Here is a 559,691-nt window from a genome sequence, read left to right as displayed (position 1 = left end):
AGTACATGAGAAGATAGGAGTTGCCTTACCAAGTGTGTGTGGGGGGGTCAGTTCTAATGAGACAATTAAATTAAAGTGGAAGCGGGCTATTATCAACAGGAGGAAAAATCACTTTTGTAGTGTTTCAGAGTAGCAGCTGTGTTAGTCTGTATTCGCAAAAAGAAAAGGAGTACTTGTGGCACCTTAGAGACGAACAAATTTATTAGAGCATAAGCTTTCATGAGCTACAGCTCACTTCATCGGACCACTTTTGTAGTGGTAATCGGTGACCCATTTCAAACAGTTGATACAGACTAGCTCGGCTACCACTCTGAAATCTGGCTTAATGGACAGCGAGTAGATCAGTAACAATGCCAGTGTTAAAAACAATTAAATTCCAACACGCATGAATGTAATCCCCAAAGACAGTGGTTTCCATAACTTGTGCAGGGAAAGCCCCTGGCGGGCCAGGCCAGCTTGTCAACCTGCTGCGTCTGCAGGTTCGGCTGATCACGGCTCCCATTGGCTGCGGTTCGCTGCTCCAGGCCAATGGGAGCTGCTGGAAGCGGCAGCCAGTACATCTCTCGGCCAGCACTCATCAGCATGATGAAGGGAAATCAGAAACCGACAATGGGGAACCCAATAGGGCAAACATTTAGGCAGGCGAGTAGTCTCGTCTCCATGTGCAGAAGCTTAGGAATGCACAGTAGTGCATGAGAGTCAATGTCAGTGAAGCTTGTATGGTTGGTGCAATGAAATGAAAAAACACCAAAACAATCTGCATTTCTTGAGATTTTAAACCAGCATGATTACAGTAAGAAAACCAATTATTTAATAGAAAATCTAACCCAGTGACAAGTGGATGTGAAGACCTTGAGCTCTAAGTGGCCCTATTTCTTCTTAATTATTGTTTGCTCCTGACCTCTCTAACTCCAGTAGCTGGAAGTCAGGTTACACAACTTTCTCCACTATGTCACAGTGAAACATGCACTATCCACAGGAATCACATCTACCATAGAAATACAGCCGTTTCAAGGATGAAACTGCATCTGTTAACAGAAAGTGACAAATACTTATAGAACTGCAGGGAAGATTTAGAGAGATCAGATGTAATTACACAATTTGTTAATACCCTTTATCCTACTTTTGCACACACACAAAATACTGTGGAATCTTTAATAAGCAGAAGTGATCGGGACTGAGGTTTTACATTTCATCTGAAGGGTGGCATATACAATGCTAGAATATTGGTTCAATAGTGTTTCAGAGAGAATGCCACCACTAAATGCCACTAAATTACTAATGCTACCTTCTGATGCATCTTGGAGTTCCTTGTAGGTTTTCCATAAGTGCTGAAGTAGTCCAGCGCTGCCTAACTTGTGAGTTCATTATTTACAAGAGCACAGCACAAAGTAACATGGCTGCAGGCCATGGAATACATTTTATTTGTAAAAAAAACTTCCTTAATACGTTAACACAAAACATGTTGAGAGGAGTCGTCCTCAGCTAAAAGAAGAGTAAGGCTTTAATAAGAGATTTAAAGAGAAGTGGCTCCCTGGCTCTGAGCCAGGGTATTGGGAGAGTTCCAGTTACATGAAGCAGCAGAAGTGAAAGTGCACTCCAAGCATCCCCTCCAGTATCCTCTTCGCTAGCTTTATGACACTAAACTCTCTAGAAGAGAGAGCCAGAGGAATAAAATAAAAAGAAGACTCTAGTTAAGACTATCAGCTTGGAGGCTACTGAAACGTACTAGATACTCACAAAGCATGCAGACCTATGGAGGAAGTAAGGCAAGATAAACAATGTTTAAATAGTAAAATATAAGAGATTATTTGAGTAGATCAGATTCTCTACAGAAAATGTACATCAAGCCCAAAGAAATTATATTTTTTTAAACGGGGTTAAAAGAAAGTAAAGCTTCCAAAATCAAGCATTCAAAAGTTTGGAAATGTCAGAATTAAGGTTGCCCATGGAATTTTAATTTGGCCCCTTTGTGTGTATACATAAAGGCATAATCTTTAATTACTTGATCACAGGCTATTTTTCTAGACCCCTGCTTCATTCGATTCATTACTTACTGGCATTTCCTATCTTTTGAGTGCTTGACTTCACAACATTAACATTCTTTTCACAATTTTTTTATGTAACATAATTATAGGAGGAACTAACAGTGATGCCTAAATTTAGGCAAGCAAACATTTTTTCTTGGTGATACATGCCTTTTTCTCAAAAAGAAAAGGAGTACCCGTGGCACCTTAGAGACTAACAAATTTATTAGAGCATAAGCTTTCGTGAGCTACAGCTCACTTCATCGGATGCATGGATGCACTCTAAGGTGCCACGGGTACTCCTTTTCTTTTTGCGAATACAGACTAACACGGCTGCTACTCTGAAACATGCCTTTTTCTGAGAAGCTTTACTACCTCCATTGTTTGCAACATGGTTTTGATCTTTGACAACGGAAAAGCCTAGGTGCTTTTTGTTCATCTCATGAAATTCTATTCAGATTTGGCAGTTATAAGCTGTTGAAAATCACTATTTCCTTACCGTGTCTTATGTTTTTAGAATTTCATTTTGTCAGTATGACAAAAACCCTGAACATTGTAAGGCCAGACCATAGCTATAATAGCTGCACTATACACTATACTGGGAACCCCAGGGAGCAGAAATTCAACCCAGTTGCTGTGAGCAACTTTGTAGCAGTGGGAGAGAGAGACCCAAGTCTGGTTCCCCTCAGTCAGCCTGTGGACCAGTGTAGGCTTATGCCACACTGAGCATTCACAGAAGCTGGGAATAGAATATAGATGTCTAATATAGCAGATTGTTGGTATGACTCTCATCCACATGCTGCCTTTCAGAAAGAACCTACTGTATGTTTGTCCTTAGATATGCTATCTGTAAAAGGGGGCTACTCATTCATTGTTAACCTACTGTTTCAGTGTGCTCAGGGGATGAATCAGGATTGTTGCATATTGTTGTTGTTTGTGGGAATTCTGCCACATTTGCTCTAGAAGTTGAAAGTGTGTGAAGAATGAATCAGGGTACTATAAGAAGAGAAAGGATGGGTTTATGGTTAAGTCTGGTTTAATGACATAAAGAAGAACTCAGTTCTTTTCCTACTTCTGCCACAAATTTCCTTTATGATGCTAGACAAGTTACTTAAACCAAATTTTGACAGGTGGCCACTAAATGTGTTCTTCATTTTTCTAGGTGATTGAGATACGTAGGACCTAACTTTCAGAAATGCTATTGAGCACTCACAACTATAATTGAAGTCAGTGGGAGCTCTGTCTACTTAGTACCACAGGTAATAAGGCAATGAGATCTGGAGGAATGAGAACAAGGTTGGGAATCAGGAGATCTGGAATTCTCATTTTGATACTGACTTTCTGTCTGATCTGAGACATAACTCTTAGTCTCAGTTTCTCCATCTGTAAAACAAGGATAACAATAATCTCTTGCCTCCCACGGATACTATAAATATAAATTATGTAATGTTTGTGAGGCATTCAGATACTGTATTACAGTAATGAGCACCATGAGGAAATTAATTCATTGTAGGATTTGGATGGTGTTCAGTAAATAAGGTGTGAGGCTATATATTGACCAACGAAGATAAAAGGGAATATTGAACACATAACTCAATCATTGAACATTGCCTCCAACTGAATGAGACACAGGTTCTGTGGAAAAATAATATATGGTCATGGAAAGACTATCATAATGTATATGCACTAGTGGGCAGAATTAAGATTGCATGCATTCTTAATTCTGGCATTTCTTTCAAAGGCTTGACTTTGCAATCTAAATAACTTTATTTTAGGATTTTTGTATGTGGCTTATTTAGACTTTTCAAACGCCTTTAACAAAGTCATTCACAAGAGGTTATTAAGCAAAGTAAGAAGCCAGAGAGTGAAATACTGTCATGAATTAAAAGGTGATTAAAATCCATAAAACTTGGTAGGAATAGACAGTCTTCAACAAACTGCAAAAAGTTAACAAAGAGGTGCCCCCAAACATCAGTACTAGAAATGATATTTAATATAATCATCAATGATCTGAAAAAGGAGGAATAATGAGATAGCAAATTTTTCAAATGACACAAAATTATGTAGATTAACCAAATATTCAAAAAGGAATTAACACAGCTAGGTGAATGGTCAGTCTGATGGCAGATGAAATTCAAATAACATACATTGGAGGGTAATAGTCAAACAACTCAGAAATGTTACTGAGTACAAAATAATCTGTATTCAGTCAGGAGAAATAACTGGGCATATTAATGAAAACATTTATTCCATGTATCCCCCTGATTTGTTCTTCCTCCCTCTGAAATAAGAAGTTGTCCCCAACACATTCCAATAATTTACTGGAAATTTTGTATTTTGCAGTATGACTTTTCCAGCAGATGTCTGGATAGCTCAACTCCCCTGTTACTACCAGGTCTTGTATTTGGGATAGTTCTGTTATTTATTCTAGAATTCCTCTTCTACCTCCTCCTCCTGATTTGGTGATCTAGTAGAGATCCCTACCATGACATTGCCCCTATTTTTTCCCCCATGTTATCTTCACCCAAATACCTTCAAATGATCCTCAATTTTTTCCCTGCCCAGACTTCCTGAACAAGCTATGCCCTTCTATACCAGTATTCCAGTCATGAAATTTATCCCACCAAATCTCTTTGAGGCCAGTTAGGTCATAAGTTAGCTTGTGTACTAAGACTTCCAATTCTTCTTGTTTATTCCCCATACTCCTTGCATTTGTGTATAGACATCTAAGCAGTTGAGCGGATTCCCCCACTAATTTCTCACTTGTTGCTCCTATACCTTATTGTAATTAACCATTTCCCCCACCTCCAAACATTTAGTCATCTGTCAGACTCTTTTATACATACCTGTGGGCTTTTGTCACCTATCCTCTTGAACCTGGTTTAAAGCCCTCCTCACTTGGTCACTGAGTCAGTGTATGAAGTTGCTCTTCCCATTCTTTGTTAGGTGGACTCTGTCTCCTCCTAGCAGTCCTCCTTAACAGAACAACATCCCATGGTTGAGGAAGCCAAAGACCTCCTGTTGACATCATCTGCACAGTTATGCATTTATTTCCAGGATGTATATGTCCCTGAATGGGTCTTACCCGCAAGTAGAAGGATGGACAAAAACACCATCTAGGCCCCTGAGTCCTTCACTGTCTGAGAGATCTGTAGTCACTACTGATATGCTTAGGGTCACAGCTGGCAGTATCATTAGTGCCTACGTGGATGAGCAACATGGAGTAGTGGTCAGAGGGCTGGATTAGCCTCAGCAACCTTTCTGTAACATCTTGGATGCAGGCTTCAGGCTCACAGAAAACCTCCGAGGATATCTGGTCAGGTCAGCAAATGGATGTGACAGAGGATGAGTGCCTATTTGTGAATCTTCCCACCCATGTCTTTTTTTTTTTTTAAGCCTCTCTTTGTCAGTTGTTCAAATTCCTGTGTCTGGTGCTGCTGACCACCCCGTTTACTCCCTTTCTAGGTGAACTTGTCTGTGCTGTATTACAGTGCAGTATTACAATGAATTACTGAAATACTCTAAATTCCACAGCATGCCAGTGTGCACAAAACAGGAATTTGGACTCCATTGTGCATCAGAGTGCACAACAACAATTCAATGGTGAGATGCTGCAAGCTGCAATTGGGCGTAACAGACACAGCTTGGCTACAAGTTCATCTTGGTGCTAGGGTGGCAGACTGCAGAGCACAGAAGGTCAGCCAGCTGGCTGATTATACTAAAATTGGGACAAAACACCAGCTTCAGTATAATCAGCCAAGCCACAAAGCCATTCCCCACCCTCACAAACACACACATGCAAAACCAGGACATCTGGTTACCCAGGCCTCTTTATTTGTACTCCCTCATCAATGATAATGATTAGCATCCTAGGCAGTGGGAGTTTAAAGGACACCCCTGTTTTTGATTATTGCTGGAAGACATTTTGGTTCTAAAATCAGAGTTCAGATGACATTTCTTTGCCTTTTATACTCTTATTAAAGTTATCTATTTTTCTGTAGAATGTAAATCTTATTAGAAAATGTGCTACAGCTTAAGAGCTGATTTTAAATATGTGAAATATTAATAAACTAGTGAGGTCTTCGTAGACTTAATGTGCAGTGGATCTAGATTCTGCTGATCAAAGATTCAGATTCAATTATGCTATATCATTCCAGTGTAAAAGCATTTTTAAGCAGTGAGCACTCATGTATAGATAATGAACAACATCATTTCCAAATCTGCAATATAATATGCCAGCATATTTCTTATAGGCAGCTGTCTTATTCTGGCAAAAAATCAACATTAATTTCTGGAACAGGTGGTCATTATTTCATAACACATCCCCTGAGGAAATTCTGAAAATGGAAAACAGTGTAGATCATTTTGTCATCTTATAAACTATGATTTTAACCTGCTCTATCAGCAGTAACTTCGTTTTATCTCAGTACAATCTAAAGGCCAAATCTTTTAGTGTTACTCAAAAAAGTAATCCAATTAAAAAGACTGGGTCCAATTCATCAGTGCAATACAGCCCTATATGCCTACTTTAGTGATGCAAAGTGGTCATAAACCTGGCAGATTCAGCCCTTAGAAATTCTCTAATTATAGGTTTCAGAGTAGCAGCCGTGTTAGTCTGTATTCGCAAAAAGAAAAGGAGTACTTGTGGCACCTTAGAGACTAACAAATTTATTAGAGCATAAGCTTTCGTGAGCTACAGCTCACTTCATCGGATGAAGTGAGCTGTAGCTCACGAAAGCTTATGCTCTAATAAATTCGTTAGTCTCTAAGGTGCCACAAGTACTCCTTTTCTAATTATAGGGGAAGTCCTTATGTATTATAGAGCTGGAGCAGGAGTTCTGCACAATGCTGCTTGCAGTCTCCTGCACAGGTGGTATGTAGGGGTCATGGGCAGAGATAAGAGAGCCTAGCCACTGCAATGTTCCTTTGGTGTCACAGCCAACCAGTTAAGGCATACCCACGGCTACTAACCTGTCCCACAGGCTCAGCTGCCTCTGGACAGTCCCAGCTTAGCCCATGGTTAAGGTTAAAGCTATATTATGTGACAGTGTTCCTTTTATGGAACCAGACATTAAAGACGAAGGAACAATATTTGTCTAGTGGCCATATCCAGATCACACAATATTCTCAACTGCTTTTGATAGTTTAATTTTAAATTTCTCAAGCCATAGAGCTTCCAGCACTTCTAGTAGATTATCCCAGTCTCATAGATATCACTGTCTTCAAGTTTTTCCTGTTATTTAACCTATTTTTCCTTTTTCAAATTTAACCACATTAGCCCCTTGATAAAAAAAAATCCTTTTCCAATTTGGTGTCTGTTATCAATCCCCCACCTCACATAACCCAAACAGAACTTGCATCAGGTCAAACTGTCAGCAGGGGCTCATTCAGTGTTCCCCAAAAGAGAACAAATAACATATTAAAGGGACATCATCCCATAATATAGCCCTAAGTTTTAGGTTTTGTGAAAAAGAAGATTTTACAAAACTGAGTATTTTTTGTTATTTAAAGAAAAAAGCTACCAGAAACTTTGTTTGTTTGGATTTAAACATTTTCCTGCATTGTCTGCATCTCAGATATACAAGCATTGTATTATGATATGTGTAAGGGACCGGGGCATAGGCAGTCTGGCCTAGTGCTCAAGGGTGGTAGTTAGCAGGAGTCGGAAGAATCGCTAGAGCCAGGTTCAGTAAGGAGGAGCCAGGGTCAGGCTGGAAATCAGAGGTAGTACCAGGCTAGAAATCATCAGGAATTTTTTGATGAAACTTTTTTTTTATCAGAAAATGCTAGTTAATACAACTGAAACATTTTGCAAGAAAGGGTCAGTTTCAATTAATTTCTCCTTTCAAAATATTTATTGCAACAAAAATTAGAAATTAAAAATTGTCATAACTTTCCAATTTGGCATTTTTAAATCAAAAAGTCTGGTTTTGTTTGAAACAATTTTATTTAAAAAATTAAGTTAATTTATAATATTTTTAAAATAAAAGTTGAAACAATGTTTTGAAATTATTTAAACATAATGTTTCAATTGATCAGAATCTTTCTTTTTTAATTTTGGTTCATGAAAATTTTGGCAATTTTTGACATTTATCCTAATTCATAACTGGAAAATGTTTTGAAATCTTGAAAATTTTCACTGTTTTCCACTCAGCTCTAGCCCCAACCTATTTAATCAAGATTATGTATGCACATTGTGTTGCCCACTATATTTAATAAGTTGACAAAGAGATCTTCAACCTCAGGCTGTGATATTGTCAGATCTTGTAAGCTAAATAGGGTCACTCCAGATCTGTAACTGGATAGCAGACCTCTGAAGAACACAGCCTGTTTAATAGATGGCACCCACCCCTCTAGTGATTAATGAAATATGCCTTATTTTTAGGAGACATAGTGTGGCAGAGCTAGTTCAGAAAATATTGCCAAATTCCTAGCTGCAGAGGACCACCCCAAGTCATGGAGTCTCTACTAATATTTGTGTTGTGTTACTACTCATGTCCCAGTTCCACGCTGTGTAAAGGATGAACTGCTTCTTGCTGATTTCAAGATCAGTGGTAGAAATAACCCAGGCTTCCTTGTTAACTATTTCATTACTGGTCATTTTAGCAGATACATGCCTACAACACTATCTCAAACTGCCTTCTGTGCCTTCATAGGGGCCAACAGATCCAATTGTCTCTGTGCATCTGCCCCCAGCCAACTTCTAGAGTGTGGTAATGCATTTTCAATACAAAACTGTGCAGCATATTGAAAACTATACATTGGGGGCAGTGTACCATTACATCAACTGAAACATCACAAGAATACAGTACTGATTGGGGATCTTCAGTCTGATCATGGCTCAGGAATGCGGAAACCGTATCAGCAGTTTTTTCCAAGTTCAATTATTGCCTATCAGACTGATGAAGAATATTAGATCAGTTCCTGGCAAAAAAGAAATTAAGGGTATAGGAAAGACTGTACACTGGCTTTCTGTCTTTTTTAACATCAGATCATTAACCCACCCATCATCTTCATCTTACAAGCCAGGTCTTGCTTTTTCCTGCTACACCCTGTTCTACTCCATTGGTGTGCAAGTTATATTACTGTTGTACACACACTGAATGCCAAATCATTGCAAGTTACAGTACTTGCACCAGATGTAATACCTCCATTTCATCACCACTTAATTTGTCTCAGACTTCCATGTGATTTTCATATAATTACAGTAGAACTTTTGTTGTCTACAGTACAAAGGCTTTGTGGTATAGCTTTACGAGTGTAGCTATACTGGCATACATTCTTAGCATAGTCATAGCTTATGTTGAGTGCCAACAGAAGGAGTTTTTCTGTCAGCATAGTTATATCACCTCCCTAACTGATAGTAGCTCTGCTGACTGAAGCACTCTTCTGTCAGCATAGCTATGTCTACACTGAGGGTCTTGCTGGCGTAGCTAGGTGATGTATTTTTTTTTCCATATCTCTGACTGACATAGCTATGCCCACAAAACTTTGTAGGTTAGTCCTAGACTAGGTCTGAGTTTGGTCAGAGGTGTTCAGCTATATTACAGGAGATCTTTCCATACTTTGTAATCTAAGCTTAATGTCCAGCTATGAATTTTGTAGTGTTAAGCTTAATGTTCAGCTATGAATTTTGTAGTGTTCAGGCTATCTGTGTTTATATTTTCCTTAATTTAGTTATTTTGCATTTAATAAGAGGTTTTCCTAATGTCTACTAAGTCCGATCATTAGATATTATACAGAAAAATTCTTCACTGTGTTTTTCTTCAGCACATCTTTGGGAGACTGTTTCATTATCATGCTTGGGAATATATTCCCTCAGGCAAATTCATCACTGATGAAAGCCCACTGAATTCAGTGCTGTCACACCAGAAATGGACTTGACAGGCAAAGGGTGATATAACTTCTAGAATCATAGCATTACATTTAATATTAAATACAGTGCCACAAGTACTCCTTTTCTTTTTGCGTATACAGACTAACACGGCTGCTACTCTGAATACAATAGTTAATAATAGACAGGCAAGACACCACCTTCATAGGCTTCTGTGAGAACCCACAAGCAACAGACTGAGAAATATCCATTTGAAATAAATGCTTTCAAAGACACTCAGTACAGTGAGAAGTATTTACCTTACAAACTCTCACAAAGGTGTAACTTGCAGGAGTGCTGGTAAGATACAGAACATTCCCTAGTTTTGTGATCTGCTTTAATTTAGCTGGAATATAATTTAGTACACATAAAGCTAGAATAGCTTTCATATTCACTTAGGCACTCAGTACAGTGATAGGTATAAGAATAGACATGGAACAGAATCTGTTTTCAAGATTTACTACACGTTTATTCTGAATCTGAAATTTTTGTTTGGGGAAAATATTGTGAAATATCTTAAAATAAATCTGGCTTTTATTTGTATTGTGTGAGCTACCTAATCCAGTCTAATAGCTTTTAAATTTGCAGTTTGAAAGAAGCTGCTTTTTGAATTGTAGGAACACCCATTACACTCCCCTAATTTTTGAAGATAATTGAAGAGCGGGGTGTATGTATGTGTTTTATTTTATTTTATTATTTTGCTTCTGGTTTGAACTGTTTATATTGCAGCACGTTTTAGCCACAAGTAAATTTTATAGCCAAATTGTAAACTATGTTAAGTATTATACAAATATAACTAACTTAACTATGCTCATTTTGGTCAGTGCTGATTTGTGCCCTCCACCTAAAAGGCTCATTAGGCAAATCAAGCAAATGTTGTATCCAGCTGATAGAGCTAACAATACCAGCATAAACACTATGGGCCTGATTCTCCTTTCATTGATGCCAATTTTATACTGTTGCATCCGATGAAGTGAGCTGTAGCTCACGAAAGCTTATGCTCTAATAAATTTGTTAGTCTCTAAGGTGCCACAAGTACTCCTTTTCTTTTTGCGAATTTTATACTGATGTCACTCCACTGAGCTCAATGGATTTGCTCCTGATTTATAGTAATGTGAGAGAAGATGCAGACCCTTTACGTCTGATAGTATATCTCTTGTTATGAAGGAAGAGGAAAGAGCCAGGATATATACAATTCATACATACAAAATTAAGGCTGTTGATACATCCTTTCCCCCAGATTGAATATTTTAAACTGAAAATGCAAGTTATCAAATAACACACCCCAAAAACCAAACCAAACCAAAAAAAAGGTAAAAATACAGAGCTCCAAATCACATATAATTGAACCAATGTGTAAGCACTAACTAAGAATAGCTCACATTACTCTTTGTAAATGCATCATTGCTCCATTTATTTTCTCAACAAACCATACCTACATTTTACAAGATATTAAACAGAGCTGTGAGTGTGTATATAATATACAAGACAGTTGAATCTAACGCAAAGTAATACATGGATTCAGGCAATGTTGTTATCATCAGTGTTGTGTTGCATTTTAGATGCCACATCTTGGACTGGAGAATGATACAAGACTTCTTTTTCGATACCTAGGGTTCAGCACTGGCATAATTCCAAGACTCCTTGATATGATTTTTTACTTGTTCAGCAGATAGATTATATATTGAAGCCATGCCCAATCTTCTGATCTAGATGTATAATAAAATAGCTTGAGAATTCAGCACTTACATACTTTTCCTTTCAGGAAACTGCAAAATATATTTTGAACTATCCTTTAACTTTGGTCAAATATGGACTAATATGCCACATGATTAATCCAAAATAACTCATTCTGAAATGCAGCATTTTAAAGTTTAAAATTGTAATCACTTTCATTATCCAGTTCATTTGTATTATTTTCCTTTTAGGACTTTACAAGATGTACTTTATCTTCACATGTTGAAAACTATATAATAGCATAACCATATTGCTAGGAGTCATAATTTACTGTCATACAATTATTAAAGTATATATTTGCCCACATACCGTTTTCCTCCCTCCCCAACGTGAATGAGTTGTCAGTAAGATCTTTCCATTGTTATTCAAGTACCTCAGATATAACAAACAATAATTTCTTCATTAAGCCCCCTTTTACTGTATGCTTACAACAGCAAATGATTGTTCACGTGTAGACCTACTATTCTGCCCAGACTCAGCCTGCGTTAAAAGACTAACATAATCGTATTGAGAGAAAGCATTTAGAGAACTATAATCCAATAGTATTCCTGAAAGACTTTTTACACAATGAAAATCTGTGAAGAGTAAATATGTTGATCAGAAGCGTCGAAAACATTTATACATTTCTGTATATATGATCATTCCTCAGTATAATTTTTTTTAAAAGGCTATAATCAATCTGTCAGGTTACAAATAATGGGAACTTGTGTTTTATTTTTAAATCCAAACACTCCTTTGACATCATGCAATTTGTTCAGTATTGTTACTTTGAATAATTTCATTCATATTAGAAAATATTTTTACATAGTTCTATATATTAAATGCTGAGACTTTAATCTTACTTCATATTCATGATGCCATGAGGTTCACATTGTGCTGTCAGTTTAGAACATGAGCATTACCAGTTAGTCCAGTGTTCAGGTAGTTTATGAACTAAGGCCCAGATCCTGCAGACTTACCCATGCGCTTAACTTTATGCATGGGGAACGATTCCAAAATTAATTTTGTCAAGTTTAATAATTGCAACATTTCACAGAAACAGGTTAGCTTCCATTGTTATTATGAGAGCCAATGGCCCACATTTTGTGGTTCTTCAATTGAGCAAAACTTCTATTGCAGTCAATAGGACCTTTGCTTGACTCAAGACCACAGAATTTGGGTCCCAGACATTGTCAATTAGCTAATTGTCAATAGATATATTTTTAAAGGTTTTTTTTTATTTAATTACTGCTGCAAGTGAACCAGTTAGTTAACAGAACATACTTTATTTTAAATGGAAGAAATAATAGTGACAGTAGCAAGTTTTACTGCAAGCATAGAAAATGTCATTCCACCATATACAGGATGGAATGATGCAAGTTCATTCAACTCTAAGATTTTAATATTTCAGAGTCATATTAAAATGGCTATGCAATATTGATAAGACAAGTATTTTGAAATAAAATCTGATAGTCTGAAAAAAATGCACATTGCTTAATTTCTTGCTGAATACACAAAATAACATTTGTAGTCCCAGCTTAGCATCATAGTCAAAATATTTTAATTTTTGTCACACATTGAACATGTACAATATTATAAAGCTTGATTTTAATAATCGTTATTTGCAAAAATATTCTTCTCAATCCCTTCAAACTCCAATTATAAAGTTCATTCCTCGCATGAAAATCTGTAAACTGAACAGAATTTTCAGAACAAAAGGATTAATTTGTTTCACAAGAAACCAAATTTCATTGTTTAATTCAGCTTTTTTTAAAAGGTGTTCGATGGATAAATAAATTGTAATTGCTAGTTAATGTCTTTCAGGTTGCTCATTGGGATATTATAACATTCTTCCCATATTCTTATTTGTAAATTTTCTATTTATAATAAGATATTCTAACATGACACAAAAAGCTTTCTAATAGCAGTAAGAATCAAAGTGCAAAATATTTACTTGGTCGGGGAACTGCTCTTGCTCCCATTTAAATCTAAGGCAAAATTTTCGATTATTTGATAAGACTAGGATCTGCTCCTTGATGCAGACTTGCACAAAGGGTTTTTGTTTATTACCATTTGGATTTTATGCATGTAAATTTCCCTGAACTATGTCACGTTGTACATACAGTTCTACTGGAAATTTTTAGGAGATTAATGGTAGGGTATTAGCCAATTAGGTGGTGCCAATCCTGCTGTCAGACTTCTGTTTATCTTTTAATATCACATACTTTAATGTAAGCTCAATTGATAATACTGATGTTGTTGAGACATGGACAAGTTAATGATGTGTAAATCTGCAGTTTATGCTGAGATAGAAAAGTTTAATTTTTTGGAATGATAAGGGGTCCAGTCCTTCAAAGGCTTATTTATGGGAGTAATCATGCTGAAGTAAGAGGAGCTACTTACATGAATAAGGGCTACTCACATAAATAAAGATTTGAGTAGCTGAGTCCGTGTGTCTTGTATACACTACAGATTTACAACTCATTAACCTGAGGCTCATTTTTGAAAATGTCAAATTGTTTACTATTAAAACACTTATACAACTAACTGAAGACAGACAGTATACACAGTTCAGGACTTCAAGACAATTAATGTTGTGGATATTATCATTTATTATCCACCAGATACCAAAACTGCATTCCTTGGACAACCAAAACTCCTACCAAAGTTAATTGAGCACAATAGGAGTAAAAGGTGTGCAAGGAAAACAGGATAAGCTCTTATTTAGATCCTTGTAAACTGAATGATGGGAGAGTGCAAACAGCGAACATGAATATCTAATGATTGGTGGTGGCAATCCAAATGTATAGTATTAAGGTTTTCCTGCAATTTTTTGTTTGCGTGTGTATTTTTAGAAAAGTTGTTTAGCCCTTATGGTTGTGAAGAAGACCTTCACTTGTAAGACAATGCACAGCAGTTTCAGCAAGTCTCCATCTAGGCAGACTGGAACAATAGCACCAAAAATACAAACTTTCTCTCTCTTCTCAAAATAATCTGTTTGTGACCATTAAGCAGTCAGATTAATAACCACATACAAAATTACCCCAGTAAAATAAGTGAACTGTATTGGTTAAAAATCCACTGCCTTGCTGTGAATCCCTATAACACACAAAATCTTAGCCTGGGCTGGACCATACGCAAAATTCACATTTGCATCTATGAGAATTCCACATGCTGAGCAAGGTCAATATATGGCCTTAAATTCAGACTGTAGTAGCATGGATTAGTGTTTCCATTTAGTGTTAACTGACCACTTCAACATGAATGGTCTCTTGAAATATGTGTTAAACATTCTGGTCCACCTTATATTTAGCTGTGATACTCTGAGGATATTTCCCAGACTGAAGAGCTCTGTGTCAGCTTCTCTCTCTCACCAACAGAAGTTGGTACAATAAACTATAAAAAGAAAAGGAGTACTTGTGGCACCTTAGAGACTAACAAATTTATTTGAGCATAAGCTTTCGTGAGCTACAGCTCACTTCATCGGATGCTGAAGGTGCCACAAGTACTCCTTCTCTTTTTGCGAGTACAGACTAACACGGCTGCTACTCTGAAACCAATAAACTATATTAACTCACCTGCCTTGTCTCTCTGATATCCTGGGACCAACATGGCTACAACATTGTATGTCATATTTGAACCTATACAAGAGCTTTTATTTGCGCTCCAAAAATCTAACTTTACTAGGTCTTAAATTTTAAAGGGTAAACTCTGGGGGCATGAGGAGAAAACTGTGGAGTAGCCAACCAGAAACTCCAGTCAATAAGTGCAGAAGCAACCAAAGCAGGGATTTTTGGTCCATTGGAGAACTTTCTACATTTTTGATCGTGCTTTCTCTCTCCTGTGTTGCTTGGCTGTTTGCTCCAACGTTCCTGCTCCCCCCTCCTCCCTCAGTCTCTTCACCTCAGCTTCACTCCACACCTGTCCCATTACCTTCTTCTTCCCTGTCCCCTCACGCTGTTCCTATTTAGCTTATCCCCTCTGAGTACTCACCCCACCCCCCAAAAAAATGACTTTTGCCTCCATCACATAGTTCATTTTGCTTGTGCGTCAGAGCATCTTCCTCCAATCTTGTCTGTTTAGATTGTAAGCTCTTCAGGGCAGGATCCATCTACTGCTCTGTGTTTGTACAGTACCTAGATATAATGGGGGACTCACTCGTGGTTGGCTCTTAGGCATGAGTGTAATAAACATGGTTAATAATAATATTTTAAGTATGTTTGCCATCTTTTGAATCACAAAAGATGTTTTATTAAGAAAGCTAACATGACTTTGTTTAAACACGCATACACACTAGTACTGCATATGCCCAGTAACTTCTTGTCAGCAAATGTCATGGTGAAGTTTAGTAATGTGCCCTTTATGCTCAATTCAGTGGAGTCACTAATTTATCACTTTACACCTTATAAAGCAGTGCCTTGTCTTTATATTTGCCTGAACAGTACAATCTATGCCCCTGGCATTGTACAGCTCCTCAAGAATCTGTGTGCATAGGAGCAAGTCTACTCTAATCAGAACAGATGTACATAATTTGTATATTTAAAAAATGGATACATGCATTTTTATGCGAGAGATCACAGAAATTCTCTTCAAAATCAGTGTTGTGTCAGTACTCACAGTTTTATTGGGGGAGGGAAAAGAGTTTAAACTGTCTACATGCAAACAATCAAAAAGAAAAAAAATGTCAAAGTTAGTCTTTATGCTCAGTTCTTACAAAACTGCACAGGCATCCAATTAAAGAGATCAATTATAGGCCCAATTCTGCATTTCCAGTCATTTCAATTGGACTAATCAGGCAAATAAAAACAACAGGATTGAGCCTTGCAGTTCTAGTTTCCTCTCGATTCCTGCAGATATGTATATAGATCTTATTAACAGTAAGAGGTCAACATGAGATTAGATCTCTATTTGTGCTGCAGAAACTGAAGCAGACAAGCTAGAGCATCGGTTTTCACTTTACATGATTTTGTTAGTTTGCCACAACCTGTTTTAGAAATTGCTATTTCTAATTTTGGATAAATATTTAATATTGCAGCTGATGTGAAGTCCAACCACTTGCATGGAAAGAAGAATTTGGACAAGTAGCAAGAATCAGCTTTTCTACTGGGAAAATAAAAGGAGATATATAAAAGGGAGGGATGGAGCCTTTTAATATCTCTCTGTGAATGCTGTTCTAGAGAAGATACTCTCCATCTACTTTGAAGATTTTGATTGCCTTGAGTGATTATTAATGTGTGCCATGCCAAAAAGTGCAATTAGGGCCTGTACAAACAGTGCATTTGGTTTCAAACATTGATTGCACACTCTCCAAGAATTAAGATAAAATAGACGTTGTTTACATCTTCTTACTGGGATTTTCTATTTTTTCTTCTGGGCAGAATATCCTGTGTTTGAGAGGAAAACTCACTCACGCCTCCATTAGTTTTGCCACAGACATCTACCTTAGATCCCAAATCCTGTGCAATTCTCAACTACTTTGTAAACATGGACCGGCAATGAACATCAGAGCCTATTAAAGAACAATAATTTCAGGCTACTGAGAACAGTCATCTATTAATAGCAGACAAATCCCTGCTATAGCCTGTGGTGATAATACTCTGATACTTTGCATACAGTTAACCATTACAAAACCAGCAAAAAGTCATCCTATATTGTAGGCTGATCTGTACCTTTAGAGCTTTCAAACAAACTAAAACCACATACATCCAGATGCTCCACGCATGATCAGATTGTATGCCATCCAGATTTGTTTTATATGCAAGATGTTAAATTGTCAGCTCTTCCAAGTGACCCATCCTGAAGCGAACCATACCGCATGAAATACTTGAGAGAGAGATTGAGAGAGGAAGTGGCTCTGTCTTGCAGGAACACTAAGCCAGCCTATGAGAGTTTTACCACACACACCGCCAAGACAATAGCGATAATGAGCACCGCGGAGAAAATGATCCCAGCTAGAACTTTGCTGATATCGCAGAAGGATTTGTTTTCCTCCACGGAGATCACGCCAATGGAGGAGGCGCCCACGCTAATGGTGGATTTGAGTTCAGCCCCAGGGTCCTGCTTAGCCTCTACTGTCCACTGGGGGACATTCACCTTCATCTCCATCTCGTACATCATCTCTCCTACTTGGTTGATCTCGTTCTCCAGGTCTTTCAAATCCACTACGTCGATGTTGTGTTCAGCCTCGTATTTCATGTTCTGGACGCTCATAGCCCTGGCGGCCACCCCAGAGGTTCCCCCGCTCATACCCGTCTGGATCAGATGCTTTTTGGGAACGTTAAGGGGGAACTCCTGGCCCAGCTCCAGGGCTCTCTTCATGTCAATCTCCAGGATCTCCATGCAAGTGGAGAAGATCACCCAGAGCCTCTCGAATTCAGTCTTGTCCTCCTTACTCACCGTCTTGTCCTTCAGGACGGCGGTGAGCTTGTTCCTGTTAGCCACTGCTAGCTCCTGGGCTTTCTGCCGAGTCTTCTTCAACTCCTCCCGCAGGTTCTGCGAGTCCGAGGTGCCCCCGATGGTCAGCACCATGTGCCGATAGCAAGCAGTCACCTTGCTGAGCGCATCGAGCAGCACTTTGCATTCCTCCTTCACCATGGCTCAGGCAGGCTGCAGACCAGTGCCCCAGCCAGCGGACTCTAACTGCCTGGCTGCTCGCTCGGTGAACTGGTGTCCCCGCTGGTCTACCTCCCGCGGCTCAGTTCAGATTACCCTCTATCGGATCCAGGGAGCTGCCCGCGCCAGATGTCACCAACACGCATGGTAATAGCGGAGCTCGGATCCCGCATGCAAATACTTAGATCAAGTCCCTTCCGACCGCTCACACGGCTCCAAATCCTCCTACGGTCCATGCAAGCGGGAGAGGAGTTTGGGGAGTGAGTGGCATCCCTTTGCGCACAGTATTCAGCATCCGAGGGAGGACTGCCTCAGTCCCTACTCCAGACACACCGAGATGGAGAACAGCTGCGGTTTCCTGCAGGCGGCTCCAGTACAAGAAAATCAGATACACGTTGTTTTTAAATGCACCAATCCGAATCGCCAGGAAAAAAAAATCAAAAACAGAGCTAAACACAAGACAGCCTTTAATTAAAGCCCGCGTGCTGCCCCCATGTGTGCCAGGTGACCAGAGGCCAGTCTGCAGCGCTTGAGAACTCGCCTGCCCAATACCAAGCCGGCGCCTCAGCTGTGGACATTAAATACTGCACAGCTGGAGCACCTGGAGGAGTCACGTGGTGCCGGGCAGGAAGTAGCGCCGCGGTTTCTCTTTTCAGCGAAATAGAGCCGCCGTGCGGCTCGGCGTCCTTCGGCTCCGCCTTCGCAGGCTGCTGATTGAGTGGACGCTGCCTCCATCCCGGGAGAAGCCGGGGCTCATTGGCTTGGCGCAGCTGGGGTGCTGTGGTGCGCCGCCCGCTCGGATCCTGGTAGGGCTTGGTTGAAATGCACAGCAGTTGGGGGGAACTGGGCTGGACTGCTGGTGGTTCTCTGTGTCTGGGGAGGAAGTGAAACAATGTTATCTTTGTAAGTAAGTACATTTTCTGGTGCCCGTTGACTCCCGAATCTCTAAATCGGGCTGTGGGGACATTCCCCCTCCTCTCTCCCCCCCCCCCCGAGGGAGTGTATGACTTTGGGGGCTGCTGGGCAAGTGGGGCCCCTTCTCGTGGCCTTGTCAGCACTGACCGAGACGTTTCCTGAGGCAGAGGGTAGCACTTTCGAGGGCTGTAGCTGTCCTTGCGGTGCCCCCAGCTCACCCTTAATAGTGGGGGTGACTGAAAACGGGGTTTGCCGCTGTCACATGGTTTTCATTTTAAATTGTCTTCCTACCAAGGCCTGTGAACTCAAGCTTCGAAAACCACCTTCCATCCTCCTCTTCTCCCCCAGCGTAAGAGATGGGATGGAGGGGGAGTGGGAAGCATGTTTTGTTCCAGATCTCTGTGTCCTGGCAGTGCTGTTGCTTCTCTGTGGGAGTTAAGTTACAGCGTAATGCAGGCATGTGGGGCTTGTACACAGAGCTTCGGTTGGCTTCCTTTTTATACGCTTCAAGGGAGACACGGTTGCAAAGAGAGTGTGTGTGTTCAGAGAGAACGTGTTTCAGAAGGGAAACATGCAAATGCTTTTTCCACCTTCAACACAGCGCAGGACTCTGGGTGGGAATGTTGTAATTGTTTCTCCGATATAGCAACGTTTACCGTCTTAAATGTTGACACAGCAACTCTGTTGTTGATATCGGATCCAAACTATAGGTTTCTGTCCAAACATGTGACTTAATTAGCCCTCTGGAAGTCTCCATTCTGATTGTCCCGTGGGCTGGGGAAAGAGCTCCAAATATATTTTTGAATTAATTGGGGGGAAAAACATTACATTATGTTGGGATTAAACTTCATGCAATATAAACACGGGGTTAAAGGTCTTTGCGTTTAACACAGGGTTATTGGTTTTTCTTTTTCTTTTTTTTTTTTTTGTGGTCCCACTTGCGTTAATAGTTGTTGCTGATTATTTCTCAGACAGTACAAACTTTTTTTCCCATGAGTAAATATTGTTTCTATCAGGCTAGGAGAACTGATACTTTTCTGCAGCTTTAATCATAATACTATCTTAGATTTTTTTTGAGAATGCAGAAGGTGAATCAGACTCATTGGTTAGTAGTATCAACACATTTTGCTTCCTTCCAAAGCTTATGATACAGTATGTAGAGTAAAAGGTTGTGTTTCTCTCTTTGAGCTCACTTAAGTGAGTATGAACTGTTTAGGAAGCTTTGTAGCAAGTGTAGCTGTTGAGCCAAGAGAGGATTTGTGCTGGGGCTTTTTATAACTGTATATGCAAATTAACAGTAAGTTAATGTGACAAACTTGAACACTTGTTATAAATTAGTAAAATACTGTGAATTGACTGCTTTGAAAATATATCTAATAGTTTTTAGTGGTGAGTAGTGAATATTTCATACTGTGCTGACTATATTATAATTTTAAAATTTTCTTGGTAGCTATATACTTCGGTAATGGGTGTTCTAGAGTCACTTAAATGGTAATAGTGAGTACTGACCCCTACACTGTACAGTAACTTATGCTGTTTTGCAACATAGAGTACTTATTTATCAATGAGGAGTGCCAGAAAACTTAATTGCCACAGTCTCCACACCTCATTCACCCCTGGTTTAAGGAACAGCTAGATGCCTTGCTGAATTAAGTGACTTGAAATAGATAAAAAGAAAAGGAGTACTTGTGGCACCTTAGAGACTAACAAATTTATTAGAGCATAAGCTTTCACGAAAGCTTATGCTCTAATAAATTTGTTAGTCTCTAAGGTAGCTCACGAAAGCTTATGCTCTAATAAATTTGTTAGTCTCTAAGGTGCCACAAGTACTCCTTTTCTTTTTGCGAATACAGACTAACACGGCTGCTACTCTGAAACTTGAAATAGATACATTCTCATATCCCCATAAAGAATGAAAAAAGAGAAAAATGTAACGTATACCATCATAGTGGAACAAACAGATACAGTTTAGAACATATGGTATTTATCTTCAGAAACTTTCTTGAAATTTGTCATAGAAGACCCAAGATCAATTAAGTAGCTGCCTACCAGTTTCAAGGCAATGCTAACCTAGGAAGGTTGAGCCAAAGTATGTGGGATCTTGCATGGGAATGCAATGACACTAGGTGAACTTGAACTACATGTAAGCAAAGATTTGTAATTGCATAATGGTCCTAGTCAGGTGGAAAAAGGATAAGCCCTAGCTCTGGATCTAAAGTCTTATGTGACTTGATGGTGATAGGCTTATGACTATCCAAATTATGCGTCCCTTTATACTTTTGAAAGGGTTACATGTAAAAGTCTGATGCATTTCAGTAATAAGTTGTTACTTATTTCAGTGCATCGGACCTTTAGATTAGAAAAACTTGGCTGAAACTAGATGGGAGACAACTGGTTGAAGGATTGCCTTTGTCAAGAGGAAATGTAATGTTTCAGGAGCTTCTGACTATTTATTTACACCTAGAGGCAGCAATAGATAATACCTGTAGTCAGATACTTCTTGACCACAGATCTTTACATGTATTATTACATGGAAGAATAAGAATAGCATTCTTCTCCAGAATACCTCCTTAAGTTGGTGACCATGTTTTCCAATACCACATCGCAGATGGTACCTCTACTGCAGATTCAGCCACAGTTTTGTTATAGTCAAATGTATGTAATTGTCAAATGACAGGTAGAAAATTCTTAAAATCCAAAGACAAATATCGATTTATTTGTTTGTTTTTAAGGGCAGAGTACTCTTGCAAATGTGTTTGGAAAATGTAGCTCTTGAAAGACATTATAGAGAATTACTTGCTAAATCCCATACCCTTAGTTTACCAATGGGGCCCCCTGTCCTATGATGATTAAGTTATCTTATTGAATCATTGAAAACCCTTGTTAATTCTGTTTTATATGATATATAACAAACCTTGGCTCAGACGTACCAACATTTTGTGTTGAGTACCATCATCTAACATTTGGGACAATATAAGGATGGGTTTTTTCAGAGGAGGGGTTGTGTTTTTGTTTTTCATCTAGATAGCTTGAAAACTTTGAAAATTGGTACACAACTCAAAGCCTCGGCCATTATTCAGATCTGCGCTAATATTAGACCGGTTTCCTTCAAATAACAACCAAGAACATACTTTGATTCATTCTCCACCTGTCTCAGCTGTACCTACTGTGCAAGTGTCTTGAAGAGTGGCATGAAAATGTTCTTGATTTTGTTTATCACAAAGCAAAGTAGCAGCCAAATCTGAAGCTACTGCAGTGACAAGTGTACAGGTTAGTTATTCTGGTACACACTGTATTATGTAGCTTTAAAGGGCCAGTGTTGCCTGAAATGTCACTAAATGTTTTAGCGAGTAAAAATGAACTATGGTGGAACTGTTTGTCTTAGTGCAAAAAATGGTAGAAGCACTAGTATTGAAGTGCAATGCTGCTCTGATAAGTGAATCCAAAAAATTGTCATAGGACTAGATGATTACCATGTCTCAGAACTCAAATGAAAACTTTTTTTTTTTAAAAATTTCCCTTTAATGAGAAAAAATGTCTTTCCCAGTTCCTGGTTTAAAAAAACTGCACAGGCAATCCATTCCACCGTTTTCTTCCACACTACATTTTATGTACTGAATTCCATACAGACACATTCAAATCTCTTGATCTCCACATGGTGTAATAAATATTTCAATGTATTAACTCAACCTTTTTCTATTACTATTTTTTTTCTTTAAAATCAAATACCAAAATATCACTTAATAGCTGAGGACTCCTACCCACAGAAACTGGGCTAAAGAGAGGAAGGAGGTAATGAGGGGAAGGAAATTCAGAATTGTGGCTCCCAGAGCAACTGTCATTTGACCATGTTGCAAGTATTTAACCCCCTGTGCAGCAATACAACACTGTTCAAGCCCAAGGGGACTGAGTTTTATAATTGTGGAAACTGTTAATGTGCTAAGATATTCAAAGTTTAAATTCTCAACCATGATATTGTTTGGGGGTGTCATGCAGAGGATAAATTCTATTCTGAAGTCCAAGGTATGTTGTGAGTTTTGTATTCCTTTATTAAGGCACGATATACATTTGTTATCTTAACTACAGAAGTGTTTTAACTGGTTTTTATTTTTGAATATGTATTTGTTCATCTGTATCATTTCATTTTGTTGGCACTCTAGATCACAGTGAACCATGCTCAGAAGTCTGCTTGTCCGATGGCAAACGAGTCTATGCCACTGCCACTAAGCGGTTTAGAGCTAGTTATTTGTGATGTGTAATCTGATGTGCTGGGAACTGAAGTAAGATCAGCACACTGAACTCTCTTCCTGTGACCATCTGTCAAATCAAAATGATTTTAAATCACTCTAGTCTGTCTTGGATTTGTATTATGTTCTTTTTAGGTCCAGGCAGCGGATTACAAACAGCACATTTATCTAAGCTATCTATATTCATAAATTAAAATCTGTATTTTGCCCATGAGTTGGGATATGATGGTTGGAGATGGTGTGGTTTCTCAGGCACACTTCCCTCTTGTTTCTGATCAGCTTTATCACATGGTTAAAGGGACAATTAAAGCTTTTTTTTCAGTCTTCCCTTCCAGATAGAAATCTGAAACTCTGTTCCATGGATCTATGGTAGAAAGGAAATTGAACTTTTTTTTTTGTAACCTTTCTGAAAAAGTAACTAAGTAAAAACTGTGACTGGCTGAAGGACACTTTGTGTTCCCAATTTTTATTTTCTCTTTCCCAGCCTTTGTGGTATAGGAAACTTAAACCCTGCATTCTAGCTTCTTGACTTAACGTATTAATGCTCTTGGAGCTTTTCTATAGCTTGTGAAATATTGTTTAGCAGTAGCATACGACTAAACAGTTCAACTATTTATGAATAAGAATAGTTCCTGGCAAGCCAAATGTTAAAATAGCGTACATTGGGAAATACATGATATTAGAACATAGACCCAAATTAGTTTCCTGCTGAGATCCGTGTAACTTTTTTAGTTTGAATCTTTAGACAAGAAACCGGTTTTATATGAGAGCTAAAATCAGGGTAACTTTTTTTAGTTTTGCATGTATCTTAATATTGCTGCTGCTGGGATAAATTTAAATCTGACTCTCTGGATTGAGCCATACATGTGAATCTCTTCTCCTTTAATCCTGTCCATGCAAAACCCCACATGATAGTCTTGGCAAATATTATTCCCATGAGTAACTTAAATAGGATCAGACATGTGAATTATTTACACAAGTAAGACTTCTCAGGATCAGAGAAGCAGGTTCTAGCCCAGGTAAACTATAATGATCCTATCTTAATTATAAATAACACACCAAAAACTACATTAAATGAATGTTAAGGTTGCAAAGTCAAGCACTACAAATTTAGGAAATATCTGAATTAAGATTGCATATGTAACCTTATGTTATCATTTCTAATTACATGATCTCATACTAATTTTTTTTCCCCACAGGACCCCTGCCTCATTCAGTGCACAGGATGGATAGTACTCTGGGAATGCACCAGGTGGCATTTGAGTCAGGTGGCTTCCTTTTCTTTGCCTCCTGGGTGCCAGCAGGGGGAACCTTGAGAGCATAGGAGAGAATATCTTTCTGCTCTGTTCCAGGGCCCTGGCCTGTAGTAATGGGAGAAGCAATTGCAGGGAAAATCCTGGTGAGCTGTTGAAGCATGCTCAGTGCAGGCAAAATCTTCAGAGAATTTAGCTGCCCAACTCTAATAATTTTCAGCTGAATATGTATGAACTGAGACTGGCCAGGCTATTGGCCTTTGGGCAAATTTTTTCTGGGCAAAAGGCACATCCCTGATGCTAGAGCTGACTGACCTCCCATTCTACACCAGTTTCAAGTCTGTGGTCTGAACCATGGAGCTGCTAGAACTTTTCCATGGAACCGCTGTAGGATGTCTTTTTTTTTTTTTTTTTTTTTTTTTAAATCTTTTCCCCTAATCTAATTTTTGGGAACAGCTGAACTATTTTAGCTGAAGCCTTTTGAAGGAGTTCAGCCCAAGGCAGATACCCAGCATTGAAAAATTCAGCCTGAATGGTTATCCTTTGGCTAAGCTATAAGCAACTGAAAAAAGGGTCTTGCAATGCAAAGTATCGGGTAAGCTTCACTATAGGCTGCACTACTAACTCTTCCTAGAATAGGGGGAGCTCTGAGTCTGGTATAGGCTCATAAGGCTACATCTGATGCATCGTGTAGCTGCCTCTTAGCCTCCAGTTACACTATCTGTTTTGGAAACTCGCATCTTTCTGTCACATGCACTTTCTGGACCCAAGGGAGCCTCAAGGAAAGGCATTGCCCTTCTGCCAGCATGGTATACAACAAAGAAATGCAGAGGGGGAATATTTCACAGCTCACTAATATGAATAGTGTGAAAGTATGAGAGAATATCTAGCATTTTATTAAAATGCAATTTGTTAAAACTGCAACTGCATGTAATGAAGAAAACGTTTAATGGGGGAGAAAGAGGGCAGATACATTGGGATAGCATAATTCAAATCTAAAGGTTCTTGAAAGAGTACCTAGAGCAATAAGTGACCTGTTCTATGCTGTACATATAGAAAAAATTAGAATAAATATCTCTCCCTTTATCGTCCTACACTAAGTGAATAGTGCCATTTTGTTTTTGCTTCATGGTCTACACAGTACTGTACTAGAATTTTTTTCATGACTAGGTACTATGTTTTTTTATTGGAAATAGGAAAAACTGATTTATAAAGAGGAAGTCTATTTTGCCACCTGCTTTGGAGAGTGCCTCTGACCTACCCTGTTATAACCAGTAGTGCTTATAGGCTCCAGTCAGACTGTACAAACACATAAGACGTTGTCTCTGCACCAAAGAGCTTACATTCTAACTTGAGATGGGGAGAAACAAGTGTGTAATGAACAATAGGAAGGAATGAGGTGACAGGACTAATCTAAGTGTCATGTTAGATGCTGTGACAGTTTGCAAAACTCAAGCTCTGGCCATAATTTATATTTTATCATGGATCATGTTGCTATTTTTCTCTGTGGCCTTGTGAACAGTGATAGAACAGCTTCTAAAGATATCTGATATAGATTAGTTGTAGATGGGCAGAGCTCTTCAAACTGTTCTGATGTTTGTCTGATGCATGGAAATGCATTTCCACAGATGACCTCTGTCAAATTGAAAAGGGTGAGTGAATGGCCCTCTTATATTTTTAGGGAAATTAATGTGCTAAAGTTAGGAAAGCTCATCTAAACTAAAAATATCCTTTAAATGTTGTGGATAGCGCCAAGATTCCATATTAAGTCACTCTTTTGAGTGAACTATTGGTCTTAAGTCTAGCCTCTTTTGAACTTGGGAATCCCATTACAAACTTCTGTTACCTTCTGCAAAGGGGATTGTGTAGACTTGCCAAGACATCATACTATAGAATGCAAATTTTGGTTGAGAACATTGATAAAAGGGTATCTTGTAGCATAGTTTTCTCTGCAACAGTAGTAGTTCTGTGTAAGGGATAAAGGCAGGGGGGAGGAATACATTAGGAATTTGTCCCAGGCACTTGTAATCTTGACTGACCTCCTTTCCATCCTATAAGTAAAATAAAAATTCTGAAGTCATTCCAGAGGCATCCCATTATGAGTCACTGAACCTCACGTTTGTGAAACGTGTACTGTAGAATTTCTGTTGAGAATTAGAACCTAGGAAGCCATCGAGTTTTTGCAGCTTTAGAAACAAAGAATTTTATTTCATGCATTAGTTCAGTTATAATAAGGACCTTTTTATTTTTACCAAAAGCATACTGTATTTTGGACTTCTTCCATCAGACATCAGCTCATAGACAAACTGAATGTTAGAAAACCTGAATTCATTAGGATTGGTTCACAAATGTATTAACGATGGATCAGGTAAAATATGTTTTTAGACTCTCTGGGCCCAATTCTTTCACCTTGAATCAATGGGATTACTTCTGGAGGTAAGGTATTCTTCATAGTGTGTAAGTGTGGTAGAATGGGACACTTAATTAGTTGTAATTATTGTTAGTGGTGGCTGTCTCAGAGCACCATTAGTCCATATTCATAGGGAGAAGGGCAGGCTTGAAAGTAGGAATTAATTTTTGGCTAATTTCTAAAAGAGATGACGACATAGACAAGTGTTTCTCAACGACCAGTCCGTGGACCCATGCAGGTTCCTGAGATTTCCCTGACAGAGTTTAGGAAAGACAGCAAGCTGGTCATTGGTATCAAAAAGCTTGAGAAACACTCACATCGACAACTATATCCAGAACTTCTTAGTTGTGTGCCTCACTTTAAAATTTGATTAATTGGTTCATAATGCTGCACTATTTCATATAATGGAAATTTTTTTCCTTAAGTGACTTTTCCCCCTTGATAGCTGAGGATAGTGTAATGGAAATATCTGTGTATTACTGTTGTGCAATTTACATTGGTGTCTGTGTACAGAATACGCATATTGCCTGTGTGTATGTCCATGTTTCTAAAATAAACAAGAATGTCAGCACCACATAACTAGACAGATTATATTATATGTACAAAGAATAATGGTAGAAGTGGTTTTTGGTACACAAGTTGTTACAGCAGTAATGAATGTGTTAAAGGTTAATGTGGCTTTTTTGTTTTTGTTTCGGCCAGCATACTGCAGTAACTCTTTATAATTTTGCTTGAAATTGAGTAGATTGGTTTGTTTGAAATCATCTATTTATAATTATAACAGCATTCAGGCTCCAAACAGGTGGTGGTCAGATATTATTAAAAGAAATGGTCTTTGTCCCAGTAGCATAAAGTCTACCTTAACACACACATGGGTGTAAACAGTTGGAAGAACTAGAGAGGGGTAATTATGATTGATTTTTGTATGAAGTTCCATGGTTCTGTATCAGTCACTTTATATTAAAGTTAGCTCCACATATTTTGTATCTTGATGTGAGACAAGGAGGGTAGTTTATTATACTTCTAAACATGAAAGGAAGTATACAAAAAATCCTCTTCTATATTCCCAAATGTTGTTGCATCTGAATATGAAAACTAAACAATAAAATATCTGTTTTTAACTTCTGTAATAACACTTGTATCTCTTCTAGAACATATCTTTGGAATCTCTGACATCCATATGGCTATGTATGATGAAGATCTCTTGAAAAATCCTTTTTATTTGGCTATTCAGAAACGTCGTCCTGACCTTTGCAGGAAAGTTGCAGAATTGCATGGTATTGTAAGTAAAGAGCTTGTTTTAAATTGACTGACTACATACAGAAGCAATAAAATCTCTCAGATTCTCACTGAAGTTTAGGAAAGGGTGAGAGCAAGCCAACAAACTAGATCAAAACTGAGATACATAAAGTATATTACATTCTTTTTATTTTAATATATGCATGAAGTAGTAGATGGAATATATGATGGGGCTTCCACCCTCTAGGGGGGATTCTTACCGTCATGGTTCACAGAAAGACCCAAAATATAAATGCATTTTTTTTTAAAAATATGGGATTGGCACTCTTGTATTCATGAACACATTGAAGTCCCTGGTTTGTAAGGGAAGAGAATAATGGTCCTTTGACCAACAACCTACCTCCATTTTCTGTGACATGAGGCTATGAATATCATGCCACTATTGTTTGTGGTCAGTTTTATAGACTCCAGGTGGCTGTCGAATGTACTACTGAAAGGCGGTCTGTACTTGATGGATCTTTACTTATCGGAACTCTTCTTATCAAGTCTTAGCTTCTAGTTTTCCTTGCTGGTCTGAATAACTTGTACTGTTGGTCATAATTATGACCTTGAGAGACTGGGAACCGAAGCATTTTTGCAATTATGTTTTTATATTGTAAATCAGTATGGCCAAATCTGGTATGGCATTAAAACGTCAATTAAGAAAAACCCAGTTTATTCCTGCTTTTCAAGTGCTAGTAAAATTAGATGAGGGGTTGTGACCTATGACTCCTATGAAGGATGCTATATAAACTGTATCTTTTTTTTTTTTTTTTTTTTTTTTTTTTTTTTTTTTTTTTTTGAAGTGCCTAGCTGTAGGATGCAAATGTACTTGTCAATGCTAGGGTTTTTCTTTATAACTTCCAAGTGTTGCTAACAGTGATGCAGTTCCATTGATGAGAGTGTTAATGTAAATGAAACACCAGCAGCTGTAGGTGTTTTAAGTGCTTTGGTGTTTATACCCTCTTTAAAGCAGGTCTAGACAAAACAGCACTTAATTTGAGGGCAAGAGGGGAACTAACCATTAGGGCAGCCAGAGGCCCAGGAGCCAGTTTCCAGCTAGGGGAAATACCCTAGCATAAACACAGCCTGTGGGTAATCCTTGCTTGCAAGGCTAATCATTTTACTGCTCTCTACAACAATCTGGCCAATATTTCTAAATGATCTTGGTTTCTATTTTTATTAGCTACATAGAATCTTATTTAGAGGATGAGCTCTAATTCCAAAGCCTACAAAAGTGTTTTATTCGGTTAAATAATTATTTTTGGTCTTTTGGATCATCCATTAGCAATGGCACAGGAAAAATTTAGTCGGCCTATTTATCTTTAAAATCTTGAAGAAAGCCCTGATAGCTGCTTTTTTTTTTAATGCAAGTGTCAAATCATTTCTGCAGTGAGCGGTGTTCAGAGTTCAAAAACTTAACTATTTGTTGAATGTGTGTGAGTGACCTGCAGTATGTAGAATACATGGAGCAAGAAAACTGAAATATTGGGGTTGCCACTTTCAGGGGATTTGAGGGGAAATGTTGAGTGTGAAAACAATAAGTTTGTAGTTCTTACAACTGGGGGAGAGGCACAACTCTGATTTTTTTTTTTTTTTTTTTTTTTTTACACAGGCTGTGTCCTAAATCAGTATTAATAATAGTTTAAAATTTAACCCTGTCTGCATACACAAGTGGGCCTGTGCAGTATCCAGTTTTTTTATGACTAGTGTAGGAGGACATTGCACAGTATTGGAACAAGCTTTCAATGTAAAATGTTTTGACACTGTGCCTGTTAAGTTTCTATAAACTGCTCCATTTAAACCTTTAAATGTTGGCAGCACAAAACGAAAAAACTTTTTTTTTCCTTTTTAAAATTTACCATACTTTTAATTCAGTAATATCTTCTGCTTGTTAAGAAATAAATAAGAGGTAATAGGTATACTTTATTTATTTTAAATTGCGTACCAAAGGAATGTAGAGAAGTGGACATTGTTTAGAGTCCCATCAGAGTTCTTTGTGAATGTCTGCAACTGCAGTGATGCTGTTAGAAATGTAAACATTTGCAGAACTTACACTTGTCAAAATTCATGGTACCTGCTGCTGCTTTGCTCATCTTAGGTCTGACCTCCTTACGGAGGTGATTCTACTGCTGCTAATGCTTTTTGTACCTCCAGAATAAAAGCATTTGTTTCTGTGAGCAGTGTTAATATTTCCAGAGAGAGTGCTCTTTATCTGAAGAGGAGTAGAAGTGCTTCTGTAAAAAGTATCTTTCAATACTGAAAGGGTTTTAGTTCAAAAAAATTACAATTTCTCCTATTCCAGAGACAGCAGGAATAGACAATGTTGTACTTTGTGACAATATCTTTTATTTGAAAACTAGGCATGTGTATTACCAATTTAAATTAGTTTCTTGATGGAAGAATAGGGGATCAAAATACTCACCAGGTAGTTTTAATGGTAGGAAGGCAAATTTGTATGTATGAGCTAATATGCCATTTGCCCTGGTTCCTTTTAAGACTACCTTTCTTTGCTCTCTGGTGGTTTTGACCTTTGTGTGGCAAGTAGCCAAATGGCAGTGACTTGGGAATGCAAGGAAGAATGGTACTGCTACCTCATTAGTATAACTGTTCTACTGGAGAGAAATATTGGCCTGTCAAAGATTAGCATTTAGCTAGTTTGTTGAAGTGCTGCTTTTAAATGTAGAAACTGGTGTGATCCCAGTGTTTAAGTTTTAAGTTGTTTTTTGAAGTAGTTGTTGAAATACTGAATTCTTCTCTGTATGACTGAGTAAATTAGCTTCTTTCTGTGTGACTGACTCATCTGAGTTGCAGTAACTAAGCACATTTTGGAGAGGAGGATATATAACTTCCTTGCTGGTATTGAGGTGGATGGCAGCGGGGGTGGGAGGTAGGGAAGGGTAGATATCAGTCTTATGTAGGAAGACTTCTCTAAAGTTAAGTCTCCAGGCTCTGAGATCAATCCACCAGCAGTCAATTTAGCGGGTCTAGTGAAGGCCTGCCAAATCGAGAGAAGAGCGCTCTCCAGTCGACCCCTGTACTGTGATTGATTGCAAAGGGGGCAGACTTTTCTTCCTTTTTAAAACCTTTTCAGACAGCTCAAATCCTGGTGAGGATAGTAGCAACTGCAAGTCACGGCTCTTAACATTTCACCACGCTGCGGTTTAGTGGCCTCAGTCCACTCCCAGTAATTATATTTGTAGAGCCAGCGTTGGGCATAAGCAGACTAAGCAATTGCTTAGGGCCTTAAGCAGCCCAAGAGGGCCTCCCATTCACTTTTTTTAATTGTAAGAACTTGCCTGTTTTAGTATTGGGAGGGGGGAATATTCCTGTTTCGGGGCAAGCACCGGCACTGTGTGTTTGCATCATGAATCCACCACAGAGAGTACAAACTGGCAGAGATGTAGAGGATTGGATTAGCAAGGTGATGGGTAAGAGGCTAGTTTTTAAGAGATGTTTCTTCCAGGTCAGGGTTGAGGCACAATGACTGGGCAGCATGAGGGAGGGAAGCTTGGCATATCACTGTGCTGTATCCTGTGAATGAAGAGTCTGGTGCTGGATTGACTGCTCCCAGGAACATCAATCTGGCACCCTTCCATGAGCACTAAATTCTCTCACAAGCTGGAAACAGACTACTTCATTTCAAATGATTGTATAGTTCAGTACTATTAATGTTCTCCTCTTGATTCCATAATTCACTGTAGAGCAGGGTTTCTCAATCTCTTTCTCTCTGAGGTTCCACCCCCTCCCCCCCCCACATGCTACCAAAAACTCCATGGCCCAGGAGTGCCATAACTGTTTTTCTCCATATCCAGTAGATTAAAAACCAGGGCCAGGGTTCAGGATAGCAAACAGGGAAATTGCCCAGAGCCCCACACTGCAGGGGACCCCACAAAGCTAAGTTACTTGGGCTTCAGCCCCAGGTAATGGGGCCCAGGCTTTGGCTTTTTGCCCTGGGCCCCAGCTAATCTAATGCCAGACCAGCTCTTCGATTTATTTTGGCAGACTGCGAAACCTGCTTGTGGCCTCCGCGGAACCCTGTCTGAGAACCACTGCTCTAAAGGCTCCACTAATCTGTTAATGGGAAGAGGTCCCACTATGCATGTTTTGTTCCTTTTTCTGGTGGTCTTTCACTTGGTCTAGGAAAATGCCTTAATGAACACTTTAAACTGCTTAGTCTTGGTTTTTAATTTAGTGTAAAAATGTCAGCAATATAAGATCTATATGTATATGGCTGGGGGTCTTGCTAGAGGTGTTGCTTTTTGCCTTTCCTTACAACATGCTCTGATTGTCCCCAGCTTGCTATACTTAGAATCTATGCTCTGATCATCTCCTATCTCTTGCAGCTAATTAGAAAACGTGTGTGTGAGAGAGATCTAAGATGTTGAGCGGGATTCTTGGTTACGGGCTCTGTTCCTTTTAAAAAAAAAATAAGTAACTGTAGACACACACTGTCAAATGTTGTTACAGGTCTGATATGAAGAGTGCTTGATGAGGAACGTAGAACAAAGATTGTTTGATTTTGAAGCAGTTGGCACACTGAATTTCCTCCTACAAAGGCATGCGATTGACTGATTTTATTCTTTCTCCAGATATTAGTACCGTGCAAAGGGAGTCTTTCAAGCAGCAGTCTCTCTACCTGCCAATTTGATTCCTATGTTTTAAAACCAGTGGAAGAAAAATTTCAGACCTTAAATGGAAAGGTATTCCTTTGTTAATACATATCTGGTGGAGGGGTCCTGCCTGGGAACATGATAGACAAGAGGGAAAGGGGAGAGACCAACAATACTGTACACAAACTGGGGGCAGAGGGGAGACACAGGATTATCCAAGATTATGAATGTGGATTTAAAAAATAAAATAAAAAAATCACTCCCTGCAGCATTGACTTGTTGAAGCAATGAGAATATGAAAGGGTCTCTGACCAAAAAAAAACAAAAACAAAAACTTTTTTAATGTGTGTGGTTTTTTTGGTCTTACAAGGATACCCCCTTCTCTTCCTAGTATACAGAACTATGTATTACAATTGTCAGCTTTTCTGTTTTTCTGCTCAATATTATGATTTCTTTTTTTTTTAATTTCAGGAAATCTTTATCCAGGGAAATTTGATTGTTTTAGGAACTGGTTTTAATCATCATCTCTCAGTACCTGTTCTCTTTGAGGAAACATTCTACAATGAAAAAGAAGAAAGTTTTAGCTTATTGTGTATAGCTCATCCCCTGGAAGAATCTGAAATCTTAGGTGCGTACAGAAATGCCAGGAAAACACAAACAGTTGGTCTGCTTTGGTGTGCAATAAGGCAGTCCTCTATTTTTATAGGGTTCAGTATAATTTTAGGTTTGTCTTACAAAGCAGTACTTTGGATTGAAAACTCAGGATTTTTTTTAGTTGGCATGCTATTGCTGTTGATAGCATAGCTAGGAAAGAGGCAGACTTAAAAAAAATATACTGGCCAAGGTTTATGTAGTAAAGACTTAATAAAATTATATTTTTAAATGGCCTCAATTTAAATTGAAAGTCAGGTCTATGAAATGCTTGTTTTTAATGCAACATGGAATTAGAATTTCAAGTAGGTCGTTATCTGGCAGCTTATTGTCTTGACTCTGTTTAAAACTAGTACTTGTATCACTTATTAATGGTGTTGCGCCTTTCTACTGAGATTAGGGTAATCTTGAGATTAGGGTAAACTCTATGATGTGATCAGTTGCCATCTTTAAAAGTTGTCTATACCTGGTTTTTGTAGCAGTTTTTCTTTTGGTGATGTCTGACTTTAGTATTAGAATTTTCAATTCTTCTTAAACTGTCTGCATTTGACATGGATCTGAGTAAGAACACTCTCCTGCTCTGGATTGGAGATATTGTAGGTAAGATTAGGGAGATATTGCCAGAGTAACTGCTTTAAAGCAGTATATGTAGTCTTTTGCAGAATTTTGGCAAGTCGTCGCTGCTCACAAAAGGTAAAGTAAAATTTAAAAAGCAAAACTGAAACTTCTAAAAACTAATGCTGTCCCTAAAAGCAGTTTACAATAAAACTACTTTGACATTTTGTCTTGCAGAGGGTCTGGTAAACTCTATAAATGAAACTCGCATTAGGGAAAGTGAATTAATAACTGGGAGGGAAGTGTGAAAACTGGATTTGAACAATAAGTTTAAATGAGTCTGAGTCAGTCCTATATGGAATCAAACCATAAAACCTTAATCTGGCTTCTGAAAATAACTTCCCTTTGTAAAGGAGTACTGGGGTTTTTGTTGAGGTTTTTTTTGGTCCAGTTTTTACTGCACCTTCAGAAGAGCAGTAGAAAACTGCAAGGTTAAAGTCTGGTTTGGAGGGAATGAGGGCTGAGCTTGCTTATGTCCGAGCTTGCTTTGGCTGTAAGTGATGGTTAAGTTGCCTAGATAAATGGCATCTGCAATAGAGATGGAAAAAGAACCTCTGTTTTGTGGTGCACTAACTGCTAGCTTTCATTACAGAAGAATTTAAAACCCCATCAAATTCTTATTCCCTGAAAAACATTGAGGATGTGAGAGATTTTTTGGGAAGACATTCTGAAAGATTTGACAAACACATTGCATCTTTCCATAGGACTTTTAAAGAACATGAAAGAAAAAGCCTACGACATTACATAGTCAGTATTTCATTTTTAACCTTTGATAACCTAGAATTTTGACCTAAATGTGTGTATCTAGGTAATTCACTATTTGAATTTATTTTATTAAAGCTTTTCATGTAACAAAATATTTTGTAAATAGAATTGTGAAAATGTGGGGTATTTAGTCATAAAGGATTATGGTAGCTTGCTTTATTTTTTTCATAATAAAAAAAAAAATCAAATCCTGCTTGTCTCCGCACTTCAGCAAGTCCTACTAATTGAATGGGACTACTTGCCTGAATGAGATAATCAGGATTTGTCTGAGTTCTAGCATTGCATTGCTCATACTAAGTAACATAGTGACTTTTTAAAAATCTCATGTCTTGATTTTTCAGGATTCTGTTAATGCACTTTACACCAAATGCCTCCAGCATTTATTGAGGGATTCTCACTTGGTAAGCACTACTTCAGTAAATCTGCACTGTGAAAATAGCTGCCTATTGTTTAGACAATGTATTTAACTCAGTGCATAAATTCCCATATCTTTTAGAGGATGCTTGCAAAGCAGGAACATCAGATGAATCTGATGAAACAAGCAGTTGAAGTAAGTTTCTGAGGCTGGGCAAAAACATCAATGGGTGATTTTTCTCTTCTTTCCTTTTCCTTCCTAAACTGTGGTGTTTGTTCCCCAGATGTATGTGCATCATGATATTTATGATCTGATCTTTAAATATGTGGGAACTATTGAGGCAAGTGAGGTAAGGTTGTGTGTGGTTTTTGTTTTTGTTTGTTTTTTTCCTTAATATAATTAATCCACGCAAGACTGATGGACAAACTTTTGTACAGCTTCTAAAAATATTGTTTTATTCACTGCTTAGGATGCAGCCTTTAACAAAATTACAAGAAGCCTCCAAGATCTCCAGCAAAAAGATATTGGAGTTAAGCCTGAATTCAGGTGAGAGTTGCATGGTGAGAGGCTTCTAAATGACTCTTCAGCAGGAATGGATTAAAGTTAAGTAGGTCTCAGGTCAGGCAAAAAACAACTCTTCCCCCAAATCTGCTCACTGCTCCAGGGGAGGGAAGTCCATTTCTTTCTGCACAAGCCCCTGCAATGTTCTCACTTCTCCAAAAGATAAAAAAAAGTAAAGGGTTTGAGGGCGCAAGCTTGGGTTAGCTGCCTCATTGATGTTGTCTTAATTCCTTATTGCTTCCCGTTTCTTAAAGCTTCTCTCCATATTTTTTTTTTTAATTTTGCTTTGAGGCATCAGATTTCTAATGTGCTGGGGGTGCTTGATCTCTGCTGTGCCCCAGCCCTGTCGCTCCTCCTCTTCCTGCCCCCAGTGCCTCCTGAACAGCTGATCACCAGGAGGCACTGATCGGCAGGGCCACCAGTGGGTGGGAAGGCTGGAGAGAGGGGGAGGCGCTGGTGGGTGGGAGGTACTGGGGCAGGGGGAAGAGCTGATTGGGGGACTGCCAGCAGGTGCTGAGTACCCACTTTTTTTTTTCTGTGGGTGCTCCAGCCCTGGAGCAAACATGCAGATCTCCCTGATTCCATGGGTGTACAGAAGTGTGCGCACCCTTTTGGGCTTTAATTCATGTTGTTGCCTGAAATTTGAACAATTGCACAAGCATACTTAATACACTCATAAGTTTGGGTTGTATACTAAGGCCTTTATCTTTCAAAAATATTTTATAGTTTTAATATTCCACGTGCAAAGCGAGAATTGGGTCAGCTGAATAAATGTACCTCCCCACAACAGAAGCTGATCTGTCTTCGAAAAGTAGTGGAAATTATTATGCAGTCTCCTAGCCAAAGAGGTTGGTATTCAAAGCAATGAACTGGTAATTTTAATATGTGGCACTTTTCATCTTGAAAGCATTTTACACTCAAATTTATATGCATTATTTTTATATATGGAAGAATTCATGTTCAAACAGAATACTAAGGGTCTGGCTTGCAGAATATTAAGTACAACAGTCAAAACTAGGGTGACCAGATGTCCCGATTTTATAAGAACAGTCCTGATATTTGGGGCTTTGCTTTTAATATAGGTTGCTTTTAATATAGGTGCCTATTACCCGCCCCCATTCCCTGTTGCGATATTTTTTTCACACTTGCTATCTGGTCACCCTAGGCAAAACAGACCCTTGAAGTAATATACTTACCTTGGGCATAAACATCCTGTAATAGTTATTGTGGGGGGGAAATACTTGTCTTGCATTGATATCTTAGGCTTTTTCTCTGCTAAAGTTTTCTTTCTGATGCAGAGGAATATTTTTCTTCAAGGAGTTGCTACAACACTCTGACATTTGTCTTGCTGTCCACCATAATCTTGTAAATACACTGACCCGCAAAGGATGTTAAGTTGATTGAGACTTTCTTTACAAAACTTAAAAATAGAATAAAACTGTGGAACAATAATCCTAGAAGATAAATGTTTGTTCCCATTATTGCATTGTTAATTCATTGAAGATGTAAAATTAAGTTCCCTCAAATGAAACATGACCCTCCTTAAAGTCAGATATTGAATGTTGGTATAGTCACACCAAACTGTTTAATGGGACTGAAGTAAGAAACTCCCCCTCAAGTGAAAAGGGGGCAGTAGTTCTCCACAGTCCATGCCTCTCCTCTCCTTTCCTCTGTATTTATCTCTTGTTGTATTGCTATATTGAATCCTGTTAAGAAAACCCTAGAGTCCTAGAACTTCCTTTACTTATTGTGAGGGAAGAGTTTGGCAGAGGTGACTCCAGGGTATTTTTGCACCCTACCATAGGCTGACACTTCTTGAATAGGCTGGCCTTCTTGGGTCATCTAGAAGTTGCATGGTCTGTTGGGTGGGTCCTGTTGAGTATATTCAGTAGAATATAGTTAGAATATACTGTTCAGTAGAAAATACTGAATAAGTATCCTTTCTATCTGAAATGAGTTTCAAAATTTTTAATTAAATATTAAAATGTGCATTCAGTCCTGGCTCTTGTCTTTGGCCTATTGTGGCTTATGTTAAAGTTTTTCCTATTTATAAACTCTTATTTCCTTCAGTTAACATGGAGACCATGTGTGCAGATGATCTTCTCTCTGTTTTGCTGTATCTGCTTGTAAAAACGGAGATTCCTAACTGGTATGTAACTTTTTTTTTTTTACTGTACGAACATATCTAACTTGTACATAATGTTGCTGCATAAATAAATATAGATGCTTCTAGAACAGCTAGCTCTACAAGACAGGCTTGCTGTTTGTTGTAAACTACTTTAAAAAAAATTCTTAATTAGGTTTGAAGGAATCTTTAACACTCAGCAATGAAAAGGAACTTGCTTATCTCCAGTCCCTAGGGAAAGAGCTGTAAACCTTACTTCCATTCCCTCTCCTTTTTATAGCTCTTCCATCACGCATTAAATGCTGCTTGTTTTTTTTCCCCTTCTGGACTTCTTGATGTGACCTACTTCATACCAAAATTCCTGACTTCATCTGTCTCAAAGCAGCCAGGAACCAATCCTCAATTCCCAGTTTAGTTCCTGGGGAACTTGACATTCAAAGGTGTGGAACACCTGGAGATTAATCAATATCCTGAGGGATAACGTAACTAGAATGTTACTGAAATTAACTTAACTATTTACTGATAATATCTAACATACTATTAATATCTAATTCCAGTATCCATAAAGGCATGAATCATGCATTTAGATGTACTTGCAATGTAACAGTTGCATTAGCATTGCGATCTTAGATGTGGCTTTTAACAGTGTTTTTTTTTTCTTTGTAAAAAAGGCATCTAAAATTAATGAAGTGCTTATGTTTTAAAGTACCATAGAATTTAGCACCGCCTCATAATCCTGGAAAGTGTGTCCATACTGAATGCTAAATGTATCCATATTTTGCAGAACTCTTCATTCTTTCATCCAGTAGTTTAAGGTCATTTTGTATGTAAGATCTTATCTTCCCTTGCTGGACAATTGGTTCAGCCTTTTCTATTCTCCCCTTTCTTCTCAGTTTCAAACAAATACTAAAATAACCCAAAACATAATGTAGTTTTATATGAAAAGGAAGTGAAATATTAGATTCTCATTGTGGGTCACATCCCTCCATGGAGTTCTTGGCATAAGTTTCCTTTGTTTTCCTTCCTAGGGCTCAGAACAAGCTCAGGGGTCTGTAAATATGGCTGCTAGCTCCTTGTGATGAGAGAATGTGAACTGGCTTCTAGTTCCATCCACTTCTCTCCCCTCTCTGAGTAGACTGAGCAGCAATATTAAAAATTAAGCCCCTCTACCCCACACCTTCATGAATCCTTAAGGATTAGTGTGTTTTCTTTACTTTAGGATGGCAAATTTGAGTTACATGAAAAACTTCAGGTTTTGCAGTTCAGCAAAGGATGAACTGGGATACTGCCTGACCTCTGCTGAGGCTGCTATAGAATATATCCGACAAGGAAACCTCTCCGACAGACCAACAGTAAGATAATTTTATGACAATATTTAGCACTTTACAAGTATTAACTGCTCCTTCTAATATCTTTTTAGAGGTAGGTATTTTTTCTTCTCTTACCAACAGAGGTGGGGAGGGGGAAGCTGAGTGACATCAGCTTCCACATTAGAAAAAAGAAGGAAGTGTCAGCCACTTGTCAGACCTTGGGATTTTCATGTCTCCAGTCTTGCAATGAATCTGTGCATCTCTGTCTGTGCTGGTGTAATATAATTCAGCAGAAAGCATTCAGTCTTCCAGGCCAGTGGTTATGTTCAGTCTGTCAGTGAAGTTTGGCCTCAAACATTTAATGGTGATCCAACAACAGGCTACTTAGGAGAGCTAGGTTCCATCTTTTGGGGGAAAATCTCAAACCCAGGGTCTCCATCTTTACCTGCACAGCCAGGAGGGAGGCAAAAGATCCCACTGCACTTCTTCGAAAAGAGTAGTGAGCTGGTGTCCTAGCTAATAGTCTTTCTCCAGTGTGGATGAGGGAAATGTGAGTTTCACTAGTGAGCACAACATAGTGAACATATCTGCTGCTTTACCTGACAAATCACTGGACTACCTTACCATCCCCTAGTTGCTTATAAAGCAAGTTGGGACACATAGCATGTTAAAGGTGCCATCTAATTCCAAATTCTTACTCTAGCCTGTTATGTGGATCAAAGGCTTTCAGTAATCTGAGGATAAATTAACAATTGATCTTCCATTCTATCTGTTTCTGATGAAGCATTTATTATCTAGAGTTTTGAGTCCTGAAAATGAATGGCATTTTGTAACTGGCAACAGTTAGATGTAGTGAATCCACAAGATATGAAAAGGAATGTGTACTGAGTAATCAAATTTAACTATAGACAAATGGTTATCTGTCAAACTGGAATACTCTGGGTGAAAATATCACACTTGCATGTTGCACAGTACTTAGCAAGATGTCATGTAGCCTGAAGCATACAACGTAATGAACTGCTATGGCTGGTTGTACAACAACACTATGTACAAAACCTGATCTTTTAAAACTGTAGTTCTAAAATATTTCTTAAGGAAAGAAGTTAAAATGACAGGATCACATAATGGTTTTTAGTAACTTTTAAAAAATGCTAGAATTTTTTTTATCTGTATCCAGTTGTCTTATTCGATAGCATGAAAGTTTTAACCTCAATACAGCATTCTAGAGCTTAGTGCCATGCTTTCTCTTAGAATGCGGTGCAGCCTTTTTCTTTAATGTTTATTTTAAAAACCCTGGCTCAAACCTACATCGTAGCAGTAGGAGTGGAAAAAAGGTTGCACTATAGATCAAAACAGAATTATTCAGCGAGACTTGACCACATGGTGCAGCTTCTAAATGTATTCCATTTATACTTTCCAAATAGTGGGCACTGGCTTTGGATTTCCCTCTTTGTGAAGCTGATGACATTTAACAAATGATTTATGCAATGCAAATAACTAACTCTGTGGCACCAGCATGATAGCCCACTGGTAACACAAAGCTCTGTGATGCTGGATGCCAGAGTTTGAAGCCCAGGTTTGCTCTTGGATCTCTAACCTAGCAGGGGTCAGAAATGCTGCAGATGCAGGGGATTAATTTCATGGTGGGTGAGCATGCCTTCTGTCAATTAGCTGCAGTCCCTGCAGGCCAATCAAGCGATAGTGCTGATGTGACTTTAAAAGCTGCCATGGTCAAAGGAGAGCTCCTGTGGCTTATTTAGGGTATGGAGCTGGCCTCTTACATGTGGAAAACAGACTAGGTCCTGAATTTAGATCGTGCTTGTTTCTTGTGCCAAGTGAGGAGAGCCTAAAAAAGACACCTACCTAGAGGTTTTTTTTTCTTTTTAAACAAAGTCCTTTTAAACTTAAACAAAGCTTTCAAAAAGTGTTCTGTAGTCTGCTTTTGTGATCTGTTTTGGTTAAGCTCTCAAAACACTCTAGAGTTTCTGCTCTTGCAAAAATAGGTGTTCCCGGTGTGATCTGGAAACCAAAGGATGTGAACATGGGACCAGAGAATTCAACAAGTCTGTCAACTGCATAGCACTGGAATCTGGATTACCGTGGCTTGACTGATTTGGCTCAATGTACAGGGTTTGGGGTGGGACAATTCCAGGGCACAATCTTAAAGCAAAACCTCTTTAACTTCAAAATTTTATTTAAAGAAATACTTTTATGGTAATATGCGATTTTGCTTTTCTGTGGTGCTCTTTTCACAAATCTGTGGCACTCTGAACTATTGAACATTTAGAAAAGAACATGACCTTTTGTATTTATCTCTTGTTGTATTGCTATATTGAATCCTGTTAAGAAAACATAATAAAGTGTTAATGTTAAACAAAGTTTGCAATTTTTCCTTTTTAATTTCAGCCATCAAAATGCTTGTAATTCTCAGTAATGTATGAATAGCAATAGTTCCAGCTCACTCTCAGTCCAGAAATATTTACATCTTTAAATTCCCTTAGTTCACGAACTGTTTTACAAAGATGCCAGTAAAAAAAAGCGCTGTTTTGAAGATGCCAGTAAAAAACTGTGTACTTGGTGGATTGTGGTCTCTTTTTTTTTTTTTTAAAGACAAAATTTTAGTTTTATATCAAACAAGTTGCTCATTTAAAAAGAAGAATAAAAATTGCCTTCCTCTAAGTCTGGTCCCATCTGTCTTCACATAACTGAACACAGCAATTCTTTACATTACAGGAGATCTCACTATATATTAAAGGTGGTGGTTCCAGTTTTCTGACAGTGCTGCTAATCTTGGATGTCTGTTCTGAGAATGAACACTAATTGATTCTTCCAAAGTTCCAAATAAGAGAACCAGAGACCTGAGCAGTGCCTCAGAGTATCTCCCTGGTACCAACTTGTTGCATTTGAAATCTGAAGCCAGAGTATATGCAAAGTAGTGATTCCAGCCTGGAGGGTTCATAAGCCTTTCAAATGACTGAGGACAGCACAGACTCTGAATGTGCTGGTGGCTCCTAGGTTTTTCTCTTCCTCTGGGCTTCCTTCCTACATCCAATTTCCATTGTTACCTAGCTGGTGAATGGTCCTGTTGATTTTTAAGGAAAGCCTGCAACAGCAGGGAGCAACAAGATCTGCTTCAGGCATCTAGGGAATCTCGTTCTTCTGCCCCCCCACTCTCTCTCTCCCCTCCCCTCCCCTTCCATGTCTGTGTGGGAAGAGTGCAGCAGGAGCCCTCTTCCTCCCACTGTCAACAGAGGGGATTGAAAGCTGGGACTCCATGGTGGCCCCATAATTAGTGTCATTTCTAGGGATGTGCAGACCAGGGAATTCTACAGTGCTCCTTTAGCAGCTGCAGCACTGTGGCTTGGTGGCAGCAATAACGTTTATTCTAAAAAAAAAAAAAAGATGGGAAGCTGGAAAATGACAGCACCCACATGGGGTGGGGAAGTGAAATTGGGGCCACTCTGCACCAGCACTCCCTCTCCTCCTCTGTTGGGTGCCTGGCCAGTCTGAATTTTCTGGATTACCCCAATAAAAAGGGATCTGAGAACTGGCACTATGAGCCATGTGCAGCGATGAGTAGAGCCAGGAACTAGCACAAAGCACCCAGGAGCTGCTGAACAGGAAAGAGCAAAATTCCCAGTGAAGGGTAGGGTGGGAGGAGGGTGGTGTATACAGAAAAGGGTAAAAACTCAGGGTAGTAATGTAATCTCTGCTGCTCTCAGCAACTGAAGAACTTTTCTATTTAGTTCTGCCCCTGCAAAGAATAAATCAATGGGTCTTCAGTTTTCTGGCTCGGACACTAGTTACTAGGCCAAGTTTCTGGCTCTTTGCTTGCCATAGGATCCTGCTGAATTCTTCACTCTGTTCCAAGGTGTCCAATACTGGGGGGAGGGAGGGAAATGGAGGAGTTAAATGGTAAGGAAAGATGCTGAATCTCTAGTTCAGCTGTGACCACTCCTGATGCTGCTTGCAGTGGGGACAGATAGCTTCTGAAGGAGCTGCTAGCAGTCAGCCTGCTCCTTCTTAGCCCTTCCCTCCACCAGTCCCTAGAGCACCCAACTGTGGGCAAAACACATAGGGAAGAATCAGCCTATCCAAGGCAATAATAGGCAGCAGGACTGGCCTGTTGACAGCATCTCTCTCTTAGCACTTTGAAAAAGCAAATGAGAAGACCAGAGGCACAGTGGACAAAACTCAAGAGATTGAGGCACAGCTGGGAGAGGAGTTGAAAAGTGAGCCCATGTCTAAATGAACCTATTGTATGGGTGGTAAAATGGATAGGGAGTGGAGGAGCATGTGGGTTATAAGGGCCCCTCTTTGAATTTGTGCCCATGGATAGTTGGGCTGGCAGGGGGGCAGTAATGAAGGGCTTTCGTTTAATGGGCCAGAATGTACCAAGTTCTAGTTCAGAGATTCTGAACCCAACACCTGCTGTGTGTGTGTGTAGGGGGGTAGAATCTGGAAGAGAAGACTTTCACACTGATACATGGACAGTACATGACCTCAACCATCCAAGAGTTCTGCACATCCTCAGAAGGCCTAAAGTGGTGGTCATTATAATAAATATCCCCTCTAATTAGTGACCCATATCAGCACTGATGGAAATTGAGGTATTTACTGTCCTGGACTCAGTTATTGTCTGAGGATTTTGGCAAGGGTTGAAGGCAGGTTCTAATATATTTCACTGTCTCTCTTGTCCTTGATAAGGGATGATATGTGCTTAAAAGTTCTCTAATTTCTGGGAATGCAATCTATCTTGTCCTACTGCAACACAAGCAATGTTTTGGTAATTATCTGGAGTATTCTAACCAAAACAATCCATTCAGGGGACCATGCTCTACTCCCAAACAAATGAAACACTCATTCTCACTCACTGAAGTGTGGAACACAGTAGAACATGCAATTTATCCTTTCAATTATCTTGCTTGTAGGAATGGTCAATACTCAATGTTTCAGAAGGTTACCCATTCATTATTTCTCTTTATTCCCATGTAGGAATATGTGCCAGTTATGTAGCAGGGCAGACTCTTTCCTGATATTTCATATGTGACAAGCTTGTGCTCTGGAGCATGAGGACTGCCATCATTTGGGGAAGGGGGAAATAGTGCTGAACTACTTGCCTGGGATTTCTGGTGTTCATTAATTCCATAGATTGTGATTACTCACAGTATTAAAACTATCTCTGATCAATTGCACTACACACTCAGGCCAACATTTTCAAACCTGGGTGTCTCTAATTAGGCCCTAAAATCCTCATTTTGACACCTACCTGTCAACTCATCCAGTGGGAGCAGCAGCTGCTACATCACCAAAACCTCTGAAAAGCCTGCCTACCTATTTAGGTACCAGAACGCGAGGCACCCAGGTTTGAAAATGTTGGTGTCTCCTGCTGTCTTTTCTGTGTGTAACTAAAACACAAACACAAACCAATTTAGAGGATATACATGTTCTCTAGTCTCGCATCACAGTATTGAGTTTTTACATGTCTGTATTGAGTTTTCCATTGTAGATCAGTCATATGCATAGTTTAAAAACTATTCCATGGTTTAGCGTGCATAACTAAATACAGGGGCATCTAGTGATCAAAGCCAAGCAAGTTCTTAGAATAATTAGTGCTTTAAAATTTTGTGTGGAAAATGCTTGTTTTCTTCTTTGAAATGTTAAAGATTGTACACCCTTTGGGAGAGAACAGCTCAATATAAGTGCAAGCAAATTGAGTTCCTTTTATTCATCTTACAATTGTAAATTTAGTGACTAATGAAATTCCTGTAAGGAGAGCACAGCTCGTGAGGTTTATGAAAAATAATATAATAGCACATACACCCATAATCCTTTGCAAGTTTTCATCCTAAAATTTCTCTATATCAAGCATGTTTAACTATTGAAAGAAACCGTAATTATAGCTAAATTATCTAGAAGCGCAAGTCTGAACCAAACAGATTTGTGTTTCTATTCAATTCTTAAAAGAGTAGTCCTAGTGGTGATGGTGGCTTTATAAATGGTTTTGAGAGGCTTTCTCCATAAGATCACCTACTGTGTTAACATTAAAACCTCAGGGATCCAAGTTTCCAGAAAAGCTGTTGTACTCCCCATTCCAGTACCACCAGGAAACCTGAGTGGTCTTGTGTTCATTTGCTCTGTATTGATTTTTCTAATGCTTCAGTTTGACATGCTGCCTTGTAACCTTCACACACAGGGTACTGGCTGAGTACTTGTTACATGTAAATACAGGAACTGTTGTTTTGAAATTTCATGTCAAATGCTGAAGAATGGGTCTCTGTCAAATACATTTAATCTCAACTAGTATTACTGGAGCTAACTTGGCAGATTTTGTGTCCACGTTAGGTAGAGAAGCCTTCAGCTGAATCCAGCATGATGCTGAGGGGCTTTCTGATTCTGGGGCTGCTTCTTGACTCTGCTACATGGCTGGCAACAGATAGTATCTGCACTGGGCCTGTTTTTAGGCAGTAGCTTTGTGACTGTCCATCTTACTCTTTGGCACATACCCTTTAGTCTGTGTTTTATATGAGGCATATCTCTCACCAACTTGGCCACTTCAAAAGCTGCTTTTACTTTGGTTTTTCTGATAGAAAAATATTTTTATTTTGTTAATGAAACTCAGATGTCTAAGGTGTGCCCGAGAATTATTTTATGGACTAACATCCAGTTAGCTGACAGGGAATGCTCTTGTACAAACGTACAAAATCATTGATACAGAATTTTAAGTATTAAATCAAACTTTTAGGCTTTAACCTGTTACATAAGCTAAGAGCTGGTAAATATAAGTATTGCATATTTAAAAATAACTTTTTATAAAACTACTTTCTTTTTACTGATATATGGAATATTGATTGACATGGCTTGTTTCTTTTCAGGAATCTGAGAAGTTTAGTGACAAGTTCTTGAGACAAAGAATGAACTTGCTGTCCCAGATGTCCATGACTCCAATAGATTGCTTGTTCAAGGTGAAAAATCTGCATTGCAGAACATTATATATGTGCAATCTCTTACACACAGTTTTCTAGACTATAACACACACTTTGTAATGACTTTGTCATGTTGCTTGTGCTTTAGATTGCCAAAAAAGCCATATGTTAGACTATAAAAGGTGCCTGGGTAATCAGTGCCTTGCAGTTTTGTGCCAAAGCGTCTGCAAGTTGGCAATGTATTCTTACAGATTTTAGCACAGATACAAATGGAGCTGGAATAGTGCTGCTGGAATAGTCAATGGCCCGTTAAAACAAAGTTGCAATGCCAATGGCTGTTAGTCTCTAGAGACTTTGGTACCTAAAATCAAGAAGTTTTGCTGAAAAAAAAAATCTAAAGTGCAGTCACCTCCCATCTCCTACATATTTTGTTAATCAATCTCACAATGTAATTCTAAAAAGGAGAATTTTACCTGTGCAAAGACACAAAGCAGAGCTACTAATTATACATATTTACATGTATGGCTAGAGACTGCAAGTAATAATGTGTCTGTAACTGAGTCTGGAAGAAAACAATGTGAATTTTGTTTTAATTTTTTTTTATGAAAAGCAAACCAAGATCAGATCTAAGGGCTATTTATACTGAAAACTCATTGGGGATTATGTGCAGCAGCCCTATCCAGCCTTGCACCGGTTCTCCTAGTGCTTCATTTATAATCGGTTGCTTTGGTTTTGTGCTTCAGTGGATGAAGTAGATTTTATTTTAAGCTTTTTCACATCAATACCTCACTCTTCCTCCTCTTGGTCTTTTGTAGTATATTGCTTCAGGTAACCAGGAGGAAGTGGAACGATTACTAAGTCATGGTGATAGTGATAAAGACACTGTACAGAAAATGTGTCATCCACTCTGTTTCTGTGACAACTGCGAGAAGCTAGTTTCTGGGTAAGGATTCTTCATCTCCATATGAAAAGCTTTCTAAAGGTCTGCGTTCTGGGATTTCCTTTAGAGTATGAAGGCAATACTGGAATGTGCAGTGCTTTGTCCAGAAAATTCTTCTGGGTGGAAGGGATATTGGCTGCATTTTAGCATTGTATGTGTGTGTATGTATCTAGGTTGAGAGGGACAGAAGAAATTGTAGGTGTCTCAGAATTATGCATGCAGATTTGAATAGGAAAGTATTGAAAAGCTCGGAGCTCAGTTACCTAGATAGGGGAGATAGTCTGACATCCTTTGGACATGTTAAAGAGTGACTCTCTTCTCTGTATTTGGATTTCACAGTCAAAAGAATAGATGTCTGGATTTTTTTTTCTTTTGGCTAAGTAAAAAACCCATATGGAATAATCTGTTAATGAGAAATGATAGAGGGTAAATAGGTTTGAAAACTTAAATAGGTGTAAAAACTATGTAGAGTAAATGAGTGTGTGCGTGTGTAAACTTTCTCCAGTACCTGATATACAGCTAACTTACGTTCTTGAAAACTATCCTGTTTTATAGGAAGATGAATGATCCTTCCATTGTCACTCCATTTTCCAGAGATGACAGGGGATACACACCACTTCATATAGCTGCTATTTATGGTGAGTACTGCTGTATTTCCATGACTGTGTAATATTTACCTTCTGTTTACTCTTCATTAAGTCCTTGAAAGAGGGGACACATTATCTTATTTTTCAACTTATATTCTGTGATGAGTTTTGCATGAACTATATTTTACTTGTGGGATAGACAAACAGAAATCTTGACCCAGAATGAAACTCTTGTATTCTTCCCTTCAGCCCAGGTGCTCTTGTATGCATTTTCTTTTGGTTTCTTATTTGTTTTTGCCTTGGCATTTCCTTCAGCCAGATGGGTAGATTAGGAGGTATCCTCAGAAAGGAGATATCCTATTACAAACTGACAGCGTATGTAGTAAGTCTTATATACATCCTGTAGCCTAGTATATGTGGCATGATATATGCTATCCCTCCTCACTCGTTGAATGTGCATCCTGGTCCTGACCTCAGGCTTGTAAGCAGACACATTAATCTACTCTGGAGATTTTTTTTTTCATTTGTTCTTGCTTTTATTACCTTTGACTTGCACAGTACATATGCCAAGGGCAGAGCACTTTGTGTGACATCAGTTTACTTTCCATTCCCTGTTCACCCTCAAGATACAGGTGCAGTTTAGTTGCAGTTAGGGGCCCCCTTTCTTAGCTGTGCCCTTGAATAATCTGTAGTAACTTGACTGTTCATTACAAAGAGCAAGTACTAAGAAAGTGAATATGCAGTGTGCACAAGAATGAAGAGTGTCAAGGTTTGAAGTTCACATTTTAGTTTGAAAAGTAACTTTTCCTGTGAGATGTTTACTTCTCAGTTTTAATGACCACATATTTTCCATAGGGCAAGCATCATTAATTGACCTGTTAGTTTCCAAAGGAGCTGTAGTCAATGCTACAGATTACCATGGTTCAACACCTCTTCACCTTGCCTGTCAGAAAGGATATCAGAACGTTACAGTAAGCACTGAAAGGCTTAACCAATGAATTTTTTTAATACATATATAAGTTGAAGAAAAAACAAATCTCACTATTGCTGCTCTACTGATACCATTGTTCAGGGATGCAAAATCTTCATTATAACTGTGTGCTATCACACTTCAGGGCCTTTCAGCACTTTAATTAAATGCTAAACTTTATAGGTTTATAATCCAGATGTCAAAATTTTCTCAGATCTTCAAGATCTCATGTTGAGAATAAATTCTTGTTCCCTCTGTTCTCTTAGTTCAAGTTTGGTTTTTTTTAATTTTATTTAACATTTTCTAAATTAGTTTGAAAACTAGATTTTGAGAGGTTTGCCAAATGTGACATGCTTTTCTGCATTTCCAAAACTCAAGTAGCCTTATTATCTCCAGTTACCTTTTGTAAGACCATTAGTTCAGAGTGGGATTTGTATGGCTTTGCTTATTTCTGAATAACTCACTTGTTAGTCATTATGCATGCATAGTATTTTCAATATGTTTTTTAATTCATGTCTAATGTTTAGCACAGACTGATAAGATAGTGGAATCTCTGCTCTGGATTGTTGCAAAAGAGCTATTATGATCAGTCAAGTAAATACAATGCTTTAAAAATTGTTTTGAAAATAGACTAATCATACAGTTCAGTCAGTTGTTGTACACTTGAATTTTTTAACAAATGTTTTATATAATATTACAACAACTCAGATATTCAAAACTAAGAAATTCAGAGAGAGGGATGAAATGATGCACTTAATTAAACCCATTGAGCCTTGCCTTTACAAAAAGAAAAGGAGTACTTGTGGCACCTTAGAGACTAACAAATTTATTAGAGCATAAGCTTTCATGAGCTACAGCTCACTTCATCGGATGCATTCGATGTCTCTAAGGTGCCACAAGTACTCCTTTTCTTTTTGCGAATACAGACTAACACGGCTGCTACTCTGAAATTTGCCTTTACAGCGCTCTTAGAACACTGACTGAATATACATGTTATCTGTGCTGAAGTACCTAGCTACAGTGGATGATTTAGAGTTAGTCTGCAGATATACTCTGTGGTTTTTACATAGTGTGTGACAAGAACTGGAGCAAAATAGTGGCATGAAGCCAAGGACAACCATCTTTACTTACTGGTTTAAAGTAGAAGAGATCTGATTCTATTTGTACTATAGTAATTCATCATCCTAGAAACCTAAAGGGTGCTACAGCAGTAACAATTGTTTGTCCATTAATCTTCTGTTATTTAGATGTTGACTTTCTTTTTCTTTTAAGCTTCTCTTGTTGCACTATAAGGCAAGTACAGATGTTCAAGACAATAATGGCAATACTCCACTTCATTTAGCCTGCACTTATGGTCATGAGGATGTAAGTAATTGTTTTGTAACAAACTAAATAGATATCCTAATAGGATTACTGCATGCAATGAAATTGTGATGCCAATTTGGATTACATTTGTTTATTTAAAAAAGTAAATAAAACATAGTTTTGGAGGATGACTCTTTAATTCATATTTAATATTCATATTAATATTCATGAATATTAATTCATATTCATATTCACAGGCACTTTATTATATCATAGTATTTGTTTAATGTAGGTATCCATTTACATTGGTGTAGCTGCTAGAAATCCTAGTTGTTTGGGTCCCTTGTATTCATTGTTTGTTTATTATGACCTTTTAAAAAATGACATATATTTGATAAAAAACCTACCCAAGAGAGTAGATTCTAGGATCTGCAATAAAACCAGCATTATTGTTCAGATTCCATATGTTATGTGGATTGGGAACCAGTGGTATAATTCATTGGTGGTTTTTCTTTTCTTTCCAGTGTGTCAAAGCTTTAGTCTATTATGATGTACACTCTTGTAGACTAGATACTGGTAACGAAAAAGGAGATACTGCCCTCCATATAGCTGCTCGCTGGGGCTATCAAGGAATAATAGAAGTCCTGCTGCAGAATGGAGCCAACCCAGATATTCAAAACCGGATGAAAGAGACTTCCTTGCAGTGTGCATTAAATTCTAAGGTATTCTTCCCAATCTGCTAGCAGGGAGAAATGCATTTTTAAAATGCATTTCCACAGTGATTTAGCTGTATTTGAAGCTTAGTTGTGAATGGGATATGTGGGCATGTACTCTTACAATTAAAAATAATTTCCATTCACTTTTAAGAAAGGAAGCTCATATTTTACATCTTAAAATGCATGGCAGTGTTTTTATTTAGTATGAAATGTAAACATTGCAAATTGTTGCTTTAATCTGATCCGTCGTAATCGCTTTTGCTGATATTAAGTGGTTGGCTAATTTGTGTTTCCATCAGTAAATTCCTCTTGAAATTGAGTTACATTGTATCTCTTCATTAATATTTTTTCTGCAGATTTTATCATTGATGGAATTAAACTACCTAACATTTGAAAGGGGACAGAGTGCTTCTGAGGTAACAGTGTGAATTGCTAATCTTTTGCATACATTTTAGCTATTTAACATGAGCATGTAAACCCTCTTGTTTGTTTTGTTTTTGTTGACCTGATTAAAGTCTCCAGTTAGGTCTCCTCAGCATTCAGCAGACACCTTCAGCAGAGGGTCATCTGCCTCTAGCTTGTCATCAGCGTCAGCAGACACCAGACAAGAAGTTAAAAATAATTACAAAGAGGTAAGAGTAATAAAAGCTTGGTATTTAGCTGTGCAAAGGTAGCCTTGAGTGCCAATTCTACAGTGTCATTTTAAATTACTCCCCCAGGCATAGCTGTCTGGGATAGCTAATTAACAGTAAGCAATAAGCATAAGCTAGTCCTGCACTGATAGTAAACTAAGAGAGAGCTCCAGAAAAGGGTAATGGAAGTTTTTTCACTTCAGCCAAAGGGAAAAATCCTCACTTGTCTCCTTTAAACATACTATAACTTTCCTGCTCTGAGAAGGATTCCATGGCAAGAGAGCTCATGTACTGTACTTTCTCAGCACTTCACTAAGCATAAGTAAGTCAAAAGAAAAGGACTACTTGTGGCACCTTAGAGACTAACAAATTTATTAGAGCATAAGCTTTCGTGAGCTACAGCTCACTTCATCGGATGCATTTGGTGGAAAAAACAGAGGAGAGATTTATATACACACACAGAGAACATGAAACAATGGGTTTATCATACATACTGTAAGGAGCGTGATCACTTAAGATAAGCCATCACCAGCAGCAGGGGGGGGAAAAGAGGAAAACCTTTCATGGTGACAAGCAAGGTAGGCTAATTCCAGCAGTTAACAAGAATATCAGAGGAACAGTGGGGGGTGGGGTGGGGGGGGAGAAATACCATGGGGAAATAGTTTTACTTTGTGTAATGACTCATCCATTCCCAGTCTCTGTTCAAGCCTAAGTTAATTGTATCCAGTTTGCAAATTAATTCCAATTCAGCAGTCTCTCGTTGGAGTCTGTTTTTGAAGCTTTTTTGTTGAAGGATAGCCACTCTTAGGTCTGTAATCGAGTGACCAGAGAGATTGAAGTGTTCTCCAACTGGTTTTTGAATGTTATAATTCTTGACGTCTGATTTGTGTCCATTCATTCTTTTACGTAGAGACTGTCCAGTTTGGCCAATGTACATGGCAGAGGGGCATTGCTGGCACATGATGGCATATATCACATTGGTAGATGCACAGGTGAACGAGCCTCTGATAGTGTGGCTGATGTGATTAGGCCCTATGATGGTATCCCCTGAACAGATATGTGGACAGAGTTGGCAACGGGCTTTGTTGCAGGGATAGGTTCCTGGGTTAGTGGTTCTGTTGTGTGGTGTGTGGTTGCTGGTGAGTATTTGCTTCAGATTGGGGGGCTGTCTGTAAGCAAGGACTGGCCTGTCTCCCAAGATCTGTGAGAGTGATGGGTCGTCCTTCAGGATAGGTTGTAGATCCTTGATGATGCGTTGGAGAGGTTTTAGTTGGGGGCTGAAGGTGATGGCTAGTGGCGTTCTGTTATTTTCTTTGTTGGGCCTGTCCTGTAGTAGGTGACTTCTGGGTACTCTTCTGGCTCTGTCAATCTGTTTCTTCACTTCAGCAGGTGGGTATTGTAGTTGTAGGAATGCATGATAGAGATCTTGTAGGTGTTTGTCTCTGTCTGAGGGGTTGGAGCAAATGCGGTTATATCGTAGAGCTTGGCTGTAGACAATGGATCGAGTGGTATGATCTGGATGAAAGCTAGAGGCATGTAGGTAGGAATAGCGGTCAGTAGGTTTCCGATATAGGGTGGTGTTTATGTGACCATCGCTTATTAGCACCGTAGTGTCCAGGAAGTGGATCTCTTGTGTGGACTGGTCCAGGCTGAGGTTGATGGTGGGATGGAAATTGTTGAAATCATGGTGGAATTCCTCAAGAGCTTCTTTTCCATGGGTCCAGATGATGCCTCTACACCAACATTCCACACAAAGATGGACTACAAGCCGTCAGGAACAGTATCCCCGATACTGTCACGGCTAACCTGGTGGCTGAACTTTGTGACTTTGTCCTCACCCATAACTATTTCACATTTGGTGACAATGTATACCTTCAAATCAGCGGCACTGCGATGGGTACCCGCATGGCCCCACAGTATGCCAACATTTTTATGGCTGACTTAGAACAACACTTCCTCAGCTCTCGTCCCCTAATGCCCCTACTCTACTTGCGCTACATTGATGACATCTTCATCATCTGGACCCATGGAAAAGAAGCCCTTGAGGAATTCCACCAGGATTTCAACAATTTCCATCCCACCATCAACCTCAGCCTGGACCAGTCCACACAAGAGATCCACTTCCTGGACACTACGGTGCTAATAAGCGATGGTCACATAAACACCACCCTATATCGGAAACCTACTGACCGCTATTCCTACCTACATGCCTCTAGCTTTCATCCAGATCATACCAGTCGATCCATTGTCTACAGCCAAGCTCTACGATATAACCGCATTTGCTCCAACCCCTCAGACAGAGACAAACACCTACAAGATCTCTATCATGCATTCCTACAACTACAATACCCACCTGCTGAAGTGAAGAAACAGATTGACAGAGCCAGAAGAGTACCCAGAAGTCACCTACTACAGGACAGGCCCAACAAAGAAAATAACAGAACGCCACTAGCCATCACCTTCAGCCCCCAACTAAAACCTCTCCAACGCATCATCAAGGATCTACAACCTATCCTGAAGGACGACCCATCACTCTCACAGATCTTGGGAGACAGGCCAGTCCTTGCTTACAGACAGCCCCCCAATCTGAAGCAAATACTCACCAGCAACCACACACCACACAACAGAACCACTAACCCAGGAACCTATCCCTGCAACAAAGCCCGTTGCCAACTCTGTCCACATATCTGTTCAGGGGATACCATCATAGGGCCTAATCACATCAGCCACACTATCAGAGGCTCGTTCACCTGTGCATCTACCAATGTGATATATGCCATCATGTGCCAGCAATGCCCCTCTGCCATGTACATTGGCCAAACTGGACAGTCTCTACGTAAAAGAATGAATGGACACAAATCAGACATCAAGAATTATAACATTCAAAAACCAGTTGGAGAACACTTCAATCTCTCTGGTCACTCGATTACAGACCTAAGAGTGGCTATCCTTCAACAAAAAAGCTTCAAAAACAGACTCCAACGAGAGACTGCTGAATTGGAATTAATTTGCAAACTGGATACAATTAACTTAGGCTTGAATAGAGACTGGGAATGGATGAGTCATTACACAAAGTAAAACTATTTCCCCATGGTATTTCTCCCCCCCCACCCCACCCCCCACTGTTCCTCTGATATTCTTAGGTTTCAGAGTAGCAGCCGTGTTAGTCTGTATTCGCAAAAAGAAAAGGAGTACTTGTGGCACCTTAGAGACTAACAAATTTATTAGAGCATAAGCTTTCGTGAGAGCTGTAGCTCACGAAAGCTTATGCTCTAATAAATTTGTTAGTCTCTAAGGTGCCACAAGTACTCCTTTTCTTTTTTCTGATATTCTTGTTAACTGCTGGAATTAGCCTACCTTGCTTGTCACCATGAAAGGTTTTCCTCTCCCCCCCCCCCCGCTGCTGGTGATGGCTTATCTTAAGTGATCACTCTCCTTACAGTATGTATGATAAACCCATTGTTTCATGTTCTCTGTGTGTGTATATAAATCTCTCCTCTGTTTTTTCCACCAAATGCATCCGATGAAGTGAGCTGTAGCTCATGAAAGCTTATGCTCTAATAAATGTGTTAGTCTCTAAGGTGCCACAAGTACTCCTTTTCTTTTTGCGAATACAGACTAACACGGCTGCTACTCTGAAACCTGTCATAAGTAAGTAGTCAGAGATGGCTCCACAAACATTGAGGTCTTTCAGTACTGTTGCACTATGTAGGAATCTTCTCTGTACAGGAGCACCAAGTGGATTGGAATACTGTGAATAACGAGCTGCTGCTTTGTGTGTGAATCAGAAATATGCCAAGTAAAGACTCATTCCCCAAGTGTGAGGAAAACTCTTAAGACACCTGGCACTATATATATATCTGGGTGTGGAGGAGGCACACTACTGGTGTTAGAGCAAATGGTGAAGCACTGCTATTTCGAGGTATCGGCTGTCACCTTGGTATCTAAGCATACATTTTTGCTTGACTCTTAGGAAGTGTTAATGATGGAACTGTATTTTTTTTAAAAGTGCACTTTGCAGCTGTTAATATCACAGTGTGGTTAACTCTGTGTGTTCATAAGCTCCTGGGGGCATTCACTCTTCCTTTCTGTCTATTAAACTCAGCATCAGAATCAAATAACATCATATGGTATGTTTTAAAATTAATAATAGAAAAGAGAAGATTCTAGGTGGGGAGTTCACAAGAAACATGATGAAGTGCAAAGGACTAGCCTTTGTAATAAACCATAGGAAGTCAATTTTCAGATCATAGTAAGGAATATATCTCATCTGTTGCCCTGCCTGCATGTCATGTATCCAGTTCCAATATATCCAAAATGCGGCTGATAAAATCCACTCTTGCCAGGTCACTCCTCTTTGAATTTCCACACTCATTTCCTCTCACCTTCCACCTCAAACCCATACTTCTCCTCTTCCCTTCCCAAGCCCTGCTCAACTCCACCCTTACCTCTCAGGTTTCATTTCTTCTTCCTCTTCCGACTCCTCTGGTTCTTTCAAACCACCCTCTTAAATACCTATGTCTCCTTCCATACTACCTCTTGCTTAGAATTCTCTTTCCTTCCTTTTACAAAAAAAAAGGACACATCCCTCCTCTCTTCATTCAAATCTCTTCTTAATTTATTCTAGGAGGACGCTTAATTTATTCTAGGAGGCTCTTGGATAATTACTCCAAAAAGCATGAAGGAGCATGAGTTGAAAATGTTAATTCACACTGTGGTATTATCAGTCTCTTCTTGTATACTGTGTTTATTTATGTGTATACTTTTTCCAGTGTGTAATTTACACTGTAATATCCTTATAACAGGTCCATGTCTGTGTGTACAGAGCCAAGCCCAGTCATGTTGCTCCATAGATAAGGTATAATGCACACAAAATCTCACCCAATAGCAGGTTGAGGATTTGTTTTTTCTTATGTGACAAACTTATCACACTCCATAGGCTGAGTCTGTAGTTCAAACCAGGAGAAAAGATTATTAGCAGCTTATACCTTAGTCTGTTGAGGTTAGTGGCCTTTCTGTAAACAAACTTTAGTTCATTACCGTTAGCCAAGTTTCACATGGGCTCACTGCTGTTACTCCCACTAAGCAAGAAGACCAGAGTCTAATTCTGCAAATTCTTCATGTAGGGAATTGCCACTGGAATTAATAGGAGACTGGCAGGATTGGCTCTACAGACTGTAGGAGTTAGATTATGGGCTAAGGGGTCTTTATGCAGTCTTTATCCATCCACGCTGCTGGCTGCTAAATAACTATTTGTCCAAACAATTCAATGCAAGGAGAGACCTATTTGGTGTTCTACACAAATGACTTGCCATGACTTACTGGCACCATGGAAAAGAACCATTAGTAAAGAGATGGGCAAATAATTTTGGAAATTTCTCTCCTGAGGATCTTACAATACCTGTTTTGCCCTCTGGCAATGGAACAATATAGCAAGTAAGTGGGTGAAGTGAAGCAGACTTTGTCAGGTGGAATTCTGCATCTTGTGAGCTTGCATGCAAAGGAAGGTACAGTTCTTCCATTGAGGAGAGAACAACCTGGAGAAGTGCCAGACTTTTTTATAACCATTCATGAATCATGCATAAGCTACACAACAAATGGCTATGTTCCTCTGACTAGGTTGCTGATGTTAAACTCCCATGAGTTCTTGGATGCATAAGGATGTGAGTGTTTTAACAGAGAGATGACCAGAGAGCTGTGTATGCCTAGTATCCCATTCTATTACTGTAAGGTTGTAAGCTATAAAATCAAACTCTGACAATAGTCATGACCTTGTTTTGATCTCTCTGGCAGAGTTGGACACAGGTTTAATGTAACAATATGCAAAGTAATATGTACAAGTCCCCATCCAAGTCCCTCTTCATCTTTAAGTAGATGCCGCATTTCTACATGCCCAGGACATCCCTGCTGACTGTGACAATCCCAAGATTGTGGTAAACCTCCCTTGACAATTGAGATTTTACAGCATATAGTCCAGGGCATCAAGGCAGTGAAGGCAAAGCATAGCATTCTAAATGGAGAGCAGGGAGGAACAGAAAAGCCTTTTCTACACTCTAGTAAATCTCCTAGCTCAGTGGTTCTCAACCAGGGTACGTAGAGATCTTCCAGGGGGTACTCAACTCATCTAGATAAGTGTTTCTCAATCTGGGGGATGCAGCCCCCAGGGTGGTCATGGGATGTATTTTTTGCGGGGGGTCACAAGTGCAGGGCTGACATTAGGAGGTGGCATGCAGGGCAATTGCCTGGGGCTCCATGCCATGGGGGCCACATGTGAAGTTAAGTTACCTGCTTCAGCTCTGGGCAGCAGGGCTTGGGATTCAGACAAGACTCACAAGTGAAAAACAGGCTCAAGTATCACACTGAAATATAAGTACAATATTTATATTTCAAATCGATTTATTTTGTAATTATATAGTAAAAATGAGAAGGTCAGCAATTTTTCAGTAACAGTGTGTTGTGACACTTTTGTATTTTTATGTCTGATTTTCTAAGCAAGTAATTTTTAAATGAGGTGAAACTGGGGGTACTCAAGACGAATCAGACTCCTGAAAGGGGTACAGTAGTCTGAAAAGATTGAGAAACACTGCCCTGGCCTACAATGTTAGGCAATATGATGGTAAAATGGCAGAGCCCTGTCTACTTTGACTTCCACAGTTGCTACAGCTGGTGGAGCCACACTGGTATTGAATGGTGGCTGAAAAGTTTGCTAATGTAGCTCTGCCTTAAGGCATTCAAGCTATGCTGTGGGCTACTGTGTTGTGTGGGAGCTTCCGGAAGAGCCTTGTGCAGTTGCACTGCTTCAATAGGCATAATATCTCTAGAGCTTTCAAGTGTCAATTTCCTATAGTAAAGTTGCAGTCTGTTCCATTTCCCAAACAGCAGCACCTGATTGGTGGATTGGGAATAGGGTTGCCAGGTGTCCAGTTTTAGACTGGAATGCCCGGTTGAAAAGGGGCCCTGGCAGTTCCGGTCAGCACCACTGACCTGGCTGTTAATAGTCCAGTCGGCGGTGCAGCGGGGCTAAGGCAGGCTCCCTACAGCTCCTGGAAGCAGCGGCATGTCCCCCACTCTGGCTCCTATGCATAGGGACAGTCAGGGGACTTTGCACGCTGCCCCCACCCCAAGCACCACCAGGAACTGTGGCCAGTGGGAGCTGTGGGGACTGGGGGAGCCTGCGGACAGGGCAGCACACAGAGCTCCTTGGCTGTGCCTCAGCGTAGGAGCCGGAGGGGGACATGCTGCTGCTTCCGAGAGCTGCTTGAGGTAAGCGCCGTCTGGAGCCTGCACCCCGACCCCCTCCCGCGCCACAACCCCCTGCACCAGCCCTGATCCCCCTCTCATCCCCCCAAGCCCCTTGGTCCCAGCTCGGAGCACCATCCTACACCCCAAACCCCTCATCCCTAGAGCCCACACCCCCAGCCGGAGCCCTCACCCTCCCACCCCCATCCCAACCCTCTGCCCCAGCTTGGAGCCCCTCCTACACTCTGAACCCTCCTATATCCCAAATCCTTCATTCCCAGCCCCACCCCAGAGCCCGCACTCCCAGACAGAGCCCACACCCTGCCCCAGCCCTGATCTCCCTCCCGCCTCCCGAACTCCTTAGTCCCAGTTGGAACACTCTCCTTCATCCCCAGCCCCACCCCAGAGCCCGCACCGCCAGCCAGAGCCCTCACCCCCCTCCCATACCCCAACTCCCTGCCCCAGCCCTGATCCCCCTCCTGTCCTTTGAACCCCTTGGTCCCAGCCTGGAGCTCCTTCCTACACTCCAAACCCCTTGGTTCCAGCCTGGAGCACCCTCCTGCATCCCAAACCCCTCATCCCCAGCCCCAGACAGAGCCCGCACCCCAACCCCCGTCCCAGCCCTGATTCCCCTCTCATCCCCCGAATAACCTCAGTCCCAGCCTAGAGCACCCTCCTGCACCCTAAACCCCTTATCCCGAGCCCCACTGCAGAGCCCGCACCCCCAGCCAGAGCCCTCATCACTTCTCGCATCCCAACCCACTGTCTCAGCCGAGAGGCCCCTCCTGTACCTTGAACTCCTCATTTCTGGCCCCACCTTGGAAGCTGCACCCCAGCTCAGAGCCCGTACCCCCTCCCACATTCCAACCCCCTGCCTCAGCCCAGAGCCCACTCCCATACTCCGAACCCCTCGTCTCCACTCCAGAGCTCCCTCCTGCCCCCCCAAACCCCTCATCCCTGGCTCCACCTGAGCCCACATCCCCAGCCAGAGCCTTCACCCCCTCTCACACCCCAACTCCCTGAGCCAGCCTGGTGAAAATGAGTGAGTGAGGGTGGGGAGACCGAGCAACAAGGGATGGGGGTATGGAGTGGGCGGGGCCTGGGAGGAGGACCAAGGGTGTTCGGTTTTGTGAGAGTAATGGGGAAGAGATAGGGAAAGGGGAACATTATGGAACGTACAAACCTCCCTGTTTTATTTGTTTTATTGTAGATTTATACAAACATATATTGCCTATCCCTGGATTGCTTTTACCATATATTAGAAATATGGTAATCTAACAAAATTAATTTTAGCAACCTTTCCAAAACCAGGATGAAAACCAGGGGAGTGGAACCCATGAACCACTCTAGCCTCAGAGTCCCTTGCCCTCAAGGCACCTATTCCAATCTCCTCCCCAAAAGCCTGGAGAAAGAGATTATCCCAATAAACAGTACTTTCCTCTCCAACTGATTATTTCTTTCTTACTTTATTTGTAGAGAAAAGAAACCTAAGACTAAAGCTTCCAAAATAAGTCAGAGAAATAACTAAGACCTAGTCCTACATTTTGATTCTTACTGGAAGATTCTTGAGTCCCCATAGAATCCCATTGAATTCACTTGCTCCCCCATTTATTTGGTCCACTCATGCAGGTCCAATTGCAGGATCTGGGCCTATGTAGCAGTTCTGTTTATCCAAACCAGAAGTCATCTTTAATTTTGTATGGGAGAGAAAACAATAAATTATGTATTTTCATCTAGAAATTATTTAGCGATATTAAGTAGTTTATGGCTAAAATGTAGGTTTTGTAATAAATTTGTTGGAATATATCATTATATATTCATAATTTGTTTAAAAAAAGATTTTTGGTTTTTGCAACTCCAGCACTGAAATACTGAGCTAGTGCATGAGAACCAAAACATGAAAAGCAGTTCGTCTGTTTCTTTGTCCAAGCTGAATGCAATACAAATGTAAACAAAACCCATAAATCTCAGGCATTTATAATCATGATCCAAGTGGTGTAATGTTGAAAAGTAAATTCAGTTTTAATCATCTAAGTTGATATTAATAACAGGGACAGGAGACTTGTTTTTAGTGATTAATTTATTTATTTTGTGTTCATCATAGGACTGCTAATGTGCCTTCAAAAATACTTGAATGAGTACTTTTAAAGCAGACCTCTCCATTAATTGCAGAATGTTCTTTGGAACTTTGGAAATTGAAAATGTTTTGTTCATCCTCAGTTATACCCTTTCTATCTGGCAAAGGAATGTGTCTGTCTGTCTTTTGAATGTGCTCAGATATTACCAGTGATGTGGAATGTAGAAATTTCTAGATAGAAACTGAAATGTTAATCTTGCCATTACTTAGAAATGAGGTCAACTGCCCCAGTATATTATGCTGAAACATCTTTTTATACACTCATATCACTGGTGATAGCACAGCCCTATGAATATTTGTTAAAATGCTGATATTCTGGGTCATCAGAGACCTTTTAACATGCTTTTGCAGGTGCAGCAAAAATACTGCATGTCTTTATACCTTTTCAGTGATGTCATAGTAAGTTTTAATTATTTTAAAAAAAGCAAACTCCATACTTAGAATAAATTTAAATTTTGGGTCCAATTTGACAATGTTTATTTTAATACTGAAGTAGAGTAGAACTTAAAACTACTACAAACCACTAATATGCAGATGTAGAAGTGCAAAACTAGAAACCATGTTTTGACTGAAACTACTATTTAAAAAAGAAAAAAAAAAGGGACCCCTTTTGGCATCCACTACCAGCCTAGCAAGAGCCCAAAACAGCATCATCCATGGGGAGCTACATGCCTTTAATAGCTTTTATTTCTTTTGTAATGCTGGATCCTAAATAAAGGTACATGCATGCTGGTGAAGTTGAAAAATGTATTTGCTGTATTAACTAGCATGAGCTTACATATGCACCATATGTGTTCTATATTTAGATGATTATCTTCTGCTGTGCAATTCAAAAATCATTGAATGGCTATAGGCCTTATACAGCTTTTGTATTTCATTAGTTAATAACGTTTTTCTTTATAACTTTATCAACATATCTGAAATGGGCCAGCTGTAATCCTTCAGCATCAGATTAGGAGGTTAATAAAGGACATTGGATTTTCAGAGTACAGTTTAATACCAGTATTACCAAAACAACTAAAATTCCCTTTTCTGATTTTATATACAGATAGAAAAACTCTTAAGAGCAGTTGCTGATGGAGATCTGGAAATGGTAAGTTCTTAGAATGACTTGATGTAGAGTACTGAATTCCCAGCTATCCTGCTGAAGTTGAGGAAGCTGTTTATACATAACACTGAATGTGAAATGCATAGTCAGTTTCATTTAAAAAATATGAATCAAGTGCTGATTAACTTATGCTGCTGTGAATATTCATTTCACATTCCAAAAGTACTTAGCTAACAATATTTTTAAGTCAATAATTTGAAATTACTTGGTGCTCTAGAGAATAATTTAGATCTGAGCAAATATAAAATATTGTCTGTTAAAGGAGAAAACTATAGATATGATTCTTTTAAACATGCTCCTCTTTATTCATTGATTTGAAATATCTTAGTTTTATTCTTTTATTTGGTGCCCTTGTGATTTTAAAAATAAAACAAACTCCAAGCTGATGTATCCTATGCTTACTTTATTTAGAACAGAGTTCCTCAAATGTGCTTAGTAGCACTCCAGCCCAAAGAAAGAAATGTCTTCCAGCTCAGATAGACCTACTTTCAGGGCACTAAATAAATGCATATTAGAAACTGCTTTGATCCAATTATTTTTGTAGCACCAAACTATAATCTAGGTGGCATGCTTCCAGATTTCAGAGTTGCTTACCACTGATGAAATTGGGACACTCATGAATCCCAGAAAAAAACAGTGTCTGATTCTCCTTTTGCCTATGCTAGTTTTGATACTAGTGTATCAAATACTGGTGTATCTCTGTGGACTTCAGTAGAGTTTCTTCAGATTTATTCCAGTTTCAGTGAGAGGAGAATATGGCAAAGTCACTGTTCCTGTATTACTGTTTTCCTTTCTTCTGTGTTTTCTGAATCCTTGTTGTTTTTGCTGCTCCACAGGTTTGTGTCTCCATCTCTGTAAATAAGGCTTATGGGTTTTGGAGTTCCTTTGGGTGCCACATTATTAGGATATTGTGGGTTTTTTTCTATGTTATATTCCATCTTCTGTTCTTTTTAATTCTGAGTAAGTTGTACTCTGTTCTTCTTTGTGAATTAAAGCCAACACTTTAAAAATGTGCACATTACCCCACTTTGCATGTGCAAAGAGCTCAGACTTCAAGAAAGTTCACAACTCAGTTTCCCTTCATATGTTATAGCAATTATGAAAGTTTGAATTGGCAAATACTTCCTGAACTCTAAGTTGCCAGCACCTTTAGTAGAGACGGATCAAAGCTCCAAATCAATCTAAATAGAAAGTTTCAACTTGAGGATTTTAAGCACTCCCTGTTCACAGTGTATACATAGTACATATATAACATATTTGGGCATGTGCATATACTGTAGGATGGAAGTTTGGCTTTTCTTATTTAGTGTTTTTGGCAATAGCAGAGACCATAAATAAAAAGTTAAGTTGGGATTTGTATGTCATTAGCAAGTACAGAGTAAAAATGGGTTTAAATAGTACACAATTTGGGTATATTTTGACTTTTGTACTTCACTTCCAATAAAGAGCCGACATCTACAGCAATATGAACATGAACATTTATATCCTATAATTTGTATTACTTACTGTCTGTCTTGATACATTTGAGCTACTATAGCAATTTCCTTCTTCTGAAATACTTGAAAATTATGGTACTTTTGAAGATATTTTACTGAAAAATAGCAGCTGATTAAAAAAAATTGGAGCTCTAAATTTGGGGGTATACATGGGTTTTTGTTGTCGTTTTTTTAATACTCATCATAAAACAGAAGATTGTGGAAACCCTGTAACAGAGTATATGGTATACTGTGTTTATGTACAGTATGTACATAATGAATCTTTCTAAAAATTCCCATAGGGTAACACATACCAGGATTAACAGATATGTTGATATGGCATCATACAGTCATCTGTCTGAATATAATATATAGTATGTAGCTGATTCTCTAGTGTCTTCTATACCAGTCAGATGGTAGGTATAAGTTTACCTACTAGCTGATTAAGAAAAGGAAAGAACCATTGGTAATACTGTACACTCATTAGTTAAGTAAACATGTAAAACCCACATTTACACATAGAGACACCTGGCCTCATTGATTAGTTCAAGGTCACCCAGCAAGTCATTGTCAGAAGTAAGATTAGAATACAGGTTAGTTGATTGCTAGAGCTATGTCTAGTCCTTATTGCCTCCTATGGTTAGGCATTTTAACTTTGTGACACTATTTCCTAATCTGTAAAATGGGATAGTAATACCCACTTGCCTAGGGCTGGGGACATCTTATATCCTGTTTATTCTCAGGCTCACATAGAGTAAATATTGTTGCCCTGTTTTACAAATGGGCAACCTGAGAAGCAGAGAGGCTAAGTCCCATATTTCTACAAATGGCCTTTTATTTTGGATGCCCAACTTCAGACCCCTGTGAGTCTGAATTTTTTTCCCGAAGGTGTGAAATGCCTGCAGTTCCCATTGACTTCAGTTGGAGTTATGGTTGCTCAATGCTGAAAATCAGGCCCCACGTGTCTCAAGCTGGGCATTCAAAAACTCAGCCATGTGTAATAAGAGAAGGCCACTTTCAAAAATGCTGCCAAAGTGTCTTGTCATGGAGGCACTTGTGATGATTTAGGGGTCTTGTTTGTACTGCTTCTGAATCGGAGATGTTTTTATAAAATTCTATCATGAAATTACTGTGCCATGGAAAGTTTATATATATATGTGGATCCACTCTGAGTTAGCAAGGTTTTGTCATGTCTCTCTGCCAGGCCAGAGACAATGGTAAATGATCAACATTCAGTGTTTTTCTATTTAATGTCATATACCTTGGGACAGAGGGTTTGTTCTTGCTGGGAGAAGATATTTCCTCCTCTGGTCTGAAGGGAGGGTAGGGTTGTAAGTAATGGAAATTTACCAGGCAGAGACCAAAAGAAGCAGGTGACCCCAGCAGGAGTCTTATGAAAGAACTGTGGGAGAGCCATTTTGCACCAGATTAAGAGCAGGGACGCTGCTGCAGGGGAAGGGTAGGCAAGGAGGCAGAGGACCCTGCCTACCTGGTTGACAGAACACAAATGATCCCTCGTGGACTCCTAAGGGAAGGGTAAGCTAGTGAGGGACGTTGTGTTTAGAATGTTTATTGTTTTGTATGAGCGCTGCTATCCTGTGCTGTGACGGAATATAAAGATCATAAAGATGGTAGACTGTACAAAGCGTGTTTGTGTTGAATGCTTCACAACTACTGGATGTTTCTGAGGGAGTTAAACAGTAAAGCAGAAGATTCAGCGCTGTTGTCTACTGCATTAGAAATCTGAGGCCTGGGTCTTACTGTGGTTCAGACACTGATATGATGCGTGGTCTTGGGAAACTCAAGTGAGTTGCCTGACCCTCAGTGTCTCATCCATAAAGTGGGAGTATTTACCTTCTTTGTGATTAAGTCTGTATATAAGAATAAAGTAAACGTGCACAATTTCACATTAATTTTCATAAGTGTTTTTTACCAGTTTTTCCAAAGCCTAAAGCATATGAGAAAAATATTTAAGACAAATGAAACAAATTACTGAGATTTCAGCTGGAAAGAGTGAGTTCCAATACTGATGAAATAGTATTCAACAATGCAGCACACAGAGAAGTGCCATCTCTGCATTCTGATGACAAATCTCTTGAGCTTATACCTTGTGGCTTCTCTTACTACAGTTGCTGAATGGAATTGCTGAATGTCCTCTTGTAAAACTTTTCATTATGAAAGGAGCTGTCTGGCTGGCTGGCACAGGTTCCAACTGTGGGTATCTGTTAAAAAATGTGATTATTTTAAAGCCTTTATCTTGTTCTTGACAATCTGAAGCCTGTTCCATAGGAACAGAAGCAGCATTAGAATCATTAGCACCGTTGTAGATTTCTGCTGTGACTGCTAGCTGAGCTTTGCAAGAGCAAATTTTTAACAAATCCTAAGGAGCCTAAAGATTTTAAAAATTGTTATGCTATGGTTGTGCAGGAAGCCACAAATAAACAGTTCTTTGCCTCCATCATAGCATCTGCAAAATCTTAGACAGCCGATTTGTTTGGGCTATACAAATCCAGAGTGGTTAATCCAGAGTGTCTTTGCTCAGGCCTGGTTTACACTGGAGGGAGGCAGAAGGGGGGGAAGCTAAATCGGTCTAAGTTACTCAACTTCAGCTACAAAAATAGTGTCTTCACTGCAGTAGATTGACTGCTGCCGCTCTCCCATTGACTCCGCCTATGCTTCTTCCTCTGGTGGAGTACTGGAGTCAACGGGAGAGTGCTTGGCGGTCAATTTATCGCATCTTCACTAGACGCGATAAATCAACCCTCCGCTGGATCGATCACTCTGGAGGTAAGTGTAGACACACCCTCAATGTCTGGTTCTTTGGAAGGAAACTTCTTCTTATTTTGTAGATAAAAGTAATTTGATTTTTGGCAAGCTGTTTGGTGGTTAGGTTTTTTTTTTGCAGGAAGGTAGCTGGGAGAAAACCCTCACAGAAATGACTGTGTTATGTCTAATGTTGCTTTCTGAGGTACTGGAGTTGTTGGGGAGAGCTTCATGCCACGACTTATGCTTTTGATTAAACATCAGATCTTTATGTCCTTCCTGGAGGGTGAAGGCTATGTCTATTATTGGTGTAGATTGCTAAGAGTTCTATAAAAGAATGCTTGCTACCAAACACTTTGAAGGAAACTTTTGTGTGGTTTTTGCTCAAAAAACCACTGCTTGCCGTGAATGATTATTATCAGTCTTTCATTTCTGAGTAAGTCTGCTGAGAAGCTTGTGGTAAAATAATTCACTCCTTATGTGGATACTTCAGATCTCCCTCTGCTCTAGGACCTGACTTTAGTACAGCATCTGACTGACTGCGTCTTGGATGAAGATCATGTGTTCCTGCTGGTATTAGAAGACCTGTCAGTTTTCAGACCTATTAGAAGCCTTCAGTTCTATTGATCATGGAAGGGTGTTGATTTATCCACAAACCTTAGCAGGAGTAAATGGTGCTTTTCAGCAGCTTTGTTCTTTTCTCTATGAGAGGTTCCAGTGGGAGTTAGCTAACGGCTGCCCATTTCATAGAATCATAGAACTGGAAGGGACCTCGAGATGTCATCTAGTCCAGTCCCCTGCACTCATGGAAAGACTAGACCATCCTTGACAGCTGTTTGTCTAACTTACTCTTAAAAATCTCTAATGATGAAGACTCCACAACCACCCTAGGCAATTTATTCCTGTGCTTAACCACCCTGACAGGAAGTTTTTCCTCATGTCCAACCTAAACCTCCCTTGCTGCAATTTAAGCCCATTGCTTCTTGTCCTATCCTCAGAGGTTAAGAAGAACAATTTTTCTCCCTCCTCCTTGTAACAACCTTTTTTGTACTTGAAAACTGTTATCTTGTCCCTTCTCAGTCTTCTCTTTTCCAGACTAAACAAACTCAGTTTTTTCAATCTTCTGTCATAGGTCATGTTTTTTAGACCTTTAATCATTTTTGTTGCTCTTCTCTGGACTTTCTCCTATTTGTCCACATCTCTCCTGAAATGTGGCACCCAGAACTGGACACAATACTCCAGTTGAGGCCTAATCAGCGTGAAGTAGAGTGGAAGAATTACTTCTTGTTGTGATGGGCTCCCTGGGGTACAGCCTGGGACTGTGGGACCACTGTGCTCCCCGTACCTGGTCTGTCTCTCACAATGTCTTGCTAGAGACCAGCAGCAAATCCCTACAGGAGTTATCACTCAGCACAACTGCATGTAGAGCCCCACAGCAAGCTAGATTGCATGAAGGCACCAGAGCCAAATCCCCCCAGCTCCCAGCACTGTACCTCAGGAATATACACCATCTTGCAGTGCTCAAGTAGGGCAATGCAAATTTATTAATTGGTTCACCACTTCATCAATGGAAAGTGGATATACACCAGCCTTTGCAAACCTGAGAAGTTTTGCCACACACTTCATACAAACTCACTGGTAAAGATAAACAGTTAAACAAATGTATTGACTACAAAAAATAGATTTTAAGTGATAGGCAAAAAGTCAGAGTTAGTTACCAAAATAAAATAAAATATATCCATGCAGTCTATACTCCCAACCCTATTAGACTGGGCAACATCTAGATCAAGCAGTTTTTCTCACCCCCACTGGATACTGCAGTTCATAGTATACAGATTTTACCCCTTGAGACTGGCCCCTTGAAACCTGGGCCAGTCTCCTCTGCTGGAGTCTTCAGTCTTCTGTGAGTGTCTTTGTTGCTTGGAGGTGAAGCATGGGCCTGCTGTGTTCTGTTTTATATGCTCAGTCCCATGTGCTTGGGGAACACAAGTCCAGCCATGTCTGGGGGGCATTGATGAATCTCCAGGCAAGGTTGAGCAATTCCCCTGGTGTGGCCTCTTGCAGGTGAGTCATTGAATTGTAGCTTCCTTGCTGGACAATGGCTGTTGATGGGTTGTTTGACACCCTACCCGGGTGTTGGTTACTTTCCTTGCTCTTGCCTCTAGGGAGCTAATATCTGGCTGATTCCCCAACTTACATCATGTTTTAGTGACAACTATACAACACAATTCTCATAACTTCATATGCATAATGATATAGATATATGAATAGAAAAATAACTTTCAGGAGATCATAACCTTTCCCTTGATATCTTACAAGGCATGCTTTATATGTAAGATCACGATTATATAAAAATGAGGAATATGGGGATTACAGGATGTTCCTCCAAGGTATAGAATGTCACACTCGTGTCTTGCTTACAAGACTCTTTCTAAAACATCCCAGAATGATGTTCGCTTTTTTGAAACAGTGTTACATTGTTGACTCATATTTAGCTTGTGGTCCACTATGACCCCCAGATCCCTTTCCTAGGTAGTCATTTCCCATTTTGTATGTGTGCAACTGATTGTTCCTCCCTAAGTGGAATACTTTGCATTTGTCTTTATTTAATTTCATCCTATTTACTTGAAACCATTTCTCCAGTTTGTCCAGATCATTTTGAATTATAATCCTATCCTCCAAAGCAGGCTCAACCCCTCCCAGCTTTGTATCGTTCGCAAACTTTATAAGTGTACTCTGTATGTTATTATTTAAATCATTGATGAAGATACTGAACAGAACCAGACCCAGAACTGATCCCTGTGGGACCCCACTTGTTATTTCCCCAAGGAATCTCAATTGTGGGATCTGCAGGTTCTACTTCCTTATCCCTCTTTCTCAACTTATAGATGGGGCTGTTTGGGGGATAAGGGAGTGGGCACGGAGTGCACTGTTTTCAGTATGTGGATTACACTCAGTTTTAAATCTGGATGACACAGGTGAGTGCCTTAACTAATGTCTGTTTTGAGACTGAGGCATGACAGCTAAAGTTTGGTCCAGATGAGTTTGAATTGGTGATAGTAGCTTGAGGGAAGGAGTTAGAGGATATGGGACAACACTGGCCCCTTTGAGGGTATTTGACCACTATCAGTTTCCCTAAATGGCAACTTGGACAGTGTGATAGATCCTCAGTAGTCTTCAAAGAATTAGTTTAGTAGGGACCATAGTAGCTTCACACTATCAGCATCTGACCAGGGGATTACAACATTTTCTTTCTGATGCAGACCCTGTTACAGAACAATTCAATATGGAAACTGAAGCTGGTGCAAAATGCAGCAGCCTGCTTTCTTAAATGGTATATTTCATTAAGAGCCAGTGCTAGGGGACCTATATTGGTACTTACTGGTTTCCAGGGGGACTTCAAGCTGTTGGTTTTACCTCTAAAACCCTCAGTGGCTTTGGGCCTGCCTATTTGAAAGATCACCCTAAAGAACATCTCTGAAATAAATTTACATTATTTCTGATGCTTAAAATGTGGCACATATTTTACATGGGTGATTATCTAGGTTGAGGGATGTTGATATGTTTATGCATTTAGGGCTATCTCTTTACTTAGGCAAATAGGAAATTAAGTCAATGGGCGTTTTGCCTGACAAAGGCAGGCTTATTCAGGCCACACTATGGTAAAGTCAGTTGGTTCTTTGAAACACATAATGTGTAATTACTCCTGACGTTAAATTCTAGTATTGCTTGTCATTGCCTGTTCTTGTGTGTCCTAGTAGAATGTGTTTTATAGTATAATTCAGAAAGAGAATCTGCTACAGAATAAATAAATATTATGGGTCTCCAGGGAGCTAACAGACTTGCAAAATGGAGCTCTTTAGTCCAGGAGTGCAGTACTGGTTGCTTTTCTGGGTTGCATCTCACTTGGAAACGTAAAGAAGCTGTGAAGTGACATACATTAATTAGCAAGATTTGATTATAACAGCTTCATGAGATACTTAATGTGTGTGTCTATTTTAAAGTGCATTTAACATTTTGACCAAAATCCTTGGTTAATCTGTAATTGGAAACAGATGTGCTTGGGTAGCAAGTTTTAAAGTTTTGGTGACACACAAATTGAAATCTCATCATTAACATTTCGAAAGCTTTAATGGGGGGAGGGGCTTATGCAGTGGTGAGCTGGAGCCGGTTCGCAGGAACTGGTTGTTAAATTTAGAAGCCTTTTTAGAACCGGTTATCCAGCGAGGGACAACCGGTTCTAAAAGGGCTTCTAAATTTAACAACTGGCTAAAACTGGCGCCTTTGGGGCTGGAGCACCCCCGGGGAAAATTTGGTGGATGCAGAGCACCCACCGGCAGCTCCCTGCCGGGCCCCAGCTCACCTCACCTCCACTCCACCTCCTCCCCTGAACGCACTGCCCCGCTCTGCTTCTCCGCCCCCCACCTCGCCCCTGGTTTCATGCGAATCAGCTGTTCGCGTGGGAAGCCGGGGAGGGCTGAGAAGCAAGCGACAGTTTTGCGCTCAGGCCCAGGGAGGCGGAGGCGGAGGCGGAGGTGGAGGTGAGCTGGGGCGGGGAGCAGTTCCCCTGCGTGCCACCCCCCCGGGTTACCTGCTGTGGTGCGGGCGGCCCTCTTTGCGCCCTCCCACCCCAGCTTACCTCCGCTCCGCCTCCACCTCCCTGGGCCTGAGTGCAAAGCCGCCACCTGCTTCTCAGCCCTCCCAGGCTTCCCACATGAATAGCTGATTCTCGGGAAGCCGGGGGGGATGCGTTCAGGGAGGAGGCAGAGCGGAGGTGAGCTGGGGCCGGGCGCGGGGCGGGGAGCTGCCGGTGGATACTCTGCACCCACCATATTCTCCCTGTGGGTGCTCCAGACCAGGAGCACCCAGGGAGTTGGTGCCTAAGGTGCCACTTTTGATGTGATCAGTGGGTGGAGTGGCCACTCCCCCTGCTCCCCTGCCTCTAGGAGCCAGTGGGACCAGCTGGATGCTTCCTGGGAGCTGCCCCAGGTAAGCATCGCTGGGACTCCCCACCTCGCTCCCCGGCAGGTCCCTCTGGCTCTTAGGGGCAGGGTGGAGTGGGCACCCACTCCGGTGGCCCACGAGACTCTCCTGCCCAGTTCTGGGGGAAGTCAGGGGACAGGGGTCTTGGGAGGAGGGGGTGTCAAGGAACGCTGGGGGTTGGATGGGGCAGGAGTTGTGGGGACGGGAGCAGGGCAGGAGTCCCGGCGGGCAGGGGCGGGCCACGACCTCCTTGTGGGGTGAGGAGGGAACCGGTTGTTAAGATTTTGGCAGCTCATCACTGGGCTTATGTTTATGATGGTGATTATGTTACTCTGTGACAGTACAGAGTTGGAGATTCTGAAACTATTTAGGGTACTGAACATTGTTTTCCTGCAGTCAGGGTGCTGCAGTGACAAAATACTGCCCTTTTTAGCTGTTGCTGGACATGCACAGGTACTGGACAATAAAACCTCGCTAATCTGCTCTTCTACAACCGCATACTTACCCAAGAGAAGTTCACAGCTTTGCAGTTTACTGCATTTCAGAGAGGTGAGACCTTACTCGTGAAGAGGGAGGGGAATACAGGTGCAGTCATACTCTCCATGAGATGGCAGGGAGGTCAACATATCCCTTTTCTATCTCTATCCCCCAGCACTTAATACCCTGAAACAGGCTTAAGGCCCTCCTTGTTTCTCCTGGTGCTCCTTCCAGCTGCTTCTGCCTGGGGGCAAGGCCAGGCTATTTGTGCTCTTGTGGCTTGCTGAACCAACATGGGGGTGTGGAGGAGACCTTGCTGGCACCTGCAGGATTGAACTGAGTGGGTGAAAGGGAAGAAGCCTATAGAAAAGCTGCCCCTCTCCCTTTTGCTTCAGCAGCAGCTTGGAGATCCATTGCCTGTGCACTCCTGCAGCATCAAGCCCCGCTGTGGAATTCAGTAAAGATGCTCTTATTTCTGTCTTCAGTTGGTGGGAGGCATTGCCCCTGTCTTTGCCCTATGCCACTACTCGTTGGAAGGCACAGGACAGATCTGTGAGAGACTCTCCCCCTCAGCAATAAGGCAGTAACCTCCATTTTCACATGCTCCTGCAGGGGCTTTTAGTATTGGAACAGCACACAGGCATTTGTTCTCTTATAAATGCTGCTGCCTAAGAGGAGAGGAATAAGATGGCACATATTAAAGCTTTGCACTCTCCATGCTACTGTAATCCTGTAGTAGCTAATGGATGGGTTCCTCTCCATTCCTGTGGCAGCCCCAGAAGAGCTACGTGAGCCCTGGGAGCCATTACACCATGCATCAGCTGGAGGGGAAGAGCACCAGCACCAAATAAGTGCCCTTACTTGTTTCAGACAGTTCTTGAGTGCTGGGGTGAGGCCAAGGATAACATGATGCTCTGACCACTTTAACCTTGCCCTGACAACTGGAAAGGAACAATTGTCCATTTATTTGGGGCACTACCTTGGGATTTGGGAGACCTGGATTTAATTCCCTCTTTGGCCATGAACTAGCTGTATGACCTTGGGCAAGCTACTTAATCTCTCCATGCTTCAGTTCCCCATCTGTAAAATGGGGATAATAGCGCTGCTTTTCCTCCCAGGTGCTGTGAGGATAAATACATTAAAAGATTGTGAGGAAGTTGGATACTACAATAATGAGCTTGATCTAAGTACCTAAGACAGATACAATTGCGTGTTATTCCCCAAATCTCATTGGTCCACAATGGGTTAATGAGGTTCTCTGTAAACAAACAAAAACAAAAAAGAACTACTTAATGGTGTTTTTGTTATTTACAACCACATGTAACACTAATGTTCAGTGAATATTCACTATATGCAGCATTGCTGTGTAGATTGTCTTCTGTGGAAATGTGTCTTACAAATGAAGGAATCATGTTATTTAGACACAAACGTAGGTCGCCCTTCCAGGCTTAGGAAATGCATCCAGCTCATGAGAAGTTACAGCTCTGAGGAGAAAATGTATTGCACCTGCCCAGTTTGTATGCTGGTTAAACTTCGTCATCCTTGTCACTTTTATACTTTTAAAAGCAGATGATGAACAAAGAATCATGTTGACATGAACTGGCACAAACCTTGGCCTAATCTTTAGCAATCCAAGCTATAAGGATTTGAAAGGGTTTGAGCAGAGTTTAACACTGAAGTCTTGATTAGGCAGTAGGAAGTCATTTATAATTTACTTCATTGTTACTTGGTGAACTGCTGCTAGCTGCCTTGTCAACTGTAACATTAATTTTTTTTAATTTGGCCTGCAGGGGAGCCAAGGTTGCGAGTTGGCTCGTTCAGGCTCTCTAACTTATTCTGTGTTTATCAAATTAACATGTACATGTTTTTAATGATCAGGAGATAGAAATTTTTGGCAATATAAAGTGGGACTTTCTTTTTATGTCAGGTTCGCTATCTTTTGGAATGGATGGAGGAAGATGTAGAAGAAGCAGACGAAGCTGACGATACAGTGACTCCAGAGCTCTGTCACCCATTATGCCAATGCTCAAAATGTGAGCCAATACAAAAGGTTGGAATTTTTTTCTGTTCTGTAGACAGAATAACTTTTGCATTCCTGTAGTTTGGTTTTTTTAGCCCAGGGAAATAATATTCTTGTTCTTCTGCACAGCTGCATCTCTGTTCACAAGAGTCCTGTGATAAATGTGCACAATCCTAATAGAGTTTATCACTTTATGAGATGAAGTGCCGTACTTGATAATAAGGCTGTGGAAAGGATTGGAATAGAGAATCAGTGTTCAGAAGCTCATTTTGCTTTCTGATGGAGGAATGGAAAACTTGTGTGTTTGGATTTTCTTCTTCACCCCCTTTTTGTATTGTTTTGGTCCAGGATTTGTAGTCCATGTTTTCAGTAAGTTCTGAGTAACTTCATAAACGTGAGGGTAAAGAGCAGCTCTGCTCTAGGCCTCTCAGTTGTTCCTTTACCCCCTTATCTGCTCTAGGCTTCGCCAATTTCTCTGCTGATCTTGGCCCTTGATAACTTGCCCTGTTGGCCCACGGAACATTTTATTCTTTGGTAATATCTTAGCAGGAAATTTCCTGTCCTCATAAATATCAATACAATACTAATAAGACCACTTTATTGTTTATCATATCTTTCATTCAAACTGTATTCAACCTAAACCATTCAAACTAAAAAACTAAAGAGCTAAATAAAATTATGGAGAATTGTTGTCTCCCTTACCCATTATTTATCATATAGCGGAGAGAGAAATGGGCTATGATATGGGATTAATCATGTTCCTTCTTGGAAGCCACTGCCATGCCTCCTAATGAGGAGTAGTATTGAATGCATAAATACTGATAACTGTTTCCTTAGAACACATGTTTTGGGTCTCATTTGTGGAAATAAGGAATGCTCATAATTTAAAGAAAATAGAAAGCTAATTATCTGCAACTCAGAAGGAAAAATGATTATTGTGACTGAGTGATAGAATCTCTTGCTTACAGAAACAAGGGCTTTGAGACATTTTAGTTTAGTTAACTGGTAACCGTGGAATGACCATCTGGCTCTTGAATAAAAATAAGAAGGCATTTGTTAAGTAATCTTGCAACTACACACTGCAGTTGGGAATAGGGAAGAATGAGAAAGGTTCACTACCATTGTGAAACTTTGGCTTCCAGGCAGTCTGAGAGAGCAGTAGAACAGGATATTGTGTAAGTAGTCTGTAGGCCACATCCCAGTTGGATCTCAAGTGACTTTTTCCATGGACGCACTCCAAGGAATTCATGCCATATAGCCCCTCCTACTGTTCTGTCTCAGTCAGGTTACTGTTTCCTAAAGGGCTGTCATAAGAATGCAGATCAATAAGGTTTAGCAGATCTGCAGAATTCCATTTCCTCAAAGTTTGTGATATCCCAAAAAATATAGCAATTATTAGTATACACTATATTGTGCCATGGATTGTTTCCATAGGACTGGAATTAATTTTAGCTGTAGTTGTAGCCCTCAAAAACTGGACCTTCTCATAGCAGGGAAGTAGACTAAGTAATATCTGTCTCTAAGAATGTAGACTGTGTTCAGTTCTATAATAAAGTGTGTAAAACAAATGTGAGGTGGAACATTAACTCCTACCAGTCATACCATACTATATCCCACTAAAGCTAACAACTAATGCAAGTCTGGATCTCTTAAATCACCTGTCAAACTGAGCAGTTTTCAGTCCCTGCTAATAATAAAAATCTTTTTGTGAAATTTCTCTATAGTAACCTATCTTGTTTAAGGAAGGGAAAAAAATCAATTATCCATCACCAGTGCTCAGGGCCAGTTCTAGAGGTGGGGCAGCAGGGCGATAATTCCCCAGGTGCCAGTTTTCAGGGGGCACTATCCTGCTGTGCCACTTGCCTTTTTTTGCTCCCGTCTGATTGGCTGACTCTGTGGGGTTTTTTTGGTTTTTTTTTTGGCTTGGCTTGGGCTGTTGATGCCAGTGCCACCCAACTGCTTGGCTTTACCAGGTATCTCACTGAAGGTCTTAAATAAGAGTCCCTGGACAATAGTGTTTGTAATGTCTGTCTGCCTGTTTCATATGTACTATGCAGGTATTTAACTGCTCTTTACTGAGTAGAAAGTGTTGTGATCAGTTTTCTGTGGTTTTTATTCTTTCTCCCAACAGAAGCTTGCAAGAATCCCTGCTAATGGACTTGGAGTAAATGTTACAAACCAGGATGGCTTTACACCACTACATGTGGCTGCACTGCATGGGCATCCTGAGTTAGTCTACCTTTTGTTGAAACATGGTGCCAATATCAGTGCAAAGAATACTAACCATGCTGTACCTCTTCACCTGGCTTGTCAGAAAGGTCACTTTCAGGTAACTGGTTCTCTTCATAGCTATAAGCACAGCAGGTAGATTTTATTAGGGGTGTGGGTAGTAGCTGAGTAAGTGTGTGTCCTTGGAGGGAGGAGACTAGAACGGGGGGGGGGGGGGGGAGGGGGAGGGACAAATTCCTATACCCTCTCTTCATTCCAGGAAGTGGGAGGGTTGGTTCAGGCTAGCAGAGACCGGAGTATAAAGGGGACTTCATAGTATTGTTCCTTGTGCTGCTTTATGCTGAAGAAGCAGACTGGGCACGGTGAGGCTCTCTGTCTGCTTGGGTAAGGGATAAAGTCTCTTTCAGTAGCCTCAGCATGGACTGTGCAGAGCTAGCCTGAGGATTTTGTTTTGAAGGGTGAAGTGAGTAAACTAGACCAGACGGGTCTGGCCCCTTGTGTTGGAAAGGGGACACAGGATGAATATACTCTGTGTAATTCTAGTGAGGATGAATGTATTCCTCCTAAATGTTAAACTTGATATGCTGCCTCAGGAATTCCCTTCCGAATCCAAAATGGTGGTGGGATTTGCAGGAAGCCAAGCTATTGTCACTTTGCAGCAGTCAAATGCAAGTGGGTTATAGCTCTGCTTTACTGCACAACCTGACAGACCTGAGGTCACCCCACACTCCTGAAAATCAATAGTAGTTCCCAGTGTGTGTGTATCTTGTTTATATTAGTGAACACACACATGCAGATATCAGAATATATATACAATTTCAAAACACTTGGTTATAGGCAGTCTGTCATAAGGGCATGTATATGTCCTCTGCATCCATTGTATTCTCTAACATAGAAACTAAAGGTATTTCAAGGGAATCTGTGATCTAAAAAGGTGAGGCCTTGATGGTTTTCATTAACTCACTGGGACCCCAGTCCTACTTCTATTGGAGATTGTAGGAGTTTTGCCATGACTTCGGTTGGAAGCATAATCAGGTCTCCTTACAACTCACCTTGTATAGTGTATTAACAGTGAGAAATACTTTTATATTCAAGTGAGGCACATTTGGGTGTATTAAAAATTATTTGAGCTTCAGCAGTTTAAAGCTTCCATATACAGGCAGCTGGACACTTCTCATTAAAAGGTAGAATGACTTCTCCCAAATTAACCATTTAAAGAGGGCTTCTAGACTGAAAAGATTTTAGTTTTGTGATTACTTTATCCTCCCAAGCTCAGACACTTTTCAGATACCTATGCTGTGGAGTAGGTTTTTAATGTGATTTTCATGTACATTTTTGTGGTTGAAGTTGATTTAATCAGATTATTAATTCCTTGGGGCAGGGATTGTGTCTTCATATGTGTTAGTACAACACCTAGCACAGCAGGAATCCAGTCCTGTTGTTGAGGGGGGTGAGGGTGAGGGCGAGGGTTGGCCCTCCAGAAATATTACTGATAACATTCTCAGCCCAGAGTGTATATTTGTAACATCACTTACTAGAATAGATTTGTTTTGTTCTGGAATAGAAGGCCTTGACCCTGGTCTGTATCCCAAAGAATTGTCACTGTTTACATTGTTTCCCCTGTGCTTTTTATATTGTATTTGGCATGCATGTGTCAAGGACAAATTGGCTTTCAGAGTAATAGCTCTAGTCTCCACAAAAGTAATATATACTACAGGATATCACCTCTAGCAGTCTCTTCATCATACGTATGCTTAGAAAAAAAGTATACACCCAGTAACACAGTCTACAAACTATGGGTGAGTCAAACATTTTTTATGTGAAAGAATTCTTTTCACCTCAAAACAAAACACAACTTCCTTATTGGTGGTTTGAACTTTGTGGCCAAACAAGCAAAGCAGTTTGCATCAGGTATTGCTGTTTGCTAATATTTCACGTTCCAAAATAACTAAGTGGTTTTGGAAAATAGTCGAGGTAAGCCTGACATAGAGGAAAAAGGAAGTTAAAGGTTTTTATGTCTTTAAAAAAACCTCCTATCCAGAAAATTCCCCTGAGAAAGAGAGAGAAGATCCCTTCCATGCTGCAGTAACTGCTCCCTCAGTACTGAAATTGTTTATGTATGGGCTTTCTCCTTCTTAATGGCCTGAAATTACTGTATAATGTAAGTGTTGGCACAAATGGAACCATTTCATATCAAACATGTTATAATAAATGTCTTGTGAACCAGCTTTTCATGCATATTTTTATTCATTTTTAGACTGATTTCAACCCATGTTTAAAAACTTCTGCCTCATGTTTAAAGATTTAAAAAGAAACTAATTTAATAGCTATCTGCTAGCAGCAGAATTTCTGTTAACAGACCTCATGAAATTAGCCCTGCTGAGACTGGGAGTGATGCTGTTTTAAGTAGATTTTCCCAGGATTTCATCCCCTCTCCATTTCATTGCCTGGTTTAGTTTCCCTTATGGCTATGTATTCATATACTTTGAGTCATTCTTTTCTTTGTGTTGTGCTCCGTTCTTCTCTGAGGACGTGAAGTCATTACATGCACTTGCTGCTGCATTTTTAGATGGAATGTGGTCACACCTGAGTTTAGTTTTAGAGTAATGCTGATCCAGGGATTGAAACTTCCTTCTTCCCTTCAGAAAACTGTAGTCAGGTGGATCTGTTTCATCCCATGGCATGTCCATCTCCTGGGCTTTTCAAAGGGTTTGTTCACTTTCTTTTGAGAACTTCACAGAGGAAGAAATTCTCTCCCTTCAGAGTTCAAGGGTACGTGTGTGTATATGCATGCACACATCCAAGTCCTTACAGGGGAGGGCTACATTCTTCTGCTCTCTAATCATGCAGCCAGAGCAGGGAGACATGCCACTTGAAACTCCGTGAGTGGTGTTCAGTTCCCTGTTTGGTTCCAGGCGCAGCTGCGGACATGGGAAGTACTGAAGGAGAAAAATAAGCTAGTTGAGGTGGTGAGGAGGAGAGAAAGTGGGTGAAGAGATTCATGTAGGGGGGACAGTAAATGGAAGGGGAAAATATTGGGTGTGAGAAAGCAGGTGGAAAGGACAGAAATGGAGAAGGGGATGAGAAATCTGATATTTTTCTTCCGTTTCTCTCTGGAGTGTGGAAAGGAAAGAGGAAAAGCCAGTACAATGGAATTAAAATGAAGAGAACTTTAGAGAGAGAAAGGGAGAGAGAAAATACTAAAGAAAATGTAAACAAGGAAGAAAAGATGTCCATGAATGGTCAATGAATTTAGTTCTCTGGTGTTAGACTGTATAGTACTTCCCTGCCAATTATCCTACAACTCCCTAATCTACTAGGATGAGGGATGTCAGGATGGCGTTGCTGTGGAGCATTCATCCTTTATAAGGTCATTGGCTGTGTGTGTGCGTGCGCACACATACAATTTACATGTTCCAGAACCAGGTTATTTATTTTACTGACTATATGGGACTGGTGGGGAAAGTTTCAAATTAATTTTTTTAACCTCTAAGGAGCAAAAGATTAAAACAAAGTAGGTAGAAACTTTGCCAGATGGTCAGCAGTTGACCCGGAGACAAGCATCCTTCTGCTGCTTGTCAGCCATGATGAGCGCTGTGTCATCCAGACAATTACCAAACAAAGCATCCAGGCTTCAGACAGAGGAAAAATCTTTTAATTGTTTGAATTTTCTTTGAATGTTAAATTTATATTGGATCCTTTAAGGATCTCCTCCAACCTGTTTATTTTAAAGGAAAGTAAATTGCATGCAGCATCCTAGATTAGGTGCTTAAAATAACTAAACCTTCTTATTGTGACCAGTAGAAATTTATACTGAAATTACTGCTTTTTCCATCTGTCTGTGTGTGTTCTCCATGAACGTATCTTCCCAAAGTTGACAGGTAAATTTGGGTGTCTCCATTTTTGGCAGCGCCACTTTGAACAAGCCTGGTTTTCAAAAAGTGCTGGGCACCCAAAATTACAAGTCACATTTGAAAATGCAGGCCCATGTAAGTCTGATGGGCATAGGTAACAAATCAGCCTTTAGGTTGTCTGCATAAGATGCTCCTTATTGGCATTACAACAAGTTGGCACAATATAGGAACATGGAGCAAGGGGTACACAAGGTTCAAGAATCCAGATTCTGAATTTTTCCTAGTTTGAACCAGTGTTCTCTGCATCAGTGGGACTCTGAAATTAAACCACTGGTTCTGAGTATCTGAAACACTTCAGTCTTGATTTACAGTATCAGAAAATGTATTCCATTAGAAGTGTCATTAATGGTGATGCAATAATGACCGTGGTATTTTAACTCTATGATTCTGGTAAATTAAAGTATTTTAAACTGGCATTTTAATCTCTCTCTTCGCATAGGTAGTAAAATGTCTAGTGGATTGCAATGCTAAACAAAATAAAAAGGATGCACATGGAAATACTCCCTTAATTTATGCTTGCTTGAATGGCCAACATGAGATTGCTGCCTTGTTGTTAGAGGTAAGACTTCTTCACAGAAAAGGTTATGTTCAAAATATCCTTCCTCTTGTGAGATTTAAGATGGAACCTTTAATATTACAAATACTGAATACAAAACATTAGTATTAATACTAGTAATGCATTTATCCTTTAAAACTGCTGCAAGGAAAATTGAGAGCAGTTTTGTATCCCTCCCCCATTAACTCCATCCCCTATGGTGTTTTGTTTAGATAAATACTTCTGTAATGTTATTGGAAGTAACATATATTATTTAACACCTTAGTGTCTGGTGTCTAGCTTTTCTGCTAATGGTGTATGTCATCAGAATTCCAGATAACTGGTAGCAAAAGCTGATAATATACCAAAAGCATTTTCTTCTTAAAGATCTCTCTCAGGCCTCACCAACATGAGTGGGATATGTAACAGATATATGCAAAATGAGATTAGTTGATTAATGAAATTAAGGGGAGAATGATCATTGTTGTAGGGTTTATTGCTGTTGAACTCACTGTGGAAATCTACACTTTCTGTATGTAGCTGTAAGGTTTCTAATTGATTGTTTTGGTATAGTACTCTGTGCTTTTTTACAGGAGACAAAGAGAAAGGTAGTAGTGTGCTGTCTCTAGTTGATGCTATTTTTTCCTTATAACATTTAATTCAATTGTTTACTTTTCCTTCCAGCATGGGGCCTCAGTCAACCTTTCTAACAGCAAGGGAAATACAGCACTGCATGAGGCTGTGTTAGGAAAACATGAAGTCTTGGTAGAGCTGTTACTTCAGAATGGTGCTTCGAACCACATTAGGAACAAAAGACAGTGTACACCTCTTGACTGTGCTGAGCTGGTAAGTGAAGAAGGTCCACTTCTAGTATTAGTTGTCCCATTTTAGCTTGTTCTAAACCCCAGTATTAATCTCTTAAGAGGAAAATGGAATTGTACAGGCTTGTCACATAACCATTTCTAGCCAAACATAAGCGAGGATTGTCAGGAATATTGTTAATTTAAAATGATAGGTGAGGGCAGGAAATCCTGAAGCACAATGAAGCTCTAGTGCTCATTTGATAAATCTTGTTTTTGATTAACATCTTACAATATCATTTCTCTCCTTCTCCTTCAGTTTTGTTTTATTACAGGTCTGTTGAGAATTTCCAGCTAAACAAAATTTCCTTCTGTTTGAACAGCCACATTTGAGTTCTTCAGTAGCATTCTAACTGTTTCCAGAAGACTAGAAATGGCCTTATTTTGATTCTTTCAGTTCCATGTAGCTTCTGTAGAGCTGTCTGGCTAAAACAGCATGTACCACAAGGAACTGTGTTGCAAACATATTGATAAAAGCAAAATAGAATTGGGGTACCCATCTCTGTTAATTTTCAATGAAAAACTGCCATTGGTTACTTATTGAAATCTACAGCAAAATATGCCATCAGGGAGGGAAAAGACAAAACAAAACATTCTTTAGTAAAAGAGGATGGAAGCTTTATGTATATGCAGACCAAGTAATTCTGTGACTTAAATTATCACGGGATGTGCTTCATGGTTGGGTGAGTCAGGACAGTCTGAAGGATCATGTTATTGAGTACTAGAATTCTTTTGCCTCCCCTAGAATCCTTGTTTGGCAGAAGGGGAGGAAAGAAGTCCATTGAGGGAAGCTGAATGCTTTCTACCATAGATGATAGTGAGGCAGATTGTTCAAAGGAAGAAGGGCTCTTCAGATTGTTTGTTTTTCTCCTATCATATATTTCCAAAATCCATTGTCAGGGAAAGCAACGTTTTAGACTGGGGTGGGCAAACTTTTTGGCCCGAGTGTTGCATTGGGTTTCGGAAATTGTATGGAGGGCCGGTTAGGGGAGGGGGTCGTGGCCTGGCCCCCACCTCCTATCCGTACCCCCCCGGGACTCCTGCCCCATCCAATCCCCCATGTTCCCTGATGGCTCCCCCCGGGACCCCATCCACACATCCCCACTCCCTGTCCCCTGACCATCCCCGGACTCCTGCCCCTAACTGCCCCCCCACCCCACCCAACCCCTCCTCTCATTCCTGACTGCCCACCCGGAACCCCTGCCCCATCCAACCACTCCCTTCTCCCTGTCCCCTGACTGCCCACTGCCCCATCTAACCCCCCTTCCTTCCTGACTGCCCCCCTGGGACCCCTGTCCCCATTCAACCTCCTGTTCCCGCCCTGCCCCCTATCCACACCCTAACTCCTCTGCCCTCTATCCAACCCCTCCCCCGCTCTGTGCCCCCTTACTGCATGGCCTGGAGCACCGGTGGCTGGCATTGCTACAGCTGTGCCACCCAGCTGGAGCTGGGCCCCGCCCTGCCGTCACCATGCAGCACGGAGCACTGGGTCAGGCCGGGCTATGCAGCTGCGCTGCCCCAGGAGTTCACAGCCCTGCTGCCCAGAGCAAAGTGCTGGTGGCAGAGTGAGCTGAGGCTGCGGGGATGAGAGGACAGTGCGGGAGGGGCCGGGAGCTAGCCTCCTGAGGCAGGAGCTCAGGGGCTGGGCAGGAGGGTCCCGTGGACCGTAGTTTGCCCACCTCTGTTGTAGACCCATTTGCAGTCCCTCTTGAGTACATCCCTTACGTGCCTGGCTTGGCTTCGTTCTCTTCACTGTGTTCCAACCACTTGGATCTCTGGGTTGCAGTGCCCTGTGTTACAGTGCCTGTAAATACGACAGGCCTAACTGTATTAGGCACCTGCAAGAAACTTTTCTTTGGGAGCCTGTGACCAGTGGCTAGTTATAGTGACCTCAAAACAACTTCTTCAGAACAAATATATTGTTTATTCATCCAAAGGTGTATAACCTCGCAAGCAAAGAGAAAAGGGTTAAAACACCAAAAGTCTATATGAATCTGGTCTAATCTAAACTTTCCTTACAAATTTTGGTAAGCACCACTTAGCTCAACTATATCCATTTCTGTGCTGGGAGCAACATAGCCCTGCTGAAGCTTCTCTCTCTCTCTCTCTGTTTCCCCCTGAGCAGCTGCTGCCCAGCCCCGACTTCCTCTCTAGGTGAGGGTTTTAATGGTTTAGTATCCCTTTGATCCTAGGTTCTGGCCTTGGGGGAATAAATCAGGAACCAGGTAGGTAGGCATTTCCTGATTCAATAGTGTCTCTCTTTCCCCCTCTCCTCACTTTCTGTTAAGGACTCCTAGTATTCTCTGAGGAGGTTTCTATCTCTTTTTTCATTTCCTGCTTGTTTTTTTTTTTCTTAACAGCCCTTTTGATTTAACTCTGTGTAGTCAGACAGAATTAATATCAAGCAAATAAACTGGGGTATATATAAAATTCATGCAAAAATAATACAGCTCCCCCTCATTCTTCACATCCATACATCCCTCTCTTCTGATGCAAACCTTGCTCATTCTCTGACTGATTTCTCATCTTGATTACAGAAACCATTTTTTCCAGTCCTCCATTTTCTTCTCTTCTCCTCCGATTTGATATCAGTCCCACTGCTAGTTGTGTTCCTCACTCCAGCTATCTCCACATTTTCCCTTCACTCCCTTTTGCTGTTTCTTACCATGTCAAACTCAAGCCCTTCTCAGGCTCCCCTTCAGAGGTCACGCATGATCTTGCGTCCAAGTCTTCTTGCTTCAGCCTATTGCCTTTTCTTACTCCCTATTCTCTTCCTAATCCAGCCTCCTTACCACTCCCTTTATTGTCCTTTTTCAGACTCCTACCTTATGCTTGGAACAGTTCCCCACTCCTTGCCTGCCTGGTGCCCTCTCTTCCAAGAAGACATCCTACACTAGTCTCATCTTCTCTAGTAATCTCCTCATACTCTCCCTTACCTCAATTATTGTCTGTTTGCCCTCTGGGGAGTGCCTACCTCTTCTAACACACTGTGTTCAGTAAGTCAGGGAAATTTCAAGTGACTGTACTTTTTCTTTAAAAAAAATGGGAGAAAGATTATATTTTAAAATATAAAACAGCACCAGCCTTCTTTCTGAGCCACATGGGTATAGCCACATGTGTATAGTCATGCTGTGAGGGAAAAGCACTGGGAATCTCCTATGGCTGCTCCCCTAGTTATTGCTTTAGTAATGCTTTAGAAATCGAGAAGATATTGGGATATTCTAATTGGCTGTGAGTGATGGGAATTCCACCTAAATAATGTTTAGTTAAATGCACAGCTCTAACTTCCCCATTTAGTAATAGCAATAAACGCTCCACAATATTAAATTACCCAGGATTATTGCACTGTGTGGGTGATTACAGTCACTCTGCTTTCAGCTTTGTACTCTATAACAGCCCCAAAGGTATGTGATAGTGGCCCTAAAGTGCACTGCTGCTTGGATCTTATTACATCTATTATTTATTCATAAATAACCCGGTTTAAAACAGCAATTTATAGAATTGGTAACTTTCCTCTTTTCCAAATCTGGAATATTTTAATGGTAGACCATCTGTGGAGAATACAACCTTTAGCTCACCAGTTTGGAATACCAGAGCTTGTGGAACATTAGATGAATTTCAGCTTCCATTTAAACTTTAGATTAAAATATTCATGTAATTGTAGGTTTGTATTTATAAAGGTGTATATCATGCTGTTTGTTGCAATCATTTTGGCTGAAAATGATTAACCAGCACTTTCTACTGAAAACCTAATGTATACTGATTTTTTTTTGTTTTAATAATGGTGAAAACAAACTCTTGTAATTAAGAATTCAAATATCATGAAGTTGCTACAAACAGCACCAAGCTATGCACCATCATCAGCAGAGGAAGGAGAAACAGACTATGAGCAGCAAGTTACTATCAAGATCAGGAAAAAAGGTATGTGTCACATTTTTATTAGTATAAATAGAAAGAAGAGATTTGGGGATGAATTTGTGCTAGATCAGATATTTTCTAGTATTTATTTTATACATAAGGAACTTTAAGGAACAATCAGCTGCTTTACGTACTGTTTATTACAAGTAACATCTAAATTTACTGTAACTGGAGGAGGGAAAGTAATTTGGCTGTTAAATTTACCTTGTGCATTTGATGTTACTTTGCGTAACTTTCATAGTCTCTTCTGAGTAGTCATAGATTCTTAGATACTAAGGTCAGAAGGGACCATTCTGATCATCTAGTCTGACCTCCTGCACAACGCAGGCCACAGAATCTCACCCACCCACTCCTGCGAAAAACCTCTCTTATGTCTGAGCTATTGAAGTCCTCAAATCATGGTTTAAAGACTTCAAGGAGCAGAGAATCCTCCAGCAAGTGACCCATGCCCCATGCTACAGAGGAAGACAAAAAACCTCTAGGGCCTCTTCTAATCTGCCCTGGAGGAAAATTCCTTCCCAACCCCAAATATGGCAATCAGCTAAACCCTGAGCATATGGGCAAGATTCACCAGCCAGATACTACAGAAAATTCTTTCCTGGGTAATTCAGATCACACCCATCTAATATCCCATCTCAGGGGATTAGGCCTATTTACCCTGAATATTTAAAGATCAATTAATTACCAAAATCCCATTATCCCATCATACCATCTCCTCCATAAACTTATCGAGTAGAATCTTAAAGCCAGATAGATCTTTTGCCTCTACTGCTTCCCTTGGAAGGCTATTCCAAAACTTCACTCCTCTGATGGTGAGAAACCTTCATCTAATTTCAAGTCTAAACTTCCGGGTGGCCAGTTTATGCCCATTTCTTCTCGTGTCCACATTGGTACTGAGCTTAAATAATTCCTCTCCCTCTCCGATATTTATCCCTCTGATATATTTATAGCAATATAGCAATCATATCTCCCCTCAACCTTCTTTTAGTCAGGCTAAACAAGCCAAGCTCCTCGAGTCTCCTTCCATAAGGCAAGTTTTCCATTCCTCGGATCATCCTAGTAGCCCTTCTCTGTACCTGTTCCAGTTTGAATTCATCCTTTTTAAATATGGGAGACCAGAACTGCACACAGTATTCCAGGTGAGGTCTCACCAGTGCTTTGTATAACGGTACTAAAACCTCCTTATCCCTACTGGAAATGCCTCTCCTGATGCATCCCAAAACCGCATTAGCTTTTTTCACAGCCCTATCACATTGGCAGCTCATAGTCATCCTATGATCAACCAATACTCCAAGGTCCTTCTCCTCCTCCATTACTTCTAATTGGTGCGTCCCCAGCTTATAACTAAAATTCTTGTTATTAATCCCTGAATGCATAACCTTACACTTCTCACTATTAAATTTTATCCTATTACTATTACTCAAGTTTACAAGGTCATCCAGATCCTCCTGTATAATATCCTGATCTTTCTCGGAATTGGCAATACCTCCCAGCTTTGCATCATCTGCAAACTTTATTAGCACACTCCCACTTTTTGTGCTGAGGTCAGGAATAAAAAGATGAAATAAGATTGGTCCCAAAACTGATCCCTGAGGAACTCCACTAGTAACCTTCCTCCAGCCTGACAAAAAGAAGAGTACTTGTGGCACCTTAGAGACTAACAAATTTATTTGAGCGTAAGCTTTCGTGAGCTACAGCTCACTTCATCGGATGCATCCGATGTTGCATCCGATGAAGCGAGCTGTAGCTCACGAAAGCTTACGCTCAAATAAATTTGTTAGTCTCTAAGGTGCCACAAGTACTCCTTTTCTTTTTGTGAATACAGACTAAGACGGCTGCTACTCTGAAACCTGTCCAGCCTGACAGTTCACCTTTCAGTAGGACCCGTTGTAGTCTCCCCTTTAACCAATTCCTTATCCACCTTTCGATGTTCATATTGATCCCCATCTTTTCCAATTTAACTAATAATTCCCCATGAGGCACGGTATCAAATGCCTTACTGAAATCTAAGTAAATTAGATCCACTGCGTTTCCTTTGTCTAAAAAAATCTGTTACTTTCTCAAAAAAGGAGATCAGGTTGGTTTGGCACAATCTACCTTTTGTAAAGCCATGTTGTATTTTATCCCATTTACCATTAACTTCAGTGTCCTTAACTGTTTTCTCGTTCACATTTTTTTCCAGGACCTTGCATACTACAGATATCAAACTAACAGGCCTGTAGTTACCCGGATCACTTTTCTTTTCCTTTCTTAAAAATAGGAACTATATTAGCAATTCTCCAATCATACGGTACAACTCCTGAGTTTACAGATTCATTAAAAATTCTTGCTAATGGGTTTGCAATTTCAGGTGCCAATTCCTTTAATATTCTTGGATGAAGATTATCTGGGCTCCCGATTTAATCCCATTAAGCTGTTTCAGTTTCGCTTCTACCTCAGATATGGTGATATCTACCTCCATATCCTCCTTCCCATTTGTCATGCTACCATTATCCCTAAGATCCTCTTTAGCCTTATTAAAGACTGAGGCAAAGTATTTGTTTAGATATTGGGCCATGCCTAGATTATCCTTAACCTCCACTCCATCCTCAGTGTTGAGCAGTCCCACTTCTTTCTTTGTTTTCTTTTTATTTATATGGCTATAGAACCTTTTACTATTTGTTTTAATTCCCTTTGCAAGGTCCAACTCTACTTGACTTTTAGTCTGTCTCACTTTATCCCTGCATGTTCTGACCTCAATAAGGTAGCTTTCCTTGCTGATCCCTCCCATCTTCCACTCCCTGTATGCTTTCTGCTTCTTCTTAATCACCTCTCTAAGATGCTTGCTCATCCAGCTTGGTCTACAACTCCTTCCTATGAATTTTTTCCCCTTTCTTGGGATACAGGCTTCCGATAGCTTCTGCAGCTTTGATTTAAAGTAATCCCAGGCCTCCTCTACCTTTAGATCCATAAGTTCTTCAGTCCAATCCACTTCCCTAACTAATTTCCTTAATTTTTGAAAGTCAGCCCTTTTGAAATCAAAAACCCTAGTTGCAGATTTATTTTTGTTAATCCTTCCGTTCAGTTTGAACTGAATTTGCTCATGATCACTTGAACCAAGATTATCCCCTACAACCATTTCTTCTATGAGATCCTCGCTACTCACCAAAACCAAATCTAAAATGGCATCCCCTCTAGTCAGTTCAGCAACTACTTGATGAAGGAATCCATCAGCTATTGCATCTAGGAAAATCTGAGCCCTATTACTATTACTAGCACTGGTCCTCCAGTCTATATCTGGGAAGTTAAAGTCTCCCATGATCACGCAGTTTCCATTAGTATTTACTTTATTAAAAACATTAAAAAGGGCTCTATCCAGATCCAAATTAGATCCCGGTGGTCTATAGCATACCCCAAGCACTATCGTAGGGGAGGCTCTACTAGTTTTCTTCCCCAATGTAATTTTTGCCCAGACGGACTCTGTCTTATCCATTTCATTGCTTCTTATTTCTTTACATTCTACTTCATCATTGATATACAATGCTACTCCACCACCTTTACCTTTATTTCTGTCTTTCCTAAACAGCACAAACCCTTCAATACCTGTAGTCCAGTCATGACTACTAATCCACCATGTTTCTGTTATCCCTATAATATCTGGTTTCAGAGTAGCAGCCGTGTTAGTCTGTATTCGCAAAAAGAAAAGGAGTACTTGTGGCACCTTAGAGACTAACAAATTTATTAGAGGATAAGCTTTCGTGAGCTACAGCTCACTTCATCTGGTTTCACTTCCTGCACCAGTAGCTCTAGTTCCTCCATTCTGTTATCTAGGCTCCTCGCATTGGTGTACAAACATCTTAATTTTTGCTGTTTGGCCTCGCTCACGTTTTGTACCCTATTAGGCACAGTCATTCTACAGCCAGTATAACCTAGTAGATTGGTATCCACATTGCCCTTCCTCCTATATACATTCTCCTACCCACGGCTGTATCCTTTCTTACTTTGTCTTCTTCCCTCTCAATGCTAAAATCTGGCGTGGAGATTACCTGGACATCTCCCAACCATCTCCCCCAAATTCCTAGTTTAAAGCTCTCTTAATCAGTTGTGCCAGCCTCCATCCTAGAAGTCTATTTCCTTCCCTACTCAGATGAAGTCCATCCAGAGAGATCTGTCCTCTGTCAATGAATGCTTCACAGTGGCCATACATCCCAAAGCCCTCCTTATAGCACCACTGCCTAAGCCATCTGTTAATAGTCATAATCTTGTCACACCTTTGTTGCCCTTTTCTAGGAACAGGCAGAATCCCACTAAAGATCACCTGAACCTCGATTTCCTTAAGCGTCTTCCCCAGCCTAGCATAGTCTCCCTTAATACTTTCCAGCGAGAATCTAGCCGTATCATTTGTTCCCACATGAAGGATAATTAGGGGATTCTTTCCCGCTCCCTTTAGGATCCTTTTCAACCTCAGGTTTACATCCCGTATCTTAGCACCTGGAAGACAGCACACCCTTCTATTCTCTGGATCAGCTTTAGTTACAGGCCTGCCTATTCTTCTCAATAGAGTCCCCGATCACATAGACCAGCCTTTATAGACCTGCCTTTTCCTGGTGACGGTGCTATTCTGCAGTCTCTTCCCTGTTCCTCTTCAACCCATCCTGTATCCTCCTGGGGCTCATATTTGGTGTAGTCTCCATTGACTCTTCCCCTTTTTCTATAGGACTAAAAAAAGAAAAGGAGTACTTGTGGCACCTTAGAGACTAACACATTTATTTGAGCATAAGCTTTCGTGAGCTACAGCTCACTTCATTGGATGCTCACGAAAGCTTATGCTCAAATAAATTTGTTAGTCTCTAAGTTGCCACAAGTACTCCTTTTCTTTTTTGCGAATACAGACTAACACAGCTGCTACTCTGAAACCTATAGGACTAGCTGCTCTTCTCTTCTTCCTTGCCCTTCCACCTTCAGCGACTACCTGCTGAGCCCCTTCTTCATTTTCCAACTCTGCAAACCTGTTCCTAAGCTCTGTTTCTTCTTCACTAGCCCATCTTTTCCTCTGCCTGGTTCTTTTAGTCACATGCTTCCACTGACCACTTTCCTCACCCAGTCTCCCCTCAAAATTCCCCAGCCCTGCTTCCATCTGTAAGTCTGAGCTTTTCCTTTCAGATACCTCATGTCTTTGCTCCATCATCTGCTCAAACCCGTTCCTAAACTCAACCAGACTTTCCACCTGCATCTCCAGACCTCGGATCTTTTCCTCCATCAGCTCTATCAGACGGCATTTCATGCAGACAAAACTCTTACCAGGTCCCCCCCTCCAGGATCATGTACATACCGCAGCTTCCACATCCAGTCATCCTCGTGTCTTCCACTACATGAGTCACTCCCACTGCTGCCTCTGTATCTGTCACAGCCTTCCACCTAAATCCTGTTAATCTGGGAAACACAAGCCACACCAAAAAGACCACCCCCCACAGCACAAACAAACCACAATGCAAACTCCCCCGTTTACAGCTTTGTTTGCTAGCTCCTGTGCCGCTGCAGCTGTCTGTGCCGCTGCCTGACTGGCTGGCTACCTTTATAGGACCCCTAGTCAGAGAAGCCCCGCCCCCTACTCAGGGCTCAGCTTCTCTCCCAGCACAAAGCCCCTTCAAGCCTCTACACATGCAAATATAAAACCAAATACAAAAACCTTCTCCTCCAACAGAACTCCCACGCGAACTCCCGTTTACAGCTCTGTTTGCTGGCTCTTGTGCCGCTGCCTCTGTTTTCTCGTTTTGCTCAGTCTCCATCACACACACAAACAGAAGTGAGACATGTAACAGTGGGGAAAATATGGCAGTAAAACCATCACAGCTGCTGGGGAACTGAGGGATAGGGTAGTACCTGACACTGCTTTTAGATTACTTTTTAAAATTGGGACTAGATTTCAGGTTGGCTGTTCCTTTTACACAGTATGGAATCTGTAATGTACAGAGATCCATTTGTGTTTATACAGAGGGAGAAGAGAATTACTTATTAATTCAGTATTCGTGTGTGTTTGCTTTGTGGTCTTTTCTTAATATATGTAAGGATAATTTTTTTCAGAGAAGTGTGTGGAAAGAAAAGAGAGTTAGGATCTATGTTACCTTCACCGAAGACCTATTTCATCTGAAAAAAATATGTTCAAATAGTTAAGTAAATGGGCAGAATCTGAGTTTAAAGTGATTTACATGAAAAGCTGCCTTGAAAACTGAATGAAGGAAGTACTCTCTGTAGTTGTGCTAACTAGCTGCTCATGTTTGGAAACAAATACAATCAGTGCTACTAACTCTGCACTAAGCTATGGCAAAGTGTTAGTCTTGCCTTAAAATCCACCTGCAGTTTCTCAGATGAGCTGGTATGAGGGGGAGCAATACAACAGGAAAGATAAATGACATTTTGCATTCGTGCTTAGCATCAGAAAAGGGCAGCACCTGGTGTAAGGAAGACTTAAGTCTCTGCTTTTGTTTGTGTACATGCAGCCAGTTCAACTTGTTACATCCCAGTTGATCAGAGGGCAGTAACATTCTGTACCTATGCTGAAATACACATGTCCTATGAATTTGAACTCAGGGATTGCAGTGGTTTTTGTCTGCCACAGGAAGCAGTGTTTTTTTGCTTTGCTAAGTTCATAAGGTAATCTGCGGGTCTGGTTAGTGGTCCTGAAATATCCTGACACCTGGTGCAATCCAAACCAACACATTGAGGCACACACTGCTTGCCTACCTAATGCATACATACGTTATGTAATGTATTTTGTGTTAGCACTTAGCATCCAGGGGTAAGTTTACACTGCAATTAAAACCCACAGTGGGCCCATGTCAGCTGACTCAGACTTGCAGGCTCTGGCTAAGAGGCTGTTCAATTACGTTGTAGACATTCGGTCTCAGGCTGGAGCCCAAGCTTGGGGACCCTTTGACAGGAGAGCATCCCAGAGCTTGCGCTCAAGCCTGAGCCTAGACATCCATACCACAATTAAACAGCCTTAGCCCAAGCCCAAGTTAGCTGACACTGGCCACCTGGGGGTGTTTAGCTGAAGTGTGGACATACCCAGGAAGTCCTGGAGAGGCTAAGTGCCTTTCAGTCTTCAGCCTTTCAGAATCATGATTACAGCCCGAAACTTCATTTATTTTTATATGTTAACTTTTTAATGTAATGTTGTAACCTCCTCCAGGATGAATGGAACTGTATTTTTACTTTTTTTAATAGCACCCAGATGTCTGGAGTCAGACATATCCTTTTGTTTGTTTTGCCCTAAGGAACAGTGACGGACTAAGTCCAGCATTCTTTCTAATTAGCTTGTACCCATATGGATGTTTTGCCCTACTTGCCTATGCTTCAAAAGCTCATCCAGCTTAATAATGTTCACTCCGGGGGAAAAAATCTTATTTCTACCAAAATTAGTTAACTTATTTAATAGATAAACTTCAGTATTGATTTTTTGAGGACTGGTTTTTCAGTCTCTCTACAAACGTTGTAGCTTTGTTACCATAACTATGACATCAGACACTTTTGAACAGGCATTAATAAGCTTGAATCAAAATATGATGTGTATATTTTAAAATAATTGATTTATAATGATGTCTAAATGCATGAATGCAGTTTGGTTTTCAGTGTTGCTACTACTTTTAAAATTTTAATGCTTTTCCTGCTACAGGACTAATCACATCTTTTCATGAGAAATATATTTTTAAAAAATCAGAGTTTTAGTAGTAGTTTAAATTAATACTGGGAGCTAATTAGAATCCACGGTACATAATGCCCATGCCTGCCTATTTTGGGAAGTTTGTTGCTGTAACAGTGGTCACAACCTCCACAGCAGGTTTTTGAAGCTACAATGTGATACTAAGAGCAGCCTCTGGGCCCTTAACATGTGATCAGTTTAACCATAATACATCAAGGCTTTAGTTAACAGAGGGACTTCAGATTTTGGTTGTGGATCAGGCAGTAGGTCTTAGTGTTGTGAATGATGATGTTGATAATTAAATGAAGTTGAGTCACTGCTTTAAAAACTTTGGCCAACCTGCAAATTTAGGTGAGCTTTTACAAATGATTATGGCCATTTTCTGACATAATTTTTCTTAAGAAAGATGATATATGTTTTGTAGTTTAACAAGAGAGTTAGAGAAGTATCCTGATGCGAGAGGCAGAAATGCTACTTTCAGGAATGATGGTGGCAGTTTTATAGAACAGTAAGATAGCCATGCCATAATAAATCCGAATAACACTGGCATTATGTGGTGGTGATTCGTCAACTGATTCTGACTTGGAAACATTTGAACTGAAGTCCCTGAACTTGAGAACTATTTTTACACAGTTTAACAAAATGCCCTTGTGAAGCTGGGACAGTCATGCTCATCTGATCAGGGCTGTTTCTTTCTTTTTGCAACTTAAAATGGCTTAAAATGTCCAATAAGAAGAAAATGTGACTGATTCAGATGACTTCTATTATCGTTTTTAATGTGATTTTAAAAATTAAGTTCAGCAGATACCACTTTTCTATTCAAACTGTTCTAACTTGATTCTAAAATGATTGAAATTTCATTTCTCACATCCCATCTCCATCCTCCCCTCCTGTTTTTTTAACCTGTAGTAAATGTTAAGCTACCCGAGACAGCAGAGGATCCCATCAGCAGACGACTTCAGCTGGTCCAATCAATCAACAGGTTTAACAAGTAAGCATAGAAACCTCCTTGAAATACCACTGACGTCATTTCCCAACAAGTAAGAAACATAACTTTTTAAATAAAGAAGAAAATGGGCCAAGCATATATCACACTCAAGATAAGCTTTGGCTGGTGTTTTCAAAGCAGTCTATGGGATTTTACTACACATTTCTCATTAATTTTAATGTGTGGCAAAATCATCTAGACTGCTTTGAAAATATCCTCCAAGCACTGCTTTACTGAGATATTTGAAAACTATGATGATGATGACATTTTTGATAATTGCAGATACTTGTATTTAAGCTCTTATACACAGAATCATAGGACTGGAAGGGACCTCGAGAGGTCATCTAGTCCTGTCCCCTGCACTCGTGACAGGACTAAGTATTATCTAGACCATCCCTGACAGATGTTTGTCTAACCTGCTCTTAAAAATGTCCAATGATGGAGACTCCACAACCTTCCTAGGCAATTTATTCTAGTCCTTAACCACCATGACAGTTAAGAAGTTTTTCCTAATGTCCAACCTAAATCTCCCTTGCTGCAATTTAAGCCCATTGCGTCTTGTCTTATCCTCAGAGGTTAAGAAAAGCATTTTTTCTTCCTCCTTCTTGTAATCACCTTTTAAATACTTGAAAACTGTTCTTACGTCCCCTCTCAGTCTTCTCTTCTCCAGACTAAACAAACCCAGTTTTTTCAATCTTGCCTCATAGGTCATTTTTTTAGACCTTTAATCAGTTTTGTTGCTCTTCTCTGGACTTTCTCCAATTTGTCTGCATCCTGTCTGAAATGTGGTGCCCAGAACTGGTACTCCAGTTGAGGCCTAATCAGCGCGGAGTAGAGTGGAAGAATTACTTCTTGTGTCTTGCTTACAACACTCCTGCTAATACATCCCAGAATCATGTTCACTTTTTTTGCAACAGCGTTACATTGTTGACTCATATTTAGGTATGGTCCACTATGACCCCCAGATCCCTTTCTGCAGTACTCCTTCCTCGGAAGTCATTTCCCATTTTGTATGTGAGCAATTGATTGTTCCTTCCTAAATGGAGTACTTTGCATTTGTCCTTATTTAATTTCATCCTATTCACTTCAGACCATTTTGAATTATAATCCTATCCTCCAAAGCACTTGCAACCCCTCCCAGCTTGGTATCGGTCGCAAACTTTATAAGTGTACTCTGTATGTCATTATCTAAATCATTGATGAAGATATTGAACAGAATCGGATTCAGAACTGATCCCTGCGGGACTCCACCTGTTATGCCCTTCCAGCATGATTGTGATCCACTGATAACTACTCTCTGGGAACAGCTTTCCAACCAGTTTTGCACACACCTTATAGTAGCTTCATCTAGGTTGCATTTCCCTACTTTTTATATGAAAAGGTCATGTGAGACAGTAGCAAAAGTTTTACCAAAGTCAAGATATACTACATCTACTATTTCCCGCCCCCCCATCCACAAGGCTTGTTACCCTATCAAAGAAAGCTATCAGGTTGGTTTGATGTGATTTGTTTTTGACAAATTGATGCTGACTGTTACTTATCACCTTATTATCTTCTAGGTATTTGCAAACTGATTGCTTAATTATTTGCTCCATTATCTTTCTGGGTACAGAAGTTAAGCTGACTGGTCTGTAATTCCCTGGGTTGTCCTTATTTCCCTTTTTATAGATTGGCACTATATTTGCCCTTTTCCAGTCTTCTGGAATCTCTCCCGTCTCCCATGACTTTTCAAAATTAATCGCTAATGGCTCAGATATTTCCTCTGTCAGCTCCTTGAGTATTCTGGGATGTATTTCATCAGGCCCTGGTGACATGAAGACATCTAATTTGTCCAAATAATTTTTAAATTCTTCTTCCTCTATTTTAACCTCATTCACTACATTATACTTCCAATCACCACCAACCTTCTTGATGAAATCTGAAACAAAGAAGTCATTAAGCACCTCTGTCATTTCCCCCATCATTGAGTAATGGGCCTACCCTGAGTCTTCCTCTTGCTTCTAATGTATTTGTAGAATTTTTTTTATTACCCTTTGTCTCTAGCTAGTTTGATCACGTTTTGTGCCTTGGTCTTTCTAATTTTGTACTTGTGTTGTTTGTTTATATCATACTTTGTAATTTGACCTAGTTTCCACTTTTTGTAGGACGCTTTTTTGATTTTTAGATCTTTGAAGATCTCCTCGTTAAGCCATGGTGGTCTCTTGCCTCCCCCCATCTTTCCTATGCAGTGGGATAGTTTGCTCTTGTTCCCTTAATAAAGTCTCTTTGAAAAACTGCCAACTGTCTTCTATTGTTTTTCCCCTTAGACTTGCTTTCCGTGGGATCTTACCTACCAGCTCCCTGAGTTTACTCAAGTCTGCCTTCTTGAAATCCAGTCTTTATTTTGCTGTTCTCCCTCCTACCATTTCTTAGAATCATAAACTCGATCATTTCATGACCACTTTCACCTATGCTGCCTTCCACTTTCAAATTCTCAACCAATTCCTCCCTATTTGTCAAAATCAAATCTAGAACAGCCTCTCCCCTAGTAGCTATCTGCACCTTCTGAAATAAAAAATTGTTTCTAATCTGTGCCGTGCTGTGTTATTTTCGCACCAGATGTTTGGGTAATTGAAGTCCCCCATCACCACCAAGTTCTGTGCTTTGGATGATTTTGTTAGCTGTTTAAAAAAAATCCTCATCCTCGTCTTCCTGGTTAGATGGTCTATAGTAAAATCCAAACTATATTCTATGCTCAATAATGGTTTATTCACAGAAAATACTAGAAGATTTTTTTCTGTTTTTGTTTTTACACACAATTCAGGTACCAGATCTTTGTATGTTATTGAAATGTTGCCATCTTGTGGCTGACGAGTCCACAAGATTATGTAGCAGAGAGACTGCAACTAAAGGCATGTTGCTTTGTAGTTAGTTCTAATCCTTTCAAAATATATTTTTAGATCAAAATATTTACGGAGAACAATAACAAGAGATAAAAGTGTCCCTAATTTTGATGACGAATTATTGCATCAGGTAGGAGAAAATGTTTGCTTGAATTCTTTGTATACCAATTTTATTTGCTTCTACACTTACGGAGTCCTCATGTCAATCCTTACATCTCTTCTGTTTAGTCACTCATTGCAGGCTCCATCTGTGTGTTGTCTGTGTCCTGGCCAGAGCAATCTGGGATATATATATCAAGCCTTAGAGAGCCAGAGAATATGAGAAAAGAGCTGTAGTCAAGCGGAGATTAAACTGATATTACTGGGTTTTTTTAAGTAGGTTGAGCAAGAATCCTAGAAGGGACCATTGAGGTGGAGAGCTTGGTGTTAAGATTCAAGATGGCTCTTACATTATAAGCTAATGTGCCCATTGTTAGGGAGGGATTCTTTGAAAGCAATTAAGGCTGCAAACTGGGTGTTGGAACTCCTGAATTCCATTCCCAGCTCTACCAGATTTCTTTTGTGACTTTGGGCAAGTCACTTAATCAGTCTGCCTCTGATTCCCCACCTGTAAAATGGAAGAATGCTTTTCTGCTTTGTAAAGCACTTCAAGATCTTCAAATGAAGATGCTCAATATGTTATTACTTCTAACAAATACTAACCATAATACATCAAGGGTTTGGTTAACAGTGGGATTTTGGATTTTTGGTTGTGGATCAGGCAGTAGGTCATACCAAGATGGTGGTTTCCAAAAAGATGTGTAAAAACGATATACAGCTCTTCTGCCAGGTGTGGCTGTTAAGCATTGATTTTACTAAAGCTTTGAGTTCTGAATTATTACAGTAGTTTGTATTTTGGAGATGCCCATTTTGAAATTTTTGGAAGATCTTGTTTCAGGAAAAGCTTTTGGTAATAAGGACTATTTTTAGTTATTCTTATTTATAGACATCTATCATTAATATACCTGGACTTTATTTTTAGTTACTTTAGTATTTTTAGTTACTTTAACTTCTGTAAAGTATCCAGTGTTCCAGGAGGTCCACCCCTTTGCCAAGCAAAAAATAATCAAGATGGGGAGGAGTAGGTGTGAAAAGGGGGAATTAAAATAGTTAAAGATGCAGTGAATAAAACGGAGAGGCCTTGAGGACAGCTAGAGAGACACTATGGCAGAAAAGGACCCTGTTACACCCTGAAGTTTCAACTAAGACCAGTGACAATTTGGGTGATCTCAATTTTCTTGGAGAGTAGAAATGGTGGTTGCTTAGGTACTTGAGTCCTTGATTTAGAAAGGTGCTGGAAAGTGGACAGAGCACTGAAAATGAGACCACTTGAGTTTTATTCCCAGCTCTACTGGTGATTCTTTGTATAGCCTAGACAAATTACTTAACATCTCTGTACTTGTTTCCCCATATGTAAAATGGGGATGATGATTATGCTTCTTTGTAAAGCACTTTTAATCCTTGGCTATATGCCCTAAGTACTTTTTGATAATACTGTATAATAAAAGTAGACCTTGGAATGAATTTGTAGGCTTATATTTAAAATGTAGTCTTTTGACTTTTTCTAGCCAGAGAAATATACAGTGCCTTTAACATGTACCATTTCTTTCTTCCCACAGTTAGCTATTAAGAGCTTTGATAAGACCAAGTTAAAACCTATTGACCAGATGTTGGACCAGAGCGAAGTTAAGATTATTGATGCAGAAAGCAATGGTGAATCTGTGAAACAGGATGATGTAATAGATGCTCCTCTTAGAAGTAAACTAATGCACCGAAGACATACAGTTAGTGTGGCACTTTCAGCAGAGAACGTCAGTGATGACAGTGATTTATCCAACACAAGAGATCCAAGTATTTCACTGTCAAAAGACTTTCTGGTGACTTGCTATCAAAACACTAACAAGAAAGTGTAATTTTGCTGCCAAAAACTAAAGAAGCAGGTGGTGCCAGTTTCAAGATCCTCCTGCTGGGCATTAAAGAATTAAATGAAACTTAGAAACTGTGCTTTCAAAAATGGATCATAAAGATGAATCTTTAGCAGAGGCAGAATGTTCCAGTATGGCTTGCACTTTTGAAGACTATCGTGGAGAACCCTCCCCAGCCAATTTGTGACTGATTTCAGGAAACTGAGACATATTGAAATGTCCAAGTATTTAGACAGAAAGAAGTGACTGTTCCCATTCCACTATCAAAGCACTTATTAAGAAATTACATATATAGTACAGGAGAAAAAGGCTATATAGTACTTTCTAGCTACCCACTCCTGTTTTTTAAAAGGCATTTAATTTTTTCTTTTCAGTTTTTGTCACTAAATTAGTTAATTATATTTATTGCCAGAAGGAATTCAAAATTCTCTATTTTTATTATAATGCCATGAACCACTATAGTGTTTATTTAATAGCATTTTAGAAATTAATGTAATTTCTATGTTTCAACTAGCTATGCAAATAATCCATAAAATTTACAACATGATGTAAAGACCTTTAAATGAGATGAACATGAACGGCAGTATCCTGCAGTCCCTATACAGAAGAAGTGCCCACTGATTTCAGTGGGACATTTACCTGCATAGGCTCTGTAGGATCATGTATACTGGGGATGGAATAAAGTAAAATGTTCTTGACACAGAACAGCTTTGGACTGAAGAATGTTCAGATCCCAATTAGAATATTCATTTCTGTGCAGAAACAAGCATGCTTAACACACACAGTTGGCTTTTCCCCCGGAACAAATCAGACAAAACCACAAACATTCACACCTCTGCACATGGGCAGAAGTCTACAGCTTAGGGTAAGTGATCTGGTAGGAAAAGTAAGAGTTTGCAGAAACTGGCTGCATGTTATCCTATTTTTAAAGGTGATCATTTTAAAGGATGCTCATAGATAACTAGATGGAAGCTTAGATGTGGAATATGTTTCTTAACATGTTTTCAGTTTAAAATTTTTTTTAAAGTGTGAATTAATCAGAAAAAGACTTCAATAGCACAATTCAGGTCCTTGATAGGTTTGGTTTACACAGGGTCGCATCCAATTAACATTTTGTTTCTTTTATAAATTAGTAATATAGACCATTTTGATTTTGTGTAGTGGTATTGATAACATGCTGAGAGCATTGTGAAATTGGAGGACTTCCCATGTGATTGTTTTCAAATAGATTTTTAATGAGAGATAAAAGGTGCAGCCTGTGCACACCACTGAAAAAACACTCAGATGAAGGTTGCATGTATATTTTTCTAAATAATTTGGGTTCATTTAATATTCTAACTTGCCTTGGAGTTGTGCCAAATGTTGGAAAAGAAAAATAGTAAAAGTAATTATTCTTGAAACCGTTCTTAACTTTGACTACTTATTTAAAAACTAACCCCCTTTAGCACTTTTTTCTCACTTTTGTTGTTGTAACTTAATGTTTGACTATTTTACTTTAAGCTTAAGGATAGTTTAATTGATCTTTTGGAATAGTTACATTAAGTTTGGATGGCTTCCTCTTCCCCACATCTTCATATTACCACTGAACAAATGAACTTGCTTTTCCCCCCTTGAGCTTTATTCTTTAACCTAATATAAAGGCCTGCATATAAAGGGAAAAAGTTACAGAAACAGTTGGATTTAAATGGGATATTTCCTCTTTCTAGATTACTTCTATATATGTCCTTCCCTCTCTTCCCCATACGATACATTCTAGTTATAAACAACTTGAGAAAAAGAATGATCTTGTGCTTAAATTATAGCAGGAGACATGGATTGTGTTTTTCGTCCTCAAAACAGACTTTGAATGTGACCTATGGCAAATTCCTTAGTTACTCTTCGTAAAATTGGGTTAATTTTACATAGGGTTGTTTCATGGCCAAATATATTTTCTATAGAGTGCCTGGCCATGTTTAGCTGGAAGGTGCAAGATATAATTTGTAAATTTAAGATTAAAATATGGGTAAACTTATTTAAACAGAAAGCTTGAGCACATTTTACAATTGATTTGTGGGGATTAACTTCAATTTTTAATTAGGCAATCTTTTGTTTAAGAGAATGCTGTATCTGCCTATTTCAGTAAAAAATAAAGATGAACAACGAGAGATTCAGTTAATTAGATGCTCTTAATAGTTGCAATAGTATATTACTATCAAATATAAAAAGATATGGAAGTAAGAATTCAATGCAGCATATTCAAACACTCCAAGTATATTTCATTAGGTATCTATTATGCAGATTAGCCTTGGCAACAAGATTTGTCATGCTGTTTATTCAGTAACCTCTCCTTTGGAATATACACCTCTAATCCTGCTCTTTTACTCCTTTTGGGAAAAAACTAGAGATAAATGTAAGTGGATCTGAAATTAACTAGTTACAACTTTTTAAATTTTGCTAACTAGATGCAATTCCTAACAAAAATTTCAAAATGGTACAATACTTACTGCAAAATACTTCATACTTCAAATCTATTTCTATGCAACTAATAAAACAGCTCCCATAATAGTGTTTGTAATAAGCTTCAGCATTAATTTTTTTTTAATTTGGCCTGAGTCTGAGCTATTTCCCAATCACTGTCTAACTTTTCATTTCGAGGACACTGCTTTCATTTTCAGCCTTGTCTGTTGGGATGTTATTGTGATTGCCTCCCTTCTCAAAAGTTTCAGTAATCTTAACTCTCCCCTATAGAAGTGAAAGTATCTCAGATACTTCCAATAGTAAGTAGTCCTGAGCATGGGTAAGATGGATGGATGGTTCAAAACTGCTAGAGTGCTTCAGTTATCAAAACAGGGAGGTACTAAAATGACGTGGCACATTGAGCAAAGTTTTTGATGATTGACTAGAACTGCCCAACCACTGATTGGTTGGGGTGTAGATTTTTAAATACCAAGAAGACACCTATGCTAAATTCTAGGTCATCCATCCATTAATATAGTGCAATACATACAACAAATCACACCAAGCAAACCAAGACTTCCCCCACCACAGCTCTTCCCCAAATACCTCTTCAAAACAATGGAGTTGCAGTCTGGTCTGCATGTGGTCAAGTTCCTCTTGCTCTGAAACAGCATGTGTGAATGCTAAAGTCACCACCTCAGCAGTTCCTTCATATTGAAGATGGTCATTGCTGTTACTATGATCACACATGGCACAGAGAAGGGGCGGTCCTTCAAGTAAGCAGGTTCTAGGACACTTAGGACACTATTTTTTTATATATAAAACCCACCTATTTTTTCAGCTGAAATGGACAGGTCTGCACTATAACTCTCCTCTTTGATAAGTGTGAAACAGATACCTCACTCTTAATATATAACCCAGTATGAGAAATATTACTGCTTCAGTCCCAAAATGATTCAAAGCTTTGCTGCTATGAAGCAAAGTTAAGTTGTGAGCAAAAGGCAGGGCCTTCTCACAGAATCTGGCAAGCAGAAACATATTCCTAAGCAGTGCTAGGCACAAGAACACACGTGCAAACATTTCAGAAGGATGGTACCAGAACACCTCATACCAAGTATGATACAAACACCTCTCTGCAAAGATAACAAGAGCACATTGAGCCCTCCTAAAGATAAGGTCAGGATGATGGATAGAGATGTTTTGATCAAATCAACATGTACAAGGTAATGGATGGTAACAACCCATGTCAAGGGGCAGTAACGAATCACATCAGCGGAGCGACATGTAACTTGTTTGTATTGATGTATAAAATGAAGTCTGAGGGAATGTCTTTGGCTGGCTTACAGGGATAATGGAAAGTCCTGCCATTAACTGAGCTAGTCCATTGCAACAGCCATACATGTGTTAGTGTACCTGTAACCTTTGAGACAGGACATTAGGACCGTGCTTCAGTGACAATAAACCTGAGTGAGTTCCTTCACAACAAACCGGTCTGTGGTTATTGGGCAGCACGATCGAGATCTGCTGTGCCAACTGTCTGCACAGAGCTGGGACAGCACACAGAGAAAACACACATGTAGCCAAACATCTAACAACTCTCACCATTACTAAGCAGTTTCACTCTTCTGAGATGCAAGGAAATGGCTTAAACTAAATTTAAGTAAATTCAGTAGCATCTTAAACCTATCTAAAGGAAGATCCTCTTTTAATAATAATGAGATGGTTAATGTTGAGAAAGATGGGGAGCAGACTTAAAGAACACTTAACAGTTTACCAGTATACCCTACAACTGCAGACTAAAGCCCTGATATCATATGAGATTCAGATTGTACTGGGTTTTCACGTTTTTGACTTATTTACAATTAAAAAGTAGACATTGTTACTGCAAAAGCCAGTTTACTCTCTGAAAGGAGTCAATTTTTTTTTGAACAAAATAGGCTTTTCTCTTAACTTCTCACTGCACTAAAATTAAATGTTTGGGTTTTTATTAACATGAAGATTTGCACAGAGGTATCACCTTTGTAGAAGCTAAGCACTATAGCCTACAATTAAGTGCCATTTTAAATAAAGGAAGTTGGTAATGCAGACTGCAAGTTAAAAATACAAAATTGACAAACACTAGCTGTATTAATCAAAGTTTTTACAATATTCACACAGATGGAAAAAAACAGTCACTACTGCTCATACTTTTTTAAACAAAATTTTAATCAGTTCCAAACCATTACAGGTGGAATGGTGTACACTGTTGCTCTTAAATGACAGCAGAAAACAGTTCTTCTCTGGTAGTGAAATCTCTCCCCTTTTCACACAAGATGTAACAGTATTTGTACTACAAATTTTCAAACTGTATATTCAAATAAGACAACAACACAGGGTCAGTTTTTCTTTATGCATGCAAGTCGCATGGAATTTAGAGCAGTTGCCTTTCCTTTTTTCACAAAAATAAACTCCAACCATTTAATAAATGGGAGAATAAAGAACATGTGTTACGAACGACCTGAATAGAGTTTATTACATTAGTTATCCAATTAAGTTTTAACCACAACTGAATAGCCACTCTACTCAACTTTTTAACCTCACGCTGCAGAGACATCTCACCAGTGAGAGACAACTTGACAGTTTCCAGAAGGAACTGGTTCAATCAAACTACGTGCTATGTACAATTTCATCCACAATTTTGTTCACAGACTACATGGTAAGATGTCCTCTCAAAGAACCACCTCTCTTCTCACCAACTGGTTCATCAGCTGTTCTATTCTGCAGACTCCAACAAAAGGTTCCACCAGTTTGAGAACCAGTGAGGTATTGGATAACCTCCCAACTCGAGGATATCTTGTTTCTGAATCAACTGTTGTGACATTGAGAGAGCTGACATTCTTGCAGCTCCCACAGCTGTTTGCAACCTAAGACACTTACTGCTCTCCCAAGACCTCTCTTATGGTAGCAACAACTTATGGAGTGGCAGGTGCTGATAGCATAGCTTACAGGCTGAGTGGGACAAAGGAAAGTTCATGCTAAGAAGTGGTGAGAAAATCCATACCACGCAGGCCTCTAATACTACAAAAAGTTAAGCTATAAAAACCCTTCTCAAATTTTGTTTTTTACAGAACATGAGTTTATTTATTGACCTTTATCAAAAAAAGAATGCAGAAAGCAAATACATATAAATGTTTTGTCAGAACTTTCAATTTGCCTATACCATATGTTTTCTTTGCCTTTTTCCAGGCCATGAAGCAATCTTACAGTAGCATTTAATCATCATCATCCTCTTCATCTGAATCCAGTACTTTTCTTCTGTTGAACTAGAAACAAACACAGTAAATTCAGTTTACAGAAACTCCTTTCAGCTTCAAAGACTGAAGACTCAAGTTAATCACTAAGGGCAAAGTTCTCAATGCTCATCCAAGTTAGTAGTCCACATGGGTGCTGTGTGGATGGAATCTAGAATTCTTCCCCTCCCCAGCATGGAAACATGGAGAAAGGGCAGTGGGTAACTTACAGAATTGTAGTCGCTACAGCTCATTCCTTCCTGTAAAAACATTTGTGACCAGTGGACCTATGTAGTTTGCAGGCCCTACAAACCCAGCCCACAAACCTTCCCCCTGAAACTCAGCTCCAAGGTACAGGGCTACAGTCCCCAATACAGTATTTCTAAAGCCTGAATTCCCTATCCTATAGAATTATTATGGTTCTGCTGAGTTTTCGCCTCCCTATACCTTTAGAAGAGTGAATCTTTATCTAAGTGTTTAAATAGCCTGTCAACTTTCCAGAACCTCTTATTATTGCAGAAGTAATGCAGATTCACAGTGAGCATCACCAAGGGCAAAGACAATAGGAAAAATAGCTAGCACTAAAATACTGTCCACCTTCTGTGGTCAAAGCTACTTCCATAGTTGTTGGTTACTTTAGTACTATTCAGGGTGGATACAAAAAATTCTATGATATAAATCAAAATTAGACTTAATTTAATACTCTAGAAAAATTAAATTTGAAATTAACCTACATTAACGGCTAAACTTACCTATTAATCATTACAAAAATAATTCAAGCAGTACATGTTTGCTGCCAAAGATTTAAAGAAAGTCAATCATCTGAACTGGTCACTGGCTAAGCACGTGGAACCACAGTTTGAAATCCAGAATCTGCTTTTAAAAGCAGTAGCCTCTTCTGCAGATGCAGAGAGAATATTTTCTTTCAGTTTATTCCACTAATTCAATCCAATGACTAGCTAATGCAAAGTTGAGAAACCAACCAGGAGACGAAAGTGGAGGAAAGATAGTTTTCCTTTTCCAATTTATGAATAAAAATGAGAAGATCTACCAGTTCTAAAATCTTGAAGGCATGCTGGCCAGCTATAAACTACAGATACTTCCTTTGTTTAAAGTATCACTTTTAAACGCAAAACATGTTTTAATAAACTTATGTTATTCTGTGCATTTTAAGGTAGTTTTATTTAACAAAAAAAAAAAAATCTGAAAATGTTTTTTGTGCAACTGATTGAATTCCAGTTTTCATCCAAATGTAACCTGACAAATCATGAGTAAAAAATGATCTAGTAAATAAATGCATACATTTTCTAACAAAAATGTAAAATTAAGAATCTAAATGTATTTTAAGCAGTTATGTAGGTTAAACATACAAATAGTGTATCCTCCTGAAATAGCAATGAATATGTGCAGCAACTATTGTTGGCCCTAGCCTTTTATTTTTCTGCATTGTCTGATAACAGGTTTGAATCAAGTTTACACTGCCTTTGGAAAAAACCTTACCTTTACTGTTGTTTTCTTTTCTGTTTGCTGGCTCACTTTTTCAAGTATTTCTATCAACCCTTGTTCTGATACCTAGAAAGGCAGAATAAAAGCCACAAACTATTTGGAGAAGTGGTTTAGACTCAAATAATTGAATCTAGTACAGTTGTTCTCTTGCTTTCCCTTCCCTGTTTGTGTGCTTGCAAAGGTGTTCAATTGACTATTGAGACTGTAACATACTGTTTAGTGGCTCACATGCCAAAGAGACTGATTACCAATTAGGGCTGTCAATTAATCACAGTTAACACACACAATTAACTCAAAAAATTAACCACGATTAAAAAAAAACTAATCGCGATTAATCACAGTTTTAGTCATACTGTTAAACAATAGACTAAAACTGAAATATATTAAATATTTTGGGATGTTTTTCTACATTTTCAAATATATTGATTTCAATTACAACACAGAATACAAAGTGTACAGTGCTCACTTTATACTTTTATTACAAATATTTGCATTGTAAAAGTGATAAAATAGTATTTTTCAATTCACCTAAAACAAGTACTGTAGTGCAATCTCTATCATTAAAGTGGAACTTACAAATGTAGAATTATATACAAATAAACTTCATTTAAAAATAATGTAAAATTTTTAGAGCCTACAAGTCCACTCAGTCCCAGCCCTGGGCTTTGTTTTCTTCTTTGCTGGCCTTGCTGTCTTGCAGGTGAATGTCTGCAGTTGGATTTTCTTTCTCACAGCTGCCCGGTCAATTTTCAAGCCCCCATCTTTCTCAGCTCGCAGCCAAACGTCAGCTGTGAGCTGCGACCTTGGACTGGCTGGGGCCAGCATCTTATCTTTGAATTGAGCTAGCTGAAGTATTGAATTAACTCGTTCTCTGCTCTCTTCTTCTCGGCCTCTTGTACCCTGTAAAGAAAACTTCCACTCCCCACTCGCACACCTTTGACCCTCCCCAAAATGCTTTGCCATGCTTGCAACAGTGTTAGCAATATACAGTGCTGATCTGTCTTCCCAGGGGACTCCCTGAGGGGAAGGGGGCCTTGGGCTGTGACACTTTCACTGCAAATCTGACAAAATGCAAAGAAGGTACCAATGTGAAATTTCTAAAGATAGCTACAGGACTCAACCCAAGGTTTAAAAATCTGAAGAGCCTTCCAAAATCTGTGAGGGATGAGGTGTGGAGCATGCTTTCAGAAGTCTTAAAAGAGCAACACACTGATGCGGAAACTACAGAACCCAAATCACCTTCTGCTGGTGGCATCTGACGCAGATGATGGAAAAAAAACATGCATCAGTCTGCACTGGTTTGGATAGTTATCAAGCAAAACCTGTCATCAGCATAGCTGCATGTCCTCTGGAATGGTGACTGAAGCACGAAGGGACATATTTACATGCTAGATGCACTAAAGATTCATATCTTGCAATGTTGGCTATAACAATGCCTAGCGAATGCCAGTTCTCACTTTCAGATGACATTGTAAACAAGAAGTGGGCAGCATTATCTTCTGCAAATGTAAACAAACTTGTTTGTCTGAGCGATTAGCTGAACAAGAAGTGGGACTGAGTAGACTTGTAGGCTCTAAAATTTTACATTATTTTTAAATGCAGTTTATTTGTATGTAATTCTACATTGTAAGTTCAATTTTCATGATAAAGAGATTGCACTACAGCACTTGTATTAGGTGAATTGAAAAATACTATTTTTTTTGTTTTTTACAGTGCAAATATTTGTAATCAAAAATATAAAATGAGCACTGTACACTTTGTATTCTGTGTTGTAATTGAAATCAATATATTTGAAAATGTAGAAAACATCCAAAAATATTTAAATAAATGGTATTCTATTATGGTTTAACAGTGTCTTTAATCATGCAATTAATCATGATTAATTTTTTTAATTGCACGATTGGGATTAATTTTTTTAATCGCTTGACAGCCCTATTACCAATGTGATAGTACTGCCACTAGAAGATATTCCTGTAACAAGTTACAATATGGCTCACAGAAATTTGCAGCATTTCTGTACCAATGACAGATATTTTTAAGGACTACTTATCCACAGTAACTTGTTTTCAGATGTTATTGCCTCAAAAAGCCCTGCTGCAGGAGTCATGATCCTGGACAGTTATAGATTAAGTGCAATTTCCTCAAGCCCTGTGTTTCATTTACAAGGAGTGTAAAAGTCCTGTGTCCTCTAATAGTCCCTTAGTTCCCATCTATCTCCAGAAGCCTTAATTAAAGCTGCTTTCTGGGGAGAGGGGAGCTAGTGGGGAGAGGCCTCCCTCAGAAGTCAGGCTGAGAAGCACTGCCTTCCTAAAAATCAGCATTTGGTCTAGCTGCACTATTGAAAGAACAGTGATTTGTGAATTGAACTCTAAGTAACAACCCTAAATGTTTTGGATAACACACTGTAGATTCATGGGGCTACCATCCAACTAAACGAGTGAACCCTGATGATGAGACACTAGAATGTCCACTAGTTCTTAATGACTAGTTACATGATCTTAGTCACTTAAACTTACAGCCAATAGCTCTTAACATTCAGGGTATAGAAACTTCCCTTCCCCAGGATGCTTATAGTACTTTGGGAAGCCACCCAGGTAGCAAAATTGATTAAGATGAAAATACAATACAGTTTTATCACATTTGAGGTGAAGCTTAAGGTAGCCCCATCTTTGTGGAAGCTGGTATAATGTGGGTTAGCTGTCAGTACCTGCAACTCTGGAATTCCCAGCTGACTCAATAGCCTCAGTTCTGTGGAGGCAATGTCACAAAGGAGAACAAATGCTTTAAATTGCAAGACTGACTGTCTCCCTGGGCATTAAACTGCATTTCTCCACTCCAGAAAAGCACTTTCAGTTTAAGACAGCGAAATCGTGTTTTTAAATAAGTATGGACAGTGTTTGCACACAAATGCGCGCACAGACACACAGTTTAAGGATTTGAGACTCATTCAGACACATGCTGTAGCTCACGCCCTCACATGTAATACAAAATTTTATACACTTCAGTGTTAAATTTCTCAGTTTGTTTCATTGGGAACACTTGGTTTGAAAGTGACCAGGCAAACAAGAGCTAGAGTAACATAAAAAAATTTAACTTACCTTCCCACCTAGCTGTCCAAATCTTGCCATCTGTATAAGGTAATTTTCTACAGCTTTTGCCTTTTCTGGCTTCACAAGTGCTAAATTGCTTACTGCAACAAAAATAGGCACTGTTCATTTTTGTATTCTACCTCCATCTACAATACAACGGAAGTGAATGAGGTACTGTACACATTAGTCCTAAATTCATGCTAGAGTATGAAAGAACCATGAATTGAAGGGAGTAGTTTTAATTTATACAAAACTGCAAGACTCTACAACTATGCTCCTTCTAAAGATTTGTTAGGGGTTCAAATTCTCTTACTAGCTACAAAAGGCAAGCCTACATACTTACCAGTGTTTCATCCCGCTACTAAATTTAATGCTGCAGATCAATAACAAGGCCACATTCCTCTACCAAGCACCGCCTCCATTTTTAATACATACAAATTAAAATCTTGTTATGGGAAATTGGCAATGGACGAAAATGTCTTTCACTCCTAGGTACTGGTTCAAACCTAAATTAGATCAGTTGTGACCAATTTGTTATCACTTTATATAGATGGTCTTTGGCATACAAATAAGTTGATAGTCTACAGTACACAGGTCGACATAAGGCAGCTTATGTTGACCTAATTCTGTTAGTGTACACACTACAGCCTTCCTCCCACCAGTGTAAATGCCCTACTACACCAACATAACAAGTCCACCTCCACGAGAGGTATAAGGCTTATGTTGGTGTAGTTAGGGCGACAGTATTTGTGTAGACAGTGTGTCCCTTACCTCAGCCGTCTTGTCAATTTCATGGCAAGAAAGTCAGATAGCTAGAGCCCAGCTGCTCCCCAGCTCCCAGATGGAAGCCAGGGTGAGAAGCCCAAGTGGTGCCTGCTGGGATCCGGGCAGCCTTGTCCCCAGTGGAGAAGGGGGAAGAGGGCAGCCTGTCAGGAGCCTGTTGGGCAGCCAGGCTCCTGGCAGGGAGCAGCCAGCAAAGCGGAGATACCGGGCTTTCAGCTCTCTACACTCCCTCTCTTAGGTTGGTAGCAGCACTCCTGGTGAGGACAGGCACCACCAACCCATGGAGGGTAGTGTGGACATGCACCACCACAGTAATTACTGCGGTGGCTGTAAATTAAGCTAATATAGAGCTGAGCCTCTCTAAATAAGGGTTAAGATACACTGATGCATAGGGATGTTGGCACTTCTGCTTGCTATGCTTTTCACATGCTCTCCCCATAAACAGAGAAATTCAGACTAAGCAGGCTATCAATTTGGCACCTTTCACAAGCACAAATTCACTAATTCCTGCTCCAACTAGGATAAACCACCATATCTGAGAATTTGCTTTTCATCATGTGTGTATCCATGATCAGTTTTTAAAAAATATTAGTGATTTGAAAATCCACAGGATTAGTCTTATTATTTTTCCATCATCAGAGATGAAATAAAAGAATGCATTTATCTCCTACGCATTCTATTTAAGGCCTTGATTTAGGGAGACATAATACAGTACAAATGACAATTTTTATTTAATGGCAAAATACATGGATGCTTACATCTGGCACGAGCTGCTTGATCGAGCACTTGAGCTAAAATGCTATTTCTCATCTCTGCCTCCCTGTAATGAAAATTCAGTTACACAACAGAACTAAGGTTTCAAGCATCAGACATAGCATCTTGCAAGATGACCAAGTCTGCTGAATACTTTGTATTATCAAAACAAAAAACAAATTATTTTTAAGGACTAAAAGTCTTATCATTCAAGTAGGTACAGATATTACGTATGACAGATTAACACAAAAATGAAGAAAATTTAATGTTTATCTGAGGTGTAGGAAAAGAATATTTTTAGAGATTGTAAAAAAAAAAACCAAAACAAAAAACCCCAAAAAGCCACAATGCCCGACAAAATCAAACTAAAGATTTGATCCAGTTCCCACTAACAGGCACAGGTTCTAAACAATTTAGGGCCCAATTCCAAGCATCTGTGGCAAAACTCCCAAATTTTGTGTAAGTGAAGAGCCGAAGATAAAACCTCTTGACTTATTAGCAGTTGATTTACTGGCTGTTCTATAACAAAATAATCCAGTTTAGTGTTTCAAGGAACTGCAATTAATGTTTAAAAACATAAACTGATAGACATTCAAAACCATTTGACTATGAACATGCTACCTAAAATCAACAGCTTACATTCATACCTCTGTTTGGTTTCTTGTTGCGTTGGATCACCAGAAGGGTCCTGTAAGACAAGAATTACATAAAAACTTTAGCAATCCCTTTATAAAACACTCTGTGCAGGATGTCAGATCTTAGTATTTCACTGGAATTTAAAATAAGCCAGCTAAAGCGAAATTATCTGCCTGATCATGGTTAAGAGAGGCAAGGTGGCGAGGGAATATCTTTTATTGGACCAAATTCTGTTGGTGAGAGATTCAAGTATTTTGAGCTAAACAGAACTCTTTCTCAGACCTATAGTTCTCTGAGTACCTTTTCCAGACCTGAGAAAGAGCTCTGTGTAGCTCAAAAACTTGTCTCTCTCACCAACAGAAGTTGGTCCAATAAAAAAAAATATTACCTCTCTCACCTTGTCATGCTAATATCCTGGGACAAACAAGCCCGCAACAATATAATTACCATAGTTTAGACATTGAGAATGTAAAGTGCCTGCTCTAACAGATGAGTGATCCATGGTTGTTTGTCCTGGTGGAGCAAATTTGTACCCTAATCCTGCAACTGGATTCGCCCAGGTAAAGGCAGTTGCAGGTTTGGGGCATAAGGCCAGCTCTGTGATCTTTGAAGGCAGAAGGGTGAGCTTTCCAACAGCTTGCCATAGCTCATAGCCACAGACATCAAACTCCCTACATTAGGCTTACAGTTAAAATTGAAATCTTCAAAACTTCCAACCTATGAACAAACTACAAGCAGCAGCAACAGTGGTAACCAGTCTAGAAAGGGTTTTGAAAGTGTTGCTTTCTAAACAATTTGTAAAAGTCTATCTTCTCTCCTACTTAACAATTTTGTTTGCAATTTTTCAAAATAAAATTATGTACCCAATACAATAGCCCTGTTCTATTTTAACAATGTTTTATTCAAAGAAAGTGATTTCACAGGTTACATCTCTTCAAGTTCTTTCCCCACCCTATTAATTTCTTAGAAGAAAGTTATTAAACACAGATTAATGGAAGGGGAAGAAGAGTCCCACCCCTAAACACTTCATATCAGACATGTGATTAAAGTACAAAGCAGATTTCCATTAGTTACACTGTACATGAATAATTCCTTTGGCCATCCCATTACCCAATTTGGTATTTATATTCCCCTACCAAGTATTTCACAAAGACAATAATATACAAGTTATTCTATAACTCAATAGTTTCTTAAAACCCTTCTAGCAATGCAGGTTTGCTTCCGTTTACTCTTTTAATTCATTCAATACGTCAGTTCTGAAAAACAATGACTGGCCTATCAGAAAACCAAGGGAACCATGCAGCATGTCTGCTGGTGGTGAAAGAAGAGACAGATACTGGTTGGGCACTGGGTGGAGGACCAAGGGAACAGGAGTTGAAATAGGGTGGGGAAACTGCCCAGACAAGCTCCTTGGAACCTGAATAGGGGAATGGGGGTTGCTGGTGTTTGTTGGAAGTGATGAGGGGTGGGGCAGAGAGCCGCATGGGCCCTGAAGGAGAGGGGGAGGCTGGCAAAAGGCCATCTGGGTTACAAGGACTGGGCATCAGGTGTCTGGAGAAGCTGTCTGGTCTCTGGGGAGGCAGATAAGGGGTGGAGGGAGTGGTCTGGGCCCAGGGTGTATAGGTGGGCTAAGGGGACCACCTTTGTTAGATGAAAATAATGGTCGCTTTATTTTAAAGGACATTTTAGGGAACCACCATTTCCCTTAGCCTATCTAGTGTTTTTCTCCCAAGTGTACTTTTCTACTTCCCTCGTGTATACGATGCAATTATCATAACATTCAATTTAATGTTTAAGATGGTCAAGGGACCTGCTTTCAAATAGGGGACAGTAAGTCACCCTAGTCTGGGCCCTGGGAAGGCTGAGCGGTGCATGCGACCCAGTGAAGGGGGGCTGCCGGGGCTAGCGGAGGGGACTGGAGAGGGGTGTCGGGGGAGCTTTTGGGCCCGAGCAGGGAGACTGTCAGGGGAGCTGCCAGGGCCGTGGGGTGTCGGCGGGCTGAGGAGGTAGCGGTGGGAGCTGTCGGGAGCGGGGCGGGGCGGGGCGGGACTAGTCCATGGTGGGTGTCCACGAGCGGTGCCAGCCCCTTACCCCATGCTTAGCCTGCAGCTCAGTCAGCCGCTGCTTGCGGAGCGCCTCCAGCTCCTCGTCCGCCATGGCTGGGGGTGGGACTGCGCGGCGTAACCGGCGAGGCCGCTCGCTACACAGTGCGCATGCGCCCCGGTCCGAGAGCCCGCCAATCCCGTGCCGAGAGGCGGGGGGATGAGGGAATCGCGCGGGGAGTGGGCGCTGAGGGGAGGCGCTGACAGGACCTGGCGGAGCGAAACGTCAGGGGTGAGCGGGTGGGGCCAGCTTCCCACATCCCCCACCTCGGGCTGCGGGCTGGGGACTCCGCCTCCGGGGGAATCTCACCCCTCGGAGCGTCGTCACGGCCATGGGCGCCGCAGTGCCCAGGGGCGCGTTACCGGGCCTGGCCCCTCCCCCTCCTGCCCGGCATGCTGCCTCCCCTTCAAACTCTCCCCGGGCCTCGGCAGCCCAGCACGGCTCTGCCCTCGCCAGCCACTGGCATCGCGTAGGCCCCGACGAGCTGGTTGTGTCGATAGATTCCCCCCAGGGCCTGGTGCGGGGTGGCTGCGCCGTAGCGGCGGAGCTGGCCCTCTCGGTGCCACAGGGGTGCAGGTTACACTCCACTAGCTGGCTACTTGCAAACGTTGTTCTGGCCAGTATGTGACTTGCTATATCCAGCGAATTTGGTATGCCGACACTAGAGAAATCGTTGTCTGTAGTGTCCCTGAGCTGACTGAAATGCACCTTGCACCCACTTGCAGAAGGGCTTTGCTGGATTCATAGGGAGACCCCATGTGGTTGAAGTTACCCCTATAATTTTATAGATGTAAAGCAGGGGTTCTCAAGCTGGGGGTCAGGACCCCTCCGGGGATCACAAGGTTCTTGCATGGGGGGGGGGGGTCATGAGCAATGTTCCCTCTAAATTTTGACAGGCCATGTGTGCAAAAAATTTCTTCTGTATAAATTGTTGTGCTTCTGTGCACGTTTTTGTGCGTGCGGTGTTTCGCCATGTGCATGGGGTTTAGGATCTGTTTGCGTGCACACATGTGCACAGCTTAGAGGGAACTGTGGTCATGAGCTGTCAGCCTCCACCCCAAACCTTGCTTTGTCTCCAGAATATATAATGGTGTTAAATATATAAAAAGTGTTTTTAATTTCTAAGGAGGGGTCACACTCAGAGGCTTGCTATGTGAAAGGGGTCACCAATACAAAAGTTTGAGAACCATTAGGGTAAAGCCTCAAAGTCACAATCAGTCTCCATCCTTAGAACTGCTCAGCTAATAAACTTCCTTGTTTTGATGGCTGAGTCACCTCTCTGTCCCCCACCAGGCCATGGCTCCTTCAGCATCGCCCGCCTTTAGATTCCCATACCACTTCAGAAATGCTCTCCCAGAGCCTCACTTTGACATGTGGATCACTGGCTGACACTGCAATCTCTGCCATTTACACCCCTTCCCTGATATACTCTCCAGGCAGGCTTCCCACAGGGCATGATTCGCCTCACATACACACACGTGCCCCATTATGCCCACTCTGGCCAAGGAACTCCACATCCATCTTTGGACTATTGTGGATACTATATCTCAGTACCCAGCAGAGGGTAGGAAGAACTCAGCTGGTAGCTATGCTCCTAACAGCCCCTCAGTTACGAACTGCTTCTCACCCTCCAGATCTAATAAGGCATGGAAAGCTGATAAATATACCAGCCCACAACTGAGCTGGTGTAAGGTAGCACTTATACCAATTCAAAGTGGCCATTATGGACACATTCCACCTGGTGGTCGTGTAATCAATGCTACACAAAACACAAGTCATGATGCATGACTGATAGAGATCTCTAATTTGGCAAGAGCATTGTCTACACTGCTACTTGCAGTGCTGAGGGGGGTATTTTTTCAAACTCCTGAGTGAGAAAGTTGCAGCACTGTAAAGTGCTGGTGTAGATGTCCTAATTTGTGAGTTATCATGGGCCAAATGCAGACCACATTTGGCACTAGATGTTATTCCATCTGAGATACCAATTATCAAACAGGCAGCTCTTCAGGGATTGAAAGAGCTACAAGTTTTTAAAGATTAATATTTCTATAGAAATTCAGGCGGTAATAATATAACAAAAATCAGTTATACAGTTATACAGTTATACAAATTGTTTGCTTTTTGGTGCTTTGAACTGCAGTGGATGGGAAAAGCAATTAGTGGAGAATTTTTTGTTTATTCTATTTCTTTGTAATTATTACAGCAGGAGGGGCAATTCAGTAGCTCATTATGACTAGCTGTGAAGGAGGAGAGAGGGAAAGGGAGAAAAAGCTTTGATTTTTCCTTTAGCGGAGCTGGAGTCATTCACTCACATTCCTAACCCGCACAAGACCTGAAGTCCTGTGTCCATCCTCAGAGTCAGCTTAGTATGTACTGCTGATTTCCTATGGGGCCTACTCTTTCTTCTTTGAATTTAAAAGAAAAGTGTTATCAGGAGGGCACATTTCTGCTGATGATTTTGAGGAAGCTTTATTATCATCATACTAACAGTAGATTTCAGAGTAGCAGCCATGTTAGTCTGTATTCACAAAAAGAAAAGGAGTACTTGTGGCACCTTAGAGACGAACAAATTTATTTGAGTATAAGCTTTTGTGAGCTACAGCTCACTTCATCGGATGCATTCAGCAGAGGGAGCCCTAGCTCTACCAAGCTCCTTTGTTGATCATTAAAATACAAAGCAGCAAACACAATAATTGTTGTTTTTTGCTGTGCAGTATGTCCTCGCAGATGAAGCTTTAATCTATATTGTACATCTCTGTTGCTGTAAATTCATGCTCCATTATACCACCATATGCTTTGATTCACTCAGAGGAAGCTGCAGCAATCCTAACATTTTGTTTTGGCTTCATAGCTGTTTATACTGCATGTTTGATTGCATATTGTTTTTTCACACACTTAAAGGTTATGTCTTAATAAGTTTCAAACAAGTTTATTAGCAATGAGCCTGCAGTTGATGAGTTTTTATGTCATGAGAAGGTATCATTGCAATCACTGACAATTACACTATGAGTTTCAGGAGAGTTTGGCCCATTAAAATAATCTAGAGGCATGAAGCACAGTGTTTTGGTTTTTATCTCATTGTTGTCTAGTCAGCTGTCTATTAGCTTTTTTTTATGTATTTTTAGGTAATAATAATAATACAAACAATAATAGGTATTGATGCTTCTTTGATGCAAGCTGGACTGTTTCATAGCTGAAAGCTTGAAGTATAGAAGCAGGTTTTTCAGAATGATTCACAGGTTGATTGAGCTTCTCCACGATATCTGAATATTTTAATGGGGAATTTAAATTATTATTAAGTAAAATGAGTTCTTTAATCTTTTTACACACAATAATAGGTCCATAGAGTCTTAAGTAACATTTTTGTGGATGAACAAAGGTGTAGTATTCCTGCTTTTCAAACTACCCAAAGGCCTGGTTCTAAACCTTTCAGTACATTTTATGATTAACTATGTTTCTCCTAAAAATGGTCTCTAATATATACAGCCTAAATTTTCAAAAGTAACTAATGATTTTGAGTGCTTCGGTTTTTGTGTGCTCAACCTGAGAGATCTTAAAAAGCCCTGTTTTCAGAGGCTGGGTGCTCAGCTTTTTCTGGAAATCAGGCCTCTTGAAGTTGGCTCAAGTGGATCACCCCACAACTGAGTGACTTTTTTGAACATTTAGGCCTAATTTCACGTGAACAGAGGGATCAAGGGATTTTCTTAACAGAGTGAACATGGAATGTGTCATAGTTGTCAGAGAAATGAAACAACATTTTGAGGCTGTTGCATGCTAGACTAAACATAGTCAGATTTCACATTCGGGTACATGGGTGCAACTGTCAGTGAAGTCAGTGGGAGTTGCACCTGTGTAGCTCTGGATGTAATTTGGTTCACAAAGAGTATGCATGTATAACACTGACAGACCCTGGTCGTTGTAGGCCAGGATCAAACCTGTGATCTCTGGAGCTTAACGCATGAGCCTCTACTGCATGAACTAAAAGACACATCTCTGTTAGCCAAGCCTGCAGTAGACTCTTCAATCTCTAGCTGATCTAGGAGCTACTAGAATGGGACAGAGTACCACACCCAACAGGTGAGGGTTACTCATGCTATAAATGTAATGAACCATTTGTGACTATTATTTGAGTTAGTAGAAACAAATCTAATTTGGTAATTACCTACAGTATTTTTATATCCTCTTTAAGAAGATTCTTAAGGACCGTCAACATTTAAGAGATTCAGTTGGCTACAAACTTTATATGGAACATCTTAAACATTGGGCATGATTCACCAGTGCTTTAGCCTACTTTCATATCAGTATGTCCATCAATGGTTACGCTGATGTAAAACTGGAGTAACACAATGGTGAATCCAGCCTAATATCACTTACACTGTGTCTCATTTAATAACATGGGCATGATTGTGATCTCATGGTTTTAGACTGGTGTAACTGAATTCACTTAAATGGAATTATTCCTGATTTACATCACTGTGAGATCAGACTCCGTTTGTTTAATATGTCTTAGCATGTCAGGTAACTTTCACTGTATGTCAAATAGTTTTTGTGCTAGTACCCATTATTTATGCTTGGTGCAAAGGCTCCTGAGGTTTATAAGCAGGTAAATATTCTAGGAATTTGACCAACCTGCAAGGGACAGAGAGTGGAGAAGTCAAGCGCTAGAGAGAAAACAGTGAATACGATGTCTTTAATGGCGTGAGATTCTTTGGTCAGACTGGGTCTAGAACAGCTGTGATATTCTCCCCTTTCATCCCATACCCTAGTTATTATCAGTTATTTACACTTTTCTTAGAGAAATCAAGTCACTGAAGGGTTAAAGATTTTATTCTAATATACATCTCTTTTTTGTTATACCACACTGTCAAATATTTCATATTGCTGATGTTTATATATTATTTCGGCCTTATCTATTTTAAAATTTCTAGGTACTGTTGAACATGTGAGGAACTCTGATGTTCTAAGAAACTTGGTAGTTGCCCCAGAGAAGCCTGAAATTCCTATTTATAGGCTGTTTGTCGCTTTATTCTTTTTTTTTTTTTAAATCAGTGTCTATGTACTGTTCCTGAAATTCTGATCCACCCAAAAATTAATCCCTATAGTCTTCTAAGGGAATCTAATTACTTAATTAATGATGAAAGGTTGTTGCTACTGTTACTAAAATGACAGCATGTTTCACAGATATTATAAAATGTTCATTTAACAACATTTGAGAAAAATCACCAAGTTGGAATATTGTACTCTTTAAAATTGTGATTGTCTAGCTGAGGAAGATGATCAACATCAATAGATTGGCTATGCACTAAAGATATATTATCAATCGAGTATAATGACAGAAAAAGAGGACTTAACTGTGTATTTTGAAGACGTGTCTAACTCCAGGAAATAATTTTTGATCAGCAAAAGTTTCATTTCCAAGAACTGTGAGGTTTAATTTCAAACAGTAGGTGGCTCACAAAGACTTTTTCCTTATATTCATGAGCTGTTCAATATTGTGAGAAATACAGTCAGTCTATCTTACACAAGTATTCTCATGACCCTTATCAATCTTATAAAAGTACTACTGTATTCTGTAACAATAGCCAAAAAACTGCAGCAGCACTCTGGCAGGCTCCCATGTTATGGCCTATTACGGCTGCATGCTGTAGTACTTTATTGATGTAGCATATAGAAGAATTCCTTGTTTCCTAATGAGATGCTGCCAGTCATTTATGACCCAAAATAATGGTTTTCTAAAAACAGTATTTTACAGAATTTAAAATAAATAGAAATAACTCCATGGTTTTCTTCTAAATTCAAGTAGAAACATTTTTTTAACAAATAAATATGCCCTTGCAGCGTTTGCAACCTAACCATCACAGAATTTTGCCATTTCATGAAAACCTACAAATTAAGCGGTCGAGAAATTAATTACAAACAAAAGTAAAATTGACCAGTGCATTTAGCATTCATTCTGAGAGAAATTAAATTTAAAGGGTCACATAAATGAAAGTAAATTAGATTGTTAAAATTCCTTCACTTTTAATAATCTATGGGGATATTTGTAACTTTGGTTAATGATATTTTTTAAAATAAAACACATTTCCTTACCTATCAGCATTTGGTCACTGTTACTCATATCAAGCATGATCCAAAGCCCATTGAAGTCAATGGAAAAATTCTCATTTTATTACATTTACGAGAAATTTCATTCAAGTCAGTGGGGTAATTTGCAATGTAAGGTTCTACTCAACCTGAATAAGGGCAGCAGAATTGGGTCCTTAATGAGGCTTATAATCTGGAAACATTAAAAATGAAATTGTTTTTATATGTAATCAGTTTCATTTTAATGACAAATAAAAGGAAGGTATGAGAAATATTTTAAAAAAATATTTTACTTTAAAATATTAAGGAAAAAACTGTTTGAGGATGTGGGGGATGGAATGCAAGGATCAGAGGGGGGAAGCTTTTCCAGACTGGAAAAGAGAGAGGTGAGGAATGGAAAATCTTTCTAAACAAATTATTTGTGAGTAGTTCCATCTTTTAAGTGATGTGTATATATATTCTAGGCTTTTCTGACTGCATCCCTCTTTGGATTCAACACTGGCCACCCTGAAATAATAATGAAAATTCTCAGGTGCTTACCCTGTTGATACTATCAGATCAGCACAGCACATTTCAACACTTTTGTATTAGTTATACATTTAAGGCCTGACACAGAGCCTCTTGAAGTCAATGAAAAGTTCCTATTGATTTCAGTGGGCCCTGAATCAGAACCTTAGGTCTTAAGCCAGCAAAGCACTCAAGGAATGAATGTGAATAACTTTCTGCACCTTAAAATTTGCTACTGTTGTGCTATCACTTGTAAAGCTCTACCATTATGGGCAAGGTGCCAGTTGTTGCCAGTAGTATCATCTAAAATTCCCTTGAGCAGTATTTTAAATAAGAGACCGATATCACTTCATCTCCCCATTCTTTGACTGGTACCTGATTTTCTAATAAATATCTGCAATGAAACTGCTTTATCTTTCATAATGACAGGTTTCTGAGTAGCAGCCCTGTTAGTCTGTATTCGCAAAAAGAAAAGGAGGACTTGTGGCACCTTAGAGACTAACAAATTTATTTGAGCATAAGCTTTCGTGAGCTACAGCTCACTTCATCGGATGCATTCAGTGGAAAATACAGTGGGGAGATTTATATACATTGAGAACATGAAACAATGGGTGTTACCATACACACTATAACGAGAGTGATCACTTAAGGTGAGCTATTAGGTAAGCTAATAACTAGCTAGTAGCTCACGAAAGCTTATGCTCAAATAAATTTGTTAGTCGCTAAGGTGCCACAAGTACTCCTTTTCTTTTTGCTTTATCTTGTGTACAGTTAAACAAAGTTATAGTTTTAGAGCACCCACTCCTCTTTACTTTGGCCCCAAAGCTTCTCTTTATATTTTTCAAGTGGCAAAGAGTCCTGTGGCATCTTATAGACTAACAGATGTATGGGAGCATAAGCTTTCGTGGGTGAATACCCACTTCGTTGGATGCATGTGACATTCACCCACGAAAGCTTATGCTCCAATATGTCTGTTAATCTATAAGGTGCCACAGGACTCTTTGCCGCTTTTACAGATACAGACTAACATGGCTACCCCTCTGATTCTTTATATTGTTGTAGCTCATTCTCTGTATGTTTTCGTCCTGTATTTCTGCGCATCAAGAGCAGCTGTGGTTAATGAACTGGTGCACAATAGGGTCAATAAAACATACGTAGTATGCATTGTTAGCACACATACAAAAGTGATTAGCAACCTATAGATTAAAATGGAATTGGCTTTTTAAATTTTTTTGGATCTTAATACTATCTATAATAACTCAGCAGTCTTCTGTAATAATATTGAATGTATCTAAAATTTCTTCAGGCTGGATTTCAGAGTCACTTATTCATTGTGTGAATTAATGACAAATGTAGAATAAATTGTCGTGTTCCTTTCCTACGAACTTTTATTCTTACTTTATTTCAGATTCAAACCAGAATTTAATTTGAACAGAACATTGTATCTGCATTAACACAGTCAAGAATCATCATTTTTAGACCAACTGAACAGGTTAAGCGACTCTGTGACAACAGAGGTGAGGGTTACCCTAATTCATTATCTGTGTTTGCAGCTGAATATTGCATGTTCTGTTCTCATGCACTGACATTCCTAAACTCCCATGTAAATCATTGAACCACAAATAATATGGGGTAGACAAACTAGAAATTTCTTACAGAGCTAAAGCAAAGCAAATGTGTAATTTGTAATCACTAATAGTATTGTTTTAAGTAACAAAATTAGATTTTCTCATTTTCACTAAAGCTTTTCATTTAAGGGTTTCAGCTCTTCTTCTAAATGAGATATGGTAGTTTACCTTTGATTTCCAAGCAACTGAATTGCTGATTTAAAAAAAGATCTTAGATGCTACTTCTTTGGAAATTTGAAGAGGGAGATGTTGAAGTGTGGATCTACTAAAATGTGATCTGTAAAAAATGACACATTCTTGCTCAACAGATCTCCCTCTATATTACTGAATCGTATCTGCCTACTTTAGTGACAAAAAATAAGTTGTTTTTTCTTTTACTCCTCTTCAGAAGTAACACGGCTCTGGAAGAGTGAACTAGATTCTATACCTTCTTTTGCCTGTTTAACAGAATTATAACATTTACTCACTTATTAGAACTGCGTGCGACCTCATTCTCCTTTCATGTAGGACCTGTTCGCACTAGCTGGATGAATTTTAAAAATATGTTCCCTAACATGTTTTAACTAACATGTTTAAAATCCGTAGCATAGAAAGAGCAAGTTTTACGTGACCCCAGGCTTTAACTCAGCCAGTTATTACATGCTAAAATTCAACTCGTCAACATTAGAATTTTAGAATGTGTAAGCTGAAACACAATGGAGGTGAGGAATGTTAGAAAAGAGGACATGGCATGTGTAACTGGGAATGGAATTCTCAGTCCCAGTCTGTAGCAGCCAGCGCTCATCTGCTGCATATCTTTTACCATGGCATATGCACATAAATAGTGAACATAAGCTGCTATTCCCCACCGCCATATGCATGTTTGTAGGACAAGGGCTCTGTACAATTTGTGGACCTACTTGCCACATTCTGACCCACCATGCTTTTTCATGATGTATAATGGCCTGCAGAATCTTCTTTGCTCCACTGCTGCTTTTCATTCTCCCTGCCTGTGCAGCAGAACCACAGTAATTCTACTGGGCTCGGAGTTTTTGCTGTAACCCCTCCCAGGGCCTCAGGATTTCAGCCAGAGAATTAAGTTCCTAAATTACAGGATATTGTTATAGAGGCTCTAAGTCATTATATATAGTAATTTGAGTTCTTTTGGCGTTCTCATTACAATTATATTAATCCAGTTTTTATATCTTAGCTGAATAACTTGCTTCAAAGTGGAATTTGGCATTTCTGAGCTGAAGAACAAAGAGTTGCTAAATAAGTAGATGCTATATATAGGTAACTTCGTCTGTTCCTCACTCAGGCAAAACTTCCATTGAAGTCAATGGGAATTTTGACTTAGTAAGACTGTCATAGGCGTAGATATCGCTCTGTGTGTGTGTGTGTGTGTGTGTGTGTGTGTGTGTATGTATGTATGTATGTATTCAAAATGTTTGAGTATTGTTAATTTCTGAGGGCTTTAAAATGGTAGTTAGCTAAGTTAAGATATGAATATACATTTGTATTACTCAAATGCTGCTTTGATTTAAAACATGCAAATGAGCTAATTACTGTAAACCTGACATTTTCTAGCTGTGTATATGGGATTTTATTCTTTATTATTCACTAAACCTGGATATTTGCAATGATAATTGTTGTGTCATTCAGTATGACACACATGCTAATTCAGATCTACAGTACAAAGCACCTTCCCAAATAAGCACACATACCAGTGTTCAGCACTGTCACATTGTTCATAGTTATTTAAACAGCCATTAACTTCAAGAGAGAGTTGAAATAAATCTGAACTAATTACTGTTTTGTTTCCTTCTCTGGGAATTCAGGAAACTGGAAGAAACTAATGCTTTATGGCTGTTTGGCAGAAATTTTGAGCAGGTCTTTTTCTCATGGAAGCACGCAGTACAGGATGTCTCAACCTTTTGACCTGTCCAGCACAAATGTTGTCCTGCAGAATCAGTTGTGTCCAGTGCTGTACAAGGCAAAGGTGAAATAGAGACTCCATTCTAATACCTCTCTCTGTATTTTCATGCAGATCACTGAGATAAGAAGCCAAACACTAACTTTACATGTTCACACCAAACATTTTTTCCCCATTTTGGATTTCAATCTAGTATACTGCTTGAGTTGTATTAGTAATTATATTCTTTAACCATAAGCATGGAAGCTTAAAAGGAGAGCCATATTAAAATTCTTGACTTGGAATAATTCATCATACATGATGCTCATATATAACATAAATTTCTACCCATCTGTTAGAGCAGTGATTCTTAACCTATTTACCACTGTAGGCTGCATATGCAGCTCTTTATGTGCGATGTGGGCTGCAGCTGCACAATAATGTACTAGTTGTATGGCCCTGAGGATGTCACGTGGGCTGCATTTATGTCCTGATTGGGCCAAAAGCAGCCCAGGGGCTGCAGGTTGAGAACCACTACTGTCTACAGATGAGGTGATTGTCAGTTTTGAAAGGACAGAGTTTCCAAGCATAGATGGGCAGTCTATGTAAAAGCTCAATTTTCCATTTCCATTTTCCTTATTTGTTATGTAGTTTTCCATTTCCATTTCCCTTATTACTTGCTATGTCACATTATTGTCACATGCTTCCATAGGCTTAATCTCAAACGATTGTACATTAACACATCAAACAAAGACTTTCTTTTGGTTTCCCCCTTTCATTCTGTATCACTGTTTGGCTTTCTGCATATGGCAGTGGAAAGGAATATGCACCTTAGTCAGAAAGAGTTACAATAATCTATTAATAGGCTGGTTGCTAAGAGACTCCCTTGTTGTGACTGCAATTTTATGAAGTTTGATCTGTCTCACATGTGCACCTTTTTCATGCTGAAAGTAAATCATGTTTTTTTGGACAGAGAAGAAGCCATGCATTAACATGTTAAGTGTGTTTTTAATAATTTAAAATATTAGAGGAAGTCCTCTCTTAGAGCCCCTGTATTGGATATATCCTCATGACATTTGTAATATCTTGGGAGAGATTTTTAGCAGGGGAAAGTGACATTACTTGTGTGTTCCAAATGACCCTCTCAAATGCAGTTCCTCAGCAGAGGATCTTTACAGAGAGTCAAGGATGCTGTATTCCACAAGGATCAGCAAAACATGAGTCCTAGATACTAGAGTAATGGGAGCAATACAAATGACATAGATAAATTTGACAGACATTTTGGTTAAGTTACTTGTCTGTACTAATCCACTTTATATTTTCTAAACAAAGTTGCAGAGAGAGAGGAAGTCTGCAATGGGATCTCTGCCACTTCTGGTGGTCCCAGAGTGCTCGGAGCGTTAGATTAGGTGCATAATCTTCATGAGAATGAAGAAATGTATAAGAATTAAAAAGTATGACATAGCAGATGATCTGCCACCTGTTTTCCTTTCCGAGCATCCACCAGCTCCTACCAAGTTATGCTTTGAGTACTTGTAGCGACTCATCAGGCATGGATAGGGAGGAGAGAGTGAGATCTGTGAAAGGGTTATTTGTTGCTGCAAGTTTCACAACACGGTAGTCAAGAAATAACTTTCCCTTGGGAAGGAAATGAATAAGCAAACCTGGTTTGGAGCCTACATTGACCATCCTTCTCTAAGAGGTGGATTTCAGAGGAGATTTCAAAACATAGTGACTTCCAAAATAAAAGATACTACTCTGTTACAGCATCCCCCTCACCCACTCCTTTCCCCGGTATGTTTCAAAAGTACTAATGGGATAGATTGTATCTAATGCTGTGAAAATCACCAAGTTCCTAAAGTACTTCTTTTTATATAATGTGCCAGTCAATGAATATCTAAGCACGAGTGCAACTGAGGCCTGATCTACTCTACAAACTTAGATTGACAGAAGCCACCTTATGTTGACCTAATGTACACTACTACTGCTATTGCGCTGCTAGGTCCCGTCTGCCATCCTAACTCGCCTATAACATCAACTTAATTACTCCACCTTCATTGGCGCTTAATTCGATGTTGATGAGTCAACAGGCAGTGTGGACACAGTGTTGTGTAAGTTGACTGAATTGGCCTTCAGGAGGTGTCCCACAATGCTCAGTTGTGACCGCTCTGGAGATTGCATTCAACTCCGCTGCACAGCAGCCAGGTATACAGGAAACAGCCTCTCCCCTGTTAAAGCCCCAGGAACTTTTGAATTCCCATTTCCTGTATGATCAGCAAAGAGAGCTCACCACCCCAGCTGATCATGGTGACTCAGTGCCCCAAATGTGCTCCAGATTGGAGTACACAGGAGGTTGTGGACCTTATTGGTCTCTGGGGAGAAAAATCTGTGCAAGCACAGCTCCAATCCAATAGAAGAAATGCAGCCATCTATCCAAAGATTGCGTGAGGCATGGGGGACAAGGGCTACAGTAGGGACATGCAACAGTGCTGCATGAAAATCAAAGAACTTTGGAGGTGTACCAGAAGACAAGGGAGGCAAACAGTAATTCTGGTTCTGCACCACAGACATACCGCTTCTTCAAGGAGCTGCATATGATTCTTGGTGACAACCCACCACTACCCCCAAATGCAGCATGGACACCTCTCATAAGTCTGAGTCCCGGGCCATCTCAGGCAACAACAAGGTGGGCATTCTAGATGAGAAAGAAGAGTAGGAGGGGAAAGGCAAGTTGTGGATCCATTCTCCCTGAGAACCAGGAGCTGTTTTTATCCCTGGAGCCTAGCTGGTCACAGGACAGCATGATGTCCGAGCATGGTGCTGGGGAAGGCACCTCTGGTGTGTATGCAATTCCAGTCGAATTGTAGGGGTTACATGCTCTTATATTTTATGTTTAATCTGAAGAAAAAGTGAGGTGCTGTGGGTATCTGCTTTCCAGTGGCTGCTCCAGCTACACAGAGGGTACCCTGCCAGAAAAGACTAGTTATGTTCACAGGGATGCCCTGGCAATCCTCCATGGAGATCTCTAGGAAACTTTCCTGGAGGTATTCTGCATCCTTTGCAGAAGGTTTCTGGGGAGGGCTGCCTTATTTCTTCCACCACAGTAGGACACTTCCCCATGCCACTCCAGTATTAACTCTGCTGGCATCATTGTGGTACGCAGCCTAGCAGCATAAGGATCAGGTCTGTATCCAAACATTTGTAGCATCTGCTCCCTTGCCACCTTTGTTATCCTCAGGAGACTGATCTCACATGGAATAAACGGCGGAAGTTTTCATTACAAGTGTTCGTAAACAATAGAGCATGTGATCCACCACCCATAATGACTTCTGGTTCCCTCAGCCACCCTTTTCCTAGCATGTTGGTGGTTTGCTTGGCAGGAATCGATGTTGACCTCGGATTCTGCAAGTCCAGGGCTACTAATAACAGCAGCATTAAAGGAAGGAGGACTTCCTGTGTTCTCTCATGGTCTCAACCCCCCACCCACCCACACTAAGTTGGACAAAGACAGCCATTTGGGAGGCTTAATGCTGGTCCCTGGTCTCAAAGCAATGTCCATGTTTCTAGGGGGAGAACGCATTGTCCACCTGTGCTCCCAATGTGGGTTTGCCACAAGTTGCAGAACAAGACCCATCGCCCATACCGCAGTGCCATATTCACCAAGCTAGATACTGATCTCCATTATCTTCCCTGTGTTGTATTGAGTCAATCTATAGATAATTCAACTACCCTCTGCTCTCCACCTGAAAAGGTCATGCCCAGACCATTGAAAATAATCTCTTATTAATCCCCTGTCTGCCCAGCTCCTTGTTTTGCCTTATAAGTGATATTCCAGGACAAAACATAATGTGATCCTCTTCACATCCTTAGGATCCCAGGAAATACGTTATGTTCCAGATTTTGCTGTGGTTACTTGAGCAACTCTTCAGTTAAAGTCACTAGGGCTTAGATCCTCAAAGGTACTTAAGTGCCTACCTCCCATTGAAATCAGCTAAATACCTTTTAGGATCTGCTCCTGGGACTCTTGCTTGAGCAATGTGTGCAGAATTTAGCTGTTTTTTCAGAAGATTCCTAAATTATCGACTATCACTTTGGCCTTTATCTTCTTTCCTTTTAGATATGTCACACCGTGACCTTAATGCATCAATGAAAGGAAATGTATAGGCTGTCTAAGCATTAATGCTCTGGTTTCTAAATGTACAAAAATATTACATAAATGGAGTTGTCTAGATTTCATTTCCGAGAACACAGATGCATCTCAATTTAAATCCATTAGTCTCATTTCATTCCTATTTAGGACTTTTGTTTTTTTTCCTCTTTGGTCTCCATTAACCCAGTTAATCTCATCGTCCTTCCTTCTTCTCAGGAAACACTTTTCAGTAGAAGCAGAGATTGCTCGTTGAACATTTTGTCATGTAAATTCATCCTGTCTATGCTTTAGTCATGACATTTCATCAGCAGGCATCGCTACGGGAAATCAATAAGTATATCTACCAAACTTATAGTACCCTCACGGTGAGAAAATATTTTTAGCTTTGGCTATGAAGCTTAAGTAGAATTGATGATATCCTTCAGAAGCAGGAAAAGGGGATGCATGCCTGCTGGGCTAGTAGTTGCAGTGGGATAACTGTGCGCTTCTCAATATACTGCCTAGCCTGTGCTCATGAAAAACTTGAGCATATAATATTTTCTTGGATAGGAGAGATACATGACATTTCTGGTAATTTATGATTAATAGACCAGAGTTTGGAATTCACAGGGACATGAAGGCATATTTATTCTTTTGAGAGGAGTATAGGAGGCCATAAATTAATTTAAGGGAAAACAAGTTAACAGCAAACTTCTACCAGCTCACAAGTTACCTCTGCAAGATCTTTTTTTCCTTAAGGGGCGAATTCCAGCTGTAATGATTGAGAAGTGGTGACTCCTACGAAATGTGCAAGCAATATAATCTGAATAATGAAACACAGTAGTACTTATTGCATTGCCTCAAAAATATTCTTGCTTCCCTAAATATGTTGATGTGTCAAAATATAACAACATTGATGTACTGTAAAATATATAGCTAAGTTTGTAATGGAATGTTGGTCAATGCTAATACAAGAATTACCGTGAAATAGTTTTGTAATGGATTATTTGTAATGGAATGCTTGTCAATGTTAACACAGGAATTACAGTGAAATAGTTTTTTTAAAAGACAAAGAAATATTTTAAAAAGAGTAGCTCCCCATAGTTCAAAACAATACATGCAATGTGGAGTCAAACAAAATGAGGCTGACTTTGCAAGTAATTTTGGCCATTTGCTGTCCCAGAGGTAGAACATGTTGACTTAAATGGTGAGTAGGCCTTGGGCTATCCTATATTTCTGTGCAGGGCTGAATTTAACGCAGTAGTAAATTAATCCTCACAGTATTCTGATGAGTTAGGTCCATATTATTATCCCCATTTTTAAGATGCCAATCAGCAGGTGACACCTTGTAACAAATTACAAACAACAGGAATGTGGGCTGCATCAAGCAGGGAAAAGCTGAAGTGCAATTTAAAATGCCAGGAAACCAGATGGGCAGAAATAGATAACAACTTTAGCACAGGGGTTAACAGTAGCTAGACACAGGGAGTGAAATCCTGGGTATGTAGAAATGAGTTGCAAAAATCCCATTGATTTCAGTGGGGTCAGGATTTCATCCTAAAGGCAACAATCAGCTGTTGGCAGAGACACATTTTTCATGTCTGTTAAAGGTGTATTGTCAGTCAGTTCTAAGAACTCCCTCCAATCTTTGAATATCACCACTTGCTCAGTGAATTCACAGTTCTGTCAATAGCCTCATCGATAAGCAACCTCTTTCATGAAGAGTTTGTCTTCACGTTCTGCAAAAGAAGGCCAGAGTTAAGTGTAACTTGGATTAGCCAGAATTTTTGAATAAACATTCATTTATACCTCTATTGATATTTCCTAATTTTTGGCACTTTGGGTATGAGCCCAGAAGCCTGCTCTATTAAAGTTCTGGTGAGTAGTCAAACCAAGGCACTTTGTGGGTGAGATGGAGAGCTGGGCAGAGAAAGATAATTCCATTCCATGGAGGATTTTGATATTTTGAAATTCGGTTTCATTCCAATTAGGAACAAACACCAAAAATTAGCAAATCTCCACCTAAAGGAATGGAGCCACCTGGCAGCTACTCTGGAGCCTGGAAGCCTTGACATCCCATACTCCTGGGGGAATTCTGCATCACTGCGTATGTGCAGAATTCATGTCCCCCGCAGATTTCTTTGCTTCCCTGCAGAAAAATGACTTCTGACAGGGAAGCAGAGGGAAGCTGCAAGAACAGTCATATGCCCCTCCTGGCAGCACAGGCAGGTTGGTTCGGGCATCCAGAGTAGCCACTAGAGATGTAAATCACCACCCGAGGGGCGGGCTGTGCAGTCGTGTGTGTGTGTGTGTGTGTGAGTGAGTGAGTGAGAGAGAGAGAGGGAGACACTCTGTCCCTCTTGCTCACTATTGTAGCACTCTTGGCCTGGAGGGGCAGGGCTTTGGGGTGTTTCTGAGGAGGTAGGTGTGGGACAGGCACTCTCCCCTCAGGCAGCGCAGAATGTATCAGCCTGCCTGCTTAGTGAATTGTTCCCATTCTCTTTGTGAATTCCTCCAGGAGTATAAAACAGGTGTAAAAGTTTTAAGGCTCCTTTAGATTGCCAGAGTGGTGTAAAGGAGAGTATGGCCTTATAAATGCTTATGGTGCTTTAGTGATTAGAACTGTTTTGGACTAAAGTTTTAGACATAAAAAATTTCAGAATGTGCTCCGTGAACTGTTTGCTACTGACCTTTCTGGAGATAGTCAGTAGGCAGTACAAATTGTGAGTTTGATTCCCCAGCCTTCACTTGCTCTTTAGTTGCCTATGATGTAACACTGAACATATGGCTGCATATATTTGTTGACTAATAACTGGAAATAAAGGGTCAAACCTAGTTACATTGCTGTTAGGCAAGGGGGTGTAGGGATTTCCTGCAGTGCTCCCTACTCCCATTCTCCATCCATTGTATTATAGTTTAAATAAATTATCAAAATAATTGAAACCAGAGTCGTCATATTGCATTATTTTGACAAAATATGCAGAATTTTATAATACTATTTGCAGAATTTTTATTTTTTTGGTGCAGAATTCCCCTAGGAGTAGTCCCAGTAGCCCACCACATGGGCTGCTGAGGAGCTGGACAGATGAGCTGGCAGGAAACTAGGTGTACCTATTTTGCTGGAATTTTTCTGACCAGTTCCAGTGAGATGGAGAGAATTTAGGATCCTGAATCATGCTTGAGTTCCAGAGAAACTTCACAGGCAAAGCAACAGGTATCAGAACTTTTGGAATATAATGCTCATAAATAAGAAAAGTACTAAGGAGGTATTCCATCTTACCTGACTTCTGCATGTGTCTGAACAACTCAATAGCACCACATTAATGAGGTTTTCTGACAGATTTATGATTCATTATGTTTTGTGTACTGAATACAGAACAGGCAACTTAACTCTCACATAAAAAAATTGTTAAGGCAGTTACAGGAATGGAACATATTTTCCAATAAATCAGATTTGTAGAGGGTATTAGGAAGTTGTCTATTGAAGTCATTATTTTGAGAGAAGTTAAATTTAAATCCTGTGCCCTATCAGTCACAAATAAGCCAAAATTCTTATTGATATAAAACACTTGACAGTAAAAAGCCTTTTTAGTTTTAAAACCTTCCACTGAAAAATCTTCAAACTATCCAGTGAGAATAATTAATGGAAAGGTGATGCAATATTACAGTGAATCCAGTAAATAACAATGTACTAGCCCTATAGAGGAAATACAATTAAAGTATTATTCAAAAAGCATTCATTACTTAGAGGTCTCCTCTAAATACAATACACCTGATTCTGATCTCAAACCATTTTTACACCTGTTTAACTCTATCGTCCCAGTGAAGTTACTCCTCATTAACACAGATGTGAGAACAAGATCAGTGAGAAATATATTCATTTATCCAGACTAATTTGCTTCTAATCTTTGTTCTTATTGCTACCTTCTCAGACTTGCATACAATGTTTATGGAATTATGCCATGTACCCATGCTTAAAAGCAGAAGGATCCTTCCAGCCACCCATAATGAACTTGAGCAAAATTGTTATGAAGCAGTCTTAGTAGCTTTATTAATTCTGTCAATTCTTTAGGTTGAGAGAAAGTGTTCAAGTTTTATCAAAGGCTTGACAGAAAATGTTTTTTAAACTATTTTCACCACTAGATTCCAAGAAAAAAGTTGTGAAATGTACCAAGAAATCTGCATAAAGAGATGGCAAGGATTAGACAACAGCAGCTGTACTTCTGAATAAATAAAGTTCTGTTTGCAAAATTTTACAGGCAAAGATTATCACTTGTACTTGCATTTGAGCAAATGGAAGTACAAATATTATAAAAAATGACCATGTACTAAATATCTAAAATAGCACAGGGAATATATTGCCACTTTGGACTAGATCATGCCCTGTATGTTGCCAATTTGATTGTGGGGTATGGGGTGAGAAAGAGGGTATACCACTGTATGCAGCAGGGCAGAACCTCTCCCTAAAGTTTAACACAGTGCAATGAGTGACTCATAAGACCACAAATACAGTGCACTGGATTGAGCCCTCAAGAACTCCATGTACATAAATTAAGGACCAAATTTTTAAAAGTGACCTTTGAGTTTTGGTGTCCATATTTAGACACCTGAGGCATAGTTTTAAGAGGTGCATGGCTTCCAAGATGCTCTGCAACTCTGATAATTATGTCCTGCATGTCTATAGTTTGGCACCACATTTAAAGTCACTTTGAAAATTGCCTGTAGGGATGGTTGTTCAATGTGTTTCTCTTCTAGAGAATATGCTTTGATGTTATATGTGACAATTTGGGAAATCTGTCTATGTACAATTTATGAATTCTGTTTGAGATTATAAATTCTTGATATGTTTATGCCCTGTGTTGTATTCTTGCGTCATTATTCCTGTGCTGAGGAGAAGGGGAATGGTCCTGGGTGTCTGCCTCTGAAGTAGATGGCTATTAAGGATAATAAACAACTGTTGCCCTAGCAGAACTGTGATGTGGTCTAGAAAACATGCACCAGGCAAGAAGGGGTTAAAGAACTGCTATAGACTCAGGCATCCTGGCACTGCCATGTTTTTGAGGCACGTCAGTCTCGGAGGAGGTGTCTTGAAAGGGAGAAATCCGGTTCAGAAAGGCCTAGCCCTATAAGGTAGATAGACCTCTCTCCATTAGCTACTAGGTGGGAGACACCAGTCAGAGAGGACTGACTTGTCTAAATCTGGGGACTAATTAGGGGAAAGAGGCCAAATGAAGGAAAAGCTGAATGAGGCTGTACAGCCTGAATGATCCAGGCTGTAAATCCAGCTCCATGGAGAAGAGGTGCCTTGAGGGGAGAGACTGAGGCACTGCCTGAACCACAACTTCAGCTCTAGGAGGAGTATTGCGGGGTCCAGAAGGATTGTTTGAAATACACTCTAGCTACTGAGGGAGAGGCTGAGACCACCTTTGCAGAAGTTCCTCAGTAGTCAGCTGGAAAGGAACTGTGAGGAGCCACAAACCCACAGCATGGTTCACAGAGCTGGGGAACATGCCTTTTTTACCTTTTAGAGAGAGAATTTTAAATGATAAAACAGTTCTCCCTTCAAGCCATTGTTTCCCACTTTCTAACAGAGTACTGGGCCTATCTGAAATCCATTTTAATTTTCCGATTGCATTTTCTATTTTTTCGATGGGTTTTTTGTTTCTGATTTATAATCATAAATACATAACTAGGTTCTGAATAAATTCAGCATGGCTACCGAATCTTGGCAGCTCCAGCATATTTTACATATTTGAGTTATGTAAGGATTGGGTCAAAAGAACTAGAGCTTTCAAATGTCCTCTGGGTCCAGAAATCTTTTGGTAACTTTGATCATAAACATGGTTTTAGTGAATAGAGATTCATGACATTTCATAAATATGTAGACATTTTAAAGATCACTACAACTCTCAAATGTTATTCTTAAAGGATGAGAAATGTTTGGAGAAAATAACAATATAATGCTTCTGTGAATTCTCTCTGTGATAAGAACTCAAACATTACAATGCAATATTTATCTCAATTTGCTTTATCCTTCAGAATGTTCTTTATTTTTTCATGATTTGGAGAGGTGAGGAATTTAACAAACGGATCTTTGGCATGTTTTGCATTTTTAAATGAACTTCTGTCTGTACAATGTATTGGCTCATTCCTACTCCTATTGTTGTTGACCTCAAAAGGAAAAGGATAGGCATCTATGGAACAACTTATAAAATAAACCTGAGTAATTATAATTGTAATTAAATATCTTCAAGTTGTCAGACTTCATATTTTTCCTGATTTTTAAATAAAATATCTGCCAAATATCACATTTCTTTAATTAAAAGCAATTTGCAGTATTTTACAAATAAAACAGCTTAATCCCTTAAATCTCATCTTCCATTTTAAAGTTATCTCACAAAAACAGGCAAAAAACAAATTTGTAGGGCCAGTGTTTTCCTCTCTTCCACAAGTAGAGGTGAGCCAAATCTCATGGATTTGGATAGGAGAGACAATAAAGGGGAAGAGCCATGTGACAGGGCACTATTAGTAGCACCTTAGCCACTGATGTTGCTGCAGCATGAAGTAAGTTGCAGGCTCAGCTCTGAGCAAACGAGGGGTCCTTGTGGCGCCTTGGGGACTAACAGGTTTATTTGGGCATGGGCTTTCGTGGGCTGGAGCACACTTCATCAAATGCCTGGAGTGAAAAATACAGTAAGCAGAATATATATTCTATCACATGTAAAGATGGGAGTTGCCTTACCAAGTGGGGGAGTCAGTGATAATGAGCCAATTCAATTAAGGTGGAAGTGGCCTATTCTGAATAGTTGACAAGGAGCGAATACCAAGGGAGGAGAAATTACTTTTGTAATGCTAACAAGGCCAATGCAGTCAAGGTGGTCCATTTCCAAAGTTGAAAAGAAGTTGTGAGAATCAGCAGAGGGAAAATTACTTTTTGTAGTGACCCATCCATTCCCACTCTTTATTCAGGCCTAATTTGATGGTGTCCAGTTTGCAAATTAATTCCAGTTCTGCACTTTCTTGTTGGAGTCTGTTTTTGAAGGTTTTTTTGTTGAAGAATTGCCACTTTTAAGTCTGTTATTGAGTGTTCAGGGAGGTTGAAGTGTTCTCCTATTGGTTTTTGAATGTTACAATTCTTGATATCTGATTTGTGTCCATTTATTCTTTTGCATAGAGACTGTCCAGTTTGGCCAATGTACATGTCAGAGGGGCATTGCTGGCACGTGATGGCATATGATGGTATTGGTAGATGTGCAGGTGAACAAGCCCCTGTTGGTGTGGCTGATTTGGTTAGGTGTTATGATGGTGTCCCTTGAATAGAGATGCGGACAGAGTTGGCAATGGGGTTTGTTGCAGGGATTGGTTCCTGGGTTAGTGTTTTTGTTGTGTGATATGTAGTTGCTGGTGAGTATTTACTTCAGTTTGGGGGGCCGTCGGTAAGCGAGGACTGGCCTTTCTCCCAACAACTGTGAGAGTGAGGGATCATCCTTCAGGATAGGTTATAGATCCTTGATAATGTGCTGGAGAGGTTTTAGTTGGGGGCTGTAGGTGACGGCTAGTGGCATTCTTCAACCTATCCTGGAGGACGATGCATCCATGCATCTGGTGAAGTGGGTTTTGGCCCATGAGAGCTTATGCCCAGGTGGATTTGTTCGTCTCTAGGGTGCTGCAGGGATGACTCGTTGTTTTTGTTGATACAGACTAACACAGCTACCACTCAGAAACCAGTAACTTTGTAGTGTTTCTTCTAGGATTACATGTGGAAGGGGTAAACAAAGTCAAAGGATGAAACTGATTTATCATAGGCAATAGGAACCCCCTGGAAAAAGTCAGAATTAATGTGATGTTAAAGCTTGGATGATCTGCGTAACTGATCATCACAGCAATTGAAAAACAGATATACTTAAAATTGGTTATTTTAAGTAAACTGAAACATTGTGATGTTTTTGTATTAACAGTACTGCCTGCATTGCCCACTGAGATTGCTTACTGACTATTGAATATTATTAGAACTTTTAACATGTGTCAAAAACTTATTTTTTAGTCAATAAATGTATTGAGTTTTTTAAGTCATTGTTTACTAAGTTTTCTGAATTACTGTGGTGTTTTTTATATAATAGGAAATAACTTCAGAATCTCCAATGCTATAGTGTTGTAACACGCTTTTTGAATGACCATCACAGAACATATTCATGAGTCAGAGTATTATTGTTCATAAATTACTGGAAATCTCCAACACCTTAATCAGTGTGTCAAAGTGTTGGAGAGAAGAATATTATTCTCTCTCACACCCCACAAGGAAAAACAAAGCAAAAAAGAAAACTTAAAGCTAGTCTATGACTTGGAAGTTGTGCATTCAGTAGACATGTATTATGGCTCTCCTTTACTCCTGTCTTTTAGGACCTCTTTTTTTGTTAATTCTGTTTCTCCTCAGATTTTGAAAGTGAAACTTCAATATGTATTTAATTTATTTCCAGTATGTTATAATTAAGTGGCACATATACAGATGGTTACCATGTGATGAAGTGATATTTAAAGGAGATGCTTTTGTAAACACATAATGCTGTGGGAGGAGGAATAGCTCAGTGGTTTGAGCATTGGCCTGCAAAACCCAGGGTTGTGAGTTCAATCCTAGAGGGGGCCATTTAGGGATCTGGGGCAAAAATTGGGGATTGGTCCTGCTTTGAGCAGGGGGTTGGATTAGATGACCTCCTGAGGTCCCTTCCAACCCTAATATTCTATGACTCTATATGACTTTCTGTTGGGGAACTATGAGCATCTGGATGATAATCAATAGCTAATGTAGTAATTCAGAGAATATAAGTGGAAGAAACAGAAAGGAAGGGGTACCTCAGAAGGTGAGGCTGGGTAGAGGACTGAAAGCTGTGTGGAAGCCTGTTACGCTTTTTAAGGAAAAAAATACATAAATAAATACACATGGTGGAAAGGTAACAACCGTGTGTGTTTATGAGTGTGAGGCCACATGAGATGGCCAGCCAGTGAAGTACACTGGGTAGAGGCAGGTGCCCTATGGCAAGCTAGCTCTACAGTATGCTCCTATTTTCCCTTCAGACTGCCAAGAAACCCTTCCATGAGTATCTAGAGCCATTGGTGGGGAGGGTCAGGATGGAGGATCTGGTCACTGAGGGATTTATACCCATTCAAATTTTTGGGGTAAGTGCAAATTACTACAGATGAGCCTACATTAATTTGTTCCCTCTTCACAGATGGACAACCTTTGAATGAGTCTCCAGGAACAGCTGCCATTAGAAGATGTGCCACTATGAATAGATCATGGGGTGTATGATCTGGCCCTCTGAGAATAATCTCTCATGGTATCGTTAATTCAGCTTTTGATCTAAGATATAACTTGGAAGTGTGGAGGCATATGCAAATGTTTTCTAAAAAGAGTATTGAATTTTTGTTAACTTCAGCAAATATTTAAATTTGATTTAAGGAAGAGATGAAAGTTTGAGCCATTCATTATTTTATCCTAAATAAGTAGCTCATCCCTGCATTACAATCCAGAAGCATGAACAGATTGCATTAGCTTCTGAACCCATCACAATTTCAATGTATTTTTGAAAAAATGATTTTGCTCCCTCTTTGTAGTCTTCCAAAGGAAAGATGTCATGCAGGGACTAGGTAGGAGATTTTTGGTGTCTTCCATCCAAGTCCAATTCCAGCAGTAATAATAATAATTGATTTATGATCCCTTGTATTGCTGTGCTTATGCCCCTCTCTCCTCCATCACTATCCAGAGGCTTTCTCTATTGACAAAAGAATGGAGTAGAAAAACCTTAACTAGAGAATGTTAAATCTTTATCTGGCACTACTGCTATGAACTCCATTCGCATGAACTGAGTACAGAAGACTTCTAGATGGCGTTGTGAGGGGGTCTTAAGCATGGCAATACTAGGGTATGACAAATAATGCACTATTATCGATGACAGAACCTGGAAGTGTCCCTGTGATTGAGTTTATTCTTTTGGGGGCGGGGGCTAAGCTCTCTGATCAGAAGAGGCAGAATCTGGCAGGGATGTGTGCAGCAGTGCAGCTTTGTTATGAGGTCGTTACTGAGTCCCTTAGCAGCCTCCTGTAGTCACATGATTTATAGCCCCTAAGACTACCCCAGGAGTTAGTTTAGTGTATATTTGAATACTTAAAGAAATTAAAGTCTGATATAGATGTGGGAAATATCACTTTATACATCACTTAGCCAAAATGAATATTTAAATTAAATATTCAGCAACTTGTTCCTCAGAGATTCAAGCTCACAAACTCACTGCTGTTCAGCTGTTAGTCTTGAACTAAAAGACTGAAAACTGCCAGTTTAAATACATGTATATTGAGAGTCAGAGTTATATTATGTGACAGTGAGACCAATCAGAAAAGCTTTTTGAACTCGGTGCTTAATTTCTTCTTTGCTTACAGATTTCTCCACTAATGTAGTCTGTCTCCAGGCTGGCAAGCACAGAGAGCTTGAAAAACAAAAGAGGAAAGAGAGCTTGTTGGTCAGGTGGGATTTTTCTAAGGTTCCCCTCTCTGAGGCTTGCTCTACACTAGAAAAATGACCTGTCGCTAACAATCCATGCAGTTGAACATGGTGTAGCTGCAAGTGTAAACAAAGAGAAACTGTATTCAGCACCATTTCTGTATACTTTGTTTTTGGTTTACATTTGAACTAAACCATGTTGAACATCAACTGTAGTGATGTGATTTCCTAGTGCAGATCAGGCTTGAGGAACTAAAAGGCAGCAGATGTTGTAGAGCTCTGCTCTTTAGAAGTGTGCTAGCCATGGAGAGCCTGTCTAGGGGCAATCCATTCAACATCTAAATTGAAGAGCATTTATCCTAAAAGGCTAATCCTTATCCAATCCCACACACCTAAAAAGAAATGCCTGTAAAATGGGAAAGTCTTTATGATTCAAAGATGTCCCTGGTGCCTCAAATATTTGGCCCAGGGATCCTGCTCATGATGCCACTTGACAGGTGGGGGATTCCCAGGGTTGGGAGAGGAGTCCCAGGTCCTAGCCCCACAGGTGGGATGGAGATGTGACCTGTAGATCTCTGTGCAGTTCCTCCCTAGCTAGCCCCATGTCTTCGTCCCTCCCCACTTTCTAATCCCTAGTTTTCTGAGAAGGGCAACTGACAGAGTTTTGCTCCTCCAAACTTCCTTTGTTTTGCTGAAGAGTTCTCTGAACCACAGAAAGTTAATCATATCCAGTGGCTTCATTAGTATTAGAGCTGTGCTTCATGTGGGACTCTGCCGGCCAGTTTTTCCTCTTCCTGCTCCTGGTACGGGGTGAGTCGTGGGAGAGAAGGGAGATTGCTGAGCTGTAATATTGGCAGCCCCTGGGACTGATTTGACTTTCCAAGGTTGCTGGATGACGAAGTCGTCTGCAACAAATCAAAGGAAGTTTGTCACTGTCTCTAAATGGCTACTATTGTGAGACCAAGTGGTATATGGTGCATGAATGAAAAAGGACATTGAGGGAGACATTTACAGAGATAATATATTAATACATAAAGGTAATTACTGTTCAATATCTATTATACATTCTGGGCTAAGTACGGTTCTCATTTACACCATTGTAAATGCAGAATAAGTCAACAAACTTCAGACCCTGAATTTACAACTGTATAACTGGGAGCATTATCTGGCCCTCTGACTAATATACAGTATAAAGATAAATATAGTTAAAAAAATGACAGGTTTCAGAGTAGCAGCCGTGTTAGTCTGTATTCGCAAAAAGAAAAAGAGTACTTGTGGCACCTTAGAGACTAACAAATTTATTTGAGCATAAGATTAAAACTGGAAAAAATTGTTCTTAAATTAACCTTTCAGAATGAAATGAGTAAGGACTTTTTTTTTTGATTATAGCATGGGATTGGGAGTCAGGAATCATGGCTTCAATTCTTGAATCTGTCACAGACTTCCTATTTGATTTTAGGCTCCAATTTCCCATAATGGTACTTAACTCTGAAGTGTTTGAAGTTGTGGGTGGAAGGTGCTATGAAAGTGTAAAATATTTTTACAGAATTAACTCACACTGACAGACTTAAAATTGTGAATAAAGTGAGTAACAATTGTTTCTGGATGCTTTTCTTTAATCTTGAAAAATTAGGTGAGATTTAAGGTGAACTAAGTGATTTGATATAACCTTTGAATAAAATTTGTGCTGAACTTCTAAAACTTTTCTTTAAAATTCTGTCTGAATTTGTTTGTAATAGAAATGCAGTTCTGTTGCCAAAGTGACTGTAATATGACCTCTTATTTAACAGATCTGCTTTCTTTGTGTATTCTGTCATAGCTGCTAACTTAAATGACAGTTGGGTTTTTATATTTTATTGCTCTTCATGCTGCAAAGTCACCAGAGAAGAGAGGATTGGATTTTATTCCCTCTCCTGCATCAGCAGAATGATTGTTCATTAAATTGAAGTCAGTTATACCTTTACAAACTGATTGGAGGCAAAGGGGCGGGGGGAGGTTGCATAGTTATGGGAGGACAATGGTCTTGTATAACTGTAGAAGGAGGGCAAAATTTTACCATGAGAGTACACAGTACAGGGCAATGTGTGAATCTAGCACAGTGGTTCTCAAACTTTTTGTACAGGCGTTGGGCAGCCCCTTTCACAACAAACCTCTGAGTGCGACCTCCCCTTATAAATTAAAAACGCATTTTTTATATTTAACAGTATTTTAATGCTAAATGTATAACCCTATTTAAAATGAAATTGCTCAGTGCTTTTAAATTAAGACTAAAACATATTTTATCAAATTATTGTTAAGCAGAAAAGTTATTTTTTTAAATAGCTACCATTTTATACTGGGGGAGCATGAATAAATTTTGTCAGTCACTTTTCACAGCAGACTTAGGCCCTTGCCATCCTTACTTCAGCAGTTCCATGTTGCTGCTGGCCATGGGGCTGCTTTCAGAGCTGGGTGGCTGGAGAGCAGCAGCTGCTGGCCCAGCTCTGATCTTTGGGCTGGGAAGGGTGGCTATAGGGGGTAAGGCAAATTTTGGGGTGGCTATAACCCCTGCAAGCCTGCCCCCAGCACTGCCCCACCTGTGTCTGACTGTTAAATTTTAAATCTTTTTTTGCTCAGTGTTCTGACTGATCTGTGATTTAATGCAGCTCTTCAGCTGCTGAACAATCAAGCAAACCCTCTATTGTTGTCTGTCTCACCTTTTTAATCTCAAGACAACAAACCTGTGTCCACAATATTACACTCCCCAGAGTCCAATTTCTTTAAAATGGGACAATACACATATATATTTTGTTTAGGAACCCCCTACCCCCCTCTTTTGCGCTATCAGCCCTAGTTCGGTTCATACAAGAGACAGGGTAATGGAGGCTCGGTTAAAGGCTCGGGGTTCTGCTATACAGTATTTTGAAGCATTATGTTGTGTTTAATTTTCTAAAATGCTAGATTTAAATTATATATTTTATAGCATTTGCTTTCTGTTTTGTGCATGTCTAAGTGACCCTCACATACTAACCTTGTGAACCGCTGAAGTGTATGTGTGAGAAAGAAACAGTCTTTTCAATGAGAATGTGGATGCGAGAGTGTCCAGGGCTCTGTAGGAGATAGAGACTCTGTGTGTGTGTGTGTGTGTGTACTCTTTCAAACAGTGTTTGTGCCTAGGGTTTGTGTGTGTGTGTGTGTGTGTGTGTGTGTGTGTACTCTTTCAAACAGTGTTTGTGCCTAGGGTTTGTATTGTTCGTATCCGGCTGTGTTCTGGTGAGACACAGACGAGACTTTGGGCGGCGGGGCGCGTGTGCGTCCCACTACCCAGCATCTTGCCCGCTGCTCAGGAATAGGCACTAATGGCAGAAGGGCTGAGCTCCCGTTTCGGGTTCCTCTCCGAGAGAGTGCAGCGCCTGCATATCTTACACTCGAGCAAAACTTTTGCAAGTTTGTCGTGCCACTACAGTAGTTGTGAGCGGCGAGAGGCTGCACGGGTGGTCGAGGGGAGACTTCCGCTGTGACAGCATCTCCAAGGGGGAGTGTGTAGAGACACAGACTGAGCGGGAAGGGGGATGGGCCACTAAATCCCCGGGGATCTTCGGCACTAATCCCCCCTTGCTCCCCGCCCCCTGGCCCCTCCCTGACCCTTTAGCTCCTCCGCAGTCGCCCAGCGAAGCACGCCAAGGCGCTGCACAGCCTGCAGCGGAGGGAGCGGAGCCAGCTCGGTGCCCGGCAGCAGCGGCGGCCGCTCTGGGAGCCCCAAGCAGCCGGGACCCCCCGCTCCCTCGGAGGCGACATGGGCTGCCTTGGCCGGCTGCGGCTCCCTTGGTGGCTGCTTGTGTGTTGGACTCTGGCCGCTTCCGCCGCCGCCCGCAGGCGGAGACCCTCATTCCGGGGCCACGTCCCGGAGAACTGGCCGGCGGGCACGCGGGTGAGCGGGCTGAGCATCCCGCTGACCCGCCTGGGGCCGGAGCCCTGGTGCGCCAAGGTGCAGGGGCGCCGCTGGCACCTGCAGCTGCTGGGCGAGGACCACGCGCACTTCCAGGTGTCGCTGCAGGCGCGCTCGGGCCAGGTGTGGCTGCGCACCCGCCGGCCGCTGGACCGCGAGGCGCGGGCGCTCTACGCCTTCCGCCTGGGCTTGTGCTGCAAGCACTGCCCGCCGCCCGCCGAGCCGCCCGCCGAGCTGGCCGCCCTCACCGTGCTGGTGCTGGACGCCAACGACAACGCGCCGCGCTTGGCCGGTCCGGGCCCCCCGGGCGGCGTCACCCGGCTCCGCGTGGAGGAGACGCTGGCGCTCAGGTCCCAGGTGTGGCAGGTGCGCGCCGAGGACCCGGACGCGGGCGCCAACGCCGAGCTGCGCTACTTCGCCCGGCCGGGCAGCCCGCACTTCTTCGTGGTGCCGCGCAGCGGCCGCGTGCTGCTGGTGCAGTCCCTGCTCCACGTGCGGGCGCCCATCCCGCTGCGCCTCTTTGCCCGGGACCGCGGGCAGCCGCCTCTGCTCAGCGCCCCCCTGGACATCGAGGTGCTGCCTCAGGTCAAGCAGCTGCCGCCGCCACCCCAGCGCAGCCGCCGGGCCCTGCTCCAGCCCGACTCCCCGCTGGCGCTCTCCTTGCCCGAGGATGCCCGGCCCGGGACCCTGCTGACCACGCTGTCCCCGGCCGGGTTCGCCTCAGCCTGGTTCGAGCTGGTGTCTCCGCCCGCAGAGGAGTCCCCGCTGCGAGTGGACAGGGAGAGCGGGGAGGTGACTCTCGCCAGGACCCTGGACAGGGAAGTGTCAGCCAGCTTGGAGTTCATATTCCGCGTCCAGGAGAGGCAAGGTACCGCCGGGGTCCCCTGGGCGATGAGATGTGCGCGCGTAGTGAACATGAGCGCACACTGAGTGTGCACACACACGCCTACATGGATGTGCACAGGCCTGCACACACTATGTACACGCACATGCATGCCTACACGGACGCTTAACTGTGTGCATAGAAGCATGCATGAACTTACAAACATTTAGGCATGCACCAGTACATACCAAAGTGTATACATATTACCAAACACAGACACAAGTGCATATACATAAGCGCAATGGAAATGCAAACAGGCATGCTCACAAGTTTGTGTACATACCTTCATAAGTGCACGTATACATAGATACAAACACCAAAGTTTATTACAAATATACCGGTGTCTGCCTTTGTCAAGGTAACAAAGTTGGTAGCATAACACTTTTTTATACAACTTGCTACTTGGTCTTGTATGAACTTTGCTAAATTAGGGGGTGGAAATTATCTGTGTCACAGATTTAAACACCTGTGGTGACCCTGTTTTAGCAAGGAAAATTAGTGATTTGCTTGCATTTAGCTTTTAAGAAACAGCAGTTGTGTAGCACAAATAGTTTTATAATGTGTCATTTAGAACATAGTCTAAGTTGAAGTAATCAGTAATGTCAAAACTATATAGATACCTGGAAGAGTGATAGTCTTAATGAACAGGCTCTACAGTTCTGTAATTTACAGTATAATGTAAAAAAGCTGTAAGGATACCATGACGGCTGAATATTTTAAAGCAATTAGAAATGTTCAGAAACATCAGTTATATCAATATACAGCATGCTGAACATATAGGTAATCACACACAATTATATTATGGAATTAAGAGGTGTAAATTGTGTATATATTTTAAGTAAAGTAAACTAGGGTATATTGAGTTATTTTTACACTAAAGTAAAATATTTCCTGTGGCCCTGATCCTGCATGTGCTTCACTTTAAACATGTAAATAGTCCTGTAGAGGTAAATGAGACTAGGCACCTGGCATGCTTCAAGTTAAGCATATACCTGTTTGCAAGGTTGGTAACACGGTTTATATATTATATGGCTGAATTTTTATGTGAGTATTCTGATGATTCATGATCCTTATGCAGTTTATACTATCACCAGAAACCCTCAAAATAAATAATCTTATTCAAGTAAACAATATGTGTAATATTTTACACTATTTTATTAATCTTTTGACTGATTTCATCTGATTTTTTTTTTAAATTCCTATTTCAAATGTGAATTAATCAGCAACACAATTCTTTCTTTACTTGGTTTCTCATTTGGAGCTGTGAAAGTGTAACTAAGCAGATTTCTAACTCAGAATATAGTGCTTACTCCTGGACACCTAGTAAGTGGACTTTTACATTTTTCATCTTTTTCACACTGTGTTTTAGGTTTGACATAAATATTTTAAGCTTGGTTTGATATGGAAACTGGACATTTGGGAAATAACTTCCACTTGAAATGAGTTTATTTGATTTCTGTGGAAAGCTCTAGGTTGGCTTATTTTCTTGATTTCTAAGAATTTAATGCTTGTGAAAATTACCAGATGTTCCACAGTAGCTAGGCACTTCCTCTAGCCACAGAACAGGTATAGCAAAGATGGGAGCAGTTAGAAGCAATTCCCATACTGCCCCTCCCCTTATAGAAGGGACCACTTAGAGGAGTGAGAAGGTAGTTTATTGTCTAGTTCTGTTAACTCCTTGCTGAGAATGCCAATATGGGTTCTTATTAATGTTGGTAGTTTAGATTACATGGATGCTCGTCCCTGGGAACTGGACTGAGATCACAAACTCACTTCATGTAGGTCACTGATCAACTATCAGAATCAGATCTCTCTCTTTTTTCTCTCTCTCTGCTTCTGCTGAGCTTATCATTATATTATGTAGGTGCTGGCTGTATTGTTAAGACTTTTGGTCATTGTGCTGGGTTGAGTTTGGACCACTAATCTAGAGATGAAAGACTAAATTCCAAAGCAGGAGCTTTGCCTGTATTCTGTCCTCATTACCCAATCCTGAACAAGGCTCTATGCCATGTAGGCTCTCATTAATCAGAGACTGTGACAGAAGCTATTGGGTCAACCAGAGTGAACTTCTGGGATTTTCACCCACTCTGTCATGTAGCCCAACCTCATCCTTTTATTGTTGTCACAGTTCTTTCTGTCAGTATCAGAGAGATGCCATTGGAGAAGTGGTAGCTAACCTTGCCCCTGGTGAGTAAAAGCCTTTCCTCTGAGGTGGTTTTTACTCTTATCTGGTCTAAGTAGACAGCATTCTGAAATTGCTCTTGAATAAAAGTCTCTTGTATGATAGAGTGACATATTATATTCTAGGTAATTTTCATTAACCAAGTTGAAATGTCTAAACAAACAGCTTGTCCAGCTTGCTTTTTTTGGATCTATACCATACTTTCAACAGTTAGCCTGATATGTTTTCCACTTGCATCACTGAACTGACAATAGGTTTCAAGGAACTAGTTTGTGACTGTAAAAGACTTGAGCTGACAGTAATTAATGGTGTGCAGTGCAGATACTGTTGCCGTGGTGCTGCTGATTTCAAGTTTCTATGCTGTTAAGCCTAAGTTTAAAAGTAAAGCTTCCTTTAAACAGTAGTTTCTTTTGGTCAGACAAAGATTAATACTGAACTGACACTTTCAAGACTGACAAATATTTCATTTATTATTTCATGGAACCCCAAAAATGTGCTAGATGCTCCACAGAAGATATAAAAGTTGCAGTTCCTCCCTTAAAGTTCCTCCCTAACAGAACAAGGAGTAATGGTCTCAAGTTGTAGTGGGGGAGGTTTAGATTGGCTATTAGGAAACACTATTTCAGTAGGAGGGTGGTGAAGCACTGGAATGGGTTATCTAGGGAGGTGGTGGAATCTCCATCCTTAGAGATTTTTAAGGCCTGGCTTGACAAAGCCTTGGCTGGGATGATTTAGTTGGTGTTGGTCCTGCTTTGAGCAGGGGATTGGATTAGATGACCTCCTGAGGTCTCTTCCAACCCTGATATTCTTTGATTCTATGAAAAGTGTGGAACTTAAGCATTAAATTGGGTTACCTCAGGAAGTGGTGGAATCTCCTTCCTTAGATGTTTTTAAGGTCAGGCTTGACAAAGCCCTGGCTGGGATGATTTAGTTGGGGATTGCTCCTGCTTTGACCTCTTGAGGTCCCTTCCAACCCTGATATTCTATGATTAAAGAGCTTCTACTTCAAACTTCAGAGATGACAGAAGGGAGGGAGGCAGGCAGGCAAACAGGAAGGAGAGAATAGGGGAAGGAAAGAAATCATACAGGTAATCAATTAAAACCATAAAAACAACAAAGGGTCTGGTGGCACCTTAAAGGCTAACAGATTTATTTGGGCATAAGCTTTCGTGGGTTAAGAACCCACTTCTTCAGAAAGTTTATGCTCAAATAATCTGTTAGTCTTTAAGGTACCCCTGGACTCCTCGTTGTTTTTGTGGATACAGACTAACATGGCTATCCCTCTGATAATTAAAATCATGTACATATTGGGATGGGTTTGTGTTTTAATGAATTTTAAATAAGGAACATGAGAATGATTATAGATAAATAATATTGCTTCCCTTTTCATAGGTTTGGCAGAAGTGAATTTTCAGGATTAAAATGTGTACAAAGGGATATAGTTTACTGAGAATGCAAATATCAGTTTGGGTTGTTTCTCCAATTTATTTGTTTCGCTCTCAGCTTTCATATTGTCTTATCTAAATCATTGCACATGTCAATAAATATCCTAGCACTGAAGGATTTTTGGTACTAGAGTTCTGTTTGAGAAGTTGATCAATGTTCAGGTGGTATAAAGTTGCATTAATTCCTTTAGTTTACTTTTTACTTTCTGCCTCCTAATTGCTGTCACCTGGCAGGTTAAGATTTTAAAACTAACAATAATTAATTCTGGCATTAGTCTCCACAGCCAAGCAGCAATGTCAAGGATAAGATAAGACTCTTAGATGTTTTAGAATCTAAATTCTGCCCTCTTTCTCCATGTTTGTTCTGTCGTCTTCTTCTTTTTTTAACCATTCATTTATAGTCTACAATTTATTATCTAAATTAGCCAATGATGGTAAAACACAGTAAGATCAGAATGTTCCCAAGAGTATGGATAATTATATACACAGAATACATTGTAAAGGTTCTAAGTAAAACCAGACAAAATCGAGGAGAATTTGCATTGTGGCTAATGCTGTGATGTTCAGGTACTGCACTAGATATGGTATGGTAAATCCACTCACTGTTTATATATAAGGAAACTGAGTAGGGATGTCAGAATACTGCTGTGCATTATACACCTGTTGATAATTTTCAAAATCCCCTTGACATTTATTTTATTTGATTTTTACATATTATTATATGTTACTGATAAAAAGTAGTATAAGAAATAATGTTAAATATTAAGTGCAATCACTGCACATAGTTCTGTGTTTTCAATTTAAATTATTTTCCACAAGCTGTTCATCCACATTTTAAAAATGTTTTATTTTATTATTTTACAGCTGTTGATCTGGCTATAAATAAGCATTCAGTATATATGAAACAACAGGAAAAAGTGAAATAAAATATGAATGTACTCCAAATGTCACTTTTGCCACATAAATAAAAGCATAGTCTCAACCTAAAACTTTCTATTTCTTCTTTATATTATCACATACCCTCATTGTCTTTAAGACAAAGTATATTAAAAAAAAGATTGTTTTTGAGAAGTACTGTGCATCATTTCCAAGACAGTCACCAGATCTTCTAAAAGTCTGTTGTGAAGAAAGTATCCTGGATTGTTTTAGTTGTTGTCTCATGTTTTATTCAAGGCATCATTTGGCAGGATAAACATGTGCTGCCAGGCATGCATCAAAACTTCTCAAAATGGCACCATCCACGTCTTAGATTATTTACCAGTCTAATAGTAATATGGAGTGTTTTTTCATTTTTGTCCAGCTGATTACTGAATTTTATTAAATAAACTGCAGGGGGCAAATCCTAATGATCTTCCTTATTTCTTAGTTTTCATGGGAGTTCTCTCTGAGGAAGGACTTCAGTATTTAACCCCACAGGAGGATGTATCCTTTCCATTGCAGCCTCACCAGGTGCCATACCACACAGTCCTGTCCCAAATGTGCCAAACTTTTAGCCAAAAAATGCAATTTAGCTTCCTGAAGTGTATCTAGTCTATAGTTATACTTTTCCTATGGACCAGTCTATTTTATCTAAGTTCTGCTGTCAACGTGCGGCACCCAGAATAGAACTAATTGATGAAAAGATGGCACATAAAGAGAAGTAAACTGCTGGTATGAGAGACAACTGCTTCTAAATTGGATGACTTCCGATGGCAGTTTGGTAGCTCATAAACTTAGATTTCATATAGTCTGCATCTTCTTTTCCATTCCACTTTTGTTTCTCCAATGTGTCTGGAAAGAAGGAAGGAAGAACGTGTTTTAAAATACATTTATCATGTGTACATTTTTCTTTAGAATAATGGATTGATAACATATTTTCTATGTTATACTACTAGTCCAGTTTTCTAATGTGGACAACTTAATTAGGGCAGCCATTTCTTTTTGGGCATTCAGAAGTGCACTTGTGCACTTAAATCAGGTATTTAGGAACCTAAATACCAAGTTTTCTTAATTTGTTAGTTTTCACGAACTAATAAAATATCACTTATAAACATAAGAAAAAATAAGTGAAAAATACAGTGAAGAAAATAAAGATGTATCTGACTTCTAAGCAACATTTTTCTTGCAGCCCATGTAGTAAAAGATGTATATCATAAACATCTCTCTGATAAAGAATGAAAGCAATACTTTCTCCTGTAAGTTATTTCACACAAAAAGTATCTGGCCTGATTTTTAAAGTCCTACCTAACTTTTTTGTGCCTGCAGTTTATTGTGGATGCTGTTTTGTGGGCACAATTATTTGTGGATGCAAATGGGGCATGTAAATGTCCATCTACTTTATTACACTCACTGATTGCAAGGTAGATTGTCCCCATTTACTTCCACAAATAACTGCTTGCAAAATTACAGGCTTCCTTCTTCCTGGGATTCTATCAAAACCCTACATTTCAATTCCATTGATTAGGCTCTTCAGATTTAGATGGGTTGATTTGAATGAGGGGATGGAGGACCGCTTGCTTCCCATGTAATCTGCAGGCATCTTGTGGAAATCTATCGGTATTAATGCCTCTGCTGCTCCTTCTCCATAAAGAGGGATAAAGGTTCAGGCATGGCAGGCCATGGGAGTGGGCTCAAGGGAAGCCCCACTCCCTAAGTAATCTTTCTGCTGAAGAGCGCAAAAGTCAGGTAGCACACATGGCTGCACTATCTGACATTCATCTCCTTTCAGCAGCCTAAATTCCCATTCATCTGTTTTCAGGTGAAACATCAACCATTTGGTGACTCTCCCTAATAAAGGAGAACAATGAGCAACCCTTGATTACCCCAAGGCTTTAAAATATCCCACAGCACAATAATGGTAAAATCCAGACATGCCTATGTTGGTATGGAGAGTCTCACATGTGGTGTGAGTTCTGCTACACAGGCAAATGTTTGCAAATTCTGAACAGGGGATGTACAACTTTGCTCCACAAAGGCTTCCTGTGTGTAATCATGAAATAAAGGTTTGAGGATAGGTGAAAGTGGGGTCTGGTCAAATATGGTAGCAGGGTTGAGGGTAGGCAAGAGATGGTGGTAGATGTGCCACTCCCTATGTCAAACAGCCACTGTCCTTCATTTGCTTAGCCTCTCCCAAATGTATAATACCTGATTCCTTCCAGCTCAGTCAAATAATAAATGGCTTACTGTAGCCACCCTTTGCTACATACGTTTTGATCTTTAAATAAGTCTCCTGCTCTCAGTTGAATATAACCACATCATCTGGTCCAAATCTTTGTCGATTTCTTCATTTTGTGCAAGACAGAGCCCTGTTGTGCAAGAGTTCAGAGTAAGGAGGGGCCAACTGGAGTAGTTCTTGTTTCTTTTAGTCCTGTGTTAACCCTTCTCCTGCCCATCTGTATGTAAAGTTTTATATGTTCCATCACAGGCTACGTTTCTGTATAAGTAAAGGTTTGCATGACCGGACATGTAGGTGCCCACATTTTAAATTTGGGGTTTAGTTTTAACTCTCTGGTATTTTCTATTTCTTTGAGCCACACATCATATATATATGATTAGAAAAACATTAGAAAGCCATGAAATATACTGGTCAAAAGTTAATATAAATGAGAAGCAAGAAAAAAGAATATCTATCTATCTATCTATCTATCTATCTATCTATCGATCGATCGATTTAATACCCATATCTATATTGTACAGTGGTAATGTCCCTGTATTTGATTACCACTATTATAAATATTTATCCATGGGAGGAAGTTAGAAGATCGTAGACTGCTAGGCACATTAATATTTTAGTGCAGTTCTAACATTTAATAGAAGAAAGCACCAGATTCCATTAATGTTTGGGTGGAATGCTTGAAAAAGAGACTGTCTCGAAAATCCTCTGTCATCTCAAGCGTCTATGACCTTACTTCATCCCTGGGCATTAGCTGTGTAATCTCCCCTTGTTCACTTTTTTTCTTATCAGAGGATTTACTCAGGGTGATGTTTGGCAGGCTCTCCAAGTAGTTAACATCACTTTGTTACATTTTATCTGTAGTTGTATTCTTTAAACCAATACATAATGTGGACAGATCACCAGTTTTATAATATTTGCCTATTTTAAGCACCAAAGGTTTTAATTAAAGAAGTCTAAGGATCATCTATTTTAATTTTATGCAAGGCATTAGTCACTTACTAGCTGTATTGATTTTATGAGGATCATCCTGAAGAATTAAGATCAGTAGCTTCTGGTTGATGTTTTGTCTTTTAAAATGTTTATCTGTTCTAACGTCACCTTTACCAGTTGTCTTAAAAGAAAATAAAGCTAGGTTAAAATTGGAATTATTACTTAGCTGTGAAAATGTAATTATTTTTATGATCACTTTTATGCTATTATGTTTAAAGAAAAATGTACATTTACTGTGTGCATGTCTTTACTGTAGGAGTTATTTATAATTCTGGAATGTTACTTGTTTGTAAACAGCATGAAAAGGAATATAATACAAGAAACTTTTAAAACACCATCTTAATGTTTATGCAGACAGGAGATTTAGATGCTACATATTTTCTATTGCAAACAGTCTGACTGAAAATAACTTTGTGAAACTGTTGGGACTTGAGCACCAAAGCTGTTTCGATCTACTGGCTGTTCTTTATCTCAAACACATAATTTCTACAAAGAAGTCAGCTTTTTTAAAGATCTAACTGAATTTCAGCACAAATCTGTTAATTTGATGGAAGAAGTAAATTGTAGAACATATGGGTTCTTAAAGCTGGTTTATAACATTTCAAATTAGAGATCAGTTCTGACTGATATATCAACTATGTTGCACTTCAGTTGATTATTAAATAGTTTGAATTCAGTTCACCCTGATTTCATTTTCTCACAAGTTTATTTAGCCTCTCACAATCACAAGTCTATCTTCTAAAATTAAGTGGAATGCCTTCAAACACTTTAATGTAGTTGAGGCATTCTAGGTTTCATAATAAAATAAAAGGAATTGTTGAAACATTTCTCCCACAGTAAATCAACATTTTAACTTGATACCACAGTCCGTTATTTAATTCAGTTATTGTTACTTCAAGACAAGTCTTTTACGGAAGTATTTGTGAGTTTTATTTGTTTGCTAGTTACATTATCCAGTGAAACACAAGAATTTCAAGCATCAACCCAATCTAATTTTTTCTTAGTTCTTGTTTATAAAAAACCCAAAACACAAAAAACAAAAACCCAGCCATTGTAACGACATTTTATTTGAAAAAATTAGGACCAGTCTGCAAAGATTTATGCACATGCTTCATTTTAAGCACATGAAATAGTCCAGTTGACTTCAGTGGGAATTTCACAGTGCAGAACTGGGTTCAGGAAACTGCTGAGTTGTTAAGGATAGTCCTTGTTCTCTATCATCTCTCTTTGCCTTTCACTTTATGAAGAGGGTTGCTGGGGTACAATCCTTTAAAAACACAAATAGTAACATTAGTTACGAGCTCTACCTTGTCAACTTCACCCCCATATGCTACGGAACTATTTAACAATTCCAGATTGGTCCTGAAAAGCCTGTCAAGCTCATAATTAGTACCCTCTTCGCAAATCATTTGTTGTTTTTTTCCTATTTAATCTTATTGATAACATTTAAGGTCAGCTACCAAATTTCAATTTCTCTGAGACACTAGAGAATATTTCATAACGAAATACAATTTTTGAAACTGTATTATATCAATCGTATTTTTATGATATGAAGCAAACTTGAAGACAACAGTGTCTGTCCTCTTTCCTGTCCACCATCCTAGCCACTATGGATGTAGAAGCCCTCTACACCAACATTCCACACAAAGATGGACTGCATGCCGTCAGGAACAGTATCCTCGATAATGTCGTGGCAAACCTGGTGGCAGAACTTTGTGACTTTGTCCTCACCCATAACTATTTCACATTTGGGGACAATGTATACTTTCAAATCAGTGGCATTGCTGTGGGTACCCACATGGCCCCACAGTATGCCAACATTTTTATGGCTGACTTAGAACAGCGCTTCCTCAGCTCTCATAGATTCATAGATTCATAGATACTAAGGTCAGAAGGGACCATTCTGATTATCTAGTCTGACCTCCTGCACAGTGCAGGCCACAGAATCTCACCCACCCACTCCTATGAAAAACCTCACCCATGTCTGAGCTATTGAAGTCCTTAAATCATGGTTTAAAGACTTCAAGGAGCAGAGAAGCCTCCCTCAAGTCAACCATGCCCCATGCTACAGAGGAAGGCGAAAAACCTCCAGGGCCTCTCCAATCTGCCTTGGAGGAAAATTCCTTCCCGACCCCAAATATGGCAATCAGCTAAACCCTGAGCATATGGGCAAGATTCACCCGCCACATACTACAGAAAATTCTTTCCTGGGTAACTCAGATCCCATCCATCTAATATCCCATCTCAGGGGATTTGGCCTATTTACCCTGAATATTTAAAGATCAATTACTTACCAAAATCCCATTATCCCATCATACCATCTCCTCCATAAACTTATCAAGTAGAATCTTAAAATCAGATAGATCTTTTGCCCCCACTGCTTCCCTTGGAAGGCTATTCCAAAACTTCACTCCTCTGATGGTTAAAAACCTTCGTCTGATTTCAAGTCTAAACTTCCTGGTGGCCAGTTTATACCCATTTGTTCTTGTGTCCACATTGGTGCTGAGCTGAAATAATTCCTCTCCCTCTCCTGTATTTATCCCTCTGATATATTTATAGAGAGCAATCATATCTCCCCTCAACCTTCTTTTAGTTAGGCTAAACAAGCCAAGCTCCTTAAGTCTCCTTTCATAAGACAAGTTTTCCATTCCTCGGATCATCCTAGTAGCCCTTCTCTGTACCTGCTCCAGCTTGAATTCATCCTTTTTAAACATGGGAGACCAGAACTGCACACAGTATTCTAGGTGAGGTCTCACCAGTGCCTTGTATAACGGTACTAAAACCTCCTTATCCCTACTGGAAATGCCTCTCCTGATGCATCCCAAAACCGCATTAGCTTTTTTCACAGCCATATCACATTGGCAGCTCATAGTCATCCTATGATCAACCAATACTCCAAGGTCCTTCTCCTCTTCCGTTACTTCTAATTGATCCGTCCCCAACTTATAACTAAAATTCTTGTTATTAATCCCTAAATGCATAACCTTACACTTCTCACTATTAAATTTCATCCTATTACTATTACTCCAGTTTACAAGGTCATCCAGATCCTCCTGTATAATATCCCGATCCTTCTCCGAATTGGCAATACCTCCCAGCTTTGTATCGTCTGCAAACTTTATTAGCACACTCCCACTTTTTGTGCCAAGGTCAGTAATAAAAAGATTAAATAAGATTGGTCCCAAAACCGATCCCTGAGGAACTCCACTGGTAACCTCCCTCCAACCTGACAGTTCGCCTTTCAGTAGGACCCGTTGCAGTCTCCCCTTTAACCAATTCCTTATCCACCTTTTGATATTCATATTGATCCCCATCTTCTTCAATTTAACTAATAATTCCCCATGTGGCACGGTATCAAATGCCTTACTGAAATCTAGGTAAATTAGATCCACTGCATTTCCTTTATCTAAAAAATCTGTTACCTTTTCAAAAAAGGAGATTAGGTTGGTTTGGCACGATCTACCTTTTGTAAAACCATGTTGTATTTTGTCCCATTTACCATTGACTTCAATGTCCTTAACTAATTTCTTCTTCAAAATTTTTTCCAGGACCTTGCATACTACAGATGTCAAACTAACTGGCCTGTAGTTACCCGGATCACTTTTCTTTTCCTTTCTTAAAAATAGGAACTATATTAGCAATTCTCCAATCATTCGGTACTATTCCTGAGTTTACAGATTCATTAAAAATTCTTGCTAATGGGCTTGCAATTTCAGGTGCCAATTCCTTTAATATTCTTGGATGAAGATTATCTGGGCTCCTGATTTAGTCCCATTAAGCTGTTTCAGTTTCGCTTCTACCTCAGATATGGTAATATCTACCTCTATATCCTCATTCCCATTTGTCATGCTACCATTATCCCTAAGATCCTCTTTAGCCTTATTAAAGACTGAGGCAAAGTATTTGTTTAGATATTGGGCCATGCCTAGATTATCTTTAACCTCCACTCCATCCTCAGTGTTAAGCAGCCCCACTTCTTCTTTCTTAGTTTTCTTCTTATTTATATGGCTATAGAACCTTTTACTATTGGTTTTAATTCTCTTTGCAAGGTCCAACTCTACTCGACTTTTAGCCCATCTCACTTTATCCCTACATGTTCTGACCTCAATTAGGTAGCTTTCCTTGCTGATCCCTCCCATCTTCCACTCCCTGTATGCTTTCTGCTTCTTCTTAATCACCTCTCTAAGATGCTTGCTCATCCAGCTTGGTCTACAACTCCTTCCTATGAATTTTTTCCCCTTTCTTGGGATACAGGCTTCCGATAGCTTCTGCAGCTTTGATTTAAAGTAATCCCAGGCCTCCTCTACCTTTAGATCCATAAGTTCTTCAGTCCAATCCACTTCCCTAACTAATTTCCTTAATTTTTAAAAGTCAGCCCTTTTGAAATCAAAAACCTTAGTTGCAGATTTATTTTTGTTAATCCTTCCATTTAGTTTGAACTGAATTAGCTCATGATCACTTGAGCCAAGATTGTCCCCTACAACCATTTCTTCTATGAGGTCCTCGCGACTTACCAAAATTAAATCTAAAATGGCATCCCCTCTAGTCGGTTCAGCAACTACTTGATGAAGGAATCCATCAGCTATCGCATCTAGGAAAATCTGAGCCCTATTATTATTACTAGCACTGGTCCTCCAGTCTATATCTGGGAAGTTAAAGTCTCCCATGATCACGCAGTTTCCATTAGTATTTACTTTATTAAAGACATTAAAAAGGGCTCTATCGATATCCAAATTAGATCCCGGAGGTCTATAGCACACCCCAAGCACTATCGTAGGAGAGGCTTTACTAGTTTTCTTCCCCAATGTAATTTTTGCCCACACGGACTCAGTCTTATCCATTGCATCGCTTCTTATTTCTTTACATTCTACCTCATCATTGATATACAAATCTCTCGTCCCCTAATGCCCCTACTCTACTTGCACTACACTGATGAAATCTTCATCATCTGGACCCATGGAAAAGAAGCCCTTGAGGAATTCCACCAGGATTTCAACAATTTCCATCCCACCATCAACCTCAGCCTGGACCAGTCCACACAAGAGATCCACTTCCTGGACACTACGGTGCTAATAATCGATGGTCACACAAACACCACCCTATACCAGAAACCTACTGACCGCTATGCCTACCTACATGCCTCCAGCTTTCATCCAGACCACACCACACGATCCATTGTCTACAGCCAAGCTCTACGATACAACCGCATTTGCTCCAACCCCTCAGACAGAGACAAACACCTACAAGATCTCTATCAAGCATTCTTACAACTACAATACCCACCTGCTGAAGCGAAGAAACGGATTGACAGAGCCAGAAGAGTACCCAGAAGTTACCTACTACAGGACAGGCCCAACAAAGAAAATAATAGAACGCCACTAGCCATCACTTTCAGCCCCCAACTAAAACCTCTCCAACGCATCATCAAGGATCTACAACCTATCCTGAAGGACGACCCATCACTCTCACAGATCTTGGGAGACAGGCCAGTCCTTGCTTACAGACAGCCCCCCAATCTGAAGCAAATACTCACCAGCAACCACACACCACACAACAGAACCACTAACCCAGGAACCTATCCTTGCAACAAAGCCTGTTGCCAACTGTGTCCACATATCTATTCAGGGGACACCATCATAGGGCTTAATCACATCAGCCATACTATCAGAGGCTCGTTCACCTGCACATCTACCAATGTGATATATGCCATCATGTGCCAGCAATCCCCCTCTGCCATGTACATTGGCCAAACTGGACAGTCTCTACGTAAAAGAATGAATGGACATAAATCAGAACAGAGTCCAACTGGAGACTACTGGATTGGAATTAATTTGCAAACTGAATACAATTAACTTAGGCTTGAATAAAGACTCGGATTGGATGGGTCATTACACAAAGTAAAACTATTTTCCCATGTTTATTTCCCGCCCCCCCCACCGTTCCTCAGATGTTCTTGTCAACTGCTGGAAATGGCCCACCTTGATTATCACTAGAAAAGGTTTTTTCCTCCCTGCTTTCCCGCTTGTAATAGCTCACCTTACCTGATCACTCTCCTTACAATGTGTATGGTAACATCCATTGTTTCATGTTCTCTGGGTATATAAATCTCCCACCTATATTTTCCACTGAATGCATCCGATGAAGTGAGGTGTAGCTCACAAAAGCTTATGCTCAAATAAATTTGTTAGGCTCTAAGGTGCCACAAGTACTCCTTTTCTTTTTGTCCTCTTTTCTGTGATTCTTCTTTGAATGCTGATCCCTATGTGTATTTCACATGTTGGTATGTAAGCACTCTATGCGCATGAAACTGGAGAATTTGCAAGTAGTGTCCCAAGTAGTGTGGTGCGCACCCACACTTTGGCGCTCCTTATGATAGTACCTAGTGTATAAGGGGAGGTGCAGACTGATCACACCACTTCCCCAGTTCCTTCTTACTTCCACATGGCCTCAGTCAGAATCCTCTGGTTTTGAAGCTTTTTTGTCTTCCTATCTGTAAGTATGTTGTAAATGATCTTAATGTTTACAATTTTTAGTGCTTTAGCAGTTTTATACTTAATGTAGTTTTCCCCCCAGGGACCCTTCCTATCACCCCCCCCCCCACACACACACACTCCTCAGGAGACGGACTATGCCCATAGTCCCAGGGTTCAAGAAGTGTGTCTCCTGCCCTCGCTTGTCTTGGTCAGCGATGACTGCTAGCACTACCTTTACTTGGTTGGGGAGGCTAACATCTCCACCTCCACCTCCAGCATCTGCCACTCCTCCCCTCTCCAACCTCAAGAGGGATGAGAGCTTTGACTGAGGAAGTACCTCATGAGACCCCAATTGAGTCCAGGTCAGGGGACTTTTCCTGTACAGCAGCCTCAATCTGTAAGCCTCAATCGTGTCCCTCTGAGCATGAGCTTTGGAACAGAGGCCAAAGCAGCTAAGCCCAAGGAACTATTTCCTTGGGCCTCTTATGGGGATAAGGGATACTCTTATAGATACAAGAACAGGTCCTTCTCCATCTGACTGAAGGTTCCTCAGATTTCTGGACAAGACCACTACCAGTTCAGAGTACTTCTGTTTGGGCTGGCAATAGGACCCATTGTCTTCTCAGTGGTGGCAACTCAGATGAGATGAAGTGGCTACATCAATTTCCTGTACCTGGATGATTGGCTTCTGGTGGGAAGTTCAATCGGCAGTCTTATCATTGCTCTGTCTTCTGGCATCCTTGGGAAACAGGGAAAAGCCTACTTTGATTCCCATGAAAACCATAGACTTTATAGGAACAACATTAGACTCGACCTCAGCAAAGGCTTACCTCCCTATGGAGAGATAAGACAAGTCACTGGCAGACTTTGAACCACAGTCAAGGCCTGTTTTTCCCAGGAAATGCAGGACATTTGTAGGGCAGCAACATGGCATCCATACCTTCATGAAGAACACTACTTCCAAATTCTCCAGTCACAGACACATGGAGTGCATCTATATCCATGTGTGGAATACAGATAGGGACCACTTATCTCAAGAAACCTCCTGTTACAGGAAAGTAACCTCCATTTAAACAATAGCTGATGCAAGGGGTGTTACACAGGTCTGGTCTACACTACAACTGCCAGTCGATCTAAGCTATGAAATTTGAGTTATGTTAGTCGCTAACTCAAGTCGACATAGTTTAGATCTACTTACCGCGGAGTCCACACTATGCTGTGTCGACGGGAGATGCTCTCCCACCGACATTGCTTCCACCTCTCATTGAGGTGGAATACACAAATCGATGGGAGAGTGGTCTCCCATCGATTGAGCATGTTTTCACTAGACCATCTAAATCAATGCCGCTCCATCGATTGGAGCAGCACTGATTTAGCTCCATAGTGAAGACAAACCCTAAGAGTTACTAGGATGAAATTCAGAAAGATGATATTTAGGCTAAACATCAGGAAGAATGTCCTACAACAAAGCATTCTATTAGATTTTGAAATAGTCACCTAAGGGTAATTGGTGAAAACTCCATTGCTTGTTACAATTAAAACAAGACTACAGAATGCACTAGAAAACCTAGGGCAGGGAGCAGCCTGTAATGTGAAGGAGGAGTATGGGTGCCAAACTCAACCAGTTAAAAATCATGAGATTTAAAAAAAATAAGTTTGGAGTTAATTTTATTTGCCTTCCGATTTCAGAGCATTAGACTTTCAAGCTTTTCTCTCAAACCATGAGTGCTACTTACTTTAAATAAGAAATGGAAGCTGATAGATTCAGATAACCACATGATTCCAGTAGCTGTGACTTTAAGAAAAATAAAAATATCACAGACTCATTACAAAATTAGGAGAGTTGGTAACATTGAGAACTAGATGATTCATTGCTCTTTCCATCCTAACCACTATGATTAATTGGCTGCTATTATGAGTGTAATTAAGATTTTAATGGAAAGGAAAAAATGGAAACCAGACAAACATTTTAACTGTAGTTGGGTTTTTTTGGGAAATTGTTTTTTTTAAAAAAAGGTTGGCAAGCATTTTTATACTGTACATATTTAACTTCCTTAATCCTAGTATGTCTTTCCGGGGGCATAATGTTCCATAGCTAAACCAACTCTGGAGAGAAGGTGATGTGCACATTCTTCTAATTTGTTATGAGTCCATGCATGAGCTGTCAATCAAAGGAAATAAATCTATCAGGTATAGCCAACAACTGATCAAAGGAGTAAGTTCCAAGCAGGACTAAGTGTGTTTCTGGATTGATATCCATTTCAGTATTTCATTCAACATAATTTAAGATCACTGTACACAATTCCTGCCATAATAGACATCTCAATTTCATGCAATAATTTCCCCTCTTATACCAAGATAGGTTAAAGGTAGTACAGGTCAACTGAACCTGTCTTTTTGGTTTAATAGCTACAGAATGAAGCGTCCCCATATGTCCTGTAGATAGGAAGTTTTTTTAATAATATCCCAACCAAATTCCACTATTTTTAGTTATTTATTCAGGCAGATCTTTCTGTCTTTCATGAATTTTAATAGCAAACGGATGTGACTCATCAGTATGTTCTTATACAGTATCCAAGTCAGACCCTTCTTAGGCTGCAGTAGTAGCTGCAACAGCAACTGTTTTGTCTTTATAATGGCCTGAAAGTAGACTTTATATCATTCATATGATGTCTGACCTGAAAATCCTGATAATAAGGTAGTTAATAACTTTTTCTGGGGGTGATCAGTTGACATTGCTACTTGATCAATTATTAGATATGTTGAGCCTATTCCTAAAGTTATTCTTATTTAGGCAAAGACTCACTTTTACATCACATCTCTTGACTTTTAGTATTTCTTCCTTAATCATGAGTCCAGCCACTCGCCATTTATATAAATCTTAGGACCAGACTCTGTGGCTCACTCAACACCTTTTGTGCTGCTCCCATGGCACAAAGGGAGCAGAGACTAAGTGTATTTTTCTCATTTGCGTTCTCCCAGAGTGGGGGAGTCCCTAGCAAGTATAGAGCCAGCATAGTGTTATGAGCTGGGTAAAAACTTATGAGTTGAGTTAAAACCTCATTCAAACTAATATGTGAATGAGCCCTTCATTTAAGATAGTTGTAAAAGACAGTTAACGGGCCACAGCTAAAACAAAGCCTAATAGTCTGCTCAGAAACTAGTACCTTGTGGATGGAGGGTTCCATTGGGTATTGCGATCAGGGGTAGGTATGTGGGGGGGGGGGGGAAGAAAGGGGGCGGGTGTAGAGGACACAGAAAAACTGAGAAATTGAAAAAAGAACAAGAATGGGGAGGGAGAGGGAAAAAGCAAGAGAACCAAGCAAGAGACTGCAAATGCAGTGTGATGGTAGAAGAAGCTAGAGAGAGAACTTTTGAGTCTGGTGTTGGCTAGAGAGGTTTGGGGACTTTTGTTCTTTGTTTCTCCTGTGTTTGGAGAAGCAGGACTTTGTTCATTCCTTGTAAGTAAACAAAATTGCATAGAAGAAAATACCAGACTCCATCAATTTTTATTTTCAATTGGAACATCCCAAAGCCCCAAAATTTGACTGTCTGCTTGAGTCGAAAAGGGCAACAATAGCTTTCTCTTTATTCCACCCTCTTTGCAAACCTGCTAGAGAGGGTGCATGGCTGCTAGCCTGTCTTCTCATCCCCGGAAGGACTAACACCATACTCAAGTCGTTCCAAGACCCTCCTTAAAGGCACACTGTTTTCTTCAGTGAGAAAAAAAACATTCAACAGAAGTTGCACATATAACCTAGTCTGGAGCCCAAAGACCTTTTCCCTTGTGTCTCTCATTCCAGGGCCTGCTCTTCACCTCCCCGCCTGAGTAACTTGTCTTTTATAATCACTTGATTCCTTCCCAGCTAGGCCTGATAATCCAAAAGTGCTGTCTGGCTCTGGACCTTTTATTCCTTAAAGAGGAAGACCACCCTTTTATAGAGGGCATATTGGAGCATATAAGAGTGTGCCAAACTCTGGTTGTCCTCAGCTGGCATACTGTCCATTGGCATTACCAGCTGTCATAGTTAATAGCACTCCATAGGCTGTCCTAAAATCGGCTAAAGCTGGTGCAAAACTGGCCTGGGATTCAGGGAGCCATTAATGACAGTTGTATCTCTCTCTCCCCTTCCCCCCTCCCCCCTTCTGGGTGCATGCTGAAAAAAATGGTAAGGACATATTTGTGGATGCAAAATTTGGGATGGTTTTGAGGCCAGCTTGGATTCTGGTGGGGCTTGTATTGGTATCTTGTGAAAGGCCATAATTAATTGCCCAAACCATCCCGGCCTTCTTGCAACTCACTTTAAAGAAATACCAAATTCATTAAATAAAATGTACTCAAAGGTTTGACATGGGAGGAAAAGAGGTATGTTGATATAGGAAACAAATACATCAGAGCAAAGAAAGACAACTATCACAGATTATTGTAGATATCATGAAGATAATGTGCCATCACTCTTGAAGAAGAGTACAGTCTGCTTGTTAATTCATGAAGTAGCAGTAGGGGTAGCTTTGTAGGAGGATGAAAATATTATGTTCTTCCAGTGGAGTAATAGGGGCTTGTTAATAGTATTAAAAAACTGTGATGATGATACAGTCTTGAATGGATGAAATCCTACTTTGAATCTTTATAACAGTAAGAAGTAAAGTTCAAATTTGGAGACTTAGTTAACCTTTCTGTTGAAGAATTTCATCTACATCTGTCTCCCTCTTACTCTAATTGAATTGGAATAACAGTAACTACATGTTTAAAACATTCAAATTAGATTTTATTTCAAATAAGAGTGGCTTAAATAGCTGAGCTGATACTGAAAATCCCTCTAAATAACCTTTAAATCAGTTCTTCATATTTCAATGAGAGGAAGTAGATACAAGGAAGATTAATTTGCTGTTTTTTTAAATAAGACAATGAAGGATTGCAATAAATGTTGAATTGTGTTGGTTTGTTGAAAATGTGGTAGCGAATAGAACACTTGTTTTTGATGACTTAATCATGTTTACATCATTTGAATTATACTAAGAATCAGTCAAATATAACTTGAAGGTTTAAGGGTAAACTCTATTCTCTGATCTATCACTTAAAGACTAGTCTGTTTGTTACACACACAAGGCCTTCTACCGAAGTCAGTGGGTGTTGTGTGAACATTGGAAGAACTGAATAGGCTTGAAAAGGTCCAATATGTGGTTCAGAGAGGAAAATTTAGCTCTGCAAATTCAATTTTTGTATCCAGTTTTGCAAGGAGATATACTGAAAAATATCTGAATTATTTGATTAACTATAGAAATAATTAAGGAGATTCTGCAAAAAAGTGTTCCAGGATAAATTTTTCATCTAATTTTTCAACTGGTAAATTGCATATGTATATGCACATAAATGCAAAATCCACATTTGCACAGATACATTGGGTAGACTTGCAAATACCTGATTTGTGTGTTCAAATGCAGGTTTTGTATGTGCAAATGGAAATTTATGCATGAAGATTTAGAGACAAGTTTGAGACAGTTGGAAATCTGGCTCTCCATGTCCACTAAAGATTTCTGTGCTATACAAGTGGAGAAAGAACTGAAAAGAACCATTCTGGGCCAATATGTAGAAAAACAAATGCAACTGCACAAGAAGTTTAATCATTTAATTCCTGATGTTTATTCATAGATGTAGATTAAATCTATTATACATAACATTCCTATTTTATTGTTTGTCCCTGGGGGTGCATTAATACTTACCGAAACACTCACTGGAATATGATTCTCTTCCAGGCACTATAATCAGGTTTGACAGCTGCTGCAGTGATGTGTGCCAAAACAAACTGTAGTTATTTTTCGTCCTTTCTCCGTAAACAAACTTATTCCAAGAATGAACCACCTTAATGAGAAATAGTCTGAAAACCTTTTGCTAACACTTTGTAATTCTTGGTTGAAGAGTACCATCAATCTGGTGAGGATGGATATGTCAGAAAGATGGTGTGGTTGCTAGGATGTTGGCCTGAGACCTAGGTTCAATTCTCTACTACACACTTCCAATGTGACCTTGGACACTTCCCTTAGACTCTCTGTGCCTCAGCTTCCCATCTGTAATGGGGATAATAGTACTGCCCTGTCTCATAGGGCAATGGGCACCATATAAGTATCTAAAATAACTCTTTGAAATATGATCAGTTATATTTGGCCATTGTGCAAAGTGCATTATTGACAACACTAAAACTGAAGGTCTCTATTTCTTCCAATCAGAGAGAAGAAAAGAGAACTAAAGTTAGATCATACTGCCTGATGACATGATATTCCTCTGTAGCATAGCATTGTTATGGCAATGAGCATAGTATATACCTACCTACTTGGATTTCTATATATAAGAGGTTCAATGCAAGATTCCCAGTAATACCATGCTAATGCCTAAACACTGTTCTTGACTGAGCAGTTGTATTATGGGCAGGGCTGGAGCACCATCTGTTATAAGGTTGCTCAGCACTTCCCATTATTATAAGACTCTGTTTTCAATTGCTTATTTACTAGACTTTAACCATTTGGGCTGACATTTTCCAGGCTGGATGTCTGCCTCAGGCTGAATTTTAATGTTGGGGGTGTGTGTGTGTGTATATATATGAAAGAGCATACTATGTTGCTAAGACTGTCAGTTGTGGCAGTAGTGCATATTTGTCATTTGGATATTGGACAAATGTTCCCCATTCATTTCAAATTGACTGATTATACTGCTAAACTAGGCTAAATTCCATTTAACAGTCTCCTGAATCTAAGTCTCCTCACCCTGAAATACTTTATCATCTGACCATAACATGTTCTAGATACCAATTCTCCCATCCATTGAAACAGCATTTGTTACTGAAATAATTAAGTTTTGGTGACAGTATATATGTATGTAAAATTAAAAAAAAATGACAAAACAAACATCACTGAAGGAATAAAATAGGACTTGTAGCAGTATATTTGTAAAGACAATTTCAAGATAGTTCATTGTAAAAATGCAGAGCAACTGGTACTTGCTTAACCGATGTAAGTTAACTCTCAACAATGATAACATACTTTGGCAATAGTTCATAATTTACTAAGAGACATGATTTGTTATTTTAAGATGCCTTCTGTGATCATTAATATACACTTTTTCATTTCATGTCCAGACGTGCTTGATTTTGATGCCTATAGTTCACAACAGATGGATGCCACACTGGGTTGTCTCTAATAAAATGAATATCTCTCCACTCTCTTTTAATTGGTTATTATTGATATTAAGATCCATCCTGCCATGATCATTCTTCTACAATATATATTTTTTAACTTTTAGTTTCTGGTTTATTTTAAGTGCTTTAACTTTTACTTTAAAAGCTGGTTGAGAGTAAAGAACAGAGAGACATGATAGACTGACATAGTTTTATTTACAAGCAAGGTAAAGTGTATTAGAAGAGAATATGGACTGTCCACATCTCGATCCCATCAAAGTTATCTCTTTAGAAGGCTTATGTTTTATGAATGAGCAAAATACTGTGCTTAAGAATAAAGTCCATCATATATTGCTTGAGTTTCCAGAACTGACAGTGAAGAAATGTTTGTGCATGATTGTTATACTTTTCTAAAAAGTAGATGTTCAGATTGGGTGTAGATACTAATAACTTTCATCTCTGCTGAACTATTAAAATAGGAACAGAGATTTGTCTTGGTTAGTGTAGGGATTTAGTGAGAGTTTTTTCTGGAAATATATTTTACTCAGCTTGAAGTCAATAGAAGGTTTGCATGCACAAATGTAGGATTGGGCTTTTATAAAAGTTCAGTATTTTAAAAACATTTTGTAGAAAATAAGATTAAGCAGTTATATAAAAATTAACACGAAAATAGAATGAACAAGGTTTTTGTAAGTCTAAGACTGAACAATTAATGAAACTTTAAATTTTCAAAAACTTCAGCGTAACTGGGGCAAATGTATGTCTGATCAACTTCAAAAAGTAAAAAAAGTAATATCATCTTGGACACTTCATTTGCTGATAGTTTACACTTTTTTATGCAGGCTGGAATGCAATAGCAATATTGACCTGAAGGCTTGCAAGGCTTTTAATGCTCCCATAATCTTATTTTTAAGTAAATTGATATGATCTAAAAATGCCAAGAGCAACCTAACTTTTCACCCATTATTGTTTAATCATAATAATACAATACCTCTTCCCTCAGTAAAATCAAGGAATGTAGAGTATCTGTCCATAATTGTATATATTCTATATTGTCAGATTTTTTTAAAAAATCAGAATCACTGGCACTGTCAGTTTTATCAGTTATATTGATGCAGAGAAGCCTCCATTTTTAATGAATATGAGTATTTTTGTTTTCAAGCCAAATCTTACAGAAGTAGCCATTGGATTTTTGAGAGAGATGATAAAGTGAGACACTACTAATGAAATCAGAAGTCTGAAAATATGTTGAATTTCACAGATTGACAGCATCTTTTATGATTTGACATGTGAAAGGAGACAGGTTTAGAGGCAAACCCCAGCCCATAGTATCTAAAATCACAACTCAGCCTATTTCATCACAGCTGATTTCCAGGTTTGGTTTGTCCTGTGTCACACTTAGACTGTATAGTTAAGTGGGTGATTTTTAAAATATTGACCCAAAACACCCACTCTTTTTTCCTCTGTCTAAATAATACATACACAATGGGGGGGTGGATTTAGAAATGCTGCATCAAATGAAATCATGTTAGTATATATCATTATTTTGAGTTATTTCTGTTTTCCCAGTACACTTAAAAATAGCAATGTACGATCAGAGTAGTTCTTTTAAGGCTGGAAAGTCTTAGCAGGCTTTTTAATATTTAATATTTAAATATTATTTACATGTCACGTAATGCCATAGATGTTGTGCAGAGTCCATAAAATATAGTTTTAATGCATTTTTTGTAGATGGTAATTTCAGATGTACAACAAATTTATAGTATTTCAGATATTGTCTGCAAAATGTTTAACACCAGATTGGCTCTAGCCTTTGTGTGGCTGTAAAAATAGGAAGTGGGAAAGTGTGAGAAGATGGGTAGGGGAAAAAGCGCAAGGAGCTTTTTACTCAATTTCAGTGTCCCAGGCAAGGGCTAGGGACTATCACAAACCTAAAGAGAAAGTGAGAGATTTGAAAAGAGCAGAACCATTATATTATCTGGCCCCAATTGTAAAAAATGACTAGTGATTTTGGGTGCCTTAATTTTCAGGTGTCCAACTTGAGATCCCCTACAGGGTCATGACTTACAGAAAGGGCTGAGCCCTGAAAATCAGGCCCCTTTAAGATGTTTCAAGATCACTAATCTTGGCCTTTGTCCTTATCCATTTATTAGTAACTCTTCCTAGCTCCCAAGACTAAGTGCCTAACTCATTTTGGCTCAGTAAAAATAATAAATAATGATTCATATTCTTTACTCAGAACAATCAAGTTTATTTACTAATCCTGTTTGTATCACAACAAAGTACCACAAATCCTTCAGCAGGAATGAAAAGTTAAATTCTTCATTAAGTATTTCACTTTTTTAAAACCATCTCACAACAAACCTCAGGAAGTACGCTCCATGGGGTCTATTCTTCCCTTAGAACTACATAGATGAACTTGGAGATTTGGAATACATTATACGACTGAGAGGTTGATAGTAGACTTTTTGCTTGATAAGCCATTACAATACCACTCTCCAAAAAGCATTTATTTGCAGAGCTTCATGTCTTCTGTTTGTATACGAGGCATCAGAGGTGGATATAAGAGGTGGATTTTTTCCCCAAAGTGGACAGATTTAAGAACATGCATAAATCCTTCCTATGCTATCCTTGAAACTAGTGGATCTGCAGTCAAATTATTGAGCATCAGTTACTTCTGACCTTAACTGGAATAATTTGTATTCTCAAGTTTCCTCAGATAGGTAGCCTAGAGGGAGCTTTCTGGCTATATGTTTTATATGTCTAAATAAAAGATCCAAATGTAAAGTCTAGGACTCAGGAACATCATGTGGATAAATTGTGACACTGCTTGGAGCATTTTAGGTCTGTAAACCAACAGTTGGATTATATTGGTACAGATACAGTATGTATTTTTCCCTGTGTGATTGGTAATCACTGTTATTGAGAAAGATCTGGGTTATGTTCAAAGTTTGTATGTATGAATGTATATGTATATATATTCTAGGAAGTTTGCTAAGGAGCAGTTATCTCAAATGAGGCAAATGGTAGATACCAATACTTTTACATAGCGACTCAAAGTGTAGCATGGACAGTGTATACAGTATGTGTTGGGGAAAAATTGACTTTATTTATCAGAAATGCAGGGCTGGAAACCTGCATATATGCAGATCCAGGAGGGTCAAGGAGCCTATTTTGGCAAAAATTCTCCTGCTGTTAAAGGGCCAATTCCTGCAGTGCTTCCCAGAAGTCATTTTATTTTTTTGCTTAAAGAACATTTTTCTTCAAGAGATGAGAATCCAACTCTTTGCATGTAATATATTTTCAGAGACCACAAATTTGTCCAAGGCAATACATTGCATGATTAAACATAGCATGAATTCAAAGTAGATAGGAAAGGGTATAAAATTCCTTTGTGTGATGATTGACGTTTTGAGCCGCTGGCATGAAAAAAGAGTGATTGTAGATGTCTGTGATGGTGTTTCCACACTGGATCAGGTAGGTTAATGACCTATTCCAGAGTTTGGGGTTGAACTTCAGTACTGCAACTTTTGCCAGCAATATCAAGTTTAGAGGGAGGGCACTCCAGCAGGAGGGAATGAAGGGGAGAAAGCAGGCTTCAGAGTGAACATTGCCTTAACAGAGGGATTTTGAACTTGAGGGGGAGAGAACCTCAGGGGCAGACTGAACTGTCCTGAACTAGGAGCCCTACGAGTGGCCTAATCTGAGGAGAAAGCTTGGATTGGATTTAGTCATTTTATTGTTCATTTGTTCATAAAATTAATCCCCCAGAAAGGAATGAGTTTTGATCTTGCACAGGGCTTATGGACTCTGTGCGGAGGTGGGAAAGTCACCTGCTCACAGCATCTATTTTTTAATAATTTAAATAGAAAAGAAAAATATATATAATGAAGAAAAGCTTTATTTCTGGTCAAATGAAAGTATTTTAGGATAATTATGTCATTTTGGCTAGGAAGTGTTAAAATAATACTGCTTTTTAAATAAGTATATTCATTTTTTTTATTACTCAGGTTCCACTGTAATGTTGTTATCAGTACACCTCTGTGCAATGATGTTACTCCTTATTTTTTGGTTTTAGCCATACAGAATCTGTTGCAAATAAACTGTTTATTCTGCTCTGTTTTCTGGTTTTGGGTCTTCCCCTTCATGTGATTTTTTTTTTATTTTTACTTACACAGTAGAAATCAGTGAAATGAATAATCTAGATGCGTGTAACTATTTAATTTTACGTTCTTTCATTTAGACAATATTCTGGGGATGTGGGTACTACTATATTAGATGTTTGCAAATCTTTTAGTTTGGAAGTCTATATGCTACCACTCTGTAAGAAATGCTTAATATTGAGATAATTTCTGCTTTCTCAATATTTCAATAATTCAACCCGTTCAGATTGCTTGCAGAGGACCTCTGTAGTGGGATGATTTTCACTCTTTGAGAACAGTTTACGTGTGTGTGTGTGTGTGTGTGTGTAAATAACTATTATAAGGCTCCAATCCACATGTGTTTCACTTACAGTGAGGCATATATATATTTGCATGATTGGACATGACTAAACTAAGTGCCAGTTACTAACAAGTGAACAGATTGTCTTAAGTTGATGATTATTTATGTATTATTTCTTCTGCAAACCAGAAGAAATATTGCACATGTAAACTGGTTCTCTCTGTCTCTCAAAATTTCCTTTTACCATCGTTAAGTAGAGGTCAGTTTTGTAAATGATAATGTATTCTCAAGCACTGGGTAAGAAAATGAATGTTTGATTACTTCCATTTTGTTTAAAATCAGGTAAAGGCCTGTCAGTTACAGCATAAGTTGTGATCTTCATGAAAACAACAAAGATATTTGAATGTAAACATGTGTAAGTTAAAATTAAGATATTAAGGCATCTATGTTGTATTTTTAAGATATGTCCAAATTAGGACAATTACAATGAAAAAAATTGAACTAGTTGTAAATAGTCACTATATTCACTAAAATATATGTGCAGACATGCTTTTTACAGTCGGTTCATGCATATATATATGTGGAAATTTCTTTATGGGTTGTCTTGCCACACATACATGCATTACACATTATTGTCCATGTCAGTCTTTTCATCACTTTCACTATCCTCTGGCAAGTCCTTGTCTGATTATGCTTCACTGGATACTGTGAAATTGTTTCTACAATGTCAGGTCATATTTGTAGGTCTCCATGCAGAAAAGTGCAATCCTTTACAGTATCTCTGCAACAGTTCTTTCTACAATAGGTGGTGCATGATCAAGGCAAAACTTCCATGGTGGTAGTATTCTCATTATCTTGATTGTCTGACACCTGCATTCATCTCAAAGTCAAATCATGTCAGACTATGAGGGCATATTTGGTACTTTTTTCATGCTGAACCAGGGTGTCCTTGGTTGATATAGGAAGGTGAAGTTAATCAAAGGGTCTTACAGGGTCATATGCAGCTGATACATTGGTGAAGAGAGACATTTGATGTCAGTGCACGGACATGTCTCTTGATTTGTCAGCATTGTGATTTATATTGATTATCCCATCAAAGTTCCTGAGGTATTCAAATACTTCAGAGTTTGCCAAGATATTGTTGAAAGCTTTGATCTTTTGAAGATATTAAATAGCCTCTGAACTATTAAAAACACAAGAACCTGGGGGAAAATTTCTGAGGCTTCCTAGTTTCTGATTAATAGGGTTTGCTAGGGCTGATGTCAGTCCTGATCTAGATTTCCACAGCTTCTTTTGATGCTGAAATATATTTATCTGCAGAAAATATATACCAAGTACTGTACATCAATAGTCAAAGAGCTGATAATCAGTGACTGATAGCTAGGAGGAGAATTCGTACCTGTGTTTGTTTCTTCCTGTCTGGTGAAGAGAGTTGGCATTTTTCAGTGTTTTTTTTTTTTATTGAGTTGACAAGCATGTGTGGTAAGAACCAGAAATCTATCAGCAGTGAGAAGAACTTGGAATATATAGGGTTAACAAGTTACAATAGGGTATTGTTTTCCAGAGCCCAGAGAGAGATTGGGGATAAACCAGTAACCTGTACTCCTTGAACAGGGTTAACAAGGTGGCAATCTAAACTAGATCTTGCCATTCCAGATCCAGATTTTCAAAGGATCTTAACCCAGCCTCTAATTTAGTGACTGCTATTTTGAGCCTGCAGTCTGCCTGAGAAAACTAAGCTGACCATGGAGTACTTATAAACTTGTGAGAGCTTACAGGAGGTGGGAAAGACTTCTGACCCGTTTTTACAGGCAAGTGATTCCAACTGCCTGGTGGGTTATGTGGGTGAAGTCTGATGTTGGATCTTCCCAAACATGGATGGTGCTTATCTGCCTGGCAGCCTTTTGGTGAGGATTTTTGAGCTATGCTAGCACACTCTAATCCTGTTTTATCACCCTTACTCAGAACTGTTTATTCAATGAATCCCCCTGAGTATTTTGGGCCCCCCCTTAACTCTTTGTCACAGCTGAACACACAAGCTGCATCTTCCCCTTTTTCCCAAGGTCTCTCTGCCTGGCTGCCTTGGAACTTTTGGACTCTATCACTCTGTGCAACAGCTTCTCAAACATTCTCCTCTTTTCAGAGTAGCAGCCATGTTATTCTGTATCCACAAAAAGAAAAGGAGTACGTGTGGCACCTGAGAGACTAACAAATTTATTTGAACATAAGCTTTCGTGAGCTACAGCCACAAGTACTCATTCTCCCCTTTGAAACCTATCAGTTCCATTTAACCACCATGGGCATGGGAAATAATATTATCCACACTTGTTTCCCTTCTACTTCCTACTCTCTGAACACTTTCCCTTGCACTCCTTCTGGATGCTTCTTGTGGTATGTGCCTCAACACTGGCTCCAAGCCAAAAGAGGAAGGACCTGTGACTGTCTCCACAGAATTTTCTTCAGCTATGGTCAGGAATCCATCCAGGCTCTAGCTAGGGTTGTTATGGCTAGATTATAGTATTCTCACCTAAACTTGAGTTTCACATTTTTGTGTGTACCATTAACTGATTTAATTTGGGGTATATATCTTGTATAGTTGGGAGCTTTGGCTCCATAAGTAATTTAATATCAGTTTCATATATGATAACTGAGATAATTTATTTTTCAGCTAAAATGTGAATATAGATGCATAATATAGACAATAAAAGAGACAAATTAGTTTTCTGTCAGGAATCTGAACCCTTCTGTCATCTGCCTTTGTAAATACAGAGGATGACGATAAAGAACTGCACAGAATTAACAAGTTTTCTTCACCTCAATTTTCATTGCTCTTTGGAAAGAAAACTCTTTTTCCTCAGTTACACTTGTAAAACCCAGTTTGCTTTTATAGGTTTAACTGAGAGAAGAACTTGTCCCATACATTCTGTGAGACCCAGCAACAGAACACTTATTTTTACATAGAGGGAGTTCTCTTGGAAAGGGTAGAAAGTACTCAAAGGTCATGGTGGGTTAAGACTCTGGAAGCTATTACTAAGAAACTTAAATTTGACATTGTTAATCACAGCATCAAGGAATTTTCTTTCCTACAATCTTCTTACTGGTTGTTTATAGATTGCAGATTATGATAGGGTGTGCTAAATATGCCACTTGCCATCAGACAGAGCCTACTAATTATGAAAAGCTCTGAAAAGTTTGCAATAGGCTTTAATATATGATGTGTAAGATGTATTAGTGCTGCTGAGTAAACAAAGGGATAATATCAATAAAACGTGTAATTCAGACAAAAGCCATTTATTGTAGAGTCAGAAACTCTGTACTTTTTGGAGTGGGATGTAACATTTCAGCCAACAGAGAGGAGGAAAGAGAATGAATGCTGTTGTCCTAACTGAAGTCGCAGACGTTGCTGGGATAATATTCTGCCTCAGTGAGATAACACTGTTTATAAGATTAGAGAATTTGGTAACACTTTATATTTAGAGCACTAAATACTTAGTTTAGACTTGATTGATGGTTATTTTAGCTTTACTAAGTAAAATACTTTTAAAGGTGCCTCATATCATTTATGGGGATGTTGACCCATTTCTTCCAAAGCTAAATTTAAAAAAAATTGCAGAAAAATATTCTGAAATTACCAGATAAAATATTAACAGACCATTTTTAGATGTATGCTGTGGTCTTCTTTGGGTTCATGTCTTGCTCTGCATATACGAATATATAACTTTCATCTCTGAGGTATAGTCTTTCGTTACTAGGACTTATGTGAATATATTGTGGGAGAAAATAGCTCATAGACCTGATTTTCCTTTCATGTACACCAGTGGACCCCCAATAACTTTAGTAGAGTTACTCCAGATTTGAACCACTGTAAGTGAAAGGAAAATTTGGACCCTATATCTCCTTCTGCTTTTGTTGGCTGATCTACTGTCCATCCTTACTGCATCTCATGTCAGAGTTAGATATGCTTAGAGGTCAACATGAAGAGATCGCAGCAGCCACAACATTCCTAAAAAGTCATTTGCATATCTGTAAATCAACCTGGATTCCTTGCTGGATTATTTATGAAACATGTGGTAGTAGTTTGTAGCCAATCAGAGTAATTGGCATTTAATTTAATAACAGTACCCTTATAAGTGTAACTCATGTTTGTTATGCATAGTGTTCTGACAACATATACTTCCTCCTGCAGTGATTCTGTTATACAGTATGACTTTCATTTGGGCCCATACCTTCTCTGTTTACTAGCATCTCAGAATTCAGAATTCAGAAAAGAACCGAAAGATAAAGAGTCTGGAACTAGATTGAAAATTCAAAGTTAATCTCTTGCAAAACAGCTAAAGAATAGTTTTATTAGTTTAGCTAAAGGGAACACGCCTGTTAATAAATGTATATGACTGTAAAATACTTCTTTTTATTTGATACAAGCAGGGCTTGGTGACTCTATTCAACCAGGATAAGCAGGAATAATTTCTGGGCAAGTGCTATCAACTTCTACAGAAAATAAGATTTTATTAAAAATATGTATTTCTAACCATCCTGATTGTGAAGATAACTTTCCAAATGGCAACTGAGTGTGAACTGATGCAGTGAGCCTCAATATCTTAATGAGTGTGGCATAAGTAGTGTTGTAGGAGTATGTCATAGAGTTTAAGGCCAGAAGGGACCACTTCATCTTCTAATCTGACCTCCTGTATATGACAGGCCGCCAACACCACCCAGTACCTGCACACTAAACCCAGCAACTGAAAGAAGACTAAAGTAAATGAGATCAAGAGGAGGCTAGACTGTTATGTGCATAGGCAGAGAATAGGAGGCACGGAGGTACACCAGTGCTCAAGGCCTCTGCACTGGCAGGGAAATTTTTAAGTGAGATTAACCCAGATGATCCTGGCAAATCACCCGCACTCACATGCTGGAGAGGAAGGCAAAAAACCCCCAAGATCACTGCCAATCTGACCTGGGGGGAATTCCTTCTGAACCCCACATGTGGTGATCAGTTAGACACTAAGCATGGGAGCAAGAACCAGCCAGCCAAGCTGAGGAAGATAGTGCACGGGGTCACTTCAGAGTCCTGTTCCTCCATGTTCACTGTCAAATCTCCAGCTGTGGCCATCCTTGATGCATCAGAAGAAAGAGATTTAAAAACTTCCCAGAATGCATTGGGAGAAAAAAATCTCTTCCCAACAGCTGCCGGTGGCCATCTTCAGCATGAGCTCTTGGAATGTAACATATAAACTAGAGCTGTTGCATGATTAAAAAAATTAATCACAATTAATCGCGCAATTAATCGCACTGTTAAACAATAATAGAATACCATTTATTTAAATATTTTTGGATGTTTTCTACATTTTCAAATCTATTGATTTCAATTATAACATAGAATACATTTGATATATAATTCATTGATTTATTGGGGGCAGCATTTATTGGGGCACAAAGTTCAGCTGCTGCGAGACCAAAGGCTTTAGGACCAAGTAGTGGGGGTCCCCAGACAAAGGAAGACAGAGTAGGATGGGGAGGGGGCTATTGCACTTGGTGCTGGTGTATTTCAGTCTGGCAAGTAGTAATATTCCTCAGGCTGGTAGGTGCTGGCCACATTTTTTTCAAGATCTGGGTACATCTAGTCATCCGTCAGTCCAAGAAGTGGATTTATAATCTCCTGAGAAGAAAGCAGCTCTATTTAACACGGCTTAGTGTAAACTTTGAATCGCTGAAGATGGTTAAGAGTTGTAATGTATATTAGTTCAGTAAGTATATTTCTATATGAAGCTGGTTGCTGTTGGTAACAATAATCAGGAAACATTTAGGAATAGAAATATCTAGGGCAAGTATTTATAAGTTACAAGAATATATGGATTTATTCAGCAGTTTATCAATAATTAGTGAAGGAGTTCTGCTCTGCTTTCCTTCGAGCTGGGATTCTAGTGCTACCTCTTAGTATTCAAAAGAATTTTTCACAAAGAGTATTTTCCCATTTTGTCATCTCTAACCTTTATTTTGAGCCCTTACCCCTGGTTCAGGCACTGAAAAGTTAAGAAGAATTTCTTATATCAGAAAATATTTTCCCTTTTTTGTCACTCTTTTCTGACCATCTGAGTGCTGGTGTGAGTGACTATTTCAAGAGTTCTAAGAGCTTTCATTGGCTGGGTAAATGGTGACAGAGGTATAGCGCGTGCATACCCACTTGTTAATTATCTATCTTCTCTTTATGGATTAGAGAAGAATTAAAAGGGTTCCATTTTTGGTTTTGAAACAATCTATTTGATTGTCATAAAAGGTAAAAATCTGATGACTTTTTCATTGAAGTTGTCAACTGGTAACATCAATAAGGATAGTAGAGCTGATCAAAAATGCAAAGAAATTTTGTAGACATTTCAAATTTTTTAAAATTTCCAATTTCTCTATCAATGAAAAGGACAGAAAATGTTTCTTGAAAAATTTTTACAAAAAATTTTCTTAGAAAAGTCATTTTTTGACCAGTTCTAATAAGTAGTATTGACAGAATATAATGAACCTGATCCTGCAATTGACAGCATTTGGGCTGATTGTTGTGTCCTGATGGAGCCCATTGAAGTCAGTGTCTCTACTCACAGGTACAGGAGTCCATCTGCATGCTCTCAGTTGCAGATTGGGGCCTACAAAAGTAATTTTTTCTATTAAACTGGATCCCATAGGGACAATATTTAGGAATAATACTATATCCCAGCTATTTTCGTGCTTATAGTTAGTGTGCTAACTAATCCTTTGTTTGTCCGTTAACCATCAGGAAAGGAATGGTACTTGCTGCGTTTAGAACTTACTGTGTCAGATGTGAATGACAATGCACCTGAATGGGCCATGGATCCTTTCCCGTTCTTGGCCATGGTATCTCCTAGAGCTGCAGCAGGTACTAAAGTGTATAAGCTTCTTGCTGTGGATGGTGATGAAGGGGTCCATGGAGCTGTAGAATACTTTCTCTTAGAAGGTAAATTAAAAGGATATGTACATATGTATACGCGCGTACACACACACACACAGAATCACTACTGTGGCTTCTTCCTCTCCACCCCCATGTCCTGATAGAACTCATCCTGTGGATCTCCTGTAGCACAAAGTGAGCTTGAAGTACAGACTCACTGATAACCTCTCATCTACTGGAGGGACTCTCAAGAAACTCCAGCAATAGTTTAAAACTGTCCACCTTTAGCAGAGGGCTGTGGCAGAACTGCCCATCCCCAGCAATGAATTGGTTTCTCTGGGGTAGCCATGCATATTTTGCCATATGGCAGTTTCTAGTGAGAGTTTTTCTCCCAATTTTATTCCAGTAAAAATTTTCCTGACAACAGTCTCTGGGTTTATATTTCTACTTAGGTGGAGAAGACAGATTTGAGGTCGAGAAGGACAGTGGTTGGATTAAAACAACAGGTTTGCCACTAGTGAAGGACAGGGAATACCTAATGACTGTGTTAGCAGTGGATAAACTTGGTAATAAAGGGTCTCCTGCTTCTGTTTCTGTGATTGCGGGGCTTCGACCACCACAATTTACCAACATATCATATATTGCTTATGTTCCTGAAAACACGCTCCAGGGAAAATCGTAAGTACCAGTTAAAAGTCATACTAGTACCAGTTAATAGCAGGGGTTATAGCACAGACTACAGCTTAACCTTGATATCATCACCCAGAAGCCTTCACGTTATTTGCAGTTTGCAAACAGATATGATGAATGGCTATTAGTTATCCTGGAGAAAGGAGTATCTAAGATAGATATAGTTTGATTTGTTTTGTAGTCATCATTTTATGTGGAAAAGTAGTGGTGAAGAATGAGATGTTCATATTTGAAAAGGATGTTAGTAATAGTAGATAGGAGAAACTGGTTGTTCCTATTTTTAAAAATGACCTCAAAGACAAATTAGAAGCATTAACCAAGAAGGGAAAATATTCTTTATGTATTCTGCTAGTTCAGGATCTGTGTCGATGTTTGGAAAAGTGACAAGTTCCTCACATGAAAATCAGAAAAAGCAAAAGGCTGTGAATGCTGCTTTCCTTACTGGGCAAAAATGAAGATACCACAAAGCTTGGTCATTTGATTTTCCATTCTGTTGTCTTATCATGCCAGTGTACATATCACCAAAAATTCTGGCATCATAATTTGCGCAGGATAAAACAAACCTTTTACTGGACTAGCAAACTCAGTTTTATTTACTGGGACAAATTCTGCCTTCAGTTGCACCTATGCAACCTCACTGACTTGCTCTAATTTGTAGTGCAACGGTTTCCTTCTACAGCTAAACCATGAAGCCCTTTGATCTGAAAGCTCATGGTCTGTATTGTAATATGTTTGTTAATCTAGTCATATTATCTACTGTATTTTGTCGACTTTTTTCAGTACCAATATAGCTACAGACTTCCTGGATATAATAATTTAGGATGTATGAGATCAGATGATGCTGTGTGTTTGCTTTAAAAGTGTGATGGATATATATATCCTTTTGGTCCCTATGTTTTATGAATTGTGGAATCCTACCAGGTATTTAATCTCTGCCATCTTGGAGTCAGACAAGGCTAAATCTAAAAAATAATAAGATTCTTTGTAACTACTTTTTAATCAGCATTTCAAAACAATTTTCACACCTAAGGGTGGTTGTTAGCCAGCAAGTTTGTCAAGTTCCCCAGCAATATCCCAAGGAAATGAAATATTAATCTTGAGTGTAATCAGATTATAATATGACACTAGAGGCCATGACCATAAATAATGCCACCCAATGGAAGTGAATTATTATTCTACATTAACAGGAATTGCTAACAGAGATTGTTGTAGAACCCTACAGTACTAATATTAAAGTGGATCCATTAGTCAATGATTGGTTTAGCACAGGGATCGGCAACCTTTCGCACGTGGCCCGCCAGGGTAAGCCCCCTAGCGGGCTGGGTCAGTTTGTTTACTTGCTGCATCCGCAGGTTTGGCTGATCGCAGCTCCCACTGGCCGTGGTTCACTGTCCCAGGCCAATGGGGGCTGTGGGAAGTGGCGCAGGCTAAGAGATGTGCTGGCCGCCGCATCCCGCAGCCCCCATTGGCCTGGAGTGGCAAACTGCGGCCAAACTTGCGGACTCAGCAAGTAAACAGATTGGCCCGGGCCGCCAGGGGGCTTACTCTGGCAGGCGATGTGCCAAAAGTTGCTGATCCCTGGTCTAGCACAATGGGGTCCTGGTCCATGATTAGGGCTGCTAGGTGCTATAGTAATACAAATAATAAATAAAACAAACAAGATACGACCTATCACAACCTTTGGCAATATCTCAAAATTTCAACCACAATACCAGATCTTCTGAAAGAAGTCATTGCCAGCAGTATGCAAGTATTCAGGAAGAAAGTACTCATATAAACTGAGATGTACCAATCTCTGCAAATCCTCATGGGATGATTTCTGTGCTATGAATGGTACAAAAATCCAAACTGGAAAAGATTGCTTACAGAGAATGATTATGAAACTCATAAGGACCCACTTCTGAATGCCTGTATCTTAAAGGAACAGAAAACACTGTGCCTATGTTGTGTAGGCAAAAATTGGCAAATACACAAATAACTGGGCATGTAATTGCATTTGCACACCAACATTTGTTGTATATAAAAGCATTAAAGCTATTGCATGCTGAAACAGGAGCGCTGAAAACAAGTGGGTGTGCCTCGGCATTATCAAAAAGCATTTGTCCCAATCTAAGAGAGCAATTGCACTTTCTATAGGATTAGAACCAAACCACACCCACCACCTTAGTAACATATTTGCAATGGAATCATTAATAATTTATTGAAAGGTATAATGTTTTTATTCGCCATTTCATGCAAATCAAGGGCCTGATCCTGCTCTTCCTTGGAGTTTGGGGGAATCTTCTTTCACAAGGCTCTTAGCACCTTGCATGATCAGGCAACAAATGGCTGAAGGATGTATTTTCTATTTGAAATACTCAAAATGTTTCCTTTGTGATTTTTCTTCTTTTAAATTTTCATTAAATATCTACAAAGTTAAAGATACAAACCTCAACACAATCAGCACTGACAGCATGCACCAACAAAAGAGATCAAATTGGGAATAAATTTTTTTGAAAATATTGTAAGACAACATTACTTAGTTTTGCAGATCAAGAGGTTTTCAAAATACTAATAAAGTTCAGATCCACAGTTCTGGGTGTTTATTTTAAAGGAATTGAACTTCGAAGGTTCAATAAATATATTGGCCCCTATTTAAAAAAATTATATAGGCCACTAGTAGCTCACTATGAGTGAGTGAAGTAGTGTGCTATTTTGACTCTGTCCCTTTCCCAGTGAAGTCAGTACATGACCCCCATCGATTTTATTGGAAACATGAAACAGGATAGTAGATTTAAAGAATCTCACTTTTATCTTTTAAGGTCATTCATATGGCCTTATATCTTAAATATACAGTATTACTGACCTGCTTTTTCCTTTTGTAGCAGCTAGCTCTCCAAACATTAAGATCCTCTGATCAGGACAGGAAATTAACTGTTTCCTTATTAGGCTAAATCCTTTGGCTCTTGATTTAACTTTATTTCCCTGACTGAAAATCATTGCAACAGGTTGTCATGACAGACTAAGCAAATTCAGTTAAAACTAAAACAAAATCCTCTCTTTATAGCCTGGCTGGATTTTTAATCCTTAGTATACCATATTCCCAAGGTTCTAGCTTTTACCTGTTTTGCCTCAAGATAGCAGGTCTGAGGAGCATTTTATAAAAAAAGCATCCAGTCCTGTAGTCTTGAGATACAATCCTCATTTACTACAGTGAGTTTTGCTTGCATCAGGCATGCAGGACTGGGTTTGCAGTTTATTGCATTTTTGCCATATTCTGGTATTTCAGAAGTCTAATATTCAACATCACAATATTAGGAAAATAAATATAAGAGGTTATTTTTGTGGATAAGAACATCAGAGAGGAAAATGGTAATTTTGTGTTGATGTCTTTTCTCTTCGCTTTTTGCTTTTCATTTTGATCCAGATTTCTTACAGTCTCTGCTTTGTCATATCAAAACAATTCCCTGAGCTACAATTTGCTAACTAATCCTAGTGGCCTGTTCAGCATCCATCATGCAACAGGAGAGATCAGCTTGACTCGAAGTGTGGATTATGAGAGTGACCAGCACCAATACTTGCTTCAGATCGGAGCAACAGAAAGCCAAGAGCAGTTTAGCAGTGTAGCTGAGGTAACACCACATCCTTCTGCTTTGATCAGGACAGCCATGATTTTCCTGCACTTTATCCAGGTTCTTCCAGATTCTTCATAGCTTTAATTCCTATCCCCTCCTTTCTACCTCACATTCTGTCCCACTGTACTCCTAGTCTTTGTGTTGTGTCCTTGTTTCTGGTTGAGGCAAGAGCCCATTAATGCTGCTCCTGAAATGATCCATTCATGTAAGATGCTTCCTTCCTCTTCAGGAGCTGAGTTTACTGCCTCTCCACAATTCCCAGCCCTCGCCTGCTCAGAGGGGAAGAAATATCACCAGTCCAGAACTGATGCCAGTATCCTTGTTCTAAACTGGCGTACAGAGCATGGTGTATATTCTACAGCATTTTCATTTAAAAAGCAGAGAATATTAACACAGAATGATTTTTAGCTTAAAGAATGGGGGACAATCATATAAGAAATGAAGGAATGGTAATTTTTAATGCATATATTGTATCTAAAAGACATCAAGTCACAGTACACTTAAAAGCCTTTCTAAAGGTGAAAAAATCATTGAAATACAGACATAGCAGAAGTGTACATATATTATTTATTTATTAGAGACCAGGAACTTGTGCTAAGCACTGTACAGTCATGTAACAAAGACACATTCCCTGCCCCAAAGAGCTTACAATTTAAGTATAAGATGCGAGACAACGGGGACACAATAAAAAGACGGAAACACAAGGAAACGATGAGATGACATTGGCCAGCATGGTAAGCAGAGGTCTGAGCACACAGTCTGCTGATAACCTTTGCTGATTGTTTTATAGGCATCTCAGCAGAGAAGAGTTTTAAGATAGTATTTGAAAGAGGACAATGAGGTGGCTTTGTGAATACATAGGGTGTGATTCTAATTTTACTTACAATCTCTTTACACTGGTGTAGCTTCATTGGCTTCTGTGGAGTTACTCCTGATTTGCATTGGTCTAAGTTAGAGGAGACTTAAACCCATAATATTTGTCTTAGGGAAATGAAAACATTTTATAATACCATTAGGAGTCAGAATTTGACTTCTAGTCCATATTTTTATCTCCTGATTTACACCAGTGTCTTTGAGTTCAAAATCTGGTCTCAGCAAATTTATACTGGTAAAAGCGTAATATGCATGGCAGAAGAATTAATTGCTTTAGTATTTACAGTGGTAGAAATAATAAAAATGTATTCAAGATGCACTATTGAAAAAGAATGCTAAGAAAATGGAGAATCCATTGGACCTGTAATTAAATAGGAAAATAACAGTCAATGTCCATGAGGAAAAAATGGAAAAATCTTGCCATAGAAGAATTTTTGGATATGACAGTTGCCACTACTTAAGAATTTCTGTCTAACATAAAAACAGTTCTCAGCAGGAAATGAACAATCTAACAAAAATGGCTTTTCCTATGGGCTATAGCTTCTGAAATCCTCTAAGATGATTATTTTTGAAAAATCCTTGCAGCAGATATATCTATACCAGTGAAGACATTGCTCTGATCCACTTTGATACTACTTAATGCTCTCATCTCTTCCATTCAGGTTTTGGTTGTAATCACAGATGAGAATGATTGTGCCCCAGAATTCCAGCAGTCAATCTACAGCAAAGACAATGTTCCTGAAATAGTTCCCATGACAACTGTACTTCTGCAAGGTTAGCACTTTAAAATCTATTCACTACAAACAGTATGAGAATTGTTTTCTGCTGCTAATTAGAATTTTCCCTCTGAAGCACCAAGGTGTCAGTTCTAGGGGTGGGATGTGCAACAGCTTTGAGGAGGTACTTGGCACCTTGCAGAATTGGTTCACAAGCATAAACTCCTCTGCCCTGTGTACAGCTGAACGAAGCTGGGAGAGGGAGGAGAAAGGAAGGAAACAAATCTTTTCTGTAGGATTATGAAGTGGCAGTACAGATGCTGTGGCTGCTATTACATCCTCAGAGTTGCAGTATCCCAGCAGCTGCTGTGTCTCTGTTTCTGAAGGATGGAGATGGTCAGAAGTTGAGTCCATCAACCCATCTCTTCTGTGCACCTTTGAAACCATCCTGTGCACTGGGACAGAGGGAATCCTCATGGAACACAGCTCCATGGTGCACAGAGCCTCTGTGGGCTGTCCACATGCTGTATCCTCCCCATTCCATTCCACTGAACTACACCAGTTCTGCTGTATTCAGGGCCTTTTGTGTGTATGTATGTGTGTTTAGGTGAGTGAGGGGAGCAAAATTTTGCCAAATAACCAAATAACTCACTTTTAAATTATGCAGTTCTGTGTAATGCATGAAATGAAAAAAAATCATTATATGATTATATTATGTAAATTATATTAAATAAGGGCAGAGTCTGGAAGAAAAGCAGATTTACATCAAAATAAACAATTGCATACGTATTTAAGGCTATTCCTTCAGTTTTCCTATGATTTGAAAAAGTATACACAGGTTAAAATAGCAAATTATTAGACAATTGAAAACTCATCTCTTGAATGGGAAATGAAATTTATAATCTAGTAATGTGTTATTTTAGATTGTGCATTTAAGAACTATTTAATTTTATACATGAGAAGTCTAATTGAACTCTGTGCGACCACTCTTGTATATGAAGCTAATCATGTGTTTGCAGGAGGCAAGCCTGTTGGGGACAAAGTAAATTTGGGTGAGTGGTGCAAATCAGGTGAACATGAGAATATAAGTTCCCTCATAGGAAGAAGACTTTTGATAGTAGAGCGCTATTTAGCAGACAAAGGCATAACAATGGGTGGAAGTAGCTAAGCAATTGAATGCCTTACTTTGAAGGATTACTTGTAGATATAAATATTGAGCGCTGAAGTAAAAAATGTGCTTTTTTTACAACTTGTTTTCAAACCATAGTTAATCAGTATAAAATATGCTATATCCTATACTACTTAAAAAGTTATTTCAAGCATCACATTTTAAATTAAATGTTATTACTGTTATTTTATGCCATTCATTAATTTGTGTATTAAAGTTTTTATCATTTTAATCCTTAGATCTTAATCTAGGAATTGTCTTTTTCTTCTGTTTTAATAGTGACGGCCAGCGACTGTGATTCAGAAGAAAACGCTGAAATATTATATTACACTTTGAGTCCAGATTTTAGCATTTCTTCAAATGGTACTATCTTCCCAGCAACACAGTTGGACTATGAGCGGCCCAACCATCTTTATGAATTTATAATTATGGCTGTAGATAAAGGAGAAGAGCCAAAGACTGGGACAGCAACTGTTAGAATCCGTGTTTCAAACATGAATGATGAAGCACCCAAGTTTTCTCAGACCATGTAAATATATAAGACATTTTTAAAACTCTGAAAATATTGCTCTTTTCTTTTTACATTTTGACATCCATAAGTTATCACAGGAACTGAGACATGCTCAGAGGGCCAGCCCTTCACCTGGTTTAAATTGGCATAGCTTCATTGAAATTAGTGGACTTACACTAATTTACACTCCACAAGGATTTAGCTCAGAAATTTCATACTTCCAGTAAAATGAGTCCTTAAGTTTGGTTCCTAACCACAGAATTTAGAGATGATTTCAAAAGATTGTGGGAAACATTCTTCATTGATGAATCTGAACAGTCCGAGTTAGTCTTGAACCTTCTTCTGGTTCTTTCAGCATATATATCCTATCAGTTTAGAATTCCATAGGTTGATTTAAATTTAGACTTTCTCACTTAAACACACTTAGACTATACTCACCCTTACTTATCACCTCTGAATTTTGTAGTAAATCTAATCTGGTGTAATTCACACATCATTTCCAGAAGAGACAAGTGAAGCAAGAAAAGGAATGAAGAATAGCATTTAAAGCATGTATGCTAAAGTAAGCTTCCCCTTACTTATATCTTCTTCCAGCTCCTCACCATATAAATCATACCAACATAGAATCTTGTACATTCACTCACACTTTGGCAAATCAGAGGAAGTAAGACTAATGGGGTCTGAGTCCAACTTATACATCCTTAAACATTTCTACAGAATTTGGTCCTGAGTCATCATTCTTCGTAGGATAGCTACTTCAAATGGTAGCAGCAAAAGTAGATTTTTTTAAAATGGAGATCAACCTGAAATGGTGCCTCATATCTAACATCTCCCTCCCTGAGTTTTTGTTTTTAATATTTGAATTCCTGCATCCAAATGCTCTTCAGGAGTCCTGATTTTGGGTCAGATCCAAAACTAGAAGAAGTCTTTTTTCTGGATGTGTCCCAATACGTCAGAAATCTCATGAGATAAGCTGCTGACAAAATTTCCATTAATATAAATGGGAACAAGAATGAGTCATTAATGTGTAGTGCAAAAAGTTCAAGCTTGTAAATTTTATAAAAATATATTTTATTTCCTAAAAATTCTTATTGGGAAGTTTTGCAGGACTTCATCATCAGTCTCAAAGTGAACAAGTATTACGTCTGTGTAGGCTCCAATCACTGCTCTATCTGAAAGAATTCTTTACTCTACACATGCTAGATAACTTACATTTGTAACATACATTATGTTAGTGGGAGAAAACGTATCAACTAGAAGTGAGAACTCACATTATTATAGGGAAGGTGTTGGAGACTATTCCTATCCCTGCTCCCCCCTTCCTGCCCTGCACAAGTGCTGTCCAGAATCCTAATGGATACCACAATCCTTACTCCATGCTGGAGCTTGCGTGAGTACTAATTATCTGAAAGGTGGAGGGTGGGTCAGAGCTGGCCAGAGTTGGTCAGAGCTGGCTGTGTAGAGAGATAGCAGGACGGGATATCCTTTCCAAGAGCGGTGGAGCTACTGCTTCAGACTGAGTACTCCAGGAGACCACAGTAAAATCAGAAATGCTTGGAGTCTAGGCAGCAACTCTGTCCCTCCACATCCCAGCACATCCAGAGTGCACAGCAGAATCTTGCCCTTAATTACTCTGTTTAGGCTTTGGAGATAGTGCTGCAAAATGTTGACTATTTTACTGAATTGTTAAAACAAAATGTTTAGTAGATGACAGAGTCCTAACTGACTCCTGCAATATAAAGAAATCACAAGATAAATGTCAATAATAAATAAATGGAAGGCACTTAATCTCACCCAATCCCATCTCCCATCAACACAGAGAGCATTTTCCAGGCTTCAGTAAGCACAGTCCTCTTCAAACCTTGAGTCTTAAAGTGTCTGAATCTGTGTCAAAAGCACTGTGAGCTTACATGCAAATTACAGACTCTGCAGTGGAATTCCCAGTTTACCACTGTCAAATTCTGATTTTTATGCATCATCTTAAAAGTAAAAGTTGCTCAGAGCAAAGATCAGGAAGGGATTTTGTGGTGCCAAACTTGTGGTTTGTCTGAACACAACATCAAGACTTCTTGACAGCCCTTATAATACCTAAAGGTAATATGTGTCTTCACAATTTCCTACCTTCCTTCCTTCTAGTGAGCCAGCAGCTGAGGGGGAACTAAACATCCCTCAGATAGTTTTGGCATGAAAAGAGCTGACCTTTGTAACACAAAATTCTTAGTGGTGCTCTGCATGTCCAAATAGGGCTAATCCAGAATCTAAAGACTGTGGTTCTTCAGAACATGCTCCCCCCTTTTTTTTTAAATATTCCAGGCTATTAAATGGATGTTGTCAAGGCTGATAGGCACACTAATCCATTATCCTCTTATTTCTTGTATCTTTTTGCAGTGTATGAATAATTGTTTAATCTTGTGTGGTTATTTCTTTAAAAACAAATGCTTCCTTGTAGTACCCTTTTTTGTTAGAAAATGAGTGCCAGCACTCATTATGTTGTGAACAGCTCTTTGTCAAACCAGAGCATATGTGTAGCAAAAGAAAAGCAGGCTTCCTGTTTGAGTTTACCAAGAGGATATTGTAAAAAATGAGCATTATTTTTAATTATGAAAAATGCTTTTATAGGGGGTTATTATTTTACATCTGCAGTCTGTGTAGCCATTGCATACATTTGGAGATGAACATAAAGAAAATTCTGCCGTCATGTGAATGCATGCAATTTTTACTTAACTCAGTGGGACTGTATGGGTGCAACTGAGGACAGAAGTTGACCCAATGTTTCATGATCATTCCATGCTTTATAGACGCAGTCCAAAGACCTGAGTCTGAGGTGCTGAGCACTTTGCAGGTGTTGCTCAGTACTAAGAGGATAAGTCTCCAAATTCCTTAGCTTCCTTCCAAAAGCTGTTCTTTTGTTCTCTATCTACATTCCAGGTGAAAGCATTCATTTTGGTTTATCTTGCCCTTGCTGATGCCTTCCTGAATCTAAGGATGAACTTCAAGCAGGTCTTATTTGAAGTTTGCTCTGTTACATAGATTCATCGTGATCATCTATAACTTAGTGCCCCTAAAGACCCCAATCTGCAGTTAATTTTATGCTCAATCATGGACCAATGCAGAGATACAAATCAAGATGATGATGTTGTCTTTTTGTGCTTTGTTTAAATAGATTTACAGTCCAGTATAAACTCATAATTCTTAGCCTGGAGCTCTCTCTCTTTCCCCATAATTATCCTATTCCTTGATTATGAGTTGCTTGAGGCTACCACTCTGTATCATTTTGTCAGTTTTCTCCTTCTGCTTCTTAAGAGACCTTTCCTGATGATTTGAACTCTTCTGCTCCTATATTTAATGCTTAAAGTTGTCAGAGTTACAGTTCATTTGATTTTCTGATGAAGAGCTAAGACAGTGTCCCTGGGGTTTTGAATAGCTGAGCTAAACCAGAATAATTTAGTTCCCTTATTGGGTTGCATATTAAATGCTAAACCCCCCCCCCAACCTTATGTTAATGCACCAATGAATACATAGAAGTCAAAAAGAAAAGGAGTACTTGTGGCACCTTAGAGACTAACAAATTTATTTGAGCATAAGCTTTCGTGAGCTACAGCTCACTTCATCGGATGCTTTTGTGGAAAATACAGAGTGGAGATTTATATACACATACAGAGAACATAAAACAATGGGTTTTATCATACACACCGTAAGGAGAGGTTTCAGAGTAGCAGCCGTGTTAGTCTGTATTCGCAAAAAGAAAAGGAGTACTTGTGGCACCTTAGAGACTAACAAATTTATTAGAGCATAAGCTTTCGTGAGCTACAGCTCACTTCATCTGATGAAGTGAGCTGTAGCTCACGAAAGCTTATGCTCTAATAAATTTGTTAGTCTCTAAGGTGCCACAGGTACTTTAAGGAGAGTGATCACTTAAGATGAACCATCACCAGCAGCAGGGGGGGGAAAGCAGAAAAACCTTTCATGGTGACAAGCAAGGTAGGCTATTTCCAGCAGTTAACAAGAACATCTGAGGAACAGTGGGGGGTGGGGTGCGGGGGGGGGAGAAATAACATGGGGAAATAGTTTTACTTTGTGTAATGACTCATCTATTCCCAGTCTCTATTCAAGCCTAAGTTAATTGTATCCAGTTTGCAAATTAATTCCAATTCAGCAGTCTCTCGTTGGAGTCTGTTTTTGAAGTTTTTTTGTTGAAGGATAGCCACCCTCAGGTCTGTAATTGAGTGACCGGAGAGACTGAAGTGTTCTCCAATTGGTTTTTGAATGTTATAATTCTTGACGTCTGATTTGTGTCCATTTATTCTTTTACGTAGAGACTGTCCAGTTTGACCAATGTACATGGCAGAGGGTCATTGCTGGCACATGATGGCATATATCACATTGGTAGATGTGCAGGTGAACGAGGCTCTGATAGTGTGGCTGATGTGATTAGGCCCTATGATGGTGTCCCCTGAATAGATATGTGGACAGAGTTGGCAACGGGCTTTGTTGCAAGGATAGGTTCCTGGGTTAGTGGTTCTGTTGTGTGGTGTGTGGTTGCTGGTGAGTATTTGCTTCAGACTGGGAGGCTGTCTGTAAGCAAGGACTGGCCTGTCTCCCAAGATCTGTGAGAGTGATGGGTCATCCTTCAGGATAGGTTGTAGATCCTTGATGATGCGTTGGAGAGGTTTTAGTTGGGGGCTGAAGGTGATGGCTAGTGGCGTTCTGTTTTTTTCTTTGTTGGGCCTGTCCTGTAGTAGGTGACTTCTGGGTACTCTTCTGGCTCTGTCAATCTGTTTCTTCACTTCAGCAGGTGGGTATTGTATTTGTAGGAATGCATGATAGAGATCTTGTAGGTGTTTGTCTCTGTCTGAGGGGTTGGAGCAAATGCGGTTATATCGTAGAGCTTGGCTATAGACAATGGATCATGTGGTGTGATCTGGATGAAAGCTAGAGGCATGTAGGTAGGAATAGCGGTCAGTAGGTTTCTGATATAGGGTGGTGTTTTTGTGACCATCGCTTATTAGCACCGTAGTGTCCAGGAAGTGGATCTCTTGTGTGGACTGGTCCAGGCTGAGGTTGATGGTGGGATGGAAATTGTTGAAATCCTGGTGGAATTCCTCAAGGGCTTCTTTTCCATGGGTCCAGATGATGAAGATGTCATCAATGTAGCGCAAGTAGAGTAGGGGCATTAGGGGACGAGAGCTAAGGAAGCGTTGTTCTAAGTCAGCCATAAAAATGTTGGCATACTGTGGAGCCATGCGGGTACCCATCGCAGTGCCACTGATTTGAAAGTATACATTGTCCCCAAATGTGAAATAGTTATGGGTGAGGATTACAGACCTGAGCGTGGCTATCCTTCAACAAAAAAACTTCAAAAACAGACTCCAACGAGAGACTGCTGAATTGGAATTAATTTGCAAACTGGATACAATTAACTTAGGCTTGAATAGAGACTAGGAATGGATGAGTCATTATACAAAGTAAAACTATTTCCCCATGTTATTTCTCCCCCCCACCCCACCCCCCACTGTTCCTCAGATGTTCTTGTTAACTGCTGGAAATAGCCTACCTTGCTTGTCACCATGAAAGGTTTTCCTCCTTCCCCCCCTGCTGCTGGTGATGGCTCATCTTAAGTGATCACTCTCCTTACAGTGTATATGATAAAACCCATTGTTTCATGTTCTCTGTATGTGTATATAAATCTCCCCTCTGTATTTTCCACCAAATGCATCCAATGAAGTGAGCTGGAGCTCACGAAAGCTTATGCTCAAATAAATTTATTAGTCTCTAAGGTGCCACAAGTACTCCTTTTCTTTTTGCGAATACAGACTAACACAGCTGCTACTCTGAAGCCTGACATAGAAGTCAGTAAATGTAAAATGTAAGGGAAGTTTTGTCTTGAATTCAGGCTCTTTGTCTAGGAATATATATGGCCCTCATTGCCATGGTTTCTGAGTGTGGTTGATTTCATCTTGCAAGTCTGGCCATGTTGGGACTGATTCTGATCTCAGTGAACGGAGTGAAGTTAGTCTGGGTTTACACCAGTGTACTTTTCGTTTACCCATATTTTAGGGGCTGGGGGGTTGTTGGTTTTTTCTTTTCTTTTTGGTTTTTGTATTTTGAACAAAAATCCTAGTGTACTCTAAACCGAGTGAGAGCTCGGATGGGAAAAACTGGTGATAATTTCACCAAGTGGAAGTTGAGGGATGACCCCAAATGTGAATGTGAAGAGCTAGACAAACACTTGGACATAGCCTGATACAGTTCCCTCTGTCAATATCTTGCACTCCTGAGGAGCTATTTGAGATAAGTGATGACACCAGGTCTTGGTTGCGGTTTTGGAGTGATAAACTATGATGATGACCCCTGTACCCTGGTCCTATGTATAATGTGTAATACATTATATCTTGACATTCATATGTCCATTCTCCGTTTTTTTCTGTGTGGGTGTAGATAAAATGGTGAAACCCACATTTCACCCAAATCCTTGTGGAAGGTAAACTTTCTTTTCCCTAGAAGTTTGCAAGGGAAATCCACTAAAGGGAAAAGCAGAAAGAGTCTGTTGATTGATTGATTTGACGTCTAACTTTTATTGATTCACTGGTTAACAAGGTAGAATATCTCATCAGCTTAATTGCATTATTCATTAAACTATAAACTTCTACCTTACATTTAAACAGTCAACAAATGCTGCTCTTAAATATACATTCAGTTGTACATTTATTTTTTCATCATATATTGTAATTTCTCTTTACAATTCTTTTTAACAGCTACAGGAGTTTTGTTTCTGAAGATGCAGGCCCAAATACATTGATTGCTACAGTCAGTGCTATAGACCCTGATGGTGATGGTGTGACTTATGACATTGTAGCAGGGAATCAAAAGGGAAACTTTGTTATTGACTCTCAGAAAGGTAACGATAAATTTGCCATTGCTATTCTGTCTGCTGTATTGAAAGTTTTCAGTTTATTTTCAAACACCAGCATGTTGAATTCAGTCTCTAATAGCTAGCAACTGTAAAAATTATTTGGTGGGATATCCTGCTTTTGTTGAGCTGCTACAATACCAATAAGAGTATGCGGTAAAAAATAATCTAACTCTTCCTTTACAATCCATCCTTCCTTCCTTAACTCGGGTTTAATGTATATCATTTTCCTAACAACTTTATAACATGCCTGGCTGTTTGTTCACTGCATTGTCTGTTTGAATCAGTCAACAGAGAGAGAATAGTTACCCAATCAGCAAACATATGCTGTGTTTCAGTTCCATAGTTATCAAAGCATTCAGCCAAGGAACTGGAAAACATGCTATCTAGGAAATGAATTACTTATGTTCCTAAAAATTATATTCCAAAAATTGATGTGGGATTTGAATTGCCATGAAGAGCTTTGTGCCATGTGCACTGTTTCGATCTGATATGGAATATATGAATGGCTGTTTTCTTGTCAAAAAGACAAAATGATGTCAGAAAGTGTAACCTGTATACTGTGATGTACAAAGATATTGCTCTGTACTGTCTGATTTAGCATATGCTGGTACAGATGCATACTGTGCATGTTAAGACCTCATCGTACAGTCCTGAAGTAGGCAAAAATCCTGTTGACTTGTTGGAATGGGCCAAATGAAGGACTGAATAAGGACTGCAGGGTCTGTGGTTTTGCATTATTGAGGACAGCATTTTATTGAAATGAATAGTACCATATCCAGTACTTATAATGCTAACATAGCCTTAAGTCCTCCTTGTACTGACACTGTCCATTCTCTTGTTTATGCCCAGAGAAGAAAAGGTCACAAGGAGTCTCCCTGCCACTTGTGCATCCAATGAGGGACCAGGCACAGTGTGGTAGTCCTTGTGCTCCCTTAAGTGAAATTCACCTCTTGAAGAGAGCCAGGGTACATGTTTTATTAGCAAAGAAAGAAGCTGAATGAAGGTTAAATTGAACAAGTAGAACTTTATTAAACCCTGTTCACTGCTCTGTCCATGTGGCTGCATTGCTTCTAGTCCAATTCCTTGCATTCCCTGTTTTCCTGGTGTTCCCTTGATAAAAGTCACTGCAGGAAACATGGGCCCTCTGACTCCATTTCCACTGATCATGCTACATCTTCCCTGTTTTATAAACATTTTATATAAACATTAAAAACATAGCTGGTGCCCAGAGCTCCACCCATGTTCTTTCGGACAGAGGTTGCTAACACATATCTGAGTTGAAGTCTCCTCTTTACCACAGATTCAGATGGTTTCATAGTCTTCCAAATAGTTTGGTCTCCTCAACATGTCACCATATCGGGAGTGACCTATCTCTGTCTCACTGACTCCAAGTCTGGCAAACTATCTGTCTTTGCAGTCTCCTCCTTTCCGGTGGTTTTCTGTCTCTCTGTTCTGTGATGATCGCTGTATCTCTGTAGGCTCTCTCTGGGCTGCTGGCTCATAAGTGCTTCCTGTTCCTTTGAATATATAGATTCTAAGGCCAGAAGGGAACGTGATCATACAGCACAGGCCATAGAACTCCCCCAAAATAATTCCTACTTCTTTTAGAAAAACATCCAATCTTGATTTAAAAATTGTCAGTGGTGAAGAATCCACAACCACCCAAGATAAATTGTTCCACTGGGTAATTACTCTCACTGTTAAAAATGTATGCCTTATTTCCAGTCTGAATTTATCTATCTTCAACTTCTGGTCATTGGATTGTGTTTTACCTTTCTCTGCTAGATTGAAGAGCTCATTATTAAATATTTGTCCCCTGTGTAGATGTTTATAGACTGTTATCAAGTCACCCCTTAATCTTCTCTTTGTTAAGCTAAATAGCTTGAGCTCCTCTAGTCTGTCACTTGTCTCTCTTCTGAAGTCACCTCACATGATGTGAATCCCACTGCACCCCTTGCAGGTCCTTTAGCCCATTCCTTCTGGTGTCTTTAGGTGGATCCCCACAGGAGTGCCTGTCTCCAGGGCTGGTAAGTTCTTAGCTGACCTGTTGTACTCTAGTGCCTGCTTTTTCTGATTGTTGGCCATTTCCTCTCAGTGTTATCTCTATACTTCAGGCTGGAACAGATCTCCTTTCACTGGTACCAGGGCTGCGGGGGGGGGGAAGGGCAAGTGGGGCAATTTGCCCTGGGCCCCGCAGGGGTCCCCATGAGAGTTTTCAGGGGGCCCCAGGAGAGTTTTCAGGGTTCCCCAGGAGAATTTTTGGTGGCACTTCGGCGGTGGGTCCTTCAGTGCCGCTGAAGGCACCCGGAGTGAAGGACCAACCCCCAAAGACCCACCACCGCTTCTTCCGCTCTGGGTCTTCGGCAGCAATTTGGCGGCGGGAGTCCTTCCGCTCCATGTCTTTGGCGAAGTGCCCCGAAGACCCGGTGCGGAAGGACGCCAGCCGCTGAAGACCCCCTGAATCCTCTGGGCAGCCCTGACTGGTAGTAGAGTTTTGTCCTTCTCCCCATCATTGCCTGTGCTGGACTGTTTTGGCACCTCTGTGGTGGGGTATTCCTGTGTACCAGAATGCTGAGGATCTGAATCACAAGGCACAGTCTTGTGTAACAGTCTCTTAGCTGTTTTCATAGCTGATTCCACCTTGGCTGGGGTGGAGGTGTAGTGCTTCAACTCCCATTTGCTTGCAAATTCCTTGAATTTTTCTGAGGCAAATTGGGGTCTGTTGTCAGGGGATACAGTGTCCAGAATGTGATATCTCACAAAGCAGGCCTTCAGTTTGCCAATCATCACCTTACTTTTTGTATCAGGAAAGGCATTGACCTCCCAAAAATTTGAATAGCAGTCCATAGTAACCAAGTATTGCTTTTCATTGAAGGTGAATAAGTCTGCTCCCCCATTTCCCCATTATTGGGTGGACAGCTCTCATATGACAAGCAGGTGTCATGCCCTACTATCAAGAAGTATAGTTGTCTATATGTTCCTGGCCAGTAAACACACTCTTGGGCCTGCTTAAGACATCTGTCAATGCCCAGGTGTGAGGTGTGTATTTTTTGTATGACATTATTACATAATGAGGAAGGGACAACAGCTCTCTGCCCTTGAAATATAATTCCACCCTGCACACTCATCTCATCTTCAATCTGAAAATGTGGTTCTGCTCCGACTGGTACTTGGCTTTTGTCTTCTGGCCTCCCTGTTAGTATCGCAGTCTTGACTGCCTGTTGTTGGATGTCCTTTTCTGTAGCCTCTTTGATTTCTATCATCTTTGCTGTTGAAACTGGGGAGGTAGTGCAGCATGTTAATGGTTTTAGTGTCCTAATTCCCCTCTCCCAACTCACTGATGCTGTGTATATATGCCTCAATGTCCGCTAACACCAGTAGTCATTCTGAACAGTATCTGATCTGTCTGGCAGTGGTGAAGTTGAATCAACATGTGCTGCAATCTCTCTGGAGCAATAAGAAGGGGCTTTGCTATGATTGTCTTTAGGGGAGTGTGGTCTGATTGCACTATTATTGAGTTGCCATAGATGTACTAATGGAATTGCTGTACTCCAAATACAATAGCCAAAAGTTCTTTTTCTAATTGGACATGCCCCTGTTCAGTCTCTGACAGGGCTCTGTCGGCATAAGCAACTGGCTGCTCCTGCAAAAAACTATACCCAGTTCTTTCTCAGAGGTATTACACTAGAGTGTCAATGTTTCTTCTGGCTGGTGGTACTTCGGGACAGGGGCATCTGTTATCATTTGTTTCAGCACGTCAAATGTTTACTATTGGGCATCTCTGAGCGTTAGTCAACATCCTGCATTGTGAGCTGATGTATGGGTTCTTCTGCTGCAGCCAGGTATGGATAGAACTTGGACAGAAAATTTGTCATTCCAATAAAGTGCCATACTTGTTTCACATCCACTGGAGTTGGCATAGCTCTGACTGCCTTGATCTTGTTGGATTCTGCTTTTAGTCCCTCTGCTGTGAGCAGATGTCTAGTGTATGTCATCTCACACTGTCTGAGTCACGTATTTTTCTCTGGGTTGAGTCTTATGTTCTTGTCTCTATATCACTGAAGAAAAGCTTGTAGTTTTCTGTCATGGTCTCATTCAGTTTCTGTATCATTGCTCCTTTTGCCTACAATGAAGATCTGTTCTGCAATTATTTTCCTCCCAGGCAATGCGTCCAGCACTTAGGTGAAATTTCTCTGGAACATCTCTGGTGATAAGCTTATGTGCATTGGCATGCACAACCATCTGTACCAACCAAGTTGGGTTGCAAAGATTATCATCATTCTTGACTGTTTATCCAGGCTTATGTGCCAAAACTACAAAGAGCACAGATCGTAAAGGTTCTGCCTTTGGAGAGTTCTATCAAGATGTCATCAATTGTTGGCAATGGATAGTGGCATCTTTACTTGCCTGGTTCAGTGGCTTTGGGTCTATGCTGATGTACCGTTTGCCTCTTGGTTTCTTTATCACCACTATGCTGCTTACCCAAGCTATATTGGCCTCTACAGAAGCAGATATACTCCTGCTCTGCCAACTTTTGAGCTCTTTGTATACTGGATTACATAGTGCCACTGGAATTTTCCTTTGTGGTAAGCACAGATTCCACTCTGGGGCCTACTTCCAGTTGCAGCTTTCCTTTGAGGCACTTGTCACCTTTGAAAACATCCCCATATGTTTCTGAAATTGTCTCTGTTGTCCATGAGACTCCTTTTGCTTCTTGCGCTGCAGCTATACAATTCTGATGCTGCACCCTGATCAAATCCATGGCTTATATGGCTGTATTCCCTTGTATGTGCTTACGTGCCATCACCACAAACGTCAGTGGGTACCATCTGTTATATTTTGGGGTAGTTACTAAGTCACATTTTCCTACAGGCTACATTACGCTCTTATTGTACATTATTAAATTGTATTTGCTCTTTGTAAGGGGTGTATTCGAGTCCAGTTCACCCTGAGGAATCACACTGTAGGAAGCCCCGCACATGGCATTTCCCTTTTATGACTGATGCATGCACGGAAGATGCTATTATCCCTTGTTGCTTTCCTGAACCTAATATGCTCTCCGACTCAAGAAGAGAGTCATGGTGTCATCACCACTGTCTGGTATGCCATTCCCCTCTTGTACAAATCTGACTGAATCCTTCTGAGACTTCCTGTGCTCCTGCATGTCTTGCTAAAATGGTTCATTTCTCCCCATTCCTTGCAATGCTCTCCTAGTACATGGCACTTCTCCTTTACCTGCTCATGCTGTCTCCCACAACAAATGCTTCTTGCTATGGGTGTGGTACCTTGGCCACCTGCTTTCCTTTGCTATTGTCTCCCTGCATGTACTGATGGGGTTGTAGTGCCTCCTTGGGCTTTCATTCTTTATCTTGAAGCTTCTGCTGCATGTCCCATGTCTAAGCATTGTCTAATACAAGATTGCCTTCCCAGAGCAGATGCTCCACAGGTGGTGATTCCAAGTGCCACAGACTATCCTGTCCTGAATTAGTGAGTCTGTCAAGTAACCAAAATTGTATGTAGAAATCAGTGTGCATAAACCCTTCATTGGCATGGATGTATGTCCTCTGGAATGGTGGTTGAAGCATGAATGGACATATGAATCTTTAACGCATCTGGCACGTAAATAGCTTGCGACGCTGGCTACAACAGTGGCATTCGAATACCTGTTCTCACTTTCAGATGACATTGTAAGCAAGAAGCAGGCAGCATTATCTCCTGCAAATATAAACAAACTTGTTTGTCTGAGCAATTGGCTGAACAAGAAGTAGGACTGAGTGGACTTGTAGGCTCTGAAGTTTTACATTGTTTTATTTTTGAGTGCAATAAGTTTTTTGTTCATAATTCTACATTTGTAAGTTCAACTTTTGTGATAAAGAGATTGCACTACATTATTTGCATTAGGTGAATTGAAAAATACTATTTATTTTGTTTTTTACTATGCAAATATTTGTAGTAAAAATAATAATATAAAATGAGCACTGTACACTTTGTATTCTGTGTGGTAATTGAAACCAATATATTTGAAAATGTAGAAAACATCCAAAAATATTTAACTAAATAGTATTCTATTATTCTTTAACAGTGCGATTAATCACAATTAATTTTTAATCGTTTGACAGCCCTAATTAAACCTGATTTAACTGCTGTCAGAATGTGACAGTGAGTCTTTGCAAACTGTGAGCTCTGGCAGCCGAGCACAGAGAAGAAAGCTGTAATAGATCCTTCCTTCTGTTCATTTCGCTGTCATAGGGTTTCACTTAGCATGAAAGTTTCTAATTTCAATGCAAATAGTGTTTTTGCAATATTAATGTTACAGTTCTGAACATATTTCAAACTTAACAGAAATGTTCCAAAAATATATGCCATTTAACATGCTGCAGGAAACTGCTGCAAATCTGGGGATTGAACCCATCCCAAATTCAGATGGGAGTTGCAGGCTCTTAGGGACAGAATTTAAAGGTATTTAGGCGCCTAAAGATGCAGAGACATCTAGTGGGATTTTCAAAAGCGCTTAACTCCCATTGATTTCAGTCATGTGTTTCTGAAAATCCAATGACTATCTGCATCTTAATGTGCCTAAATACCTTCAATAATCTGTCCCTTAGCACCTCATGCCCAGTTGGTACATGTGTGAGACTACGTAGTGAATGCTTCCAGATTAGTTTTCTTTTGTCTCTGGAAGTTAATCTAGGTGTGACAGCTTTCTTCAGTAATATATTTTGGTTTTGGTTAGTTTGATGAAATTAAAAAGATTTATGCACTAGCCTACAGCAATTTAATATAAGAGAATGTCAAAGAAATAGTCATACCCTATTGTCACAGAAGTGCCAAGGTGAAGCTGAGCTATGTGTCAAAAATAAATGCTGAAGCAAAGACAAGACATTTGCAAGCAAAGTGAGTGACACTGATCCTGTGACAATTTCTATTATGCCAGATAAATAATAGACATGATTGATGGATGTTGGTGCAAAAGAGTGGCAGCTGCTCACTGTACTTTCTCAGATTGCTGCAGTCTGATGTGCTTATATAATGCACATCTCTTACTCTCGCAATCCCTTTGTGTCCTGCCTGACAAGGGATGCCACTGGGGGGATGTAGGGAGGAGCCGGCCATTTTGGCGGTGTTTATGTGAGAATGCAGTATATACGCAATAACTACATTCATTTAAATAAATCCATATGAAAATAAACAGTGTTCTGATATAGAAATTAGTATACATTGTATTACATGTATAGTAATAAGTTGTATTATCCCTATATGGACAAATCTTGCCCTAGCCTCCACAGTGTACAGTGCAGCCCCAGAAATCTCACTGTATAATAGGGTATCTGTGTGTCACAATATGGGGCAGCTCCTCTGGTTCTCCCTGCCTTGTTTGTGAGGGGTGTATAAGGGCCTACAGAGGCTATTCCAGATATTCTACTGAAGTAGCCTCTATGGAGTGGCTTCACAGATGCTCTGTGGCCTTTTGAGGTCAGGATTCCTCTTCCCACTGCATATCTACCCAGTGCCTGGCCTAATTACCTGGGCTGGAAATGGGTTTAGAATTTGCCCTAATGTACAGTATTGTTACCTGATCGCAAAATGAAGACAGACCTAGCCTGTGGGTATTTGCAGCCAGCCTTAGACACAGGTCTAGATTATTCTATTATTAAGTGGGGGATTTGAATTTGGAAGCTGGCTCAGACTTCTGGGTTTCACTGGCAGAAATAATTTCACTCTAGGGGAAAAAAACATCACTATCCCTGTGGCCAGAGTTAGGAGACTTGCAATTACAGTTTAAAGTTTAAAATTACAATTTAGAAACGGATTTAGGTAAATCAGTATAACCTCACCCCCACTTCCACCCCGGTGGTCCAAATCCATTTAAGTCAATGCGAGACTTTCTGTTGATATCAGTGGGTTTGGATCAAGCCACTCGCATGAATGATATTAAATTAGATTAAGAATGTGTGTACATGTAGTTATACCTGTTTAACTAAATTGATTTAAAATCACATCTTTAGTTAAATCAGTGCTACTTTGTGTGTAAATCAGTCATAAATGGTGGTTAGTGCTAGAGGTGGGGGAATAATAATTATCAATCTGTGAAAAACAAGAAAGACAAACAAAATCTATGGTTACTGATCTTCCAGGATTAATCCGACTTCACTTGAGCCCACTTCCTAAGCTTCAGGAGACAGAGTACATCCTTAATGTCACAGCTACCGATGATAATGCCTCTGGTGGGCCTCACTCTCTCACTAGTACAGCACTAGTCATCGTGGGAATTGATGATGTCAACAATAACAAACCTATATTTCAGAAGGTAAATACATTAGGTCATGTGTGTTATAACTTCAAAGGATAAGGTTTAGTGGTTTCAGTATGTCATATGTGAGGAGTTGCAGGCACAACTCCTAACTTTTTACTAAACAAAAATTGTCCTGTATGTCAAATTAATAGTTGTTTATATGCCACAAGCCGTATCTCCAGCTCAGATAGGTAATATCTTTATATATAGTAGACTTGCTATAATAATCAAATATGCTTTATAATGTATGCAGACTTCTTCCTTAATTGATTGGGAATTTGAGTCCAGATTTATGTTGAAGGACAGAGATTGAAAAGATTTTATGTTATGTATTTTTAATTGAGTATTTATGTTTTTATTTTATTTTATTACAGTATTCATGTGTTATATCTATTGTTACATCCTTTAATATCTCTATTAAATACTGAATATAAAGAATTTAATGTAGACGTTTTATTCATATGAGAGACTGCAGTATAAATTGACATTGCTTTTTCAGCAATGCTGATTAACTTTAAAGTTTTCTTTGCTAAAACATTATGAGCTTGGTACTGCACCCAGATATATGGGTGGACACCATTGCATATTTTGCATTGTGAGCTACTTTTCCTGAGGTCTTTAAGGAGCAGGTGCAGTTAGTCTTCACCTATTCTTAGCAAAGCAATCTTGTATTGAAAAGTTTTTTTTAAAAAAAATTGACACTGCATTGCATTTAAATTGCAGCAGAGTGCACATTCTATATAAGACATTAATTATCAGAGAAAAAGACACTTAAAATTAGAAGCACATGTGACAGCAGCAACGTTGTCTAAATATTTTGCTTGCTTGCAAGAAATAGGGCCACTAAGCATCTCCATATAGCTTAAAAATCACAAAGTAAAAGTGAAGTTATGGATTAATCAAGATATATTCAGGAACAATAAATGTACATATCTCAGAATGTCTGAATAGTTTATTTATGTTAATTTAAGTAAAACGGCATGTGAAATGTTTGAGTATTTTTCCTAGTGTCAATATTATCGGGAACATGCTTCTGTGTTGGAGAACCAGCCTTCGGGAACATTTGTACTGCAGGTTGAGGCAACTGATGCTGATGAAGGAGCCAATGGTAGAGTGAAATATGGCATGATGCATAGAGATGGTGCCTTACCAGCATTCAGTATTCATCCTGATACAGGTAAAGCAAATCACAGAACCTTTTGGCCTACAGTCTGATCTTATTTACACTTGTGTAAATCAAGAGTAACTCTGCTGAAATCAGTTACACCAGTGTGATACTGGTTTGAGTAACATGAGACTCAAACCACTTGTTATACTGAAATAAAATATAAATATAGTGTGAACAAATCTTTCTCTGCTTTTAATTCAATAACGCTTCTGAACTTAACTAGAATTTATGTTATCTTTGAAGTATAGAAGTACTTCTTCAGTGTGATATGTTTATTTTTAATTAGTAAATAGATTTTAATTTTTTTTAATGTGCATTATCTGAAAATCAGTTTATAAAATATGAATGATATATCCAAAGGATGGTTTCAAAAGTCTCTTTCAAAGAACTTCTAGAAACACCCCCCCCCCCAGTTTTCAGTATTTTGTAGCAGAAAACATACTTAGCAAATTCACATTTTCCAGCATGTAAATCCAGGTTGGGATTCCAGTGGTGCAAAACATACAAAACGTGACAGATTCTGCAAAGACTTAAAAATTGGATTCCTTTTGCACAACCTATTAATATAAGTTCCTCCCATTCAGAATTGTCTTGGTGCTTACATCCATTTTTCTAAATTAGGGCCCCAATCTCATGAAGACTTAAGTGTGCAAACTTAGGTAAATGAGTAGTGCTACTAACGTTCTTAAGACTTTGCAGGATTGGAGTGTGTAATTCAACATGCAATTTACACCAATTCACTGATGAATTTTTAGCCCATTACATTGTGGCTCAAAATGTTCTTTTCTTCCACTTGACAGTCAAAAACAAAAAAGAGTTCCAAATGGCTTCAAAGAAAAAAAAGTCTTTAGTGAAATACATAGTATTAAAACTCTTTAATCTGTTTTCAGGGGTCCTGACAACTCTTCAGAGATTTGATCGAGAAAACCAAAGGGAATATCCTATTACTGTGACAGCGACAGACCAGGCTGCAGAACCTCTCATTGGAATATGTCAGATGAATGTTGTCATCCTGGACCAAAATGACAATGATCCTAGATTTGAAAACACCCACTATGAATGTAATTGAGAGTCATTGGATAGAGTTTCAGTACCCTGAGTGTGAGCTTACCTGATGTCTAAGATTTTTGTTTTGGTTTCCCTCGCCCTTCCTACACCTACGCTTTTGTATTATTGGCAAAATTATTGTGCAACTACAGTCAAACGGGGGTGCATTTAACATTATACAGTGCACGTGGTGGTATCAGACACAATCTTGCCCCAGAGTCCTTCCTGAGTATTGTCATGTGGCAAAATCCTGCAAACGCAACATGTATCAGTAACTCTACTCAGCTGTGTAGTCCAAGTGTCTATAGACTACTCAGGTCTGTAAAGTTAATAATGTGCATAATTGTTTGCAAGGTCAGACCTTACTATTACTTCATGTTGTTTTCCAGTTAACATGTTTTGGTTTTGGTAGCAGCTTCATTTTTACCATTTGAGTTTCATGCATTTAAGTTTCTGTAGGGTTTTTAATTTTTGTTGTTGTTGTTCATTTCGTTCATGGTTCTTATTAATTTGTTCATGATGTTGTTAATAAAATTAACAATTTTTTTGGGAAAAAGACATTTTGCAGCTAATTAGTGATTATAGATATTGTCAGTTTGAAAACTGGCTACTGTATATGTGCAGGAGCATTTTCAATAGCTTTTTAAAAATGCATATCCATTTTAGCATAAGATACATACTACAGATTGGCATGAAAATTTACAAAATAGAGAGTCAAAAATCTATGCAGTTGTGCATGCATAACTGTCAGTGCCATAAAGAAGATTCTATGAACCTTTGGAGAAGATCTCCAAATATTGCTTATGTTTTAGTGTATTGAATCAATAGATCATAATGTTGTGGTCTATTGAATAAATAATGCATATTTTAAAAATAATCTAAACCTATAATTATAAGATAATGCTTCAATCTATCAGATTTAAGCATTGTATAATTATTAGATATTAAATACTGAATTAAATTCACAAAACAAAGACATTTGGAGGTATGTCTGAAACCATATCTCTGATCCACCACTTTGCTAAGTGTTGCAGGTTTTTCAAACAGTGTTTGATTTTACCCACAGTACTATATTATTGGGGTCTTTTCTTGCCAACTAGTATATATAACTCTCATTAAGATTAATAGGAATTATGTGGTACTTTCCTGAAAGACTGGAGTCCTGTTTATGCTGGAAAATAAAGACACAGTAGGTTTCAGACTTAACTCTGGATTTTCATGGATTTTAAGTTTGGCAGGTCCTCTTGTGCTCACAGGGTTTCACACCCTTTTGAGTTAATTATCTTTCTGCCTGACTGACAATTCAAATGTAGTTTTTTATTTGCAAATTTAGGAGGCCACTTTGAAAATTTAGTCCATACTTTTTTTTTTCTGGTTTCATACAGTCAATTACAATACCATTTAAATATATGTACAGTATCATTCATTCATACATAATATGTATTCAATCACAATAAAAAAAGTATAGGAAGATTTTAAAGAAAATCGACTGAGTATCTCAGAAGAATAGCGTTCCAGACATCTTTGGTAGCACAAGTTAAAATGTGATCCCCAGCTCTTTCTTTTGTGGGGAAGGTGGGAGGTTCTCAGTGCCATGTATTTTTAAAATTATTAAAAGAAAATAAACCAAATTATCAAAGTTGATAACTGGGAGAAACAACAGTTAAGTAGTTTACTAATTGTTCCCCTAAGTCTAATCTCATGAATAGCAATCATCAATACTTCCCTCTTTTGATTTGGTGTTTTCTTAACTAGTCACATGATAAACAATTAGTTAACAATTCCATGTACTTAATTGTTGTTTCTCCCCATTATCAATTTTGATCATTTGATTTCCCCACAATCAATAGCAGCTCTTCAGAACATCCAATTTGATTCCTATGGTATATCTACAAAGTGTATAAAGTGTAACTCTCATTTGTTTTTCCTTTAGTATTTTTTAATGTTTCTTAAAGAATTGCTCATATTGCTCCATTGAGTTAAGGGTTAGTTTCAAATCTGCTTTCCTTCTGCCAGATTTCCTGAGAGAAGACACAAAAGTTGGGACTAGTTTTCTTCGTGTTGCAGCCCATGATGATGATTATGGTTCAAATGCTGCGATAATATTCTCCATAGCAAATGAAGAACCAGCATATTTCCAAGTGAATCCTAGTACAGGATGGGTGTATGTCAACCAACCCATACCTCAGGTACAGTGCGCACTTCCCTCTGAGCCTGGCTAGCTCTGCAGACTGGAGGGAATGGACAGGGTCAAGGCCATGTCCACACCTCCATCCTGACCCTCCCAATTTAGAGAACAGTAAGGATAAAATTGTACCTGCCTTCTATACAGAGCTACAAATTTGTGGGAGAAGCACCTGCGCCTTTCCTCTTCTTTGCTCATGCATTCAAGGGGTCTGAAGTTCTTTTGTTGCTATTGTGAACTCCCTACTGTAATGTGCCTTATACACTGTGCGCTATATACTCAGTTGTCTCTCATGGCTATTCCATCTGGAAGAGGAAAGCACTGTGGACAAAATTTTCAAACCTGGATACCTAAAATTTGGTACTTTAACCCATGTTTAAGCACCTAAATAAAAAGCCCTAACTCCTGTCAAAAAAAAAAAAAAGAAAAAAAAAGAAAAAGAGGGTTTAGATGCCCAAGTTTGAAAATATTGGCTATTTCTTTTAAATTTAACTGTTGTGAGACTGACACACAGAATTTGGATGCTGGTACATTTCATTTATTTTTATTTTCTTATTGTTTCCGAGTGCCCCACAGGTCTCAATAGTAGAGCTGCATGGGCTAGGTGTGTCTCACAGGAATGTCAGAGATTTTTTTAGGACACATGCTTATGAAACATGCCAAGCAATTAGCTGGGGCAAGCAGCAGAACTTTCCTACCTCCTTGTATCTGGGTCCCATGTCTGAGTAGGAGCTGAATTTACACTACTGTGAAATGCACATTGAAGGAGAAGCTTTTCTTGATAACGTTTAAACTTCTTTTTGGGGAAAAAATTAATTGTATTTTGAATGTATCAAATTGTACCGCACAACTTGGAATTACATGGTTGATCTTTTTCTAATGGACAGTGGGGGATTATTAGATTAATTAAATCATTGCTGCCATTTGACTCTACTTTCTTGACAGGATACTATCAAGATATAATACTACCCAATGATTGTACGAACAGTCGTATCTTTATTTAGTATGCAGTCTGTGGGCCAAATTATCCCTCTTCTGAGGCAGTAATGCTCTGGGCAGTGGGGAGACGGTGCAACACCTGAGTGGCATTGCTGATCTGGTGGCATATGGGCAGTTCAGTATCTTGGTTCTAACATCACCTAACTTAGAGATGCCCCTTCTGGAGCCATTATTGCTGACAGCTGGGCAAATGGACCCCTTTGCACTCCCCAATATCTGCAGCCAAATTAGGCCTGTCCCCTAAATTGGTGAGATGGGATGGAGAAGGGCAAATCATTCCTGTGTTAGAGAAGCCATAGTTTTTCCTTAGATGTTTTGACTATCTGTTCAATTCACATAGTTCTGTGCTAATATGCATAGCAAGATGACAATTATGTCCTAATCAATAGTAACTATCAGTAGGACTTCTGCCTCAAATTGTTTGTTTTATTTTTTAAAATGTAAATTGTTATAATAGTCTGACATCTCTAGTCTTTTTTGAAAGTAACTAAAATAGTTATAAGGGCTAGAAATGAATTTTTAACTTTCCAGGTGAAGTAGTTCAGGTGTATAGTTTATAGTCACAGCAGAACTCAAAGGAGGGGGAAAGTAGTGGTTTGATGAAGACTCCAGAGGACCAGATCCTCACAGGATGTAAATCAGCATAGCTACATTGAGTTACAACAGCTGAGAACATGGCCTTTCTCTTAAATGAATGGGTTCTGATAAGCATAGAGCTATTGCTGTTGTGGTTATGTCAATAGAGGACTCTTACTGTGCATCAATGGAAGATGAAAGAAATGGGGAACCAAACTGGTGCATTATGCCTCAGCGTAATGTCTGGTGGGTTGTAGATGTGAAAAGATGTTGATAATAGCTTCGCAAATATTTACATACTCACAAATGTGTGTGTGTAAAAGTATATACTCAGTATGTACGGTTTCATGCATGTACACACATGCTACAGTGCGTTAACTATACAGGTACTGTGTGGATACCATGTACTTGTATGGTGTTTTCTGCAAAGAAACAATTTTTTAAAAAGGCACATTGTTCAATGAGTTTTATATTGTCATACTAAGATTTCTAAGGCTTACATTTTTGAAGGGGAAATAATTAACAAACTTAGGGTGAACAGATGTCCCGTTTTTATAGGGACAGTCCCATTTTTTGGGACTTTTACTTATATAGGCGCCTGTTACCCCCCACCCCATCCCGTTTTTTCATAGTTGCTATCTGGTCACCCGAAACAAACTCAAATCCTGATCAGAAAACCCAGTAATGAAATAATGTATTTTTTTTTACTCAGAGATCATTTACAACTCAAGAGATTATTGCCACAGATGGAGGAAACAGGAGCAGTAAGGTTGAGCTAGCTGTAAGAATTACCAGTGCAAAAAATCAGCCCCCACTGTGGGAAAGAGACAGTTATGAAGTTGTCATTCCAGAGAATACCACACGAGATACATCCATTGTGGTAAGTTGTTTTTATAGATTGTGCAATACCAAGAAATGCATCTTTGGTTAAAAATTGTTAATAGTTTTTATAATCCTAAAGAGTGAAATGTCTAATGATCTGCTGTCACTTACATTTCTGAGAATGTTTAAAATAATGGACCAGTTTCAGAGTAGCAGCTGGTGTTAGTCTGTATTCGCAAAAAGAAAGGGAGTACTTGTGGCACCTTAGAGACTAACACATTTATTAATTTATTAATATAAATAATTAAATTTATTAATTTGTTAGTCTGTAAGGTGCCACAAGTACTCCTTTTCTTTTATTTATATCTATGTAACCTCCACTTGACTTCCATAGATTTGGACAGATATGAGAACAGAATTTATCTTAGTATTAGTAAATAAAAACTCCTATTTAAATGTTTATTTAAATATGAGATTCTGTCTCATCATGAGCATAAGCTTTTGTGAGCTACAGCTCACTTCATCGGATGCATTTGGTGGAAATTTGGTTTTGCATTTGCATTTGGTGCATTTTCCACCAAATGCATCCGATGAAGTGAGCTGTAGCTCACGAAAGCTTATGCTCAAATAAATTTGTTAGTCTCTAAGGTGCCACAAGTACTCCTTTTCTTTTTGCGAATACAGACTAACACAGCTGCTACTCTGAAACCTGTGTCATCATAACTTTCTTAATTGCTCTTTTTTTAAAATTTTGGGATTTTATCAATAGGATTGTTGGGCCGACAATATATATTCTTACATTGACAGTCTCATTCTGTTTGGTTACACAGAACCAAAAACTAACACAACTTCGTCAAATAATTGTAAAATATGTTATATATAAAAAGTGATGAGATGTCCCCATTGTATAGGGCTTTGTTTTATACAGGCACTCATTAGTCCTCACACCTGCCCTGATTTTTTACACTTGCTATCTGGTCACCCTATATGTATAGCATAATCTGTGGTGAGTGGTAATCTTTGATTGAAACTGACCTGACTGATAATACAGAGAAATATTGAACAAGATTAGATTTTTACAGAGTTTTGAAGAATTTGGGGAGGAGGCTGCATATAAATAACTTGTATGAAAAAAATTCTGTCCCTACAAAACTGCTTATTTGAACATTTTCAACTGCACAGACAATTAAAGCAACTTCTCTACTGGGTGACCCTCGTGTGACCTATAATCTGGAAGATGGACTTGTTCCAGAGACCAACATGCCAATTCGTTTCTATCTGACTCCAAACAGAGAGGATGGTTCTGCTTCAATCCTAGTAGCTGAGCCATTAGACTATGAAACAACAAAGAGCTTTGTGCTGAAGGTTCGGGCCCAGAATGTCGCTGCAGTGCCTCTGGCAGCATTCACTACTGTCCATGTCAATGTAACAGGTATGTAACATGGTAACAATAACACTATAGTACATTAGCCAAAAGACTTATTAAAAGTTGTATGATTCTCACATACATTTAATTATAAATAATGAACTCTTCTTTTTGAATATTTTAGATGTCAATGACAATGTCCCTTTCTTTACTTCATCAATATATGAAGCCTCAGTAACAGAGGGAGCTGATATTGGGACATTTGTTCTTCAAGTCTCTGCCTCTGATCTAGACCTGGGTCAGAATGGCGAGGTAAGCAAAGAGTTGAAGAATCCTATATTATACCACTATTCTCAGAACAGCATTTGCCTTCCTATTAGGTATTAAGAAAGCTGGTGATGGCAAAGATTTTCAAAAGTCCCTAATAATTTTGGGCCCCCTCGATTTCTACATAAGAATCACCATACTGGGTCAGACCAAAGGTCCATCGAGCCCAGTATCCTGTCCTCTGACAGGGGCGAATGGTAGGTGCTCCATAGGGAATGAACAGAACAGGTAATCATCAAGTGATCCCCTATTGCCCATTCCCGGATTCTGGCAAACAAAGGCTAGGGACACCATCCCTGCCCTCCTGGCCGATAGCCATTGATGGACCTATCCTCAGTGAATTTATCTAGTTCTTTTTTGAATCCTGTTATAGTCTTGGCCTTCACAAAATCCTCTGGCAAGGAGTTCCACAGGTTGACTGTGGATTATGTTAAAAAAAACTTCCTTTTGTTTGTTTTAAACCTGCTGCCTATTAATTTCATTTGGTGACCCCTAGTTCTTGTGTTATGGAAAGGAGTAAATAACTCTTCCTTATTTACTTTCTCCACACTAGTCATGATTTTATAGACCGCTATCATACCCCCCTTAGTTGTCTCTTTTCCAAGCTGGAAAGTCCCAGTCTTATTAATCACACCTCATATGGAAGCCGTTCCATACTCCTAATAATTTTTGTTGCCCTTTTCTGAACCTTTTCCAATTCCAATATATCTTTTTTGAGATGGGGCAACCACATCTTTACGCAGCATTCAAGATGTGGGTGTACCATGGATTTATATAGAGGCAATATGATATTTTCTGTCTTTTTATCTATCTCTTTCTTAATGATTCCCAACATTCTGTTTGCTTTTTTGACCTCTGCTGCACATTGAGTGGATGTTTTCAGAGAAAAATTCCACAATGACTCCAAGATCCTTTTCTTGAGTAGTAACAGCTAATTTAGACCCCATCATTTTATATGTACATTATGGGATTATGTTTTCCAATGTGCATTACTTTGCATTTATCAACATTGAATTTCATCTGCCATTTTGTTGCCCAGTGACCCAGTTTTATGAGATCCTTTTGTAGTTCTTCTCAGTCTGCCTGGGACTTAACTATCTTGACTAGTTTTGTATCATCTGCAAATTTTGCCACCTCACTGTTTACCCCTTTTTCCAGATCATTTATGAATATGTTGAATAGGACTGGTCCCAGTACAGACCCCTCGGGGACATCACTATTTACCTCTCTCCATTCTGAAAACTGACCATTTATTCCTACCTGTTGTTTCCTATCTTTTAACCAGTTACCAATCCATTAGAGGACCTTCCCTCTTATCCCATGACAGCTTACTTTGCTTAAGAGCCTTTGGTGAGGGACCTTGTCAAAGGCTTTCTGAAAATCTAAGTACACTATATCCACTGGATCCCCCTTGTCCACATGCTTGTTGACCCCCTCAAAGAATTCTAGTAGATTGGTGAGGCATGATTTCCCTTTACAAAAACTGTGTTGACTCTTCCCCAACAAATTATGTTCATCTTTGTGACTGACAATTTTGTTCTTTACTATAGTTTCAACCAGTTTGCCTGATGCTGAAGTCAGGCTTAATGGCCTGTAATTGCCGGGATCACCTCTGGAGCCCTTTTTAAAAATTGGTGTCCACATTAGCTATCCTCCAGTCATTTGGTACAGAAGCTGATTTAAGTGATAGGTTACAAACTACAGTTAGTAGTTCTGCAGTTTCACATTTGAGTTCCTTCAGAACTCTTGGGTGAATAATATCTGGTCCTGACTTATTATGGTGACTTATTACTGTTTAGTTTATCAATTTGTTCCAAAACCTCTTCTAATGACACCTCAATCTGGGATAGTTCCTCAGATTTGTCACTTAAAAAGAATGGCTCAGATTTGGGAATTTCCCTCACATCCTCAGCTGTGAAGACTGATGCAAAGAATTAATTTAGTTTCTCCGCAATGGCCTTATCGTCCTTGAGTGCTCCTTTAGCATCTCAATTGTCCAGTGGCCCCCCTGTTTGTTTAGCAGGCTTCCTGCTTCTGATGTATTTAAAAAAAATTTGCTATTACTTTTTGAGTCTTTGGCTAACTGTTCTTCAAATTCTTTTTTGGCCTTCCTAATTATATATTTACAGTTCATTTGCCAGAGTTTATACTCCTTTCTATTTTCCTCACTAGGATTTAACTTTCACTTTTTAAAGGATGCCTTTTTGTCTCTCACTGCTTCTTTTACTTTGTTGTTTAGCCATGGTGGCACTTTTTTTGTTAGCTTACTGTTTTTTTAATTTGGGGTATACATTTAAGTTGAGCCTCTATTACGGTTTCTTTAAAAAGTTTCCATTCAGCTTGCAGGGATTTCACTTTTGGTACTGTACTTTTTAATTTCTGTTTAACTAACCACCTAATTTTTGTGTAGTTTCCCTTTCTGAAATTAAATACTACAGTGATGGGCTGTTGTGGTGTTTTCTCTGCCATAGGGTTGTTAAATTTAATTATATTATGGTCACTATTACCAAGCGGTCCAGCTATATTCATCTCTTGGACCAGATCCTGTGCTGCACTTAGGACTAAATCAAGAATTGCCCCTCCTCTGATAGGTGTCAAGAAACTTTATTCTGTACCTCATCCTGAGGTGACATGCACCCAGTCAATATGGGGATAGTTGAAATCCCCATTATTATTAAGTTTTTTACTTTTATAGCCTCTCTAATCTCCCTGAGCATTTCACTATCACCATCCTGGTCAGGCAGTTGGTAATATATCCCTACTGCTATATTTTTATTATTAGAACATGGAATTACTATCCATAGAGATTCTGTGGTACAGTTTGTTTCATTTAAGATTTTTACTTCATTTGATTCTATGCCCTCTTTCACATATAGTGCCACTCCCCCAGCTGCATGACCTATTCTGTCCTTCTGATATATTTTGTACCCTGGTATTACTGTGTCCCATTGGTTATCCTCATTCCACCAAGTTTCTGTGATGCCTATTATATCAATATCCTCATTTAATACGAGGTACTCTAGTTCACCCATCTTATTATTTAGACTTCTAGAATTTGTATATAAGCACTTTAAAAAACTTGTCACTTTTTAGCTGTCTGCCATTACATGATGTAATTGAATGGGACTCTTTTTCATTTGACAGTTTCTCATCAAATCCTACCTGTATTTTATCATCTTCCATTCTCTCCTCTTTACTAGGACATAGAGAATCTCCATTAATAGATCCTCCCCTAAGCGATGCCTCTGTCCAAACCACATGCTCAATGTGAGATGCCTGAAAGGTGCCTGATTTTCAGAAAGTGTTGAGCATTCACTCTGTGAAAATCAGGCACGTCTATAGTGTCACAAATTGAGCATTCAAGAAATAAAGCATCCAAAAATCCGTAGTCACTTTTGAAAATCTTGGCTTGTCCTTACAGACAAATGTTGCCCTTGGGTACATACCAGTCAGTTAAACCCAAATATCAGAATTTGGCCCATAATTTTGAATATGTTCTTAAAGTTCGAATTTGCTTATGCTTTTGCTTGTTTGTATTTATTTATTTATTTTTGTGTTACAGTAGCATCTAGAGGCTCCAGCTGAGGTTGGGGCTCATTGTACAAAGCACTTTACAAATCTGTAGTAAGAGACAATCCTTCGCCAAAGAACTTTCAATCTAGATAGACAAGACAGATAAAGGACAGGAGAAAATAAGTATGATTATCTCCATTTTACTTATGGGCACAAGGAAGTTAAGTATTTGCTCATGGTTACACAGGAAGTCTGTAACAGAAATGGGAATTGTACCCAGATGTCTTGAGTCCTGGCCCACTGCTTTATCTACAAGACCATTTGTTCTTTCTTGAATAATTGTTCACTTGTGAGCAATCCAACAGAATGGAAGCATGGCATAATCAGCTTCTTTTTAACCTTTCAGATCACTTACTTTCTGTTACATGACCATAGTGGGGACTATACATGTTTTCGCTTAGACTCACAGACAGGGTCCATATACAGTACCTCAGTATTTGACAGAGAGAAGAAGGGGTCATATCTCTTGGAAGTAAAGTCGATAGATGGCTTTGAATCTGCTCGACCTGGAAAACATGGGCGGCCAAACTCTGGTAAGAAATGAACCAGTGTATCAAGTGTGATTTTAGCTCTCTTCCTATAAAATAAAACCCTTTAATCAAGTTTTAAATTGTAATTTATTTTTATCCAAGCTCACTTGTAAAAGGGTTTTTTTGTTGTTTCTCTGTGTGTCAGTTTTCTCAGAACTGGAAGAAATATTTAACATGATGACCAGGCAAGTTTTTAGTTCTGAACCTAAGAAAATTATCACCTTACAGTTGATGGATTTTAGAGAGTAATTCCTAACTAGCAAAACCACACCTACTACTTTAACATGGGATGCAAGTCTAGTCTGGGTAATGGCAGGGCTTTTCAAAGCATTGCGTGCTGCACTGCACTCAGTCTGGGCCAGTAATGAAATGCTGAACAGAAAAGCTCAAGATTTAAAAGAAATCACATTGGTTGTGTTTAAACAAAGAGTTAAAACTGGGCTTTTGTGGCTTCAGGACAAAAAGTTATAACTTAAATCTGTACAATTGCCATATTAGGCATCAATTATTCACATGTTATCTGTTTAAACAAATTGGATGTGACATTCATTTGATATCCAAGTGCTTTTGAGTAATGTTGGTATATAAATTGTCCATAACCCTAAGGGTTTGTTTCAGTATTGTCTGCATATTCGTCTTCATTTAATGTGCAGCTTGACAGTTTAAGGAATTGTAGCTGACAGAAGTGGCACAGCTGAGTATTTTAATCTCTTGTTTCTTGTCTCTCTAGACACAGCCTACGTGCGCATTTTTATCAGCGACGTGAATGATAACAAACCTGTCTTCAGTCAGAGTGTCTATGAAGTTAATGTGGATGAAGACCAGGATGTGGGTTCTACTGTCATTACAGTCAGTGCTAATGATGAAGATGAAGGTAAAGTACTGGAATTCCCCATAGCTGTATCTAAAATATTAATGAGTTAATTTCAGCACACTAAGACATATTTAGTGGTGTTAGGAGGGAAAATGTCTATGTCTCTACATTTTAAAACTTCTTTATGTCTAAACTCACAGGGCATGAACATTACTTCATAATGGGGCTGTGAGGCGTAAGCTAAATAACTCTGTTATGTGAGGTAATACATTAACATGGGATGATGGTGAATAACTTCTGTGCCAGCATACACAAATTTAGTATAGACCATACCCTTTTTTAAAAGAAAGATGGTGATAAAAATATTTTCCCAGTTAACTAGAATGATTCAGATTGAATCTCAATGAAATTAATGTATTCTCTTTGTATTGACAGTATATTTGTTGTATTGTCCCTTGTTTGGCACACTGAGGAATAGTGTTGTCTTACATGAAATTGGACTTTATAAATGGTTTGGAGACAAAGAAGTGTAGGGATCGATCATCATGAACAGTCAAGAGTTTTGAAACAATTATTATAGAAACAAGCAAATTTGTCACATAATCAGACCCTTTTCATGTATATATTTTATGTATTGCCATCTGTTAGGAAACCCCCCATCCTACTGACTACTAAATTATAATAAATGTGGTATTCCTCTGACCTCCAGTGTAGATTCTGTTTGCTGTGGGCATGATTTTCTGTGTGGCAAGTGGTAAATGGGATGGCTCTTAGTGTCTGTGCTTTGTTAGCAGGAGAGGAGGAGTTTGCTGGTGCAAAGGAAAGAACAGAAGTTTAGTAGGACTCAACACAGGCTGGAATAGTATAATTTTTATCAGTTTTGCGGATTGTGTGACACATAAGTACAGCTATTAATATGGCTATCACCAGTAGGTTATTTCAGTAGGCTTAGTTGTATTACTTAGTTGTACTATGATTTTACCTGATTGACTGATGCAAAGGTATTGATATGAGGGCCAGATTTTCAGGACTGGCCATTTGGCAGTCAAAATCTGAAGAGGGCTGTAAAAGTGGTTTGCAGCTACCTTTCTGGATCGCTGATTGTAATGCTGCTGGGCACTGTTTCTGTCCTTAATCCCTATTTCAGAAAAATATCTGTATTCAGAAATGCAGTTAAGCATGCACCTAAATCCCATGGAAGAAACTTCCTGAAGTTGAGCAACTGATCTCCTGAACAAGGATGAATTTTAGCACATGCTTAAGTGCTTTCTAAAATTGGAGGCTAATCCAAGTTGCACTAGTTTTAACTTCCTCAAGGGTCTGTTCTGGCAGTAAAAGGTCTCTGAAATGCACGGGCACCCCTATAATAAGGGCTGCAAGGGATCAAGGGCAAAGCTAGCTGCGCTGTACCTATGCCACTAGATGATTTCCTGACACAAGGGAAGCTCCTTAGCTGGCCATGTATGTTGAGTTTAAGTCTTCTTTGTGGTGGTGGAGAACCTGCCTTAGGAGGACTAAGGATCTGGCCCTTTGTCTCTGGCCTCTCAGCCAACATAAGTAATTGAAATTGCAGGTGTGAAGTGGGGAGGGAGAAGAGTGACAGTAAAATTGGATGCAAGAAGGGGGGAACCAGAAATGAAATGAAAAGGTAAAAAATCTTTATTTGGACTAACCCAAGAGCCCCTATTGCGTCTGAAACTCTATAGCCTGTGTTACGTAGGAAGTCAGCCTGAATGATCACAGTCATCCCTTCTGGCCTTAAAATCTGTGGATCTATGAACTGTGAAGCTGAGTTTGGAATAAGAACTACTTCATGAGATGTTTCTGTAATTTTATAATGCTAATTTATTGTTATAAACAGGTTACCATTTACTATAGTTGCCATGAGTTGTATACTTGGTCAGTCCTATTGGCCTTCCTATACCCAACATGGGGTACTAAGTGAGGGCAAAATTTAGTCCACTGACATTAGTTCAAGAGACATTTTGTTTCATGGAAACTTCTTATAGATATTAGACTTATTGGGACCTGGAAATAGAAAAATTATTGTAAATATTTTTACTTGGCTATGCATTTTAAAAGACCACCTAATGATAGTACTATATACTGACTCTCTTGTAATAGTTAATCACTATTTTGAAACTTTTGAAATGAGATAGGACTTTGTGAGTGGATTTTAATCAGGATAAGAACTGATTGGTGTGATTAATATAGAACACAATTAATAATGATCAATAATATGATCAGGTAGAAGAGGTACAAAGTAAATGTATATTTCAATGCCCTCAAATGATACGTATCTTATTTAATATTCTTTGGGGACTGGCAGGAGCAAATGCTAAATTAAGGTACCAGATCACAGCTGGAAACACTGGTGGAGTACTTGACGTTGAACCAGAAACAGGAGCCATCTTTATTGCTCAGCCCCTGGATTATGAAGAAGCGAAAATGTATGAACTCCACTTGTTGGCTTCTGATGGTAAATGGGAAGATTATGCAATTATCATAATCAATATTGTGAATAAAAATGATGAGGCTCCAGTTTTCTCTATCAATGAATACTATGGAAGTGTGATTGAAGAACTGGATGGATTACCCATCTTTATACTTCAGGTACTATATGGAGTTCTAGATATTAGTCATATTTCAATAGAAGAATAGTCCAGTATTGTTGTAATATATCAGTGAAATCCAGTTTTGTGAAGAAAATGTATTTCATCAGTGGAGAGAGAAGCATGCAGGGTTTTTTGTGTGTGTGTGTGAAGAAAATGATTGTGGCACTAATATTGAACAAGCATGGATGATCTCTTATAACCCTAAGAACTATTGCTTATGCCAAATAATTAACTTTGTAATCTACTAGCCTTTTTATATTCTGTAGTTCAATTATTACTATAAAAATAAGAAAGAAAACATAGATAATTATACTGCTTTAGTGTGAAGTGTCTATATCTATCCATCTGTGATAGGATGTTGTAGCAGATAGGTTATAATTCAGGAATTGCATATTCGGTCACTAACATGATGTATGTGTTTGCAAAACCTTTGTAGGTTGTAGCAAATGATCCTGATAGCAGCCTGGATGAAGGCGATTTGAGATATTCTCTGCATGGACATGGTGCAACTGATGTCTTCACAATCGATGAGAACACAGGCAGCATTTACTCACAGAAGGTGCTTGATCGGGAAGAGCGAGCACTTTGGAGATTTGTTGTGTTGGCTACTGATGAGGGAGGAGATGGACTTACTGGATTTGCTGATGTAATCATTAATGTGTGGGATATAAATGACAATTCCCCCATATTTACCTGCATGCCTGATGACTGTAATGGGAGTGTCTTCGAAAATTCTCCTGCAGACACTTTGGTCATGGAAATGACAGCTGTGGATTTAGATGATCTGAATGTAGGTGTTAATGCAATTTTGACATATAGGATAATTAACAATGTAAAAACTGGGTTTGCTACAGACTTATTTAATATCAACCCCAATAGTGGCACAATACATGTAGCAGCGGGAATGCTGGATAGAGAGAAGACTGATAAATATTTCCTTACTGTTGAGGCAAGAGATGGGGGAGGGTTGACAGGAACTGGCACTGCCACTATCTGGATTGCAGATGTCAATGATCATATACCTGAATTCATTGAGGAGGTCTGGCAGGCAGTGATTCCTGAAAACAGTGCAGTCAACTCAGAAGTTCTGAAAGTGTCAGCTACAGATGTAGACACTGGGGAAAATGCTCACTTAACATTCAGCATTATTGGGGGAGATCCAGATCAGAAGTTTTACATTGAAAGTAACAAAGAAGGTCAACATGCAACTATCAGATTGAAAAAGAAACTGGATTATGAGAAACCTCATGAAAGGTGGTTTAACCTTACGATTAAAGTGGAAGATCTTGATTTTTCCAGTGTTGCAACCTGCTTGATTGAAGTTGAAGATTGTAATGACCACAGCCCAGTTTTCAATTCCCAGTTTATCCAAACTAACCCTTTATTCGAGAACATACCTGTGGGTACTACAGTCACCTCAGTGAGAGCGACCGATGAGGATTCTGGTTTGAACGGGGACATTATGTATTTTATTAAATCAGATTCAGACCCTATCAGACAGTTTGCAGTTGACCCAGATGGTCATGTGACTGTTGCCAGTGTCCTGGATCGTGAAGTCATTCAGCAATACAATTTAATCATACAGGCTTCAGATCAAGGGATTCCTGCCCAAACTGGAAGTGTTACAGTCCTGATTAACTTGCTAGATATTAATGACAATGAGCCAAGGTTCGAGGCATCATATATGCCCATTGTTTGGGAAAATGTATTGGGACCTCAGTTGGTGTATATGAACTATACATCAAAGCTGCTGCATGCTGTGGATCCAGACAGTATTGAAAATGGGCCACCGTTTACATTTTTGCTGCCACCTGATTATCAGAATTCTTTGGATTTTTCTCTTACTGACAACAGAAATAATACAGCAATCATTACAGCACTGAGGTCCTTTGATAGAGAAAAGCAGAAGGTGTTCCACCTGCCTATAATTATAACAGATGGTGGGAATCCATCTATGAGTGCTACAAACACTTTGACCATAACAATTGGTGATGAAAATGATAACAGCCATGAAGCTGGCTATAAGGAAATCTTTGTCTATACCCATAGAGGTAGGTGGTGTACAGAGAGTGAGCCAGATGCATAGAAAAGTTAAAATTTTACTTGCTATTAGTAATTTTTTCTTTAAGTTGTTATTGCGATTGAATCTTTAATATTCTGTATATTTATAGATTAGGCATCCAATTCTTCAAACAGATATACAGAGTCATGACTGTATGGGCTCAGGCTGGCACATCTGTTTGCAAGGTCTGGGTCATAATGTGAAAGCATCATCTACTGATATTTGTAATTATCTATCTTTTGTTTTTTAAAGTGTGTATGTATTTGTCTATACAAGAACAATAGTAATGAACAAAAAGTGTTTTTTTGCTCTCTCTATTTCCAAAAATGACTCTCTTTACTCATTTTGTGGGGGAATTTTTTTCCCCTTGGGCAGAGCCTGAAAAAAAGGGGGGATTTTTAATAAGTGACTGAAAATAGGGTCTTAGAATGAAAGCACTGGGAAGCTTTAATTGTAGCTATGCATTTCAGCAATTTCCTTGTTAGTATGTGGTAAATATATAATTTTAATATGTAAATATATTTTTGTTGCTTTGGTTTTAATACAATGAAGAATAAATCCTATAAAATAAAGAAGTGAAGATCATAGGGTATCCCTGTGTCCATTATTAATTGCTTGTTTTGTGCGAGATGGATCATCATCCTAAAAGCATTTGAAATGAAGGCACAATTTAACTGTATATCTAGGTTAGAGTTATAGTGCCAGCAAGCTTGATGAGTATTTGTAGCAGGAGGTCCAATATGTAAAGAAAACTATTTTGCATTGAATTAAACATGCACCTAATTTTGTTGAATTAGGTGCACTTAAACCAAAAGCCAGTGTAAGCATGTTCTACAGTAGAGCAGGGTAGGTGAAGTAGGGTAGACTCTGAAGTTCTGAATTTAAAAATAGTCTATTCAATTTCTGTTCTACTTTGTATAGGTTCTTATACCGTGCTCATCGCCATTTTATCTGAGCACCCACAATTTGCCAGATCACGGCAATAACTAAACTGCAAAGAGTATGGTGTGCAAAGGAGTCTTAAAGCTCACTCTCTACTCTCTTGATTACACGGCTGCTCTCTGCAGGCTCATCTTGCTGTGTTCGAGCCGCTGTTCTACTTTACATTAGGCCACAAGAGCCACAGGGGGCTGAAAACATAGCCAAGAATTGGAATGGCATAGAGGCATCCTGCCAGTGCTCTCTCTTTTCCTTGCTCAGGGAGAGCTGCTATTCTGATTCTCTTGTGGTGCAGAATATTGGGGTAGCTGTAATGGCTTTATATGCAGATTTTGCTAGTAATGCAGTGTAAAATGGCTTCCCCAGATTGGAGCATCTGGGTCTTCAGCTTCTGGATTAGTAACTTTGTGTCTCAAAAAATTAGTTTATATACTGTAGTTTTATATTCTTATTTCTTTTTACTGATTATTTGTGGGTTTTTTCCCTCCTTTATGCAATGTCTGTGGTCTTTACCCAGCTTTCCAGGTGCACTTGGAGGATAGCTCAGACTACAGGCTATGCATTGTTTAAGATCCTTGGATCATAACCTTCACCAAAATCAAACAGGAATATGAAAATGATAAATGAAGTAATGAATGCAGTGGAATTTAAAATCCTTTGAAAAACAAAAATTAAAGGCAGATTTATTATAATTTATCTCAACAGGGAAATGGTCAACAACAGTGCTTGGGGAAGTGTTTGCACCAGATCAGGATGACTGGGACAATAAAACATTTCTCTCTGAAGGAAAAATGCTCAAGTGAGGATTGTATTTGTGTCAAACTGAGTAATATTTAATGTTTATGCTTCTGTAATTTTTTTACCATGAGATTTCCCTGTGTACATTATATATGTAAAAGCCAGGATTATCCCATGCAACAAGGAATGTACCTCCTGAATATTCTTTTTTGTTGAGATAACTAGGTTTCAAAGAATTGGTGGTGTACACAATATTTATCTTCATCTCAAATAATGTAGGGCCATATCATGCTATTGATTTTTAAGTAGAGCTCTCTATTACTTTTCCTAGGCATTAAGGATGTACTTTGTATTAGACCCAAAATAAAAATAGGCTCCAGTTTCATTTCCTCCCTCCCTGCGCCCAGGTGTTATAGTCTATTTGTATTTGATCACATAAAGGCAACCAATATGAGAAAAGAGTAGAATAACGCAAGATATCACAAGTGAAAGTGAATTTGGATGATCTCCTCCTAGAGCTAAATTCACCACTGCATTAGCAGTCACAACTTGTTTTAACTCTTTGTAGTTGTGTCTGTTCTTGCCAGTGTTGAACTGGGCCCCTAGGCCATACTAATGTATCTTCCCACATCACAAAATGTGGGGTGCCATTAGCAGAAATGTAGTTCTGAAGTGGCTTTGTCTCTGTTCCCCAAAATAAAAACAAAACCAAGCTTTTTTTTCCCTAGAAAATGAAGGTATTAAAGCCTTAGCGAGCCCAGAGTTGCAACTGGAGCTTCTGCCTGTCAGCAGCCATTCAGGGTACTAAGCCATAAGAGAGTACTATTCCATAGTAGTGACCTGGTCATAGTAGACCTCAACAGCTGCTCAAAACTGCCGCTTGCATCATAGCTCATAGGCACGATGCAAGACATCTCCCTTGAAACTTCTCTTTGACAGGCATCAGTTTGGGACTAGAGGGTTTGCTTTGTCTCTGTTCCCCAAAATAAAAACAAAACCAAGCTTTTTTTTCCCTAGAAAATGAAGGTATTAAAGCCTTAGCGAGCCCAGAGTTGCAACTGGAGCTTCTGCCTGTCAGCAGCCATTGAGGGTACTAAGCCATAAGAGAGTACTATTCCATAGTAGTGACCTGGTCATAGTAGACCTCAACAGCTGCTCAAAACTGCCGCTTGCATCATAGCTCATAGGCACGATGCAAGACATCTCCCTTGAAACTTCTCTTTGACAGGCATCAGTTTGGGACTAGAGGGTTTGCTCCCTCCTCTTATCACTCCTCCCTACTCACCACTGGGACCTGTGCAAGGGTATTCCTGAGTTTGAGCCATAAGGCTGTACTAATTCCTGTAGACTACATGCTCTGGGTCAGGAGTGAGAAAGCTCATGGGCTTGGGAATTGCAGAAAATCTACTCATTTTTATAAATTCTCCCCAAGCTTCTCCACAACTTCCCAGTGCAAAGATTTTTCTTTTTAGTGCCTTTCTGAGATTGGGCTCAGTTAGGTCAGTTGACCATGGATCCTCCATACCAACTTTCTAGGGCTTTTGTAGCCTACAAGGCCATATACCAGTGTTGCTTGGTCAGGCCCTCATATGGTAGAACATGTATGCTGAAAGAGACCAATTCAATAATGAGTAGAGGATGTTTCTTGTTTGACTTATTAGGCTTTTCATGATTTGAAGCTTTACTTCTAGGTTTTTCAGATTAAATCAAAGGACTGGCTCTCTGGTAATGGTGGATAATGCTCCTCAGGGGACATATAACTTAAGAGTCAGAGTTTCAGATGGAGTCTGGCCTGATGTAATATCTACAGTACAGATCCATGTCAAAGAGTTGGAAAATGAAGCCATACGCAATTCAGCCACTGTACGTCTGGCAGGCAAGTTTTATTTGCTGTTTGAGCTTGGTTGCTGTTGTATTTGAAAAACTGTTAATTAGATGTGATTGTAGGATAGATGCATTTGCAGTGTGTTTCTAGTGCTATTGGGCTGGGGTGAGTTGAGAGATTAACCAAAGCTCTGCAGGCATTTCATTTTAGTATACTGTACTTATGAATCCCCATTTCAGGTGTTACAGCGGAGGAGTTTATAAGGAAAGATGAACATGGGAAAAGCAGACATGACAAATTTAAAGAGTTACTGGCAGAAATCTTCTCAGCTCATCCTAGTGATATCACTATCTTCAGTATGATGAATGTTGACGGAAGACAGACAAACTTAAGATTTGTAGTTCGTGGTGGCTCTTCTTATTATAGACCAGAAAAATTGCATGGTGAAATGGCAGCATTTAAAAACAAGGTATGTGCCCCAGTTTTAATTCAATGAACTTAACATTAGGGTGGTTTGCATAGATATAAACTAACTATACTAGCATCCTTTATGCAGACACAGCCACACTATGGAAGAGCATACCAGGCCTACTGATTTACTTTTTTCTTCACTTGAAGTTTTGTTATACAAATTTGTATCACAGCTTTTTCCTTTAATTTTCTTCCTCTCATCAATCCCTTTTATACAAAATTCCATTTCAATTTGTTTGGCCACTTTTTAGTTAGGAGAGGGCAGTCTCCTCCTTCTAATCATAGCATTTTGATCAGTTTTATGTGATATTTTTGAGTGTGCGCATATTAAAAATATTATTATTATTACTTAACATATACTATGCAGTATTGCCCAGAGGCCAACCAAAATATTAATCTTTAAAATGGGTAAATGGGATGACCCACGTAGTTATAGACCTGTCAGTTTGACTTGATTAATCAAGAATTAAAAGGAAGGTAATATAATTAATACCAATTAAGATGGGTTTATAGAAAATAGATCCAGTCTAGCTAACTTGATATTTTTATGAAATTACAAGATTGGTTGATGATTATTGTTGATGTAATATACTTAGGCTTTTGTAAGGCATTTGACTTGGTTCCTCATGACATTTTGTTTACAAAACTAGGATGATATAAAATTAAAATTAACATGGAACATATTAAAAGAATTAAAATGGGTAACTGATAGGTCTCAAAATGTAACTGTAAATGGGGAATCATCACTGAATCAGTGTGTTTCTAGTGTGGTCCCACAGGAATTGGTTTTTGGCCCTATTTAACATTTTTATCAATTACCTGATAAAGTTTATAGATAACACAAAAGTTGAGGAAGTGGTAAATAATGAAGAAAATGATCACTAATACTGAGCCACCATCTGGATTGCTTGGTAACATGGGTGTAAGCAAACTATATGCATTTTAATATGGCTAAATATATACATCTAGAAACAAAGAATGTAGGCCACACTTACAGTATGCGGGACCCTATCATGGAAAGCAATGTCTCTGGAAAAGATTTGGAGGTCATGGTGGATAATCAGCTGAACATGAGCTCCTGCTGCGATGCTGTGACCAAAAGAGCTAATGCAATAAACAGAGGGGGATCTCAAATAGGAGAAGAGAAGTTTTTACCTCTGTATTTGGCACTTGTGCGACCGCTGCTGAAATATTGTTTTTTAGTTTTGGTGTCCACAGTTTCAGAAAGATGTTGGAAAATTGGAGAGGGTCCAGAGGAGAACTGTAAGAATGACAAAAGGATTAGAAACCTGCTTTATAGTGATAGATTCAAGGAGCTCAACCTATTTATCTTAACAAAGAGAAGGTTAAGGAATGACTTGATCACAATCTATAAGTACCTACATGGGGAACAAATATTTGATTATGGGCTCTTCAATCTAGCAAAGAAAGGTATAACACAATGCAATGGCCAGAAGTCGAAGCTAGACAAATTCAGACTGGAAACAAGGCAGGGATTTTTAACAGTGAGTGTAATTAACCATTGTAACAATTTACCGGGGTTGTGGTGGATTCTCCATCACTGGCAATTTTTAAATCAAGATTGGGTGTTTTTTCTAAAAGATCTGTTCTGGGAATTATTTTGGGGAAATCAATTCTATGGCCTGTGTTCTACAGGGCTGGGGTCAGACTAGGTGATCACAGTGGTCTCTTCTGGCCTTGTTGTCTGAGAAGCCCCAGTGGGCCAGCTGCTGTACAAGCACATAGTAAATAACAGCCCCTGGTGCAAGGAGGTTATAATTGTATCTTTATCTAAGGATAGGACACAACAGGGAGATGAGAGAAAAGGGAGAGGAGGGGAGATGGAGACATGAAGTGGTATCAGTGATAATAAATAGATTGTGTGTAATTCTTAGCCAGTCAGGAGCAGTAATCACAACTCGCCACAACTTTTATCAGACTGCAAAGTACGTAATTTTGTCTATTAAACAACAATATAGAGTATTAGAATCCTCCAAATGGCCAGCGTCACAGAATCAGAGAGGCAGATACTATTCATGCAAAATAACTGTGGCTTCTCTTGTATATTTATAGAGCAATTACAATGATAATATGGAAAGTTACACTGATTTCAAATAGACTCTGCTTCATAATACATAGTGGAATGATTCATCATAGTGATAACAAGAGGATAATTTTTGCTTCACATATTTTACTGAAGAAACGGCATTTCTATTAATTATTTATCACTTTTTAGAGTTTAATGAATAGCTGTAATGAGTTATCACCAATTTTCTATACTTACAGAAACAAAGCATAAATATAGAATTCTTCCATTATCTTTTGTAGACATGTTTCAGTTAACAATAAACATAGAAAATTGGCAATTAGCGCTAGAATTATTCATTAAAATTTTAAATAAATAAATAAATGATGACGTGTATTTATTTGTTACACACCTTTGGATATGGCTTTATGATAACTGATCTTAGTGTACAACAAAAGATATCCATTCCAGTAGTTTAAAGGAATCATGATTGTCTATATGTGCCATGTTTTTCTGTAACAGTATAGCAAAACTGTCTAAATCTTTTTAATACAGAATCCCCACTAACAGCAATATATGAAGACTGCATACCCCATAACTGTATTGACAGGATACATCATGTCATTGTGTGATATATTTCTACCTTTTTTCAATATATGTCATAATATTTATGAGGATGTATTGAAGATTAGTCATAAGGGTCGAAGCTCTTAAAATAATGGTGGATTGAAATGAAGGCACTAGTAAAATGGAAAGAGAAGAAAAGAATGGAAGGTTTTAAAATTTGTTTTTGGCCATTAAAGTTTATTTTTAATTTTTTTTCATACATTGTTCCACTAAAAGTAACAGCTTGTTAAACATATAAAATTACCAGTCCCTAAGTCTGAGCTCACAGTAGTTTTACATTGGTAAATTCTGTTATCTTCATGGAGTTACTCCTGATTTACAACATTGTGAGGATAGAACAAACCCTGAATCTTTTCATGCACCCGTGGAAAGGTCAAAACCTCTAATTCAGTATCCAAACACTGCCTCTGGTCAGCCCAAGAAGTTAAATTTTCAGACACCTTTGTGCTTTTTGCCATGCTGCCCCTCATGCCTGGGACAAACTCCCTGTAAACATCCACAAAACTAACTTATTATCGTCCTTCAAAACCCTTCTTGAAACTCTCCTTTGCCAGCTATATTGTCTCTGTTTCTTTGTGCTCCCCCCTCTAGCTATATCCATCTGTTGTCTTTTATCTTACAGTATAAGCTCTTTGGGATAGGGAATGGGGTTTTTTTGTTCTGTCTGTACAGTGCCTAGCACAATGGGGTTGGGCCATCACTGGGGTTCTTTGGTGTTACAATAATACAAATAAACAATAATAATGATTGATTGATTGATTGGGAGACTCAATATCCAGTGCATAGCAAGCTGAATGAGAGGCAGGAGAGCTAGGTTATTCTCAGCTCTGCCATTACCAGCTGTGTGACCTCAGGCAAGTCTCCTTACTTCTCTTTACCTCTGTTTGCCACCAACCCTTTGCATGTCTTGTCAATTTAGAGTGTAAGTCTTTAGGTCACAGCCTGTGTTGTTTAGTGTCGATACGATAGGGCCCCAGTCTCCGTTTTGGCCTCTATGTGATGCCTCTCTAGGATACTATACTCTAGGATGCTGTTTGATACTGAATTAGAGGTTTTGACCTTTCCATGGGTGCATGAAAAGCTTCAGGATTTGGATCAAGGGTCAGAACCTTGACACTAAGAGCTTTGTTCTACCCTCGCAATGATGCAAACGAGGAAGTCATGTAATCCAAATAATAAATATATAAATGACAAATGAAATCCTATGCAGAGAGATCCCACATTACCCTGCACACTGAACATCATTGCATCTTCTTGCAGAGATGGCGGGAGGTAAATGCAGATGTGGTGGAGTTGTGTCAGCGAGTCTGAATGCAACTAGGATACACATGCCTCAAAACTTGCCAGTGTAGCAAGCCATGTCCACTACTCGGCTGGGTACTCAGCAGTCCTGAATTCAGTTCAATTGTGCATGTGCCTTGGTCAGGCCATGCTTCTGTACTGGGGGAGTGAACTTATGATTTACAGTATGTGGGCATAACAGGATGAATAGAAAACTTAACTTGGAATTTTGTTGCTGGTTGTGACCAGATTATGTCTGGCCCTTTATGAGTGTGCAAGTGTGGAGAGAAGGATGCCTTACACTGCCCTAAGATTTTAGGCACAATCCCAGTCCTGCACTCTGGCGTCTGCCAGTCTAGCACTCTCTGGTGCCTTAGAAATATTATTAACGGTCCAGAACAGCTCTAATAAGTTGGCTGTCAGTAATAGCAATTATTGAGTTCCAGGAAATATTGCTACTGTAAACTTTCACGCACACTGAATACATATAATTTCCTTTAAATCACTTTAATTACACGAAAATTGGTCATTAATAGCCTAGCCTTTGTGAGCAATCAAAGTATTCCATAAAGTTTATGATTGTATGGATTTTCAGAACTGAAGGAACAAATGAAAACATTCCATTAGGGACAGACTGGTGATTTGTTAAACTGTGTTTCCTCTTAGATCCAATCAGCTTTAAAAGTGAACATTTCACAGATTGATGTAGACGAATGTGGGAGAATAGACTGTCGTGGTGGCAGTGGTTGTACAAACTACTTCACAGTGAGTGACATCCCAACAGTGATGGATGCTGGGAATGTGTCATTTGTCTCTGTAACAATCACCATCAGTGCAGTCTGCACCTGTTCAGCTAGAGATCGAGTTCATCAGTCTTGTGCCTCCTACCCCCGAAGCCCATGTCTCAATGGTGGGACATGTATTGACACTCTTAATGGTTATAGGTGAGGAAACTTGCACTGCAACTTTTCTTACTGTCTCTTTTTTATTTCTTTTTTAAAATGTTAAATATAGTTAACAAGATACAGGACTAGAAAAGTGATAGATGCACCTTCGTGTTACATGTGCAGAAGACTGAAAACTTAATAATAAAAACAGTTCTTTATTAAGGGCCTGATCTTGGTCCTGCAGTCTTGAAGCCATTGAAAGTATAGTCTGAATAAGGACTGTCAAGATAAGGCCCTAAATGGAAACCAATGAAAAAACACAAATAAGTTAGTGGTGTTAACTCATCTCTCTATGCAGTTCTTCACAATTTAGAATAATTTTGTGAATGGTTGTTATGATGATTTCAGATTCCACAGCTCCATCACTTTTTAGTGCTCCTTTCATGATTTCAAGATTTAATTCCCAATTAATCTTTTAGAATTTTCATAGGATTCTCATGGGATTTCTTCCGTGGGTAAGGTCACTATGAAAACAGTAGGAAATGTTTATGTTGAAAAGCTTTTCAAAAAGGGTCAAGATGACTGAGGATATTGGTTACTGAACACAGACCTTTTAATTTTTAGATCACTGATTCATATCCAGCCTAGGTTGGTAGATTAACTAAAAGTTAATGTTTTGATTATAGTATTTTTAGTTTATCTATTCATTTATTTATTTTGCTTTAACCTTCCTCTGATTTGCTCTTTCAGATGTCATTGTTCTACTTCATTTCATGGACCTGACTGCCAGCAGACTAAGCACAGTTTCCATGGAAATGGATATGCATGGTTTCGACCCATCAGGCCTTGTTTTGAGAGCTTACTATCCCTAGAGTTTATTACTGAGGTTCCAGATGGGCTTTTACTATACAGTGGTCCTTTATCAGATCCAGAGCCTGGGAGTCCAGAGAACTTCATGGCAATAGGTACTTGTACTCTGTACATTACACATAACTAAATGCTTTGTAGGGACTTGAAGTAAGGATTCTCTAGGAATTGATGTTGCATGGATAATATAGTAATTATAGTGTGAATTCTTACTTCAGTCTGATGGATTCATATAAAGTTTGTCTCTTGAATGCAAGACTCTAGAAAAATTAGAAAAAAAGTCTCCTGAAATATACTTTAGCAGAACATTTTTCTTTGATATTGTGGGTATTTTTTAGTTTATGCTAATGGTTCTGAGCCTATCCTAGAGCTAAAGAAATCAAAGTGAAACAGAACAGACAGATTTACCACAAAAAAAAAAATCCCACAAGGAAACATCTAGTGCTTTAAAGGAGTTCAGGTACTTTTGAGACAGGTATTACATGATTAATGCAGTCTGTCGCATGTCATTTTCTGTGGTTTGTGAAGACAGAAATCTACTTCTTAAAATTCTTTCAGTCTCAAGGCATTTTTGAAACATATTTTCTTTAACAGACTATGACTTGATGGATGAATCCAGTCCCACAGCACCATCAAAGCCATATACGCAGTAGTTAAAGTTGTCTATACATCCAATGATTTTTTAATTGTTGCTCAATTATTTTCAGTGAGTTAGTGAAAGAAGATGTGTGCAGAACTGTGTATATTTTAGATTGTCCTAAATGTTGGGATATTAATCTATAACTTGATTTTTACTTTGCTTCTGTGAGGCTGAATTTGTATTTACTTATGAATTTGGACAGGGGTTGGGATATAGCAAACCCTGTATGCATGCATGTATGTAATTAGTCTTAATTTTTACTTTAGAACATAATATGGTATTAGTGCCTTAGTAAGGAATAGATTTCAATGTTTGGTTTAGAGCCTGATCATGAAAAAATGTTTAGTGCAGCGTATTTTCTCTGCACAGTTCAGGCAGCAGATTCCACATACAATTAATTAACAAACAGCATACTCATTAATACAATTATAAATAACAAGGCCAACAGACAATAACTTCTCCTACATAACACTAGCTATAGAATGTAACCACATAGTTCCTTCACTGAGCCCAGTAACGTGTGGTCGACAATAATCGTTAAATTAATCAAGTCAATACATACACCAACGTAGCAAAAGTGGAAAAATATATTTGCAGCTAGATTTTTAAAAATGTAACTTTTTAATTTTTCTTGTTGGCCTTTTAGAACTTTCCAATGGCATTCCTGTGTTAAAAATTAACCATGGTGCAGGCACTGAGACGTTGCATTTCCCAAGTCACTTGAACTTGACTGACAAAAGATGGCATCAGCTTGAAGTCAGAACTAATGGTCAGGTCAGATACTTGTTTTCCACTTTATGGTTTTCTTACTTCCAGTTAGCTCTTGCATACACACAGAATTAGGAAGATATAAAAGAGAAACTGGAAAATTGAGTGTTTCATTCCATATGTACCTGTAGACCTGATGCACAATGTGAATATTGGGAGGATAGCACTATGAATTTCATAATCTATTCTTCTGCAGCTCTGCGTCTCTGACAGTTCTATTACATATGGGCCAGCGGTTCTCAAACTGTGGGTCAGGACCCCAAAGTGGGTTGGGACCCCATTTTAATTGGGTCACCAGGGCCAGCATTAGACTTGCTGGGACCTGGGGCTGAAGCTGAAGCCCGAGCTCCATCCCCACCTGGGGGGTCAGGAATCAAGCTGCAGCCCCCTCTCCCCGTACTCGGGGTGGCAGGCTTGAGCTCCATGCCCCCTTTCCAGAGGTCATGTAGTAACTTTGTTGTCAGAAGGGGTTATGGTGCAATGAAGTTTGAGGACCCCGATATGGGCTATTTTCCTCCTGTCTGTAGTTTACATAGCAGTTCAAAACTGTGGCATAGCCCATGCTAGCCATGCTCATGCTCCCTTCTTCAGCTTTATGGTTCTGCCAGATCTTCTGCCTCTCTAGCAGTGGTCAAGTAACAGTTCACTTGTATTTTATACGTTTGGGGAGCTTTTTTGGGAGCGGGGCAGTAGCAAGCACCCTTTCTCTCTCTCCTGGATTGGGTATTGACCAGTGGGTTGGTTTCAGATACCTGGTACCTCCCTGCCAGCCTCCTCTGCCTTTCCTCCCCCCTACCCCCATATCCCCCCAGGGCATGGCATAGCTGTTGTGCAAACACCAAGTTAAATCAAAGTGATGCCCTATTTGTGAGTCAGCTTTTACAGGCCCTTTGGAGGGCAAATTGTGCTCTGCCTGTTCTCAGCCAGCTGACACTTGCATTGCTAGGGCACAGGGTTCTGAGTTGAACAGGCACGTTGGGTCCCCCTGGCTCAAGAAACCAAGACTCCAGTAAAGAAATGCCCAATCTGGAGATGAAGAGCAGAGTAAGGAAAGACTCCAAAGAAAAAAAGGAGGATTTTATCCAACAAGCCCAAGGGATAAGGCCTGGGACAGAACAGGAATGGAGAAAGAAAAAGCCCTGAAGAGGCCCCAGGTCCTGTCCCCAAGTCCTAAAATGAGTCATAAGTTCCCTAGAAAGGGAAGCAGGGCTCATACCCAGGTTTCTTTCTTCTCAGGTCTTTTGAATCAAGGAACTCTGACTATTGAATGCCATCCTCGGTGTAGGAGGAGTGGGGTCCCAAGGAGAATGACATTGAGGGAGACATATCCAGAGAGCTCAAGGCGCTGCATAAAGCAAACTTCTAACGCCCTAGCCACAGCTGGATGACAACACCTGCAATTAAGCCCAAAAGTCTAAAAAATCCTAAAAGAGCAAAATGAGAAAGGTATTAAAAAACCTAAGAGATATTCATCCTCTGACTCTAACACAAATTCTACTGAGAAAGGGGATATTTCAGATTCAGGTTCAGAGCTGGACATGGAAAAATGCAGCAAAGGTTTTCCCCCCCTGAAATGTTTGAAACCATGTGCAGAAAAGTTGCCTCCACAATCCAGATCCAACTTGAGCAGGCAGTAGAGGACAAGCCTAAAGGCAAATACCTGCCTTCTAAGCCCTTGCTTGAGAGAGCAATCCCGCTGCACCCATCCTTTGAGGATGTGAGCAGAGTGGAATGGGAAACCCCTGATAAGGATAAACACACAAGCAGGCACACATTTAGATATTAGAAGGTGCAAGAGCTAAAAATATGCTATGACCAAAAGTCAATGCTGCAGAAGCATCTCTAGCAAAAGATATGGTAATAAAATCTGAAGGGGATTTCTTTCCCAAAGCTCTAACTGATAGAAAGGTGGAAGCCAAGCTCAGAAGGGAATTTAAGGCTTCATCAGCCACAGTTAAAGCATCCCTGGCAACTACATGATTTGCAAGAACCACAATGTGCTGGCTTGGATGATCTTAAACCCACGAAGGACCAAGACCATCCTGACTTCCAGCCTACACTTAAGGAAATTTCCCTAGCAACAGCTTTGGTGGCAGAATCCAACAAATGGATGCAATAAGATTTTTAACCAGGGTCATAGCATCCAGCTCAGAGACACCACATCTGGCTTTGAAGGTTGATCCTCACTCTAATCAAATTCTGTGCTCATCTAAAGTCACAGGTTCTCTGTTCTTTGGGGACAAAATAGTGGCAAAAAGTGCTGCCAAACTGAAACCCTCCCTCCCCTCCCCACTCAGTGCTCCAAGGAGGATCTATAAACTCAGAAGCAGACAAAAATACTCCTTTTGTCCATGTTCCTCATGAAGGTACCAGAGGAAAGACATCAGCTATATCATGGGAAAATTCTGGAAGCAGGGATTGATGGGAAAATCCAGAGGTGTATTGAGAGCCCACTGTGACAACAAAAGTGCCTCCACCAAGATCTGAATCTAGAGGCAGAATTTCCCACTTCTTAGAAGAACAGTCTCAATCAACCACAGACAAGTGGGTAAGAGAGACGTTGAGTTGCCAATACTTCCTTAAACTAAGGTTCCCACCCCAACCCTCCTTCATCCAATTCTCCATCTCAGGTGACCCCATCAAATACAAGCTGGTGTTAAATGAAATCTCATGTCTCCTGGACATAGCAGCACTAGAAAGAGTTCCCTCAGAAGACAGATTCTTAAGACTATGCTCCATTTTCTTCATTGTCCAGAGTTATACAGGAGGTCACAGTGGTCCTGGATTTCAAGCAGCTCACCACTAGATGAAGAAAATGAGATTTCAGATAGAGACCTTAGCTTTAACAGTAGTATCCCTGCTCCAAAGGAATTTTCTTGCTTCTGTGAATCTAGGAGATTCATATCTCCACATTCCCATACAGCCATGCTACCACATACTGCTGAGATTTGCATAGAGCATGGTACACTAGCAGTATCAAATGCTTTCATCAGCCCCCAGGGTCTTCATCAAGATGCTGATGGTCATAATAGCCAGAGTAAGGTCTCAGAGTACTTACCTGTATCCCTTCCTAGATGACATCTTGATTAGAGCTCCCACCCAAGCAGTGATGTACAGTGCCACAATCCAGATGCAGGATCTGCTTCAAGCACACAGATTGGTGATAAACACCAAGAAGAGCATTTTCACTCTCTTCACATAGATAGTTCATCTGGGAGTGAATATAGACGCTAGGGCAAAAGTCTATCCATCACTGGTTAGATTCCACAAGATCCAGAACCTGATAACCATGTTGGTAAAGTGGGCAAGGCTGACCACAGCTCAATGTCTAGTTAATTGGCCTCCTGGTTTCATGTATAGGAATCATCCTATGGGCAAAGTTCTATATCAGGTCTCTCCCCTGAAAGTATGGAATCATTCACCGGAACACATGCAAGATCGGATACTGCTTCTGAACGAGGTGCTCATCTCTCTTTACAATGGTGTACAATCCCACAGAAGATCCACAAGTGTCTTCCTAGCTGCATTCCAGACCCACAGGCACTCACAACCGATGCTAGCCTGACAGGATCTGGGGCACTGGATAGTGCAAGGTGCCGGACACCCCAGGGAAAGGAACCATAACATCAACCTGTTGGAGCTCAGAGCTGTCAAGATGAGCCCAATGGAAGTTCCAGAACTACCTAGACAGCAAACTTGTTCTGGTCCAATTGGACAATATGGCCATTATGGTGTATATCAACAACCAAAGGGAATGAGGAATTTAACCCTACACGCAAAAGCACTGGAAATAATGGAATAGGCACACAGGACCTTCTCTTCCATAAGAGCAATACATATAAAAGGAAAGGTGAACCAAAAGGCAGACTGGTTCTGCAGGTGCACAGTCAGCAACTCAGAATGATGTCTGAATCAGGGAGTCTTCACTCTGATTTCTCAGCACTTTACCAGGGAAGCAGACCCTGGGGATGGATGCTGTTTTTGCACAGATGGTCACAAGGCCTGCTATACACATTCTCACCCTTTCCACTTCTAGGAAAAGTGATCCAGAAAATAAGGCAAGGAGAAACAAAAGTGAAAGTGTTAGCTCTGCACTGGCAAGAGACTATGGTTCTCCAATCTGATAGAACTGAAATTAGAACCACCATTGCAGCTACCAGTGAGACTAGACAACCTTTACCAAGACTCATCCTCCATCCAGGCCCAGTCTGTCTACAACTGACAGTCTGGCTATTGAGGGGGAAGCATTAGCTTCATTAGAACTGTTTTCCAAAGTGATTGGAACTCTGTTCTTCTCCAGGTGAGCTTCAACTACCTGCCTATAGATGCAAGCCATGTGTTTCGTGCCTGCATGACCAAGTGGCTGTGCGTTGTCCATCTGGCAGCCATTGGGCTGGATCTGCATGATTCCATCTGGCCCCCATGGAGGATGCTCTGCACTGTATGACCTGACCTGCACCATATGAGTGAGGTCATGCTGCATGGAGGGATGCCATTTTGGACTGCGTAAGACATGCAAGTGTTGTTGCATGCCTTATTAAAACTGTCATGACTTGCCACTGTTCAACGGTAAAGGCCTGCTACTCCATGTGGACAAGATTTAGCTCATGTCAAAAACAGCAAAAATCTCAAGGATTCTGGTATTGCAGTTACCCCATATATATCAGAATTATAAAACACACTGAGCTGCAGAATGTTAAATTTCTTATCTGGGAATTACCTTTCTGCTAGCAGTCTCTCACACACTTCTAAGCTCCCTGATTGGCTTCCTAGCCAAGGGACAATATTTAATTTTGATATCTATGCTTGTAGGCTATAGCCTATTGTAGTTTACTTGTTCACATTGATGTTATTGTTACTAATCACAGCTTTAGAATGAATCATCTGGCAGCAAGCTGGAGAAGGGAGAGTGGCTAACATGGGCTGTCCAACAGCTTTGAACTGCCTCTTGAAACTGCAGACAGGAGGGAATAGCCCATATGTATCAGAGGTGTGGGAGATTCTGCTAGCAGAAAGGAAATTATCTGGTAAGACATTTACTGATCTTATACATTTGCATAGTTTAGGGGCAGATATTTTTTAAAAGTAGGCACACAAATACATGCAATTTGTAGATGCGATGTTAATTTTCACAAATAAACTAATATCTTTGTAGTCTCAACTCAGTTAATTGTGTGCACAAATGTGCCAAATTATCTATTTGCAAATGCAATTATCCATTTTGTGAGTGTGACTATTGTAATCAAATGCACAAATTAAACGCACAGTTGCATGCCCATTTCTTCGTGTTTTTATATATTGCCTTTGGTTGTAATATAGAAAATGGCACAAAAATGGCAAAACCCTTTATTGATCAGGACACACAGACAAATGAACACAAGACACAGAGGCACAACTTTAGGTATTTAACACTGGGGAGGGGCATTCCTGTTCTCTCATGCCAGGAGATTATCTGAGTTCAGGATACCATACAACCAGTAATTTGGGGTAGACCTGCCTGTGCCTTCCCCTAGGACTCAATTCACTTCCAAATCCTCTTCATCTCCCCCTAATTGTGTGTGTGTGGGGGGGGGAGGGGTAGAGATTACCAGGACCTCAGTCAGCGAAGACTTCAGGTCTCCCCTTTTTTCCATAGGCAAAAGGACCACCAGTGCAGTGCTGGGTCCCACTTACTTCTGGAAGACTGGTCGTTTTTAGTCTTATCTGTGCTGGCCACTGAGGACACCTCCAATTAGTATCACATTTAGGGTCACATCCTGACCCACACTACTTGGTAGTTATTTCTAGAGTTGCCAGCTTTGGTTGGATGAATTCCTGGAGATTTCATCACATGACATAATTTTTAATTAAAGATTAATCTTTAATTCCTGGAAGACTCCAGGACAATCCTTGAGGGTTGGCAACCATAGCGATTTCCTGCCTGGATCCAGTTCTTAAGGTCATGGAGCCAAATGTCTTCCCCACATCAAGAGAGGAACTTTGTCACCCCTAAAAAGCTTGGGCCTTGAATATTGGATGTCTCTGTGTTTGATCACTGAGCCACTTACTCTGAAAATTAAACTAGCCAGTTCCCAGTTAACATTTTTTTCAGGCCCTGGGCTGGATTGACAGCTTCCCGCCAAACTCGCTTTGCAAGCAACCTTGACCAAACCAGTCTTGTGTGTAACCTCCACTCTCTAATCAATTCCACATCCCTCTGAATTCTAATTCTTAAATTCAGTCTGTTGCAAGCCCCAAGATCATTTACACTAAGGTGAAAAATTAGGACATTTGGTGGCTGCAGTCCAGCCATCGTCAAGAGAGAAGGAGTGTGAGCTGATCGGCCATATCATCACAGGCATACAGCTTCAGCCTTGAATCTCAGTTGTAATCTACCTGCTGACCTAGTCACCATCTCGCTGGCCCAATGCGCAATATAGAGCCTGGAGATCCAGACATTGACCCTCCTCACAATGTCTCCTGCAATCACAAATGACAAGGTTAGTGTGGGTCCCCTGGCATGGCCCAGCAACCTACTGATAGGGTGAATATAGGTCCTGTAACACTCCGATTTCCAGTGCCCAGTTGCCCAGAATTGCCATTTGCATAGTGCAAAGGAGAGGGAAATGGCTAAAACTTCAGTGCAATGTTTGAAGGAGTTCAGTGAAGCACAGTGTAATTCTTCATTTTTTATGGTATGATAGTAGCCTTCTGTGTTTTGGTGCAGGATGTTCGATTCACTTTGGATCGTTGCAGTGCAGCTATCGTTTCAGAGATAGAGGGACCAGGTAAATGGTTGACAACTGAAGACCGCACAAACTGTGAGGTCACGGAGACTATTCCACAAAGAGGAAGGTAACAGTGCACTTCTGGAGATTAACTGAAAAATAATTTAATATCTTTGAACATCTAATTTATAAAGTTGAAAGCAGGATTGTTAATGCATTCAGAAAATGTGGATTTCTGCAGTGTCTTCTATCCAAGGAGCTCAAAGCGCTATACAAACATTAATGAACTAACCTACCTCAGAGGTTGCGATATGCTCAAGGTCATAGATCAAGTCTGTAGTAGATCCAGAAACAGAATCCATATCTCCTGTACTATGCCTTTACCACAGTATTATTCTCCCTCACCTGACAGACACGCCTTAATTATTAAATAGTTATTGTACCTGCTACTGCAAACTTTACTAACAAATTTGTTCCATTGACTTTAAACGGAGCAGGGTTGGACCCCAACTAAATCAGATTTTATTTGCTCAATACTGTAAATCTTGTAAATTCTCAATTAAAACTAGTAACAAACATAAATGTGTAAGGGCAAATTTAGCTGTCAATTACACAAGTGTAAATCTGGAGTAATTCCAGCTCTACACTTCTGTGATTGTATGACTTCACTAAGGTTACCTTAATGGTGCCAATCTATATAATTGAGAGTAATTTGTAGTCCTGAAGTCTGATTCCTAGATTGTAACACCCACATTCCTTGCTTATTCACATGTATATTTAGAGTGGGATTTTTCAGAAATGCTCAGCATCTTAAAATTCCCACCACTTCAGTGCTAAACTTGAAAATGCCATATGTAATCCTTAGGGCCAAATTCTCTGCTGGGTGACTCCATTATTTTCAGTGGAGTTACACTAGCAGAGAATTTGGTTTTTAGTTTTTCTTAGAAACTAAAGCAAGTTTTCTTGAAGAAAGTTGCCATTCCTCAATTTATTCTTTGGAAATGCAAGAGTGGTGTTATTTATCTTCCCTATACTGCGGTGTATGTATTTTAAGGTAAAACATGCCCATTCATATTCATTTTTATTATGCATCTCACTGTTCAAAGGTCTTTGGATGTGATCCAAGTTCTTCAGCTGGGTGGTGTAAAAGAATCAATTCCGTATTCATACCCTCAGTTACAGCACAAGCATTTTACTGGTTGCCTGCGCAATTTCATCTTGGATACTCAGGTAAGAGAGGATGTGTCATGATCTTTGCATTTGTAAAGATGTATCACTTTTGGGTCTAGAGTTTTAGGAATTTTGTATGAGAAATGGGATTTGTGTTCTGAAGATGTAGGCACTCTTCTGGTTCTGATTAGTAATGGCTGACCCCATAAGGGTTTAGTAGCTCCCTGCAGGATTGGCCCTATAGTGCATCTCTTATTTTCAATGAGTTGCCTACATACTTATTTTTTACCCTTTTTTGAGCAATTGTTATATGTTCAGCAGCAGAAATGTGCAAGATATGTCATTTACATTGAATAGCAAATAGAGAATTTAATGTTAAGGTCTTAGGCTGATGAGACATTTCAAATAATGCTAAATCATGGGAAAGTAGTTGTCATTAGGACTCTTGAGTAGGCTGTAACCTCCACAAATTGCCATAAAGGTGATCATTTTGCTTAGCAATGCTATGAAGACGTAGAAGCTAGATAAATTTGTTACCTATATAAAGAAATAGAGCATACCATTTATGGGTTTAATGACAGTTGACCTCTCTGATTCACACTGAGGCCAGCCAGCTTGATGAAATGTGTTGTCATTTGTGCTTCTCTTGCAACGTGGGACTCCACTGGGAAACAGCAAAAGCCAGCTTCCAGTCTGTTATAATGCTGGTTGAACAGTTAGATGAAACTTTAGAAGCACACATCATGGCTTCAGATACACGTGTGCAGCTCCCATTAAAGTAAACCATCACTTGGTTTTCTTTCTACTAAATGTCAGATTCATCTCAGCTTATATCAGGCACAGTGGTATTGGCTTTTTTTTTGCATGGATAGTATAATTAACATAAAAACCTCTTTCTTACCTGGAAGCAGATGTTTCTGTAAGACCCAGACTGTGCTGTTGTTTATCTCCTTCTGTCCCACCTTCTATTGTTTATCCATCTGTCCTGCCAGGTAACATTCCCTAACTCCCCACAGGAATTTCTGAATGTTAATGAAATATATATAGACTCACGCCAGCTTTATTTTAAATGTTGGAGTTTTCCTTTAGTCAGTGTGTGTTGCTTGAGCATATCCGTATGCGAAATATGACCCTTGTTGTTTAATATTTAAAAGTCAAACATTTATTAAACATGTCAAAAACTAGTGCCTTTTAAAACAAAACATGGTTTCAGCTCTACAAAAGAGAGAAATTAGAGTTATACAGACAGTGTGGTGTAGTGTAACTATTTATCTCTGGGATAAAGTTTAACTGATTGTTAAAATGAAGTCACAATATTCTCTGATTTTCTCTTTAAGGTGTATGACCTTGAATCTCCTGCAGAGTCCCTGAATAGCTCCCCTGGCTGTGCACTGACAGATGGGAGCTGTGAGACCACGGGCTCCTCTTCCTGTGGCATTCATGGGAGATGTCTTGGCGAGTGGGCCTCATTCAGCTGTCACTGTTTGCCAGGTTACTATGGCTACAGATGTGGTAAAGGTGAAGACTTTTTTTCTCTATGATGTTATTGATGGCTGTGATAGTGCAATTTATGGAACAGTACGCTTAAGATGTTCACAATTAATACACTTTTGATAAGGCTTTGAACATACTGATTGCCCAGGGTCATATTCTAATTTTTTGGTTGGGCATTTTTTGTTAATCCCACCTCTCATTTTAATTCCTTTGTGAAATATCTTCATCATCACCAGATCTTCTCTTTTACACTGATGGTATCTATGCAACTGGGTGTGGTGTTCTGTCCTATCTAGTGGCACCAAGACCACTTAGAGAGAGATGAGTCTGCTCTACAGCATTAGCTAAGAGCCAGTTGGCTTTTAGCTCATGCAGTAGAGGCTCATTCACTAAGCTCCAGAGGCTCCAGGTTCGATTCTGCCCACCATCAACTGGGGTCTGTCGGTGTTACACACTCACTGAATAATTGGGATGGGACAGAATCAGAATTGCTCAGCTGTGTGTCATAAGCACTATACTGCTAACATTGAAAGGATATTATTTTCAGGGCCAAGAGGTCTGTGTTTTTGGTGCAGGAGAATCTGAGTTCCATCCCTGCTGCCTCCAGGTGGCCAATGTGTGCAGCAAAGTGACAACCATAAAGTCCTAGGTGGCCACAGATTTGTTACACTAATTTAAATGTGTCCTCATCCTCTTCCCATTGTCTTGGTCAGAGACTGAGGGCAGACAGGAGAGATTGTGTTTGATCTGCATCCTGAAACAGGAGTTCAAAAAGTCATTCAGTCGATTGCTGGTGAAAAAGAAGAGTTAATTGAGCAAAAGTAAAAGGCATTTCCATTATGTTGCTAAATGAGGCCTTAACTACCTTGTGTTAATTTTAAAGGAGCTGCTGTAAACATGCTTTAAAAACAATTAAAATATTCATTTCTAGTTAGGGTGTTACATGGACTGGTCCTTAGTCAGCAGGCTGGAAAAAGAGGAGGAGTGCTGGGGAGGCACTGGGCTCAGTCACTTGGGCAGGGATCCCTGTGCAGAAAATACACTCAGTCCCTGGGGGAAGGAGCAGTGTGAGGGAGGACCTCCTGTTACTTTCTGTTAACCCCACTGAGCATTTTAAACAGCAGCATTAACAGGATCCAGATGGAGATGCGCCTAACCCTACTCAGTGGAGGAATCTACCATGTCTTTGAAAATGAAGGCAGGGAAGAGCTACTGGGGGAGCAGTGGCAAAGTCTTGAAGGACTTCCCCAAAAAGGCATGTTATGTCAGCACTAGAGACCATTTCATTGGGCTGTTTACACTAATTTGGAGAAATTCTTTATTTTACTTACATCGCTCTTTTCCTGCTTAGCGTAATTTTTAAAAGTTTTTGAATTTCTTAGTTGCCAAAGAATACTCCTTTGGGCCAGGGAGCCACATTCGGTATCTGCTTCCTGTTGCTGTGCCTGCCCGCAGGACGCTGTTAGAGGTGACGGTCAGGACACGACAGCCCAATAGTGTCATCATGAGCATGTCTTCCCGAGCCAAGGATGAACACATCACCCTGCAGGTTAGTGAATAGTCTTGGACAATCACAGCACGGAGTGAATTCAGTTCCAGCTCATGTGTAGCCCAGTGAAACATGGATAAGAGAGTACTTTTGTGCTGTACGCTACCCTAGCAAGTAAAATAAAACTAGCCCCTGAAAATCTATACTGTACAATTCTGTTAATTCATGCTAGTAAAGTGGGCCTGATTCTCCACTAGTTAAACTGACTGTACACTTGTGTCATCCCATTGGCTGCAGTGGAGTTACATTGGGGTAAAACGGGATCAGAACAGTGATCCATCTAGTCCAGTGTCCAGTCTCACAGCTGCCTTCAAGGGCTGCACGAGTGTCAGTGAGACTATGTAATTCAATTTCTGTATACATCCGATGAAGTGAGCTGTATCTCATGAAAGCTTATGCTCAAATAAATTTGTTAGTCTCTCAGGTGCCACAAGTACTCACTCCTTTTCTTTTCACTATTCTTTGATGACACTGCCGGGAAAGATGCCACAAGCAGTTTTGTGATGTTGGTCCCTGCACTGAGAGTGCCAAATTCATGTCACGTAGGGTAACTAACAGCCAGAAATGGTAACATGTTGGTCACTGCTGAACTGGGTTGGTCTGAACTGGCACCATAGATGTGACAGAATCACATTCCTAACCTCCTGAGCCAGTCTGTTGTCTTTGTCTAAGTTTAAGTAAACATTTTTGTCAAGATTGTTCATTAGCTAAAAGAAGTTTGGCTGAAGTAACCTGACAGATCAAATACAGGACTGATTGTGATTTTCTTCCACAAGGTTGTTCAGGGATTCTTAATGGTCTCATATAACCTGGGCGATGGAGACTATGCTGTAAACCTTCCCTCCTACAACATTGATAATGGTGAGTGGCATCATATCACCCTGGAGAGAATTGAAAACGAATTTACCCTTCGCCTTTATGAAGGAGGTGGGAAGAGAGAAATCCTGAGAGCAGCAGGAGTATGCAAAGAGATTGTGATTGATCCCAGTAGGTTGGTCCTTGGAAATACTTACCCTGTCATTCAGAACCAAAGTTTTCAAGGTAAGGAACTCTTGGTTTAACTGGGGCATAAGAATGTAGAAGGCCTATTGGTATGATGTATGCACATTAAGTGAAGTTCATTTTCTCGGCACAAAGCCTGAGTTAAACGGATTTTTTGCAAGGCAACTTTGTGGGGATTTGTCAAGAAAGTCAAAATCCACCCCTTACCTAGGGGAAAGGTACAGGAAAAGCCCCATCTACAGCTTATACTTTAGCCACTGGGCTAAAACAAGGGCAGTGACTCCTGCACACAACCTATCCAGAGGTTTGTGGCAACAGGTTCTGTGTATAATTGGAAATCCACTGGTTTCAACACTCTCCAGTCATACTGCAAATTTCCCTCCTGAATTAGATATGCAAGCCTGGATCTGCCCTGTGCATCCATTTTGCAGCTGCCCATGCTAAAAAGCAGAACCGTAGCAGTTCTCTACATTTGGGGCATCTGTTGCCCCTACACTGCTGGGTGAATTACCCTCTTGTGAGAAGTAGTGTTCATTGCTAGGGCCCTACTAAATTCACAGCCATGAAAAATGCGTCACGGACCGTGAAATCTGGTTTCCCACTGTAAAATCTGGTCTTTTGTATGCTTTTACCCTGTACTAGACAGATTTTACGAGGGAGACCAGGAGACCCGCTGCTGGTGGTGGCTCTGCCTTCAGAGCTGGGCTCCTGGCCAGCAGTCGCTGCTCTCCAGCTGCTCAGGCCTAAAGGCAGCACTGCCACAAACAGCAGTGCAGAAGTAAGGGTAGCAGTACTGCAACCCCTCCCCACCAAACTCCTTTTTGTGTCAGGACTCCTACAATTACAATACCATGAATTTTTGGATTTAAATAGCTGAAATAATGAAATTTATGATTTTTAAAATCCTGTAACCATTGAATTGACCAAAATGGACCATAAATTTGGTAGGGCCCTATTCATTGCACAGCACATTGCAAAACCGATCTTCTTAACTTTAAACGCTGCTAGGAAAACAGCAATAGGCTATGTGGATTTTGGATTACTGAGACTCAGGTCTCCCAGCTGAAAGATTATAATGGAGTCAACTGGAACTTCCACTAGGACAGACTAAAATGTTCCTTAAACTAGAGTTAAGGTTTTAAATATGTATCAACAACTGATTGGAAAAGGTCTTAATATAATGTTGTAGATTAAAATGCAAACAACTCAGGAAAACAGAAAATGCAAAGTTAAGGTTACAAAAAGGGGAAGCAGAGAAAGACAGAGCCATGGGTACCAAAATAACCTTTACTGTGCCCTCATATTTCCACTCATCCTCCATGCAGGTGTGGGATTGTACTGTATCTTCAATATTGGCATACAATTCACATACCCCACTACACTGTACAATACTGCACAGACAAATGTATAGTCTGTGTATCACACATCTGCCATCTTCATGACCAGAGGTTGGCCTTCAGTTAATCCTCCTGTGACAAGACAGTAACATCTCTGGGGAGAGAAGGGATGCTCTAGTGGGTGAAACATAGGAGAGGGAGTCCCAAAACCTGGTGTGACATATATGCACCTGGGTCCGACATTCTGTTTATAAAATGCAATCAGTGTTGTAATTTTTTATTGGTAGTGCATCCCCAGCCTCCTCAGTCATTATTGGTCTTTTTTTTCTTGCATGAAAGAGAACCTTAATAAAGTATAGTTCTTTTTCACACACACCCTGAGACACATAGAATCATAGAATATCAGGGTTGGAAGGGAGTATTGGCCTGCTAAACTCAGGGTTGTGAGTTCAATCTTTGAGGGGGCCGTTTAGGGATCTGGGGCAAAAATTGGGGATTGGTCGTGCTTTGAGCAGGGGGTTGGACTAGATGATCTCACAGGTAAACACTGGAGGAGCACACTCTCTCTCCTTCTTGCGATTTGAACCCCCCCTTAGAAATCACAGTAAAATGGTGAATTGGTAACTGGCACAAGTGTCTTTCACTCAATCAGATAGGGAGCTGGATAATAATCGGGATGCAACTCCAAAATTTAGATATTGGGATCTGGCCCATATTTAATGGGATGGATCAAACTCCCCTAAAGTTTTAGAAAATAACTTTGTGGCTTCGGCTCATCTCTAAATATAACATATGCTCAGTCTGATAGTACTGACAGCTGTTTCAAATAGTTCTTCTTGCTGCATAGCTTTCAAAACCCAAGTCCCTTTTATTTTTTGCCTTAGGATGTATGAAGGATGTCAGATTTAATAACTACAGGCTGCCTCTGGATACTCACACTAAGGAGCTGGTGTCAGTATTAAGTGCCCAAGGAGTGAAAGAAGGCTGCTATTCAGAGGCTTGTAGGAACAACCCCTGTAGCCAGCCATTTATTTGTATTGACTTGTGGATGATGCATGAATGCAGGTAACTGGGGGAAGCAAAAGCATAAAAAATGCCACGGCAATGTGGGAGGGTTGGATGCTGAAAACTATGTAAGTTGAATCTTGCCACTAGAAAGTCCTCTGTATAGCATCATCCAGTTAAAACTACACTGAAATACAGGGCCAAATTTTACCCTTGTTTATGTCTCTGCAACCTCATTAGCTTCAGCAGAGTTTACTGATGTAAATCAGAGCACAGTCCCTTTCAACTAGATCCTCAACTGGTATAAAATGGTGTATCTCCATTGACTGCAATTAAGGTAAACAGATTAACATCAGCTGAGCATTTGGCTTTCTGCTCTATTAAAGCTGCTCATGGAGTATTGCAAATACAGAACAATTTGACCCACTTTCTGAAAACTGATATTGGGAAGTAATATGGAATGATTGTGCTACTAGATTTCTAAAATGAGCAGCTCTGAAGATAGCCTGGATATAAACATTGTTTTTGTGTGTCAGATGCCCTTTAAACAGTACAAAATGTTAGGCATAAATCAGAGGATATGATCTATAGTGAATGCTGTATCTTGTCATACTAAGATCAAGCAGGAGTGCTACCATGTACATTCATTATTATGGGATAATCAAAATTGTGACAATGCTTGAAGTGACTTTTTAAAAACCACAAAAACCTATTTTTCAAATCAAGATAGTCAGTCACCTTCAGAACATATTTTCCTGCAAAACCTAAAGGGGCTTAATCCATATTCAGAGTTAACTCCTGACAAATTTAATACCTTAAAACAAAGAAAAAAACAAACAAGACATCTGAACCTAGCTCAAAAGTATATTTTATAACCAGGAGAAAACTGAAAACATAAAAATACTTGTGTTTAGGCTGACAGTCTATATGACAAGGTACAGCTGGATGCAGTTTCAAAGAGCCAGAGTGTTCCTAAAAATTAAGGTTAAGATAGAAACATCAGCTCATTCTTCATTCTAAGGCTGGCTTCACTTCAAAATTAACTCCAGTTATCTCCACCGTGTTAACACCTCTTGAGTTAGCCTAGCTCAAATTTCAGAGTAGCAGCCATATTAGTCTGTATTCTCAAAAAGAAAAGGAGTACTTGTGGCACCTTAGAGACTAACAAATTTATTTGATCATAAGCTTTCATGAGCTACAGCTCATTTCATTGGATGCATTCAGTGGAAAATACAGTGGGGAGATTGATATACATAGAAAACATGAAACAATGGGTGTAACCATACACAAAATTAATGGGCGTAACCAGAATGATCACTTAAGGTGAGCTATTACCAGCAGGAGAGTGGGGGGGAGGGATCTTTTGTTGTGATAATCAAGGTGGGCCATTTCCAGCAGTTGACAAGAAGTTGACAAGTTGACATCTGAGGAACAGATGGGGAGGGATAAACATGGGGAAATAGTTTTACTTTGTGTAATGACCCATCCACTCCCAGTCTCTATTCAAGCCTAAGTTAATTGTATCCAGTTTGCAAATTAATTCCAATTCAGCAGTCTCTCGTTGGAGTCTGGTTTTGAAGTTTTTTTGTTGAAGTATTGCCACTTTTAGGTCTGTAATCGAGTGACCAGAGAGATTGAAGTGTTCTCCAACTGGTTTTTGAATGTTATAATTCTTGACGTTTGATTTGTGTCCATTTATTCTTTTACGTAGAGACTGTCCAGTTTGACCAATGTACATGGCAGAGGGGCATTGCTGGCACATGATGGCATATCACATTGGTAGATGTGCAGGTGAACGAGCCTCTGATGGTGTGGCTGATGTGATTAGACCCTATGATGGTGTCCCCTGAATAGATATGTGGACACAGTTGGCAACGGGCTTTGTTGCAAGGATGGGTTCCTGGGTTAGTGGTTCTGTTGTGTGATGTATGTTGCTGGTGAGTATTTGCTTCACATTGGGGGGCTATCTGTAAGCAAGGACTGGCCTGTCTCCCAAGATCTGTGAGAGTGATGGGTCGTCCTTCAGGATAGGTTGTAGATCCTTGATGATGCGTTGGAGAGGTTTTAGTTGAGGGCTGAAGGTGATGGCTAGTGGTGTTCTGTTTCTTTGTTGGGCTTGTCCTGTAGTAGGTGACTTCTGGGTACTCTTCTGGCTATGTCAATCTGTTTCTTCACTTCAGCAGATGGGTATTGTAGTTGTAAGAATGCTTGATTGAGATCTTGTAGGTATTTGTCTCTGTCTGAGAGGTTGGAGCAAATGTGGTTGTATCGTAGAGCTTGGCTGTAGACAATGGATCATATGGTATGGTCTGGATGAATGTAGGTAGGAATAGCGGTCAGTAGGTTTCTGGTATAGGGTGGAGTTTATGTGACCATCGCTTATTAGCTCCATAGTGCCCAGGAAATGGATCTCTTGTGTGGACTGGTCCAGGCTGAGGTTGATGGTGGGATGGAAATTGTTGAAATCATGGTGGAATTCCTCAAGGGCTTCTTTTCCATGGGTCCAGATGATGAAGATGTCATCAATATAGTGCAAGTAGAGTAGGGGCATTAGGGGACGAGAGCTGAGGAAGCATTGTTCTAAGTCAGCCATAAAAATGTTGGCATACTGTGGGGCCTTGTGGGTACTCATAGCAGTGCTGCTGATTTGAAGGTATACATTGTCCCCAAATGTAAAAGTGGCAATATTTCAACAAAAAACTTCAAAACCAGACTCCAACAAGAGATTGCTGAATTGGAATTAATTTGCAAACTGGATACAATTAACTTAGGCTTGAATAGAGACTGGGAGTGGATGGGTCATTACACAAAGTAAAACTATTTCCCCATGTTTATTTCCCCCCCTACACCCTCCACTATTCCTCAGACGTTCTTGTCAACTGCTGGAAATGGGCCCACCTTGATTATCACTACAAAAGGTTTTTTCCCCCCAGCTCTCCTGCTGGTAATAGCTCACCTTAAGTGATCACTCTGGTTACAGTGTGTATGGTAACACCCATTGTTTCATGTTCTTTATGTATATCAACCTCCCCACTGTATATTCCATTGAATGCATCCGATGAAGTGAGCTGTAGCCAATGAAAGCTTATGCTCAAATAAATTTGTTAGTCTCTAAGGTGCCACAAGTCCTCCTTTTCTCCTAGCTCAAATGAATGTAGTCATGCTGCGAAACAGCAGTGATTGTTAGCCGTTGATGAGCTGTGCTAGCTAACTAGAGCTGTAGCCTGTACCCCCTGATGTGGCAGCTGACTCAAGTTAAAAGCACCACCACTCTCAAGTAATGGGTTTTTTTCTGTAGATGGGACTTGAGTTAGGGACACTTGAGTTACAACTGGAGTTAATTCTGCAGTAAAGACAACACCTTTGTATACTACTCTACTAGCACTGTTCTAATAAGGAGAATTGTAGAGGTGTTTTTTGTCACAAATGCTTTAAATCTCTAGAGGCTTGGAGATTCACTGAGCTGAAAAACACAGGAGAGGTTAACGTCATTTTATGGCACTTGGATAGACCTGCAAATCCTGCACTTGATCAAACATTTGCTCTTGCAGGTAGTTTCACTGGAGCCAGTGGGACTACTGGCATCCCCAAGTCCATTCATGCAAGTAAGGGTCTAGAGGAGTGAGCCTCATTATTTTCGTCTTTGTTTCACTGAAGAGAAGAACTCTTTATCCCCTTCCCTGACTTCACTGAGACTATTCGTGTGAGTAAGCACTGCAAGAGTAGGAGCTACAGCAGAGCTACCTTGGCATAAAACAACTCAGAAGACTGTATTCAGATTAGGGTGACCAGATGTCTTGATTTTATAGGGACAGTCCTGATTTTTGGGTCTTTTTCTCACATAGGCACCTATTACCCCCCACCTCCTGTCCCAATTTTTGACACTTGCTATCTGGTCAGCCTAATTTAGATATACAGCATGTGTCCCAAGGCTGGTATAGGGTTTTCAGTGCTCTCTTTCATATCTGCTGACTGTTATCAAGGATTTTTGTTGGTTTACTCTGCTTTTGTCTTTCCAGTTGCCCTCCGGGACACCTGATCACAGAGAATGCCACAGGCAGGCACTGTGTCTATACTGTATGTGCTAAAAAACCCTGTAATTTTGGCACGTGTATCTCCCAGTCTCCAACCAAGTTCCGATGTCACTGCCCTGATGGCTATACTGGCCGTTACTGTGAAATCACACTGGCAATCTTTCACAAGGATGCAGGCTTGAGTTTCAGTTCCATGTTCGCCATCTGCATTTGCTTTTTGGCACTTTTAGGTAGTTATGGCAACTACATCTTATATTACCTTTGGTGATTTAATTTATCCATTCTTCGTTGGACACTGATCATGTTGTCTTTCTGTGAAGAATTTCCTTCCTTGTGGAGACTGGACTCTGCCTTCACTGTTTTGTCCTTCTCTCTATTCCATCCACCAACACTGTCACTTTTCATCCCCCTGTCCGCAAAAGTTATATTGTTAATTGGCATTGATTCAGCTGAGGAAAGCCCTTGCAATTTCCTGATTTTGTGGCATTTCATTGCCAAGAAACTGTTCAGAAGGTAGAGGTAGATGTAAATTCAGTCAAAGCTAGAAAAAAGATTGCTAAGAGAAAGTCATTATTTAAAATGCAGCTAGGCATGGAATAGTTATTTCAGCCCATGAGAATAGGGGGACCAGACAGTAAGTGTGAAAAAATCGGGACAGTGGGTGGGGGGTAATAGGAGCCTATATAAGAAAAAGACCCTAAAATTGGGACTACCCCTATCAAATCAGGACACCCTACATGAGAAATAAATTGCCACTGAGAGCAGACTTTGGTATCTGGATCCAGGCTAGGAGCATGTTTATTTTTAATATCTGGTCAATTGTAAGTTATCACAATGTAAATAAATCAGAAGTTGCTGGTTTTTTATAAGATTTTTGTTATACTTGATAACAGGTTTCAGAGTATCAGCCATATTAGTCTGTATTCGCAAAAAAGAAAAGGAGTACTTGTGGCACCATAGAGACTAACAAATTTATTTGAGCATAAGCTTTCGTGAGCTACAGCTCACTTCATCGGATGCATTAGATGAAGTGCGCTGTAGCTCACGAAAGCTTATGCTCAAATAAATTTGTTAGTCTCTAAGGTGCCACAAGTCCTCCTTTTCTTTTTTGTTATACTTGAGTATCTCAAAATAAGATTCCATTAAAAAAATTGGCAAAGGATTGTTGCATGTGGTAAGATCCATATATCACATTCTGGTAAACTGCAGAATGATAATTTAAACACAGAAATTTCAAAATAAAACTTGTGACCAATTTATAAAAATGCTCATTCTCACAGCAAGTACATTTTAAATTTTCTACAGTAAAGGCCCCATCCTGTTCTTATTGAAATTGCTGTGAAGTTTTGCCATCAACTTCAATGGGATCAGGACTGGGCATTAAGAGAGGATTTTATTGTGTGTGTTTTACAGTGGAGATGGTAACACACTGTCTACAAGTTTGTATTTACAAACATTAACAAACATCTTCAATGTAGTAGACATTTTTACAGTTTTCAGCATGTAAATTGCGACTAAACACAATTTTTCTAATTATTTAAATTTGCAGATGTTAAGGCATATAAAAATGTGCCTGAATTATTTTTTCTAATAAAGTGTGTGATACACAATCTCTTCCCTTTGTCTCATGTTGTCTTATGCTTCATTTCTGTTCTTGTTCACAGAATTGTATCTGTTCCTCAGAACTCATCTGCATCAGTTTTTGTGCAACATCTTTGTATGCATTTTCTGTTAAGCATCCAGTCTGTCCAAGTTAGTACGGTAAACAGATATTTTGGTCTCAAATAACCATTTCTGCATGTTATTCAGTTCTTCAGTTGTTACTAACTTTGAAATAAAGGAAAACCTCAAGGCCTCTCCTTCTCCCTTTGATATCACTTGTAACTACACTTACCGTTAATGGAAGTAATGCTCAAAGCAAAAGGAGAGCTGACCTCTACAGCTGCAGATGATTTTATGGACTTGGCTTTTAAAGGGCCTGAATCCTCTCTCTTTATACTGGCTTTAAATCAACGTACCTACTTTGGCCCAAATCCTTGAAGGTCCTTAGGCATCTAACTTCGATTGAAATCAGTGGGAGTTAGGCATCTAAATAAATGCCTTTGAGGATCTGGGCCACTGATTTCAATTAAGTTACTTCTGGTTTACAATGATGTGAGAGCAGACTCTGGCACTTAGTGTGAAGACTGAAGCCGTTCTACCCATTTCAGTTCTGATTTCAGTCTGGCAGTGCAATATCCAGTGATAGTTACTGTCTTTACCAGACTGCAGTATTTTTTAAAAAAATGTGTTATTCTCTGCTTCATTTCTGAATGATCACTCTTTGCTTCACTCCCATGTGCGTACACAGTTCTGTTCAGTGGTGCTTTCCTGTGGACTCGCTGGAAGAGTCACAAAGGTTTGAATGGAGGAGTTTACCATGTCTCTGCCTATCATGATGACTTGGAGGACATAAGAGAAAATATCCTCAACTATAATGAAGAAGGGGGTGGGGAGCAAGATCAAGTAAGGATCACTCCATTAAATGAATATGATACAAGAGGGCTAGTGGTTCTCCATGCTAATGAAATACAGGGGAGTCAGTTGTGCTTTACCCTTAGCCTCCGTGCTGCTGGTTACATTACCGCAAGCAACCGATGAACTTATTTGTAAGGTTGCATGTGGTTTTTTTTACAAATGGATACATAAAGGTCTATAAAAGTTTAATTTGCCTTAAAGCTGAATTATCTATGTGAGTGATTATAAATGCTTGTAGGATGAGTTTAGCAGTTAAAGAATTTATGGTTGATCCTTTTCTGGCTTCATGCTCTGGAGCCTCTCCCATTGTCAGTGGCAATTACTGCTGTAGCGATAAGATTTTTGAAATCTCCAACATGAAATCTTCCTTATGGACCAGCTCTTTTGATGACACTTCTTATCACATTTTGTGTGTTATTAGAACATGATTTATTATACCTTTAAAATCTCTCCATTTTTATTCATTAAGGGATGCTGGTACTATCCTTGTTTTAGCTAAAGCTTTTTAGCTCTTGGAATAAAATAGCAGGGCCTTTTCTGTTCCCCTCTCTCCTGGGAAGAGAAGCAAATACCGGAGTATAAAACTGTTGTTGTACTTTTAATATACAACACGCCACACCAAACAGGTTATTCTCACATTTCTATTTGTCCTGCACATGGATTACCGGAGTTTTAGCTTACACTGCTATTCAGAAGAAATGTAACAGATTATTACAGATTTGTTAATTTTTAAAAAAAAAGGTAATTTTGCTGAACAATTAATGTTTGTTATGTCAGAAACAGTAAGAGACTATTGCCTGTTTTAAAACACTTCATTTTAAACAGTATTTCTGAGCTTATGGTTGGCATGCCATGAGTGCTACAGAACAAAGAAAACATAACTTTAACATAGTTTTAAAATCTGAATATTAAACTTCCAAATAAATAAGCACGCAAAGAGTTTTTATGCATTAAAATTTATAGTGAACATTTATGGGAACCAGCTGAAAAATAATCTTTCACTTGTAAAATGTCCTCAAATTTCTGATGAATTACTGTGAATGCATTTTAAATGCCGAGGGGGATATTTTGCAAGTGGCATATGAAATTAAGTTTACAGATCCTGTTAGTTTTAATACGATTATTTCCTCTGCTACATTTGCCACACATGGTTCAGACAGTGAGGAAACAGTGTTTGTATGACAGGTCTACAGGAGTTTCCCTTCGAAGAATTAAAGCATGTTCTTTTCATAAAGCAGCAAAATCCAAACAACCAAATGACCCCCAATCGAAGATGATCTTAAAGTGTGGAAGCACACAGAAAAAATAACATTGGCCTCCCTGAGATCTTGTTTACTGTAGGCCATTTCCAAATTAATCAGCTTTTTTAAACCGTGGAAACCTTGGCCAAAATCTTCATAAATGGCCACTGATTTTGGGTGCCTAATTCTTGGTGCAGAATTTCAAACCTGAGCACCTCACAACTTCATAGGAATTAAATGGGTGCAGTCCAATGTTATCTTAACAAATGAACATAAGAGCGTATGCACAGTAGAGAGACCATATATGAATTTGTTAGCTTGAGGGCAAACCTGGAGAAACAAATGGGTATCCGTGTTGAGTTTCTATATTTGTAATGTGAGGAATGTGCCTTAGAGGAATAAGAATTTTACAGAAAAAAATACACTGCTGGGTAAAATACTTAACATTGTTCGGTGTTGAGCTGTGTTAACACTGGCTGGGAAACAAGGGGCAAGGATAATCTTTGGGACTGTACATTGCCTGATAATGATATGTATAATTAGAAGAAATTGTATCTATCATTTTATATTAAGAAACACAAAAATCAATGAAAACATGATTTTAATATGATCAAATTCATTGAAGTCCTGATCCTTAACTCTACTCAGGCATACTCCCACCTAATTTTGGAAGGGCCAAAAATGGCAGTTATCCATTTTGGGAGTTTTGCCTGAGTAAGAAATTCACCATTGGGTCACACAGTAATTATTAATAGTTTACACTTATTTAGTACCTTTCATTCTGAAGGGAAACATGAACATGCTCAACATGATATCACAGATATCAAATCAACCATCATCAAAATACAGCAACTTCTCTGGAATGGAAATAAGGCAGCTATTCTGTGTTACATTAAAGTTTTAGAGTCCAATCTTGCAGACCTGGTGGGCACAAGCACAGGATTTCTTAGGGGCAGGCGCTCTTACTTTTTACAATGGTCTCTCCCCGACTGAAACGTAGCATAGTCACACTCAGAGCTAGTCTACAGGAGATGCACTGCAGTAGCACAGCTGCACCAATACAGCTGCACCGCTGTAGCGCATCGGGCAAAGATACTCTATGCTGATGGGAAGTAAGCTCTCCCATTGGCATGATAAAACCACCTCCGCAAGAGGCAGTCGCTATGGTGAGGGGAGAAGCCTTCCCTCCGACATAGCCATGTCCACACCGGCACTTAGGTCTGTGTAACTTATGTCACTCGAGGGGGTGGCTTATTCACACCCCCGAGCGTCATCAATTATACTGACATAAGTGCTCGTGTGTACAAGCCCTAAGATTAGGATAATCTTTTTTTTAGCACAATTTCACTGATGTAAAGGTAATATTTTGGAATGTACACACTGACAGTTCTGACAGATGTTCTCTAGCTTTAGATAAAACGCATGAGACGTTCAAAGAATTATTATTTAGCCACATAAGAGGTTCTGCATAGCACAGGCACTTCAAACATATCACTCCCTTCAGGGCCTGCCAACGTGCCTAGAAAGACCACCTCTTGGGCTGGGAAACGATAACCCACATAATCTGTGCTTTGTCTATTTTCTGAAACTCACATCAAGACTGCCACCACTTAGTGTCTATTGAACTGGTTGTTTTAGTGATGAAGACAGTTGTGCCCTTGGAACTGGACTGAAACTTCAAATAACTGTCAGACCATATAGCATTTCAACCACTAAAATGATGGCCAGCTTTAGAAACAAAAGATTCTTTACCCTATTGCCAGTCACCTGACTCACACATTCCTCCCACTTCCAAGGGAGCTAACTAGCTCCACAGGCCAAATAAATTTAACAGAAATCCAAGTGGGAAGTGGCTCAGTCATGGGTTCAGCCCCATACCGTCCAACCATGAATGTAACACCTTTCCTTGAAAGCTACATATCCACTTCTCACTCCTGGCTTTGGGACTGGGTTCAGCAGTGTTTGATGAAAGGCCAAGTAACAGCCAAATCTGAATCAGAAAACTGGAGGTAGTTTAATCATCTTTCTTTAGCTACTAAGAGAAAATTAAACTTCAGTTTGAACAGGCTGCCTATGAATCAGCACTGTTGGCAGAAGTGGCAAGAAAGAAGGAAGTAAAAACAAATCTGAAGCAAAGCAACAAGGTTTGTTCACATCCATAAAGATGTTACCCTGCTCAATACTATAGAAAATAATACATTTTTTTTGAAAAAACAAATACAGTGAAGGTAAACCTAAATGTCTGTGTTACAGCTGCATTAAAGCTTCATTTGCTCATTGACACCTGTAAAGTGGTCTTTGGCATTCCTGTAGCTCTCCCCAGGCACTGCAATTAAATTAATGGGCCAATAAAGTACACCCTGGATTGTCTTCATGCTCTAGTGTGGTGTTCAGATCAAACCCTAAGACTATTTGTGAATGTTTTCTTTCTATGACAACAATATGGTTGGTTAGGCCATTAAAGCATTAAAAAGTTGGGGGCTACAGTGAATGTTCATTTAACAGGGATGATTTCTCACTCCAGGATGCTTACAACATGGCAGAACTCCAGATGTCATTTCAGACTAGCCCAGTCTATTCGCTTTCTCTCTACAAGAAGAAAGGGAAACTATCAGAGTTGAACTGTCCCTTGAGCAGCAATGTGACACCTAGCCCAAAGGAGCAGCTAAAAGCATCTGCAACTAGAAGGAGCTCCTCCTTTACCAATGAAGACTTTGGTCGTTATCTGTCAGATGTTGTTAGGGATACTGACCATCAGCCCCAGGCCTTGCCCCATGATTCCCTACAGGTATATTACACAGAGGGAGAGAGCTCAGTAGCAAGCAGTCTCAGTTCCCTGGATTCCTCTGGACTGGATGAAGAGACTGTGTATGATGACATGAAAGAGTGGGGACCAAAGTTTGAGAAATTAAGTGAACTGTATTCACACAAAGAGACAGAGGACATATAGATTCCTATGTTTACTATGCCTGAAATTCTGAAAGCAAGCACAAAGGGCTATTCAGTTTTTCATGCTCTTGCTACTTTGATATATTTTATTCCATAGAATTTTATTCCTCTTCAATTTGATGGGTGAGGAGGGATACAGTCCAAATGCCCCCAAAGAGCCTTTGTTTGTATCTAGAAGACAATGTTCCAAAATAAACTAGGAGTTAAAACTCCAGACCTCTTGGCCTTTTCCCTGTTTGACCAGCAACTAAACTGAAAAAACAAATGAGAACTTGGAACACCTTTTAAATAGTGTAATTGGTGTATGATGTTGAGAAGTAAACGTCTCCTACACTAATATTAAGAAGGAAGGACTTCCCATATGACGCAGTCTTTGTGTTCTAACATGTTAACTTCTAGAAGACAAAGAGAAGCCAGGGCTAGACATGTTGCATTCACATGATAATCTGTGGGACTTTTGTCAATTGTCTGAAAAGTGTGTCCTTTGTGAGAACTTTTCCTCTTCCTGGCCTAAAATGTAAATTGTACCGCATACACTCTTGTCCTATAAATTAAACTTAGCTTGAACAAAATGTTCACTTAAACATAGTAGCCCACATTCCAGTGGTGTTGCCTGGGTCTAGCTAATGACAGAATTGGGTCTTGCCTTTGGTTATAACTTAGTGAAATTCCTTTGTGCCATGGTACAAAGAAAAAGGCTGAACCTGAGCCCAAAGCATGAAGTCAGTTTCTTATAGCCAAACCTTTCATTTGGTGTTAGTTGATCTTTTTTTTTAAAAAAAACCAACTATTTAGGAATTTTGGTGACAAATACCAGAACCCACTTAAAGCTTATACAAAGAAAATCAGCTCTTGTTTTTTTTATACCCAAGAACCAAGATTAGGGCCAAACCTGAGCTACATAGTTTAAATCCAGATCCTTTTTCCCAAACTTGGGGCTGCAGATCCACTGTTCTGTTAAAACGCCTTCTTATAGAAATGTGGTCAAACTGCCAAGAGTGGAGCCAGATTTGCACTTAAATGTCACCAGTGTGAGGCTTTGGCTCCACTGTTCCAGTTTGAGCTCTTTGAACACATGTAGATGCACCTCTAAACATGTCAGACCATATCCTGATCTTGTTTGTGCCTATGCAACCTCCCTGACTAGAATGTGGCAGCATGGGTGTGAGCAAGAGCTGCATTTTGCTCTTGTCTGAGGGTTTAGAGATGCAAACTCTTTCTGGGAAGAAAAGAATGCTTTCAGTTAGAAGAAAAACTTTCCTTTTGTTTCCAGGTTAACAGTTTATTCCTTAATGGTGTTGGAAAAAATGCCCCTCTTTGAAAGCACAGCTGACTGAAGGCAGTTATACCTAAAATGAATCCCCCACACCCACTGGTGTCCCAAAGCTTAGAATTTTGTAATAAACAAGACCCTGCTAGAAGGCTAAATTTGAATCAAGGCTAATTTCCCAAAAACATAAACTGAGTAGCAGAATACCAGAACATAAAATGCTGGCTGACAACTTAGCACAGCAATAATGCAGCACTCAGAATCTGGCAGTGCTTCCAAGAAAATCATAATCATCTCCAGGGGAAAAACCCCACCATCATGGCAATCATAGTAGGTAGAACCCTTCAGTCAAAAGAGATGGCTTTATGATATGTTGCAAACTGATCAAGCCTTTTGAAAACACTTTCTTTGACTAGTTAGCATGCTGAATGGGATTTCTGGCTAAACAATTAATACTGGAAACTGCCACTGCTCTGTACAATACATTTCAATCTTCTTTGTTGGGTCTGCATTTGTATTTATAAACTGATACGAATGTAAAGTCAAGTTTAACTTACTTCAGCAACAGCACAGCTGGGAATGTTTTGTTTCTTTGACATTGAGAATGTGAATAAAGTTTGAGTGCTGCATATTTTTTTCTGTACATGAAACATAAAACAATAAGATATGATGCTATGAGAAAAGCAAGAAGAGATAGGAAATTAAGAAGCTGAATATGGAGAAATGACGGGGCGTGGGGGGAGAAATTAACTAAGATATGGGCATTAATGTCAGGTTCTTGAAGCACCATGAAAGCACCAAGTAAAATTTTCAGAAGCATTAAATTAATTAAGAGCCCAACTTGCATTTTCAAAAGTGATTTTGGGGCTTAGAAGTCTACACCGCCTGGGAAGTTAATGGGACTTAGGCTTCTAAGTCAGTTAAGCACTTCTGAAAACTTTACCCCATACCATTTTTAAAAGTCACTTTGACGTGTGTCTAAAGACCTTTGAAAATCTGACCCTTATGAGCTCAAGTCCCATTGACTTGCAATAAGATTTGCAATTAAGTTCCTAAGGCCCAGATTTTTAAAGGTATTTGGGCACCTGATCCTGTTGAAATCAATGGGAGTTGGGTGTCTAAATTCCTTTACCTTTAAAAAAGTGGGCCAGAGTGACTTTTAAAAATTTTATCCTAATGTTTATAAAGTGTCCTGGGACACACATGAAAAAGTTGAAAAAAATAACTCAGGCTCTCTTCTCCCACTTAGCGGTGACATTTACTGTGAAATCCTTTTCAGTTAAACTGTTGAAATGATTTTGAAAGTATCTAATATTCAGGCAAAAATTAGACCTCACATCTGGACTATCAGAGTGGTGAAATTCCAAATAGTGCAGGCTGAAGAGCTAGCAAGCTAGCAGTGGCCTTCCCCCAAATTCACTGTCATCACTCAGGAGCAAGGAACTTCACCTCCCCATTTCTTTTGTGTATATGACAGAGGGAGACAACTCTAGCTTGGGTGACAGTGGATAGAATGTCTGTGTTGTATTACAGTACAGAACATTTTTTGCTATTCACCTGAAACACGTGCATCAATTTTGGGGCACCAAACATTATTCCGGACTCTTGCTGCAACAAGACAAAAAAAACCCTTGAAACCAAAATCACCATACTCTACCTGAATATGGGTCAGTACAGATCTGTCAGGCTATATTGATTTGCACATATTTCTCACTTTAAGTCAGAAATGCACATGCAATATCTTGCCCTCACAGACACACTGTGCATTTGTGACACTTGCTGGAGAATTTTGTGCCCAGAAACCAACTAATGGATTACATTCTCCAGTGATGTAGCATCTGGAAAAGATAAACTAGAATCTGGAAAAGATAAACTAGGAATACTTTACTCTTAATGTTTTTCATTTTCAGAGAGTACTTAGTCCAAATATAATTTTACTAATAAACACCTAAAGTATTTTACTTAACTGTTTCAGAAAACTGTGTGAAAGCAATATTAGATTAAATAAATATATTGCAATTGTAAATAAGTTGAGTATGTTGGGTTCTATATATTTTATGACTGTAGTAGTCACAGACTGTACAAATGGAGGTATATATTCACTAAAACCCTACTCCCCTCCAAGAGCAAAAAATACCCTGCCAGTGTTTACCACTGACTCTGCCCCCAAATTCCTTTCCTCCACAACTATGATATGCTGTCATTTTGGTTGTGTTTTAAATCTAATTTAGCCTGTAAGCTCCTTGGGGCAAGGACTATGTCATTTTATTTGCCTGTAAAGTGCCAGGCACATATTTACTGTATATGTAAAGGCACTGTATTAATAATAAATATTCTATATCTGATATGTCCTAGTTATATATATTCTGTTGGGTTAGCTGCTTGGACCTAGATTATTATCTATCAAATGAACCTTGATCCTACACTCTTCACAAAGACAAAACTGCCACTGTTATCAGAACAGTTACTTTAGGATAGTGCTCATAATACTGAGCATATTCACCATGCTGGTCAATATTATTTACTCTTCCTAGTAGAAACTAGTTTTGGCTTGATGAGCAAAAATGAGGCACCTGGTAGCTACAAACACACTTTAGTGGTGATGCATACATAGGCCTACTGTATGAGCTTAAATATAGATGACTGGAATAAGTGTGGCTTCCGTTAGCCTGCTCCCAACTTGATCCATACACACTAAGAACAGAGTTTGGTACAAATGTTTTTTCCCTTACAAAACATTGATTTGTTTCTGAAATTTGTGATTCAAGCACGAGTGACCATGCACACTGTAAGAAGCTGACTGGCGCATATATATATATATATATATATATATAAAAACACACAGTCTCAGCACCTAGAGTGCATGCAGAATAATACAAAAGGTCAGATAGCATGACAATCATTAACAGAAAGAAATGTTCAATGAACATAACAAATATCCTTAATGGCCATAATAAGATATAATTGTTTGCAGGTGTCATTCCCTAATTTAAAATATCCACCTTTCCTACTACTAGAGTTGCTAATAATTCATTTATCTGCTTTAATTAGTATGTTGCTGTTCTAATTACCATGCAATCCCTGAAATCATGTCTCTTAGTTTGTTCCCCCTTCCTACACACAAATATTTCTCTATTTCTTAACAAAAAAAAGCTTATCATAGAGAGGCACTGACATCTCTCAAGAACAGGGACAGCTGGCTTGACTGCAAAAAGCCCTGCAACCAGAAAAGAAAAAAAATTTAAATTAAAAAAAAAAAATCAGTGGGTCCCTAGGTAGTTGGATTTTCAATAATCTGGTACTTTTACTAATCTCCTTCCAAGTTCTTTACAGTTCTCTAACATGTAGTAAGAACATTTTATTTCCTATAAAATACTTGTATAGGTCTGAAATTTAAATAATCTTGTGGATATTAGTATTTAATCTGCCTGTCAAATAAATTAATCTTCATGGTTTTTTTTTAAAATGATATTCCAAGTATAACATTTCAAGTCATTGAAAAACCGACTGCCATTAACTTTGTAACACTAGGCCAGACCAAGGAATTCAAAAGAGAGGCAAGACTGGCATCATTTGCACTCTTAGCACATGGAGTGGAGTTAGGAGAATTATGAGCACTGCACTGATTAGTAAAACAGTGGACAGTTTGGCATTCTCTCTCTTGAGGGAGTCTGCTTGAGTGTTTTGCAAAATCTACTGATAACTGTTGATAAAGAACTAAAGAGAGGATGATCCTGATTAAGAAAAGACACTGAAAAAGGACTACTTAACCTAGTCTAGAAAATTCAATATACACATATTTCGTATAATAATTAAATTCTATTAATTAAAATTCAGTCTCATTGAATCTCTGATTTGCCCCTAAGTCACTCTACTAGCAAAAAGCTTCTTGCACCATTCATGCAAGTTTGTTTTAGTCAAGCATCAAAAGCAAAACTGGAAATGGGAAATGATTCTGCTGCATTCCTGTTCATGTCTGCATATCCCATTTCTAGAACAGAACTTATTTCTGTATTTTTAAAATCATTCTGTATCTTAGAGGTCTTGTACATTCAAATAAGGCACCTACCATATACAATTATTCTCTGTTGTTCCTCCCCAAAGAATAAATGTGTCTTTCTACAATATAAAATTACCGAAATTAATAAAAAAAAACCCAGCAGCTGATCCCTCTGCATCGAAGCAAATTATATTTACCACTGTCAGTGTAACTTCCTAAGACAGCCTGCTGATCTCACTTAAGCTAAGTGCACTGGGTGATGGGAAAAATCACTACTACTAAATCATTAATTTGGAAATTCAATAAAAGTGACTCATATGAGTCAAACCATAAAGGTGATTTAAAAAAAATATTAACTCCACATGTCATATAATAAGCTTATGGGAAGGTCAAAACTTTTCTCACTGAGACCTAGCTTACATGAAAGAACATAGGAGACTTGAAGAAAGGGAAGGTTCCAAAGCTGCTGCCATTCCCTCCCCACCTCACCATAAAACCAAAAAGTGGCTCTCTGGTACGATTTTAAAAAGGACACAACTTTATTTAGTATACAATATTCATAACATCTCAGTACAACATAATATAAAACAATTGTATATGAGATCTCACCATTAGAATGTTCAAATCAGAAAGGGCAATATACTTCTGAACCCTAAAGGCTTTTCTCAGTGATGATGTTTCAGCTCTGTGATCTAAAGATTCCTCTGTTCTGACCAGGTTCTTACTATGGTCACACACAGTATGCAATATATTCAAGGAGTCACTGAGTTAGTAATCTATAGCTTTCCCTAAATGCACAACAGGTTTTATAGCAAATGGAGGTGCATCTGAGTTAGCATAAATAAAGAGAAATGCTAAGATAGCCATTTGATATTGTGAAGATGTACTGGGGTGATGAATTTCAATCAGAGGCAGAGATTGTTGTCAAAAAGGAATCCAGATTTTAATGCATGAACATGTCATAGCAAACCACTGAAAAAGGAGGACATAATTATTACAAATAAAAAAACACCAAACTTGAGCTAGGAAAGCCTCAGGGATTCTTGCACCCTAATCCTGACTTCCAGAGAATAGAAAATTTAGCCTTTCTTCCTACTATCAACCACTACTAGAGTGTTGTCTGTTAGCTGCCTGGTCATCAATGAACTGTCCTGTTTGAGATCACCCTTTCCCAGCATGCTCTCCTTTAGTAGTTAGTCCTTTAAATTTGGGAAAGACAGTAAGCTGCAGTACTAAAATGGTGACCTTAGAGCATAGTGCTGCTAGTTGCATCTCCTTTCCTTCCAGCTAGTAAGTGTTTTGCTCCTATTATTTTCTCTTGGCTTTCCCTTACTTTCTGTTTCTGCACAAGCATATGAATAGAGTATTACTTAGCCATTTAAATATGCCTTTCCATTTATAATTAATTCTTTCACAGTCTAGAAAAGTTGGAATGTTTAAACTGACACACTTTTCAAACCCTTTAGACCTTAACAACTCCTGATTTCAGGAGCTAAATATTTTGCTAATGCTTCAAATGTTTATGATGCCTTTGGGGAATTGTGTATTCTAAAAACAATACTGTCCTATACTGATAATGTCTTGCTAACAAGAAGCATGTTTCTTATAATCTGCAAAGAACAAAGCTATCTTGGATTCTACCTTATAATTTTTTTTTTTGGCACTTCATAGTTTCTACAAAAGGCTTCAGCTCTATTTTGGCAACATTAAATACAACATGTATTACAATTATAACAATTGTCAATCTATTTAAAATAATGTTAATCATGATTATACTACATCTATGAGCAAGACTCTCAAAATCAAGACTGATGTATGTTGGAATATTTAAGTGTAATTAGAGCAAACTAACTGCACCTTAAAAGAAGACCACACTGTATTCTAAAATAAGACAACAGTCTAAACATACTATACCTTACATGTGCTTGATTTCAATTATTGTAAGGCACTGACTGAGGAATTTACTGACCAATACTGTCAGCAAGTACGGGTTTAATTAAAGTTTTAATACTGATTAAAATGTTTTATTATTATATTATGTTAAACTGCAGTGGTCTCCAACCTCATTAAGGAATACAGGACAGAAATTATTCAGGAGTTTCAGTTGCTTGGTTTAACAACTTAGCTACTGTCAATGTTTGATTTAAATACAGTTTGATTAAAGCACACTTTCCTTTTGTGTTAGCATGAAAGTTCAGAAAGATATTGAATGCTGCTTAATAAGTATTTACTGAATATAAAATTGTTTGAGCATGTGACATAACCATCTCTATCCCTGCAGTAATTTAGCTTAGTACAACTGCAAATGGAAAACATTTAAATCATTTGGAATTGGAATACAACTCAGCTGTGAAAGTTAATCTCATTACACATCTTGATTAGATTAAATGTGGAGTATACTATCAGTAGCACTTTTAAGTTTCCCATCATTAGAAATTAACTGCAACAGTAATTATCATAAATGAATTATTTGAGCAGGCCACATATAGTCCTATACGTGTTTAAATGTTAATTCAGCACTGACCTAGAGGCACTTGATTATTACCTGTTCTGATTTTCACAGGAAACGAATAAGGATAGTAGGTGCCTAGTTAAAGTGGGAGAGTGCTGTTCGGCTTGCAAGCAGACCTAGACTCTATTTAGTATGAAAACAATATGTTAGCACTAAAGTACTGTAACAGTGACTTCTTTTATACACGGCATTTAAAAACTCCATAGAATTCACAAAGTTCTAGCCTGGAAAAAATATAAAGACTACAAACAAAACACAAAGTTTACAAAAGTTTTAAGATGGAACATCATCTTCAAAATTAATGACTATCTAAGGGTGAGAAGGAGAGAAACAGTGACAGTGTTTTGTTTTAAAAATATCTGTTTTATGGGTACTTCAAATACCATAAAGCGAAGAACTCCATTGTGATCATACAATTTTGCTGCCATTTTTAGGGCAAAATGCTCCCCTCATCTCCATTGCAGAGCTCAACTTTGATATTCTACTCTTGGCTCTGTGTGGCATTAACAGAGGAAAAAAAACCCTCATAAGTAGGGAATGCAGCAAAGGAGGAGTATTATAAGGATCCTAAAGGATTTTGTATTTCATTAGTTATACTTGTTCTGAGCATTTTAAATTGCTTTTAATAGAGGATACCAAAGTGTTACATATATCAAACATGCTCCGACCTAAGAAGAAATACACAAAGATCTACCATTGTGTTAAATCAGCATAAAAACAAGCTACACATTTGTATAATTAAAGTGTTTGACAACATGGAGATTACTCTAGTCTCCAATGTGTTTTCACTATCAAAGGCTTTGATCCTGCCATCAGATCCAAACTATGTGGGCTCCAGGGTCCAATAGAGTCCCACTGAAGGCAAAACAGGCTCTGCATGGGCAGAGAGGTTTGCCTGTGAGGATGAGCTTGTAGGATTAAACCAAAGTTTTTACTGTTTTAATGTCTTCGAAGACCACAGCTAACGCACATTTAGTTATAAAGTAACAAGGCCTACATGCAGCTAACTTCTCTCACGTTCATGGTACAGTAAAATATTCAAAACCCTGAGCAGAATTGTATAATTAGTCATTCTGCAGCGTTGATGCAGACTGCCTATTCTGCACGTTTTTCCAATCAGCTAAAAATGGAAAAATTCCCTGTCAACATCAAGAATGTTATAAAAAATTAAACGGTCTAAAACTAACTGAAGCATCACAGTAATTAAACAAACACTTAATGTAAAATGCCTAAAAAAGTAACACTTTTTTTGTAAACTTCTTCAGCATTTCCCACAGTGGTCCTAACACTAAAATACTGAATTAAAAGCCACTGATGGGCATATATGCTATTTATGTTTAGCAAGCTTGTAAACATGGAATGTTTTGTTCTGAAACACTCTAGTGAAGTACATGGAATAAGAAGACAAGTTCTTTTTAATTTCCTCACAAAAGCGAGGATATAGTGAAGCTTTCAGATCAGGTTCATTCTCTCCTAGACCATCCATGATCTGTAAGAAAGTGAACAGCTTTGTGAAACACCCTTAACCACTGCTCAATTATGTGCCATAACAAGGAACTCTAGGAATTGGAAAAACCAGGAATATGCTCAAAGTGTTAATGTGAACCAAATGAGAAGACAGGACCAAATTAAAATGTTAGGTGTTACAATAGCACCACTGGCTGCACTATCATTAAAAATCTAAGTTCTCGCCCTGGTTTGTCTGTGGCACAGAGTCTATGCAATTTGCTTGTATTTGTGCAGTCTGTTTAGGGCCTTCACCCTCTGGCGCCAACTCCTAGTAAGAGGTGAGAACTCCCTGGGCACAGCCATGTTACAGTTACCCAACCTCTCTCCCTGTTGGAGTCCATGCCTCCACCCTCCCAGGCTCTGGAAGATTATACACGGGGAACACTATGCATGTGCTGTGCTCACCTGAGGTCCAGCAGGTGGTGGTTGTTTTCCCCCCCACTACTATCAGTTAAAGCAGCAAGGTTCCTTTTAGGCTGAACTCCTGGGATGAAAAATGATGCCACTGGGCCTTAGTTCCCACCCTCATTGCAAAATGGAAAAGATATATTAGCAGCTTCAAACTCAAACATTAATTGCTTTTCTCCTAGAAGAAATTAAACAAAATACATTTTCCCTTCTAAAACCTTGTACTTACATGACCATTAGCTATATCGAGCAGGTCTCGTAACCGACAGCCTCTGCTATGCCGTCTTTCATAACATATGCTGTCCTCCAAGATTACATAATTTGTTCCAAAAGATTTCAGTATGCTGTACACATCTTCAGGAGATCTCTTTGCATACACCTGATAAACCTACAAAAACAGAAAAATAAAGTTGTAAAAGCAAAACAGACTTGTTATCACTGTATATTTGTTTGTTCTATTTCTTTATTTTTTCATCTTGAACCAGAGACATGAGAAGTTTGTCTTAAAAATGCAATCTTCAAGATCTGAATCAATTACCTTCCAAGTATAAGGCAAATATCATCATCTTTGGTTACTGTATAGCCATCAGACATCTCACATTTTGGAAACCATATGAATTAGAAATATATTCATTCTATCTATCTAAATGTAAATCTAAAGGATTTACCCTTTCACCCAAAATAGCACCTAAATGCTTTCCATGTAAATTCAACAGCAATAGCCAAGTCCCTAATAGACTTCATGGAGTTTCTTGCAGTTCTCCCTTTTGGGGTCAGAACTCTGCTTGGGGTAGGGTTGTTTTCTGGCTTGGTGTGTGTGTGGTGGTTGGTGTTTGGGTGTGTTGTGGCTTTTTTTTTTTTGTTTTTGGTAGGTATTTAATGATAGAAAGGAGTGTCTGTGTTCTGACTGTCATTTTTATTGCAATAGATTAAAAAGTGAAATATAAAGGTAGATTTTAAATGTTTCAATGTTTCAAGGTACATTCTGTAGTTCTCACCAATATCTATATGTTTACTACAGGCTATGCAGCATATTTATGGCATGTTATGCTTTTTCAAGAAAAATATGAGAAGAACAGCAACAAGAATTACAGAGTGGGTGAAATCCTGGCCCACTGAAGTCAATGGGAGTTTTGTCATTGACTTGAGTGGGGCCAGGATTTCACCTCTGAGTTCTGTGCAAAACACAAAAAATAGTAAAACTTCGTCTACGCTACACTATAGGTCACTTTGGTATGATTTATGACTCTCAGATTAGGTCGCTCGTGAATAATCCACATCCCTGAGTGACGTAAATTATACCAACCTAAGCACCAGTGTAGACAGCCCTGTGTCCTGTCTCTCAGGAGAGCTCTCTAGAGTGTTTCCTCTACAAGCGCTGCTGTAAGTGCTGTAGTCTAGATGTAGCTCGAATCTGAATGTTTGCTGTCACTGGAGTGATACCCACAAATACATCAAATTCAGTCCTGTAGGGACAGTTACAAAAGTGCTCTTTTCCCAACATCATGACATGTTAATGGAGGAAATGAAATTCTGCCTCAGTCTCTTATCATTAACAGCCAGAAAGTGTCCTCCCTCATTAAGCAGTATTGCTATGTTATTCATTTTAGTGGATTAAACCATATCAGCACTCTAACTGATGTACAAGTGTTTATAAGACTGTACACTTTACTTCATCTGTCTCTCTCTCTCTCTCCAAACAGAGACCCCAAGCCACTTTAGCTAAAGTTATCTGAACACCCTGTGAGAAAACAGACTTTGGGACATGCACTAAAGGTCAAGAGATCAGATCTTCTGCAATGAAGGAAAGGGAATAGGCTACAGAATCAAGACTGCTCCACTGAAAATGCCTCTTCATATTTAAACAGATGGCTTTTAGGTCCATAACTTTTGATGACTGCAACTGCCACATCATACAAAGAGAAAAGATTAGAAAAGGCCCAGATTCTGATGCTTTTACTCAAGTTTCGTAGCACCATATGCCACATGTAGTCCCAGTGATTTCAGTATACATAAATGTGTAATCTAGGGTACTATTCAACAGGTGAGATTCTCACTGCTACTTCTTATACCAGGTAAAGCGCCAAAGTGACATAAAAGGATTCTAAAAGCACCAGATCCAGCTAGGGGATAATTCTCACAATGCAGCTGGTGGCCATCACTCTGAGTAGATGGGACTGTAGGACATAGGACAGTGTAGATTCTGGGCCGTACTGCTGTCGATAAAGCAATCTAAATTATGTAGAAGGGTGCAAGCATGGCTGAAAACCATTTTAGCTCTCTTTCCCCAGGGGCTGAAAGTTTGGTGCTGAGTCTCTCAGTAAGAATATCAGAATCTGGCCCTAAATCGGCATACTCACAAACCATTAAAAATTGCAGCAATTACACCAATACTTTGAACTGCACCAGGAAACAAACTAGAAGCAGTAAACAAAAAATTTTTTGGGCGCACATGCTTGTGTGGGATAGACCCAGCTCATAGTAATGGGAATTAGATGAAAGTAAGATCAGAATGTTCTTACTTGTTTTGTTCTCTCCCTTAGACTCTTGTCTTCATAATGTGGGTGATTAGTTAAGATCCTTCCAGTGCACAGTTTGACTCCTGCTAATAGCTGCATGCTCCCAGCAATCACTGCTTTCTTAGGAGTGTTTGACCTAAACAAATGTTCAGAACATTGAGGAAACCTTTGTGGTAGCACTTTGCATCAGCACAATTAGAGATCAGGAGAGAGGTTTTTTTTTCCCCCCATCCCCCAATCTTTCTTCTCAGGTAGCAAAATGTTCTAGAAAATGTGATTGATTCTTGAAGTCACTAAATATGATGGAAAAGATTTGCAATGAGTCCCCTAAACACTAGGCCCTCATAAATAAATCTGTTTGCTAAATGGGTAAACTGCATGCATAAATGTCAGTTTCGCAAACTTTAATTGTGTCTGTAAAATTTGCAAGCGCATCCATTTCAAGAGGCTTCCTAAATTATTTTAAATTAAATAATTATGTGAATAGCTGCTTAGAGCTAGGCTTTTTGGGAAAAACCTACTAATTTCAATTTATAATGTCATTCTCTAGCTTACACAGCCTGTGAATACTTGTAGGCATCTATTTGTCATGTGTTTAAAGTAGCTTATCAGAAAAGATGTTTTTAGATGCAATTCTAATCTTTCACTCCTGACCAAATGACTGCTCTCCACTGTTACTGATCCAATCGGAATGCAAGAATTTTTTGTCATTCATCATAACTATCCTTGCTTTCATTTTGAATGAATCCTAAAGCGAAACAAATGGATCTGTACTTTCCACATATCTACCTTGAAGGAGAGAAAATTGCAACATAGGGGTCTGGAAAAATTAACCTCAGTCATAAAACCACCAACAAAGTTTCCAGACAAAATAATTTCTGAATTATTATTTATTATTGTGTATTGTGGTAGTGCCAAGAGGCCACAATCACAGTACTACTATGCCAGGCATTATATACACAATGAAAAGATGGTCCCTGAATCAGTTTTCTGCCTAAATATATGATGACACAAAGGGTGGATACAACAAGGCAGAGCACAAGGAAGCAGTGAGACTTATGATTAGTATAATAAAAAGTGGTCAAAGTATACGAGCTATGTAGCATTTGTCCAGTGTTTTGTAGGCATCATGACCAAGGCAGATTATAAAGTGAGATTAGGACAATAAAAAGGAACATAAACTAAAATGGAATTAGGAGGCAATTTGAAGCATAAATACCCACAGATGGACGCACACACAACCACAACCTAACAATCAAGTAATTGTCAGGTAACTTGATACAGAAATAGGCTTTCTTCACATGCCAGTGCACACACCTGCCAATATCTAAAGGTGTATCTTAAAGCAGTTATGAAACGGTAGCTGTAAATGATCAGTGTGTGGGGTTTTTTGTTTTTTTTTTTTTTTTTTAAATGGAGTACCATGATAAAGTTTGAGAATGTTAAGAGGCAAGCATTACATTTTGCTAGAGCCTTCCAGGAGATAAATATTTATTCATTTCTAAGTATTATTATAAACCTTTCCTAAAACTTCTTGCAGTTCCATGTTAATTTCATTCAAAAAGGGCATAGATAATTTTTAATATGCCAGTTTAACTTTACTGAAAAATCATTTTTAGTGGCTTATAAAACTAGTTTTATTTGAGATTCTGAAAGTCTTTAATCTTGCTTTAATATTTTATTTGCACTTAAAACATTCAAAGACAAGTGTCATGAATAAATGTTCCATCAAAAAGAAAACTACTTTCTCTTGGAATATAGCAGTATGCATGTATAATGGTCCGCATCACTAGCTGTAGCAGCGACTGAACCCGGAACCAGAAACAAAGCACATTTGAGATAGAGTAATTCCTTCATCTGATCGTAGTAGCAGGCTTTGAGCCTATGAATTAGCCATAAAAGGGGGACATGACACACACAGCCAGTATGTTAAAGATACAGCATGATTTTGCAATGTTTCATGTATGCATCCTTCACTAATACTTCTACCTGATTCACCCACTAACAGCTGTGGTCTCTATCTAAAGCAATTAACATGCTTCAAACCACTGAATGGCACTTCTCTATTACAGAAAAATGAAGCAATTTTTACAAATGTCTGAACAAATGATATATAAAATGAAAGGATAATTTTGCTGCCCAACTTGCAAACAATTTATTCTCTAAGAAATGTCACTAAATAATGACAAGGACTTACAGGTCAAACTGATTTACATTATATAATTTAAATGTCATTACAAGCAGACCTGATGACATTTTGAACAAATAATCTAATTTATTTTTGAACCTCTAAGCTTCAACAAGTTAATTACTGCTGAACTAATGGGTAAACTGAGCACTATAATATAATGCATGAACCCTTGCTTTATCTACACTTTTAAGAATTTATAGAATTATGTAAATACTACAGAATAAGTCATTGAAAATAAAAGGGTTTTATAGGAATTATAGGTCTGAGATTAACCTGCATAGACTTCAGAAAGTGGTAGTAATTCTTTCTGTTCTTGGTAAACTGCTATGAAAATCCAATACATTTGTTTTAAGGAGGTCCTACTGAAATAGCGAACGTTGCAATTATAGGTTGTATCAGTATAAATAGAGTTACTATTTCTATTAAGAGGTCTCTACAGCTAAAAGCTGACTGGAGTTCAAGATTATAAAAACTGGCAAATATCTGGTTATCCTTTTACTAGTCGAGTGTAAAGAAGAAAGGAATCTATTCAACACAGAGTTTTCTGAAAAGGGCTTCCCAAACCCCGCACTCTTAAACAGATTCATCCTGAAAAGAAAATGCCATTTATTCACAGAATGCCACATTAAAATATTATGGGATTAGCTGAAATTGTTAGATAAATAAATAAAACATATTCAAGAAAACTCTCTAAGACCAATTTGGCCTCTGCATTGGAAAGACTGCAACTGACAAAAGAGGGAAGAAATACGTACATAGAAAATAACACATGCATTTTTCATCCTAGACTTGATTTTGCGCATTTGAATTTTGCGTACACACAACTGAATGCACCTGTAAAGTAAGCATGCACCCATTTTAGACACTCAATTAACACATGAATTGGTCTGCCATCAGAGTCTGTGGCTCAAAGTATGGTGCCAATAGTCTAAGGAAAAAGGGCAAAACTAGTTAGCATCACTGCTTAAAACCTGGCATATTCACTAGCTTCTAGTATGAGTTCTCTTGAGCTCTGAAACTAGGCACTGCGGCATAGGTCAATAATGGCACTGTAAGGTAGAAATGCCTTCCTTAGCTTGGAGATGGAATATGACCACTGCCTCACTTTATTGATTTGTGTAAAAACAAATTTTTCTGTTCTTTTTGGCCCAAACCCTTTGCGGACAGTAATCGTGTGAAACTCAAAAACAATCACAAATTAGGCCAATTTCACTGAACACTTGGCCCAGATGCACTTGAAATCCAGCCCAACTTCGCAAAAAGGTTTGAATCTCAGTAAACTTTTCAACAAACCTGGCCTCTGTTTTAGGTTTGTGACAAACTTTTGCATGGTGGTTGGTCTGGTTAAAAATGATTCAATAACTGTAGACAGGATCTCCCTTGAAGGCAAAAGACATTACTCCTAGATCACCTACCAGCAATAAATAGAATAGAGGAGCTCACTCTGATCCTCTTCCCCATCTCACAAATGAGTATGTTGTTCATATTGTCTTGGGGAAAGAGACCAAAGCTAAGAATTTAACATACCTCCTATATGGGAACACAGAGCTCTAAGGGCTACTGGTTGCTCCCTCTTTGATTTTGTTTTTTTTACCGCTCCAGTACATACACTCCTGCTTCTTTTTCCACTTGTTTTTGTAACAGAGGATGTATAAAATCAGAACCCCAAAGATACAATATTCTTTAGTAATGGTCCAAAACATGGCAAAAGATTGTTGTAAAGATACAAAACAATACAATTGTTAAGAATATTGTAATTTTTATAACTGGTAAATCTGTGGAAATATACATTTGAACTTTTTTAAACTGGACAGACTAATGCAGGGGTTCTCAAACTGGGGGTCAGGACCCCCCAGGGGGTCACAAAGTTATTGCATGGGGGGTCCCAAGCTATCAGTTTCCACCCCAAACCCTGCTTTGCCTCCAGCATTTATAACTGTTTAAAGTTTATATAAACAAGTATTTTTAATTTATTATGGGGGGGGTCACACTCAGAGGCTTGCTATGTGAAAGGGGTCACCAGTTCAAAACTTTGAGCAACACTGGACTTCTATCACTCTTGGCTTCTATCACTCATGTGTATTTGGACACTCTTTTATACTGTATTTGGATCTGTCAGAATCAAAGGCCTTTTTGACGTGGAAAGGTTTGCAAAATGGAACAAAGGTATCCTAATTCAACAATACATGTGACCAACTGGAGTTCAGCCACACTTTTTTCGATAAATGAATAAATAATTCTTGACATCCAGAGTTTATAATGCAAATTCTGGCAGACCTTTACCTATAGCAAAACTGCCAAGTGGTAGTACAGTATAATGTTCTGATTCCACAACTTAATTTAAAATTAAGAAAATATCAATCCAATCTTGAGGTGTAGGCCATAAATTTGTTTTTGACTATAGTTAGTGCACAGCTAACTAACTTTTCTTTGTGACCAATATTATTTCTAAAAACATTAAATCCTAAAAAAAATGTACTCTATCATGATTTTAAAATGAAAATGTTAGCATTTTCAGCAGAGGGAAGATATGAGATTTACATCAAGTGAAATCCAGTTCATGGTTGGGACCAAAGTCACACTTATATTTTATGTATAAATCTATATCAAACTCTGTATGAGATACTCAAGAGATCTGAGCTATCAAATATTTACCAACTCTTAATAAACAAGTGGCATTAAATGGCACTGGCTGATAAAAATTAGTCATGAGGTGGTGTCAATGTGGCTACAAAGATACTAAATGATAGAGACAACATGAGCCTGCTTTCAGAATACCATTCTAAAATTAGTAACTTATTTACTTGTGAATAATTACATTGATTCTCATAGGTTGCAGAGGAGGAAAATAGTGTTATGTGTCATAAGTGTCATAAGATTACTGCTAGGGGTGAAAAATGTTAAAACTGAGTGACTAGTTTCATCACAATACATTGTACACACAACTTCTAGGGTTGCCAACCCTCCAGGGTTGTCCTCGAGACTCCAGAAATTAAAGATTAATCTTGAATTGAAGATGGTCATGTGATGAAACCTCCAGAAATACGTCCAACCAAAATTGGCAACCCTAATTTCAGTTATTCAAATGTGGGATATTAAACAGCAACTTGGAAGTAAAAATATAATGCAGTGCAATACTAGGGTGTCAAAATATTTAAAGGCTAAAAAGCAGCAGGTTCAGGTTTTACTTCCAAAATATCTTCTCAAGAACACAACTCTGCTTTAAAAATAAAATCTCAAATGGATATGTGAGAATTGCAAATAAATGCAATTTCCAGGGACGACAGACACCAGAGCTCTGGTAAACCCTGATACACCCCCAGTCTGAGTAGGTTCAATATTCACTACAAACATTTTTCACACCTCTGGCAAAGCAGGTGGTGGGCTAAATTCTAACTTCAGTGCAGCTGAAACCTGTGTAGGTTTAATTTGGCTGTGAGTTCCGAGTGCAGCATTCAGTCCACTCTTAACGCCAAAACCACCATGCCCTTGTGTCAGCAAGCCACTACAAATATATACATTAAGTTATTTAAAGTAAGGGCAAGAGACTGCCACATGCATACTCTGTAAAAACTGATTTTCACAAGCTGTCATAAATATAAAGGGAAGGGTAAACACCTTTAAAATCCCTCCTGGCCAGAGGAAAAACCCTTTTACCTGTAAAGGGTTAAGAAGCTAGGATAACCTCGCTGGCACCTGACCAATGAGGAGACGAGATGCTTTCTAAAGCTGGGGGGAGGGAGAAACAAAACCCCTCTCTCTGTCTGTGTGATGCTTTTGCCAGGGACAGAACAGGAATGGAGTCTTAGAACTTGGTAAACAATCTAGCTAGATATGCATTAGATTCTGTTTGTTTAAATGGCTGAGAAAATAAGCTGCGCTGAATGGAATGGATATTCCTGTCTGTCTTTTTGTAACTTTAAGGTTTTGCTTAGAGGGATTCGCTATGTTTTGAATCTAATTACCTTGCAAGGTATTTACCATCCTGATTTTACAGAGGTGATTCTTTTTACTTGTTCTTCTATTAAAATTCTTCCTTTCAGAAACTGAATGCTTTTTCATTGTTCTTAAGATCCAAGGGTTTGGGTCTGTGGTCACCTATGCAAATTGGTGAGGATTTTTATTAAGCCTTCCCCAAGAAAGGGGGGGGGGTAACATTTGGGAGGATTTTTGAGGGGGAAGACATTTCCAAATGGAATCTTTCCTAATAATATAATACTGGTTTAGACGTTTGATGGTGGCAGTGACAGTCCAAGGGCAAAAGGTAAAATAGATTGTACCTTGGGGAAGTTTCAACCTAAGCTGGTAAAAGTACGTTTAGGAGGCTTTCATGCAGGTCCCCACATCTGTACCCTAGAGTTCAGAGTGGGGAAGGAACCTTGACACAAGTGAATGCCCAACATTAAAAAGTGAGATCTTAAAAAAATAAATAAAGACCAAAGGAAGCAGAAGTGCATCTGAGGAGATTCACTGATTTCAATACTTTTTTTGGACCATCACCTTCTCCAGACTGAAGATTCTCTTCCCTTTTCAACCAAGGGAATGATCTGTGCTTATCTACCCACAGAGCCTAATGGAGACAAACAGTGGTAAACTGCTGTACCAGGGCACAGCAGGCTGGCAAGAGTTGCAACTATCTGTTTTCCACAGTCACTGATGATCTAGTCTCTAGATATCCCACTCCCCTTTAATTATCCCCACAGGTCACTATAGTTCACTGACCGGTGGCAAATGGAACAAGAGAGCACTATATATATATATATATATATATATATATATATATATATATATATATATATATATATATAAGAATACTGGATTGCTATAAATAGCATTTAACTTAAATAAATAAAATAAAAATACTCTTACTTAATCCAGTTCATCAGCTCCACTGTGTCAGGATCATAGAATTCTCTCAGCTCTGACAGCTCATCTATCATTCCTGGACAGAACTAGAATTACAAACAAAACAACCTGAAGAAAAAATGAACAAACCAAGTTCTAGATATTGGAACAGAGCTCAATTACAAGATAAGTGGAAATGGCTGGTTTGAAGTATTGATCTTTTCTACCTTATAGACAAGCTAAAAGGCTTTAGTATAGCTGCCCCTCTGATATTATGTATGAGTAGCACTGGCAATCTGGGGCCTGTTGAGGTCCCCAGCTGATGCTAGATGATCAGGTAAGAGCAGAACAACAAGGTGGCTTTTTAACTTGACCATTCCATGGTTTTATCACCTAGAAATTGGATTACACCTTAAATATATTTGGAAACTGAAGCTAGTAGTGAATGTGGCAGTCTGTTTCTGTAGCAGATATTATGTGAGTGCTTTGGAATCTGTTCTGGGTGCTTACTGGTCTAAGTTATTTGTTATGATTTACAAAGCCCTAAATGTACTGTGTTGACTGCTTCTCTCCCAGTCTGATACTACTGTAGTTGAGATTGGAGAAGATGCATTGGATAAAACTCGTTTTAAAAGAGAGAGGGACTGCTGTCAGTATATGTCCTCTGAAAGTCCCTCAAATTTGAAACTTATTCCCCACTTTGGCCTGCCAGTAAATTTAAGGAGCTTGCAGACTTCCCTTATAAAATGATTAAACCAAAATGCTCAATTTCGAGGGCTTAAAATTTAAGAGGCCAGTATAATAAAAGTGCAGAGCACCTGCCGTTCCAGTTTGGTCTTGGTTAGTGATGTCAGTATTTTTAGAGGTGCCAAACATCAGGCCACTTATTTAGGTGAATAAATTTAAGCATCTACATTTTGGCTTCATTGTGGAAAGGAGAACTGCTAAAGTTATTCATACTGTCTCTGTTCACCTAAGGATTAAAGAAACCAAGATGTTAAATATCATCCATAGGGATATTGGCTGGAATTCATAACTATAAAAATAAGATTGTCCTTTCCTCATTTCTATGGAACCTCAATCTTGCAGACTACACGGTTCAAGATGCCCATCTCTGGCAAGACGTAGGCATAATGGACTACAATAAAGAGATTTGTACCCTCACCAACCAAATTTCTCAAGATATAGATTTATCTGAAACACAACATCAGGATTTCATGGCATAATGGGAATTCTGGACTTAATGAGATTTGTGGCCTTAGCAAGTTCTAACAATTTGTTTAGAAATAACTGACTTGTACAAACACAATTTGATGATCTTCTATGTTTAAATTGTAAAGAATGCATATAAAGTCATTAAACAACCTGGACAATGACTAAAAATTTTGATTTTAAAAAAAACAAACAAACCAAACCTTTAAACTTCAACACTGAAACAATAACATGCTGAACAAATGTGGAATGGAACTAGAAGTACAATCAACATTACGCATGGAAATCCTCCAGCACTCTTATGTGAAAGTTGTTGTCTGTAGTACACTAACGTAGAAAATTCATGTGAATGGAAATGTTGTCTTGTAGGTTTCAATATGTGCTATATAACTAATCTAAAAGCTGGCTAGTGTTGCATCCACAGCTGTAGCTGAAGAAATAATCTTTCAGGCAAAGTATTTGGGATTGTAGCAACCACATGTCTTAAAAGAAGCTTTTATTATCTTAGTCAGGATTAGGTTAATAATCCCATAAAATTGCTGGTTTAGGGGAGGGGGCTAATACATATTTCCTCTAATAAGTGTAATCTCAAAGTGCTACGCTAAATGGGTTTGTTTACAACTACTTCACAAGAACCAGACTGATGGCCAGTTAAACTTTATTTTTACATATAATAAATATGGAAGATGTTTATGCAATCTGTGCATGTGTGGAAAAGAATAATTTATTAGGTGCAAAGCAAATATTGTATGTCTTGATATCCAACAGAATCAACTTACACCTTCAGCTTTGTTGCAAAGGTTGGGATGGGCGATGTACATAAACCAGTCCTTTGTCACAGAAAGTAAAGATTCTGGATCTCTCTCAGTAGAGGTAAATCACTTTCTCTGGACATACTCTGAGGATTGGTTCACTGACAGCATTTTAATCTATTTGTTGAAAAGTTTTCGGCCCTCACGAGTGAGTAGTAGTAATCAGAATTTTGGGGAATTGCCATTTTCAAAGTTTTTTAAATTGCATCCTAGCTAGCAGAGAATTCAATCCCCTTTTCAGAAAGTCCTTACTTAAGGGTCTGATCCTGAAAGATACCGAGAATTTTGAGAGGAGCTAAATCTGTTCACTCACATTGAACATTCAGTACCTTGCAGAGTTAAGGTCTTAAACTCTATGAATTAGCCTGTTTTTCCTTAATACTTGCACTATTTGGATACTGGGCTCTTCAGGTAGCTTGAACACATCTATGGGCCTGGTCCACACTCCATAAAAGTCAAAGGGGTCTCCTGTTGACTTCAGTGGACTTTGGATTGGACCCTATATGCTTCAATGAAACTTCAGAAATGGATACTGGAATCAAAGATCTCAGCTTGTGAAGAGTTGGACTGAATCTCATCATAGTTGATGTGTTACCTGAGACAGCATCCTACAGAAAAAGGACTTGCCACATCTAGCTTGGATAGAAAGGGATACTCCCATCCATTCTCTGGGATGTGGAGAGGTGCTACGTTTCCTAAACTGGCATACCAGAAAAAACGGTATCCCTAAAAATGTGCAAAAAACAAAATCACATCTGCCAAAATGGGAAAGAACCATGAGACAGTGGGACACAGTGGTCTAGATTATGTCAATAGTTTGACTTTCCATTTTGCCTCGGAACTGTATTTACTTTTTTGCTTTTAAAATTTAATAAAATTCACAAGGAGACTTAACAGAGCTTCAGAATTTTCTCTATTCCTAGGTTTATTATGAAGCTCAGTTCCTTGGTTATTAAGATTCCCTTTCTTTTTTTTTCCTTTAACTCTGATAATGAGCTTCACCTTGAGTTTCTTTGAAGCTAATAATTTCAAGGGAAACCTCTTGTCTCCCATTGGTGATAAAAGAAATAACTTCTGCATCAAAGTAGCTCCTGAATTTTTTTTCCCTATAAATATAGATTAAAAGAATGGCCTGCCCAATTGTTGGTGTTCCATTAAATTAATGATCTAAATCTCCGTGATACGACAGGCTGATCAGACTAATAGTCTACTTCAAATATGCTATTGTTTTGGAACTTATTTTATCTTGGTGTTTCATAAACACATTGTTTCATGTATTTACATATAAAAGCTTGAGCCTTGTTATCATCAGCCCTGTCTCAGGAGCAAACGATAACACAAATCTTAGATTCATTTCTAAATTCTGTAGATTTACTTCAAAGCTTGCATAAGATTAAGTACAGCAGTAGAGTAGTAGATAATCATTTCTTCTCCTAAAATGGATCATTACACCAGTTAACAATCTGTATCTTAACTGCGACTTACCTATAAGTACTTAAAATTAGAACACATAAGCTTACATTTTCAAAATATAGGAATGCAAATCATTTCTAACTGATAATTTGCACACATAACTACCACAATTGCACATGCACTTGTAGTATCTTAGGATGCAAGTGATCAGTCAGATGTGATTTCATTTGAGTAAATGCATAGGCAATTTAAACAGGCAATCAATATTTTTACACATGCAATTGCATCATTTTCTTAATTCAGCCGTAAATCTCATGCTATTAGCTAAAACCTCTCACCCAGTATTTATATTCAGATGTACAGTTTTGAGGCAGTATGGAAAACAGGGATATGTTTTTACATCCGAAACTTGGATCTCAGACTTTTCTTGTATGCAATCAGGAATTTAATTTTTTTTAACCCAGGAGGGGAAAAAATACCAAAATATTAAGATGAAAACATTTCTTACCTTATAAGAAAGGTACAGCAATGTGATTATTGGTACCAAATACCTAATGATCCATAGCTAGGACAAAAACCCAGAACAGACATTGATTAATTTTTTATAGCAAAGTTTTTAAAGTGTTTTGATATAAATGAACATTTATTTTTCCTTTGTGATTGATGCACTGACCGTGCAATGGAATCTGCACAGCCATAAGTATCTACCTGTGCAGATCACGTTTCAAGGTCAGGACCTATTTGTTCTGAGCTAAAGACCAACAGCATTTGAAATCCTTCTATATAGAACGATTTCAAACCACCACAAAATGTTACTTTATATTTATGCACTTAAATCTTGTATAGTATAATAAACAAATTGTAAGTCTCTCTTCAAACTGATTAATTCTAAAAAATTCTATGATTTTTATTTAGTCAAGGTGTTACTAGCCTTCACAGCTTCTTCTATATTGCCACCTAGTGCATTAAAATGGCATTGCTTTAATTATAAAACCCCAAGAAAATACTAGTTTAAATTTAAAATCCTTTATCTGAATACACATTTTAGAAGTATTAACTAGTGCTTTTTAAATGGTTTTAATGTACTGTAGGTGAGAGGCCTAAAACCATTTGATTCATTTCATATCTACCTTTAAAAAGCTGAAGCTTCATTTGTCTAATTATGGGGAAAATACAGAATTTCAAATACTGTCATAAGAAATATAGTTCTAACCTTCTGTGGTGTGTAGAGATGAATGGATTTCAGGACAAATCCCCAAACTTCAGTACTGCACAAACCAAAAGAAGCAAATACACACATATGGGATGTCCAAAGGTACTTCATTCTGGAAGACAAGTTTTCATTGATCATATGGAGCTATACTACTGTAAGAGGGCTTGAAATTTTTTATAAGTAAATGTTGGTGAAAGTCTATTTTACAACATACTCACAAACAAATGAAATATTTTCATCAATGATGATAAATTTACATACAAGTGAAGTAAGAATGATCCTTTAACTTTTTTAGAGTTTAAGAATGCTTACTTTGTATATTTGATATGTGATGTTGACAATTTGTGTTAATTGTTTATAAAGCTTTAACTTTTTGAATCTCAATGTCTACGGCTATTAAATAATTGTCTAACCCTCACAAAATTTCATGCAAATTTGAAAATTTAAATAGATGACTATAGGAAAAATGCTTACAAATAAACATGAATGAATATTAATTGAAATCCTACAAAAATAAAACCTGAATTTGCCAACCATGAATGTATAACCATGAAAAATACTTTGATGTCTTGTCAGTAACTTCAGAGAAACTTCAAACACAACTCTCTTATGCTCCCAGGACACTGAGGATTGGCATCATAGCAGAAGTAACTGACTAAAAGATCAAATTTGGCAGCTTGTCACAAAGGCTTGAGATGAAATACTTTGTCCCCAAAATTGTATGTTTTCTATGTGATCTGACTCTTTTGGGAAAGATCCTGCTGGGAAGGGTTAATTGCACCAGGAAGCAGGCAGTAAGAGGGTGAAAGCAGAGCGTTGCATAGGGTTATGACTAGTGTTAGATATTAAATATTCAACAGCTTGAAGAGACAATGAATTTTTTTTTTAAAATACCTCATGGTGCTTAAAGCCAGGCATCCAAACAGAATTGTGTGCATTAAGTTGTAGGCAGCTCCAGGCTTCAGTATTGTGCAAATTTCCATTTTATCCATGGATTGGACATTAGCTGAACCACTGAATGAACAAACAAAAAATCAGTGCTGTGCTAGGCTTAACAATACATTATTTTAAAATTGCACATTTGCATGCAGTTTAAAATTATTTTAACCTCCTTGATGCCATAGAGACTAAAGCTCCTGATGTTAATACTAATTAACTCTTCATTCTTAAAATGGTGTTTAAATATTTCACTTGCAGATAATGATGATTACAATAATAGCACCTCCATAATGAAATGTCAGGTTTTCTGTTTTCATCTCTAGGGTGCTGGTTATGGCTTTAAATTAACTTTTAAAATAAATAAAAATGTTAGTGTAGTTATTTACAATACACTATAATGCAAATCATGTGAATTTGTTTTAGTATTTCCATGAGAAATTCAGTGATTGCCAATACAAAATTTACCATTTAGTTGGGTTATTTTGGTGGGGGACACAACTTATGCCCCAGAATCTCAGCTGTAGCCAAGTATGACAGCACTGCAAAGGAGTTAACTGCAGCTCCCAGATTCTGGGACCAGTTCTACAGTGGCCCTGGAATAGATTGGAATAGCGGTGGGGCAGGTCACAAACTATAACTTGCTGGAATGCAGTAATGCTCCAGCCACATCCTTCCTATCCCTGTGCCAAGGACACTGTGAATTGACATAGACCAGACTCTCTGTCAACTGGGAATTTCCCCCATGATTGAGAGATCCTCAAGTGGAAGCAACTGGTAATTCTCTGGCTACTTTGCAGAGAGGGACTGGAATGAATTAGAGACACTATATTTTGTAGTAGGTAATTTTTGTTTGTTATAGTCAGTAAAATAGTTTGGGGCTCTATAAAGACTAATTACAGCTAAATCTTAGTACACACTTCATATCTGAAGTTCAAAATGTAAAGTGATTTACTTTGTCTTATTTTTACAACCTCTTTTCACTGTCTGAGTACTTGTGGTAAAATGTACTGTATACTGCTGTGTTCACTGTCAGTTATTTAGCCCACTGAAGAAAAATTCAGGAAAATCTAGTTTAGTTTTGAAACACAGTACCTGAGATTCTGAAAAGCAACAACAGCAGCTGCTACTGCCATAAGCAAGAGAACAAATAGATAGGCATAAAAAAGTAATGTATCGGAGAGTCTTGCAAAAGTATTAAATGGCAGCAGACCAAATGCTTCTTCACAGAGGTACAGGTTAGCATCGAAATCTCTAAAGAAAAAATAAAAATGGTCATACTATAGATTTCATAACTGGTGGCTACATGAAAGGTTCAGTTTCCTTATTGAATAAGGCAATCATGAAACTATGCATACAGGTGAAGATTTCTACCTCTTGTTCATATCATGCACTTGGTTGCAAATAATAAATGTTGACCTGAAGATCTAATTTTAACAATGAGCTGATATAATGAAGTAAAATTGAAAATTTCAGATTAACGGATATCCTACCTTGTAGTTCCAAATCCAAATTTTGCTTTCAGGAATTTAAATATATGTTCATCTGACTCAAGATTAAGAATTTTCTATTGGGGAAGAAAATAAAGTTACTTTTTTTTCTGCTAAAAATTAGAATACATCTTCTCTTCTCAAAGACTTTATAGACTAAAATAATTATTTAGACACTGAAATTGTGAAATAATTCACAATTGTTCAGCTGTAGCCTTAAAGTGAAGTTCTACTATGCTAAACTTTGCAAAAATGGTGCTGTGAAGTTTAATGTTTGTCTTCGATACTTTTTGTATCATGTTTTCCCAGTTAGAAAAGTAACTCTGAGTCTTGAGATCAGTCTGTGGTCTGCAAGTCAACTTAGGTTTTTTGTTTTCAAGCATCTTCACTAATAACAAAGGACAAATTATGCCTTCAAGTAGGTTTATTATCATGGACTTGCCCTACCATAAGTAAGGCCCTACTAAATTCATGGTCCATTTTGGTCAATTTCACAGTCATAGGATTTTAAAAATAGTGAATTTCATGATTTCAGCTATTTAAATCTGGAATTTCAGTGTTGTAATTGTAGGAATCCTGACCCAAAAAGGAGTTGTGGTGGGGAGGAGTTGCAAGGTTATTGTAGAGGGTTGTGGTACTGCTACCGTTACTTCTGTGCTACAGCTGGCAGTGGCACTGCCTTCAGAGCTGGGCAGCTGGAGAGTGCTGTCTGCTGGATAGGAGCCCAGCTCTGAAGGCAGAGCTGCTGACATGCTATAGTATTGCCACTCTTACTTCTGCGCATCTGCTGGCGCTGCCTTCAGAGCTGGTGCCCAGCCAACAGCTGCCATTCTCTGGCCACCCAGCTCTGAAGTAAGGGTTGCAATACCATGGCACCTCTAAAATAACCTTGAGATCTACCTGCAACTCCTTTTGGATCAGGACCCCCAATTTAAGAAATGCTCATCTCTCCCATGAAATCTGTATAGGGTAAAAGCACACACAAGACCAGATTTCACAGTGGTAGACCACATTTCACGGTCCATGACACGTTTTTCATGGCTGTGAATTTGGTAGGGCCCTAACCATAAGTGTGTCTTGTGGAACTCCACTGCCTTCAATCCCATTGTCTGCTAGGTTTTGATCTATTGTATAAGCAAATTGTTGATACATAAGGACTAGAATCCAGGTCACACTCCCTTAGCAGCACAGTGCTAGCAGGAGAATATGACCATAAAAGTAATTCCTCCCCGCCGCACTTTTAAAATGTATAGATTTCTGTGTGTACACACACAGCAGATAAAAGTAAAAAGCTGTCTTTTTATATAGTAATTTTTTGGAGAAGAACTGCACTTTAAATGGATTTGAGTCTAACAGAAATGGATGAAAAGATTTGCAAGTAACAAGAGTGTCTTGTAGTGCTATAAAGCAATATCGGCCTTATTTTTCCCTTGGAAGTACAGATAAGTTATACATTTATGTGCATGCATAAGTTGTTGCAGAAATGGGGTCAACTTGTGATGAGAGGGTTCCAGAAAAGAGGTTAAAGATTCTTGGACAAAAGATCTGAAACTCTCTTCAGCTCCTAAAATCTGTTTTAAAATTAGGCAAAATCTCATGATTTACTACACACAGTTGCTTACACCATGTATATTTATCTAATTCCTAACTTTACATATGTAGAAAACTTCATATTTACCTACCTTAATAAAGTTATTAACTAGAAGTGTCAAACATAACACCAGGAGTACATGGAAGGAAAGTTTCCCAAGTCTATTAAGCAAGCATCCCATTTTCATGTTTTTCTAGAAATTAAATGGATTGGTATCTTAGTCTTTTAAAACAAAAGATCTAGGATTTTTATATATCTGGAACAAGAGATAAAATAAGCTGCTTCAAATTACTTGTTTTTAAATATAATCAAAAACTATTATTGCATATTAACCACGATGTGTGTTCTCCAGGTTGCTGTGGAAATCAGTACATTCTCAATGTGCCAATGGGGCAAAGGATATTCTCTTAATTCAACATGAGTATCGGCTAGACTACATGGCCTTCTGGATGATCTCCCAGTTTAAAGCTCCAGATTTAACAGGGCTCCTGGTGCCACTCACAGGCAGTTTGGGATGGGAGCAGACATTGTCTAATTAGAGGAACACAGTTCTGGTCTTATGCTGCCACATAGGATGGGTCAAGAACTATGATCCTGTAATTAGACAGCTGGTTTGACTTAGGGCTCCTTCCTACAAAGGATTCTGATGGCTTGAAGTTAAGGATCTGTCTGAGTCCTACTGAAATCAATGAGACACTGTGTGTAAAGGTCTGTTCTCACATATACCTTTGCGAGATCAGGGTCTCCGCCTGCATGTTTGTAAATCTTAACAGCAAGTATAGAATTGTGACATTGCTGATACATCTAAAATGTTAGAATCTGGGAGGTATCCATTTAATTATCAGTGAGTAATCACTGAGCCTTTACTCTGCTGAAATCTTCTAACCAGCAGTAATAGCCTGTTGAAAATGACCACCCTGAACCATTAAGCAGCGGGGTATTTGGCTGGCTGGTGGAATGAAGGGAAGTGGGCTTTATGGCTTGGGGTGGGGGGAGGAAAACTGCTGTAAAAGGGTCAGCATGGTCACTGACTCATCCCCTAGGAATGCAAGATTTAAAAGGGGCAGCTCGGGCATCCTGGGGCACCAATTATTCAGGGAGGATAGGGTTCCCCTGTAAAGCTTTGGAGTCCATTTGTTTTGGCCCTATAAAAGGGGGGAAGTAAACCTGACTGGGTTTGAGGGAGAGGCAGCCACACTAATTGCTGGCGCCTCCTTGTGGCAGATGTCCAGTGCAGGTACTCCATAGGAAAGGTGTATATAATGACCAGATAAATGGCTTGGAAAAAGACTTAAGAGGTATTTGTTAAAGGAACGAACGGGGGGGGAGGGGTTGGCTTCCTGCTATACCAATCATAGGAGTTCCCATTCTTGTAGCCCACCTTAACTCTCCTACGAGGGAGGGTGGCTGGTAAGGTCCTGGCAATGGATTTGCTGGAGGGACCTGGATAGAAAGAGAGGGAGCTGATAAAAGCCCCATGGGTAATTTTGGAATAAATATGGGGTTACCTGCTATGTACACTTTTATTTGCCGGGTAGTCCCAGACATCTAATAATAAAGTTGCAGCCTGATTAAACCTATGTCTCCTGTCCTTGTATTGGTATAGCCAGACTAAGAGTGTTGAAGGGGAGAGTTTTCTAAAAACTTAACTACTTTAAATTTGTCATACTGCTTCTTTACTATTACAAAACAAAAGCGGTTTTGAGCACATACCTGAACTGTTCTTGCTAGCAAGACTGACACATTAAAACTTATAAGTAGGGATCCAAGAATCATGGAATTAAAGAACTGTAGAACACAGACCAGTAGTATGCCTGTTAATTGTATAATGTAGAGCACTGTAACCTGCAACAGAGAGATGTTATGCATGCCAGAATAATTAGAAAAATATTTACTTTTCCCTGAACAAAAGCAAGTATTTTTACTATTGGTCTTTCACTTATGTCAATCACTTCTAGTGTTAAATGTGGTATTGTGACAGTTTCAGATCATCATATTCAGTGGTACTATCTTATCTTTGTATAATCACACACAAGAATCAATAATTAGGTTAATAGTATTTCATGCTTTTGCTATGAATGTTTGATGACCCAGTGACCTAGGCATATGAATGTTACAACTAGGAAAAAGTTAATGGCATAAAATGGCTTAAGCATCTTGGGGAAGTATCTTTCTGTGCCAGCATTTGGGATCACAAATACTTATTCTCTTTACAGGATTATCACTGCCAGCAAATGACAGTTGTACAGAAAGCAACTAAATTTTCTTGAGCTTCTTATGAAACTGCAATAGATAAGGATGCTCAACTGGATATTTGTTTATCATACATCAGTGAAATCCATTTTTTTTACTGTGTGTTTCTTTTAATTAGTACTTTGCATATGGTAGATCAAGAGTTCAATACTGGATTACAGCATTGGCCTAACTTAATACCAAATAGATAAGATCCAATTTTAAGTCAATATGCAACAATATTCTGTGGCAAAGACGCTTTTTTTTTTTAAATATCTTAATTCTTTAGGATGAAATGAACTGCCAAACTTTGTGGTAACTGCTGAGGTACATCAATGGCTACCCTGATCTTATGTCTGCAGATATACTTAAGAGACCTTTTTGTGGAGTTTTGGGATGTTTATAAAGCAGATTATGAGTAGTTTTAGTCTTTTTCATCCTTGTTGATTTTAAGCATAAATTAATACAATTACTTTAAAATTCAAGTCACCATCTTTTTGACTTAAGCTGTCTGACAGTGAAGTATTCAATTTACACAGGAATACTAGCCATAAATCTATACATTACCCATTCTTAAAGTATTGTCTGTTGGATCATCTTACACTTAATGTAGCAATACTTAGAACACAGGTTGAAATCATCTCAATGGAACCGGTAGGCTTTTGATATTTAACTCAAGGAAAATGTCTTTTTCCTAGCTAAACAATCATTCAGCTGATAGTGAATTCCAGTTTTTATTCTCTATACAACAATCTTTTTTTGTCAGTTCAGCACCATAGTGATGGCTTCTGTTCTACGGTAAACTTGAATGTCTCAAGGGTATAATTTGTCTTGCTTGTTGCTGCAACAGCAATCTGGTCCATTCTGTTCCTCCTTTTCGATGTATGGTGCAGTGACTATAGCTGTCTTTCAAACTATGATGTAAGGTTGTCTTGACAACCTTCAGACAGTTTTATGACTTCGTTATCCTTTCCACACAGTTTATCTGATTAGATTCAGCATGACGGCAGGTGCTTGTAGAATCAGTATCTTCAACATTTCCCATGCAAGATTTTCTGTTAATTTTTGGGGGCTCTGGTGGTGGCTCAAAAGCTGAAGGAGAACCCTACTGTATACCTGTAATAGATAAGCACCTTTGGGGGCACTCTATAGTCTCTAGCACAACGGAGACCTGAGACTGTTTTTGTTTTGGGAGCTACAGTAAAATGAATATTAAACAACCTACAACTATATAAAAATTGAGATATTGGACCTTGTTCTGTCCCCAAGTGACTTCAGAAGGATTGCATGGATGTAACTCATAAAAGAATTGTGCCCAATTTATGGTTTCTATAGAGCTGTATATTACTGCATGATACGTAATGCAATACCATACAATTTAATATAGCCTTCAAATCACACCATTTCAAATAGATTTTGTAATTTTGGATGTAAACAGAAAATGTCTCAAAGAAAAACTTCCAATCAAGATATTTAAAAATGGATCCCTGATGTTAGGCTCCTAAGTTCTTATCCTGGCACATAATTACATGACCTGAATTTCAAAAATGCTGTGCATCCAGCAGCTCCTATTGAAGTAAGTGGCGGTCCTGGGCCAATAGGTATGCAAACAGCATTTACCTAAAAAGAAACTTCATTTTCAGTTTTGCTGACTAACTACAGGAATATAAACTTCTCTGATGGTTGATCACATCCCCAGGACTGTTGAACTGAAATTAGAATTTCCTTTAAAGCATTCATGCTCATTAGTTATGAGTATTATCGGATTCAGATAGCCTCGTGGCTTACAGGTATTACACTTGTAATTACTCTTTTTTAACTAGTTACTATAATTTAACCTAGTTTTTCCTCCGAAGTTTTTTGTTTTAAAATGTAAACATTTGTTTCTCTTCAATAAAGGGAAAAAAGTTGTATTAGTGCTAGAACCCATTAGCACTGTTCATTTCTTATTCAATATATGAAGTTACTTAGCATTACAATTAGTATACCATTACATTGGCAACTAAAAGTAACATGAGAGAAACATTTATTTCCTGAATAATTTTAATTGATCATACACATTCATGGGAGGGACAGTAAGTAAATCTTATAAATCACATAGCTGACAGGTGATTTTATTATTTTTTTGATAAATTCAGACCCATGAATTTATTAAGGATGCATATTCTCAACAAAACATACTTAAATATAAACTGGGAGTTACTTTCCATCATTGCAAATTCAAATACAGCATATGCTAGAAACATGCTAAAAAAATTTTTTTTAACTGCACAAAAATGCAGAGTTCTCTGGAATAAATCTTGCTATGTATCCTTTTTTTTCTAAATTAGTAAAAAATTGGCTCTGATTCAAATCTGTATGAATTAGATACTCTTTTTCTTTCTGGAATCTTTTAACTTTTTAAAACAAAAAATATTCACTGAGATGCTTTATGCTGTTTAACTGTTGTCTAATTTATTGCTTCAAATTAAGGTTTTAGAATACTGCACCCAGTTTAAAAGTCTTTATGCAATTACTTTTGTATTTTACCAGACCTAACTAAAGCTCTTATCCTACAAAGATTTATGCAAGTGCTTAACTTGCTACACAAGAGTAGACCCAATGGGATGGGACCATTCATGTGTAATAAAGCTGAGCACAAGCATAATTCTTTACAGTATGAAGACCGTAGTCATTATCATTCTAGCAAGAATATAAAAGTTTTACACTTTCATGTACTTAATGCTGCTGTATATTTGGTAGAATCCATGTTTGACAAGTATTTGTGATCACAACTACAGCTGACATGATTTCATTTGGTTACAATCCCCAGCGAAGGCATGGCTTCCCCCCCCCCCCCCGCCCCTTGTTTTTTACAAATGGTTTTAGCAGAGGCTGTAGTAAGACTGCTAAAACCTTACTAAGCCTGTAGTTTCTGAACATGAGTTCCCATACCTGCTTTCAGATCTGCCTGATTGCAAGCATTTATCTGTGTGGAATCAAATGTAGAATTGGGGTCCTGGTTTGTAACTATAATTGCTGTGGCGGCAAATAGTTTTATAATCAAGTTTGGCCATAATCATGTTTGAAAATCATCCTCAAAACACTAGTTGAGGACAGGGCTTCACTATTACAGAATTTAGGAGTTGCACCAAGTGAAGAGGAACAAAGCCAGACACCATTCCAGCTGAAAAATCCTAATCTCTTTCCAAAAAAAGTATATATGTTCAAATTACTCAGTTATATTATAGGAAATAACTGATTGTGGTTATTTAAGAGCACATCACAGAAGTGCACTGCATATAATGTGCTACTTTCAAAAGTAAAACACTGTGCAAAGGAACTTCTTGAAGCTACATTAGTATTAAATTCAAAGTCTGGTCATGGCCAGAAATAAGATTACCTTTGTTGTGGGAAGCATGTCAAGACAGTCCAATATGAATAATACTAATGCTTGCATCAGCATCATAAACTGATTGAATTGCCAACTCAGGCTAAAGAGAAAGGTTGATATAAACACTGCCAGAAGTGTCAGTTTCTGAAAAGAGAGAGTTCTTATGTAACTTGCATATCTCCAGCAATAAGTGTTTGGGGGGGGAAAAGGGGAGGGTTTTCTCAAGGGTTAAATTAAGAGTACATGTTTAGAGTTTGACACTGAAAAATCTTAATTTCTAACTACAGTAATTGGATTGTAATGAGACAGCTGGTATTTAGAGTTTCAAGTACCCCAACTTACACACACAATTTTTGCACCTGCAAATTTTACAGTTGTAATTTCACCTGGAAAAATGGCTAGGTCTCAGCTCAGCTTGAAAACTTACCTGATAGGCCAGGGCCGGGAAAACTTCAGGTTTTTGAAATTTTATGTAGGGCCAGTTAGGGGAGGCTGTGCTTCCCCAAACAGCCAGGCATGCCCCCTCCCCTAACCTCCCCCCCGCTTCTGACACACTGATGGGGGGGCCCCCCCAGGACTCCTCCTCCATCCAACCCCTCCTCTCCTTTATGACTGCCCTCCCCGGGACTCCTGCCCCCATTCAATCTCTGTTCCCTGCCCTCTGACTGCCCTAACCCCTATCCATACCCCTGAACTCCCCTGCCCTCTCTCTCCAATGCCCCAGCTGTTCCCTGCTCCCTTACCACGCTGCCTGGAGCACCAGTGGCTGGTGGCACAGGTGTACCAGGATAGGCAGCCGTGCAGCACAGAGCACCGGTCAGGCTGGGCTCTGCTGCCCAGAGCATTGCACCAAACAGCAGCGTGGCTGCGGGGGAGGGGGAGACAGCCTCCCAGGCCAGGAGCTCTGGGGCCGGGCCAGATGTGGCCCGTGGGTCATAGATTGCCCATTTCTGTGTAATAGGCTCACGTTGGGTATGTTGTGTTTCATTATGTTGACCAAATCTGAAGTAATGACTTAAAACTGACAGTTGAACAAACTGTATCATGTACGTGCTTTTACTGCTAAAACTAAGGGTTAACTCAATTTTTTTAATGTAAAATTAAAGTAGGGAGGAAAAAAAAAAACTAATCTTTGGGCTTTGTAAGCCTTTTTCCTAACCTCTCTTTGGGTGACTCTTGACCTCCCAAATATATAAAACTCTCCTTCTTGTGCTCTGTACATTTTTTTTTCTTTCAACAGTGAAATGTTTTATTAAAAACAGTTTCTTTTGCTATTTTTTTTCAACCCTGAGTGCATTTATCAGTGTTTGCACCCCTTCATAGTTCAGTTTGTTTAAATTAACTGCAAGCTCCTCAGAGTAACAATTCTTTCTACCATCTATTTGTACAGTGCCTTCTACATTTTCCATCACTATATTTAATAATAGTGCTTTCCTTCTGATTTATAGTCAGTTACCAGAAGCGCACACTTCTGTTTTCAGCAGCTCTCCTGACATTTCAGATACTAGTTTTGCTATATCAAATATGTTAGAAATACTTACTTCATGAAGAGGCCGTAAATGAGATCTGAATAGGAATGTGATTGCTGCTATTTGAACTGCAAAGAATGGCAGTGCCCAGTTCTCTCTTAATGGAATGGTGAATTCTACTCTTGTGGTATCTATTCTGCACAAAACAAATGCAGAGATTCATAAATTCATAAATCCATTCATAAAGATTCATAAAACCCAGGCTTCTGCAAAGATTTCAATTAAAATTGAAATTAAATTAAAATTGAAATCTTATTTGGAAAATCACACAATTAAATTAGGCTTGAATAAAGACTGGGAGTGGATGAGTCATTACACTATTAAACTATTTCCCCATGCTAATTTCCCCCCCCCCCCATTGTTACTCTCACTTTCTTGTCAACTCTTTGAAATGGGCCATCCTGATTATCACTATAAAAGTGTTTTGTTTTTTTTGTTTTTTTTCCCCTCCTGCTGATAAAAGCCCACCTTAATTGACTGACTGGTCTCGTTAAGAGTTGGTATGGCAACCCCCATTTTTTTTTCATGGGGGTGTGTGTCTGTGTGTGTATATATAGAAAATATATATACAGAGGCGCGCGCGCACACACGTGTGTCTCATTATATAGTAACAGTGTTAGTGTTTAGTCTGGTATCAGCAGAAAGAACGAGGAGTACTTGTGGCACCTTAGAGGCTAACAAATTTATTTGAGCATAAGCTTTCATGGGCTAAAGACCACTTCATCAGATGCATGTGGTGGAAAATAGAGTAGGAAGACAATGCATGCATCTGATTAAGTGCACGCTAGCCCATGAAAGCTTATGCTCAAATAAATTTGTTAGCCTCTAAGGTGCCACAAGTACTCCTCGTTCTTTCAGCTGATACAGACTAACACGGCTACCACTCTGAAACCAGACAAATGTAAATAATCCCATGTCCATTTCTCCTTTATGTAGCTGAAGTAAGTGAAAATGTAACAACCTGTTCATCTGAACCATTCTTACCTGCAAGACCCTAGTAGAGTAATTCTATGACAAACTCCCCATTATACAACTTGGTCCCATGTAATCATTTTATCTGGATAAGTAACATCCTTCTACTGCACACTATTTATTAGAAAGTTGGAGAGAAAACAAGTCCATTCCAAGTCTTCCATATGTGGAAAAAATTACCTCTTAAATAAAGATATGAAATACTATATATCGTTTTAAATTACTTTCTCCTCTAGAGCACTTAACACTAGAGAACTATAAGGAATCACTCTGTAACTGATTTACTTACCGTCAAATTCCTTTACAGTAGTCACAACTACTGATTAACATTTCAAACACCTTTTGGGACAGCTTTGATAGTACTGACATACTTTTATTTTCTTAGTTGTTTTCTGAAACTTAAAAAAACCCGAAAGTTCAAGAGCCAGCCTCACTCAAGCTGGTGGTAGGGCAATGCAGCTAATCTGATTCTTTAAGGATTCCCCGAATTGAGGATTCCTTAGGTGCCATAGCAGCACAGCAGGTCCTATGCTACCTTTTTCCTGACCCAGAATGCAAGAGGGGAACTATATCTATAGGGGAACAAAGGGAGTGGTTGTGACAGAAGTTCTGGTCACCCTAAGCTCTTGGGGCTGTGATGCATCTGGCATAAATTACTGCACCTCTTAGAATACTTTGACTTGCATTGAGGAGATATGAGGCTGGCACAGAAGTGCTGCTCAATGTGGAAACTACATAGGCTGCTAAAAGCCATTTGGGAATTCCCACTTCAGTCTGGTCCAAAAAGAGCTTGGATATGCCATATTTTTAGAGTTTCCTCAAACTTTTGACTATCTCTAATTATATCTAATGTTTTTAAATATCTGGCTGATCTAAAGAGACCCTCTCTGCTGTTTTATGCTCTCCCTTACCCCAAGTTTAATCCTAGCAATTCACTGTTTTAATATATGTCTTAACCTTTTGTGTCAGAAACTAAAACTTTAGAAGGGTCACATATTAATTCACACTCACCTGTTTGTAATATACCAGAAAGCTGCTAACAAACCTGAAAGCCATGTTCCACTAAGAAGCCAGCTGGTTACATACAGAGCAATGACATAAAGTGCCTGAAGTCCAAACAAAGTGTAGATATAAAAATAAACAGGCTCTAAATAATTCTGTAAAACAGAGGAACATCATAGTTAAACTATTTCAAGTATTTTATAAAATTAATGTGAATTTAAAGGTAATGTCTCAACACTTTTGCAAAATAACAATACAAATAATCAATGTTAAAGACCAGTGAAATGGTATTAAAAACCTAATACATTTTTTCAAAAATATATTCATCATGACCCAGTGATTCAAAAATCTGTTAAGTGCCTAAATTTAGTTGACTGATAGTTCATAATATGAAGGTCTGTTAAGCAGACCCTTTCAAAGCTTCCTGTTTAAAGTCTCATCTTAAACTCTCATGGTCTCCACCTCTCAATACCCTGCCCACTCACAGGGAGGGAACTCGCCTGCAATAGCTACAAGAATCTTCACATCCCTTTAACCACAAGGGTGAGGTGAGCTGCTAGCCAGAGAGAGAATGTAATAGGAAGGCTATATTTGCTCTTCTAATGAAATGAGGCAAGCTAGGAGAGTTTCCCTCATAGTCCTGGCATATTACAAGGCAGCACCATCACTTGGCCAGACCTATTCTGCTGCTTAAAACCCTGAGTGCACATGTACATACGCATACATAGACTCTTTAAAGCTTTAAAATGACCACAAAGGGTCTTGTTCCTTTTGCAGGTGCAAATCCATAATGGCAGCCACAAGTGGGTAATTCCAACCACCTTTAAACATTTAAAATTTGGTTTTCCTATTATGTTCATGTGTGGTTGCTTTGAAAACTAAGGGTGGTTCTTGTTTTTATAGATTTTTAAAACAATTGCAGGAATATATTTATCCTTGGAATTAACCAAAATGTGGGTTCTCGGTCACTGGGAAGTTTTCATGAAGCATCCATATATAGCTACTTATTTAAAGCCATAATTAAATACCTACCTGAATGGGAAGAATCCTATATAGTATGCTGAGAAACAGCTCTTGGTAAACATTCATTCTTTCAAGTATGTTAATTGTCCTCAGAGATTCAGTTTTATTGTCATATATTAAGCCATGTAAACCTAAATGTTAAAGAGAAATTAAAATAGAATAATATCTCCCTCCCCCCCGCCCCTCAGTTGTACAGTGAAAAGTTTGCAAGCATATTTTAAGATCTTTCATGGAAAACTTTGCAAAGCTTTACGTCAAGGATTCAAAACCATGTTTTTATATCTGGTTCACTTACTAAAATCTAAAACTTTTTTATTAAAGTTAATTTTCCCACTTTGATAGCAGTGTAGGCATTACCCTAAGACTCGTAGCATGACCATGGCTAGCCCAGATCAGATGACTTGGACTTACAGGCCTTGGGATGCAGGATTAAAAACTGCAGCGTAAACATTAAGGCTTGAGCTGGACCCCGGGGCTCTGAAAACCCATAAGATAGGAGGGTCTAAGAGCCTAGGCTCCGGCCCGAGATCAAAGGTCTACACTATTATTTTTAGACCCAGGAGCCAGACTCAAGTGACTCAGGCTCTGAGACTTGGTGCTGTGGTATGGTGTGTGTGTGTTGTGTGTGTGGTGTGTGTGTGTGTGTGTGTGTGTGTGTGGTGTGTGTGTGTGTGTGTTGTACACTTAGAATGGAGATTACTGGACTGCTATACAGTGAATGCAATTCTGTATATTTAGTAATGTATGTCAACATGCAATATTGTACCTATAAGCATGATGCTGTGGAAACTGCAATAATTGATGTTAGAGGCACTAGAGTTGGGACATTAATACTGGGATCATGAGCCATTCACATTTAGGTCACTGCTTTAAAGTCAGCTGAGATTGACACTGACTAAATTGTTAACAACCATGCTAGCTGTTAGGTAGCATAAGAAAAATTAATTGGCATCTCAGTCCCGTGTCTTGAAGACAAACTATCACAAATAACCCCAATAGACGACATGGTAGATATTCTTTATCTGTTTTGCAAGAACACCTAGATGTCTCAACTAGGTATTAGGGCTCCATTGTGCTAGGCACTGTACAAATATGTAGCTAAAAGTCCCTTCCACCAAACAATCTGCCTATGACACAACCCATGGATACAAAAAAAGGGTGGTAAGGGGGTAGAACACAGTGTAGTATTGACTGCTTATAATTATTGTAATAAGCAGTTACAGCATATGAAATGCTTATCTATTGTTGACTAAAACAATTTCTATACCTGTTTAGTGTTTTGCCTCATCACACTTAGGAGTGATCTCACTTTCTCATGGGGCGGTACACTGGAGGGACCAATGTACCATTGCAGAGCTTATATTTCCACTGTCTAAACTATTTCTGCTTTGTGGATGAATCCAACAAAGTTGTCTCTAGCATGATTATTACAGCAACCTTCACAAACATTATATTCACTTTTCACTTTATAAAAACAGTATCTCATCAAAGCAAAGTAAAATTTACTTTACAGGTTACAAATACCTTGTTGGATGGATGTAGCCTGCAGCATCTCTTTGTAGTAAGAGTAATACAATCCACATTCAGTCCTGAATGAAATTTCCCGTTCTACTTCCTGCAAATAAGTTAGAAGTCCTGCTACTTAAGATCAATCATACACCAGAGCTTATGTTTACATATCAGTACTGGGTGAACATGACTTGCTTCAGCAAACTCTGGGCCTGATCCTGTAAGTCCTATTCACATGAGCAGTTCTTTCTCACATTTTGACCCATCAAAGTCAACATGAGAGAGAATTACTCAGTTAAAATTGTAAAAATGGGCCCTTGGGTAAAGAGACATGCGCCAGGAGCTTAGGCCCAAAGTAAAGGTTTTATAAAGTTTTTTGTAATTCTGGAATAGGAATATTATGCTTCAACTGACTTGTTTTTTTTTTTTTTGTTTTTGTTTTGTTTGTTAAATCTAAACCTTCCCCTTCATGTTAGGAACAGAATTCCTGGCTGAGCTGCTAAATTATATGCACAGTGACTGGAGTCATCTAGTTCATACTTTCTATGTGACTTAATCCAAATATGGCTGATATTATGTTGGTAAACTGGAGGGGGGGGAGAGAGAAAGGACAGACAAAATGGCAGAGGTGGTATAACCGCTCTCTTGATTGAAGAAGCTTGCCTGCCTTTTATCATGCAAGTTTGAAATGTAGGGATGTTGTTGGTTCCTCATTTACTATTTTTCTGGATTGTCAGACATTGATAGTAGCTAAGAACTGCATATTTTTACTCAGATATGCTGGCTAGAAGACTGCCTCTTTTCTTCCAGATACAGACATATCTACAGATATCAGGCCTTTGCCACCGTCAGGCTAGATTAATCAAACGTACTTTACCTAGGGCTACATCTTAACCTCACTTGAGGACATCAGCTAGTGTGGAATGCAGCTGCCCACTTGTTAAATGGTGTTTCTTGCAGGGAGCCAGCTGTTCAACACTTTATAGTTTAACTTTATAGATTAAAAACTGGCCTCCTATTTGTTTTCACATTCCAAATTAAGGTATTAGTTTCAATCTATAAAGCCTTAAATTTGTTTGAGTTCTTGGTATCTCAAAAGCCTTTTTTTTTGTCTTTTTGGCTGATGCTGCAGCAGTTGAGACCTAGTGAGGCATTCAAACTTACAATGCTTTAGTTTAGACAGAAGGGGATTTTCAATAGGGGATCTCTGCTTCCTTACATTAGTTCATGAGTCTTGTGTGCTTAATGAGGTTTATACACATGCTCAGAGCCTTGGATGAGCACACTTTGACAAATTAAAATATGGAAAACAAAATGTCATGCAGTGAAATCATTTAGTTTTTCATTTTATCTTAGCAATAATAGTGACCTTTAGTGCATAAATGGAATTTTTAAAATTTTCTATAGCTAATAAAACTAGAATGCCATATGTGGAGTAAGCAATCTCAATATGAAGAAATTGCAATAAGATTCCTAAAGCTAATCCTATTAATTCATCTTCCTGTACAAAAGCACATTGCTGAAATAACTGAATAGCTTCACTTTCCCAACTTTTATGGTATCATTCTTGTTAATGCAATATTGTATAGCATCCTAAGACTTGCATCTCCTTTACACAGTCATGCTGATTCTCTCATCTCCTAATGTTGGACCAGAATCAATGTTGATTCAGTGCTAACATAAAACTAGCCAAAAATGGCTTCCTCTTCCCCAGTGTAGAATCCTGTTGCAAAAAACACATTTTGCTGAAGCTAACTGTAGACAAAAATAAACCACTAGAAGCTCTGATCTGAGGAAAAACTGACAAAAATACATTTGAATCACCATAGTCAACACTGAAACTCTCCCAGTTGCTTTCCAGTATACTAAAACATTACTATGTCAGTGGACTACATTGACTTTGTGCCTTTTTAATATTTAATATCCTACTAAGCAAAATGAATAGAGTTGAACCAGATCATAGGATGGGATGGCTGCAGTTTCCAGTTTTAAATTCACCACTAATACAAAATTTTTTTCAAACAGAAACAACATTTAAGTGTTTAAAGTAGAAGGAATTTTTAACACTTGGAATTTACCTCTTCTCCTCCCCCCTTAGTAATCACGGGGGGGGGGGGGATCTAATTAGCAAAAATGCATTCAAACATGATTAATACGTAATTCTGGCACCAGCTGTCTTCAACCAAATGCTATTTATATTTTACGACCCAAACACTAGTGAGTTTTACATCTGTTTCATGCTAAGATAACATCTGCTTTACTCATTCACAACACTTTTCCAGTTCAATGGCAATTTATACTTTTCTTAGTGTGCCATGTCAATAAAAATATACTGTTATGGGTAAACACTCTGAGTGCATGTTTTACTATTGTACGTTCAACTTTGTGCAATGTTTCACAGAATCTACAGTGTTCCTAGCAAAAGTTTTCTAAGAGCTCTAAGACATTCTTAAAAGATATATTTATGAAAGTAAATTTACATGTGAAAAGACATTTTTAAGGATATAGGCTATGGTTACACTACAGCTTAAGTCAACATAAGTTAGAGTTTCTCCTGCCATCATAGCTACCACTATGTGGTGGGGACTGGAGTAATGGGAGAGCTCTTTCATCAGTTTAGAGCAGCTAAATGGAGTTTACAACTGCACTGTTGTAAGCTCTCTAGTGTAGCCATAGCCTTAAGAACAGCAGAATTTTCCATGGCAGTTTATGATGCAACATATCAACCAAGCTCAACAATATTTGTTATAGGTGCAATTGCCCTGAAACTATATATTTCCCCCCCCCCACCCATGGTCTACCAACTTAAAGGCTTCCAGCTCCTAGCCATCATCTCTGCCTGGTGGAAACCTACACCTCGCTCCTTTCTGACCAGCATTTTTAAGGCTCCACAATTTTTTGCCTTACACTGTGATATACCTAGTATGCTAGAATACCTAAAAGACCAACACTTCTGTTTTACTTTCTGTCTAAGGGCTATGACCAGTATATTTCCCACAGTTCCTTCTAAGCAAGCACATTTATTTTTAAGGTAAGATATTACAGAGAAAAGACATTAAAACAATAAAAGAACCTATACAAATGCTAAAAAGCTTACCGGAGGTCATATCCTATTCCACACTAGGGCTCTGTTAAGTTTTAGTCCTTCAACACCCCCAGCTGGGCTTTCCCTGTGGTTGCAAATTCACCCATATTAGATCCAGAACTAGAACTCAGACTGGACAGACCAGCCATTTCTTGAAACTGCTTTGTCTTTTACTCTTAGCCTTTTGTAACAGGTAACCAGCCAACAATGACCCTTTTCTCCAGGCATAGCTTCAAAAGGCTGGGTTTTTGCATTATCTGAGTTGGGGATTTGCATTATCCTCTCCCAACAAATTTCCCTGGAAACTCACTTAACACTTACTATCTCAAAAGTCCATACTTGTCTGGCACATTTTCAGTGTAGTCTTTTGAATTCAAGTCTTTTCATCTATTGCAGTATTAAGCAATGAAAACAACATACAAAAGGACTCTAGTCACAATTAACAGTGAAATCCTTAGATTCTAGAGCAAATTTCCTCAACTGTCTTAAGCAAATCATACCAAATTTAGGAAAATGGCTAAATTGAATTGAAGCTTTTTATATAAAAAGCACAAATATGGATCTAATTACACTGACTGCCTTCATTCATCATTCTTCGATCTGATTTAACAAGGCCAAAGCATAGTTTGTGTAACTGAAAAACATATATATTTTGTTTTCAAGTCTTACATTTCAATGCAGATCAGTCAGATTAGCAAATCTCTTCAACTGTACAAGCGGAAACTCAACATAGACAGCTGCTATCAATGTTCCAGGCTGTGAATCATGCTCTTGGCAAACGTATTTAATGCATACATGGTCTTTTGGCTGGTTAATCTCTTGTCCATCTGTTAAAATGGCGTGGCTCCTACTCAAATGTTGATTAGACTTTTGGTATAGGGTATTGATGCCAAGTAACATACATAGCTGGTCAAACACTGGAAGTGACGCTTCTTCAGGAGGAAAGTACTAAAGTATTGATCCAGACTGATTTTTTTTTTGTTTTTTTTCCGAATGGATTACACCTGTTCACTTGGGTTATTAATGAATGAAATAGTAGCTTCCTGCAACTTTGTTAATCTCCATTTGAGATTTAGCATGTGAAATGAGAGGACATAGGCACATGATTTGCCAGAACAAGTGAGAACATCAGAACTCCAATACTGCTTATGCTTTGTACCTAATTAACATCTTAGTCGTATCCTCCATGGTGCAAATTCATTGATGTAAACAGAATAACACTAGATTAGATTAATTGATATGAAAGGAGAATCAAGTTTTACTTCTGTTCTAATTCTCTGACATTCATACTAGAGCTCGTTCCCTGAGAAAAATATAGACTTGTGAGTTCATTTGCTGTTGCAGAAATGACACATGGGAAGATGCACGGGGCAGTGCGTGCATGCGTGCGCACTCTAGAATTCCCTCAGAGAGCTAACACAAGAACGTTGGGCTGGATTCTGATCTCATTTTACACCAGCATAAATTGGAAGTAAGTCCACTGAAGTCAATGGAGTTAGATGGTGGAAGTGAAAGGAGACTCGAGCCCAGTGTTTTCTTCAACATCGTCTACCCAGGACAACTGACTGTAGGCTCCTATGACCACTGTTAAAATTGTATGCAAACATTATCCTTTGTGTTGGGCAAGGTCATTCTGTGACTTCTCTCTAATGGCATCTAATTTATAGCATATGTCACAGTCCTTGGATACTTGCTTTTTTCTATTTTTGTGTTTTGAGAGGTACCAGATTGGCTTTCCCTTATTCCAATTACCATGGCAAAATTAGATAAATAGAGATGTGTGTATATTTAACTCATCAACAAGGCTCTCCTTCATACTATAGAAGGAGCTATCACTAGCATCTTGAAGGAAGGCTGTCTACAAAGAAGTACTTTACTGCTGGGTTGCTATACAGTAAAGTTCTCATTGTTGCAGGATATTGAAAATTGGGTTTCAAGAAGGCCTTCCACAGTGGAACTGATACCACATTTCTATAACAAGGCCATCACTAGCAGTAGGTTCATAAATGTCAATTTTCAATTACCTTTTATTTTTGAGTTACGGTATATAATCGTATAAACTACAAGCTTCTCACTTTCAGTTCTTGAAGCTGAACAAAGTTGGTGGATTTTCTGCACTGTTCTCTAACCAAGCAATTGGAATGTCCACAAATCAATGCTCCATCTTGGAATACTAATTCAGAATAAAGTTTCCATTTTCTAAACCTAAAGGGTATATACACAAAAATAAGTGACCCAGATTCTCTGGTCCACCTAATTAAAAACCAAACTAGGGCCAAACATGTTCACTACAGCATTGTACTCTGTGGGGAGGAGATGAAGGGAGCCTCTCTGGCATAAGATAGAGTAGTGGGAATGACCGAGTCGCCACCATGTCCAGTTCGTCACTGTTAAAGCCCTGACAGGCTGACTGCTAAAGACCCTGCATCAGTAATGTACATTAAATCTGCCCCGACAGCTTTAACTGGTCCTGGTCTTGGTCTTGGGCCAAGCAGCTGAGAATCAGGAGTCCATGACTCACAGGTTTCAGAGTAGCAGCCGTGTTAGTCTGTATTCGCAAAAAGAAAAGGAGTACTTGTGGCACCTTAGAGACTAACAAATTTATTAGAGCATAAGCTTTCGTGAGCTACAGCTCACTTCATCGGATGCATGTGGTGGAAAAAAAAATCTCTCCTCTGTTTTTTCCACCAAATGCATCCGATGAAGTGAGCTGTAGCTCACGAAAGCTTATGCTCTAATAAATTTGTTAGTCTCTAAGGTGCCACAAGTACTCCTTTTCTTTTTGCGAGTCCATGACTGACTCCCTGATAGCTCCACCTTACCACTGCATCTGAGCAGCACTCAAGCATAGTGCAGTGGAGAGTCAAGCTCTATTAAATAAAAAGCTAGTCTTTATGACAGATCATCCTTTTAATATATATGAAAATGCTAACAACAATATCCCTGTTATCAGTGACAGAACAGACTGTGCACTTAAATGTTTTACAACAAATGGATCCTTCACAGTGCCCAACAAATTCGTGGTCTCACTGCTAAATTCTATTTAAAATGTTAAGTTTTTAAAAACAAAAACTGTTAATGCTGCATCCAAAAACTGCAATTTACTTTTTCCAAGAAGTTGAGCCTATTGTAATGACATTTTCAATATAAATTTAACTTTACCTAAGAGTTCACTCTGATTTAAAGGCTGATTTAATGCCCTCTGAAGTATGGGCACTGGATCGGACCTTAGAGATCATGTGCAAGGTTACAGGTTGGTAAACTTTTTCTATTAAGGAAATAGTTTTAATAGATTTTAAAAAAATGTTAAAAAAATTCCTACTACTCAGCTTGTATTCTTCCTTTGTTCAATTTAATCTTTTTTTAACTACTTACTTTACATACCTCTAAACACCCTAAATTAATTTCAAAATAGGTAGGGTTGTTTATCATATATTTCCTTATGTCATTTAGCCAAGCTCATGAAATTTAGTTGTCTCTTTAAATTGTCCCCTCCAGCGCATTTAATCATTTACAGTAGAACCTCAGAGTTACAAACTGACCAGTCAATCACACACTTCATTTGGAACTGAAAGTATACAATCAAGCAGCAGCAGAGACAAAACAAATACACTATTGTACCGTTTTGTACTATGTTCAACAAACTACTAAAAAAAAGGAAAGCAGCATTTTTCTTCTGCGTAGTACAGTTTCAAAGCTGTATTAAGTCAATGTTCAGTTATAAACTTTTAGAAGAACCATAACATTTTGTTCAGAATTACAGAATTACCTCCATTCCCAAGGTGTTCGTAACACTGAGGTTATACTGTAGCTTTGTTTTTAATTCCCTGTAACTTGGGGATGTTTCTCTAGCCTTGAAATGCTCCGACTTGTACATCAGGAGTCGGGAACCTATGGCCTGCGGTGCAGATCCCGCCCCCTGCTTAATTTCATCCTGCCTGCAGCAAGTCTTGGCACTGCGAGCTGGAAGCCCTGAGCATCCCCCGCCTCCACGCGGAGCTGGAGCCACGAGTGCCAGTTCTCCCTACCCCCAGGGGAAGCTAGGGTTGCCAGGCCATTAAAAGTCAAGCTGACCATGCAGCAGGGCTAAGGCAGGCTCCTTGCCTGCCCTGAGTCCGCGCAGTTCCCAGAAGCAGCCAGCATGTCCCTGCAGCCCCTAAACACAGGGGTGATCAGGAAAGCTCTGCGTATTGCCCTGCTCCTAGCGCTGGCTCCACAGCTTCCATTGGCCAGGATCTGTGGGCAATGAACATTGCAGGGCAGCACCTGCAGGCAGTGCGCATCATGCAAAGCCGCCAGGTAGCAGCCCCTCTTAGGGGCTAGACATGCCGGCGCTTCTGGGAGCTGCACAGAGCCAAGGCAGGCAGGGAGTCTGTCTTAGCCTTGCTGCGTCACCGACCGGGAGCCGCCTGAGTGAGAAGCCCTGCCTGGCCAGCGCCCACCCCCAAACCCTCTCCCACACCCCAGCCCTAAGCCCCCTCCCACACTCCGAACCCTCACCCCAGAGCCCGTACCTTCCCCAGCCTGGAGCTCCCTCCCACCCCCTGAACCCCTCATTTTTGGCCCTGCTCCGGAGCCTGCATCCCCAGCTGGAGCCCTCACCCCCTTCCGCACTAACCCACTGCTCCAGCCCACTGAATGTGAGTGAGGGTGGAGGCGAGCGAGCAACTGAGGGAGGAGGGCTGGAGTGAGTGGGGGCAGGGCCTCAGGGAAGGGGCAGGATTGTTCGAGCTGCCCCCCCACAGGGCTGGAGCCATGCACACCGTCTCGCCCTGCTGCCAGGGGTGAGCCCAAGCCTCGCTTGACTCGCGGGCTGTGGTGTGACCTGTGGTGTGTTTGGTTTGGTTTGTTTTTTTGTCTTTTTGTTTTTGTTTTTTTCTTTCTGAGAGTCTATGGCTGGCATAAATGCATCAACAGAATAAAGGTTCCTTACCCTGCTGTATATGGTATTCTATATGTGGTCTCACCAGTGACCGGCCAAGAGGAACTGTCTGTTGCATAGGTGCATGAAATGATGGTTTTAAGCATGCAGTCCAAAAGTCACCTTGACTTTTTGATTCTATGTTATATTGCAAGCTCATATCCAATTTGACCTACACTATGTTAGGCTTTTTTCAGCTTTTAAGGCCTCTAAACATAGCCCTCCAACTGCATATATATTTCTAGCTTGTAAATACATTTGTAACTACTTAGGATAGACTTTGTTATCTATCATAAACTCAAATTTCTAAATAAGTGAAATCTGGATTACAAAGAAATTACACTATGGTAAAACTACAGTAGTGAATTTAGCCCTTTGCCAGTATAACTTGTTGCACCTCATTTGAAACTTACCACCTCTTTATCCCATCTCATGCTGTCTGACAAATGAAATATTTCAATATCTATACTATCAATGAATACTGTTTTTTCTATTTCAAACTCATCTTTAAATGCAATATAATTTTAGTTGTTTTTATGTACAAATTTTTAACAACTCGCTAATTGTAGCTGATGTGAGATGGAAAGACTAAAATATTTAAATTCAGAGAGACAAGGGGTGAGACTCACAAGGCTGACTTCGGTGCCTAACTGATGCTTTAAGTGCATTTTTGAAATCCAACATTTAGGTAACATTTGGCATTCACAAAACCCCTGCTCACCTGCCACCTAACCCTATAGGTACCTAAACTCCCATGATACCTAACTTTCCACTGTTAAGTCCCCAACATACCTGATCGTCAGTGGCTGGGCATGCACACAGCTGCCTAAGTCCTGACATTGTCCAGCAGCTCTGAGTTTAACTCACACCTAAGACCCCATGGAATTTACAAAGTTTACATTCTCCAGTCTATCTTGCCTTCTGGGGCCTAATCCAGTAGGCATGTTCAGGGTATACCCAAACCCGCATGGAAGAGGATGGTGGGACCTGTTAACCCTCTTATGACATTTATCCCAATGGTCAGAGCTACTCACCCAGAATGTGGGATACCCAGGTTCAAATCCCCCACCTCTGCCTGATGTGGAACATGGACTTGGGTCCTCCTACATTGCACGTGAGTGCCCTAACCACTGGACTACAGGGTATTCTGGAATACAGGGGACTCTCAATATCTCCTGTTGGAGCTATTCCATTATGTATAAATAAATACTTAATATTCATTGGGAGAGAGACTATAGCTGTGTGGTTAGGACATGTCCCCAGGAAGTAGGCAGTGTGGCCAATTTTGGTTGGATGTATTCCTGGAGATTTAGTTAATCTTTAATTAAAGATTAATCTTTAATTCCTGGAGACTTCAGGCCAATCCTGGAGAGTTGGCAACCTTAGACGCAGGAGACTCAGGCTACAGTCCCCCTGATCTAATTAAACTTTAAGTATTTATACATAGTAGCACAGCATTAACGCAGGGGAAAGAGAGAGAGCTCCATAGCAAAATGGTTAGGGCACTTGCCTGCAAAACAAGAGCCAAGTTCCACCCCCTGCTTCATAGCAGGGGGTTTGAACCAGTCTCCCACATCCTGGGTATGTGTTCTAACATCTGGGCTAAAGGTTATAAGGGGAACATGACCATCTCCCTGGTTTTTCACAAGAATCACTAACCTGGTTTAGGAGGATCAGAATAATTCATGGTTGTGAATCCTGAGTGGAAAGAGTCACCTCCCTCTGGCCTGGACTTTAGCACCTAAACTACCTTTGAGGAGTAAGGCTTAGGCCACACCGCTTTTCTGAGCATTTCTTATTAGTTTAGACAGCTCCGCACTCAGTATGCTGGCTTTTGTAAATCCTGTTTTTTAGATGCCTATCTCTCCCCATGCATTGTATAGGGAGCCTGGCCATCTACCTCAGAGTTGTGAATTCCACTAGGCAGCACAGTATCTCGGTCCACTGTGTGAATCCCATTCATGGTGACTTTATGGAATTCTTGTACGTATTAAAGTATTTATCACTGTCAAATGTAAAAAAAAAATATTTTTACAACCTTTTCAATCAAAGCCATCTAAAAATAGATGTATGATAGCTCAGTAACACTTTTTAAAGAAATGTATGACTACCTCCTTAAAAAATGAACTCTTATAATAGACATTTTCCTTGTTTCTCAACAATGGCCATATGTTACAGAATTTTGTAGGTCCTTTGGTTATGAAACAGAGTGTGTGCATGTGTGTGTGTTAGTATGGCTTCCATTTCCAGTATACATCACATTTAGTAAAGCAAACAAACAAAAAACCCATAATATCCGCACTTCATTTACCAAAGGCTCACAATAATTTGTTAAAGATTACATTGCATGCAATAAAACCAGCATTTAGACTTCCAGAAAAATAAGGCATATTGCTACACAGTTTTGAGGAAATTTAGTTCAAATATGCAGGAATATATGCATCAGCCAAACCATAAAAAGATTAAGAAAAAACAAAATGTAAATGGTCTGTATTCAACATAACTTTAAAGATCTAAATTATTATACACTAATTTTCACTGCCTATATTAGTATACAGTATATACTATTTGAAAAACGTAATGGAAAAAAATTTTCTATAGATGGACACCCCTACGTCTAAATGTCTTTTATAGATGAACATAGAGTATCTTGCAAGTGTGCACATGGCTGCAGCTTTGAATTATCCCAAAGTCCTCCTTTAATTGGCAAATAAAGCACAAACAACAGAGGATAACCCCTTTTGTTCTTAAATCATGTTAAAAAATTTGAAGCCAAATTTATAGAAATATCCTGTAAGTTTGCATGATCAAATAGGCATAGGCATATCAGGTAACTGCTTGTAACAAGTTTATTTTTGCAAATGCTTGTCTGCCTATTCAAGTCAAAGTTTTACATTTTTACTTACAAAGTTAAAGGTTAATCTGAAGCCCACCAAAAATATGACCCTTAACATCTACTAAATAGAAAACTTATTTTCTTAGAAACAATGCAAAGTGAGTATGCACACAGAGTACACTCCAATAAACAGAATGTATCACTGAAAAATATCTAAAGTTTATTTTACAATGTAGATTTCTAACTCCATTAGAAAGAAAAAATTGGTGTGCATTTTGTCCATTTTTGAGCAACATAATTGTGATGATAAACATATGTCATTAGTGCCATCTTGTGTAGTAAGTTTGAACACATTCACAAACTATTAAAACATTTTATATTTGCCTCTGAAAAATTCATCTTCTCAGTCATGTACATGGATTTGTAGACACACATATTTAACCTAAAAAAGTAAAGACTGTCAAAAGTGAACATCATGTTTATCAACAGTATACATCTTTACCTGTGTAATCAAAGAAAGATTAGGCTGCCACAAAAGAATGTTGTTCATGCAGTTTGGCAGTAACTATTTCAGTAACTGGTAACTACTGCTTTTAGTACTTGTATGAAAATGTTTTTGGAAATGCAAAAAGGTGTGTATTATAAAAAGGTGTTAATGTGATAAAGAAGCTCATACACATTGTATAAGAGTGTTACAGTATAAATCAAAATATGTTTACCTAATCTATTAGTCCTCACTGATAGGTACCATATATACACCATATTTTTCTAAGTGTTTTCACAGTAAAGTAACTCGCCTGTTCATTTATTTTCTTTGATTTAGACCCCAGCATAACAATTTTCCTCTGCAAACAATACTGGGGAAAAAATCTGTCATTACTGGTTCTTGGAAAGGGAAAAGTCCTACACATAGTGGTTCCTACCAGCACAAATATTTTTGAGGCTGTGAAACTAACTTTATCTAAAGCTGAGTTTGAGGAGGCAAGTCTTTTTTCCTTTTGGGAGAGGATTTGGCTGTGGACCAAGATTTTTACCCGAGTAGAGAATCTGTTTGTGCTAAGTCATCTTTGCTAGATTACTCTTTGAACATCCCTTGGAGAGAGACAGTGTTCTTGGGAGTTGCTGAGCCAAATTTTCTTGTGTTGGCACAGGGAAGTATATTTCCCTGCAGCAACCACATCCCTTGCATACAGGGTGAGTGAGTCGGAAGCTGCATGCCCTGAAAAAAAGAGATTTTACCACTGCCAGCCTTAGTTGGGGGTGGGGTCCAGTTGTCAGGGGCAGTTTGAAATACAATTGTCGGCTCCACTGAGTTCCAGTGTGGTGTCTGCTGAAAGGACATGTGGGGAAACAGTACATTTTCTGGCTGGGTTAGCCACACCCACAGCAGGCCTATTTGGCAAGCCCCAGAAAATGTGGACACAAGCTTTCTCTGGGGGACTGTCATGAGGCATTATTTATTTGTGCTCCAGAAACTGGCAATAAACCAAAGATTAACTTGTCTTGATATTGTTTGTTCTACTTGAAAGAGAAAAGAAGTGCTTATGTGAAAGGACCCACCTCTTCACAATCTCGAAGAGTAGGGGTGGTTACATGTCTCATCCTCATTTGAGGTACTATATTAATAAACATACCAGGGTAACCAGTCTCGTGGTTTGAGCTGGGTACTTCAGTGTAGAATTCAATTCTTAATTCTGCCAAAGACTTAAGTGACCTTCCTGTCCCATGCCTCAATTTACTAGTTTGTAAAATGGGGATAATCCCATTTCTCTCACAGGTCTTTAATTAATGTTTGAAAAGTGCTTTTACTTTTTCAGATAAAGGATGTTATTATGTGAAAATAAACAGGGCTTTGGGCTGTGCTCCGGCTCCACTCCAGCTCCAGGCAAAAACCTGCAGCTCCACTGCTCAGGAGCTGCTCCATGCTCCAGCTCTGCTCCAAAGCCCTGAAAATAAATATTACCTATTGGGAGAGTTTTTTGTTTTACTGATTATCTGTGCCCCACTTTCATCAGAAGGATCAGTTTAGATATAATTCTTTATTCAGATTAAAGACCTTCTTACAGAGATAATACTGTCACATGCCAGGATTTTGGGAAGGAACCTATTTTCTTAAAATAATACTACTTAAAAATGTTGAGAAATCAGCTTTTGACTTTTTCTAGATGATCATATGTGGGCAAGATTTTGAGCTACTATTAATATAGCAGGAACATAATGAAAAAATGTTGTGTGAACATGTTTATAGCATAGTTAGGAAAAAAGTACTTATGGAAGTGATTGAAAGGTTTTCAATGTGAGGAAGTAGGGGGAAAAGTTAAAATGGGAAATGTGTGCTCTTCCTCTCGCACCCTCCTCCACACCTGTCTTCAGATGGAACATTCTATATTTTCGGTATGACTGACGACAAATAGATTTAAAAAAAAAGTATATAGCCTACCACACACATTCATGTTGCAAATAGTGTCCTAGGAAAGCATTGATGCAATTATCAAAATAATTTCATTACCTTAATATTGGAAAACCACAGGTCATTTTCATGTAGGGTAGCAACGTAAACAGAAGTAAGAAGTCCAAAAGAGATGGCAACAGTTCCACCAACTGTAAGTGAAAGTCTCTTCCATAGCTTTCCACCTGTGTAAACTTATAGAAGAAAAACACTTTCACTCTGGGATTATGAAGCTACCCATTCTACTTATGTATTTTAAATGGATTTCAGAACCACCACTAGTGGGGTATAAGACTTGTATGTAACTATAACCTTGTTCTCAAACTGCTTTATGGAAACTACTTGTGATTTTTCGGGTATGGCAATCTTTTAGTTACATATAGAATGAAAAAGCTTTTGCTTGAAGGGGAAAATGTAAAGTTGCAGTTTTAAAAACAGTCCTATGATCTCATACAGATCTAGATAAACACCATATCCTAATTTATAAATCTAAATTAAAGAGTTTTTGGAATACCTGCCAGGTATTAATTAACTACAGCATGACTGTTAGATCACAAAGCAAGATATCAAAATCTTTTTTTCTTTAAACTTCTGAACTTGGCTGCTTATTTTATGTTTTTCAAACAGCATTTCAGGTTGAATAAACTTCCACATTGAGGCTGAGCATTGATCAAAGCAGTCTCTGATGATGATATCATGCTCTGAATTGCAGATGACCACCTGCTGATATCAGAACAAAATTATAAACTATATAATGCAGAGACTGCATCTCTAAATAAAGCAACTCAGTTTACTGCTCATGTGCACTTCATTTTAAAATCTTTTCAAAGTTGATTTCAATAATCCTGCTTTTTGTGATGTGGATGTATATCCAATATAATATATAAGCCGTCAGGAACAGTATCCCCGATAATGTCACGGCTAACTTGGTGGCTGAACTTTGACTTTGTCCTCACCCATAACTACTTCACATTTGGGGACAATGTATACCTTCAAATCAGCGGCACTGCGATGGGTACTCGCATGGCCCCACAGTATGCCAACATTTTTATGGCTGACTTAGAACAACGCTTCCTCAGCTCTCGTCCCCTAATGCCCCTACTCTATTTGCGCTACATTGATGACCTCTTCATCATCTGGACCCATGGAAAAGAAGCCCTTGAGGAATTCCACCAGGATTTCAACAATTTCCATCCCACCATCAACCTCAGCCTGGACCAGTCTAAGGTGCCACAAGTACTCCTTTTCTTTTTGCAAATACAGACTAACACGGCTGCTACTCTGAAACCAATATAAGTGGCTATTTGTTGCACTGGACAAAATTCAAATGAGTTGCAAACAAATGTGATTCAATGGAGCTGAAGACAATGGATTTGTCCACTTATATCAGAGCTCTATTTTGCCTATTTACATCTGTGCACACAAATTGGATAAATTGGCCTTCCACTTATTCAAAATGTATGCACAAATGCAGGTGGCCCCAATTTTGCAGGCACAAAATCTGAGGCTGCAGATTGAAAATGTGACCCGAACAAAAATAAGAACAAATGGTGTGAACTCTCAACCATTTCCATGAAAGAATTTCCATTTGTCCTTCCTTTATTTACATAAAGAAATCAACAAAACAAAAGATGTATTGAAGGTAGCACTGTGTGAGTCTGGGTCACGGGGAAGGGGGTGCTTGCCTCAAGCAGCTCCCAGAAGCAGCGGTATGTCCCCGCTCCAACTCCTATGCAAAGGCGCAGCCAGGCAGCTCTGCTGCGCACTACCCCATCCACAGGAGCTGCAGGGGCAGCACTTGGAGCAGGGACAGCATACAGAGAGGAACCTCCTGCTGCCCCTATGCATAGGAGGCTGGAGCCAGAGGGGGAACATGTTGCTGCTTCCGGGAGCTGTGGGGAGCAGCCCCCGAACCTCCCCCCCAGCTGGAGTGCCAGAGCCAGGCAAGCTCCAGATCCCGCTCCCCAGAGGGAGCTCAAGGGCTGGAGTAAAACGGCTGGCAGCCCAAGGGCCATAGTTTGCCCATCTCTGCGTTAGACTCACTGGGGTCCAAGGCAGAAAGCCAAAGCCCCACTGCATAGGTCTGAAGCTCAGGGCCCTGAACCCCATCACTTGGGGTTGAAGCCGAAGCCTGAGCAATGTAGCTTCGTGGAGGCACCCTGTGGCGTGGGGCCTAGGCAACTGCCTTGTTTGTTATCCCCTAACTCTGCCCCTGGCTTTTATATTCAGAAAACCAGTTGCTGAGGCACAGGTGGGCCTTGGAGTTTTTATAGCATGTTGAGTGGGCCTTGGAAAGAGGCTGAGAACCACTGGTTTTAAATCAGTCCAGTCCTACACCTCTCTTGAACAAAGACTGTCAGTGGTGATGATGAGCTCCTGCTAAATGTGGCTGGGTTTTATGAAGTTCACAAAATTATCTTAACTTGTAACCTAAACTAGAACTTGAAAACAGGTAAAAGAATCTAGTGCAGTAATCTACAGTGTCCCCATGACTACAGTAGCTTTGATCATAAAGAAGGTTTGGCTATACTTGGATAACTATTTGGTACAATACCTAATTCTCATCTGTGCATATGGGTAGATAACAAAAAATTGACATTAGTGAGAGTCCACAATACGACATTTCTTATAATTACCCACCAGATCGAACTTTTCCATCAGGCTTCACATTTTTCTCTTGTGACAGATGATCTTCAGCAACTTCTGTGACTTTTACTCCCTTTCTGTGTCTGATGGTTGTCATGATGTCAGTTTTCATACATTATTCTTCAGTCTTACTCCTAAACACACACACAAAGCAATAAATATTTCTTGCCAAAAATGTATCAATACCAAAAAAAAGTGTGACAAGCCATGAAAACACACAAGTATACTGTATTGTGCACTGAGGCCTAAAAAGTTATATCCATGTACAGTAATTCAAAATATTTTACCAAAACAAGAGTGTCATTTTCTGTAGCTTAGACATCAAAAAGAGTGCAACGGAAAGACTGACATGAGTTCTGCAAGACTGACATTCATAACTTTATACATGGTAGACAAGATTTTCAAAAGTGGTTAGTTGTTTTTGGTGTTCAACTTGAAAGCTTAAATGGGATTATTTTTCAAAAAGTACTCAACATAAGCCCCCTTAAAAATCAGTCCCTTTTTAAGGTGTCTCAGTTGGGCACTCCAAATCACTACTCACTTGAAAATCTTGGCTTTTGAGTAGTCCCAATGCAATCAATAGGACTACTCAGAATATGCAAAGTTAACTATCTTTGCAGGACGTGAGATGCAAAAGTGATTACACCAAAGAAAACTTGTGATGGAAAACATTAAAAAAGCACAATTAGTTTAGATATACAGCTGAAAAAAAATCCCCAACTTTTTTTGTAATATTCGTGTACTATTTAGCTTAAACATATCACAAACCAGAGATGGGGTAAGGGGGAGAAACTATTTAAGGTCAGCTATTCAATGTTTAAAATCAGTGCACTGCAAAATTGTTCCCTAAACTATATTACATAATGCATTGTCCATAAATAATGACCTGCTTGAATTTTAAAGTCCTTTTATCTTTTAAAATCAATGACCAGCATTGAATGCAAAAATAAGTCACCATCCCCAGACTTCAAGCTTGACTACTTAAAAGTTTAGTCTCTAAGGCGGGGTGGGCAAAATACGGCCCCTGCCCATCTAACATTTCTGTCCAGCCCGTCAGGCTCTTTAGCTGCCTCCTCGCAATCTCTGGGCCGCAAAAGTCCCGCGGTGCAGCGGGGTGCTCAGGCAGGCTGCCTGCCTGCTGTGGCCCCATGCAGCTTCCTGGAAGCGGCTGGCTGCTGCTGGCATGTCTCTGCACACCTCTGGTGGGGAGGGGAGGTGGCTCTGTGCGCTGCCCCCGCCCCCAGCACCATCCTCACAGCTCCTATTGGCAGTGTTTGCGGGCACGGGCAGCGCATGGAGACCCGCTGCCCCCCACCCCCTAAGGAACACACAGAGACGTGCCAAACTCCCTCCCATACCCCCTCCATTAATATAATAGAAACGTGTGGCCTGTGACCACTTACCAAATTCACGGAGTGCCCCCGCCCTGTGAAAATTATTGCCCACCCCTGCTCTAAGGGCTGGTCTACACTACCACTTAAGTCAATATAACTTGTGTTGCTCAGCGGTGTGAAAGAGACACCCCCGAGCAAGGCAAGTTACATCATCTTAAGCGCTGTCCACACCAACACTATATCAGTGGGAGACACTCTCCTGCCAACATAACTTCCATCTCTCACAGAGATGGAGTAATTATACTGATGGGAGAGTGCTCTCCCTTTGGCACTGTGCATCTTTACCAGATATGCAGCTGGGCTGAAGTAGCACTGTAGTGTACACTTTCCCTAAGTGAGCCATAGCTAATTGCAATTTTTTTTTCTTTTTTAAAAGAAGCAAAAGCCCAAATGCACCTTGGAGAGTTTGTGGAGCTACAGACCTTAGAGTCTAGACTGATGTGGAGAAGATGCAGTTCAGTATGTCTTCTCCCCCAGAAATAAAGAAGGGGGGAATCATTTTTAGAAATACCATGAACACATCTCTTAAATGCTGCTGATTTCTCTGTAGAAAATCCCAGCAATAAAGGAACATCAGCAGCAAATCAATCAAATACAGGAAAGGAGGGAGTAGAGTTGGCATAGTAGTCTCAGCCATACTTTGTCCAATGCCTTATCAGGAAAATTGATTTTTGCCATGAATATAACATTAAAGACTAGAATAACTAGGCACAGAAAAACACAAATTTCATTATATACTTAGCCTACAGTATGTAAAACAGCAGGTGTAGTGAGGTGATGCAGGTGTTGAGAGGTGCTGGGACAGAGGTGGTTGTGATACAATGGAGAGAGGGAATGAGGGCAGAGAGATTTAGATGTAGAGGGATTGGACAGGGATCTATGATATGGACAGAGGGGGACAGGCAGGAGGAATTAAGAACACATGTGATGAGCAGGTGCATAATCATGGGTCAGGTTAGGTGTAAAAGGGTGATGGGGCAAGGGGATGGGATGTATCTAGAGAAGTGGGAGAGGTAGGAGTGGGAAGGGGCATAGGCTGGGCTGTGCAGGCGGCGATCAGGAAGGCAGGTAAGATTCAGAGGAGATGGAATGGGAGGGGTTATGCGAGGAGGAGTGATGGAGACAGGTGAATGGGCAGACACAGAGGAGCGATGGGGGAAGGTGGAGATGGGCCAGGAGTGAAGGGGACTGGGGCAGAGTGGATGGGTTGGGTGATGGGGGGGGGGAATGGGCAGGGGAGCAATGTGTGAGACAGAGTGAGGGCAGGGACAGAGGAGATGGAACAGGTAGGGGTGACAAGGCAGAGGAGAAGAGGGGCAGTGAAAGAAAGGAAAGGGGCAGGTTGGGGTAATGGTGGGGAGGGGAGGAAAGGGAAGGACTAGGGCAGGTGGGGGTGATGGAGGAGAGGGAAGTAGCTGAGGTGGGGGGGATGGTGGGAAGGGATATGTGGGCCCATGGTGGAGTGGGGAGGGGAGAGAAGGACTGGGGCAGGTGGGGGCGATGGAGGAGAGAAGAGGGCTGGGGGCAGGTGGGGGCGATGGAGGAGAGGGAAGTAGCTGAGGTGGGGGGGATGGTGGGAAGGGAAGGGATATGTGGGCCCATGGTGGGGTGGGGAGGGGAGAGAAGGACTGGGGCAGGTGGGGGCGATGGAGGAGAGAAGAGGGCTGGGGGCAGGTGGGGGCGATGGAGGAGAGGGAAGTAGCTGAGGTGGGGGGGATGGTGGGAAGGGAAGGGATATGTGGGCCCATGGTGGGGTGGGGTGGGGAGAGAAGGACTGGGGCAGGTGGGGGCGATGGAGGAGAGAAGAGGGCTGGGGGCAGGTGGGGGCGATGGAGGAGAGGGAAGTAGCTGAGGTGGGGGGGGATGGTGGGAAGGGAAGGGATATGTGGGCCCATGGTGGGGTGGGGTGGGGAGGGGAGAGAAGGACTGGGGCAGGTGGGGGCGATGGAGGAGAGAAGAGGGCTGGGGGCAGGTGGGGGCGATGGAGGAGAGGGAAGGACTGGGGCAGGTGGGGGCGATGGAGGAGAGAAGAGGGCTGGGGCAGGTGGGGGCGATGGAGGAGAGGGAAGGACTGGGGCAGGTGGGGGCGATGGAGGAGAGAAGAGGGCTGGGGGCAGGTGGGGGCGATGGAGGAGAGGGAAGGAAGGGGCAGGTGGGGGCGATGGAGGAGAGAAGAGGGCGGGGGCAGGTGGGGGCGGAAGGGGAGAGGCTGAGGTGGGGGCGATGGAGGAACCGGCCAGTCGTTCTGTGGGGTGGTTCTGGGCCGGGGCCCGCGCCCGCAGCTCCCCGGCCCGTCTACACAGAGCGGCCTGGGCGGGCTCCTCAGGCGCTGCTCTCACACAGCCGGGTTCTGCGGCCTGCACCGCCGCGGCCTGGCCTGGCGCCTCCCCGCCCCCGCGCACCCCCAGCTCCGGAGCCGATACCTGCCGACGCGGCCGAGCGGGAGCACCGGCTGTGGCTGTGGCTGTGGCTGGGCGGCGGCTCGCTGCCGTGGTCACTCCGGCGCTGCCTGAGCGGAGCCGCCTCAGACCCCCGCTGGGGAGGGGGAGGACGCGGTGCCTTTTGTTCTTCACTCAGCCTCTGCGAACGCGGAGCCGCGAGCGGGGCGGGGGGCTGCTGTAGGGGGCAGGGGTCGGCTGCCTGGGACACGAGTGGGGGGGTGCCTGGGACACGTGGGGGGTGCGGGGGGCTGCCTGTAGCTCGGCTGGCCATGGCAAAGGGTAAGGGGCTGTCTGGGGGTGGCTAGGAGCTGATTGCGGAAGCAGGGCGGTGTTTCCCCCAAGTGAGCATGGGGCACAAAGGATAGCCGCTTTGAGAGGGAGATAACGTTACTTAATTTGGGGCAGGGCGCTGGGTAAACATGGTAGCAGAACGTGAAGTTGTTTTGGGATTGCAAGTGAAGAGACACCTAGGTCTGGGGTGGGGTAGGAAGCTGGCTTATTCTGTGTGAAAACAGCAAGGAGTCCAGTGGCACCTTAAAGACTAACAGATTAATTTTGGCATAAGTTTTTGTGGGTAAAAAACCCACTTCTTCAGATGCATGGAGTGAAAATTACAGATATAGGAAAAAATATATATTGGCACATGAAAAGAAGGGCGTTACCTTGCAGGTGGAAAACCAATGTTGAAGGCCAATTTAGTCAGGGTGGATATGGTCCACCCCCAATAATTGATAAGGAGGTGTCAATACCAAGAGAGGGAAAATGGCTTTTGTAGTGAGCCAACCACTCCCAGTCCCTGTTCAAGCCCAAATTGATGGTATTAAGTTTGCAAACAAATTGTAGCTCAGCAGTTTCTCTTTAAAGTCCGTTTTTGAAGTTTTTTTGGTTGAAAAATGGCTACTTTTAAATCTGTTATTGAGTGTCCTGAGAGACTGAAGTGTTCTCCTACTGGCTTTTGTATGTTACCATTCCTGATGTCTGATTTGTGTCCATTTATCCTTTTATGTAGAGACTGTCCAGTTTGGCCAATGTACATGGCAGAGGGGCATTGCTGGCACATGATGGCAGCATTAGTAGATGTGTAGATAAATGAGCCTCTGATGATGTGGCTGGTGTGGTTGGGTCCTATGGTGGTGTCGCTAAAGTAGATATGGGGACAGAGAAGGCAACGGGGTTTGTTACAGGGAGTGGTTCCTGGGTTAGTTTTTCTGTGGTGTGAGGTGTAGTTGCTGGTGAGTATTTGCTTCAGTTGGGGGGCCTGCTGTAAGGGAGGACTGGCCTATCTCCCAAAGCCTATGAGAGTGGGGGATCGTTTTCCAGGGTAGGTTGTTGATCATTGATGATGCACTGGAGAGGTTTTAGCTGGGAGGGGGCTGTATGTGATGGCCAGTGGTGTTCTGTTATTTTCCTTGTTGGGTCTGTCCTGTAGTAGGTGATTCTGGATACTTGTCTTGTTCTGTGAATCTGTTTCCTCACTTCCCTAGGTGGGTTTTGTAGTTTTAAGAATGCCTGATAGAGATCTTGTAGGTGTTTGTCTCTGTCTGTCTGCCTTCAACATTAGTTCTCCACTTGTAAGGTAACTCCCTTCTCTTCATGTGCCAATATATATTTTTGCCTGTATCTGTAATTTTCACTCCATGCATCTGAAGAAGTGGGTTTTTACCCGTGAAAACTTATGCCCAAGTAAATCTGTTAGTCTTTAAGGTGCTACCGGACTCCTTAATGTTTTTGTGGATTCAGACTAACACGGCTTCCCCTCTGATATTCTGTGTGGGGTTTTGATGGCCAGAATTTGGTTTGGCAATGGGAGGGATAGGTAGCTTTGGGTAAATATGAGTAAAGGTTAAACTATATGGACTTTTAAAGTCCTGAAGGGCAGGAGGCTCGGATCCTCAATAGATATGGTGGCTTATCTGGCTGTGCTAACCTAGCTGAGTCCAGTGGAATAAGAGGCTAAGCTGCCATACCATAGTTTCAGTGTTTCCGATTTACAATTTTGTTTAGTGAAATCACCTGCAGGTAAAAGAACAGTCTTGGGCTTGTGATGCTTAAAGGAATAACTGCAATGAAAATGAATGTTTTACCTGTAGGTATTGAAGCTGCAAAGCAAGCTACTTCAAGCTGGCTCGTCCGTTGCATCAATCTTGACCTCATAATGTTGCCCTTTTCTAGAAGCAAATGGTAATTCGGTGTTTGTGGTCAGGCCTAAGAATATTTTTGTGAACACCAACATTCCTGATTGTTCCAAAGTGTGTATGGTAGCTTCCATAATGTTGATTAATATTTACTTGGAGCTGTGATCAGGGTGCCAAATTTATTTTAGTTAGCACCCTTAACTTGGACTCTGAGGTGAAGGAGTTGTGCCTTATCTTCAGAACTACCCAAACCATTGTTTTGAATTTGTACAATACAAAACACTGACTGTTTTGAGAAGTAATATTCAGGTAAGCAAAGAACGAGTACAGTAGAGATTCTAGTATTGCCAGCCTCAAGTGATCAAAAATCATGAGATTTTTTTTAAAGGCTTTATTATGATTTGTCTGTCCTCTGATTTTTTTTTTTTTTTTTTTTTTTTTGGACTCCCCCTGCCCATCCTCAAGCGTGTGTGACAATTAGTGTTGGCTGCTCTCCCCAATTTATTGGGGAAGGTGATTTTTTTGCCCCCGCTGAAGGAACTCACACCCTCACCTCTGCCCATCCCCTGCCCAGCAATTACTTCTGACCCTACCCCCATTAGTTCAGCATCCCATCAGTTCAGTCATTTCTCCTTCCTCCCTCAGCTTTGTCTCTGTTCCTCCTGAGATTCTTCGCCCCCCTCTCCTAGTCCGAGAGGTTGCAGTTGGGTCCCCTCTTCCCCCTCCAAGTTGGGGGGCAGCTTTATCAGTTCTTCATCCCCCTTCTACCTCTTCTCAGGCTGGAATACTGCAGGGACGGAGGAGGATCAGAGATGTCATTCTTTCCTCACCGGAGAGAAGGAGGGAGTGGATATTAACACTTAGATTTTTAAAGCCTTTAAAATTCAAATGTAAGATGTATGATTTTTGTTTACTTTTTGTATTCAGTATGTGTATTGCACTTAATATGGGGAATGGAATTAAACTGATCAGTTTAATATTTCTTGGTACAGAAGTAATTTTCTAGTTGATTTCACTTTCTGGTTCTCATGTATTGTCCCAATTTGTATTTTAGAATCTCATGATTTCTAAGCCAATCTTGGAGCCCTGACTCATGATTATTGAATACTAGAGGTTAACATTATTTCCAATTTTTTTATTGGGGAAAAAAAGCAAAACCTAGGATTTGAGCCTAAACTAAGTTGACAGTGAAAATGAGTAGCATGTGTACGTGCACTTTTTCCTGTCTATGGCCCTGGCTCAGTACAGTATTTAAGCATATATTTAAGATTATGAAATGTTCTTTATTTACATGATCACTGTTTCTTCTTCATTCAATGCACAGGATTAATGGGGCTTCCTTAATGAGCAGCTATTAAATATTGTATTTTACCCTCATTGTTAAATGTGACCTCAGGCTTTATTTAATGTACATGATTGAAACTCTGCCACAGAGCCAAAATTATTATTTTCTCCATAGGTGTTTTTATGGGCTCTCATCATAGTATCAGAGTTCTTCACAAATCATTAATGAATTTATCTTCTCATCACTGCTGTGACCTGGAGGGGTGATATTATCCCCATTTTACAAATGGGGAAATGAGGCACAGAGGTTAAAAGTTGCCTCTAATTTTGAGTGGCCAATTTGAGACAACGAGGACTTGATTTTTCAGCATGCTTAGCATTCTACAGCACTTCATATGTACAAGCAAAGCTCTTATTGACTTCATTTTCAGCTGAGAGTGCTCATCACTCCTGCAGTGCAGATGCTAGTTCTCCATTTGGGCACCTGGAAAATAAGGAACACATAGTTAGTAATCACCTTTGGAAAGTTTTGGTTTAAGTCACGTGCCTACAATCCTAGGAACTCAATGGCAATCAACTGCCTTAATCTGGAGAACATAATTTTTCTTCCTGCAGTCCCAAATCGTGCATTATGTATATTTCAAACATCTGCAACAAATGAGGCCGGAGGCCTACGGATAACATCCTCCTTTACTACACAACTCTGATTCACCAGAGCAAGTCCATTCTGTGCTCTAAACAAGGCAAGGGTCCTGTGGAAAAAAGCACATGATCATGTCATTAAAGACTGTGTCATAATGCATAGGTACAAGAGGGTGAATTAAAGTTGTAGGGGCAGCCTTAATTCTGATATTTCCTAACTTTTGTGTGCTTGACTTTTTGCAACCTTTATTATGATATTTTAAAGCTTTTGTTTGTTTCCAGGGGGTTGCTAATTTGCTAGCCTTTTTAAAAAGGCAAACTGAAAAAACAGATTCCATCATGTGACATCCTGTTTATACCCAAATGGTTCATCAGGGGATTGGAATCTTTAAATCCACCATGCAGACTTCTGGCATCTAAACTAATAGAGTAACTGTTAGCTGAGCAGAAATATGTTGTCGTCTTTGGTGTAGAACAAGCACACCAGGAAGAAGATGCACATGCTTTGCCAGTGGATTTCAGAGATATTTACTAACGAGGAAGAGTGCAACTTGAGAATCTTGAGCCCTGCCTCCAGAAGGTGAAATGGAACTCAAGTTGTGCCAGAATGTGTTCTTGGGGGAGTCAGACTGGCATCCTGGCAGTGGTGGAACTAAGAGGGAGCAGGGGATTGGAGGGGATCACCCTCCATGGCAGTCTATAGGTGTATGCGTGGTGCCTTCTCAAGCATATTATGAAATTGACAAAAGGTATACAAAACCATTTTTTCACCTGGGGCTATAGCAGGGGTTCTCAAACGGGGGGTCAGGAATGCTTTGCATCCAGCATTTATAATGGTGTTATAAATTAAAAACACCTTTTCATGTATTTAAAGGGGGCCATATTCAGAGCCTAGCTATGTGAAAGGGGTCACTTTTAGATCTCATTCGATAGATATCAACTATTGCCTCTCCTAGCATTAGGCAATGAAAGGGGTCACCAGTACAAAAGTTTGAGAACCCCTGGGCTATAGCCTAAGCCTACCCCACACCTAGAAGCGGTAGCTGAGCCCATCTCCCTCCTCTGGTCATCGCAACATGGCGCACAGGGTTGCATGGCATTGGAATAGTGTGTGCCTTGTCATAACACCACTCACTCAAATATAGCCTGGCCACCTCTCCCCTGTGATGCTGCAACTCCCATGGGACTGGAGCCATGGGTGAGTGTGAGATGGGCTTGCTCTCTAGCCCCTATGAAAAACATAAGAATGGCCATACTTGGTCAGACCAAAAGACCATCTAGCCCAGTATCCTGTCTTCCAACAGTGGCCAATGCCAGGCACCCCAGAGGGAATGAACAGAACAGGTAGTCACAAGTGAGCCATCCCCTGTCGCCCATTCCCAGCTTTTGGCAAACAGAGGCTAGGGACACCATCCCTGCCCATCCTGGCTAATACCCATTGATGGACCTATCCTCCATGAACTTATCTAGTTCTTTTTTTGAACCCTGTTATAGTCTTGGCCTTCACAACATCCTCTGGCAAGGAGTTCCATAGGTTCCACCTCTGTGCATGGTGTGGAAAAATACTTCCTTTTGTTTGTTTTAAACCCCTTGCCTATTAATTTCATTTGGTGACCCCTAGTTCTTGTGTTATGAGACAGAGTAAATAACACTTCCTTATTTACTTTCTCCACATCACTCATGATTTTATAGACCTCTATCATATCCTGCCTTAGTTGTCTCCATTCTTATTAATCACTCCTCATATGGCTGCTGTTCCATACCCCTCATCAGGTGAATTCATTTATGTTAAAGTTGTTGATACTCTGGGAATTCATGAATTCTTCTCAGGTGTCCAAATATTCTTGAACAGCATGAGCTTGTGAATTATAGATGAAGGAACTTAGAGCTTTTATACATGAAGATATTTACAAATCAATTTTATTATTCAACCAGTTCAACTAGTTATCCACATTGGAAACTGAACCTAGGTGTTAGGGTTTGTGTAAAACACCACACATGATTTAATGAGTACAAGTAATCAGGACCTCGCTTTTAGATCTCATTCAATAGATATCGACTATTGCCTCTCCTAGCATTAGGCAATGATTTTGGCTCAACATTACTATCAGAGAAGAATCACTTTGAGTTGCTAACACAGCTTTCGGGAGCATTCTGGGTTCTACTGGAATTCTTCAAACTAAATACTGACCAGGTCCCATCCCAGTTTAGCATATGCAGTTTGAGATAATCGTATTCCAAGATGGTATATTATCCATTCTCCAGAAAGAAGTTCACTTAAAGTCATCTACATTGTGCTGACAAACTTCCCTTGTCTGCTGTCTGTTAGCCTTGTTGGGTTGGCGATAGAATTTAAACTGAGGACTGTCACTTATATACTATTTAAAAACACAAAAAGGAAATACTGAGTGGAAGTTTTAACCATGGCTTGTTCTAGGACCTATTATGGTCCACTGGGGATATTTTAGATTAACTTTAATGTGATTAGGCAAGGCTATGTGGCAGTGATTTAAAATGGAAGATTGTATCACTATATAATTGGATATATTGTATTTTTATGACAAGAAACTGATTGTATTGATTTAGTCTTCTAGTTCTTTTGCAAATAAGATACCTCATGTAGCTTGTCTGAGATCTATAGCAATCTTGCATACTGTTTCATAATTTTAAAATTATAACTTGTCAAACATGTGAAAGCTATAACGTTTATACTTAAATTAATATTTAAGGTCTATAAAATTAGAATTCAGAACTTGGTCATGAAAAGACTACAGTATATTCTAATTATAGCTTGAGGATTCTAAAGAGTACATTATTAAAAATACAGCTGTCAATGTTAAATTCTTTCACATAGTTTTGATTGAACTTTTTGCCCGAGTATATTTTTCATTTACAAAGTGCACCCAGTGTATATAAGTGTGTGTGTGTGTTTCACTCACACACAGGATAAGATCCCAAAATAAATCCAAACCACCCAATCCTCCACAAGAAGCCCAAAGGGGAAATCGGCTTAACGCAGTGCCCTTAAAGAGAAACAAGACCTGGCTTTAGAAGCAGCAGTGTAGGTGGCACATTAGTGGATGAGTGAATGCCAGACTTAGGGACTGTAGAGTATGGGAACTGAGGAATTATGGGCTTGACAGAGTGTAGCATTTGTCAGCACTTTGTTTTTAGCACTAAATATCATAGGAGCTACAATATCATGATGGGGTCAGCAGGAGTTAACCTATACAGAAAAGTAACTTTATTCACATCAATGGAGGAAAAAAGTAAAGGTATATACAGAATATGGATAAATAAGGAAGGATAATTATTTTCAAGAAACAAAATGTATGTACTTTGTAAAGGGAAGATAATCATGCTATTTTTATCACCACCCTTTAGTATGCTGAGACAGAGTGTGACACTTCCATGGAACAATACATACTGAAATAACTATTTAAAAAGCTTTATATTTTTTAAGTTTCAGAAATATGTAAAATATTAACTTTTTTTAAAAAATTGGCCACTTTTTTTGAGCAATCTAACTTGTACCCTTTCCTGTATGTGTTATATTGGTATACATAGCACTAACTTTTTTTGCTACCTAAGATACTTTAAAAATAATTAGTAGCTTGTTCTTCTTTGGAAATACTCCATGGACCTATTTTTACATTTTAATATTATTGCTATCAAAATATTTAACCAATACAAGCCTTGTTGTATAATTCCAACTATAAAAATAGATTACTGAATAAAACTGTATGCATACAACATGCAGTCATTTTACAGGGTTACTGACTTAGTGGATGGGGGAAGATGTAGGTGTAATATCTTGGTGTGTGGTGGTTTTTTTTAAGTAAGGCTTTTGACACAGTTCCACATTACATTCTCCTAAGCAAACTTGAAGTGTGATCTAGATTAAATTACTATAAAATGCACAACTGGTTGAAAAACCATACTCAGAGTAGTTATCAATGGTTTGCTGTTAAACTGGGAGGGTGTATCTAGTGCGGTTCCATAGGGGTCTGCACTGTGTCCAGTACTAGTCATAATTTTCATTAGTGATTTGGATAATGGCATAGAGAGTGTGCTTCTAAAATTTGCAGATGACACCAAACTGGGAGGGGTTGAAGCCCTTTGGAAGAATTCAAATGACCTCGAGAAACTGGAGAGCTGGTTTGAAATCAAAAAGATAAAATTAAATAAAGAGAAGTACAAAATACTCCACTAGGAAGAAAAAAAATCAAACTACAGCATGGGGAATAACTGACTAGGCAGAAATACTGCATAAAAGGATTTGGGTTTTATAGTAGATCACAAATTGAGTCAACAATGTGATACGGTTGTGACAAAAGCTAATATTCTGAGGGTGTATTAACAGGAGCGTTGTACGTAAGACACAGGAGATAATTAGCCCACTCTAGTTGGCATTTGTGATGCCTCAGTTGGAGTATAGTGTTCAGTTTTGGGTACCACACTTTAAGGGCAGATCTACACTTACAACACTGCAGTGGTGCCAACGGGAGAGCTTCTCCTGTTTGATGTAGTTAATCCACCTCCCATCGACATAATCCCTGATGTAGACAGTGCTATGTTGCAATAGTATTGGATTTTTCACACCCCTGAGTGACATAGTTATTCTGATATAAGTTTAGAGTATAAACCTGGCCTAAAAAAAGATGTGGATAAACTGGAGAGGACAGCAACAAAAATGATCAAAGATTTAGAAAACTTGACCTATGAGGAAAGGTTAACAAAACTGGGCATGTTTGTTTAGTCTTGAGAAAAGAAGACGAAGGGAGGACCTGATAAGACTTCAATGTGTTGAGGGCTGTTATAAAGAGGATGGTGATCAATTGTTCTCCATGTCCACTGAAGGCAGGACAGGAATTAGCTTAGATATTAGGAAAAACTTCGTCTCCTTTGTAGCAAACTATAAGGATAGTTAAAGTACTGGAATAGAGTAGCAAGGAGGTTGGGGGGAGGAGGAGGGCAGGGGGAGAAAATGGACTGCATGATCTCTAGCATTCCCTTCCAGCTCTAGATTTTTATGATCAGTAGTTTGCTGATCTTTACCGGTAACTTAAAGGCAGCTGTTTGTAAAAACATCCAGATCTCCCATCTTGGGGAGAACATTGGATGATCTCTAGCAGCACAATTTCCACTAACACTTCTGATTCGTTAATGCAGTGCAAAACACAATAGTGCCCCAACTGTGAACAATTTAAAATTGTATAATGACAAAATAGAATACCCTTACGAAATCAATCATGCATCATCGGACATGTACTAAAGTCATATTAAAGTCTTCCAGATTAACTAAAGCAATCAGTTATAGTCATCACCTTGGAATATTAGCACATATGTTTTGGGTTTTCACATAGCAAATTCTAGATTCAAGGAGTGAGGAAAATGTAAATGCATACTGATGTGTCTCACCGTGGGGGGGGAAGCACCTTAACTTTTAACCGAAACAGAGACTGTTTAATCAACATAGCTGGGGACTGTCAAGGAGCAAATAATGGCTCCTGAATTCTGTCCCAGATCTGGCACAAAATAGAGCAACCTGGAGCTGTTCTGCCTTGCACCAGCTGACTGATTCCCAGGGACCTAATATACATATATATATATAAACAAACTAGAAGACATCATGCTAAACTACTCTCCTTTGCTGTCCCTTCCCACTAGTGGCTGCTGTGCAGGCTATGTGCCCACTGGAGAATTATACCTGAGAATTATTACTCTATGTACATTTGCTGAAATAACTTATTGTAAAGTTTTGAAAGCAGTTAGCCAACATTATCTTCGGAACGGAGATCTAATATTCTAGGACACCTAAATACATAGTAAAACTAAAGATTAATATCTTAAATTTGTTTCTGAAAGTTACAGTTTGGACAATTCAATTCTTGTTCATTTTGATTACAACAAATCAAAACCTAGGCCAGTATAAAGGAAGCAATTAAATAGGCCCTTTCTGACTGCCTTTATTTGTTGTTCATTACACCATTTTGGAAGAAATTGTGAAAACAAGTAATTTGATCTTTCAGCTCTACCATTTTAATCAACAGCTCTCACAAAGACCAGCTTAAACTGGAATTACCTGCAAGTCTCTTATGTTCTACATACTGTGAAGTTGTTTTATACTCACATACCCTTCAGTATAGAAGGTCCAACATTTGTCCATATTCTAAGGATCCAGTAGTTCATTGTGTTTGTTAGATTATCTGATATTAAGTCTCATTATTAGTAATGTCTCCATTTTATTAAAGTTTTCCTTCATCCCTATATGCAGACCTACTTTTGCTATGTTTTATTAGTGCACTGTGTATAAAAAATGGAAGTTAAACTTTAGTTCAAGTTTAATGCATGTTTTCAACATAATTTGATATTCATATAATTTCTGTGAATTTCCCCCCTGGATTGTTAAATACTGCATTTTAGAATGGAGTCATTTTTGTTTTTAATGTGTTAATGTTTAGATTATGGCTTTGTGTGCCCCTACAGAAGAAAGGCATTCTGCTTATATAAAGCATCATGATCTCTGCCTGGGTGCTCAGATTGGATTTGCACAGTGGTACTTGCTTCCCATTTCAAAAGGTGTAGTTTACTTCCACCTTACCAAGTTTGTTTCCCCCATTAAATACTTCTCATACGGTACAAATAAAAGCAGAACATGAAGAAGTGTTTAACAAAAAAGTTTATTACCAAAATACAGTATTAAAGTCAATACATGACAAACTCCTGTAAAGCAAAATAAATTATTCTAATGTACAGTATTTCAGAAGGTAGTTAAAGTAGTACTACAGACTTGCTTCATAGTTCCAAACAGAAAATGTGTTCTATCAGGAACACAATCCTACAGAGAGCTTAAGGCATGCAGCTTAATGTGCTGGATAGTTTTATAAAATGCAATTTATTCTATTTTAATAAGATACAGTGTCAAAAGTAACTGCAGTCTTTACGTCAGTCTAAATTTTTTTATACTTTGGCTATAAAAAGCAGTGCCATAGTGTTATAATACCTTTTCTTAAAAAAATACATGTACTCATGTCCATGAATATCAAACGCAAATGTAAATTTCTATTAAATATATTTTATTCCTCAATACTTTGAGCACCCACTGTACAATTTATTTTAATGATTAAATAAGTGCTTGGGACAGGAGAATACAGTAACTCTGGCTGAATCCCACTCTCTCTTTCTAGGCCAAGTACAAAATAGAAAGCTACAATGGAAGATTATAGATCCTCAGCTATCCCATTAGTAGAAAATGGGAATTTCCTCCATAACAGAATTGTAGGTATCTAGAACAAAGGCTTTAAGTTATAGTCCATATCACTGAATAAAATCTGCTTAGAGCAGAGTTGAAAGAAAAACAAATAGCATTGCAAGTATGATGATTTGCTAGTTCTGTGTGCCAGTAGCATCCTAAATATTTGTAAATTCTCAAAGGAATGGGAAGATTAAAATGTTGTAACCCTGAAAAGTGCTGTTAAAACAAACCTAAAACATGCAAACAAACTAACCACACAGAACTTTCCAAAGCAGTGGTATGATCAGAATACTTGCTTTCAGGAACTGATTCTGTAATCATTCCACACTCATAGCTTCTGTCAAAGTCAAGGGGGAATTTTAAATGTGACTCGATGGCAGCATGGGGACAATCAATAAGGAATTTTTCTCTATGAAGATTGTTTGTTTGTTTGTTTGTTTTCTGCAGCCTAGCAAGTAATTATTTCTTGGCAGTTGTAGTATTTATCCTAGTCAGTTTTTAGAAGCTTCCCCCCCACCCCCCGCTTTAGAACAGCACATGGTTAACCAAAGATTACTCGCACAAATAATGAGATGGTAAAGAACAGGCTGTAAATAGCTATACCTTGGTTAGTAGTTCCAATATATTACAATGGGCCTTTGTGCATTATATTTGAACACTACACCCAGAAAAAACATGACTAATAAAAAGTTTGACTTTATAAATCTGGGTTCAGTGCCATCTTTCTCCTAGCTCATGCCTCCAAGTTCTTCACATATTTCCATTAGCATAACAACTTTAAAATGCATGATCCATTATGGGAAAAAATTAAATTAAGGTCATGGCACACTGTAGTTTCCATGAGTTTAAAATAGGAATTTAAAATTCAAATTACTGTGGACTCTTTGAAAGCTTTATATTTATCAGATTTTCAAATGACTGCAATAAATGGGATCTGTAAATATAGGAATTGGAATGTTAGAATGTGCTCTATGATCTCATATTAAAAATATGCCCAATTTCCTGTTTTTTTTAAACACACCAGAATTCTATATTAAGGATATAATACTGGTGTCAACACTGGTCACTAAGACAACACCAGTACCCTGATTAAATATTTTCCATCTGTGATTGAAATTGTTCATTATAATCATGTTTTTAAAGTGTCAAATTAGCCTGTATGAATATGAAAATTCCCTTCTGATTGGCCTGTGTATATTCTATTTTTAGAAAAAAATACAGAAGTTACTTTACATTTTTATTTAAAATATGAGAAATGTACTATGTTTAGTTCATGGATAGGTCAAACCTATTAGTGTCATGGGCTGTATTATGATCTTTATCAATTTTTAAAATAACATTTGTACATCTAACCTAATTTATAACCAAATGAATAGGACTATTTAAAGATAGAAAAAGTTCAAAATGTTTAAAAACAAATCCACTTTAAAAGATCACCAGTACAGCTTGAAATACAACTCTGCCCTTTATCCATTCTTTATACCCTGGGTTGCTTCTTAAAATTAAAGTTGTATACAAAAAACTATCCTCTTTCCTGTTTGACCAGCTTTACTGTCCACAGGAGAACTTAGAAAATCAACACAGAAATAGCACCATGAAGACTGTACACTACTCCTACGCCAGCTTTCCAGGTTTACATAGTTGTAGCTTATTTCTGCTAAAAAAAAAAAAATGTATAAATAGGTAATAAATACAAAAAACTTTCTGCATCACTCTTTAAAACAATAGTGTACTAACCATTTTTAACAAATGAGCAACTAACCCAGGTATAACTGAACTGAGATGCCAAGAACTGGACTGGCTTCAGTGCAATTACAGTTTTGAAGCTACCTTTAAACCAGAATTGAATGTTACAAACTTCACCAAAATGTTTTAGCCTCACTGCTAAAGGGCTCCTTTTCAAATGTTACACTTTTTTTGTAGCAAGCATATACTAAAACACAATTTTAGGGGCCAACTTTACAAGTGATTTTGGCAGAGTTCCCTAGCAATTAGCCTGCATACTGAAATTCCCATTGATATATAAACTGATGTATGTTATTTAAACTACATGAAAGTTCAGCATTATAATTTTAGAAGCAAAATGGTTTTAAAAAGGGAGAAATTTCTAAGGGTTGCTTTAAAAATAGCACACAGCAATTATCAAGTTCCCTTTGAGAATCCTTATCACATGCATCAGTAATGTTTACTAACCATCATAGATCCTGTTCCTTTCTATTTTTGGTGCAATGGAGGAAAAGTGGTTTCCACAAAGCAAGTCAATTTTTACTTAGAAATTATTTTTGCTAAATACTCTTGTGAAATTTGAAGCATTTTATGAGAAGATTAGCACACTTTTTGAGTAATTATTTCAACAGTGTGAGCCTGACTTTTCTAGGTATTTAAGGACCTAAAGATGTAGGTAGGCACCTATGCAATTTTCAAAAGTGGCTATGCACAGAGCGCTTTTGAAAATCCCACTAGGCGCTTATCTACATCTTTAGGGCCTAAATACCTTGAAAAATCTGGCCCTTTGTCAATTTCATTTCTGGTGCTTGCCTGTTCCCACCCCAAGATTATGGCACTCATTATGTACTGACATGAAAAAGTCACTATTTAAAATGCCAATTTATATCATGATCCACTTGCTTTTAGAGGTTTGGCTGAATATTTTAAAGAAAGACGTTAAACAATGGGTCATGTTTACATAAGAATTTAACATGTCTAAAATAAGATCTTGTATTACTTAGGATCTAGCCAAATAATTGGCAAGACATCTACTGCATTCAGGCCACTCAGCTTCTGCTGCCTTGAATCAGCACTTCATATTAGTGACAGAAGGAGTATCATCCAGTATTGCATATTCAGAAAAGCTGAGCTGGGAAGAGTAAGGCCTTAAAAATAAATCAGGAGCACCTCCCTCCCACCCCATCCCCACTATCTACCCCTCAGAATCAAACAGTAAATTTTAGGTGAGCATTAATTCATTGCACTGAAGGAAAAAAACAATATTTTGCCTGAAATGAGTTTGACATCGTTAACTAAATACTTTCAAGGCCAAAAAAAAGAGCGCCTTTTGAATTGAGCTAATACCTTGTTTAGCTCCTGAGTTTGAATTTCTTATTGCGCTAATGCTCTTTGGATTAACACCAGGCATTGAGAAATCCAGACTCTTGGCATCACAGTGAAGGATAAAGGGTTAGATGGATCATTCCACAGTTTCCCCAAAATGGAGTATTTAATGGTTTTAGCTAATTTAAATTATGTCTGTAATTGCAACGAAGACTTAGACTGGGAAATCAGTAAATTTCACTTGCATTTCCTCTCTTGAGCAAGTATCTCAGGCAACATTTGCAAAGATAGAAAAAACCCATTTTAGGAAATCCTCTTCTTTTTAGCTGATAGTTTCATCTAGTTGGAGTTCTGAGTTGCATTGTGGTCCTTATTTAGAATGATGTTTATGATTTCACCCTCATGTTCTTTCATATGATCCAACAGATTTTCTTTGTTGGTGGACTCAAAACCACAAATACAACAGCAGAAGAGTAGAACACAGTATTCTGTGCCAAGATGAGGCTGACTGGAGTTCTTTTCTAAATTGCATGAGGTATTAATTGTTGGATTAAGTTTTTGATTTTCATTAGAACCTGAAATTTCATTAGTAGTCTGATTAATGGACTCTGAAAATGACACCAAGTTCTCTGAACTCCCTAGAACAGGTACTAAACTTTCATCAGTGCTTTCTAATAGCGTCTTTCCAGGTAGCTGCCCTTGAAACCTAAAAAATAAACAAAGAGGTTTTTTTTGTTTGTTTGTTTTTTAAAATCATAGTTTTTTTTTGTTTGTTTAAATTTGCAGATTGTAGTTTATCTTGGGTCAAGGTTGGGTGCTTTCAAAAGTCTAGATTAAAGGATTCTAGTTTGTAAGGAAGTTTCATACATACACACCTGCCGCTTTGTGAAATTGCATCATTAATAGCCTTGTTCACTTGTTCATAATTATAATTTTGGTCACTTGCATGTTTCCACATATGGGACTTCAGGGAAGGAGGGTGGCTGCATACATATCCACAAAGAGAACATCTGAAAAACAATGAGAGTAAGAGAAGGTATTTGAAGTGAAGTCAAATAACTCACTTTTTTACTACATTTTTTTTTTTAAACAGGCCAAATGAGATAATACAGCAGAGAATTAATTCCCCTTCTCTCCTAACTTTTTGGTCAAAGAGAAATTTCTCCATGTTGCAGCAATTCCAGTATATCATAATAATTTAATGCCACTATAAATAAAGCATGTCAACCCTTCCTTGTTTTAAGTTTATACCTGGCCAAGTATGTGTTTTAGAATAAAACTTTGCATGCAACATCTCAGTGTCTAAAAATTATTTAAACCAAATTTAATTTAAAAAGCAAATCAAAACAAAAAACTTAGAATGCCACTATCAGTTTGGCCATTTTTAAAAAAAAGCTATTTGAATACTACAAAAATGCACTAGTTCTGATCACTTCAACTTACCTTCCATTTTAGAAATGAAATTGTGTGTTTTTAGGTAATAAATTTAGATTATTATCTTATTTTGAGGAAAACACAAACTACGGTGCATGTACAATAACTTGTTTCTCCATTAAATTTAGTTTGTATTCCTAATTGATATTTAATTCACACAGCAGACATTTTTATACTATCCCTAATTACATTTTGTAAGTACAAAAATATATAAATATCTAAGGTTGGTAAATGAAGGAAGACCTGGGAATTTGTAACAAAGATGACACTGCAATATTTCCTTTTCTCGCTTCTTTATTATCCCATTAACTCCTCCCTTCTCAACACTAGTTACAAATTAAGATTACTGAAAACCTTCATGAAAAAGTCTAACAAAACCATAATGTAAATGTTTTTGGAATGTCCAATCATATTCAGACAATTATGTATTATGGAATTCAGCTGGATGATTCAAAAACCTTTGAGAAAGTTTCATAGAATGAGATCCTAAGTATGTTTTTAGAAAAATTTGTATAGAACCCTACTCCATGTCTATAGAAACATATTGGCTTAATCCCAATTAAATACAATGGGACTTTTCCATAAATGAAAATGAAGTCTAAAGAATTTTAGAAGTTTTATGGTTAAAGTAATTTTAAGATATAAATTCGTCAACACTCTACCTACGTAACAGACAAAAGAATATCTAATTTTGGGGCATCCATCCTAGCAAGATGTGAAGCACAGGGGCTGAGGGCTAGAAGCCTCAAGCATTTGAGAAGTTCTCAGTTATCAATAACTAGATAATATGCTAAAAGAAAAGGAGTACTTGTGGCACCTTAGAGACTAACAAATTTATTTGAGTATAAGCTTTCGTGAGCTACAGCTCATTGCATCTGATGAAGTGAGCTGTTGCTCACAAAAGCTTATGCTCAAATAAATTTGTTAGTCTCTAAGGTGCCACAAGTACTCCTTTTCTTTTTGCGAATACAGACTAACACGGCTGCTACTCTGAAACCTGTAGATAGTATGCTGAATTTGATTATGATCACAAACTGGCATTTTCACATTTTGTTTGAATTCCAACCTCAAGTAGTTGTACTCTCAGCTACAGCTAAGAATCTACTTCAGTCACAATCCCATCACCCTTCAACAGCCAAATTTTTCTGTCCAACTATCCCAATGTCATCTCAAGTTATATTATGATGGATTTGTAAAATGGCTACTACCTGTTTGAAAAACTTTAATTTTCAGAGCAAATAATATTTGCTATTAGTATAACACCTGGAAACCCTGATACTGCACCACACAAGTCAATGGCAGTTTTGCCATTGATTTTAATGGCAGCAGGATCAAGCCCCAAATGCAGCAGCCTGAATTTGCGATAGCTGTAATTTCCGCTAACCAGAAGACAAAAGAGGAAATTCTACCTACTGCTCCTCCGCAGAATACTGTGGAGAACTCCTAATTTGAAAGATTATATGAAGATATACAGTGCACTACATGCTTGGGGCAAGGGCATATAATCCACTGGGCATATAATGAGGCCACATTTTTTAGCATCACTATCTGTATTATATATCAGGAAATGTACAATTCTATGGGGGAACAGAGTTGTTTTGTTTAACTTGAATCCTTCTCAGACAAGTGGGCTTCTCAAATTAGAGTCAATGGATGTCTCAGTCTGAATGAAAACTTTACTAGCCAAATCAGATTGCTACATCACAATCCTTCCATTTTAATAAATAAAAACGAATGCACACCTTTAAAATCCCAACTTCCCTCTTAAATCAGTAAAGTATAGCTAAAAGAATGTTTAATTTTGCAAAGCTGAATCAGGAACAAAAGGTAAAGATGCCCATCCAATCACAACTCCACCCCACATGCACATGCATTACCACAGTCTTTAATTATATGTCTGCAGCGTTGTTATCCCCATGTTGATCCCAGGATATTAGAGACACAAGGTGGGTGAGATAATGCCTTTTATCAGAAGAACTTCTGTTTGGCGAAAGAGAGAAGACAGATTATTCTCCTTATTCTACACCGAGCTGCTCTTCAGGTCTGGAAAAAGTACTGAGTGTCACAGCTAAAAATACTAGGAGTAACAGATTATTTAGCATAAGTAATTAACACATATTGTAAGAGATCATTCAAGGTTAACGGGCCACTTTACCTTGAATGAGGAGCAGTCAGGTATACAATGTGTGTTAATTACTTATGCTAAATAATCTGTTCCACCTAGTAAAAAGAAAAGGAGGACTTGTAGCATTTTAGAGATTAAACACATTTATTTGAGCATAAACTTTCCTGAGCAAACTGGATACAATTAATTTAGGCTTGAATAAAGACTGGGAGTGGATGAGTCATTACACAAAGTAAAACTATTCCTCCCCTCCCTGTTCCCCAGATGTTCTTGTCAACTGCTGGAAATGGCCCACCTTGATTATCACTACAAAAGGTAGTCCGTCCAGTTCCCCCCTTCCCTGCTCTCCTGCTGGTAATAGCTCACCTTACCTGATCTCTCCCCTTATAGTGTGTATGGAAACACCCATTGTTTCATGTTCTCTGTGTATATAAATCTCCCCACTGTATTTTCCACTGAATGCATCCGATGAAGTGAGCTTTTCTTTTTGCGGATACAGACTAACACAGCTGCTACTCTGAAACCTGTTCCACCTAGTGTTTAGCTGTGAGACTGAGTACTTTTCCCAGACCTCAATAAGAGCTCTGTGTAGCTGGAAAGCTTCTCTCTTTCACCAAACAGAAGTTCATCTGATAAAAGGTATTACCTCACCCACCTTGTGTCTCTAATTACATGCTCATATACTATTTTACTGCAGAACCCTCTCCTTATTCAGCGTGCAGGTTTGATAGTACAAACTAACTGAAGGAACAGTTCAATACTTATTTTTAAAATTTAAAAATGGTTTAAAGAGCAGACTCCTAGCTCAGTCACTAAGCATCACATTTTTGCTTTCAGGATTATATAACACTATAGGGCTAACGCTACTATAGGGCTATAGGTGCTCAGTACCTTCAGCTATCATTCATTTCAAATGAAAGCTGAAGGTGCTCAGCAACTTCCAGGATCCGATGAAGTGAGCTGTAGCTCACGAAAGCTTATGCTCTAATAAATTTGTTAGTCTCTAAGGTGCCACAAGTACTCCTTTTCTTTTTGTCTGTACTAATCATCCATGGGTCAATATATGAGCATATTGCACAACATGATCCCATACGAAATCTATAAAGTATAATGTAAGCAAAGAAAAAGAAGTAAAATGAGTTTGCTGTTCTTGGACAATGTTTTACAGATTGTATTTTTACATTGTCTTTTGCTAAAAGTGTAAAGACAGAGGAAGAGCACTTAATTTTTGCAGTGTGCATTCATCTTGTGGTTCTATGTAAGACAGAGCTGATGGAACCTAAGTCATTCTGCAGTTGTGTCTAGTATGTGGAGATCAGTTACCTTATTTCTAAAAGGTATAAGGTAAAACACCATACAGATGTATTCCTCGAGACTTCATCACATGACAGTATTTAATTAAAAATTAATCTTTCGTTCTGAAGACTCCAGGCCAGGGGCAGACAAACTTTTTGGCCTGAGGGCCGCATCGGGTTTCGGAAATTGATGGAGGGTCGCTTAGGGGAGGCACAGCCAGGTGTGCGCCTCCCCACACTTCTTGTCCTCTCACGCCCCACCACCCCTCTTGGGACTCCTGCCCCATCCAACCCTCCCTGACGCCTGACAGCCCCCTCGGGACTCCTGATCCATCCACCCCTCCACTCCCTGTCACCTCCAGCTCTGACTGCCCCCCACTGCCTCATCCAACCCCCGCATCCTTCCTGACTGCCCCCCCTGGGACTCCTGCCCCCATTCAATCCCCCTGTTCCTCACCGTCTGACCGCTCCGACCCCTATCCATGCCCCTGCCCACCACCCCGAACTCCCTTGCCCTTTATCCAACTCCCGCTGCTCCCTGCCCCCTTACCACGCTTCCTGGAGCACCGGTGGCTGGCAGCGCGACCACAGCCGTGTCGCCTGGCTGGAGCCAGCCATGCTATCGCACAGCACAGAGCACTGGGTCAGTCCTGCGCTGCCCCAGGAGCTCGCTGCCTCGCCGCCCAGAGCATTGCACCGAGGCTGTGGGGGAGGGGGAACAGCAGGGGAGGAGCTGGGGGCTAGCCTCTCGGGCCAGGAGCTCAGGAGCTGGATGTGGCCCCTGGGCTGTAGTTTGTCCACCTCTGCTCCAGGCCAATCCTGGAGGGTTGGCAATCCTATACAGAATTCAGTTTAATTCACGCCCTACTGGCTTAACCTGGTTTAACGAATGATTAAATGTCACTTAAATAATGTCCTAAATTGACATACTGTGGAAATTTTCTCACTACCTTTGACAAAGTGGATCATCAGGGACACTGAGAGGCCAGAGGTGTGGAAGTTTTCAGTAATCCTAGATGACTGCAGAATGCTTTCCTACAGAGTGTAGAGCAGGGGTCTCAAACATGCAGCCTGCGGGGTTATTTTCTGCAGCCCGCCAGCTCCCCGCAGCCCCCCAAACCCTTCCTGCAGCTGAACCCCCTGCCCTGAGCCCCGCACCCCGATCCCCTGCCCTGAGCCCCTGTCACACCCCACACCCCTCCTGCATCCCCTTGAGGTGGAGGGGGGGTGAAGTTGGGGTGGGGATTTCAGGGAAGGGGCGGGGCCTCATGGAAGGGGTGGAGTGGGGGCAGGGCCAGGGCGGCAGGTGGGGGGTGTCAGTGATGCAGCCCTCGGGCCAATGTACTAGTCCTCAGGTGGCCCTCGTGGTCATTTGAGTTTGAGACCCCTGGTGTAGTGTGTGGCTGCAGCATGCATGGTATCTAGTGCTACTAGAAAGCACTTTGGAAAGGAGTATAGTGGGAAGGTTTAGTTTACATTTTGTAGTTGTGAAGAATTTAGATTTTTCTCTTGAGACAACAACTTTTGTATGCATGTGATTTATCCAAATGGCCCTGGTTGCCTGCCCAGTCTTGCAGTATGAGTTGTTTAGTTTCCTTGCATTTTTGCTTTCATCCTAGGTTTTCAACTCGTTGCAAGTTAGCACTGGGTAACCATGCTGAAGTATTAGAATTTCGTTTATAATAACTGTTTCTCAGTATGTAGCACAGGGGTGGGCAAACTTTTTGCCCCGAGGGCCACAACAGGGCTGCAAAACTGTATGGAGGGCCAGGTAGGAAAGGCTGTGCCCCCCCCAAACAGCCTGGCCCCCACCTCCTATCTGACCCCCTCCCACTTCTCACCCCAACTGCTCCCCTCAGAACTCCAGAGCCATCAATCCCCATGCCCTGCTCCTTGTCCCCTGACTGCCCTCTCCTGAGATTCCCTGATCCTAACTGCCCCCACCCAGGACCCCTCCCCCGTTCCCTGACTGCCGCAACCCCTATCCACACCCCCACCCCCTGACAGGCCCTCTGGGACTCCCACACCTATCCAACCCCCTCTGTTCCCCGTCCCCTGACACCCCCCACCCTTCCCAACCCCTTCCAACCGCTCCCTGCTCACTGACTGCCCCCCAGGACCCCCTGCCCCTTATCCAAGCCCCTGGCCCTGGCCCCCTCACCATGCCACTCAGAGCAGCATGTCTGGCAGCCGTACTGCCTGGCCGGAGCCAGCCCCGCTGCCCAGAGCACTGCCCGCATGGCGGCGTGGCTGCAGGGGAGGGGCCGGGGGCTAGCCTCCCCAGCCAGGAGCTCAGGGGCCGGGCAGGATGGTCCCACGGGCCATAGTTTGCCCACCTCTGATGTAGCATGTGGGGGCAGACTACTAATGGCACTTATTTATGAAATATACACAAACATAAGAGACTAGTGACACTCATGTTCTTTTCTATGATAACACAATGCAACTCCAGGTTCTGTCTCACATGGAGACACTAAGAATACCAAATTAGCTCCAATACTTTTTGCTTCTGTACAAGTGTTAATCAACTGGAAATATAGAATAAGACAGGGAGAAAAAATAATTCATGACTACCTACCCCCGCTATTTTTTACTTAGACTACAGAGAAAGCAATGAATCTGAACTCCACTTTGTTTCATAAGGTAACAAAATCACACTACTACAGCTTTTGCCAGCTCATAACTGTTACATACTTGTACTGTTCCATTAGCTGCACTGCCTGGTGCTCCTGTGGGTGGCGCCTCATATGACATTTCAAACTATTCATATTTGTTGTGGCGAAGTCACATACTCGACATCTGAAGAAACAACAACAAGTGAGTGATCCCAACACCTTGATAGTTGACCACCAGTATTATTTCACAAATTAAAGCTTCAAGAGGTAGCAACAGGATATTTCTGAAAAACTGTGGCTAAGACTAGTAATAGTTTACACAAGTCTAGATATTTATTATTATTTCTGTGTATCAGACCATGTAGATTTTCAGCATAAAAATGTTGGTGTAATAGCCATTTTTCACAAGGGCCAAATTCCACCCAGATTTACATCCTGTGAAACCACTGAAATCAATGAGTTTCACAAACTCTAAAAGGGGCTCATACACCATGTCTATCCCAAGGGTAAGTGCCAGGCTATGTTAGATCAAGGCAAAAGCTTGCATTTTACAGGTGTTGTATGTCATGTTCATGAGCTGATCTCATGCTTCAAGCCTACACATTCTCCTTACTTCCTGTGTTAAGGCATCCATACCTTCCCATGTCACTTACATATTATCTTTCGCTTATTAAGAAAACTTAAGTTCCAGATCATTAGATATCTCTTTAAAAAAAAAAAATAGAAACTGGAGATGAGATCAACAGGGCTGCAATTGGGTGCCCATGGAAAAAGTTGACAAACTGCCCTGCTTACATATTAGTTTTGTTATTGAACGTTTAATTTAAAAGTCAAAATATTCCTCAGTGAAAACAAAAACATCCTAGACACCTAAAACCTAGATTTATGGCCACTGCACAATGTACATAAATACCAAAATACTGCAGGTAAAAATCAACCAACCTTCCTATAGATAGCAGATTAAAACATCTCTTACTAAAGCCATTCAACTCAACTAAAATACTATCTGTATGTAATTTTCAGGAATTTAGCTATTTCTTAAAAAACAAGATATTGCAGATCAAATATTGTAGATATACAGCACTCTTTACTTATTTTATAACTTTTTTAAAAAACAACCTATAATTAGAATATTTATTACTACATAAGGCATGAAAGTCATGTCACCTGCATGATCATTTCAAAGACAACCAGTAAGCAATCCAGTATGTTTTCTATGCAATTACAAAGTACTTATCTGGCCAGAAACATAAGGTATGATTTGCCTCCTCATTTCCTATTCAAGTCAACGGGACTTACACACACACCCCCCCTCAGGATCAGGCCCTAACTGTTGCTGGTTTGACAGTTACCAAGTAAATAATTACTCCAATTACATCATTTTTGTTTTGTAACTTAAAATATTACAACAAGGACTAACACCTAGACATACCGTACAACAGAAACACAGGGAAAAAAGGGAACAGTGGTTAGCCAACTTCTAAAGACTGAGTAGCTTCTCTTGAATTGCAGGTTTCAGAGTTGCATATGATATATAGCACTTTAAAAAAAATATAATGTAATGAGCTTTGAGTGGCCACCTTTCAAAGCTCAGGAGGCAGAAGCAATTTAAATCTTGCCACGAGACTGACATTCTGTACCTTGGGAGAGCACCTTGTAACCTCCCATATTCCTCATCAGAATATAATTGTGATATTACGTATAAAGCATGCCTTGCAAGGTATGAGGGGAAAGGTTATAATCTGCTGAAAGTCATTTCTCTATGCATATATGTATATCATTAATTCATGTGAAATTATGAGAATTGTGTTGTATGGTTGTCACTCACACATGTTGTAAATTGGGAAATCAGCCAGATATTAGCTTCCCAGAAGCAACAGCAAGGAAAGTAACCAAGGCCCGGACAGGGTGTGAAACAACTCATCAACAGCCATTGTCCAGCAAGGGAGCTGCAATGACTTACCTGCATGAGGCCACACCAAGGGGATTGTTCAGTTTTGCCTGAAGACTCAACAATGCCCCCCAGACATGCCTTGACTTGTGTTCTACAAGCACATGGAATAAGGATATAAAACTGAACACGGGGGCCCCGGCTTGGCCTCTTCTCCTGCCCCCACCTATGCTGCAAGCAACTACAGGTATGTCTACACTTGCAGAGTTTTTGCATTGTAAGTTTCACTGGTCTGGTGAAAGTAAAGCGCTGGTTTGTGTGCTCACTTAATTCCTCAGGCATCAGAGTGTGTTTACATGAGCAGCACTTCCATCACAGACTAGAGCAGCACTCTTGGGCGGCTATCCCACAGTGCAGCTCTCTCCAGTTTGACAATGGGTCTTGTGGGAAGGGGGGGGGAATGATCGCGGGGCATCCTGGGTCCCTGCACAGCCTCCTCTCCCCCAAACACTGATCAGCTCCAATAGCTCAGCACTGCTCCAAGCAGGATGCATTGTCACTTAGCCAAATAAGTGAACACTTGCCAAGAAAAGAGGAAGGGGAGTTTCAAAGTTCCTGGGGCTTTACGGGGTAGGGGTGGATGTCTGTTTATCTGGCAGCACAGCTGCTGGTCAGAGTGGTCACCTAGGCACTGTGGGATATCCTCTGGAGGCTAAAAGCTGTGTAAACAGCAAGAACTTGTCTTCACTTGCACATCACCACAAAAGCATCACTGGTAAGAGCAGTATGCCTCTCGTGAAATTCTGAGTTTCACTGCAAAAAGTCATTGGCAAGTGTAGATGCTCCCATGGTTTTTGACCAAAAAAACAGACTTTTTCTGCATTAAATGGCAAGTGTAAACATGCCTTAAGGCGTTGTCTACACTGCCACTTTACAGCGCTGAAACTTTCTCGCTCAGGATGTGGAAAAAAAACCCTCTGAGCGATGCAAATTTCAGTGCTGTAAAGTGATAGTGTAGACAGTGCAGTGGCCCTGGTAGCTACTCCCCTTGTGGGGGTGGGTTTTTTTTTTTAAAAACATTGCTGGTGCCACAACTCAGCAACCACGTTAAAGTGCTGCCGCAGCAGTGCTTTAACATTGGTAGTGAAGACATACCTTAAAACACTGAGAAGAAGACAAGACTCCAACAGAGGAGACTGGCCAAGGTTTAAGGAACAAACCTGTGTATTAAGGACTGCACTATCCAGTGGGGTAAGAAAGTGCTTAATCTAGATATTGCCCAGTCTAATAGGGTTGAGAGTTTAGACTGTATGCTTATATTTTATTTTATTTTGGTAACTAACTCTGACTTTTTGCCTATCACTTAAAATCTATCTTTTTTTATAGTCAATAAATTAATTTAACTTTTTTGTCTTTACCAGTGAGTTTGTATGAAGTGTGTGACAAATCTCAGGTTTTGCAAAGGCTGGTGTATAACCACTTTCCATTGCTGAAGTGGTGAACCAATTAATAAATCTGCACTGCCCATCCTGAGCAGTGTAAGACTGTATATTCCTGAGGTACAGTGCTGGGGGAATTTGGCTCTGATGCCGTTCTCTGTGTGATTCATGAGTGGCTCTGGGAGCATTCATGCAAGCTAGCTGGGTGTGGGGCTCCACATGCGGTTATGCTGAATGATAACAGCACCTGGAGGAGTTTGCTGCTGGTCACTAGCAAGGCACTGTGAGAGACAGCCCAGTCTGGAGAAAGTTAAGGGAGCACAGTGGTCCCACAGTCCCAGGCTGCACCCCGGGGGGGATCCTGTCACAGAGACAACAGTCTCTAATTTGTCCCTTAACAGACAATCCTGCCAAAAAAAAAAAAAACGGAAATCTATATTCACCACCATTAACTTAGCTTACAGACTGATTCAGTATGCTGATAGGACAAAACAGACCCTGGATATTTTGTGTTCTCTCTGCTTGGACAACAGGCTGCTTGAAACAACACAAACACCCAAAACCACTTGGACAAAATGGTTTAAAATGAAAGTGAGAACACATTCAAAATAAACTCAATGTGTATAGAATACCACTTAGTATACAGAAACTCTAGATCAGTATATGGGAATAAGTTAGATCTTAAATCACTGCACATCTGGTATTAAAATTTCTCTAGAAATATTCACCTTCACAAAAGCAAGCAGGTCAAAGAGGCTCTCACAAGTTTGTCCTCGCTAAAGCTGATATCCTCTGAAACAATAGATTTAATCACAAGGACTGCAATATTTACCCATACATTTATCCGTTCTGCCTTTCCCCAGGAGCTTTCCTTGTCTCCTCAGAACGCTAATCACTGTTTCTCACATACCCCACCTTACAAATGTAGGTCAAGGCCAAGTTTCTGCTCAAAGGAGACTTCAGTAGGTTCTTCTTCATAAACCACAAGCAGGGTAGATAAAAATTGGTTTAAAAAAATTAAAAAAAAACCAGATTTTAATTTAAATTAAATTATAATTTTAAAAAACTGTTTATATTGAAATCTGAATTTAATACAAGATATGTTAAGACCTAAATTTATTATAATCTCTTAAAACATTTAAATAAAAAAATAAATATGCTGAATCCATAAGCCTCTATCAAAAACGTTGAGTCAAAGCCTGCTTTTCTATATATAAAAAAAAAAGAATCAGGGGAAAAACATCTGACTTTTGAGGTCAAGCTTTGTAAATTATGGCACAATAGGCCATCTACTGTACTAAAGGCTTGATCCTCTAAGGGAAGAGATGCAGAGCATGCAACCAGCAAGAAGCAACTCTGTCAAAGCAAGAACACTGTGAGAAGAAGGGACAATATTCTTCAGGGTGCAACCTCTACTGTTGATTTCAAGACCTGAGAACTGGAAAAAAAACTTCCATGGCTGCACATCATTTAAAAAAAAAAAAAAAAAAAAGATCCTATTTGGGAATATTTTCGAAGATATTCCTGTACCTCTGGGTAAAAAGCAAATATGCCAAATGTAAACAGTGCAATAAAGAGGTGAAAGGCCTGGTAGTCAGAATGAAACATTATGAAAAATACCTCTCAGAGAACATTGACTTTGAAGATGGTATGGACATGTATCAATAATCTGGGTCAGCTGGTTAGTAAACTTATTTTTGCCATTCTTATGGTCTACCTATCATGTTTTACCGTGCTAGTAAATTATATCTTAGATTGTCACAAATTTGTGTTTTGGGCAGATTACTTAAGAATTTCAAAGTGTTTATGTTCAAAATATATTTGGTATGTTAGTTTGTGGGACTATTTATTACATTTTTACTGTTACTGCTGGACTTCTGAAATTACTTTTTATTGCTCAGTATTATCCTAGGTGAAGATTTCCTGTTTTAAAAATAAAGTTTATTAGGCACAGATGAATTTTAACATTTAAAATCTCCCCCCCCCAGCTGTTTGGTAGGTTGATAGAGATAAGGGTTTAAATAGATTTAGATAATCCTTTTGATTTATTAATTATTATCCCTACATAACGAGGCTGAGAATAAATTATATCATTTTAAACAGTGGTACACACAGCTGCTGTAGGAGTAATCTTTCATTTACAATCGATTTGTTTTAAAGCAGTGCATTGAGTAGCACTCAATGAGTGACTTTTTATCATTTTGTTTCACGGTACATCTCAGAAATAATGGGTTATTAAGATTCATCATCTGTAATGTCTACAACTTCAGATTCATTTACTGTTACCACCAGCAGTGCTTCAACTAAACATACGACCGCCAGTAAATTACTTGTACAAAACCCCCAAAACAAATCAAAAGTTCGTCATCCAGTAAAACCACGGATGAGTTCATAATCAGGACCAACAAATTCCAGCAAGACTCCATAGATGAAAAGACTGCTTGGTTCATTTCTGCAACAAGTTCTCCTTTTCATCTTGTTCAGAACAAACATTTCATTGACATAGTTCAACCATTATAATGAGGCTATATTTCACCTACTGGATCAAACATTGCTGAATACAGTGTCTGAGAAGGAAACTGAACAATGTGTAAAAAAACATTGACAGGAAATTCGTTAGTATGAGTCTAGATGGGTGAAGCAACATACACAATTATCTAGGAATATGTGCTTATGTGACAACAGATGATGGTGTTTGTCTGTCTTACAGAAACAATTGCTATATCAGGAAATGGCCATACATTAGAATACTTAAAAGTAGGAGCAGTGAAAGTTATAACAATGAACTGTGAACAAAAATTCAAGTGTCGAGTGCATAGCTTTGTCACAATGCTGCAAATGTAGCACAGATGAGAAGAAATCTAGAAGAAGATAATGAAGAAAACCTGAAACTTGTAACGTATGGGCACAGTGCTTATATGATGCATTTTTTAGCCAAAGACTTAAATACAACTCCAGGAATAAAGGAAAACGTTGAAATTGCAAAACACTTCCATAACAACCCCTTTGCTTCAGGTTTACTGAAAAGAGCAGGAGGATCCAAGCTAATTCTTCGCCAATACGTACAATGGAATTCAGTGTCTGACTGTTTTGAACTATTTATTAAGATCTGGCCTTTTCTGATGACAATTTGTGAAGAAAAATCATGACAAAATAGATGGAACTATCACAGCCAACACAGCTAAAATTGGACTAAAGAGAAATATAGAAGATATGCTGAATACACTGAAACCCATTTCCGTAGCCTTGGACAAACTGCTACTGATGGAATTTGGAAAGAACTTCAAGAGACATTAAAGAAAGAAATATCCAACAACAAAGTTAAATTGCAGGCAGTAAAGAAGCAGATGGCTGAAGCTTACTCCATTTAATTTTCTCTACAATATTCTCAACTCAAAGTACCAAGGTAGATGCATAATTACTCAAGAAGATACTGCTGCTGTGACATAGGTATCTCATAATCACTCATCAGTCATGCCAAACAAAATAAATGTCAGAGACAGAGGTGAACTATTCATACAGTACATGTTTGTTGATGATGATTTAAAGACAGACACATCACTGAACTGCTGGGAGTCACTATTTTAAGCACCTGAAATCAGAGTTTGGTGAAGTACTAAACCAGCTTTTCACTGCAGTAGCTCCTTCTGCAGGCAACAAATATTTTTTTCATTTGGACTAATTCATTCAAAGCTGCAAAATGGACTGGGAGTTGAAAAAGAAGGAAAAAACTTGTCCCTCTCTTCAAGTCAATAAAAAAAACAAGGAGGGAGAGGATGAAATCTAGTAGTTTTAACAGTGTGAAAACAGTCTCAGTAACTTAGGAGGCTGTTGTCTCATCTTCAAGAGACTTAGGCGAACAGAAACTTAAGCTTAATTCACTTTCAGTGTAGACATACTTGAAAATTTTCCCAGGCTGACATGAAATAATCAGTTTAATTCACTGACTACAGTTAATCTCTCTGTTCCTTTAGCAAATCATTTAGTTGTAAATGTGAAATACATTTTGATAAGAAATTTATGTATCCAAAATATCTAATTGTTTCGTTTAATAAAAATAAATTTTGTTGTTTTGTGTTTACATTCTAATTTCCTAAAGCAACTTGACACTAATCATGAGCAAAAAGTCAATTATATAGTAAATAAGAATTTCATTCACCATTTTCTAACATACTAAAAATGTACAATAAATAAGAATCTGAAAATATTAAGCTATATAATTGCTTAAATAAATGAACATAGTTATAGCATACTTTCCTTGGTAGCAAAAAGATGTACCAAATCTACTATAAAGATGCTATTTAGTTGTAAATCTACATGTTTTAATGGTTATATCAATCAATAAACATGCACCTTTTTTAGAAAATAAATGAAATACAAATGGAAAAGCTATTAAGATCAATGATTTAAATTGAGGCTGATTTAAATCAATCCACCCTGCCCATGTCACCAGTGTCAAGTAACAAGAAATTCCCTGTTCCCTTCAATTTTATTGTTGTGAATTTTACTCCTCTATTGTTTCCTAACCAGGGTGACAGTTATCCATAAAAGTTATTTTAGAACACACACACACACACACACACACACACACTCACAGATTTCTGTTACACCCTTCATCTCGAAGTACAAGAGTACACGTACATCAAAGTGCAGCCAACTCTTGAGTTGGCAGCAGTACAAAACACATGGCAGAACAATGGATGGAAGACATTTTGGACAAGTGAAAATTGCCATGGAATCTTTAACATGAGCAGACAGGATTTCAGCTTTTAAGGTTTTCAGTTTCTGATCTTCAAGATTTCACAGAGCAAACTCCAAGACGCTCAGTTTATTAACTCATCATTTGAGGCTTAAGAGCAGAGGCTTAAACTGCTCAGGTATATGTGCATCATTCTAGAGAATCTAGATATTCCAAATTCAATGGCTAGTTTAAATAAATCTCCTTTTGGCTAACGCTCATATATAGCTTTGCCCAATCGTCTCTCACTTCTAAGAGGCGCTGAAGTATCTTGCAATGATGTGCATAGAATTGATGCCCTGGAATAACAAAATACTTATGGATAAACAGGAAGAAAATTGGAGGCTAAACAGCAATTTTTAGGGACACAACATTTGATTATCTAGTTGTAGGTGTATAATTATGTTTACCATGTAGGCCACTCCATAAATAATTATTCACTTTTTAAAACCCTCCCTCCAGCCCTCCTCACAGGATGATGCGAGATGGTCTGTTCTCAGTCTAGCACAAAGGATCTCAAACTGTGGTTCAGAGAGCATTTGGTAGGATTTGATGAGAGCTGACTGATCACATTGTGCTGGTTCTTCTTGTTTTTAGATTGCATTAAAGACAATTAAAAACCCCACTTTAATATGACATTTCCATGTAAGCAATCATGGTAGCGGTGATAGGAATATTATGGGATTGTGAATGGCTGGGCAGGTGTCCATTATCTACCATAGTGTGATCCATGCTGTGGAAAGGTTTGAGAATCCCTGGTCTATCTGACTTGAGATTAGTCCATCTCTGTGTTATTTGAAAGTTTCATATTGTGGTGTCAAAGTAAAATTCAAAGGTTATCAGACAAAATATGAATCATATTAGCCAAGTGTGGCTGATTATTAGAAGCTGGTGGAGCTAAGCTCTACTAATAGTATCCAAATGATAAAACACTAGTAGCTATAATATGGCTGCATATTACAGGTTGCCATAAAACCTGCTACAAAGTGTCCTAACTATGGGTTTCAGGCAGCAGAACGAGCAATAATACAGGCCTCTACGGGATTAATTCAGACAGATATGGGATATGGAGTTCTCTGCTCTTCCTCCTTCAGGCCAAGCAATAATGGGGGGGGGAGGGAAGGAAGATTCTGGAGCAGGAAAGGGTGGGAAGCTGAGCTGGGGAACACTGTGGGGGTGGTAAGGAAGAGTGGGGAGGAGATTCAGTGGTCTTAGGAAGTATTTTTCTGGGTCTGATGGAGGAAGGAAGTGGGTTTCTAAGTCTGGGGAGAGTGTCCTCAAATGAGCAGGATGACGACTCTTAGGTACACAGAGGTTGTTAGGAAGTGAAGAGATTGAGCTAAAGGATGGACAGGAAGTGTTCCTGATCCTGGTTGGGGTTGTTAGCAGAAAGGTGGGGAAGTTATTCTGGAGTAGTCGGACATGAGAGTTTGTGCGTATGTGTATTTTATTTATTTATAGATACTGGCTGGGGAGTGGGTGAGGGGAAGGGTTAAGATGAAGGAAGCCAAAAACCTATAAACAGAGCTCTGAGCTGAAAGGTAAGTAGGCTGGGTTGACAGAACTGAATGGGTGAGGACAGAGAGAATCTAGATGAGAGTTGATGTGAATAAAGGTGTGTGTGTGTGGATAATGGGGAAAGCAGTTGTGTAGACAGAAGGATAAGAGCTAGACTGGAGGCGAAGAGGCTAGGACTGGGAAAACACAGTGAAGTCTCAGGCTACACTACAGTACTTTACACTGGCGCAGCTGCACTGTTACAGCTGCGCTACTGTAGCACTTGTAGTGGAGATGCTCTAAACCGACGGGAGAGATCTCTCCCATTGGCTTAATTACTCCCCCTACCATGAAAGGAGGTAGCAATGTTGGCAGGTGAAGCTCTCCCGCTGACATAGCGCTGTCTATTCTGGTGCTTTGGTCGGTATAACTTGCGTCGCTCAGGGGTATGGATCATTCACCTCCCTGAGTGATGTAAAGTATACTGAAGTAAGTTGTAATCTAGACAAGGTCTTAATGGAATACACATTTTTCTCTCTTACACAATCTTTTATTGTAAAGGGTTTCACTTTTTCATTCTGTTAGATGGAGGTTGGTGAGAGCAATGAGAGTCCACTTTTCTACCCACTTCACTGGGAACTTCCCTATCTTCTCATCAAAGCCATCCAGGTCAGACGCTGTATCGCTGTCCTTGTTTTTTTCACATCGACAATCTGGCCAACTTGCATGGGGAGGGTAGGAAGCTGGAGTGCGGACAGGAAAGGAGGATTTCTGGTACCTACCACCTCACTACTTATTTCAAGAACCAGCCATCACTGATTGTAGCTGATATTTTCTGGTTTGTTCCTTTCTTTCCTGCTGGAACCCTGGCTTTCCACAGCCCTGTCAAGTCTGAAGGAAGAACTCTTGTGAATCTAAAGGAGGGACCTCCCCACCCCCCAATAAAAAGGCTCTTCTTATAAGTCTTTGATTGTAAAGCAAATCTCCAAGTTTTACCAGATCTTTGTGAAGACACTATGACATCCCACATTTGGCTTGTGACAAAACATCTTCCAGCTGCCTGTAAGTATACTTTTGGAAAAACATTCTAGAACACCAATACTGAAGCACTGTCACAAACAAATTATGGTTTATTTCTGTGTAACACTACACAGCTGGCTGAGTCATCAGCAGTGAGATTTGAACCTGAGACTTGGATATCTAAAACTCAGAGCTTCCACTGCATGAACTAAAAGACCAAGCTGTACTGGCCCAAAGCCTGGTAAGGACTCTAACCTCTGCTGTCCAGCCACTAGAGAGGGATAGAGTGCCACACTGAGTGAGTATGAATTACATTTGTTTGAATCTATACAACAATCAATGGAAAATTGCAATAGAAGAGGAACTATTATTAACCCCCCCCCCCAGAGTAATACAGACTACTAACACAAATTATTGAAGCTTCTATATAGACCTATGAGGAAATTATTAAAATGTCTTTTATCTAAGACTGGTAACAGTGAACCTATTGAAAACCTATGGGAAAACTGAGTGGTGTAGGGGCAAAGTAAAGGGCAGAATTTTGCAATATCATGCAGGGCTTAATACATCATGGTTAAGACTATGGGTTTGTCACAGAAGTCATGGATTCCGTGACTTTCCATGACTTCTGCAGAGGCCGGTGCATCGGGCTCAGGGGCAGCTCAGGCTGCCCCTGCGTCAGACACACCGGCTGCTGCTGGGGCAGTCTCGGGCCACCCTCCCTCACACAGCCAGCAGCAGCAGAGTTTGGGTGTGGGGGTTGGGGCAGGGGACAGGGTGAGACAGGCTCTGGGCGGTGCTTACCTGGGGGTCTCCCCAGAAGTGGCGACCTCCCCCTCGTTCAGCTGCTAGGTGGAGGTATGGCCAGGCAGCTCTCTGTGCTGCCTCTGCCCAGAGCACTGGCTTCACAGCTCCCATTGTCCGGGAACCACTGACAATAGGAGCTGTGGGGTGGTGCTTGCAGGCGGAGGTGGCCACGCCTCTGCCTTGCGCCTGAGCGAGGGGGGATATCGATATTTCTGGGGAGCCCCCTAGGTAAGCGCCACCCAGAGCCTGGCTCACCCCATCCTGTGCCCAAACCCCCGCCCCCTCCCACAGCCAAACTCTGCTGCTGCAGGGTGGGAAGTGCGGAACCAGGTAGGGAGCCTGCCAGCCCCGCCAACCCTCCCCCCAGCACCAGTGGGGGTCCTGGGCCGTGAATTTTTGTTTATTGCCTGTGACCTAGTTTGTAATTTTTACTAAAAATACCCATGACTAAAACGTAGCCATAATCATGGTTGCCCTTTCCCCACTCCACTGAGGTATTTGAACCTTGTTATTTGTGTCTTACCAGTTTAAAACAAAGCTTTTGAAGTTTTAAATATGACTGGGCATAACCCTCTGCAGTGGAGTCAATCCAAAATGAAATCCAGAAATCGGCCACACTTCAACTGAAGACATTAATGAACTATCTAATGTAAAATATGGTAACATTTTCATTATTTCCCCACATTTCATTGTTTCAAATTCAGAAAAAACAGCGGATATGTACAACTGAAGATACATACTGTAGCACCATCACAAGAAGCTTATTGGATCCTAACTATATAGTTTGAGTGAGCCAGCCGCTCCCTCCATTTTTGTATGGATTAGTTTAATTTGCCTCTTAGTAAAACTTTTAAACTGATTTTAAATGCTTTCTACAATGATACCCTTAAAAACAAACTGTCATTAAAATAAACACCAGAGGGGTAGCTGTGTTAGTCTGGATCTGTAAAAGCAGCAAAGAGTCCTCTGGCACCTTATAAAGAAGTGGGTATTCACCCACGAAAGCTTATGCTCCAATACATCTGTTAGTCTATAAGGTGCCACAGGACTCTTTGCCACTTTTAAAATAAACACATGAGCAATTTAAACTTTTAAGTTAAGCTGTTCAAAAGCCCAGCGATAGTGAACAACAATTAAGACACTCACCTGTATGGCTTATCAGAGTTATGAATCCGTCTGTGATTTCGTACCCCAACATATGTTGTGCTTGCATAGTCACACACATCACATCTATAGAGTTTCTGGACTGAAGGCTTATTCCCTGTACACAATACATTTAATTGTTTTAGAAATATATTTGTTCTACTATATGAAGTTCTAGGACAATAGTTTCAGGACTGAACAGAATTATGAAACATGAATTATCAACATTTTGAAGTGATATTTCAACACTGAAACAAACTAGAAATGGACATCTATACATAATAAATGTAAATTTAATTTACCAGTGCTCTTCTGCATGCTCCCTGCTATTTATTAGAGCTATTAATATTTTAAGAAGTACATTCTCCCTCACAATCCAGCCTCTCCCCTTCTCTGATTCCTGAAGTCAGGTCATAATTTCAGGTTTGTAGTATTATAAAGTGATGCTATAGAAACTGCTGGGATCAGCATTTTCACTGCACTGCAGAATCAAGTCAAAGGAAAAGGTAGGCAATAAGAAAAAAGAAACAATTAACAACAGAACAAATAAAATCAAAGGCTTCCTGAAAAAGATTTGGCTAGGAGAGCCATTTTATCTCCCACTCATACCCCATCATCATCTTAAAAGAGTTTGGGATGTTCAGATTTAAGGTATGATATAAACCATTAAGGAGATAATCTAGATTTTTGTTTGAACTAAAAAATGAGTGTAAATAGAGGAAAATATTAACTTTTTTCAGTCTGAAATACCTAAATATTTTCTTTCTGGGGTTGACATCTCAGCCAATGTAAGACATTTAAGCTGTGCGTCTCTTCTTGCAAATACTGGAAGATAGTTCAGATTTATCAACAAGGTTCTGGAGCTTGGTTACAACCCTTCCATCCTCATACCAAGTTCTTATTAATAGATTACATTTAATAATACTAACTGTGTTAGATACATACATGGGCCTTGAAATGACCAGGGTGTAGATTACTGAAAAACTTTTCAAGTGGGACAGAGTGGGGTAGAGAGGAATCCCTGAACCAAAGTAATCAGGTAACAAGTTTTCCATTCTGGATCCTGACGTTTCTCCTATCTGAGACTTGTGACATGGCAAGCAGAAAGGAAAAGTTAGTAGGAGGGAGAAATAGCTCGGACAGAAGGGAGAATGTCCCCTTTCCCTAAAAATAACAACCAATTTTGGGACCATCACTTGGAGCACCTTCCTGCTGAAGGATGCTTCCACAGAGGAACAAAGGTCAACCTTCTAGACCTTTATAAACATATGCTGATGTGGCAGATCATGTGGCAGCCATACAGATTTCCACCATAGTGGATGATGCTCTCTCTGCCTCAGACTGTTTTTTTTTTTTTAGTTGAATAAGCGTCAATCGTACCACACTCGCTGCACCCAGATGAGAAAGATTTAATGCACAGGCATTTAAGAGGAAAGGAGAGAAATCTAGACATTTTCCTGAAATGGTCATTTTTACTCAGATATATTTTAACAGTACTTCTCATATCTACTACATGCTATACTTGGGTGTTGAACTGGGCAAATCAAGAAACGATGATTTCCTATGAAGTATGAAGGAAACTTGACCTGGAAATGAATGATTCTGGGGTTCAAGGACAACTTTGTCCTTTGCTGAAGAAACAATAAGTTCCAAATTTTGTAAGAACAGAGATTTCAAAAACTCTTCTTGCTGACATGACTGTGACCAGGAAACAGATCTCTGCCTTCCTCCTCACCACCCATCCACACAAAAAGGGGAGTTAGATTCCATCAGGTTGAATGGATGGGTCATGAGGGCTTGTAGTATTGTTAGCAAAGTCCAGACAGGTAAGAAAGGTTTACCCGTTGGTTTGAATACACATTGCCATAAGGAACCTTGACACCACCAGGAGACCTACAAGACACTACATGAGCCTGTGTTTGACATTTTTGCATCTTGTGTTTCAGCTTTAAACAACAGTGGGAAGTCTTAGACTCAGGAAAGAAATCCAGAAAAACTGTAAGGTCTGGTTTCCTACATTTGATCCTTCTATTTTAACAGGAGAATTTTGTCCTCATGAATACTAAGAGCATAAAAGGCCGGTGTGAGGCTAGGAGTATTCTGTCTTGTTTAAGATTTGCCAATCAATAGCCAGGCTGTCAGGCTCAGGTATTCTGAAATGTGATATAGGGATTAGTCCTGGGATAGGAGTTCCTTCCTAGAAAGAGGGAGTGATTTTAGCAACTTCTCTACTTAGGTCCATGTACAATGGCCTTCTTGCCAATTTGGTTTGAAGAAAAAAAAAAAACCTGATCAATGCTTCCTCCTTTATCAACTCTTGAATTACTCTTAGTAGCTGAGATGGGGAAATGGGAGTGAAGAGTAGCAGAAAAAGAGTCAGGGACAGTTTCAGGCTTATCTTGATCATTTTTTGAGTGGCGAGGATAGTCCAATTTGCTGAATCTCAAGAGTTGAACAGGTTGAACCAGTTTTTGTGGAGGTGACTTCAGCAGAGTTTCCTCTGGTATGGAAGTAGGAGGGAGGATAGATTCAGGAGCACAAACGAACAGCTCAGACTGAGACCCCCTTCCCTGGCAGGGTTAAGGGATGGGAGCATTCATGGAAGCATCCCTTTCTGTGGCTCCTGACAGAGTCAGATTTATAGATTCTAAGGCCACAGGGAATCATTGTGATCATGTAGACTGAACTCCTATATGACACAGGACCATACAACTTCCCCAAAATAATTCCTAGAGCATATCTTTTCCCTGCAGAAGTAACATCATCCCATTTAATTTGCTGTCTTAAGGAGGAAAACAATCAGCTTTAAAAGCCAGGACTGCAGTGGATAAGATGGCAGTCCTAAACTGCTGTTCTAGTTGTGCTGCCAGATCACAGAATCTGACATACATAGGGGTTTAAACTTCTGCTGAGTGTTCTACGTTAACAGTGTTCCAGACCTTGTGTACAAGAGAAAGCATGTGGACAAAACTGAACTGCTTCTGTAATTTGCCAGAACTAAAGCCCAGCCCAAATGCCTTGACCTAAAGGAGAGGTCAGGAATCAGAAAGATAAAACTGGTAAAGAACAGACACACAATAACAAAAAATGTCAGAGAAGAATAAAGTAAGTCTGAATTAAACCCTAAGATTTAAAGTCTCCCAAGATCCTGGTGCCGATCAACATTTGATTATAATCATTGCCAAACCTGAAATTTGACAGACTACATAAAAAGTGCTGAGGTTACTAAAAAATTTTTTTAGACATTCTTTTAATTTTTAACTCTGATACTGTTACAACTAGCTCTATTCCAGATAGTAGCAATTGATGAAACAGGGGTTTAAACATCTGCTGAGGGTTCTACATTAATAGTATTCCAGATCTCAGGTAAAATGTGATAGATAGATATAAATGCAGCTAACAATTTAAAAAAGGGGATCCAAAATGAATGCTAACCTATAAGCAACATTTTTAAAGAGATAAAGTAGCAAAGCCATGATTTTCCAAATGTAATTAAAGAAAGTCTTACTTTAAATTTAATGTCATGATATGCAAATATACAAGCTTGTTCTTCTTGATTCTTTAGAGCAAACATTTATTGAGTGAATAGCCTATTATGATTAGACATGCAAAAACCACTTCCTCTACATTTCATTTCAGTTTGTTTCATAGTTGGATTAATAAATGATGTGAAAGTATTTTTTAAAAATACTTTAATTTGAGGTTTGCAGACAGCTGATTTATCACTCCAAAAGTGACTAATAGTAGAGCTTCAACATGCAAAATCAAGTGGCAGTGACTGGACCTCTAGGCTGATGCTACCAAGGATTTATTCTGCCAACAATACATATACTTAATGGACATAAAAATTAGATAACTGTATATATGCACACTTAACAAAAAAGTGACCCTACATGCTTAACTCTGCTCCACCCATGAACTGAAACACATGGTGGAAAATTGCTCAATGTTCTGAAATCTCTACAAGGTAAAGTGACATGGAATGATTTTTTGATTCAGCCTTGATGAAATTTAAAATTGATGAAAGCAAAGTACATCAGAACTTTCCCCACAATTTATTAATTTTATTACTGTACAAAAAAACCTTCCATGAAGTTAGCATGGCAGCCTTATTAAGTTTGTATTAACCGCTTTTGTAACACTCGTTCATACAGGTGGCTACATATCTGTGTATTCTGGAGATTAACAGTCTAGCACAAGACACCAATAAGGTCCAGACCCCCCAGCAGAGCAGAAACTGTGAATAGCTTCTGCTATTGCACTCCCGCTTCAGTGAACTTTCTACCACAAAGTGTAGAAAGGCTAGGTTCCATTAGTGGGAATTAATTTGGCTCTGAATTTATTTTCTAGTAAGGAATTAGGTATTTATTAGTTAGATGGCTTTAAAGAAACAGTAGCTAACAAGATAAAAGGATACTGCAAACGAATCCTCTTTTGCATAGTTAGATGTGACTAACCACCAGTCAGCACCCACATGGGAGCAATTACTTATACTAGTCACTAGTTTAGATTTATTCTTTAACAAAATGCAGTTAAGTTATGATCCATCATATGTTCCGGGCTGTAGTTAAATTGCCAGTTTGGAATTATTTTCCTCCCCACATGATTTTGTCGTTTTTTTTTGGAAGAGATTTGTGCACTGTGTATGTGGGAAATGACAATCCTTATTCTAGCAGAAAGAACAGGTGCTCCTATAATACATCTTATTACTATAGTCCATTATTAGGCATTTACAATCCAATCATATCCAGTGTTATAATGCTTCCTTTAAGTTTACTGTATAATATGATGAATAAAGAGACGTTTGGACTGACTATTTCATAAACAAAAAATGAAACTGTTCCAGTTCAGAATCTCTCATATAACAGATGCTATGCCATAAATTTCTTTATTTTGGGTAGCTTTATAGGGATGATATCTGTTTGACACAATGGCATCTGGACTGTGGTGGTGCCATAATTTGATTGTAAATTGTTTTTGAAATAATTTAAGCTTTCCGAAATATAGTTTAATGAAAGTTTAAAAGGAGAAACATTTTCATTCAAATCCTATTACCAACTTTAATTTCGGGTAAATATCCATCTAAAATGAATGACTGTAACATTTTACAAAAGGTAAAAATGAGTAAAAATTATTAAAATGTTTAAAGTAAATTTAAGTCAGGCCCAGCTTCCTGAATAGGAGTTCCCCTATCAGAGGAATTACAAGATCAAGTCCTTAATTTGCAAGAATTGCAAAAAAAAATTTTTTTTAAAGAGCAAGATTTTCAAAGATGACTAGCAGTTTTGGTTCTTTCAATTTTTGGGTCTTTAATAGAAACACCTTAAATGGGGCCAGATTTTCTAGAAGAGCTGCTTAACACCTTCTGAAAATCAGGCCCCTTTCATGTGTTTCAAGTTGGGTACCCAAAAACTGAGGCACCCAAAATCATTAGTCACTTCTAAAAATCTTGGGTTAAACAATTGCAAGCATTGACAATGGTGATAATCACAGCTGTGCAAACATTTATAACCAAAGCAAAAGCAGCAACACTTATTTTCCATCACCTCTATAAAAATGCTCAGGTTATTTCTTTTGAAGAATGACAGGTGTGCTTGAAGAGTGTTTTTTCTCCTACTAACGAGCTCTTCCTGCATACGCATGCCCCATCAAAAACCAGCCAACCAAAACAAATCCCCTACAAAACTCATCTAGCATTTTCTTGAACTTGGGCCTGAAGAAAGTAACAAAACACTAAAGCTTAATCTCCTGGAATTATATATATCTAAATATTAGGTGACTTCCAGAAGGACAAAAAGGAAGCTAACAGGTAAATTTATTTAGTGCTGGTGAGGTAAACAACTGATTTTTCTGACTTGTATATTTAATGTCAGAGCCATTAAATAAGAGCCAGTATGGTCTAGTAGCATAACTATGGGACTGGGAGCCAGGAACTATAGTTCTAACTCTATTCTGACACTTACCACAAGGCTCTGGGCAAATTACTAACAGCCCATACTTGCTCACATTAAGCAATACCTTCCTTACTCCATGAATGGTCCCACTGATTTCAATAGGATTACTGTTGTCCTTACAAAACATGAGTAAGGGTGACAGAACTGGGCCCTTAGCCATTTTGTTATACATATTACAACACACCTACAGGCCCGAATTGAGATCTGAGTCCTATTGTGCTAAGTGCTATATATACACATATTGCAGGAGACCAACAAAGAGTGGTAGAGGAAACAGATGCTTTGTTTATTTATTCCCCCTCATGTAAACTGGGAAATATTTTTACCTACTATACATAAGTGATATTATGATTAATGCTTCCATAATAGAGATACAATAAAATAATTTTGAAGTATGACATTCAAGAGCGTGTCCATGTGAGTATGCTTATTTGAAAGTCAGTTAAAAAAAAAAATCTTTTCCACATCCACTATACAATTTGCTAAAAATATTTCCTAAAACTCAAAGGACATTAGTCCATAAAGGACTATGTCCACGGCAATAGATATTTTAAAAAAGAAGTGATCTGAGCTATCCCAGGGCACACAGACAAAAATATCTCAACTGGTTAAAGACACTGCTTGTCAAATGCTGATAGGGTATGTCAAAACCATGCAATTTTCCCAAGTCTTCTGAAAACCCCATACACATTTGGGCTGAGAGTAAGCATGACAATTTTCTGCCTAAATGAAAATTTTGAGAAACATAAGCTCATAATACAACACACCAGTAGCAACACTATAAATTTGACTCTTTACTGGTTTATATTATATAAAAATATATACAGTACCTTCTCTTTCATCTGCCTCACTGGAAACTATTAGTTTGTTAGATGTTGCTGTTGAGAGCAGATCTGGAAGACTATGTTGCTCTCTCTCATGATTTCGCAGCTGACTCTGTTAAAAAACAAACAAACAAAAAAACAAATCACCTTTCCCTAAAATATTTAATTTTAGACTCTATAAATACACAGGTTTCAGAGTAGCAGCCGTGTTAGTCTGTATCAGCAAAAAGAAAAGGAGTACTTGTGGCACCTTAGAGACTAACAAATTTATTTGAGCACAAGCTTTCGTGAACTACATCCGATGAAGTGAGCTGTTGCTCACGAAAGCTTATGCTCAAATAAACTTGTTAGTCTCTAAGGTGCCACAAGTCCTCCTTTTCTTTTTATAAATACACAGTGGTCACTTCATGTTGCACTAACTTGCAAAGCTATTGTTTACATTAGCTCATATGTATTTGCAGAATGCCTCAGTTAATTGACTAACTGTACAACATATAAAATGGAAAAAATGGCACTAAGATGACAACTCAATGAACGAAATGTTTTTGACTGTTTTAAAGCGTAGACATTAGATATTTGACAAAGATATTAAATAGCAAGAATTTTTTTTTTAAAAAAGCAAAATCGATCATTAGAAAAAAGTGACCTGTTGAAGTAACTTCCTGCTCTAAATGTAAAATAATTTTAAGATTAAACTTTTCTTCACATTCAGATATAATATAGTAATATACTGAAACTCTCAAAGAATAATTAAATTCTAATAGGAAGAATTTCTTCTCAGTGAAGTGAGGGGGATGGGGATAGGAGGAAAATAGGAGAAAAGAGGACTGGGTAGCTCAGGTTACTGGTAATAGGATAGAGAAGCAATCAGTTCTAATTCACAGGTTCAAATGTGGACCAGATCAGTAGTGCCTATGTTTTCTGGTGATTAACCAGAGGCTTAGATGAAAGATGTCATTCCAGCTTCTACTGGCCATGACAAAAATTCTCATCAACTATGGAGGTGACTTACTTTAATCTAAATGTTGCCCTCCCAAATTAGGATTGAACAGGACAAGTGGGCAAGTTTGCACTGCCATTGCCTGTGCTGGTCCCAATTGTGTGAATGACTGAAAGACTACAGTTACCAGTGCTATTGATATCTTTTCATAAGCACTAAATTCACATATAAATGAATCATTCCGCAACACTAATGTGTTAAACAGAGAGGCTAAAACTGTGACCATGGCACACTATTCAGCTCTGGACTGTAATTTTTCAGATTTGGTCCCCTGCATAACATCTGTTCCATGAAGCAGCAATAGAATGAGAAAGAAATTTTTCTCTCTCAGCAGATTTTTCTGGGCTAAAGTTTCTAGAACAGTGATTCTCAAACTGTGGGTCAGGACCCTATTTTAATGGGGTCACCAAGGCTGACTTAGACTCACTGGGGCCAAAGCCACACCACCCAGGACCGAAGCCCAATAGCTTCAGGCCTGGGCAGCAGGGCTCAGGTTACAAGCCCCCCGCCTGGGGCAGCAGAGCTTGGGTGAGCTCAGTCTCCACTCCTGGGGTCATGTAGTAATTGTTGTTGTCAGAAGGGGGTTTTAGTGCAATGAATTTTGAGAAACCTTGTTCTAGAAGAACCATCTCTGGTTTTGCACCCACTCCCAATGAGGGGTCATGTTTGAGTCCTCTTTGAAGTTCTGACCTATTAGGTTATCTAGACTATTCCCTCCTAATGCTTCCATTCCCTCCTATTATTGCTACAGGTTAACAGGCCAGAAGTAGGGCATTAATGGGTCACTATGATGACTCTCAGTGAAAATGTAATATTTTTCACAAAGAAACAGAGGATACGTAAAAGTAAATTACTTGAGGTTGCAAGACATGTTGCAAGAATACAGTAGTACAAGAGTAGTTCTAATAGTCTCCATTTGTAATGACATTGCAGCCAAGGTGCCATACTTTGATAATTCCTGTGGTTAACTTAGTTTAGTTAAAAGAAAGTAATAAAACAGTTAAATTGCTATTCTAGAGAGATGCAAAGGAAATAACTTCACCTTATAATGAAAGGATTCTTCACATTGCTTGCATTGATACATTCTGGTTTTGCAGTGGTTGATCATGTGGCTTTCTAAATCTTTACTATTGTCAGCTATATGCTCACAAATAGGACACTGATATGGTTGCCTTTGACGATGGACTCTCAAGTGTTGTTTTATGTAGCCCTTATTGCCACTGCTATAATGGCATAGGCGACAGCGGTATGGTCGATCTACATTAGGTATGTACTCTACCAGGTTACTTCCTGGCATGTTCATGTCATTCACAGGTTGGCATTGTGCATTGTCCTGTAATTCTTTCAAAATGTCATCATCAGAAGCATTCTGATCTGTCCGCTCTCTCAATTTTTCAATTACTGTGAGCAGTGACATACTAATGCCCATTTTAATTGGTGCTTCTGATAGCTCTGGTTTGTCCTTTTGTAGCTCCATTATTGCACAGTCACTTTGGTTTAAACTAGTTAAGCCCTCTGGAGTGTTTTTAAGTGATGATACCATTTTAGAATGGGCTGCACAAGTGCCATCCGACTGTCTTTGTCCTGTATCTGCATCTAAAGAGTTTACCGCAGCGAAGGCCCTAAAGCTGGATCTTGTTAGTTCTGCAGCTCTGATAGGCATTGTGACAAGAGCTTCTGCAGCTAACGAGTGCAGTCTCAGAGATTCCGAATTTGTTCTTCTTCGCACAGGAGGGGCATTTTCATCAGCTGCTATGCCTTTATTAGAGATTAAATCATTATCTTTCTTCTCAGTATTGCTCCATCCTATTATTACTTCTTCAATTTCATCTGAGTGATAAACTTCACCAGATCCTTCACACACAACCTGGGACTCCTCTGAGATTAATTTTTTCTCAGCTTCAATGTCAGCGTTCATTAAGAAAGGTTTTTGTAAAACAGTTTCTTCAGCACTTGGCAAGCGCTCTACTATTACATTAACATGACCTTTCTTATTTGGGCTACAGTTAATGATTTTCTGTGCTGACGAAAGTAGACTATCAGTTATCAAATTATCTTGCTCTGTATCTGTATCTGATATGGTTTCCTCTAACGGTTCTCCAGTAGGGGAACAGACTGTTGATTGACTTAGGACCTCCTCTTCTTTTCCATTTTCTACCACTGGTGGAGATTTACATGACAGTTGCTCAGAGCTACAAATCTGGAGTTGAAGAGAATGGTCGCTATGGATGTCTAGTTCATTATTTTCTAGAGAGAGAACAATTGTATCCACACTATGAGGCGTATGTGTTACAGTTGCAGCTGACAAGATAGCAGGCTCATTTTCTTCTTCAAATATAGGATAGGAACAGTCAACCTCACCTGCATGTTTCCATGCATGTGTTTTTAACATTCTTTGCTGACCACAAGTGTAGCTACAAATTAAGCACCGATACATGCCATACTGCTCATAAGTATACCATTTTCTCCTGCCCATTTCAGCTATAGGAGTAGACCGAGTTATGCCTTTACAGTCCAGATTTACTGCCTGATCAGTGCCTGCTTTGACACTTCCTTCCACTGGCCCTTGCAAAGATGAAGCTGAGAGATTTACACATTGTTGCACATTTGACTGGTTTTTGCCATCATTCTCATGGTGAATTCTGACATGAACTTCAAGTTCTTCTTGGTTTTTAGAAGCAAAGTGGCATTCTGAGCACATTAATATAATTTCATTCTGTTGACCATGTTGTTTTATATGTTCTTGTAGTATAGAAAGAGATGGTGATAGAAATTTACATAGGCTACACTGGTAGCATATAACTTTTCTTTTACTTTGTGGAAGACAATTGGTTACATAATCTGCTTGTAGCTCATCAGTCTTTTTAATGCCAATAACAGGCAGTTCCATTGTTTTAGCTGGGATCTCACAAAAATCTTGTGTTTCAAAAGATGGTGTAGAAGCATTAGGATGGGAACGTTTTTTCCCTATTAAAAGACATCTCTGTGACTTCTCACTTTCTACTATCTTGCTTAATTTTTGGATAACATGGATTAGAGGATCAGTTTTACATTTTCTATGATCTTCACTGCTTTCTAGTGTTGAGCCAATGACTGTTTCAGAAATCAGTACAGCTTCCTGTTCCACAATATTTGGCACCAATACTGCAATACTGCTTCCCTCTTCCATAATATCTGAAAAAGTATTATGAAATGAAACATTAGCTTACTTAACAAGCACAAAGACAGAAATTTGTAGTCACTACTGATAAATATTTAACTTCCCAATTCTACTAAAAATGGTAGTTTAAATTAATTAATATTCTAATAATAAAGTCTTCCAGTTTTAGAGCATCGAAAATCAGAAAGTTGGCTTGTATTATTGTGGATATTGTCTATTTCCCCACCAGGATCATCACCATCTGAACACTAGAAACCCTACCTAAAGATACTGATTTTAAATGAATTCTTGAAGCCAGATATGTCTTTTGCCTCCACTGCTCCCCTTGGAATGCTATTCCAGAACGTCACTCCTCTGATGGTTAAAAACCTTTGTCTAATTTCAAATCTAAACTTCCTGACGGCCAGTTTATATCCATTTGTTCTTGAGTCCATATTGGTACTGAGCTTAAATAATTCCTCTCCCTCCCTGGTATTTAGCTCTCAGATATATTCATAGAGAGCAATCGTATCTCTCCTCAGCCTTCTTTTGGTTAGGCTAAGCCAAGCTCTTTGAGTCTCCTTTCATAAGACAGGTTTTCCATTCCTTGGATCATCCTAGTAGCCCTTCTCTGTACCTGTTCCAATTTGAATTCATCCTTCTTAAACATGGGAGACCAGAACTGCAAACAATATTCCAGATGAGATCTCACCAGTGCCTTGTATAATGGTACTAACACCTCATTATCTCTACTGGAAATACCTCGCCTGATGCATCCCAAGAATGCATTAGCTTTTTTCACGGCCATATCACATTGGTGGCTCGTAGTCATCCTGGGATCAACCAATACTCAGAGGTCCTTCTCCTCCTCTGTTACTTCCAAGTGATGTGTCCCCAGTTTATAACAAAAAATTTGTTATTAATCCCTAAATGCATGACTTTGCATTTTTCATTATTAAATTTCATCCTATTACTCCAGTTTACAAGGTTATCCAGATCTTCCTGTATGATATCCTGGTCCTCCTCTGTATTGGCAATATCTTTCAGCTTCGTGTCATCTGCAAACTTTATTAGTACATTCCCACTTTTTGTGCCAAGGTCAGTAATAAAAAGATTAAGTAAGATTGGTCCCAAAACCGATCCCTGAGGAACTCCACTAGTAACCTCCCTCCAGGCTGACAGTTCACCTTTCAGTATGACCCATTGTAGTCTCCCCTTTAACCAGTTCCTTATCCACCTTTCAATTTTCATATTGATCCCCATCTTTTCCAATTTAGCTAATAATTCCCCATGTGGAACCGTATCAAATGCCTTTCTGAAATACAGGTAAATTAGATCCACTGCGTTTCCTTTATATAAAAAATTTGTTACCTTCTCAAAGAAGGAGATCAGGTTGGTTTGGCATGATCTACCTTTTGTAAAACCATGTTGTATTTTGTCCCAATTACCACTGACCTCAAAGTCCTTAACTACTTTCTCCTTCAAAATTTTTTCCAAGACCTTGCATAATATTGATGTCAAACTAACAGGTCTGTAGTTATCCGGATCACTTTCCCCCCCCAGTTCTTAAAAATAGGAACTATATTAGCAATTCTCCAGTCAGACGGTACAACCCCTGAGTTTACAGATTCATTAAAAATTCTTGCTAATGGGCTTGCAATTTTATGTGCCAGTTCCTTTAATATTCTTGGATGAAGATTATCTGCGCCCCACGATTTAGTCCCATTAAGCTGTTCATGTTTGGCTTCTACCTCAGATGTGGTAATATCTACCTCCATATCCTCATTCCTATTTGTCATCCTACCATTATCCCTAAGCTCCTCATTGGCCTCATTAAAGACTGAGGCAAAGTATTTGTTTAGATATTAGGCCATGCCCAAATTATCCTTAACCTTCACTCCATCCTCAGTGTTGAGCGGTCCCACTTCTTCTTTCTTTGTTTTCTTCTTATTTATATGGCTATAGAACCTTTTACTATTGATTTTAATTCCCTTTGCAAGGTCCAACTCTACATGGCTTTTGGCCTTTCTCACTTTATCCCTACATGTTCTGACCTCAATAAGGTAGCTTTCCTTGCTGATCCCTCTCATCTTCCACTCCTTGTAGGCTTTCTGCTTTTTCTTAATCACCTCTCTGAGATGCTTGCTCATCCACCTTGGTCCACAACTCCTGCCTAAGAGATTTTTTTCCTCTTTCTTGGGATGCAGGCTTCTGATAGTTTCTGCAACCTTGACTAGAAGGAATTCTAGGCCTCCTCTGCCTTTAGATCCACAAGTTCTTCAGTCCAATCCACTTCCCTAACTAATTTCCTTAATTTTTAAAAGTTAGACTTTTGAAATCAAAAACCCTCATCACAGATCTATTTTTGTTTATCCTTCCATTCAGTTTGAACTGAATTAGCTCATGATCGCTCAAACCAAGGTTGTCTCCTACAACCATTTCTTCTATGAGGTCCTCACTACTCACCAAAACCAAATCTAAAATGGCATCCCCTCTTGTTGGTTCAGCAACTACTTGGTGAAAGAATCCATCAGCTATCGCATCCAGGAAAATCTGAGCCCTATTATTATTACTAGCACTTGTCCTCCAGTCTATATCTGGGAAGTTAAAGTCTCCCACGATCACACAATTCCCATTAGTATTTACTTCATTAAGAACATTAAAGAGATCTCTATTCATATCCAAATCGGATCCTGGTGGTCTATAGCACACCCCAAGTACTATCCCAGGGGAGGCTATAGTAGCTTTCTTCTCTTTCCCAATGTGATTTTTGCCCAGACAGACTGTCTTATCCATTTCATCACTTCTTATTTCTTTACAGTCTACCTTATCACTGATATACAATGCTACTCCACCACCTTTGCCTTCATTTCTGTCTTTCCTAAACAGCACGTACCCTTCAATAACTGTAACTCCAGTCATGACTACTATTCCACCGTATTCTGTTATCCCTATAATATCTGGTTTCACTTCCTGCACCAGTAGTTCTAGTTCCGCCAGTTTGTTAACTAGGCTCCTTGCATTAGTGTACAAACATCTTAATTTTTGCTCTTTGGCTTCGCTCACATTCTTTACCTAAGTAGGCACAGACATTCTATCGCCAGAATCACCTATTAGACTGGTACCTACACTACCCTTCCTTCTTATGTCCATTTTCCTACCCATGGCTGTATCCTTTCTTACTTCATTTTCTTTCTTACTTCCATTTAAAATCTGGCATGGACATCTCCTAACCATCTCCCCCAAATTCCTAGTTTAACACTCTCTTATTCAATTGTGCCAGCCTCCGTTCTAGAAGTCTATTTCCCTCCCTGCTCAGGCGAAGTCCATCCCGAGAGAACAGTCCTCTGTCCATGAATGCTTCCCAGTGGCCAGACATCCCAAAGCCCTCCTTATAGCACCACTGCCTGAACCACCTGTTGATCATCATAATCTTTTCACACCTTTGTTGCCCTTCTCTAGGAACAGGCAGAATCCTACCAGCAATTAACAATATTGCTGGGTGCTTCAGATTGGGGAGCTGTCTGTAAGCAAGGACTGGCCTGTCTCCCAAGATCTGTGAGAGTGATGGGTCGTCCTTCAGGATAGGTTGTAGATCCTTGATGATGCATTGGAGAAGTTTTAGTTGTGGGCTGAAGGTGATGGTTTGTGTGGAAGGTTGGTTCTTTATGAGAGTATCCGGTTTTGAGAGCTCATTCTTAATCTTTCCTGTTTGGTTCATAAAGAACCAACCTTCCACACAAACTTCCTCGTGGCTGGACTCTACAAAAACTAGACAAGCCATTTACAACACACACTTTGCTTCTCTACAAAAGAAAAAGGACACTAAGCTATCTAAACTACTACATGCCACAACAGTGGTTCCCGTAAGCCACCCAGCAATATTGTTAATCTATCCAACTATACTCTTAACCCAGCATCTGTCCTATCTCGGGGCCTCTCCTTTTGCCCCTCCACCCCCACGAACATGATACAGTTCTGTGGTGACCTAGAATCCTATTTTCGACGTCTCCGACTCAAGGAATATTTCCAACACACCTCTGACCAACATATTAACCCACAGAGACCTTCCTGGACACTACGGTGCTAAAAAGCGATGGTCACATAAACACCACCCTATATCGGAAACCTACTGACCGCTATTCCTACCTACATGCCTCTAGCTTTCATCCAGATCATACCACTAGATCCATTGTCTACAGCCAAGCTCTACGATATAACCGCATTTGCTCCAACCCCTCAAACAGAGACAAACACCTATAAGATCTCTATCATGCATTCCTACAACTACAATACCCACCTGCTGAAGTGAAGAAACAGATTGACAGAGCCAGAAGAGTACCCAGAAGTCACCTACTACAGGACAGGCCCAACAAAGAAAATAACAGAACGCCACTAGCCATCACCTTCAGCCCACAACTAAAACCTCACCAATGCATCATCAAGGATCTACAACCTATCCTGAAGGACGACCCATCACTCTCACAGATCTTGGGAGACAGGCCAGTCCTTGCTTACAGACAGCCTCCCAATCTGAAGCAAATACTCACCAGCAACCACACACCACACAACAGAACCACTAACCCAGGAACCTATCCTTGCAACAAAGCCCATTGCCAACTCTGTCCACATATCTATTCAGGGTACACCATCATAGGGCCTAATCACATCAGCCACACTATCAGAGGCTCGTTCACCTGCGCATCTACCAATGTGATATATGCCATCATGTGCCAGCAATGCCCCTCTGCCATGTACATTGGTCAAACTGGACAGTCTCTACATAAAAGAATAAATGGACACAAATCAGACGTCAAGAATTATAACATTCAAAAACCAGTTGGAGAACACTTCAATCTCTCTGGTCACTCGATTACAGACCTGAGAGTGGCTATTCTGCAACAAAAAAACTTCAAAAACAGACTCCAATGAGAGACTGCTGAATTGGAATTAATTTGCAATTAATTTGGATACAATTAACTTAGGCTTGAATAGAGACTGGGAATGGATGAGTCATTACACAAAGTAAAACTATTTCCCCATGTTATTTCTCCCCCCCACCCCACCCCCCCACTGTTCCTCAGATATTCTTGTTAACTGCTGGAAATAGCCTACCTTGCTTGTCACCATGAAAGGTTTCCTCCTTTCCCCCCCTGCTGCTGGTGATGGCTGATCTTAAGTGATCACTCTCCTTACAGTGTGTATGTTAAACCCATTGTTTCATGTTCTCTGTGTGTGTATATCAATCTCCCCTCTGTATTTTCCACCAAATGCATCCGATGAAGTGAGCTGTAGCTCACGAAAGCTTATGCTCTAATAAATTTGTTAGTCTCTAAGGTGCCACAAGTACTCCTTTTCTTTTTGCGAATACAGACTGACAGGTTTCAGAGTAGCAGCCGTGTTAAACTCCCCTGTTTACAGCTCTGTTTGCTGGTGTCTGTGCGGCTGGCTACCTTTATAGGACCCCTAGTCAGAGAAGCCCTGCCCGCTAATCAGGGATCAGCTTCTCTCCGAGCACACTGCCCCTAGCAGCCTCTACAAATACAAATACCTACAAATACCTTTTCCTTCAACAGAACTCCACTCAAACTCCCGTTTACAGCTCTGTTTGCTGGCTCCTGTGCCGCTGCAGCTGTCTGTAAGATTTCTGGTTTGAAACTGAACTTTTTGCTGCAGTTCACGGTGATACACTCAGCGAGAAATAAAGCCAACCTTAGCATTGGCGACAGTAATGGTAAGTAAACTAAAATTACAAAAAAAATTTGGTTTTGTGCAACACATGGGAAAACTAGCTTCCTTTCACAAGCACTTCTCTGCTGTGTTGGGGAAAAAACACATTTTGTAATTTTTTTAATACCATTATTGTAGCCAATGCTACAGTTCACTTGCACATTCCCTTCCCTTACATTGTAAGAATCTTTCTGAGAAAAAGTCATAGTTACACAATACGGTCTTTTTTGAAAAGCCAGACTACAGTTTTGTTCCAATATTTTTCCTCATATTCTGTAGTGGACATATGTATATTTCTTACCTTGCTATGTGTTTCTGAACACATATGGATTTTTATTTGATCTGTCAAAAAGGGAAATACATACGGTACTCTGCCCTGCGGTCAATGGTTGTTACACGTTACAGCCAATTTATGGTTAAAGTTTGTAGTAGTAATTCTTTATTTTAAAAGGTTTTACATATATTAATTTGAGGATTTATTTAACTCAGATGAAAAGTTTCCTCCATGCTAAATCTTGGATTCTACTATCACAACTCAATTTCCCCTTGCCCTCCCTTCAGTACAGAAGAAAAGTCAATTTGATTAAATAAATTAAAATAAGTGTCAATTTCACAGCTTGGAGGTTTTTTCCAAATGATTTCAGTAGGAGTACTTCCAGGATTAAAGTTAAGCATGGAGTAGATGTTTGCAGGACCAGAACCTTTGTAGGGTTTGGGGGTTGGGTTTTTTGTGTATTTGTTTTGTAAGAAAGTTTTACAGAGAAATAAACAAAATATAACTTTTATTTGCACACAGTTATCATAGTAGATGAGCAGTTAAAGAAAAAAAAATAAGAGAGCAGATTGTCCCAAACAAGATAGTATTATTGTATTCAGGTACTTGCTATACGAATTTATCTCCCTGATAACAGCTACAAACTTTTTCCTTGAAGTATTTCAATTGTATAGGTCATAATACCAATCCCCACAGAAATGCTGAGCAGAGATACTTTCCCTTCAGTTCACTATTCAGTTTATTTTGGCATCTAATTAGTTTATTTAAAATGCAGTTATGTTTTTTCTATTGTAAAAATACTGAAGTTGAGACTCACAAGAGGATGTGGAGAAGAGTTTCTAATTTTCTGCAGATACATGAAGACACCGACCTTTCAAAAATAAGACTATTTTTGTCTTTAAGTCATTTTATTTAAATAGTAGCATTTTCTAAACCTTTAAGTAAGTTCTTATTTACTAGAAGCATGTATGCCGAGTTCAGGCCATGTCAGATATTACAGGAGGATCACAATATCAAATATAATTAAAGTAAGGAAATTTGCAGTGTTACTTCCATTCATCTTTAAAGTAATTAAACCAGGCAACAAAGTAAATATTCAGGGTATCACATAAAATGTGAATTATTAGGACAAACCAGAACAATCTTTTCTATATTATTATCAACACTAGATTTGAAAAATGAAAAACCCAGACTCATTAGATTCCTTAGTAATTACAAAACAATTTAAGGCCTTGAGCCTTAAGCCTTCAATCAGATCTATTTAGGTAAATTCTGTGCAGAGCCCCACTGAAGTGGCAGGCGTGTGGCAGGAAATGTAGGCTGAAAGTACAGTTATGATGTCTCAGAAAACTTTTATATAGGACAAAAGAACATCATGTGGACAGGTTATGTAATTCAAATTCAGTGTCTTTTTGGTAATAGAAATAAATGTGATAATGTATCTGTAGACAGTTACTGTTAAATGAAAAAATGTCAATTATTCCATCATGAAACAGAATAAGTATACTTTGCATTTTGTACTTTCATTTTTGATTGTTCAGTTGGCATAGAATGAATTTTGTTTTATTGAATAACTACAAGCACAAATACATCCTTTTCACATAAAGCTTAGATACCACAGGAATGACTGCCATTACAAGTGGCTTCACTTCAAGTTGCAGCAATAGTGATAATATGAGAATAAAAGTTGATACAATGGCTTGCCCTCTGTTCTTTAAAAATATAGATTAGATTTTTTTTAGTAATACTTATAATCTGAATAAAGCAATTTCGACAGTGTTTTTAGTATAATATAATGTTTAGATGTTTGGCTCACATTGACCTTAACACGTGCCACAACTATTAGTGCAGAATAAGCAAATACTATCTATGCATAGTGCAAGATCTCTTTCAGAATTCAAAAATATGCTGAGTGATGATGTCAACTTGAAAAACAGTCAATTTCTAAGGGTGATTTAAAAGTAGTTTTAAGTACTATGCCTTTCCTTAAGTACTCCAGCTAATTTTTGTGGGTCTGCAGTTTGTTTTATTTTCTATTAGGAAAATATTTTTCTACTTTTGTGTGATTGAAGCATAGAAATATAAAGAAAAAGTTCCATAGAGGAGAAATGATTATTTTACACATCACGCTGTCAAACTGAAAGATGATATTTTTCTCTAATCTTTTTCAGATTATAGTGATCTTTGATATCTCAACAAAAGTAAAAAATTCAAATATCTGTGATTCTTCTACATCTTTGGACAGCTAAAGTTACTGTTGCTTACTATATTTACAAGCTGAGCCTAGAAAGAACAAGTTTTATTCTAGATTCTGTTTTGCAGTAGAGTGATATTGAAGAGACCATTTTTATTTCTAAAAATTGCAAAAAAAAAAAAAGAAAAGTTCAATCTTTAATTACTGCATCAGTAACACTTAGACAAAAGAGAAGGCCCCAATCTTGTAATCAGATCTATTAGTGTGGACCTATACTCTGCATGTAGCCCAGTTAAAGTCAAAGGTCTACCCATACTGCCTATTTGCAGGATTTAGACCTATGGGAAATTTCTCCAGATTGAAGTAGTGAAATGTAAATGAGTGAAGTGCGTATTTCAAAAGGCACGACTAACTTAAGGGCATGTGAAATGAAAGTTAGGTCTAGGAAAGGCCAACTATTGTTTTACACAATAGTGTAAAGCAAAAGCGATCACAAGAGCCTTTACAAATCCCATGAGCAGGAAAACTTTATCATCAGAATTTCACTTTTACTAACTATTGGTTTTATTACTTAATTTTCAGAAACCAAAGCTATTGACATAGCAAAATCCTTGAGACTGATATCAACACAACAGCTGAGAAAAGTTAGATCTCACAGAGTTACCATACATCCAGGTTTTCCTGGACATTGCCTCTTTTTTGAGTTTCTGTCCACTGTCTGCGTGGACTTTTCAAGTAACAGGAAATGTCCTGGATTTTTGCAGAGCAGATGCTGCAGCTTAAGCTGACAAGCCCTGATTGGTCCACTTTCCAATTGGTTCTGCCCCTACACTGACAGCTGATTGGTCCATTTCTCTGCAACAACAGCTGCCAGATCCTACCCACTCAAGCCCTGGGTAGTGCTGACTGATGGCTGTTGCTGCTTCCTGAGCTTGTACCAGCTGCACAGGGAGCGACACTATCCCTCCACCTCCAGTGAGTGCCCCTGCTACAGGTACCCTCTCCAGCTCTCCCCGCCCCTTCAGTGTCCTCTTTTTGGGAATCTGAAATATGGTAACCCTACATGACAGGCTTCTCATATCACTCCCTCTTCAAAGTGAAGTCAAGCACCAGTTTGGTTTTCTTACTCCTGCATTTCAAAATAACTGACTGGAACTAAAATGAATTAGATTTGGTACATTAAGATTATTGCCTCAACTGCACTTTGGTTTCAGCATCTGGTTGCTCTCTCCTCCCTCGCAGGGGCTGCTGGAACAACCGGAGGCTTGTTTTTCCCCCCAAAACCCCCATCACGGTGGAAGGGGATGATAACGTGGGGGTGGTTGGAGGCATATCTACCCTGCCAGGGACTCTTACAAACCTCCCCATTTAGATAATTATTTATCAACCTTCCTCTCCTACAGTCAGACCTCATGCAACCTCCTGTCCAGCTTAGTCACCCGCCCGTCATTCATGCAGCAAACCCATCTCTAGGATAGGGAGAGAAGAGGCACAAGAAGCTGCTCAGGGCAGAAAACACCGGCCAGGCTGCGTGAGGTGTGTGAACCCTAGGTTACGCTAAGGGGAAGGGGCAAGGAGAGCGCTGGGCGTTACGTAGGAAGCAAGGGCGTGAATGCACACCCCAGTACGGGGCGCGGGCGCCAAGACCCCCCAGGGGCAGCAGGCGGAGGCCGAGGCGGACGGTGAAGACCCCAGTTACACCGCAGGGGCGCTAGGGGAAGAGGTTTTCTCCGGGGATGGGAGGAGGAAGAGGTCTCGGCTGAGGCAAGCGGGGTCTGTGGGAGACGGACGGGGGCCCTGCGCCGTGCCGCAGGAGATGGTAGCGGGGGAGCCCAAAGTCTGAGCCGGGGGGAGGGTTCCAGGATATGCACATGGGCTCCTCTTCCTGGCGCTCTGCTGCTGCCGCCGCCGCCTCCTCCTTCCCTCCCGCGCCCCCTTTGCCCACACGGTACCTGCCGGGTCCTCCGCGGGACAGGCCGCTCCCCGCCACGTCGCTTGGCTTTTCTCGGACCGGCGTCGCTGAAGGCTTTTTTTTTTTTTTTTTTCTCCCCCTCCCTGGGAACACTGCTTCAAAATGGCGGTGATGGAGACGGGATCACGTGACCGTTGAGCCAGGTCAGGTGATCGAAGAGTGAAAGTTCCCTGTCTTCTCTCCCTCCTTCCTATTACCATAGAGACGAGGGCTGGCCTCAGGGTGAAGGAGAACCCGAAGGCCCTGCTTACAGAAGGACATAGGCTGCACCATACGCTGTCACCTAGGAGCCCCATAGCCAAGGGGCAAGCTCCCCGTGCACAAACATTCAGCAGCTACTCTCGCCCCTCACCCCTTCAGCATCCACACTCACCCCCTGTTCACTGACATTCAGCATCCACCCTCACCCCTTCAGCATCCACACTCACCCCGCACCCCCTGTACACTGACATTCAGCATCCACATTCACCCCTCACCCCTTCAGCATCCATGTCCATTTGCCTACCCACTGTTGTTTCTTTCTCCATTGCTGTATTCTCTTTCTTGATTTTCTTCCTGGTCAGTATTAGAATCAGGCATGGAGATTACATGTGCATCTCCCGACTATCTCCCCTGAATTCCTAGTTTAAAGCTCTTTTAATCAGTTGTGCCAACCTCCCTCCCAGAAGTCTATGTTCCTCACTACTCAGGTGGAGTCCATCGCATGAGGACAGTCCTCTGTCCAGTGATCATACATCCCAAAGCCCTCTTCATAGCACCACTGCCTGAGCCATCTGCTCATCATGATCTTGTCTTGGCTTCATTCTCCTCCTCTAGGGATAGGTAGAATCCCACTGAAGATCACCTGAGCCTCCATTTCTTTAAGCATCTTCCCCAGCCTGACATAGTCTCCCTTGATGCATACCAGCAAGAATCTGGCAGTGTCCTTTCTTCCCACATGAAGGACAATCAGTGGATTCTTTCCTGCTACAGTCAGAATCCTCTTCATCCTCAATCCACGTCCCATATCTTAGCTCCCAGCAGACAGCACTCCCTTCTGTTCTCCAGATAAGCTCTGGTGACAAGCCTCAGTCTTCTTAGTAGGGAGTCACCAATCTTGTTGACCTGCCTCTTTCTGGTGTTGGTGTGATTCTCCAGCCTTCGTCTTCGTTCTGGCTGCAAGTCCTCTTGTCTTTTGTTCTCTCTTGCAATCATCTGCAAGTGATGCTCTATCCTCCTGGGGCTCTGAACTCTGGCTGTCTCCATTGACTCTTCCTCTCTTCTTATAGAACTAGCTGCTTTTCTCTTGCTTCTTGCCCTTCCACCTTCTGTTACTGCCTGCTGTACCCCTTCTTCATTTTCCAACTTTGCAGTCCTGTTCCTGAACTCTATTTACTCCTGGGGGAATTATGCTCCAAAAAATCAAAAATTCTGCACACTATTTTAAAATTCTGCAAAATTCTACATATTTTATTTGTCAAAATTACAAAATATAATCACACCAGTTCAATTATTTTTGGTCATTTATTTCAAAATTCCTGTCAGCAAGTCTGCCTGTAACAATACAGACAAAAAAGGATTTGGGAAATGTTTTTTGACAAATAGATTCCTTACTAGGCATATTAATACAGAGCTCTGAATCATAATTCATTTAAACTACAATACAGAACCATATTTCCCACATCCCTCAAAAGCAGTGCAAAAGCTTGGGGCAGTCAGGGGTAATGGAGGAGCTGAGGGAGAGGGAAAAAAATTGCTGGGAAGGAGCCTGGGTGTGAACTCGGATGGTTGTTGGGTATGGGTGGGAAAAGTGCGGAACAGGTCTTTTTGGGGGGTGGGGAGGGATTGTTAGGGATCTTACCCCATGCAGACCCTGGCTGATCCATAGCCTCTCCCATTCAGTCAGGCACATGTGTTCTTGTCCCCATGTGTTCCTGCACCCCCATGTGTCCTTGCACCCTTGTCCACATGTGTCCCTCCACCCCCACTCAGACACTCCATCCCCATGTGGCTCTACACCCCCTCTCCATCCCTATGTGGCTTTTTACCCCCTTCCCATGTGTCTCTGTGCCCCCACTCAGCCACCCTCTGTCCCTATGTAGCTCTGCACCCCCTCCCACATCAGCATGTGGCCCTGCCCCTCCCTCCCTTCTGTGACTCTGCACCTCTGCTCCCATTCAGCCCCTGCCCTTCCCCAGCTAGCCTTTATGAGCCCCTGTCTGACCCTCCCGCACCCGATGCTGTCTGTCTCCCCATAGCCCCTATCTCCTGACCCGGCTTGACAGGTGCTGTGAACAAGGCGGGCTCTTTCTCTTCCCTAGCTGGCTGGGAGCTGCTGCTGTGTTCTATTGTCACAACACCTTCTGGTGGACAAAAGGTGGAACTGCAGGAACATTTCAACAGAAGCTTTTTTTCTGTGCAAAAAAATAAAAATGTGTATGGCTCATTGATTATACACATGTGCAGTAGCACAGAATTCCCCCAGGAGCATCTATTTCTCATTCACTAGCCAGTCTTTTCTTCTGCCTGGTTCTCATAGACACATGCTTCCACTAGCTATTTTCCTCACCCAGCAGTCTACGCTCCCAGTTCATCAGTCCATCTTGCATCTGCAAATCTTGATTTTTCCTTCAGCCTCCACTTGCCTTTCCTCCATCATCTGAATCTCTTTGAAACTCAACCCTAGTTTCTGCCTGCATCTCCAAATCTCAGATCTTGTCTTCCAACATCTCTATCAAGCAACACTTCATACAAACAAAGCTCTTTTTGGGTACCAGCTCCAGGATAATGTACATCCTACAGCTTCCACATCTGGTCATCTTCATTGTCTCTTCTTTTCCTTGTGTCATTACCACTCCTACCTCTGTACCTGTCATAGCCTTCCCACCTAAACTCCTGTCAAGGAAAATAAAAAAACTCCAAACCAGAACAACAAACACTCTCTCCCCCAAACTCCTCTATTTTCAGCTCTGTTTGTGAGCTCCTGTGCTGCTCCTGCTGTGCCAGAAGCAGACCTTTGATCACAGCAGAGTACTGATGATGGGGTGGGGCTTCCCTGATTAGGGCAGTGAAGCAGCCAGCCAGCAACATAGGAGCTAGCAAGCAGAGCTAAAAATGGGAGTTTGAATGGGAGTTCTCTTGGAGGAGGCAAGCCCCTGTTTCATAGGGGGTAGTGAGCAAGTTCTTGTGTTTTTTTTGTATCCTCCTCCTCCCCCAGTTTGCAGAGGCTAGTAGGGGGGAGTGTGCTGTGAGAGGTTTCAGAGTAGCAGCCGTATTAGTCTGTATTCACAAAAAGAAAAGGAGTACTTGTGGCACCTTAGAGATTAACAAATTTATTTGAGCATAAGCTTTCGTGAGCTACAGCTCACTTCATCGGATGCATTCGTTGAGGTGAGCTGTAGCTCACGAAAGCTTATGCTCAAATAAATTTGTTAGTTTCTAAGGTGCCACAAGTACTCCTTTTCTTTTTGTGCTGTGAGAGCAGCAGAACCACACTCAAAAACACAAGAATTCACTCATTGCCCTAAGGAACAGGGGCTTGTCTCCTCCAACAGAACTACTCAACCTCCCATGTAATTGCCCCATGTTACCCTGATGTTTCAGCAAACCATAGTTGCTCAGCAGCACCACATGCTTAGAGCTGTGAAATCACAGGGTGAGCAACACTGTGATTTTTATTGTGAGGCTCATGATATTTGGGATTTTTTGTGAAGCTGCATCTCATGGATTCAGGTGATTACATGAGAATCTTAATTTTCATTTTCTGAAAAAGTAAATTTTTAGTATTCATGGTTGCAAAGAAAATATGAACTGTAAAGGCTCAAAGACCAGGAGGGACTTAAAAAGAACCAAAGGAAGGGTTCCTTCCCCAAAAGAGCTCATAAAGTAAAAAGTTGAAAAGAATTATTGGTGAAAAGAAACTTGGGGCTTCATTTTGAAATTGTACAGAAAGTAGTCAGTGAAACCAAGTTCTTGATATTTAAAGGGACACTGTCAGGAATCATGTATCAGAGTTCAGGTTGCACTCCCCATCAGTACCTGGCCCAAGCCAGGGAAGCTAATGATCAAACCAGCGAATCAAATTTGTTGATAAATCCTGATAGCATGTCACCCGAGACACATTGTGCATACGCTAAGAAGAAGGGACATTGTCAACTTCAATTTTTTAAAACTAATCTATATAAAAACACTCTTTAAACAATGTATCCTAAAATGTTTACTTTTAAAAAATATTTAAAATATCTAAAGGATTTTCTGATCTCTTGCTTATATTTAGAGGGGATTTTTGGGGACGTCCAAAAGCAACACCACCAAACATGCTTGGGCTCTGTCCTCCTTTCCTCTCCCTTTTCTCTCTGCACACTCCGTCCTGCTGCCTCTTCAGTTTCAGTTACCATTTTGCTGCTTGTGTGACTGGCAAACACTATATCCTGGTACAGGAAATACACCATCAACAAAGGTACAACTGATTATACTCAAATTGTCAAATGCACAGAATAGCAAATTGAAAAACAAACAGAAATTTGTTCTGAATCTCTCAATAATAATAATCTTAGAGTACACATGTAAATAATAGTTGGTACAAAATTTTCTGATCAAAATGAGTTAAGGATGGCCCTTTAAGAGCTTCTGAAAATCTGTTTCACTGAATGTTTGAGAACTTTTAAACTTCTCTATGAAATTTTCACCTTCCATATAAGTTTCTTTTTTCTTACTTGTAATTATTTGTCATGGTTTAATTAACCAGTCATCTCAAGGGATTCACTCCTTCTGTAGATAGAAAACTTTCTCATTCCTTTATCTAGTCTCTGTATAGTAGTACCTGATACAGTGTGTCTGGATTAAAGATACTATGTAGATAACTGGATAACAACAGTCTCCACACACTATGTTATTCTCCTTTGAGGTAATTAAAAACTTCATTAAGTTAAATATTTCACTTGCATTGGAAGTATCATGACTCCATACATTGCTCAATAAGATTGGTGCATTTATAATTCTACATTGAATAGGATGGCTTCTATCCTATATTATGAAGTTTCTGGTTTTCACAATTACATTATAATTATTTGCAAGCTAGAGGAAATGTGAAACTAGATTAAATTTGGATAAGACAAATAACCGAACGTGCTAGAAACAAGACACTTTGGGTTGAGCATAATAATGTTTGTAATTTTATTAAAAAAGTATAAAAGTTGCCTTGTAATAACTATAGATATGTACAAAATGTAAGAGAGATGAACTTTGTGTTGAGCTTGATAAGCTCAATTAAAATAAAAGTAATGTGTATTCTGGAAACTCCAAATAAAATTGGAGATGATAGTTCAGAAAGGATGCTATCTTGATTGATGAATTAAGTACAAATGAGGTTTAAACAAAGAAGTCCTTTGTATAAACTTTTGAATAACAGAAATCCATGTAGAAAAACTTGTCTATAAGGTGTCTACTTCTTTGTGACCTCAGGTTGAAAACATTTTTCAGTCACGAAGATGGATGGTAAGATTTAATTTTATTAATGAGTAGAAAAGCCATGAGTTATATGGTTGTCAATAATTTACTTTAGTCCAGGAATTTTTTCTGCACTTTGGAAACTGACTGTTCCAGAACCCCTCAAAATACTTAATAACATCAACTTTATTATATTGTATCATATAATTAGGGTCCTAAGAATTGTAAATTAAATGTACAGCTTATTATTCATAATATTGAAATGGTCTCAACCAATGAGAACACATGGATGCTGTTCTAATTTAAGCTTGATGTCAAACCAGCTGTCCCAAGGAAAGCAGAAGCGCCATAAAGACACCTTTACCCCTCTCCAGGTCCTGCACAGTTTGTTTGGAACTGAGGATCAGGGCTCTTATCTTGAACATCTGTGTGGTGTGGTGGTTTTTTTTTTAAATTATTTTTGCTTGTGAAAATGACCAAGAAAATTAATTGCTAGGACTTCCACTAGTATCCAGGCAAGTATGATTTTCTGATATATTTCAGTCAAGTTTCAGATCTTGGCAGACTACTGAGAATGTTTTAGGTCAGTGGTTCTCAAACTTTTGTACTGGTGACCCCTTTCAAATAGCAAGCCTATGAGTGTGTTCCCCCTCCTTATGAATTTAAAACTTTTTAAAATATATTTAACACCATTATAAATGCTGGAAGCAAAGTGGGGTTTGGGGTGGAGGCTGACAGCTCACGACCCCCCATGTAATAATCTCGTTATAACCCCCTCATCAGTTTGAGAACCCCTGTTTTAGGTTGTGTGATGCATATACTCTGTGTTGGATTTGAGACAGAGCTACCTTGAATATTACAGAGAACTCTCAGTAATACTTGCCATAGAATTATAGGACTGAAAGGGACCTCAAGACGTCTTCTAATCCAATCGCCTTCACTCAAGGCAGGACTAAGTATTATCTAGACCAGGGATCGGCAACCATTGGCACACGGCCTGCCAGGGTAAGCCCCCTGGCGGGCTGGGCTGATTTGTTTATTTGCCGCATCTGCAGGTTCGGCCGATCGCAACTCCCGCTGGCTGTGGTTTGCCGTCTCAGGCCAATGGGGGCTGTGGGAAGCGGCGCGGGCGGAGGGATGTACTTGTGATCTACTATGACCCTCTGATCCCTTTCCACAGTACTCCTTCCTAGGCAGTCATTTCCCATTTTGTATGTGTGCAACAGATTGTTCTTTTCTAAGTGGAATACTTTGCATTTGTCCTTATTGAATTTCATCTTATTTAGTTCACACCATTTCTCCAGATTGTCCAGATCTTTTTGAATTTTAATCCTATCCTTCAAAGCACGTGCAACCCTTTCTAGCTTTATATTGTGTGCAAACTTTATAAGTGACTCTCTGTGCCATTATCAAAATAATTGATGAAGATATTGAAAAAAACCAGACCCACAACTGATCCCTGTGGGACCCCACTTGATATGCCCTTCCAATTTGACTGTGAACCACTGATAACTACTCTCTGGGAACGGTTTTCCAACCAGTTATGCAGCCACCTTATAGTAGCTCCATCTAGGTTGTATTTCCCTAGTTTGTTTATGAGAAGGCCTTACTATCAAAAGCCTTACTAAAGTCAAGATATAGCACATCTACTGCTTCCGACCTTCCACAAGGCTTGTTACCCTGTCAAAGAAAGCTGTTGGGTTGTTTTGACATGAATTGTTCTTGAAAAATCCATGCTGACTGTTAGTTATCACCTTCTTATCTTCTAGGTATTTGCAAATTGATTGCTTATTATTTGCTTCATTATCTTTCCCGGTACTGAAATAAAGCTGATTGGTCTGTAATTCCCCAGATTGTTCTTATTCCCCATTTTATAGATTAGCACTATATTTGCCCTTTTCCAGTTCTTTGGAATCTCTCTTGTCTTTCATGACTTTTCAAAGATAATCGCTAATGGCTCACATATCTCCTCAGTTAGCTCCTTGAGTATTCTAGGATGTATTTCCTGGTGACCTGAAGACATATAACTTGTGTAAGTAATTTGTAACTTGTTCTTTCCCTATTTTAGCCTCTTATCCTACCTCATTTTCACTGGCATTCATTAAATTAGGTGTACAATTGCTACTAAACTTTTTGGTGAAAACAAACAAAAAAGTCATTTAGCACTTCTACCATTTCCACATTTTCTGTCATTCTTTTCCCACCTCCCCATTGAGTATCGGTCTACCCTGTCCTTGGTCTTCCCCTTGCTTCTAATGTATATGTAGAATGTTTTCTTGTTACCCTTTATGTCTCTAGCTAGTTTAATCTCATTTTGTGCCTTGGCCATTCTAATTTTGTCCTTACATTCTTGTGTTATTTGTTTATATTCATCCTTTGTAATTTGACCTAGTTTCCACTTTTTGTAGGGCTCTTTTTTGAGTTTCAGATCATTGAAGATCTCCTGGTTAAGTCAGGGTTGTCTCTTGCCATACTTTCTATCTTTTCTACACAGTGAGATAGTTTGCTCTTGTGCCCTTAATAATGCCCCTCTGAAAAACTGACAATTCTTTTGAATTTTTCTTTCCCTTATACTTGCTTCCCATGGGATCTTACCTGCCAACTCCCTGAGTTTGCCAAAGTCTGCCTTCTTGAAATCCATTATCTTTATTGTGCTGTTTTCCCTCCTACCATTCTTTATGGCCATATGCTGCCACTTTGAATTCACTTGAGGGCCATGCTGCTCATTTTCATTCACTATTTGATGCTGGGGTGGTGTAAAAGAGTCAAAGTAAGGACAGAATCTGGCCCATGATATCCATATCTGTATTATTAGTTAATCAGATCATAGCAGTTGTTTTACCTAAATGCTAGCCCACTGCCAAAAGAAGATTGCAGAATAGATGAAATAAAGTTGATTAAAAGTGAACTTGGATAAGAGGTATTTTTAGGTGGTATGTAAAACAGTTGAAGAAGGTTGCCTATAGTTCGGCAGCTTGATCTATCAATAGGGTCTGGCCTAAGTAGTCTGATTGGGCTGGCATCTTGGGGTTCTGGTTATTGCGAGCTGAGCTTGGGATTGTGGGCATGTGGGCATCCTTCTAAATGCAAGCCTGGAAAATGCTATATTTTGTTGAATATAATGTCATTTATATAAAACAACTTGAATATACTTGAATTCTATATTCAATTCTTGTCACAGTTTCAAACAAAATATTGCAGAAATAGAGACGTTTGAAAACAGACAGCATAATTTTTAGATCCAGAGAAACTTCTGTGGCAGGAGGGATTGAAGACTGGAACTGTAACACTTAGAGAGGAGATATTAGGTGGAATATGATAGAGGTATACCAAATAATAAATGATATAAATATAGTAAATTGGGAGCTCAAGAACAATGAGTATAAGAACAATGAAACACTAAATGAAATTTAAATGGCACATATTTAAAACTGATAAAAGGAAGTACTTTTGTATACAGTGCATAATTAATCTTTGGAACTCATTGGTGCAAGGTATCATTGAAGCCAACAGCTTAGTAGGATTTTAAAAATTGATTAAACCTCTATGTGGATAATGCAAACATCCACAGCTACATTAGATGGGATTAAAAGATGGTTTGAAGGTACATATATTCCATGTTTCAAGCATTAAACAAAATACTAATTGACAGGGGTTAGGAATACTCTTCCCTTATGAGATGGTGACTCTATAACTTGCCACTATGAGTTTTATTTTGCGGTTTCCCTTGTGGCATTTGGTACTGGCACAACCTGGATCCTGGACTAGATAGACCACTGGTTTGATCCAGCACAGTGTTACTTATATTTCTATTTTATATTCCTAAGTATTAGTTACATTTTTGTTAAGGCACCTGGAGGTCTTTGGGTATGGATATTGAGACATTAAAATTGAATTGAATTGAATTTACATTATTTAAATGGATTATTCAGATTTACACAGACATTTCTTAATATTCAGCTTTTCTAATCCCAAAGTAGTGATATTTCAGCTGCAACAATGACATCTAGGGGCTGATTTCTATTAATTTAATATTAGATATGTATTTCCCATTTTTGGAAAACATAAGCACTAATATGTTGACTAAATCAAAATTACAGTATTCATTAAAAAACTGTAAATCTGATATGTGCTGAAAATTATAACTTAGAATAACCATGGCATTTTACCTTTTTTTTTTTCTGTTTTGTTTTCCCTTACTTCTGGCTTCTTCTGGCATTTAATGATCTTATTTTTAAAATTGCAAAACAATGAATCTCTCTGATTGCTGTATACCATTTCCCCCCCGACATTAACAAATTATTAGGCTCCCCCCCAAAAAAAAATTGTTTCCCCTTTTCTATGATTTTTCTCATGTTTGTTTGATCTGTTCTTAAAACACAATGGATCAGATTTTCATATGACTTTATTTTGGCTTCTAAAATCACATCCAAAGTACCACTTGGTAGGTATAATTGTTGCATGTAGAAACCTTGCATTTGTACTGCAGATGGGCCTGAACCAAAATCCCAGATTCAAATGCAGATCCAAATTAAACATTGTGGTTCAGGACCTCCTCTGACTTTTGTACAAATACATTTTTTGCGCATTCAAACAATTTTATTAACAAAACATGCAGTCACAATATTACAGGGGCCTTTAGAAAATGTGTCCCAGTACTTGCATTCTTGCTTTTCTTCTCTTGTATCATATGTTATCTGACCACAAGTTACATACTTTGGAATTGATATTTACATAAATATAGTCTGTTTTTTCTTTCCCTTCAGTTTCTTTACTCACATTTATAACTCCATCTCAAACTTCTGAGATTATCAGCTGTTTTGCTAGATTCCATTCATTTGCCATTCAAGAATAACGTACAGTATTGTCTTTAAAGTGCTGACTTTCCAGTGAGACCAAAAAGAAGGGTGTCTGATAAGAAACTCTTTTGAGTAAAAGTTAGGGAAGGGCTAATGCAGAAGTGAGAAAACTGTGGAGAAATCCTAGCTCTGCTGAAGTCAATAGCAAAACTCCCGCTGACTTCAGTGGGGCAAAGATTTCACCCCAGTTTCTTAGCTATGAGCTAGTGTTTTTGCCACGTAGGTGTTCCAAATATAGGGAAGGGCACATTGCTTCCCCAATCTTTGTTCTTAGTATTTTAGCATCTCACGGCTGGGCACATGAACAGAAAGTTCATGATTGAGTTTCCAGCCATGAGGAAGAGAACTTGAGGAGTGTAATTTATTGTACTTCTGAGAAGAGAGGGAAAATCCAGTAGGATTGAGAAAAGAAAAATTAAGCCTTAAACTGTTGGGGACTCAAAATTTTAAAACTAGTGGTGTGTTTTCAGTTAATCTGTCAGGCAATGGTTAGGAGGCTGAATTTGAAAGAGACGATGTGACATGAAAAAGCTTCTGCCCTGAGATTACAGGTGAAGCACTGAAAGTTGGAAACTGAATAGGAGTCAGAGAGAAGTTACTTCTTTAATTATTGTCTGACTGGAAACAAAAGGAGAGAAACCAGAGCAAGTGAACTGAGAACACTATGGGATTTGTAGAAGGAAACAGCTTTCTGCCAAACTGCCAGGACAGGGGTTCTCAGAACAAACTTTTTGGTGGCCGCAGAAGGTGGCCACCAACTCTTGCAGAAGGGCTGATCTCACAATTTTTCCTAAAATACTGAATTAACTTTAGGAAAAACAAGTAAATCTGCACATATACATACCCAAATCATTGTCATTTATTTATGTAGGATTTTTTTTGGCAGACTCAATAATAAAAATAATATATAGTTGTCTCTAGTCTTTACTGGACCTAAACAGAATAGAAACACAAATCAGGTGCTTTCCACGTTCTTGTCTTTTTTTCTTGTTTCTTTTGCTTTTTTAGTTTTTTTAAAGCCTTGCTAGAGAGTAAGTCTGTTGTGAAAAGTAATATTAATAAACATACAAATATCACTTTTCACAGCAGACTTACTCAGTCCCAGAAACCTGGGTACAAATTAAGCCCTGGATGGGAAGGTGGGTAGAGAGGCAATGGGGGAGGCAGCGAGGGCCAGAGTGATGGGGGGGCGGTGAGATTGGGGCCAGGGCCTTCCACCGTGCAGCCAGGCAACAGAGCCTGAAGCCCCAAGGCTGGAGCCTGCCGCCCACCACCCAAGGGCTGAACCCCATCCTCACCGACCCCAGGAAGGAACTCACTGGCTGCCTGCTCCTCTGGCTTTTGTGTCTCTAGAGGGGGGCAGGGCCCAACTATTATTGAAGGCTCCCTGCCCCCCAATCCTAGCCCAGGCAGCTGTGGCCACAAGAAAAGCCCCTGGTGGCCGCATTTGAGAAATGCTGGCCTAGAATGCAAGTCAAGCCACTCAGGCCTGGTATAGCTAGGAGGTAAACCCTAGCTGGCCAAAAAAAAAAAAAAAAAAAGAAATGCTTTTACTAATATAGCTCATGCTGGTACCTTGAGGAAAATAAGATATGTCAGCAAGAGAACTTTTATGATTGTATAACTACATGAGGATTTTTGCCAATATAAAATGTCACAAAAAATCACCCCACTAACTGACATTGCTATACCTGCAAAAGTTTCTAGTGTAGACCTGGCCTAAGTATCACAATTATCAAAGATCCGTCAGAAGCCTGAAGAACCTGATCCCTTATTATAAATGGGAGATCTGCATGAAGTGGCTGTAGATCAGAAGAGACTAAGTGTATCTGAGCCAGAGTACAGAACAGGAACGGGTTTGGAGGAAAGGTAGAGAAGTAAGAGGAAAGCGAGAACTAGGTGTAGTTCTCCAGGAGATAAGTAACATTTCTGCTTTTAAGTCCATATTTCTATAAGTATAAAAAACAAAATGGTAGAAGATTGCATGGTAGAAGATTATATATTTCTAGTTCTGCTGTGGGTAGAGCAAGAGAGCTTTTGAGATGCTTTTAGATGGAACTATTAATACTATTGTGACTTTGAGTGCTGCTTCTTATCTCACAGTTTGTTTCAAACCAAACCAGAATTTCCTGTATAATTCATAGTTTGAATGTGGGAAACAGAAAGTGGACTCAAAAACATTACGTGTAGACCCTATCCTGCATGTGATATCTGCTGAATGCAGGAGAAGGGGGTTACAGCTCCCTGATTCTGTGGGCTGGTCTGTGTCACTGCTGGCCCTAACCCCAGTCGCAGCCCCAGAGTGAGTTAGAGCAATGGATCTGAGGGTCATTGGACTCTGAATGACCCTGTCCACAATTCTGACACTCCCCCTTCAGGGGTGGAGGTTGGCATAAGAGCCAATTCTGCTGGCTCAACACCAAATGAAAGCTCCTCTCACTGCGGGAGTTCTCAGTTGACCAGTCACAGCTATAATTTGGAACACCTAAGTGGCAAAAAAGCTAGCTGATACCTAAGAAACTGGAGTGAAACCTTCACCACACTGGAGACAGCAGGAGTTTTGCCATTGACTTAAGTGGAGCTGGGATTTCACCCTAGCCAATAGAATCCACAGTTTCCTTACTTTTGAGTTAGTTTAATTCAATGGTGGCTAGGGGTGTGTGTGTTTGTGTGCACGCATGCAAGTCAGGGGAACAGACCTGTCTTTCAGAAGAAAGAATCAAAAGGCATGACAGGGAAATCTTTACTGCTGATTTGGTCTAGGGACATCTCCACAGAGAGCAGGACCAACATATTGTGGGACAATATATGGCATAGCATGGGCAGTGTATAGGGACTCATGTATGATAAAGCATATTGGAGTACTCATAATGCCTTTATCATTATATTAGTTTGCACAATTGCAGATATTGGGCCCAGATTTTCAGCTTTTACTTTGAATAGTCCATACTTACTTAAGAAAATAGTTCCATTGAATGGATGTGGAATGGGACCCACTACTAGTTCCTATAAAATATGGGGAGTGATATGGACAAAAAAGTATACAGCAATGATATAAAACTACCACTAAGGGTTTTTTTCTCTCTCTTTTTATTTTCATTCAGTGGAAATTCAGAAGTGTCCTCAGCATTCTCAAGAGGAATTAGCTGTGTGTAGTGCAAATGTTATATCTGGTGCAGACTGATCCCAGTTGTTATGTTTGCCATTGACGCATGCCCTAATGGCTGCCTTCAATGTGTGTTTTACACGTACATGAGAATTCATTTGGAATGATAAGCTGTGGTAAGTCTGGGATCACAGCCAAGCGTCTGAGTTATTTATCTGAATATTTCACATACAAAAAGGAATCCCCTAAAAAGAGTTAAAAGCCAAGGATTTCAATATCTGTTTAATATTCCTGTTACTAATTTCATTGCTCACTATTTGTATCGTTTCAATTAACTCTCTTCCTGTGGTAAATCAATCAACATAGACTAAAATATGTTAATTTCTGTTGCAAGGGAGAACGCTATTGCATTTTATGTCCTAAAATAATTCATGAATCCTGATGGTTTGGATTTGCAGAACATTGAAATCTGGCACACTAGGCATGATTTAACATTACTTGTTGATATTATGACAAAGTTCCTGCTCTACCTTGATGGGTCTTGCACTTATTGGTGGATTTGCTCACCTTGGAGCTTCGTGGCAGCCCTCAGCTTGGCCATTTTTCTGAACCCACAGTCCAGGTTGACTCCTCCTGTGTCTGACCAGGAGTTGGGAGGATTTGGGGGGAACCTGGGCCCGCAAGGTTCCAGCCCAGGGCCCTGTGGAATGCAGCTGTCTAGAGTGCCTCCTGGAACAGCTGTGCGACAGCTACAACTCCCTGGGATACTTCCCCATGGCCTCCTCCAAACACCTTCTTTATCCTCACCATAGGACCTTCCTCTGGTGTCTGATAATACTTATACACCTCAGTCCTCCAACAGTCCGCATTCTCACTCTCAGATCCTAGTGCCTCTTGCTCCCAGCTCCTCACACGCACACCACAAACTGAAGTGAGCTCCTTTTTAAAACCCAGGTGCCCTGATTAGCCTGCCTTAATTGATTCTAGCAGCTTCTTGATTGGCTGCAGGTGTTCTAATCAGCCTGTCTTAATGGTCTCCAGAAGGTTCCTGATTGTTCTGAAACCTTCCCTGTTACCTTACCCAGGGAAAAGGGACCTACTTAGCCTGGGGCTAATATATCTGCCTTCTATTACTCTCCTATAGCCATCTGGCCTGACCCTGTCACAATATCTATAATAAGTATAGGCCAGAACAGTTTTCAACCTATGATCTGTGAGTCTGCATACTATGTCTAAGGTTTCCAAAGGGGTCTGCACCTCCATTCAAAATGTTTTAGGGGTCCACAAATGAAAAAAGTTTGAAAACCACTGGGCCAGAATACACAAGACTGAGGTAAGTTTCCTGCTCAGAATGGCTATGATGGTAATCTAAAATAGTTCCTTGTAGTCAAATAAAAATTACACATACTTCTGGGCCTCAATACATTAGATCACCTTATATTTAGTGCACAAACTATCTGCTGCAAAAAATAAGATTCTGGTCGAGATGTGCTAATGTATCTTCCACAGCTGGGTCCATTCCAAGATAACCAATGGGTACTGTCAAATATTTAGTCTTCAGAATATCATACATTGGGGCCAAAAGGTCAACTTTAACTTGCATATGTTGATATTCTAGAAGATCTCAATTAGTACTTTGTTCTTCGTTGCAAATGGCTGAGGAGACAAACTCCTGCTGTCAAAGATTCCACTAGTCTAGGCATCCACTGTGACTCCTCTGTGTGGGGTCAAACAGTCCTAGAGTCCATTTCACAAATGAAACACTCTTCCATTGATGAATACTGTGTTTCTATGAAGGTGCAGTTGACGTACTGTATGGTCTCAACTATTCTCATTGGGCCAAATCTTGAGGTGCTTTTTCAGTTTTCCTCACGTAAATTCCCATTGACGAGTGTAATGCTTGTGCATTGACTTCAGTGACAGTTTGCCTGAATAAGGACTCAATTAAAGCTGAGTAAGTACCTCAGGATTTGGTTAATCAGCATTTTAATTATAGCTAGCTCTAAATGGACATGGGCAAGCAGTGAGATGTATGCAGTAATATGCATGAAGTGAGAATGGAAGCTGAAAATAAAGGGATAGCTAAGAGAAAACAGGATTTAAAGTTGTGAAGGCATTCTAGCATTCCAGATGAACCAAATGTCTCTTCTAGTGATTGCAGTTAATGGGTCCACTTTTCAGACATATATATCAATAAATTTCCAATTAGTTACCACTCTTGGTGATTGCCATGCCTGTGTCACTGAACTGAATGTAAGGTAGTTGACAAAACTGGATGGTTTCCTGATGGCCAGAGTCTATATTCCAGGAATGAAGACTTTTGGCCACTTTAAGACAAGTTTAGCCTTAACTATCTGCTTGAAGACTTCTTGTAAATGTTTTCAAGCACCGAGTCAAAGTTTATGAATCTTCTGTAATGCTAACAGGTGCAGTAATTAACCCTGACAAATCAGTATTATTTGTGTAGCCATTTACGTCTGTGCAAACTGAACCAGATACTCAGCTAATGTAAAAAGAAAAGGAGTACTTGTGGCACCTTAGAGACTAACAAATTTATTAGAGCATAAGCTTTCGTGAGCTACAGCTCACTTCATCGGATGCATTTGGTGGAAAAAACAGAGGGGAGATTTATATACACACACAGAGAACATGAAACAATGGGTTTATCATACACACTGTAAGAAGAGTGATCACTTAAGATAAGCCATCACCAGCAGCGGGGGGGGGAAGGAGGAAAACCTTTCATGATGACAAGCAAGGTAGGCTAATTCCAGCAGTTAACAAGAATATCTGAGGAATAGTGGGGGGCGGGGTGGGGGGGAGAAATACCATGGGGAAATAGTTTTACTTTGTGTAATGACTCATCCATTCCCAGTCTCTATTCAAGCCTAAGTTAATTGTATCCAATTTGCAAATTAATTCCAATTCATCAGTCTCTCGTTGGAGTCTGTTTTTGAAGCTTTTTTGTTGAAGGATAGCCACTCTTAGGTCTGTAATCGAGTGACCAGAGAGATTGAAATGTTCTCCAACTGGTTTTTGAATGTTATAATTCTTGACGTCTGATTTGTGTCCATTCATTCTTTTACGTAGAGACTGTCCAGTTTGGTCAATGTACATGGCAGAGGGGCATTGCTGGCACATGATGGCATATATCACATTGGTAGATGCACAGGTGAACGAGCCTCTGATAGTGTGGCTGATGTGATTAGGCCCTACGATGGTATCCCCTGAATAGATATGTGGACAGAGTTAGCAACGGGCTTTGTTGCAAGGATAGGTTCCTGGGTTAGTGGTTCTGTTGTATGGTGTGTGGTTGCTGGTGAGTATTTGCTTCAGATTGGGAGGCTGTCTGTAAGGAAGGACTGGCCTGTCTCCCAAGATCTGTGAGAGTGATGGGTGGTCCTTCAGGATAGGTTGTAGATCCTTGATGATGCGTTGGAGAGGTTTTAGGGGGGCTGAAGGTGATGGCTAGTGGCGTTCTGTTGTTTTCTTTGTTGGGCCTGTCCTGTAGTAGGTGACTTCTGGGTACTCTTCTGGCTCTGTCAATCTGTTTCTTCACTTCAGCAGGTGGGTATTGTAGTTGTAGGAATGCATGATAGAGATCTTGTAGGTGTTTGTCTCTGTCTGAGGGGTTGGAGCAAATGTGGTTATATCGTAGAGCTTGGCTGTAGACAATGGATCGAGTGGTATGATCTGGATGAAAGCTAGAGGCATGTAGGTAGGAATAGCGGTCAGTAGGTTTCCGATATAGGGTGGTGTTTATGTGACCATCGCTTATTAGCACCGTAGTGTCCAGGAAGTGGATCTCTTGTGTGGACTGGTCCAGGCTGAGGTTGATGGTGGGATGGAAATTGTTGAAATCCCGGTGGAATTCCTCAAGGGCTTCTTTTCCATGGGTCCAGATGATGAAGATGTCATCAATGTAGCACAAGTAGAGTAGGGGCATTAGGGGACGAGAGCTGAGGAAGCGTAGTTCTAAGTCAGCCATAAAAATGTTGGCACACTGTGGGGCCATGCGGGTACAGCATAGTTGACAAGATGCAGCCTTAACTATGGCTTGGCTGTTGTGCCCTTATATTTACAGTTGGAAGGTCTACATATGCATATGCAGACAGACAATAACGTATATTCCTAAAATCTTTCATAGCACCAAATAAATCAGTCATCCCAGTTCTATTTATAAAAACATTCTTTAACTTTACCACCAAATGAGAATGTCAGAACTTTTAGAACTCTACCATAAACCAATATACATTGGGGACTATGTTCCTTTCAAAATCTCTACTGCCCTTTTAATAAACAATATATACAATCAGTAGTATACATTCAACAACATATTCCATTTCTAAAGAAAATAACTGTAAAAGTATTGGACCAAATCCTTAGGTCCTTACTCAGGTTTTGCTCCATCTCTACTGAGGTAAATTCTTGTTGTTTTCCATGTGAGTTTGCTTGGATAAAATGCAAGTAAGGACCCCAAGATTTGTCTAATTGTGTGTAAATTCCAGAAGCTGATTGTGCACTTATTTTTTTGCATGGGCAGGCAGGGTGCTTCCTATTCTAAATATTAATATTTCTTTCCCCTCCCCAGAAATTCACCCTCTCTTAAGCCTTGCATGGATATGCACACGCACACCTGTGCTTGATTTCTAAAAAAGAAGTGCTGGAACACACAGTTTTGACAAGAATACCTTATAACAATAACATACTTTTTTATTGCACACCTGAAAGATGCTATATATACCATATTCTTCATTGTCTATGAAAATATATCCCACATATTATAGTTTGCTGCCTATGCTGCCCTTCAGGTAACTGTTTCCATGATTTCATGTCATCTGCTGATCAATGTCTGTTGCATGATACAAGATTTTTGAAAAAAAGGCTCTTACAAAAATCCCAACATTTTTAGCATTAGTTTACATTAAAATGATCAGAAATGCCAGAACGCCATTTGGCTCCCAAAGAAAATGCTGGAACAGTTTTCCGAAATGATTGGAGCACTGATGCATGCACATACAATAATGTCACTTTCATCAAAAAGTGCATGTGGAATCTGTACCACAAGTTGCAAATAATATCATGGAACAATCATTGTGTGTCAGCATAATGCTATGTTGCACACAATGTGCTTTCCTCCTTAGTTACTTAATCTTGCCACCATTCATAAGATATAAGTAGACAAAAATGAACCATCACACTTTTCAGTGTGACCTTCAGGTGGCAGCAGCATTACATTCAACTCTGCCTTACTCCAAGTCGATTAAAAATGAAAGTAAAATTTGCAATAAATCAAAATAATACTGATTGTTATAATTTTATTACCAGAGCATTAAGTCAATAAAACTTATCTGAAATGTCATTTGCATTGTATACAATTTTTACTAGTTATCAAGTATGTTTTAAAAGCATGTTTAAAACAACCAAATGAAGAAATCGGTGATAAATTGTTGGAAAGCTTGGACTTGTCTAATGGTGTAGTAAAACTAAAGTCTGTTTTGATCTCTCGTATTGTAAAAGACTGTTTCTGAGAGCATTTGATAGTACAATAATGTCTTGTGTCTTGACTAACTGTATTTAATGTCCTAATGTCTGATTAACTATTTTCCTGCAAGCTGTCAAGCCCTTTTTCATTCATGATTTTATGTAGGAAGGTCGTCTAATTATATGACATCCTTTCAGTGAAGGAGAATGTATTTGTTTCTTTTAATAATGAGGAATAATGAAATTTATTTATGCTGGAAGTCAGAGAAATTTATTGGAGAATTACCACACTAGAAACATGAAAATGAAAAAAACCCACTTAAATAGCATACTTATTACTAGGAAGCTTGCAGGTAATGAAACAGTTGTATGAAACCCAGTATACTGGATGATGTAATATTGCTTATGTCAGTTTTCAGTACATAACTATAAGGTTACCACATTATTATTAGGTTACTTTTAAATAGAAAAAACTACAAAAAAAAGTTTAAAAGCATTTTTTACAAAGTTTTTTACAGTTTCTTGCTGACATGTCAATTACAATGTGCTGTGACAACTAATTGTGTCAGTAGTCGCAAAAAAGAAAAGGAGTACTTGTGGCACCTTAGAAACTAATAAATTTATTTGAGCATAAGCTTTCGTGAGCTACAGCTCACTTCATCGGCTGTAGCTCACGAAAGCTTATGCTCAAATAAATTTGTTAGTCTCACAAGTACTCCTTTTCTTTTTTGCGAATACAGACTAACACGGCTGCTACTCTGAAACCTGTGTCAGTAGTGTTGCATTGTCAGTCATGTATTGCTGTTCAGCAAGACTGACACATATTTGGATCAGAGGTCAAAAGTTTTATTGATTAAAACAGTTTAATAGTATTCGAGAAACAGCATATTAAAAATAGTTTCATGTACAAATATGAAAAAAATATAATTACTAACATGACTGTGATATATTTTTCTGCAAATCCGTTTCTGTGCTTAGACTTCCAACAAGATTTTTTTTAAATAACAAGATATAGTTTAAAAACTTGTCAAAATTATAGATGATGTACATTTAATTAGAAATGAGCCTCTATTAATCAGTTTCTTCTGATGTCATGTTTTGTTTTCTCAACATGAAGGACTTTTTTTTTTTTTTTTTTTTTTTTACTGAATGGAGAGCCTTGCAGCCATATGGTCCGTTATTTTCCTTTCCATGCTTTTCCATTATAAATAGGCTTTCCTGTAACTCCTCAAGTAGAAGCCATCGCATTCCCCTGACAGCTAGCTGGGAGGGGAAGAGACTGTGGGTGTGTTTATGTAAATACAGTTTGCTCCTGCTCTGTTTACATATTCATCATTTACAGCTGTGTCAAAGGATCAACTTTGGCTGGTGTTGGGTACAAATGATCTTAGTACTGAATGCAGGGGTAGTGAAATATGGTTACCAATGTTGTAATTATTGTAAGAACACAGGAAAGTAGGTCTTTGCTTAACTGGTCCCAAATGAGGAGGGGCACCCTCAGTTGAAAGAACCTCATTAAGCAGGGGCTCGAATGTCAGAGCCCTGTGAAAGTAAGATGAGTGGGGACAGGAGTCCTGGTCAGAAGGCTGCATACCCCACCCCCTCTCCTCTCCAGACTGGCTTAACCTACCTGTTCTTCCTGACTGTTCAAAGAATAGAGATAAATAGGCTTTATTGGGAGTCTCTTTTGTTATTTTAATCGCTCAATCAGAGCTGAAACAGTTGTGGTAGGACTGTGTTTCTGCCCTTCCTGCTAAGAACTAAAAAGAAAAGGAGTACTTGTGGCACCTTAGAGACTAACAAATTTATTTGAGCATAAGCTTTCGTGAGCTACAGCTAATTTCATCGGATTCTGGGTGGACTCCTCCTGAAGGTCGAAACAACAGACTGGACATCTACATAGAGTGCTTCCGCCGCCATGCACGGGCTGAAATTGTGGAAAAGCAGCATCGCTTGCCCCATAATCTCAGGAATGCATCCGATTTTTATTTTAGTACCTCCCTTTGTCACTCATATTTGTGCTATGTCTAATCTAGGGCCTTTAAATTGTTGGTACCATGCTACCTAAGCTACCAAAGAACCAAAATGAATGACACAAAAATATTATTCATGTAGAAAATGTAAAATGATGTGGGATTCCTTCCTCCCTTCCTTCCTGTAATCTGTTTCACAATTTTTTATTTATGATGTAAATAATTTTCAACAATAAAAGTGAGAGGGACACCAAATCTGTGCAGAGCACATGTAACTTGGGGATTAAAATGAGCTATGTCCTTACAAGTTAGTACATTAGACATGTGTGGAGAGTCTCCATCACCACTCATAGTCGGGCCCCTAGATTGTCAGCAACTCAAGGCAGAGATGTCTTCCCATTTGTTTGTAGAGCAGTGTACATATATCATATAGTAGAAATAAAAAATAATAGTCATACTTGGAGCTATTAATAAATATACAAGACCAAAATAAGCTCGGTGCACTCTACTCCAACAGGAGATTAAACCCCTTGTAGGAGTCACTCAGCATTACAGCTGAGCAAATAATTGTTTGGGTTTTTTTGGTTCTGGGGCTGAACCAAGCAATTTGGAAAATAAATTAATTAGATGTCTGATAAAGTTAGCTTTATTATTTAGTGGAATAATTTTAAATGAAATATTGCAAAGCAAAGACTAAAGCTGAAATCTGTATTGGTACTACTGAATTCTTCTGGGGAGAGAGTTCAATAAAACTATTCTGCGACAGTAACAATATTATCTTGGACATTAAGAAAATTATTTTAAAAATGGACAAAACTTTAAGTACTGTAGCTCCATGATCAGATTTAGTCTGCTATTTGGACATATTATTAAAAAAAATGATCATTGCATAGTTATGCTTGGCACAGAGGTTCATACTGTCAAGAAAACACTCTTGACCTTGACAGGTGGTTGCAATTCCATTGAAATCAATTGCCAGTACAAGTCAAATGATGTTCTTATGACTGCCTAGCGTGTACTTCCTAGTCCTTCTGACGTTATTGTTTTGGTCCAAGTCATTCTTCAACCTTTTAGCAGCTGAAAGGGACCTGAGTACTGCAGCTTTTCAGAAAATAAACACTAAGGTTTACTGCTGTGTGCTTTGAAAGCCTCTACTCTTCTCCCAAGTCTTTTTTTACAAGCTTAGCAACACACTTATTTTTTGTTAACAAAACAAAATATCTGATTGTTATTAGAATAGCCAAGACTTGTACTGTTGCCATTAAGATTCAGTATGACTTCTATCACCACAATTCAACTGGTAAATAGTTCTGATGAGCCTGATGATGGAGCAGTTGCTGTAGCTCACAAAAGCTTATGCTCAAATAAATTTGTTAGTCTCTAAGGTGCCACAAGTATTCCTTTTCTTTTTTTGATAGAACTCTGCAAATCAGTTTTTATCTTGTGAGAAGAAGCTTTCACTGTATGGAACATAATTGGTACAATTATGTATTTTCAAATGGAATATGTGATATTCTAAGGTAAGGGGATAAAGCAACTAATGTAAGATTTATTCTGTATTTTCTAATCTCTGCATATATATTTTTGTTGTGGCTTGGATATCATTGGAATAGATATGGCAAAAGTGATATGAATCTATCAGCCAAATATCTTCCACAAGAGACTAAACTCACAAAAACCTGTTGACATTACAGTTTCGACCTGGGCCTCTAGGACTTCCTTAGTGTAATACGTTTCTGAGAATGTTACTAAGTAACTTGTAATTTTTTTAGTTTTCTAAACAAGTCTGTAATTGTTCATATCTGCTCCATATCAAGTGTGTGCATTAAAAATTACAAAGTCATATTGAGCTCAGCATCCTAGAAAAGGCAAATAAAAACTTCCTCTCTTAGCAGAGAATGGTATACAAGGTATAGATAAAATAATAACAAAGCCTTTCCAAGCAATAGTCCACTCCATAGAAGGTTTAAATAGCCTGTTATATCTGGCTTATTTGTGTTGGGTAAGTGCAACAGGGGAGCCTGATTGGACCTATTATCTTAAAATTAAAGAAATACATAAAAATTAAGTGGAAAGTGTAAGGAGGGATTCTAGTTGCTAGCCCTGAATATTAAGACACAGGACTAACAGGCTGCTGTGATTAATGTGGAACAAATCACTAACCTGGCACTCAGTGATGCAAAATCCAACTTGTGGGAAAGAGTGTCCTGTTCAGAGGGGTTTTATTGCAGCATGCTAATGCACTTGGCAATAGTCTTGTGATTTCTGTACTGAGGTGTTATTGTTTTCCAAGCAGTCAATTTCTATGAATCTGTTTTTAGTTTTATACTCTGACTAGTCTGTTTCAGGTCAATATAGATACAGATATTTCTACCTCCTCTCTCACCTTCCCATCTCCACACACACTAATTCTAACTACATTCTTCAATGAATTAACTGCACTGAGTTTGTATAATATAATCACTGTTTGTTTCCAAAGTTTGGTCCTGATCTTGAGGTTCTTAACTCAGTTTATTTTTCAGTCCTTCATGAGGTAAAACACGCACTGAAACTCTACTTAGTAAAGACTGATTATAAATTGAGTATGGACTTCAGAATTTGTCCCCTAGTTGCATCCTAGCACAATTTTAAAGATTCCTCTAAATTGGATATGGAGATTAGGTCCAGCTAGGGCTGTCAAGAGATTAAAAAAATTAATCACTATTAATAGTGTGATTAAAAAAATTAATTGTGCAACTGGAAAAATAGCGTGATTAGAAAAATTAATTGCATGATTAATCGCACTGTTAAACAATAATAGAATACTATTTATATAAATATTTTTGGATGTTTTCCACATTTTTAAATATACTGATTTCAGTTTCAACACAGAATACAAAGTGTACAGTGCTCACTTTATATTTTTAATTATAAATATTTGCACTGTAAAAATAAATAGTATTTTTCAATTCACTTAATACAAGTACTGTATACAATCTCTTTATCATGAAATTTGAACTTACAAATGTAGAATTATGTACCAAAAAACCTGCATTCAAAAATAAAACAATGTCAAACTTTAGAGCCTACAAGTCCACTCAGTCTTACTTCAGCCAATCGCTCAGACAACCAAGTTTGTTTACATTTTCAGGAGATAATGCTGCCCGCTTCTTGTTTACAATGTCACCTGAAAGTGAGAACAGGTATTCACATGGCACTGTTGTAGGCGGTATTGCAAGATATTTACGTACAAGATGTGCTAAAGATTCATATATCCCTTCATGCTTCAACCACCATTCCAGAGGACATGCGTCCATGCTGATGATGGGTTGTGCTCAGTAATGATCCAAAGCAGTGCAGATCAATGTATGTTCATTTTCATGATCATGTCAGATGCCACCAGCAGAAGGTTGATTTTCTTTTTTGATGGTTCAGGTTCTGTAGTTTCCGCAGCAGAGTGTTGCTCTTTTAAGACTTCTGAAAGCATGCTTCACACCCCGTCCCGATCATGGTGGCTGAAGCATGAAGGGGTATATGAATGTTTAGCATATCTGGCTTGTAAATACCTTGCAATGCTGGCTACAAAAGTGCCAGGCGAACATCTGTTCTCACTTTCAGGTGACACTGTAAATCAGAAGCAGGCAGCATTATCTCCCATAAATGCAGACAAACTTGTTTGTCTTAGCTATTGGCTGAACAAGAAGTAATACTGAATGGACGTGTAGGCTCTAAAGTTTTACATTGTTTTGTTTTTGAGTGCAGTTATGTAACAAAAAAAATCTACATTTGTAAGTGGCACCTTCACAATAAAGAGATTGCACTATGGTACTTATGAGGTGAACTGAAAAACACTAATAAGAGAGAGCTGAGTCCTGCAAGGGGAGGTCGAGGAGAGCCTATCCTGCGTTATAGGTTATATGATAAGGAGCCCTGGTGCCAGTGACAGGGCTCCTTACGTTATAACCTATAACCCTGGCACCAGTTATGGGTTATGTGGTAAGGAGCCCTGTAACGCCTGCACAGGACCTAATAAATGCCTGGTATAAGAGAGTCTGGGTCATGGGCTGGCAGTGCCCCTCCCTTGTGCTAAAAGTTTAAAAAAAGTTGCAGCCTGCTGCTTAATTCCGTGCATGAGTCTGTCCTTATTTTGCTGCTGGGTCCACATCAATGCTAGTAGGCCATATTCCTTAGTTAACAATCTTCTCAGGGTACATTATAGGTATGCATGGGTAAACATGACATCACAGTAGGACGACACCGAATGGCAGCTGCAGAATGACCTGTTCCTATGGAGAGGAACTTGACTCTAAAGGTGAGTATGGGCCTTCAAACCTCCTAACGTAATTTAAAATCAGAATCCAGTAGTTGTGGTGACAGAGAGTGATGGAAGAAGTGTTACCAACACCTTGTCGATATCATAGAAAAAGATCATTTGAACAAGGAAGACATTGAGTTCCATACAGCTGCCATTGAAGTAAATGGTAAAAATAGTAAAATTCCCATTCATTTCAGTGGGAGAAAGTTCAGGCCCAACACAGAAACCAAATGACTTGGAATAGTGTCCATTGGTTTTACAATCTCCTACGGCCTGATCTAGCTCCAGCTAAAATTAGTGGTATAACTTCCATTATCTTCAATGGTTCAGGATTAAGCACTGATAACCAGGCTAACTGGGAAAAAAAACAATTATTTTTGTTAGTAACTTTTATGAATAAAATGGCAGTTTTGTTAAAGTTGAATATGTGTGGCAAATCTAGTTTGAAAAACTCATGCATGAGTTGGTCAGCATTTGCTTCTTCACCACATCTCTTTCAGCATGATGTTGTTTTGCTCTCTAAAGTTACAGAGCCAAAACACTTGAAGTTATAAAGTCTGTTATCTTCTTCTCAGCACTAAATGTTTTGAACTTTTCTTGTAAAATGTAATATCTTTTTATATCAAAGATTTTGATCCTGATATAGAACCAAAAAAGTAAGCAACTTCCAGCAAAAAATGTCTTGGATTGTTCTGCTTTTTGCTCTGACGTGAAAGTCATTTAAGAAAAAAGCCATCTGCTACTTTATTTTCAGATATCAGAGGCAGAACAATGTCCAATTTTAATATCATACTGTTTGACTATGTACTCCACTAATTTGTCCTCTGATATCAATGAATCAAAGGAGAGTTGCTAAAAGGAGTGCATCAGAAGGGAATTAATCTCCCCTTGATAGCAATAGTAATTTCAGAATGGGCCTGTTTTGCTGAATTATCCATATCTATATGAAACTGAGTTTGTGTTGTTCATCAGATCAATACCACAGTTGCTGCACAAATACAGTGCATGAGAGAGTAAGGCCTATGTCACCCAATAGCCAATCAGAATTGGTATTAAAGGAGAACAAAAAGAAGGGCCGCTGAACCTTTCTGATATGAGAGTTGTTGTGGTGATGCAAGACAGGTGTACAATCAAAGATGAAAAAAATGGATAAATGAAGCCTTCCTGATGGTTCATCCAGTCCACCTGCTTTTTCAGGCTTGGTTTTTCATGAATTGCCTACCTTTCTGCAATGGGGAGGGGGAAAATACCAGAGGACTTGTAACTAGAGGATGGCTATGTAGTATTGGAGAAAAAGGAGTGCTGGGGGGGGGGTGTTTAATGATGTAAAAAGTCCATTTCAGTAATCTTAAAGTTCATAGCAAGATTTGTGTGATAACACAGTATACTGGAGCTGTCTCAATGCATATTCCGCATAAATATTGTGGTTTCTTTGCAGTGTTTTGACAAATCATTGGCTTGTGCTCAATTTTTGTTATATAGATCTAACACTTTTCAGATGAATGTGATGCTTAGGAAAGAGTATATTATCCCACACACTGCTGTTAGTCCTCCTGAATCCCAACCCTTAACATCCATGCAATTTCATTCACAGCCTACTCTGTCTATATACCACATTCACAAAAAGAATACTATCATTACACGCCTTAATCCACTTGCTAAGTGTGCAGTCATGTTTAGGTATTGTGCAGCAAAAAGGGGAGAAGAAACTATGTAGTACATTCTGTCAGTGTTATAATATAGAGAATGTGACTACATAAAAAGAAATTCAACAGCTGCAGGTATTGAAACTTCTGAGTGTTTGCACTTTGCACAGTTGAAATGTGTAGGAAATGGTTACTGTAGCAAAGCAAGCCTGTTCTAGTATTACACTAACGGGCATACTGTTAAGGAAATACTTTATACATTTGTGTGCTAAGAATCAAACTGAGGGAATGCTAAGTTCCAAATGAATCACTAAAATACATTTTAACAATCTTTGATGACTAATATGTTGTCATTTTACTGAAGAACAAATAAATGTGTACTGGCTGCAGGATTTTAACTAAATAAAATGCATTTCTTTGTTTTATACTAAAATGTTATTTCTTCAACAAAATAAATTTTTTAAATTGATTTATGGAAGCTATTCATTTAGCATCTGCAAACTGCTAAATAAAGAGCTTGTTTGACTTAGCCATCTGTTGGGGACGGGGGAAAGACTACAGGTGAATCAAATATTTCTCTCTGTTTTTATAAATCTTTTTCCATTTATTATGTATTTGTTATGCACTGGTGTCGATAGTGTCTGACCGTGTCTTCTACTAATTATGGGCCAACCCTTGATAGGTGCTCAGATACTAGATGAGTGCTGTATAAGAATCTATACAGAATATAATATCCATATACAGGCAACACTCTTGTTTGCATCAAAGCAGTGTTATTTTGCCTGAATAAGGATTGAAGATTGCAGGATTTTGTCCTATAAGACTAAATATACTAATAAATATCTTCCCTAGATACACTGCATGGAGGGTCTCACCATATGTGGATCTACCCCATCCTGTATGGACTGAGAGGACGTCTGCTATCTTCATGGAACTCTCTTCATCTGGCTCAGATCCTGCAGAGGTATCAAGCTAAGGATAAGGAGTGTGATCCAAAACGCATTGGGCATTTTCCATTGACTTCAGTGAGCTTTGGATCAGGTCCAGGGAGCAAAAAGGGGAGGGCCCTCACGCCCTATTGAAAATCCAGGTGAGTAAATACAACCTGCGACAGCACCCTCCACCCACAGAAACTCTATATATTCAGGGATCCCTAGGGAAGCTCTGACAGCAAGCCCTCTTCTTCAAGGGGCAGACCTGCCTATTGCATCTGACCTTTCCACACTTAAAGCATTGAGACTATCTCCCCTTCTTGTCCATCCTTCAGTATTCCTTCATTTCTGCTTCTCCATTTCTGGCTCAGCCACCCCCAGGACTCAGGCAGAGCAGAGACTTGAAGCTGGGTCTCCTACTCCTGAGTCTCCCATCTGAGTGCACTAGCCACCAAGGTATTGGCTATTCTGAGATGGATCTATCTAGCTATCTATCTATAATATCATTTTGACCAGGAATTTCATCCTGGACCTGAGAAACCTTCCCAAAGAAAGTTAAGTGAAACTGGTATGTTCCCATGAAAAGTACAGTTTCCTAGTGTGGAACAAGGCCATGGAAAGAGTAATATAGCTGATTCCTTATTATCTTTTCTGACAAATCTCAATGGGGTGGTGGCACGATGGTCATATTCTCCCCCATTCCAGGCATGCCCGTCTCCATTTTCAGTTGCGACATAAATCCTGACCCAGGAAAGACCTCTCCCCAGGATCTGAGGTGGAGGGGAGGGGACATTGCCTTGGTAGTGGCTGACCCTCTCCCACTTACCTGTGGTGCTGGAGAGACAGATCCAAACATGGGAGGGAAGGAGGCCATCAAAACACAGAGCTGGGGGTCATGATCTGGGCCTTTTTCATGAGAAAATTCCTTTGTGGTAAGACAGAACCTTACATAGCATATCAATAACTTGCAAATAACTGCTATGCCTGTGGTTCATTCCTATACCAATTTTGAGTGAAAAATCCAAACAGATCCCTGAATGAGATTCTCTGCCTCTATAGGTGTGCATGTGCCTTCTAACATCACTCAGACAAACCTTTGTACCCTCATAATTATCTAAGAATGAGAGAATATAGACATAAACAATCTGGAAAAGCTATTCAAGTAGTGAGCACTCCATGTCCCACTTTCTGTCCTCCATCCATAGTAAACACACTCGATTACCTATCCAATATAGTCCAGACTGGAGATTCTCCATCCTACCCTCCAATTTTTAAATAATTTTGAATCTGAAAAATATTCAGATCCAAATGTTTGCGTGTCCATGGCTGAAATAATATCTTGGCAATTTTTAGATGCATGGAAGTGATAGCTGTAACTAAGGCTGATAGCATATTTCCTTTTCAGGAACAAAGTAAAGGCACTTACTGTACTAGATACAATAAGCAGATTAGTCAGTGTCTTTGGAATTGGTTTACTAAAAATCTTGATAATCTTCTGAAAGATTTAGATTATTTAATGCACAATGCATAATATCTCTCTGTGTAATGGCTGTTTGTTTACCAGCTTTCTGCTTCTCTAAATTCTCCCAACATAATATTTCTTATAAAGATACAACATGCAGAGTTTCCAATGGAATCCTGCAGAGCGAGGGGCAATTAAGAAGGTTATGCAATAATGCATTAGTCTCCTTATACACACTACATGTATGGGCTTTGACAATGCAACAACAATAAAAAATGCTGAGTTTAGTAGTTCAGCTTTTAACTTCTGGGTATTATATTAACAATTTTAGCTGTATTAACACAAACAAAGGTAGCAGACAGCTCAAACAACAGTATTAACTACAAAAAATAGAGAGAGAAGCTAATAGACTAAACCTTTTATGTATACCGTAGAATGAACCGTGTGCAAAGATTTGCCAGACAGTTAATTTACTCCTATGTACAGGATATAATAATAATAGCAATGGTCTATTTTTAACTTGGGTAGAATCAGCATCCTGACTTTTGGTAACATTGTTATAAAAGATGCAGCCTTTTGAACTACAGATGTGGGTGAATGTCTTTTTTGGGAAGTAACACAATGAAGTTTGTTCTGCTAAGGATATGTCTACACTACAATTAAACACCTACAGCTGGCCCATGTCAGCTTATTCAGACTTGTGGGGTTTGGGGCTGTTTAATTGTGGTGTAGATGCTTGGGCTAGACCCCTTACTCTGGGATCCTTCCCCCCATGGGGTCCTGGAACTTGGGCTCCAGTCCAAGTGTTGACACCACCATTAAACATCCCAGAAGCCCCAGCACTGCATTCTTGAGTCAGCTGATATGGACCAGGTGCAGGTGTTTAATTGCAGTGTAGACATACCCTAAATGACTAACCTTTCATGAATCAAACTACAGAACCTTTTAGGTTATAGTGAAATCTTCCTGAACATATATCTGACAGTGGAACAAATGTATCTTTGTTATGCATTTAACAGTTTACCCATTCTATTGTACTGTAGCTAATTTCAAACATCTAGTGAAATGTAGGTGCTCTGCTTACTGGGAGAGCTAATAACTTGAGGATATCAAGATGGTTGAGTTTAATGCCTGTTTTGCTTCAGTCTTCACTAACAAAGGTAAACAGTGACCACATACTCAACACAATTAATATTAACAACAAGGAGGAAGGAATACAAGCCAAAATAGGAAAAAAACCAGTAAAAGAATATTTAGATAAGTTTAGATATACTCAAGTTGGCAGCATCAGGAAACATAGGTTTGAATTTCGTAATTGAGCCTGAAGCTTCAGGCAGGTTAAAGCTTGGCTAGGCTGCAACAGAATAAACTGATTGGCTAACCCACCCAACTACCTGAAAGGAAGCAACAGGTCTGCATTTAAGTTCACTGGCAGCAGGTGTAGCAGGTCATTGGCTGGTCAATGCTTATGCTGGCAGCTGTGATTGCTCTTATCTCAGACTTGCTCCCGTCTCTTCTTGCCCTCTGCTGCTCCTGTTCCCTTGCCTACCTTCTGGCTCTGATCATTGGCTCTGGTTCCCAGCTCCTGAGTCTGGCTCTGAGCCTTGGCTTGACCCTTAGCTCTAATGACTAGGATGGGCTTTGGCTCTAATGAGTAGAACCGGTTGCCTATGTCCTGGTCCTGACAGCCCAGGCTTGATTAAATTCATTTTAGCATATTTAAGGAACTAGCTGCAGCCATCTTGGAATCATTAGCAATTATCTTTGAGAACTCATGGAGGACAGGTGAGGTCCCAAACAACTGGAAGAGGGCAAATATAGTACCTATCTTTAAAAAGGGGGAACTAAGAGGACCCGGGACATTATAGACCCATCAGCCTAACTGTGATACCTGGAAAAATACTGAAACAAATGGCTAAACAATCAATTTCTAAGTACCTGTAGGTAATAGGGTTTAATGAATAGCCAACATGAAATTGTCTAGAACAAGTCTTGTCAAACCAACCTAATTTTCTTCTTTGATTGGGTTGTTGGCCTATTGGATGGGGGGAAGTAATAAGGCATGATATATCTTGATTTTAGTAAAGCTTTTGACACAGTCACACATGGTATTCTCATAAGCAAACTAGGGAAATGTGGTCTAGATGAAATTACTCTAAATTGATTGAAAGACTGTATTTACATAATAGGTTTCAGAGTAGCAGCCGTGTTAGTCTGTATTCGCAAAAAGAAAAGGAGTACTTGTGGCACCTTAGAGACTAACAAATTTATTAGAGCATAAGCTTTCGTGAGCTACAGCTCACTTCATCGGATGCATTTGGTGGAAAAAAAAAACAAAACATTTTTTTTTCTACCAAATGCATCCGATGAAGTGAGCTGTAGCTCACGAAAGCTTATGCTCTAATGAATTTGTTAGTCTCTAAGGTGCCACAAGTACACCTTTTCTTTTTATTTAAATAATAGTTATCAATAGTTTGCTGACAAACTGGGAGGATGTATCTAGTGGGGTCCCACAGGGCTATGTCCTGGTCAAGTATTAGTCCATATTTTCATAAATGAATTGGATAATGAAGTGGAGTATATGCTTATAAAATCTGCAGATGACACCAAGCTATGAGGGATTGCAAGCACTTTGGAAGACAGTATTAGAATTCAAAATTACCTTGACAAACTAGAGAATTGGTCTGATATCAACAAGTACAAAGTACTTCACTTAGGAAAGAAAAAATCAAATGCACAATTGAAAAATGGGGAATAATTGGCTAGGTGGTAGCACAGCTGAAAAGGATCTGGGGGTTATAATGGATAACAAATTGAATGATTCAACAATATGATGCAATTGTGGAAAAGGATTATGTCATTCTGGGATGTATTAACAGGAGTGTTGTATGGAAGACATGGGAGATAATTGTCCCACTCTATTAAGCACCAGTGGGGCCTCAATTGGAGTATTGTGTACAGGTCTTGGTGCCACACTTTAGGAAAGATATGGACAAATTTGAGAGATTCCAGAGGAAAGCAACAAAAATGTTGAAAGGTTTAGATAACCTGACCTATGAGGAAAGGTTAAAAAAACTGGGCATGTTTAGTCTTGAGAAAAGAAGACAGACGGAACCTGATAACAGACTTCAAATATGTTAAGAGCTGTTACAAAGAGGACGGTGATCAACTATTCTCCAGGACCACTGAAGGTAGGGCAAGAAGTAATGACTTAATCTGCAGCAAGGGATCATAAATATAAGGATAGTTAAATACTAGAATAGGCTTCCAAAGGTGGTTGTGGAATCCCTATCATTGGAGCATTTTAAAAACAGTAGACAAAAACCTGTCAGTGATGATCTAGGTTTATCTGGCCCTGCTGGTGTGCAGGGGACTGGACTTGATGACTTCTGAAGGTTCCTTCCAACCCTACGTTTCTACAAGTCTATGAATATCTCAGTTGTAAACAGTGTTTGTTTTGCTATGCTTAAATATGCTTCAGATATGTGTAAATTTAAACCTAGAAGAAATGAAAAATTTTACTGAGACCTCACTAACATATTGGTGTGAATTTTGGGTGGTGGTTTGCTTGCTTGTACTTTAAAGTACAGCAATGTAAAGCAAACTGGACCCCATCCATTACATCTTAACAGCTTTCAAATACAGAGGGAGGTAAGGCAAGAAAATGTACCCTGCAGTTATTACTGAGAAAATGCTGATTTTTTTCATTGGGATTTCTCTTCTGATTGCTCATTTTGTTGCTGCCAGAAAGTGCATGAATTCAGGAATAGATTGTCATAGACTGGCAGGAAATATTGTCAGGGACAAGTTTGTCAGGGAGTGCATGATTACTGAAAATACCTTGTTTGGTTTTTAAGGAGTAAACCACTGATTAATTTTAGAATGGTTATGTACCACTCAAATAACTGTGGAAATATAATATAACGGCATGGTTCATAAAATACTATTCACAAAGATTGCTTTTGTTCAGCCATGTTTAGACTTGGTGTTAACTGGCCCAACTCTATTGATGTCAATTACTCATTGTCTCTGTTAAAGAACAACATAATTAAATATGAGAAATGACAATGATGGTGACATTTGACATCAGTACTCTCACACTTTTCTTTTATTTACATAACCCATATGGTATTAGGTTGTTTAACTGCTACAGGCCCATATATTTCTGGATGAAAGCACAATAGGAATGTCTCAATTTAAGGAAACTCTGTGGGTGGTGCAATTCATACAATCCATGCTTCTCAACAGCCAAAAGGAGTGAGGAACTATATAATGGTTTCTGAAGGAAATTATTTCATTTTAATGAATTTCATAAAGAGAACTTATATAGCATGTCTTAAAAATGACATCTACTCAATAAATAATAATAAATTTGCTCCAGTGAATAAAATCCATTTTAGAAACAATGATTCATAAAGTGGGACTGTACAGTTTTCAAGTCCTCTCATATAAAAACTTCAAAGGAACTCCCCCATTAGAAAAAAATACTGGTGCTGTGGTTTTCTCTTGAAAAGGTGCTTTCGTACCTCGGAGATCCTGCTGACCCATTGGTAGAGTGGGTGTATCATACATTATAGATAAAACAAGTATGCAAAAATCTTTAGAAGATTATACAGGAAGAAAAAACAGCTACAAAGAATTAGATGACCTCATTTGCCCTTGAAAAATGTGAATCTCTGTTAACTTGTCCCTCTTTCCCAAATACACTAAAATATTTACTTCAGTATAGACTTTTTAATTCATCACTGATATATTTACTCCCCAAGTGCATCAGCAGATTTAAAAGGGTCTATAAAAATTCCCTTCATAGGACTACAGTAACCTTTTGTTTAGTTGTCCTTCTGTGCTATTAGTAGCTCATGAACCAGCTTTTTTTTTTAAGATGATCACTCATTTCATGAAGTGCTAATAGTTAGTATGTTGGTAAATGGTGGCTTATTTACTATTGGAGCTGATGATGTTACCTGGTATATCAACCTTCCAATATGCTATTTTTCAAGTACTCCCAAATGAAGTTTGAAACTCCCTGTTCTTCCTTGTCACACCTGTATCCAAAGCACATGAAAAGCACAAATTCTCCATGACTTGTTTTCTGCTCTTTTCAAAACTCTGTTTTTGTTTGCTGCGCTGTTGGATGTAACACTGCTAGTTTCCAAGAGATATAACTTAAGTATTTCTATACTACAAAAATCTCTAATGCACAATGCTGTAATAAGAGTGTGCTACCCCTTTTTGAGCTGGAAGGGTGGAGTAATTAGTAAACCACACATAGGGACTGATGCTGCTCCTAGTGAAGTCAAAGGGAGAGTTGCTGTTGACTTCTGTGGGAGCAGGATTGGATCCAAAGAGTGACATTCAGATGAAAATAATGAATGGAATGTATTGACTCTACTTCTAGGCAGCAGGAAAAAGAGTATGGGACTCCTTTAAGGATATGTACTGCATTTGGGTTACAAGGGAGGAAAAAGGGGGATGGATTTATTTGAGTGACCCCAAGGGGGGGAACAGGAAATGTCCAGAGCAGGTGGACTCCCCATGTGCACTAAGGGGAATGGAGGGCACTTGTATCCCATGCATTCCAAAGGGAACTCTCTCTCTCAGCAATCATGGACTGGTAGTAACCACCCTCCAACCTTTGAGTTTTATTTACTGTGGGATTGTGCCAGGCATGCCTTTTCTTTGGGGCTGGGAAAGAATTCTTCCCTCCATCACTGCCAGATTGGTCAAGAAGGGGTGGGTGTTTTTTTGTTTTTTTTTTTGTCTTCCCTACAGCAGATCAGGGACCTAGTGAGATAGATAAGGAGATAGGGTCAAGATGTCACAATTTAGCTGATAACAAACGTGGGAGATGTTCAGTGCAGGTGCTCATTACAGAGATGAGCTGGTTCCCTGATAGACAAGAGTTGAAAGTGAATTTATAGGAGGCATCTCCTAAGGAAAATGGACAAAGGAGGGTTGGGGCTCCTAACAGTGGGGAGACACCACCTACCCTCTTTTCCAGTTTTCCTTAAAAGGTAATAGCGACCATAATGTAGTTAAATTTAACATCATTACAGGTAGAAAATGCCAAAGAAACCTACCACAATAGCATTTTATTTCAAAAAGGGGAGCTACACAAAAGATGAGAAAGCTAGTTAAATGGAAATTAAAAGAAACCGTCATAAGGGTGAAATGCCTGCAAACTGCATGGAGGCTATTTAAAAACTCCTTAATAGAGGCTCAAACTAAATGTATGCCCCATGTAAAAAAGACTAAAAAATACCACCAGGGCTAAACAGCAGAGTAAAAGGGGTGGCTAGAGACAAGAAGGCATCCTTTAAAAATTGGAAGTCAAATCCTAGCAAGGAAAATAGAAAGGAGCAAAAACTCTGGCAAGTCAAGTGTAAAAGTATAATAAGGCAGGCCAAGAAAGATTTTGTGTCTTTTTATCTAGTTTTTCTTCAAATTAAAAGCATTTTTTTAAGTACATCAGAAGGAAAAAGCATGCCAAATAGTCAGGGGTCCACTGGGCAATCAAGGTACTAAAGGAGCACTCAAGGAAAACAAAGTCATTGCAAAGAAGCTAAATGAATTCTTTGGATCAGTTTTCACTGCAGAGGATATGGGGAAGATTCCCACATGTGAGCCATTCTTTTTAGGTGCTGAATCTGAGGTGTCAATAGAGAGGTTTTGGAAAAATTCATAAATTGAACAGTAACAAGTCACCAGGACCAAATGGTATACACCCAAGAGTTCTGAAGGAACTCAGATATCATATTACAAAGCTACTAACTGTGGTATGTAACCTATTGCTTAAATCAGCCTCTGTATCAGATGACTGTATGGTGGCTAATGTAAAGTCAATTTTTAAAAAGGTTTCAGAGGTGATCCTACCAATTACAGTCTGGTTAGCTTAACTTCAGTACCGGGTGAATTGGTTCAAACTATAATAAAGAACAGAATTATCAGACACCTAGGTAAACATGATTTGTTAGGGAAGGGTCAACATGGTTTTTGTAAAGGGAAATCATATCTCACCAATCTATTAGAATTCTTTGAGGGTGTCAACAAGCACATGGACAAGAGTGATCCAGTTGAAATAGCGTACTTGGACTTTCAAAAAGCCTTTGACAAGATCTGTGACCAAAGGCTCTTAAGCAAAGCAAGGAAACTTGGGATAAGAGGAAAGGTCCTCTCAGAGATCAGTAATTGGTTAAAAGATAGAAAACTAAGTGTAGGAATAAACAGTTTTCACAATGGAAAAAGGTAAATCTGTACTGGGATCTGCACTGTTCAACATATTCATAAATGATCTGGAAAAGGGGGTGAACAGTGATATGGCAAAATTTGCAGACAATAGAATGTTATGTCTCTTTTCTAATGGTTCCTAATAAAACAGAAAAATACCATAATGCCACTATATAAATCCATGGTACACCCACACTTTGAATTATCTGGTCTCAGACAAGATATATTAGACTTGGAAAAGGTACAGAGAAGGGCAACAAAAATGTTTAGGGGTATGAAACAGCTTCCATATGAGGAGAGATTGAATAGACTGGGACTGATCATCTTAGAAAAGAGATGACTAAGGGGAGATATAATAGAGGTCTAGAAAATCGTAAATGGTATACAGAAAGTGAATAGGGAAGTGTTGTTTGCCCCTTCACAAGAATTAGCAGTCACCCAATGATAGGCAGCAGGTTTAAAAAAAAAAAGAAAGTACTTCTAACAGCACATAGTCAACTTGTGGAACTTGTTGTCATGGAATGTTGTGAAGGCCAAATGTATAACTGGATTAAAAAAAAGAATTGGATAAATTCATGGAGGATAGGTCCATCAGTGACTATTAGCCAAAATGGTTAGGGATGCGACCCCATCGTCTGGGTGTCCCTGAACCTCCAACTGCCAGAAGTTGGGACTTGATGATGCACTGTTTTGTTCATTTGCACTGAATCATCTGGCAGCAGTACTATATGCAATGATTCTGCTTGACAAGTGGTTAGATGTAGGAGCTACATAAAAGATCATGGTTAAAAAGTACATTTAACTGTCAACTAACTTCTTAGCATCAAATCATCTCTTGAAAAGTGAAATATGTAAATTATAAGCTGCATGTATATAAACTAGAAAGACAAAACAAGAAATTTAATAGAGCATATTTCAACAGATAAATCAGCACTGTGCTGTACATTGACATTTCCTCGTAATCCTGAAGCAATTTTAACTTTTGATCAGATTATTGATGATGTTGGTGTGGAGAGAAACTAGCTATAACTATAGACATTGGACAGGATAATAGTATATGTGATGAAGACAATGATAGGAATACAGTGACTCCATCTTCTGGCTGAAAAGAGAAACTTTAGGAATTCTGGTTCTTACCTTCAAATATATGTGGGGATAAATGTAGAAAATCTGAAAAAATTATTCTGAAAATTTAAATATGTGAGACCTAAGTGACTTTCTAATATACAATAAATATATACATCACCAATTAAGAAATTAAAATGATTTCCTGACTACAACAAAAAAGCCCTTGTTGGCACAAAGTGGATTATAGATATATAGATATCGGGAAAACAAAATATGTCTTGGATTTATGCTACACAGTGAAGGTTAATTCACTTCATTTTTTTAAAAACAATGATATTGTCTTGAAAGTAATTTAGACATTTGCATCAATACATCCTAGAATATCTCATGTCCACTCATAGGGACAAATAGATATTCTAAAAAATGGTTAACAAATCTGAAGGTATTAAAATTATTGCTTACATTAGAAGTAGAGCTAATGATTCCTATTCTGATCACAGCTACTGCTGCATACATCTGGAAGTAACTCCACTGACCACCTTGGAGGTATTCTGGATTTAGACAGGTGTACAGGAAGTGTGAAGATATTGAGATCGGCTCTGAACTTTTATTAAACTAATTTTTGAGGTATAATGTACTATTTCCTATTAGTATTCAGAAATCAAAGGTGATCTCTATGAGGGAGAATTGAGGCATATTGGGGTTCATTGTGAGGAAAGCTTCTCCTGCTCATGCTGTACGTGTTCTATGGATAATGAAATGACTTCAGGCACTTGGGCTGCCAATCCAGCACTTTTTACAAGCCCTAAAAAGTCACTTAAAAGATCATTCTGTTGGTGCCTGGCTCAAGAAGGATCTCATTACAGTTAAAAATGATTGGCATAGCTGATTTAATGGCTAAGATGGTAATGAACGTATGATAATGTTTGAGACCTAGGGGTAAAAATTTTCAAAAGTGCCGAAGTGACTTAAGAGACTTATCCCATTCTCACTTTTGAAAATTTTTACCCCTAGGTTAGGCAGTGAATTTGTACTAGGAGGATTTGGATGTTGCTTAGGTGACACAGTATAGATTTAATCCTGCAAGTTGGTGAACAGTTCCTGACTGTGTGCCATCTCCCTGCACAAGAACCTAGTGCAAGGGCTGTTCCTGGGGCATTCTTAGAAGCTGGAGTACAGTTTGGGGCCATAGGCAGCTGTGTACAAGTTAGGGTAGCTCTCGGGCTGCTCTAAACTGCACCAGGGGCTGAAATAGACTCTCCTTCGACTAGGACAGGGAAGGCACAGAGGTAGTGCAAAGTGATTCCTCCACCTTCCCTTTAAGGCCTCTGCGCTGAGCTCTGTGGCAGTGCACAAATGAATTGGGCCTGGTATCTTTCCTTTGAAGGATTATTATAAAGTCAGTATAGTAGCTTGGTTGGCAACTCCAGTGTGACCATGTGGGAGTCCCAAGATAAAGTTGGGAGTAAAGACTCTGAAATGTTTGCTCTTTGGGTTAACAGTGAAATAATGGAGCTAACAATCTGTGGGAGACATCACTTTTAAGAACCCCTGGCATAACTTTTCAATGAAGTATATTAACCTTGGGATCATGAAATAGGAGGAGGAAAATGTTGGAACATAAAATGTCAGGGAAAACTTAAACTTGCTGGTTTTTGGGTATGCTTTTTAAAATAATTTGCTATTTTAGGCTATTCATATTGGTATTTTAAAAAATAGCAGTATGGCTGAAGTACAACAAAATTATCAAATTACCTTATATCATAACAGTATTTCGTGCTTCAGTGGTGTCTGGAATCTGATCACAGAGATTATTTGTATGCATTGTGTCCTATGTACATGTTTCAACAACAATCCTATTGTACCTTGTAACCAATATGTACAGTTGAATAAACTGTTTAACTGTTCACATGCATTGTTTCTATATGATGGAATGCAGTACAGTAAGTATATCCAAATGGATAATGTTCCTCTTGTTCTGGGAGAGACCAGCAGGGACTGGCTATGTAGGGGTATCAGTATACTAATACAGTACTAGGGTGAAGGGAAGCATATGAATCACAAATGTAGCATGCTTCACCTGTTTTGTTGCTGGTTTTATGATTTCATGCTGCTTAAGCATTATGATTTTGTGATTGAACTGTCTGTTTTCCTCCCTTGCAGTGTAATAAAATGACATTGAAGAAAACCCTCCCATCTAGAATACAGCCCATTTAAATATATCAACATTTGATCTGAATCCTTGAAATAGCTGTGATTTGTCCTCAGCTCTTCTCAGCTTTTGGGTCTGCACTCTGTGCTAATCTACCTCATAGATACCTCGTAAAGAGAAGAAGTCAAGAAGTTTCCCTCAATCTGAGCATGTTTGACTTTTTTTTTCTTCACTTAATTTTCTTTTGTGTTGTCTTCTGTATATATCTCATTCTCATTATTCAGCTACATTATTATTTATTATTTATTTTATTATATTCTTATATTATTTCAGTATAGAAATGGGTAAAAGGTGCCATAACATTCTTCCTACTAACTTAGAGAATTATTGTCTTCCAAGTTAACTAAAAAGAACAAAACCAAAAATCTCCAAATCACCAGCCAAGAGCATGTATGCAGCCACATGCTCACATTTAGAAATAGTAATATTTAAGTTAGCATTTACATACAGTAACACTTTTAACGTTTAAAATGCTTCATAAACATCAATTCGTGTAGCACTATGAAACTGGTAAGTGTTGTTGTTCCTATTTTACAGATGGCAAAACTGAAGCAGAGAAGGCCAGCACTTTCAAAAGTGGACTTTTTTTGGGTATCTAGATTTAGAAACTTTTGTCCTGATTCTCAGCTCCCTTTGAGTTCAGGTAGAGTTTTGTGTCTCAACACTTCTGAAAATCAAGCCTAAGAATCTTTGAATCTGTCCAGCTCCACTTTGTGTAGAACCTGAAGCAGGGAGCAAAGGTAGGTTTATGCCACCTTTACACTCTTCCAATTCTGGAGTTGTCTGAGTACCAATTTTGCCCCCAGTATAAGTTAGAACAGCTCCAAGAATGCTATAACTTGCAGAGACAGGTTATGGCCCCAGGCCATTATGTCAGTTGAGGAATGCCAGAGCACAGGAATCCTCCTGCTATGTCCTCTCTCCACAGCCATATACCTGACACACCACCTACACTAGCTTTTCATCACCTTAGGAATTCTCATCTGACTGGTTGAACCAACTTTATGAGTCAAAAGAAGCCATAGTGGGGGCCAGGATCTGGCCCAAAGTATCTAAAATTAGGCACTGGAAACTTTAAGGGACTTGTCCAAGACCACACAGGGCATTTGCATCAGAGTTGGGATTATAATTTAGCTGTTCTAGACTTCCAATCCTGTGCTTATTCCATATCAATATGGTTTACTAGGTGTCTCAAAGAAAATCTGAAAATACACAAGTCCAGACCCTCAGCTTTTGTAAATTGGTACAGCTACTTTGCTAGCAATGGAGCTGTGCCAGCATACACCAGTCTTTAAGTGCAAAGCTTTAGAACATTGTCAGTACTTCAGTCCTACCACAGGATGGAAGACTTTCATGAGGGGCAGTATGATTTGTTTAGACTTTTCTAAATTTATCATAGAATTGTAATTGGTATTGTCAGCTCTCTAAATAATGGTTGAACATTTAGGGTTTATTCTACTGGACTATTTTTAGACTACAGAGCTTGCCCACAACCTCTCTGTCATACTTATACATTTGTCTGCAGGCTAGTGATAATTAACCAATCATTAACATTTCTGTTGCATTTAATTTTGCTAAAAATATTTGATAAAGATTGCTAAATGGGACTTGCCTTTTAATTATGGTGATGTGTACTATATCACACTGAGGGACAGATTTTCAAAGGCATTTAGGTGCCCAAAGAAGCAGATAGATACTACTGAAAATTTCATTGGGCACCTAAGTGCCCTACTGCCATGGCTCCTATCTAGAGCACTAAGTACCTATCTGCATCGTTAGGCAGCTAGATCCCTCTAAACATCTGGCCCTAATTCTATTGTAGTTACCAACTGTAGTGATCCTTACCTAGCTCTAAAGAACTGAAGTACATGGAGCTGCACCAGATTATACCAGCTGAGGATCTGATCATGTACTTTAAAATGAACTTTTTATATTAGAGTAGTTTTAGGTGCCTGCTGCTATGAAGGACTGTCTGATGTGATATTGTATGAAGCATCCATTACTAATCCGAGTGAGAGGTTATTTATTTATAGAGTTGTGTGTAGTTTTATTTAAAGATCCCAAGACCATTCCTGATGTGTTTTAGTACAAACTTAGTGCCAAATCCTGCTTGTTTTGCTCATGTGAGGTGTCCATTGAACGGACCTGATGCACTACTGCTTTGCACCTTGTGTTATATTTTATACCTTTGTAAAATGGGTGTTAACATTATCTCCAGTGAGAGAGGCAAATGATGATTTGGTAGTAACTTATATTTTTCATTCATTTTGCATAGGCTTAAATAACTACACAAGGTGCAAGGCAGTGGAGATTCAGGTCCCCATGTTTGAAAAAAGTTTGCTAAGAATTAAGTTTGCCTCCAGTGAAGCCAATGATAATTTTGCCATAGACTTCCATGAAAGCAGGAATGTACCCATAGGATCAGATTCTGGCCCCAGATGTAGTCTCTTTATGCTTTTCCGGTAATGTAAGGGGTTTATAAAGCTACCATAAACAGACAGGTTTCAGAGTAGCAGCCGTGTTAGTCTGTATTCGCAAAAAGAAAAGGAGTACTTGTGGCACCTTAGAGACTAACAAATTTATTAGAGCATAAGCTTTCGTGAGCTACAGCTCACTTCATCGGATGCATTTGGTGGAATGCATCCGATGAAGTGAGCTGTAGCTCACGAAAGCTTATGCTCTAATAAATTTTAGTCTCTAAGGTGCCACAAGTACTCCTTTTCTTTTTGCATAAACAGACAATTGAAGATTATTCCAGCCTAAGAGAATCCCTGGGTAATACAGAGCTGTCTGGCTGTTCACCTCCCAGCCCCACTAGAGCAGAAGCATATCTGGGATTTGGCTGGAGATATGAGGGTATGCAAGTACTTCTGAACTTTAGCTGATCGCCTAATGTATTCCTAACCCAAATAATTTTAAAAAGCATGAGTCAGGACCCCAAATATAATGCGATTGGCTTAAAATAATATTTTTAAAATAATAAATTTTGTATTTTTTGTCTTCAAGATATTGATCCTGGGGGGTTCACATTTTCAGTCTTTTCTCCCTGCCCAAGATGGCTAGAAACATACTTTTTTTTTTAAATGAAAGCTGAGCTTCTGATATCATAATGACTTCAGAAGCTTGGTCTTTGAGAAAAATGCTAAATTATTGTGAGGATGTGATAAAATCTTGAGCCTTGGTAAGAGGCTGGGAGGAAGAGAACATAATATAAGAATGGCCATACTGGTCAGACCAAAGGTCCATGCAGCCCAGTATCCTGTCTACCGACAGTGGCCAATACCAGGTGCCCCAGAGGGATTGAACCTAACAGGTAATGATCAAGTGATCTCTCTTTTGCCATCCATCTCCACCCTCTGATAAACAGAGGCTAGGGATACCATTCCTTACCCATCCTGGCTAATAGCCATTAATGGATTTAACCTCCATGAATTTATCCAGTTCTCTTTTAAACCCTTTTATAGACCTAGCCTTCACAACCTCCTCAGGCAAGGAGGCCCACAGGTGGACTGTGCGCTGAGTGAAGAACTTCCTTTTATTTGTTTTAAACCTGCTGCCCATTAATTTCATTTGGTGGCCCCAAGTTCTTATATTATGAGAACACGTAAATCACTTTTTCTTATTTGCTTTCTCCACACCACTCATGATTTTATAAGAGACAGAAACAAAACCAAACAAGAGTTACTATGATATTTTTGCAAGTTTCCTCATTCAACTTTCTGGAAAGCTGTAATTACTACATTTCTATCTTTGTGTGGTGCTGTGTAAGGTAATAAATTAGCACTCCCAGGTCTACCCATGTGATTTCAAGATGGTGGCTTATAGCAAACACTGATGGCTTCTCCTGATTCTGGGTGAGATCCAGAATTCTAACAAAATGATTCCCCTGATAAACAAATGCCCAAATCTTTTTCTGGTAGCAAGAGACATTAAATGACAGCAAAATCCAACAAACGCCTTTTGACTCAGTGCAGTTATCCTGTGGAGTGGTTTCTTTTCCTATGGCATCCTACCACAGTTGAGATCAGCAATAGTGCTTGAGTTGGACCTTCCTATTGGTATAAGGAAGAAAGGGCTTCTGTGGAGACCTGCAGTTTTGGAGTTTCTCCTACCTCCTTGGTCCAAAATAGCCCAAATCTGAGGACCTTCAGGATATGCTATAAACTCATGTTCCTCTCCCCCAAGGTGTTTGGAAATAGTGGAGGGAGCTGCGAGGATGAGGAATTGTTCGATGGGGATACAAGTTTTTAAGTTGCCTGGTTCATTAGTGGTGGGTTATGTTGAATAGTACTGCTGCATTTTGGTTGTGCTGGAATATTATATTTAATTTTTATCTTTATTGGTGCCAGGGGCATACAGATCCTAATAAATAAATTAGATATTATTGAAGTCAAGAACTTGGAAAGATTGAAGAAAAGGATTAAATAGTTCTATAGATAACAAACATCCAGAATTAAAATAGTAATGTTTTAAAAGCCCATATGTTTTAGGGCATATACAAGCATCTAATTCATACTGAGGTTTCGGAAGAAACTTCCCCTTTTGGCAGGTTATTCAGTAACATGATTCATAGTGGAACTGTTGAACCAAATAGAACTGTAGTGACTGATATGGGCTTGGAGTAATATTTGGAAGGTAAAAAATATAAGACTATAAGTTGCAATAAAGCCTACAGTTTCATATTGTATCAGTGATTATTAGATATGTATTAATGCATTCATGGTTTCTTGCATCTTGCTATGAAGCAGCTGCTACTAGCCACTGTGGATGACAAAATACTAAAGTAGATACACCACTGCTCTGACACAGTATGGCATGTTCCTGTACATAGTGAGGAAATGAGCTCTTTCATGTCCACCTGCAAATAGTTTCAAGAGACAAAAAACCAGAGGAGAAAGGCTTTAATGTAGTAAGGATGTGCTGCTGAATTAACTTTTAGTGGCTCTGTCTGTTGGGCTAAACAGTGGCCGATTACTCCACCACAGTGAACATTACTACTACTTGTTGTCCAGGTAGGGGAAAAGCATTCCAAGTATGGGAGATAACTTGTTTGAAGGCCAGTGGGAAGAAGACTGGATTGGTGAGATGGGAGGGGTTGGTTAATATCAAAGGGAGCAAATATACTGACTGGTAGTGAAAAGGGTTTCAAAGAATAAGTATTAAATTATAATAAGCCACATTTAAAGATTAATGAATTCTAGAAAGGTAGCAAAACACAAAGAAAGTTCAGTTTCCCCCCAGATTGAAATAATGTGAAAGTTTGACTCTCCAAATTAAACCTTTTCAACAAGTGAGCTGTCTTGTACAAATGATCTGTGCCTGCTAGCAAGTGCTGCCTTCTGAGAGTTGAGGACAAGATTGCTCTGACCCATCCATCAATGAATATTGTACAAGTGTTTCTGGAAACTGAAATTCCAGGGTTCACAGGGGGGAAAAAACACCTGCATCAACTGCATTCTTATGAAAATCTCCACTTTGCGTTTAGAAAATTAAGTCCCTATGGGTGAACTAAGGCAGCAAGAAGTTAAGTGACTTGCTCAAGGTCGCATGGAAAGTCTCTGGCAGGGCCAGGATCAAACCCCAGGTCTCCTGACTCCCAGCCCTGTACTTTAATTACAAAGCTACGTGTTCTCTTTTGGGCTAAGGTTCTAGTTAGCTCTCATTTTAAATGTACCAGTTCATGAGTTTCTTTTCTAACATATAATTAAGTTTTTTTGAAAAAATAGTTTAAAAAAATTCCTTGCAAGCAGAGATGGTATAGGCAAGATTCAGCCCAAAGCAAATGTTTATGGCTCATATAAACACTCTGAAACACGATTCATAATGGAACTGTTGAACCAAATAGAACTGTAGTGGCTGATATGGGCTTGGAGTAATATTTGGAAGGTAAAAAATATAAGGTTATAAGTTTCAATAAAGCCTACAGTTTCGTACTGTATCAGTGATTATTAGATATGTATTAATGTATTCTCCTGTAATTCTTTTGGATTATTACTTGGGTTTTCACCTGGTCTGCTAGTAGTACAATTTATTGTAATTTAAGACATTTAGATTCACATGATGCCTACCGTATAGCTGTATATATTACATGTCTTTGAACTAAAAATAGTAAAGTAATTATACTTTGCTATAAGTAACCATGTCTATTCAGCTACTTTTTTGAATGATTGCAATAGAAATGGGTGGGGGTGGGGTAGAAAAGGAAGAAAAAACAAAAGCAGCAGTAGCTGCTTACAACCATCTGAAAGAAAGATGATCTCTTATCCTGGCTTCCTCTTGCTGAATAAAACTTGATGTGATCAGGTCACTGCATGTAAAATGCTGTAAGAATGTGATCTGTACTCCATCATTACAAAATTCAAAAAGTCTTGAACCTTTTTATTCCACCCTGTTCATATTTATCTTGTTGGTCCTACCTTCACTGTGCACCACATTTGTATTGATAAATTGTAGGTACTAGGAGATAGTTCAAAATGTAGAGTGCTCTGACTTTGCATATCATTACACCTAGCTTGCTCTTTGCCTCTTGAAAGCTGTCGATTTGTGCATTATTGCTATTCAGGCTGATAAATGACAGTAATTGTTCTTAAGTTGAAGAGCTGGCTTAATGTGCTGACTTGCTTGGGAACTCTGAGCACCAGGGTTAAACTGGTGCTCGGCTGGTTCTAACTGAATGGTCTTTTCCAGCTGAGAATAGATACTTAATTGAATTACTTGCTTTTCATGCATTTTGCAGCCTTGCATTTGGGGGGAAAATTCTTAACAAGATCACAGAATTCAGAATTGTTTATGGAGAGTTCAGGACCAGTGTGTGTCCCCATTTCAAATGGCCTGCTCCCAGAGATGCTAATTAAAAAAAAGTTGAGTGTGAGAATGCCTTAGCCCTGAATTTGCATGGGGACAGACATATGTAGGCTAATAATACATGAGGTGCGAACGTATCCTCTTTCTTTCCTCTATATCCCCAGTGATTGCACCTGTGCTCACCATCCTATCAAAACTCAATTCTAAAGACAAAATAAAACTCATATTGATGAGTTTTTGATGGGAATTTTTTTGGCAATGTTTCTTTGTCCACTGCTTAAGGGTTGTGCTAATTTTAAAAAGGGACACAATTTTCAGGCCTTATTCATACACAATTCCCATTAATCTTGGTGGAAGTTTTGCTTGAGTAAAGTCTGCTAGATTCAATTTAATAATTCCAAATGTTCAGAAAAGCTCAGTGTATCGTATTCAATTGTTCACCATTTTATCTGGGTCACCTCAACCATATGTTTAAACACCACTACAGATTAAGTGTTTCCAATCACCAGAGTAATGGGGTATTTCACATGGTCATAACTCAATCAGGGTGGTGGTTTGTTTTTTTTTGCTTCCGACTCTTCAGTCATTTACAGTGACAACTGCACATTGCCACATTCTGCATGTGTAATGCAGAATTACAACTGAGATGAGAGGAGATGAACTATATGAGGTTGTAGTAATAGGATGCAAGACAAGGTAAATAAGGTGTTTTTTTTGTGCTTGTTCCCTCAGTTTGCTAAGAAATCCCCCTTTTATATATGAAGTTTATAGTAGTTTCATCTGTGATCCAGGGAATCCTCTATCCTACCTATGATGATAATATATGGGAAGTTCTTTGGACCAGAGACTTTTTTTTTGTTCTGTATTTGTACAGTGCCTAGCACAATGGGGTCTGGATCTGTGACGAAGACTCCTACATACTACGGTAGTACTATGACTAATAACTTGTCATCTTTAGTCTGATGGCTGAACTCCAAACAGTTTAGAACAAGCCTTAAATTTCTGGGCCCTAGTTCAAAAGAGGTATCTAGCAGTTCATGCAGGGGCATTGAACTGCTTTCTTGCTTTCTTATCTGTGGACTGACAGTGCTGTTAGCTCCAGAAGATTATAAATCTGTTTGAACCTTAAATGGAGTTTCAGCATAGTGTAGAAGGAGTAACGAGGGTGGTAGGGCAAGTAGTAAGGGTATACTAGAAAAATAATTTTAATATTTGTTTTTTCCTTAAAATTAAATATCTGAATTCAAACAAAACTTCTTTTCCTTAGCCTGAGGTGCCAGGCTACTTTTCACTTAAACGTAGATGGCTACATGGGTTTGCTGGATCATACTAATCAATGAACAATTATTTTAATTCCTGTGATGCTAGCAAAAAGTACTAAACACAAATAAAGAGCAGGAATCTTTTCTATTGAGCTTTGATGTAATATATGACAATGCGTTTGTGTTTAGTACTTTTTGTTAGCATCACAGGAATTAAAATAATTGTTCATTGATTAGTATGATCCAGCAAACCCATGTAGCCACCTATGTTTAAGTGAAAAGCAGCCTGGCATCTCAGGCTAAGAAAAAGAAGTTTTGTTTGAATTCAGATATTTAATTTTAAGGAAGAAACAAATATTAAAATTATTTTTCTAGTACACACACACACTCTCTCTCTCTCTCTCTCTCTCTCTCTCCCTGATATACAAAATGAACATGACATTCCACACTTTACCACGACCCCATAGGTCTCAGTCCCAAATATATGTGTATATCTCTCCAAGAACAGGAAACTGCAACCAGAAAAACATCCAGTTTGGAAGCATGCATCATTTCATTATTGTAAAAGAATGTGAAATCCATCTTTTTCAACTCTTTGAGCTAGGAGAACATTAAAGAAGATTTCCTAAAAGATAGGGGATAAGAATCCCTTGACTGATTGAAGTCCCACAAAACTGGCAAGTAGATACTGATCATGTAATCGGTCATGTGTGGAACTTCCAGGGAAGATAATGAGAGTTGAAAGCACTAAGCACCTCACACACCCTGTACTACTTGGGTCAGTTGGTAACATTATATGGAATTAAATGTACAAGTAAAGAACTTCAGACCATAAGTTATTAACTTTTGTACAAAGCCATAAAAATGTAATAGTGATGCTAAATGGTCACCTTGGGCAATATTAAGTTAACTGTATGCATTTTGATTGGAGTCCAGTGCAATCAACCATTTTCTTTTTTTCTTTGTACAAGTAAATTCTTAAGTCAATGAATGGTCTCGGATGGTGGAGGATCAATGGATAATGTTAGCAATAATGTTAGCATACACATACATTTTTTTCTTTTGGCAGATATTTGTGATCTTAAATTTACTCCATATAATCAAAAAATAATCCTGCATTCAGATCACTTCCTTCTACAGCTGATGTCATTGGCACCTCTGAAAACTGAAGTGTGTGCACGCGTGCATGTGCATATATATGCGGCATGTGTATTAGTTGATTCAAGGGTATTCATAAAGCAGACAACTGAGTAGTGGGAGAGAGCTCAGTTGTAACACCAGTTGTCTATAATTGACTTATTGCTTCAAATTACCACAATTAAATTGTTAGATATACTTGTTATCCCTACAGAAACTCACCAGCTTTAAAAGGGACACTGATTCTATTTACATTAGAACATGGTGTCCCTCTATAAATAGATGGCAAATAACATAGATTATTCAAATATTAGAAATTTTAATCTTTTTTAGTACATTTGTTTGTTATAATATGGATCTCACCTATATGTTGTACTTGTTATTGAGACACCATGTAGAAGTCACTGGGACCTTCTTTCTTCTGTCCCCAACCTCAGATTGTTTTCAAGCAGAAAGGGGCCTATCATGTCCATGTGTAGTATTATATGGAAACTGCAGATTTTGTTTTAGGCTGCCTTTTTATCCAGTTGTCCTGGGTTTCTCTCTGCTTTTAAAAATAAAGTAAATGGCCATCAAGTAAGGTGGTGGTGTTGTTGTTTTTTTTTCTTATTTGTAAGATCAATAAAATAATATCTCTAGCTTTAAGTGAGTCAAGAGAATGGTAGGCTTCTTGAAAGCCTGTTTGGAGACACACTTCCTTCTCTGTTATATTCAACTTCACTTTCCTGGTTGCATTACCTGCAGTCACTGTATAGCACCTGCGTCCTGCTGCCATGGCACCACGCTACTGTCTTCAGATCTTGGAGGCTGCCTGAGAAATCCCCACCCATCCTGAAGAAAAAGCTGAGTAATGGGCCTGAAGCCTAATGTGAGGCAAGTGTGGAGCCAATGCAGTGTCATATTTACATTCTGCCACCTTGTGGATTGCATCTTTATATTTACTCAGAGCTTTTTTTGCCTCAACCTTCAGAGACAAGGTCAGCTCCCAGACTGCTGCACTGGGCAACACAGAATGGGGAGGCGGTGAGCAGCCCTCAGTGGTGAAAAGAAAAGGTTAAGGACTATTTAGAAAAGCTGGACCTACACAAGTCCATGGGTCCAGATCTAATGCATCCAAGGGTGCTGAGGGAGTTGGCTGATTTGATTGCAGAGCCATTGGCCATTATCTCTGAAAATTCGTGGCAATCGGGGGAGGTCCTGGATGATTGTGCATATATAGTGCCCATATTTTAAATATGGGCATATATAGTGCCCATATTTTAAAAAGGGAAGAAAGAGAACCTGAGGAACTATAGCCTCACTTCAGTCCTTGGCAAAATCATGGAGCAGGTCCTCAAGGAATCCATTTTGAAGCACTTGGAGAAGAGGAAGGTGATCAGGAACAGGCAACATGAATTCACCAAGGGCAAGATCAACTTAATTGCCTTCTATGATGAGATAACTGGCTCTATGAATATGGGGAAAGAGGTGGATGTGATATATCTTGACTTTAGCAAATCTTTTGATACAGTCTCCCACAGTATTCTTGCCAGCAAGTTAAAGAAGTGTGGGCTAGATGAATGGACTATAAGGTGGATAGAAAGCTGGCTAGATTGTTGGGCTCAACAGGTAGTGATCAACGGCTCGATGTCTAGTTGGCAGCTGGTATGAAGCAGAGTGCCCCAGGGGTCGGTTCTGGGGCCGGTTGTTCAACATCTTTATCAGTCATCTGGATTGGGATTAATTGCATCCTCAGCAAGTTCAGATAAGGATAGGATCCAGAGTGACCTAGACAAATTGGAGGATTAGGCTAAAAGAAATCTGAGGTTCAACAAGGACAAATGTAGAGTCCTGCACTTAGGAAGGAAGACTGCACAGCTACAGGCTGGGGACCAACTGGCTAAGCAGCAGTTCTGCAGAAAAGGACCTGGTGATTACAGTGGACGAGAAGCTGGATATGAGTCAGCAGTGTGCCCTTGTTGCCAAGAAGGCCAACAGCATATTGGGCTGTATTAGAAGGAGCATTGCTAGCAGATACAGGGAAGTGATTATTCCCCTCTATTTGGCACTGGTGAGGCCACACCTGGAGTATTGCGTCCAGTTTTGGTCCCCCCACTACAGAAGGGATGTGGATGAATTGGAGAGAGTCCAGTGGAGGGCAATGAAAATGATTAGGGGGCTGGGGCACATGAGTTAGGAGGAGAGGCTGAGGGAACTGGGAGGTAGCAGAATCTCCATCCTTAGAGGTTTTTAAGGTCTGGCTTGACAAAGCCTTGACTGGGATGATTTAGTAGTGTTGGCCCTGCTTTGAGCAGGGGATTGGACTAGGTGACATCCTGAGGTCTCTTCCAACCCTAATATTCTATGATTTAGCACCATAGGCCTGAATGACACTTTTGCTCCACATCCTGATCTTCAATTGTCTAGTTCCCTTGAAATCCTCTGACAGAAGGTTAAATGAGGGTGTATCTCCAGCTGATATTTCATTCTTTTCAATTCACTCTTCACAAGTTCTTTAATCCTTTGAGATTCAGAGTCTGTCAAAAGAAAAAAATATTGAAAATAGGAATAATTTAGGAACACTGGAAATAAATATTGCAGAAATTCCATGCTGTTGGGCATGTTTAAGGTCTGCTTCTAGATTTTAGGGATTTCTGTTCTTTTTGGTCTATTATACAGAACTTAATTTTCATTTTTAAAGAACTTTTAGTTACAAGAGAACTTTACTAATAATAAGTGGACAAAATTTGGATAGATTTGCTTCCAAAAGCAGTCATAATATGCCATGAGCATTTTGCAAACATAATGGAATGTCCCAGTCCTGAAGGGCAAACAAGACTGAGTTGTTGTTTTGAATCTACAGACAGAGTGAAATCGTATCTCGACTCCAAGGCCTGGTCTACAGTTGGGGGGCGAGCTAAATTGGTCTAAATTACGCAACTTCAGCTACAAAAATAGCATAGCTGAAGTCGATGTACTTAGAGCTACTTACCAGGGTGTCTTCGCTGTGGTAGGTCGACTGCTGACGCTCCCCTGTTGACTCCACCTATACTTCTTGCTCCGGTGGAGTACTGGAGTTGATGGGAGAGCGCTCAGCTGTCGATTTCTCATGTCTTCGCTAGACATGATAAATCGATTTCTCCGCCCCCCCCCCCGCTGGATTGATCACTCCAGAGGTAAGTGTATACATGTCCTAAGAGAGTTGCAGACATCCCAATTCAGGTAGTTGGTGGTATGCCTACTTTACAGATGGGGGTCTTTAAACTGAAGTTAAGTGATAGGTTCAAGTCTCCTCATTAATAAGAGGCAAAACCATCAATACAAGTCAGGTGTTGTGACTTCCAATCCCCTGGTCAGCACACTTTGGAAAAAGGGAACAAGGTTGTGGCTTGATTGTCAGAGATGCTGAGTATTAGTATGTTCCGTTGAAGTCATTCACATCTGTGAAGGGGTTGGCCATGCTGAAGATCAGGCATGGCTAGCATAATTCAATGTTTAAAAAAATCCTGGCAAATAGTTGGTTCATTATGTACAGTAGATAAGAACATGAATCCTGTTTGTTGTGCACAATGCATTTTTCTCTGTGAGATGAGGTGGACAACCTGTTCAGAGCTCTAAGTGTAGGAGTGATGATCTATGATAAGGCAAAGCTAGAGATGAATTTATATTTTCCCCTCCATTTCTCTTTTTTTTTTTAAATTTCAGCTTAAAGAATTTCAAGAAGTATTTTTTGACAGTGGTCTTGTGGTTTCTACATCATGTTGAACCCTGTTTATTGTCTCCAGCTCGCTGACCATAAGGAGACCTAATGGAAATTCCCAGAGATGGGTGATGGTATTTTACACCCTTTATCTGACTTCAGTCAGCTCTTCAGGTGGTTGTAGTTTTAGCTTTGGAGCAGTTGCACTTACCTCTGAGTTTGTCACATGGCTATGCTTCTGGCACTTGGTTTGGGCTGCTTCATCCCTCTGAATATAATTTTTTACTTTGTGGATTTACTTAGTGTAAATATTGTTGAGCAGGAGATAACATTGCAGATGTTTCACGGTTGAAAAGGGGAGGTTGTTACCTGCAGTAATATTTTCCTATCCCAATCTGTGTTCAGTATATAGATGTGATGCTATTCATATTTCTTATACAATCAATATTTTTTCTGAATCCGAACTCGACTATTTTACTTAGCTGTGCAAAGCCATTTTGTGAGACAGTGACTATACACCAGAATCCTGATCAAAATTGACTAACTCCTTTGAATAGACTTCCAGGAAGGGAAAGGAAAGAGAATTAATCATTTCAGGGATTCAAAATATTCTTCTGAAAAGCATCTACTGGACACTGGAATAGAATGGAATGGATCTTTAGGCAAAATTCCTACTTACAGTATATTTAAATTGTGTGTGTATATGTAAAATGCACACTAGAACAATGTTTTCTTCTAAAAGAATAAACTCCTTGGTGTATGCCTTAAAATTACTTATTATAGGTAGTGTTGGTAGCAACACCTTTATTCTAGGTTACCCATCACTTCCCATTATAAAACCCTGTTTTCAGTTGTCTAAAAGTTTTTGTTAAACTTTTAGCCATTCAGACTGAAATTTTCCATGCCAAGTGTCTGCTTCAGTCTGAATTTTTTGGAAAGTTTCAACTAAAATTGTTCAGTCATTTCCATGAAGTAAATGAGATAAAAATATGTTGTTTTAGCACCTCCATGTGTTTAGAGCAGGGATTTGACCGTGGGCATTTGTCTCAGGGAAGTGCCTTTTGCTGTTCCAGTGGGGAGAAAAAAAATACCCAAATTTGGCCACGTTATGAGCCTTGGAACAATTTCAGTTTGCACATACTCAGTAGAGGTTTGTTAGAGTTTGTCAGGTTAGTGTTCAGAAGATTCCCTCTATCCTGAGCATGCTCCAGTACAGCACTTTCAGGGGCTGAGCAGGACATTCCCCTCAGTTGCTCCTCCTGGCAGCTGCTGACCATTATAATGCTTGGCGCTGGAACTGAGGCAGTGACCCTTGAACTGGACCTGGGAGCTTGGGACAAGACTGAGATTCAATGAGAAGCCTGTTGCGGGAGGAACTGGGACTAGCTTGGTCAGGAGCTGGGAGCAGAAATGGGAGTGGAGAGGGACTGGGAGCTAGTGGGGTAGAGTAGAGAACAGGGGAAGGTGAGGGGAATTGGAAGCCAAGTGAACAAAGGTGAAGTCTGAAGGTCATGGGTGTTAATTGTAAGGCAGTTGATCCATCTTGGTACAGTGGTAATGGTCCTTCCTGTACTGAAAGGGCTAACGATCCCTTTAATGCTATAACAAAGAACATTCTTCAATCATATGAAGAAATCCGGTGCAATTAGAATGAGTTCCATCAATTATATTTGTACAATATTTTAAAGATTTTGGCTAAAGTTTTCCAAAATGACTTAGATGTCTAAGTGCCATTTTTCAGAAGGAAATTACAAACCTTGCTGCTTAAGTCATAAGAACGTCCATACTGGGTCAGACCAATGGTCCATCCAGCCCAGTATCCTGTCTTCCAACAGTGGCCAATGCCAGGTGCTTCCAAGGGAATGAACAGAAGAGGTAATCAAGTGATCCATCCCCTGTTTCCCATTCCTAGCTTCTAGCATGCAGAGGCTAGGGACGCTTCAGAGCATAGTTTTGCACCCCTGCTCATCCTGGCTAATAGCCATTGATGGACCTATCTTCCAGGAACGTATCTAGGTTGTTGGTTTTTTTTTTTTTTTAGAACCCCGTTATAGCCTTGACCTTCACAACATTCTCTGGCAAAAAGTTCCACAGGTTGACTGTGCTTTGTGTGAAGAAAGACTTTATTTTCTTTGTTTTAAATTTGCTGTCCATTTCATTTGGTGACCCCTAGCTCTTGTGTTATGAGAAGGAGTAAATAGCACTTCCTTATTTACTTTCTCCACACCAATCATGATTTTGTAGTCCTCTATCATATTCCCCCTTAGTCATTTCTTTTCCAAGCAGAAAAGTCCCAGTCTTATTAATCTCTCTTCATATGGAAGCTGTTCCATACCCCTAATAATTTTCATTGCCCTATTCTCTTCTTTTGGCTTTCACTTTTGAAAATGAGAGGTAGGTTTCTAATTTACTTAAGTGCTTTTTGAAAATGTTACCCTTTTGCATACATTATGGACATGCTACAAGAATACCTCATGCTTTACAGACATTAGCTAATTGCTTCTTCCAACAGTTTTGCAAGGGAGGCAAGTATTCCCCCCCCCCATTTTACAAATGAGGAAATGAAGGCAGAGAATACAAAATGTGGAAAGCTACAGTGTCAAAGTAAGGATCAGAATTCAGGAATTCCTGGGACCTAGTCCTATACCCAGGACACTAATCACATTCACTTTTCTACAATATAAGTAAATGCTGTGCAGTGATTCTTTTTTTGGTAAGGTTGACCTCAAATCATCTGAGGTTTAACCTTCTTCACTTAGCATGGCCTGAGATAACTGAATTAAGGGGCACATTCCCATAAGGAATTCTGCATAATATTTGAGGCTTTCACATACAAATGTGTACTGAGATACTGTTTCCTCCTCCTTACCGCATGCTAGTTGTGTTGTGGCTTTAAAGTGTCTTCCAGCTCTTGATTTAGAGGGTTTATAGTCTGTGCTAGGTTTCAGTGCTTTGTTTAATTTGCCTATCTGGCAATACGAGCCAATAGACAAATTATGGTCTATTGTCTGCTGATGCAATTCGGCCACTAAAGGATTTAGCACACTGAATTTAGGGATAGACCCTGGATGGCTGCTTTTTGATATGGATCTCCCATTGGTTTCAACATGAGTACAGCATGTAGAAGGTTTTCAGGATTAGGCTCTAAATCTGGATATTTCTCACATCAAAGGATAATCCCTGTAGGCTATACTGAAAGAAGGTTAGGAGGCAATGGATATGGGTTTAATCAGGCTGCAACTTTATTATTAGATATCTGGGACTACCCGGCAGATAAAAATGTATGGTGCTGACAACTCCATTATCATTTCAATATCTACCAGGGGCTTCTGCCAGCCCTCGCTTTTTCTATCCTGGTCCCCAGCCAACCCATTGCTGTGACCTTATTTCTTCCCCCACCCCACCATGAAGGTTAAGGTGGGCTCTAAAGGAATGGTCATAAGTTTGGAGAAAAGGGGCTTCTCCCACCAGGTTTGCCCTTTATCAACTTCCCAGCCCTTCTTCTTCCTGACGGATGAGTCAGTGTTGCCAGGCTGACCCACTCTGTATTTGCAGAAGCGTCTGTGCCTCTCTTTCTCTGACCCCACAGCAAGAGGGACAAGATCCCTCCTCCCATCCCGTATAAGGTGCGGTGTGGTCAGTGTCACATATGTAGAGCTGCATTGACAGTAGTACATATGAAATGCTGTTGAAAATTGTGGTCAGCTGAAGACACACATACATATTGGCCTCTGTGTCGCTGTCATCATCCACCACATCTGTGTGTTTTGGTTTTCTTCTATCTTTTTACAACTATAAGGGGAAAGAAAAGCAAATACCCCAGATTTTCATTTAGACTTTCAACTCCAAGTTGTAATGTGGAGGCTGAATTTTAATCAAAGGCTGTACCCGCCATTTCGTCATTATACAATATCCTAAAATTCTATTTGAAATAACATTTTCTATATGGCACAGTGGGTCAGTACTGAACATAAGCTTTTTAACTTGTTGAGATGTATATTCAAAGTCCTGCTTACACTAAGTCACAAGTGAAAATAAATTTGGTGTCCTTTTTATAGACCCAAGGAAAAATGCAGTTTTGTTTTAAACATTCGAGAATGCATCTAAAACAAGCTAAGCAATATATGCATTTCATTTCTAGAACTCAAAAATCTCTTCAGAAATGTTTTAGTTTAACACATCACCCATTGGAAGCTCTTGCACAATAGTGATGTGAGGGAAGAGAAGCATAAAGATACAAGGCTCAACTCTGCACCTGATTATACCTATTTCCCATGCTGAAGAATGCTTTGAAAACTCTTTTTTTGAGTGATTGAACCCAGTGGTGTGTTTTTGGTTTAGCCAGGCTCTGAAAACAGAACTTCATGATGAATTATTTTTAAGCTAATCTCCTTGCCTTTTCTTTTAAAAAACAAAATCATGCAAATCATGAATGCAAACAATGTTTATATTGTATACCTTGTCCTTCAGTAAGAATTCTCCTATATCTGATTTGATGGCCACTGAAAACATAAAAGGCTTGGTTTACTTTTGTTTCCATGCAGAACATATGTACAAGTTCCTTGCATATAATAAAATGCCACAGTTCTGTGCTCTCCAACAGAGAGGTGTCTCGCTTTGTATAGTAAAGCAGCCTTGAGTTGTCGTGTTAGAGGATCTGAAACCAGTGGAAAGTTCTGTGTGTGTGTGTGTTTGCTCCCATCTGCTTTTCTTAATGGGCAATTGGGATTTTTTTTAAAAGTAGTTTTTTTTTCTCTTGCAGAATGATGTGCCTGTAAATTAGTCTTCAGGAAGAGAGCGAGCTATGACCCCTGCTTCCAAACAAGTCAAGAGAACTGGCAAAGTAAGGTATTTTTTCTTTTTTAATTCTCTGGAGGTTTTTGTGTTGAATTTGTTCCATTACAGTGTGGTGTGGAATTGGGAAACTCTAAGTACCTAGGGCATGTGGGAACCTTTATTTAATCCCAATTTTGTTACTTCAGGAAAATGTAAACATTTTGACTTGTTTTCCTCTGAAATTGAATACCGTATCTCTATATCACTCCCCATTTACAATGAACATGAAGTAGCATAGCTCTTGGTGCTTGTGAAGCCGATTCCTTATGAAACTGAAGGGAAATGTAAATTGATGCTTTTGCAGACTGGCCCAAAGGGGTTGCTTGGCTGAATGACATCTTCTGCTATGGGACCTGATCCGGCAAATTTTTACTTCTATTAGTAGTCAGAGATCTGAAGTAATGAATGATCTGAAGTCAACCTCTCTATTCTGGTGAGACTGATGAGTAACCGTGTATGGGATGAAGCCTTTTGAATTCAGCTTCTCCCCTCTATAAATGCTTACTGGACCACACTAGCCTTCAGTCCAGCCTCCTAGATCAGTTTCTGAACTTAAGTCTCAGAGTTGTTACTGCATTTAACTTTGTCTTCAGGAAGGCACAACAAATTTACTATCATTACAGCATATAGTAATAATTTATGCCCTCTGGTTCCTATTCAAGGAGCAGACCTGATAGATTTAAGGGGATATTTTAATCTAAAATCTGGTAATACAGAGATAAGAGAGAGGCTGGGTTGTTTTGTTGTAACACATATATTTATTGCGCAAAACTGACCATCAAATGGCTGAGATAGGTTCGTTGTTTTAGATGGATAGCTAATCACTGTCCTATTTTTTTTTTATTATTCCTATTTCTGTCCTCCTTGTGGTGGTTGTGAATTAGCCCTGTGCCATTTTCTAAAATATCAGGCATTTTTATACATTAGGTATATTGAATGGCAAATACTTGATGTAAAGTCTGCAGTTTTACTCCATAACCAGATTGTAAAATATGAACTGAATTAATCATAACTGCAAAGAGTAATGGCACGTTTTCTCCTATTTTATCTTTAGTGCCTTTCAGATCATGTTTTAAAACCTTCTACATCTGGTGCACAGAATGAGGCAGCGGCTTTGGTAGTGGATAGCAAGAGGCAAAGGTCAAACCAGAGGCTGCACAAATATTGCGCACTGGATTTATTGTTTTAATTAAGAGTGTGGCAGTTCATCATAAACTGTTTATGGTGTTTTTTGCACAGTGCAGCATTTTGAAATCAGCTGTTTTAATGAAAACATAATGTCATATCTGTCAAAGTTCTAAATATTTTGAAAGTGAAATATGAAAACAAGAACTTTAATTCTGGGTTTACTAGGATTAGCTCACTGAATTGCTTTTTAAATCCCTTAAGAGTGTCATGTCATGGGTACTGTGTGGTTCCATGATGGGGTAGGAGGCTGGAAAACTGGAGGTACTGTAGCTTGTTATTTAATAGCAAAAATACATGCTGAGGGCTAATGTATTGAAAACACTATTATTTATTATTATTTGTGTTGAAATGCTAGATAAAAGAAGCAATCAGAGATAAGGCACTTTCTCCACAATATGCAGAATGTAAATTGTGAGTCCTCATGCTAAAAAATCTGAATAAGGTCTTGAAACTGGAAAGAAATATATCTTCAGTAGTTAATATGATGTTATGAAATCTCAGCATCAGAATCTTTGTAACTAATTATTTATAATAACCTCAAAGATGATAGGTTTGTGGACTTTTAAAGCTGGGTAGTTTTGAAGTCCTTGTAATTTCCTACTATTGTTATGCATTCATTTAGATATGTCAGGCAATTTTGGTTTAATTTGTTATGTAGTCTGATAAAATATTTGTATAATCTGAAAATTGTATTTTTTTGTAATACTCGCCTTTGAAAATAGAAATTAAGTCTGTCATTAGATGCTAGGCCACAGTAGTTGACTGAGCAGGCTAATATATGTTACATTCTGTGCTATACTTGGTCAAGTTTCATATATATTGTATTCCACATTATTTTATTAAATTTAATATCTGCACTTTCTATTTCCAGACATGCCTCTCATTCAAAGCACAGAGGCACAGTTCTCTAATCAGAAGTGACAAGCTATATACTTTCTTTCAGCCATTATTCGGTAGCCTAGAGCAAGGAGCTCTGTTTCCTTGAAAATGTTTGAATTGGGTTATTTTTATTGAAGTATTAAAGTAATTCTTCAGATTTTAGGCTATTATTTAAGCACTTTTGGGAGAATGCAATAGTATCTGGATCCTATAGCCTTTGTTATGTTAACAATTGTAGTACTAAATATGTCTCTTTTTTAATGCTAGTTATGTAAGTATCTGAAAATTCATATCTGACTGATTGAAACTAACAACGCTTAGGTAAATAAACTAATTTAGCCTACTCATTTTGTTTAGGTCCAGGAGTAGCATGTTAAAATGGCTCACTAGTTAAATATACAACTAGATTCAGGTTACCCTACTGTCATCGACCAATTTGTCATCTTAACTATTATTTTTATTTGTCAAAATAATGAATGTGCTGAATGCTAACCTCATGTCAAGAAATCTGAAGGGGTCGGTGTTTGTATTTTGAGGCAATATATGGGTAGGATGATGTTAGTAATAAATGCTAATAACTTTACATTTTGATTTAGTTACACTGACTGTACACACAAAAGGATCTCCAGAGGCTCTGCAGATTGCGGGTCTGATGCTCCCCTCCCTTAACATGGGAAGAGGGAAGCATAACATGGCAAAATTTAGTGTATTTTAGTATTGAAAGAGGATGGAGCAGCTGCCCCTATCCTCAAAGCCATGGAGACCCTTTTAGCAACCGCAGAAGCGGATATTCCAAGGACAGACCCTGGGAGCAGCCATTCTCTGTGGCATAGTCCTTATGGGCTCCAGAGGCTTTCTTAATGGTAATCCTAATAAACCAAGCAATGTTAACTTCCTTTCCAAGTCTTCTACCCATTGTGGAGTGGAATGGGTAAGGCAGTATGTGCAATGGGAGAGCCAAAAACAGCATAGTGTCAGGGTTGGGTAAGCAATTTGGAGGGATACAGAGAGTGTAGTTACTGTGTGTCCAGGCCACAATCCCTGAACTCTAAATTAGCACTTGGTCTCCCTCATACATATATAGCCAGCCTTGCTGAGTTTTGTAGTGTTTCTATGATATGCACAAAAGTGGGTTATAATGACACCACCAAATTCACTTCCAATCCTGACCAAAGTCTTTGCTTAAGGAAGGAATTATTAATTATTTTGCATAAATATCATAAGTGTAAATGCAAAGTGACTTGATGGAAACAAAGTCTAACTGTCCAGGAACAGGTGTAATCAACATCTATCAGTTAGAAGCCTTACTGTAATCTTCTCTGATTTTGTTTGTGTAATCTGCATTTTTCTTAAGGCGAGTTTGTACTGAGATGTTCTTCTCTTAGACCATGTCATAGTTGGCTCCTACTCTGGCAACAGTGGGGGAACACTTACTTTCCTCATCAGGATCCAAATTCTACTCAGCTGGCAAACCCAGGTAGTTCAATTAGAGCTAATGGGACTATTTGAGTGACCAAGATTTGGGCATAGGTCTAGAGACAGCTCCAGGTACGCACTATATCAGGAATTCTCAACCTTTTTCTTTCTAAGGCCACCCTAACGTGATATAAAAACTCCATGGCCCACCTGTGCCACAAATAATATCACAGGCTCTAGAGTAAATGAGTATTTTGTGTGTTGGGGTTTTTTTTGTTTTAAAGCCCAAATTAAAATCTTGGGGCTGCACACTTCAAACTTTGGTGGAATTGAGATCTGAACCCATTTACAGATTGAAATTTTTGAGGCTGACTGTTATCAGTAACAACTAGAAGCTTCAGAAAGTCCTCTTAGCAAGGTGAAGAGTATAACCTAGTGTGGATAACTCATTAAAAGTTCTAGTGTACTGACATTAATGACACCAATACAGTGTAGGGAAGAAAAAAAGGAAAGTACAGATAGAGGGAATGGCGTGTCCAAAATATTTACTAAATCAGTGAGCTTCAATTCACTAAAGAATTTTGAGTAACAGCAGATTACTTTGGGTAAAGACATGAATAAAAACTTAAGGAAAAGTCTGAGTGGTGTAGCAAGACAGAATCCTCCCCTCTACCTGGTGTCTGTCTGTGGAGTGGCAGTGTCTGTTTCAGCTGTACTTCCACTGGGAGGAATGTGGAGTGTGTGCCCATCTAGTGGGCTAAACCCTGCCCTTCTTACCTGGTGCTCATGCTCTTTGTAATAGTACAAGGGGACATGGTCTGCAAATTAAGAGGTATATCTAACTGCTGAGGCAGCTAGTACATGCTGCAGTCACTAGCTGTCTTGCAGTGACCAGGGCTAGGTTTAAGTCGGTATGCATTACCTCTTGCACCAATAATATTGTAAGGATAGCAAGGTTTCTCTTGGCCATCATCAGGCAAAAGAAATTATTCTAGAGTCTGATCAACGCAACCCAAAGCAGGAAAGAGGGATTAGGTGTCAAGGCAGATACAATAGTTGCATTTCCTATTACATCTGCAAGAGACTATCCAGTGGATTCTCTTATCATTGCCCTTTAATATCAGGTTGCTTGGAGTCCTTCAGATGTGAACAGCCTCTGTAGCTGTGGGTCAAAGCAGGTTGGTTGAATTTAGGCCAGCAGGTATGGGAGGGTATTGTTTCTTTGGGTGATTCATTAAATGTGCCAATATACTGAGGACAATATTATCAAATTATGTCATTAGTATCAAACCATATAAAGACTTTAAAGTCTTTAAATCAAGACTGGATGACTTTCCTAAAGATATACTCTAGCTCAGCCAGTCAGGCATCATGCGGATATCACTTGGTGAAATAATGTGGACTGTATTATTCAGTAGATCAGAATAGGTAATCATTATGGTCCCTTTTGGCCTCAAAATCTATTAATGTGAAATATGTAATTCTGTACCATTACTGATGTGTATTAAAATCTATTCATATGTTTTGGCTAAAATGACGCAATATCGTATTCAGAGAATTAGAAGAAAATTTTTCGGAGTAGTAATTACATAAGCTAGTTCTAAGCTATGATCCATTTTTAAAAAAAATCCTTGTTTTAAAAATCATAGGCACATAAAATTGAGAAAGATGTTTAGTACATTCACACTGATACATAATTAAGTTCTCACCTTTCAAAGCTTATATTGGGCTAAATGGCTTATAGATATATAGAGAACCTTTTAGTAGTTCAACACTAAATATAAAGCTTCCCATGGTCAGATTTTCCTTAAGCAACTGGATATAAAAATAGCACCCAAGTTCAGCTGAAGAGAATGTTTATGGGTTGTAATGTGTTGTTCTTAACTTAAAAGGGAGAACCATGTAATCCCTACTTCATTTTGAGATGCATAAGTTTTCTCAATTTGCTGAACACAAGTCAAATTTTGTTCTCTTACAAGGGAGACGTCTCAATGAAGTTAATGTGGATATACTAGTGTAATTGACAAGAAGCCATATGAATGGAATCCGAGATGCATTGATTTTCCCCAAAAGATGGAGAAATATTTTGCATAAACTGGATGAGATAAATGACATTTGGGAGTCTTTTGTTTAAATTTTAGTAAAAGCAGACCTGCTTGGGGGAGATAAGGGAATTAACCACATAACAGAAACTTAACCCTTTTATCCCATATTTAGCGATGCTGCCAATCAGTTTATTGCTGAGCTGGATATTATCATTTAACTTATGAAATAGTGCTGAGTTACCATGCAGTGTTTGAACTGATGCCTTATTAATGATTGTATAATTAATAATCTTAATAGAAAGCTACACCTGGATTGACCATTTTCTGCATTCCTAAAGAAAAATATTTGTATGATGATCTATGAAAACCGATGGTAAGAGACAATGAATAGAAAAATCTAGAAATATATTAAGATATATGTGCCTATATTGGATATTAGTGCTATATACACAGTATATTGGGAATATAATTCAAAATATTTCAAACATTGTTGACCTTTGCTACATAATACCAAGCTCAGGGAACTAGATTTGCATAGATTTAGTAATATATTGTAAATAACTACATAGGACAGTGCATATTTTTCCTTAAGATGCAGCATTATAAGCAAGACATTAAATTATGTCTATCAGACAAAGCAGCAGATTCTCAACCTTTTTTTTTTTTATAGCACATTCTATTGGGAAGACATCTCTGCTTCTAAAAAGCACATGCATTAACTGCCTGATTCATGTGGTGACATGTGGCATATCCAAATGTGTTATGGATCTCCCAGGAATAAAAACAACATAGCAAAATCATCACCTTGGGATGTTCATTGAGTGAATATTTTACAGACATACTCCTTTTATATTTATATAATAATTTAGTGTTATGACAATTTTTTTTAGCAGTGTTGGCAGTTTTTCTTTTTTATAATGGCATTATATTTGTGAGCCTATTAAGTGCACATGGGCTAAACTACAGAAAAAAGTATTTTTCATAATTCCTTAGGGTGCTTGTAGCAAAAGAACCATATTGGTATAGAAAAATGTTAATAAAAGGTCAAGCAGAACTTTCCAATGTTTATCATGATAGCAATAGCAATTTGGGGCTTTTTTGACTTGTATATTGAAGAAACAAAGATTTACAGTCTATAGGTAGGAAACTATACCTAATATACTTTATAAAGTGTGCTTGGGCCCTTTGAGAGCAGATTCATCTAAGTTTTAACAATAATCAAAGAAATTCACTTCCACCTTTTTGTCTTATAAATATCTGAGCTTCAGTGTGAAATTACATGTGAACAAATTAAAGAAGTTTGCAGCTTCACTATTGGCCAGCCATACAACTGTTGCTATGCCTTGTCCAATGGAGAGTGATATTTACATTTGTGTTCCATTGGTATTTCAAAAGGCAGGCACTCAAAATGGGAGTAGTATTGTTGGCAGTGAATACTTTTCTCAGTGGACAAGAAAATGTCATCTTTTTAGTTTCGACATTTATTCATTCCATTGGAACTTATTGTGTCATATCCTGTTTGTTGTATTCACGCTAGTATCAGCGAGTGAGGCAATCAGGAACTGGCCTATTATTAATCAACTCATGAGTCATCCAGAGTCATATAAGAAACTGCAGGGCCTATCCTGGAGTTTACATTGGCTGTTTCTTGTAGAATTATTTTTTAATTATGGCTCCTATAGCCATCTTGATTCATTTGCGTATGGAACATAATTCTATATATAGAGTGTGTGGCTTATAAAGGGTATTTTTGTGTTCAAAAAGACAAATTTAAAGATCTTCAAAAACAGGCAGTGCCTGTCTTTCACACTTCCTACCCTACATTGCTCCCACTAAACTGAATGAGAGTAGTATCAAGCTCTTTGTACGGATAATCCTTGTTGCATCATTATTCTGAATAGTTTTCTTTCATATACACCGTACGTTATTCTGCATAATAGTCAGTCAATTTTGCCATTGTCTTCAGTGGGGCAGGATTGGGCCCTCACCTACAATTTCATGCCAAAGAGCAAATATTTTCACACCTCCATACCTACTCTTGTAAGAAAGGAAGGACTTGCCCAACTCAGGGTATATATCATTCCTAGTCAGAACAATAGAAGCAGATGACATAAGAGTAGATGTGGCCCCACTGCTGCTAAGGAGTGAACAGACAATTTGTTTAAATCCTTGTCTAATACACAGTTAAAAGGAGAAGTGCTCCTTTGTACTGTTGGTTTTTGTATGTTGATGGGAAAGACAGTATTTGAAAATTAGGAATTGTGGGTAAGATTGAACGCTTCTGTAACAAATTGGGAAAGTGAAGAAATACAATTTCTACTTCAACAATATGCCAAATATTTGTATGCTACAGTTTACTACATGTAGGCTACTACAACATTATACTACAGGTTAAAATACTGGCCACCACACACATACTGCATCTCTTCAAAACAGAAATGTATTTTCTTTGCAAAAGTGTAGATAAAGGCTATTTTCTTGAAATTGATCCAAGCAGGCTCCACAGGAACAGAAGCATGAGCATCCAAAGTAGCTGTAACAGCAGGAAATTCACTTTTCATTGCCATCTTGCTGTATCCCTTGTGAGAAGGGTTGAAAATAGTACAGGAAATCTATATCAGATTTTCTCGGGGATCCATCTTATTGTTTAGCAATTTTCCACTGTATCATATTAGCGCTGTATTTAGTATTTCTTTTTGGCAGGGACAGCATAAATATCACGATAGTGGTGGTATCAGAGTGAAAATAAGTATTACTAATGCAGCACAAATAAAATTGTTGTTTTTATATGTTATATTTTTAGTAGAATATTAGCCCAGCAGTATCAGTTCACAATGATTTTTAAAATGGCTATATGAAGTTGCTTCTAATTTGGATCATGTGTGGTCAAATTTTTTTTTTTTTTTTTACTACATCTACATAGTTTTCTCCACAAAATGTTGCATGTTTGCTCAGTTCTGCTCTGAAAGACATTTTGTGTATCATGGGACATTTGGCTGTGCAATGAAATTGTGGAGCTCTTCAGATTAGTAGAAATCTTTTGTAAGATTGTCTTATATTATTAAAGGTATATGACCTTGTTGATGAGCTATTGTATGGAGAACACGGGCAGCTCTGTGTTGTGTGGAGATCAGACATTCTGAATTCAGACATATAGAAGATTGCACTTCCTGGGGTTTGGGAAGTATACTCACTCTTCTGTTGTGCATACATACTCTTTTTACCTTCAGATTTCTTGAAAAGGCACACAGAGATTAGAACCTGTTTCTTGCTTACATGTAGGGTAGGGTTGCCAACTTTCAAATCGCACAAAACTGAACACCCTAGCTCCACCCCTTCCCCGAGGCCCTGCCCCCCACTCAGTACATTTTCCCCCTCCCTCGGTGGCTCACTGTCCCCCACCCTCACTCACTTTCACTGGGCTGGGGGAGGGGGTTGGGGTGTGGGCTCTAACTGGAGGTACAGGCTCCAGTGTGGGGCCAGAAATGAGGGGTTCAGGGTGCAGGAGGGGGCTCCAGGCTAGGACAGGGAGTTGGGGTGGGGGAGGGCTCCGGCTGGGAGTGTTAGCTCTGGGGTGGGGCTGGGTATGAGGGGTTTGGGGTACAGGAGGGGGCTACAGGCTGGGGGGGTGGGAATGTGGCAGGGAGTTGTGGGTGGGGGGGTATGGGCTCTGGGCTGGGTGTGCAGGCTCTGGGGTGGGGCTGGGGATGAGGGGTTCAGGGTGTGGGAGGGAGCTCTGGGCTGAATTGGGGGGGTGTAGGGTGACCATATGTCCAAATTTTATAGGATCAGTCCCAATATACATGGCTTTGTCTTCTATAGGCACCAATTACCCCCCACTTCCTGTTCTGATTTTTCACCCTTGCTATTTGGTCACCCTAGAGGGGTGAGGGCTCTGGGATGGGGTTGATGATGAGTGGTCTGGGGTGCAGGAGGCAGATGCGGGCTTGGGGAGAGGCTCAGGGCTGGGGTGAAATACTTGCTTCAAAGCAAATACTTTAAATAAATGCAGCTTACAGCTAGGGTTGCCACCTCTGAGATGTAGAAAACCTGGTTACTAGCCACTCCCCAAATTCAGCCCTTGAGGGAGCCCCCCTACCGGCTCCTGCCACGAGCCCCTGCCTGCCTCAAGATGCTCCTTACCCCTCTTTGCTGGCAAGCCTATTCTGCTTCCCAGGGGCAGAGAGGAGATGCTGTGATTTTGGCCGTTTGAGGGCCTGGCACGCAGAGCAGGGCCCAGGTGCTGGCTGCACTCCCAGCCATGTGACTTACACAGTTGTTACAAGATTGCTGCGTGGCCACATGTGCGTGTAGCTTACAAGGAACACTGGCCCAAAGCAGGGGAAAAAAAGGCACTTTAAATCTTTTCACTGGCAACAGCACAGCAGTACAAAAACTGATTGTGACTGGCCTTTTGGCAACTCTGTTTGTAGAGAGAGACTTTTAATTAAGGAAAGTTTGTGTGCTTCCATTTTGTAGCTGATTTGTCATATCAGAGTGTATTGACTGTTATCTATATCATGGAGGATATGACCTGACAAGGAGTATTCCACTGTGGCAATATTTTTACAAAATTTCACACTGCTTTTTTGTTTATCATGCTCTTTGGAGGTATTTTGCATAATAATCTATCATAAAGCATTAGCACTTCTAAAAATCCTCATTAGACATGAGCCACATTTGTTGATTTGCCGTTCACTGTTTGCCTGATGTCTAAAAAAAAAAAAACCCCCAAGACAACATGGAGAGGACTGTGTATGCGTGGGAAGGGGGGCTTAACTGTTCTGTGGCACCATTTGGAGAACTCTCTGCATGGTGAATAGTGTGGTCCGGCGAAGTCAAAGTGGGAGGAGTGTGTGGTCTGAGATGAGTCTAGTGGAAAATGCATGTTGTCACCTCCCTCCTTTAGAGCAGATCAGAAAAGATGGTTCCTTTTGTGAATAATCCTTTCAGGGGTCTGGACATCCAGTGAGAGTCCCTTGTAGCTCAACTCCAAACTACCCTATAGCTCATGGGAGGGCCACAGTGGAGGGGCTAGAACTGGCATGGAAGCACAGGTCCAGCCTTGGCCACCATGGATCCCTTGGGATCCCTCATGTTTGAGGACAGACCCTGTGGTCTATTTCATAAAGTTAAACCCTGTCCTTGCTGATACTGTGATCAAGGAGAAACTCTTTGAGGGGATCCCTAGAAATTTCCTTTCCTAAACCCATCCAGCCTGTGGGAAGTGATAATCTAGACTAATGGTTCTCAACATTTCCAGACTACTGTACCTCTTTCAGGAGTCTGATTTGTGTATTCAAAGTTTCACCTTACTTAAAAACTACTTGGTTACTAAATCAAACATAAAAATACAAGTGTCACAGCACAGTATTACTGAAAAATTGCTTACTTTCTCATTTTTTCTGTATGAAATTTTTAGTTTGTACTGACTTCGCTAGTGTTTTTTATGTAGCTTGTTGTAAAACTAGGCAAATATCTAGATGAGTTGATGTACGCCCTGGAAGACCTCTGCATACTCCCATGAGTATTCGTACCCTGGTTGAAAACTACTGATCTAGACCAAAGGACAATGCAATATGCAGTCACAAGGCTGTGGTGCATACTTGGTACAACTCCTGCGTAGTACTGACATTCATCCTTTGTAGAATATTACCCTTAATTAAAGAGCTGCTTTCGTTTTATGAGTACCACTGTGTCTGTTTTGGACCTGATCTTTCAATCACTCCCACTGAAGTTTTGAGTGCAGCTAGATGGAGGGATTGGGCCATTTGTTAGTACTTTATTAGGTTAAATATTCAGTCTACTCTATAACATTCTGTTTAAATAAATAAATAGCTGCTGAAGCATTATGGACAACTTTAAAAACCATTATTCCACTGCAAATCTCTTATTTTTATATAAGAACAGACATGCTGGGTCAGACCAAAGGTTCATCTAGCCCAGTGTCTTGTCTTTCGATAGTGGTCAATGCTAGCTGCTTCAGGTTTCAGAGTAGCAGCCGTGTTAGTCTGTATTCGCAAAAAGAAAAGGAGTACTTGTGGCACCTTAGAGACTAATAAATTTATTTGAGCAGAAGCTTTCGTGAGCTACACATTGGATGAAGTGAGCTGTAGCTCACGAAAGCTTCTGCTCAAATAAATTTATTAGTCTCTAAGGTGCCACAAGTACGCCTTTTCTTCTAGCTGCTTCAGAGGGAATGAACAGAACAGATAATCATTAAGTGATCCATCTCGTCGTCCAGCTTCTGTCATATTCTGCTAGGTGTCAGGATACAAAGATGATCGGCTCCCAAATAGCCAAACATACGCCTTGCAAAAGTAATGTTAATATGTAGCCGTATTCTGCCTGATGCTCATGCCAACAAGCGTCTAGTATCTGCAGTATATGTTCTAAAATTAGAACCAGTCTCTCTGGACAATGGTGTGGAAGGGAACAGATACATATACATGTGGAATTTCACCCTTTGTTTTAGGAACCATGCCATGTAGCCATTCTCTGTGGTTTCTATCTAATTTATAGTAGTTTTAAGACTCCTGTTGCTTGGTATAGAAGCATTAAGCAGTAATTATGCAGAATGTATTAAAAGTCCTGGAAGATGTTGTTTCTCTTGTTCCCCAGATTTTCAACACTAGTCATGTTATGTCTCTCTCTGCGCACGTGTGTGTGCAATTATCATTAATTGGGAAAGGCTTTACTGGAAAGGGGGCAGTTTTTTGTGGTGGAAAGGCTTATGTGTCCCAATGAACCTCAGAACTATGTCATCTACAGTCTTGTACTCCTGGTAGGGCCACTCTCAGCAGACAGGTCTGAGGTGAAGAGAAAGCACAGTCCAAAACTTCTCAAGATAGATCAGGCTATGCTTGCTACTGTAAGTAACAGACTTTGTTATCCATGACTGTTGACCAGAGGGGACCCTCTGGTGGACCAGGCGGTCAAGCAGATATGCTCATCTCCCTGGCTGTGAAGGTGGATGGCAAGAGCTTGTGGACAGCCTAGGGTATCAGTTCAGGTGCAGTAGGATCTGATGGTCATCTTCTACATCCAGATTTGTCTCCAGATGTTTCAGCATCATTGTGCCACTAAATTCAGACAGGCTCATTTGAGAGTGAGGATGATTTTGTGCAACTTTCCCCTCACTTAAATTCAATTCATACACTAGTTATGACTTCAACTATTCATCTCCTCCTCAAGTCCGGTGGAATGGGAGAGCAGCAAAGCATCAGTGGTGGATAGACAGGGAGCTCACACAGGCGGCTCAGGGTATAAGATCGCCTTTCTCTGGACTGAAGCAGCAGTGGAATTGGGCAGTCCCCTGGGTGACTTTGCAGTCCTATTTAGGATCATACTGCTCACCTCTGTAGTATGAGGACGGGGCTAGAAAAGGTGCCCTAAACATTGTCTGCTTCATCTTAGCCCTGGTCAGCATACAGCAGCTGACAGGGATTCCGCTATAGCTGTTGAAAATCACAAGAAAAGACAAAGGTGACATCATTCATCATTGGTGCTTGGAATGTGCACCTATTAATGGACTGTACAACAGCAGATAGGCCAGGCCAGAGAGAAGAACAGCTCTGGTTGGTAGAGTACTGGCCAGATGCAACATCCATATAGTGGTCCTGAGTGAAAATTACCAGTTAAAGAAGGACAACTCACTGACAAAGGAGCTGGCTATACCTTCTTCTGGAGAGGCGGTAGTAAAGAAGAACAATGTGAAGCTGCTGTTGGGTTTGCCATCAAAACACAAATGGTCAGCAAGCTTATGAACTTCCCAAAGGGTGTGAGTGATAGACTCATGCTAATGAGTCTCCCACTGTTTGGGAAAAGATGTGCAACTAGCATCAGTGCCTATGCATCCCCCATGACCAAGCCAGATGTGAACAAGGACAAATTTTACGAAGACCTGGGATTCCTTATTGCAGAAGTACTGAAAGCAGACAAGCTCATTCTTGGTCACGTCAATGCTAGAGTTGGTGCAGATTACCAGGTGTGGCCAGGCGTCATCGGGGGAAAAAATGGCCTTGGGAAATGCAACAGCAGTGGGCTCCTCCTGCTGAGGAAATGCGCTAAATGTGACCTCACCATGATCAAAAAGAAAAGGAGTACTTGTGGCACCTTAGAGACCATGATCATCACCAACAGTCTTCCCCCTATCAAACTGCAACAAGACATCTTGGATGCATCCATGCTCCTAGCACTGGCATCTCATTGACTACGTCGTCATGAAGAGAAGAGACAGACAGGATGTTAAAGTGACAAAGGCCAATGAAAAGTGAAGAAGGCTTATAGTCTCCAAGCTGAATATCTTGATACATCCTCATAGACAACCACAAGGTAAAAAAGCACCCCAAAACATTAATTTTCCAAATTGAAATAGGAGAATGTGAAACAGGCTTGCTGAGCAACCAACTTGTAACAATTGATGCCAACTCTAAACACTGAGGAAATCGGGCATTCTTTAGGGACTCTATGTACTTGTCTGCATCCAATACCTTTGGTTCCATCACATGTAAACATCAAGATTGGTTTGATGAAAATGATACTGACGAGGGAGATTATTGAATGAGAAACATCAGTTCCCTAAGGCCTGTTTCAGAGACACCAATTCAACATCTAAGAAGGAAGCCTTCAACAACAACAAGGACTGTACAATGCAAACTAAGAAAGATGCAAAACTCAGGGTTGAGCAACAAGGCAGATGAGATTGTTCTTCACAGACAGGAATGATATGAAGAGCTTCTATGATGCTCTGAGGACAATCTATGGGCCATGGTTATCAGAAACATCTCCAACAGTGAGTGCTGATGGCACCATGCTGCTCACTGACAAAGAAGAGACCCTGCAAAGGTCGGCAGAACACTTTTTTTAAGAATATCCTCAATCAACAATCTTCTATTGTGAAGAGGAAATTGATCAGCTGCCTCAAATCAATATCAACATATCTCTTGCACAGTTGCCAACTTTCATGTGGAAAATAAGCACCCCGACTTTCACAATAAGCCAAAAATCAAGCTAATCCCATTTCAAAACAGGGCCAAAACAAGCCAATTCCTAAGAACCCCAACACTCTCTGACTAGATCCCCTTGGTGTGCAGTCTGGCACTGTGGTGGGTCTGCTGTGCACCCCTGACTTTCTTTGCCCCTGCTTGCCGGGAGCTGATTTTTTTTTTTAAAGAAAAGGAAGCTACAAGCCAAAAATTAGCCAACAAGCAATTCACAATTCAATTAAGCCAAAACCAAGCCCAATTTCTGCATTTTTTCCATGTGTTTGGCGTGTCTGATCTCTTGCTTATCCTCCAGTGCTGATTGAAACTGTGAAAGCAATTTGACCTTCAAATGGTAAAGCACCTGGAGCAGATTCTATACCAGCAGAAATCTACAAGACTGGAGGCTTGCACATGGCTCTGAAACTGACTGAATTTTTCCCGTCAATAGTTCCTTGAGTCCACATACCCCAAGAGTACAAGGATGTATCCATTGTCCACTTGTACAAGTGGAAAGGCAACAGACAATCCGGCAACAACTATTGGGGCATCTCCTTGTTGTCAATAGCTGGCAAAATTCTCACCAGAATTTTGCTGAATCACCTTGTGCAACACATTGAAAAAGGCTTCTATCTGAGAGTTAGTGTGGCTTTTGGAAAGGATGCGGAACTATAGACCTGGTGTTTGCAACTTGTCAACTTCAGGAGAAATTTTCGGGAACAGAACTTGAATCTGTATATGACTTTCATTGACCTGAAAAAAGTATTTGATATAGTCAGTCAGGAGGGCCTTTGGAAGATCATGGCAAAATTTGGTTGCCTGGAGAAATTCATTGCAGTGGTTTTGGCAATTCCATGATGGCATGCTCGCTTGTGTTGTGGATAATGGTGAGTCATCTGAACCATTCACAGTCACCAGTGGAGTCAAGCAGGGCTATGTGTTGGCCCCTACCCTCTTCCATATGATCTCTGTCATGCTTACAGATGCCTTTTTGGCATGAGATACCACACTGATGGCAAGCTTTTCAATTTGAGAAGACTGCAGGTGAAGACAAAGGTACAGGAGGTGACTGTGATTGTCTGTTTCCTGATGACTGTTCTTTGAATGCCAAATTTGAGTCTGAAATGCAGCGGAACATGGACTATTTCTTTTCAGCTTGTGGCGCCTTTGGTCTCAAAATTAACATCAAGAAAACAGAAATGATATACCAGCCTGCACTAGGAAAGCCTTGCATAGAGCCTACTATCACAGTGAATGGCCAAACCCTTCAGGCAATGGACAATTTCACCTAGCTCAGCAGTACATTGTCACACACAGTTCACATTGATGATGAAACCAATGCCAGAATTGCCAAACCAAGTGTGGCCTTTGGCAGGCTACATGCAAATGTGTGGGAGTGCAGAGGCATTGGTCGTCAAACACAAAACTGAAGGTCTACAAAGCTATCGTGTTACCAACTCTGATGTATGCGTGCGAAACCTGAACAGTGTATAGATGCCATCCTGTGAAGCTGAACCACTTCCACATGGTCTGTATGAGGAAACTGTTGAAGATAAGATGGCAAGACAGAGATTCTCATATGGGCAGCCATTGCAAGCATCCATCACAGATGAGATGGGCAGGCCATATCACCAAAATGTCAGATGAGCCATTGCCAAAGAAGATCTTTTTATGATGAGCTAAAGGAAGGAAAGCACTCTCTGGGAGGCCAGAAGAAATGTTTTTCAAGAACTCCCTCAAGTTATCCTTGGAGTGTTTCAACATGATCCAGAACTTTTCGCTTATGATGGTTCTATCTGGCAAAGTCTCATCCATATTGGAGCTACAGTCTATGAGCAGAGGAGAACAGCTGAGGCAGAGCAGAAGCTCCAGCAGTGTAAATCTTGCAATAGCAGGATGTCCACTGTTAATCAGAAAAAGAAAAGGAGTACTTGTGGCACCTTAGAGACTAACAAATTTATTAGAGCATAAGCTTTCGTGAGCTACAGCTCACTTCATGCTGTAGCTCACGAAAGCTTATGCTCTAATAAATTTGTTAGTCTCTAAGGTGCCACAAGTACTCCTTTTCTTTTTGTGAATACAGACTAACACGGCTGCTACTCTGAAACCACTGTTAATCAGGTAACCCATAGCTGCATCACTTGTTCAGTGTGCCATAGACAATTCAAAGCTCAAATTGGCCTGATCAGCCCCTCATGTGTTCACAGAAACCAAACCAACCAGTGATGTCATGGCCATATTCAAACTTGAAGGATGAACAACAACAATCTTCAAAACACAAATGGGAATTATGAACCCAACTACCACTTGTGCCTTTGAAACCCTCCCCTGAGGTGTGTTAGGCCTGGGCTCAGTCTGATCCCCTCTTTTAAGGATTTCCGTAACTGTGGTCCTGGCCCAAGAGCTCTGCTGCCAGTGTTTGATATTCTAAATCTGGGTCTTTCCAGCTGTATTATCTTTGTGGATCACAACTGATTTGAAAAGGCTGCAGAATGTCTGCTCTACACTTTTCTCTCCCATTGCTGCCCAGGGGTTTTCTTGTGAGTGCCTGAGCACAACAGCCAGAACTTTCCTTTGTTTTCAGTATTTCTCCTTCTTTCTCTGTTACTAGGATATTTGCATGAAAATAGGATCTCTGGTATTCACAGGTTTTGCTCTCTTCTGTTTCCTGTCCCTCTCTGAAAGTGACGGCATGAAGAGAATTGGTTATATCCATTGGAACATAAACAGCAGGGCCGTCCAAACCTTCAAGTAACAAAGATCCAGTTGGAGCAAATATTGCTGGTATTAAGGAATAAGGAGAGGACATCATTATAAATGAAGCAGAATTGCCTGGTGATACTGGGTAAAATTTCTGAAAGCATGTAAGTGATGTAGGAGCCAAGTCCCATTTGAATTTCAATAAGATTTAGGATCCTAAGTGCCGAAATCACTTTTGAAAATGGGATTTAGGCACTCTTGACAATTTTACCCACAATGCCTCCTGTGTTTTTTGCATGAGGTCTCACTCTTACTCTCTTAGGTCTTACTTACTCTTTTTCAAAATATCCCGATTGTCCACAAGTTGGAAGGGGATGAAAGTTTAGTTCTGCTTGTATCATTAATGGATATCTGCACACATCTTGTAGTACAAGAAATTGAAGGGGACGAGTATCAGGTTAGAAATATCTAGGGACTCTGGGGAAACGTGTTCAAATCCCTGTAGTGTCAACTCAGCCTCTTTTCTATATAACACACTTACCTGTGGTAACTCTCTCCTTCCTTCTATAATAATAATAATAGATGCCTTCCAATAACTCTTATGTATAAGACAGCATATATTAATTATTTCACAGTGGTAGAAATCTAATAAAATTGAATGTAGGCTTGCTCCACTAAATGAAAGTAATAGTACAAAATATATTCTCTTCCCTCCACCCCTCTTCCCCCAAATAAAATAAAATAGGCTAAGTCAGACACTGAGGCCTATCCTGCAGCCATTGATCAGGTTATTGTCATATTTGTCATATTCATTACAAAAAATTCCTTTGCCATCAATGATACTATTTGAATGAGTAAGAGGTATTCACATGACTAGGATTTTGGGATAGGGCCCATTATTTGGCTGACATAAATAGATCACCAAGATTTTTGTACTTACTTTGAGGGACCAGCATAGTGAATGATGTGGAGCTATTGGGCAAGTTTATTACTTTCAGCAAATGCACATTGATTCCTACTGTATACTGCTATTTGCAGCATATAGTCCTCCGCCAATGAGCTCGTAGATTAACTAGTGGCCAGCATTTGACATAGTAATAGTTTGCTTTGTTACACTGTTACAATATTTAATTGTGGAGCTGAGATGAGAGGAAGACTAATTATCAGGGTATCAAAATACATTTTCTTATACTTCTCTAACAATTTTTTCACTCCCAGATTTTGCATTTCAAATAATAGTCAATTAACAAAACTAATTTCTGAAGAAAGGTTTTGACAGTTCTAAAAATGATTGCCTGATGCACATTTCCTGGGGATTGTAAAATTCTAAATCGGTGCTAACAGTAATACGCTGGAAGGCATAAATATTCAGCAATTTTTGTAACAATTTGTGCAGCTGTTAGCTGCAACAAACTTCTGTTTTTCGTTATTTCCCCCAGTCCAATTGCTGTTGATTTTTGACTATGGATACGGACTCTAGTTTTTTTTAGTTTTGTTTACTACTGATAGGAAAAAATGTAATACTTTTACAGTAATAGTTTGTATAATAATTTGAGTGGTACATGAAAAACACTGCTTATTGGATAAAATAAGCCAACAAGCAATACTACTTGTGAACTGTTGGTGGGAGTGTAGGCACATGCACCTGCAGAGCACAGGCGTATCAGCGAACTGCAATGAGGCCATGGTTGACCTTTGTCAGGCTCAATAGCCTTTCATTTATCACTGATCACAAGAGTGGAATGAACATATTTACTTGTGTTTTACTTTCCACTTATAATATCTAGTGGCATGGGAGGAAAATGAAAACAATTGTTCATATGGGAAATTTATGTGCTTCATCTGGCTGTATGATTTCCACAGTTGTACCAGTGCCACTTAGGGACTGGTATTGCATTTTACATCTTTAGGCTAGAACAAAGTAGCTTTTCCATCTGCTGTGAAACCTCTAATAATGCTTGTCTAGCTGTGTTTTTGTCGTACAGTAGTTTCCTTTGAATAGCAGACTTTTAGCTCTCCTTTTAACAAATATCTTTCATCTGATATGGAGACTAAATTTTTGTTTCTTTTCATTCTTAATAAACCGAAAATTCTGCTTCCTAATTTCGCCTACTGTATGTTACGTACAGATTAATTTAAATCCTGTGTGCCTGAACTGAATTTTATACCAATTTCAAGATTCTGAATAGTAACTGTTCTTGAATATTAGGTGAAGGGGATTTTGAACTCATTCTGAATCACAGTGAACGGTATATACATATAGGGCCAAATCTTCATGTTTTACTTATGCAAATAATCCAATTAAGATAAATGGGATTATTTGTGAAGATAAAGCAAGTAAGATTTGGCTCATTATTTTAATCTTTAAGTGCATTTTTGTTGATTTACATATGTATCTGGGCTTTTATAATATGTAAACTGTGTTACTATTCCAGCACTGGCGCACCACACTCAGATTTATGGGAGTCCATTTTGATTAATATGTCATTCACGCATATGTACATACACCCACCCATGCATGCATTTTCCTATTGCACTGTTTTAGAGTATCTCAAATTGGGAATTATAAAACAAATTCCTAACATCAGAGAACTTCTGGAGCACTTTATCAGTTAAATCAGTTAAAAATCCCCAGAAATGTACATTAAAAATCATTTTTAATCCCACAAATTCAAGTAAACCATCAACAGAAATATTCTGCAGGCTCAAATTAGCCAATGCAAAGGTGCTCTCACTGTCTTCCAACCTGCTATACTTCATCAGGCTTCTGATCTGTAAAGAATTAATGGGGGTGTGGATGTGGGGGGGATTTGAATGTACCATATATTGTAAACGTTCTTGTTTTCACTGGTAGAAGAACACCCCACAAATTTTCCAAGAAAAAAATCACTATTTAACTAAAACAGAGATTGGATTTTAAAAAAATAAATAAATAAAGCTTGCCTAAAACATTAACTTGTCTGTATGTATGTGTGTATGTATTATCATACAGAGAGAATATTAGGAACAATAGAGTATAATACAGTTTTCTTGGGTTACATTTGATTGCAGAATTCACAAGGACTTTGTGTATGTTCTTTCCTACTTAATTAAAATAAAAACATTACTGCCACATACATTGTATGTTATACCGGAAGATAGTTTGCAGGTCAACTCTAGGTATAAATTTAGTAATTGTACTGTGTAATTATGTAATAGAACTGTTTAGAATAATATGAAGTATTGATGAATGTTATTTTCTACTTGTATCGTATACTTGTAATGCAATTTCTTCATATGTAAACTGTATAATATATGGATTGAAAGTTGAACCATCTTATAGTAAACTCGAATATAGTGAAACTACCTTTAAAGTACAGTGGAATAAAATTCCAAAATTGTTTCAGAATTGCAATCTGCAAATTACTGTTCTACATAAGCAGCTCTAAGTGGAAGTTGTTGTTTTCTGAAAAATTACTTTGTTATAAAAGGTAGATCAAACACACTGCATGCCTATGATACACGTACTGCTGGGAGTGTATATATTGTACACACATACTGTCTAGAATGTAGGCAATCAAAGGGGGCTATAGTCCTGTTGAGTTTACCTGGACAGCAGAGTTTAAAGTGCTGGGCAATATGCTGTGCCAATGGTTCTCCCTTGCCATTCTACACTTACGCTTTTTCAGAGCCCTCTAGTGTATCCATAAGTATTGGTTCTTTTGGGTCAAAACACTTCTGTTGTTCTACTCATAATTTATTTAAGTGCTTGAAAACTCACTTGTAAATGAGATATTTTGCTTAACTGATTTGTTGTTGAATTGGTTGGAGTTGTCATCTTGTGTGTTTTCTTTCTTAGAAGTTATTTACTTAAAATCAGTGTTGTCAAAATGGTGCAACAACATCAGAGGGAATACTATGTGGCAGCACTAACCAGCTGAATATGGCCGTAGATCTATTTGCTGTCGATGGGCTACATAGAACCAGCCTTGTGTTTTCCTTGCACACCTCAAACTCCCATTGACTTCAAGGCCCCATATTTATTGGTTATTTCTAGCTCTTCTCTCATAGATAGGCACAGCTTTCTTCCTGTAGAAATAAGAAGCCTGAAATGCTTCAACTCTACTTGCATGAAAATTTGAAAAGATTGCATTTATTGCTTGAAACTAAATTTTTTAAAAATTATTGATAGTAAACTACAGTATGCTCCTGTGGTGAACAGAATCCTCACTCCTCTAATTATAACATAGCATATTTTCCCAGCAGTCTTACAATCAAATTATTCAAAATTGCATCTCTCTATTGCAGATTACTAAACTCCAAGATAAGCAAACATCAACATAATGAACAATTATTTGACAAATTATTACCTTTAAGTACAAGATTAACAACTTCTATTAAGATTAGTAAATATGATAAAACACATTTATTAAACTGTGTATAATGATTGCTTGACTCTAAAGTAAACATTTGATATATTCCTGTACACACACACACACACACACACACACACACACACTGTATGTAGGAGATTATGTATATATAACATATACATACACACACACACACACACACACACACACACACGCTGTATGTAGGAGATTATATATATATTCATATATTCATCCACAGAGATTTTTAAGAAATTGCTGGAATCTTTCTTTATCATTCCATGTTCAGAGAACACAGGCAAAAAAAATAGACAAAGAAACTAAAGAATGTGAAATATTTCACTAATTTTATTTGCATTTAAGTTTTAAAGATCTTTTGTTAGTTGAAACTGAAGTTAACTTTTTAAATTATTTATGGTAGCAATAATGCATGTTTTTGTTATTGAACTATATCTCTATAGTTCGTCTAGTGAACAAAATCCTCCCTCAGCTAATTATAACTTACAGTATTTTCCCAGCAGTCTTACAATCAAATTATTCAAAATTGCATTTCTTTATTGCATATTGCTAAAACCCAAGACAAGCAAACATCAAGATAATAAATAATTATTTATTGCAAATTATTACCTAATATATAAGATTAACAGCTTGTAACTATTAAGATTAATACATGTGGTAAACTGTATTTATTATACTTTATTCTGTAGCAAATATATTTGTATAAAACATATGTTTATGTATTGCAATTAATGAGAAAAAATGTAAGATTAACAATTTATGCTGTGTTTTGTTTTTAGATTTATGCAGACTGTAAAACTTATTTATTGCACTTATTAAAAGTATTTAATGATGGACTTTTAGATGCTATATTTTTAATGTGCAAATATAAACTAAAGGAGTATTAAATTACAAAATGGAAAATTATAACTGAAGTCAAAGGATCTAACTATTTTTTGCTATAAATCTACTTTTAAAATGATCATCATTGAAATTACAGAATCTTTAAATTGTAGCCTTTATAGTACATAATGGGTTGTGATGAGTTATCCTTTTTAAAGGCTTTTTTTTATCATTAGAGCTAAACTCAACATCTTGCTCTTAAAGATAAATGTAGCTCATAGTATAAACATTGGAATAATTTCTTTTTATGATGAGAAGTTAAAGTAACATTTGTGAGAGGAGAGAGAGCAAAACCAGACAACTTGTGGTGCACTGCAAGGAAGGAACTGGACTTAACAAAAAAGAGACCTCTGCTTTGTCTTTGGAAAAGTACAATTATTCCATCAGAAAGCAACATAATTTGACAGAGAAAATGTTCTCAAAAAGAAAAGGAGTACCGGTGGCACCTTAGAGACTAACAAATTTATTAGAGCATAAGCTTTCGTGAGCTACAGCTCACTTCATCGGATGCATCCGATGAAGTGAGCTGTAGCTCACGAAAGCTTATGCTCTAATAAATTTGTTAGTCTCTAAGGTGCCACCGGTACTCCTTTTCTTTTTGCGAATACAGACTAACACGGCTGCTACTCTGAAACCTGAGAAAATGTTCTGTAACATCTAATTTTTTTGGGGGGGGGGGAAATTGCTGCCAGCACATGTGTAAGTGGGGTTTGCAATTGTAAGAAAAAAATTCAATATCTAATTATTTGTTTTCTTTATTTTGCTAACAGAAACATCTGCAATACTTCAAATCTGTTAGTGATTTAGAGTCTGGTATGATACCATACCCTAGTATTTCATGGTAGAAAATACTTGGGTTTTAAATTCTGTTTTAAGTATCTATGTTATATATGTTTTGTTTTTATTCTAAAAATTCAAGGAAACTAAATATTTTGGGGATTTTTTAGGTCACTCACTTTTGATTATTCCCTCTACATGATCATGGTTAATATTAAGCTTTTAGAATCCTCTCACCATAGTAATTCTGGGATTTAAGAAATGAGTGGTATGATTTTTTTTTCCAATCCGTAATTTCATACTGATACAATCATACTGCTATATACCCTGAGTGGATGAACCAAACAGTTTTTTGTCAATTCCATTTTAATAAATGTATCACTTATAGAAGTTTTCAAGGTTATTTCTCACTTAGTGAGAAATGGGAGGAGATAATTCTCTTTGGAATCTGTACAATAGGTATTTTTGAAAAGACTAAACAGAACTTTTATTTGACTAATTGGATACTTTAAATATATTTTTAAAAGACCATTGAATTTATTGCAGTGTAAAGAGAAGAAAGTCTGGTTTTCATTTTTCTAGATATTGTAAGTAGTTATTCTTACTTTTTATTACTTTTTTCCAAACACCCTGTGCTGAGCTCAGATAATTTTACAGTGTTCTGACTAATACACTAGACAACTGAAAAGGGCTTCTGAAAACATTGAGCTACAATTGTATTTAAATTCCGGTAAAAATGTAATTATTTTAATGTTTTGTGATAGCTATAGTGATGGAATGAGAATCATAGGGGAAAATGCTCTTTTCTTATTAAAACCCACAAAAGCTATAAAATGAATATGTAAACAACCCCCCCCCGCAAGTATTCTGGAACAGAAAATTGTATCCTATTCCTTGTGCTTAGAAAATGGCTTTGATTTTAGGGATTGTTTTACACATTAAAATATTAATGCCCTAAATAGTTATGTTTATGACTATAGCTGGTGCTTTTGAGTAAAAAGTCTGAGTCAGTTTTCTATATATAGCATTTCAAATTATGCTTTTATCGTTGAATTTTTTTTATATAAATCTATATTGCGGTCTGATTTTGCTCTCATTGAAGTCAGTGGTATTTGGGTCTTCTCCACTCACTCATTTCTTGTATTTGCAAATGTGACTCTACATATTCTTGTTAAAGCAGATAACATCCTTTGTGATGATCTTAAATGCTAAATATCTGGAAATACAAGTTATGCTACTGTCCTAAAACACCGAGCTTGGTTTTCTAATTCTGGTGAAATATAGATCTCTCATTTTGGATTATCTATAAACTCTAGAAATTTATGCACTAGATTCTCAAATGCCATTTGGTTCTCTGTGCTGTTCAGGGGCTTGATTCTGGCTGTATCTAGCCAGGTGAGAATTCCCCAGAGGTGGGAAGTTCATAACTGCAGGAAAGCCACCAGAGCCAGCTCTGGTTCCTGCTACCTCCTCACCTCCACCATCCTATTTCAGGGTAGAGCTCTTTTCTATTATGTCAATCTTCTTCTGGCATACAGCCTCTTAGCTACCATACACCAGTGGTATTCCCAGGGCTGCTCTAACTCGCACTAAGACCATCACAGATAGGTCTTCAGAATAAGTGAGTTGTAACAAGCTCCAAGATGCCCCTCTCCAACACTCTCCTGAACTGAGCAGAGCAATAATTAGCGGGGCCCTATAATGAGGTAGCAATAAACAAAATTTTATGAATGTTGCTCGTCAATTTCTGCTGTTCTTATCAGTCATTACTTACACTGGGCCTGATCCTGTGAATTGCTGACTTCATTTGGAGCTGTGGGTACTCAATATCCATCAGGATGAGGCCAATAGTCCCCCAGCATTTTAGAAAACTCACAGTTCAGACAAGTCCTTTGATTCTGTGTGCATCATGTCTCTTTTTTCATTGAGATTAACTTGATTGTGGTGGGTTCTGGCATTTTACTTCATTGAGGTGAGAAAAAACAAGCAACTTTTGCAGCTGATCTGTGAAAAGCCGTTACCATTAGGCCATCTGGGAAAGAAGCATTCTTGGGTCTCAAGCAGTGGGTCAGAACTAGTCCTTGGAAGACTAGATTTCCTGTGATTGCCGCGTGGTAGCTATTGTACATTACAAAGGAGAAAACTCTCGAAATGAGTATGATTTTATAGCATCATTTATAGCCAAGTTTAATTTTTGCTATCATTTAAGATTTTCTCCTCACCACTTTTTTTGTGCTGATTAAAATAATGTAAACCTTTTGAGGCAATATTTCCCAGGATGTCAGCTCTTGCTCAACTAGCAAGAAATACCATTGCAGAAAAAAAAATACTGTACTCTTCAAAAATGAGTAGAAATCTGCAATAAATGGCACATGTAGTTTATATGGAATTTGAGAATATTTTTTCTGATATTAACATAGAATGAGGACATTTACTTAGCAGCTGGCACTATTTTACTTCAGATGTTGAAAGCTTTTGCTGTATTCCCCAGAGGTTGATTTGTAGTATAAAAGTCTTTGAAAAAGTTGTGGATCAAATGAAATCATTACTATTTTGTATCTGGGATTCTCTAGGATTATTTTTTATATTCTTACGCTGAGATTTATTAAAATAATTGTTAGTGATATGTACTTTTTGGTTTCAGCATTGTTCAGACGGCTTTTCTTTTCCTTATTGCTTCTGAAGTAATGTGCACATCAAGGGATATGACATTATGACAACAGGCTGTGTCTCTGGAGAGAGCTTTGTAAATTCTCTTCAGAAAGTGTTGATTGGTCATGCTCTCTCCTTTCTCCCAGTACACTTTAGACAACCATAGGCAAAAAAAAATATGGCTAAGCATAAGTTCTGGTAGCAAACGGGGCTGGGTGAATAATGAAGAGAAAGAAAAACATCAAATATTTTATTGAAAACTGTTTTGTGAAACTCATGAGATTATTTAAGTAAATATCCACCTATTACGTGACCAGCTGTATAATTCAGGTGACTAATGGAACAAAATATTCAATAATTTAGTAGAAATCTTTTGGAAAATGCATTGAAATAACATACTCAAATATTATTTTACCAGCTATTCAGCTATCTACCTCTTATGAGGGAACAAGATCTCAAGACAGCATTATAGTTTTCTCAACCCCTCTGACAAACAATATCGTGGAAATTTAAAGTTTAGTTTACACATATAAGCAAAAACAAAATAAACAAAAAAGCAGAGTTGGTTTTGGGTTGGGAATTGGAGGGGCCAATGGCTCTGCAAATGGTCAGATCTACCTGTAGTGAACTGTGTCTTTAATAACTGGTAGCGATGCACAGTAGGAAGAAAACTTGCTGCATCTGGTGGTTGGTGCAGGCAGTATGTGTGATCTCAAGAAAGAGGGTCAATAAAATGTTGGGACTCTCCCGGGTTGTCATTTTGGGTGTCTGACACGAAATTGGGAACATCACGCTATCAGCCATTACTTTCCATCCTGTGTGGAGACCAGGCATTATGGACAAAAAAAATAAGTCTCTAACATATTACAGCAGCATTACATAGTTTAGCGGCTGGCCCAATGCCCTTTGCAGTCAATGAGATTTGGATCAGGCCCTTAGAGGTAGAAGTGAATAAGAATATCACAGACAACTGAAACTGTAGGTGGAAGCTTATGTAGGTGAGACCACTGGTTGCCTGCAGACAGCTGTCTGGTCACATGGTGCTGGCTCTCTTCCCTACTTGCAGCTTCTAAATCATATGAGAGCATTTAAAATATTACTTTTCCAGTTATTGTTCTGGACTCTTAAAATTCCACCTGCCCTGCAGAAAGGGAGTATCTATCTTCAGAGGAATTCATCCTGCAGTGCAAGAAGTCTCCTGCAGGACAGCTGGATTATAATTCCACCTGATTTCAGCAGTTATAAAATTATAATGCTGGAATGGTACCAGGGCTGTTATGGGATTGAGAAAGTGAGGGAACATGGTCTGTGGGCTTGCAAATAGGAAGGGAGATGATTTAGGAGACAGTGTCTCTAGTAAGACGTGGTCTGCAATATGACAAGTATGGTGGTGTAGGTATTATGTCACCAGTGATGGTCATCAATGTTACCAGTTGGCCAGGACACTAGATTGACACCCACATGCTTATGCAATTTTATAGCTAACACTAGTTAAAATTGTTTGCTTATGATATCAAAGTGAGAGCCAGTTTTAGTTATTTTTGTTACCTATGTAATTGCCTGTGACTCAAGTTAAGCTTGCTGATACCTATCCCAGTTTGTGTCCATGGAGGGAATTTTTAGTCATGAACCATGTGTTGATGATTTTGGTAAGAGTTCAACCATTATCCACTTGCAGCTTGTGCCTCCCTGAACTGTAAACACAATGAATTGCAATGTATTTTAAGAAATGCTTGTTGGAGAGTACCAGTTTCCTGTAAATTATAAGAGTAGAGGCATATCGTTATATCTTCACTTAACACCATTGTGGCTCACTGGCTTGTAAAACCATTCACATACAAGGTTATTTTTTGATTATTTCATCATCAGCAATAAAGTAGATGGCATCTCTTTAAATGATTGAAACATAATAATTTATACTTTTGGTCTAAGCTCTTTTAATGACTTGGTTTATTTTTTTCATGATATTGTGCATAATTTTTAGACAGTCTGCATTAAAATATTATAGATGTAGGAAGAGACTTTCAAAATTAAGTGTGCACAATTACGCTCATACTTTTACACCAGCCTTGCAAAATTGTCCTGAAACCTTACCAACCCAGATACACAATCTATTCATCTGCCTTGTACCATGATGATTGATGAAAAATAGAGGATATTAGAAAAGGTCATAAAATAATCACCCTGGACAAGTAAGCAAGTAAAATTTCAACTAGTACTCTCCTAACTTTGAAAATCTGGTTTAAATATATGGCATGATATGCGGTGTATAACAACAAATAAGCACAAAACCTTTAGAAAGTGAAACATTTTGGACTAAGAGCACAAAAGTAGAAAACACTATATTTGTGTGCTGAATTTTCCAATTTAAAGGAATTAATTTCCCCTATACAACCCAAGAAATCCCCTAACAGTCTGCTAGATTTGGATAAACCCATTCATATGTTTGTTACCCTGACGCTGAAAACTTGTACCCAAGGAATATTCAGAAAACTAGTGTAACTTGACTTGAATGACATGACACTTTATAGAATAATATAACCTACCAGCTGTGAGACTGTGTAGAGTTCAGTTTACCCCAGATTTTATGGGAATCTAAGCAATCCCAGTGCATTATCCTACAGTGGAGCTAGCTTCCTGGTGCCAAAATATTTTTGTAAAATGGTCAGCTGTCATATGATGATCATATCAGGTACTTCCATGGCATTGTATCGGTCTGTTGCAGACTTGATGGTGTAAATGGTCTTTCCCTTTAATTGTGATGAGTCTATGTTCTTTGCTGTTCACTTATATGGTCAAAAAAGGCAGGCCATCAACCTTTTTTGGGGATTTAGGGAAAAGTGGAAATAGAATATCACTTAGTGAAGACACTTACTTAACTGAACGAGTTATATAAGAACAGTTTTCATAATTCCAAATATTTGGTTGCTGCTGTCCAAGGACTGATACATGTTCATACAGGGACTAGTTATTCTTAAACTGGGTGAAGGGACTTGAATCCAAGAAAACAGTTTCTTTATGACTGTTACAAAAACTGTTCTGATTCCATATAACTAAATAAATGACAATAGCATTTTAGCCACTCCAATGTACAAATATCATTTGTCCTTGACAGCATCTCACAAGAGTTTTCAAGGAAAATTAGAGCAGCTGTTGTGCTCTGAGATTGGGTTCAGACTGGGTGTTGGTGGCAGCATCATACGGTAAAAATGACCGAAAGTGCAGTAAGGAAAGCCTCCTATTTCCAATCTAGCCATGGATGAGGGAGGTTGCTAGTTATCAGCTATAGATTGGCTTCTTTTTTTTTTTTTTTTTTTAAAGCTTCCACTACCTGAAAGTTTTGATTATGAAGTATTTTGGACTTAACATACATTGCCTCATTAAAAAGACAATAAACCAATTTTAATATGTCTCAGTCTGCTATTTTTCAATGAAACTGTCATCACGGGCCTTTTTTTTTGTCCTACTTCACAGACTGGAATATTTTTTCCTTTTATTTTTAGCATGTTTTCATCCGTACATATACGGTAGGCTAGACATTAGCATTCATGGCATTTCATTTAATAACTGCATGTAATATGTTGTTGAGTTAAATATGCAGTAGAGAAGGCAAACTACACACACAGCCTTCCTGAACTATGCAAAAATAAAGCTATAGACACCTGAGTGGTCTCTCAATGTGTCATGAAGTAGTGTTCTACTGGACCAGATTCTGAACTCTGTTACATGTGTATAAATCTGGAGTAATATGGAATTATATCAGTAGAACTGTGTGCACAATCCATGCGGGCCAGCATTCATAAAAACTAATTAAATAAATGAAAATTTAAATAGATAATCTATTTGTTTAGTTACAAAAATACTAGCCAAAATGGTCACTCACTATAAGTTTTATTACAATAAAATTGTGTAATATGAATACCCAGATTATGTTTACATTCCAATATAAAAATCACAACATAGGCATGATAACCCAATTAGTAGACGTTGTTCAGAGTTTGAGTGTTGAAGGTTTTACAATTCAAAATCAGGCTGCTTTTAGGTGCCTAAATTTAGGTGCCTGTGGATTTAGGACCTTACTTTTAGGCACACTTTTTACTGTAGAGTCTATACAAAAGTTCCCAAACTTTCTTGAATGGTGTCTTACAAATAATTGTATAGACATGATTCAGGAAAGCACTTAAATGGTTGTTTAATTTTAAGCAGAGTCTCTTCTTCTGTGGGACTGCTTGCATACCTAAAATTAAGCACTTGCTTAAGTGCTAGGCTGAACTGGGGCAATAGTCCTTAAGCTTGGAAATTCTTTTTCTTGCTTTCTTATACTCATGAACCATAAAGGTATCTTGCAACCTAATTCATTATGACCAATTTTGAATAGAGTTCCTGTTATGCTTACACCTTAGCACACAAAAGAACTCAATTTCATTGTTAAGAGACACATCTACTTATTTTTATTGAGGGTTGAGACCAATATAAATTTAATTCTAGTTTAACAAAATGATACTAAATTACAATGTTGTTAAATTAGTACAACTCTTGGAAAGAATTTCAGAATTCTCTCCTCTCAAAACAAAACCAAATACACTCCCCAAGTGCAAAATCTACGACCCATTTAAAATGTATTAAATTTGTTAAGTTGAAAAAAATGTGTTTTTAAGAGAGATAATAATTTGGAATATTGAAAACACAAGAAATACAGACAGATATACAGTAGGTAAGAGGCTACTGATAGACGCTAAAGAAGGATTAAGTTGTAAAATTCATTTCTGGAAACTGAACTTCCTAATAATTTGGGGGTATACTGTATGGAATTCCAGTTTAGCCCATTCTATAATGGACCCAAATTATTAAGGCCAACTCTACTTTTAAAAGGTTTGCCTTTTATAGCTATACGGGCCAACCCTCCTTTTGTAGATTGGTTTATGCTGCAAAAAAAAAAATCTTTTGATATACTTTATATCATTTTACCAAGTGAAATAAGCTATTCTGACAAAAACACTTTTATGCCAATATAACTGTAACTACACTAAGGCTTTTGCCTGTAGAGCAGTGTCGCAACCCCTTATCCCGTCCTTCCAAACCTGCCACTCTGTCACACCAACAACCCCCCCTCCACCTCCCCCCCAAAACCCACTTCCACAGATGTTTCTAGTGTAGACCTGGCCTGAAAGTATAGTTCTGCAAAACTGAACCCAAAGTTTGTGTTAGAATCTTGATCTGGATCTGAACTTTCCAGCATTCCAAGGCAGAAGCTTCATTGTTGCAATTTGTGCCTGTCTCTAATATGTACATAGAGATTTGAGAGAACTGTGTCATTGTCATCTCTATGCTATTGTAAGAGATTCTACATACACCTTTTTTGATTTATGTTTCAAGCTCATTTACTTTTCATAGATTTTTTTTTCCTAGACTCTGGTGCTGCATTAGTCCTAAAGTAAAATAAAAATATTTTCTTTAACGAATTATCTGACACTTGTAAATTTGATTAAATCATTTTGTATGCACCGCTACAAAACTTCATTGTTCAAGAGAATTAAATCTATTTAGCCTGGCTATATTTGCCATAAGGAATGGTCTCTCTCTATATTAATATTGTACCTCATTTGTTCTTCTGTATGTAAAATATATGAAAAAAAGAAAGAATGGGTATAATTTAAGTTATGGGTACTTAACCAATAGAATAAACATCAGAATCACTGAACCAAAGAATTCTAGTTTCTACAATATTTGCACACAAAATGGTTTCAGGTTTAAAAATATACATTAACTGGATATGTCAAACCTGGACACTTGTAATTTATGTGCTGCCCTGAACCAGATAAAGTAACTTTTTTGTGGTACTGAATTTGTACTAAAACTTCAGTTTAATTGGGATGAGTTGAGATTCCAATAAATGCTGAGTTTTAAAGTCACTGCCTTTATTTTTTTTATTTGGAACTTTCCCACAGCAAGGAAGGATCACTGATTCTGAAGAATTCTTTTGAAACAATGACCAAAATGTAGTTGTTCAGTTGGTGTAATCATGGGCGTACTTGGATGTGAATTTCAGATATGCACCTGGGGAATTAATTTTCTTTTCTAAATAATTCTGTATATGGGGGAAAATGTGTGATGTGTACCATTAGTGCCTGGGGATATTGTAACAGGTCAAAGGCTGCTCCAGTGTTAATAGACAGGAAGTAATATTTCCCACAATATCTACTGAAGAAAGAGGTGGAAAGCTAACACCAACATGCCCAGTGTTTGCGCATGGTAGGTGATACAAAACGACTTTGTAATATTGTCATTGACACTTTATAGTTACACAATCTGCTGCCTAAGTTCCAGTTGCACAATTTAAAGCTGCCTGGGGCCACTAACTAATTCACACAACATTACCAAGATAATAAGAAAAATCTTGGAGAAAATATGTGTACCTTGTGGCAGAAGAGCCATCATTTGAAGCATTTAAACTTAGACTGGACTCTACATGAGAAAATATACAGTGGGCACAATCCTCTACTAGCATGGAGTGGACAAGATGGCCTGATGCATTTTTTCTATCTATAAGTGTTATGCATTTAAAAAAATTATTTCAGCCATCATCCCCCTTTATCCAGTTTAGCCATCTGCATCCCTACCATACCCAACAGGTTTACATCAAAGTCTGAGTTACTTGGAGCACAAGTGATAAGAAAAGAACCTTAGAGTGTCTCAGTGGCATATGAATTGTCTTTTCCCCCCCACACTCTGACACTAGAATTTGTAGTGTTTTATGATTCCTATCCTTGAAAATGACATTAACATAAAAAGTTTTGCCTGTATTATTCTCAGCTATGAAAATTGTGGTGTATGTTTGACATCTTGCTGTTTGTGGTGATACTTACTCCCATCACTAGGTCTCAATTTCTTTTATTTTATTCCACCATTTAATATGTATTTTGCATTTTCATCCTTGTATTGCTCAAATTGCCTGGTGTAGATTTTTGTTCCCTTCTAGCCAAACACACTTCATTCGGGCCACTAGTTGCCCTAGTGCCGATGACTTATCTGGACAAAATGTTCAAAAGTATAGGTAGGTGGGCTTCATGATGTAACAGGATTTTGTCATTCTCTAAGATCTGTGACACTTATTAAGTGAATTCCTGTGGCTGTAGTTTTATAAAGGTCTTATTAAAAACTAGATAAATTGTAACCACTGCATTAACATCAGGACCCTGTGAATAATGTGTATGGCCACATTGTTTACCTCTTTGCTTGGATGCCCCATAATTTGCACCTCCATTGCATAAATCCACAGAAATGGTAATTTCCCCTGCTATCTTCTTCTTCTGTAATGTTTCTGCCCCCACTCCGCCCACATTGTGTCGTCTTTCTCTGTTTGTGTGTGTTCTGCATTGGGAAGTTGGACTTTGGATCCCAATCTGAATTTTGCAGTGTCTTTTATAATGAGCTGAAGTGAATCCCCAGATCTGAACATGGACTAAAAGTGGGGGGTAATAAACTTTTTTGTTATGTGAGCCAATTTCAGATACTGAGGCAGTTCTCTTTTAAATTTTTAAAGGTATTATAATATGAAAACCCCAACTGTGGTGGAAAGGTTTGAGCTGTTAGTATGAGCAGACTGCTGAAGCAAAAGAACCAGTCGCATCAAATTGTCTGATGGTTTTGTGTGTGGACAAATATCAGTTAGGGACTAGAGAAGTGCTACTAAATTCATCCTTATTTGTTGCCTATTAAGGATATGATCTGGTGAAGCCAGTATATTAACTATACTGCCAAATTAAAAAGCTTGAAAAAGTTTCTGAAACTAGAAATCCTATATTATGATGAAATTGTACCAAGTATTCTAGTTAATAAAATCCTGATGGGACATTTAATTTTTGAACAGATGCAAGGAACTGAAATATGGACACTAATAGTTTTAGTTATAGGGCTATATTGAAGGTGGCATGCATGGTTCAGTGAATGAACACACAGAGTAGTAAAATGGCTTTTCGAAATCTGACTTTTATTTATTTTGTACTCAATAAAGAATTGGTGCATTTGGATTCTAAATGAAAAGCTATATGTAGAATGGAGAAAGGATGCATATCTTCATTCTTTGCTATCTTGATTTTATATGTCTAAATCAGCGGTTCTCAATCTGTGGGTCGGGACCTTGAAGTGGGTTGTGACCCTGTTTTAATGGGGTCACCAAGGGCTGGCATTAGCCTTGCTGAGGCCCAGGGTGTGTGGGGGGGGCTTGGGTTATGGGCCCCCTCTCTGGGGCTAAAACCCCTGGGATTTGGATTTGGCCCCAACCAAGAGCAGTGGGGCAGCAGAGCTCGGGCAGGCTCAGGCTTTGGTCCCCCCTTCTGGGGTCATATAGCAATTTTTGTGGTCAGAAGGGGGTTGTGATGCAATGAGGTTTGAGAACCCCTGCCCTAAATGTAACATACACACTTCTTTTATATAGAGCAGCTCTCATAAAACTCCATAGTTTTGCTGCATTCATTAATTTTTAGCTATGGGTCAACTTTGTGACATTTTTAGAAGTTTGCAAACTGTAGTTTTAATGGAAATGTTGTTTTGCATTCTGTTTTGTTGGAAAATTATGTATGTAATGTAAGATTGTATGAAATTCACTTCCCTCATTTTATCAGGCAGCCAGAATGTAGTCCTTTCAGAAAGTAGTAATGAACTGAACTGAGCAATTGTGAGAATGGTATACCTAAGGCATTAATGTTGAAGCAGAGAGGGTAGTCCAAGATTTAACTGAAGAGCAATGGGCATCAGTGTGATGGAACACTAATAGTGCAGAGATTGGCATAGATACACAACAGTAGTGTGAAATTATAGAGCTGATAGCAGAAAGATTGGGAGGTAGTGAGATATTTGAACAGAAAAGAGCATGAGAGTAGAAAGTCTGGCAGGTGAAAGACTATAGCAAGAGAGTCACAAAGGAATAAACTATTCAGCTTGTCTTCCTACCCAGGTGCATCCTACAAGGACCTAGTCACGTTACTCTCAAATAGTTTGTCTGACATCGAAAGGGAGTTGGGTTCAGATTCCCGAATCCGAAGTGGTAGAGTTGGGTGCTGCAAGATGTCCAGTGCGGTAACGCAACCAATCCCGGAGAAGCCGGCGGGAGCCCTGGGGAGCGTTCTCTTTTCTTTGTGAAGGGCAGGGCACCGTGGCATGGGTTTGCCCTGAGAGAGGGGCTCCAGCCTCGGAAAGCGTCGTGATTCCGACGTCGTCCGGTGAGCTTTCGCTGGCCCTTGAAAATCCAAGGGAGATGGTGTAAATCTCACGCTGGGCCGTACCGATATCTGCAGCAGGTCTCCAAGGTGAACAGCATCTGGCATGTTAGAACAATGTAGGTAAGGGAAATTGGCAAGCCGGATCTGTAACTTCAGGATAAGGATTGGCTGTCAGGGCTGGGTTGGTTGGGGCTGGGTGCGAGCCGCAACTGGATGAGGAGCCACCCTCTCCCGGGGGGCGGCGGCGATTCTGGATGCAAGCCAGGCCCTTCCTGTAGATCGCCCCAGCTGTGGCGGGCATTGCTTGCCTCTCCCCCTCCGTGGGGATGGCGGGGGCTGGCAGCTGACTTAGAACTGGTGTGGACCAGGGGAATCCGACTGGATTTACTTAATTTTCAAAACTTGTTCAGAATGATTTTGAGAGCATCTAGAAATGCTTGGGATGGTTGTGAAGTAATTGATACCTGTACTATTTCTAGTTAGATTCGTCCACCATTTAAACTCTGGATGAAATAGCAATTTACTGAAATATTAACCATTTTTATTATTGCAGTAACAGATCATAAGCTGAAACGATGTTTTTCAACACAGTGCTCTGCAGAAAATGAACAGTACTTGCATGTTCAAACTGCTGCACACAGCTTGGAGAGCTATCCAAGAAAGGCCATACATTTCTACTGTCTCATGAAAGGGAGACAGCCGTATTTCTATTATTTGTATTGTGATAGGACCTAGGCATTTCAGTCACAGATTAGGACCCATTGTGTTAGACATTGTACAAACATAACAAAAAGGAGTCCTTGGCCCTGAGCCAGTTTCTGATCATTTTCTCTATTTCAGTGGTCTCAAACTTTGTGGCATGGTTGCTACCCCCTAATGCCAGACCTGCATTGTGACCCCCCTCTTCCCCCGAAACTCATCCTGTGACATCCTCTGCCCCCTGGCGGGTCACAATCCCCAGGTTGAGAAATACTGATTTAGATGAATTGACGTACCCCCTGAAAGACCTCTGTGTTACACCCAGGGGTGTGCGTAAGAACCCCCTGCTTAAGAACCACTACTCTATTTTAACACCCTTAGTTGTATAGTAAGAAAGTAAAGGTCAGTTTCATGTGGACCCTGGCATATTCATAGCCTTTTTCTCTTATGGTACCCTGCTTCTTTAATCCTTATTCCACATGTTGTTTTTTCTTTTTAATGGAAGGAAATCTAAATTATCATTCATCACTTGTTAAATAGTGAGATTTAAGAGTGGTTTCTTGGTACTGATTTGTGGATTTTCTTTTCTATATGGGGGGGAAAAAGCAGGAATCATGGCTAGCTATTGCCATAAAGTCATCAGATCACTTAGTTTTGAACCCGTTAAAGTGAATAATTCAAAAGACCAAGAAAGGTGCTTTTGTGGAGAGAGAAAAAAAAGTAAGTGGAGGATTCAGTGCAGAGGGGTATTTATTTTAAATTTAAAGAAAATAGTAAAGAATGCTTAAAAGGGAACATGCAGAAAAGATTAGTTTAGAATCAAAACCTCAGGTGTGAACGTCTTCACACTTTGGGTGAGTTTGTATATTTATTGCACTAGCTTCATGAAGCACTGATAGAGGATGGTGGCTCACTTCTCAATTCACTACTCCTTTCCATAGGGATCAAAATCTTTTGGGATTTTTGCTGATTTCCCTGTGGAAGTGAGCATAAGACACAGGAGTAAAAATCCTGCCAGACGGATATCTTCAAAGGAGCAGATATACGAGGTAATTCCCCCTTCTTTTTCTCAGTGAGTTCTCCAGTATTCTCTCTCTTTTTGTTTAACCTTTATTCATGCTAAGTTTTTCTGTGAGAAGAATCACTAGCATCAGAGTTATCTGGTAGGTCTGTTCTCTGCAGTTCTCAAGAAAGGCTGGCTTTGATTTGTCAGTATCAGAATAGGTGACATTGTCTTTATATGGTTTAAAAAAAAGACAAAATCTGTCATCAGCATGAAGGTGCATTTCAGTTGCAATGTCTGTAGGAGGAGTTTTCATACCATTTTATCTTCAGCATCCTAGATCATGCAACAATTGTCCAAAGGCAGATGTATCCATCGTATCATTATAAACATGCCTATCTCATAGCTCTATTTCTTATTGTTCTGTCTGCCATCAAATTTGGCTTTCTCTTGTGCCCACTGCAGTGGGGATTTTTGCCACTGAGTTTAAAGGTGGTAGGATTGGGCTCTTTCTACAAGATGAGATTTGTTTGGAATAATCCTCAACATTGTTGTACTAGGCTATTGCTGCAATGTCTTGGGTGTGCTTACTAAAGGCACTCGAGTTGGAGAGGTATATTGCTGTTAGAAGATGGCTCGTTAACTTTATATTTCATTTTTAAATAGCACCCTTTAAAATTCAATTGTGTGGACTTTATCCAATATATCCTTCCCCTGTAAGAAATAGTCCCTATTAAGTTAAGAACCAAACTCTTAAGAATATATATATATATTTTTAACCCTCTCTCTTTCTTTTCTAAGTGTCCCTAGATGATTTGGACCTCTTAGCTCCCCTGTCCTGTCCCCAAGAAACCCTGGTGTCCTTTTAGCAGCAGTTTGTGTCCCAACAATCACTTTCCACACTTTATTTCCTTAAAATAAATAAAAATCTGAGCTATTGAGCAGCTCCTATTTTAGTTTGAGGGCTGCAGGTTGGGCCTGAAGTATTTGAGAAGGGCACTACACTGTTGCCAGAAAGGCAGCATGGCAGTTTGGGGGAAGAGGCAATTTAAACTGTCACCGTCTGTTCTGCGCAGAGGGGCAGGCTGAAGAGTGATTATCTATCTTTAGTCTCCCACTCCCCAACTCCAATTCCCTGATATCATCTTCCATCCATGGTGCCTTTTTTTTTTTGGGCTCATGCTTAACTCCTCCTTCAGGCACCCATTTGTAATGAGCTGCTGGCTCATTGCAGAGTACATGTCTTTTCCTCACTCAGAAAGTGCAGAATAGATTGGACAACAGGTCACACGAGGACCCAGTTCATACTCTACTGTCATTAGATATCTACTTATCCAAAAAACTTTGCTTCTGAAAGTTCTGTTACCTTTTTCAGCTAAAAGGTCTTGGCTTCCCAAAAGTTTGAAAGTGCCTTTTGACTTGTAACATGCAGTATTACCATCAATGAATTTAGGATTAAAAAAGGAACATAATGTAATGAAATTTTGATTAATCTAGATCTGAGGAAAATTGATGAAATCACTCCATGAACTGGATTTTATGTTTTTTTGGATGGACTTGACAGGGTGGGGTGGAAAAATACTTTATAGCCTAAATGCTTGTATGAATCAGATCTTTTTTTTTAATACTGTGTATTTGTATTTATGTCTTTCATCTTTTATCCATGTATTTTATACATGTGGGTATAAACGTTTGTTGATTGCCATATCAAAAGACAAAAGCAACATTATAACAGTCTGGATGATATACACAGTAACATTTTATGATATCCAAAAAGTTGCAAGAATTATGCTCTTGATATTTCAGTGCTTGAGTCTTGATATAGTAGGTGAGATCACTAATGACTTTAGGAAGATATTAGTTTGGTGCGTTCTGTTCTTGGCACTGATTATAATGAAGTGGCTGACAATGGAGGTGTGAGAAATGAAATAGTAAAAGAAGGACTTCCATGATAGATGCAAAAAATGGCAGCTCAACTCACTAGTATGTGAAAGACAAAAAGAATGATTTGGTGAGACAAATGAAGTGTTGGCATACTGAGTTATTGGGATGTCCTTCTTCATGGTGCTGTGACAAGAATTCCATTCTGCATATTGGAGCTAAAGGCAAGGCTCCTTGGAATTATAGGTTCAAATCGCAGTGGGGCCAGCTCATCCCTTCACCCTTTAAAAGTAGATAAAAGTGATTGTCATGCAGTATTCTAGATGAAGGCATTATCGAATTAAGAACTATAGCCATGGGGCTTTCTAATTGATGACATCCTGAAGTTGCCAAGGTAACAATAGAATGTGTGTATGGTTGGTTCTAGAGGAGTATCTGACTGAAAGCTATCAATTGTCTTCTGTGGCTAAGACTCAACTAAGAGAAGATGTGTTTTGAGCTCAGCTTAAGTATGAAGCATTTTGGATTGTACTTTGGACTCTCTGAGCAGTTTATAATACAGTTAAGGGAGTGAATATTCAGAATAGGGTTACACTTGAAATCATATATATGTGTATGTTAGGGCAGAAGGAATCTCTACTCTTTTCTGAACAGCAACAAACTAAAATAGTGGGTAGAGGCAATTTAAAATTACAATGCTACTCTGCTGAAAAAGAAAACAGATGCATTTCTTCTGTGCATCAGTCAGATCTACTTATCCCTTGCCAATTGTAGTAGTAACACTTTTTACAACCAAGAAATGCTTTGACTATTTTTTTTTATTTGTCCTACATACGCAACACAGCTAACAGGGGTTAACAATAGAATGGTTTAATGGTTGAAGAGAAGTCAAGAAGGTCATAATTTGAAGCCACTGGGGTTGCACAGGTGAACGGGGTGCTGAATTTAAGCTGAAAAACCTTGAATGCTGGTAATGATAAAGGAAAGAACTGTTGCTGGATTTTAGATTAATATTATTATTTATATAATATGGGTTATAGGCTTACCAATTAATCTGATCAGAAGATAATAAGGTTCTTGTCCCAGAATCAGGCTACACAGAGTTAGCAAGGACCCTCGGGATGTATGAGAAGGACACTAACATGAAAAACAAAATAATCCATCAGAATTACAAAGGCAATAATATTGTTCTAGAGGTACATGTGGGATTATATACTATAAATCTTTCTAGATTAACATGCTCACACCCTTCCTTGATAACCTGGTGGTAAGAAACAAAGGACCAGCCTTGACTCTGGTATGCCAAGAAAGTCGGATGGTCCAGGTTCCTCAATTCTCAAGTGGGACGTGAAGAACTTGGGAAAAACTAGAGAGCTATAAAGCTATAGTTCTAACAGTGAGTTATAAAGCTATAGAAAGACTATAGAAGCTAACAGAGTTTGACTCAACTAACTAACTTAACAACTAAGAACTAACAAAAACTAAGAAACTACAAACTAAACTAATGTGATGGGTTGCTCCTCTTATAGAGCCTGAGCACTACGTGCCCTCCTTCCATGTCTAGACTTAATTTCCTGACCCCCAAGATATCAGGGTAACACTAACTCTATAGGCTGGCAAAAAGAAAAGGAGTCTGTAGCTCACGAAAGCTTATGCTCTAATAAATTTGTTAGTCTCTAAGGTGCCACAAGTACTCCTTTTCTTTTTGCGAATACAGACTAACACGGCTGCTACTCTGAAATCTATAGGCTGGCATATTCATATGTATTATTGGCATGTTCATGCATAGTAATGACCATTCTTACACCTGTTGTTTCTGGCCTAACTGGTTATTTCCATATTCTTTGTGGTGTACCTGTTAAGATTATAAAGGACATGTGCTTAGATAGGCCCTATCTATGCCAAAGTGCTTTAACACATCCTGACTTGTCTATGCTAAAGATCACAAACATATATATAATTTAGCTCATCATCACTTATCAAGGCTAAAGGTCCTGAACATATGAATGCTAACTTGTTTTAGCTCAACATACAGGATATGGCCTATAGGTTCCTTACAATACAGCCAACATACTCTAGTACAAAACTATAAATCTATTATAATAAAACAAACAATCATACCCATAAGAAAAGATATGCAAGCAAGCAGGCTAGCCTTATGGGCTACAGAACCAACCTTGACTTTCAGTTTCCAGATAGAGTTAACCGTACTGGCAACTAGGGAAGAAAACCATCTTTTTTTTTTTTTTAACTTTCAAACTGAGCACATTTGATCAATGATAACTCATAAATGCAGAATTTCACAACGTGTTTTTTACAGAATAGTTTTTCAGGGAGAGACTATGTAAACTGCTATTAGGGGAAAAAAAATCCTCTGATGAACCTCATTGTTACAGATGGATTCTGACATAAAGAAAAGTTTGTGATGGGCGAGTATGTGGTACTTTAGGACAATGGATTAAAAAAGAAGGTACTTTCTTCAAGTTGGTCTAGTCTATATGTAGGCACCTAATTAAAAGTGGTATTATTTTTCATAGGGGCACCCCTGTCGGGGATCTGAGGCAGCTCAGAACTTATAAAAATCAAGCCATTTTTATTTAGGTGCTTAACTTTAGACATCCAAGTTTAAATTTTTGGTGTGTTTCTGAGGTAAATACAGAGTCAGTGATGGGTATTTCTATTTTGGGACCATAGATGCATGCACATTGCCCTGATGATGACAGCATAAATAGGTCAGTAAAGGATAACTAGCTCTGGGCATAGTTTTGGTTGAAGCAGTATTTAGATATTATGACCTCAGTGGTTCAGGAGCCAAATTAGTGATCAGCATTACCCAAAAGAGCCACAGTCATGTGAATTCATTGTTTCATTTACTATTTATATATATGTATTATTAATATATATTATTCTCACAGCAAAATGACTGACCAAGTATTATTAATCAACTACAGTAAAAACATCCTGATTGGTTAATAACTTAAGACTGGTTAATAATTAAATAATAGAGTTTCTTAATATCATGTGCTGCAAAGAGCCACAGGAGATGCATTAAAGAGCCACTTGTGGCTCCAAAGCCTTAGTCTGAGTATTACTGGGTTAAAGGAAGTACAGTGTGGTATAGATTTCTCAGTAACTAACTTCACTTCTTATATTATGTTGTTATAGCAGCTTGATAACTTGTGCCTTCAATAAAACCTATTGATTCTGTTGGCTAAGGGTTAGGTTAAGTGAATTCTACTGATTGACTGGGGCTGGTGGTTCATCACCCCACACAAATATAAAGGAGTTAGGAGTGGCTCTGTAGAGAGAGAGAAAAAGAGGGTGTGGCCTGAATTAGAAACCCAAACCTAAAGAGAAGCTTTGATCTGAACTTTATTATTAATAAAGTGAAGTGAATTTTTTACTTTAAACAGCACATAAACTTGCTCACAGTGATGTACAGAGTATAAATTGGTTCTACTGAGTTTGTAATATATTAATGAGAGTGCTCTCGTGCCAAAGTTTGGCCCCCCCTCCATCTCTAGCCAGATCCATCTGTAGAGCTAAGAGATCATGGCTTTGATTGCCAGAGGCACTGTGTGTGTGAAACTGTAGTATTTCAAAATTAACCTCAGTAAACTGCTGTTAGAATAGTTTGATGGTTTTATGGAATATTCAAAAAGTAATGATAAATTAGAGTTAAGATTGATTAAAATATCAATCAAAAGCATACATTTCTGCTGTTGTAAATTTCCTGGCACTTTGTATCTCCACATTTCAGACTGCAAATGAAGATCTTCCCAAAATGCATCTGGTAGGATTGGTGTTCACGAGGCTGCGGTTAAGGTTATACTCTTATTCTATCATGAACCCAGTCAATGAAAATTTTGTCCAGCGCATATATATAAATACATATTTACATATATAAATTTTCAATCCTGCATAGAGTTTATTTTGCTGATTTTTTTAAAGCAGCTGTTCTATACAAAATTGGAAAAAAATCCTTCCATAACACTTGTGAGTTCTTTTTCTTTTGTTATTGGTCATGAAAAAGAAAAGAGAAACAAATCTCAATAGGTTGTTGTATTTTTAGTCAATTGTGTGTCGATGGAGGATGGTGCTGTTAGTATAGACCAGGGTATACAGAGTGTTTTTGCCTTCCATTGGGGCAGAGTTGTGGGAAAAAATCCTCTACTTCACAATTTTATTTAAGGTAAATTGGAAAGTGTATTTTAAGGGAAGTAATTTGTTTTAATTGGGATCTGTATAGGGAGGGAGGGGAAAGATTTTTCCAGAAAAAAGTTTAGGCTTAGAAAGTTTCTTCTATCAAGTACATTTTTTTAAAAAGGTCATTCATCTGAGTGCAGTAGTGAACAGTAAAGATGGACTTGGGGATCAACTTCTCCAGATGGAGGTTTTGTTTAACTCATTGATATAGGGGCTGACCCCCAAAACAGAATCTGGATCTAGCTTCAGATTTCAAAGTTCAGCAGTGTTCAGATATAGGATGTTGGTTTTAAATTAATCTCTGGGCAACAGAGGAGTTCAATTCCATGGATAACAGGTTTGAGAGGGTAAAGGAAATAGTTTTGTTTTTAAGTTTTGAATGGTAATCTTGGAGCATCTTATGTTTTGTTCTTTAATAGGTAGGACCTATGCATAGTTAAGCCACTGGGGTGAGTCAAACATATAACATCCATAGGGTTGCTGAGGAATGGGGCTGCAGCAGAAAGCTTTCAGGGAATCTAGAGAGCGAGTGGGAAGGAGGTAGTTAACGTTTATTTCAGCAGAATGACAAGGCTATGTTGTTCTACTCTGCACAGCTCCTGATATGGCACACTTCCATGAACTTGGACTGAGATCCACTCCACACAAAGCAAAAGTTTCAGAGTAGCAGCCATGTTAGTCTGTATCTGCAAAAAGAAAAGGAGGACTTGTGGCACCTTAGAGACTAACAAATTTATTTGAGCATAAGCTCATTCATCCGATGCATCCGATGAAGTGAGCTGTAGCTCACGAAAGCTTATGCTCAAATAAATTTGTTAGTCTCTAAGGTGCCACAAGTCCTCCTTTTCTTTAAGCAAAGAAAAGTTGAATTTTGTTAGACTGCAACTGCTATTTGGTTTGTAAATGTTATCAGTAAAGGCTGTCATTCAATCTAGAAGTGTAAATTCTATTATTCTGTATGTTCTGTCAATCCATAACTTGTTACTAACCAGAAGAAAGGAATACTATTTTTTGTGATGATTTATTTTAATGACAAGGGGCTTTCTTTTATATAAATTGCTTGTTTCTTACTGTGGTTGATATTTGAGAAACAAAGTAGGCCATGCAGTAAGTAGGGAGGGACAGTCATGGGTATTGCAAGGTTAGAGAAGAGGTACTTGTAATAGGTTCAGGTTACAATAGGTGAACTCTTTGTAGCCGAACCAAGGCCAAATTACCTTCTTCATTTTTGGAAGTTCCCTCATTTTTAGCCTTAATCCAGTTACTACAGATGCTAATAGATTCTATGCCTAATTACTTTTTAGAAGCCTTGGGGCCTTGTTTTTGAAGAGCTACTTCAGGGCTAGCCTGTTTTCCAGTTTTGCTGCTCTGTGAGTGGTCCCTGGTTTTAGATATGCTGCTTTTCAGGCAACCGATCTAGTAGTCATGGAGGTAATATACCTGACTTCCAGCAAGAAAAAAACCTGTGGTACTTCTTCTCAATCAAGTGCCTTTGTTGGTGAGTTCCAAGCAGGGCTGAACAAAGTGGTTGTTTTTTTGACAGTGGTTACAAGGCAATGAATGAAGCTTACTGGGAGCAGGCGGAAGGCAAGATGGACAGAAGAAAGGGTATATTATCTGAATCAAGGTGTGTATAATGGTGCTCCCTGAATTCTCTGCAGTTTTCAAACTTCTACCTCTTGCTCCCATGGAATCCCACAATCTCACTGGTATCTGAATTGAGGTAACTGAGTTGGCCTGAGGCACTGGAAATCTACATGAAAAGTAATATATTTTTTAGAAGAACTGATTAGAATAGCACAATATACTACCATATATTTTTTATGTCTTAGGAAACCATTTCTGCTTAGAAATTAGAAGAATTTAGTAATGGCTATGGTAAGTTTTCTCTTAAAAATATCACTGTCAGCATTTGCATTTTTTATATTTAAAAATACATACATCATCAAGTGTATGAGTGCACATGGGATGTGTGTGTGTGTGTGTGTGTGTGAGTGTGTGTATATATAAAATCAATCAATAGTAATAACATTGCACTGATCTGTTTTTTTGAAGTCAATGGCAAGGATCTAATTTTTAATTCATTGAGATCAGGATTAGATCTATTGACACATATCAGACAAAAAATCATGATTACAGTCTCATTTTATATCACCAAGTACCCCTCAGATGAAAGCTTAAGTATAGAGATGAGTCTTGTACTGCTTTCTGGAGGTCAGCAAAATCAGGCTATATGAAACAGGGATGTGAATTCCACAGTTAAGATCATCCTAGGTCAAATTCTGCTCTCAATTATACCAGTATAAATATAGAGTTGCTACATCATGTCAGAGACAGTGGAGCTACTTTGGCTTTACATAGATGTAAATCAGAATTTGGCTTCTTGCTTCCAGTTTGTCAAAGTTCTAATCCAGGGATTGTTAGAAGGAAATGTCCTGCTGATATTAACTGTTATATAATTAGAAAGGAGGATTTTATCACCTATGTGAGGAAAAGTCAAAAATTTGAATTGTAACCAGAACAAATCTAGTGCAGTCAACTCAGAACAAGTGCAGTCATACGGCACATAGATTCATAGATACTAAGGTCAGAAGGGACCATTCTGATCATCTAGTCCGACCTCCTGCACAACGCAGGCCACAGAATCTCACCCACCCACTCCTACGAAAAACCTCACCTATGTCTGAGCTATTGAAATCCTCAAATCGTGGTTTAAAGACTTCAAGGAGCAGAGAATCCTCCCTCAAGTGACTCGTGCCCCATGCTACAGAGGAAGGCGAAAAACATACTAGAATCACTACTGAGATGAGTAGCTATAATGGTAGAAACACAATATGGAAGTCGCAAAGAAAGGCATTATGTCTCCATCAAGATTTTTATGATTAAAAAGCAAATATGAATGGGGAATAAATCCTCATTTAGCAAGGACTCAGTCTTGTCCTGCTCCTGATAGGGAGCAAGATTAAGCCCTTAGTGCTTATGAAATACACTGAATGACATCACTATAAACTGAAGTTCTTTAGAGATGGTCACAGAACAGATATAGCATCCGCAACAGTAAATGGAAATGTCCACACACTGGGCTGCCAATATGGCTCAGTGCTGACCCATAGGGACCACTAGGATTGAGATGGTAAATCTTCCTTCCTGCTTTGCTCTTGCCCTTAGTTCTGAGATTGCCAGCAAGGGTATCAGTTGTGATGGTTTCTGTGATGTGGACACCTTCTGTTAGTGTTTAGACTGAAACTACTAACTAATTTAACTTGGATCAGATCACCAACAGCAGTTAGATGATAACGACTTTCAGTCACTACCAACTTGTATCAAATTGCAACCGGTGACCTACAGTAGAGGTGAAAAGCTCTGTATTCCATTACCTATTCCCTTTAGCTATCCAGTCTCTACAGCATTCTGTACTTGTTTTGAGTGGGTTAGGCTATATTGCATTAGAATATTAATCTCCACTATTCATACATACTTTCACGTTATCACTGACAAAATCAAATGGTACAATTATAAGCTTGATAACCATTGCTCCTAGTTCAGCACAGATTATTGCAAATGAATATTGGGATGAATTTAGGGTGATGATGCTCTTTCCTCTGGTATGGTGAAACTTTCACTGTGTTAAATAAAAAAGACTACTCCATCTAAATACATTGTACGCTTTCTACCAGTTCCAAAGGCCAAGCCTGATCTGTTAGAATACACATTCAAAGTAGCCAATAAGCAATCCCTTTATTATTTATAGCACAATCATTCATACATGTATTTAAGAAAGAGATGATCAATTTTGTACATGTTCCTTAAAGGGATTCCATTTTAGCTTCAATTTTAATTTTACCTTTTTCAGTAGAATTTATTGATACAATGCCTAGCACAGGCCCTAGTTTTTGCATCATCCTTTTGTCTGCAAGCATATTCACCAGCCGCTTAATTTGTCATAGCCCTGGAGGTATCAAAACTAATGAGCTTTGTTTGAATAGACTTTTTCCAGTTCATCTAGCACACTTTGGGGTAATCATTCAGTTTCTGTTTGCTTCTGATGTGAAGGATTGTGGGAAATATAAGAAAATAATGGTTAAAAAAGCAGTGTAAATTGTTAAGAGCCACATTCTCTGCAAAGCCCTAAAGATGTTCTATTTTTAATTTCAGTATTTATTGAAGTATTTTGAGTACCTTAAATACAATCATTATAATACCGTATTAAAGAAAAATCTGATAAAATGCTATTTTTCAATTAGCTTTGAGTTTAATATGTTGCTTTTTAATGTAGTTCATAGCTAACAAATCTTTAAACAATCTAACCTTTCAGGATTTGGAAGTGGACAAGATAATAACCATGAATACATAATATTGCACGAGTAGTAAGGATTTAAAAATCTATTACTGGGATTACATACAGGAATGCCTTTTATTGGTCAGACAATTGCATTTTCATTTTTATAAAGCATTTCCCTATACTTGGTATTGTACCACAGAGCATATATTTGAGATGCACAAAAATGGAATTCAGAAGTGTGCACTGCATAAATAATTTCTGAAAGTGCCACATGCTTTTAAAACACATGCTTTTAATCTTGAGTTCCTAGGTAGATTTGTCCTGCTTGCCAATTAGGACAGCAATTGCAGTTTATGAAATTTTGCCACTGATGCCCTAGAATAACATATCTTTAATTTATAGGAAGTTTGCAATTACAGAAAAGGGATTTAAAGTGCTTTTTAAGTTACTGCAATGAAGACAGATTCCCCACAATCTTTGATTAGTTTAATCTACAAAAGCTGGTGAGCCAAGTTCTAAATTGGATTGCTAAGCAGCTTGATGAGTCTTATTTTTCAACAGTGCATAATAAGGGACTCAAACTTATTGTGCAACACCTTTGCATCAGTAAAATATAGCACTTTAAAATATATCATTGCAGTTTAAAGATGGTTACTTTGTATGGACTGTCCTATGACCTCTTAGTATGTTTGCTTAGTATGCTTACAGCCTGATTACACACACAGGCTGAGTGATGTGATGAAAGAGGAGGTTTTGGGGATGGGGGGCAAGATGGGTATTTATTTTTCTTTTTGCTTTCTAGGTTATTTAAATCTTATTTGGAATGTATTTGTAACACATTGGCATATTGATATGGCTTGGGTTAAGCTCAAACTGGATAAGATAGAAGTAATGTTGGAGGTCTGCGGACAGAAGCTCAGCCTAGGTATGACTGAGCTGGGGAGAAAAATGGATGAAATGATGGGGGTGATATTTGTCTTGTTACCTGAAGGAATCTCACATACCTTTAATTACTCAAGTGGTAGTTTGCAACTTATGCATCTGGTTGGGTCTGTGAGTGCTTCTGAGTACTTGGAATGGTGAAGAGCATGTTTTGTTTTTTTCCTATTTGAGATGTTTGTTACTGTTGGTAGTAGATTTTTACCAATTCATTTATTCATCTCCAGAATGGATAGCTACAGTAGAACCTATCTGGGACAACACTTGAAGACCATGTGAAACTCCAGCCAGTTCACAGTGCAGTGGGCCACTTGCTCGTGGTGCTTCTCTTGTGGAACACATTAACCTGGTGCTCCAGAGAGTGGAGTAGCTCACAATTTGTTTCTTGGTACAGTTCAAAAATTTGGCTTTGCTTTCTGTTATGGTTTGATCCCTGGGTAACTTGGAGATTACCTTTCTCCTCATGCCTTTTTCTCATTAGCCGAGATCAGCTGGAATACTCAAGCTCCCAGTCCCTAGATTTATACATTTGGGGTTGGACATTCTCAGATGAGGGTCCTCAACTATGGAACGACCTTCTGTTTTGATCCATTCAAGCCTGAGTGTGTTGACCTTCAGGACATGCTGCAAAGGCTACTCACCTAACAGGGTGGAGCCTGTGATTTTTGGGGGCTGGAGAAAGTGATGTTGATATGTTTGGGTAGGAGTCGAGGTGTTTGTATTAGTTAACATGGATTTGGCTGATGTGTTGCCATTTTTATTGTAAATGTTACTAGAGATTTAAAGGGAGAGGATAATAGTAATGAATATTATTGTACACCTCCATCGTGATAGGTATGCCTGTCATATATAGAATGCCTCAGTCAGCTATTTCATATCTGTGTATGGACCAAATCCTGAAGTCCTTACACAGGTTTTACTGAATAAAGATTCAGGGAAAACAGTTGAAGTCAATGAGGGAATAAGTGAAATTGAATAAGGACTTCAGGATGTGGCAATTGTTTTTGGTCCAGAAAAGCAAAGAAACAAAATATTGATACATGGAGCACTGTGAATGTACTTGGGGCTATATATGTATATAAAGGATATAGACTCTGCCTAAAACAGTTTACAGGCTGATTTAGATGCCCCAGTTTCACCTGATTTATGATGGTACAATTCCATTGGGTAGTTGTTCTTCAGGAAGTACTTTCCCTTCCTGTCCATTTGTGACATACTATACTTTGGGGGAGCACCCTGTAACTCCCATATTCCTCATTTACATATAATTGTGATATTGCATATATAGCATACCTTGTAGGGTATCATGGGAAATGTTATGATCTGCTGAAACCCATGTCCCATCTAAATATGTATATCATTAATGCATATGAAGTTATGAGATTGTGTTGTATGGTTGTAACTAAAATATGCTGAGGGTTTGGGAAGTGCCCAGATATTCACTCCCAAGAGACAACAGCAAGGAAAGTAACCAATGCCCGGCAGGTGTGAAACAACCATCAGTAGCCATTATCCAGCAAGGGAGTTAAAATTCAATGACTTATCTGCATAAGGCCCCACCAGGGCAATTGTTCAACCTTGGTTGGAGATTCAGCGATGCCCTCCAGACATGCCTGGACTTGTGTTTTCCAAGGACATGGACTAAGGGTATAAAACAGAACACAGGCCTAGCATGTGGCCACTTTCTCCTGCTCCCACCTATGCTGCAAGGCATAAAAGGCATCTTTGAAAAAGTGGAAGTTAATTCCTAGTGAGGAAAATAGAAAGGAGTATAAACTCTGGCAAATGAAGTGTAAAAATATCATTAGGAAGCCAAAAAGAATTTGAAGAACAGCTAGCCAAAGACTAAAAAAAATATGCTATTACTTTTTCAAAGTACATCAGAAGCAGGAAGCCTGCTAAACAACCAGTGGGGCCACCGGACAATGGAGATGCTAAAGGAGCACTCAAGGGCAATAAGGCCATTGTGGAGAAACTAAATGAATTCTTTGCATTCACAGCTGAGGATATGAGGGAGATTCCCAAACCTGAGCCTTTCTTTTTAGGTGACAAATCTGAGGAACTGTCCCAGATTGAGGTGTCATTAGAGGAGGTTTTGGAACAAATTGATAAACTAATCAGTAATAAGTCACCAAGACCAGATGGTATTCACCCAAGAGTTCTGAAGGAACTCAAATGTGAAATTGCAGAACTACTAACTGTAGTTTGTAACCTATTATGTAAATCGGCTACTGTACCAAATGACTGGAGGATAACTAATGTGACGCCAATTTTTAAAAAGGTCCCCAGAGGTGATCCCAGGAATTACAGACCAATAAGCCTGACTTCAGTACCGGGTAAACTGGTTGAAACTATAGTAAAGAACAAAATTTGTCAGACACCTAGAGAAACATAATTTGTTGGGGAAGAGTCACCATGGTTTTTGTAAAGGGAAATCATGCCTCACAAATCTTCTATAATTCTTTGAGGGGGTCAACAAGCATATGGACAAGGGGGATCCAGTGGATATGGTGTACTTAGATTTTCAGAAAGCCTTTGACAAGGTCCCTCACCAAAGGCTCTTAAGCAAAGTAAGCTGTCATGGGATAAGAGGGAAGGTCCTCTCATGGATTAACAATTGGTTAAAAGATAGGAAACAAAGGGTAGGAATAAATGGTCAGTTTTCAAAATGGAGAAAGGTAAATAGTGGTATCCTCCAGGGGTCTGTAATGGGTCCAGTCCTATTCAACATGTTCATAAATGATCTGGAAAAAGGGGTAAACAGTGAGGTGGCAAAATTTGTAGATGATACAAAACTACTTAAGATAGTTAAGTCCCAGGCAGACTGTGAAGAGCTGCAAAAGGATTTCTCCAAACTGGATGATTGGGCAACAAAATGGCCCATGAAAGTCAAGGTTGATAAATGCAAAGTAATGCACACTGGAAAACATAATCCTAACTATACATATAAATTGATGGGTCTAAATTAGCTACTACTCAAGAAAAAGATTTTGGAGTCATTGTGGATAGTTCTCCGAAAACATCCACTCAATGTGCAGTGGAAGTGTGTGTGTGTTTAAAAAAAAAGGCGAACAGAATGTTGGGAATCATTAAGAAAGGGATAGATAATAAGACAGAGAATATCATTGCCTCTACATAAATTCATGATACGCCCACATCTTGAATACTGCATGCAGATGTGGTCGCCCCATCTCAAAAAAGATATATTGGAATTGGAAAAGGTTTAGAAAAAGACAACAAATCTATCAGGGGTATGGAATGGCTGCCGTATGAGGAGCGATGAATAAGACTAGGACTTTTCAGCTTGGAAAAGAGATGACTAAGGAGAGATATGATAGAAATCAATAAAATCATGACTAGCATGGAGAAAGTAAATAAGGAAGTGTTATTTACTCCTTCCCATAACATAAGAACTAGGGGGTCACCAACTGAAATTAATAGGCAACAGATTTAAAACAAACACAAGGAAGTATTTTTTTCACGCTACACACAGTCAAGCTATGGAACTCCTTGTCAGAGGATGTTGTGAGGGCCAAGACTAGTAGATACGTTCATGGAGGATAGGTCCATCAATGGCTATTAGTCAGGATGGGCAGGGATGGTATCCCTAGCCTGTTGTCAGAAGCTGGGATGGGTGACCGAATAGATCACTTGATGATTACCTGTTCTGTTCATTCCGTCTGGAGCACTTGGCATTGGCCACTGTTGGAAGACAGGATACTGGGATAGATGGACCTTTGGTCTGACCCTATGGCCGTTCTTATGCAAAGAACAAGGACCGAAGACTCCAACAGAGGAGACTGGCCCAAGTTTAAGGGACAAACCTGTATATTAAGGACTGCAATATCCAGTGGGGTGAGAGAAACTGCTTAATCTAGATGTTACCCCGTCTAATAGGGTTGAGAGTTTAGATTGTATGCTTTTCTTTTCGTTTCTTTTGGTAACCACTCTGACTTTTTGCCAATCACTTATAATCATTTAAAATCTATCTTTTGTAGTAAATGCATTTATTTAACTGTTTATTTTTACCAGTGAGTTTGCCTGAAGTGTCTGGTGAATTTGCTCAGGTTTGCAAAGGCAGGTGTATGTCCACTTTCCATTGATGAAGTTGTGAACCAATTAAAATAAGCCAGTTCCACTCGGTGCTCTTTCTGTGTGATTAGAAGTCCATCCACAGCCATGCCACCCTTTTTTCTTGTCTCCTGTGGGGAGACCAGTTCCACTGGCTGCTCTGTGTAGGGTTAGGAGTCCATCTACATTGCTGCCTCCTGTGGGATGGCTACTTGCATGGGCTGTGTTCGTCTGGAGCACTGCCTTCACTTCCCAACCAGACTATGACAGGGAGAGACATCTTGCTCCATTTCCCCCCGGTTTTGGTGCCAATGCAGGGCTAGGTCCATCTAGTTTTTCATTCCACCTACTGAACAGCAAGGGAATGACAGTTTTTTGCTTTTGATTTATTTTAAACAGAAAAGATAATTTGTTCTAATAATCTCTTCCTAGAGCAAGGACTTGCATCATATGTCCAAAAAGTGGCAAAACACAGCCCTACATTTTACATCATGTAAAATGCCGGGAGCCAGGACATTAAATACCCAACTGGTTAATCATAAACTTTATTTTGTATTTTTCTCAATGTTTAGAAAAATTTGCCCCAATATGAATGAATCACACCAGGGATGAATTAAACCTACTGACCTCTTCATGCCTGAATCCAAAAGGATCTATTCTTCCAATACACATGTGTAATTCCCCATGATCTATCTGGAGATTTACTAATTACACTATAATCCTATGTTCTAAGACAGCAATGAAAGTACAATGCTAGAACACATAGGAGTCTTGCAAAACACCAACATTATATTTGTGTTTATAAATATTAAAGTGGTAGTTTCATGAGAAAAGAGTGCTAAAATATTAAATGATGTTGTCCATTCTTTATCATGACATGTTTTTAATGCACTTTACTTTTCTTTCCACAGTCTCTATCTCTCTTTTAAAACATTTACTTTGAGAATTTACTTACAGTACATTACAATTCCAATTCTTGTGGGGCTGGGGCAGTGTTGATTTTTACACACACTCACAAACTGTTAAAGGCCGGGGTAAATTTTCTGGAATCCTGTGTGTACAGCAAGACACTCCAGTACAGGGCCTCCGCCAGACTTCTGTAACCTCCATAGAAAATTGGATGAGGAAGAAACGCTAGTGTGGTAGGAGATTTGTAGCTCATCTGCATGGTTGAATTGGGGGATCTGTCATAGGAATTGTGGGAACATTTCAGCAGTGGGAAAATGGGGTTGAGGCTAGAAGCACTCTCATGTGAGTGTAGAGAAAGAGGGTGTTGTGCCACTTGTCTATAGGGCTGCAGAAGGATGATTAATTTCAACATTTGTTCTGGGAGCAGGGGGAGAGAGAAGGCTGCTGGTTTGTTTGTGCAAATTTCCTTCCTTCCTTCTCTGACCATTGCTCTCTGGCCTTCCAAACTCCACTTTATCCTTCGGATCTTCATTCCTCCATCTGTGGCCACAGTCACCTTTTCCTTTTCCTCTAGCCCCTCCCAGTTCAAAAATGAGATTGTCTTAGTTGTATCTGAGTTTTGGTGCAGCTGAGTCTACCATAAATCTGGATTTCCTGCATTCTGATGTGACTCAGACTCCACTGAGCACTAGAATACTTACAATTCAAGAAGTGTGATCAAATTGACTTGCCCATCTGTTAAATTGCTTTGAGGTTTTGGAATATTTGGCTTGGGAGGTTATGCTGGTAGTGGGAGGGAGCTGATAAAATTAATGTTGGTATCAGCACTGGAGCCTGTGTGATTAGACACTTAGGCTATGTCTTCACTACACAGCTTTTAGCGACATGGCTGCGTTGCCACAGCCATGCCACTAAAATTGCGAAGTGTAGCTGCTGTTTGTCAGCTCTCCTTCCAACAAAAAACTTCTACCCCCAATGAGCGGTGTTTTTTTTGTCACTGTGCTGTTCACACTGGCACTTGTCACGGCAAAACTTTTGTCTTTTGGGGAAAGGGGGGGTTAACAACTCTGAAAGACAAAAGTTTTTTGTCGTTCAATTGCCAGTGTAGACATAGCCTTAGAGGGACAAGGTGGGTGAGGTAATATCTTTCATAATGGCTGTCTGGTTTTAGACACATAGTTGTTGGGGCATTTAGTGCACTGGATGAGGTACACCTAAGGTTTATCTGCACTTAAAATGCTGCAGTGGTGTAGTGGGGCTGCTGTAGTGCTCCAGTGAAGATGCTACCTGTGCTGATGGGAGAGGTTCTTCTATTGGTGTAGGTATTCCACCTCCCTGATAGCAGGGTTGCCAGGCATCCGGTTTTCGACTGGAACGCCAGGTTGAAAAGGAACACTGGCAGCTCCGGTCAGCACTGCTGACCAGGCTGTTAAAAATCTGGTTGGTTTCCCGCAGCGGGGCTGGCAGCGTGGCTGCCTGGCTCTGCATGGCTCCCGGGAAGGCATCTTCCTGTGGGTCCTAGGCGTAGGGGCAGTCATGGGGGCTCTGTGCACTGCCCCCACCCAGAGTACTGGCTCTGCAACTCCCATTCACCGGGAACCATGGCCAGTGGGAGCTTCAGGGGCAGCGTGTGGAGCCTCCTGGCTGTTCCTCCACCTAGGAGCCAAAGCGAGATGTTGCTGCTTCTAGGAGCCACCTGAGATGAGTGCTGCCCGGAGCCTGCACCCCAATCCCCTGCCCCAGCCCTGAGCCCACTCCTTCACTCTGAGCCCTTTGGCTCCAGCCTGGAGCCCCCTCATGCACCCTAAACCTCTCATCTCTGGCCCCACCACAGAGCCAGTACCCCCAGCTGGAGCCCATACCCCTTCCACACCCAACCCCCTGACCCACCCCAGAGCTTCCTCCTGCACCCTGAATCCTCATTTCTGGTCCCACTCTGGAGCCTGCATCCCCAACACGGAGCCCATACGCCTTCCCACACCTCAACTCACTGCCCCAGCCTGGATCCTCCTTCCACACTCCGAACCCCTCATCTACGGCCCCACCCCGAGCCTGCACTCCCAGCCAGAGCTCTCGCACCTTGGCCCCAGTCTGGTGAAAATGGGTGGCTGAGGGAGAGTATGCGATGGAGGAAGTGGGGAATGAGTGAGCAGAGGCAGGGCAGAGGTGTTCCGTTTTCTGCAAATAGAAAGTTGGCAACCCTACCTGAGAGGAGGTGTGGATTTTTCACACCACTGAGCGATGTAATTTCTTAACATAGACCACTCATTAGCCACTTGGCATATTTTCTCATTGACCCAGCTACCACCCCTCGGAGAGGTGGAGTACCTATGCTGACAGGAGGGATTCTCCCATAGGTGTAGATAGTGTCTTCGCTGAAGCGCTATAGCAGTGCAGCTGCAGTATTTTAAATGTAAGCAAACCCTTAGACCCAGCTCTGCTTTCAGCAACTAAATTACAGCAGCAGCAATGTCCAAGTGCTAGTGTAAACAGGACACAGCATTTTTACCACTGATTACTCCGGGGGGGGGGATCATGCGTGACTCTGCACCCGCAGAATTACTGTGCTTCCTTGCATAAAATGGGTGGAATAGGACAGGTGAGGGGAGAGGGATGTAGAAGAAAAGGGGATATGGGAATTGTGGGAGGAAGTGGGAGCCTGGCATTCAGTGTCCCCTTGGCAGCAGCAAAGGCTCCCCCATTAAGAAGGCCCATCAAACCCTCACCCTGACAAGCTTACCCCCTACTCTTGGACCTCTCTGATGAAGCCCCCACACTCAGACACCCAGCCCACTGATCCCCAATCAGCTGCACCTGGACTCCCCCCACTGAGTCCCCTGCCGAGCCCCAACAACCTTCCCCTGGATCCCCTGAAGAAGCCTATTGCTCCTGCATCCAGAACCCCTCAACGAGCCCCTGTGCATCCAGATCTCCCACTGAGCTGCCCGGACACAGATTGCACCACACAGAAACCTCTCACCCCACACCTGGATCCCTCCACACTTGAATTCTGCTGGGCTGAGCATGCCCATCCACACCTGGTGCACCTGGCGCAGAGGGACAGGGCCCCGGGATGTTTTTGGGGCAGGCCTAGTCCTTGCACTATGTCGAGTCAGGTGCATCCTCACTTCCGAGTCCCTGTACTGAGGGACATGGGGCTTCAGGGTGATCTCCCACCTGGATGCAGCCGGTGGCCTGTGCTCTCCGCTGCCATGCTGGAGCCACAGTTATTTATTAACAATACAATTTGCAGAATTTTAAAATATTGTGCACATAATTTTTAACTCTTTTGGAGCAGACCTCTTAATTTATTGGTGCAGTATTCCCTCAGGAATACACTGTGTCATGTAAACCCGTTCTTAGCTTGAACACTTAAATCCTGTTTGCTTCACTTGCTTAACTCAAAAATTGCCCATAGCTGCCGTAATATGGGTACTAATTTTTCTAATGTACATGTACCTTTAGTTATTTATATGCTACAATATCAAAGTCCTGCGACAACTGAACATTAATTTTACTTTAAATAAGTTAGTTGTTTGAACAAAGGTTATTATAATTTTAAGCAATTAATTGTAAATTAGACAATTACTTTATTGGGCAGTACATGTCAAAATACTTAAGGTTTTACAGTGCTTAGTAAAGAATTTTTTTAATTAGTAAACTTTAAATTATTTTTCAGGATTCTTAAAGAAATATATTTCTATAAGTACTTTGGTATGTTGATAAAGATAAAAAAAGTAATATTTTTCTTAAATGAATAGGCCTTTCTTTATATTGTAGGTGACCCGAAAGAGAAAAAATGTCAAGAAGGCCTGAAAGATGTGGTTTTAAAAAAACACACAAACTTTTTTTTTTTTTTTTTTAATTCTAGAAATTCAATTCTTGTGCACTCTATTTTTGCTGGAAGTGTCTATGAATGCCTAGAGAAGAAGTAGGTTTATAACATTACGAACATCAGAAAATTGAAACCTGAATAATTAAGAGGGGAAGTGATTTTTTTATTCACACCGTTTAAGCTTTTTTTCTTTTAAAGAACAGACCTTAACATAAATATCTAGCAAACATTTTGAAGAAAAGCTATTCTTTTAGAGATTCAACTCTGTTCCTTCACTTAAGAATGGAGAGTCACATGGATCTCTGGATTCTCCAAGGGAGACATCTGGCAAAACCAGTAAAAACCAAGCAGGGAATTTTTTTTAAGATAACCTTTCAGGTGTTCTTTATGCTATATAGAGAAGCTAAAGAAAACAAAAAAGGGCCACAGCTGCATTTTTCTTCCTCTTCAGGTCACCTCCAAGCTGCCAAAAGAAGAAGAACTTTTTTTTTCTTTTAAATATGGATCAATTACTTGCATAAGTCCTATTTATTTCAATGGGAGTATTTTCATGAGTTTGATAAGCAAGATTTAGTCCTGCTGTTCTGTGTCTATCCTGCATGGTGGACTTGTGCTTTGGTGTGAGCTGTTTGTGCTTGGAAGAGGCAAGAAAGGAAATGGTGATATAGGATGTGATCCAGAAAGGACCTTGAGAACCCTCAACTCCGACTGAAATTAATATGACTTGAGGAGACTCTGCACCTTGCAAAATTGGACCCACTATGGGGTAAAGTTTGCAAGACCAACCCAGAAGGTGTATCCTATTGCATCACCAATTGGCCCCTCAATACAGTCTCTAGTTTGGAACACCACTGATCTGCTGGTCTATCCATTTCTGGGATAGGGATAGAGGACAAGAAGGAAAGTAACAACAGAAGGAAGGGATTTTTTTTTTAAATGTATCACCGATGAGATAGTGGTTTGAAGCATTTTCTGCAGATGAATGAAATTCTATAAAGCTGGCACAGATTACCGCAGCATTGTTGAGCTGGCATAAACATACAGAGAACTGTGGACATTGACTGACATTGGCAGGAATCCGCTTTAGGGAAGACGCATCTTCCTACTTCTAATAGTTGACACCATAGCAATTCAGAAGAATCAAAGATGAGAAGCATGAAATGGAGGTGCACTTTAGATGAGCTAGGATGAAATATTTATCTTTTTAGCTGGAAGTAGAATTGGATATTAATTCTTAGGGTAACATAAAATATGAAAAAAATAATATTAAGAAAAGGCAATAAATACCAGGCTATTAGAAAGTATTCCTTCTATTAGTGTTTATGCCACCATATATTTATAATCCATGGGGCAAAAATAAAAATGTCTTTATGGGGAACGTTCACTAGGAATTGTGGATGTCTTACATTATTCTAAACATCTGGATGTGAATATAAAATTTGTTGCTAAAAATTGTGTATCATTGTGGAACTCATAAGATGCACTGGACAGTTAAATGGAATTTTTATCTCTAATCTTGCAAAAGATTTATATAAATTACCTTATAAAAACATGGTAATGGAGAAAAATAATACTAAAATTAAAGCAATAGCAAAATTGTCAGAAGGACTGAGGAAGCCTAGATAGCATGAAAGATGCTTCCTGAGCTTTGATTACTATACATGTATTTTCCAAAATTCAGACTTAAATTGTAAAATGTATTGATCAATTAATAGACTAGGATACATTTACAAATTGTAAATTATACTTTTCTTCCTAATTATTTATGGTGCTAATAAAGTGAATAAAATCCAGGGTTTTGATGAAGCAGAAGCTTAGTATTTTGGAGTTATGATACACATACAGTGTGTACAGTTTAGAATTACAGAAAGTCTGTCAGCCTTTGTTTTCTTTTATGTAACAAAATGAGATGTATTTCTGAGAACATGAAGATTCCATATATTTTAGAAGGATAAGCTTAATGAGTATGAGAGAATTTTTTTTCTTCTGAGGTGATAAAGGCAAAGTGTGCTTATTTGTGGTGGCACAATATATAGGCACTTGTTTTATATTTGTGCAGTCCTCTTTTGTAGCTGACAAATTCTGAATGTCACACTGACTGCTTGATTGGCCTTGCCCTCTTACTCCAAACTTGGCATGCAGGACAGCATCTCTCTGGTCAGGGCACCTTTTTGGGTTCTCCCTAAGCCATGACTCTTCCCTCTTTGTGGACAATCATGGCATAATTATCTCTCATTGGGCCTCTAAAGGATCCTCTGATTTGCTGAGAGCTCCTCCATCCTTTACCAGCAGCAGCCAGTGGAGTATAGGATTGATTTTTCCCTTTTTTTGCAGCTACAGCAAATGTTTCATTTGCATTCCCTTCCCTTGTGCAGTGTTGAAGAGGGTATCAAGCTTGGGGAGCAAAGTATGGTCCCCTTAATTCCTGTAGTGGGGTTCCAGCCAGAAATACTGTGGAGGCTGTCTCCACATCCCTTACAGCTGCATTAGTAAGATTGCCCCAAGTCCTTTCTCCCATGGAGATTGTAAGTATGGAATGTTAGCTGGGAAACTCCTCACAACATTGCCCTTCCTGCCTGTGGTGGACTTTCTCAGAGTGGTTCTCTGGAGTACTGGGAAAGTATTTAGGGACACATTGAGGGAATTCATTCAAAAAGTAAACAAATGGGGTTTATGCCTTCACTTCTTGATCACCTGAGGAGGAGACGTTTGTTGAAGAATGCATGTCCAGTGGCTGCTGCACTGAATTACTTACCCTAGCAGTTCTCAAACTTTAGCAACCGAAGGACCCCCAGACCCAACCCCCACTTCACCCCTTCCCCCAAGGTCCCAGATCTTCCTGCCCCTTCCCCTGCTGTGCAGAAGGCGCTGGGAGATGGGGGAGGAGTTGATCAGTGGGGCCCCATGGACCCCCTAACCTCTGCGGACCCTAGTTTGAGAAACTCTGACCTACCCTATTGCGATCAGGAGCCCAGGGTTTTGGGGTTTGTGTGTGTGCATTGAATGTTTCTCTTTTTAGCATGATTTCAGTTCTTGACTATAGGCTTGGGAATTTTATATTTATTTCCCTTTCTCCCAAAGCTTTTCAGGACAGAATGCTTTTTAATTTTTTTTAAGAGATGTGGCTGTGACTGGCACAGGCTGTCAGGAAGGAAAAGTCAGAGCCACTGGTATTGTTTTAGGAGTCACATTAGGAATTAGCTAAACTGAGCTTCAGTTGTCTAGCATCTACTTTCTTTCACTTCACAGTTTGTTATGATTTGGATTCTCCCATGCAGGTGTGGATAGTGGGATGAACATTATCCACTGGGCAAGGAATAGAGCTTCCAGCCCATCATACAGGAGCACCACTGGGTTTTGGCATTGGCAAACGTTACATCAAGTATCAGGGAGATGAGGTAGGACCATCTCATGCTTGTGGTTTTGCATATGAAGGGGGCTTACTGGAACTTGACGTGGTCCTTGTCTGTTTGGGCAGTAATGATCTTGGAGGTCTGGGATGTGTGTGCATTAGGCCCTGGTGAGTAAAATCACATGCAACTGAATTAATTTGAGATCTTCTTTGAAAATGTAGACAGTTTTGTAAAAATGAGGGGTTACTGGAAGAGGAGGGTAATTTCAGTTTATAAATTCCATGGCTTGCCGGTGATAGGTTATGTTAAATTTTACTGCAGCACTTCAGTTGTTGTATTGTTTGTGATGTATTTTTAAAGTAAGCATTTCTGTAACTCTAAATAAAAGATATGTTTTGCTAGGGCCGAGATAGAATGATTGAACCATGCTACTTCAGGAGGAAAGGAGGGATCTTCCTTGCCCGTTGCAGCAGTCTGGGCCAGGATACTTGTACATTGAGAAGTGAAAAAACATTGGTTATGGGTAAGGATACAATTTTGTCATGGAGGTGACGGATTCCATGACTTTAATGGACCTTTGTGACTTCTTTGGTTTCAGCCTCTGATGCAGAAGTAGTGGCCAGGGCCGGGTCAGTTCCCATAGGCGGAGCTGGGTCAGTCCGCACGGCTGGAGCAGCCCCACTGGCTGAGCAGCAGCTGTTGGTCAGCCCTTGGTGGTGGGGCTTGGACCGTTAGATTCCCCAGATATTTTTAGTAAAAGTCAGACACAGCTTGCAGGCTTCTGTAAATTTTTGTTTTTTGCCCACAACCTGTCCGAGACTTTTACTAAAAATACCCATGACAAAATCTTAAGCTTAGTTATGGATGTGACATTTGGAGCATTGAAGGGTTTTGTGTGATTGTCCAGGGTTGTTCTGCCCTCTGCAGAGTGCAATCAGAAATTGGTTATGACTTTTTACCCTGGCATCCAATTCTGGAGTGAATGGTAGTTTGGCTGTGAGTAGTTTGCTGAGCAATTGCTAATGAAATGATGGCATTCTCTAGTTTTTGGGGTGGTGGGAATTTAGGGAAGTCATTAACTCTTAATGGGTGTAGGGGAATCAAGTCAGAGAGTCAGATAGTGTCACAGGACAGTGCTATCCACTGCGAGGAGTTGCTGTTCTAACCATTCTTATAGACTAGAGGATTTAGCTTGGGGTCCAGCCCAACATCCTGTTTTGGGTGGGCTGGATGGTTTCAGTTGGTCTAGTGGCTGCTTTCCCTGACCTTTGGATCAGCAAAATGTTGGATCAGTGGTTGGTTTCTGGTTGGGCAATTGACAGTGCCCACCCTTCACTGCAGAATACACATTTCCCCTTCACTGATTTATCTTGTGTTGAATTGTATTATTTAAGTTGCACCCTCTATGCCATACAATTAATTATTACCGTTTGAGATGTTTTTTCTTGTGGGGATTAAGAAAGGCTTCTCTGGCCCATGGAATTCAGCTAATTCTGAATGCCACATAACAAGGGAATTCTTTTTTTATTGCAGTAAATATTTTTGTAACACAGTGTGCTTATTTAATGTAAGTAGGTTCCTGAGATACCATGTGAAATGAGACTCAGCTTTATTGGAATAGCCTAAAGAACTGAATAAATCCTCTAAGCCAATTGTATAAAAATGCAAATTTAAGGAAAGCAATTAAAAACAGATAGAAATTAGAGATTTGGATTTTGCAGAGCAAGCTTTCCAAAACCACTGCCAGATTACTGTACAATTTATCTGGATTCTGTCAGTGATAGTCAGACTAGATTTTGATAAAGAGCAGCAAATCTGTCCCTCTGTAGCTCCTGTGACTTGCCTCAAATTTCATTCAAGTTGAAGTGTCTGTACAATCCCTTGAATAATTAGGAGTTAATCATTTGTACTTCACAGCCTCTGATAGGCCTTAGAGTTGGGGGGTGGGAACAGATTTGGCTTTTTAATCGCCTTGTATATTGTACAGCTTGAGATAAATGACATAGACTGTCTGAAATCTACATTCTTGCTTCTGATGCAAAACTGTAATTAATTTTGTGCAGTGTTTCAGAATTGATGGTGGTCACTTGAATTTCTAATTTTTCATTCACTTCAAAGATCTTTTTTTAGAATGTGCTTAGAGTATGTGAATGCTCTCTGATGCTAATGTACTAAATGACTGTTTTACGCCTCTTTTTCAATAAGGTGAAACAGAGGTCAAGGCACATGGCTTGTGTTTATCTCTGTCTCAGCGTGCTTCAGGATATATCTTCTGACTTATAGGAAATACAATCAGAATTTATTAAATTATATCTAAATGTTTAAACTACACAGTATTCACTTCTGTGCCTTGTAGAATCCAAGAGGGTTCATTCACAACTCCTATTCAGTATAAAACAATTAAGCACAATTTAGACAATAATTACCCTAATTAACTACACTCTAATGTTTGTATTCAAGATTATAGAAAAATTGTATCAGTTCCCTATTTAAATAATAACAAGTCTCCCTAATTTCTATGTATTGATAGTAGTTCTGTGTGCTTCTTTGTTTGGTATATTTCACTGTAAAAATATTTGTCAGTGAAAGATTGAACAATATGAATGAATTTGATTATGCCATTGTCAAAAACCCCATGCATCACAATTTCTTGTTTTTAATCACTACTGTAAACCTCACAGCCTGAGGGCATAGTTTTAATTTGGGTGCCATACTAATGAAAAGAAAAAAATAATTGTTTTGCCAGGATTTAATAATAAGCAATAAAATCAGCCAACCAGATTTTACCTCTGCATTCAATCTCTTTTTTATTATAAAACATTTTTGTCCTTTTTTTTAGATTACAGGCATAGATACTGAACATTTTACTAATAAATATTTCAGTTTGCTTATGAAGGCTAATGCTGTCATCTGAATATGGAATTATATTTCTTTCATGCTTCATTATCATTTCATGGTAGTAATGACAGTGAGGCGATGGAATATTTACAGGCTTTTCAGAAGACATTTATCCAATACATTTCCCTGAAGGGCACCTAGGCTTAAAGATACATTATCCTTTTATAAAACACTGCCCAGAATCCCAATTTCTGAATCAGCCAATCAGAACTTGTTTTGCAGCAGTTACTGGTAAAACCCTAAAGCCAGACCCATATTAATCCTGTGAATCTATGGGGGTTGGGGGAGGCAACGGGGGGAAAATAATTCTCACTTTTGAATCATCAGGGTTGATTCTTGGAGTAAAAAAATATTATTTCTCTGGTATTGCTATGGTTTTATCAAATTTGTAATTAAAACGTTGTACCAAAAATTGAATAGATTGCAATGTTAGAGGATGGGGAGGTTAAAAGGTACACAAGTATCTTGGATTTAAAACATATGACTTTTAGATTTGTACATCAATTTATCTTAACTCCTTGTCTATTCTCTGTGTGTTGTTGTGCAAGCCAGATCCTGGGATCATGATTTTATACAGGTATATGGACATATGGCATAAAGCCATCACCTTTTAATACTGTTGGGGTATTCTCTTGGCTTCCTCAAGAGATCAGTCGATGAGCCTTCTCACTATGAACTGAGGTTATTTTGGATGCTTTCCATCATTTGGTCACAGAGCATTTAAGTATAAGATACTTTTCTAATTGAGGAGAAAACAGTTAACAGTTGTACCTTTATATAGCATCTTTCATTCCTAAAGTTTCACATGCTACATACATAGAGGCAGAATGGCCCAGTGGATAACACATCCGATTGTGAGTTAGGAGAACTGGGTTCTATTTCTGCTACTGATCTGTTGTTTGACCTAGAGGTAATCACCTTTCTCTGAGCTAAGTAGTGTATGTACATAACCAAAACGCATCTTTGAAGGGAAGAGATAGCAGCCATCTGGTACACAGCGCGCTGAACTGTGCGGGGAAAAGGAGAAATGTTGGCCAAACAGTCAGAGCAAATCCTTTTTCTTAAGAAAAATCCTATAGTAATTTATAATATCTCTGCAGAACCATCTCATCTCAAAGATACACTCATTAAACTGCATGCAGCTTGCTTCATCTATCTCAGAGGGTTGATGGGCTGAGTTTGATCCTTCAGGGATTTCAGTGTGTGGTTTCAGGGAATGTAGCTGTCTCAAATCTTATACACAGTTTACCACTAAAAATTATCATGTGCTAGCTGATAATGGCACACGGCTATTCATTACAAGAATAGGAAAACTTGTGTTGTATCTGCTACAAGATGTTGACTTTTTAAAGGTGACAAATCCTATTGAGCTCTGTGGTCTATCTTCTCCAGAAGTTTGAAGAGATTTGAATGGCCATGTGTTAGAGATAAATATAGTTCATCTGTTTTAAAAATACTTAAAATGGGCATTTGACAAAGAGGGGTCTGACTTTTCAAGGTTCCAGCTGTGCACCTACCTGCCCAGATACACTCACTGATGGAAAGGAGCCATTGTGGAGCATGTGACTGAGTGCCTGTGGACAGAAAGCCGGCCAAAGGAGTGGCTGCAGTTGCCTTGCATAATAGTCTCTGTGGCTCTGCCAGAGGTCCCACAGGTGTCTAGTGCTGTTGAAAAGTGAGTGGCACTGGCCTGGGAGGGAAGGCCTGTGATGAAGATAGTTTGAAGAGCTGGTGATGCTTCTTGGCAGCCGCTCCTAGTGGAACCCATAAGGCACAACAGCAGCAAGAGCGTCTGCCCTCCACAAATGGTACATTTCAAAAGCTTCCCCTCTCATATGGCAAGTGGCATGTAGGGGTGTATTTTCAGCTGGGTTAAGGACCATTTCTTTGCACACACTAAAATAATAGCTTTTAAAAATCTGAGTATATGCTCCCCTAACTTCCTGTTTTGTACCAGAAGACAGGTAGTGAGAGGTACATGTGCCCAGATTTGTACCCATAGATCAAATGGGCTGCAAAAACGAGATTTCCCAGTTTCTACCACCGGGATCGGAGCCCAGGACCTTGTAGAGCTGGAAGTATAAGTCTCTACAGCATGGGCTAAAAAGCCAGGCTGTCTAGTTGGTGCTGTAACAAACCTACCTTCTGTGTGGATTGGGCACAGAGGGGAATGCATAACAGTAAATTATGGAGGTACTAGTGGTGGTTGAGCTAAAGCCTGAACTTGGATCCAGGCAGCAGAGCAGAGGCATTAGCATCTGCAGTCATTAATGAACTTCCTCTTATCTTTCTAGTCACAAATGACACAGATCTTGTACAGTGGGAACACTGTAAAATGTGCCTGTATTTAGTATTTTCATATATTCCAAATTGATGATTTTTTTTTACAATGTTTGTGCTTAGAACAGCTGGGGAAAATAGGGCTAATGCTGTAGACAGCAGAAATTGGACTCAGTGGATGTTAAGCCAAAAAATAAAAATAAAAAATTGGGGACCTGTTAGTGCAAATGGGAATTAAACTGTGTTGTTTTATATTTTCCATACATATCTGCGCATGTGGCATTGTTTTCCTCTACAATGAGCAGGGTCTCATACTTTCTGACACTGAGATTCCATGACACCAACATTCTTCAGGCTCCTGATAATTCTCAAGTTATTCAGGGCATGATCATCTTTTGGCTTGGTAGTACCTGAAATAAACCAATATATATACATGTCTTTACAAAATAGTTCTGTAAATGAGCCCTTCATGCATTTATTGCGGATAATGGGTTTTATGTGTTTGTGACACTAAAGATACCTGTATTCATATCCAGATATCATATTGTATTCATATCCAACACACTATTGTAACTCTTTGTATAAAATATTCTTTATGAAGTATTATTTGATAACTAATAACTCACTGATCATTAATATTCTTGTGATATATGTATGCAGTGGGTATTAAGAGTTATGTATTTTTATTAGAATTGACTAAAGTTTGTTTAAACCAGGCATGTGAGGGGGAGTTGGCAAACAGTTCTGCCTTAGACAAAAGAATATGTATTTGATTCTTGGTCCTGCCTGTTCTCCAGGCAAAGACAATAAAGGTCCATATTTACATATGAGCAATAAACAAAACCACCAAGACAGCAGAGGGAGGAGATGGCAGGAAACAGAACCATTTGCATTTAAACAAACACTAGTGGAAGAAAAAAGCATGGAACTTCCTTCACCGCCAGACTCCATGTCACCTTCCTCATAGCGTGAATAAACTTTACTTTGAGGAGTAACCCTCAGAAGAATCCATTTCAAAGGTTTACTGGTCTATAAATACAGGGGAGCTGAACCTCAAGTGATAAGGGTTGAGGTGAATTGAATCAACTGAGTTCATATAATATTACTGCACTGCAAGTATATAGAGTGATTGATTTCATTGTAAAATGTTGTATTAACACTATATATGAGGAAATTTATATGAATAATTAATAATATGTTTTATAGTCTGTGGCCAAAGAGGGAGAAACAGGTTCCCTCCCAGACAGGAAAGAAGGCAGCTATTTACCTGTCTCCTGTGTAAATTAAGCAATGGTGGAATGTAAACATTGGAAGTCCCATTTATAAACAGGGGATGGGAAGCCCACAGGAAAGGTAAAAGAGAATGAGGTCATCCTGCCTCATGAAACAGGGTCATTGAATGTTGGAAGATATAAACAAGGACAGAAGCCATCTTTGGTATTCATCAGTAGAGAAACTCAAGGGAACGGAGCTCTTGCAAGCTGAGAAAGATCAGTCCTTCAACCAAGGGGGAGGTTAAAGTCTCTGGGAACAGAATATAGGCGAGAAATCATCTTGAACAAAGCCTGTATCTTTCTAGATTAAGTTTTAGACATTTAGATGCATGCTTTCACTTTTATTTGCTTGTAACCCTTATCTGACGTCATTCCTTTTACTTGGCATCACTTAATCTATATTCTATTATTAATAAATTTGTTTTATTTTTACTATAAACCAACTCAGTGCTGTGTTTAATTGGAAAGATGTATTTACCCCTTAAGTTAATTATCTGTGATGTGCTTTTGTGTCTTTAGAGAAATAACCAAACCTTATTATTTCCTTGAATTGTCTCGGAGAGGGCTGGGCATTACAAAACATGTGATTTTTGGGAAAATTCAGGACTGGGAGTGTACTGGGGTCATCCTGCAAGTAATAACTGGGCTTGTGAAAGCCAGAGTGGGACTGTGAGGCTGTAGACAGGCTGCTGGGGTCAGAGCTGTCTAGCACTCAGATGCTCAGTGTGACCTGCTTGCTTGTTGGCTGGCTGTAAGCATCCCAGACTCAGAGTTACAGCAGCAAAGCATTGTGAGGCACCCAGAATTGAGGGGCAAGTGCCTGTCACTGGTATAGATTGCCCCCAAACCCCATAACAGTGGTATGTTACTACAAAACATATGGAAACAAGCTCTTTAAGAAGGGAGTGTATTTTGGGGGTTCTCTCACATGGAGGAGGGAGTAGTTTCTCCCCTCTCCTTCCCCAAAATCCTCAGATTTCAAAATTAGAGATATTTGGTATAGGTGGCTATCAATTCACCATCTTAACAGGGCTGTTTGCTGTTGATTTTGCACGTTTTCAATGCTGCTGCTGTCACAAGAACAGTGAAGATGTTGCTTGTGCTTATCCTATCAATTATCTATCTAATCTAATATTTGTCCATGGTATTTTTATGACACGTATATAATGCTCATGGGCAGCTGAGTTATTCAATAGTTGATGTTGTCATTTCCCTTTGTGTGGTGTGTAAATGTTGTCTGAAAATTGTTGTAAATCCCCACAGCAACATAAAATGTGTAGGTACCAACATGCTGTAATATCAACTGAAATTGTAGCTGATAAGGTACATCAATTCATTTGAGTGAGAAATGTATTTTAGCGTGTGTGTGTGTGGGGGGGCAGAAGCTTAGGTTCATAGAGAAATGATCAAATTCTATATACAATTATCTTTTACATAACTCCCCCAAATCTCTGCAAAGCTTAATTGTAAAAATAAAGACTGTGAGCCACATCCTGAGGTCCATATTCAGTTTTTACTCAGGCAAACTCCTAGTCACTTGAGTGAAAATTTTTCTTCGCTAAGTAGCTTAGAATTTAGCCCAAGACTGTTAAATTGAAATGTCCTGAAATTTCTATTGCATTAATTACACCTGGTTTTTATTCCACTAAAAGCCACAAACCTTGCTCCAGAGGGGATTGTGTATAAAAGTAACCTGTATCTCTAATTAATCTTCCTTTTAGAAGATTTACAGTTTGAGGGGTATAGTTCAGCAGGGTCACAGGATCATAAATGTGGATAAAAAGGAGGCTGTGACCATGGCATCTGCCCCCTGCAAATGTAGGATATCAGATCTTACAATAACACTTTAATCTCCTAAACTTTTTAAAAACCAGAATGATTTTACATTTAAAAAACTAGGTTTAAAACAGATACTTACAGAAAGCATGAAGTAAAACAGCATTCAATCAGAAATTGATACTATTTGAGTTCTCCTTTATGTAAGGTATCTGAGATTCAATAATAACTAAGATCCCGTAATAATACTCAGCACTCACACGGTTCTTTTCAGCTCTCCGTCAAAAGTGTTTTATGATGATTAGTACTGAATGTGTTCAAAAATAGACGTTCAGTAAAGAACCATGCAGCATAAAAAAATTAAAACAATAACTGGTAAGATTTCACTGCAAATAAAGTTTGTTACAGGCTGAAAAATATTGCTGGCTACCAGAGGGAGTGTACTACACATGAACTACATGGTGTGTGTTTGTATTTCCTTTACACAGCTAGTTTTTTAAGGACTATCTATATTCTTTAGGTGTATGAAACTTTTTCCTCTGCTAAGGTTTACTTAAACCACCCCATTACTATGACCACCCACTATAGCCTTCTAGTCTTTTCAGAATTCAGTGTGGATAAAAAGTATATTATGATTACACTGGATTAAAACTTCACAGACATGGCACCAAAAATCCTATTCTCTAAGATTGACATTAATAATTTCTACAGAGGAAAATGACTGTGTTTCTCTCCTTTTCCTTCCTTACCAGCCAAATGCTACATGTTCCTCTACAGTTAATTGGGGGGGTTAGGGAAACCCTGATAAATCCTAAGCAGCTGCATACGACTGTTATTACACAGGAGAATTTGAACTCCTAACATTTGGGATGAAATAAGTACTTAAAGCTGCTCACTGATCAAGAATGAAACATTTCTACTGTGCAAAGCTTGCCGTCACAAAGAATAAATCTGTAAACCATTAGCCTTTTTTTTTTCATTCTTGCGAATAGGATGTATCTCTATGTGCAGTTGTTTGAAGCAGACACAACCCCTTGTAAAGTCATCATGGCTGGAATCTGATACAGCACTTGCTTTAAAATACACTTTGATCAGTGAGCATTAACCAAAGTGTCGACAAAAGGTCATTTGGCCTCAGGGAAGAAATAGAAAATTTTATGTACACAACACATTGCAGTGAGTACAGGGGTCATTATAACTAGCAGAATGGTTGATGTTTTTTCTCTTGTCTACTATGTGACTTTGAGCTTGCTGCAAAAGCAAGGATTGCTGAAGCAAAACTCCTCCTTCCAGAGATCACATGATCCCCTGTGAATTCTTGACAGGGCCAGTAAAGAGACCTGTCCCACAGTAGATATCATATTTTTGACATAGGACTTCAATTGCAAAAATGTTGATGACCAGTGCAAATGTATCGATTTGTTTTTTTCTCAGTAGACCGAAGTGGTGGTTGTAGTTAGAAAAGAAGAAAGGTAGTGAAACAGAGTTGAATCTACTTCTTAGAAGACTGGGTTATCAAACTCATTAATCTACATGTCAAGAGGCTAGGAATGAATAATTGTGTGTAGAATTTATCTGCCAACATGATAGTTACTTTTCAGCTCTTTCTTCAGTGCTCTTTCATTGTGCTTGGCTTTATTATATGCTTTGTCTTTTCTATTTCTAGTCTGTTGGGGAGGTGTAGAAATATGTACCTCAGCACTACAGAGGACAGTTGCTTTGAAACATGACACTGGTTAGTTCTTTGTATGCACATTTATTCTTTCTTAAGTGCTGAAACATTAGTATAGCTTACATTGTTTACTATCTGTTAAAATATTAATTTTAACACTATGAATATTCACTCCCAAAATGTTGTCTTGCATAGGGTATATTTGTATGTCATTTTGGATATTTGTGTAGAGTACATGGGCTCCTTTCTCAAAATTTTGTTCTTGAAGGTAAGGCTTACTAGTGATAGGGATTCAAAGTGTTTGTTTATAACAACATTAACTTTCAGGAACCTTACTCCAACTGAGATAATTTCGTCCATTATAAAACAGTAATAGGTATATTTCCTTGGAGCAAAAAACCCACGCTGATTGGGGCAGGGGGAAAGCGAAGCAGTTCTGCGAGAATATGAAGCTAACTCAGAAAGAAATTTAAATGTGTAGTGTTCTAATTGAAAGGTCATGGACCTGATTCTGATCTTGCACTGGTTTTATGCAAGTGTGGCACTTAAGTGGCTTCAATAGATTTATTTATGATTGTCTCTGTTTACTTAGATCAAACACATACTCCCTGATAGTTATACAGTGTCTTCAAGAGAAAAAATATTTCCATGATAATATTTGCTGTGGCAGAATTTTTCTGTTTTAAATGTATATTTGCGGGTAACTTCTTTGTTACTCAATGCAACCATGCAAGAAGCAGCCCAGATATAGGCTATGGAACCCCTGTAATGCTGCATGCTTAAGAAGGGGCTGTGATCCCCGAGTTGGGGGATGGCCAGTCTATGCTGCCTGTGCATTCCCAGAGGCAAGCAGCAGGTGAGGGGTATAGTGCACAGTGGACCTTTAACCTAGAGGTATAAGTGCTGCTGCTAAGCACATTTCTCCCTGCGCCCCAAAAGTCCCTGAGGCATCCATTATCTTACCTTGCACAGGCAGAAAGCCTGAGCATCACCACTTGGGTGTTACATTTCCACTCCCCTCTTCAGGAACCAGGGTGAGTGACTCTGGTAGCCAAAGCTGGATTTTGATCCTTACAGCACCGTTTTTACACCACTATTTATTTGAATAATGAATGGGAAATGTTTTATTTTTAGAGGGTAACAAACATATGTTCCAATATTTTTACCTAGACTTACCACAATATTTGATTAAAAACAAAAAATTGAAATGAGAAGGGGAGGGAGTTCTACATTCAGCAGTGTATATGGTAACTGTTTGAATGAAAGTACTGCAAGCCTAAGTAGTTTCAACAATGTTTCCTTCATCCCAGGAGCATCTGAACCCAGCTTCTGCCTTGTCAGCCACATTTATGATGTGTTCATAATTAAATGTCCACGAAGCTCACAGCATGCTGACCACAGAGGGGCCATAAGCAGTAAAGATAAATGAGAGCGAGATATGTAATATTGCTTCACTTGTGGGTTTAGTCTGATGTTAAAGATTGTCAGAAATAATTATTAATATGTGACCTGGTTGAGTCTTTATGTGAACGATCACAATTTTAATAAAGTGGTAAACTCCACTCTCTCTACATACTCATGTTCTTCATCTGACTCTCTTTTACATTTAATTCTAGAATTTCAGGACACATTCTGGTATTTTAAACTAGTGAAAGCCCTTTTATATAACCATATGCTGTAATGCAGGAGATGGGAAAGTCTGGCAGGGATAGTAAGCTAAGTGACATAACATTAACCTGCATATAAAGATCTTGGTAAATAAGAGTGAAATTTGAACGGGAAGCTGTAATTTAGGTTGTGGGTTGGGTATAAAATCTAATACAATTGATAACAAGTACTTCTGATGAATCTCTGGTCAAACAAGGCTTGGCATCCTTCTTTGCTGATACCCATAAAGAATGGCTGAATGTGCCATATGTAATCCTGCATTCTTTGTACACCTAAAACCCTATTGACTACAGTGAGAGTTTTGATATCAAGGAATGTATGAGTGACCTAACAGTCTGCCTGTACGCCAAAAATATCTGCTTCACAGAACTAGAAAAGTACATTCGTTGTTGTATTTAGATGTCTAAGAAGACATTGTCATTTTCCTTTTTTTGCTTTTGCTTATATCTTTGAATTTCATTGACAGACAATTGATCAAAAGATAAATTCCAGCTTGGAGAATGAACTCACTGTTATAAAATAAAGGTATCCAGAAAGAAATACACTTATATTGTGACTGGCACATTGTTAAAACTGTCCACTGAATATTTAAAATATCTTATCTCTTATTTATTTAAAATAATTGCAGCTGTACAAAGGGGAATATTCTTCAGACCAGTAGTATCATGAAATGACATTATACTGATGCAATTTTTTTATAAGTCTGATGAGTGTACCAAGGTAGAACATTACCATAAGTAATGCTACCAGCTTTTATGTCTGGTATTTAAATTTGCAACTATAAGAGCACAAAAAGCTGAAATTGATGGGGTTGGCTTTGTTTTCTTCTGCACAATTACTTAGACCAAGTGGTACATCACAGTGTTGGGGCATCAGTACAGGAAATTTTAAACCCCTGATTAAAAATCCCCCAAGGCAACTTATTTTCCCTTAAAAAAAATAACTTTTAAAAAATTTCTACATAAACTATTACTTCCTACTCAGAAAGTCTGTGTGTGTTAGTTACCTTTTAAAGATCCTATTCTTTAGCCATGCGACAGGGTATGTAGGACCCACATGGATGGCAAGGCTAGCCACACTCTTCTGGCCCTGTTAATCATGCATGAAGGAGAGGAGGCCTTTAAAAGGAAGCAAACTGCAGTCAGCAGGTGGGGAAGGAGCAGACTTGCCCTAAATAGCAGAATGTAAGAGTGACTCCTGAAGCCACGGAAGGAACTCCCAGGATAGGACAGGCAGAGACTGAGCCTGTCTTAGAGACCCAAGCACAATGATTCCCCCAAATCATTATGTTGGTACTAGATCATTGGTAACACCCCCGCCCCACGGCTTTGCTGGGACTGCAGGGAGGGAGTATCCCTGAATATGTGGTGGGTTTGTCACTTTCATTTTATTCCCCCGGCTGGAGAGACTTAGAGGCTCACAAAGGGCAGAGCCCCCCCCCCCCGGCCCTCGCAAATAGTAGGAAAGTGTGGCCTGTGTTGTGACCACCCAATGTAGATAACTGGGTGCGGTCAGGGTCCTCCACCCCTTGAGGGAGGAACCACCAAGGGCTCTGTTACAAGCCATTTCACAAGTTGAACTCCCATTGACTTTGTTCAGAGTTTCACGTGTAGAACAGCTACATAGTCATTATTAACAATTATGTATGCAATGCATAGCACTTGACAAACAAAGGTCAGATCTGGAAATGCTTATGCCCGATAAATATTACCTTAGTCTGCACTGAAGGAGGAAGAGGAATTGTTCATAGTGACAGCTGGGAGTAGTGGAATGATATTAAGCAATGGATTGAATAGGTTCAGTCCTCCCCCCCACTGAAGAAGACAGTGGGATCATTTAGGGAGTGAATTGCTATCAATGTGAGTAAAGGTATTGGGATCTGGCCCAATTGTTTTTTTTTAATTTAAAAAACCAAAACGGTAGGAGTGGGATAAGAAAATATCTGCCCAGTCCATTGACTGAAAGGTATTTTCCGTATGCAGAATACTACCAAACCATTTGCTACTGTCTAGTGTGTATGGGAGCATATGCAGTAACTACTACATACCATTATGTTACTCAGTGGAATGTTACTTGATTAGCTGCAGACTGGAGGATAATAGACTGTCCTTAAGTCCAACTACTTCTTCAGCTTGCCAGTGTATACAAAATACTAATGATACATATTTAAGTGATGTATATATCAAAATGTTATAGTAGTTTTATGACATAAATAAAAGTAATTGTATTCATTAGCATGATAAAATATGCAAATGTTTATTAAATTCAGTCATTTATCAAAAACAAATGCTATAGCATTATATCTTTGTTTGGAAGATCAGCCCAAGCATTTTGTCAAAGTTTGTCTGTCAGTCTCACATATCCTTACAAGTCTATTGATGTTAATACGCTGGAGAAGAGTAGGTGCAAACTTGGAAAATAATGCAAATGTAGAGATCCAAAGAATTGTTAATTAGTTATAAATATGTTGATGTGCTTTCAGATTGGAGGCTTAAACAAAAGAATATCATTTGGTTAATAAAAATGTCCATTACATATAAATGGCTATGCACAGGTAAAGGAAAGAAAGGTGAGCTGTCAAATCAATACTTGCAGAGCTGAATTAGTCACACACATTTGACAAGACATGATTCTGTGTTATTTCTGCCTACTGTAGCAGTATAGCGTGATCATGCATTATTAATCAAAAACACTCTCAAGAAATTCATTATCTCACAGTAAACAAAGACCATTTAATTTTTTTGACAAAATGTAGATCTGAAGTATTGCTTTTAAATTTACTCAATAGTTATTTCCCAGTGAATGTTCCTGTTTTTCATCACTTAAATACTTGCACTAGTTCTGGTCACATCACAGTTATAGCCTTACACATGTAGCCATTGTTTCTTCATAACAGCCCTACATTTTGAGGTTTAGGTGGCTTAGGTGTACATGTCATTCATATATTATTAGATGTAGATTTAATATTCTTAATGAGTGACCATGAATTTAGCAGAATTAAAGAGCTTTATACTAACTAAATGATGACCATAGGAGGGTCAGGATAATTGTCTTTTGAAGGGTGCGGACACCAAAAAATGAGAAGAATTGCTCTCAGTGATGTAATGGGTGATAGCTAGGAGTGGTGAATGATATGGAATGCATAGGTTCAATTCTCCCATTGAAGTCAGTGGGAGTTGACTGTGACTTAAATGGGAGGAGGACTAAGCCCAATATTACGGCGTAAAAGCTTCATGATAGTTGCTTGTCACAAATCATACATGATCTCTCCCAAAAGCAGTGGTGGAAAACTCCTCTCACCTTGGTCCAGACACTGGCAATTATACTGTAGGTAGAACCTTATGTTATCAGAGAGCTGGACTAGAGGATAAGCCTTTTGCATCTCCAACTTCTCCCATTTCATGACTGGTTATGTTGTATGTAACTACTCAACTTAGTTAATTAATAGGAAATAATAATACTAATGTCATAATGATACTTGCACATATGCAGTATCTTGCAACCAAAGATTTTAAAGTGCTTTGCAAACATTAATGAATTTAAGCTGGCAACACTCCTGTGAAGCAGGTAAATATGTCTGTATCAACAATAATGCCTGTTGCATTTTAGCTGCGTTTTTCTGCTGCATAACTTTCATGATCTGAAAAAGAAAAGCTGAATTAAAACAAATGCTCAACATTAATTTATGACCAGGAGAATAATTATTAATATAGTAAGTAGTCTTATTATTCTTGTGGCCACCTGATTTTTTGCAAAGCATGGATTCCTCCAATATAAAAATCTATTTGGAGAGCTGGTGATGGGTGGGATTATGCCCAGGTGGGTGGAGTGCTGTCTAACTTTTTTTTTTTAAATATGGACCAGATAATAAACTTAAAGCCCCAAGAGAGAATGTAATTAAACTAACAATCTTTGCGTAAAAATAGTCAATTCTCTTAGCTAAGCTATAGAATGACAATGTGAATGTTAAACTGCAGCCGTTAGTTGTAGAGATTTGACTGCACAGTTAATGTGACACAGATTTTGTATTATTTTATCACACTGACAATTTTATATTAGATATTCAGTATTCATTATAATAATAAACATTGTACATAAGATAAATTTACATATGTGTTACATAATGAAATATGATGATATACTTTGCAAGACTGCAATATCATAACAATGTTCAGATTTGTGGTGTAAATGTAATGGAGTAATGAAATAATTTAAATAAAATCATTGTGGGCAATGTGGCATTTTGCTTCCAACACCCATTATATGAAGTAAGCACGTTGCACTGGGGGAAAATTTTCAAAGGTGCCTATGTTACCTAGAAGCCTAAATCTTGTGACTTTCAAAGCTGTTAGGTTGTGATATTCAGTGTGGTTTTGGCACTTAAGAATCTCAGTTCCACTGACTTTCAATAAGACTTAGAACGCTGCAATGGCTCAGCTGCGCTGCTGTAGTGCTTTAGTGAAGACACTACCTATGCTGACGGGACGGCTTCTCCCATTGGTGGTGGTGTCCCGGTGTCAGATTTGGCTCACGAGTTAGAATACCAACCTCAGGGTAGACGGTTAAGAAGTAGGGCACAAACCCCAAACTGGTTGTGAGTTCTATACTTAGATTTCACCAACCAAATAACAAGTGTAAACTCCTCAGGCACTATACAGCCTTAACATGGAGTCACAGACAGGCCTCTTGGGCATTCCAATGTATCTTGCCACCCAGGGAAGCTTGTCTCTGTGACAGATGGTCATCCTACATCAAAGATCACAAAATGTTCAGATTACTCCCAGTCCCAAATAAAGTCACTTACCCCAGGTCAATTTGCACCTTAGACCTCACACCAAAGGCAATGCTGGTAGCCAATCCTGTAACAAACTAACTGAAGGTTTATTAACTAGGAAAAAGAAATGAGTTATTTACAAGGTTAAAGAAGGTAAGCATACACACACGAGATACAACCTTAAGTTCAAAAGGTAATAGAAGCTTCTATAATAGCTTAGTGGTTTGAGCATTGGCCTGCTAAACCCAGGGTTGTGAGTTCAATCCTTGAGGGGGCCATTTAGGGATCTGGGGCAAAAATTGGGGATTGGTCCTGCTTTGAGCAAGGGGTTGGACTAGATGACCTCCTGAGGTCCCTTCCAACCTTGATATTCTATGATAATAAACACAGGTTTCAGAGTAGCAGTCGTGTTAGTCTGTATTCGCAAAAAGAAAAGGAGTACTTGTGGCACCTTAGAGACTAACAAATTTATTAGAGCATAAGCTTTAATGCATCCGATGAAGTGAGCTGTAGCTCACGAAAGCTTATGCTCTAATAAATTTGTTAGTCTCTAAGGTGCCACAAGTACTCCTTTTCTTTTTATGATAATAAACAAGCTTTAATATCCTTTGAGGCTAACCCAAGCCTCTAGGGGATCTCTTGCTTATGTTTAGGAATCATTGCCTCAGAGTGCAGACAGAATAAAGAGACCCTCATTCCTTCTGGCCAGGAATTTTATCCCCAGCTCCCTAGACCACAGGCTGATGGGACTAGAGCTTCTGCATGTAACCTCTTCATGGGTTGGGGGGGGGGGAAAGAGAAATTGACAGTCTGTTACAATGGCCCATTTGGATTCAATAGTCCTTCCTGATGAGCAGGAGATAACACATTCTGTAGGAATCCAGCATTTTGCATTAGGTTAAGTTTTTCCTCCTATTTGATGAGTAACATAGTTTCAGAACATTTTACAGCAAACACTTAAGTATTACCTTATAGCATGGGATACAGATATTATAAGTAGGATTAATACATGCAGCATCCTACAAGCATTCCATAAAGTATAAACACGAAATACATTCTTAAACACTAGTATCTCTTTGAACTATGCTAACTCACCGGTAAGCAGACTGGTTTCCAGCTATGCATTTGTTCGTGTTCAGGTAGGCTCAGTGCCTAGGCATCAGCCTGCAGCTGGTCCGCCAGCATCACAGTAGGTACTCCACCTCCCCAAGAGGCAGAAGCGAGGTCGACAAAAGAATTCCATTGTGGAATGCTTGTAGAATGCTAGCTCTGTCTATACCAGTGGCTAGGTCTGTTTAAATGCATTGGTGAGGGGTGTGGATTTTTCACACCCCTGAGCGATGTAGTTATACTGACTTAATTCCCTAGTGTAGACCAGATCTTAATGTATGTCTACGCTGCAGTAAAACATCTGGTCCAAGTCAGCTGACTCAGGCTTGCGGGGCTCGGGCTGTGGGGTTGTATGAGCCCAGGCTCTATCTTGGTATGCAAGGTATGTCTACACTGCAATTTTATAACCCTCCAGTCTGAGCCCTGCGAGCCTGAGTAAGCTGACATTGCCAGCCATGGGTGTTTTATTGTCATGTAGACATACCCTTAGGCTCCTAAGTGCCTAAATCACTTCTGAAAATGGGACTTGTGAGCCTGTCACCTAGGTTCTTTTGAAAATTATTCACTACACGACAGGGGGTTTATGATGATTCCTCCTATAATTCATCTGGTGACCATGAAAGGTGAAGTTCCTGACCTATTCAAGTCAATGGGAAAATTCCCATTAACTTCACTGGAGCCAGGATTTTATCAACAGTTTTATGTAGCATGCCAAAGTCAACATTAAATGTTAAGCTAGGGTACCCAGTGTCCCCATAAATGTATTTATTACAAAGACATCTTATTTCAAACAAACTCCCTCTGTCACCAAAAAAAACCAAAAATCCTGTGCTTGCTACACTGTTCACCCAACAGCACTGACCAGAATACGAAATGGGCAGAATGCTTGGGCAGATGTCGTTCACATGTTTCGACTTCACTTCTCCCTTATTCTGCATGCAGTAGAAAAAAATGCTATCATATGGCACATGTCATATCTTCTCTTTCGTGCCTGGAAACATGATAGGGCGCTGTCCCTTTAAAATAGAGACAGGTGGGGTACCCTCTCCAGATTATAAGATTTTACCGGCTGTCAGCCTTAGGAAGGCTCTTCTGGGGGGGGGGGGGGGGAAAGAGGGGAATGGGGGAAATCTATAAGCCCTGCAATACAGGAACTCTGTTTGGAGAAATGGGTTTTGCCTGTTTTTAGCTGTCTTTTCTTGTCTCTCCCCCTTCCCCCCTTTTAAAAAGACATAAATGAACTGGGATTTGGCTTTGTGGCCTGGAGTCCTCACAGTTCTCAAGATCTGGGATCTGGTTGATCCCAATGCTACATTTTAGTAAAAAAAATTTTGTTCAAAATTTTTCCAATTTAGATTTTCTATACAATGTTTAATTGAAAAATCAAAGTTTCAACCTGTTCTTTGAATAGTCCAGAAAGTGAGTTGTTTGCCTGGGAGGAAGCTGTTTTCTGTAGTGTTCTTCTGCCTGTGTGTGCTTGTGGCTGTTGCCAAAGTGCTGATGCCAGACCAAGGTGCTGTGCTCAATTTTGGGAATCTCCCACCTTGTTTGTGAAGGTTGTTGTCTTTACCTGTCCTATTTTAAACTCCTGTCTGGTGATATGATGCATGTCGATTCAGGAGTTATACTTATGCTCTTTCTTGGATCCTGTGACATAACAGAAATAGATGTTGTGAAACTATGTTGAATCTAACTTTTCCTCATTACAAGCTCTCTTCTACTCCTAGTAAGCAAGTAGATCTCTCTTCTGAAGCCAGTATTTGATTAATCAAACTGTCATGCTTAGTTTACGCACTCTCCAATTTATGTTCTTGAATTTGTTAGGTAAAAAATGTTAAACATAAAGCAGTTTTGCTAACCAAACTAAAGTTAGGCCAAGAAAGGCTGCTAAAAAAGTTTTTAAAAGTAGAATGAAGGAATATTTGTTTAAGTTGCAGGGAGTGAGAAAAAAGGGGAGGCCTGCATTTTTCCATTTTGTACTAGATGTACTGGGAACAATTTTTGAGATATGGGGGCATTGTTTTTAATTTTTTGTTTTTTGTTTGATATTTATATTGATAAAAAAGTTAGTAAAGCATTACGATTTGCTAAAAGTTATTTACAATAAGGGGGTAAAAGTGCATGCATAATAAAAAAAGAAGATTTTAACTAACATAGGGGAGGGGTGGGCTGCTTTATGAATAAATTTGTGACGTGATGGGACTGTCTCTATAAAAACCTATTAATTTTATTTAGAGGCTGCTGGTTCTCTTTGGAGATGGGCTGCTCTCTGTTGTTGTGTGCACTCTTCAATAAAGAACTTTGTGTTCGGACCTTGCTGGTGTTGCCTGTCTCTCTCCGATCTCTCGAACCGTGCCATCTGGGGTTCGAGTCCTCGACAATTTGGCGACCACGAAGGGACCCGTCTGACTCTCCGGCACGGGATCAGACTCTAAAGCAAATCAGCGCGCATCCTCCAGTTTCGAGGAGACTTGCCAGTGATCTTATCCCTGCGTCGGCGATAAGGCGTATTCTGTGAACCAGCAAAAGCCCACAGAAATCCAGCAACGTCCACCTACCCTTTGAGTAGGATCCAGAAGGTCTTTGGGGTTCGAGTCCCTGGAGAGGTAAGCAATCGCTTGATACTAAGAATTGGGGATTGTGGGTTTGAGTCCCTTTTCCCCTTAGGATGGGACAATTTGGCAGTAAATGCCTGGCGGACGCCCCGTTGTCTCTGATTCTCAGAGTTTGGAAGGGAATCTCTGGAACTACTGGTTTAATTAAATAAAAAAAAATAAAAAACTTTTGCCAGGTTCAATGGCCAGCTTCACCACTCATTTGTCCCCGACTAAAGATTGGCCAGCCTGCGGAACTTTTTCCGCAAACAAAATAGATTCCTTAAAAAATATTTTGGTCGATCTTAGACCTGGACAAATGAATTATTTGTTTGTGTGGTATAACTATGAGCCTTAAGACAGGACTTCCAGGCAAAAAAAAAAAAAAGTACTGGCTAAGCAAGTACCAGTCCTTCAGAATCTTGTCAACATTTAATCATTTGTGCTCAGAATATGCCATAATAACAGTGTGTCTGCCATAAAAAAAAATTAAATAGTTAAACCACCAATTGGCCGTGCGTTCTGTCCAGGTGACAAGCCTCACGGGGGAAAACTCGGGTAGCCCTTGTAAATAAAAATATTAAAAAAAAAACAAAAACTAAACAGGAGGGCTGGGGGCTAGTTAAGAAGCCCACCCTCCTTGTTAAATTGGTAGTGGGACAAAGCTGATGCTCGTGGAAGGGACAGTTTAAAAAAAAAAAAAAAAACAACCAAACAGGGTCGGGCCCAAGTGGGCAGGCAACAAATAAAAAAATTAAAAAACAAGTTAAATACCTAAAAAGCATAGTTTAAAAAAAAGTAAATAATTACAAAAATAAAAAACGTAAATCCCAAAATAATACTTAAAATAATAAAATCTGAGTTAATTGGGTGTCGTTTTAAAAAATAAGCAAGTAATTTAAAAAAAAAAAGTGAGAAGTTAACTCTGTAGTTGCTGGAGAAATTTAAAACCACCTGTAGTATATCGTGCATGTCTTCAATAAAAAGCTTTGTGTTCAGACCTTGCTAGTGTTTCCTGTCTCTCTCCGGTCAAACAACAAACCATGCCGTCTAGGGTTCAAGTCCTCGACAAATTGAACAAAATCTAAATGACATTGATTGTCACAACTCTCATAAAAATGACCTGCTTCTACCTCACCAATGGCTGATGTTCTTTAGGGAGAGCTCATTGATTCAGAAGACACACAAGATATTTTTGTTCATGTAGAGACAAGCAGAATTAAGGCAGAAGCAGTACTAGTACTGCCAGAACAAGCCAAGGGAGTTTTCTGGTTTGACTACTGGGAAATCAACACTTTAAGCTACTCTTGTCCCTTTCACTAAGTGTTATTTTCACCTCTCTTTGCTTTGCTGATTTCTGGAGTTATCATTGTGCCACCAGTTTGAAGCCTCGTACTACTACAGGCTTTATCATCATCTCCTAGAAGTTCACGCTGCAGCATATCAAGTGAGTACATTAGGAATATAATTTTCTGCATCAGGTATGAGTTTCATCCTCAAATACTGCAACAGGATTTCTTTGACCCTGCAGAAGATGGTGCTGTAAGAGAAAGTTTTGAAAAATATTTGGCAGGTGGTGTCAGCTAACTTTTTATGTTTGGGTATTGAAACCTTAACTTTCTTAACTGACCACATTTGCCTGATCTTTTCTGATAATTTTTTACAGATATTACAAGGCACATTCGCAATGATATAAGATCTCCTTATATAAACTGAAAGGGATTTCACTTGGCTTCCTTGCCCTATTCAGAAACATTTATCTTTGCCAACATTTCATTTTCTTTCATAAACAAAAGCGTCATAGCCTCCTGCTGTGCCATTATTCTGTTCATCTTGTATTGGATATGTAGTGTTAGACTGAGTTGTTAAAGCAGATTGAGCCTTAACTCTACCCTTTCACTATTGCAGTGCAGCCACTTCTTTAACAGTGCTTAAATACCTCAGGGATGATGCTATTGATAAACCTAAGACAGATGCATGGAACAGTGTCTAAATAGAAATTTCTTAGCACAATATCACTAGAATTGTAACAAGTGATCTAATGACCTAGCAAGATATTTTAACATCTTTATATGATAACAAATACCAATTGACAGCAAGATGGCCCATGAAACCAAATCCCTGTTGACTGAAATGTTGCTTCCTCCTCTTTCCTAATGTCTTTCTTTTGACTGTGTCCTGGATATTAGACTGCATAACGATACATTTGCTGGATGTGTGGAGTTTGATACTATTCCCATTTGAAATCATTGGGAGTTGTGCCCCATATGAAAGAACAGAAGTGGACCACAAAAGATGGGATATCTATGCCAATACAACACAGATGATGGCCTAGTTTATAGGACTAAACTCTGTGATTCTTAATTGAGCAAAACTTCTCAAAAGGAGTTTGCTCAGTTATGGATTTTGAAATTTGGTCCTTAGGGGTGGGGCTACTGATCACTCCTTTTGCTACTGCTACATTGTTGATCAATTGTATGAACTTTACAGCATAGCTGTATTGGGATGTATTTTTCAGAGGCATTTCAATCAAGTCCCAATCACTCTGGGCTTAAAGGCTTGGGTTTATTTTTTCTAGCAGTGCAATCCTCAAAGATTATACTTCATGCAACATTTTCAGCCATGTCAACATTCCTTACAAAATACAAAGATGGGCCTTGTTTCATAGAAATGGCACAAAATAATACAATAAAATGGATTTATTTTATCTTAATTTATTTAAAATGTGTATAGACAGAACTGGAGTAAAATCCATGAGATGAAATATCTTGTTTACATGAATATATTGAAAAATTCAGCAGAGTTCTAACTAAGGGGAAGGAAAGTAAAATCTTTGCAATGAAGGGAAGAACATGTGCCCTGATTTTAAGGCTCTGAATGGAAATTATTGTAGTGATGCAATTCACACAGTTTCAGTTAATATGCAGGATTTATTGTCAGGTGTTCAAAATTAAATATGTGCTCCAGACTGAGATTTGGCATGTTATCTCTGTCTTGGGGTAGTATCTGGTGGCTAGAGCACAGAACTGAGAGTCAGGACTCCTAGGTTCTGTTCCTGTTTGTGTAATTAATTTGAAATGTGACCCACTCACTTGGGGCACAGTTATGTGCCATTTGAAGTCAACTGCAAATCTCCCTTTGAATTCAGTAGTGCAGGATCAAATCCTCAGTACTAGATTGTACCTTTAGTCACAGCCCTGAGTGAGGCATATAGCTGCACTGCGCCGGCAGATGTCTGAGGCACTCCTCTCTGGCCCACTTTTTTCTTGAGCTCGTCTTTTCCACTTAGGTGGGAGTATGCACTTTACAAGCTGTAACATCTCTTCCTCCCACCACTCTTACTTTGCTGCCTAGCAGAGAAGGGTTGAAGCCATATATAGCTGTGTTGACACTCCACTGCCTGCAAGGGTGGAAAGTCTGGTGCACAGCATCCATTCATCCACCTACGCCTAGAGTCATGATCCACATGGTAGACACTTCATTCTTTGCATCAATAACATAATATTCAAACATTGTATTTTTTTTATACTTGATAGTAGCAAGGATGTTTTTGTGATAACAGCCTTTGCTTTTTTGTTTTTCAGAATACCGGTGACAAGCAGTAACCACAGAAACAAGTGTACACTGTTATCTCACAGGGGTAGCTGTGGAGCTAGGCCTGCATGGCTTTGCTATTGTCAGCTAAGTGTTCTTGGTGAGTAGTACCATCAGCCTCTAGAGATTTTATGGGCCTAAGCTTGCTTGAACTGGGCTTGACTGCATTAACAGGGAATTACATGACACAGACTTTAGATGACCGGTTTATCTACTTGCAGTGTTACTTCAGCAGCCAGGCTTCCCTTACAGCTTATTACTGAAAGACCACAGGGGTCACACTGTCAGTTGACGTGTCATAATGTAAATTATATCAAAATAAGCATAGGATTAGTGGAGAAAATGATATCACCAGAGCTTTGACCAAGTGATCACCAGAAAGGCAAATTCTGGTGAATGAACTCCTTAAAGCTGACAAGCTTGGGACCTTTCTCTGTCAGCTGGTTTGCTTGCTCTTCATTGTCTCTGTCTGACTGTAGCCCATTAAGCTCACAGCTGAGCTTCCCAACTAAATGCAAAACATTGCTGTGTCAAAAAGAAACAGCTTCAAAAACCATTGAAATAAAAAGTAAAGGTGAGATTGAGATCCATGGGATTTTGCTCTAATGAGTGTGACGTGATTTGAGAGCTAGAAAAAGTGAGTGTGGAGGTTAATAATATAGGATAGTGCAAGGGCTAAAATGGTAAAAACACCATAGTTAAAATGGTTTCAGAGTAGCAGCCGTTTTAGTCTATATCTGCAAAAAGAAAAGGAGTATTTGTGGCATCTTTGAGACAAACAAATTTATGTGAGCATAAGCTTTCGTGAGCTACAGCTCACTTCATTGGATGCATTCAGTGGAAAAATACAGTGGGGAGATTTATATACATAGAGAACATGAAACAATGGGTGTTACAATACACACTGTAATGAGAGTGATCAGGTAAGGTGAGCTATTACCAACAGGAGAGCGGGTGGGGGGGGAGCCTTTTGTAGTGATAATCAAGGTGGGCCATTTCCAGCAGTTGACAAGAACGTCTGAGGAACAGTGGCGGTGGGGGGAGGGGGAATAAACATGGGGAAATAGTTTTACTTTGTGTAATGACCCATCCACTCCCAGTCTTTATTCAAGCCTAAGTTAATTGTATCCAGTTTGCAAATTAATTCCAATTCAGCAGCCTCTCGTTGGAGTCTGGTTTTGAAGTTTTTTGTTGAAGAATTGCCACTTTTAGGTCTGTAATTGAGTGACCAAAGAGACTGAAGTGTTCTCCAACTGGTTTTTGAATGTTATAATTCTTGACGTCTGATTTGTGTCCATTCATTCTTTTACGTAGAGACTGTCCAGTTTGACCAATGTACATGGCAGAGGGGCATTGCTGGCACATGATGGCATATATCACATTAGTAGATGTGCAGGTGAACGAGCCTCTGATAGTGTGGCTGATGTGATTAGGCCCTATGATGGTGTCCCCTGAATAGATATGTGGACAGAGTTGGCAACGGGCTTTGTTGCAAGGATAGGTTTCTGGCTTAGTGGTTCTGTTGTGTGGTGTATGGTTGCTGGTGAGTATTTGCTTCAGGTTGGGGGGCTGCCTGTAAGCAAGGACTGGCCTGTCTCCCAAGATCTGTGAGAGTGATGGGTCGTCCTTCAGGATAGGTTGTAGATCAGAGAACCAAGGGAGAGAGTCAGTGGCTTTCAACAAGTTCCATATTGTGACTATCTCAGCTCCTTCTCCCGCTCAGCAATATGGGAAAGGCAGATGGTCATGACAGCCCAGTTAGAGAACCCCTTCCCCAAAGTTAGTGCTTAGCCAGCATCAGTGTAGACAGGGAATTCCCAGAGGATTATAGCTGCCCTGTGGCATTGTCTTGCTATCTCCCAACTGGTCTCATTTGAAACTCCATCCCAACTCACATACCCTCAGCCCCATAGTAACAGCAGTTCTCAAACTTTTTACCATCTGGTCCACTTTTACTGAAGCCCAGAAGTTCAGACCCCTAGAGACAATTCATACATATCAACTACTCTTGGAAACTATAATACATGTGCAATTATCATAGCCTGTAGCTGGTCAGAGCTGATTTCTGTGCCCATGGTTTATCCAAATGTGGAAAGGCTGATCCAGACTGACACTGGAGTGGGACCTGTGAAAGGATCAAGTGACAGGGACTCTAAGATAGACAGACTGGAGCTACAAGAACACAAGGAAGAAGGGACTCAACAGGAGACCCCATCATACCAGCCAGTTTCCCCATGGGTCCCCATTCCCCTAGCCTGTCCTTCTCATCTCCCAGTTGGCAAGGCTCTAAAGTAGCCAGCTACTGTTTCTCCTTTCCCATGCTTCTAGGTATCCATTCCACGCTGGCTGGCTGAGCATCTGTAGAGAGGAGTACTGAGAACAGAAGAGTGAAGAATCTCCCTATCAGCAACAATGTCACCACAGTAGCCCTGGGTGGCCAGGAGAATTCAGGGGAAGGGAATCCCTATTCAGACCCTGCAGGTCTGCTAGGTGGGAAGGAGGCTTTAGTTGGAGCTGAAACAAGCACACAGGAAATCTAACGGCAAATCTCATGCAGCCATTGGTATTTTCAGGAGTGCAAACTACAACAACAAAAGACCAGTGTTTCAGACTCCACCCAGACACTTCTCGGGCCCACCCAGCCGAAGGGCTAGGCTACATAGTCAGAGAAAGCATATGATAGAACGCCTCTGAAGGGGCTCCAGGAATGACAATACCCTGCCAACACACGTGCACATGTATGCGCACACACACACATCCCGCACCTGGATGAGATCTAGAAGGTATTTAGTCCCTTGCTTATGGAGGGGGAGGGGATGATTTAGCCAAACATTTTAAACACACATTTTCTAAGCTGTTTTATTCATAAAAATCCTTGTATTATAGAAATTAATATTTTAATCCAATTCATTTTTCACCATAAGGGGTATTTGCTTGCATTCTTGCATTCCTCTAATGTGGAACAGTGAAAATAGACTAGTCAGTCCTGCTTTTGTTCTAATCCATTTCTAGTGAGTTTGACTGTCTCACTCATGCACTATTGAAATGTGAGAAATATTTAAATATAAATGAAGGGTTTTCATGAGAATGCTAAAAAAAATCATGAAAACAGTTTGTAAAATCTCAATTGCTCATAACTTTGCAGTGTAGGGGCATGGGGTTTCCACACAGATGGTCCTGGTCTTCAGTGAATCCTTGAGATGTGTGTGTTCTGTTAGCCCAGATGCCTGTAAGTTTCAGGAGGATGCAAAGCCTGCTTCCCACTGAATGATATGAGAGCAAACAAGCACTTTCTGGTGCTCTGTGTGTGGATTAACCTAACAATGTCCATTTGAAAGAGGTGTGGGATGAAGGTTGAGTTTGTTTCCAATTTTATCCAAACCAATTTGTCCATGTCTTCTAATTTTTGTTGTGTCCAAAAGCCCAGGACTCTTTAATTTTTTTTTAAAGGATACTGGTTCCTTGTTCTAAGTAGGAAAACAGTCTTTTACTTGTAAGGAATTTATTATAAAATGACTAGTATGTTACATAGTATCAATAATAAAAAGCATAGAGCAATTTTAGTAAAGCCAATTTTTATGAAAAATTCAAGAAAATAATTATTTGACTCAACGTTATTTACTCAATTATTTTTGTAAATTTCAAGTATTTATTACTCTCTCATAGTAAAAATAATTGTGCAAATAATAATGAAATACTTCCAAGAGTTGGGAGTGACTTCTTTTTATTGTAACTTGAAACTCAGATCAAATGTTACGGCTGTCATTGAATATTTTAGATGGAGCAAAGTTAAAATCAGGGTGAGATTCAGTTTTAAGTGACTGGATGTTAAAAGCCAAACAAGTCCTTCAACTGCAAATAAATCATGTTTTGGAAGTTAAGTTTCAGATTAGCACTTTTAAAAGCATAATTTTTCTTCATTGACTTTAATTAAACTCAGTATATACTCACATGAACCTGATGATGATGGAGTAGTTTTGAAAATATAGTGTACCTTGTGCCAGGCCTTTTTTGCCTTCAACTCCCCAGGCAGTGAACATTACAACACTTGCTGAAGGGTTTCAGAACAGAAAGAGAGTTTAGTCTTTGGGTTTTTTATGTGAAACTGAGGAATACAAAAATCATAATCTGGATATGAATAGCCAGTGGCAAAACCTTCCATTAGTGTCAGACCTTATGTTTTCCCATTGGGTAGTGACACTTGCTGGACTACAGGGCATGACTGGGGACACTGATTTAGTGTGATTTATGAAAAAAAAACGTACAGAGCTACAGAGAGACATTGGCTGCATAGAATATGAATTTTGTTCTGGTGTGTCTCCTGCACATCATTTCATAGTTTTAGACTATTTTTTTCCTAGCTATTTTCCATGAGAAGGAATACTATAAACACGCAGTAAGACTGGGTGGGAAATTAAATAGGGAAAACAAAATAATATTGAATCCATAGGCTATGGTTTTATCAACTTTTGTGTCCGAGTCTTGAATGAGCACAGCATCTTGTGTAAAGTGAACTGTTAATCAATAAAAAAATCAACATTTACCACTATTTCTGTATAGTTAAATACAGTACAGTAAAATAACTAGGATATCTCAGATATCATTCTATGGTAATGTTAAATACATGGGGAGTTTTTTGTGGTGTCCAGTCTGAGTAGTGTTTGCAAAATGTTATATTTTGTAATGGCCTCTTTTCTATACAAATAACCTTTAACTTAGTGGGTACATTCAACAGTGGAAAAAATTGTCAGTATTTAAACATCTGCCATCTTCTATTTAAATTGAAACAAAAAGAACATTTGTGTCTGCAAAAAAGGCAAGTAAATGTTTACATTTTCATTGTGCATTTTTAAAGTGCTGGCCCCTTTAAGTGAAGAGAATCCAGCTCCCCTGTGTCATCAAAGGTGCATCCTAATATGACCGGATTCAGAAGGTAGCATCATATCTGGGGCTAATAAATAGGACTGGAGAGCAGCAGAGGGCCTAGCTTCCTGGCCTTTCTGAACCAGGGCTAGGCGGTGGGAGAAGGCTGGTGCTGGAGACGAGCAGAGGGTTAGCCAGGAGGCTGCAAAGGTCTGAGTGCTATGAGACTAGGAGAAAGGCTAACTAGCTGACCTTTCCCAGGCGGAAGTGTTTTTGTTTTGTTCATATCGCTTGTAAGTGTGACAACCAGTTCCTCTGCTGGAACTGAGTGTAACCAGAGTTTTTAGGGTTAACTCCATGGGCTATTATAGTTTTATATACTACACCAAAACAGTACCTTGTCTGCAAAAATCAGATGGTTTTTCCTCTCAATCCCTCTATATGCAATAGTAGAATATTACTGTGAGTTGGGCAGGGGGAGAGGGTAGGGTTGTTCTTAGGATCCCCCCTTAAGGTGTGGTTCTTTATAACTACAAAGCAACAGCTAAAGGGTTAGAATACTCTTCCAATTTGCCTGTCCTTAGATTGCAAGCTTTTAGCAGCAGGGATTGTTCTTCATGAGTGTTTGGAAAGCATCTATCACACACTGGATTCTACCACAATAAATAAGGCAAATAGTAATTAGAGAAATTTAAAAGAGACATTTCAATCAAAGTTGGATTTCGCTTACTAGTGAGGCCCTATCCCACCATCCTTTCCTGGTCCCTTATCTCCATCTTGCTTCCTTTGTGTTTTTTTTTTGAGGCTTTTCTGACACATGCATCACCAGTCTTGGCTCCCCATTCTTGCCTTCCCTTCCACTTTCCACCTGTTTCCTGCCCCAATAGTCTTATAGTTATGGAAGAACAGTTTTTCCCTCTCCTCTTGACATCTCTGAGCATGGCTGGGAGGCCTCCACTCCCTCTTGAGCTTTTTTGGGGTAGCAGCTAGTTGGTCCTCCAACTTAACTTTCAGGGAGGCCATCAAAATGGGACCCATTCCCTGCCTCCTCCCGGTCCCTTGAAAAACTGTTTTCAAGAAAATCTCTGAGGTTTTTCCATATTGAAACAACTCTCTCATCAACATATGGTTGTTTTAGTGAGACAGTAATATTGTCAGACTTGTAGGTCTTAATGAATTCCTGAAATTCCAAATATGGGAACTGAGGTTTGTTGTCGGTAATCAGAACTTGCGCTATTCTATGCCTTGCATATTGTGATTTGATATGGGTAATTGCCATTCTATTGATTTTTTCTTTGTTTTTTTTTTAATCTCCATAAATTTAGTGTAGTAATCTTTTAACAGTAATGTTAATAGTAAACAGTCAAGGTTAAGTATCTCTTTCTTACTGTTTGCAAAACTTGACCCAATCTTACATTGTGTTCATTAGGGTTCATAGCTCAAGTTAAGTTATTAGTTAACTAATAATAATAGTTATTAGTTATTAACTATTATAATTTCATTTTAGGTATGATCCCCCCATGACCTCTGCAAAGACTTTTTGAAATAGAGCTACAGTGGAATTAATATCAAATAGCATTCACATACATGTATAACATCTAAATGGAGAATTAAAAGTCAATAACTTCCTAAATTTAACTTTACTTGCCAAAATCCACATCTTGTTTGGAAAGTTAAATTAATACAGTTTTTTAAAATAAGTTGTAATAGTTATTTGCCTTTTCACTGGTATTTTATGTCCTGAATGTGGTGAGCTTTTCTTTAAAACATCCATTCCTTAAAACGTACATATATTAGGGCTCTCAATTAATCACAGTTAACTCACGCGATTAACTCAAAAAAATTAATCACCATTAATTTTTTTTTGTGATTAATCGCACGGTTAAACAATAGAATACCAATTTATTAAAATATTTATTAAATATTTTTGGATGTTTTCTACATTTTCAAATATATCAATTTAAATTACAACACAAACTACAAAGTGTACAGTGCTCAATTTATTGTATCTTGGTTTACAAATATTTGCTCTGAAAAGTGATAAAAAAAGAAATAGTATTTTTCAGTTCACCTCATACATAGTGCAATCTCTTTATTATGAAAGTGCAACTTACAAATGTAGGGTTTTTTTTTTTTACATAACTACACTCAAAAACAAAACAGTGTAAAACTTTAGAACCTATAAGGTCACTCAGTCCTACTTCTTATTCAGCCAATCGCTGAGAGAAACAAGTTTGTTTACATTTACAGGAGATAATGCTTCCCACTTCTTAATTACAGTGTCACATGAAAGTGAGAACAAAGCTTTGCATGGCACTGTTGAAGCCGGCATTGCAAGATATTGTCAAGATATGTCAGGCAGCGGCACAGACAGCTGCAGCGGCACAGGAGCTAGCAAACAGAGCTCTAAACAGGGGAGTTTGAGTGGGAGTTCTGTTGGAGGAGAAGGTAGTTGTACTTGGTTTTGTATTTTTAGTATTTGTGTGTGTGTGTAGGGGTTTTGTGCTGGGAGAGCAGCTGAGCCTGATTGGGGGTGGGGCTTTGTGCTGAGAGAGCAGCTGAGCCCTGCTTAGGGGGTGGGGCTTCTGACTAGGGGCCCTATAAAGGTAGCCAGCCAGTCAGGCAGCGGCACAGACACCTGCAGCAGCACAGGAGCTAGCAAACAGAGCTCTAAACAGGGGAGTTTGAAGGGGGAGTTTGGCTTGTGGTGCTTGTTTGAGGTTTGCTTTTGCTGGGGAGTGTGTGGTCTTTTTGGTGTGGCTTGTGTTTCCCAGATTAACAGGATTTAGGTGGGAAGAAGATGACAGATACAGAGGCAGCTGTGGGAGTGACTCCTGTAGTGAAAGACACATTGAGGATGACTGGATGTGGAAGCTGTGGTATGTACATGATCCTGGAGGGGGGAACCGGTAAGAGTTTTTTCTGCATGAAATGTCGTCTGATTGAGCTGATGGAGGAAAAGATCCGAGGTTTGGAGATGCAGGTGGAAAGTCTGATTGAGTTTAGGAAGGGGTTTGAGCAGATGATGGAGCAAAGATATGAGGTATCTGAAGGGAAAAGCTCAGACTCACAGATGGAAGCAGGGCTGGGGAATTTTGAGGAGAGACTGGATGAGGGAAGTGGTCAGTGGAAACATGTGACTCAAAGAACCAGGCAGAGAAAAAGACAGGCTAGTGAAGGAGAAATAGAGCTTAGGAACAGGTTTGCAGAGTTGGAAAATGAAGAAGGGGCTCAGCAGGTAGTCGCTGAAGGTGGAAGGGTAAGGAAGAAGAGAAGAGAGGCTAGTCCTATAGAAAAAGGGAAAGAGTCAAGGGAGACTACACCAAATATGAGCCCCAGGAGGATACAGGATGGGTTGAAGAGGATTCTAAGGGAAAATAGGAATGGAAAGAACTTGCAGCCAGAGGGAACAGGGGAGAGACTGGAGAATAGCACTGTCACCAGGAAAAGGCAGGTCTATGTGATTGGGGACTCTTTATTGAGAAGAATAGACAGGCCTGTAACTAGAGCTGATCCTGAGAATAGAAGGGTGTGCTGTCTTCCGGGTGCTAAGATACGGGATGTAGACCTGAGGTTGAAAAGGATCCTAAAGGGAGCGGGAAAGAATCCCCTAATTATCCTTCATGTGGGAACAAATGATACAGCCAGATTCTCGCTGGAAAGTATCAAGGGAGACTATGCTAGGCTGGGGAAGACACTTAAGGAAATTGAGGCTCAGGTGATCTTTAGCGGGATCCTTCCTGTTTCTAGAGAAGGGCAACAAAGGTCTGATAAGATTATGACTGTCAACAGATGGCTTAGGCAGTGGTGCTATAAGGAGGGCTTTGGGATGTATGGCCACTGGGAGGCATTCACGGACAGAGGTCAGTTCTCTCGGGATGGACTTCATCTGAGTAGGGAAGGAAATAGACTTCTAGGATCGAGGCTGGCACAACGGATAAAGAGAGCTTTAAACTAGGAATTGGGGGGAGATGGATGGGAGATGTCCAGAAAATCTCCACGCCAGATTTTAGCATTGAGAGGGAAGAAGATGAAGTAAGAAAGGATACAGCCATGGGTAGGAGAATGTATATAAGGAGCGAGGGCGGTGTGGATACTAGTCTAATAGGTTATACTAGCTGTAGAATGACTGTGCCTAATAGGGTACAAAATGTGAGCGAGTCCAAACAGCAAAAATTAAGATGTTTGTACACCAATGCGAGGAGTCTAGGTAACAAAATGGAGGAACTAGAGCTACTGGTGCAGGAAGTGAAACCAGATATTATAGGGATAACAGAATACGGTGGAATAGTAGTCATGACTGGACTACAGGTATTGAAGGGTATGTGCTGTTTAGGAAAGACAGAAACAAAGGTAAAGGGGGTGGAGTAGCATTGTATATCAATGATGAGGTAGAATGTAAAGAAATAAGAAGCGATGCAATGGATAAGACAGAGTCCGTGTGGGCAAAAATTACATTGGGGAAGAAAACTAGTAAAGCCTCTCCTACGATAGTGCTTGGGGTGTGCTGTAGACCTCCGGGATCTAATTTGGATATGGATAGAGTCCTTTTTAATGTCTTTAATAAAGTAAATACTAATGGAAACTGCGTGATCATGGGAGACTTTAACTTCCCAGATATAGACTGGAGGACCAGTGCTAGTAATAATAATAGGGCTCAGATTTTCCTAGATGCGATAGCTGATAGATTCCTTCATCAAGTAGTTGCTGAACCGACTAGAGGGGATGCCATTTTAGATTTAATTTTGGTGAGTAGCGAGGACCTCATAGAAGAAATGGTTGTAGGGGACAATCTTGGCTCAAGTGATCATGAGCTAATTCAGTTCAAACTAAATGGAAGGATTAACAAAAATAAATCTGCAACTAGGGTTTTTGATTTCAAAAGGGCTGACTTTCAAAAATTAAGGAAATTAGTTAGGGAAGTGGATTGGACTGAAGAACTTATGGATCTAAAGGTAGAGGAGGCCTGGGATTACTTTAAATCAAAACTGCAGAAGCTATCGGAAGCCTGTATCCCAAGAAAGGGGAAAAAATTCATAGGAAGGAGTTGTAGACCAAGCTGGATGAGCAAGCATCTTAGAGAGGTGATTATGAAGAAGCAGAAAGCATACAGGGAGTGGAAGATGGGAGAGATCAGCAAGGAAAGCTACCTAATTGAGGTCAGAAGATGTAGGGATAAAGTGAGAGAGGCTAAAAGTCGAGTAGAGTTGGACCTTGCAAAGAGAATTAAAACCAATAGTAAAAGGTTCTATAGCCATATAAATAAGAAGAAAACTAAGAAGGAAGAAGTGGGCCGCTTAACACTGAGGATGGAGTGGAGGTTAAAGATAATCTAGGCATGGCCCAATATCTAAACAAATACTTTGCCTCAGTCTTTAATAAGGCTAAAGAGGATCTTGGGGATAATGGTAGCATGACAAATGGGAAGGAGGATATAGAGGTAGATATTACCATATCAGAGGTAGAAGCGAAACTGAAACAGCTTAATGGGACTAAATCGGGGGGCCCAGATAATCTTCATCCAAGAATATTAAAGGAATTGGCACCTGAAATTGCAAGCCCATTAGCAAGAATTTTTAATGCATCTGTAAACTCAGGAATAGTACCGAATGATTGGAGAATTGCTAATATAGTTCCTATTTTTAAGAAAGGAAAAAAAAGTGATGCGGGTAACTACAGGCCAGTTAGTTTGACATCTGTAGTATGCAAGGTCCTGGAAAAAATTTTGAAGGAGAAATTAGTTAAGGACATTGAAGTCAATGGTAAATGGGACAAAATACAACATGGTTTTACAAAAGGTAGATCGTGCCAAACCAACCTAATCTCCTTTTTTGAAAAAGTAACAGACTTTTTAGATAAAGGAAATGCAGTGGATCTAATTTACCTAGATTTCAGTAAGGCGTTTGATACTGTGCCACATGGGGAATTATTAGTTAAATTGGAGAAGATGGGGATCAATATGAACATCAAAAGGTGGATAAGGAATTGGTTAAAGGGGAGACTACAACGGGTCCTACTGAAAGGCGAACTGTCAAGTTGGAGGGAGGTCACCAGTGGAGTTCCTCAGGGATCGGTTTTGGGACCAATCTTATTTAATCTTTTTATTACTGACCTTGGCACAAAAAGTGGGAGTGTGCTAATAAAGTTTGCAGATGATACAAAGCTGGGAGGTATTGCCAATTCGGAGAAGGATCGGGATATTATACAGGAGGATCTGGATGATCTTGTAAACTGGAGTAATAGTAATAGGATGAAATTTAATAGTGAGAAGTGTAAGGTTATGCATTTAGGGATTAATAACAAGAATTTTAGTTATAAGTTGGGGACACATCTATTAGAAGTAACGGAAGAGGAGAAGGACCTTGGAGTATTGGTTGATCATAGGATGACTATGAGCTGCCAATGTGATATGGCTGTGAAAAAAGCTAATGCGGTTTTGGGATGCATCAGGAGAGGCATTTCCAGTAGGGATAAGGAGGTTTTAGTACCGTTATACAAGGCACTGGTGAGACCTCACCTAGAATACTGTGTGCAGTTCTGGTCTCCCATGTTCAAAAAGGATGAATTCAAACTGGAGCAGGTACAGAGAAGGGCTACTAGGATGATCCGAGGAATGGAAAACTTGTCTTATGAAAGGAAACTTAAGGAGCTTGGCTTGTTTAGCCTAAATAAAAGAAGGTTGAGGGGAGATATGATTGCTCTCTATAAATATATCAGAGGGATAAATATAGGAGAGGGAGAGGAATTATTTCAGCTCAGCACCAATGTGGACACAAGAACAAATGGGTATAAACTGGACACCAGGAAGTTTAGACTTGAAATCAGACGAAGGCTTTTAACCATCAGAGGAGTGAAGTTTTGGAATAACCTTCCAAGGGAAGCAGTGGGGGCAAAAGATCTATCTGGTTTTAAGATTCTACTTGATAAGTTTATGGAGGAGATGGTATGATGGGATAATGGGATTTTGGTAAGTAATTGATCTTTAAATATTCAGGGTAAATAGGCCAAATCCCCTGAGATGGGATATTAGATGGATGGGATCTGATTTACTATAGAAAATTCTTTCCTGGGTATCTGGCTGGTGAATCTTGCCCATATGCTCAGGGTTTAGCTGATTGCCATATTTGGGGTCGGGAAGGAATTTTCCTCCAGGGCAGATTGGAGAGGCCCTGGAGGTTTTTTTGCCTTCCTCTGTAGCATGGGGCATGGTTGACTGAAGGGAGGCTTCTCTGCTCCTTGAAGTTTTGAACCATGATTTCAGGACTTCAATAGCTCAGACATGGGTGAGGTTTTTCATAGGAGAGGGTGGGTGACGTTCTGTGGCCTGCGCTATGCAGGAGGTCGGACTAGATGATCAGAATGGTCCCTTCTGACCTTAGTATCTATGAATCTATATTTACATGCCAGATGCACTAAAGATTCATATTCCTCTTCATGCTTCGGCCATCATTTCAGAGGACATGCTTCCATGCTGATGACACTTGTTAAAAGAATGCATTAATTAAATTTATGAATTGTATGTCGCCTGCTCTGTTTTACCCACATTCTTACATATATTTTATGTTATAATAGTCTTGGATGATGACCCAGCACATGTTGTTCATTTTAAGAACACTTTTACAGCAAATCTGACAAAATGCAAAGAAGATACCAATATGAAATTTCTAAAGATAGCTACAGCTCTTGAACCAAGATTTAAGAATCTAAAGTGCCTCCTAAAATCTGCGTGGAGCATGCTTTGAGAAGTCTTAAAGAGCAATACTCTGATGCGGAAACTACAGAACCCAAACCACCAAAAAAGAAAATCAACCTTCTGTTGGTGGCATCTGACTCATGATGATGAAAATGAAAATGCGTCAGTATGCACTACTTTGGATCGTTATCTAGCAGACCCTGTCATCAGCGTGGACACATGTCCTCTGGAATGTTGGTTGAAGCAGCAAGGGACATATGAATCTTTGGTGCATCTGGCATGTAAATATCTTGCAATGCCGGCTACAATAGTGCTATGTGAACGCCTGTTCTCACTTTTAGGTGACATTGTAAACAAGAAGCAGGCAACTCTTGCAAATGTAAACAAACTAGTTTGTCTGAATGATTGGCTGAAGAATAACCCTGCATTCAAAAATAAAAATGTAAAACTTTAGAGCCTACAAGAAATAGGACTGATTAGACTTGTAGGCTCTAAAGTTTTTATTTTTGAATGCAGGGTTTTTTTGTACACTTTTTTGTACAATTCTACACTTGTAAGTTCAACTTTCATGATAAAGAGATTGCACGACAGTACTTGTATTAGGTGAATTGAAAAATACTAATTTTGTTTTTTACAGTGCAAATATTTGTAATAAAAAATAAATATAAAATGAGAACTCTACACTTTGTATCCTATGTTGTAATTGAAATCAATATATTTTAAAATGTAGAAAACATCCAAAAATATTTAAATAAATGGTATTCTATTATTGTTTAACAGCGCGATTAATCGTGTGATTAATCACAATAATTTTTTTCAGAGTAGCAGCCGTGTTAGTCTGTATTCGCAAAAAGAAAAGGAGTACTTGTGGCACCTTAGAGACTAACAAATTTATTAGAGCATAAGCTTTCGTGAGCTACAGCTCACTTCATCGGATGCTGTAGCTCACGAAAGCTTATGCTCTAATAAATTTGTTAGTCTCTAAGGTGCCACAAGTACTCCTTTTCTTTTTGCGAATAATTTTTTTAATTGCTTGACAGCCCTAGTGTGTGTGTGTGTGTGTGTGTGTATTAATTTCCTTAGAATACAATGGCATTGTACTCCAGAATCCATCTTAAAGGATATAAATCTGCCATTAATATTCAGCTCTATTTGTCAGTCTGAAGCAGGTTGTTCTTAAGCACTGTAGGGGTAATATTTTCTTGAGTAGTGTATTATACAGTCTGAGACATGAGCAGACAGATCTTCAGCATCAGACATAAAATGTCTTCTCTTTAACCAGAATAAACATATCTGAGCAAATTCTACTCTTCATTTAAAGTTTAGCTCCCCTATGTGCCTTTCAGATTATTTTAAGGTATTTATAATTTACCAGATCGTCTTCCACACTTATCTAATTTTTGTAGGATTCCTTTCAAGGCTACATGATAATAGAACAACTTGTAGTGGCTAGTGACCTTCTCCAGCAGTAATGTCTTCCTTTGGGCATTGAAATTGATTTTTCTCATCCTGACATGTGAAGATTCAAAGGATACTCCTTGCCCCAACTCCCAAGAGCATACAGTGGCATCAAAAGCAGAGCCCAAGAATGCTGTAGCTTTTAGGGCAGTAATTGTGGCAACATCAGGAACATCAGAAAGAGTAGAATGAGTTTAGGCAGTTCTCCTCTGTTCTGTGACACTACACAATTCAGAAACACTCTGCACTCAGGACTATGTTTTGACTTTTTAAAGCCAAAGCTGTTTTTGGGTGTGTGAAGATGTAGCACCTGAGTGATAGTGGCTGGATGTATTCTGCATGTGAAGGACAAAGGCAGACAGAATACCTTCAGTGCCACAGGGGAGACTCACCAAGCAGCTGCATTCTGGCTGCACTTTGGGCAAACGGAGCCCCTATAGTATCACTTGCACAAAGGCAGCTGAACTCTTGCCCTAATAGAACTCTTGGCCAATAACGCGTTGAATATCGCGTTAAATGCTCTGTCCGTGTTAAGATGTGCATAGTCCCCTTATGTGATCAAAAAAGGAATTTTTGAAACCAAATCTGAAATCCGTGCTTAATTGCATAGTGTAAGAATTCCACATGAATGTCAGCATGCAGTCAGACATCTGAAAGGTTCCTTGTGTGAGTGCAGTACCTTGCAATCAAAGCACTAGTTTATCATGTGGCTGTCTAGAGGGATAGTTGTAGGAAAAAAGATCTACACCTGTAAGTCTCTGATGCCTGCAAGTCCATATCTGGCTGTATGTATATAGTGCTAAATATCTATGAACTTTTGAAATCAACATTGAAGAAAATGAAACATAATTTATCAATAAAACAGACAATTGCTTAGAGGTATGAACTTTTATTTTCAGGAAAATATCTTAAGTTCAAGAAATACTAGCCAGATCAAATATTATTACAGGAAAACAGGCAAAGTACCTTTTATTAGAGAGGGCTGCATTTTATTTTTCCTTTGAGCATATGAAAGGGGAGTGAGAGGTAAGGGAGCATAAAATAAAATTGTTACTTTAGAAAATGTTAGGTGAAAGTATTTATCCTTCATTAAATGATTTTTTTGGTGTTGTATATGGTGCTGGAAAACCAGGTGTGCCAGCCCTTGCGAAGTCTGTAGGTGTCAGCTGAGCACTGACAAATTCATAGCTGGAAACCAGACCAGCTCACCTATACATTAGTGGTGTTCAAGATAAGTGTTAGACTTGTAAGAATGTGTTTAATGTTTAGATTCTATAAAATGCTTGTAAGTTGCTGCATGCATTAATCTTACTTGTAATACCTGTATCCTGCTATAAGGTAATATGTAAGTTTTGCTTTATAATTGAAAAATGCCTGCTCTGATTTGTGAACCTAGGCAGGAAGAGTGGTCCCATTCCCACCCCCTCCCTGGCCCATCAGGAAATATTATCAAGACTAAATGGGCCATTGTAGGACAAAGTCTTTGTTGATTGTCTCATCCAGCGATGAAGAAGTGATGTTCAGGAGCTCCCTTCCATTCAGTTTAAACTCTTAGGGAAGGGTGTATAAAGATGCTCACAAGAAGAAATGGTTCTCTTGCTTTGCTTTTTGGACTCCTACAAGGGCTGGAGCTAAGAAACGCAAAGCAGAGATCCCCAGGGTCAACTCCTAAAAGACATTAAGTGGACAGATTATTATATCTCTGTAACCTTTTGGAACCAGACTGTGACTCATTTGTGCTTATATGTTGCCTGCTTTAACCTGTAAATAAGTCTCTCATTTCTTTCTCCTAGTTAATAAATCCTTAGTTTGCTATAGGCTACCAGTGTTGTATCTGGTGTGAGATCAGAGGTACAAATTGACCTGGGGTAAGTGACCGGTTTCTTGGGACTGGAAGCAACCTGAACATTTTGCAATTTTTGGTGCAAGTGACCATTTATCACTAAATCCAGCTTGCCTGGATGGATAGACTGGAGTGCTCTGTGATTCTATGGTAAGACTGTTATAGTGATCCAGGAGTTCACACTTGTTACTGGGTTGGTGAAATCTAATTATAGAACATGCCACCTGTTTGGGCTGTCTGCACTGCTTTTTGACAGCCTGCCTGAGGTTGGCACTCATGGTCATGAACCACTCCACACAGCGTGACATTGTAAATATGCTAGTTCGAATACTTTTGACAGAAATAGCTACCACAGAGCTTATGCAGGCAATAAAATGAAAATCAAAATAATTTTTTGAAGCCTTCACTTTGGTTACATGGGTTGTGATTATGTGAATAACATTATAAGCTAAACAAATGTTTTCATTTGTGTTCTTGTTTCACAGTGCACAGCCTGAGTTGGGGCTTTTTAATAATAAAGTTCACATACAATGCAGGGGTCTCCAAAACAGAGTTCTCCAAATGTTTTGGCATCCGATGAAGTGAGCTGTAGCTCACGAAAGCTTATGCTCTAGTAAATTTGTTAGTCTCTAAGGTGCCACAAGTACTCCTTTTCTTTTTTCCCAATGTTTTGATTGGAGGAATAAATAGCTGCTTTTTAGATTAGGAAGTTGTTCCTAAGAAGACACAACAAGCTAGATTACTCCCTCTTGCAGAAAAGTCTCCAGACAGGACCCTGCTAGGAAGAAAGGTCCTTGAGTCCTCTGGAGACACAGGGCTTATACACATTGTGTCTCTGTGCCCTCATGTCTCCCAACTCTCCAGCTTTTTGGCACTGCTGCATCAAATGACTTTCCCTCACTGCCACTCTCCTTGACCTACCATGGAGTAGGTTTTCCTTGTGTGGAAGGGTCCCCAGATAAATAGACTGTTATGCTGGAACCCACAGCAGGCTCTCCATGGAGGTGACTGACACCCCTACAACCTTGCACGGAAGGTGTTCTCCAGCCTTGTCATATTGGTGGAAATGACTAGGCAACAGAATGGTTGGGCACAAGAGCATTTTGCTATTCACTCCAGTGGGGCCAGGATTTCACACAGGGTATTCATGAGTATGATGAGAAATAAATTAATGTTCTGCATATTTAACAGAGTTGAGTTAAAATATTCCCTTTAATGAAAAACAGCATTTGCTTGGGCTAAGCATGTATCCCTGGTATGTTTGCTTTCCTCAAATACTGACTGGAGAGCAGTCATGGAAACAGTGAATTTTTTCAGTGATTATTAGCGAACATGAGTGGAAAACACATATTAAACTGGAGGAAATAGAAGTATTCATCTAGAAACCTGACTTTGGGAGTTACTCACCCATTCCAGGAACAGAAATAATACCATGTCACCCTATGCTATTTACTATATTTAAATGTTACTATTTCTTGCCATTCCAGGCACTTAGTCGCTAGTCAGAAGGGGACCAGCATAGCAGACTAGCAAGTTACATTATTGCCTTTCAATGTTTACAGGTTTATAGGCAGTAAAAGCAAAGCAGTGGCAACAAATTATGCAGGATGTTTAATTTTAAAAGCACTTAGATATTGTACATTTGTTGCTGTTTTGACAATTTCTCCAGTTTATAAATGTATTAAATTTAAAAATAAGTAAGCAAGTAACAAACATGATGGGTCTGAGGTAGTTATGAATCCTCCTCGATAGTGTTTTAAATGATAAATCCAACCATAGTACCATAAGCCAAGTGTTTGCACCTAAGTCTGATTAAGAAGTTAACATATTGTGGCAGTAATTCAGAAAAAAACATCCTTTTTTAGTTTTATTTGTTTCATGTTAGCTTTTCATGTACATAAAAAGGACCTTGCTTGGATTCTCATTCTGTGCCAGCAATTAGAACTGGGGGGAATGGGGTCTGTTATGGGTTACTAGGTTCAGACACACTATCTTGGGAGTTACCCTGCTGAAATGTAGCGCACACATTCTCAAAAAGATGTTAGCAGGTTAGAGGGAAAAGTAAAAACAGGACAATAAATCTGAAAGATTTTTATTATGAAATATATTTTCAATATCTCACCTTAAGGAAAATTTATTTTTGATCTATTAGATTGCTATAATGCCAAGGTGATCTAACTTTGCCAAAATACTAAAATATCATCTTGGCATTTCCAGAGGAGAGAAAATAGCCAGAATCAAGAGAGATGTGCCATACAAGCATTACGTGGAATGGTTCTTCAGAAGACCATGACTAGGTTGGTTGGTTTCTCCCCTGCCTCTTGATCAAATGGTTAAAAGTGGCACTTCCACGAATGAGATTATAACATTAAACACCTAAGATGGTAAATAAGACCTTTGAGATAACATCCTAGGAATTTTGTTTATAAGTGGACATGCCCAGCATGACTTTAGTGAGACAAACAGTAGAGCCATTACTAGGTTGTGTGAGAGGGAAGGCTGAGCAAGAAGCCTCCCATAGTAACAGTTCCTGCATTCCTTAAGAGCTTCCCAGCCAGGATGCAAGATGTCAAAATGGAGGTGGGCAGGAGGTGATTCATGTCTCTGTCTCCCCTTGTACACCACACCCAGTGCATCTGTGGAGCTGTTCAGCACATTGAGGACCGGTTTGTTACAGCTGGCCCAGAGTTTTCACCCTTCATGATTCCCTGGGGCTCCACAGAGCTCCCTAAACCAGGGGACTGTCATGGATACCATGACCTAGCTTTGTAACGGGAAACATATTTGAGCTTGAGATCCACTCCCAGTACAGTACAACAGACAGTAATGCGAAAGTATGAGTCTGAGAGTTTATAAACCAATGTAATTTTCGGGTTACTGTAAAATACTTGGAATGACAGTAGGTAGGAGAATTCACTAATAGAATTAAAGCTATGCACACTTCTCTTAACAACATACACACAGTGATTAGAAAAAGGCTTCTGTGACCCACACACTGGTGGTGTTCTGTCCCATCTAGTGGTACTGAGACCACTTAGAGAGAGAGAGAGAGAATTATGAGTCTGCTCTACAGCTTTAGTTAATAGCCAGTTGGCTTTTAGCTCATGCATAGAGGCTCATGCACTGAGCTCCAGAGGTCCCAGGTTAGATCCCACCCACCAGTGGCCGGAGTCCATCAGTGTTACACCTCAACAATGAGTTGTGAGCATTTCTTCATTCTGATTAATAAAACTGAAGATATAGATGCTTCTCAGTACATTCAGCACAGAAATAATCACATATCAGTGAAGTGTAAGATTCTGCTTAATATTACCGTTAATCAGAAGAAAATTGATCAGCCAATACACAAAACATTGAGTAGAAAAATGAAGCAAGGGAAATATAAAATGTATTCTTTAGCTGTAGAATAGCTATAAACCAGTGCAAGGACTATAAAGTATACTAGAATAAGGAAGTGAATTTGTACGTTTGTAGGCAAAACTTCGTTATAAATAGTTACATGAAAAATGATGGAAGGGAGATGGCAAGCTAAATGGATGAATAAGCTGCATGTATAAGGTTTCATCATAGGAATCTAAACAGCAGTCATTAAATATAATTTTAACAAGCTCTCAAGAACAATAGTATAAGTAATTGAAGAGGCAACAACCCATAGGGGGGCTGTAGCACATTTTTCCTTCAGTGATCATGATTGGACACTAATTATAATTGTCAGTAACACCATCCTGTAGAGCACAGAAGAGTTTCACAACATCTTTACAAGAAAATGTCATGAAGGGGAAGACAAAGACAACTTTGTGTATGAAAGAAGGGGTAGAAAAAGAAAGGCAATATAAGGGGGAAGGTGGCAATAGACTCTTCTGGAGAAGATCCAAATAAATGAAGTTAAATGAAACCAAGATTCTTCTGTTCAAAAGGGACAAAAATAACAAGGAGAACCTGCATCTCTATTAACTTTCTCTTGACGGTTGTCAAAGTTTTAATTAATAGTATATTAAATATCTTCAATCTGCAATACTAGGTTTTATTGAACTGAGATTATTACATAGGCTGTAACGAAAAGTGCAGCACAGATAAGTAGAGTTCAGCATATTCATCTGCCATGTTGGAGCTCACACTCTTCCTCCCACCACATTTAACCCCTTAATGCACCTTCTCTGCTCCCTATTTATGTTCACCCTCTTTATAATTAACATCTCATAAAGTTACACACCTACAGTATATTTAATCTCAACTCACTGCACTGTAACCATTAACCCTCTTTATATAGAATATTCATTAGGTTTCTGTACAGTAGCACACCTTGTGTTTGGCATGTATCAATTACAAGCAAGATCTAGAAGTGCTGCAGTCATTATCAAGAAGTTTGCTAAGTCAGGTTCCAGTGAAGGTCCATTCAGTTCCACAGAAGGTCATGTTAAAGTGAGGATTCTGTCATGCTTCTACATAAACATATTCAAAAGACGAAGAAAGAACTCTGTATCACCACATCTTATTTCTTTCTGAGAAAATCTTCTGAAAACTAAAGTAATGGGAAGATGGAATTAATATACTATAAAATAACAACTAGACCAAATACATATTTTTTCAGGCTACTGATGCATACATACAAAAGGGTCAGATTTTAAAAAGCAGCCTCTATTTTTGCACCCATAACTTACACAAATGTTGGGCTGCTGTTATTTGCAGGGGAAAATTAGGTCATTTGCTGTAGATTCATAGATTCCAAGACCAGAAGGGCCATTATGATCATCTAATCTGATCTGTATAACACAGGCAGTAGAATTTCCCCAACATAATTCCTAGAGCAGATCTTTTAGAAGAACATACAATCTTTAATTAAAAATTGTCAGTGATGGAGAATTAGGCAATGTTACTGTCACTTTCCCCTTGGGCCCACAAATTAATTCTTTGGCATTTACATGCCCAGTAAAGACCAACCTTAAAATTTGGCCCCAGAGTTGTAGCTATACAATCAGTATCTTATGACCCCTTCAATATCAGTTTTTTTCCTCCTCCCTCAATCAGCTTTTGTCCCTGTCCATACTCATATGTCTTTTTGTGGCATCACTGATTTTTGTGACACGAGCCTCAGCTACACCTGGAACTACACCTCTCATTTCAACTTTCCCTTTGTGCAAAACATTTTAACATTTTTTAAAGTGATCTTAGAGGATTTAAATATCGCAATGCATTACGTAAATGAACCCAATACCAAAAATATGTCCTCTTTCTTTTACAGCCCAACACAGAAAGTAAGGGCCTTTATATGCTTATTAATTAGTTGGGGATTGGTCCTGCTTTGAGCGGGGGGTTGGACTAGATGACCTCCTGAGGTCCCTTCCAACCCTGATATTCTATGATTCTATGATAATTGTGGTAGAATATGAAAACAAAGGCAGACAGGAATTTAGAGGAAGAAAATATTCACAGGGAATCGGCAGTAGTCTTGTGCAAAGATCACAAACCTCAATTAATTTGGAGAGTCCCTACAAATGTCTAGATATTTATGCAAAGAGAGCAAATGTTAAAGTATTTGCAAAAGATTTTCAGAGTTCCTTGAATAAGGGAGTCCACAGCTTTATGTTTCTAAAAGATTCTTCAATCTGTTTTAGAATTTGCAGGGTTTTGTGACAGAACTGGTTGCCATAGTGGTAAAGTTAGTTGTGTGCCAGATCCACTTTCACTTCTATTTCTCCATCCCCACCTTTTATGGAACTTAAGAATCTTGGTTTTTTTGCTTTAGCTTTAGATATCTAAAAAAGATGTCAGAGAAATACAAATGAAGCCACCATTGAGAAGCTCGGAGAGTGCTTCAGATAATGATGTCATACTCCCATCACTGTCATGCTCCATGACCTGGTGGATCCAGTCATTGGTTTAGTGTAATGCAGCGGGCAGTATTGATGGTGGTCTGGAACATAAAATTAGCTTTTTGATTACTGCCAGTGAATTTAGAGAACTTTAAACTCTTGGGCTAATGAGTTTGCACACCAGTATTATTCTGATGAGCAGGGCTGGCTCTAGGTTTTTTGAGACCCCAAGCAAAAAATTTGCCACTCTGAGAGCGCAACTGCCCAAGCTGGAATGCCGCCTATGCCAGAATGCCACCCAAGCAGAAAAAAAGGGGGGGGTAGCCAGAATGCCGCCCCTGGAATTGTGCTGCCCCAAGCATGTGCTTGCTTTGCTGGTGCCTAGAGCTTGTCCTGCTGATAAGGCCCTTCAATTTCTTGTTCAGTATTTAAAACATTTATTTCCAATGGGTAGTGCTTAAATAATCCATGTGTACAAATATGCTCCATTATTTAGATGATTTCTCCTTTCTTAGTCCTGCTAAGCTTGACCCTTCTGAAGAGATGAAAGTAACTACTATGTTATTTACTTCCCAAGGATATAGTTAGATTCTACAATACCCATGAAGTATTGGAAAATCAGTCATCTATTTTGAAAGCACATGAGTAAAGAAGATCGTTGTGAGGCACATACAGTTAACTGTACAGTGTGGTTATTTCAGAAGTGACCTGTGCTGTATGAGATTTGGCAGGCTTCCTTGAAAATCACACAGAACCTGTTTTCCAAGTGGGAGGGGCTCTAAGCAAGTTTTACTGACATTTAAGATTACTTGGAAAAATCTTGAATGTAGGTCATGTTTTGGGTACCTGTTCAACTGTGCACTCCTTTTTTTACCCTTTCATAATACAAGAACATGGGGATATTTAATGAATCCAAGGGAGCTATTTTAAAAGTGCTAACAAGAAATATTTTTTCACATGATGCACACTTAGCCTGTGTAAACTCTTTGCCAGAAGATATATTTGAGGCCAAGGGTTTAGCAGGATTAAAAAAAATGTACATTTATATGGATAACAAGAAAATCTAGAATTGTTACAATAAGTGTTAAAAACTAAGGTTGGATGAGACACTTCCATGTTTTAGGGCTGAGCCAACCTCTAGCTATTGCGGGGGTCAGGCAGAAGGTAGCTGCCTACTGCAGGGGTTCTTGTACCTCTGAAGTAAATGGTATTGGCACCTGTCAGAGACAAGATACTGAAGTAGGTGGACTGCTGGTTTGATCCTGTTTGGCAATTCCAATGCTTGTTGCAGATGGACAAAAGCATGAGGAGGTGTGTGTCCCTGGAGCAATGTGGCGAAAGCTTGTGCTTAGTAAATAGAGGAATGGGAACAGATTTTGCTCCAAAAGCAAAGCTGCATCATTCTGGTGTTCTGCTGAACTACTCTGGGCTTTTCACCAATAATATTCTTAATAGAAAGATGGCACGTCCAGCAAAAGTATATGTGATTCTACAGGTTTTAAGTCCCGGGCCTGAAATGAATCAAATAAACCAGGCACCTCTTTAGGTCTGTTTGGAAGAATCTTGGGTTCAAAATGGGCAAGTGGGAGATTCTGCATCATTCTTCTACTGTGTCGTCTGCTGGGGATGGACACGTACTTTTTGCAGTGTAAATTTCTTAGAGAAAGGATATATTGTTATCCATAAATCATCATGTACGTGAATGATTCTGTAAAATAGTAAAAATGAGAATTAACTGAGGTGGATTTACAAAGCATTCACAGACATTCTAAAAGTTATAAAACCAGTCTAGTTCACCTTATTTTGGGGTTCAAAACATGGATAGGTGCTCAAAAATGTTTGCAAAAATTTTGGTGAACAAGAGCCAGTTGTGCCATGAATCCTGGCTAGCTTGTGGTAGAAACATGGTAGTTTCGGCTGAGTTTTCTTCAAAGCAGCAACTTGAAGTGAGAGTCAGGGCATGTGAATCCAAGGTCATCCAAATCAAAAGCAGAAGTTATTAGAATTTATAAATCATACTAAAATATTCATTTTTTATTTAATCTACATGTACTTCAAGCTTCTTACAGAAAAGTCCTGTAGAACTGAATAAAGCCAATAGAGTTATTTAGAAACTTTAATAGGGTTCTATAGAAATGACTCCAAAAATATACAGGACAGTCTAGCTTTGTGATACGTTTTCTGAACTATTACATAGAATTATATGGCAGGGAAGTAATTTTGTATACAGGCATTACTGAAATTCTGTGTTATACAGGTCAATTCAAATGATCTAATGGTGCCTTCTGACCTAATCCATGAAATCTCTTCATTATATTTTATATAGTAGTCCTATAGAAAAGCTATCTTTTTGCTAAATTCTATGAGACTTTTTTCACTCGTATTTCCTTTTTCTATCAGTGTTCTCCACAGCCTGCCTTCTGGTGCCAAATAGAAAAAGATGGATTAGAAATATAACTGGCATTCTGGAAAATCCATGACTGAGGGTGAAGTAAGAATGATGGATATCCATACTTCAGCTGAAAGGGTAAAAATTTGATCCACAGCACTGGGCTGGTCTTAAGAGTCTGACAATTATGAAAGTAACAGATATCTATGTGTTAACTCTATACTGTAAGATTGTACAAAGTTCTAACCCTGTTTTTCAGAGCTGTGTCCTTTTCTTATGAAGGCAGGAAATCTTGGGATAAAGCTAATTTTTATTTAGAATGCAGTCTCCACCATTCACAATTTAACAAGCTAGATTAATTATAGCTATTTATTGAGTGTTCAGCATGTCAGATAACTTGCAGGTTAAATGTTGCTATTGAGTGTAATTTTCAATAGAGTGTTTGCATGAAGCAGAGAAGAAAACAATACAAGCACAACACATTCAAGCTTGATTTTGTATAAATATGATGATGATTTTAGATTTTTGTATCTTATAGAAAAAGATAAACATTTTGAAAATGTAGTAAACCGTAGAGAATGAATCTCACGTTTTTTGTGCAAAATCTGCTTTTTGCAATTTAAATTATGACTAAAAATATGTGTATAAAACCTGTCAAAAGTGAACTTAAATAGTGCCTTTGGAGTATGCTGAAATTAGTTTTCATTACGATCTATCTGTAAATCATTTAAACCAAATATCTCAAGCTGAACATGTAAATGTGTTTTTGTTTTTACTGTAGAGGTAAGGTCAGCAGAAATCCGCAACAAATATGATTGCTTGGGTGGATGTGACATGATTTACTTAAATCAGGCAATTTCCCCATTAAAGCAGTGAAGCCTCAACTCATAAAGAGTCTCTTTAGCAGATGAACTATAATATCTCCAAGCATTTGTCATGTTAGGTGATTTGAAAGGAAAGAACAATTATAAAAATGAATGTAATTCTCTGAAGAAAAAAACCCCGGTTTTTGCAGCCAGGGGATGGTTAATTTTGAGCAGCAAAAATAGGGTTTCTTCACAGCAATATAGCTGCTGTATAAATGTTGCTCAGCTTAAATATAAAAATGTGCAGGTTCCTACTGTTGGGTTAGAGAGCTGTAGGGATGAGTTGTTTCAGGTCCCCCTCTCCCCCCTTAAAAAGAAAAACCATTAATAGTTTTTTTTTTCACTAGGAACAGCTCAGGTACTATAAACTGTGGTACAGTTAGGGTTTTTTTGTTTTTTTTTTAAAGTGTGCTACTTTCAATTAGCAAGGATTATTAAACTGGCAAAATTTTAAACTGCTGCTCTAGCTGCTTTCCGGCGTTATGAGCTGAGCCAGAGGCCACACCATAAAATCTGATTGATTAGCAAAGAATGTAGTTACAGTAACTGATGTCTGATGTCATTTTATATGCATTCCATGGGCTTAAAGTGACAAAAACAAGGAAATTCAAGAGTTCAAGCTGGAAGTCTAAGCCTGTTTCTGCTGTTGCTTGCTATAAAAGGGAGCTCCGTACAGACATTTTACATAGTCTTGCGTATGTTCTGATGATAATGCCCATAACTCCCATTAAGACTAATAAGAGTTATATCCAATGGATGAGATAAAAATCCACACCCATGTGTGCTATGCTATGTGAGTACAACCGGGCAGGTTAAAGGCAGAGTTTTAATCTCAACTTGGAAGGCTGCAGCTTTACTTTAATGAACACCCATGATATAAGAGTACAGAGCTGGAACACTTGAGTGTATGCTTCAGAGGTTGCTGCACTACAGTTGTACAGGCTGCCATGTGCATTCCCCTCTTGTTCAGGTCTAGCTCCGCATGATGCTTCTAGGAATTCCGGTGCGGAGCTGGACCTGAACAGGAGGGGAGGAGTTCACATGGAAGCCTGTAAAAGGTGTTGCTGCTGTTGATGTTAGAGCTCCCTACTCTGAACATGCTGTCAGCCCAAGAACTGAGTTTGGGCTCCTATGCTTTTGGAAAGGGCCTTCCCTCTTACCACCTTATGTACTTGAGCAGGGCTATACACAATGTAGCCCTAGGCCTCTAATGCTACTGTTGTTTTGATTTTCTATGTGAATGGCTGGTGTGTGTGTTTGTTGTTTTTAATTGCTGGAAGACCACAGAGAAACGTAAAGGTTTATGGGAACTGACCTAAAGTATTACACAGGCAATTGTGCCAGTTTGGAAAATGTTAAACTGTATAATTTACCTGCTAAAACCATAATGGCTCGTATGGAGTGATTGCAGTCAATTATGCACATAAAGCAAGTGCTCATTTAGGGGATGATATGAGAATGGCAGAGGAATTAAAACCTCCTTCACAAGCATATTTTCTTCAGAAAAATATACTCCAGACCCAAGAAGGAAAGAGATGACCATTGCTGTAAAAGTGGGTGAGAGGGTCAACTGTAACATCCTGCTAGAATGGTCTTCACCATCTTGGCAGGTTCAATAGAATGCATGTAAATAAATCATCCAGTCCTTAGGGGGTTCACTCAGAGATACTGTATGAACTGAACAGTGAACTATTTCCAGAGCTGTTTGGGTTATCACAGAAGCCAAGTGCTATGGTAAGAGACTGGAAAAAGGCTCATGTAGTACCTAGTTCAAGACTTTCAACAGAATTCAGGCTGGGAACTACAAACCAGTTAGTTTCTCTACCAGGTAAGCTTCTGGGATCAAGTACTATGGTGAGAACAGTGAAGCACTTTTGGTGAAAGAGAGGATTAGTAGATTCATTAAAACTAAATCTCCAGCTAATCTGATTTGATTTTTTTTCAGGAGTAAGTAAAGTAAATGGAGGTTAGCTGGTGAAACTTACTGATTTTAACAAAACATTTTCTGAAGTATCTCTTTAGACGCTATTGAGTAAGTTAGAAAATACTGGGCCAGATCCTCAGCTAGCATAAATCAATCAGCTCAGTTGAAGTCAGTTATGGAATTATTTTACCAGTCTCATACTGATGCCACCAGGTCATCAGTAACTGATAGAGTACAATGAGAACAAAATATGGAAAAGATCGTCCTTGCAGAAACACAAAAGTGTGTCTTTGTAGGGACTGAATTTTATTTAAATAGTAAAGATAGACCCTAGCCACAAAGTTCAGATTCAAAAGTTAGGGAGTTTTCATGTCCATGTTTCTTTTGTTTTGGTCATTATCAAGATAGGGATCTGTGGAAAAGTTTGAATGCAGATTCAGAGTAAGGGGTCTTCAAATCTGAAGTTTGGTTTGAGCCCATTTCTGTTAATTAGTTGTTAAAACACTATGACGCTGCTGCCAAATACTATGTTTTATTAATTACTAACATTAATGGTATTGTATCAGTTTATAAATGTATTTAAGCTGCAGGATGAAGAAATTTCAAAATGAAACAAAGCAATGGTAGCTACTATGGAGGCTATTTCCAGACTTCAGAAGGATGTAGGTAGGATGAGAAAAAAGGACACAGTCCAGTTATATGAAGTGGAGTTGCTCCATGGCTAGTATTCATTTGCACTAGTGGCTACTGCATTCACCAATGAGGGGGTTTGCCTGGGTCAGTGTAGCTCTCAAACTGCCCCTCCCACTGCAGGCTACCTACATCATGTCCCCTTTGATTTATGTAAGGGGGGGGAGGAACTTGGCTAAATCTTATAAATTGTATGGGGCACTGAGCACGATTCAGTGTATGTAAGGGTAGTGGAACCATGACCTCAATGTTCAAAATAAGTTTCTCAATTTTAAACAATAATGAAACTATTTAAATATTCAAAAATGGAATTTCTCACAGAAATAACATTATTTAAATAAGCCTACAGTAACTTTATTTGCATCAGTTATAAAATCCTAAAACTAGGGATAGGGGTTTGAGGAAGAAGGCTAAATACAAGGAAAACACTGATTAATCCCTCATTGTAGCAGCACCAGTATACATTGCTGTAATGTGGGCACTATTCACAGAGATTACTCAAGAAATACAAACAAGAAGCATTTATTATCTCCAAAGTAGTGTTTGCTATAGAGTGCTGAATAAGGAAGTGAGGTATTGCAGCTGTTATCTTTTGAACTAACTGCTACTGCGTGTTCCATGACCAGCCCTGGCAGGGTTTTTGTTCCCATGAATGAATAGACTATAAATCTGTCGTAGCTGACACTAGCAGCACTGCTAGGGAGTGTAAAGGGAAAATTTGCAGGAGAATCTTGTGGTCTTTGCTTGCCTTGAAAATGAGTTCGATAAAATGGAGGTGATCAGTGCTTATTTATAGGCCAAGCTGATACATCCAGCACTGGCTGTCAGAGTTTAACTTAGTGTTTCCTCATTTATGCTCACTCTGTAAAGCAAAACATGGCACTGTAAAAAGCTTATATAATGCTGTTGTATTGTGCTAGTCACTATTGTGAAAAATAGATAAAGTAAAATAAAGGGGAAAAAGATAAAACCAGATAAAACATACTGAAGGGATGTGTAAGAGGGTGGCAGACTCTAAGACCCTGAACAGGGATACAGGGCTCCTTTGAATCATCCTGCTTGAACCCCACTTTGAAGATACAGGGCAATAACTGCTGAGTCATAGAAGCAGGTACCTCTTGATAACTCCATACAGGAGATAAGGCACAGGGAACTTGGGTTAGCACCAAGGAGGTTCTGCAGAGAAAACCTTATGAAATTGGAAGAGAACTCTTACTCGGAAATGTTTTGTTATTGCTTGAGTTACCTGTAAAACCAAATCCCGAGAAGAGGGTAGGTTTGGAATGTATACAGGCGATGTATATGTTATTCAATGCAGGATGCTTACATGAGGATTTACTGTTCGGTGTTTAAATAAGACGAGCCTTAAAATGTAACTTATTGAAGAGAAATTTGGAATGGATTTTGTATACATCTTAAGTAGATACTTAGAAAATTAATGAGTATTATTTTGCTCTCAATTTCCATTTTGTTGAGTGACAAACTATGAACAAACTAATTGCAGTTTATTTTAGGCCTGTGAAAATAATAAATTGTAGCAGCAGTAAATTTAAGACTAGTTAAGTTGTGAGCACAATTTATTGCTAATTTTTTCCTTAATTGCATTTCAAAAATGGTGCTCAGAGATAAAATTATAATAGTGAAATCATACATATAATGCATAGAGACCTGGAAATCACAGATGTACCTGAAACAGGTTTACAGGTCCTCACAAGTAGGGTTTCATTGAGCCTGCTTTGATGGAGGACTTTCTTCTGTTTGGATCTTAGAGAAAACACCAAGAACAGCCTTTCCCTTTATACTATCTGTGTACAGTGGGATAGACTCAATACATTGCAGTATAACTTTATTGGAGTTGCATAGGCATACTGCTGGACTAGCTCTGGGTACCCCTTGGAAAATAATCTTAAACATGAATGCTCTGAAAACCAGAGCTACTGGAAGACTGCAGTATCTGACAATCTCTCCTCCTGCCTCAGGTCATTTATCAACTATTGCAGGTTCATTATATCTAACAATGTTTTTATCATGAAGAAAATCTGTCTGGTCATATTAATGTATATCCCTATGGCTTACATGGGCTATTTTTTTGAGAAATCCAGTGTAACAGTAATAACTTGATGAAGGATATGCTATAGGATCCTATGCTGAAAGTCTTTTAGGATTTGCTGTATCCCATTTGACTTCAGAGGGTCCAGGGGTGGACCTTGTGTCTGAAGGCAGAGGTAGAGAAAAAGGTGGCACAGAGTGACTCCACTGATTAAATGTACTTAGGTTCTGATACAGTGTATCACACATATTATTTCACCATTATGTCAGTGCAGTAGTGAGTAATTCAGGTTTGCCTTTTGCGGCATGCACACCTTTTATCCATGTCAAATTATCGTGGTTACTAGTGATCTGTTAAAACATATATGGTGTAGATTGCCAGTAGTTTGTGAATGAATCTAATATCAGGTTTTTTGTCATCTACTGTCACTTTGCTTTTTTGTGTATTGGTTTTATGTAAGCATGCTTTAAAAATGAATAGGTTTAAACAACTTAATTGACCATTGCATTAAAAGAACATTTGATCAATGCCATGTTCCATTTCTCCATCCCAGACATTATAAAGACCATTGCAGCTGCTGTTGCAGGTCTGGTGTGAAAGGACTGATAAGTCTGATATTCTTCTAGAATAACCTATATTAATTGAGTTTTTAAAGCCACACAAACTTTTCATTTGGCAGGAATGACTGTTGAGTGAAGCTGAAGAGACTTTAGAAACAAAACTGTTTAGTATGCACATGCAGGTGGGTCTATTTGCTCATTCCCTTTTTTATTGGATTTGGATCCTTTAACTTATTTTAGGACTCTTCCCCAAAGTGCAGTTTAATGCAGTGAGTAGTTTGCAGCACATACACCTTAGTTTTGCAACTCCCATTAGCATTAAGTTATGGAATTGTAAAATCTTAGTATCTTACCTTGCATAAATTTTATTGGGGCTAAGGCTACTACTTTTTTCCTTCAGGCTCATTCAAAATTGATTTTAAGACTTACATTGGTGCAAAAGTGTCAAAGAGCAAAGTAGATGACTTCCTAATCTGAAATGACCTATCACAAAGAATTGCCATTTAAAAATTTCAGAAAGGTTTAAGGTTATTTTAACCCACTGACAGATTTCAAAGGGAAATCCCTTCCAAAAATTCTAAATTAATAGACAAAAGCAGCAGGTTCAATGTAACATTCAGAACTTCTTCAGGGTCCATGATTAAGTACATAATAGTACATATAGTACATAATAGTAATATCATACTTTTGCAATCCAATCTAAAGTCTAGAATGTTTTGTAACAGATTTTTGCCTCTGGATTACCTTGGTAAATAACAAAACAAAATGATCAGAGAACACTTAAATCTTTTGCATATCTTCATAATTCCAATAAAATCTAGAACCTACAAGTTGATGGCCCTTGAAATGGCACATCCCTTTTTATGTAATCTAAAGTGCTAAAATGCTTTTCTGCCTTTTGTAGCAATAGACAATAAGTGAATATGGTCCCGTTTGTGTTAAGATTCTATTATACAATTTTTAAAGAATTATTAAATGATTTATAGGCTGGTTACATATGAGAGTAAGATGTGTTAGATGATTAGAAGCACATCAGTAGAGGGTTATACATAGTTATAAACCATAGTTATAAGCAACCTGTTGGACTCTACATATATTATAGCATCAGTTAATTTATTAACCCTTTATAAAGTATGACAGCTAATGTAATTGTCAAACTTTGATTGTATTCCTGAAATACTTGCATATAGTTCCACAACTAATACACCACCTAGATCTGCTCTTTTGTGTATTATTGAACATAAAAAGAGTCAGTAAAATCAATAAAAATTTATACTGTGGTTTGGGGAAAGTTTTAATTTAATCTTTAACTGCTAGGACCCATTTAGATTTTTAACCAAAACTTAAAATGTTGTGTTTTTTGCAGTTAGAAAAGTCTATTTAATATTTTAATGTATTATTTATGATTGTGCATTTCTGCATTTCCTTATTCTAAGAGTAAATGGCAGTACTGGAATACCACAAGAGCTGTCGCTGGCGGATTTCCCTGACAGGCCACATGGCAAAGGTTGCCAATCCCTGTATGATCTATCTTTCTGGAGTGCCTCTATTTACTTTTCTTTATTACATCATGCCAATTCGTGTCGATTGTTGAGAGCAAGCTTTTCTGACCTACAAAATGGAAACAGTATTGACTATTGCCTGTGGAGAACATAAGCCCACATTCTGCATTGAATCTGGATGGAACTCATTGCAGATTGGGAGCACTAATGATAAGGGCTTCAATTCTGCAACTGCTTAATGTGTTTAACTTTAAGCATATGAGTAGTCCCATTGATATGCTTAAGAGCTTTGATAAATTGGAGGTCATAAATTAAATTGCTGTTGTGAATGCTCGTGAACAGTGGATTGAAGATTTGCTTTTCATAGATATTTGTGCATTCAAATTTAGAATTAAGTTTCTGTGAGCATTTGTGTTACAGAATGTTTACAAAAAAAGAAACACAAAGATGGCTCAGAAATGGAGAATTTACTTTAAAAATTGTGTACATATTTATTTCCTTTCTTTCTCTGTATTCTCAAGGTCTGTGTAATAGACAGTAAGTTGTTATAAGTATTACATTAGAAATATTAGTGAAGCTGGTCAAGTCCAGTATGCTGAAATAAAGAGGGAAGCAGCAAAACAATTCAGTATAAGTCACCTATTTTGCAAAACTCAAGAAGTGAAGAGAAAGAATCTTATCCTTTTCCATTGTAACAGGTGGATTGTGTGGTGATTATTAGTCACACAAGAGTGCTACTCTACCTACAGCTCTTTAATTACTTACCTGCAGCTACAACTCCTTAAATACAGTAAATCAGACAGGAAACATGGTAGTGATAATGACAGCTACTTGCCGATGCAGCCTAAAGTAATAAGCTTTGTACAGCACACCAATGGTCTTTTTATGAGTGTGTATGCATATGCGAATGCAAAAGGATTAAGGGTAGGAGAAAGACCCCGACAATAGGGAACTTGAGAAGCCTAGGACATACTTGTCTGAAAGATTTTAACTTGAGAGTAATGTTTTTTTAAAAAAATACAATTGAATCTATCTGTCTGGATTAAAATTGAAATATTTTAAAAAAATTAGTTTACTTTTTCAGGTTTTTTTTGCACATATGCTACTTAAAAATGGCTTCAGTTAAAATAAAATATAACGAAGAGTTGATTTCTCTATCTAGTTGACATGGCCAGTTGTTTCTTTCTTAGAGAAGGACAAAATGTGTGCACAGTAAAATTTTGAGTTTGTACATGGAAATACATGTAACTACATGTGCAAGCAGACCTGTCCATGCATAACTTCTATTAAGTGCACAGATGCATTTTTTTGAAGAGGTTGCATGTAGTTGTGCATTCGTGTGGGGACAGCTACTATGCCACTCCAAAGATCATGTTAATTCATGTATGCAGCAGTGTGCGACTACATTGGCATTTCATAATAATGGGTGGAGAGTGGGCAGATTTGCATGCAAATTAAATCTTCAACACTATTTCTGTGTGCAACTTTCATTACAGTTGGGCATCTTTACACAATTGAAACTGATGACTAAGAAAAATTCAAGCATGTATAATTTTGTAAATTACAATGGTGATGCCTGTAATCACCCAGGTTAGCTGCTAAAGTGCCTCTATGGGTTTGATTAGAAGGAGGAGAACGCTTATGAGGCTCAGGAGGCAATATCATACACTGTGAACTGAAACAGATTAAGAGTAGCTATTATGCTTTGGACAGAGGTACAGTAGAACAAATTTAAGACAAACCTATGCCAAACCACTTGTAATCACTCCAGCAAGGATTGATCAGTCAAATACACAGGAATTTTGTTGTTGTTAATATTATATCACAGTAAGTAGGATCAGGGCCCCATTACGCAAAGTGCTATACACAAAAATATGATCGGATCCCTAAGTGATGTCTGAAAGGTGCAGGGAAAGGGATAAAATGTAATATAGCTGATCCTGAGTGTGCTGAGCACCCACTGTTCCCAATGAAGTTCTCTGTAGTTCTCAGGGTCATTTGAGCAAGTTGTTGTTAACCTTGTTTAGGGCCAACCAACAGTTGATTGTGCTTAGATATTGCATAAACACAGTAGTAGACAGCCCCTGCCCCAAGGAGATTATAATCTAAATAGACAGGACAGAAATGGTGCGGGAAGGGGTAGGGGACACAAACAGAGTGAACAGTGTGATAGCATCAAACGTCAGTTAATGCCATGATAAAATTGTTTTGGGGGGGTGAGTTTAGTTAGAAGGGGCCAAGCTAAATGGAAAGAAAAGGGGAGTGAGGACAGGGCAGAGAAGAGGTAAAAGGAACAGGTGTGGCATGACATTGAGGTGAAGAGAGTTGATATGTCTACACTGGACAAAAGCAGCTGTGGCAGTGAGTCTCAGAGCCTGGGTCTACAGATTTGGGCTTGAGTTACTGTGCTAGAAATAGCTGGGTAGATGTTCCTGCTCGGGGTGGAGCTCAGGCACTGGAACCCACCCCAGCTTCCAGAGCCTGAGCTCTAGCCTGAGTGGCAAAGTCTACACAGCTATTTTTAGTTCCATGGCATGAGCCCAAGTCTGTAGACTTGGGCTCTAAGATTCAGTCCCATGATTGGTTGGTTTGTTTATTTGTGGCAGGATAGAAATGCCCTTTGAGGGAGAGGGGAGTGGGTTAGAGAAAACTGCTAATTAGCTCAGGGAAGAGAAAGTCCAGGCAAACCTGTGGAAAATTTCTGGCTGGGATCTCTGGCTCCTGTCTGCAGTTTTCCCCCAAGGCCACATGGTGTGTGAGTGGGGCCGGGGGAAATGCCGCTTGGGTCCCAGTCACCCAGATCTTCCTTGCACAGTGCTGGGTCCTGAAGAGTGCTGTTGGAGAGCTGGGCCCATCTTACCTCCTTCCCCCCAGTGCAGCAATCCCTGCTTTGGCTGCTTCTGCAAGTGTGAGATGATTTAAGATTTGGCATCTATGTCATGCAGAATTAGTAATTTTGCATGGTGTCAACGTGAAACTAGGTGGAACTTTTCAATTTAAATAATGTTAAGCTTGAACCACAACTCATGAAAGGACATGACATTCTAACACTTGGAGAAGTCCTGAAGTAAGCAGGTGCAACACCTCGTTGATTTTTGTCACATCTGAATTTGGTCCTTGATTCTTAGTTCTTTATAAGTGTGTCGCTTAAAAAGGTGGAATATTGGTTTCCAGAATGAAGTTCCTTGCTTTTCTGTGAGGAAACAATCTTTGGAAAGATTTAATGATGATGATATTTGCTTATGTTGGCTTATGATTGAGTGCCCCCCCTTTCTTATTCCCAATCACAGATCCTGGAGTCTATTTTATTTTATTAGTGTTTGGTGTGTTTTGTACTCTATTTGCTCAGATTTAGAATCGGCTCAGTAGCAGGTTGTTAAGGATCATTAAAATCATGACTGAAAGTGTTGGCAAGGTGATAATGAGATTAGCATCTCCTTCCTCAAGAAAGAACAAAACAAAAACAGGGTGACTGTTCAGAATATGATGCTCAGTGATGACTGGTGGTGAAAAAATGATGGGAAAGTGTGTTTTTTTTAGATTTTGCTCCCTGGTGTAAACTGTTAACACTATACGTTAGGGATTGCTCGTGGAGTTTGAGACTATGCGAGCCTCTCAGTCATGCTTTTCAAATATTATGTGCTTCATAAAGCCAGGCTGCCTTTTGTGAAACCCAAACCACTGAAAACTAGTATGAGGCTCTGAGCACCTGGCTGCCACCTGGTCTACTCTCCTGCCACTGTTGGGAGGAGGGGCTGTGTAAAGATCTTTGTCCTCTCTTCCTTGTTCTCAGGGGGAAGGAATGAAGATGCTAAGCCTCCTACCCCCAATTCCTGGAGTCTTCCTCTGAGTCTCCCCTGCTTTCAGCATGCTTTATGTTGCTCCCCATTTTAACCATGATGTAGTCTCGGGATCTTGTGGTTCTATTCCCCTTCCACTCTTTTTGGTTCTGGGGACAGCAGCCTGTCCTTTCCTCCATTTTCTGCTTTGAACCGGTGATCAGGATGACTGCATTCCACAGGTATGTCTACATTAGCACTGGGAGATGTGTGTAGATGCGTCCATACTAACTAGCAGTGCGTCCATGGCAGCAAGGACGGACCCTGGGGCTAGCATCCCCAAGTACGTTCCCTTCCGACCCCCTGGGTACCTATTCAGGTAGCTAGCCTGAGTTGCCACCTTGCTGCTGCACTGTCTGTTTCAGTGCTGTGGCGGGAAGAGGGAGCTCATGGCACGCTGGGTTGTGGGAAAACTGTCCAAAGGAAGCAGTACCTAGCTCAGTGCTCTTTAAGAGGGATGCCTCTGCTCCATCCAGAGTCCTGATCAAGGCATCAGTGGCCTGGGAAGTGTTTTTCAGATCACTTGATGAGTGAGATGGGTATGCCTCTGGCCTCCAGAAGATCCTTCCTTCTACTGAGGATCCTTCCTCCTGCTCAACTGCCCCAAAATACCTAAGAGGTGGTAGCTCTGGCCCCAGGTCTTTCCCATTGAGAAGCCGGAGCCTAAGTCCAGTTGGGTAGAGCTTGGCCTGCAAGGAGAGGAGCAAGGTCTGAGAGGTCCTGGGAAAAATCAAGCAGTAAGGGATTTTCCTCCCCTTCTGGCCTCTATCTGGGGTGAAAGCTCTCATTGGGGGCTTGGGGGGGAGCCTCTATGCTGGGTGAGCTAGAGGAATCTTAGTTTCAAGCACAGGGGTCTTGAGAGTGGTGGTGGTATCTGGTTCTTTGCTAGATGCACTGAGAGTCTCTGGTATAAATGCTAAGGGTCTTGGGTCCTCTGCTGGTGCTTGGGTGTGTCTAGCACAATGAGGCCCTGAACCTTGATTATAGCCTCCAGCAGCTTCTGTAATACAAATAATCTCTCTGTGTGATGCCTGAGCTAGGAGTTACTCCTGGGGGAATTCTGCACCACTGCTCATGTTCAGAATTTATGTCTTCCACAGATTTCTTTGCTTCCCTGCAGAAAAATGACTTTCTGACAGGGAAGCAAAGGGAAGGCACAAGAGCAGTCATGCAACTCTCCCCAGCAATATGTTTCAGGTGCCCAGGGAAGCCACCAGAGAGGGAAATCACTGTGGGTAGGGGTAGGATGGTGGTGGTGGGGGAAGAAGACCTAGCTTGTGGATTCTACCCTGCGCCAGGCACAGCTGCTAGTCCCAGCTGGGCTGGGGAGAATGGGTCTTCCTCTTTCCCTGCAAGGCATCTGAGGCTGAGTCAGCCCTCCCCCCCAACAAGATTTCTCCCCCAGATGCAGGAAGCTCTGCAAACTCCCCATCCCCCTGCTTCCTGCACACATCACTCCTCAGTTACAGGGGAAGAGATGCATCCAGACCTCCTCATACCCAGACCCTTCCACTGAGCCTCACCCCCCCACACCAAGTCTCAATCACCTTCACCTGGACCCCCCTTAGAGTCCCCATTGCCATTATACCTAGAACCCTCCAACAAGCCCCTGTGCATCCAGATCCCCCACTGAGTTGCCCACAGCAGATTGCCCCACACAGATCCCTATCAATTTACACCAAGCCCCTTCACACTTGGATCCTGCCCACACCCGGCATGGAGAGGCAGGACCCTGGGGTGTTTCTGGGGCAGGCCTGGTCCTTGCACTGTGTCAGAGTTGGGTGCAGCCTCATCACTGAGTCTGTATCCCAGGAGGGAGCTGCACAGTGATCTCTCATCTCTGTGCCCATTGGCCTGTGTTCCCCAATGCCGAGCTGGAGCCTCCACATTTATTTGACAAATAAAATTTGCAGTATTTTGCAGAATTTTAAAATATTGTGCACAGAATTTTTATTTTTTTGACACTGAATTTAATATTTTGACACAGAATGCCCTCAGGAATAAGGAGTGTGTATTCTCTTGGCTACAGGCTATTGACCCTTCCATTTTTAGCCCAGGATTGACGTTTGAGTTCTGTTCCTAATGTTGACTGTATAATGTTCAAGTGGAGAAAATTAGATAAAACGTGTTTGTCTCCCTACTATAAACTGAAGATAATTCTATACTAGACACTTAGCCATATCCTTCCACCAAATTAGCAAATTAATACTAATTTATACAGTATTCAATTCTTTGACACGGGTGCCATGCAGTTGCACTTTAAGCAAATAAGTGTAGTGCTTCAGATAGTGCAATAGCAATTCAAACTACATTTAAATGTATTTAAAACCTTGCTTATATATTGTGAAACTGAGTGCTATGTTTGGGCAATGATATTTGTATTGTGCTTGATTGGTTATAGACTTACCGACACAGATGGAGTATGTATAGTTTTTATGGATTCTGCTTATTGGCATATTTGGTGATATTGACATTTTAATATGATGCAAGACTCTGCAATGTTGAGATGTATGAGGGAGTCTCTGTTCCTGCTAGCATTACATTGAGATTGAAAGATGATCCAGAAAACAGAGTCAAATATCAGGGAAGATAATGGCAAATTGTGACAGAAAACGACGCAATCACAAATGAACAGACCTATTTATTTAATCAGTCTACAGTGTTGCAGAAGAGGTTACAAAGTGCTTAGATATCAAACCATCATCCCTTCAGACTGAGGATCATGATTATGATAAACAAAACAGACTAGAAAAACAATCAAAATAATATTTAATTCACAGCAAAATAAAATCCTACATTTTAGATGATCTTTCCTTTTCCAGAAACTATTATTAATGCTGTTGGTACCTAATTTACACCCAAACAAATATCAAGATGTTGGACTGTTGACCAGTTAACAATAATATAGTTATTTATGAATTGCATGCGATGATCTAATTTGCCAAGGCACACCCTTTTCTGTTTAATTATTCATGTAAATTACACTAAGAAACAGTGTAATATTGGTTATGCAAATTCAGTGCAAATACTGTTCATGTAAAATTAAATGTGGGACCTTTTTTACTATGAGTATTGTTCATTAAATCTTTTGTGCATACAAATATATGCTAATGTCTAACTCACAGAGTAAAATATCACTATTGGCTGAATAGCCAGTACACTGATAGGTTAAATTATGGCATTTCAAATTATCACAAATGTTTTTGCTTTAATCACCTAAGAGTTTTGTTGATATAAAATGATATACAAAGCAAAGATATCTGCTCAAATTAAAAACTGGAAAGTAAATATTCAGTTATGTAGAAAAAATCCTCATAGAATTTTTGATATTTATAAATCAAATGGCTATAAAAATATATTTAACTCTCTACAAGTCAAACTAAGCCCTTTGAATATAAGTAGTAGAAGACTAAACTACATTATGCAATATTGTAGTCATATAGCCAATCTATTAATATTATTTAACAGAACATTAAAAGCAAGATCCTCTGGGTTTGATTCTTGTCTTGGTTGCACCCATTTTACGCTAGTATAATTCTGTTGACTACAATGGAGTTTGTCCTCATCTATGTGCACGTAAGACAGAAGATACAGGCCCTTTACCTCTAACTAATTTGGTCTTCCTTTTGGCAGCCAAGACAGTGGTTAAATAAGCCTCTGCACTAGAGAATAGACTCCTCCTGATTCAGACAAGGAGCAGGCTGCAAACTTTTATTTGAATATCTTTGCAAGTGTACACCTTGATCATCTGTGTTTACATTCTGTGATGAAAGCGTGGCCTCCCAGACTGACTGCTGAAATCAGGCTAGGGGGAGATCGGGTGTTTCAAGGGCATGATAGAGTTGCTCTATATTTAAACACTAAAGAATACAAAAGATCACTTGACGAGAATGAATAATGAGGCTTCTATCCTCCTCAGATTAGCACAAGTTACAACTCAGTCATCATGCACAAAGCAATGTTAACTTTTAATGGCCATGCAATAGTCTTAGTTCTCCAGTCTTGGTTTCAAATATGGCCTCATTCTGAGAGCATCCCCCACCCCTGCAAGTCAGTTTTTGCAATTGTAAATGGCATCTGCTAGGAGTTTGCCAGGCAACACAAATCTCTAAAGAAGCTTAAAATGTTCTCCTCTTAAAAAATTTCCAATTTAACATTTGTATTTAGGTGTTCAAGATCACATTTTGTTTCCAACAACTGTGATGGCTGCATTATGATAGTGGGAAAAGTTACATTATGAAATAAATGCATTTTAGGTTTTCCTTGGCAACATAATGTAAGGATCGTTCTGCATGTTGGTACTATAGAATCAAAAATACTTTAGTAAGTGGATGCGAATACTGTTTCTTGTCATCCAGTTAATGGATCTACCATTGTATTTGTGTTCTTTCCAGCTCTGTTGCCTTATATCAATGAAAAATTGTTTTTTCGTTCAGTGCCACAATACTAGTTATGTTTATATTCAATATATTCCCCTTCAGGTATTTCAGTGTAAAATGTTGACCATTTTACTGATTTTGAGTCATTTACCTTGTTCTTGGCAATAGAAAAAAGGTCCATCTCTTTTGATTTAATCATGTTTCATTTAATAAGAATATTTTCACTTGGTATAGTCATGTTGAAGCATGAACAAATACAGATTTTTTATTTTTTTTGCATATAGGGCAAGAAGCAAACATGGCTTTATTTATTTTACCCTGTTTGTTTCCAGTTAATCCATCACTAAATCTGTTCTCCTTATAAATTTACTACTTTCTCCTCCCAATAAAGTGATAATGATCTGTTGAGAAGTTTTTCAGATACATAGTTAAGATCTTTAGGAAAAGTAGTTAGTGCTGAGTTGTAGGCTCTCTTCAAATTTAAAGAGGTCAAATTAATTTTTTGTGTGTGTGACAGAATTTGTTCCTGGGGTGAGACTTTGAAGTAAAATTTCAAAGCTTTGACTGGGGGTTCAGCTATGCAACTCCTTATTGACTTTGTTCAGAGATAGGTGTCTAAAGCTCCACACTGCACTTTGAAAATTTACCCCTAAGTATTGAGTTTTAGCTCAGAACAATTTTTTACAATCATTTGCTACACCCTTGAGAAATTGGGTTCATGGAAATGCTGACATAGCCTTAAATTTAATGTTAATCACTGAAAATTAGTAAAATCTTTCAAGAAAACTTGGACAAAACTTGAGTCACATGAGTCTCCCATTAGTAATTACTGAGAAACTTCCCGGAAACTCTTGCTGTTGAATAACAGTGTGCTAGCAGAGCCATTGTTGATATTAATGCATTTTTGTTTTCCTCTGGCTCAATGCCACTCTCTAATATGTGGGAGCACACCACTGTGCATCCAGCTATCGCCCAGGCATATGTCATGGAAGTGCGGTGATTTTAGAAGATTCACAGTAAAAAATATGCATACAGTAACAGGCAGGATGGAGTCGTTAGTATGTGAAGTCTCACTAAAATGAATACAGTAAGCATCTCATTTATTTTAATGGGACCTTAGGAAGCAAATATCATCCATTCTAAAAGTGATATGGAGTGAATTGACTGTCCTAACCACTCACAGAACAATGTTCTTAAATCAAAAACATTTTACATTATGCTTCCTTCTATTTTCCTCTGAGATTCGCTGCAGCTTCTCCATCAAACTTCTCAAAGTTTGAAAAAGTAACATGAAGTAATCAGAAACTAGATTATTTTGTTTTATCTTTCTGTGCAGTGTAGGAGAATATTACTGCACACCATTATTACTATGCAACACTCTGTGTAATGATGGAAGAGTCTCCTTCAGAGCCATGGGACTTCACATGGTAAAAATAATAAATACAGAGCATAACCCTCTGGTTCACCTGCTGCTCTCAAGAGGATGGGATCCCCCCAGGAGATATAAGGAGATATAAGGAGGCCCCATGCTACTGTTCATACCTTTCATGGAGGGAAAGGGGAGGCCCTGCCACGCCAAATGAGGACAGGGGCCATGATGCAGGGGTAAAGCTGAGAGGGACCTGTGTCATGATGTGTGTAGGCTCCAAAATGACTTAATTCAGCCCTGCTGGCAGCAGCTGTAAATGACTTTAGGACTGGGGCTGGGCCTCAGAATCTAGGAGCAATAACTGGCTTTTTGAGCTCCCCCCACCCCCCAGCAGAGCTCTGGTGCAAAAGAGAATCCATCCTACAGACTTCCTGTTTTATATTGGGCAATTCATTGAATCTCTATGTGCCTTAATTCCCAAGCTGTGAAATGGGAATAACATTGCTTCCTAGTCCTGTCTTGTTTATTTAGGCTGTATGCTGTTTGATGCAGAGACTCTTTTATTCTTACAGCACCTAGCATTATGGGGCCTTGTAGTTGGGGACTCTAGTTGATACCATAAAACAAATATTAAATAACATCATCCAAGACATCATAAAATGTAGGGGGAATTAAAAATCTAATACATTGCTTTTGATATTAATAATTATTTTTTAAATTAAACTATATATACATTGGTTATTATTATTAATTAATTGTATAACAGTAGTGCTAATGGACCCCAAGCATGGATCTGGACACTATTGTGCAAGGTGGTGTACAAGCATGTAACAATAAGATTGTCCCTCCTGCAAAGCTCTTACAACTGAAGTATGAAACAAGAGACAACACGTGGTTATGTCAAATAGATGGAGGAGCACAATGTGAGATAAAACTGGTCAGCATGATAAGCAGTTGTCACAGCATATCAGTTATCTACCTACTGTCGAGTCTTTCAGAGACATCTTAGCTGTGGAGAGCTTGAAGGAGAACTAAATCCCATGATATTAACAGGGAGCTCCTTGCCGGCAAGAGAGGCAGTGTAGGAGAAAACACAAAGGTGCTTGTTTGAAAAATTAACAGGTGAATGTATGTGTATGTTTGCTTGTATTTTAAAAAAAAGTGTCCCAAACCACTAACATCTATTATTTTTAGTCCCTATGGAACTCAGGAATGTCTCAACCAATTTATGCAATTTTCTGTAAAAAAACAAACAAAAAGTGTGCATCTGGACTGGCAAACTGTATGCCAAGATTCAGCCAGATGCAATTTGAAATGTCTAAGACATTAAACATGCCCCAAAATGGAGCTTTTAATGAAACTGCCATCTCAGTCTCAACTATGGTAAATGCCTGTATAACACATTGCAAGGGATTTATCATGCTAGATTAGTGTAACCTACTTGCAATCAGGAAGTAATTCCTAGAAGTAAACACAGTGGACATCTGCAGAACTTAATGTTTGGTGGAGGTGATTTTTTTCCATCACAACTATGACCATCTTTACCCCCTCACCTCATTAGTAATCTTGAATCCCTTGTGTCCATAGTAATATATTTTTGATAACTACATAAACTTTACCAAACTTAAAAAAAAAAGTTGTGTGCTGTGTGATTGGTATGCATTGTTTTGTTTCTTTCATTAATTCCTGCTGCCATTCTGGATGCTCAGATGAACAATAGCAGTAGCCTGTAAAGATCAATACCAGATTGCTGATAGTGCCTATCTATTCAAAGAGTAGATTATTTGATAAATGGGGTGGTCCATATGTTTTGACAGTTGTTAACTGTATAGCCTAGACCAAACCAGTAGGACTGTAGTTTCATCATAAAAAGAAGGAGCAGCAAATAGAATATTTCCTTTTTGGTACAAAACCTATATATTGAAGTTTTAAAGCTGCAAGTAATGGATTCCGAGAGAGAGAGAGAGAGAGAGAAACAAGATATTTAAATTTGGTATATTTTTTTTTATATTTATACTCATGTCCTAGAGTGTATCTATAGCTGCAATATGTATAATTGGTTTTTATTTTGAAACTATTCCAAGTGTCTCGTAGGTATCAGAGTTTAAGTTTCAGAAAATTATTGTTATAGTCATCTGCCAAACAGCTATTTAAAGGACCGATTTACAGCAAGGGCCAAAGATGAGAAATTTTAGTGGATTCAAAAAGGATGAGAAAAAACAATTAAAAGAGAAGACTATGAAAAAACAAAACAAAACCCTTTTCATTCCCCTCCAGGATGTTTGGCCATATTTAGAGTAGTGGGAAACTTAATAAGGGAACATGATCTTTTGATAATTTCAGATTGGGGTTCAAGAGGTTCAGGGAAGAGATTTGGGTAAGCATTTGAAACTATAGCTGTATGTATATATATATATGAAACAAGCTCTAACTTAAAAAGTAGAGCTAATCCGAGAAATACTATCATGAATAGCCCCAAGAACTTTGAAAGGAGTGCTTATGCATAGTCCACTATGCTCTATAGTAAGTATTTGCAGATTTGAGTCCCTCCTAGCTCTAAGGTCAAAATCCTACATAGTTGTGAAAATGTTGTATGCTTATTGTCATGTGGCAAATGCCTCAGCCCCATATCTGTGTAGAAACAGAATTCCTTAGCTTTATTTCTACTTAGGCAAAAGAGTATCTTATCCATTTAAACTATGGTCCAAACACTCTCCTGTTTGTCCCAACTAAAGAGGACAAACTAAATTTACTTGAACAGACAGTGCTTGAACGTAACATGCCATAGAAACTGAGTTCATAATCAGAAAAGAGCATTTATTTCATCCTATGTACAAGGCCCAATACTAGTGGAATTTATAAGTAAATAAAAATGGATTACACAGAGGGTCAGGGTTTGGCCCCACTAAAACTGCTTTGTTCCATGGTCTGAGGCTAGAATCATTAATGTTTGCTAAGTGGTTCACCTGCTGAGATGGAAAGTAGAACTGAAACAGAACTTACAGGAAAAATGTAATTAAATGAAAAGTCATAGCTGACATGCTCATATGCTCAGAACACATTTTAGAAGCCATATTGGTTATTCAGGTGAGAATTTGAGATGGCCCAGCTTACTTAGGGAAAACACTTGTGCCTCTGAGCAGGGTGTTTGACCACCCACAGTAAGGTGGGTTTTGTATTTACTTGGGTGGCTAGGGAATGTGGTTATTCAAGCTGATGGCAGAAGATGAGTCTTATTTTGGTTTCCTGGCTGACAACAGAAGAATTAAAAATGACAATGTTTTCTCTTCTTTAATTAATGAATTTTGGGAGCAAGTGGATCTAAGATCCCTGAACCACAATTGTCCTGTCTTCAAAGAGCCATTTTCTTCTTGTCTCCACGGTATGTGTGGGTGTAGTATGAAACAAGCGCATTAACATATTAATGATCAGCTGTTATGTTTTAGCCTTGCATTTTAAAAATCTTTAGCAGCGTAGAAAGGAATGATTTGACAGTCTTAATTCAACACTGGGCAACAAATAAAGCTTATAATGAAATTAACATAAATCATTAGCATTAATCATTCAGTATTATTGATAGCCATATAAAGAAATGTATCACAGTCCTGGACATAAAGAAGGGAAGCGCAATGTTTCTTGCCAGCTGTCCTGACTAGCTATGAGCACATATGGTAGTTGGTACTGGCTTTCCTTTCTAATTTCCCTCCTCTGCTTGAGCTGTCAGAAACCCCCTCGTTCTCCTTTCCTTTCTCTGTGGACTGCAGAGCTTACTTCTCTGCCTTTTTTTTCGAGAATGCCAAATTTCTAGAACAGGTCAAAATCCATCAACATCTGTGGCTGTCACCAACCACGTGATGAGCACGAGCAAAGTAGCTAGGTGAGAATTAACATGCGGCCTATATTCGTCAGTTTCAATTTGGTAACCTTCACTTTTACTTACACTTTCATCTCAAAAATTTAGTAACAATTTTTCACAGTGTTTGGATGCCGAGGTGCTTTTAATGCAGCACTGGGAAATTTATGTATTGGGAAAGGCATGTCCATTTAGAACTTTAGATTAGAAAATTGTATGGTGTTCTATCATTACTCTTTGGCTGGCCAAAACCTACCAAAAGTTCTGTTTTTATCTTCATGTATAATGTGTGTTATGTATTTTAGTATAAAGGAATTTAGATGTACATTTCATGTACTTTAAAATAAAAGTATGGAGGTGGGTGACATTTCACACACTGATAAATGTTTAGTTTGTGGAAGTTTTAAATGAAAGGTGTGTTTGTTTTGTGGTTTCAGACTCATTGACTTGCCCTAGTACAAACTGTTGTTTTCTGACTAAGAATAGCAGTTTTGAACGTTATCAGACAGGGGAGACTGAGATAAAAAGGTTTATAAATACAATACTTTGCACTTATACAGCAACTTTCATTTCAAGATCTCAATAGACTTTAACCTGAACATTATGGGACTATTGGGTAGGTACAGTATACGTTTTAAATGGGCAAACTGAGGCATAGAAACTTGGTGAAATCAACACAAGTCAGAGGAAGGACTAAAAAATAGGCCCAGGAATCCAGACTCTTTTGTGTGACCAGTCATTAGAGCTCACTCTCTCCTTTGCTTGTTGATGTGTTTTAAAGGTTAGGGCTAGCCTTTGTGATCAGGAGCGCTCAAACTGAAAGCTGGAAGAACCTTAGGATATGTCTACACTGAAGCTGAAGGTGTAATTTGCAACTGGGGATAGAAATATGTTTGCTAGCTTTGATCAAGCTAACCTGCTAAAAATAGTAATGTAGCTGTGGGCTACAGTCCTGTCTGAGACCTGATGCGTGGTGGGGCATCTAGGGAACTGATTTCAATAGGGCGTTCTGCCTGAGGGAGACTTGCAGAGACAGACTCTCTATTAGTGGTGGTAGAATTCACCTTTTTTCCAATGCTTGTGATGATCCTCTAATTTCTTTATCTGAGCAATCACACTGCCCCTGCTCGCCTTTTTCATCTGTCTGCTTTCGTAGTAAAAAAGGGAAATAGAAAAAATGGTTTTCTAAATTTCAGATAATGAAGGAACTATGTGGTCAGGTCACTTAAAATTCTTTTTCAATTACTTCTTTACATTTAACTTTAACATTTTCTAACATTGTAGAAAGAGATGATTTGACAGTCTTGATTCAACACTGGGCAAAATATGAAGGACCTCCGTGAGGCTTCTCCTGAGTAAGACTGCAGGATCAAATCCAGGTTCTCCGTTAAATTCTCTTTCCTGTTAAAAGTGGCATGGCTAAAAGGAGCTGAGTGGATTACTAAATTTCAGTTACTAGACTTATAAATGAATAATTTAATATCCTTTTCTGAAGAACAAGGATCTCTGTACCTTCTATCAATATAAATTATTCTTTATGTGGAAATTAGTTGCATGTAGAAGGGTTTAAAGAAAACACAGAGATGCTTACAGGAAACATATATGAACACAGGAAATAATCCCATTCTTGGTTACACACAGGCAATCATGTGTTCATATTTTAAATTTACAAGGAGCCTTAATCTCCAATATAGAAATACCTGCCATCCCCTTTTGCTCAGAAACAGTGTTGCAAGGGAGCATAATGGCCACGAGTGGTATCCTATACTAAAGTGAATAGGTCCCTTAATTTCATGGTTTAAAAAATACTTGAGTTGACCTCAGTATAATTCCTATATTTTAGTCATTTAAGTGTCATGGCTCAGTAATCATTCATTAACTATAGTGCTTTTCAAATGAGGAACCGAGATGAAAATTTTTCTTAATGATGACAAGTGATGTAATTTAGTTTTATTCCAGCATTATAGTGGTGCCCGCTAGCGCCGCTATAGTTAAGGGCCTGTCAGTGGTTGCATTATAAACCCCTATATTCACGGGGTTTATAATTCAAAAAATTGATTCCAGGCTTAAAACTGCCACCCAAGGTCTAAACCCTGGAGCTTGTTTTTATATACAAATTGAGTGTTCTTTTTGCGGGGAGGGCAGGTGCATTTTATTGTAAGAATAAAATTAAAAAGAAAACTTTTTATTTCAGATTTTTATTTGTGCTCATGTCTCACTACAATGGCTTCATTTGCCTGGACACCACAGGAAAGAAGACCCATACTCAAGAATATGGCCAAAAGAAGGCTGCAGGCTTTGTTAACCATAACATAAATAGATCTGTGGTGAGGACTGCAAAGCATCCCTTCTCCTCCCTTCCCCTGCAGTTATATGGCAGGGCAAGTCCAGGTGCAATTTCCTTGCAAGTTTCAGTGAAGGCTGAACCTGATCTTTGATTAAGTAGTTTGTGAGGCAATCTCTAGATTCCTTTTACGCTTACTCTTCCTTTGTGCAAGGGGTGAGAGTCGAGACAAGACACCACCTTCCGCAGCAGAGAACGAACCCTCCTTTTGTCCTGCAATATAAAGCAGAGCCGACACCTGCCCCCGCCCAGGGCAAGCCCAGCCAACACCAATGACAATGGCAGTTTTGAGATAAGGGTAGAGTTCTTCATAGACCTGAAAAATGTACCGGGAGAACCAAGAGCAGAACAGGAAATCCAGCAGCAACAAAACAAATGGCAGCAACTAACCAAACATCCATGGGAAGGAGGAAGGATGGTGACTGAGATGGGTGCTGACTATGGGAGTCTTATGTCCTTGAGGAGATTTTTACAGCTGCTGCCACTAACCCATGATGGGTGGAGGCTCTAGTAATGGGACCCCACTGTGATCTCTGAATTAGACAATTGAGCTCTGGGGAGGTGGTGCAAATTTGTCTCAATCCGGAGCCTCACCCACTGCACAAGTCCGCCAAGGAAAGGGGGAGGGATGGGGAAGGGGATACCACCTCCACTTGATAGCCAGCTCCAAAGGGTCCTGTCCTGCCACACTAAGGAAGCAGGGGGTGAGTGTGAAGACTGCATTATATTCTTTAACAATGGCTGAGTTAGCAATGGCAGCTAGTTTCTAAATCTATAACTGGCTAAACAAAACATGCTGATCAAACACCTCTGAACTTTGGAAAAATTGAATCAATTCCAGATTTTGTCACACAGACCCATTTTTGATATATACACACTTATATACAATAAGATACAAAGTTGTAAGCCAGGACAAAAGAAACAGTATCAAGTTTTTTCCAGACCTTTTCTTTTGTAGAGATATACAGTGTATGTATAGGTCTCCCTGCTTTTATTGGTGTGTGTGGGGGGGTGTCTATTCTATAAAAGTCCATTTTGTATTGTTTTTCCCACCGCTCCTGGTGCAGAGAAGCGGCCAGGAGTAGGTAAATTTCAGATAAGGGTGAAGAAACAGAGTATGAAAGCTTTGGTAGGGGGCGCGAGGGCTGGCTAATGCTAGAACAGTGTGTCTGGCCCTCCTAATAGAAAGGAAAGTTGGGGGAAGAAAGAGAAAGAAACAAAACTTTTACTTTGTGGAACTTTCTGGGGTAGGGGACATTTCAGATTCCTCTTTTGCATTCCTACAAGGATTCAGGATTTGGAGACATCCAAGCCAAGATCATCTTTCCTTTAGACCAGGGGGTCTCAAACTGGGGGTCGGGACCCCTGAGAGGGTCACAAGGTTATTACATGGTGGGTCACGAGCTGTCAGCCTCCACCCCAAGCCCTGCTTTGCCTCCAGCATATAATGGTGTCAAATATAAATTAAAAACTTTTTTATGTAAGAGGGGAGGTCCCAATCAGAGGCTTTGCACCAGTACACAAATTTGTTCCTCAGACGTCCTTGTTAACTGCTGGAAATGGCCCACCTTGCTTGTCACCATGAAAGGTTTTCCTCCTCCCCGCCCCCTGCTGCTGGTGATGGCTCATCTTAAGTGATCACTCTCCTTACAGTGTGTATGATAAAACCCATTGTTTCATGTTCTGTGTGTGTGTGTATATAAATCTCCCCACTGTATTTTCCACCGAATGCATCTGATGAAGTGAGCTGTAGCTCACGAAAGCCTATGCTCAAATAAATTTGTTAGTCTCTAAGGTGCCACAAGTACTCCTTTTCTTTTTGTGAATACAGACTAACACGGCTGCTACTCTGAAACCTGTCATTATGCAAGGCACTGAATTTAGCCGTATAGAGTGGAAACCTATCAACTTCATGAAAAAACTCGTACACATACAGACAGACATCATCTTCCTCTCCAAATGCAAACAGATGGACATCATACCAAAACGACTGAAGGTAAAAAATCCATTACAATCTACATACCACACAGACTATGATGACAGCTTGTGCCACACACTCTCAAAGAATCTGCGGAACCACCTGATCAACATCCTCTACAGCAAACAGGGAAAGATTAAGAATGAGCTCTCAAAACTGGATACTTTCATAAAGAACCAACCTTCCACACAAACTTCCTTGTGGCTGGACTTTACAAAAACTAGACAAGCCATTTACAACACACACTTTGCTTCTCTACAAAAGAAAAAGGACACTAAACTATCTAAACTATTACATGTCACAAGGGGCCACAACAGTGGTTCCCGTAACCCACCCAGCAATATTATTAATCTATCCAACTATACTCTTAACCCAGCAGAAGAATCTGTCCTATCTCGGGGCCTCTCCTTTTGCCCCTCCACCCCCACGAACATGATACAGTTCTGTGGTGACCTAGAATCCTATTTTCGACGTCTCCGACTCAAGGAATATTTCCAACACACTTCTGATCAACATATTAACCCACAGAGACCTTTCTACCAACACTATAAAAAGAAGGATTCTGGGTGGACTCCTCCTGAAGGTCGAAACAGCAGACTGGACTTCTACATAGAGTGTTTCCGCCGACGTGCACAGGCTGAAATTGTGGAAAAATAGCATCACTTGCCCCATAACCTCAGCCGTGCAGAACACAATGCCATCCACAGCCTCAGAAACAACTCTGACATCATAATCAAAAAGGCTGACAAAGGAGGTGCTGTCGTCATCATGAATAGGTCGGAATATGAACAAGAGGCTACTAGGCAGCTCTCCAATACCACTTTCTACAAGCCATTACCCTCTGATCCCACTGAGGGTTACCAAAAGAAACTACAGCATTTGCTCAAGAAACTCCCTGATAAAGCACAAGAACAAATCCGCACAGACATACCCCTGGAACCCTGACCTGGGGTATTCTATCTGCTACCCAAGATCCATAAACCTGGAAATCCTGGATGCCCCATCATCTCAGGCATTGGCACCCTGACAGCAGGATTGTCTGGCTATGTAGACTCCCTCCTCAGGCCCTACGTTACCAGCACTCCCAGCTATCTTTGAGACACCACTGACTTCCTGAGGAAACTACAATCCATCGGTGATCTTCCTAAAAACACCATCCTAGCCACTATGGATGTAGAAGCCCTCTACACCAACATTCCACACAAAGATGGACTACAAGCCGTCAGGAACAGTATCCGCGATAATGTCACAGCTAACCTGGTGGCTGAACTTTGTGACTTTGTCCTCACCCATAACTATTTCACATTTGGGGACAATGTATACCTTCAAATCAGCAGCACTGTGATGGGTACCCACATGGCCCCACAGTATGCCAACATTTTTATGGCTGACTTAGAACAACGCTTCCTCAGCTCTCGTCCCCTAATGCCCCTACTCTACTTGCGCTACATTGATGACATCTTCATCATCTGGACCCATTGAAAAGAAGCCCTTGGGGAATTCCACCATGATTTCAACAATTTGCATCCCACCATCAACCTCAGCCTGGACCAGTCCACACAAGAGATCCACTTCCTGGACACTACGGTGCTAATAAGCGATGGTCACATAAACACCACCCTATATCGGAAACCTACTGACCGCAATTCCTAACCACATGCCTCTAGCTTTCATCCAGATCACAACACACGATCCATTGTCTACAGCCAAGTTCTACGATATAACCGCATTTGCTCCAACC

At 39.3% G+C, this 559,691-nt stretch overlaps 6 protein-coding genes and 1 long non-coding RNA gene across 26 annotated transcripts; 3 read left to right on the top strand and 4 right to left on the bottom strand.

Annotated features, from left to right (window-relative positions):
* Positions 1-16,215: 16,215 nt before the first annotated feature.
* LOC119841164 (regulator of G protein signaling 9 binding protein) lies at positions 16,216-18,864 on the bottom strand. Its single transcript, XM_038368350.2, has one exon. The coding sequence runs from the start codon at positions 18,208-18,210 to the stop codon at positions 17,497-17,499; it is 714 nt and encodes a 237-aa protein (XP_038224278.1). The 5' UTR covers positions 18,211-18,864; the 3' UTR covers positions 16,216-17,496.
* Positions 18,865-23,324: 4,460 nt separating this feature from the next.
* ANKRD27 (ankyrin repeat domain 27) lies at positions 23,325-99,975 on the top strand. Its single transcript, XM_043494972.1, is given in 31 exon segments — positions 23,325-23,423; positions 24,590-24,658; positions 28,205-28,335; positions 32,924-33,034; positions 33,416-33,572; positions 34,803-34,957; positions 35,317-35,376; positions 35,472-35,525; positions 35,614-35,679; positions 35,800-35,876; positions 36,618-36,739; positions 37,962-38,040; positions 39,236-39,368; positions 46,202-46,291; positions 47,068-47,195; positions 47,748-47,830; positions 48,635-48,750; positions 50,022-50,114; positions 50,579-50,776; positions 51,127-51,186; positions 51,286-51,402; positions 61,827-61,871; positions 73,512-73,634; positions 75,736-75,933; positions 80,187-80,306; positions 80,967-81,128; positions 84,952-85,063; positions 93,651-93,732; positions 96,669-96,741; positions 98,270-98,519; positions 98,522-99,975. Coding segments are annotated over 30 exon segments (3,267 nt in total). The 5' UTR covers positions 23,325-23,423; positions 24,590-24,615; the 3' UTR covers positions 98,551-99,975.
* Positions 99,976-103,195: 3,220 nt separating this feature from the next.
* On the bottom strand, positions 103,196-113,342 carry PDCD5 (programmed cell death 5). The gene is made up of 6 exons (XM_038367986.2): positions 113,139-113,342; positions 111,059-111,099; positions 110,417-110,478; positions 108,885-108,976; positions 105,781-105,852; positions 103,196-104,313 (listed from the first exon to the last, which is right to left on the bottom strand). Exons 1-6 carry the CDS (start codon positions 113,202-113,204, stop codon positions 104,263-104,265), a joined length of 384 nt encoding a protein of 127 aa, XP_038223914.1. The 5' UTR covers positions 113,205-113,342; the 3' UTR covers positions 103,196-104,262.
* A 61,979-nt stretch (positions 113,343-175,321) lies between these two features.
* Positions 175,322-253,219, top strand: LOC119841045 (neural-cadherin-like). Its single transcript, XM_038367987.2, has 32 exons — positions 175,322-175,515; positions 175,902-176,127; positions 179,546-179,750; positions 181,289-181,400; positions 182,790-183,039; positions 189,777-189,919; positions 198,070-198,242; positions 199,236-199,404; positions 200,286-200,456; positions 202,459-202,631; positions 204,915-205,082; positions 206,207-206,456; positions 206,575-206,702; positions 210,637-210,823; positions 211,551-211,694; positions 213,964-214,247; positions 214,686-216,300; positions 217,956-218,049; positions 219,680-219,864; positions 220,053-220,282; positions 224,885-225,162; positions 225,856-226,070; positions 227,259-227,386; positions 234,087-234,214; positions 235,194-235,317; positions 236,595-236,775; positions 238,134-238,300; positions 239,077-239,341; positions 241,524-241,704; positions 245,664-245,908; positions 248,029-248,183; positions 251,961-253,219. Exons 1-32 carry the CDS (start codon positions 175,389-175,391, stop codon positions 252,384-252,386), a joined length of 7,527 nt encoding a protein of 2,508 aa, XP_038223915.1. The 5' UTR covers positions 175,322-175,388; the 3' UTR covers positions 252,387-253,219.
* On the bottom strand, positions 245,901-312,091 carry DPY19L3 (dpy-19 like C-mannosyltransferase 3). Of its 3 annotated transcripts, none has more exons than XM_038367984.2 (19): positions 311,701-311,953; positions 307,878-308,017; positions 305,298-305,431; positions 291,962-292,052; positions 290,447-290,568; positions 289,424-289,569; positions 287,453-287,576; positions 285,921-286,055; positions 282,020-282,151; positions 280,398-280,499; positions 278,719-278,792; positions 278,321-278,479; positions 277,184-277,303; positions 276,290-276,401; positions 275,585-275,641; positions 271,664-271,746; positions 264,607-264,739; positions 262,314-262,472; positions 245,901-246,087 (listed from the first exon to the last, which is right to left on the bottom strand). In XM_038367984.2, the coding sequence occupies exons 2-19, from the start codon at positions 307,993-307,995 to the stop codon at positions 246,073-246,075; spliced, it is 2,016 nt and encodes a 671-aa protein (XP_038223912.1). In that variant the 5' UTR covers positions 307,996-308,017; positions 311,701-311,953; the 3' UTR covers positions 245,901-246,072. The 3 variants fall into 3 exon arrangements, with proteins under 3 accessions (XP_038223912.1, XP_038223911.1, XP_038223913.1); XM_038367983.2 differs by lacking the exon at positions 245,901-246,087 and adding an exon at positions 258,181-261,656 and having other exon boundaries at positions 311,701-312,091; XM_038367985.2 differs by lacking the exon at positions 245,901-246,087 and adding an exon at positions 258,181-260,660.
* A 2,474-nt stretch (positions 312,092-314,565) lies between these two features.
* Positions 314,566-367,350, bottom strand: ZNF507 (zinc finger protein 507). 10 transcript variants are annotated; one of them, XM_043494966.1, is made up of 8 exons: positions 367,160-367,312; positions 363,041-363,081; positions 354,913-357,044; positions 352,877-352,982; positions 346,096-346,210; positions 333,637-333,741; positions 326,964-327,098; positions 322,447-326,794 (listed from the first exon to the last, which is right to left on the bottom strand). In XM_043494966.1, exons 3-8 carry the CDS (start codon positions 357,037-357,039, stop codon positions 326,428-326,430), a joined length of 2,955 nt encoding a protein of 984 aa, XP_043350901.1. In that variant the 5' UTR covers positions 357,040-357,044; positions 363,041-363,081; positions 367,160-367,312; the 3' UTR covers positions 322,447-326,427. The 10 variants fall into 10 exon arrangements, 8 of the variants coding, with proteins under 8 accessions (XP_043350903.1, XP_043350902.1, XP_043350901.1 ...); XM_043494967.1 differs by lacking the exons at positions 322,447-326,794; positions 363,041-363,081 and adding an exon at positions 314,992-315,621 and having other exon boundaries at positions 367,160-367,327; XM_038368628.2 differs by lacking the exon at positions 363,041-363,081 and having other exon boundaries at positions 367,160-367,350.
* On the top strand, positions 366,074-433,191 carry LOC119841299. Of its 9 annotated transcripts, none has more exons than XR_006275105.1 (7): positions 366,074-366,201; positions 366,611-366,743; positions 394,821-394,932; positions 419,757-419,925; positions 424,514-424,594; positions 430,414-430,488; positions 430,786-433,191. It is a non-coding gene; the product is annotated as an uncharacterized LOC119841299 (long non-coding RNA). The 9 variants fall into 9 exon arrangements; XR_006275102.1 differs by having other exon boundaries at positions 430,050-430,488; XR_006275099.1 differs by lacking the exon at positions 430,414-430,488 and adding an exon at positions 392,215-392,319 and having other exon boundaries at positions 430,786-433,190.
* Positions 433,192-559,691: the final 126,500 nt, after the last annotated feature.

This window comes from Dermochelys coriacea, chromosome 12 (assembly GCF_009764565.3).
Source record: "Dermochelys coriacea isolate rDerCor1 chromosome 12, rDerCor1.pri.v4, whole genome shotgun sequence".
Lineage (NCBI taxonomy): Eukaryota > Metazoa > Chordata > Testudines > Dermochelyidae > Dermochelys > Dermochelys coriacea.
Note: the sequence above shows the minus strand (reverse complement) of the source record. Positions and strands in the feature narration are given on the sequence as shown.

What these genes read in the sequence shown, in the direction of transcription:
- LOC119841045 (XM_038367987.2), top strand. Translation starts at nt 175,389, where the DNA reads ATGGATCCTTTCCCGTTCTTGGCCATGGTATCTCCTAGAGCTGCAGCA. An exon ending in CCCAAGTTTTCTCAGACCAT is followed by an intron (nt 183,040 to 189,776) that starts GTAAATATATAA and finishes TCTTTTTAACAG; the next exon opens with CTACAGGAGTTTTGTTTCTG. An exon ending in TACCCATCTTTATACTTCAG is followed by an intron (nt 214,248 to 214,685) that starts GTACTATATGGA and finishes AAACCTTTGTAG; the next exon opens with GTTGTAGCAAATGATCCTGA.
- ZNF507 (XM_038368628.2), bottom strand. Translation starts at nt 357,039, where the DNA reads ATGGAAGAGGGAAGCAGTATTGCAGTATTGGTGCCAAATATTGTGGAA. An exon ending in AAGAATCCTTTCATTATAAG is followed by an intron (nt 352,983 to 354,912) that starts GTGAAGTTATTT and finishes GTTTTTTAACAG; the next exon opens with AGTCAGCTGCGAAATCATGA. An exon ending in CAGCTAATGGAACAGTACAA is followed by an intron (nt 327,099 to 333,636) that starts GTATGTAACAGT and finishes ATTGTTTTTCAG; the next exon opens with ATGTTCTCTTTGTGGATATG.
- PDCD5 (XM_038367986.2), bottom strand. Translation starts at nt 113,204, where the DNA reads ATGGCGGACGAGGAGCTGGAGGCGCTCCGCAAGCAGCGGCTGACTGAG. An exon ending in TCAAGCAGCTCGTGCCAGAT is followed by an intron (nt 108,977 to 110,416) that starts GTAAGCATCCAT and finishes TTTTTGTTGCAG; the next exon opens with TAAGCAATTTAGCACTTGTG. An exon ending in AAAAGAAAACAACAGTAAAG is followed by an intron (nt 104,314 to 105,780) that starts GTAAGGTTTTTT and finishes GTTTGTTTCTAG; the next exon opens with TTCAACAGAAGAAAAGTACT.
- LOC119841164 (XM_038368350.2), bottom strand. Translation starts at nt 18,210, where the DNA reads ATGGTGAAGGAGGAATGCAAAGTGCTGCTCGATGCGCTCAGCAAGGTG.
- DPY19L3 (XM_038367983.2), bottom strand. Translation starts at nt 307,995, where the DNA reads ATGAAAACTGACATCATGACAACCATCAGACACAGAAAGGGAGTAAAA. An exon ending in CTGGCTTTAAGCACCATGAG is followed by an intron (nt 276,402 to 277,183) that starts GTATTTTAAAAA and finishes CTTGTCTTCCAG; the next exon opens with AATGAAGTACCTTTGGACAT. An exon ending in GAGCTGATGAACTGGATTAA is followed by an intron (nt 264,740 to 271,663) that starts GTAAGAGTATTT and finishes ACATTTGTTTAG; the next exon opens with GTCAAACACTCCTAAGAAAG.